Source organism: Aphis gossypii, chromosome 2 (assembly GCF_020184175.1).
Source record: "Aphis gossypii isolate Hap1 chromosome 2, ASM2018417v2, whole genome shotgun sequence".
NCBI lineage: Eukaryota > Metazoa > Arthropoda > Insecta > Hemiptera > Aphididae > Aphis > Aphis gossypii.
The window spans coordinates 85056643-85633358 of record NC_065531.1 but is presented as its reverse complement, the minus strand read 5'-3'; the positions used below and the strand labels follow the sequence as shown (position 1 = coordinate 85633358).

Below are 576716 nucleotides of genomic sequence, written 5' to 3'. Positions count from 1 at the left end.
TTTATACGCTGGTAATAGCGTTATTATAACAATAATAATAATTACAGAATAACTACCAAGTACGTAATTATTTCTATTTACCTAAATGCGTGCCGTAAGCAGATAATAAGAAGATTTTTTAAAATTAAATTAACCTCCATGAAAGAAACGCACATTCCGATTGGGTTAAAACTAAATAGTTTAAGGAAATAGCTTACCAGAATTTAATTAACATTAATCAATTCCATTACGGAATTGAACGTTGCAGATCATACATAGATATAACATAGATACTTATAGATATAATTGAATATACATTATTGGCTATTGAAAAAAAAACGAAATGTTTATGTTGTAACTTGTTTCTAATATTTTTAAATTACTTCTTTATCTTTGTATCTTTCATAATGGATTATAGGTATTCAAAGATGAAATGTTGACAAAATGAATGATTCAATGAGAGGTGTTTATTTTTATTCCAATAACGATTTTAGTTATTTTGTTGTAGTTTTAAAATATGAGATAACTCGCAAGTTTTAGATACTTGAAACATTTTGATATTATGTCATTATTTTTTTTTTTTATGTAGATTGTTGACTATTCTTTCGGTACGATGATATTGAGTAGGTATACATTATAAGAGTATAAATAAAATGTTTTAAAATAAAACTGGTATGGCAACTAAAAAAAAATAATGTAATTAATACTGATAAAAATGTCAATTATAAATAAATTAAGGGTAAGGCTAGCGAGTGGAGTAGCCACCTATTACCTAGTAATAATTAATAATAAAATAATGTATGCAAAGTTTTAGAAAACATTTAAAAAACCAAACCTTATCAATGAAATATGGTAATTAGTATACGAGAAAGTACATAAATCAATATTTCTATACTCCAATTGTGAAGATTTATTGATTAATAGAAGATTAATTGATTTGCTAAAAAATGTTATGTTATATAACATTTCGCAAACGTATATAACAAACTCACAGTGGTTTTTATACCTGTCATGTATTATGTGTGCGTTTCATTATATCCATTTATAGGCAATCGTGTTTAATCAAGTGATAAAATAAAGCTTTTTTTGCATATTCCCTAGTACATTTTAGTATACACCTATTATACAATCCCAGATTTCAAAAGAATTAAAATTTAAAATATTTTTGTATTGACAATTTACAGGTATAAAGGTATAATCCTCGTGTTACTAAAATACACAGAATTCCGATGCTATGTGTATAGCACCACCACCGATGTAAAAAGCTTAAGAGAAGCTTATGCTAACGTTTTTTTTTTCATTCGGTATAAATTAAATTCTCTGTCTTTTAGCACGAGTAGAAAATAATTCGGGTGACGAACTCACGTAATAAGGATTATGGTATTGCACGGGATGTATTTAAGCCGTTTCCTTACAGAACAATATAAAGGAGTATAAAAGCTTTCATACCTCGTGAATTAATAACTTTAAATTCATTTCTTTTTTCCACTTCATTGTACTGCTATAACATTATACGTTGTAAAATATCTGAAAATCACCAATGATTAGTGGTTAATTAAATTATAACCGAACATAATAGTTTGTTAAATATTTTCTTTGGAAATGTCAAGTATAAGAAATATTTACTATTTATTTTGGCTTATGTAATAAGTAACTTGAGCATTAGTTACCGAAATATTTTGTTTTGTTAGTATTTGGTTAATTATATATTGGCCAAATAAATTAAGGAGCTCCATGATACGTAGTGAACTTAATCAAAGAATCTTCAACGGAGGAGCAATGGAATAGTTATAGGTACTAATTTTTCTGCAGCTGAACTTTTTTTTATTGTGTTAATTAAGTTATATTTGAAAGATTAATGAATAAAAACTAATTACTATAATTATAAGTGAAATATAACATTTTAATACATCTATATTATTTTAATAGTATGTGGATAAAATAATCTTCCCATAACCACAAAATATAATACATTTTATAAGTAATTCATTTTACTCTGTTATTTTTAACATTAGAGTAATTTGACCTTTTATCAAATTTACAGGGGAGAGCATGATTTGGGGTTTTGAGTAAGATTTTATTGAATTTCAAAATAAGTTTTGAGGATTTTTAAATTGTAATTTATTTTTAAATTTAAAATACCTACCTACACATATAATAGTTGTTTTAAAATAAAAATATCAAAGAAGACCGCTGCCTACTATAAACCTAATACTAACCTACTATAAAGACAAAATAATATTTTTACCTTAAAGTTTGATAATAAGTAAATTCACTATTTAGTCTGAAATATTAAATATCAGTATGCAAAATGGATTATTCTCAACTTAAAATTTGCTTTGTTACCTATGCTTTATTAAAATAAAATGGAAACAATATATACGGGTACAAGTCCTCTTAAAATATACTTATAAAAATAAATATATATTTTATAATAAGTAATTAAAAATTATAATAATATGACGAAAATACTGTGTTAATACCTTTAATTTCCCCCTTCCCCTTCAAGAAATGAGTAATGAGTATGGGGACGAACTCACAGCAGACAGTATTATTAGTATTAATACTTGATAATAAATAATATATATATATTATATACATATAGTAAATTGGCTATCAAATTAATATTATATTTGAAGTCTATAATACATTTTTACTTTTGAGCTCTTATGCTACAAACCAATTCGTTACCAGAAAAACCTCCCTCAAAATTCAGAAGACAGTTTTTAAATTTAAATTGACATTAGATGGGGAAAATGTATTTTTTGTTGATTTTTAGTGCCATGCAACTTTGACAAAATGAGTCTTAGATGTGCTTCTATATTACTTTTGGCAGACCAACCTAACATAATCCGCCTTTTTCCTGACAAAGCACATATAAATATATAATATTCCTTTATTCAGAAATATAAACATTTTTCTTGAAAATATATTTTATGGTAGGTATATACAAAAATGTTTTAACTGCTGATCCTCGTCATAATCATTTAGTGTCATGACAATTGTACGAGGTTAGAATTTTAGGAAACTTATATTTCGTGATCTCCATCATTATAGGTATCTTAAACAAATTTAAACCTTTTTAATATTTTCTATTTTATGTATAAAAAATAAAAGCTGCCAAAGAAACTTGTTGGGTGGGAAAAACTAGGAAACCCTCTCAACGTTGAATGTGGCCAGGTCAATAAGTACCTATATTCTATCGAACGAAAATGTGACCTAGTAATGTTAGTCATGCACGCGCGCAATTTCAGTGATCTCGAAAATGGCTAGAGCGGAACGCTAGCTTGCTTGCACGTAGATAAGTATCAGCTGGATGGGTTTGTATAAAGGTATAAAAATTGTTACATTGAACTTATACTAAGTAACGATAACTGAGAAGCCAGTGGTTGTTGTGAAAATATACGGTGAAACATTAATATGACCAGACATTTTACCATAAATATTGAGATAAATGCGTGTTTGCCGGCTGTTTATTTTACTCTGCTTGCTTAATTAATAGATAGATCACTTGATATGTAAATAATAATTTGTATTTTTATGTCGATAACTATAGATAGTTTGAGTATTTTAGCTACCTTATACTACGAGACACGTTTTTTCAATCAATTATATGGTTATATATGGGAGACTTAAGCCTCTCTCTTCTAACCAACTTTGGACTATTTATACGTATGATATGTACAAATTGTTAACTTTTATTGATTTAAATATAAAGTAAGTAGTAGATGTTATAAATTATAATAATATATAATTTGATTTGAATTCCGGTAGCCAGTAACGATGAATATAAAGGTAATAATGTAGATGTTATAAGATCAAATATAACGTGGACACCATTGATTATTTTTTATTGAATTCATAGTATACTTCATTAAGACAATATGCTTATTCTAGATAGCGAAAATAATAAACGATATGGTGTGTTGTGTACAGTGATTAGATATACTACGTGTCTGTGTACCTATTGATAAATTATAGTGAACGGTCGAGGAATTAATTATTGTTTCCAGCTAGCAGTACACCTCGGTATTGTTTTATACCTGTGTACACAATATACTTTTCTGAAAGACCCGTTTTACATTTAAATATATTATCGTCGTATAAGTAAGTACCTACTTTAATATATTATATACTCTGTGTACATGCTCATCCGGTGTGCACGTTATAGAAAATACCCTACACTGACCACTGACCCCACCACGTATGATACAATGGCGGGTTGTATTCAAGATACATTATTATTAACAATGTGAATTTCGTCGGTAAAAATAATGTAAGTCACATTTTTAAAAAATATAATATTAGGTATGTATAATTACGTATACAAATTACTTAGTTTACAATATAAACAATAAATTAATGTTCGAACATAATAATTTTCTTCTACGTCTTAACCGTAGTCAAATTATTGAAGAGTTTTATTCAAGATTAAAATGCAAATAAAATAAATAAAATATAAATAAATTTAAATTTTCACGACATAATTAAAGCCTTTCTTTTAATAACAATATTTGAGTACTTAAAGTACATAATATATAATTTATTATTCACACAGTCATTCATATTATGCACATATTATTCTCATTCGCAATCTTTTTAGACAAAATTTAATTAATGGTATTTAAATATAATTAAATACTGGTATTTTAACCATTGCTATTAGATTCATATTATGTACTGTCGTATTTTTAATTGCTAGCTATTTATATTTATATATTTTTATAGTATTATGTATTCTACATTTACCTATACAAATTGATAAAACATAATATTAGCATTATTAACTAATCCACTGTTTTCAATACAAGTACTATGTTTTATGCTTTCATTATATATTTTATACGACATGTGAATTAAACATAATATGCTTGTGATAAAATATTTTACCAAATATTTGTATTAGTATTGATTTTACTAAATAATATATATTTTTGATCAAATTTATGCTTTTGTGTAAAAGAGCTTAAAGATAATATACCTAAAACCCCATTAATGTTGTTCTTATAACATTTAAAAATGTGTTGGTATGTTTTTTATAAGTACTTGAAGTTACAAAAATTGAAAAAGTTGGTTATTGCTTTAGGGGGTCTTCAACCTTTTTTTGCAGCGGGCCACGTATTATTTTTCAAAAATCTTGCGGGCCGCATTCGTAGTAAAAATATGTATTTTATACAAAAATTCAGTTTTATTATTACAATTTTTATGATTACATTTTAAATTACAAATTATTATTATTATTAAAAGTATATTATGCTTGTTTCACAATCGATTACGAATTAACAGGCAACAGCCAACACTTATATCTAGGTAGGTAATTTAATTTATCTTATCGCATATTTCCGATATCGATGGCTTAACCAATTTTATCGAAATAGAATAATATACATGCTAAATTTCAAATTTGATCGTAAGACACATAATATTATGACAGAGCGGGCCGCGGGTTGAAGATTCCTGTTTTAGAGCAACATTATGCATTTACAACTACCTACAAAAAATTAATTAATTGAAATATTTTTGTATGTATGTATATATATTATATATTTATACAATTATTCATAATACATCATACTTTATATTTTATAATACAATATGTAATATGTCATATTGTATTAAAACAAATTACCTATTGTTCGAGATGACTAAATATTGCAGTATTCCTGTCATTTTAGATTCTCAGCGGATCGATGTACGCACATGGATTATATAATGATTTTTGTTTTTTTTCTGTCATTACTTTTTGGGACAGTAAAAATGCTTTGATTTTTATCTTTGGAGGTGGTTTCTGGTAGAAAATTGCATTTAGTTGGAACTTTGCCACTTTGGTAAACCAAAAAAGTAATTTTTAAAATAACCAGGAAAATAAAAATAAAATAAAACCGTCAACAATGTTTTATTATAATTCCAAAATGTAAAACCCTAAAAATTATCTTTATGTGTCTATACTATTCTTGTATATACTTGATATAATTTTAAAAATACTTTGACTCTATTTAAACTATTTATAGGCAATTGAAATTTTTTATTAGCTTTTAAAGTTCAAATATTGACAAAATTCATCAAAATCATGAATACTTGCAAATAATTTTGTACTTAAAAATTTATAAAAACTTTGTATAAGTAGCTAAGAGTTTAAAATTTAATATACCTACCTAAGATTTTATATAGAGTTTGGCTTACAATAATTATAAGAGAAGTTGTGCGTTGGCCAATTAAAATAATATTATCACATACTTAAATTTTTATGAAATTAAATATTCAAGTGTAAAATAACGATTATTTACAATAAAATAATTTTAGATCTTTGTTATAGTCAAAAATTACTAGTCGTAAAAACTTGAAACATACACCAGTTGTTTGAATTGGCATTTTCTGTATATAATTTAATTTTGAGGTATTAAAGTCATTAAACCATAAACCACCTTTTTCACCACCTAGTAGAAAATATATATCCTAAGCTAACAAATCATCTCGGTTCAGAATCAATGAATTCAAATTTAATATATTCATTATAGTGACTTACTAAATAGCAGAGCGTTACTCACTCGACCACCCTATTTTTATTTTTATAAATGTTAATAAAGTTTTATGGCTTGGCAAAAAAGCTTGATCAAAGTTCTTTATAAGTTGTTATTAATAGAAATTTAAAAAAAATCCACTGTAAATTCATAAAAAATATGTACAAGAGCTTAAAGTTATAATTTTAACAATTTTTTTCAAAATCATGAAAATTAGTTAATTAAATAAAAGTAAGTAGTAAAAATAGTATAACAATTTTTATAGGTGATTTGAAAATTAAATTAAAGATTGCTCATAAATAATTTATATTGAAACTAACAAATCTAAAACATATACAGTAGAAGCCGGAGTATGGATAATAATTGATACAATCGCGTTATTGAAACAAAATGTTTAAAAGACCAGCCGCATATTAAACATTGAATATCGATTTGATTATTGAAATAATCTATCGGTTTTTTGAGACAATTAGGACCAAGGTACTATGACTACTATACTACTACAGTACTATGGTACTGTCGGTACTACATTATCTTATCTTAAATGTCATTAAGTATCGATCTGAATTACACTTGTCCAATCAACTTAGTTTATTTTTACAGTTTTTTATTGTAGGTACAGTACCTACTATGTTCTTTACTGTCACCGTTTTAAGATAGTTTCGGCGAGCGTACGTAATGGTGATTAATTTCTTATGATTTTTTTTTTAATTTATAAATGTCTAAATGTCGAAATTTAAGTTTGGTATAGAAATTCAAATTGTTAAAGTCATACGATGTGTTAGTTTACGTGATATCACAGTGCGGTTAAATGTTTTTCTTTTCACATTGAATAGGATTTTGAAAGATCGTTTGAAGGTTGAACGTGCAACATTGGAAAATAAAATTGGTGGTCGACAAAAAAAAATGTTGTAGTAAAAGAGGATGAAAAAGGCTTTGAGCAAAATTATTCTTATGAAAGCATGATCATTAATTTATTCTACATAAAAAAACAGACATCGATACCTAGATACATATTTTATATAACATACAAAATAATTCATTATTTTTCATAGCAGATATAGTTTTTTAAATTATACATTTTTTTCATAATAAATAAAACCAATTGATTGTATGGAACAATCGGCTAGTTGACACATTTTATTTTGATCCAAGAGTGTTCCTAATAAGCGGCTTCTACTATTTAAGCATACTTTTTTATAGACATTTGAAATTCAAATTTAGACGAATAACATATTTGAACGATCAGTAATAATGTTGATTTATTATTTTATTGTTATTCAATAATATTAATTATAGTATCTTTATTTTTTATGTATATTATGAATTTTACTGCATACAATTTCATTTAAAAAAATAATATGTAGATTAACTTTAAGTTATTAATGTTATACATTTTTATATTATGAATTTATCCATGTTTTACGAAAATATGGTATTAAACCACTTTTTTAGGTGATTACAATTTACAAAAACAATTTTAAATAATATATTTATAGTATAAATATTAAAAATATATTACTATAATAATTAGATACTTATAGTAAATGCAATATTTCTTGAAAACAATAAATCAAACTTTTGTATAATACCAATAGTAAAATAAGTTACTTTTATACCTATGTATTATAAAACATATCATGAAATATACTTAGTCGTAAAGATTGACATAATTATGCTCGGAATTATTTTCATACACAAAAATATTATATCATTGAATTCCAATTTAACACATTAATTACAGTGACTCAACCCTACTGTACAGAAGAGCAGTACTCACTTGCCCACTTCTTTAATTTTGTTTTTCTCAACTACTTAATACGTTGTGTACTTATTGAAGATTGAAGCATTTTTATGTTTAAACAAGTAATACCAGACACATGAAAAACAAACAAACATCTAAAGAATCAAAATTTCAACAACAATTCAATACGTATGTAAATAAAAATATAAAACCAATACAAAACTATGGAATGTAATAAGTTTTGAAGAAAATATAACATTGGCTAAATTTACGTTTTTAAATAGGATTGTATATCTATAAATAGGTAACACAAAATATGGGAAGTGTCAAAACTTCAACTTTGGCTTTTTATGTTTTTTACTTTTGTTTACTACTTATACATGAATAAATTTATTAATGCATATTTAATTTTTTAACTTATAGATTTTTATTTACATAATATAATATCTTATCAATCGACTTGTTTATTTTTATATGAATTTAATATTAAAATAGAAAATGTGTTTATGAAATGTTAAAACATTTGCATTAAAATACATATTATATATGCATTTTGTGATCTGCAAACTGAATGTTGATAATATTATATTTTATGTTACAATAGTTATAAAATTTTTTACATTGGGCAATAGGTAGAGTTGAATTATACAATAATATTATACACGATAGTGTATAATCTCTATATGGAATGTATAGTATATTTACCATCTATTTGGATTAAAAAATATGTTTTTATTTATATTTATGTTGTTTTATTCGAAAAAAGAAAAATTAGAGCAGACTTTTTTGTTTAAGTAAAATAATCAACGAAGCGGAACTACGGAACGTTCATTTAATGTCAGCTTTTATGATGTGACTAAATAGTAAATACAGTATACACGTATATTATGTACGTAGAAGTTATTAGAGATGAGTAGGTATTGAGTATGAAACAAAGGAGACTTATATAATAATTCGCAATTATTTTGCGCTAAGTAATAAATATATAATCGTAGTGGTTTGTATTATAGAAGGTACAAAACAGTCATTTATTTTTTATAATTATTGTAATTGTATGTTGTGTCATTTTTTCCTTTATCCTTTATTGATTATAATATTAAATTCACAATATAAATTAATATCTAATTTTATGTACACCAATTTTTCAATACTAACAAATAATATAGGGATACCTATGACTTATCAACATCGGTTATTTGTTTTTATCCACCTATTATTCATTGTTGATTTTTTTTTTCATGTGTATATAATATGTTAAAAATAAATTTGTTAAATATTTTTTTCATACCCAAAATAATAAACAAGGTAAAAACGATCTTACTACATTAATAATGTGTGTAGTGGATAAATAAGAAAATAAGTGTGATAAATATTTCAAAAATAAAAGTAAATTTCGTTATCAACTAAGTTTTTACTTAACGTATACAATGCCGGTAGTTATAATACATTACTATTATGTATGACGTATAGGTATTCATTGTATTGTATAGCCTATTGTCATACGTTCGGCCGGCAAGCACTTCGCAGCGGAAACATAATATTAATTTATTTGGAAACCGGTCGCATAGCGCTGTCTAGTGGTTTTCTCTGGCGTTGTTGCTATATTCGGTGGTCGAATAAACTATAAACAGAATAGTGCGCCATCGCTCTCCCTTGTTACAACATTTAGACGATTGGTTTATATATATACTAGCCAGACGAGTTAGTTTTTTACGGAGGTCTGTCGCAGGGTTGCCGCCCAACTTCGCCATATGGTGAACAAACATTAATTCCGGTGGGACAAATCAGTAATGATAATAGTAATAATAATAATAATAATTCGGTGGGTGATCCTCATCTGCCGAACACAGCGGCGATGTTCCTTGAAAAGAGGTAACAACAACGTGATGCGCGGATAAGTATGGTATCATATGACGGGTTAATTGGAATCTGTTGTGATGATATATGCCCCGCAACAACTATCGTGGTGCCGTGCGTACTTCGACCTTCGTAACAAAATTTTTTCATTTTTTTTTGTTAATGGTCGGTTAATTAACGTAAGGCTCGTTTTAATTTATGAACTCATTATTAAAATTAAGCTAATTCAAAAGTTACATTTTTTTCCTCTGAAGAACTTGAGTATTTAAGTTTAAAACTTATTTATTTATTTGTATTTAAAACTTACACCATAAATTACTATTTATTCCAAAGCCTAATAAGCTTAATATATTTATCATACATATTGACGACTTATTATAACGTGTATCGTGCTAACTATGGTGGTATAATAAATGTACTCATTATTATAATAAGATATTACTGATATAATAATATTATTTATTTTAATAGGATATAAGAATACCAAGAAATGGAATTACCAACAAATAATACAGTGGTTGTTGACTATACGTACATCCATTATTGTAACAGCGATTGAGTTATCCTTTGACTTATTTACTGGAACTGCTCGGGAGAATCAACAATTACATTTCATCGTTTTAAGTTAAGCGTGTTTTTGAATTGTTGAACCCTTGTAGATATTGTTTCAACATTTTAGTTTGGAAATGTTTTGTGCTGTACGTTTACGACACATAAATGGACTGCCGATCAGCGATGTGTAAATATGTATTCATACGTCTGTCTGTTACATTATTTTTATAGAATACTGTATACAACTTATTTATTTTACACTTTTATACAACAAAATGATGAAATTAATATTAGCAACGAGACGGTAAAATGACTAAAATATTAAATAAAGGAATATTATATTTTTGTGTTTTTAAATGTAATAGTAAAAATGTTATGAACTGTTGGATATATTATACAATATATTCGATAATTTATTAATTAAAATGGTTGGTGTTAGATACCAACGATCAGTGGACTTATTATTAATGTGCAATATAATTTTAAGGTGAGTAAATATTAAATTATTTAACAATTAATTATTATTCATAAAATCATAATCGTTATTATCTTTGATGCCATCACTATGTGCCACAACTAAATTTTTAACCAGGCCCACGTGTAACTAATTCAGTAATTATTAGGCCCTTAATTTTATATGCAATAGTTAATAAAATAATATATATCCAACATGTATGTGTCTGTAGATTATTAAAGGTTTTTTTTTTAAGTTGGTTTAATTCAACCGACATATTTGACTCATTTTAAAGTCAGTGTCAATGTTATAAGCTTATAAGAACTTTTTTGGTTACAAAAATATATAAACACTATTATAAAGACTAAGTATAAATCGTTGCAGGAGAAATAACACGAATACGAAAAAGTATCGATTATAAGGATATTATTATATTAGGTTACCTAATTAAGGTATAACTTTTGTTTTTGAATATTTAATTATAATACGCTTCTATTAACATTTTAACTCTAAATAACACATAACTTAAAATTAATGTTTTTTTGATTTCGATTAATTCTAAGTTAATAAATATAAGCATAGTGACTTATGAGTTTCAATAGAAACTATATAATATTGTTAAACATCGTTCGATGGGTACATACTATTTTGACACAATTTTCAACATGCCATTGGCTATGAGTATCATTTATTTTGTTGAAAGTTATAATAATCTTTTTTATTTATTATAGTTAAAATGTATCAACATATATTATATGTTACGTCAAGTTTGTTTACAATTGTTTTTATTATAAAGATTTCTCATACGTTTTTAATGCTGGAGTTATCAAAAAAAGTTGAACATAAATTTACAATCATTTTTTATAAGCGTTATGAGTTGGCATTTTGACAAAATTTTAAACTTTTTCTTTAGTTAAAAATTAATAGTCATCGAATTCTTATAATTAATAATTGAGGATTTTCAAAATTAACAATCTAGCAGAGTTATGCAAAATTTTATCTAGATGGTTATTAGAATAAAAAGTTATTTGGATAATTTTCGTTATTCAAATTATAATTAAAATTAGTTACTATTACTTTTATTAGAATTATTTATTGAAATTCAAAATTTGTTATAATTATTATTTTTTTCACTTTTGTTATTATTATTTACTACTATTTATTATTATTGTAATTATTACAAAATATTATTATTCATTATTAATATTAAAATATGATTAAAAAAATCATATCTAATTCTTTAATTTATTTTATTGATGTATATTTGTTTTATTTATAATATTTTTACATAGGTACATTTCGAATAAAATACGATTTACAATGATGTAGGTAACTTAAAATACAATGCAAGCTATTGTTTTTAATATATGCTTTTTTAAATTATCAACCATGTTTACTCAAATGAAATAACCGAACATTATTCGAATAGTTATCTATGAAAATATAGTTGAATAAAATATTATTCAAATAATCATAATTGAAAATTATTCCAATACCTAATTGTAAAAAAATTCATTCGAATAAAATGTTATCTAAATAATCATTTAGATAAAATTGCATTCGAATAACGTTCTACTCTGCAATCTAGTAGGTACATACTAGCATATACGTAATTTAAGTGTTTATTATTTGGTAAATAGTTAAAATATATGGAATACTATTTATTTATAGTCAATTGACATATTTAGGCATTGGGTAATATTAACCTTTTTTATATATGATATTTAAAATTAAATTTTAAACATTTATGTATTATTTAAAAAATCCAAACTTTTTTCCAAATAAATGCACGAGTTAGGTGAAAATGATTTAAATCTTAAATAATTTGGAATTTAGACTTTCGATAGGTTAATTTTACTTTAATATTAAGCAAATCCTATTTTATATAACCATTAAAAGAGGATCACTCTTTCCTTAATATATACCTTCACTCTTCAGCTCATACTTGTTGTTTAAATATCGTTACACAGTATATTATGTGTTATGTTATGCTCTATGTGTGCCCTATTTACTTGGGTGCAATCCTAATTTTTATGTATAAAAATAAAAAATTATAAATATTAAGCAATATATCAATATTACCTCAAATTTTAAGTGAAACGGTGCCTTATTTGACACAGCCCTAAGCCGTCACTCATCAATGCGTATTATGGGATTTTCTTCGTTAAAATCAGATTAGCCAACCCAATATATGATCAACTTTATGTATTTTTTTTTATTTTATAATTAAATAATTCAACCGAACATTTTACAACAACATTAAAGTTTGTAAAAGTTTTCAATTTTCTTTAAAAATCTTTAAATTATTTTATTCTTAATAAATAGGTTTTATACTTAATTGACTTTCAGATTTTATGGTAATATTCTTTTAATTTAGGTACTACGATAAAAAAAAAAAAACATTTTAAGTCCTGATTGCTTGCATCCAGATTATCAGTTTATATGAGGATAGTTTTAATGATAAAAATTTTTATCGCGATTTTCTTTATCAAAATAACTTACTTCACTACCTATTATATAAGTTATTATACGTATATAAGGAAAATACATTAATACTAATGGTGTTTATATTTACTCATCTGTTATCTATCGGTATAATATTATATAAATATGTATTTTCTAGCGTTCTAATCTCGCAATTTTCATATAAAGTGAAAATAACTGGAATCCAAATTATTGTTAACTTATGCGATCAGTATGTAGTGCCATAAAATACAAAAGATATTATTGGTTTCTATAGAATAATAAGAAAATATCAGCTGTCAGCTGTATTATGTCACGCGTAAAAAATAGTGTCATGCCATAATACGTACCCTTAAAAACGAAATAGTGTTTTTTTAAATCTTTTTATTTAAACGTATAATATAATAATACAATAGAAAACGAAATATAAAAATTTTAAATTACGTTTGAACTTTGAAGTTAACTATATATTAGGTATAATATATATATTAATGTATACACAAATGCTCCATTCAAAGATCTATTATCCACGTAAAGAAAATAATATATATTTTAATGACTTATAGACTTAATTCTTAACTATATGCGTGCGCTTCGATCCGCGTATGAGTGAAACTCGATGTAAAATTGTTGCACGCGAATGGAATATCTATATATTATTATACAGATAGATGTTTCTGAATTTTCGGTATAAATTGACACGCATACCCTCCATGTTATTTTTAAAACTTTCAGCTACACACCACGTAGCGATTTAAAATGATGGCCAGTGGAGTGAAAAATGTTTTATTGTACTCACATGGTGCCAATATTAATACAATGTCATTATACAAACCGATTACCTATACTTTTAGTATACATACGTAATAATTTATTGGGATGTGGAAAAACGTTACAAATAAAACAGTTTTTATGTAAACTATTTAAATGTCAATACTATGTAACATCTATTAAAAACAAAGCATGTTAGGTAATTACCCGTTTTCGATTTATACACTTCAGCTCTATAGTTATTTTACAATAGTTATTGCATATTAAATTATTACTACCTATATTAAGCTGATATAAATATTACACATTCAATCAGTGATCGTATTATAATAATTAAATTTTAATGCCAACTAATTCTAATCAGCTGTAAATAATTCAGATACATGCTTTTAAAGTTATATGGGAACCAATAATTCAGATAGGTACATATCATATTTTTATTTGAGAAGAAATTCGGGAACACTGCCGATGCACATGACTCGTTACATTATGGTGGAAGGCGGTCGTTTATCATATAATATACAAAATATAACAGTATAAATAGCACTTAGAATATTGCCTATACCACACTCCTAAAAAACATCCATGGTCCAATCCCCTTAAACTAATGTTGCAGTCTTCGGTCGATACGTTTTCGTAATAAATATTTGTTTACTTAACTCAGCAAAAAAATTGAGTTATGTCGTGAGCTTTATTGGTTTAGTGTAAATAAAATATAACTACTTGCACACGTATATACCTACTCAAAGCTAGTCTAAAGTTATGTTTTTCTTTCTATGGATGGATAGTTATATTTTATAGTTTAAAATACATATTATAAGATTGGTGTTTTCTTCGAGTAGAAAGTGGATAAAAAAAGAATGGTGCTTAGAATTTTTTGTTACAGAAATATTTTCTTACTCATATAACGTTTGTGTAAGAAATTCATAAATTATACTCTTGTTGTACCTATTTTAAGATCTAAATCTATAATATTATATTACATTTTGATTAAATTAAATTAACTGTAACTTAATACATATAATAAATCGAAACGTCTTGTGAGACAATGATTGATTAAATATAGGTTAGATTTTTGTGTGTTTTAAAGGTATTATTATAAAGTATATTTTAAGTATCATATAATATATACACAATATACCCTTCTTGTGGTTACGCGTGGTTCTTAAAACGTCATCATACTTGCTGGAAATCTGTATGTAATATTATGTAAAAGCGGGGAGTAGGTATTTACTTATATAACTGCATATTTACGGTAATGATCTAACGTTATTATTAGCTCGTTTAATAATATATAAATTGTTAAATTGTAATTTCATAAAATATAAACCATCATCATGTTAAAAATTTAAATTATACTTCATAATAAGTTGTAATTTAGTTATAAGCATACAATGTAGTACCTACCTATAACGTTTTTTATTTTTTTTTATCAAGTAGATATCAAAGTATTAAATTATATGGAAGTTGTCTATAACATTAAATACTGTGTCACTTTGTTGTCGCCATTATTGTCTTATTAATAATATTTATTAATTTTGTTGTAAATACTTGTATAATAGGTATTCTTTAGGCTAAGATTAGGCTATATATTATAATATATATAATATATAAATTGTGTAGTACTTACATAGTGCTTACATTTATAATTTATATATTAATAATATTTTAGTACTCCGTCAGGTTTACGCATCGTAACAATATATACGTGAAATTACGTTAGAAACACGTTAAATTCGTTTGCAAAATTAAATCTACGCTTATTGTATGGATATACATGTGTATCATGCACGCATAACAATAAATATACTAATAAATTAATCTCGTTTTCATAATAGTAGGTATACATTTATTAATCAAGTTTAAAGCTGTTACCACTGGTAGCGCGGAGGAGTCCTCAATTAGGCTCATTAGAAAGTTATGTCGGTTTAATAGATTTGATTTTAAATATAATGTTATACTACCTATTATAATAATTAAATTTTTTGGTATCTTCGTACAGCACTAGGTGTATGGTAAAACTGTGTCAAACTGTGTTTTTGAAACTACTGGACTAATTATTAGAAATTTTTCACACAAACACAGACGCTTCATATGTTTAACAATTTCGTGAAAAAACAGATACCTGTTTGTATGCTATAACAAGTAAATTTCATTTTGACTAACTACTTAGTAAGCGTATATTTTTAGTTTATTGGTATTTTTTTTTCCTGGAAATATGTATTAAAAACAAAGTATTAATCTTCATCTTACAAGTTGAATAACTAATAAATTGTTACGTTTATTAAAAAAAAAACCATTCAAACGTTTCAAATCGTTATAGATTCAATTTGTTACATAGATAACAAAATAAACATATATAACTATATGTTTTATTTTTATGAACCGATGTCAGTAACAAAATATACAATAGAAATGTTATTTGTTATGAGATACGAATAATAAATCTAACAAGCATTAATTTGTGTTTTTATTAGAAACTTGACCTTTTATAGTTGAGAACTATATCTTTTATTTATGTTTGTTATATTGTCATCATTCGCGAACATAATATATATATATTGTTTTGTAATATAAATGAAGAATTTTTTTATTTATAATGAAACAAGATTTTTAACTAAAGTTTAAAAGTTTAATTAGAAAAAAAAATAAAAAGTATTAACTAGTAGTTATAATAATAACAATGCATTTATTATTCAACAAATACTTAGCGGTTATTGTTTATCTGATGATGACATTCCCACAGCTATAACATCGTCGATGTTGTAATATATTTTGAACAAGAATTTTAAAAATTTATCAGGCTGTTTAAATAAATCCGATAAAATTTGTTTGTCATTAAATCGGGGATGACAATGCGAGGGTCGGTAACGGATGTATTTTCCCTTTGTGTTGAGCTTAAATAAGAGTATCGCAATGAAAAAGTATTAAAACCCTGGTAGATTTATGATTGCGATTTGACCCTAGAGGATTTGCAGACACATTTTTTCCCGGGAGCTTGCAAAACATAATAATATAACACAAGATAGGTATTATAATAAACGTCATTTTAATCAATACCGTTTTATCTACACTTTTTTTCATCACCTGGAGACCTGCATGGGACATGACTGCATGAATCATAAACGAATAAGTATTTGTTCGACGTTTTATAAACCGTGTATTTATATAAATTTTGATACTGTATTTAATATTCATAGTATTATACTTTAAAAGACATCAACCATGATTTTATGAGAAAAGTTGAACCGGTAGAATTAACAATGATTTGAACATTTTAAACCCTATAGGTATTAATACAGTTTGACTTTTACGTGTATTGCATTCAATAATTTGTAATAAATAATAATATTAAAAACAAATTTATTATAATATATAGGTATGTATTGGGTTATTGAAATTTATATTATTATATTTTATTATTTTTTCTCGTATTTATATATAGTATTTCAATTTTTAAGTGTGGGTAAAAATCATGGTAACATTAATTTGGCAGCTTATGTTATATATAATACAAAAGACTTTTTCCCTAAAAAGGTTTTTAACTTAATCTCAGATGTATATATTCTTTTCTAGGTACCTTTAAGTCGTTAATAGTGTGAAGCATTTTCGAAATGGATTTTAAAGGTATTTTCAGTATACTATTTAAAAGGTCGTGATCACAATGACCAAACAATTTTAAACCTTTTGACTTTTTTTGAATTTTGTTGTGTTGACGAAGAATGGAAAAAAGGATTTATTGTTGTACAAAAATAGTATAAATCGGAGAAGGGTGACTGCGGTTCGTTTTAATAACAACGGACGTTACAAATTGAATTTATTTTATTATGTTATATTTAAACGATTCATTTATTTAATAGAAAGTAGAGAAAATAAGTTAGAAAATACTTTTTTTTAACATACATTTCCGTGTTGGAAAATAAAATGCAAAATAAATAAAAAAATATTTTATTTATAAAATATATCATTTGAAAATAAATTGTTTATTATATTCCATTGATCTTCAGGTATTGTCGATGCAAAATTATTAAAGGTTAAGCACTTACAAGTATCTAAAAGAGTTGCATTAAATATTTGAAATGTTATGCTAAATAATAATAACTATTGATGAACTAAATAACAATAATATATTTGTACGGTAAAATACAAATTTAATCGTTTTTCACTATGATTCAAATATATTTAAATGAGTTATAAGTTACATAACGATAATAAATTATAAAGGCCGGATTTAAATGTAAAGTGCATTGTTTTTTGAATATTCTAGGACAATAAATTTCAAGTACATATTCATTTCGTGTAACAGATACTTCAAACGTGAAACTTTTGTTATCCCTATTTTAGCATTTTTAGGTTATTTTTTACATTTTTCAAGTACGAGTATAACATAAAGAAGTATTGTTTGCTCCAATAGCCCTTAGGTATTTTTCATTCGTTCCAATTGTAAATCGTTCAATTTAAGATGGTAATAACGTCTTTATATTCCTACAACGATTATCAGAAAGGTGACTTATTATTGGTCAATTAGAGTTACATCAAAATTTCTTTTGTTTTAATTATCTTTATTTATGACTCATCTTTAAGTTTTATATTTTGTTTTTGTATTAGGTGTTGTAAATTTAATTAAAATAAAGAAGTGTTAAAGATCCAAAAAGTTCTACTAACACTTTTTTAACATCAACGTTTCTATAAAAAATTGAATCGCTTTTAAGGCACGTTTTAATAGTTTTTATGGAATTAATAATTAAATTTCATACTCGAGTAAGTTGAAATACTCAAATACGCAAACATAAGAAAATAAATTAGTTCGTTTTATCGCTTCACGCTTGTACAATAAGTTAAGCCAAATAATCACATTACTTATATAAGTTCCATACAACTATGATAAGGAAATTAGAATTGTAACGATTCTGCTGGGCAGATAATAATTAACTGGTGGTCTGCTACGCGGTGTGGTTACTGGTTATACGTAATTTGCTACCATCGGTCTCTCACATTCATTTTAATTTCGTTTCTTATTTTCATTATATTGTACACTATTGTACACCACGAATTTCAATTTAACACTACTGGAAAAATAAAGAACCCCACATTTTCAGCAATATTGTTTTATTTTAGCTTTGGATGTGAAGAAATTCATAGTTGAATATTGTTAAAAAATTTTTGTTTGCTGAATATGCGTTTGCCACCGTACCTAGAAGCCTAAAGAAAATTCCAAATATAAATAATAATATAAATTAGAAAGTGTTAAATGGGGAAAAGTAAGTATGACCGTTCTAGTATTGAGTGTATTTAGTAATTGAGTAAGTCATTGTAGTGTATTTACTGTATTGTAATATGTACTTCACTAAAACAGAAATCTTCCATTTGACCATTTAATGCGCCTATAGCTAATGGATTTCAAACCAGCTCTTTGCTTAATTTGCGATCAATTATGCTATTCTTAATTAATATGATTCTGCGCATATTCTACTAAGATATATTCGTTCTGTAATGTTTGGCCCTGTCTATCATTAATAAATAAAATATATTATATCCAATATAATTAGGTAGTATAATATAAAATATATTTATTAAAAATAAATTTCTGGTAGGTAGGTATGTTACAGTTTGATGTTAAAATTTTCAAGTTAAAATTGCCCCTTAAATTTAGTTGTACATTTTTTATATAACTAGGGTACATAGTCACCTACATATTATAGATTGCACTTCTTTATTGAGTAAGTCATATTGTAATATACCTATATGTTAAATTTGAGTTGAATTGGCTACGAAGAACGATTCTAAGTTTGTTTGATTGTGACTTATAAATCACGTTAGGTAAGTAAATTTTAAGTATTCGTGGTTTATGTTTTTGAATTACAACAAAATAGGAAATTGGTTTTGCATACAATTTTCAGTTGTATTCCTGATTTTTTTTCCGTTTTTTTTTTCAAATGATTAAAAAAGTACTGATAATGTTTACTTTTAACTACATCTCACTAAGTATCAATTATACACATTTTTTTTAGATGCTAAAGTTAAGATTTGAGGTATTTTTTCCACAAAATAATAATAGTAATGTACTTAATAGGTATCTAATTTTTAACTGTATTGTGTTATATTTATTGAAATATTTATAAAAACGGAGTTGTATATTAACTATCTAGTATTATACAATTATGAGCATGGAGCGACGAAGAAAAAAATATGTAAGACTGCAGACTAGACATTTTTGTTTGAAAAAAAAAATTAAAAAAAATAAAATTGTAGTTGGGAATTTTTATTAGTATGATAGAAGCGTCAGTTTGCAATGTGTGCTTGTAGTTTCTTTAACATCTATAATCGATTGGAGAAGTTATTTTTTGATGTCCGCATTGGTGAAAAACGTGATTAGGGTTTCATATAGTTTTAAAGATCTATAGTTTTTATTTATTATCAATTACCTATCTGTGTATACTGACAATGTTGGTAGTTATATAGTATTTTGTTTGGCATTTATAATCTATCGTTAATAAATAATACATAGATTTTGTGAAAATTAATTAAATGTTTCAAATATTATAATTTAGTTAAAGTATCAGGCATTAAATCTAGATGTGATCACATTAAATCACTATTGAGTATTAACCAACAGCAATTAAATAGTTTAAATCAATGGTATTAACTATAAACGAATATTGATTATAAAGGCGAAAGGTGAAGTTCCATCGTAAGCACATATCGGAAAAAATAATAGAGAAAAAAAATCAGATTTTTGTCAGATGGTAGCATCTGCGTTAACTCAAAATAGAAAGTATGCAAAAACGCAAAAAAATAACATAAAAAAAAAAAAAACAAAAACAAATGCATTAACAAATTTTAAATATAAAAAATAAATGGTTGTACTTGACATTTATTTTTATGATGCTTTGATAGATTTTAAGTTAAGTAAAAAAAAAAATGAATATTTAAGTCTTGAACCCTGTAGGTTATAATCATAATTTAAAGCTTAATGTGTATACTACATTTTTATAGTTTTATACATAATAATATATTGTATTAGCTTAATTAATTTGTCCAGTGTGAGATTTTTAAATAGATATTTTAGTAACATTAAGGTATGATTTTTATTAATGTTAATTTGTAACGCTGATAACTATGTTACCATACATTTATATCCATTCCAAACTTTATTTATATTTCTAATTTTATGTATTGATCAATTTATCTATTTTATTTTATTTTATCATATTTAATAATTTATATCTATATAGATTGTGAATTGTAAATATTTATTTTACTTATTTACGTATGATTTATTATAATTTGTTCATATTCATCTAATTGTGGTTGTTTGACACGAAGTAATAATATTAATGTTACTAAATATAATATTTTAATTTCAAACAATATTTACATTATACATTTAATGACGAAAAAGAAGTTATATGAATTTAAAATACTATTCATACGCAAGGCAGTATTATTATTTTTACTCGGAAATATTATTATTATTATTTATTTATTTATTATTATTTTTTTTTTTTTTTTGGGCTTAAAATAACCTTATAAAATATATTATAAATTTATATCATTTGACCGATCACTATATAAATTATTTATGTAGTATCAATAATGTATTACCATGGTAAAAATGTTGAAAACGTACACATGTGTCGGAATGAAACATTTTTAACGTTAGGTATAAAAGCTGTCGAATGGTATATAGAGTGAAGTTTATTTTTTAAGACTTTATTTTCTAATTTTCTATCAATTTAAAATTAAAAGCCAATTATAAGTTTGTTTCGTTCAACACAAATTTATAATGTCGATGGGATAAAAACCATATTCATATTATTATGTATTTTTTTACTTTGTGTCGACTTTAGTGATGATTTGAATAATGTCTTATTAACTTTTGTTAATGAATATTAATATAAATAATAAATTAGGTACCAATAATTTCAGATTAAAAAGGATAAATCATATTGCAATATTTAAACGCCATTCATGTCAATATCATGTTGTTTTTATTTTAATTCCAAGCAGTATAATAACATGGTCATAACCGTTCACATTAATGCAATAATACCTACATCGTTACAATATAATATTATTATAACTATTATATATATATTTGAATTTAACTATTATTTGCTGTACAAACAATGCCGTTGTTTCGTAAGATATTGACTTTAACGAAGAAAATATCGTGCGATTTCTATAATATAATAATAATATAATGTAATATAAATGTCTAACAAAACTTACGTTGCGAATAATAATAATAATCTTGTCTAAGTCCAATTGTATTGAATAGATAAACGTTGTATCGTTATAAAATAAAAATAGAACAAAAACATTAATTCACAAAACAAAAATAATAATCATTGGTGTGTACAAATGGTGACTGGTCGGTTAAGTGGCAGTTTTCTTTACTTTGAACCTTTCTTCGGCTGCCATCGAACCTTTCATAATGTACGCCATGTTCAAAAACAATGCTGTCCACGCCGAATGCATTTCCTCAGTCCATCGGTCGACTAGCGACGGTTGTATGGCCATAATGAATTGAGGTCCAATCAACTGTAAGAAAACACAACAGTGGAAAATAATTGAAAAAAAAAAAACGAAACTATACACTAAATAAATTTCTATTACATCATAATATAATATACAGTACTATAACATATAACAAAGCAAAAGAAAATTCACAGGTCATAATATGTAATTACAACATGTAAAATATTATTTAAAAGAAATTAAATAAATAATATAAAATATTTGAATAGATATTGAAATATTTCAAACTCTAAACGAAGTAAAAAATATTATATTTATATTGGTATGTTTTATTTTATACTTATTTACCTAAATAAATGTGTAAAATGTACAGAAATCAATTTGTAATGAAATAGTTTTTGATTATTTTCTTTATAATTAAAATGTCAAAAAGCCCCGAGGGACTTGCAATTTGACTGATAATTGAATTATATTAAATATTCTGTGTTTATGTACAATGTATTTATATATTGAAACGATTAAGAAAAGTTAAGAGAGGTCAACGCTTATAACTAGGATGTACCTAGGAAGGCTTTAAAATGTGAATAATGATGCTATGTGACGATATCGTATCTTGTTTTTTTTTTTAATTTATTCAAATGTTCGAGAAAATAGCATAGTTGAATAAAAACACAATTAATTAAAATTTTGTCTACATTACATATAATTTCCATTTAGTTCACAGTCAACGTGCAATGCATATAATATACGTATACAACAATTAAGCACTGCGTGTAGTAACGTTTAATACGATTTATCTGTATCAGGTACATAAAAAGCGTTCCAACAGTTTGAACACAACCATTCGGAGAGGAAAAAACTTTTATATACTAGTACTTTATACATGGCTGCTAATGAGCATAAACTCCTCGTTTACCAACATTTTCATTTAAAACTTATAAGACGCACTATTAACAACTATTTTACGAATGATTGCATAATGTATAACAATGTTAAGCGGCAAAAGTGGTAAAGAACATAACATGTATTTATATGATATTATTATATGAGTTTTCACGATTTTCCGTAACCTATAGCATTGAAAACTGGGAATATATGATTGCCCATATATATCAATTTTAAACGTAATATAGTGCATAATAACTGTGATGGTAAGTATTCCTAATACGCCAAAATTGCTACCGGTCATCGCGTTCAATTAAACACGAGTGCACGTACAAAGAATAATATTGTTGCAAAAGTTTCGAAACGAAATGTTCGTGTATCGATGCAAAAAACTCACATTTTTCCACATTGATTTTACCGTGTAATATACGATTCAACGACCATTTAATTATCATTATTGGGGTTTTTTTTTAATCCAACGTTTTCAGGATAGCATAGTAGGATTGTAATTGCTTTCGTTTCCGATAAGTCCTTCTTGCCAAAACAGATTAATAATGGCGGCGACGATGTGGCCGTGGTAATCAAAATATGTTGTGCACGGTCGCTGCGTGCCGGAACGATGATGTTGTCCTGTGTACGGTAAGACCGGGTGTGGTCTAGGTTAAGTGCACGCGAATTATCGTTCCCTGTGGGTGTTTTTATCGTTCGGGGTCGGTACGAAAAAAGGGCAAAGTTTTCCTAGTGACCAGGAGGAGGTCTATATTTATATGCTTGTTGTGGTGCGTGCGTAATTATTACACACATTACATTTCGTAAGTCCATTATCGTGCACCATCATTTAGTCCTCAGAGTAGGAACTGCTTAGTGTTCAGGGTTTTGGGGATAATTTTATTTGTGTTGATAAGATAATAATATAATATATATTATAATAGGTATTTATTATATTTATCGACCATCATACACAAAAGAAAACGTGAGAAAACTATATTTGTTATCGAGTGCTTTACTAATTTGATATGTAAGAAAGATTTTAGAAATTTGTTTGAACGGACGGAAAAATAAATATGTTATAAATATCATCAATAGTTTCCAAACACAAAAATATATTTTGTATGAGCGTCTTATATACTAATTTTACAAATGACAAAACAGTTCGAATTAAAAGTTGATTCTTTTTATTGATTATTAAATCATTCTTATATGTAAATAGTCAAAAACTTGGATTTTACGATTAAAAAAGTTTTCACATTATAATATTAATATTGATTATGTTTAATACCAAATAAACTGTTGCTCAACTACCTTTGACAAAAAAATATTTTTTATTTATACAAAAAATATCCTGACTTAATTTCAAATGTACATTTTAATTGTCAATTTTTTAGAAACCGAGTCTCACAAAAATTAGTTTATTTTATAATAAATAAGTTTCTTTGCAGGCGATATCAAAATAAACGTACCTATATGTACATTTTCCATATGACACTAATTAAAAATGTACACATTCAATGTAGGTTTATTTCGAAAACGTGTTATTTAATTTACAGTTTGAAACATATTATTTCTCATTTATTGACAATGCAAATTATTTATTTGAAGAGGATAATTTTTTATACGACAAACGTTTTCGAATATGCTTTTATCTAATTAAAAAGGGCAATAATTAAATATTTGTTCAAAATATAATTTTAAATTTAATAAAAAAAAAAAAGCAAAAAAGATTAAGAATTTTTATTTAGTGTATTTTTGTTAAAAACACGATTGAATTTTCTTTTAGTAAATAATACGATTAAATGAACTAAAAAATTATTTAAAAGATCTTGTTATGTTATATTGATAAAATATTATCAATGTTAAGAGACCGAATATAATATGTACTCGATTAAAAAAATAAAAACTGAGAAGTAAGCTTACCTCATCATTGCGTTGGCCACTGTAATAAGTGTGACTTTAAGTTATTATAAATGATAATACATAATAGTAGTTTGGTAGGTTGAAATAATTTTAATAACATATATAATTATTAATTACATATTACCTATTATAATAGTATATCAGATTATCATATTATTATTTATATTATATTATTTAAGTAACAAATAACAATTATAAAATATCTTAAAAAAAATCTAGGAATTAATAACATACTATCACTTAGACATTATATTATCTTATAAATTATTCATACAACAAAGTTAAATCACGGAGTCACTGTATCCATTACATTTTTAATTACATTTTTTTTTAAAAATATTATAGTAAATTGTCTAAGATTGGAAAACCAAACTTCAATTCCTAAACATACGAGTATTAATTATGATTTGTCTAAAAAATACTTAAAAATAATTTATCAGTGAAAATTTCTATAGTATTTTGGGTTACAAAAAAGTCATAAAGTAATAAAATAAATCTTCTCCCTACAAGGGAAACACACTTCATAATTTAGTATGGATACCTATACACATGCTATAGACAGTGAAAGTTATTAGCTACCTACCTATATTAAAGACCAAAACTTCATTGCAAGTTGAGCATATATTTTTTATTCAAAATAAATTCATTGCGCATGTTTAAATTGTATATTGGGCAAATTTTCTTTTCCCTCTGTATCAAATTATCAAGTATCACAGAACGAGCTAGTATTGGTATTTACTGTCAAATTGAGACAGTACATGTAACGAAATACCAAGAGAGAGAATGAGTGAGTGAGAGAGAGAGAGAGAGAGAGAGAGAGAGAGAGAGAGAGAGAGAGAGTGAGAAGGATAGTATAAGTATAAGTATAGTATAATATAGCACCTTAGAATACGTATACAAATCGTGTTTGCACGAAGAGTAAGCTACAGTAGGTTGGTAAATTTCTATAGCATTAACAGGCCGCCTGAGGAACGGGGTCGTTAAATGAATACAAAGTAAATATTCCTAAGTCGTTATTTACTGTGCAACAATGTACATATATATTTTCCATATAGAAGCTACGATTTGCGTTCGAATCTTTCGACCGAGTGAGCACAACTTTGACACAAACTATATTAATATTTATTTCGATTCAATAATAAAATAATATACGCATAATGCATTATACATTATTATCACCTAGGCAACACCGTAGCTGCCTCAGGTGAGTAAAGTATAAAGCCGGGTTCACATTTATATTGTGTCCAAAAATTATGATCTCTGTCCAACCCTAGAAATATCCTGATGATTATGGTTTAGTAAAATTATACCATAACTACCACAGATAATCAGAATACTATAAAGTATAAACCTCACGGCACGATAATCGTCGTAGCTGTGAACCTGCTTAACACAAAATGAGAGATCGAATAAAGTATCTATAATAAAATAAATAATTGATGATTTAATAAAGAGAGAGAGAGAGAGAGAGAGAGAGAGAGAGAGAATAAGTGAGAGAATGACTTTACACACTGTTAGTAAAATGATGATTATAATATGCATCTTTTGTTTTAAAGTATAAACTTAAGTAAAAACTGTGTATAGTTATTAATAATATACTTTTTGTTTTAATAACGACCTATAGGCTATAATACTATATTCAAGCAAAGCTTATGCTAATAAATCTAGATTTTGAAGCTTTTACAATTAATAAAAATCCCGAAAAAAATAATAATAATATTGCATTGTATTGTTTATGAGTACACAGAGTACAGAAACTATCATAAATATATAATACAAAATAATAATATGTTGTGTTATATATCTATGGGTACTACTGAATAGGATAAAATTCAAATCTATTGAATAATAGATTAGTTCTTTGTATGAATAAACATAGAATATATCGATGGAACATAGAAATATCACCAATTTACGGTACTTAAATAATAAATTATTACAAATGTAATACGTGAATAAAGTTAATGATTAGTTTTAGGAGGAAATATAGTGAAATAGACATCATCATTTTGAGTTGAATAATATGATGCAGTATAGGTGAGAGACATCCGAAATAAATAAATACATAAATGAATAAATAAATAAATAAATAAATAAAATATTGCATTTATGGTTTTTGTAGAAAATATGAATGGTTAAAGAATGAGAATACATTGAGCAGTGAGCATAGAATATGTGGATTTACTGTCTATGGATTTTATAAAATTAAACTTATTTTATAAAATGATTAAATATTTAAATAATTATAAATATTGATTAGTTTAGAATATTAAAACAACTAAGTAAATAAAAAATACCATATATTTCATAATTTTAAAATTGTATAGGTTTTTTTTTCAAAAAAAAAAAAAAACTTTTTGAAATAAATTTAACACATTATTTTATTATTTTTAAGTATACTGTGTATTCCATTAACACTTTATACATACATTATACAAACATGTATACCTACTTTGTACTTCGTCTAAAATGGGTTGGGATATACAGTTTAAATTAATTTAATTTCGTTGAAATGTCTAAAATAATAATTATTAAGACAGTACTAAATCGATTATACTCACGTCTACGTATTTTTGTTTGGCGCCATAATGATAGTGTTTCTTGCCCAAGTCTCTTAATAGAGTTTCCAATTTATCGGGTTCATATAAACGTGCGACAGCTTTTTGTACAAATGCCATAACTCTAAAACAAGAACATTATGTTAGTTATTAATTGACAATTGCAGTTATATTAACGATATTAAAATAGTATTTTATTATAAACGTTGAAAGGAGTCAGCTTTTATGATTTCATCAGATGAGAGATAATCCAGATTTTGATAAAATCATTATACATTATTCAAAAAATTGCATTAGTTGGTATATTACGAGTACATAGTATGCAATTTAATTATCAAAGACAAAAGGCAAATATTATATAGATTATAATTTTTTCTACGTATTGTTTTATTTTATTAACGATAAAAGAACTATTTGGAGTTTCTTTACTAACTGCAATACCTACCTATTCTGAACATTGAATAATGTTATCATAATTGACAAAAAATGTTGTAAAGTAAATATAATCAATTATAATAGCTATACAGGTATACCAAGTCAATAGTAGAGTATATAATTAAATACAATTAATAATTGAAAAACAAATATTATTAATGTGTTGTGTAGTTATATTTATATTTAAAATTTTTCATAGAAAATTATTGAAATTTATAGTTCATTAATGCAGTGGTTGATATTGACAAATATAGGACCACCAATACTATAACTTTAGTTGGTCTATTGAATATAATATAGTGAAATATTCAATATAAATAATGAAATATAATATATTTTTATTATGTTTTAACATACAAGTCACAAGAGACAACGATACCTATGTCTAGACCAAAACGGCCGTAAAATAATATCAAATATCGACAATTTGCCGTATTAAGCTATTGAAACCATGGAAATATAATAAGTCGAGACGAAGGTTAGATATGGACATGACTGGAATATAATATGTCCAATACGACTATAATACTTAGGTCTATATAATATTGTATAGTATAGAAACCAAAATATTGCAATTGACCATAGTTTGATATGATTACTGCACAGTTATGCGACTAGACTGAATAACAATAATGATGAAGTTTTCATTAGTAAATAAGTTCACCCCTATTATAGCATAATACTGTCTCAGAAAAAAAACAGTAAATTATCGTGCATACCTTTATAAAATATATATTGTTTCATCACTTTAATATAATCTGGACAACTGAAAACGTAATACAAATATTTATTTGTTAAACACACATTCAGGGAATATTTAATTTAAATATTGATAGGAATTGTAGTCGACATTTCATCTAATACATCTATACATCGTATTACATGAAGCCTTCACTTTCAAAGTTACTTTTATCAAAGTATTCCATTTTTCCTTCTATTAACCCGTCATATGCAAACTATAATAATATTTTATAATGAGTTTCACTGCGAATGATGGATCGTTTCAACATTGTAACTAGTAAATGTAAGACGTGTGAGCGAGTGAATTATTGTTTTTGTTTAGTGTATTAACTATAAATATATTGACTTGTTTTTCCGTTTAACCGATTATTGTCCTTTACAGTTTACACGTTATAACGTAAAACAATATGCGCAAATTATTAAACTGTATGTGTATAGTTATGACAAGCTAACGAGTTGTAGATTAACAAATATAATTATTATTTTTTAAATATCGTCTATAATAATTATTAAATGTCAAAAACACAAAAGGCAAAATACAACACGATATCATATAATATTATATGAAAATAAATAGGAATTTCTTGGATTCGTAATCTATTTTTGGGACGTAGTCTGCAGACACTGCTTTAATAGGTGGTCATATTTAGTTGAGTTTTAACGTTCGAACGTTCGAACTTTTGTTTTTTTTTTTTTTTTAACTAGGATATAGTATAGTAACCATACTTGTATATCATATTATTTATTAAAATCTCAATCGTTACATAATAATATAATTCATATATAGACATAGTACTATGAAATATAAGGTAATACAAATACGAAAATATGCATGGTAATTCTTGCGATCATTCTTACAAAAGATCCATTAGTAGCATGTAATATTATATTTTGTGGTAAATATTATATCGGAACATAAATTGGTTGTTATTATTTGAAGAAAAAGAAGGAACTTTGAAATTAACGGAGTATAGGAGATATGAAAAATCTATTTTACCCGAAAGTAACTTGATAAGAAAATCTAAATTCACTTGGCTCCTTCTATCAACTAATGAGGACAATCGCAACAATAATTAATAAATATGAATTAGAGGATAATTATGAGGCAGTGGATCAACAATTATTATTATCTATAGTATTATATCACATTGTAGAAATACGTGTCAACCGTGCAGGTTTGTGGTGTACTAAACGTATCGGAAAGTTTCATTTGGACACGCCTTTCAAAGACTAGGACGTCGCACGGCTAAACACAAATGTGACAGATTTTGAGTTTATGTCATATTATATATTATAATATTATCCATTGTTTGTGATGACGAAAACAGGGTTTTAAAAATTGTAGAACGTGCAAAATGATGTTACATTACAAAATCCTATACCGTCGTGGCGAGAACGATGATTAAGAATCTCCAGTGGTAGACACACAATATATACCTTACAATAATAATGTACCGTACATTTTTAATATTTATAATTTATATAATAAATAGTATGTAAAATATGGATAACGATGTTTTATATCGGACACCACGAAGTGATTTACCGTGAGGTATGTTTACACGCGTCAACAGTGGATGTTATAGGGTTTCATTAAAAATATGTACATGCACACAGGTTTTCATTAATAATTTATCAGTATTTGAGTCGGACATGTACGAGGATTTTCTGTGCTCCACGGTTTTAAGCAAACACCGATTTTATCTGACGGGCTTATAAATGTATTTATTTCGTTTCCACGAACGTCTTACTTATTAGGCCGATACAGGCATAAGTAACTATGGTATATTATGTTACCATTACAATGGTATACCATATTCTTAGATAGTATTTAATCATCTTTGTAATTTTATTATAATCTGAGTGTAATTAAGATTAGTTGACAAAGGTGGACAAGGTGGGGTGAAAAATAAAATGGTATAAATTTTCATAAAATGACCACAAAAAAACAATTGAAATAATGTAGGTACTTGGAATTTTGAAAAATTTTAAAATTAAAATGTATACAAAAATTTTAAATTTAAATTTAATTATAAATGTCGTTGCATACGAAATCGAATCTGAGCAGAGAGTTGTAGAGTTGTGTAGTCTTTATTTCTCAGGATATAATATTATAATTTATTTAAATTATTACTTATAATAATTGATTTGTCTATTAGTTGTATGCCTAGTATCTGTGATAGAATTGTTATCAATATAATCATGGCATATTATCTTAAAAAAAAAAAAAATTAACAGTGAAAATTATTATAGTTACAGTTATTTAATTTCTAGCTAAACTTAATTTAAGTATTTACACAATGTTATGTTATAATTATCGTTAAAATTGTATTTTATTAATTAACATTGTTGATTTTAAGAAGTTTAGAATTTTTTTGTTCTGTTTAGGGTTAGTAGTGTTGTTTTTTGTCATGTTGAGATTTTGAGGATACCGTATCGTTAGTATTTCGCTAATAAGCGTTTTACTGTAAGCGTTAAGCCACATTCTTCCCATATAGAGGGTTCTTCTATTGTAACGAGAAATCCGTGGGTAAGTCTTTTCATTACGTATAAGAGTTGGGTTTCTCATCTGAATGTTGAACTCTTTGTTTTTTTTAGTTTGGTGTTCTGATTAGTTCAGAATATTTGTCATTTTTGTCTTATGTACATTTTTATAAAGTTTTTGAATTCATCATATGAATGTGTTTAAGTCAGATATAGTAAGTTTAGCATGCTTATTCTCAGTTTCATTTTTCTTTATGCTATACAGCTCAGGATCTAGACGAGTGATATTGGTGTTTTATTAGTTTTGACTTTGTCTATTTTATTTTATATGAAGATTGTAATATAACTTGGATTCGTTGTACCTATTATTTATGTTGTTTTTAACATTTAAGGAGTTACTAAGAATAATAGGTATACTTAGACAGTGTAGTTTTTAAACATAATTATTTGTATAGCTTTTCAAATGGCAAGTCCTTTAGCTGAGTAAATTGAACAATTCTTAGGTAGTTTGTATATTATTATATTGTCGTTTTCAAATATTATTTTAATGCTTACTGTTTCTTCTAACTCGAAAGCGTCTGTTGTATAATGTACACCTTTTGGTGCTTCTTGAATTTTGTAGTATGTTGTATATATTATATATCTTTTAAATATTTCCGGCGCTATTTTGTTGTTTTATTTAGAGCATTCAGTTCACATTTAACTTGATATGTGCATCAATAAATATTAGTCTTATAATAAATCTTAAAAATATGAACGGTATGTTTAAAAGTCAAAAGATAAGATAAGCAGGTCACACATGGTGAAGAGAAAAAATCAAATCATACGGGCAGTCATGAAATGGAAATAAAATAAAGTATAATCAAGGGGAAGAACTAGACATCAACGAGAGAATCACATCAAAGAAGACATAGGAATTTTAGGAGAGTTGAAAGGAAAATATATGGAACTACATAGAGGAACACGGAAACACATTGTGGAAGCGGAAATAGATCAAAAAGATTTAGATTCTAGAATAATGCAAAAAAATAATTAATCATATGTATATATTATTTATATCTGATTATGTTATTGTTATTAACGTAATATACTAGTCAATACTCTCATGCCCATAAAAAAAAAATCACTCCAATGTATTTTTGATGATTAAAAGATGCTATAACGTAAACTAATGAAAAAACTTTTATTCAATTTAAAAATTTTAGTAATTAAAATTTGATATTAAATTATATACATTTTTAACTTCAAAAAATTTTAAAATGTTCGTAATTTTAATGAATTGAGTTAACATTTAAAATTCAACCACTAAAAAAAAGCAAATTATGTTTTGATATTTTTATTAATTGTTATAATTACAATAAATTATGTTTATGTTATAAAGTATTGTGATAAGTTTTTTATTTTAAATATAGTGTGATAGGTAACCTAAAAATTTAAGTAATTTTGTGTTTTTTAAATTTATTTTGTGTTATGAATAGCAATAATATAATAGTATTATAATGGTTGTTATGACCTTTCAATGAGAATATTGCATATTAATGTCATAGTGAAAAGAATAAAACCAAAAATAATTGCATATAGTGAGTACCATTTTTCTACATTTATAAATATATTATTTAAGAGTCTATATCCCTTTATTACTGAAACGATCATTTTATAAGCTGTTCAAAATACATCTATAAAATAAATGTTCAAATATTAATAATCATGAATAATGAATTTAATTATTAAACTAATACATGTACTACAGTATTATGATGACCTAAACGATTTTTTATGAAAAAAAAAACAAAATCATTTTGTTATGTTGTGTATTTTTAGTATTTAATACATACAATTGCATGATTGAAAAAAAAAAACCGATATGCTATTGGTTTTAAAATATTGGTAGTTTAACGACGCGTATACAATAACGATGCAATACATATACTCTAATAAAGTTTTTGTATGGGTGTTTGTTGGTGATCGGTGACACCATAAACACAATTTATTCCATAATGGAAATGGTATAAAATATTGATGGATTATTGTTATGGCTAAATAACATAATAATATATAATTTGTATACAAAATGCGATATGTGAATATGATTTTAATAATGTTATGAATTTATGTCCATTTATAAAAATAAATAAATGAGTTATAGATAGGTACCTACGTATAATAATGTAGGTCTGGTGTAAATAAATCACGCAAATAGCCATATAATATATTTTTTTCATTTTTATTATATTTTTACTCTAGAGTCTAGATTATAAGAACAACAAATGTTTCACAACCATAATGTCAAAAAAAAAAATTAAAAAAATTCTGGCAATCATAATATTATCCATATTCATGTGGACAGTAGATTTCAAGTTTACAGTATGTTTCAATTGATTTCTGTTATAATGGATGTATAAAACTTGAATCCAATGATTGATCTTGATTATTTTAAAAAATAGGAACTATTAATTTTCACACTTTGGAAATTAACAAATTAACTATACAACCAATGTATTAGTAAAAATTTATTTCGAAGTTGAAGTTCGTAGTATTTATTCTACTTTTAAGAAACAGTATATAGAGACATGAAAAACACATACACACATTGATTTAATACTAATACTTAAAATCTAAATATATGTGATAGAACTTATTGTATCTAAATATGATAGTAAATAGACTGTTGAGCTTTACAATTATGTATGTTGTATATGACTTAACATCAAACTCTAATATTGAATAATAAAATTTTAGGTATGTAATCTGAACTCCATACAGAGTAGTATTGATTAAATAAAAGATAAAATATAACATCTTAACTGATAATTTTCCTCCAAAAGTAAATGAAGTCGTTGTTAAATACATCATTATAAAACAATATATGACTGGCCAGATTTTTCTACATTGAGGAATAATAGGTATCATTTCGTAAGCAAAAGAAGAGTAAAAATAAAATTTTTATGTCCACTAAATGTTAATAAAATTCTATAAACAAGCATGATTTATTACATTTTTTTAAGTTCACTTTTTAGAATTGTTAAATTACAAGTTGGTATGTTTCATTAGTATGCTTTACTGTATTTTTTATGTCTATGTAACCTGAGAATAAACACTACAATCTTCGGTTTATTGTGCTGAGATACCGGATATTGTGTTTATAATGTTTAAACAAATATATCCATAAACAAATCTATAATATGCATTCGTAATGTAACTTAAACCTCTACATCGTTAATATGACACCGTTTTAAACTTAAAAAAGTGATTTTTTCTGATCCCTAGAAAATGTTTGTATAGTTAGTGAAAAAAAAAGTCTCATACTCATACCTATCAGCATCGGAACGCTATTCCTTTTTGGTATAACGATAACAAAAGCCAGTTTTACACTCGATTATTCATGAATATATTTAGGTTATGGGTTTCATTATATTCTATGGTTAGGTATATAAAGTATTTTTAGGTAAAATAAGATTAATCATATTAGTTACACAATACACATGTTAAGTATTTTAAACTAAAATTAATGCGGTATTTTTGTTTAGTAAGAAATGTATATTATCAGTTATAAATACAATTTTATTGACCACGATATCTTAGAATATCGTGTTTAATAATAATTAATACGATGAATAATGTAACTATTAATAAAATATCAAAACATGTCACTATCATCCATTATAACTTTTAAGAAAACACTGAGTCTATTGGGATATTTTTGATGAGTCAAAGTATTACAATAACGTTTTTATAGTAAATTACGATTGACAATTAATTTAACTTGTGTTTTTGATTTTTATAAATATTATATTACTTACGAAAAAAATATTTAAAAACATTTTGAACATAAAAGTTTTTGAAAATTAGACTGAACGGTTTCGTTTTACTTACATTTTACTTTAAACCATTGAGATTATTTTGAACAAATAACTAAATGAGTATAGGAATGTGCAAAGGCTTACTGAACAACGAATTACGTGAAATACGTTCATTTTTGTTAGATGTAAAATGATAAAATTGTTCAGTTTTGTGCGGATGTAAATGATAACTGTTTAAAAAAATAGCTGTGATAATTGCTTTTTCCCCCAAGTTTTAGTAGTAACTAAGCCCACACAAACTTCTTGGCAACAAATTCAACCCACTTTGTTAACGTAGTAATCCACCCATGCAACGTACAAATCCTTCTTTTTGTACTTAGTTTTTTTCCGTCCAACTAAAAAGAGATATCTGTCACTAATTCACCAGTCAGAAAATGCTGTACTTTTTAAGGAAACATCTCAAACCCGAACCCCTGACACTTTTAAAATGGGTCACGTGGATTAAAATCATTACATTTTTCAACGTCAAAATCGTTAAATTATAAATAAATTATTTCAGCTCTATATTGTTCAATTATATGGGCTGGTTGCTAGTTTAAATCATTATAAATATATCTCACAAGTTCTTCGACAGTTCAGAGAAACGTAGATCGATGGTTTTATTTGTAAAAAGTACTTAATTCTTCACAGATTCAAATTTTAACGAGTATCAACAGGTTTTATTTTTATAGTTCCCTTTGATTCAAAATATTTATTTTATTATAATTTAAGTCATTATATCTTATCGCTTAATAGTAACATTTTTTTGATGTAAAAATATTTTCAGCAAGAAAAAAAAATGAGTAGGTACAGTTATCGAAAATATCACTGCAGAATGGTGATTCTGAGTGTACTTTATTATTTATCTAGTTAAGTGTAATTCACTAGTATAATATTAACTTTAATACGTAGAACTGTATTATTAATAGCATTTAATAAAAAAGTATAATTAATCAATTTTTATTTTTTCATTTATACAACACTTACAAATTTAAAATGCATATTTCAACATGCTAAAATTAATTTGTTAAATGAAAATATATGAAAAAAAAAATCGTCGAGTTACCTAAATATATTACCTAGCCATTTTTATTTTAAATATATTGGGCTCAATCATCATTTTTTTGAATTAATATACATAATTATATTATTATTTTATCGATTATTATACAAATTCGACGTAATACATTTTTTGCATATTTTAGTTTTATAAATGTTATTAGTACTTTTATGGAATACGTTTTATATACTTCGTAACAAAAAGTATGTATAAGTACTAATTTGATTTTAATGCCTGTAAATTTTCGCTAGTGATATCGAGTGCCCCTAAACTTTGTAAACTTTGAATACCGAATGGATAAAAATTCTGAATCGTTCTGTGTCGAAAAATACCCGTAAAATATTACCGAGCATATGCTCATAATTATTGCATAATATGCATCACGATATAATGTAAATAGAAAATGGCTAAAGTTATCTTACAATGGCACGAGGTACGAGGATATTATCTTTCACATTAATAGTGTTTATATTTATTATATTCACATGTCGCATTGACTTTCGTAGCAATCTGCAAACAGGTCAAGGCAGATATACATGCAACACGATGCTCATAATGTAATAAGTTATTTTATGCAGTAATACAGTCTAGGTATTCTAAGTCTAAAGATACGCTATGTGTATAACCGTATAGTTCACATAACAAATTTTCGTATTATGTTCTTTCAATAAACGACTTAGGGGAATCTAATATAATATTATTTGCAACAACCGAATAGTACCTATATATTTTTATCTTGAATTATTGGTTAGTATCAAGTGCTGAATTTTCCTTCAACTATTAATCAATGCTATAACACATGTTAGTGACCAATAGGCAAGTTTGAACAAGTTTGGAAAATGCTTAAATGATGCCTCTGAGATTTTCTCCAAAAAATATAACTGTATTTTATTATTGTAAATATAACATAATATAGTAATGTATATGAATTTGCATTTTGCTATGTACATTATTTAATGAATTTATAACGTATATATTCTTTAAAAGTGAATTGCATCCTTATATAATATTCACTCTATAAATAGTCATATTGAAATAAATTACTGTTTAACATATTTTAATAATAACATATTTCGTAATAATTTAATAATGCATTTAATTAATATTAAGTAGTTTTAAAATATTAAGCTTTTATGGAGAAAATCTGCCACCGTGGAAAATTATATTTTTGGAACATAATTAAAATGCCTGTTTATAATTTTCGTCGATGAAAATTAAGTGTATTTTAGAAGTATATGTATTCTGTCTTTAGATAATATCACCAATTTTGCTGATGTGTCATAAATCAAACACTGGAATGTTCGTTTAAAATGTAACTAGTTCATAAAGAAGTTAATAATTGAAAATATGAACTAAGTCCATAAACATTTTCATGATTTTCTGAATAAACTTATTTTACTTAAGTTAATTAGTAAATACATTTATAAGTTTATTTGTATAAATGATAAATTGTACATAATGTGGATTAAAATTTTGTTGAAATAATCATTTTATATTGAAATTAAGTGCTCACTTTAATGATTTTTTTTAAATAATTTTTATCGGTATTTTTGTTTTCTATAGTATACGGCCTGTCACAGTAGGCCATATCATTCTTTCACCTTTATTAGTATGCTGTTATGATTGGAATATACGATATACATATTTAGTTTATGTATATTACAAATGTAATATATCTGTGATATATATTATTCGTTTTTAGCATAAAATATATATTATCTAGTTAAAAAACAAATCAAAAAGTAGGAAATGTAAATTTAGTACAATAGTATGTAGGTACTGTTGTTCTCAGTAAAATTTCGTATTCAGCTGTGTTGTAAATATAGATATTTTTTATAGTTATATTGTAATCGTGTTTATGTATGTATATTTATTTCTAAATTTAAAATTCATGGTGAAGTGTCATTACTGGATGAACCTTCCTTAACGTTCACAAGTCGTGACTGTATATCATTGTTATTCCTTTACTTTATTTTAGTTAAATAAATAAAAAGATTTTATAATTAATTATATAAATGAAAAAATAAAATAAATTTTAATTAATACTTGCAAAGAAAAATCTAGAGAAAAACTGGATTTATTTATCTACAAAAAACTTTTTTCTCAGAAATTTTGATCCCTACTATATTAACTGGAGAAGCTGCCAACCTTGCATAAACCATATAATATTATGATTCGAAAAATATATATATTTTAGTCATCACATAAAAATATAAAATTTAATGTAGTTGTATTTATAAAATATCAATGGTGGGAGGGTAATCTGGTCCATATTTTAGGTTATTCACGGGGGTTTAGGGTAAATATTTCACTAATTCATAAAGTATAAACCATACGCTTTAAGAAAAGTATGTTTTCTTAAACTAAAATTCCAAATCATGAAAAATGTACTTTGGGAATTTGCTCATAGTTTGAATCATATAAGATTATTTATCAACTGTGATTTTATAATGCTATTATCGTATCTATGTAGCCATAAATCATAAATGATACTGATGATTCGTGTCCCAGATCTTTAAATTTTATATTATATTATATTGGTATTATTATTATCATAAATATTATTTGACATTAATTGCTAACGGGTTATAATATTAAATCGAAATTATATGATTGATAATATTCTTTTTTCTTTGTTTTCATATTTATTTAGTTTGTACTTTATTTGCTAAATCTATTACTATTATTATTTAATAAATTTATTAATTTTTTAATACTTATTTAGTAGCAATTTATCACTCAATTATATAGCTTTATGATGTATAATATTTGATATATTTAAATGTTTGGCATATGATTAAAAATAATAATCAATTAAATAATTTCTAAAGTATTTCATGAAATAAATACATTTCGTATTTCGATTTAATTTAAAAATATCCTGAATTTAGGTATCATAAATTATTTTTTACTTACATAGACGTACTTAATTAATATTATTAATTCATAAAGGAACAACTTATGTACAAAATTATATATTTATGTACAGAATTGAAAGTAAATTGTGTGTTACAGTGTAACTAGATTGTACAGGTAGTTACGCTTGAGATTTTAGTTCAAATGGTATTAAATCTGCTTGTGTTAATACATTGAGATAATGAGTAAAGTATTAGTTTATAAGAAAAAAAATATTAATTAAATATTATAATATAGTCCTATCATATACGTAGATATAGGTAGCATAGAGCTAGAAAAATAGTAATTCAATTTAAAAAATATGAATATTTATAAAGTTTTAATCATCTACCATAATTTAGTAGTTTAATGTACTAATTGTGATTAATCGTTACATTATTTAAACTATTATTTATTAATGTTAACGTTCATAAGGACTCAGGTACACTACATGAAAATATTACAGGCCTACATTTAGTACAATAGTATTAACATATTAAATAATAGATACTTAGTTAACTAGATCACCTAAGATAAGATAATTTTAATTAATATAAAATAGGTACTTAAAATAATAGAACTGAAGGGCTCCGTGCAAGTTACTTAGATAATCAAAAATCAATTAAATAGGTTACAGTATATTCAAACAAAATGTATATTAAGTAGTATTTAAAAATTTAATATTATAACAATCATTTAATACATTTCTTCTTTTTATATTAAACAATTTAAAATGGACGGTTTTAGTGAGAAGAGTACCCTAGTTATTTTTCATTGATTTTCACGTTATACGTTAAAAATGTAGGCAATTTTAAGCCGTATCTAATGGTGCCACTTGTTATTGTCACTTGACTTCTCATTATCAAATTATATTGATGTGCATTTAGATCTACATAAAGCTCAAAATAGATTTTTGTGAGAAAGTTCACAAGTCCACTAAATTTGTCATACAGTTGTGATGCGATGTTTAGTGAGTGTTAAGGGACCAAGTCACGAATGTAAATGCTACTTTGTTACATAAACCTAACCTTATCCAATATTGTGGACAATTTTAAGAATTCGTTAATAATCTTATAATGTTTATAATTAATTAAATATTCGTTTTAAAACTATAATTCAATATTAAAGCCATATTGTCACGATGATCTTTACTAGAAACAGTCGATTTTTAGCACGTACACGATGATATCCACGCATAAAATAAATCAACCATTATATGACTGGATCCAGTTTACTCGTTTGACCGGGAAAAAGAAATTTTTAGTTATTGAAATTAACGAAAATAACTTTTTTGATTTTAATGTTTTATTAAAAAAAAAAAAATACTAAATCAAAAAACAAAATGTAGAACGTGAAAAATGTATACTTCGTTTTTTTAAATGGTTCTATTATTCAAAGGAAAACAAAAATGTAGTATTTTATAAAACTTCACTTGATGAAAATGAAAATTTTTAAACATTAGATATATCTCGAAAAGAATCAATTTTTACGAATCTACCAAAAGCTTATAATTGATACATTAGAAATAACAGAACAAAAAAAAATCTGAATTTTTATCTCTTTTAAGTTTTATTTCAGAAATGTTTCTTAGTTTCTATCAGAACGTTAAGACATAAAAAGATATAATTTATCTTATTGTTTCTGAAGATAGTGACTGATTTGATAAGCATTATAAATTAAATTTTATTATGTTTTAAAATAATTGTGTAATAAACAAGTTGAATTATTATTAATTAATTATACTGTTAAGTACAATTTTATTTAAATGATATTATTACGACATTAAAAATATCAAAAAAAAAAAAAAAATCATATTATATTATGTCATTTTAATTTTAAATTTGTTGAATTTTAGTTGTTTTTTACATAATGTTAATATAAGTTTACTATTATGTATTTTATAAAGTGCTAAATACAAATTTTAAAATTTTAATGCATTTATTTATTGCATAATTGATACTTAAATTTTAATATAATTTATGATAAATAATACAATATAAAAAATTTTATTGCGTGTCAGTTTTGTTCTAAGTAGACACTTGATCATTTTAAAAATGTCCAATTGATGTAGACTTACATATATAAGTCATCAAAAACTGATGAGTAGGGCTCGGATTTTATAGCATATGCTTCTTTTTTTATACATGGGATATAAATCTAATTTTTAAACATAAATTCGTTTCACGTCATTCTGATTCCAAATAAACCAATTTATTTTTGCCTTTTCGGCTTTTTTTATATATATAAATGCTTTTGTTGCTTTTTTCACTTATTTCAGCTGTAGAATTTTTATATTTAATAATAAAAAATTGAATGAATAAGAAACGTAAAAACCCAGAATGTGGACTAAATGTTTGTATTAGATAATTATTGTTTTCGTTATCGGCTTGATTATTAAATGTACTAAACATATAGATTGTCGATATACACATAGCCTGCTGTACCTATATGGCCAGTATGTCTATAACATCGATATCAACCATTTTAAAATTTAAGATGATTAATAATTATTTATAATTTTTAAGTGTTATAATTTGAACCTTTTGTATGAAGTATGCACCGATCACTTCAATGGATGTAGAGACTAGAAAGTTTGTTTTTTACGTATAAAAATATTCAATCAGACAATAGTCAGTTTCACTACTGAAAATCTAGGGAAATACATGGTAGTTAATTCTTTTTTTAATTAAAATAAATATTTCAAATTTTTTTATTAATTTTTATAATTAATTCGTGTTAATTTTTGGTCGTCCTTTTTAAAAAATAAATATACTTCCTTTTTGCTTTTTTAAAGCAATCTTGTGTTTTTTAATTGCTTATTATGCTTTAAAATCCGAGCCTTATTGATGAGTAAGAAAATATTGTTTGTTTCTATTAAAACACTGAATATTTTTCTTAACTAACTTCTACACAAATTTGTTTTAACATGCATTGATTTCTTGAATGCTTTAAATTTAAGGTAATATGCTACACTGTTATGCTATGTTTAAGTTAATAAAGTAAAAAGAGTTTTTGATACCCGCTATGTATAAATTATTGTATACTATTTTATTAAAAATAATCTACTCTATGGTGTTACATAAATTCATTAATATTATGTATTTTATTAATATGCATAGAACTTCTAAATGTTTAAAAAGATTTAAAGTGTTTTAGGGATTATTTATTTTATCATTGTTATATATTTATATAAATATATATATATATATTGATTTTACGCTTAGAAAGTAGAAACATATAAGCGACTATAAAGAAAATCATCAAAATATGTGGACGATTTAAAAAATGTTAATAATGTACCTACCATGCACTTTGGGATTTTAAGATAGCTAGGTTATCAGTTGGAAATTTCTAGTTAACTGGGATAACTTGTGTTATTCACAAGATCCTAATGCTGAGCTATTATGAAATTTTTTCTTCCTACGATCGTGTGTTATTTGCTGCAGTGTTTTTGATTGCCCAAACAATTGACGCCAAATGATGTTATTCAGAGGACGTAAAGCACTCTACTTCACAGTTTACGTTACCTTCAAATAATATTTACCCAATCATGTAGGTCACGCCAGTCAATAAATTATTTATTTGACCATCGAGCTATAAAATCATATGACGGTAAGGTTAGTTTACTCCATTTAACAAAAATATTAATTTATTTATAGTACTTTGATGACTGGAGTTAGTAAGGTAACAAATCAACATTTATATTTAAAGTTTGAAATATTTTATAAACATGTATATTATATTTGCTGTAAGTTAGCTGTCTAGGTGTATATAAAAAAAATATTTATAAATTTATAGATTTAGTTTTAATATTTATTTAATACATATAATGTAAAATGACCTATTTAAAATCTAAAGAAGCCCATACATTTCCATTATATTGAAAATTGATGTTTTTTGTTCCATTACAATTAAAAACATTGAGTTGAAGTAAATACAGTGATATAAGATACACTTTGTATACATAAAAACAGTTTGATACTTATGAACGAGAGGAAAGAATGTTTTTTTTTCATTTGCATGTTTGAATATTTTTCAAGTATATTATACTCAAGTTTTAACTTTTAAATGTATTATAAAATGAAAATGTTCCAATGAAAAAAGTAATAACATTATAAAGAGGATAAAACATTAAACTTTGTTCTGAAGGTAAAACAGTGTGAAATATTTAGTATATTATGGGGAAAAATATATAACACTGATTAATATTTTTTTTTTTTGTTTTAAATATAATTTTGAAACGTTTTCAAATATTTTTAAGTATATAAATACATAATGTATTTGTTTACAAATGATTTACTCATTTCGATAAATGATAATTACATTAATTGTTTTTAAAACTTTCATTAATTATAATTCGTATTTCTAAGAGCAATAATTTTAATTGATTCTTAGAATAATTTATTGTTTATTAAAGTGTTACAAAATTAATTTTTGTTTAATTAACTTTTTTATTTATTTTTATTTTAGTTTTGTACAGGTAATTGTAAAAAAAAATTAGATTTTAATTGTAAATTGAACTAGAGTTATAATATCCAAGAATCCGATAACTTATTATTATACATCATTAATTAAATACTTATAATAATAATTTTCAGTCATTGAATGTCAACGTTTTTGAAAGAAATATGTCTATACATAAGTGATTGACACATTATAAATTATAAACTAGTGAGTACTTAGTACGTAGTACATTATATATTAAAATATATTTTTGTTGTACATTTAATAAATAATAATATATGTCTTTATGCAATATTTGAGTCCAATAAAATATTTTAAATACGTATCTTGGAACATCTAACTCTTAAAAATTATTATTATTATCATTAAATAATAAATTAACAACTTATTTTATTTTTTTAATATTTTAATTTGTTTTAAGTGAATGATTAAGTAAATTAATTAAACATAACATTTCTTCCTCAAGAAATCAATAATGCAGAAAAATTGTATCAAAAGCAATTTTAAAAAAGGAAAAATTGAATGAGTACAAAGAAATTGATTAGTAATTCTCTCATATTGGCAAATAAGGTATTTACAGACCACAACAAATTAACTAAATACCAGATCTATAATATTAATAGTTTTTAGTTCAACATTGAACATTACCTATAGTGTATACAGTCTACGTTTATACGTGTTACTTAAAAAAATAATATTAAAATGTTAATTCTTATTTTACTTATTTTAAAAAATGAAAAAAATAATATGAATTTATTTGTGTAAAAGTAATTTTAACTAAAAGCGTAATCTATAGTTTTATCAATAGTAATATTATAGACTATGTATAGTATTACTTTGGCTTAATTTATAATAATAAATAATGATTAAAAAAATGATTATTCATTTATAATAAACTACAACTTAATACATAATAAATAAAATATCAGATATTTATTTTGCAAACAATATTATAATATTTTTCTATAATATTGTACCAAAATAAAAATTAAAGATTTTATTATAATAAAGTATAAGTAGTAAAGATTAGAGATTATAATTTTTTTTTTGGTTAGGAGTTAATTATTATTAAATCACCGAGTCAATAAAAGATTATAATTGTATTTAAGAATATAAATAACATTAATAATCATTATTTTAGAATATTCTATATTAAGAAATATTTATCAAACTTTTTATTTCATGAATATACAAAGTTTTTCTAGGTTATAACTTATAGTTTCTATTAGAAATTTATTTAAGTTATGCTTCTCACTAATTTGTAATGTTATTAATTAAATTAAGAGTATAAATAGAGCATATAAATTCTAACATAAAAAATGTTTAAGTAATCAAAAAAGTGTCAATAAATATTATAGTTACGTAAATTTGTTTAAGTGAATCATTTATATAAATAACATTGCTGTAGTATTCATAATTTGTGTGTTAGTTAATTTAATGTTATTTGTATAATTCTATATAGAATTCAATAATAATAGTATGTATTATGTTATAATCATTGTAAAAAACTTTAAAGTCATTATTAACAAATGTCATGTTTTCTTTTGATCAAAATCTATAATAGTTGTTTGACTGACATTCGGTTATGAATTATATAATTAGCCATAGACAGTATAATTTTTCAAAAGAGTTGCAAAAACATTTTATCCTTGCTAAATCTAATGAATATTTTATCGTTTTATTAGGAAAACTAAATCAATACTCTTACCAAAAGGGAGGTGCAGTGGTTAAAGTAATAATTATTATAAATCGTGAAAATAATTATCCGGTTCCGGATTGTAATCTGTTCGAATAAAGGGACTGACCGAGTTGACTGTCCGCCTATTCGGTCATATAACACACACACACACACACATAGATATGCACACAAACATGTACCCCGTAGAGTGAGGTCTTCTCTTTATACTCTTCTCTTTTGTTAAACTTGCACAGTGGATATATTATTATGTTTTATTCACAAATAAAGGTAATGCAATTTGTTGATACCATTTTTTTTTGACCATTGAAATTTATTTAATTTTAATGTCTACATAATGAGGTATACTAATGAATATAAAGGAGTATACAAAAATTTAACCAGCTTCAAAGTTAAATTAACATACGAGTATACATAAAAAAAAAAAATAAAAAAAAAATAGGTTCTTAATAGCGCAACATTATATTAATGTTATTATATGTTATTATATGTTATTATATTATTGTAATCTATAGTATAGGGTATAAGCTATACATTTTATTGATAAAGTAATAATTACTAGGGTATAGATGTATTTGATATATTTTTATGATCATTTTAGTGGGCATTTTGTGTTAAATTAAATATTGTTTAGTTTTTTTTTTCAGTAACCTGACGGTGTTATTTTAATATTATATTTAAACCTTAGGCAAAAGAAGATAATATGAAAAATATTATTTTTATTAGAGTTGTTTATTTTTAATAAAAATAAAAATGGTTTGAGTTGTAAAATTCATTTTTCAGACATATTTTATTTCATATACAGTGACGATATTCCATAAGAGTTTTTTAGTTTTTTAATACCTATAGATTCTCATGATTTCATAAAAGTAAGTTGCATGTTTCAGTCAGTTTAATACCATGTTTATAAGTTGACAGTACTTTTCTCGTATATGTTATGTAAAATGTTACAATATCGAAGAGTAATATGAACACTAGTTTACAGAAAGGTTTTATTGACTGAATAAATGATAACAGTAATTAAATTGTAATAAAATATAAAAATATAAACTATATATAATATATTTATCATAGGTATTAAATATGTGTTAACGACATAATAAATGTAACGTTTTTGGAAACAATTAAACCAGCCTACTGTAACACTAATAGTAAAATAAATTAATGTATTATAAATAAAAAAATATATATATCATGAAATGCACTTAATCATAAATGCTGACTGACCGTCTCTGCTCAGAATCGTTTTTCGTATACAATGATATAACATTGAATTCAAATTTAATACATCCATTATAGTGACCCACTCGACACTAAATGTACAGCTGAGCAGTACCCACTTGGCCACCTTTTTAAATTTATTGGTATAGTTGTTATATAGGTAATGTAAAATATGATGTATATTGTACAATATTTATGCTAAAGTTCTATATCACTATAAACAGAGCAAAACCAGTGACCTATAATAAACAATTTCTGTATCTTATATTATTATATATCATTTTTTTTTCAAATAGGCAGTGAAAAGTCATTAAGTATACTCGTATATTTTAAAAGTAATTAAAAATTATATTTATACTATTATTAAATTTAAATTTCATTCTACACATTTTGTCCCGATTATTTCAACATAGTCATTTTCGATTTGACTTGATGGCACCTAATTTAACCTAAATTTATGTACTAAAAAAAAAAAAAAAAACTATTAATTGGGTTGTCATTTGGTTTACTATCTACCAATAAAACCAAGTTTAAAGTCAACAAAATGCAAAGGCTTGACTAAACAATTTACTGATTGCTATTTATTGTTCATTCTGGATTTGATGATTGAATTGTATGTGTTATACAATGATCAGTTTTAATTACTTTGATACCAATACCTAATTATGAGTTTATTTTCAAGTTTAATTTTAACTTTGATGATAAAATGTTTGTATTTTATTTACATACTTTATTTATTTTTAAAATTAACGTAATCAACGATAAATTGATTTTGAATGAGATCTTATAATTACAGTTAAATTTATTTTTACTATTTTATGTAATTATCCATGATAAATGTTTGCTAGAAGTTATACTATTGTCTACTAAGAATAAAATCATAAGAAGAACAAACTGGTTTAACTTGAATCATAATTTATTTTTAAAATTTATTTTAAACTTATATAAGGACTAAGTAAATATGGAACACTATTGTAATACTATACAATTAGATTATAAATAATAATCAATATTAATAATATATTTAATAATTAATATCCGTAAAGATTCACTCAATACGCCTTACCAATCTAAAATATAATTTTCATTCAAGCACTTTTGAAATAAATTCAGATAGATAACCTCTCTATCTCAAATGTAAGTAAGAACATACATTTGAAATGGACACTAGTCTATTGTGTCATTCACACAATGTGTTACCATTCTAGGTAATGAAGAGGTCGATAAAGTCGCTCGACACTAAGTAAGTAGTGCTAATATGGAAATACATTAAGAGCGTAAATTCAGTTTGGTCGACATGTATAATGTATTTGGATATAAACTATTATTATTATTACTTATGAGAATTTTAATGGTGACATACAGGGAATAATAAACGTAGATAAATTAAATTCATAGACAAATACTATCCTAAAGCCCAATATCTTTTAACCGTACTGATGAATTCGTCACCAGCACACTGCAAATAGCTAATAAAGCATTTCAAGATGTCCAACAGCATCTTATAAGAAGATAGGAACTAATATTGTATCAAATATTTAGCAAGTCTTTAATAGTAAGACACTTTTTCATCTAATTCCAATACGAGAACAAACCTAGAAATACATAACAACTGCCTTATCAACCTGGATGAAGTTCTAAATCTATAAGAACTAACAAGACAATTTTAAGAAAATTGTTTCTTTTTTATTCAAAATTAATATGTTTGACTCAATTTAAACATTACACTGTATATATATATTTTTATAACATTATTGAAAAAAATTTGTTGAAGTTGATAAATAATAATCTTAGCAGTTGAAGCTGTCACAAAAAAAAAAAAATAAAATAATTGTATATTATGTTAACTAATCTATTATGTAAAAAAAAAAATACATAGTAGGTATTTGTTTTAATAAATAAACTTTAATTCCTTTATAAAGAGTTATTTTTAAAAAAAAGACATTTATCGCGATACTTTTTCAAGCAAGACTTATTATTTACTAAGTGTTGACGTGTTGTGCTGTCTAAATAGAATAACCTCAAAAATTTTCTCATTTATATAATAGTGTATTCTATGAACATTCAAACATTGTATAATGTTTTTTACAGTATCCCCCGTGCCAGATGCAAGCTTGTTTTGATAAATTACCTATTTCTTAGTTTTAAATTTTGAGTTTTTTACTTAACTGACAGCAGAATAACCACGTTGTTATTAATACCTGTCACCTGTCCCTTGACTATTCGCAGAAAATTTCAAAGAAATCCTTTTTTATGATCTATTCTTTTCAGTGTATTTTTCGCTGAAAGTACTATGTACCTACTTCCTTCTACTTCTATAGAAGTTGAATCATTGATTTATAAAACTTAAGAGTATTTTGGGTGGTTTACTTTGTTTATATATTTACTCTGTTAGTTTAAGCTGTGTTGAGTTTTTTTTTCAATTAACTGATTCTTTTTTTTTTTTTTATGAATTACCTACTCAATATATTTAAGTGGTTATTTAGTATTTAACATTTTACATACTATGGATTTTAATTTGTATTCACTCGGAGCTATATACAAATTATAAATTATGAACGGCTGTTAAAGGATTATAAAATATACAAATATATTTTTATAGTATATGTTTGTTCACTTAAATAGTTATTATTGTTATTTGTGATCATAAGATGCTTTGAAAACATACCATGTCATCCTGTTATTATAATATATAATAATACGTATAATATATGTATATTATAATGTTATTGTTGTTTTTAAAATATATTATAATGTTTATAACCATTAAAAACTAATATATTATAACGTCTCATCCGATCAAATATATTCAAAACAATATTTTTACAATAAACTCAATGTTATGTACATAATATTAGGTAGGTATTTGCTACGAAAATATTGTCGTTTATAATCTGATAATAATAGACTAGGTAGGATTTGATTTTAGAACATATTTTGTGTATACAACTATAGACTGTTTTGCTTTGGTATACGTCAAGAGGTCTGTTGTTTTTTACTTAAGACGGTAGTAACTCGTGTCCGTAGTAACTTTATTCCAATGTACACTGTACAGCCTATAAGGGAGTTGGTTTTTGTCCTTCATTGAAATTTGAATTTATGTATCTAACAAGGATTAAATATTTCAATAGGGGATTACTCGTACTTGTAGAAATTTCATCCAGAAATTATAGACAATAGGGCATATTCGGAAATATTTGATTATCCGAACTATGATATTTTAAGTTATTGATTTGACGAGGCGTATCTAATATCACAAAACAAGTATAAAATAAAATAAAATATCAATAATAATATTGATATATAAATTATGTGATTAACAAACAAAAATTAAGTTAAAATTATGAATAGGTATTTAAAAACAATTAACTAGGTATTTATAATTTTATAAAAATACTATTACTTACTCATCAATTATTATATTATATTGTATAATATTTCAAAAAAAAAAAAATTGTTGATAATAGATGCTTCTGGGGCATTTGCAAAGTTTATTTTATAGTTTAAATCAATATTACGAACAATAAATCTAGTATATAGCCACTGAAATTACTGTAATCACAATTTTTACCAAAAAAGTCAAGAACTCAAAGGCTGAACTATATAATTGTTTTAAAAAAAAGTATTAACACTACAACTTCACTGGAATGAACAAAAACTGTCAACAGACTCCGTGGTAGAATGTAGTAAGGCTAAGGTTCTTGGAATTATGTAGAACATTAAGGTATTGCTAAATAACACAGCAAAAATGTGACTTGTGAAGTAGGTATACAATGACATTGTTGTGGCAGAGCTTCACCGGAAAAAGTTAGACCGAAAAAAAAAATGTTACCATATAGCTCAGTGTTGTGTATAGTTGTTACTTGTCTCATTGTATGTAGACAAAAGCCTTTGTAAATTATAAATAAATAATAAATCATTTAGATTCTATAAAAAATTTCAATAGAGTCAAATGTTAAAGATTTACACATACATAATTAAGATATTATGTCTGATATTTAAATTTAACTGACACTTTACATATCCTTTAAATTTATTTTTGAAAATAAAATATTACTAACACGTTAAATTGAATATCAATAGAGGAATTTATGAGCATATTATTTTAGGGTTTTAACTGTCTCAAAAGTAGGTTAACCTAACCTAAATTAGTTTAACTGTAATTTACATGATCGTAAATATGTAAAATAATATATACATATAATATAGGTATAGTTATAAATTCTAATTATTGCTATTGATACTTCAATTGTAATTGAAATAATTGTAATGATTGGTCATTTAATATATGATTTTAAAATTTAATTATTTCAAAACTCCTTAACTAGTATATAACTAAATGTATTGATAAATTGGTATAGTTAAGTTAAAATAAAAATAACAAACAAATAATTTAAATATTTAATATTGAGTAAAGAGTAATTTAGTATATCTGTTTGAGTACTGTTGAGATAATTGATTATTTTTTGGCAAATGATAATAAATTGATAAATTATTTTATGTTAAATTACCTTCCTATTATATTTATTTTATAATAACATGTTATACTAAAATATATTTTTTATACATTTACAGTACCTTAAAGCATGATCTCTTAGCTGTCTGCTGTGTTTCAGGTCCTCTAGATCAACTCCTTTAAATGGCATAAAGGATTGTTGAACATCTGGATGTGTCTCGAAGAGGCTGTAAATATAATAAAAATAATCAATATCATAATTTATTATTAATATATTATAAATGATGATATTAATATTAATATTTCATATTAATATATGATAAAACATGATGACATGATGTAAACAATTGTACGTTAACATTATTGAAATTGTCATGCGACTCATATTTTATGAAACAATCGTTAAATTAGATTAAATCAATAATAATCCAATAAATATAGGGTATTTATTATTGCTTTACAATGATTGGAATCTTTTAGATTTTTGGTAATAAATTGGATTTAAATGGTAAGTTAAGTGGTTAAACTTATGCATAAGTAAAAATTCCTAATATTTTTTAAAATAATTTTAAAAAAACAAACAAAAAAAAATGGTCTGATCCTTTGATTCTGTATAGTATTAGAGCTGTTTTTTAATATATGTAAACAACCGTACTATGCTATTATATATTTTTTCTACTGTACAGAAAAAAATATTAATTCGTATATAATATTTAAATATATTTTTTAAATTATATTATAGTAATAGATAAGACAATATAAGATTCAATGGTAAATCATCGGTTACTAGGGGCAACCTTATAAAATATTCGATTACGAAAAAATCAAAAAAATAATCGTGTCCTTATTTTATGCTCTTTTTTTTTTATTTCTATGATAACGTAATCATTTAAGGTACTGTAACATATAACTATAACGTTATAAATATTAATTTCATTTTTGTTATTGCTTGGCCGTCTATTTCACGAAATCGGTTGGAAAAAAAAAGTGTAATAATATACAATATATGTTTGAAAATAAAAAAATGAGAAGTTGCTCTGTTTTAGTACAGAAAATGTCAACTATATCTCTTCAACAAGTAAGGCAATGGCATGGACGTGTTAAATTTTAAATTTAATGATAACTTATTCCATAATTTAAAATACGATTTTGAGGGATCTGTCAGTCTATTCCTTTAAAAATAAATAATAATACAATTATTATTACAAGTTTTTCTGAAAAATAATTTATATATATATATAAAAATTATTAAAAATTTCTTTCATAAAGTACTTTGCTACCTGTTAACCTGTTACTAACTTATTAGTCAATATCAATGACTCGTGGTTTTATTGTCTTAAAATTAACCTCAATATTTAAAAAATTAAAATTTGAATCAAAAATTAAAATTTAAATAAAAGTTGAAAGTTTCAACGATTAATATTTTTGAATAACAAAATATCAAATATCGTTTGAGGAGAAATCATTATTTTAAGTGTAAAATATCCAATGTTGTAACCATATTTGAAATTTAATCACTTGAAAAAAAAATATATAGTTACTCGCTATTTTTTTTTTAAAATTTATTAAAATAAATTTGTGAGTAATCTTGTATTCAATTTTTAAGTATTAAAATTTAAAATATTATGAATTTTTAATTTGAAAATTATTTATATGTATATTATTTTTGTAATTATTTCACCAATGCTCTTAGTCGTTTTGTTATAATTGAAATTTTTTTCATACAAAATAGAATTTTTTAAATATCTAGACTAATTTTAAGCCATTATATCACGGTAAACAAGTACTTACAACAGTACCTATATATTATATGATATTATAATATTATTGTAATTATTAGTAATTACTATATGCTATATTATGTTCTTGGTATAAATTAGTTCATCATACTGTATTGCATATTACTAGCAATTATATAATATATTAATGTAAATAAATTAGGTGTACCTATAATATAATATAATTAGAGACTAAATAGAAGCTAATACTGTCGCCGTTCAGAATCGTAGGTTCATATGCAATAATTTATCAGTTAAAATTTAACACAACCATAACTGTTGAGTAGGTCAATGTAGTATTTACCTACCTACCCAATGAATAGGTACATTCAACATTTACTATAGAACAGATCACCGAGCGGCTTCTCTTGGTTTTTTCTTTTAAAAGAGTAAATTGACGGTTTCGTACATAATATTATTATCGTATAAAACAATTCAAGCAAGATATGTTATGAATAATGAATTCATATACATGTTCTAAACTAATTGTCTGTTATATAAATAGCGATCAACCGATATATCAACGCGAAGTCTTTTACAGAAAATTAACAATGAAAATATATTGTTGCTATATATATTTTACTCGTCTTTCTTGCCTTACTTTAAATCTTGTGATTATTTTTTGATGATAAATGGTTGTCATTTAATATACTTTGGAACAACTTTTATACAATTTATGTGATGAAAGATGAATTATGATATCCTCTGACAATGTTTACTCGCAACACTATTGTTATTTTGTATTTTCATGAAACTATTTTTAACAGATATCAATCATTTGTTAATTTATATTTTTTTAGATGATGCAGATTAAACCAAAAGAGAAAAATGGACATAACACTATTGTTATCATTTGTACTGTATAAGGTATAACACGTGTTTGTCTGCTTAAATAATGATAAAGGCATATCAATTATGGAATTTATATACATATATATATATATATTAATAAGTAAAGTAGACTAAGTTTGGTACCTAACCTATATAATAAACAAAAGCATATAAAATATGTTTAAAAGTATTGATAAATAAATGTATTTTTTTCTTGATTAAATTTCAAATTATTAAGTTTGAAGTTAAACCATAGGGTTATTTTGTTATATAATTATTTTTTCATACAAACCCCTAGATAATATTATAATATAATATTCGAAATTAAATGACAGCAATATATATATATATTACAAAAATTATTTCCGTGGCACTTACCATGCGTTTTAAATCTGTATATAATATCATGTAGGTTTAAATCATCTTTTGTGTGTTTGAATCTTTCAATGTACTACCCCCTCCCTTCTATAGTTATGTCTAAAATGTTAAGAGTAATAAAGGATTTTTTTTAATCAGTATTTTCGAATATTTGTCTATTATAGTCTTAGTTTATATTTTTTTTATTTTAAATGAGTATTTAAAAAATAAAAATATCGTGTTCATTGTTCATTTTGTTTATTATTATTTAGTATTTAATATACAAAAAAATATCTTAAGTCTATCAAAATTAAACCTCTAGGGTGTTTAAATGAATATTATTGGATTAATATCGGTTAACATTAAATACTGGATTTATATCACGATTTAAGATATAGGTATATCTTAAACCGTGATTTATATTTCGTTTATAATAGATAACGCGTATCTGTTTTTAAATACCTATTGAATTGGTTTCATATCGGAAACCATTTTTATTATCAACTTATTTTGGATGTTGGAAAAAACAGTTTCGGCTCATATCTACTTAGTTTATCGCTTAAAAAGTTTTTACTATTCTTGAAAAACTTTAAAGTAATATTTTTATAGCTGGTGAACTAAATATACTTTTTAATATTAAATAAACTTGAATATTGGCAAATTATAAAATGTGTTGACCAATATTCTTCAAGTTATCATACAGTTTTATGTGCAAGAAATTGTGCCACTTCATAAAAATTTAAATATAATATACATTTTTTAGTAATATAATGAGAGGGAGTCACTTCACAATTAGAATAAAATTTTAACTGTCTAAAAACTTAAATACTTAAATTTAAAACGAGAGTTGAACAAAAGCATTAAAATGAGTATTGAATATTTTAGAAGTATCAATGATACTTTTAAATGATAAACGTATGTATTAATTCCATTTATATTTCATGTAAACATATTAGTTGCAATTTCATGGAATATACTAAAAATTGCAGTATTTGACACATTATTTTATTAAAATAGATAATGTAAATCAGTACTTAATTTATAATAGTCCAAATCACCTATAAGATGGATCCTGATAATTTCTAAGTAGTTCCTATTATCGATTTTTCCAATTCAAATTATTATATACATTGTTAAATGGTATGAATAAATACGAAGTTCCAAACAATAATGACAGTACATAAATAACTCAGTCTGCATTCAAAGAATATCAAATATTATTTGACGTCTCAGCTTTTTTTTGAAATACCCAACATTAATAAATATTTTTTCGTGTTTAGAAACAAACATTATTGATTTATTTATCAAGTCAAATAATATCCTTTAAAATATTTACTTAAGCATATCAAAACAGGAACGGTCGTCTAAACCTTATAAATGTTTACGAGGTCTCACACCGCGACCTCTCCTTATTATTACGCGCACGCTACATAGACCACAGCACTATACCTCATCGACCGATGCGACCCTATTCATAGTTCGAGTGAGACTTGGGAAATGTCATATGCAAACAGCTCGATGGTAGACTACCGTGTTGTTTCACATGATATGTAGGTACATCGTATAGTCGATTATCGTATGGCATTTAGTATTCACGACAATATCCGCCGACTATTGAGGCGCTGTGGTGTTCAAAAACCGCATGACTCCTTCCACCAGGTACGAAAAATAGATGAAACAATACTTAATATAGTGAAAACTTCCTTAACGGACATCTATAAACAGCGGAAATTTGCATTACATATTTTTTATTACAATGTGCATTTCACATAATATTATTATTAACTATTAATTTTATCTTATTCGTCGTATGAAATGATCGTCTCATTTAGTAACTGATTTTGTTTTTAATAATAGTAAATATCAGATGTATATTCATATATAGCAATCATATAAATATACATGAGTATATAATTTTTTTTATACCTATATTTTGATATTGTTAATTTTTTTCAATTATCTCCTACTTCCAAATAGCAGACAAAATTTCAGCGAACGAGAGTATCTGGTATTTAGAGGTTTTGCTGTATTATACTTATACGTTTATTTTGTAAATTATAATATATATTATTATAGTTTATTTTTGATGTTTTAATAATTTATTATTAACGTGCTTGGTTTAAAAATATACATCAACAGGTAACAGTGTATAGTTTTACTAACGAGTTTATTATGTATAAGGCAACGATAAAAGCGAGGCAAAATACATTTGAGTCCTCGACATATTAATTTAAATGTTTTAATTTATTTATCTATGAGTTAAAATGTTTTAAAAAAAAGGTTTTTGTTTTGATAGCACATCGTAAAATTTGGAATATCTGGCGTTCACGTTCACACTCAACCAAAACCGATCTCAATAGCGCATTACGTTCCCAAGAGAAACATTTTACCGTCCCTTTCCTACGATTGAAAAATTGACATAATATTTCTATCTAAAATTGGACCATATTTATTTAATACATATTATTACATGAATATATTTTTTAGGAAGTAAATAATAATAATACATTTAAAATAATTCAAATATTTAATGACTACGTACATTATTATTTATTTGTAAACCATTAATCGTTCACGTTTAGAATAAATTGGCGTGTTTGCCCGGTGTCATTAATAAAACGTGTAATAAATCACTCATCTGAACAACCAGAGCGTGTTTTGTATTTAAAGTCACACAGCACGTTATCAAAACCCGGGTCAATCAACTACTGGTTCAAAATTTGATTTTTTTTTTTAAATATTTGAATTATTAAATTAATAATGAACTTACAATTTTTATATAAAATAACAAGAGATATAATTAATGTAAACTATAAAAATGGTTAACTTTTTTTTTTGTGTTATGTTGTAATTAAGTTAGGTTATTTTCAAAAAGAAAATTATTTTCAAAAATACTTACATTTACCTTGGAGAAAACAACTGATCGGTAATGAAAAAATTATATTTTAAACAAGTAAAGCAATTTCAATAGTTTTCATGATTCTTGCTATAAGGATCAAAGTTCAAAAAGACAATATTATGTTTCAGAAGACAGAAGGAACAATATATTATTATACTTCAGCTGTTTATGAATTGGTTTCATTTCTTTCTTCCTTTAAAACTATAGTCAACCGTGTACAAAATGAATTAATAATCCTGGCAGGGTTCATTATTAAAGGGAATGGATTCACGTTCACAGGAAAGGTAATAGAATAACCCTATAATAGTGTCCAGTGAAGTAATAATGGAGACCCATGGAAGTCATGTACCTAAGACGAGGGTTTTATTGGCCAAAATGTCGGTGGTAATTATACTGCTGGTTTTCTTCGTTGGCATTAGGTAGCTGTGGACGGGTGTCGGGTACATAGTACCTATATAATGGGCAAGACGATGAGGTGGCGAGTAGAATCCCGTTATAAATTATTCAATGGCATATTCATAAAAGTGCGTAAAAACAAACAAACCCTTGCAAGACCCTAATGAGTTCTTTTCGTCAGTCTCTTGGGTTGACAGTTCTGCAAGCTTTACATTGGCTACATTATTCTCCTCATCAGTCTCATCTATATTCATTGGAAAATAAAACCATCTATTGCACTATAAAAGACGTTTAGAGGGAGGGGGTTTTAGTTTTATTATATTTTTTGCAACCTTTATTTTTAAATGTACTTTTTAAATTTTTATTTTATTTTTAATCTGTTTTAACTTTAGCCATGACTTTATTTGAAACGGTGCCTAGGGGTACAAAATATGATTACCCAATGGAAAACTATATAAAACAGGATTTTGGCATGGAAATGTTTAGTTTGCCAAACGGATAAGCACGTCGTGTATCAGTGTTAACCACTTTCAAATGTGATAATAAATATTATTAATAAGTAAGCGTTCAGCGGAAAACAATATAAAAATGTCATATAAGTTAAAGTTCATAGTCGGTGTAAGGTAATTATCACTTAATGAAATATTATACAACTAATATGTAATAGAAACTAAATTGTACATTTTGAATCGTCATTTTCATGATCACGAATGACTTATGACAAGTCTAAACTATTTTTTATACATACATTTATTATTAATATAATATTATATATATTTTTAATTTTACTATCGTGTGAAGCCCGTGAAGATTATTGAAATGTAAATTGAAGCTTTTGAGGTTATCAGAAAGCAATTGACTGGATTTTTATTTTTTGATTTAGCCCAATCGTAGATAGTTAAATGTATAATGTTCACATAGAAAGACATACATGTTCATACAAAGACAATTTTATACAGAAGAAAATTTGTTTTTAAATAAATTTTTGAATATTTTACTAAGCAATAATAGTGTTTAATTAATTAAATACTTTATTAAAATAATCTTTTATTTATTTTGTAATATTCTGGGTACTATTTGTTAATTACACCCAGTGATATCAGTGACCGGAAAAATGTCCATATCGAAAAATATGGAATTTATGATCGATATTATTTCGAATTTCAGTATCTTCCATTAAGGTAAGTGTGGCTCTTCAGAAATAGTACTTATGCTTTCAATATCAATACTTTATAATTTCTTACTGACATCCACCCCTGGAAAGTATGTAGTATGTAGATACGCATTAATCAATACATATGTTTTATATTCTATATTCCTTGGTTCAACCACCGAATAAAGTTATTACTTAGTCTTCAAATAATATTTGAGTTTTAATACATATATAAATTCATTGGTCGAGGTTAGGTTAGGGTTAGGGTTTAATTGATCTGTAGTAAAAAAAAACTTTCTGAGATATATTCACATAATAAAAAGTAGGTCAGCGCATTTCGGTGGTGGATGTTTGTCCATCGTCCCTTCGGTCCTCGGACATGATAGCGTAATTTTACTGTAGGTATTCGATTTGAATGCACTATAATTGCATTCGATAAAAAACGATTCTGAGCGGACGAGGGGATCTTTTTTATTTAATTTTATTCGTTTCTATGGTGATAAGCAAAGCCGTAATTATTTTATATCACCTACATAATCGTGAAGTTGTAAATTTTTTCTCTTTTTACCGCTTTTATTTCGAGTATCATTTCAAAAATCGAAAAATGACCTCTTTAAAGTAACAGCTCAAGAACATTACCTTTCAGAAAATATATTACACTTGTACTTTTGAGCAAGTTTAGGAGGAGAAAAATTGTTTACAGAATAAAAAAGAAATAAACATCATTGTAAACCAATACATTCCTCGCTCTGCTCAGAATCTAAAAATAACCTATTTTACATCTATACATTTTTAACAATACAATACATATTAGGTACATAGTTACTAATTTAAGTTTACAAAAGATATATAATATTATGTGACGGTAGTAAATATAATTTTAGAAATACCTGATGTACTTGATCATATTATGAACACGATATGACGGTTTGTATAGAGAATAGTTTACTGTCATCATCGCGACTCGATACGTGTCGGGCACGTACGTAACTGAGAAAGCGATATGGTCCCGGAAAATATTCACTATAGCACGTGTCACTAATGGTGAACACCGTTCACCAGAATCCGATTTTTTCCGCCTGAAGGAATGACGGTGGGCCCCAATACAATAAAGTTTTCGAAGACGTTTCGATTTTATCGCCTGAACTGAAATCCGTGACACTTAGATGTAATATTGGTCTATAAAACTACGCGGAAAAAGTATATATACACGGTTCATATACACGCACGGTATACGCGAGACTTTAAAACCATCCAATCGAACATGCACCGGATGCGCAGACCTTAAACGTATCACGACGATATTAAGCTGAAATACTATTATACGTGGTGCCTTCTATATAATATAGTACCCATAGATAGACGGGATCAACGAAAATCATTACAATAAAATACAGTCACCGTGTTAGTTGTAAGTTCGTACAGATAAACACAACAATAATAATACTTTGCGTATATTATTATTATTATGGTCAATATAACAGAAATATATTATTATAGTCACGATAACTATGTATTATATAGAATATAGATACAACGATCGACCTAAAAATATACTGTTATTATTTGAATTAAGTACCAAATATCAGGAAAACAAATTGCACTGTTACATAGGGGGTATTGGAAATAGCTTCAGAGCTTGAAAATTGTAAATAGATCGGTGCATGGTTGTTTTATTATTATCCTCTTGATGAGCACGATTCTTAACATTCGATCCGTCAATGAAAGCTTTTTACTTTCATTTTAGTTAACAACATTATGTCGTTCTTTACTCAAATCGTTAGTTGGAAAACTAGCTGTACCTATTAAAAAAGCTTTTTAGTGTTAATTATAAAAAACGTAAATATATTAATTATTAATAAGTAAACAAATTGAACTTATGTTTACCTATACAGACTGATTACAAGAAACTGAAGAACCTGGATAATATAATCAAAAAAAAAAAAAAAAAAAAATAGTTACATAGATGTGTAATTTATCAAAACGTTGTTATTTACAATTGGTTTTTGACATAATGCATTTAGTTTTTAACTAAAAATCAACTATCACACAAGAAAATAATCATTATTATTACAATTTACCAACTGTATTATGATACTTCTATGGTACTATGGTACTAGTATACCGTACCTAATATTTGCATTGGAATTATGTTATTATAATTATCAGATGTATATAGGTAATATAAGTATAGGTTATTCATATTTGCGTCTAAAATTTTTGTTTTGTTTTCCTGTTACTATATCATCAATTTATTTATAAGAAGTTAAATGAACTTATCAATGATTAGAAAAAAAGGATAAAAGTTAAAAAAGGATTATTGTTTTTAGGGCAATCCATCGTGAGTTGATCTACGATCTACTACTAACAGTTACAAGTAATATTATCATTCTTATCTGATCTTTAATACAGTAGTATTAAAAAATAAAGAATTTATTACAAACATATTAAGGGTATATAATAAATAAACATAAAACGTAAGTAATAATGTACATAATAATAATATATACCTAAATTTGGAATGTGCCGTATGCTATATAGTAAAAATATCGATGTGAATTTTTAGTGCCGTTCAAAAATATAATATTGTAGTTTATGTTCAAATATTATTTTTACATTGTGTGTTTTTTTATTTCAGTTATGTGTATGTAATCAGTTTCTTGGATAGAATATGTGTTCTAAAGGTTGCATTATATACATCCTTTGACAATATTTTACACAGATTTTACCAGGGGTCTTAAAAGTTGTATAACATTTTTAAAAAGTTCCATTGAAACATTTGAAACAGTAATAATAGAATTTTTAACATTTTGTTTATTTTTTTTTTTTTAAGAATAAAAATAACAAAATATAAAAATTTTCAAAGAAAAAATGAATACAATTACTTAAAAGTAAAAGTTCTTAAAAATTATATAAATAAAAGCAGCTAAAAATAAAAATTCTCAAGGAACCAATAAATAACTTAATAATTTAAGTTTAGAATTTAATCAAATAAAATAAAATTACATATTCTAACTTTGTAGAAATGTATATAACTATATATATATTATATTTACTTTCTATAGTGCGATAAAAGTTACAAAAACCTTGAAATTCACCAGATTACTAAAGTTATAAATACAAACGGTATTTTGTTTGTTATTATTATTTTGTAGAGTATACTGAATTTTAAAACATTGAAAATAGTTCAATCAATGTCAATACATTTATGACATTGATGACATCCAAATTTATAAATTTAATTAAGAAATAATAACATCTCACTTTATACTACATATAACATAAAAATTAATATTTTATAGGAAGAGTGTAGTGGATTCTAGGATGATTGATCAACACACAATAGTTTATCAAATGTGTGCTAAAATAGATAAAACTTAAAAAAAATGATTTTTATAATTTTGATTACAAAAGTTCTAATATGATACAAAACATTAATTTAAATATAGGTGAAAGTTTATGAAATAAAAATTATAATAAACCAGATATATTCCATTTAATAAAGTTGAATTTTATGAAATTAAGGTAAACAGTAAAAATGTTATCATTGAATTTAAAAAACCTAACCTTCCAAAGAACGCACCTAGCATTAAATAGTTGGTAATATATTTTTTTTGTGGAAAATCAAAATGTATTCATTGTTAACAAAACTTATTTTTCTATGGTTGCAGTTATTCAAAAAGTACTTAAGCATATAAACTAAATATTTTGACCGATCATTAATTTTTAAAGTATTGTAAATTAACCAAATAATCTAACAATAAGAAAAAAATGTGGTATAGAAATATTGTTTTCTTTTAGCTTTTATTTTATAAAATGTATAATTTTGACTTGATATTAATTTTGTGTATACGGCTTTAACGGTAATAATTTACTCCTGTAATAATATATCAGTAATTTAATCAAGACCTTCCCTACATCAGATTTGTATTCTAGTTTTGTTGATATTGGTAGTTGTTTGTATGGTACGTATCTATCTAAATAATATTATTAGAATCCATCACTGTTGTAATATATTATATAAAGTTAATAATTTAAATAAAACTTAATTATAATATCACTTAAAAGTTATTATTTAATGAAAGTCACTATATATTTATATCATGCACATGAATAATAATTTATGTATAATCTTAAAACACGTCTTAGAATGGTGCTACAATAGGCAATTTTGAGAGTCGTAACATTATCGAATATACGTAAAATTAAATGAAATTTCATAGACGAAAATAGGTTATCTTTATATTTGTGTGTTTGCGAATTAAAACAAAAAAAATACCCTTAACAATAATATTACTGTCGTAATTACTTTTAATTTGTATAATATACATATTTATAAACATGTGAAAATACGTACTTATCTACTGTTCTATAATATTGTTACGATATAAACTTATATAACAGTTACTTAATAATAACAATATGATGAAGTCGTTGCCAGGAGGTTGGATACTTATTTATAAGGATTTCTGTGTTTTTAGATTTATGGCCGTTATTTAGCGAAGAGACTATGCGATGACAAATCGCTTTTTTGACCAAGTCATAAAAAATATAGCTTAGGATTTTACACCTTATAACGTTTACAGGGGTAGCGTTAACTGTGAGTCAATTTACACGAGCGCCGATAACGACGATAAGATTATCGTTTCAGCCAACGGCAAAAACAACAACAGTATGTATAGCTAGAAAAAACTATCAATATAGTTGACTGTTTGTTTCGTAAACATAAAAAGGAAAAGAAAAAAAATGAAGAGGATTTTTTAAGCGCTAGAGACCTTTAAAAAATGTGAAGAAAACATAAATGTGCTCACAAGCACGTGCATGCATTACTTAACACGAATGAGCTCTGTTCCAATTCATTATTCATCGATAACATAAATGTGTTTCCGATAAACTGCCGTATCCAGCATCCAGCAATCAAATTCTTGCTTAGTAATGGGTTTTTTTTTAATTTTTTTTTTTTTTTTTTTTATTGACTTGGTGTGGTCAGGTAAACGCCAACAGTTTACACAGATAAACGACGAATTAAACTTGGAAAATTTACGGTTATGGTTCCTCTTTGGCTGTTATAAAAATCTATCCTTGTTTGGTCTGCACGCGTGTTAACTGCCCTTAGGAGAATTAAGGTGTCAACATGTATTTAATTTATTTATGAAAAATAAATGCTACGGAGACTACAGGTCTGATGTATGAATATATATATATATATATATATCCTGCATGATACATATTGTACAGTAATAAATCAGCATTAAAAATATTTTAATAATTTATCTCGAAAAACGTAATACTAGTACACATTTTATATATTTTTATTAAGGTTTTATTTAATTCTCTTTATAATATATATATTTTAAATGAAAACAAAAAGTGAGACGTATTCTTTTGACGAGAACATCTAAAACGAACGATGATTGGTTTCGTAAAATTTAATATAACAGAATCCGCGTTGCACAATTCCCGTAATATTATAACGTACTGTTTAAATATGCATAATAATATTATATTGTTATAGTTAATAATAATATGTTGAACTCTCAATTCTCATTATAAATTATGTTTACAATCTAGTGTACCCTACTTACCATTTAGCCTGAATAATATCTAACTGTTTTTGTGAATCACGTCTTTTTTTACAGCGTATAAAAATAAATGCGTATCTTGGGTGTAATCGGTAGGTTAGAGTATTTTAGAAGAAGAAAGGATGAATATTGTAGTCGATCGTGAAAAAAATGAAAACACTGAGTATTGAAATAATGAAATGTTTATAGCAAATTTACTGAATGTCAAATATAAATGAAGTTGAGAGGTAGCGTGATTATAATGGTATTAGATATGATCCAAGTAATTTATTGAGAAAAAATCTAACATTACGAGAGTTGTCCGAAAACTCCATAAACACTTACCTACACGGACGTTTGATAATATAAACAGTGTCATAACAGTCCTCGTATCGTAATAATTTACTGCGGCCGTGCGAGTTACAATCGCCTCAAAAACCGAGCAACATGAACATTTTTATGAAATAAGGTTAAAGAGACAATTTATAATGTATAATAATTTTAAATGAACGGGATGAAAACATTTTAAATAAATTATTTTTGTTTTTTTTTCACGCTTGAATGACAAGTGACAACAATAATACAGGAAATATAAAGGTTGGATTTTTTTTTGTTTTTTGCTCCATATGAAATATGATACGTATATAATATGTGGATATGTTTATAGTAAATTGTATCATTAATAAAAGTTTGGTATATTTGTGAAATTGTCAATATTCGTTTCAATCCCATTGTTTTTTTTTTTTAATTTTCTTTTTGTACCACATGCGTGTTTAAATTAATTATTTGATTTTGACTATTAAAATGATTTTTTCCCCGCACGTATTTAAATACCTTTAATATTACAATTAAAATACTAATGGCATATTGTAAAATAAATTTAAAAAAAATCAATTATTATTACTTTTAGATAGTTTTGAAAAACATATTATTTGAAATAATTGACGTTATCCTGCGTAAAATAATCTAAAATTCATTCACAAGTTACTTTTAAGTCATCTTATATTAGGTCTAATTTTTATTTGAACTTTTAGTGCTTTTGCCATATAATTAGTTTTATAATTTGAAATTGTATTACTTAATTTTATTAAGGAAGTATTAACTTTAGTTTTTACTACATAATTAGTTATGATATAAATTGAATATTCGATCGTATAATATAATATAATATAATATATATTCGTTACTATATATAGATTACTGGAATAATGAAAAGTTATTTTATGTAATTTAATATAAAATATCCGCCTTGTTCTGTTCGTATAACAAGTAGGATGTATTGTGTCTTAGCTGAATGGTCCTTTAACTTCCTGTTGTGAATTAAACATTCAATTTATAACTATAATTAAATCTGTATTATATTATCTACCACACACATAGATATGCAAATAGTAATATCGTAGTTGTATTTAGTATAAATACATCGTTCTAAATAACACCCATTGAAATAATATGGAAAATTGATATAGTTTTATTATTATTCGATTCTTAGTAAGGAAGTTAAAATATTAATTTTACATTGGAGTTTTTTGTTTTGTTGTTTTTGAATTTGTTTTTTACGTAATTGTAATTTGGTATATTTATATTTCGGTAGAAAGAACGCTTCAAATGTGACATTTAGATCTTATTACTATTTATTGGAAATTAGATACTAACGGATGACGACACTTTAAAAATATCATACTGAGAATTTCTCAATTGTTTTAAAAAGAACTGTGATAACTTTAATGATTATTTTGGATAATATATTTTTGTCATCTCCTCCTTTGTCATTATAGAGTATAAACAACAGCATTAGTTCATCGTCCAATCCTGTTTTATTCTGCAGCAATACAACTAGGAATTCATCTCAATTCCAATGTGCTTTTGGTTTAAATCCATTCAGTATATTATAACACTTTAATGATTCTGAATAGAAATTAAATTATTAACTTGGTTGACTTGAAAGTGTTTTAATTTAATTCAATTAAAAAAAAAATAATAATATGTAGTATGGTATGATATTTATCAATATAAAATAAACTAAATTGAAAAATTGATTTAATGAAACACTATTCAAGTATTAAACTTAAATTGAGTGTTTAATTATTATACGTTGAATATCATTGCTTAATATTTTAATAATATTGAAATAAAATATATGTAGGTATGTACTAACATTTTATTAATTTGTTTTATTTTTAATTAAATAATTTTATTAATTAGATAATGATGTATGAATATTGAGTATTTTAAAATATATCAATAATATATTATATTATGTTACTTTGTCTTTTAAATATATTATCAATTAACTATAGGTATAATACGATAAATTAATTAGTCATATTATTTGACACTAATTAAGTATTCATTCATTAATTTATATTTACATACCAATTAATAATTACGATGAAGAGAAGAGAAACATAATTCAAATTAAGCTTACATAAATATATAAGTTGGATAAGAGTACAACATTATGGTAACTAAATATATTGGCTATATATTTTACATTTACTTTGTCATAAAACTTTTGTGCTTGTAAAAATAGGATTAGAATTATTTTGGTTTTAAGTGTTGTAGGTGCATTATTGATTCATTATAAGTTATATAAAATTGAAAATTTAATTGAGAGAAACGAATATAATATACTTATATGATATTCTGAATAGGTTTAAGGTTATATAAAATTAACATAACTTATAATCATATTTCATGAGAGAAAACATTAAACTCAAATATGATGTATTATATGTAGTTTTAAATAAACGGCTAAATAAATATTTATTGAATATCATAAAATTATCACTGAAAGACTATCTTAGCCCTTAGATGTGGTAAAGAAGGGAAAATCACCAAATTCCTTTAGAGACGAATCATAAATAATATACATGAAAGAACCATATCCACTTTTTACTTAAATTTAACTCATTTTGTGTCTCTTATTTCAAGTGTAATATTTGTTTTTTTTTTTATGAACATTTCAAAAGCTTAACAAAAATAAAATTGAAAGCCAATAAGAATAATAAAAAATAAAACATTAAACAGAAAAAACTGGGAAAAACAAATCAATTAAAGCAATCATTGAAATTGTAATTAATTTTTTTTTTTTGTAACGTCTCTAGTGAATTTATACACCTTTCATTAAAATAAATGATGATGATTAAATTGCGGTGTTTGGTGGCACACCATACATTTCACAATCAGATTATCACTGTATTATAAGAGAAGATTGTAATTTATGTCAACTCGTAAACTGCAGTGTTACAGCAAATACCAATAATAAGATGGCGCAAAAACCAGGTGAGAAAATAAATTGTTTGGCTATAAGGGATATAAAGGGATATAGTTGGATTGTTTTTTTTTTTGCATTTATACCGATATAAACAAAACAAAAATAAAAGTTTCAATTCAAAGGGTTGGTTAGGGTAGAGGACGTGACGGTTGTCTCATTCAATTTCCTTGTAAATGAATTACCTGCCTACCACGGTGACGAAACGAGGCGACACAGCTATCAATATTCAAAAACGTCCCAACCGTTAGTCCTATACATTTTCGTTTTACTGTTCACGCTTTACAAAACCTAAAACCTCACGTCGTTACACAGCAGTATCGCCATTCCAAAAATACATTACACTCATTTCCACACGTATCCACAAAAGCATGGGTATTTTTCACGATGACAATTTACTATGATAGTATTTGTTTCGGGCTCATACTAAATTTGTATTTTAATTATTTATAGTTTTTCTTATTTTTTATGAACGTAAAATAAAATATATCGACTACGTCTAAATTATTATTTGTTCGTATTGGATAAGTAAAGATATATATGTACTCGTATATAACACTAATACAGTAGATATCTACAAGTCTTATATATTATTTTGAGGTTTGCACTAAAAACGAACGAAAATGTGCTTTAAAAAAATTAAATATAAAAATATTTTTACACAATAGTATAAGACCGTGTTTTAAAATCAAATTTTTAATATTTATCACATTTTGAAAAATAAATCGATGAAAGTTTTTGATTTGAAAATAGATGTTTGAATAGCAAATAATTTTACCTTTTATGAACCCTAAAACTGTACAAAATGTTTAATATTTTTTAAGATGTAAAACAGGTTTGATTATATTAGGTGCTTATTACGTTATTTAAAACTCATATTTTAGACTTCTTAATTAATAAGAAAAAGAATAAAAAGAATTTTTTCTTAATAAAAAGAAGTCTAAAATATGAGTTTTAAATAAAAATAAATCCTGTAATATTTCCTATGGTGCCTTTTATCCAAATTTAAATGTTCAACATTATCATCATGACAAAATCAAATGTTAGAAAAAGTTAGCTATTTGTTTTGTTTAACCACAAAAATAGTATCTATGCAATAACATAATATTATAGGTATCTTAATTACTTTTAGTACCTATACTTGAATATTTTATTATATAGCTACCCTTCTTAAAGACACACGTATACTATGACATATTACAAACGCAATTATATATATATCGAAACGTGTAATGGAAATATTTCTTAAGTTTTCCAACAAACAAACTCGTTATAACTTTCCCGGGGGGTCTGCTACTAATTACAAGAACTGTGGTAATGAAAGCGCACATACATTTGTGATTTAATTGCGTACCTTTTGAGAAACTATCATTGTGCCTTTCTTCGGGGCTGTTTTATTGAAATAACTCCCATTTAAAACGTGTAACTCTGATGCATTATGCACGTTAGTGACAAAATAACTATATGGTGTCTAAACAAGCCTTAATCGTGTTGATTATTTTAAACATTGAATACACTTAAAAAATCCATTAAAATGCTTGGCATGGTTTTAATATTTGATTTTTCAAGTGAATTTGATTAATAGATACTTAAATTAGGTTGTATATGAAGACGGAAATTTACATGTCGTATACCACAAAAAATGCTTACCATCATATTGTGATCTGTTGTTGATCTTTAGTGAAGGGAAGCCTAACCGACTAGGATTATAACAAAATAAACGGAGAATGTTTTTTTTTTACTTTTTGTTTACTAAAGTTTGAAATTGGTAAAAGCATAGTATCATTATATCTATTTTACATATATACAAGTTAATATTGAAAATCTATATAATGTTCCACATAAACTATGTTTTTTCTAATAAATTTTATTATAATAACTGTTTAAACATAAATATGGAATATTACTTCACAAGTATATAAATTTATATATCTCTAATAAATTGATTTAATTATGAAAAAAAAATGTTATTATTTAAAAGTTGGCAATAAATGAACATACTTTTAGCTTAAACAATCTTATAGTTTAAACTATTCATAATTTTAATGGAAAATTGTATTATCTTAAGGTTATAAATTATAAAAAAAATATATTGTTTATTCCAATTCATTATGGATTATATATTTGGCGGGCAAGGCGTTAAAAAAAACTTGTTTAATTAATACGGAGTGAAACTTTATGTCAGATACATCAAAAGAATAAGGATTAAATGGGAAGTGATTTAAAGTTTTCAAAAAAAGATAAGAAATACATTTTCTTATTTGAATATTAAAATTTAAAATTAATTGTAACACTGAAAAAAAAATTGAAAGTACAAAACGTGTTTAAATTTAAAATAGTTATCTAAATAATTTATTAGAATTAGGTAAGCATATTGATTATTGAAATTTAAAATATAAAATAATAAGGCTAATAATTTAATTTATAAAGTATCATAAAAAGTAATGATACTTTCTTAAAATATTTAATTCTTACAATTTTAAGATAAATATAAATTGAAGAAAACTAATTGAACTAAGTACTATCATTATTTACTGTTTGAAATATATATATATTATATATTTATATTATTAATAATAAATATTGAATACGTATATTAACATTATATCATGAAATATAATTTAAAATAATATATGTTTCCGTATAACTTAGAAGTATAGATTTTAATTTCTTTTTAATATTAATAAAGTAATTAAAACAAATTCAATCAAGTTGTTCATTTTTTTTTTTTAACGTAGATTTTATAGTACTTATTATATCATTTTTGATTATTTTATTCTAAACAAATTGGATGGTTAAGTTTCAATTATACTTAACTCAGTTTATTTACGCATCAGTGTGGAAAGTATTTTCAATCAAAATAGAATATACATTTTTCAATTTAATAATTTAAAAATGTAAAGTCTTTTAAGGTCAAACAAAATGTAATTAATTTTAAGTTTGCATTTTTCTTTTATTCATTAGCCCTGTTTGTGATTTAATATTATTAAAATTCACATTTCTAATTAAGCATTTAATAATATAAATATATAATACGAAGTTTAAAATAAAGATAATAATTAATAAATATATACATAATACAATCAAGGTGAAATTAGCATATAGGAAAAGAAGTAAAATTCTAACAAAAAAAAAAAAAGGTTAACAAACAAAAATCAATAGAAAATGTATTGTAATAGTTCTTCAGAAGATAATCGTATATTTTTATTGATGTACGATTGCTTTGTATTTAACGTTTAAATATTAATTTTCTTAAAATATACACACCATTATTTTTGTAATGATTTTTTTCTGTGATCTGTAAAGAAATGATTTCATTTTTAATTAATAACGTCAATACTTAAATGTTTTCAGTTGCATGTAAATAATATATGAGATGAACTACAAGTTTACATGGTATATAGATCTTGATTGGCGTTTAAAACTCAACGATAATACGATAATATTGATCATTATATACTAATGATTATTATTATTATTTTTTTTAATAACTATTTATAAAAATTGGTACTGCAACGTTGCGAATCAATATAATTAGAATCAAATATTGTGCATTTTATTATATTTTATGTTATATTAAATAATTATTTATAAAAACAAAAACTAAAATATTGTAAACTATTTAAATATCTAAACGTAATATAACGTTGATTATAAATATCCAGAAACTAGTTACAAGCGTATTATCTAATAATAATACAATTTTAATATTTATCCAAAATACATTTATGTATTGAAATGAAATATTATACTTAGGCACAACTAAAAATTTTAGTTAAATTGATGGGATGGACAATTTTGAACTAACTTTATTTAGATTTTAATTTAACTTAACTTAAATAAGTAAAAATATGTTATTAACTTGCCCAGCCATTTCTAACATAATACATAGTTATCTAAGTTAAGGATGAACTGTGAAAAAACAATTGGAATTGTTAAATAGCAATTCTTGTCAAAGAATTTAGTTGTGGTGTATTAATTTTATAATAATATGTAAATAAAATATTGAAAGTTGTTTAGAGAAAGGTGTTTTGAAAGAAGATTTAGATAGATAAACTAACTGATACACTAAACGTTATTTAATCATATAGTCACAACATCATAGATACAATGTTCCATGAAAAAATCACTTTCAGTTTTTTCTAATAATTTTTCAATTTTTCTTTTTGTTAAGACCTTAGGTTAGGGATTATATGAATATTAAAAACGAAATTAAGAAAAAGTTTGTTTTTAACCCTGTAATATTATATTCAAAAAATTGGAAGTTTTTAACAGTGTGTTAAATAGATCATCTGATGTAAATTACAGGTATTTAATAACTGAAGAAAATTAATTATATATTTAACTATTGCAATTGTAGGTATTCTCATTAATATTCCAACATCGGTTGACAGTCATACAGTTTTTTTTTTTAATTTTGTACAGGATTTTTAATATGTGTAGAAACTTTATAATTGTTAAATTTCGTAAGTCAGAACTTAAAACTGATACTAAGCCATCGTGGTCAATAAATTAAATCTCAACTTATTCCCATGTGGGTCAATTCTTATGACATACGATTTGGAGAAAAAGTAAATGTGATTTGTGGTATTATTTATTTATTATTTAAAAAAATAACTTAAAACATAAAATGCGTTGTTTCAATAGTTTGTTAATAAATGTATAACGATTTTTACATAATTAGGTACTTATTTTTCATAAGTATAATAATGTAAATATTATATATATATATATTTTTTATAAACATAACACGTACAATATGATAACTATATATTAAGTTCTCAGCTTTGTCCCACATGTATTATTGTAAGGCTACGGCCAAATACCAATATGTAAGAAAACGGAAGTTCTCCGCAACTACCATCATGCACACATGAACTCCGAGACATCCCCATATTTTGATAAACTGTGTTTGTTAGTAATAATAAACTTTTATGTATTGACAATTATTAGACCAATCTATACTTATTTTTAATATTAAAATCTTAACTACCATTTGTGTTCTCGATCTGTGGTTAAGTTATTATATAATATATTAAAAAAAAACTAACTTCTTCCTTGAATATCTTGTATTTAACTGGTTATCTACGACCACGTTACAAGTAGTCTGCACTTGGACGGTGTTCTATATGGAACGAGAAATTATTTAAAAAAAAAAAAACAGTAACGCAAAGAAATTCAGCTTATTTTGTCAAATTATGTTAATTCTCTCCAAATACATCGTATTTACATTAATTTATATAACTATATGCAAATAACTTAATTATGCTACTTAAGTATAATATGTGGTATAAAATATAAAAATACAATTTTTTCTAAAAAAAATTAAAGTATAAAACAATTTTAGATGTACAATAATGTATATTTTTATTGAATAAGAACACTTTTTGAAATAAATAAAATTATAAAAAGCATAGTTATAAGTATATTATATATATATAATTTAATATAACTTCTTAAAATATTAATACAATTATTTAATTTCCTTCCATATAGATTCAATACTTTTAGTTTATAAAATAATTTAAATTGTATAACTTATTTGTATACTAAAATGATACGGGCAGACTTCACTAAAAATATACACATAGAGATAAATGACAAATAAAATTAACAATAATAAATTACAAGTAAAATTAACAAAAGGAAAAATTATAGCAACGATAACTTCTAAAGAATATAAAATAACATTAAAATGAAATAAAAATTATAGTCACATCATTGGGCAAATGTACGTATTATTCACACCATTTGACTATTTATTAAATGACAAAATATGTAAAACGAGAATGATAAAATAATGAAAAAGCGATTGTTTTATTGATTTACTAGAAGTTTGCATTGTTAAATAACGTTGGAACATACATTCAAGAATTAATTAATTTTTATGAAAAACACAAAATTATTATCAACCTTTCTACGTATATGCTAATGATTTTATATTAAATACACCAAAAACAAAAGAGACATCATGCGGAAGGCAATCAATATTTGGTATAAAATAAGTGAACTTAAGAAAGTTCCTTTAGATTTGTTCCACCTAACACTTATTGACTGTAGTGAATAGGTTTTGGAAAACTGTACCATGCTTTAAACAAAGTGAACACTAGAGCAACAACTAACTTTATAGAGGAAGTCAATTTAAAATCAACGTAAAAATGCTTTACTTAGCAAAATAATTTAAAAGCTTTATATTTCACATTTTCAGTATGATAAAAGAAATAAATTTTTTTTTTTTTATCAAATATAAAGCAAAACAGTTCATTCTTAAATTATATAAAATTAACTCTGTCAGTCAGACAATTAATTACAAGAAGATTACGAATTCTTGAATATTATTCAAAATATTGTATTTTAAAACCGAAATTAATTGTCTATACAACTGTGAAATTGATATCTTTCTGGAGGTACAATCAATTAAAGAATTCACTTAAAGTAAAAGGTTGATATCTTCTACAAAATAAGGAGCTGATAATAACTCAAGACAAACGGAAGACCATTAACAAAAACTAAAAACAAAAGAGTTGACAAATAACTATCTCGTGGAACGTTAGAAGGAACCAGCAAGTAATCAGACTAAATACCATTAATTTTAAAATACTGTTTTCTTTCATAAAATAAACCATGTTAGTAAAGGTTCGCCAAAATAGAATTCTTGTATTGAAGCAATGACAAATCCGATAAAAAAAAAAACCTTAGAGAAATCGGTGTAAATAGCCTAAACATGAAAATGTCAGTTAAAATCCAAATGTTGTAACAATTCGTTTAAAAACCACATATGTCTCTAGATAACCAACCATATAATTACTCCAAGTATAGTAAGTTCAATGAAATATGTTTCAATTGTACAAACGTGAAAATAAGTATGTAATAATATGGAAGATTGTTATAAACGTTTGGACTTGAATTACCTTGGTTTTTCATAGACTTTAATATAGTAGTCAATCCTAATAATAATAATAATAACAATAATAATAATGAATATGTAACTTATCGTCATTAATGTACAGAGTTATCAAAGTGAAAATACCATATAATAACAAGAGTGGTCTACTGCAATGTCACAATTGCCAGGAATATATGTAAACTTCAATCTCGTGTAATCATGCTTTCAGCTGCGTCAAGTGGTACGCGAATATTCACTTTGTTGTAGTAAAAACAGAAGTACGTCTTATGTACGGGTGTTCATACATTCAACACTTTGATGGATGTACAAACTACAAAATACATCCTCTTAAACACTGAATAATAATTGTTCAAATGATCGCAATGTCAATAAAAAAATATATGGTGTACCTTTTAACCTTTCTGCTTCTCATGATCAACTATACAAATGCCCATGTTGCTTCAATAATATTAATGTTTACAATAATTATAAATCTAAAATGCCGTTAAACGCCAAAATTCCTTTCCAATTTTACTTTTTTTAATAAATTAACCCTTGTTGTTTATTTCTTATAGTTGTATTACATAATCAATATGTTCCAATGTTTATAAAACTATATCTATTTTCATTAGAATACACTTTAATAGTGTACCTGTACACTTTTATCATAAATGCTCGTCGATATAATAATTATATTATTACGTTAATGATAACTCAAACCCAGTTTCACTAAAGTCTGCATCATTATTGCCATTGGGTACCTACAGTTCTACACATGCATGTTATCACACAACATCGTCACATAATATACTTATTACTTATTATACTAATAATTTTCATAAATTCAAAATTGTAATTATTTATTAAAATAAAATATGTGATCGAATTAAAATACAAAAAAATGTGTTTGTGATTATAAGTACAATAAATAATATTAAGACTTTGCATGTTGTTTTTTTTTTCAGTACATTTATAAAACGAAGTTAAATAAATAAATTTAAATTATATTTTTACTTGATGTATTATTTTTTTATGATTTAAATATGAAAACATATTATCAATACACATCAAAAAAAATTAAAGGATACTTTTGATGCCACTATCATCATATATTTTAAGCACAATATGTCTCATGGAATCATCATACTCGAATTATTTTGAAACGTTCATTTATAGAAAATGTAACTTCATCAATCATTGTCAAGTGAGTATACCTATACATTGTAGAATATGAAATAATAAAGTTTATATATTTTTTATTATATAACCTTCTATTTTAAATAAAAAATGAATAACCTTACTATAGAATTTCTGAATGATAAAAAAAATATTTAATTTAACAATTAAACAATTTTTCAATACCGGGGTTCTCGTATCATTGTAAAGATAGAACGGATGATAACCACTCTTTTTTTAGAATTTTAAACATGTATTGCCATTGGTCAATTTCATTACTTACGTAAAACTTTTTCATATGTTTTTAGTTTTTAATTTTAATTTCTTTCCATTCATGTGATTTTAATGCATTCATCTTTATGTGGTTTTTAATTTTTTTCTGTTTAAGACATTTTTTTTTCATATTTAGGATATAAATCTAATTCCTATCTTCAAAAGATCCTACAATTGAATTTTAGAATAAAAAGAGATTTCGAAAAAAAAACTAATGTACAACAATATAATTGTACCAATTCGTGTTATATACATACATAATAAATTAAATGTTATTATTTTTTTAAATAAGTTTTTTTCTCCTGTTAATTCTAACTTAAATTTTACTTAAGTAGACATCAACAACGATTATGTTGTGTATGTTTATGTTAGAATATATTTTAAATAATATTATTAATAAATTTGTACCTATATTAATACTTGATTTGTATTAAGTAGATAACTACTATTAAGAAATATATAAAGCAAGTATATATCTTAAAATTAAATTAATTACTAAAAATAAATGTAGGTATAGTAAGTTATAGTGTTTAATATAAGTAAATAATTTAAAAAAAAAATTCAAATTTAATTACGTTTATAACGATGGTAGAATAATGGAACAATAAGCAATTTAAATAACACACACTAACAACAGACTACGCAATAAGTATAAATATACACTAAACTAACATACAACAAATCGAACATGTTTATATCATTATAAAATATAATATATAAATATACCCCTTTAATGTTCGGATCGAAACACTTATGGAGGAATATAGTTGAAATCCTTGCAGTAAGCATTTTAAAACAAATGTATACAACAGTTGTACTCGAATGATTAATGTGTCCTTAAAAGAAAAAATGTAAAAAAGGACATTTCAACATTGTCCAGTTAGTTGGTGGAAAAACTACTCGAGTATCCCGAAAGACATAAAAACAACCACACTAATATATTTCCCGATATTATAAAAGTTTTCATCACGTTATAAAAACTTTTAACCTCATTCCTCATTTTTCCGAAAAAATACTTTTTTGGTTCTAAATCCCAATTCATGATCCACGGAGTTCGCTGTTTGATTTGACATGGTTAAAACAACAGAAAAATATTAATTGCTCTCATTTATTTGCATACATGTCGAGTAATAATCATGTTTTATAAAATTCTAAATAATAAGAATAATTAATTATACATGAAATCGTTAGGTGTAATGATTAGGCAGTACAGTTCAGTATTAAGTAGAACAGAAATATTTTAGTTATTATTTTACTTAAAGTGTTCCTTGTTTTAATTTGTTATCTGATTTCTAGCTAGTATAGGTATATAGTTTGTTAATAATTTCCCAACCTAAATTCCGGGGAATGCATAATCAATTTACTATTCCTGTTATAATTACTTTCAAGATTCTACTTATTGAAAGAACGTGTTAAACATTACCATCCTGTTAGATTCTACATCAGTTCTATACACAAATTATAATATTATAATGTATACATAACAAATTTGTATGATTAAATAGGTTTTAATAAGATTTTAATGGAGATATCATTCCTTACTAGTAAACTTCATTAACTATTTAGACTTTTGATTTAGTTGTATGTTGTGAATGATATTGGTTATCTACTGATGTTTTCAGTTGATATAAAATTTAGTGAACAATAATTCAAATGTTCAGTTTAGAATAAATTTAATTAATCCAGAGTACTTCAATCTATTGATTTAATCAAGAATGAATACATAATGTATTTTTATACTGGTGTCCTTAACCAAGTTAGAATTATATGAATTGATTTACTTTTATTTATTTATTTTTATTTTAAGATTTTTATTTTTATTTTTACTTATTCAAATTAAATTGGAATCTGAAGTAGACATAATAAATGTATGGATCAATATCGTACGATTATTTTTGAACAGAGTTAAAATCAAACTTATTGAGATTGTTATCTGAATAAAATAAACTGTAATGCATCTTTTTATTTTAGTGTTTGTGTTTTGAACTTCATACTTATATAAATAGTATTTTAGATAATTCAAAATCATAATAAGAAGAAATAAATATTTTTATAATTAATTGCAATTTTTTTTAAATTTCTCTACTTAGCATATATTAAATTTCAAAAAGTCATTAATGTAAATTTAAGTCAAGAAAACATAAAATTTACAAGTAATATAAATAATTATTTGTGTTTTTATAAAGGTTTTGTAACCAGATAACGAAGAATTATCTTATTTCTGAAATAAGAAAAATTTATTAAAATTTTTATATTTATTTTAGACTATGATTAATGTATTTAATGTTTTAACTATTATTAATATTTGCACTTTATAATTTATCGATTAACTTAGTAGGGTTTCCCATGAATATATTGACATAAATATATCGAATTTTTTTAATACTTTTATTTTTATTAGTTATATAAAAATTATATTAATTTAACATTTACTTTGATAATTATTACTTTTTGTTTTAAACTTCTATTTAAAATATTGATTGTAATATTACATTTTTAAATTAAGTTAGTTCACTTTTGATCATCGACTTATGTTTAAACTGTTTAAAGATATTATAGCTGGAGGAATATTAACTAATGAAGTTTGGATATTCTAAGTAGATAACTTAGTTTCAATAAATTGTCGATAAGTTAAAAATAATGATGAAATTAACTTTTTAATCGTTATACTAGTACTGCAAATATAATAATATATTTCTCAAATTGTGTATTATGTAAATATATTTCACAATAATTTGAGTATCGTATAGATACATTATACATATATATATATATATATATATATTTCTTGTAGAAGATAAAATCCCATGTCTGAACTCTAAATTCAATTCATATGATAAGAATTGTATCAGCATCGGTTACAAATCATGAAATGTTATGTTAGACTATTAACTTATATTCACATATAATTTATAGCCAATACAATGTATTATACTAGTCAGGTTTAGTTCATTTGTTAACTTTGATTTTGATTATATTTTATTTTTATCTTCACGACCTGTCTCTATATTTTATAATCAAAAAATGTGTATATTAAGTCTTATAGAATACAAAAATTATACCATGGTATTTTGTATAATCTAATACAATATAATCCAATTGAAAATTTACATGCAGCTTATGAAAATATTTGAGATCCCATATTACTTCCAACGCTGTGCACTCCTTACATGTTGTTTGGATTTCTTTGAATCACTGAATCCAAATGTAGGCACAGAATATAAATCCTGAACACTTATAGAATAAGAAAAGTGCGTTTGGATTAAACGTACTGTGAAATACGTGTTTGAGTCAGTTCAATACTACTGCACTTACATACGATCGATGTGATATGGAACTCTATATTGACTATTATCATTCTCTACACGAAAGATAGATTTTTAAAGCTCATTAAAGCCTTTCAAAATACAATAATAATTATTAACAATAATAAACCAGTAATTGAAAAAGTCACCTAAGAAAATCTTATAGTTTTAGTATCGAGAATCTTAATATAAACCGTATGTGCTGCATTATTGCAGTACAAATCAAAAAAATAGAGTATACGTTTTATTTTACTATAAGTAATATAAATTCACAAACTTTTTAGGTGTCTAAAAGTGTCTTATTGTTACAAAAATAATCATAATGATATCGGTATTATCTTTTTTAAATTAAATATTTAAATATTTAACCTAACGTGCATTTCTATAGGTAAAACCCATTTATTCCAGCATATATAATAAGGTAGAAATTAAAAAAAAATATTAATATACACTAAAATAATATTACTCATTTTAGATTCTTAGTAAAGTGATCAATGCATTGCTTTTACAATGATTTACGTTTGATAAATAAATGTTTGTGTACATCATTCCTCAGCAGTAGAAATGCTTGGATTTTAAAATTTGAGGATTGTTTCTGATTCGATCGAATGCATAGAGGCGTTATTATAGATCTTCATATTTTTCTTAAAAAATTGATTAATAAAAATGTCAAATAACTCATCTGGATCGTTTGATTAACTTTATATATATATATATTTTTTTTTTCTTATAACTTTATATTGTATAATGGAAATAATTTATGGAAAATGTAATGAAATGAGTATACTATTTAATTATATGATATTTATGGAGAACTATAGAATGCACCTGTGAGTATAGTGTTCTATATCTATAATCTACTTTTTGCCCTGTGTTTTTAATTATAAGACAAACTATAAAGTAGACTTGATTAAAATACTATAACATATTTTAAAACTCGTGTTCTTTATCACAATATTACGTAAATTAATACGCAAGGCATCTATTTTAAAATTGATTAAAACCCTATTTTAGTAGGTATTTACTATCAATATATAATATTTTACTCATCATGATAATTATTATTCAATATAGTTTTAGAATATATAGAGTATTTTATAGCATTACTCATTCTTAATTATGTACTAATATGAGCTATTCTTAGATGTATACTATTTATTCAATTTAATTTACTACTTTTAGATTTTATACATACAAATTACAAAACCACATCAATGTAATTGAATTTATAAGGATATTTAGGTTTTGAAAATATTTTAAATAGGTCTGTGCTATCTTGCATGATAAACCTAGATTTTAACCTTTTTCTAAATTTCCGGGATTTAATTTTAATGAAAAATACAAAAATACCTAACCTATCTTTTATTTACTGTGAATTTTTATTGTTGGAATAAAATAGATTTTTTTCTATATAAATCACAGTTTTAAATAACTAAATAATTATTAAAAAAATTAAAAATATTATAAATTATAATATAAATTATTATATCGTGCTGAAACAGTGATTTCCAAATTTAAAAGATAAAGAAAATATAATACCCTTATACTCGTATTATCATGGTAATTCTTTTTTTAATTAATTTTAAAATTATAAAATATAATAGTTCTTTTGTGAAATAATAAGATAATAATAAATTATGTATAGGTATATAGTATAATTCTTATCACTTTATTTGAAAAAAAATATTAATTAATATCAGTAATAATAATTAGGTACAAACTAATACATAGAATTTGGTGTTATAAACTAAGAATATTACAATTGTTCGAGATATACATTCAATATTGTAGGTTATATTAAAGTTAAAAAAAAAAAAAATTAAATCAACTATAATATATTTTTATTTCAAAAACAAAGTGATTCAGAATTGATGTCATTATAATTTGTTAGGTTTTAGTTTGAGACAATAATCTAAAATAGCTAATGATATAAAGCTTAATTAAATCCTAAAAATAAAAATTATAGAATTCTAAATCATAAATAAGCCAAACATAGTTATGATAAATAAAATGTAATGTTAAGACATTTATGTATACATATTATAACTATAAAGCAATACATTTTTTGTTTGTCAAATATGATTTATCAATTTGTTTAAATTTATTTTTCTATTCAACTTGATTATGTTTTGCAAGTGTTACAAAGTTATTATAAACAAGAAACCACCATTATCATGTTATTAATCTCAACTAAGTTATATAATTTATATACACAGTAATTTAATAACGTATGTCATAACTCTAGAACACATATCATAATTTATTTTGTTCAACCAATGGTCATACTATAGTAATACTTAATTGATGTAGACAATACTAAGATTTGCTGGATAAATTAAAAAAAACTGCATTATTATGTCTTCAAAAGTATTAAAAAAAAAAAACAATATTCTAGCTATTATATATTTATCTAAAATTAGCGGTAAAAGCCCATATTTATGGGTAAAGTTATTTATTTTTTCCTTGAATTTTTTCGCCCAACCCAAATGTAATAGTTTTTCCTCATGACGTGATAACATCCTAAAATATCTAATTAAAACATAATAGTGTATGTTGTAATACAATATGTTTTTTTATGAAATTATGCATTAATTTATTCTTATTGAAATTAATACAAAACTTTTCAAATGATAAAAGAAATCGATTTTCATAATTTTTACAATAAACTAAAAAAAATTGTGTTGTATATATTATTTTTTTCAAAAAATAGGATCATATATTATATGATATATATATCGATCTTTCAAATTTTGAAATAAAAATTTAAAAAATAATACTTTAACATCGGTAAAATTAAGTTGAGAAAAATTAAAAAAAAATCTATTTAATTTCCGGCGTAGCCATAATATTATACATATATATCATTCTGCATTTTATAAGAGCTGTGTGTTGTCATAGTTAAAGAATAAAAAAGAAAATTAAATGTAGGACGATGTCAATCTTTTTTAGATTCTGAACAAAATGATGAATGTATTGATTCTACAATGATATGTTTTTTTTTTGTTTTTTGTCTGTGTAGAGTTTAACTAGTAAAAATAATGCTTTAATTTCAAGCTTCGGGGGTGGTTTCCGAAGGCAAAGTGAATATCTTTGGTGCATTATAGAGGTAAAAAGTAAACATTTTCCAACAATTTTCAAAAAAATTAGGAAAAACAAATAAAAAAAAAAATGACGGAAAAACGGGAATTTTTACGCAAAACCAGTTTTCAACTAAATCGATTTTTTATTTGGTTATAATTCAAAAACTAATCACTGTAAATACTTGAAATTTTTACCAAATGTTTATGTTAGTGTTATCTATATATAGTTAAATTTTCGAAGTGTCGATAAAAAAATTTTGGATGACCAAACAAACTTGAAAATTTAATACAAGGTTTCTTATAAGTTGTTCTTATTGTAGCTAAAAAAAATTAAAAATCGTTAGTCACAATTTTTTATTTTAAGCGTTTATAGTTTAAATTTTTACAAAATCTGTAGAAATCGCGAAAAATTGAAAGTAATTTTGAAGTTGAAAAGTCATAAAATTTTTTGTGTTTTATCTTTAGTTATACTAAAGATTAAAAATACAACACTAAGTTTTTCATAAGTTTTCCTTCAAGGAACTATAGAGAAAACTGGAAGCATCGTTATAGAAAACATCTTAAGGGCATTAGAATTTTAAATTTTTACTTAATAGCATAACGACAACGATTTAGCCTCAAACGATTTTAAATATTTGTTATTATTCAAAAAGTATAAGTCGTAGATACTTGCAAATTTCACTAGTTATTTAGATTGACATTTTTTTTACACGACTTAATTTTCAAAATATTTTGACTCTTATTGAGCTATTTATAGACAACTTAAATTTTCGATTTTTCCGAGAATTTTTTTTTGAAGTGTCAATAAAATTTTTTTTGACCTGTCAAAATACTTGAAAATTAATACGAAATTCTTCATAAATTATTCTTATAGTGATTAAAAAATTATAAGAGTACAATGACACAATTTTTTTTTTGTTAGTATTTGAAGTTCAAATATTGACCAAAATTTGTCAAAATCATGAATATTTGTAAAAAATTATTTTGTAGGTATAACTCATAAAAAATTTTGCTTAAGTAACTAAGAGTTGAAAATTTAATACAAGATTTTCCATAAGCTTAGGTTACAACAATTATAAAAGAACTTAAATTTTGGTGTATTCAACCCATTAAAACATAAACCACCTTTTTTACCAACCACTGGAAATTATATCCTAACAAATAATCTTCGTTCAGAATCGTTTTTCGTATAAAATGATACCTATCATTAGATGCAAATTCAACACTCCAATAATATATAATAGTGATCCACACGGCTCCTTATGTACTGTAGAGCGGTACCCAATTACCCGCTTTTTTAAAATATATATAATAATAATTCGTAACAATTTATTTTAAAGCACAGGAATAGTAGGTACTTACTAGAAAGTACATCAAAAATATTGAAAAATCATTATTAAAAGGCTAATATCCAAAAAATATTGTAGCAAAATGATATACAATATTACTTGGTAGTTTAATCTGTGTATTTTTAATATAATATAGCTAGATTGTATACTATGGGGAGTTTATATGTTTACGGTAGGTAAGTATTTGGTTTTCGAACTGTCAAAATAATAATTTTTCCCAAAAACTTTTTCAATTTAATCAACGTTAAGAAACTACACGGGAGTGCATTTTATTAATTTAAATATATATTCTATATAAATTAGTTTTATATAACATTTGGGGGCAATGTGGTGCAGTGGTCACACAAGTTGGCCACGACGCGCGCAGTCACCAGTTCGAACCCGGCTCAGTGCAAAAAATATTCTACAGAATTTTCTGTAGTCTCTCTCCCCAGCTGTCGTTCTGGTTGCCTACTCTGCCCCCCCCCCCCACCGGACCCATTCCACTGGGAGTGAAGTCCACTCACGTGAATATTCTCTTCCTAAGAGAAGGGGGTTCAAGTGCTACATACTGCACTCTACCCCTCCCAAGCGAAAAAGACTTCGATAAAGACCCAGACGGTCGTTTCGATAATAATAGTTGAAAAAAAAAAAAAAAAAAATATAACATTTGATTTCTCATCTTTGTTTTTCAATTATTTAGCATTCGATTTTAATTAATTATTTTGTAAAATAAATTTTTGTGTTTGCTATTTATGATTCACTTTTATTTATTCTTATAAAGTATTACTTTAATGTAATATGGTTTGTATGTACTTTTTTACAATTTAGTTATAATATTTTAACTGTGATTGCTAGAATATATTAATATGTATATGTGTCAAAAACGAATTATTTAAAAAAATTAACCAATTTGAAATTATTATAATAAATAATCTAACCTAATTATAATGGTAAGAAAAAATAGAAACGCATATGGTGATGTAACTATCTAATATATAACTACAATATCAGTATAATAAAATGCAGAGCATTATTAAGTATGGAAAGTGTATTAGATAGATACTATTATGTGCGTGCTTACACATCATGCTTAAGTGAATAATATTATTATTTTCCCGTTGATTCATATAAATTGGAAACCACCAGAGTCTAAATCGCGTGCAAGAAACCACAGAAGGATTTCCGGTTATAAAATAATTGTTATTATAACAATATTATATTATTTTTAAACATATTTTTGAAATACCTAATAATAATGATACAATTGTTTGATAAATAATATTATAATATATTACCTATGTAGTATGATTATAATTTAATTTTTTATATATATATATATTCGTAGCGCGGCGCAGTGTATAGGCAATATAGGTACATCGTTATATTACGTACTATTCAAACGGTAGCTCATATTGTTGTCGATAAACCGATTTAATTATAGGAATCTCATCACTAAGACATAATAACATATTATTATTATTATCATACCAAGACACTTCCAAACGCCCTTGCGGACACGGTTTAATGCTGAACAACGGAAAATTCATGGATTCCCAACAGCGTGAATATGAAGCGACTGTTTTAGTCACACATCACAGTTAAGACTTAAAAGGACAAGATACAATTCCTGTTTATCTAATGAGCAATATGGCGAAATTCCTCTGTGCAAAATCATAACTGTGGTATCTAGGTTAATATAATAACTCAAATAACTATAATCACGTTTTAAGATTATAATATTTTAGATTCCGAGCGGAGCGATGAGTATGTTGATTTTATAGTATATAATATATACAACAAATAATTTAAAAGATATTTTAATTTTCGATGTTGAGGTTAGCGTCTGGTAATAAATTGGATTTGTAATTTTTAGTGGTCAAAAATCTCAAAATTTTTTAAAATAATTAAACTCAAGGAAAAAGAGAAGGTTTACTCAAAAACAGTTCTAGAGAAAATTATTATTATTTTTTTTTGTATAGCTCAAATTAAATGGGCACTAAAATGAAACAATAAAAGCTATAGTTCTTAGTTGAACATTATTTTATAAATTTATTTTGACATTGCTATTTTTTTCGTTTGATAGACGTCGGCGGTGTATCTTTGTGTTACGTGCAATTAAGTTCTTATAATGAATCTGTTATGTAATTATAGACTCTTTTGGTATACTAAAGATACGGCGGTTTGACTGAATGAATTGTTATAAAAATAAATTATTTAATGAGGCGGTAATCCAGTTTCTAATTTCATTTTACTCACAGCAAATATAATACTAAGTACTTATTTAATTAGTTATGAATGAAATGTATTGTGTGCGTATTTGATGGTCTGGAGATGATAAAAATGTCATATAAAAAAAAATAATGAAAATAAATAGAACTATTATTTGAAACACCACACTTAGATAATTTGATTAATTTTCACTCTTATCAAATATTATAGAATAGTGATCATAACTAATCAAAAAAATTATATTTATATATATTATTTAATTGTCTGTGTATTATATAATATTATATATTACTTGAAGATAGATAAAAAAAAAAAAAAAAAACAATAATGTATTTTAATTTAAATAATAAATGTTTCGCTGTAAATATTAATATCATAACTAAATATTATGTAACATATATTAACGAAATATGTACTTTATTGTGTTTAATGACTTTAAAAGTGACGTGTGTATAATATACAATGGGCATAAATTTAAGGACTTTTTTGTATTGTCCACGATTATAATAGACTATTTATAGTGTTATTTTGCGTTAATTATACATTATATCTAAATAAAAGTAAAATAAACCTCTAGAACTGACAATATGCAATGTAATACTCTATACAAAGAGTACACATTATAATAAATAATATCAAAAAACATACTGGATAACCTATTTATATTGTATGATTTAAATTTAAATATAAAAATATTTTTTAGTATTAATAAATATAGTATTCGAGAAAGATAACATAATAATAATATAATATAAATATATATATATGTGCGTATAATACAAATACATAACATATGGTTGAACACTTCAATATATTATATGTATAAAAAAAGTTTCACAAAATAAACAGTACTATTACTATAATCATACCGTGTAAAAAAATACAATATTGCTCTTCTATACGGATAAAATAGCTTATGAAAACCACTACGTTTGGATAGCGTTTGAAGCTTAATCAAAGCAAATGGTGCTTGATTTAAAATTAACGATTTACTAAAAGTACATATAAAAACAAAACCATTTTAATAATGGTCATTAATTTTCATAAGAACCTATTGTATACATATATATGTATATATATATATTATATATATATTGTTAGAAATGAGAACAGTGATGAATTATCTATTTTTTATGGTAGAAATTATATATAATAATATAACCTCATACGGAGGTTTGATCAAGGAGTAGTTTAACTTAAAGTAATTATTATTATTATTTTTTTTTCATTTAATTAAAAAGATCAAAATACCGTATCTTGCGATTAATAGAATAGTATACATTATGAATGAGATCTATAATAATCCGAAATAATTCATCTTGAATCACGTAACCTGTATCGTAGTTTAATTTTAAATCGGCGTTTTGATAATCCATTATATTTGAAAATCAATTATGCTAATATTTTTGTTTAGTAAAATAATATTTACCTTCAAGGGGGATACATAGTGTCTACGGGTTTAGCGAACCCGAGGCCCTGAGCTCTCTCTTCCCGGGTTGGGAAGTTGATCGTAGAGCTAACAACCCTATATTGTGAAAAAAACCATGTTTTGAAACCACTAATGAAGCCTCAGAGATGGATTGATGACCCTGGAAAACTAAACGGAAACTGGGAACGGAAATGTAGAGATATAAGGATCGCGACTTGGAACATACTAACTTTATATCGTACCGGTGCATATCAAAATCTCACCGAAGTGTTAAAGAAGATTAACGTATCAATAGCAGTGTTGCAGGAGATACTATGGACGGGCAATGGACAAATAAGGATCGGCGAGTACATAGTTTATTACAAGGGAATGGAAGATAAACATCACTTTGGTACTGGCTTTGCAATATATACGTAGAGAATATGAATCACGGGTTGCTGAATTTAACCAAGATCGGGTTAGTTCAATAAAAATTAAGTCGACGCCTATCGATCTATTCATAATAAACATACATGCCCCAACGGAAAACAGCGAAGAAGACGTTAAGGAGTCCTTCTATGACGAATTGGCAAGAATATATGACAATATACCTGGAAACATGGTTAAGATAATAATAGGGGATGCTAATGCTAAGATAGGAAAAGAAGCATACTTTGTATCAACAATTGGACTCGAAAGTGCTCATGACTTAAGCAATAATAACGAAGGAAGACTAATATCATTTGCGGTTCCCAGAAATATGATCATTAGTAGTACCCTTTTTCCCCATAAAAGAATACATAAACTGACTTGGAATGCACCAGATGGTCGGATGAAAAATCAAATAAACCACCTTCAGATAGATAAAAATGTAGTGAACAATGCAGCTATACATTAATTGACAAAGCTAAAACAGTGGGATTAACAGTGAATCAAGAAAAAACCAAAATAATGGAATTATTGAGTAACAACCAGGAAATATTTGCAATGGATGGACTGTTTTTGAAAAAGTAAACCGATTTGAATACCTTGGAGTTACCATCAAGAGTAATAATGACTGAAGCGTAGAAATAGTAAACCGCATACACAGAGCGGAAAAGGCTTATTATGCACAAATATTATCAAAGTTTTTCAAATCCAAATTATTCTCGAGAAGGATGAAATTAAGATTGTATATGGCTGTACTTAGACCAACGCTGACGTATAGCTGCGAGGTGTGGATGATAACAGCGCAAATTGAGAAAAGGTTACTCTCCTTCGAGAATAAGGTATTGAGAAAGATTTGTGGTGCGATATATGATGACGAATTGGGGTGTTGGCAAAGAAGGACAAACGCAGAAATCCGAGAAACTATACAAAGCCCGAAGGTAATCAACTACATAAAAGCAAAACGACTGCAATGGTTCGGACACGCATAGCGAAGGGATGAATCAAAGGCTGTTAGGGTAGCCATAGAATACCAACCAAGTGGGAAGAGACCGAGAGGTAGACCAAGGAAACGATGGTTTGCCGGGTAAGTCAAGATTTAAGAATACTGGACGTAAAATATTGGAAGAATATAGTCCAGGATAGGGAGTGATGGAGGCCTTTGACGGTAGCGGCGAAGACTCTTGGAGAGTCATAAAGCCAAGAAGAAAGGAGAAGAAGAAAGAAGAAGTAAAACGCAGTATTGATCATGGGTTTATCAAAACGCATGATGTATTTATAAACAATTTTGTTAATATTATTATGCCTGTGGAAATTAATTATTGAAAACATGGACTAACTACGATTTTAAACGCTTATATTACGGTTTATTAATACTCAATATATTGTTACAATAATTAAAAGAGCGACCCTCATTGGTCAATATCATTAAAACTACGAAATATATATATTTTAATAAATATATTTTTAGCATCTTGCTTTAAAATTAAAATTAAACTTCTATTAGACGTATCATTTTTTCAAAATTGTAACTATCAAAAATTATTTGGATTTATGTGAAGTTTATCTACATATGAGATTTAAAGTTACATGTGGAATTAATATCAATATCGTTTAATTTTATTATTATGTTTAGTATAAAAGCTTTAAGAGAAACATAAAATTAGTATTGTACATATAACTTTATCACTGTAGCATAATAATAAAATGTTTACTAATTGTTGATATGTCGGTTATTAATACCAATATTATATTAAACAACTACTATATAAAATAAATGAAATTCTAAAACTCAAACTAATTAAAATGTTCTATTGTTTTTCTGGATTTATAGTATAACTATATAATACTTATTTATTGCAGCAATTATCAATACGTTTGGCAATTAAAAATAGTTTTGAACATTACAGCATCCAGTAAAAACTAATATTATACTGGAGGAGTAGTTTTAATAACTATTTTTGGACATGAAATGAAATAATTTTTAATTCAAATTTAATTTATACAATTGCTGTATTAACAAACTAATGTGAATTACAAAAAATATTTTTATAAATACTAGATACATATTTTGTATAACATAACTTTTAGAAAAATTTTAAAATGTAGTATATAAACTTAAAATTATGTATTCAATGTATTTTGACCAAATAGTTTCTTAAAATTGAGTAAATACATATTAATACTTTGCTTATATTTGATGTTGTGCGCATGGTCAAATATTGGAATTAAATACTTATGTCTAAATAAGTTAACTAAATCAGATAACTTATAAGTAAACTTACGAAAGACTTCTTTGTATTAAATTCCTCATATTATCTACATCAGAGTGGTGTTAACTTGCTATAGTAAATTTAATTAATATATTATAATATAGTTTATAGTGGAAATGAGACTGGACTTATGATAATTAAAAATTCCCATGTATACACTATAAATATAATAATCGTAATAATTATAAATAAATAGTTATTTGATACGATCTATAAACATAAATCTACAACTAATTTAAAAACACACACACATATATATATAATATATATTTTATTTCTTCTACTATTTTAAACGGACTTAAATTTTAGACCAATATAATAATATATTATTACTTAATTTTAACGAATTAATTATTAACCAATAAAGTTTTGTTTTAAAACAAATAAATTTTGATTTTTATAAATTAATATTCAGTTTTTCCTCAAAAAAATCGAGCACAGACAGTATTTAATACCTTATTTGACTCATCTACAATTTTATTCAGATAATAATAATTATAATAATTTGTTTATAATAGCATCAGCAAAATTTAATAATTTAGTGTTCATATTTATTGTTTTTTTAAGATAATATCATTAATAAAAACTTATAAATAGAAAGGTACCAATACTTAGAATAAATACAGAGAAAATCACGAGAATGATCATAAATATTAACTTTTTCAGTTATGTACTAAAGTAATATAAAAATTTAAACAGATTATTTGATACTTCCCATATACCTAACATTTATAATTTATTTAGTAATAATTCACGATTTACACAATCGACATTTTTTTTACATATTCAAGAAAATATCTATTAGCTTATAATTTCCATCAATATTTTCCAAGCAATTGATCAACTATAAACACCACATATTTTTAAAGAATATCCTGTTCTAAAACAAAATTGTTTATAAGAGAAGAAAGCTTTTTTCTAAAAAGCCAAGTAAAGTAATTTCAACTTACTTTTCAAATATAATTAACAAAAACGTTGATAAACCAGTCAATATAACACTTGAATACCTGCTCTAAAAAATGATAGTTTTTATAAATTTCATTAAATTCAGATAATCAATTAATTATTGGTATTTATATTAAATAATAAATAGATACAATTTCCAAATTATGTATTTTATTTAAACATTCATTTGAAAAATAAAACTATTTAATATTAAATTATGATATTAATTATTATTTTATTATCATAGTAACGAAAGGACAAGGACAAGTAAAAGGATAATATACGTTTTTCAGTAATCTACACAAACAAAAAGTAGCAAATGACATTTTGGAAATGGCGATTGAACGATTCCATCATTAAATTTCACATCAGTGGTATTATTATAGCGAAAATTTGATGTATACCAATACGCATACATAAACGAAATAGGTAAGTTTGTTTGACAGACGATCATGAATGATGTAAGGCGTGTTATATATATATTATTACATGTATATCATATACAGTAAATCCAATCATGTAATAATACGCTATTGTCAAATGTAATACCATTGGACTTTTATTTTCTTATGAATAAAAACATTTTCAAAAAATACGTAAAAGAATATAAAACTTGTATATTATGATAGTATTTACAGTTTGAAAGTTTTAAATTCTAATTGGAATAGTACTAGAATACAACCACTTTAACAATGTTTTCACATTATTTCATTTTGTTTTTCAAATTCACATTTGATAAGTAATATTTTATAATTTTCGATAATTGACATCCATAGATTTTTGAAACTAAACAGATCAAAAAACAATAAGATGATAATTTTATTACATTACAATCATCAAAAATACTAAATATTACCATCATAAAACGATGTGAGCGAAACAATATGAGCTTTAAATGTATGTATATATGTATAGTAAAATATTATTTATTAAATTTATTTTGTCACTATCAAAAAAATTATTTTATTTTTCAGGAAATTGAGAGTTTGCCATAAATCGTTTACAAGTTAAAATGTAGGATTATATTTTTATAATGAAGTTCTATCACCAACAATTCATATAATTTTTAAGCCATCTTTGTCCATTTTATACAGAGCAAAGGCTAAAATAATAATATTTTACAAGACTTTAACAGTGTAATTATTACATAATTTAGATTTCATTAATTTAAATGTTGTATTTAATTAAATTAAGTATAATTTACACAATTGTTTTATTTAATGTATGAAATTGAGTGCATTCCTAAATTATAAAACACGGTAGAAAATAAAAAAAAGATACGTGAATGAGACAAAAACAATATAATTTAAGAATTAATAAATAAAGATTTTAAAAAATATATGTATAAAACTTGATAAATTTGATGTTGTATATAATAATGTATTATTATAAATAATAAAAAAAATAATAAATACAAAATGCATTGTCTTGTTGTAATATGAAAAAAACAACACTTGGATCTATGGAAGTACTTTTTAGGAAATTTTCCATACTAGTTTTCACATTTTTAAATATTTTAAATTTAATTATTTTACTGAATTTATACTTACATATACAATATGGTCAATTTTATGGGCTTGTTTTTGATAATATAAATTTTAAGCGTTAGGTCCTAGCGTGTGTGTGAGTTTGAATTTTTTAAGTCGACTCGATTAATGACCAAAAATAAAATAATCGTATTAAATGCCCATGCCCCATATTATCCCGGCGGGAAAATAACAAGTATTTGGTTTCGTCATTTTCAAGCTATTACTTCAATTATGTTTGTGATAAAATATAATTTGTTTTTATGATCTTTTACTATGCATCACAGATGTTGATAAAGTAAAATACAATATTATATATTTTATATTATTGGAATCGGCTTAAGAAATTATATTGAAAAGGATTTTTTATTTTTAATCTTGAAGTATCTTGTAAGTACTAGTGACAGAAAATTGATGAAACTAAACTGATATCTATCTTAATAAAAATATATTATACAAAGAGGTTAACCAAACACTGTCAATGCCGTTTATTATTCAAATTCTAATTTTTACAGTGTTATGGTAAAAAAAATGTATGACTTCGGGACACTTTTTAGATGATGTAAATATTTAAGCATTTAAAATGTAGCCATAAATATACATAAAAATTCCAAATATCTGAAAACGAATAAACCCATTGTTAAATAAAAATGTGAGGTGGTAATTAGTGGGTTGTTAAACCATTTTATATATGTCTTAAAAACTGATTACATGAAACATCAATAGTCTGAGGCAAACATAAATATATATGTATATATTATATCTTTTCATTTATTCAAATTTAATTGGGTTTATTGTATTATTTCAATTAAGTATTGAATAACTAGAAGTTTATAGAAGATAAGTGTATCATATAGAAAAAATAGGGTAATTAATTGAAAGAATTGTACATAATCACAAAAATTGTCTTATAATACTTAAATCATAATATTGATGTTTATATAATTTTAGTGTTTTTTTTTTTAAACAAAAAATTGTGATAATATGTATCATATCATGTTAAAGTAATGTGTGTTTAAAGTCTATTCAAGTTTTTCATTTTATATCAATGTTTAATTTTAGCTTTAGATTATAAAATGACTGTCTTTGGATCATTATTAATTCATTATATTTACTTCAAAAATAATTTAGATACCTATTGTAATTTAAATTACATAATAATATATACATTTATTTAGTATAAAAATCATCGCGTTAAAGACAATTATCAATTTAAAAATATTTATAAAGTTTATATTGTTACTCTGATACAATGTAGAATAAAAAAAAGTACTTTTAGAAAAAATCTAAATTTTAACTTTTTAAATGGCCTACTATAATACAATTATAATTTATGAATATTTGATGAGTGAGTTATTTAATTTTAAAAATAAAATTGAAAGTGATGTTTACAGTTATTATTTGATTTAAAATACGGTTTAGATATTAAGCTACGTTTATATAAAATGCAAACAATATAAGATGCTGAGACTTTGAACGTTTCAAATTATGTGTTCCAATTAAGATATCGTATTTTCTAATAAATAATTTGTTCAGCTCTTTTTCATAAAATAATATTTTTTAATTTAAAAAATAATTAAAATTTTAATGCCAAATAACCCCATAGTTCATTAATCAGTCTTAAGTGTCCAATATTACCTCGTAATACTAATATAAATATTAAATATTCAAAAAAAAAATAAATAAGAATAATATTTTTGTTGATTTGCCAATCTGAAATTTTTCATTATTCATTAAAACACGATTGTGTCTCATTTTTCTATGAAATCGGTAGACCTAACGTAAACAAAACCTATACTGCTATTAAAATAAAATCATTTGTGATGGTGATTTTGAATAGTCAATAAATACTATACTTCTTCAGATAAATATAACCGTACTGCTTTAATTTAAATGAATATGAATGGTATGATAAGCTGAAATTAGATTTCAAAAATGTATACCATTTATACACATAAAATATAATTTAAATTTATTATACCTACCCTATTGTGGATAAAACAAAAGGTAATTGATCAAAATTATTATTATTATTTTTTTTTTTTTATCAAAGTAGGCAATATTTGAGCTGTCACTTACGAAAGAAGCCAATATATGGAAAAAACTTAAGCTAAACAAATACTATAAAATATGATTTGAAAATAATATGTAAAATATAAGAAGCATATTATGATAATCTCTTATGGAAAGAGATTTAAAAATATAGAATCAACATGATATTTCAGAAGATTGTATTTATATTTATTTTTAGGATTATATTATTTAATAACTAACTCTATAATGATTCAAAAAATTTTTTTAAAAATTGTTTCTAAACTTTGTATTTAAGATTAACAATGTATTAATTGATCTTGAAAAAAATAATAGATATATTCATGCAATATTTACATTTTCGTTACAAATATATTATAATGTTTAATTTATTATAATATAATTCGTATTTTAACATTCATTTTAAGCTTATTAAACCTTTTTTTTTTTACAAAAATATTTATTTTGCAAATCAAATGTATATAAATAACCAACTCTTAAGAATTTCAAATTTGTGTAAATACTTCTTTTTAATTTATTCTTATTCCACATTAACAACATAGCTATTACCACTACATTGATTTAAATAATGTAACGATAAATCACAAGTACATTGTATTACTAAATTATGGTAGATGATTAAAATTATATAAATATTCATATTTTTAAATTGAATAACTATTTTTCTAGCTCTATACTACCTATATCTACGTATATAATAGGACTATACTAAATAATAATAAATTATTGTTTTACTGATAAAATTATCTTTAGTGTATCTCAGTCGAAACTGTATACTTGCGTCTAATATATTTTTTTTTTTAACAATTCCTAATATTTTACCGTAGATTTAGAGAAACTACAAAATAAATGAACATAACGCTGTATAATCTAATATTTCCAATTAATATATAGAAGTCATTATTATAGGTATTATTATGGGTCACTATAAATAATTTTTTTTTCGTACTACATCATATTATATAATAAATACATTTAAAATATTTAAATTTTTTTTTTTTTTTTAATGTAACTTGTTTTTGAAAAGTTCCATACAAAATTAAATAAAAATACAATTGAAGTATAACATGTTATTTAAACTTACAATATATATTCAATTTCATTATTAAAAATTTATGCAGACTTTAAATTCATTGTAATTTTTGATTACCTAATTAAAGATTTCCTAAAAATAAACTCATAATATATTAAAAAAATAATGTTAAAAAAAATTGTATAAGTTTTAGACAAGACTTTTCCATGTTTAAAATTGAATTTTCAGGAAAGTCATATTCCTGACTTTATCTATTATTTATAGTTTTCAATGCGGACAAGACTTTCTATAAAACCCTTGTTAACTTAAAACTATTGTTTGATAGTTGAATATATTACATGTGGATATATAAATGAGGATCAAAAAATACTTTAATCAAGTAATATACTTAGTAGTACCTACATATATTTAAAGATATTAAAATTAAATCGTTTTTAAAGTTATACTAAATTGTTTATTGCCTTGTAACTTAAACCAATAAAATTAGAAGTATGTAAAACAATTTTAAATGTTAAGAATATTAGCTTGTCAATAACTGTCGATTAAAATTGTATAAACTATTCAAAATAAATAGAGTCTGGTTACTGAAAGATTATGAAAAATACTTCAAAAATGCATTTCAGAACCTCAACTTTTTAAAATAAAAATAAATACTAGATAATAAAATATACATTCACTAGATATATAGATATATAGATATATACTAACATTCAGCTAGGGTCCTAGGGATCAATTAGATTTAATAAGATATAGAAATTTCATACTACGATTGATAATTATATCTGGTCTGGTTAACCATGTCATTTTTCAACATTATTTCTATTTTACAGTAAGGTTTAATATTATGACAATAATTTAAATAAAGTAAACGTATAATTTAAAACTAATCATAAAGATTTATAGAAGTATCAGTATCATATCATATTATATACCATATTATAAACTATTTTAAAATACAAATTAAGAATAAAATCTTTTTCAATTGTTTTAGAACTAAAAATCACTGATACAATTGAATTTTTTAAAAAAAATCATTAATAATAGAATACACTATTTAGTTATATAAACTAAAAAATAAAACTAAAAAAACCAACCTTAAAGGATTTTTTTTATTTAATTTTTATAAAAGGATGACGCCATCGTTTAGAAAACCTCACGGCAAAACTGTTACGATTACATGAACGTTCATCATATTTTAAAATCTGACGATAGTCATTACGATAATATTATCGCAATTTTAGAAGTGATGCTATCTAAAAAGATTGTTTTTTAAATAATTCCTAAAGTAACAAAAGACCAACCATAAATACTTTGCATTCGTATAGCTTATTGTATATGGTATAATACAATATGACTTTATTAGGTTTTCTATTTTATAAAATAGTTAATTACAATATATATTTTAAACTAAAACTAAGCTATACATTGAAGATATAATCTTACTATTTATACAATGTATACAGTTGGTTAAAGAATAAATAAATACATAATAATTTACATTTATTAATCGACTTAAAAACCCAATTTATAAGAATTAAAATAAGTAAAAGTTTATTAGAACTTAGAATTACCCAAAGTTGTATTCATACACGTATTTTTACTACTCGTATAATATAAAAATTATAATTAAAACATTAAATATAGGTAATAGGTATTATCTAACATTCGTAAAATTAATTAAACATTACATTTTTAACTTAAATTTTTTATTTTATTTTTTTATAGTGTACTTTAAAAACTCTATTCAAAATAGTTCAATGTATTGTACTTCAATTATTTAAAAAAAAAAAACATAGTAGTTGATCAAGTTTATTTTATAACTCTATTTTTATTTAGTTTAAATTTTTTTTTTCTGAATGCAAGTGTGTGTGTGTTTTTTTTTTTTTGGAATTATATGCTTGAAGACATTTGAAAATATATTTTTTTATCAATAATATATAAATTATTTGTAAAATTTATATTTTAAAATCAACTAAAAATCAAAACATTTTATTTTTAAATTTTTTTAACAGATTAGGAAAAGTAACTTTTTTTAAAACAAATATTTTATAATTCATTAGTTTTTGACGATAGATGTGCTTAATTAGTGTTAATTAAAATAATTAAAAGGAATTTATGTATATTAATTTAAAGTTTATAAAAAAAATCAAGTTTTCATGCTAAAAAATAATTAATTTATTGTTCCTAGTTTTCAATTTACATTAAAATGCTTTTAGTTTTGACAATAGACACAAATTCATAAAAGTTACGTCGATTTTAAAGACAAGTACATCAAGTGGTCGACTCTCGTCACTCCGCTTCACCTTAGCTCTGGTTTCCTTCTTTAAAAATCCAGATATTTCACATTTTTTAAAAAATAGGTCAAATGTAAAATTATAGTGAAAATATTTATTTGAGCTTTTTTCTTAAAATAAATCAATAGTAACCTTTTTATATACGTTTATGTTGCTTTACAGTATTAATAATATTTATTTTTTAATATTCCATACGATTTTAATACATAATTCTCTGGCATGCATATATTCCAAAGCAATTATAAAATTATTTTAATTCTTTCATAATATACTATCCTATCCATCAACTTGGAATGTCATAATTTGTGAAATAATAAAAAAAATAATGATTTACTACTTATATAATTTTAAAAGATTAAAGAGATTTTGAATGTCAATTTCAGCCAATTGGGTAACTTATTTTAAATAAGAAACAAAAAAGAATTATCTTTCCTCAACATTTAGATACTTAATCTAAACATACAAGACATAAATTTATCAGGTTTCTAGATACCGATCGATATTTCTATCTGACTTACTACGTAAATTTGCATAAATCGATACAGCTTGTAATTAATAATGTTATATAAGTATAATATAAATAAAAATATAATAAAATAACATAATAAAGTAAATTAAGGTGCTAAAGAACTGTAAAAAAAAAAAAAGTATAATATTATGGAAACTTAAACATTGTAAAAACATAACATAGTAGTATCATACATAACATAATAATAATAATAATAATAATTGTATTATCGATTGATAATTTTATTTTATTTCAATAACATATTTCGTTAACTTACTGTTTGTTATTCATTTAGTATAACCAAGTACGCAACTCGGTAAATTATATATAATTAAATTTACATAAAAACTTTTTCTGAAAATTCAAAATTATTTTTAAGTTTAGTAAGAAATAATTTTATTTGTCTATTGTCCTGTAATTTTTATATATTTTAAATATTCACAAAGTAAATGAAACATATTATGTAAAAACCACATAAAGTTGATAACAAAAGCCGCCAAACTACTGAAAGAAGATGTTCTATAACATGAACTTAATTATAATTTTTAATATATTTTCTACGTGAATTTTTTAAATAGGTTAATACCTTATTTATTAGTTAATTGTTCATACCTATTAAAATATACTAAATTGAAACTCATCAAAATCAAAATTTATTAGATTTAAATGTATGTACGAGTATTGGTAATTTCAGGTTTCCCGATACAAATTATAGTTTAATAAACGTTCCAACGATAAATAATGATGAATTTTAAATAATTTCTCTCTTCACTGTTACAAAATAAATGTTACAGTCGCAAATAAATAAATATTAATTATATAAGGCAATTATAACTAAACTATTGGACTCTGTACAAGCTATCGTGTATACTTAATATATTATAGGCTGATAATATTAAATATTCTCCAACATAAATGTTTGGTCACTTATACACTTATCCATGGTTGAAATGGTTGAACGCTTGTTAAGCAAAAAAAAAGAAGTTAATTATATATATTTTATCGATTTTATGACTTAATATAAGGACTATCATAATATTAATTATTAAGAAAATACAAGTATGTCTGTATTAAAGTATAGTTTAAAGGACATAATTTTGAAATAGAAATTGTGAAAGCCATTCATTTTTTATTTTTTATTTTATTTTTTATGAACAAACAAGTTAAATTGGGTGCAAAATTAATTGTCTACCCAACTGTGGCATAAAAAGTCAAGCTTTTTTTGTTTGTGAAAATCTAAAAAATAGTGTCAAACTTAAAGATGAGTAATATAAAAAGAAAAAAAAAAGAATCTTACATCTTATAGTTGTTGACACAGTTTTCTTTCACGTTACTCGAGTTTATTAATTTTTTAAATGTATAATATAACTGTACTTTATAATATTATTAAACCAATTATATACTAAAATAAAAACTAATAAATAAGCAAACAAACTTATCGGTTTTAATCATGCTTTATATTTTTACATACAAAATATAAATATTATCATTTATATAATTATAAAATAAATGTGGTTGAAAAATGTTACTGTGATTAAATTTTCCAATAAGTGTACTTATCAGTATACTTTATTCAACATAATGGTGTATTGGCAAAATACTAGGTATATACGTATACTAGCACTTAAAATATTATGCTTTAGAATATTTTATGCATATTGTACATTGAACATTATATTTGAATAGATGAAAAGAGCTTGAATAACGGAATAAATATGACCGTGAAAACATTTTTTAAAAAAAAAATAGAATCAGCAAAAAGAAAAATTAAAAATACAGTCAGCTTTTAGTTCGTCATATACTCATATATAATCAACAGCAAACAACCACGTATTTTGATCGCTACCGAGTGATTTATGAGCTCGTAATATCCTATGTATGTATTCTAACACCTAGAGAATGCATCGATAAATCAACAGGAGACCCTTTCTTATCTGTTCTGTGCACAATGTGATGTGGACACTGATTTTCAGACTAAATATTCTTTGTTTAACAACAACATCATAAAGTGTTAGTTTATTTTGAACATAATAATGCCTGTAAACATAAATTTGTCCAATGTCATACTAAAGATATTCAATCAATTAAAGACACCAATATAAATATATAACTCATTCATAGATTATAATTAATTTAGATTAATGTCATATTTTTGATGATAATAATTTAATTAAAAACCCTTTTGAAAAAATTGATAAATAAAAATGATACGTATTTTAGAATGTAAAGAATTAAAATTGTATAGATTAAAAATAGTTTGTAATGGTAAATTGAATAAAAAAAAAAACGAAAAATATTTTCTATTATACAAAATAATAATCCTAGTTTTTATGTTTTAGTTTTAGAATAAAATTTTTCCAGTAAATACCAAGAACCAGGAAGAATTAGTGTTTATTGCCTTGCAAAAGCCATATACAGTTATGAAACTGCTTAAAATAATCACAATTACGATTTTTTTCTAGTAATACATAATATTTGTATATTTTTAATTCCAAAGTAACGTTATAATGCAAAACATACTACATTATTTATCATAAAACCTAATCCAAGTAATAGATAAACACTAATTTAGTTGTATTTCAATCATTTTCATTAATTTTTACTTTTTAGAAATGTATTATCACCAAAATAATCTTTACCTTTAGTTATACCTATTTTTTTATTTTTATTTTTATTATAATTATTTGAATTAATCAATCTATATCCTAAAGCATTGTTGTACAATAAGCTTAAGTGATACTAGCATTAAGGTTAGTTGGTTAGTATTAAAGAAAAAAATTACCGATTGACGACATTTCTGAGTTATGGTTAATCCTACTAAATAATTATTTATTTTACTCCAATGGCGATGAATTATTTACATGTTTCATGTATTACGGTATTTAGGTAAACCTATATTTACTACGTTATGTAGTTTTTTTAGAATTGAAAATTTTAATTTTTGCTATCTTTTTTTTACATTCTAAATTAATTCAATTGACTACTTTGTAAGTTGTAGAAAAAAAATTGTTATAGAAGTACTTGATAAAAAGACAAATAGAAAAAATTCCATTTGGATATTGAGAGAACAGACAAATGTGTTGAATTACCCCAAGAAATAACAAAACAGTAGTGTCCAAAGTATTTTGATACAGCACTTTAAGTTATAACCATAATTCCCATTCATGGCAACAATTTATAATATACAATAATATAAGACATATCAAAGTAAAATATTATAACAAGAAAATACCAATGATGAAAGTGATATCGAAAATAAAATTTAAAATCGTTGTATCGTATGTAGAATTTTACTATATATGACAACGATTCAAATATTTATAACTGATACAAAACTAAAAATATTTCAACCAATTGATGCATTCTTTGAATTATTTGTAAAGTAGCTATTAGATTTAGTAGAGTTAGATAGATTAGTAGTTAGATACTGTTAAAAAAAAAGTTTTTTAACGTTTTAATTTGATGAGCTTAAAAATAGTTGGAAGAATATCTTTAAATTATGTCACAAAATATGCAATGTTAAGCACGTTTAAAAAAAAAATGAATAAATTTAATATGCTTTTAATGTGTACTTAATACTTAATTGAAAACAAATTTACTAAAAAAAAATCAATTTCAAGTATTAAAACAGAACAAAAATTTAAGTAATTTTGACCTGAAAAGTATTGATGAATCTACAAAATTGACTGTCAAACAACTAGTAAAAGTTAGCAGATTCTTTATAAATAACCGAGAAAATTAAGTTCCTTTAAAAGTAAAGTAAAATATAAAGGTATAGGGAAATATTTCAATTTTCTCTTTTTTAGATAGAAAAGTTACATAAGTTAAACATAACCTAACCTTACAAAATTAAAAATAAAAAAGTATTTAGTTGATACTTGATAGTTTTATCAATATTTTGATTTTACTCTCCTCGAAAATATTTTGAATTTAATACATTTAAAACTATTATTTCAATTTTTTTTTTATGGTTGAACACAATGTTTTGCTTGAATTTTTAGCTTAACTATATGTTTAATATAGTACCTAATACTAAAAATAATCAAAAAACGTATACAATATTTAAAACATTGAAATGTAAATTGTTTAACGTTTAACTGTAGTAAAACTCCAAAAGAATAAAAAGTATAACCCATGAATGAAACAAAACTGTTATATATTTTTTTTTGCATGTTTATACGCCGTAGTATTAGTACTTAGAAACTGAAATACAATAGCATGTATCTCAATGGTAAGTATGCTATACCATCGAGACAGTGCAATAATAATAACGAAACAAAATGGTAAATATTCACATTCAATGAACCACTTGTTATTTGAATAAAATGCTTTACTATTAAATGCATAATATTTAAAGTAGGATTTTTATCTACGAGCTCTTATAAATATGTGTTGTGACAATATTAAATAAACTAAATACTTAGGAAAAATGTATATTTAATTAAGTGATCATCATGTTGTAACGATATTTTGATTATTATTATTACTGTGTAAATATGTTGGGGTATTATTATAATTATCGTATTTCAAACTATTTTAACGATGTATACTTATAATAATATGTGCACTGCATACTATATAGTGTTATAAAAATTGAAATTTAACGACATTAACTAAACAAACAAATAAATTAATAAAATAAAACGAAATTAAAATCCATTTTAATTGTTTGTATACAAATTTTTTATCACTATTTGGGTAATCAGCTAACCTATTTTATGACAAAATCTTCCGCAATAAAAACATCAATAATATGTAGTTTTAAGTATAGTAAGTAATTTATTTGCATTTTCATTGCATGGATATTAAATTAATGTTTATATAATGTATATTATATATGTATAAACTATCATAATTTACATTAATGTATATACATAGAGTACAGTGATTACATGCTATGTATGTATTTGTATTTAGGAAAACGAGGACTAAAACTTATTTTATCTACTGAAACAAATGTATCTTATTTAATGACCCAAACTTGGCATTTTCACGAGTAATATTTATGAGTAATATTTTCGTATATTTATAAAACATAAAAGAATAAAAACTAGGTTAGAATATATTTTATACATTTTAATTTAATGAGTATGAAATATTTCATAACAATATTATTATTACTTTTTTTTTATTATTTGAAATTTTCATATTTTAAATAAAGAATAAATATTATTACATTATATTTAACAGCGCAGTTAAAATAAGAAGTTCCTTACGTTTTTACGTTTAAATTTAAAATTCTCAAGAAACAGAGATTCAATTAAAAAACAAAATGAATTAATTACCTAGGTATTTTCTTAACCTTTGAATAAATAATTAGTCTTGAGCGATTAACATCTAATTAAGTACGAAAAAATAAACGTTTAAAGAACCAGCATTTTCTAATAATGTTATCATAGTAGAAATTAGGGTAAAATCACAAGTGAATTATCGTATATTTTATAGCCTCTTGTTATAGATTAGGTATTCAGCTTTTCTACTAACAAGTATTAACAATACTATTTGAAATAGCGAAGATGAAAAGTACCTACTTACGAACTAAAAGCTGATTTCTGATCACATGTAACTATAAACTATTAATAAAAATAGTTAAAAAAAATTAAAGTTAAAAAATAACTAAACTAGCTTATCAAAATACGAAATGATGTTTTCATAAATATTATGATTCGTATGATTACACTTATTTAAATTGTTGTCAAATGAAAATAATACAACCTTTATCCCTGTATTATTATTATTAGTGAACATTTTTTTATAACAATAATTTTTATTAATATCAATTTAATCAAATATAAATTCATGTACCTATGTATGTGCATATTTATTTTATTATAAATCAATGATAATCTGAAGATAGTTGTGAATTCTTGCAGTAAATGTAAAAACAATATTATAAAAATTTAAATATCTACATAAAATACTTTGGTTTTTATTCAACTTACATTCATTAAAAATAAAACAGTAATTTAATCTAGAGTAAAAGGTTACGTTAATATTATATATTAAATGATATAATAATAATATCTAAATTTAAGATTTTTTTTTTTTGATTTCTTGGATAAAAAAAACTACAAGTAACACAAATTTAATTGATTTATTCAAACAATCAAACAACTAAATACAAATAGTTCATAAAATATTATTTTTTATAGTTTTTATTTAAAATATACCAACTATAAATACAAATATCACTGTACAGTGTGTATAGACAATATACATATGGTTAGTGTGTGCTCGTTTAAAATTGTCTATCAACTATAATGTATATCTGGACCATATTGTTTTATTATAAAAGTACGTATGTAGTTCTTTTTTAAATGTCACAAAGTTAATATGTGAACAAAGAGACAATAAAATAATTGTTGTATTTTCTAATGGTGAATACGTGTTTTGTCACCGTTGGATATTAAAGCAATTTTGTTAGTTACAACTTACATGACACATAATAATATCTAAATATTTTAGAAAGTTTATAAATTTAACCCATTAACATGCGAATAATAAAAATGAACAAAAATGTAATTTAACGAAGGTATACAAAACTTAACACAATACGTTTTAGCATTTTGGCTAAAAACAGAACTGAAAAGGATTTTAGTATTAACGAACAACCTGCATTGTTTATTATACTGGTGGCAATGTCAGCTGCCCGTGAAACATTATAGGGACACATGTATATTTTGAGCATTTGATTGCAATTATAGATAAAGTAATATTTGAACTTAAAACGTTACAGAATTATAATTAAAAGTAATATGCAATAATATACAACGTAAGAATTAAATTTAAAATTAAATAATAATATACAATAAATTACAAAATTATCCATAGTAATATAAAATATTATAAAAAAATGTAAACTGCTACTTTTTATAGTTCAAGAATAATATTTAATATTAAAAAACGAATTTTAATGATTTATTTCCCCAATATTTAAATCCCTAAAAAATTTTTTAAGTAAAGTTATCTACAATACAGTAGATTTTTCGTTTTAGAATAAGTTTTAGGAGTAAAATTAAAAATTGTTCATTGGTCAAAACTATTCTTAACAAATTATTACAAAAATTATTCTCCTATAATTTAGCATACGATCAAGTAGGAGTAATTTATAAGCATTCGTATAATGTATAATTATTACACAATAATTTACAAAGAATAATATTTATAAATTTATAATTAATACAGTCAATTACGATTAAAAAAAAATACACCCAGGAGACTATAAGAAAACTTAAATATCTATATAACTACAGTGATTTTACATTCACAATATGCCTGTATTGATTTTTTTTCAATTAACCACAAATATTTTTAATCTCCATTAAATACTTCACAATCTGAACAATTTAAAATAAATTAGTGATTTTTCAATTGTTTTTGTCGTCGAAAACCTTTATATTTTAATGAATGCATATCGTAAATTATACTCAAGTATGAGTGTGGCAATAATTCATACTATTTGCCTTGTCAGAAACGATATATATTTATTTATTTTAGCTTTTTCCATTTATTTACACACTGTACTGTATTTACAACATTAACACTAAAATTATGTTAGGTATTATATCTCATGGGCATCAACATGAAACTGTATAATAGATAATAATAGATAATGTTACCATTATCTTTTTAAAAGAATAAATAAAAATAAAAATTTTATTTTATTCATTTTGGTCTAAACGTAGTCTATAAGTGTTAGATTACACAGACACTATTTCTTCAATGATCTTAGAATTCTGTCTATAAGTACGAAATAGGTGGTAATCTCTCTCCCAATACAAGTTTTAAGAAGTGCAATATTTATATTTGACATAATCGTGCTTGTACATTTCATAAATATTATTAATAAATAATGATTTTAATTATTTTTAAATTTTGTTAAGATAATTTGCAATAAAAAAAAAAAAAGTGAACCAGCTTAAATTTAAAATTACTTGTTCAACTTCGTAATACATTTTTCTTTTTAACATATTTATGCTTTTCTGGTACCATAACTTATTTATTAATTTTTGAACATTTTATTTGTAAATACAAGTAGAGATGGTGAGCAAGAATTATTTAATTATTTTTGTCTTAATCGTATTCTTTTACAATTTACTTTTTCCATACATAATAATATGCATATTACTATGCAAATATTATAATTATTATTTATTAATACTATTTTTTCCCATTCTTAACTTATCTTCAAGATTGTTTTTTTAAAAATATAAATTTTACACATTTGAAGAGCATATACCTGTTTTACTATCATCTATTGACAACTAATTTCAACAAAACTTTCAGTTTTTAAAATATACTCCGTACTAATTCATATTTCTTATAATATTAATGACATTATTATTCATTCAATACTCATACAGGGTACATTCAGACTAATACTATTTCAATATATGTGACATTTGTTATTTATCTAATGCACATACTACAAAGTTTAGAATATAAATTTTGTTTAAAATTGAATTTGTTTATATTCAGAAATATGTGTAGATATTGTTATTAACTACTTATATGAAATATATTACATAATAGAGACATATAAAAAGAAAATTTAAATGTTTGGTTATATTAAATAGTTCATTATTTTTAGTTATATTTAAATAATGCTAACTACAGTCTATATCGATGGATATATTATACCTATTATATCAAAGAGTAAATAATATGATGTAAATAATACCATATTTGAATTCAAATTAATTATTTTGACAGCTTGGTAGTCTGTGTTAAGTGAATCGTGTAATTATATGTAATCCACATCTCAAACTATATATTGTATGATTAATTATATAATAGTAAATTTAATATGTTGAATAGTTATGATTTAGCATTTTTATTTATTTAATCGCCAATACTGTGTATCTTAATTTTCTGACCATTTTGTATATTATTAATATATATTTATGGTTTATTTATAATACTGCATTTTCAGACATAAATCCTAAATAACGTATAAAAATTAGATTGACTATGATCAAATTGCATTTCCTACCTGAAAAATGTATACCTACACAAATAAATATTGCATAATACATGATAGATTGAAAAAAAATTAATTAATTAAATGCTAATCAATTAATAAAATATCATAATAATATTAAGTGATTCATAAATAAATCAAATAAATGACTCGCATGCAACAGATTCAATAATTATACTTCACAATTAAATCTGATATTTAAATATATTAGAACATGTCCCATTTAATAAATACTAAAAGTTGAGTATGGAGTTGAGATTGGAAAACAAAAGCAGCTAACAGAGAGAATTGGTTGTTTAACGATATGGTCCTAACGGTCGGTAATAGGTACCTTGGGTAATATGTTTACTAAGAAGAAGAAGAAAAATAGTTGAGTATAAACACTATAGTAAATCAAATCCATTAAAAAAACTTTCTTAAATTTCAACTATTTCGTAATAGATTGTGTTAGTTAATAATATTTTATGATAGTTATAAGAAATATAGAACTTTTAGATACCTATAAGTAAAAAATAAAAAATAAATATCCTATATTTTTAATTAATATTTTATATTAACAAGTACTAAATTATTATCAAAGCTTAATTAATCAGTATTATTATACAAACTCACTAAATATTTACAAGCTCCGTATCAAGTATATAAATCGATGTAAGTCATTCAAATATTGGGTTCTGTCAAAAAATTCAAAATCATATCTTCCATTTCAATCTCTATGTATAAACGGTAGAAAACAAAACCACATATCTATATTGTATTATCTTGATCACTACTCCTTACTCCTAAATCACCAAAATCTGCTTAAAGACATGTAAGACGCAAGAAATATGTCTGTGAAAAATATATTCTGAAGAATCATCGACTCAAAAAAAAAAAAAAAAAATGATTCAACAACTTATTATTGTAGGTACAATCGCACAGATGAAAATTACATTAATGAGTGACTCTTTATTCAAGACATTTAATATTATTAAAAATTTAAAACTAACGAAAAATATGGTTATTCTACAAAACAAATTATTTATAGAACTTTTATATGATAATAATAAAATAAAAATCGTAACGAATATTTTGAAGAATACGATGTATTAAATTAATTAAATAAATAAAATATTTTAATGTGTATTACATATTTACATTATAACACTAATTTCGATAGGATTATATTATATATACAACATTATAACATGAGCAAATGCATACAGTTCAAAGCAAATTTTCCATAAATGTTTTCAAATTATTAAATACACTTTATTAATCAAATAACTATTTTAATTATTACATTTTTAATCAAGCTCTATGCATAGTTATAATAGTACTACCTACATAAAATAATATTTGTAATGTATCAACGTATAATAGTTTAAACACATTTTTTAATTTATAATATTTCACAGAAATCAAGTTTTCCTTTTATTAATTCATAATATATTAAAATAAAACTATTTAAATATATTTTTTAGTTAAAATATATTTTTTTAATACTTAACACTCATTAACTAAGAATAATATCAACTAAATTAGAAAATAAATATATGAGCAGTTAAGTATAAATATGATTATGTAAAACGATGATTGTATGTAATGTACTTATATTATATCTTTTATAATATTCTTTACTATATTATTTAATATTTTATTTGCATGTTCATTTAAATTATCGAATAATAATTTTGATATACACCTATTTATTATTTATACAAGTAATAAATTATTAATCCTTATTTTTTAGTCGTATTTACTAATGTGTTATTTTCTAATACACAATATTATATAAATAAAATATTTATTTGATTAAAATATTATTCTAATTTGAATAATTGTACTTTGCAAACTTAAAATTACAAATTCGATGCACATTTTTAAAAATTCTATTAAATAATAAGTAATAAAATCATATGTAAAACTATTGTGGATTTCTAAAACGATCGCATCCACGATAACACCTACTATGTTTAATATCTAAAATAAGTTTTGATATTTTTATAATATACCTTACGAATGTGATGACACCAACTTTTGCAATGTCCTCCTCTAACAATTTCCACATTTCAGTGAGCAACTCTTTTTGCCGCATAGTCAGCGGTTCTGGAGGAGGCAAAGCCGGTGGCTCTGGTGGAAATTCTTCTTCTTCCAGAAAAGTATTTTGCCTGCTTGAAAGCCGCTTGTTATGTCGTGTTGAGCCATCATCGCCCGTAGAGTCTTGCTTAGAGAATATTGATCCCCTTCTGGTCGTTCCCGCGTTTCCCATTGAATTTGTATAATATACACGGATATACGTAGAACAATTATATAGGACCAAAGATGCTCACTAACACCGACGATTATTCATAAGCATCATTCTAGATTCTTCGATATCCAAAAATTTAACTAAAATAACATAAATGTATAAAAAAAAATATTAATTTTCCACAAAATATTATTTTGAATTACTTTTTAAAATATAGTATATAAAAATGTTACATATTATATTATAACGCAATTATAATATAATCAAAACATGATTCAATATTATGTTTACGAAAAAAAATGTTTTATCAATGTTTAAAATATTTAATGAAATTTTATAGAAATATATAATTTTAAATGATTTGCGTGTCTAATATAATTATAAATGTACCTATATATTAATAAATTATAAATATGTAATAATATGTAAATACACTTTTGTAAAAAACCACACGAGTTTTAAAAGCTAAACTGATATTTTAACAGAAAAGTTAAATGATTTATTAAATTTAAGATACAAGTATGAGTAATAGAACACATAAAAACATCAACTGAATTCGTCTACTAAAAAAAAATATTTTTTCTATTAGAATAAAAATATGGAAGTATTGTTTTTCGCTGATTCTGGTCTATGTATAGTGTTAAAAAGTTATTTTTACTCCAAGTATCGAAAATATCTGATAATGTAACCATGATTATGTCTATAAGTTATTAGACATGTGACCAATATATATTATAATTATTCGTTTGATCGTTGAATATATTATTTTAACTAATATTACCAAAAGGTGCATATACTAGAGTAGGTAATTTATATTATATTCATTATAATTTATCATAATTTCATAATAGATGCAATTTAATACCAGTTAAGTATATTTTAAGATGTTTGAAAAATCAAAAAAAAAAAAAAAATGTTAACTTACATTATAGTATATAATTAAATCTTTTCTTTGAATATAATAAAACATTTTTAACCACGACAATCGACTTAAGTAAACTCAGAACAGCGCGCACTCTAACAAAAGCATTTTGACTCCGATTTTCCCATTTTTTAGTGTCGGCATTTTTCCGTACTATTTATTGGATCCATTTATTTATCGATCATAATACATTATAAAAATTTAACAAAAAATTGTATACATATACGACACCACACAGCATTATTTGTTGAAAAAGTAATTACATTACTATTATTTGTTCATTTTCTGCTATCTCAAAGTACCATTATATTATTTTGTTGATTTAATATTACTTTTTATTAATTTTAATAATTGAATCATCACGGTTTGATATTCGAAAATTAAAACATTGCACTTTTTCTACCTATGCACCCATTGAAAGTATGTTTAACCACTAAGTATACCTACGAGTTATATAGAACCGTAATCTAGTCTTATCAACATAGCTTCAGAAAAATATTTAACTTCTAAAGCAAATATAACCATACTGAGAAATCATTCTTTAACATGTTTGTTTAACATTCACTATAATTTTAAACCAAATGTATACATTTTTAATCAACTATAAAAAAAGTTGTTTTAGAAACTGCAAATTACCTAAAAAAAAATGAAATTATACATATTTTATAGATTATATTCTATACATTTAGTGATATTAAAATATAAAAATATACCTATTTAATTATATATTATTATTATGATTCTCTTCCATTATTCTTAATTTAATAAACATTGTATTTAATATATGATGTAAATATTATATTGTATTTCAATTGTATTAACAATGTTTAATTAATCAAAATGTAATAAATCAAATATATACATTTTTTTATTTTAAAACGGTTCTTATAATTTAGTAAAAAATGGTATACTAATAAAATATTAAAAAAAAATAAGCAACGAATTCATCAAATAGGTTCACCTAATGATTTTTTTTTAAATCTTCTTGAAAAATAATATTAATAGTTAATAGTTTTTAAATAGTACTATGTATAGTTTATATTTTTTTTATATAAATAAAATAGTAGAAATATATTATATACCTATACATATTTATATAGACACAATATTGTAATGTATATTGAACTAGTGAATATTATGCACTCCATAGAATAATTATTAGACTACATAGACACATAGTGTAATAATGACAGTGGCTAATAAAGAGGTTTACCAAAATATCTTCACCGAGGAAAACTTAAGCATATTAACTCAATAATACTTAAAAATATAATTTAACACTGAAACTAATGGTTTTATTATTAGCATAAATATTTGAATAAAAATTATAACGATTTTCCAACACGACCGTAGATGTAGTGGTCGAGGATGTCGTATAACAACATTGAAATGTATAGATACTGCTAGTTTTTTAATAATATTTTACTATCACACGTAAAAACGACTACCAAACAAAAACAATATGGCAAAAATAAGGTGTACCAAACGGCAAGGAAAGAACTTCCTGCAATATGCCAAATCTGCGGTAATATTACGCGCGGTAAACTATAACAGTAAAAGTAAACACACTATGACGCGACCAATTTGCGTGCAAGCTCAATAACCACCTAAACATACGAAACACATCGGATGTACTATGTATTCAAATTAAATTAAAAAAAAAAAAAATTATTACAATATAACATATTATTTTTATATTTTTCCCGTGTTTGTTTTTTTTTTTGGGGCCTCCGCACGATTCTCCTTAGTGAGGCCAAGTAATTTTGGGATATCAAAACAAGTAATACATTTAATTATAATATAATAGGTATATTATGTAGAGTAACCTTACGTACCAATTTCGAAGGAAAATATAGTTTTCGGGCGGGAAAGAAAAACGCAACAGCGATGGGGACGGTGGAGACGACGACGGTTTTTGCGAGAGACTGACGGACGCGGAAGCAAAGTTGCGACGGTGGTGCATGCAGCGGTACGACTGGTCGGCGAGCCGCATCCACGTGTGAAGTTCTCGGTGGCGTGGATGGCGCTCAAGTTTGAACAGCGCTTGCGTGTCACGTGGTCGACGAACGGCGCCGAGAGAAGTCGCGATGGGCGATCGGACGGAGGCTCTATAGATAGAGAGGTGTTGTACGTATCGGTTGATTTTACGAGAAATTTCAAACGTGGCCCCAGAGGACTTGAACAGTATTATACGATATATCGTATTATATTATGATGTGATGTTTTAATGAAATCGACAGTCTATTTATTTTCAGCAGTTGCGCGTTGATTCCATCCGCGCGTGTGTTTTATTTTATGAGTATTTATTAAAACTAATAACCGTCGTTGGATACATGAAAAACAAATATTGTAATATAGCGATAATATAGATACACGAGTATAATGAAGACTGCCCAAATGATATATTTTAATGCCTTAGTAAACGGTTAAATACTCAATAGTGTTTCAATAAAAATAAAAGAACTAGCGATTTCGTGTCTGATGTGGAGAACGTCGGCAATTTGATACGTCTTATGACATACATGATGACCGTTCACTATCATATATATTTTAAAAAGTAGGTTAATCTAATGCTGTTTAGAATTTTTTTTTCATAAATTGATTATTTAGTGGAGTATACAGACAAAAAAAAATATAAGAACATAATATGTTGTCTCCATAATTGCGAAAACAAGAACACGATGTGATGCTCAATATACCTATAGACACGTCATTAATTAAATACAATTTTAAATATATTATGTTAGACCAATATTAGTTGATATGCAAGAGATCCGTTTTATAATTACAGAGAGATCAAATTTCCCGAACCTACAGATAAGAGTAGAACAAACTATTGATTATAAAAGTATTTGATTCTATCTCATTAGAGATTTTATGATTCTCGTTGATATACATCGCCCTGATGATCGAGAATTCTGTTTCAAAATAAAGTATTTAAGATACATTTTTTTAATCGCTGAAATATTTATAGTCTTATATAACATGCTATAAAATTAGTTATTAATAATCATAGATATTATATCATATTATTTTTTTTTTATGATTATCATTATTAATTTAATTATATTATATACTCTTATAAAAATTTAAATAATAAAGAATAATATTTGGAGACATAAATATGAATACGCAACACACTACAATATATAATATTTGATTTATACCTTTTCATACTTTCGATCCATGAAACAATATAACTCTGATTGCTTACCGAGTCATTTCTTTGATATAAGACAATAGTCTTTATGAGTAAAAAAAAAAAAATATCAAACAAGCACAAATAAATGTAGTTACATAACGTTTCAGAATGTTATCTTTTTGATTTATAAACTTTTAGATAGTGGGTTACCAATAGAATCAAATAGAAATTTTAAAACCACACTAAAAAAATATTAAAAAGTTTCAAATAGCGTTTTCAGTATAAATTGGAAATTGAATATAGATAAAACTTTTCAATGGTCAATTCTAAAATTTTCTAATAATTCAAAAACACTCAAACATTCAAATGCAATTTGAAAAAATCTCTAGCTTTTAAAAAATCTTAATAATTTTTGTTACCTACTCAAGGTTGGTGCAATTTCATATTTATTTTTATTTTAAATAGATATTAATGAAAATGTACAGCAAAATAAACTTTAAAAAATTCATTGACACATCAAAAATTTAAAATATTTTTTATCTCACAATGGTCAATGATAGCCATTAACGTACCTAGGTAAATACAATTACGCCTTACACAATATCATAATTTTTTTTTATCAAATCACTCAAACAATTTTTATTTTTTTCGTGCCAATGAGTCTATTCAGTGACAATATATGACTATACAAATACAAAAATTAATTAATATATAAAAACATAAACTTGATTCTAACCATATTATTTTGAATATATCTAAATAAACTAGAGTTTTTTATAATATACAACAAAGTTATTGTATATCTACAGCATATTTGTCATATTACTCATTTATTAATAAATAAGTAATGATTAATTCAGGAATTTTTCACAAGTTTAATAGACAACTATAAGATCGATGCTTATTATAAACGTATTTTTAACAATTGCAGCTAAAACTTAAAGCATTATTGCAAAAACCGTAGGTTCTCGAAGCATTCTATGAACAAATAAGTAAAAATGTTATTAAAACAAGTTTTGATTTTAAAAGTATAACATTAAATATTTAGAATGAATAGAATATAATAGGTATTAATAAAGCAGCAAGGTTAATTGGTTCTAGTTCAATCGGATGTATTTGCTTAACTGAACAATGAACATACTTATTTAATTCTTTAATTTAACTCAATATTGCTCTTACGTTCACTTAAAAATAACGTATTTTTTTCAATTTTTATTTTACATATTTTTCAAAAAAAAATTAATTAAATAATACTAAAAATATTATATAACAATCTAATATACTACATAATAATAAAAAATTCATTTTTCGTTTTTTTACTTTTGCTTTACATCGGAAGTATAATTAAGTTATTTGTCCATCAATTAAAAATATCCAAAACATTTGTGTAACTGGAAGTTTAAGATTTAATGATCATATTGTGTTTGTGATATAAGTGTCATTTATGTTTGGTCGAATGTCTATATTATAGTTTAAAAACTATCTTAAGGTGGAACTAATTTTTATTGGAAGTATCTCATATAACTTACAGATTAGTATAACTGGCGTACTGCGTAATAAAATGAATATCTGTTACATAGATAACTTAAAATAATAATTCTATATGTAGTTTTAAATTTTTCTTTGATATTATTTTATAAATATTTTGGTTATATAGCTATTTTTGGAGAAAAGGTAAGAAAAATACTAGATTTTTTTACTGTTGACCCTCCGAATACAAGTTTAAATAAGAATAGGGAAACTATTTGTCTTATCAGAATTTTGTGTATAGAAAACTGAAACTTTACCCACATAGATATAGTATACATCATCGAAAACCTTTTATTAACTATAATACATATGAGAGTATAAGAATACCTACCATCAACGACTTAATCTAGAAAATATCCAGGAAAAGATCCCATAATATAAACAAAAATGCATTTTTTTCGAGCAGATTATTTTAGTAGAAAAAAAAAGCAATATAAAAAGTGAACGCTAATAGCTAAATAGCCTAAATATTATGTCAATTCTATTAAAGTAGTTTATGTTTTATTTTAACGCTTAAATATTATAGGCACATTATACAATACTAACAATATGTGGAAAATAATTATTAATATAAATTTATATTTTTGAAAGCAACTTCAAACTAATATAATATGTTTTGTTCAAATTATTTGTTATTTAGGGTTTTAAAATTGTTGTATAACATAATAATTATTATGTTTCAATATTCAATCATGATTTAACAATAACTATTTATAACTAACCATAACTGTTTTAGGATTAACAATATTAGCAAGTCCAAAATAAATACGTGAATTTTGATTAGAAACTCTGTAATAAATAAGTATAATATCCTATATTTTAATTATTATTTTTATAGTTTATAGCAATTATGTATCTATTTTCTATATACATATATATTACAAAATATATAGGTTGTATTGTAGGTACCAAATTGAGAATATCTGGTAACAATATTTTCTTAAATATGATACCTTCTAAAAGTAATAAAATAATTAAAGATTGTTATAATAGATATTAATTGTACATTCTTTGAAAAAAAAAAATGTTTTGTTTTCAAATTATTTTTTAATTGCAATTTGTTTTTTTTTCCATCACATAAGTGAATATAAAAATATGAAAATTATATTTTACAAGACAATAGGAAATTAATCAGCAGTAAACAAATTGTATAATAGATGTTGAAATAGAAAATATGTAGATTGTTCATTAAAATACACATCCCATAGGTAGGTACTTTTTCTGAAATACTTTTTCCATATCTATGTCTTATACTGAAAATAAATAAAATCAACAAAATGCCTAAGATATAATTCTCTTATGTTGTGCGTATGAAAAATAATGAAATAAATTTGAATTGTTTGAATTGTAATTGTGGAAAAATGTGATCAGTATTTAGATAAGTGATCTAACCTGGGTGTCAATACAATCTCGATCATTTAACTCGACTATTGATTGTACATCATTTCATACATTATATTCTCAATTATTTGCGCTATTCTCAAAACATAATCAGCTTTATTTTCATTAAGTTCTGAAAGGATAAAGGAAATACGTTCATTAAAGTTCAAAATGATCCATTTTACTCTGTAATTTTTAACATAAGAGAAAATTGACTTATAATAAATAATATAGATAATCCAGAGACCCATATAGGTTTTTTTTTATGGTATTTTAATTTTGAATCAAGTTAGTTAAAATTGCAGTTTTTCTGAAATAAATAAAATTAATAAATGTCCTATAAATTGTAAGTTGAAATTATGTATAAAAATATATATTTATAAAGCTCAGTATTAAAAAAAAAATTAAACCATACACCTCTTTCTATTAATAAATCTTAAAATATTATTATTAATATATACTAGTGCATTATTATAGATTTCCACTTTATTAAATTTTATGTTAATTATTAAATAAGAATTAAAAATATTTTGAAATTAATGCACTACCTATGATAAATAATTTACATTTTAGAGTTAAATATGATGTATGAAGTTGTAAAAATGTAATTCTGAGTTATTATAATATAATATATACCTATATGACATAATGAAAAACAGTTTTTAACCACAGCTGACACTACAGCAAAATTATACGTATATTACATAATATTAAAGCAGGTTTAGTATTAATACATGTTACAATGACACTTAATTAATTTTAAGGAATAAATTATTTAAATGATTTCAAGTAAATCCTTAAAAGTTTTATTTTTATTTTTTAAATTTTATAAATTGAAAATGCATCAGAAAAAATTACATTATGTAGTCGTTTTTAGAAATAAGGATAGACTAACGATAAGTATACTTCAAGTATTATTTTGTTGTCAACAATATCAACTGTTGCATAGCAACTAACTACAAAAATAATTACACACATTGTCAATATACTAAAAGTTTTAGTTTTATAGTTGTATCAGTTTATTGCTAGTTAAGTTCTTAGTTTTACTAAAATATATAACTTAAGTATATGACGCTTAGTTTTGTGTACATAAAATAATAGGAAAGTTATTTCTATTTCAATTCATCTTACTATTATGTCAATATACCTAATTATGTATAATTTTAATGTATAAAAGTACAATATAATATATATTTATTATTATTATTATTATTATTAACACGCTCATGTACATTCAGTAAACAATAATCAACAGTATTGGTATTTCAAAAAACAAAAAAATAAATAAATGTAACAAAAATAATATTTGTACTACTTATTGGGATGAATAAATTAATTACAGAAGATACGATACATTAAACTTTATTGAAAAATGAATACTTAGAATAATAGTTTATTTTAATGATCAAATAAAACTCTCCATTACAAATCACTGACTTATACTAAACACATCAAATTTTCAATAGATCAATCATTTCCATTGCATTTCAATATATGTCTATATTAATGAGATAAATACTATAGCATAACATAACCGAAGCTGAAATCTATTCAATATAAATTTATAAATGTATAATATATTTATATTTAAATCGTCAAGATTTTCAATCTAACTTTAACATAAAAGTTATTTAGTTATTAGTTTATTAATTATTTAAACTTTAAATATACGTGAAAATATTGTGAATAGGTATTTTTAATATTTCAAAATGTTGACATGAACAATTTTTGCTTGACTTTGAGCTAAATACTTAAGCTTTTTTTACTAAAAAATAAATATTCATTAAAATAATCACATACAAATAAAAATAGTTAAATATTTCATATATTGTAAATAACACTGCAAAATAATTTATTCAAGATATTTTGAAAATTATATCATGCCAAGTAAATACGTATTTAAATATTTGGTTAAAAATTCAAGATTCAACAGCTATTCATTTTTGAACTAGAATATCTAAAGATTGTGTATTATAATAGATTTATAATAGTGACTAAGTGAACAAGACTTGCACGGAAATAAATGGAGCATACTTTATACTTATATTTGAAATAACAAAAGGATAAAGTTCTTTGTTTTCTAATTCATTTTAAATTCTTCAATATATTATTTTTATGAATTTAACTGTTTTAAAACATAGGTTTTAAATATAATACGTTTCTTTATTTTATCTATAATAGGTAACACTTCTATTTCCACTTGAAAATGTTCAATATAATATAGTTTTTTCTACAATATTTCAATTGTTGATATCACGAATGGAATGTTTTTAGTTTATTATTCTATTATGATTTATATTAAAAATTAACTGAAATATAAATATAATATATATATAATATTTTTAATACGAATATATATAATATTGATATCAACGACATATTTTTAGCTTATAGTATCAATAATAAATAAACTGTAGAATTAAGGGCAGGTAAATAAGGTACCTTAACCCCAGTTACAATGATTAATATTTAAATATTTATTTATGTTAAGACAATATGTATACGTAATTATATCCAACTGAACTCTTTATCATTATTGAATAATAATTTTATCGGTAAATTTATATTGTATTTTTGAAATCATTACTATTATATTGCTGCTATATTAACTATACCATTATACTGTAAATTACTAATATCTACTTATATTATAATTATACATCATTGCAACAAATACATTTGAATTTCATACTTATATTGTTCTTGTAACATCTTAAACTCTTGTAAGATTTTTTAAGGTATAACATATTTTTTAAACATTGTTTACATTTTTATAACGATAATATTTTACGTACTTTACCTATTATAATAATACATCAATTTTTATAAATGAATGTTATTTTTATGTTTTGTTTATTTCTTTATAGTTGATTTTTGTTTCGTAAATTTTAACTTCAATAAAAATCCTAGCTACTAAGTCTTATTACCGAAAAATAAAGATAAACGATAATAATAAATTATTCATTACGTAATAATATAATTATAAATTTATAAATAAAAATAAATTGAATGTTTATTTTAAACTGGGGAGTAGTTCTTTTCCCTATGTTTTATATTTAAACATGATGTAATAATATGTTATGAATAAATATTTAACATATTTATATACTTTTACGCTAGGTATATTAACAAATATTAATAAATTTTTGACTTATGGAAAATGTTTTGAAAATATCTCATACTTTTCAATACATTTTAAGTTTATAAAAATAATTGTTTTCTATTTTTAAATATTAAATGATTATTATTTATAAACTTTAAAATTTAAAATATTATGTAGTTCACAAATTTAATTCAGGCAAAGTATTACTTAGAAACAACAATAAGGTAATGTTAAAAATAATTAAAATGTAATTTAATGATTATTATAAGTACACCTATCCAGACAAAATAGTTCGCAAATAATAAAAAATTCATACACAGAAGAAGGTAGGTGGTATTTTGCTATAATTCTAGCATTCCTATAATTGTTGTCATTGATATAAAAAAAAAAAAATCGTATACCGTTCTGATGTTGTAGATTATAACATTTATATCTTCATTATCATATTTTTAATAAAATATATCTACTATATCGTTATTTAATACTATCAGTAAAATCATTTGTAAATATATATATTCGTTTTGAACTACCTATATTATTCATAATATTGCAAGTTGTATAGAGAAAACTTACAAAAAAATTGAACCTTTGTTACGTCTAACGTAACGGTGTTCCTATAAAATTGTTCCTAACTTCATACAAAACTAACAATTAATATCCTAATTAAGCTTTTCCTATAACAAACGCAGGTGACTTCACTGGGACATAATTTTACGAAACATGAAATTTTAATTTTAAAAATCAGTTTTGTTTGAATATGTTAAATGGCTATTTTTTTAATTAAAAAACTTTATTGATATTATTTTTTTTAAATAGGTACTTGGAAAAACAGCCTATACAAGTATTATGATCAATGTGCAAAAATGCAAATTCTCCAGAATCATTCTATATCAGTAAATTGTAGTTTTATTCTTTATACGTAAAAAATTTAACATATCAATAAAATAGTATAACATATTATGTAATAAACTAATAACTATAAAGTAAAATATGGTCATAGTTTTTTTATTTTTTCTAAAGTAAATATTTTGCCACCGATTTAATAATGAATTAATTGTATTTATATTAATAAATATAAAATATTTACTCAAGTATTCCAAATTATGTTATGAATACAATCACAATTATGTTTTAAATACTATAATTTGATTAAAATTTGTTTATTAATTATAGCTAAACTATAATAAATATTTTTTAGAGGACTTTTGTATTTTAAGGTAAGTTTAAAAACGTATGCATACAATAAGCTCTTTTTCTAGACCAATCTGTTGTGGAAAACTATTAACTCAAAAATTCTATTAATATCGCAATTTTCTTATGTATAGGTACGTAAATGCAATTTTAATTTCTGTTTACTATATATGTATATCAATATCGAAACATACTTAAAATGAAATGTTAAAAGTTAAAACCTAACGAAAAACTGTAGGTAAAAGTACCTACCTAATTTCTATGATAAATATTTTATATTATGCACAATATTTTTAATAATAACATAATAACAGCCAAAAGCAATGAAATGAAAAAATTGTTAACAACCAATGATAGACACATTTGATAAAATAAACAACTATTATGGTATTAAATGTTTCTAAGGATAGAGAAAGAATCTAATAATAGTGTTTAAAAACCAATGTAGTTAAAATTTTTAATGAGTGTAAACACTGTAGTGAACTTATTATTATTTGTTCAGGAGTAACTTGAGATGAGGATATAACTATATAAGTATAACTAATAGCTGTAGGAATGTATTTTGACCTTGTATCAACTATTAAAATGACAAAACTACAAATGTGTAAATACGAGTAGATCCCGATTAAAAATGTTAAACAGTTAAAATTAATTATAATTGTTTATAGTAATTTTACTTCATAATATTTATTTTATAAAATATTCAACATAATATTATATCAGTAATGTACACATTGTACAGTCATTGTATTATACTTAATTTTCAAGTGTTAATTATTTTTATTTATTTATTTATTTATTCAGTATCAAAAGAGGAAAAAGTTATACAGCTATTATTAAAAAAAAAAAATTATGTAATAATATATATAATATATAATACTTGAACGTTTTATTGATTTAATTTACCGATACAAATTGCAATTTATTATACTAATAATACTAAGTAGTTTACAAAAGACTAAAATATGTATTGGTGAATAGTATTGTAACTTATAAGGATAAAATTAAACGTCAAATATGCATTTTATACTTTATTATTACCATAAAATTGTAAATATTTGAAACGATTCCTCTATAGTCTATTACGTTTTATGTTTAGTGTATACCTAATATACCTAACAACTGCGAATAGGTCAAGTATTAAATTAATAATATTACCTTTTTAGATTGTAAGCCTACCTCAGAATTAACAAATTTGACTCAAAATATAATAATAAGAAAAGAACCAATAAAATATAATATGATATATTTTATATAAATTAAATTATTCGTACTAACTAATGTTACTTAATGAAAAATTTTAAAAAGTATATCCTATACTATAGGTAAATAAGCACAATAAGCATAATAATATCGTTTTCATTGATAATATTTTTTATTATTCGTGTATTATACTGTTATGTCTATAATTCATAAATTATTTATAAACTAAAATAGGCGAAAATGTGTATAAATAGAAGAAATAATCTTATAATATAAATTTAATAAGAAAACACAATGCATATAAAATTAGTTTTTAAAACTATGCATATTTCTTGTAAGCACATTAATTTATGGAAGACACTTTTAAATTCAACTAAATTTGATTTTTTTTTTATTAAGATCTAACTCATTATATTTTTATTATGTAAAATTATTTTATTAATATTAATAGTATAATATAACACATTAACTATTATATTCACCGTGTTAATTAAAATTCACTCAATCCTTTGAGTATACCAACATTATATAGAAAGTCTCATTGTCAGTATACGAACACAATATAAAACTTTTTACTATCTTTTATGTACAGCAAACGGAGTCAACAGTTTTTTTTTAATTTGAGTTTGAAGTATAGCCATAGTTAGGTCAAATATAGATAATATTGTATAAGAGTAATTAAAATTATAAAGTGAAATAATATATTCGGTGTGTGATATGGATGAGTTAAAAATGAATATAATACAAAAAATAACATAAAATGCAGGACCAATTGTATTATAATACTATATAATGAATGAGAAAAATTGCATTTATTTTAGTTATACTTATCTGTATTTATCTCGATAGTAACTTTTAGCCCATTTAAGGATACAATAGTAGTACGCGACGCAAGCTATACAACATATGAAATAGCTATTATTCCAAGATCTGCTCCACTAACAGCCGCGGTAATAACCACTCAGGATTTGCTTATTGTGTTGCCCTTCATCAATGATTTATATAATTTATGTGTACGAATGTATAATAATTTAAAATTTTATTAATTTTTATTTATTTATTAGTAAATAACAATTTATATATTATTTATTAATTATAAATTAAATAGAATATAGTTTAAAATACATTATGGTAGATTAGCATGCCCATACTCGAAGTCAGTTATCGCCATTGGTCCCATGTAAAAAAAATTGTTATTTGTTCCAAAATAATAATTTATGTTTTATGATGAATATTTTATACTTTGAAAAAATGGTAATAAGATAAATGAATCATGATTACAATCAAATTGAATACACCTATAAGCAATACATGAGCAATTAATGGTTAAAAAACAAAATTTAGGTTACAACGTAATTTATTTTAAAATTTTTAACTTACAAATTTGAGTATTGACTAAGAACATTTTTTTCAAATCTTTGTACAAAATAAAATGTTTAAAATATTTAGACTTATTCTAAAATGTTTATAGGCGTATGCATTTTACATAGGTATATAATATTATTATACATAATACTATAATATAGGTAATATTACATTATGTTTTATTATAGGATTTGAACAATTAGAAGATGACTCAAAATAGTCAAAATCACGAAAATTACAAGTAAGTAATTTTGTAGTTAAAAATGTATAAAAATTTTTGAAATTATACCTAAGGTAAAAAAATCAACACTCAGTTTTACATAAATTTTCCTTCAAATACCTATAGAGAAAACTCGAAGTGTCATTATAGGAAAAATGTTATAAGCGTTTGAATTTTAAATGTTTACGAAATTGCGGAACAATATATAACAATTTACTTTCAAACAATTTTAAATATTTTTTATTACTCAAAAATTATACTTCGTAGATACTTGAAAATTTCACCAGTTATTAATATTGATATTTTCTTTATATCATTTAATTTTCAAAATATTTCGTTTATTTTTAGGCTATTTATAGGCATTTTAAATATTCGTTTTTGTTTAGTTTATACTATTGTGAATAAGATATTATTATCCAATTTCATTGCTATTTAAAATAAAAATAATACATTCTATACATGTTTTTAAATCTAGCTCATAATATTGTTTTCTAATCTCTTAATTGTTTAAAATCATTAATTACCGGCATAATCATAATATAATTCGATATTATACCGTTAAAAATAATTGAAGCAAGTGAAAAAAGGCGAGTTTTCGATACATCTAGTATCTGAAAAAATATGTACAACATAATATAAAATGTATAAAAAAAAAAAAATAAACAGGTAACACGGCGTAATGTATCGGCAATAATGGTACATAACTCTGTATGTGAATACTGAATAGCATATTATTTTTAAGTTTTAAAAGTATTCAGTAATCAATATGTGACTATATTACAGCTATAATAGCACAAAATACTATTAAAAATTGAATAATAATTTGTAGTTTAATTTACACGCAACCATATTAATTAAAGACACAATATATACGAAACTATCTTTGAGTTAACTTTAAAAACAAATATAATAAACAGTATGATAAAATAGGAAGAAAATTGTTAAAAAATTGACTGAATTTCACTGTAATGTTATTGTAATTAATTTTACACCCAGTGCGTATGCCTGTTCGTTGCATTCTAGAGAGTGTAATTATAATATGTGTTTTTGTGGAAATTTTTTTTCCTAGTCTATATAGGTAGGTAATTAATCTGAGTATGTGCACCAACTTATCGGGTGTTAGCCATGGCCTGGTAGCAATTATAATATCATTTTTTTCATGCGTTTTTCAAATTACCTCATCACAACCTGAATAAAAAAAAGCTTTATGGTCAGAACCCTGTAGTTTAATATATATTTATAGTAGGTATCAAGCACAGGCTATTTATTATATTCCGTATTACAATAAAATGAAAATTTTAAAATGCATGAAAACAGTTTCTTAGAGAAAAGAATTTTAATCCAGAAAATAACGATAATATTATATAATATAATTTATATTAGATTCTAAGCAGGGCGATGAATGTATTGATCTTACAAATATGTGTTTTTATAATTTTTATTTTTATTTTTTGTGTGTGTCTATTGTCACCTTTTATTACAATAACATTCTATACAAAATTTATTAAAATATTTATCTATGGTAGGTTATAATAGTTATTAAATTTTTATTAATAATATGACGAAAATAATGCTTTAAATTAAAATTCAATTCCACCTAGTATTTCTAAAAGTAAAATCAATTATTTACAATAGTGGAAGTATATTTATACAATAAAATATACTTCACAATAAGACTGATAGACTGTTTTTAATCAGAATCGTTTTTTTGTAAGCAATGATTTATCAATGAATTCAAATTTATGAAATTCGTGACAGCTACCAACTCATTTTTTCAATATGCACTTTAATCATTTATTAATGAAATTAAAAAATTTTAACTTATAAGGTTTATAAGAGGTAAATATAATAAATGTTATATAATATATAATATATATGTATATTAGAATAAATTTAAATCTTTGATTTCCACTTTGACATAATTTTTTGTAGAGTTACTTTATACATATAAATATGATATTTAATTATAATATTGGAGTAATCAAATGAATGACTCTAAATAACCTAAAAATAGAATAAATTTAGGATTTATTTTTACTACAAATTTAATTTTAAATATAAGAATACTAGATGACTTAATTAAATTTATCTAGCATTTCTAGTTTAAAAAAAAGATATAAATTCTAATAAATTAAAGTAAATTAAAAGTAATTTAATGTTAAAAATCGAAATGAGTAACCTACAAAATCATTGATTTATGATAAGTGTTTAAAATAATTATTATTGTCGTTATTTAGCATTGAAACACAGAAAAATGAACGTATTCGTCAATAATATTATCGTCACCATACCGGACTAATAATATTTAAAAATAATTTTTGTAAATCTATCAAATAATTAACTATTTTATTTTATCGTTTATCAAAAAACAAAAAAAAAATACTGTTTTTCTACTATAATAGTACAATATAAATCTAATAAAAAACCAAAATGTTAACATAATAAATTAATTATTATATTTTTTTTTAATTCTAGGATAATTGACCGTTCCAGTACACAAATTTATACTAAGGCGATTTATTCTAAATTGGCGTCATAGTTCTGACCTAACCGAGACTTATGAAAACGTTATAGGTTAGTGTACATGTTAACTTCCGTCGTCTTATCCAGATTGTTAGGTAATCAAATAAAAAATTTTACATTGATAATACCTAAATCTATGATTAAAAATGGATTAGATTAATTATAAGGAATAAATTCACCTAAATATAATAAAATAATAAAAAAAAAGTCAATTAACATTTATCTAAAAATGTAACATAATATTATTTAAAATAAAATATAAATTAATATTTATTTTCTAATTGTTTATCGTCAATAAAATAAATACATTTAAAAATTATTTTTATACTTTAAATTTTTTTATTTATAAAATTTATAATTATTTTGTAATATAAAGATATACAAAAAAAAGATATCAAGTATAATGTTTAAAATGCTTATAATAGCGGTACCTATTATATTATATTATTTTTTTGAAAAAAATATTGAATTCACAGTTTGCCAATTTTTTTTTTATGACTCATGGTAAAAAAAAATAAGTTGGTCACCACACATCTGTAGACTATATACAGAGTGCCAATACAGTTTATCAAAAGAACCCGGTGATTGTAAAAGTACATGTCCTAGATTAAACAATGTCCAACACAGTCGCATCAGTGTGTAACACTTTTCCGAAACTTCAAAATATTATTTAGCTCACCACCGGGTTTAATCTAATCTGGAAAGTAATTTTGCAAATGTCGTTATACGTAAATAAATCGTTTTGTTTTTCAACGATGATACCCGATGCAAAATTTCATTATTCTCGTAGTAAGAATTTACCTCCTTATTTTCTTTCATTTTCCTGATCGTATTGCTACTGTATCTTTACATAAATCACGAATGAATCCAAGGTTCAATTTAAAAATGTTTCCCTTCATTGAGACTTAATGTTTCATTAATAACCAGTAGTAACTATATTAAAGTATAAACTGAAAATATTGTATAAAACATAAAATATTACTCATATCACCTATGCCTTTTTGTGTATTATATATTTTTTTATTATTAAATTAAAGGAAATGTACATACAATAACATACGTAAATAAAATTAATTTGTTAGTGACTATTATGTTAGTTAATAATAAATTAAAGTTTGGTTCAAAACATGGTATTACTAACGAACAAGTTTAAAATCGATTTGTAATAAAAAAAAATGCAGTATATTTGATTTTGATAGCAAAATTAAATTACATCAAATATACTTGTTATCAGTAAAATCATATAAAACAGGCATTCGATGAATGATCTTATATTGTCATATTTTGACACATGTCAAAATGTGTTATTGCATTTATATTATAGAGACAATTTTAAAATAAAATACTTATTTATTTCAAATGAAAATTTCGTTCTACTATTTTTTTCTTGTGTTTATTTATTTAGTACTTTTTCGATTACTTTTATTATATGTTTTTATTTATAATAATTTATATTAAAGACTCTTATCAGATAACCATATTAATTTTACAATAAAGTGTGTTTTTTATTTTAATTTTAATATCTAAGTGGTGTTATAAAATTGATAGTGAATTTTTTTTTAAACAGTCAATATAGAATTTTATACAATAAATATAATTTTATTATTGTATTGGCAGACAGTTTGTTCGTACTTACACGTATTGAACAAATGTTCACTGTCAAATACTTGTTAATAGTAAAAGGGGAAAAACCGATACATCATAAAGTTATGTATATAATATATTATTATACATTATATGTAGCAAAAAAAAAATGATCAAATTTTCAACTAGTGGTACGTAGAAGGCTCGTAGGTGGTGTGCAAAAAAATTTTAACTTAAAGATTTAACTAAAATTAAAAAAAATTTTATTATCATAAATATCAAATAATAAAAAATGTTAATGATGATTATAATGATTCATAAAAATATACGTTAAAAAATTTGACTCCTAATTTAGTTTTAAAATTAAAGTGGTACGCTTATTAAATGTAAAAGTATCTGGTGGTACTCGATGATAAAAAGGTTGGGAACCCCTGATTTAAATAATAAAAAAAAATGTCTATCGTTATTACTATCTATAACTATTATTAATTCAAATATTCAAAATAACTACTAATACATGGTTTTAGTTATCACTATAGCTTATTAAAATAATGAAAAAAAAGAAAAACTTTTATGTACTTTAATTAAACAAAGCTAATCTCAAGATGATCTGATAATATTTTACAGTGGATCTAATGAGATACAGCTCGTTCAGATTTAAAAATGTCCACGCAGCGCATTTCTATGAGTAGCTGTGTGTCCGTTCACCAAACTAAATAGTCTAAATATGCTTACTTAAATTTGAACTATAACCATTGATTATATTATAGTCATATAAATATAATTTTAGTCAACAAATATTTTCATAGCATAAGTTATTCAATGGTATAAGTATATACTGTAATATTAACGTTAAGAGCCAAGAGTACGTCATAACCACATGTGTTGTCTCCGTCTTACACACGTACGACATAGACAAAACGCGTTTACATTGTCTGAGTAGAACTTGCTCAAATTTCGTTCTGAAGTAAGTATACCTATTACAAAATTGAATTGTTACAATATTTCTAAGGGTAAGAAGTTGCGTTTATTCTATTATTCGTCATATAACGTTCATTATATCGTTTAGGAATATCAAAAATGTCAACATTTTTAAATGACCTTTAACTTTTCAAAAATTCAAATTTTTTAAAAAAAAAAACGCAGCGCCTCACCCTCAAAATTATTGTTACAATTCAGTTGTGTAATAGGTATACTTACTCTAGAACCAAAATTGAGCTAGTTCTACTCAGACTGCGTAAACGCGTTTTGTCTATATCGTAAATGTGAAGACAACACATGCGGGTATGAAGTCCTCTTAAAATAAATGTATAAATACTAAAAATATAAACAAAGATTCAAAAAATTATTCTGCATTACTACTGTTTAATACTTGAATTAATAATTTTAAGTTAATATCTCAGTTACATAGTCAGTTTAATCGTAACTTAAAAATGATATGTGATTTAATTATTTATAACCTTTGATTTGAGCACAATCAACAATGATGATTTATGTAAATTATTTTTGTGTTCTATTATTGATCAATCTATTGATATGCATACATATTATATAATAATTTATAAAAGTTTAACAATTAGTCATAAATATTTCAATGGTCGAGAATGCTAAACGAACTTATATCAAGAAAAAAAAAATAAAAACAAAGGTACGTAAAGAAAATTATCAAAGAAAAAATTGTACTATAAATACTATGTACAACGGCTTATAAAATGTTTAATTTTTGTTTTGACTATAAATGTTTAAATTATAGATAGGTACCTATGTTTTTTTCTTTCTTTTTTTTGGTTGGCGAGCTCACTATAAGTTATCGGTAACTATTAAGTCATTCAAGATGACTTGAATTCAAGTTTAACACATCCATAACAGTGATCTCTTTCGACAAATATGAAAAGTATCTAGGCTTACTAGTTTATGAGTTACGCAAAAAAACTAATTATTATCTTATATTGATATTATGTTCATTGAACTCAAGTTTATAGTGACGGAAAAACAAACCAAAACTTATCGGTAGATAAACTATAAGATGCGTACAGGTTCTATTATAATAGTTAATATCTCATTGCATTTTTCTTTAAAACAAAATTTTATTTTATTTTAAATTATAAATTAATAAAGTAAATAAAAATAAACTAAAACTAATGGCCTTAGCTGCTGAAAGTGTAATCAATCAACGGGGAAAAAATTATATTGTGTACCTAAAATTTAATTTTTTGACTTTTGTAACATATAAATAAATACTTAATTTGTTTCAAAAACCACTTGTCTTAGAATGAAATCACAATACAGCAATATTTGATGTACTATATGACTAATAAATAGCAATAATTTATTATGTTAAGTAAACATATATTTTTTTTTGTTTAAGTTGACTAAATAAAAAATAACTAAATAATTAATTTTTAGTATTGAAACAATGGGAGTATTGTAACAGAATGTAATAGTATGACATATAGTATAATAATATAGTAGGTAATCTACAATACAATAATCATAAACAGTTAAATTTGTTTACTTTTTTATAATACAACTTTTATTTACCCCTTTTGTGAGATGAGATAGGTACTACGTACCTACTTAGTTCCTAAAAAAAATACTTTTTGAGAAGTTTCAAGTGTTGTAATACTCACGAGAATACCGTTATAAATTATAATTCAAATTGCATTCATTATAATTATATTAATTTTAGTATATTTTTAATATTATTTATTTATTTTTAACTAGATACACTAACCTAGTTAAAAAGAAATAAACATTTTTGATATCTAACACACAGAGCACTGCCATAATAATAGGCACATAGTGAATGTTAGACAACTTTTGCCTTTACAAATAAACTAGGTAATATACATATCACACTGAATCCACGACTAATCTACAACACGTATAATAATACTTTATGATTTGTAATATTATATTACTTATTCGGTGTTGATTCGATTTATTTGTAAAGTGCAATATAATACTGCGCCCTCTTGACTCCTAAGCCAAAAAGCATTAAGCAACAATGATAAGTAGTTTTGAGAAAAATAACTTTTTCTGAATCATCTTGTTATTTTTATCAAAATAAAATAATAAATTAATCATTCTTAAATAACTTTTTCTGTAGAATCCAATAACACTCATGAATAAACTCTAAGATACCTTTTTACATCTCAAAACGCATATTACGTAGTTACCTAATTTGGTATATATAATAAAATGTGTAAGACATCAATATTGTTGTTTACAGATGGGAAATGTAGTATTCAAACATTTCAAACAAGAAAATAATATATTATAAGACAAACAACATTTTTTATTAATAGCACAACCATGATAATAAAATAATATCATAGTCGATAGGCTAAACTACAATAATCGACAATCGTAGAATTACGATAGCAATAACATCGAAAATGTTAACAGTATCATTATAACTTATTATAATATGACTTTGCTTGATATACGGTTATACAATTATTATAAATACAAAACCGTAGGTATTTGAGCAATACTAAGCAAAATATATTATCGAATAATGTGGTCATAGTTACTAGGTACCATTTTACTTAGCATATGTTTGCTGATACTTCTTTTTAGCTTAGTATCGTCATACATTTGTAAATACTTATTACATGTATGTACATTGTACACGTTTATAATGAAACCTTTTTTGCTAAGGAATAAAAAAATGTGCCTTAAAATAACAAATATTGTAATATAATAAGCTCAATATTCAAATTTTGTCGTTTACTGCCTTTTGGCTTAGCAAGAAAAAGCAGAAAAAGTGTAACAATGAGTATTGCTATTTTGATGTCGAACAATTGTTATAAATACATTTACATTGGTATCTATACCTATTTGTTTTAACAAAATATTATAAATTTATTATTAACTAAAAATATTATACTATGTTAGTATAGCCTGGTATTTAATTTAAATATTTCTAGTTTAGTATTACTGTATTAGTAAAGTGTTGATACTGAATATTAAAAAAATATGAATATAATAATTATAACAAAACTTACAAAACCATTTATTGTGTAAATCATTAAATCAATATTATTTTAAATAACTATTACAACATTATGTTAAATTGAAGTACTTGCTTTTTATTTTAATTATGCACAGTCGTATGTTAGGAAATTATAAACTATATATTTTAATTCCTACAATGTCATGCACAACAAAACATACGACGAACAAATTTTTTTGAAAATTTTGATTATTTATATATTTCTTGTTATTAGTTGTACCTATAACATAATATTTGAGTTAAAAAAGTATTATAAAAATTGTTTATTAATTGTTTTGTTGTTTTTATTTTTCAATAACTCAAGTCAAAAGCGTTTAGCCCCCCCCCCATTAAAAAAATTCTGGCTATGCCTGTGAGTTGATTGACTGATATTTTAGATCGGTGCTTGTAATTTGTAATCTCTTACATAGTAACACGCCACACGCGGCTATAGTAGCACGGTCAGGACATATCCGCTCTGGAGAAATTGTTTATAAATGTTAAATTAGAGATCAGCCAGATTGTAATTGGAACCATTTAATACGTACCTAATACCATCTCACATATTATAGGCGACTGATCTCTCTGTACATTAAACGTGATATTGAAAGGACTCGGTAAAGCTGCTGACAAGGCGGTAAACTGGATAAGGATGCTCGACATCCAACTTTAGAATATAGACACTTGGACACTTAAAATATCCTACAACACGGTTAAGTCACTCTTAGTATTAACTTTAAGCTATTTTTAACACTGTGATTTATATACCTAACTTTATCTAGTCGGTCGACTGCTACACTTGCACATCTAATTCATCATACTAAAATAATAATGGTTATAATGGCCCACTATAAGTAAAGCAATTTAAAGTCACTATTTATAATATTTTACCTACCTAATATTTTCCTCAGCGTCTTACTATAAAAACATCATACAAATAACGTGTCCACAAAATATTATAATAGTAAGTACATGTATACATATAATTACATAACAACCTTTATACAAAACATACAGTTTAATTAAATAAATTATGAACCCAACTAACAAGAAAACGATAAAATTATAATATCCGTTGTTCATTTTCGATTTTACAATATTCTTTACAAGTTTTATATCACCATAAAATAAAAATATTCGAGACACTCGTCATAAGGAGATTAATGGAATAAAAAAACTATTTCACCTACACAAGTACCTACTTATATTAAATAATGGTTTAATCATAAATGCAGTGCTTGATTCGGAAAAAAAGACTAGAAGGGGGACTCAGCGGATGTTTGATGAACGAGCGTTCCACACAAAATTAACTGTCGCATTACTTCCTTTCACACCCTTCTTCAGCTACCCATTATTTCAAAAAATCATTAAATTTATTAAACAAAAATATTAAAAAAACACTTGTTTATTAATTAATTATTCTAAAAAAAAACTTAATTACATCATCCAATGACATTATAATTTATAATACGATTTATATAGATTTAATCATAAAATGTATCTATAGCATAATCACAGATGTATACTTATATTTATGTGAGCATAATACAATGCCAATTTCTCAGCAATTTAACAATTAATGTTGATTCAAATGTAGGTACAAATATCATGGCTACAGGTTATAGGTATATTTTGAATATTTTGCATCAGAAAAACTGATGATTTACAAATTAACCATAGTACATGTTGCGTTCCGTTTCAAATGAATAAAAATGGTACGCTAAAAAAAATTTAAAAAGAAGGGGGACTCCCCTCCCAAATTAAGCACTGCATCAATGGATATCTATATTCGTTACGTTGTATTAATTGACACAGATACTAGAACTAGATACACGTTTAATACACAAAATCTTTGTCTATACATATAGGTAACTTACACCCGTTAAAAAAACCAAAAGACTAAAAAAAGTAGATAAAACTGTGAAGATCTCTTTATACGTCCGAATTAATTCTGTGCCTATAGCATAGTTTTGTTTAACCCATATCACCACTACGTGATTTCAACCGTAACACTATAATATCAGCGCCTGTATTTAGAACTGTTTATAAGTAACGTAATATTTTAACAGTTTCAATGGTGCATTAAGTATTTCAAACGTATTATTTCTTCAGAAACTTTACAAGTTTGTACTTAAACTATGGCTATATACGGACATACCTTCCGAGTTCCAATCACTAATCTACACTCGTCGCATGAAATATACCTATTATATATATATAATTTATATATATATAATTATACATATATGTATAAATATGTCATGTCCAAATATGGAAATAATGAAAAAAACTCTTATTTGAAAAAATATGTGTTCCACATCCTTTAAAATTTTATATTATATAATATATATTCATTTACATTAACAGTTTAAAATATCTTACGATTCCTATGAATCCTATTGATAAAAAAATACGGTTGTTCAATTCTTGATTGACTGTGCTACTATGACTGTATACTACGACAAACTGACAAAAAATAAAAATAAAAATAAAAAAACCGGCGTACCTATTATTGGTAAAAGTAAAAACTTTATAATTATTCAAAATTTAAAATGGTTTAATATATCTACAGTCTACACGTTTGATACACCTATTATTAAAAATCATGTTTTTTTTAGTGAATATTAAGATATATAATTTACAATAATAGTTCTAGAGTTTTCTTACTAAAACTGGTAATTAATAAATTAACTAAGTATTGTATTTATAATTTTTAAAACTTCAGTAAATAATTTTGTACATACATTGGTATAGGTATAGGTATTTTATTTTGTTGAAATATATACACTAAAGTTTAGTGACTAAACGATTGTTATTATGAAGAGGTATAAATACAATTTAAATCTATGCATATCTAACAATACATCATAAACATAATAGGTAGTTTTAAATTTAAAAATATAGATAGGTGGTAGGTACCTATCAAGAAGTTTTGAGCATATTGTGATATTGTGATGAATAATGTAATATAATATTAAGTAGGGACCTATATAAGTAGGTACTTATTTTTATTATTAGTATGTGATTTGAATTTATTCTCTATAAATTGGAGAATTACTTATTTTAATAATAAAATAATAACCATTAAGGCTGTTGAAAGCGGATCGTTTTTGTGTGCATTTAGACCAATAAGCGAAAGTAAAAGAAATATACTTCCCGTTGTCCAATTTTAATTTTGAAAAAATGTTTAAATTTGTTGTCTCCTTGTCTATGTTTTGTAGGAAATCGATTTTTGGTTTTTTTTTTTTTAGTAACACAATAATAAAAGTAAATTTTGGAAAAAAAATGAAAATTAATTTGGTACTATATTAGGTAATTAAACTATATAAAAAATTGAAAATCTATTTCCTACAAAACATAGATAAGGAGATAACAAATTCAAATATTTTTTCAAAATTAAAATCGGGCTTTTGGTACTAGATGAAATTTTCTTTTTCTTTTTTGGATTTTCATAGCCACATAATAATTGAAACATTTTTATACAAAATTAAAAATTATTGAAAGGCATATTATATTTTCTATATAATTATACAATTATACTATAATAAATAAGTATACATAGAAATAAATATTTAGAGGTACAAAAAGCCCCTTTTGTTCTCTTCTCAGCTAATCTTTTTCCATTACAATATAATTTTATAGTAAAATTCATTTTTGAATTTCAATTGTTATTCTATTCAATAGTTTTATAATTTTAATATCCATGTCTTAAAGTTGAGTTGGTATGCTAAATATTAAATACTATACGATATTTTGTTTGTTTTATATTAATACCTATCTATTAAAATATTAAATAATTAATTAAAATTTTTTTTTGTAGAATTTCCAAAAATTAATAGAATTATGTCCAAGAGGCCTTGAAAATTAGAGTAGGTAAATCGGAAATCGCCAGCTAAATTACTTTATCAGATACTGTTCATTTTAAACTATGTAGGTATATTTGACTATATTATTTTATAATTAAATAATTGACTATACCTACCTAAGTTATACATTATTTTATACTAAAAATAATTGTTAATATGTATTTTGTTATTTTCGTCGAAATGGGAGGGCCAAAAAATCCCATTCCCATCAAAATATCATTTGAATTGGCCATCCCTGTTGCAAACGTTATTTTTTCCATATTTACAGACACAAAATAGCGGACATCGAAAAGACATTAAACATAAAATTAAATAATTATATTAAAAATAAATCTAGGCCTTTTTACGTTACCCGTACCATCGGCACCACTTAATATGTATTGATATTTTAATGATGTACCACAGTGACGTCTCAAGAAGTTCAAATAAGATGGTACACAAATAATTGATAAAATACCTACATTTTTTCAGCAATTGAGCACGGTAGAATAAAATTTACGTCCGCCCAAAACACAATGAGTAGGTATGTGTTCCGTAAAAACACGAGAAGTGGCAGAAACAATTTTTTTTATTGGACGGTCCATGAGCTTACGTGGGCCGTGCCAAAAACTGCCTTTTTGATAATATATAATATGTAATTTTAAAACAATAACAATAATCTTGTCAATATTTTCTATACTTGGTAATAGACTAGAGATGGCCAACATGAACGTATTCGTGAGCCACATTTACAAAATATACAATTATGTCAAGAGTCAAAATATTAAATTTATAAATGCATTAGGTATATATAGTTTGATACATTTTTATAAATGATTACCAATAAAATTTAAACTCACTACAATAGTAAGTAAATTTAGATTTTATAAACAAGACGAAAGCTACCTACATCTGATAATAATGAATTATGATGAAAGCCATATGCGGCTCGCGAGCTGCAAATTGGCCAAACCTGCTTCTATACACTCTAAAGTATAATATATTATTAGTTTATTACAATATTACTAGCTAGTACCTATAATACTATTTTAGATATTTAAGTAATTCAGTATTAGTAGAATTAACTGTAGGTTATGGTACTAAATATTAGAATTTGATAATTAAAACTATTAAACTCTATTAGAACATTAATCTAAAAATAAAATACTGTCTGAAATTACCATTGAAGAAATTTCAATTTTTCTTTAAGTACCTAGTTGATAACAAAGATAACATTAAATTGATTTAAAGCGGTACTACTTGACATGGTATTTTTTATTACTTTATACTTTTGTAAGGTTTGAAAAACTTATAAAATGTCACTTAGCAACTTAATCCATCCAATCTTTAAATTAAAATATAAAGGTAATACTTGCTGATAATAATCTAAACTTTAATAAATACATGTTTACAACAAAAAAACATTGAGACACTTGAATTGAATTATTGTCTAAATTAAAGGTAAAAACATTTTCTATACTTTTTCTAGGGTTTTGTATATTTTAAACTTTAAGCAATTTAAGTGAAGATAAAATCATTTGTTGCAATTCAAAAATTCTATAGGTAAACTGGATAAAAAATTAAAATACAAGAATCATAAAAAAACACAAAGTATAGAAAATGTTCATATCTTTAAGTTCAATATTAGATAAATAAATTAAAGACTAGACTATTATACAAAATAAGAAATTAAAATTGTATGTGTTTAATTGCAAAACATAGACAATACGAGTATCTACTTACTATATGGAGTGTCGGTGTCATCTTAACAATAGATTAAAGGTACAATAGGCATTAATGAATTATTTGTTAATAAGTGATTTTTATGTTTACTAAGACAAAACATTATAATTCATCTTAGTTAAAAGATGTTTTGTACAAAATAGAAAAAGGAAAATTAAATTATATGTAATAAAAACACATCATCATATATATATATATATATATTTTAATTAAGTATTTTATCATAAAAGAAAAAAATGTTCATATACATAGGCTAGTAGAGAAAATAATATACTAAATCTACAATGAAGATGGCTTGCGTTAGCATACAACTTATCCACAAAAATAATTGATCATCCAATGATGATAAATTATTGTACACATTATTATGTCATACAATGCCTATAATAATTAAAATAAGTAATAACTATCATATAGTTAACATATTTGAATAAAAATTGTATAATTATTGAAAAAAACCGTTAAAAAAAAAATTATAATATATGAACCAAATAAAATTTTGAAGCTAAAAATTAAATTTAATATAAAAGAACAATCTAAAAAGCAACATATTTTACAATATAATTATTTATTATTATTTTCTTTACACCAGTGAAAAGGCTTGAGCTTTTAAACAACAACGCTAAATTCTCACCAGTTATCAAAATGTATATTATGATTTATCTGATAATTATTAAAAAAAAATAGTATATATTTGCACCAAATCATTGGTCATGACAAAGCCATGGTTATCTACTTCTAAATTTGTAAATTTTATAAAAGTACAAACGGTTTTAAACTTAAAAAATTTTTTCATTTAAAATATTACACTTACTAAATTTTATGGAAGTAACTATACACTTAAAATGTAAAATTTGTTATAATAATAAGACAAAAATAATATACAGTGTGAATCGCCTTTGGAAGATGTAATGTGAGATGGAATATACCGTGTATGCGATAATTCGTTTCACATAATGATTGGGCATATGTGCCTCATACCAAAAATATCAAAATATTATAACTAAAACTCACAACAATTTTTCTTTTTTAAAATTAATACTAAATCTTTAATTTGGGGTGAAAATAAAAATAACAGATTTTTTTTAACGTTTTATAAATATTTTTAAATTAAAATAAATACAATTAATTGCTAAAAAAAAAATGATAAATATAATATAAATAAACTTACAGAAGTTAATATTTGATCAAGTTGAGTCATTTTTTTTTTGTTTGTATAGATTTATATTATGTATATAAATAAATACAGGCATATAAGTTAGTAAAAAAAATAACTATTTAAAATTAAGCTTGGTCCGGGAATGTATTTTGGTTATAAAAAATTTGAGCGTTACGTTTCATTATCAAAAGAGCAAATACGTGTAAAAAAGAAAGATATTGTATTTAAATCATACTTTGACTTAACTTTTAAAATTTCAATCTAATGTTATTATATTTAGTTATTTTTTAAGTATAAAATCTAATATAATAATAAATAATAATAAAAAAAATATTTATATTTATAAACAGCCGATTAAAAAAAAAAAAAAAAATTGTACAAAAAAGTATTATTATGTCGCAGATTTGTTTCGTTTCGATTTACAAAAATCAAGTACAAAAATAATTTAAAAAGAGCAATGCGTAAATTTTTTGTGATCATCAAAATGGGAATGTTCTTTTAGTTATAGGATTTTTAAAAAAAATAAAGAGGAATTTATTACGAAATAAAATATTTTTTTTCACATAAAATAGTAGGTAATAACATTAGTGTAATTTTCGATAACTGACGTCAACGTTTAGTGAATAATAATAATAATAATAATAATAAAAAAAAAAAAAAATCGCAGAGCATATTTTAATTGCCTTCTTCATGTCCAGCATCACCGTTTGTTGTAACTGCTATTGCATCACATACTCCATTTACTTCATGCAAATCCTGTTAAGTAATAAATAATAAATCAAATATAAGACTTTCTTAATTTCCAAAATTTAAAACCAAAATTGGATGGGACATAAAATCAAATCAACGAAACCTATAAGGTATAATGCATGTCCACAAAATAAACTAGGTTTATTTAATGACGTTGAACATAATGCAGGTATAAACCCAAGGGAAATACTAAGAAAAACCAGTTACAAATAAAATGTAATATCAAAATAACTCACATTTGAAATTTCATTTGTCACTTCATTAATATCAGCTGTATTGGATAACTTGATTGCTTCAATTTTTTCAGATAAAGAATTTACCTAAAACATTATTATATATTTAGATAATTATTATTTATGCATAAAAGTATAATACGTGTTAATTGTTAACAAGTTATAAATTGAATAGGTAATTAAATTCAATTACATCAGGCGAGGAAGGCTCAGATTTTTCACTTTCAATATGGTTACCATTAACCAAAGGTACCTCAGCTACTTCTTTTTCAATATCAGATGTGTTTAAACCTTCAGGAGGTTCAGCCAAACCTTCTCCACCACCAACTGTTTCATCCTAAAATAGTCACTTATTTAGAATATTATAACTCATGAGCATTTTATAAAACAAATATTTGTATTACCTCAGGTTCAGCTTGTACAACTTCAGGTTCTACTGGTTGGACTGGAGCAGGAGTTTCAACAATAGTTGGTGTTGGTGCAACAGGAGTTGCTTCTACTGGGGGAGGACTACTTGGTAATGGAGGGGGGACTTCACCTAATTCACTCAGATCACGAATCTGAAATAAAATAATAAATAAATATATTAATACTAAAATAAAATAAAAATGCAATTATTGCGTTTTTACATTTGATTCAACAGTTTTGGGTTCTTTCTCTTCAACAACAGTAGTGGGTTCTTCAACGACTTTTGGAACTTCAACAGCAGATTCGGGTTCTGTTTTGGCTACTTCTTTTACTGTTTCTTCTTCGGCCACCTAAGAATAATATTAATTAATTTAACTTCACAATTGACTATAGTAGATTTATTTTACTAATGTGGGCAAGGTCAAAAATAGTTAACAATAAAAAATAATTCACGGAATATACGTTGACTTTTTTTTTTATATTATACAATGATCGAATTACGTTCAATTAACAGTGACAATAAATAAGCAAGTCTTGTACCACTGAGAGGTCAACAACTAAGGAGATACTCCCGTTAATCAATTCGCCCCTACGGGAACCAACTAATAAAATAGACCACTATAAATAATAAAGACACTTTTTATTCTTTCATTCGGCCATCTATTCTATATTCGTTAAGGGCTGTTTAACATTATTTGTATTATAATAAACGTATAAAAAAATATAAAAAAAAGAATAATAAATAAAGTAACTGAGTAACTGGTAGCTATTTAAATGAAAACAATTGAACAAAATATTCAAAAATACTCTAGATAAATCAATATTAATATGTTAGGTGTTTAAAAAAACATAGTATGTAGGTACTGTTTGGAACATATATAATATTAAATGCTCAACAATAAATACCAATTATAATTAAATAATATGAATACCTATGCGTGTTTTATGATGCATTTTTATACAAAGAATTTATTTTAAATATTTATGATTATTAAATTTATAAAGAAATGACGAGTTATAAAAATACAATTACATATTCATAATTACATTAATTATGATATATAATTATATATTAATTTACCTAATTTAAAGTTTTTTAAAATTGTTTTCAATCACTATTTAAGTAAAACATAAATAAATTAAAAAGGTGTTTAAAATATAAAGTGCAAGTTTTTTTTTATTATACCTTTGGTAACAAAGCAGAATCCCTAGACGACATTATAACGGTAACGAAGTAGGTAATAAATTTCACTTAAATTGCTTAAGAGCGAGGTAACACGCGACAAACTCAACCGGACTAGACACTGTTGTCTAGCGATGGTGGACATTATATTTATAGCGCCATATAAAGCAATGGGTATTATGGAGGGACGATATGATGATGAAACATATTGTTTACAATTAGTTTTTTTATTGATTTGTTATTCGGATTTGATATCGTTTCCCGCCACGCTTACTCGATTTTCAGATACGCTTACAATTGCTATATACGCAATATATGAATAGTTGCATAAATTTTAACTAGAACGATACGTGAATGATCCTTGAACAAAGATGATCAACCGTGATGAACAGTGACAGAAAAAAAATAATGTAGAGAATCGCATTATTTATAATATGGCATGTAGAAAAATTAAGCTTGAAAAATTTAAATATTAATAAAAAAAATGTTTTATTTTTATTTTAAAATATTAAGAGTGAGACATCCCTTGTAAGTACATAATTATCATAGATTATCATTGATTAGTATCTAAAATCAATGGCAATATATTTAAATAATGTATTAAAGTTAAAAAAAAATAATTTTATAGCAATACAATAAGGATGTCAATAGATCTCAAAAAAATGTAAAGAACTAAATTCGTAAAATGTGGTTCTTAAATATAAAGATTTTTTATTATTTGTTTAGTTTGAAAATAATAAACTTACAATTATACGGAGACTTCAATACCTATAATGAATTGAACATTTTATAATAGGTATTATTTCCTAATTGAATGAGTCATTTTTAACTTTCAACTGAACTTTTATATATGTATTACTATACTGATTAAATTACTTTAATTTCTATAGGTAATATTAAATTAAAATATAAAGAGATGTATGTGGGTACCGCTTTAATGTAAATTAGTAGTCGATTGGAACTTAATAACGGGGATATTAACTTTGAATTCAATGATACACATAATATAATATAAGACTATCAACCTAACCTATATTAAATACTATTTAATGATATGTACAAAAATTAAAGCTTTTTATTTACGTTTTAATACTACAGTACGTCGTATATTTTTTTCTAAGAACATTGCATACATAATAAATATATATTTTTACTATATTATAGCAACATAAATAACTCAAAATGTAGTAATATTTTTCTGTAACAAAAAACAGTAAAAATAGATTCATATTATAGAAAAAATAATAATATATAAGTAAAATGTTTAAGTTATATTATAAGAAAATAATTAACACCGTTATTTATTGTATAATGTATATACAAGTAATATCTTCCAAATATGAATTTAAAATTTCTATAGTTTATATTCTTTTTATAATTTCAGTATAGGTAAATTATTCATGAAAAATCTTACATTTAATTTCAAAACTTAGATAAAAAAAAAATAAAAAAATATGAATTAATAAAATAAACGAAATAATTTTCAAACTTTAAACGCACTTATAAAAAATTGAGATATAAGATTTTCGATTTTTTTTGTATTGTGAAATTAACGGCTTACGATAAGCATTGTATTTAATTTTTAAGCATGTCTACCCAACGAAAAATGTTTAATCGACATTTAATGAAAAAAAGAAAATGATAGTATAAACATTTGGTGAAAATTTCAAGTACCTAGGGTACATACGGTAATTCGTTAATTCGTTCCAAAGTTACCTACACAAAAAATTACAAAATCGATTTTGTCGAAAATTGGATTCTCGTATTTTCTTCAATTTTCTTTGGTATTATTATTTTTTCATCATAAAATTAAATATTATAATAATATTTTTTACCTTGAAAAGTAACAAATAGATCCATTTTGCTAACAGAAACCAACCCTTTTAGAATTTTAAAACCAAAGCATTTTTACCGTCCTAAAAGGTGATAGCATACAGACAAAAATCACATCAATCTATCAGCTCAGAATCGAAAACTTAATAACTTTGATTGAAAATTCTTTGTATAATCGTTATTATGATATCAAAGTTAAAATACATTAATTTTAAAACATTTAATGTTTTTAAATAAGTTCCAATAATACATTAGTTTTGGATTTATAGAATTATGAATTGCATGCTAATTAGACTATATCACAATATTTTCTTAAAATATGTAAGTATATAAATAAATAGATCCAATGATTTTAACAAAGTAAGTTTATTAGAAAGGACAATTATGAAATTATATTAGTGATATATAAAATATGGCTAAAAGTAATTAAAGGTATACGATTACATTTCATAAGGACAATATCAATTGATTCAAATCATCTTAAACCAATATCGTATGTCTTATGCCCTACTTCGATCATATGACAAATGTATAATAAACACAATGATTTCTCCAATTTAGAAGTAGATAAATTGAACTATTCTTTTACCACTACATCATGAAAAGATAAATAAAGGTATTACAATACAAGTCAGGTTATCCTACGGGATAGGTAATAGATAATGGTTTTTGAATTATATTTCAGTAATTATTACTTAGATACAAAATGTCACTATATATTAAAGATGATTTGATAATCTACAGTAATCAACTAATCATTAAACCTAATAATATAATAAAATAAAATAAAAATAAAAATATTTGAAGTAAATAATTTACTTGATTTATTTCTGTAAACAACAACAATTATATATAGATATATCACAGTATCTATTGGAATACTAGCTAAATATAGTAGTAAGTATGAGTTATAGTTTGATGATAGATTCGATTTAGTTTTATGCTTCCAGTTTTGGTGTCTAGTTTTTTTTTAGAGTATAGAGATGAGCTCGGACGAAACGGCACGAATTCACAAAAGATATAAATATTATAAATCATATTATAATTCTTCAATTTTAATATAATATAAAATGACTAATAAAAAAACATAAATACGTTAAATCCGATTCAGATTATTCAAAGTATAATACATAACTATGTAGGTATTTAAGAATGTAATATAGCTATTCTATTGTATGATATACGTTGTACATTTTTTATAACTATCAAAATAGCACGGGTTTAAAGTCCTTACATTTAACTAATATTTATTCTGTTGAAAATAAACAAATATTGGATAGGTATTTAATAAGATATTGGGTTTATAATTATTAAAAAATAACCTTATCCTAACCTTCAAAACATATATTTAATCATCACAATATATTACATGGTCTTTAAAATACCTGTAGGTTTTATCGATTTATTGAGTCGCATTTTATTAAAAACATAAATATATTAAATGTGCTTACTAATGTTTAAAAACATATCTTTGTAAAATTAAAATACTATTAAATAAATTGCGATGGAAGAATTCTATATAGTATAAATTATTTGAACGATTCTTAATCGTTCTATAAAATACTTTTCAAAATAATAACTAATTCAAATAGTTTGCATTTTCATACATATATATTAGGTATAAATGAAAGATTATTAAGGTGTTAGGTAAAACTTTTATAGACACGAATAAAAAGATAAAAACGATTATACCTATTGCAATATGTTATTGTGAATAGGTACATAATCAACCATTTATTTTGGTTTATAATATTGTATGAACCACCATTAGGTTGAAAATCAAAAATGGCGTACTTGACTTCCAGAGACAAAAGTTACAATTTTATGAACAGGTCTAACGCACAATGTATTCATATTTTAAAATATTACATTATCGGGGAGCAGAGCAAAGAATATCGTATGGCAGCATCAATTTATCAACGGAGTATCCCCAACATGTTTTATTAACCACATTTTATATTGTTCAGAAAAAAGTTTCGAGTACACAACACGACTATTTGTTTTTATTTTTTTTTCTACGGGATTAAACCACTAAACAGATTTTTTCATGATGTAAAAAATATTTCCTCACACATGTATACCACTCAACACTTTGCTATTGTTTTTTCTAAAATATATTTTAAACAAGCTTCTATACCATAATATTATATTTAATACACTTAATAACATAACAAAAAACGCGTTTATCTCACGTACCTTGTAGAATTTGACAATTTTTTATTATAATGATAATGACTATTTATAATATACGTATACAAATTGAGCACAAAAACCTAGCTGGTAGTGGGGCGGAAGTAACGTATCCCCTCACTCCGTAGTTACGCGCCATTAGAACATCAGTAGCAGTACTTAACAATCAGTGTGTGTGTGTGTGTGAGTAAATATAGTACGCTACTGCAGAACACCACGCCACAACTGTTGGTAGGTTGGGTCTTTGTCGAAAAGCAGAAGAAAAAGAAAAAAACTAACATGGTTCAATGTACCCCGACGGCACATAAACCGGTTGAAGACACGACAAAGCTATTATACAATGCCATAATATTGTGTGTATCGGGAACTATTGGTTAAGGGGAAAAACGAATAACGCGTCTTTCGCTTTTGTTCGTCTTCAATGTCTCCGAAGGACGCGATCTTTGGATTGTACAGTTATCTTCATTGTTTCCTATATACCCTGAAGGTTTTCCCGCTGCAATATTATGTATTTTGTATGGTTCTTACGCGCACCTATATTTTAGGTTGTGTTCCTGTTATTATATATCAGATAATTTCCGGAAACCTGAATTATGATACTCAAACAAAAGCCATTTATGAACAACGTGATACATTTTATTTTAACTATGACCTACATTATACAACTTTGGGTTGAAAACTAGTTCACTAAATTGTATTATAATATTTTAATAGGTAACAAAAATTATGACCAATTGAAAAAATAATTTGTGTTTAAGAGGTATTACATCATTTATTACTTATCAGTTATTAGTTATCACTATTAAACATCGAATAAAAAAAAAAAAAAATGGTAAAATAAACATTATTTGTTTTTTCTGAATACAATTTTATCACAATAGGTACTTGTTTTTAATGGTTAATATGAAAATGTTTAACCAACTGTTTGATTGCGAAATAATGTTTTAAGTTTTAACAATTCATCTTTTGTTTTGTTCATTCATTTATATGTACTACGTAATTGAAATATTAAATAGTAAGCACATATAATTTTACATTTTTAGTATAAATTCAAAAATGAAAATACAAATACCTATCAAATAAGTAGTACCTATATCATTTTATAATCAATAAATATATGTATATAGCCATTGAATTTGTTTCAATGATATATCAATTATTATAAAACGCACATTTTAAATATTTTATAGTTCACATTTAAAAATTATAATCTTATGAGAGACGTTGTGTTTTATACGAAATATGAGACACAAGCTGGACTGTCACTTGCAAATGTTACGCAATTAACACAGTCCTAATAAAATAACAGTTAATATATGAAAATTATTGCTAGGCATATTATTATTCACACTTCAAAAGTTATAAAAAATTATATCAGCAACATATTTTAAGAATTCTAGATACAGAAAAAAACAGTGCTAAATACATATATTATAGAATCACAGAACACAATTAACGATAATGACAAGCCAAGAAATACAAATACATACTCAATAGTTTATCATGTTTTAATTAATATATTATAATGTACCTAATACTTTAGTTGGACACCTTTACGAAGATTTGTAATACATTTTGTAAAATTATAATTTATGAAATAATATTCCAAATTAAATGCTACCGAAAACAAATATATTTAAAAAATAATCAACATTAAATTTATAAAAGCGTATTATAGTGTAATAAAACGACGATCTCGAAAATATTTTTTATTTACATTTTGTAATAGAGTTAAACAACACTCTGACATCACTTTCAAATCATTCATATTTGTGAATTTATTTTCCCACGTACAACACAAACATAAGTGTGACATCATCTTAATTTTTTTATATAAGCTACGATTGTACTCACTATGCTGTTGTTTTTTAATTAATAATTATTTCAAGTTCTTATATTTGTATATATATACATTTTTTTTAAGTAAATACATACACATTTATATGTACAAGTGTATTCGAAATAAGATAATGACAAATTCTTAAGATTATTTTGTTATTGAATGATAAGAATAATGGCATATAAGATAAATCACTACATATAGAATATTAACTACAGCCAGAATTTAAATAATGATAAATCGTAATTAAAGGAAAATGTGTAAAATTGTTTCACAGAAAAATTAAAGCATATTATAAGTATAAAAAAAATAATGAAACTAATAATTGCTGAAGCAGAATTTAAGTATATTATAAACAAGCAATAAAGGTTTTATCGTTTAACATATTTTTATTGAACTGGTAATTTATTCAATTAAAATATTTGATGATCTGATTGATTAACAAAACACAATAAATAAATCATTTGAACATACTACTCGAATTCTGCGCTGGATTAAATATCATCTTAATGCAATTCGATAAAGAAAAATTAGATTGCACTGCGTAACTATTTACGAGTTTTGACGATAGGTAGTAGTATGGTATTTTTAATTCATACTTTTTCTAATTTGAATACTCTTCACAGGGTTGTACTTTCAGAACTTCAGAACCTCTCATTCACACCTTGTATACTGCCAAATAATCAGTAATATGCGGATTTAATTGAATAAATACTAAAAGTAGGGTTGTGGGTGGAACAAAATATATAATAAATATCAGATAGGATAAACCATGATGGTAACTGACGTGGGCGGCGGATATATTCAATTTTTGGGATAGTCGGTAACCGGCCGGTTTGATATTATAATACGTACGTAAACGCTACAGCTCGAGCCCACTATGCAACGTGTTGCTATGGATACTGGGGCGTCGCGACGGGTCTGTAGCGATCGATCGTGCACGTCTCGCGTTCTAGACCCTCCCAGACCAGATATTTTTTTCTCCTGTATGGCAGTTTTTTTTTGGCTTCATGCCCTCGTACAATAAATTTTTTTTGGTCAATTACCCCGTTCCCATGACTTTTCGGTCCACGCATTAAGTTTTTGCGTCAATTCAAACACTTTTTCAACAACAAAAACTAATTTATTGAACAAATGGATTATGATTTTACTACAATTTCACATAAGGAGAACCACTGCAAGTACATTAAAATTTGGGATTTAGTACAAAATACTTTTTTGGTGGAAAGCCAATTATTTGAAATTAAAGCACGTTTTGACAACAATAGTTCACAAGTTTACCTACGTTCTATTTATTTTAACCATGACCTATGGTCATAAAAACATTTCTGTCACAACAATATTAAATTATAAAACAATAATTGAACAAGCAATTGATTTTTTTTTAACTTGTTTATCTCGGCAAGTTTTAGCATAAATCAAAAATAAATAAGTACTTGGTACATTACATTTAATAATATTTTATTTACTTAAATAAAATCTACTCATCAATTTCAAAATGAATATATAAATTTAATTTATTTAATTAATTCAAGTTAAGAAATCTCATACTTTCAGAACATAATATAAGCTACATATTCCTCAAATAACCACCAAACTTGTTATTTAAACACCCATTGGGTGTATTTTTATGTCAAGAGTTCATTTTATGAGATTAGTTCTAGGACGCAAAGTACCTCTTAGAAAAACTGCTTTTGGAGTTAAGTAAGAGGAAGTCATTATTCTTTACACCCACTCTAAGAATCATTTTTCATTAAAATTAAGCAGTAGAGGGTTACATTATTTATTATTAATATATACAACTTGTTTAAACAAATACCATAACAGAACATATTTTTAGAAGCCTTCGGGATAACGGACAAAGTATATTATAAATTATAATGTAAATTGTTTGAATACTTATCAAGGTGTGGTTTACGGTTAAAAAAATACTTCAAAATTAAAAGACACATTATAATAACTCAATAATTCCTTGATCGCAGTTTCCTATAGACAAAAGTCGTGTAGCGCATATTGTATTCGAAGAAAACCCTCAAACTATATCCACGTACGCCTGAACATAATAAGCTATATACTATCATCAAAGAGGTGCGTTTGTATGTTTATTGTTTAGGCTGACAATTTTCGAGCGGCTATTGTTGTCCGTTTTTAAGAAATCAAAATGTTATTAATCCTGATTGCGCAAGGCACATATAATATACCAATACTGTAACCCTTTCCACATCTTGTACGCTTCTCCATTAGCAACAACCAAAAATTAAAACACAGTAAAATTCGTGACTATCAACACGCGCGCGATCTAGTACGTTATATATGTGTACAACAATACCATTAGAGGAGCCGATATATAGGGCTATCACACATCGGGTATTCAAACAAGTCAACGTCCTCTAACGTGCTAGGTTCAAGGTTTCACGATTGCTTTTGTGACCACGCTGCTGCCAAGAATAATATATGAAAAAAGTAAAATAAAACTTATCCCAAACATTCTAAACTAGAACAGACAAAACTAGGCCGTAAACTAATAAAAACATTAGTAAAATGTGGTGATCAAATTAAATTGAAGGATTTTAGGATTATAATTCTTCCAAATTATAACTAGGGTTATAACAAAAACCTTTATATTATGAAATATAAAAAAAAAAATATTTATTTATCTACTTTACTGTAGCTATGAACTTTAATCTATTTAAATGTAAATTTAACTTCAATTCTTGAATTAGAAAGGTAATTATTTTATTTTATTAGAACTCTCATCTCCGCACAGCCATTGACTTGAGGGGGAAATATACTCTTTTTGTTATAATGATAATTTTGTTTTAAGTAGGTATTACTGTTGTAGTTGAAATTTTATTCAATAAAAAAAAAAAAAAAAAAAAAAAAAAAAATACCAAATCTCAGAATATATAATATTATACTTTTTATGCTAGTAATATTTGAACTCTAAAAGTAATAAATCAAATATGTTATAACTTTATAAATTAATAATAATATAAAAATTATGATTTTATTAGATACCGATTATAAATTAAATTCGTCAATTTCACTACAAATTTAAGTACTTTAAAGTAAAACCCAGATTTATATGAATATTATATTATCAATTCAATAATTATTAAAAGTACCGTTATCTTTCAACTTATATTTTATTTTAAAGTTCTTAACTTGTTTACATCTTACCTCTTCAACTGTTTCGGCTTTTACGTCAACGGCAGCTTGTTCCTTTACTGTCGGTTTAGATTTATCTTTCTTACCAAAACTCATAGTTCTGAAGACCAGGATTTCTTCTTCTTCTTCTTTTTTTCTGCAGATGCTTGAACTTCTTCTGTAGTGGTTTCGTCAGTCGGAGTCTTAGATGATTCATTTGCAGTGTCTACATCACCATTAGCTTCAGAAACCGGTGCTACAACTTCGGTTTTTTCTTCTTCGGTAGTAACAATTTCCTTAACATCTTCAGTTTCAGCAGTTTCCTAGAAAAATAATTATTTTTATTATATTATTATAGTATATTTCCATAATAATTTATATTATATTTTACATTCAATTTAATTAAAATAGATTTATAGTACCTATAGGCATACGATTTTATTAATATCGAGACACTAGATTAAGAACCATAATACTACTAGGTATACCCTCTTATTTTATAACTGCAACATTTAAAATCTTAAAATGGATTTAATAAATTTAAAACCTATTAACAAAGGATTTTATATGGAAAAAAAGTAATAATTCGAATAATTCGCATGAAAAAAACAACCATTTTCAATTTTTTTAGAAGAAAACTTATTTATTTTTTTAAGTTCACTCTATAGGTCCTTTATTATAGGAGATAAAACTAAATACCTATACCTACGCAAATAATAATTTATTCTCTTAATACTCAGAAACTTAAAATGATCATTTCGTTTGACATTATTCTGACTATTTAATTATATATTTTACTAGTGTAAACTATTATTTGTTTATATTTTCTAATCAGCTGTTTATCTAAGTCTAATATCCATACAGTGTGTGTATTTAATTATTTGATTAAACACTAAATATCTAAGAAATTACTTTTTATACAATTTACTATGATACCTAGATAAAATAAAGCAAAATGTTCGCATAATCTTATAGGTTCATATTAAAACATTATAGAAAGAATACATCTAAATTAATTGAATGAAGTATAAAGTACAGATTTGTGTGACAAACAATAAACACTGATTTTGTGTTTACGTAAACACAAAAGGATGTTAGCAAAGACAACTATATATTATTTAAATAACAATATTTACACTATATTATTTTGTGGATTATTACAATGTCGATTCTAAATAATAATCCAAAACTAAAATAATTGAAAGTAAATAAACTATACAATTTTTGTTTAATCATTATCATTTTAAATCATTTTAAACATTAGAATGACAACATACGTAACAAACGTTATTATTTTCATATTCTACTTTGAAGCTGAATAATTTTTAGAACTCCTTTGGTTTGTAATGAAATCAATATTATACCTATAGATATATATATATATAATATTCTCAAAAATGTTTAGTTTTTTAAATAATAAATGAGTAAAACATACCAACTGTGTAAGTTATGAAGTTAATTATATATTTAAAAAAAGTACTAAGAATTTATTACTATTTTATAACACTTTAAGTTATTTTATAAAATCACTGTTTTTTAACAATAAACAACGATATGATATTAGAATAATTATTTATGAGATGAATAATTAATGTTATCTGGTCATTTCATTGAGGAATTATAATCATAAAATACAATTTAATTTAATTACTAAATAATAAATATTATATTTATTAATAATAATTCAACTAATATAGAAAATACATAAGTTTTATTTCAAAAAGATTTTTTTTGGACAAATTATTTTATTTCTAAATAAATATGATAAATTATTATCTAGCCAAATATTAGATAATGATATTTATACTAAGAATATTTCACTACCTACTCGCATATCTACCATAGAGCACAACAACTAACAAGATAAAACAACTAAAAATCAAAGGTCTAGGTCAGATTACAAACCGTAGAAAACCGTGACGCTAAAATTAACATAGGTTAAAACCAAAAATGCTTAAATGCCACTGAATATTTAAAATAAAATAATTACGAAAATTATACAATTATAATGTTTTAATTTAAATATTGGACCTCTTAAAATATTATATGTTTTTTGTTTCAATCAAAGTATTTGTTATAAATAATAAAAATATTATAATTAATGAGTGTTTATTATAATTAATATTATTTAGATGTTTTTTAAACTTATGTTGATATAATATTGTTATTAAATAAAATGTCAATAAATTAATATCTATTACTAAAGTCCAACTATAAACAAAACTATAGGTACATACTACATATGTTAAATTTTATATCACATAAACATAAACTAAGTAAAATATTAAAAATGGAATAGTATTTTTTTTAAATATACATAAAATATTATAATACAAAATCAAACCTTTTCATCTATATGAGGCGTTGATCCATTCTGTTTGGTTGTTTCTTCAACTCCACCATTTGCCTCAACAACCTGTTTTTCGTCCGCTGAAGCAGTTGTAATTGTGCCATTTTCTAAAGGTTCTCCAGCTGCTACTTTTTCTGCTTTTGTAGCTCCGGCAGATATATCTACAGATCTTTTGCTTTGTCTGGCTCCCATATTGCGTTAATTATTCAATTAGTCACCAAAATAAAGAATAACTGGTTTGTGTGTGTATATAACTTAACAGTCAGAAAGTAAAACACTATACAATGTTTTTTTACGATAAATAGTGTTCGATTTGGGACACAGCTTCTTTGTCAAACTATTCTGAAACAATAATAACGAAAATATCAAAATTAGTTATCGTTAACCCCACCACTAATCTAAATGTCACACCAATGCAGTCTTATCTGTAAAAATACTGGACTAAATTGTCGGCGGGGAATTTGTTCATTGAATATAAAGAATTATAATTTATATAATACTCAGATTATCTGTTTTTAACGATTTATTATTTAATATTTAACATTATTTTCGAAGAAATTTGAATTATTCATTAAAACAAAACGTTCCCAGCTAAATGATGAGTTCGACGGACTTATTAGTTACTATATGTTTAAAATAGTAAAATAAGCGACAGAAAAAATTAATATTTAGCTAAACATTTTGGGAATCCGTTGATAGCGATAGTTTCCGGTAATACACAGCGTTCGAAAAAAAATCTCGTGGTTTATATTACTATAAAAATTATAGTGGAATGAGAATGCATAACGTACGTGATCTAAAATAAACGTCCATCTATTATACGTGCGCCGTATATGAGCGTGTTGCATTGATAATAATAAAAATTAAATAGATAGACTAGTGGATAAGCGATTGACTTGGCCACCAGACATAATTCAATTTGAACGGGAATGTCTTGCATACATCCTGTGATCATTACCTTTGTCCTTGAACCGAGTTGTATTATGATATATGTTTAAGTTTATTATGCTACTTAAGACACTCTTGCTATTATAATGCTATACACAGTACACACCCAATGGAAAATGTAGGCATAATAACAAGTCGAGATTGTGACAATTTTGAAAAAGAAATGTAATATAATTATATTTATTTATTATATTGTAAAAATAAAATAATAAATAATTGGGATAAAATACGATGAAATGTTTAATTGTATTGAGTTAAAATGAAAGTACTAGATACATATTATATTTTTTGAATTGAATAATTAAATATTTTCTTATATTATAGGTACCTAGGTATTAGTTCAATAATTATAATATGTTTTAGTATTTAAATATGTTAGACAAGTTAATAACTAAAGAGCATATTAAAATGAAAATTATAAATAAAAATTTTAGCATTAAAATATTATTGGAAGTCATTAAAAACTGTTTTAGCTATTGTCGTATATTATTTTATTACAACATAATATTTTTAGTTGGATGATTAAATTATCTTATTTTTCTGCATAATTATAAAGTACATATAATATATATATTATGTGAGATAGACCTTTGCGATTAAAGAGAATCAATTTTGATAAGAAAAATATAACCATACAACCGTATTAAAGTATAGTGTTATATTATATAGACAGAAATACTTGTTGATATATTTGATAAATGAATTCCAATTGTTGTTAATAAATTAAGTAGGTGCGATTTTAATATTAAATATTGATATAATAATTTATTTTAATATAATAACGTTATAATCGTACTAAAACCATTGCCATTATATATAACAAAACTGTATATTGACTACTTAACATTCAACTTTTGAATAACATAAAAATAAATTAGAAACTATTCTTATTTTCCTAATTTGTTCCAATAATTAAATAAAAAATATAAAACAACAACTATGTAATAATACTTTACTCTGATAATTTATTTTATTAAATAGTGACGAATATTAATGATCTATTTTAATTTAAGGTCATTAATAATCGATTGTACTCTGCCATTAGACTTATCAAATTCCTAAAACATTAATTCCAACCATGCCATACCTTAGAATTCAAGCGATCCATATCAATAAATAAAATTATTTTTAATTATGGATTATAAAACAAGACAATATATTGACGTGAATACATTTTTATTTCAACAAGTTTATGATTAATAGAAACAGTTTTATAATATAGATTATATTTACTTTAATAAAAATAATGTGTAATTACTTATTGATAAATTAAATTGGGTACCTAGTAAAATATAATATCTAACACAGAATGCAAATAAGCATTTTTAATAGTTTAAAAACATCAGAATGAAAGTTCAAACAACACAATTATCATACTACAAATCATTATACTTTTTAAAATTAGCAATGCTATTTAAAAATTTAAGCACCATGTAGGTATTAATACGGTAAAATAAAAATAAAAACTAATACACTACGTGAAGTGCTATTTTATAACTTGTAGCATATAAGATACTTTAAAATGTTATTAAAATGCAAACAAAAATAAGTAATTATATAAGCTCTACATTTTGATTTTAAGAATAATTTTTTTTATTAACTAGGAAAATTGACGTTTGACTCCAAAAATAATTAAAACGAGGGTTATAATGATAGTTAAAGTTATGCCGGAGAGCTTATTTTTTTAATTTAATTGAATTACTTGATAATATAGTACTCTTTGAAGTCTCATCTACTAATAAAAACATAATTATTAATTTGCATTATACGAAAGAAGATAAAAAATATGAATAATGTATATACTGTAAATGTTTGCGAAACTTGAAAACAAAACAACTATTCAACATCCAATTTATGGACAACTTATACAACGGTACACAATTTATTACTATATACATTTTACAGTATATAGTATATACATGCTAAACATAAGACGACACTTTCTCCCCTTTCGTCTGCCACAGCCGACTCATGACTCATCGACCAGTAGTTTTCAACAGTTCCACTGTTTATACTGGACAGAGGGTTGCCGAATGAGTCATTTATCGTTATATTGATTTTTTATAAAACTTAGTATTATAGTTAGATGCAATATATTTGCATATGTTTTAACTTATTTAACATATTTATTTGTAGTTTGGACATAATAATGTCTATTCGTAATAAACTTTCATATAATTTATAAATTATTAAAATATTAATAACATAATGCCATTGTTGAAGTATATCAAAATAAAACATAATTACAAAATAATAATGTACACTCATTAAGTAATTAGCATTGACTAAAATTTAAACAAATTTTAACCAAATAGAAAAAATTAATTCTAAACAACGTTACAGCTACTAATTGCTATTTGACGTTGTAATTTGACTATCTCTCATATAAACCACATTAATTTAACTACGATAGTTTGGCTCTGTTTATTTGTCCAAGAGGACATCTCAAGTGAAGATGACAACAATAAATGAATAAAAAATTAGAAATATAGAATTTTTTTATGATAAATATTTAGTCTTTTTAATATTTAAAATATCTTAGTTATATTATTATTAGTTTATTTGTTTTTATAGATGTCTGTAATTTTTGTTAAATACACAAAAAACGATGATATATCCACAATTAGAAAAAAAAAATATCGAAATAATTAAAAATATAGGAATATCACTACTTACAAGAAGTACAATTATCGTACATACACTATACAGTATTAACTATTAACCATTAAATATTTTAACAATATGTATAGTAATAAATAATATAATCATGATAAAGATTACACGGTATATGATTACACTGAACTAAAAAAATACATACATAATATTAGGTATGTATAATAACTAAAAAACGACGACCTTGCTCGAAATTCAATGTCGACATGGCCAACACTGACCCGTGTCGCGAATTGTGATAATGATGCATAATAACGATTCAAATGACTCACCACGGTATTTGATCGCTTTATAATAAAAATTAGTCAGTCTCAACGACGTGATCCGGTGATGAGTAACGAGAAAACCACTATTCTATAAATAAGGTATCTATAATATGACTGCATTACAATCTAATATAGTATTATAGTTATTTTATAGATATAGGTAGGTACTACGACTATACTAATAATATTAATAAGAAAATAGGTCTAACAAATAAACTAATACATAACTTATAAGTAACTATAGTATTTATTTAACTTATATAAGTTAAATTATAATAGTTGTGTTTTAGATATAAATTCTATCATCCTCTATTGATCTAGTTTAGATATTTTATAAGTAAATATAATACGAGTAAGTAGGTACATAATATTTTCTAGCTAATGATGGATAATAAAGGGTGTATATTATTAATAGTAAGCTGTAGATATGATGTAAGATAAAAATATTTAATTTAAATGCAGTTCTTTTTGAAGATTTTAGAAGTAGTACACACTTGAAACATAATAATGTATTTAACGTATTTACACGTCCACACGCCATAAAATACTATCAATATAGTTAAGTTTGATAATAATCAAATTATTTATAATTTAGTTTCGTCATCTATAATTCTAAAAACAATTAAAATACAAATTGTGAGCTCATGGATCCCCAACAAACATGTTAAGTGGGACCCATAAATTTCGGAGAAATAAACAATAATAATATTATTTGTTATACATAAATTAGTCTAAATTAATAAAACGAAAAAATTCTACACCTTTCAAATTTGTCTAATTTTAATATGAAATTGTTTCTTGAAGTAATTTTTCATGAATTAGCTCTATAAAATAGTAAATGGATCGTAATTAATAGGTTATAGTAGGCTGTGGATATAGTTATCGCAGTACAATTAATAATCCAATACAATTTTAACCAATGATTCATACAAATGTATATTTCTATTTATTTAAATATTTTTAATTTAACGAACTAAAGTGTATTAGAATTTTATTTTCTACATCAATACTAAGTAAAGAATTTCAGTCAACATTTTACGACTAGGTCGTAAATGTGATAAACTGTTAAAATAAAATTGCAGAATAGCAATCTATAAATATATTATATTACAAAAATCGATAAAACGATCATTGACACGGTTTCATAACTGTTTTATAGCTTTAAGCTCATAACAATTTTCATACAATTCAACAATGATAGTTATTAAGGTGATAGAATAAAATAAGTGTATACGTAACGAATATATATCTCTTAACATATACATATGAATATATACCATAGAGAATCTTTTACTTGACTAAAATATAAAATTTAAAAATAAAACTGAAAATTATTAGAAAAATAATTTTATTATTCTCCATTTTATTTTTAATTAAATATTAAATAATCTATACATAACTACCCAAACACTAAATGGTATTTAATCTGAATGAAAGACAAAAATGTATTAAAATGAATACACTTACCTACTTTAGGTAACTATATTACAGTGTATATATACTTAATATACATACAATTTTATTATATTATTATAAATTTTAGTTATTGTTATTCGAAATGTATTTCTTGATAACACGCTGTTCAATGGATTCTCATTGGAATAATAATTCGTCCCGGAACATAGTATGCGTAATACTTTAAAGACAATGAAAAATAAGGAAAAATTCAGTTATAAAAATAAATACCATAGACAAACTAATTTAATTACTCTGATTCTATACCAATATTAACTTATTGTTTGCATACAAATCAACACAACTATTATGAACAAAGAAGGATCAAAACATTTATAAAACATGTAATTGTCCCTAAATTGTAATATAATTGTTAGGAATGCCTAATACTACATGTATTGTGTTATTCATATCATTTAATAAATATATAAAGTTAATATAAAAATAGCTATTCTCTATATATTTACAAAAAAAAAAAAAAATACGTTAGACATCGTTCAAATTGATGTTGGTTAAAAATTGATTTTTTATTAAAATTACCTAGGTATATGCAAAAAGAACATGTTTTATTCTTAAACCAACAATAATATACGATGTTAACATTTTTTGATAATCTTACATTCAGTCTAAAATACATTATAGAACATGATATTCGACACTGGATCACTCAAACAAATTTTAAAATAATTAAACAATATAGGTACATTTATTATAATACCTATAATAATATTATGACGTTTAAATATTAAACCATTTTAATGATGTAGTTGTAACATAATCAAATATATTGTTTTTAACTGCGTAAATCAACCGTGTTATATAATATTTATGAAATGAGCCTCTTTGTCTTTTTGTCTTTGTCTGCACACTCCAGAATTCAGATAAGACTGTAAAAAATCGAATTTATTTAATTTTATCAACATAATGTTTATAACAATTTTTATCGAAGTATGATTTTAACGAGTAAAGTATTGTATACACAGTAGTACAGTACACACGTTGCTTAATACTAATTATTTAGGTATATCAACTTGATTGGAAGAATAAATTATTATAAAAAGAACCATATTACCTATTTCTTAAAAAATATAATTCTTACTATCACAGTATTTATACAAAACGGAACATAGGAGGTAAATCTAATTAACTTGACGAAAATAAAAACCGTTGAATGCATATCAGGAAAAAATGTAATCCAAATGACTATCTAATTAGAATACAAAAATATCAAGTTTCCTGTGGTCACGGTTTCGGTTTTCATTGATATAGTCATGTCAAATTACATTACTCGCGAGATACGCATTACACAAGTCGATTAAACATGTAAGGAAGTTCACAATAGAAAACAAACACTGTTGCAAATAATTACCATCAATGGAATGTCACTTCAGTTTTAATTCGTAACTTGTAAGACATGTGGATCACTTAACCATTCTTGCATATGTAAAGTTAACTATAATATAGTCAATTGGTACTTAGTAACATAATTTCCCTTTATACAAAAATTATAAATTATAATATACCTACCTAATTAATACAAAAATGTTATTAGATATTATACAACGTTTTATTAATACGCTCATAGATTTTTTTTCAAAAATATTAATCATAAAAGCACAAAATTAATAGTAATATATAAATATTAGCAAACACCGTTTCATCACAAACTAATATTTAATTATTTAGTATGGAACGATTTAAGGTAATTGTAACAAAAAAATCCTGGCTAAAATAACATCTACAAGCATCTTTGGTCTTTTTTATTTCTTAGAATATCAAATATACCTAGTTTAAATTTTATACTCAGAAAAATAATCTAATTCCCTATGTTATTTATAATATTAAAATGAATAGACTTAAAATCATATTATCTAAGGCCCCCACCCACATAGGATTTTGCCAATTTTAATTTTAAAATAAGTTATTAGAACCATAAAAATTACAGCAAATTTGACATGTTATTTGTTAGTGACAGATGCAGAGATGAGTAGAGAATACGTCTTCTTAAAAATAGCGTACAAAAAACAGTGAGTTTAATATTACCTATCACTGTAGTATTAAAATTGTATTTAATATTTATATACTAGTAAGTGGTTAACTTATTGTAGTTAATAGGTAAATGTCATCAAACTTTGGGTTATTATAGATATAATATAGTCACAAAAGGATAAACGCGAAGAAAAAAGTTCAAAAGCTAAACTGCAATGTGGGTTATCCTACAATACAAGTATATTATTTTCAACGCTATGTAGGGTTTTTAAGAATTTTTAAACGATTTCTAACCTCATAGGTCCTATACAGTAGAAGCCTTTCTTGGTTAAACTTCAGATATAATATAAATTCAATACTTAATTGTAAACATAAGTTACAAAAGGTATTATTTAAAAAACAGCGATAAACAAAAATGATTACAAATGTATGTAAAACCACAAAATAATTAAAAAACAAATTACATACGTGTTGGATCTAAGAATTAGTCAACATGTAAAATAACATTATTACTCTAAATAATCATCATATGAAGAGGTTTGATCAATTTAAAAAAAAACATCGTAAGCAAATAACCAAAGCAGGATAAGTTTTTTATACAGATTTAACAGGACCTTCGAGTCAAACTGTCTTCGCACTACTTGTACCTATGCACCGAGTCAGTGAAAACATTTTAAGTTTTTCACTTTCCATTGTTTGGGGAGACTCACAGAGTTATTACTTTCGATTTGTTACGTGTTCGTAGTTGTACTATTACTTATTCCAATCGCGGCGACGACAATATAAATCTGGCGCACGATGTGCATTAAACACCGACGAAACGCCGCCACCCGTCCTTATTGTGAGCGTAACGAAAATTATTGGTTGCCTCTTAACCATTCCGTTCACACAAGAAGACGCAGTTTGCTTTTCAACAACGAAATGAATAATACTATATTTTCACTACTAGATTACAGACAATTGTCATTTGTCAACAAGAATCAAACGAAATGTTGGTTTGTATTTTACAAATAATAGACTAATCTATAATCTAATCTTTAAGTATTTTGTAGGCATGAATATTATACAACTGGAAAATATATACTTAGAACATTTTAAAACGAATAATATAACACAAATTTACTACCTAATAAAAACATTTTGAATATCTATTAAGTACACAGAAAAAAAAATGAAAAATATCAATAGTCGTCAATAAATACATTGTATGGTACATAATCCAATACTATATCTAATATTTATTTGTAGTTATTATTATCAAGCAAACACCGTGAATACTCAAACAAAGAGTGACTTAGAGGCTCAGAAGTAATATACAAACTCTTAAATATAATCATAAGACATACACAATACATAAACACAGGCTGAGGAAATCTATTTCCGTGATAAAACATCCGGCAGATTCATGTTTATTCGAAGCATTCGAACATCCGAAAATAGGATCAAAAACAAACAGTCATCCTCGTTTAAAATCTGGGAATGGTCAACCAGACCATACCCGGAGGCAGAACGAACCGGTTTCTAAACGCCATTACATGCTTTATAAAATATAATCTTAAATACTCATATGGAGACTACTTATTACTGGATAATTTTTCACAGTTCAAGGTCACGGGTCGTTCGTACAGAAGATCGCGTCAGATTACATAAATAAATAATAATTTACAGGACTTTAACAATGATGCTAACGTTGTTCCTTCACAGCTATCGGGTGAAGAACGAGTTCTTACTAACCTGTATGACACACAAGGTGATGGAATTAATCTATATCAGCCAATGACAAACTTGATGCCCCTCTCAATTGCTAAGTTTGAATCCATGGAATCGATCAACAATAGAATCATGTTTATATCTTTATTATTATTTTTTTTTTGTTGTAAAAAATATGACCTTCCCAAGGGAATGGGGAACGAATTGAAGATTTTCTTACATAGGGTTCTCATTCTCTAATATTCACTAGTTGTTAACGGCGAAAGTAAAAAAAAAAACGATCTGAATATATTAATAGTTAACTTATATTATACTTTCTTTTAAATTGATGTAATTATGAGCATAATATTTCTATTTTATTTCCAAGAGAACAAATACACGAATCATGAAAATTGTTAAAGTCATTAACAACGAACAATTCTAAATAAATCAATACAAATATCAAAAATAAATAGATGGATTATAAACACAAACAATTTTTCATCGAATTTAGAATGGTCAAAGTATTTGTACTAAATCTTATTAAAACATTGTAATATCTATTAATGGTATATTTGTTTTTAATTATGAGATTGAAATTGCATCCTGAAAATTATTCGTAAATACTATAGATAGATAGAAAATACACATGAATTCGAAATTAGGATACAAAAATTATTATGTTTTGCTTAAATGGTAACAAGTTAATATCAACGAAACAGTGTAGGTAGATACTGAAATATTCTATAGTCTATACACTTAAATAAATAATACATAGGTGTAATTGATAACACACATTACATTAACAATATAACTATATTATATATTTCTAACTTACAGTATGCTAAATTTCATAACAATAAATTGGTACTAAATAGTAAATACTATACATACCTACTTAAATAAATTTTCCAGTTAAGAAAGCCTCAAGCACTTATTTGTCTTATCTAAGTTCCACTTGTATATGCAAGAAATATAAATATTATGCAACAAAAGTCAAATTATAATATAATTTACAATTGAGTCAAGCCCCCAGCTAGGTGGTCATTAAGCTCAATAAATCATCTAAAATGGGAGGGGGATTATACTAATAGAATAAATTTATGATACAAGAAGAGTAAAATCAAACTCTTTTTTAATATTAAAACGGGACCACGTGAAGATAAAACTGTAATTGGTAATAATGATAAAATGGTAAATACACCTAAGGTATTTATTTTAATATCAAGCGAATAATCATGTTTTCACGTCAAGGCAGTTTCTAATTAAACAATTATCTAAGATGTAAAGAGTGTATGTTGAACCATCGATTAATTGCATAGAAACTATTTAATTATTCAAAATTGATACTATTATTGTTATTTAATTTGATAGATGCAATTTTAAGCTAGTTAAATCCTTATGGGCTAATTTTTACTATACTATGTTTTAATTCAAATTAGAGTTCAGTATTATTCAGCACACATACTAAAAATACTTTACAACATAAACAACCACACAGGTTCACGGTTTTAAAATGATTTAATAAAAACAAGATAGTCCCAATCGTTTAGATTATGTTGCGCAATAGGTACATAACATTTGAATACTATTGCAAAACGTGAACTGTTCAAACAATATATAATTCACCACCTTACTGTTGATAAGGATACTGCAATATATAAATCGTGAGTAGAATATTTCTACTGTCAACATTAACTCGGTTATTATTTTATTATTGTGTAATCGAATTCCAACAAAAATTGCAAAATATTTTCTTTACTCGCGTAGATTCAAATTTATATTAGGTACTATTAAAGCATTAAATAATAACAGCTAATATACGTCTATAAAATTGGTCTTTTACCATGTCAGAATTTCCTCGACATATAGGTTAATTATAATTAAGTAAGTAAGTAAGCAAGTAACATAAATTAAGTTCACTCCCCGACTCCCGAGATTTATAAGATTAAACCTACGCACTTTGACCGTGGTGATGAGAATGAATGATGTGTGAGGGGCACACAACATATAATATACCTAATATACCTAATTCATTCGATAAATTCTGAACAGTTAATATACATTTTTTTCGCGAAGATTATGTCATAACGGGATTAACTTAAAACATGTGTATAGAATGGTTAATATTGAATATTCTAGGTACAGTTTTGTTAAATAAAAAAACAAACTAATAATTAATTGAATACGTAAAATAAGTATGAAATAAAATGAACAATGACTGCAATTATAAGATTATTAATCAGTAATTTGCAGTAATGGTTATACTATACCGAAAGATAATTAATTATATTTCGATTAGTATCCTTTTGCTTGTTTTCATTTAGTACTAGACTAAATATGTTTTGACACAATACGTAGGAATTGCAGTTTAAAATACTTAAATAAAATGTATATGCCCGCACCCAATTATTTTAGTAATTTTTGGGTAGGTCCGGATATTTTACTTATTTTAATTTATACTTCACCTTAAAAAATCTTCTCGGAATTGAAAAAAGAAGGAAAATATAAAAATAATTGAAATGCGACATAGGTATAACTATATTTAATACTATCAAAAATTAAAGGGAATGTCTGGCGCCACGATAACAATAACAAGTACTTATACGGTGTATTTATTGATAAAAATATCTAAGAAACATTAAATACCTATAATAGTATATATTATCGTTGAATCTACCATAACCCATAATGTTTGAAAATGTTTAGATTGTTACATTTGAAATATATTAATAACGATTAATTTCCAATACTAATTAGGTTAGATTAGGTGCTATATATAAGTACATTAATTTTAGCAACAATTTTCAATCTTAGATTCTGTAAGCAAGGGTTAATTGATTTTACATTGTGTTTTTAAGCGTCACTTTTAAAGCAATAAAAATATTTAAATTGTCAACGTTAGACAATATTTTTTCTGGTAATAAATAAATTTAGTAGATACTTTAAGGGGCCCAAAATAAAAAATACCCATTTTCTTAAAAATTAGGAAAAATCAAAACTTAAATAGGGTAAGACTGATTTTCAAAAAAGTTTTGACCCTTTTTGATATTTTATTATTATAATTACATTATGTACCTATTGCAATTATAATAGCAATTTAAATATATAGTTGATTGATAATATTATATAATTGGTAATGTTGACTGATAGCCTATCTACGCTAGGAATCGTTTTTTGTATTCAATAATTTGTCATTATATTCAAACCTCACATCCACAGTGACCTATACTCAATGATGAACTATACACTAGACTCCTTCTGTATATAGGTATAGCAAACTACAGCGAAGGAGTTATACCTACTTCATTCTAATTCCCCGATTTTTATTTTTTATCAAAGTCTATTGACAGTATAAATAAAAATAAGATTTAAATTGGTTTTAATGATCTTTGAAGTATTATGCGACCCGGTTCGTACATTTTAAACTGAAAAAATTACGAACTTAACATTAGGAACAATGCAGTTTTGAAGCAGTTAATGCGACCAAACAACAATATCATTTCGATGATTACAACAAGAACTGTAGGGAATCTTGGGGGGTCCTAAATGATCTAAATAGTACAAAAGAGTTTATTCTTAGCATTTCGAGGAGAACAATTAAAAAATAATCTTATGCCACTAGTCATATCCTACAGAATAAATAAATTAAACACCACGCCGTTCGAATTATCATAATATGTACTCATAATGGATTAATTACCACAATTGATAGTATTCGTAAATAATACGGTTTATTTTATTATCTTTAATTTCTACTAAACACTGTAAAGACACATTAGAATCCAATAAATAATCAAGGTAGGTATATTGAAAACTGTATACCTATACTTTTTACAAGATTTGTTATGAATTAACAAAAAATGTAGTTATTATTTTTTTTTGTAAAGAAAAACAAATATTTATTTTTTTATAAGTATTAAAATATTTTTGTCAATTATACACTAATAGGTATACTAAGACAACCTGGTATAAATATATGATTAAAAATTGTAATAAAAGTATAGTGTAGCACTTTAAAGACGACGGATTTTTAGCTCATCGGTATAAGAATCAGATCACACAACCAATACACGTCTTGCAATATTTAAAAAAAAAGGAAATTATTTGAACTTGATTTCCCGGGTGTTTAGCCACTAGTCACGGACTGCTACCATTTTACGTATATAATTTTATAACAGTAAAAAATAAAGAAAGAATAAAAAATCGGTATCTCTGTATTATAACCCATTGTTATGCCCCCACCACGAATTTAGAACGTATTCTGACGAAACAAAGAAATACCTAGTTGGTTATAATCGAAATGGCTTACAAAGTATAATAAACTCATGTGTATTATTATCATTATTATATATTATGTTATACGAATTCTGACAAAACACCAGGTGAGCATGTCCGTTTTAATACAACTAGATAAAACTACAGCAGCACCAACTTACTAGAACTATTAAATCATACATTTTTTTAATATTATTTAAAAACAAGGTATTTATTTATTCATACATACATGCTATAAAATACACGGAAAACATAAAATACGTAGAATATAATATCGTAATGAAATGAAAACCAAAAATCACGACGTATGACGTAGCTTTTAAAGAGTAAAAATAATAACTTGTTTTTCGGAATTGATATCGTTTAACTCTCGTAGAGATAACACTAAAAAGGCGGCGAATACGGAGTACGTTGTGCGTTATCACAATATAATCCGACAAATTATTATTTTTGTAATGCCAGTCAGTAGGATAGTAAATATTAAATACATCGACAAAGAACAATATATTGTTCATTAATTGTATGTAATATTATAATTCAATATTAAAATATTTGTGCGATTGCGATGATTGACGGTTGAGAAGGAGTGTTACTGTATTGCATGTATACCCGACATAGTACGTTCTGCATCAAGAGTAAAACCCTTTCAATTTTGGAGGTATAAAAATTTTGCAGTTTAACGGCAACATGGCCAGGCTAGTACAATAATACCCCGCTGAAATGCGTTGTTGCACTCACTGTCACACACTCGTATACAATCTGACTTGCGATGGCCATATTGCTCCCCCATACGACTACACATTAGCTCTAACATTCCATACACACTACGTGTATGTTAAATGAGCCGTCATCGAAACTACCGAGTTGAATGCGGGTTACGTACAAAATTTAATTTTGTCGTGAAGAAATTTACACGCGAGTACATAGCACATTACAATGATTGTCTGTATAAATATTAAATAATACAATAATTATTATCGTTTGAAGACTGCGTTCGTTACGTTTTAATAACTTACGCGCGCTCACACAACACACACACACACACACACACATATGTATATATAACATCTACGAAACACGTCAGACAATCGATTATGTCTGTAATGTTTTTAATTGACAGTAATTTCGTCGGAATCACGACAAATACATAAACAGTTGAATTAAATGTTTTCGTTGCCTCTCCGCCAACTAGTTATAGTTAACAGTAGCAGTCAAAAATTATCAATTTTAAAAACAAAAATAATTCTAAATACTATACTATAATAATTCAACAGTAAAAATAATAAATTAACTAGGACATCACCATTCACCGCTGTTACCACACACAATGACGCGTTTAGTTTCTGTATTACAATACCAACCGTTTGATTCGATGACATATGGCTCCGGCACGAAGTTGTATGACAACATTGACAACCGGTGTCGGCACTTCGGCAGTTAACATAATATAATATAATCGCAGTTTACGAGGTCCGAAAATATTTTAAACGGCGCCATTAACACAATTCATACGAAATACCATAAACCAAAAAAAAAAAAAAATAAATAAATAAAAAATATGGAATGTGTCTGCTGTCGGCAGTCGATTCCAAAATAATACGCTTCTGAAAAAAGGGTGAACACATTCCACCATGCGGTATTACACTAAGATATTTATTATATTTATAGAAATTGGACGAGGGTTGTTTGTTGTGTATAGAACGATCTAAAATAACCATTTTACGGTGTGCTACTGTCTACTATAAACAAAATCGTAAAATGAGAATGAGACAAAATCCATCACGCCAAGGGTAGGTTTAAAATTAGATTTATTTTTGTGTGATTATATTATTTTCTAGGAGGGCGCAGTAAAATTATTTATAAAAATTACTCAACGCCGATAAAAATGTCATCTACTTAAAACTCTTATTTTTTTTCATTTATTCAAAGATGACCGCACAAACCATCCTATAGGAAATCTGTATATACACGGAACAGGTTTGACTGCCCACGCGGGTCGAACGAAACGAAAGATCTTCTATTGAACCTGGTAGACATGAGTCATCAGCACCGATTTGGTTTCGGTATAACGAGTAACAACGCATAGTATTCAAATATCTAAGGTCAAGGAGCAAAATAAACCATAATATCTCCAATCACACATATGTTTATCAGACGGTACGAAAGAATATAGTAGGAATATATTACGTCGTATACAATACATACAGAAATAAATTACATCTATTGGTGTACAGACTGGAATCAGACAGCTGTATACCCGGCTGTATAGCTACATTAACAACAGTTATTTTTAATAATAACGTCAATTGTCATAAAAATATAACTATACTTTTCAAACAAAAAAACAATTGAATAGGTAATTAATAATAAATTGAGAAAACATAATAAGCGGAGACTTAAACGTTGAGTCGTTGACAACATCACACACTAGGTATTATATACCTTTAATAGGGTTTTTTTTTTTTAATTAGAACTTTAAGACTATTAGTTGCAAGTGTTTACATTTTGTTCTGGGTAGTGTTTATGTTTAAAATCAATACAACCAACTAAATTATTGATATTACAAAAATAAAATTAACAACAATAATCATTCAATATAGGTATATTTATTAGTTTATTAGTTGGTTTATAGAAAAATTGAAATATAAAAAACCAATTTTAATTAATTTACATACATAAATACATAATGTGTGTTATAGACCATCAAACAATAACGTATGTTCAAACACTACCTATATAGAGGCAGTAATTTGTATTAAATATCATTAAATTAAAAGATAATAAAAACGAAAAACATGATGTCTAATTGGACAAAATATAGTTAATAAAATATGGTTTTAAAGGGATAAAACTCGAAAAACAAAGTAGATAATGGCTTTTAAGAAGGGTACAAAACAGAACATACTAATATACGATATATACCCACATATATACATAGTAGATATATAATAATTGTAGAGGGACGATATAGACGATTAATAATACACAAACACACAAATGTATATTTTACTTTTAGTTTACCCGCACACAAGGATATAAATTCGTTTTTACGATATTTTGAACGACAGTAAGTACGTGGTCAACCAGAATAGGGTTGCCCCATCCATTACCAAACGCGGGCCACCCCTCCCATCGTCAGCAGAGGAGTAGTATTACAAACGCATTTTATAAATATAAACATACGCAGACAGACGCACCCCAAAAACTCGTCTGTGCGACAATGGTTGACGGCGACGGGAGCGCGCACGTTTGCCAGCATTAAACACACGGCTCCCGCACACGGCGAACCCGCGGGGTGACGCACCCCTGCCCTGATCACACCCTCCCACGAGGCGCGTTTTACCGTATGAGAAGTATACCACACATTGTATAGCAATATTATATTGGTCTCGCTGGTGGGGTAATTCACATACACAACTCATATTTTTATTATTATTATCACTATTATTTAGGTCACGTGTTTAATGTCTGATTTTTTTTTCTCAAAAAATACCTCGAAAAATACATTATTCAATCATGAAATAAAATAAAAAATAATATTTTTCCACGCCCTTTCACACTCCTGTGCCCGCACCGGATACCTGAATGCGGTTATCGAGGGCGCGGACACGTACACATGCATATTCTTAAAGACGAAACGTTATATCACATCAAGTATAGTATATTATAGAATAAAATATAATATGCCTTGCGACGGTGGTGGTGGTGTCCGAGTAACAGCAAGCAGCTGCAGATGGTCGGGGGACGGGTATCGACGACGACGCAGAACCGGTGAACCGTGCGCGCGCCTCGCGCAGTCGCACGTTGTCTTCACGGTCTCGGCTGAGTTCGCATCCCGATTATTGTGTTATAGAGTACCATTAAAACGGACAGGGGTTCGAAAACGTGTTCATGAACAACTATTATTATACCATACAGCCAAGCATGGAGGAGAAGGCAGAGGGGTCGGGTCATGGCGTAGCGACGGCGGCTGCTGTTGTTGCTGCTCTCACTACACTGAGAACTGGGAAGATAAAGGAATATATTTTATTTGTCCTAGCAAAATATAATATATAGGCATATCTGTGAAAACATATGCGAGAAACACAACGGGGAATACTAGGTACATGGACGCCCGCATCCAAAAACATATACCTGCTGCCCACGAGGAAAGGCCGACCGGAAAATTACAGGTACACAAGGTCAGCCCGTGGTCCCCAAAGAGAACAAATTATTATATGCTGACAATAATAACAATATCGAATTTATGCCATAACCAATAAATTAGCAAAAAACACGATGATGAGGGCTTTCCTAAAAAACTATAAGATACCGAGAAAAAATAATATTATGTATGAGAAAAATTATGTGGTTCGAGAGAATTTTAAGTCGGTTGGTTTTTTCTTTTGAAAAACGACGCTATACTAATGTACAACCGGTACACGCATAATATTACACACAATCGTGATTACAGACTGAACAATTATGAGGCAATTAGGATAGGTAACGACGTCACTGTCGTCAAGTACAATTGGAATTCGGAAACTAGAATATAGTAATAAGGTCGGGAGAAACAAATACAACGTTGCGTAACAACACAAATTGGTCTTGGAATCTATTTACGAAAATACCGATTAGGTAAAGGTAATTTGAACACCGATTCGCTTTGGATCATTAAGTTAACAAAATGTTTAATAATATATATGAAGGCGATTGAAATAGGATCCACATGTCTTCAAGTGAAACGCGAAATTGCATCTCTTCTAATAAATTCTAAATAAAACTAGTCTACCTTTGCTACGTTTACGGTTTATAAAAAACAATTGCGCACACGAGAAATACATAAAAATTTCAATCCGATATAATATTTAAGTGATGTGAAGTATAATACTGTATTGTAAAGAATCTGCTGAGGCATACGAAAAACCACATACATTCTTTAAAATATTATCTCTAATGCCTGCACAATAGTTCCTATAGCAAAATTATTTATATCGACACCTCTGACCTATTGAGTATATTGTAATGAGAATGGTATGTTCATGAATGATAATATGTAATTTGATTATCGCATTTTTTTTTTATACATTGAATATATTAACTTGTTATAGATACCTATCATATTATAGAAAACTCACTGAAAATTGATGACTTAACATTAAAACGATAGCATATAGTTAAAACATTAAATATTCGAAAGAGGTTACGTTTTACTTTTTAACAATATTTAGATTCTACGTAAAAAAGCAAAATAATTTATTTAACGGAAGTTAGTGAACAAAATATTAATAAGTCCGGAAATTGCCTGGGGTCACTGAACAGTACCTACTACAGACGCAAAAAAAATAGCTACCTAATACTTAATAGGTTTTATTTCAACAAGAACAAATTACGCAGTATCTGTTTAACGCATTTTGGTCCAATTTTAAATAATTTTTGAAAATAACTGATGGGTATCAGGTTCCATTCAATAGAATGAAAAAAAAAATGATCTACCTATTTTCCATTGTGTAGACCTATACGCGCACTATTCGTTCCGAGTAAAGAAATAGCTTTAAATTGTACTTAACTAGAGCAACACACATCATATTATAATACCTATTTAAACGTAGTTTTTCTTTTGTCTTATACAAACGTATTTCTTAAAACTATAATACAAACTTCAAAGCATTGGTATAATTCATTTTATCGTTACGCAAGGTTAGCATAAAGGATAATATACTAGTTATAAAGCGTACAAGAAAGTTCGTATTTAAGCAAAAATGCATAATAATATTTTAACACATTAAGTACCTAGGTACTCCGCTCACATAATATAAAAATACGTTATTCAAATTTAAAAAAAGTACATATATTTTGAGAATCCCTAGGTGGTTAGACAAGGGACATTATCCGAATCAACTAATTCAACAAAATAATTCCCCAAGAAAATGTTAAAAACTTCGAAATGACAAAAAAAAAATACAAAAATCATTAGGGCGCGGAGTGGAAATTATCGTAAATGACGGATACAGTAAAAAGGAAATAAGTACAACGCAGACCAAGGGGATTGTATGTAGCCGAGACTTGAACGGTGGGTTAACTTAGCGAGTGTGCGCGAACGGGTGTATAAACGAAATACCTAGTAAGGTTTTTGTCTGTTTTGTTTCTGATTTTGTCCCGGGGAAAAGGCAGGTGCGAAAGTGTCCGCCAATAATGGCGACCGTAAGGGCAAGACAGAAAAAAAGAAAAGCCACACGGGAAGGGTCGCAACTAAGGCATAACAATACCATGTTTGGCGAATAAAAAAGCAATAAAAGTAAAAAATAAAAAACACTCACTTAACAATTTATTATTGAAGACAGTGTCGACTTCGGCTGATAGACTGTAATATCGCGAAAATCACTACCCAAAAAACACTGAATCGTATATAATGGTTGACCGAACGAGGTTCGATGTTTTATCCGACGGTATAAAAATATATTTCTTATATGAACGGAATAAATTTTATGTTGTGCGTAAATATTAATGCGTAATATAATGTATACAAAATTAATGTATATATTATATTATAACACTATAAAAAAAAATTAAAGAAATCACGATTATATTATTAATATATATGCGATCCACAGTCAATGTGCGTAAAGCATCGAAAACAACGACGGTCTGAGTGCCGGAGCGGCTAGGAATCGGTTTTGCCGTTTGCCGTTCAGTCATAGCCGCGCGGCCGGCCAGCCAATCACAGTGATCCATTACCCACGCCGCTAACAATGTCGCCAACTTAGGGTGTGGTCGACATACGAATGCCCATTTACATCTTTGACAAAGACCAACACTGGTTCACAGCACCAGACTATGCGATTGTATTTATCAGTTATCTGTTATCATTTATTACCACTTTTTCGATAACATTGATATTTGTTATCACACCGAAGTCGGATTGTCTAAAAGACGTATTATAAATTTACGACTTTTTATTAAATTAAATATTAATAAACGAAGACCTAGACTTGGTAAGGATTAAATTATAAAGAATAAAGTATAAGATAATAGTAAATTCACAATATCTCCATAGTTAACATGTAAGTATTAAAATTACCACAAATACATTCTGCCTGTCCATAATTAAATAGCGATTACTATTTACTTTCAGCAAGATTTATCTTCAATAAAGTAGTATTAATAGTAATACATGTACAATTTGAACATATCCTATCTGAATGGACTGATTTTTCATTTGATTATTGTCATAGAAATTAAAAGGACATTAGGTATATTTTTTTTTTCATCAAAATTATTTATTATTTTATTATAATGTCAAATACCTTAGAAAACATTTTGTTACATTTATATAGGTAAACATATTTCATTGTATATAAAATAGATATGATAAATTATTATTTAATATAAAAAAAGTTTATTTAAGAAAGAATCTGTCCAAAATAAAGTATTGTTAGTTGACACATATTAACAATAAATATGTAGATATTTAAGTATTTTAAGTCCAATTTGTAATTATAATTGTATTTTATAACATTCATTTTTAATACATATATTTAATTATTTTTAGACGTGCTATGTGATGTCCGGTTTAAATCATGTACAAAGAGTTCGATTATTGTACAAAACTATTTTAAGGCTACACCGTGGCTTACCTAATGAATTACAAGAATTAGGTCAAACATATGTCCGTGATGAATTTCGCAGGCATAAAAATTGTAACCCTAAAGAAGCCAGAACATTCATGCTGGAATGGAGTGTATGTATATTAATTAATTGAATTGTTTTTTATCTTTATTTAATTAATGGATTAAATTATTTTCCATTTAGAAATACACATTGACATTATCAGAGCAACTGTTGAAAAATGCTAAATCAGATATTGGTTTTGGTAAACATATTGCTGCACAGGATGGTGTATTAGAATCTTTCACAGATGATCAAATTGTACAACTGTATAATTTATTTAAAGAAACAACTGGAACTCGGGATCAAACTATTGAATCTGAGCTTTCAAAATAATTTTACTTGACAATTAATATTGTGCCTATAGAATTATAGAAATATATATAATTTATATATGTTACTACTTACCATGTAATTTGCTAGTTGATTTAAATTTAATATTGTTGCTACATGTAATTTTTTAATCTGTTGAATTTTTAAATTATACACATCAATATATCATGATTTTAATATGTATGTTATAAACTAAATTTATTTACCTTATTTAAATACTAAAAAACCTCATAATGTATTTTAAATATTATCTAAATATAAAACTATAAAAATTAAAAAATATTAATTATTAAAAACATTCTAATGTAAATATTCTTTCTCGTATAAAAATATTTTTAATCATCAAAAAGTACTTTATAAAATTGATGATTCAATTACATCAAATGATTTTAATTGTTTTCCATTTGTTAAATTACCAAAATTAAGCATTTTGATGTGTAATAAAGAACGTTTTAGTTATACGCTGATGCATTGTAAAAAATAAATATATAAATATATTATATGAAACATTAACGATGTTTTTAAATTTTTTTATTGTTGATCATAAATCTCACAAATTATTAATTATTATATATGTTAATAAAAATTGATACATTGTACTAATATAACATTTAATTAAGTAAACTAAAATTATTATACTTATATAAATAGACTAATCTTCTGAGCAGTATTTTAAGTGATAACAATTTTGTTAATAGTTATTTCACAAATGTTTAAATTAATTTTCATAACAATTTATGATTTATAGTGCAACATGTACAAATCAAAATGAAATGCTAATACTGATATTTATATCAATAACTTGAATAACTACATTTGGCTGAACTCAGAACCACAGATATGTAAACATGTATATCTATATATATATATATTATCAAACTTTTATAAACAGTCAAAAATTATTTTATTTATTGACTTTAAGCTATATACTATATACTGCCATAATTATTGCTATTAATTAATAATTTTAAACACTGATATGTCATGTCTATTGTTGTAAACTACTAGTTTGTGGTTGTAAACAATGATTCTCTCATTTGCATAGAAGCTTTTGAGCAATAAAAAACTAATATTTAAATAATAATGAAAAGGGATGTCTTATAGTTTATACAGTACTACATCTTGATATCAATAGTTAATAAATGTAACATAGATATATTAATAATACTATTTTGAAATACAAATAGACAATAATTGTAAACTTGGGCCTTACAACATCTTGTAACAAACATGTGAACTGTAAATTATGTCCGAATGTTGGTTTATATAAAATTTAAAATATATTAACTTAATCCAATTTTTTAGTCAATATAAATTTAATAAGTATGTCAGGTTAGTTCCAAGATTTTTCAAAGAAAACATACCTATTAGTTTTATTTTTGTGAATCATTGCATGTTAAATTTTATAAAACATAGTTTTCATCATCTACCAAAAATTTTTAAAATGCTTTTATTGTTTTTATGAAACTTTAAGTTAATTATGTTCAACTATCTACTAATAAGTACAATGAATTATATTATAAATGATTAACTTATTATTACTTATATTCTTATAATATAGAAATAAATAATCTATTATACCTACTGGCTACTTCACAATTTGTGATTTAGAATGTTATTAATGTAAATCTAAGTTATATTTTAACAAAACAGTATAATTTAAATAATTAAAATACAATTGAGTATCGATAACTTGAATTTCAAGGGAGGTAAAAATTAATTTGAGTTATCGAGACAAGACTGTATCTATAATAGTATAATAGCAAAACATAATAATTCCATAGGTAACTACTACTTAACAAATAATTAATAGTTTTATTAATACTAAATGTATTTTTTTTTTAAGTTAACACTTTATGCTTTGAATTTAAATTTACTAAGCTTACTTCACTAAATAACAAAATATCTAAAGTTTGTATATTTTCCTTATAAGTACCTACCTATCTAGTATTACATAGTAAACAAGTCTTAGATACTATTTATTGAATTATTTTACTAAATTACAAAAATAAAAAATATATTTTAATTTTACAAGTTTTAAGTTAAGGCTTTAACATAATGTACAAGATTACTCATGAATAAACTTACTGAATTAAAAAAAGAAAATGGAACTACCTAGTACCTAACTATCATAAAATTCTAAATCCAAATAATATTATTATGAGTTTATAACTTATTTAAGTTCCAATTCGAACATCAATAAATATTCAAAATTCAGATGTAGGTTGTTACCTACAAGAACGATTTTCCTTTAATAATTTTTGTTATAATTCAAAACTAATAGGTAGGTACATTTTAAGGACTTATAGGTACATTTTGGCCATTTTGCTATTACATTTACATATACCTACTTAGGTATATTAATAATTATTAATTAAAAAATATGACCTTCTACCGTACCAATAATTTAAAAATCTAAAATTATTCAGACTTATTCTAACTATTTTTTCCATGAAATTGTTGGCTATGTAGTATGTAGTAGGTAAATAAGCAAGGTTTATAGATAGGTAGGTACTTTAGGTACCTACTTACTATATCATTAATTAAACATAGTAGGTATTAAAATATTATTTATAATGTCAATATGTACCTATATATTTTGTATAATCAATGATACTATCTATATATTATGTATGTGATGGTACTTACTAATAATTAAAATACCTACGTATACCTAATTGTAAAAATTAATAACAATTATTTATTAAAAATGACCTATAATAATAATAAAATTAATCCAGATCTGTATGACAGTACCTATACCGGCTATACCTATTATACAACATATTATTATGTTTTAAGTAAAAATTAACTAGTAGGTACTTAGGTAATAGACAATAGTAATATTAATAGGTACCTACATATATAAATTATAATATATTATACTTTCTCATTAAATATAGAGACTAAAACACAGTGTCAGATCAAAATCGTTTTTTAGATTCTGAACGGAGTGACGAATGTATTGATTCTACAATGAAGTTTTTTTTTTTTTTGGTTTTTTTTGTCTGTACTGTACACCATAATTTGTCAAATAATACTTTAATTTAAAACTTCATATGTGATTTTCGGTGGCCAATTAAATATCCTTGGTGCATTATAGAGGTCAAAACTAAGAATTTTCCAGCAAAAAAATTGTGGAAAAACATCTAAAAAAATGACAGAAAAACGGGAATTTTTACGTAAAACCAGTTTTTGACATAATCGATTTTTTTTACAGTTTTTAACTTGTAACTAAATAAAGAATCACTCTAAATACCTATTTGAAAATATCACCAAATGTTTGTATTAGCTTTATCTATACAAGGTAAAATTTTCAAAATATTCTAGCTTTTTTTGACCTATTTATATTAACAAAGTTTCTTATAATTAAGTTAATCTTACTGTAGTTAAAAATAATAAATCAACAATTTTTGGAACCAATATTTTTTTTAACATTAAAATTTTTACGAAATGTTAAAATCACGAAGATTTGTAAGTAATTTTGTAGTTAAAAATTGTTACAGTTTTCAGTATTATTATCTCAGGTTAAAAAATTCAATACAAAGTTTTCCATAATTTTTCCTTTAAATAACTATAGAGAAAACTCGAAGCGTCATTATTGTTGGGAAAAAAATATTATGAGCGTCTGATTTTTAAATTTTTCACGTAATGATAACAATTTATCCTCCAAAAAAGTTCTCAGAAAAATCAAAAGTTTCAGTTGTCTATAAATAGCTCAAAACAAGTCAAAGTATTTTGAAAATTCAGCCATGTATTAATAACGGTAATACAAACATATATGGTAAAAATTTCAAGTATTTACAGTCATTAGTTTTTGAGTCACAACCATAAAAAAAAAAAAATTGATTTGGCTGAAAACTGATTTTGCGTAAAAATTCACAATTTTCCATCACTTTTTATTTATTACACACATACACACATACACACACACACACACACGCACATACACATTTTCTACCTAGCAATACAATTATAACTATAAACTTATGAAAGTGATAACATAATAGTAAACGTTGACTGGAAATTATAATTAAATAGTCAGTAAATCACTAATCAGAATGAAAATAGTTTTTTACTTTGAAGTTTTGAAGTTTTTTTTTTTCAAAACCTGTTTTCTTTTACTGAGTAAATGTTAGATATTATTGTGGTGACAATATATTCTCCTATTGTACCATTATTTGTTGGCTTATTAATAATAAACCAGTTGAACTATTCAGTATTCACATTTGTCAAAAATGCTGTTTTATTTGATAAAAATTGTTGAAATTTAATTTTTTTTTATAAACGACCTATTATTTGTAAAATACATGAAAAAACTGAATTTTTGAGATTTGTCGGCTAATTTTCAATGCAAAGAATATGATTTTTTCTAAAGTATTATTATTTTTACAACTGCTTTTAGACAAAAAATTGTCAGAATAAAATATTCTCATTAAAAATTAAAACAATGTTCCATACGACGATAATTTCCATAAAGATTTGGCCTATATCTAGTAAGTAGCAATTATTATATTAGTTATAAGATACAAGGCTCTTTAAGGAGTATTGTATAGGCAATTTTAAAAAAAAATTTAACGACTTCAATATTAAGATTTTAGATGTGTAAGTATCATTGTTGTTTGTCTAGTAATTACTAGATAATATAGAAAAATGGTTTTAAATGAAAAAGAAATAATTGTTATAGCCGTATAGGTAAAATCGGAACTTAATTGATACCAAATTTATACATCATAACTCTTTAGGAAGATAATATTTATTGTGTTGAAAGGTCTTATTTTTAATGAACGATGATATCTTTTTTTTATTATAATGTATGCATTCAAATATTATAATTATTAGACACTAGCGGTAATAGGTAGTTAATTACACGTCTATTATACCTAACTTAATCAATATAATGTGTTTAATAAGATGTGATTTCTATAGGTATAATATACTTAGTAGTCTGTATAGGTTATTCAATATTATATATATATATATGTGTACACTAGACGAAGATGATGATGATTGATGATCCGAAGTTTCACAGCAAGTTTGATATTGTTGTGCGCTGATTTTTCCTAAGTGATGGTACAATGAAGCATAGATCTAAAATCTAAACTCTAGTTTAGGATCCTGGAACTATTCATTATGGGGACTGACATTGATTTTATCTATAATAATTAATAATGTTGTTTTGCGTCCACATAATATCCAATATAATATTCTGTGTTATACCATACTAACTACATATTTTAATATTATATGGATATTTTATAAAAGTATATAACTTATTATTATACCAAATTCTGATTATAATATTATAATATATACCTAGTTAGGTAGTATATTAGTGTAATAAACTCAAATCAAATAAGAAAACGTCATAATAAGCTAACGTTATAATTACCAAACACCTAGAAACACAATATCGTATTAGACTGTATATTTTGATGTTAAGATTAGACCTATATAATAAATTCACGCAATATAGCACACCTACTGGCTACTTGTATGTAATACAGTCTGAAGTGAACACGCCGCCGTCATTATACACGAACGAGGGCGGATATGGGCGCGCTCGAGGCAATTTGTCTCCCTTGATCACTATAAAAAGTTATTTATACTGACATTTATTAAAGCCCAAGTTACATATTTTAAGCCTATAAAAATGTTTTATCATGAATTATATGAACAATTAATAACTCAATCATATTTTGGTTATAAAGGACGGACAGAATAAAGTAATAAACAGCGGAGAATTGTGTACAACATATATAGGTTGATATTTTTTTTATATAATATGGCATGTATACTGTAGAAACACTCGTCTCGCTTTCATCACTTTAGTGCAAGTTAGTCTGCCAGGGTGTACTTTTATTATAGTGTACTTATTTATATATTATTATTTTTGCATTTTAAAACAACCATAAATGACTAAGACAGGAAAACTACTTTATTTAATATTCTATTTATACATGAAAATGTTCAAATTTAACTCGAAAATACATAATACTATATAGGTATGAAAAAAAAAATGTTTAAATTATTGAAACTGTGAACTTCTATCTTCTTATTTGTATTATGTTGTTCACTGCTTTATATACTATGTAAATATATTAATGAGTAAATTATAACAATCAATAACTAAGTGCATTTTAAAAAAAGTTTTAACGGTTTCAGGTCGAGAGATAAGTAAAATGGTATCAATAAGCTTCATGACATACACATAAAATAAAATATATATTATAAATAGAGAGAATATTTATAATATTTGAGATAGAGTAAGTTATTAATTAGCTTAATAATAAATTAAATTAATAATGATTAGGTACCATAGCAGTGAATGCCACAAAAAGTTTATGCTGTACCATACTTATCTAACCTAGTAAATTCAACACGATTTTGTACTATGTACTAATGTACTTTTTTTAAAAATATTATTCATATTAGTATAAGTTATTTATTGAGCATTATTAACTATTATATTAACAATATTGAGATAAATAAAATTAATTATTGTGAAAATCAATACAATATATTTATAATTTAGATCTGTGAACCGAGAAAAAAATACGAACAACTATTCAGAAAATAAAAAAAATATATTAATACATTTATTAATTTATTATACTATTCACAGTTGTGTTACATTTAAAATAAAAAACGAGAAATTACGGTCAACTTGAATAGACCAATCGAAATAGTCTTTGTTAATAATGACGCATTAATGAATATATATATACATATACATATTACATATAGATATATCGCCAAATCGGTAACAGTATAATATTTCAACTAAACATGTTTCGGTATTTTCACTCGAAATCATAAAAAATGAATTATTTAAAGTTGATTGAAAAAAAAAACAATTATACGCGTGTTATAATATCATAATTACTATTATCATCTACACTATGATAATTATTGTGGATTATAATTTATAACTTACTATGCATTAATGTCTAGTAGATATGGATTTAAATCTTTACGAGATAATATAGTCGTTAATTAAATACATCGTAGTCGTACTCAGTGGGAGAATACTATCATGGGTATCATATCATTTATTTAAATTGAGATATAATATAGAGGTTATACGTGGATGTATTTTCAGGACTAATCGTGCTTTGTACGTTAGGTACGCTTGTACGAGTACATATATTGTGTTACATTATAAAGGTATTTTTGTGCGATCAAACGAATAATTATCAGTTTAATATAAACAGGAGTAGTACCTGTTTATTACTGAAGTGAGAGTAGGGAGGGGAGTGGTGTCACCTGAAAAAAACTTGGTCTTTTGTCTTTCGATGTTTGCAGGTTTTCTTAAGTACATTTTAAATTAGGATTTTATTAGGAGGTTTAGATTGCATTTATACATATATAACCTAAATAAGTTCTTCCTAAAGACGAAGAAAAAATTTTTAATAATTGATCATTTACGTATGTAATTAAAAAAAAAAGTTGAACTGAGATTTCTAGCTGAATGACCCAGGAAACTAAATAGTTTGTTTAAAAAATGATAATAAAACTAATAATTTCATGCACATGTATATTCATTGAATTAGACTTATTCAGCTATGCTTATTATAAATTCACTATGGCATTGATTCCCAATATTTTTAGGACCACAAAACCATGACCCAATTTTTCCCCTGAAAACTATCCCACATAATTTTACTCTTACAGGAAGAAGTTCTAAAAAATCAAAATTAGTTTATTAGTTTTACTGCTTATTACTTTATACTATACTAAGTTTAAATATATGTAGGTAATGAATATAATTTTACAATTTTATTTTCGATATTTTGATCACAGCAACTTATAAGTAAGAGTTTTTGTTTATGCAGAATAAAATATCATAAATATTTTAGAATCTATATAATTAATTAAATTCTTAAAACCTTTTCAAAATTGAAATGCCAACGTTTGAGAAATTCTGCACTAGACTAGTAAAAATTAAAAACAATATGTCTAATACACATTATCTAATACTATACTAATATCTACAGATGTTAAGTAGAAAAAATTACACGCTATGTGTATGAAATTATAAGTTTATCTATTATATTAAAGTTTTAAGTAAAATTTTGAATGGTATTCTTTAAGCATTTCAATAAAATTTTAAAATTATGGAAGTGGGTTATAAAATTAATCTTTCATATAATACATTTCATTCTAATACAATTTATTTTTTTCTCTTTCAACCCATTACTTAAGAACAAAAGCACCAAATGAATTTGTGCTTTTGGGTATCACCGAAAATAACTGTTTGATAATTGGACGTATAAGAAATAGCTGCTATAGATATACATTATACATAACACTTTATCACAAACTTAATTTAATAAAACGCGTCTGTTATCATATAGTTTTATTAGTAGTGGGTATGTAGATACAATAGGTATAGTGTATATTATATAGATACTTACATGACGGTTTTTATAGATCGATTAACAAAATAACAATAATAATATGTTGTAGGGAGAATATGTTATTAGGGAAGTTTTTGGTATAAAACCGTTTCTATAGTACTTTTAGATGTCAATCACGTCGTTATTCGACCGGAAATATTAATTATTTCCAAATAAATATCAAAACTATCGACAGTCTCGTTTTATTATTTTTAGTATATAACTAAGTATATATAGGTACGTTTCATAAACTAAATCAAATTATGGGTATATTATAATAAACTATGTTGATAGAACAATAGTGAAATTTATTGACGTAGAGGAGTTTTTTTTCATTGTTGTTATACATACCAGAAATTATCTCGTTACATTGTTATGACCTAAATTATTGCAATTAAATATTAATAGAAAGTAACGTGTACAACAAATTTAATTTAAATGTTAATAACTGGTGGATGGGAAATACCAATTTTCCATATGCTGTACTCAAGGGATACATATTTTGAATATAGTGTGTTCAATAATTTTTAATAGCTTCCTATGTATTTTGTTTGACTCATTTCAAATATTTGTCAAAAATCGAATTCACCTGATTAAACAAGTGGGATTTATTATTAATAAATAAATGAGTTAATAGAAAATGTATGTCTATATTATATTTATATATAAGTAGGTACGATTTAAAATTATTATAATTTAATTAGAATAACAATATTCACAATAACTTAAATAAAGCGATCACATCATACATTGTATTATTTTATATCTCATATTAAATTCCCACACAACATCGTAATAAAAAAAAAGAACTGTGGTTATTTTCTGTGCTATGCGATGAATATTAAAAATCATATAATAATATTAATGATATATAATAAATATGTAATAAAAATAAAAAACTAACTTCTTATATTGATTTTTTCAAAACTATAGGTTTTAAATATTTATTATGTATTTTGTTAGTTCGCTTTAGTTGTTATTCATATGCTTTGTATACTCGTATTACACGTAAAATGAAATATTATAGCGAAATAATATATGTATTATGTTACATTGAACAGTATCTATTTAAAAGTGTTTTATTTTTATGTTTCTAATAAATATTGACTACTTAATTGTTGTGAAAATTCGACATATTTATTTATGGGGTGAGAATTTATAAATAAAAAGTTGATAGGTATAGATAACAACTGCGTGTATAGAATGTCATGAATAATATTATTATCATATATTTTTTTTATTTTAAATAATTTATTGAATCTTGTTTATGCCATTTTAGCCTGTAATTTTAGACGGTTTAACACGAATGGTTAAATTAACATATACTTACATAGGTTGTCATTTCTTAAACACAACGTGAAATACGAAATACGATTAGAATTCTAAAACAATATTTATGAAAATATGGAATGGTACAATTAATACGTAATTTCAAAGATCCCGTAGAATATTAATAAAAACAATGGTGATAAAAATGAAAAAGTAAAATAATGAGTTTTAGAAAAATGTAAATGTGTTTAGGAGTACAGTTAAAAAATAAAAAACAAAAATATGACAGCTGTATGTTTGATACTATATAATTTTATTAGCTCCATCTGTACAACGATAAAACCAGGTGGTGCGTGTACAGTCGAAATTAAATATTCATTTTTCATTTGGGAGTTGATATAAACACAGGGCCGTGGTACGCGGCGGACTCACAAATAAAAATCCACTATTAGGTTTTATCCATCTGGCACAACAATGGTTTTAATTGTAAAATTAAATATTTATACTGTTTTTGACTTTTGGTAAGAAAGAAGATTTGTTTGCTGTTGAGGAATGAATAAAAAAAGAAAAATTTATCGACATAGTTTCATCATAACATAAAAAATTCATTATAAGTTTTACACGATTTATATTTCCAAAGATACAATATAATATAATATTATTAAAGATTTTAAACTACAGGGTGTTAGCATATTTCCAAGCGGTGACTAGCATATTATTTATCATGATAATATAACAATATTTTATTTAAATATGTATTATAATATAATTTATATATATACATAATACAGCTGGCGATTTTTTCAAGAATCAATAGATATTATAATCGGACCACGCTCTATCCTCATATGATATTATTAGCTTATGTACATGATAATATATTCAAACACTAAACAATTTATATAAATAAAAATTCAATAAAAAATATGTTACAATAAAATAGTAAATAATAATAATAATTATTTAACAATGATTGAAATTGTTTTCAAAGTTTACAATGTAAACAATAGATTACAAGGAAATGTAACAAATAAGGATGGTATTAAATTATAAATTAATATACATGCTCCATATTTAGAGGCTGATTTTCAAAAACACAGTAAAAGTCTTAGGTATTAACATTTTAAAAACTAATATAAACTTATGACTTAAAATTGTTAATTTTTTTTTTATTTTTCACTAATTTTTTTTTATTTAAATATTATTATTGTTTAAGTATTGTTGTCTCACATAGGTCTGTGATATTGATTAAATTGCGGTAAATCGCTACCGTAGAAGAACTATAAACAACGATGCTGACATGTAGACTGCGATCTCGTTGATGTCAAGTAATTGAGCAATGTGTACGGAAGGCGAGTTGCTCGATGCTGTAAAAATAATTAAAAATAAATATTAGTTATGTAAAATGATGTTAGGGATGAGTTTTAGGGTTATTTTCTACGTAGATAAATAAAATCGACAAGTGTATTAAACAGTAATTGAATAGTTTAATTTATGCACTAGTGAATACGACAAATAGTTTAGTAATACAAACATTACTACAGTAATTGTACATTGTACAAGTAAAATAATATCATTAAATTATAGGTACCACATCGATTACTTTTAGGTCAAGATGATTTTGTGATAAATAGAGTTAAGAATGTTAACAAATCGTCGATTCTATTAATATTATTTTAACATCAGGATATCGTAAACATAAAATTATTTTATGTGATGATCAGGTATGGGCGTGGCTCGAGGGATAACATTTGGTAGAAATTGGTATGGTAAAAAATTAAGGAACAGATACGAGTTACTATTATTAAAATATTTGAAGAGCACTGCGCGTGACAAAATATACTATATAATCGAGTGAGAGATGACAAACAAATTTATAAATCCTCAATATGACCAATACCATATCCCCATCCAACAACTATAAATATCAAGATTTAAATTAAGATGTCAAAAATAATAAGAAAATTATTGAGAAGTTTAAAAATGTCGACATATCTTAGTATAATATTATGTCATTTTAATCAATTTGAATTATGCAAAAATATTGTTAGGTAGGTATATCAAAAAATTTTATATTTTTGAATATTTTTCTTTAATGCTTATACATTACACTTAAAAATGATAATGACACTTATTGTAACAAACTAAATAAATATATTTACATAATGTTTCATGTATATAAGATATATATAAGTTTATGCATAAACGAATATCCAAAAACCGATTGCGATGAATAATTTACCAGGATGAAAAATGTTTTAAAATTTTGAGAATAATAAGAAACCAAAAATCAGATATTATAAAAATCATACAAACATGAAGTTATATATTTCAATAGTTATTTGTATAGCTATTATTATAGCTTAACATTTCTAGTGTATACTTTTTAATATCTAGAAACTTTAAGGACATTTTTGTTTGCAAATTAATACAATACAATTATAAATAAGTATACATTCAAACACATTTTAATAATTTAATAATTCAGGTTTATACTAAATTTTGTTGAGATAAACACGTTTTGTTAATCTAATAGAATTATCTTCATATTTTTACTTCAATAAAACTAAATATAAGTTATACATTTATGATTATTAGTTGTGTATGTGTGAGTATCTATATGTATTATATAATATATAGTATATACCTTTTGTATTTTTAATACCTGTACGAATAATTTTGATCTATACAATATAACACGAAGAGCATTATTTTTATCAACGAAAATATATTTATTAAAAAAAAAAAAAAAATAAACATATAAACTAATACAGGTAATCAAATGAAACGTAGTAACTCGATATGAAATATTGTTTAAACGGGGTCATGTATAGGCGTATAGGTGATATTATAATATTATGCGATTTTCGCGGAATCATGACATTTACCAGAGAATTGTATCATATTATACAGATAAACGGAGAAGGGCCACACAGAGAAACACATAATTATATCATATATCATAAGGTCGCCCATGATGACAATTTCTTGACAGCTGAAAGCCAAAGACTTACCTAAAATTTATGCCTAATATATATGCTATATAATAATCTAAATTATTTTGTTCGTCGGTCCTCCTTCTATCTTATCTTCGTCTCACGCATAAATTATGGGAGCTCTAAAGTGAAAATCTCGGTATGTCATACGTATTTTCATTTAAACAAATTTCCTCAATAGTTTCCATTATAAATCGGAGACCTATACGTTATGGGTGTTAGCCTGCAGTCCACAATAGTTCAATACACTCCATGTTATATACTTATATTCTCTACGACAAAACCGTGGAGTTGATACTTTGATCTTCATATAACTAACTATAATTTTTCAAATATTTTCGATAAAAAAAAATCATTTTATTAATTCAGCATATTAGCAGTATTGCTTATCCACTAAAATAACGCGTCCAACAAATTAGAATTCTCTCATAAATTTCATATACATTTATTTTATTTTAATTTTCACCCATAAATTAAACATGTTTTACTGGCTTTGTGTAGTATGTCATTTTCTTGCATTAAGCAGAATTAGTGTCAGCGTCACGCTTACCGTGAACGGGATCAGCTCGGGAATCGGCGTCTTGTTCGTCGCCGCCTGCTAGTCCGTCGTCAACAGCCGGCGATGGCAGTCCAGTGGCGAGTCGCGGTCGGTGAGCCAGCGCGCTTTGCTCTTTCGACTTCCAGTACACCGTGCCCAGTGTGGCCACGCACTTGAGTTTCATGTCCCGGTCGATCTTATTCCGGTGCTGCTGATTGGCGCCGGAACCTGGCGTCCGGAAGTGCTGCGAGCCAGCCTCGAACTTGAGGCCCAACGTGGTGACCATCAGCCCCTCGCGACCGACGTAATCCGTGTATGGGCCACGCAAATACGAAGAGTTTACCTGTGAAAACGAATATCATATTATTATATTATTCATATTTAGGACCGGGAATCGTATGCATTTGAATATCTCTATTGATTGTTTAAAAAAAATAGCTAGGTACTGCACAACTTCGAATCTGTGTCTATTATCGAATTATAGAATCATATTATATATAATACAGACACTTATATTAGATTATAGAGGGTGAATTCCGGGATTGAGAGGCATGTACTATACTATTATGGTCAGTGGTCGATAGAGATGAATCCGGAGATAACTTGATTTTTTTCAGTTGGATGGTGGGGTAGAAGTAGGTGGAGGGTCAAAACAAAACCTTAAGCCACCCACGTTACTAAAGCGAGCTGAGTGCTCTTCTCAATCAATGCCCTATTGATCACTATACCCACTTTTTTAAAAATATAGTTAACATTTAGATACTTACTTAAAGTTTTTCATTTTTTTACATTAATCTTAATAATATAAAAACTATTACCTTAATGGTAAAATGTATACTGTACTATGATATACATATTATTTCACCTACATAATATATATAATAGGTAGGTATACAAATATAAACACGTGTACTATTATAAATTTAATCTGTATAGTGTACTATCATATTTGTATTTTTTTTTTATTACATTTAAATTATTTCCAATCAAAAGTCATAATCATTATTATTATAATTAAAAAAAACATTATTTTAATATAAAAATTAAAAACAAACAATTGCCAACCTGTTCGCCGTTAATGTACCAGGCCAGCTGAACAGCGGGTTTCGATCTGCCGGAAGTACAGTTCACGTTAACAGTGTCACCCGGTTTGTACCGATCTTGGCCGCCGGATATGCGAGGTCCTTCATCGGGAGGGGCTGAAAAAAATGTTCAATGTGAATATAATATTTTGTAATGACTTCAAATGATATAAAAATAAATATAATAAAAAAACGTTCAGTTTTCTAACTAACGAGAATGTTTGTGTTATTATACTTATAGGTTTTTTATCATAGTTTTAGAAAGCATAATAATTAAAAAAATACACGTAGGAATTTAGATTTATACATTTACAAGTAAAAAAAAAAAAAATCATCTTTTTAATTTGCAATAAAAGGAACAGTTTTTGTTTAAAAAAATTTTCATCATCAATGGTACTCTTGAAGACATAAAAAAGTCCAAGTATATAAAAGTATGATCTTTAAGCATATTTAAAAATACCGAAAATCCGAATATTAATGCATGCATAGAGTGAAGAACCAGCATTCAACATGTTAGAATGGTGATAATCAGCTATAATATATTATTATAGCATAGGCCATGAAGTTTTTCCATATCAGCCATAACTATATATAATAAGAGACTATTGAAAAAACTACCAATCCTATATTTTATATATAGGTTATGTTCAATAATAAGAACACGCATTGTACATGGACTTTATTAAATTCTGAGGAACGTTATTTAATACGTTTCGGCTGTAGGGGACGTTTCGAATAAAATGCACGTGGAAATGTTTACGTCGATATCAATACGCGATTTGAGACTTTTCGACGGTGGAAATCCCACGCGTAAACTGTATATAATATAGTACGTAGGTACGAATGTACTCGTAGTTTTGTGGTTTAATTTTTTTTTTTTTTTTAACTAGTTTCATGCCGGTGGAAAAATATTGTCGCAACTCGGTGTCCAACGTCGCATCGTTAATCAGCCTATTCGAAAAACTTTTACTCGTTTTACAACTTTTTTCTTGTCTAGCGATATTGCGAAATAACATTTCATTATAGAAGTTTGAAATGTCTATGAGAGGCATCGCAACTAACTGCCACAGGAACTTGTAAACGAAATATTTATTATCTCTGTCAAGTCGGAGAAGAGTGAGAAGACCAACCTAATTTCGACTTTTAGTCGGGAAAAAAGTTTTTTGTTTCAAACGGGGATCATTAACTTTTGGACATTTATATATATATATATAATAAATAAATAAATGACATTATAATAATGCGAAAAAAATTTATATTAAACAGGGAGTCTCTAGAAAAAAAAAATTCTAAAAAAGTATTGCATTGGAATTAGAAAAAAAAATACGATTCAGTATCGGCTTTTTAAAATGAAGAATCTGTGCTCTCTATTTCCAGGATAAATAATAATATAAGTTTTGGCCTAAATGCATCGTTATAATATACAATTTTGATAAAATTTACTTTTCAATTGTAAATTTTAGATGCAATCATTATTCAAATTAAACGCAGAAACTACTAATATAATTATACAGAGCTAAAGTTAATTAGACAAGATAAGTTTTTAATATCAAGTTTATGGATCTTGCCTGGCTAATTTATATTTGAATTTACTTTAACTTCAAATCGTATAAATTACCACTTCAAAAAAATAATGTAAACTATGTTTAATAAAATAATTATACATATATAATATAAGTATTTATACATTTAGTATTATTTTTTCTAGTAATCTAAAAACTCTTTGCATAGTTGTTGGAAATGTTTTCTTGTGATAAGGAAGAATAAAAATCGATAATTACTATCTAGATAAGATTTTCTAATAATTTTAATTTGTTACTTATATCGTATTATGAGTTTACATCTCATTCATAATGTTGGTATTATTACTGGCATAAGGCACATCATAAAACATAATATTATTTTATTACGTCGAATAATTTTTTATCAAAAATCTGAGCTTAAATTGTTATTTAAATGTTTTTACTACCAACGTAATAAGTAATAACCAATTACCATTAATTTATATAATTTGTCGTAGAGTACCTCAATGTAGGTAAAATTGTATGTATGTGTGTGTTATTCTTCATAAAATTAATTTTTTTAAGTGTCCAAATTAAATTTCAAGAGGCAGTATGATGACAATGTTCAAACCTTAACTTTTAAACATAAAATGTGACCCTCCACATAAAAGATAACACATCATTTTGTTACTTAAATAAAATAATATAATAACGATATCGTGCAACCATTTAGTTTTGTTATATTATTGTATACCTATCTACTTTATATTATTATTAATAGGCATTTTAATAAAATGCCATCAAGCGGTAAGTCATGTATTCATACATAATACATACATTGATTTATTTTTATAAAAGAAACATAAGGAGTCATCATAAAACCCATTGCAAAAGATATATTTTTCTTACACACGTACATACACACACGTATATTTATATAGTTTTTTTTTGTCCCTGGCAATAAACATTTAGAAACGTAATCGTAAACGTCGTAATGATCCTCCGCCGTTAGCGCATATAATTTACCAATCGAATCGATTTGGTTATATCTATGAGATTACGCGTATAAGTGTATATCCACCGAAAGAGAGGTGCACATATACATAATATATTATATAAGTAATATACTTGTCTCCCACCTTTGGTTTGAGTGGTAGACAGTGGCGCACTCGAGAGGGTCGGATTGAATTGGATCGCCAAGACAAAGGCGCGCCACCGAGTTAAACCAATTTGCACGTGCGACGACAATATTCTCGTATATATCGGGTTTTACGAGGCGCCGGGGACTGAGGACTATGGTGGATGTATATTGTTCCCGGTCGTTTAAAACGCACTAAGGTTGAATAAATATTTGGTCGAGTACCCGGAGACTTTTACGTGTAATATATACTCTTAGGTCCTTCTCTCTGATCCTGCAGTATAATAAACGTGTAATAATATGCACCTCGTTGACGACGACGACGATTAGGAGACGGTAGATAGTAACCTAAATACAATTGGTCACCAGAAATGTTTTTCACCTGGTAAAAATGTATTGTTTTTACGTCAAACCGAATGAATTATAGACAATGCTTACAGGAAAATTACACCTCATCAAAGGAATTTTATTATGTAAGGTCTAACGTCTTAATTCTATTTGGGTGAAATTCATTTGACAGCGCATAAAATATATATCAGACGTTTTAAATTAATGGAATTTAATAATAGCTATACACTTGAAAGAAGTATACAGTAGTAGTAGTAGTACTAGCATTTGGAATAACTCGGCTATTGTTAAAAACAGTTCACGTCATTTTTTTACTATAATCAATAGTTTGAATATTACTCATTTACTATAATTATATAATTAGATTTGCATATTATAAAAATACCTAATTCTGCGGTCGACAATAATTACGTTACATTTAAAGGTAACTTATAATGTAACCTTATTAGATAATTCATTTTTATAAACACTTTGAAAATATTTTATTGATAACTTCCCTTAGAATAAAATAATAATCTTTAAAATCTCAGTAGTTTAAAAAAAAAAAATGTGTAATTAATAGAACGATTTAATAATTGAAACGATAATAAAATACACGTGTGGTTATTGAGTGAATATCATGGTTTAGTGGTATATTAATTAAGTATTTATATATAATTCTTGTTATAGTAACATTTATTGATCTCTGTGGCTAAAAAGCTTTTTATAGGGTTACATTTTCAAACGCCTTTCCTTTTCCACGTAATTTTACAGGTCAAACATAAACGATTCGTTTGATTTCAATGTACCTATAGGTGCAAATTACAGCTAAGTAAACAATAATTTATATTTTATATCTAATGAAATATAAAATCATTATTGTCTATTTGAGTTAATATTTTATTCGGTTCTTTAGCCTTTTTAATTAATTTATTTTATTTACAGACGCATAAATTAATTTGTTGCTACATTTTTCATCCTTAACGTTTGTGATGATCATCTGTTTAAATTACGTTTATAAACGAGTTGTTTCTTTTCAAACAAATTACGGTTTTATAAACGACTGGGTTAATAATTGATGTGTTATGAACGGTTTCCATTAATGTAAAATATATATTGAATAGAGTCTGCAATAGTTTTGAGTTTTGGAATTTATAAATCCATACAAAATACGTATGGTTACTTAAGTGTTCTCAACGATAAAACGAAACTTACCAACTGTAAGCATAGAACTGTGGTTGGTAACTGTTTGGAACGACGGTGCTTCGGCAGAGACTTCACAGCGGTATTTACCACTACTCGCCAGTTCCAAAGGCCTCAGAACAACGCTTTCTGCCGTAGACAGTTTTTCCTGAAATTAAACAAAAAACAATAAGATGTTGGTATCATTTCGCGAATTGTCAACAAACATCACACTTAAAATAAATTGTTTATATTCTATACGTTTCTATTTATTTAAAAAAACATGTATTAATACACATGTCAGGTATTGTATGTTACAGTCTAGGAGCAAGCGCGTGCGTTAATTGTCAACCGACTTCTGAACTTTTCCGGACGTATATCCAGAATGTGGGACGGGTGGTTTCCTTACCAAGTTGTTAATATCAATATTACATGACATGCATTATACGATCGATGTAATGTTGAGTTATAATATTATATTATCAAACGAAAACTATTTTTATCAAACGCCGTCAGCGACATGCGTTTGTGGTAAGTATCGAAGACCTGACGGAAATACCATCGCGCCATGGAGGTTAATAACCATATAATAATAGTTCTTATTCTTCTTAATATGTTATAATATACACACACGTATTTAGTATGTGCCACACTATTTAATACCATTGCGTTTAATTTACCATCAAATGATCACGCTATAATTTCTATCGTATTAAGACCGCGATAATGGCTTTGCGAGGTGAGCACCCTAATACTCAGCGTATATTATGTCACCGGAAAATGCATATTAGCGGGTTCTTGTCAAACGTCTTCTAACCACTCCCATCACAGTCACAACCGACCTTTTACTCCATATCCCGAATTTCCAACTTACTGTAAGATCATCACGTATATTGTCGAGTTTTATGTAAAATACCCGTTTAGTGAGTTCAATCACTTACTTCTATCGGCTTTGTGACGTGTATACATAGTTATATTATAGTATATATAATACAATGTATAAATACCACGTTAGGTTAATGTTTTTCACAGTAGATATAGAACTCGCTTAAAAAATGTCATAAAAACAGTATTGAAACGCACAACTTTTTAACTACACTGAACGACACGGATGTTTTTTATTGATAATGTCAGGAGGGCTGTACTTTTCCTCTTCGAAGAAATGTAGAACATCTCATCTCTTATATTGTAATGTGTTATTATGAATTAAAAAGAAAAATATATCGTATAAATCGTAAGACAACCTATTTTTACTAATATAATATATTAGTATGCCTATTTTGATATTAAATCACTTTGAACATTTAAATATTGTAATCGATATCTGATTAGTAAAATTGACAGTTGAATTGATTATGTTGTATGCTAGACTTATTTTTATCGATGACTTTACCAGTAACTATTGAACAATATTTTGTATGATATGCGAAAATAATATACAGAAAGTTACATTACAGTTAAACACAAAAGTTGAAAGGGTAGGTCAATAGGTTTTAGAGCGTACTAGTGGAGTGAATTGAAGAAAAAAAACAATTAAATGTATCATGTCATTGTCGTTTGTTCAGTATACACATATGATACAACACATATTATTCTGTTCCATAAAGAAACTAAAGTCAGTCGGTTAATATATGCATTTAGACAGTTTGATTTTCTTATGAAAATAAATATGAATAATAAAATTAGAAGTCGATGGGTTGAATAAAATATAAATACCTATAGGTATAATAATATTTAATTAATTAAAAAATAATTAAAATAATTGATTAATTATGAGCGTATGATGTATATAAATATATAAAAATGTATAAAAATATTACATATATATATAAACATATTAACATAAAAATTAAAATATTTATGTAACAAGGTGGGATGGTGTTTTATTTATTAAATTTTACTAAACTGTGTTTTTTTTTAAATATCAGTGAAAGCAATGTTTTGCACGAATGCCATGTTAAACGGCTTTGTTGTAGTAAATAAATCACTAATAAATAAGTACACATGTTCAAATGTTAACGTTTATATAATATAACAATATGATAGATTATGATGGATTTGAAATATTCACCTACATACGCATGTCAAATGGCAATATTTAATACGTTTAATGGCAATATTAAATGATTAAAAATAATACTACATCTAAATAACTTGACAGATATCATTATTGCGTTTCAATGAAGATGGTCAATAATTTATCACTGTTATCCTTCCATGTAGGATTTTTGTATTATATTGACAAGTATTATTATAACATAATAAAAAATGAAAAATGAAAAACGGTCCAAATAATATTATTAATCTATGATTATAACTATCATATTATATAAACTATTTTACTTAATATATTAAATTAGTAAAATTATTTTGAAAAATAAAAACATTTAAATTAATTTCCTACAATGAAAATTCGATCAAGGATACAATAATAATGATGTAAAATATTTTGCCACCACCCGTAAATTATAGTAGAACGTGTACCGTTATCTTGATACACAAGCAGACGACTCTACTAAATAATTCAAAAATGGGAAGTGAAGGTGATTTCCGCAAACGAAAAATCAGGATGCTTGGATAATAAAAAAAGATATATAGTCCATTTATTTTGTTATTTTGAGTACACGTTCGATTAGTGCGACATTAAATCTAATGTAAACCAACCAAGTGTGATTTTACATAATTTGTAGCTTGAAAAAAATAATATCTTATTTTACGTAAGATGATATATTTCAATATATTTGAGTAATACTCAAATCGGTTGGCTTGTTTAGTTGGTGATGGTTCTGTTAAATCATTATGCTGTGTACATAAATAAATGTCTACTTAAATTAAAATAAATTAGAATTGTGTAAATCTATAGAATAATATGTCATAATTCTGCAATGAAATATTCTAATATATATTAATAATATATTATACACTATACAGTAAACACATATAGGATTGGTGTTTAACATAGAACTTATTAAATCAGTCAACATATTACATTATAATGTTTAATGTAATAATTAAAATAATTTTTTTTATCATGACCATTTCTTAAGTTGTAAAACTATTTTAAACATCTATACATAAAATGTTTTATGCGTTGTTGGATTTCGTGATTAACAGTTAACAGTCTTTTAAATTAAGAAGATTAAACAATTATTATCATCTATTCGCATTTTAAATTAATAATACAATTATAAAAAATTTAATTTATAGAATTTTCAAATAAACTTAGACCACATTGTTTAATTCATAAGATTTTTGTATAAGTGATCACTCTTGTAGAGACAAACTTCTATTTATTAAATAAGAATCGCTTTTTCTACTGTAAATTATTTAGTGGATAATTTATACGTATGGTTGGGCGTGAGTATGATTATTGTAGCATTTTATATTTACCATTAAAGTTAAGATACGATGACTAAATTATTAGAAAGGGAACAATTATATTTAAGAATATCTATCACTAATGTTTTAGAGATATTTTTACATGCTTAAGATTTGTGTTTAATGTTTATTGTATAAGTTGTATAATTATTTATAACGTTTTTATTTTTGAGCTATCGTTATAAATCAGTTATTTCTAAAGACAAGTATAAAGAATAACATTTAACAAGTGAAATAATTCTAAAATATATGATGAATTATTTTAGGAAAATAAATTTTTGTCGTATTATTTTAGTTTATAAACTTATAACAAAAAACTTGAATTATATCTGTAGAGATGTTGAACATTACATTTATTTATTTTTAAAATGAAAAATCATGATTAATTACAGAAATTAAGTAATGAATACCATGTATTAATAATAGTTTAAATTCATAAAAATCCTTTAAATATGAATATCTACAGTAATGAGAAGAAAATTAATTAATAAATATCCGTTTGTAAATTAAATAAAGTCAGCAATAATAAAAATAATTTATTTCTAAGATGTGTTTATATTTGTTTAGATTAAACAATCTTTTTATAATTGCGTTTTTATTGATGTTTTACATTGATTATAAGAGCTTTTTATAGAAAGAGTGTTTTAGGTTTCATCGAATAATGCATACTTTGCTTTTCAATGTTTTGGTAAGTTTACTTTTCTTAAGATGTTAATCGATTAAAACGGTATTTTTTCTTGTTTTGATACCTAGTCTTTAAAATATTAAAAAAAATGAACCTTTCATTTGTTTAACGAATTTTACAGGCGAGTGTTTATTTTTCCCAAGGATCAACTTCAATTTTCTTTTAAAAAATATATATTTGTACTTCTTCGCGAAATGATAATTTCTTTTTTTAATATAATTTTATTTTAATTCACTTTAATTTTATATCTATTACCTAGAAGTCTTCAATAAAAATATAATATAATATAATAAAAAAAGTTTATTCCGTAAAATTGTTATTTTATTTGATCATACAAATAAAGTAAAAAGTGAATTTGTTTGATAGTACGTCTTAAAATAAATAACTTTTATATATGTAATTCATGCAGAGAAAGCAGTTTAATATTCTGAAAATTTGTATTATTTATTTTTGGATATTTAGAATATACTATTTGAGTTGTGCAAACGTCGAAAATATCGTTTTATATTATATTTTTTACACTTTAAAGAGTCTAAAACTTTATCTGTTATTATAATATTATTATATAATGACTATATGTAGACGTCCTGCACGTCCTGTAACACTTGTTGGTTCTTAAAACGACTGACCCAAGAAACATAAAATTAAATCATCGAATGTACATTTTGGACATGATACTCCTATAATGTTGCATTTATAACTGTATGTATATGTTAATATTATACGAACTGAAATTGAAAATTCCATGCAACAATAGTGATATTATAAAGATGTATAAGCACGGCACCGATAAAATGAGAAAATCAGGTAGGTATGCTTATACCTACTTTTAGAGCACAAAAAAAAAAAAACGACATAAAAAGCAACGGTCAAGTCTTCATTTATATTTAACTCGTAGTGCGTGTTTTTTTTCTCTTTTTCTTTTGCTCATTTTTTTCCACGTTTTTCATCCTTTTTCCGACGGATTTAACGGGGCGCTTGTGTATATGTGCTGTGTGCACGGTAACGGGGGTGTGTTTGCGTTTGGCGAGGGCTCTAAAAGGAGCGACGACATCATGAATATGTTTGCGCACGAACCCGCATTAGCCTAAACCTACGTATATTGTACGGACGAGTTTTCAGGATTTATTTTATTTTTGTGTACAATATACTTCTTATATTCAATATGTGTTTACTACCCCCAAACCATACTCGGACCGCTGCTACCACCTTTACAGATATTATAACTTTGTGGGTCATACACCCCGATTACAAATAACAATCAAACATGTCGCTTGCTGTTAACGTCGACATATTTCGAATTGACCATGCGTGAAAAACAGAATTGAAAATGTGCCGTTATAGTGTAATACATAATAAATTGATGAATTCTTGAAAAAAATCGATTGACTATTTCATTAGGTCGGCACTCGGCATAAAAGGAAAACATCTTAAATATATTACTATATAAATATAGTGAGAATGGTTAATATCTTCAGAGAAGATACATTTTTTTCCATACTCTATTCGGAGGTAAGTAAGTATTGTAGAAGTTAAAAAAGGAATTTTTCAGAGTGCTTATAACTTTGCCACATCTCTATATTTCTGTTTTATTTTTATGCATAGAGAAATTCATTCATCGCTATGCAATTGAATTGTTGAATTCAACCGCCTCTGCACCAAGTTCTTTTGCTATAGTAGTATAGATCTCTCACGATTTTTCAACCTACATATTTTTAAATATAATATCAGGCTTAAGATAAATGTTTCAACGTGAACACTTTAAATGTACTGCAAAAACAATTTAAAAAGCGTAGACAATGTTTTTTTTTAAATATTTAAAAAAATAAAAATTCACAAAATTATTTATTTTTATGAGTGAGACGTAATAACTAGTTATATTTTTCAAAATTTATTTTACAAAGCACGGCAATATTATAATTTAAAACATTTTTTTTTTTACACTTTTTCATTTATACTTTTACGTATACATGTATGGGTAGTTTGCGGTGTATAAGTAAATATTACTATGCAATAAACGTTAGTGTATATATAATTTATGTGTATGTTTAAGGTATATAAAATAAAACCATATCGACCATATTATTTTATTTTACTATAAATGATATTTGAATTAATGCAAATAAAACCTTAAAACTTCTCTACAGAAACCACAGAAGTTCAATTGAAAACGGCAACAATATGCCTGTTTAGTTTTACATATTTATATAACACATCATAGTTTTGTTCACCATATATTCATTAATATGACCACCCCTGTAAGTATAATATTAATTTAAACTAAAAAAGAATAAGAAATTAAATGCTACTGGTATTATAAACATCTCTTGTTTATCATCCTCTGTGAGCTGACCGCAATGTAATGTTTAATTATACGTTGTGTGTAATATGCTTTAGTATTATAAAATGTGTAGTATTAAAAAATAAAAAAACTTTCAAGCAAAGTAAATCGTAATTCCAACCAACAACATATGTATAGTTATCCTTTCTATATTCACATAATGTAAATTATGTTAAGGTTTATTAAAAATATTTTATAATATTAAGTAAAAATAATAATTGTATTGTTATAATAATATTTCATTTGTATTTATGTATTAATATTTTACATTGTCATATTTTTTAGAAAAAATTCATATTAAGATGCACATAACAAGCATTTCCACTGGACTATAAACTAAACTTGTATACAGTCGAAATGAGAAGATTGTTATGAACTTTTAAAATAATGAAGAAGAACTTCTTATAAGTTTAAAAAAAATGTAGAATTATATTTACTCTATTTATTGATATTTACTCCTGAAGCAACGTTGTAATTGCTAAAATAGAGTTTTAGCACGGATTTGATTATAAATAGAAAACTTTATAATTCATAATTTATAAGTTCAAGTCAATATTTTAACATAAGTGTCATAAGTATGATAAGTTATTTAAATAAATTATATCTTTGTGTAAAATATTATTGTTAATACAAAATTCACGTGAATACAGCGTGTTTGCTAACGAATAAAGTTTTAAAGCAATTTATGAACACAGATGTACACCTATGTTTAGCAACGAGATAAACTTTAAAATCATAACGCTAAGCTATATTTTATGGTTATTTAACAAATTTAAGGCAATTATCGTTAACTAGATATTTTTGTGATATATTTGTTGAACCTAATTGGCCGAGTCTTAATTTCGTAGTTATACTAAGCCACTAAAACATGCACATATTTAAGAGTAAAATATTTTAACTAAATGGTCTAATCATTAAACATAATTAGCGATGAAATTACAATTTTAATATATAATAATTATTATGATAAAGATAGTATTTGTTTAAACAATTTATGACCTGAAATTAGTTGAGAGAATTGAACTAATCGTAAACTATGTAGTATAGGTTTACGACAAAAAAGGTTAAATATTGTTTTGTATTCTGGGTAATCCTCAGTTATGCTCAAAACGCAAACGGACCATAATCTTTTAAAAACTATAGTTATTATAATAATGCATAATAATCTAACAAACTAATCAATTTAAAATCGGTAGTGCCAAATTATAGGATGATTGTGAAAGGGTGAAAAACGCATAATCGGAACAATTGTACCTATAATAAATCGAACATTATAAACATGTGTTATATGTTAAAAAATTGGATGGGCTGGGTGCATTGCGATGATAGCTGAAAGGAAAATGATAAAAAATGTTGTAGTTGAAAACTTATCTAAAAATGTGGAAGGCTCAGACAACGGGTAATGGATAGAGACAAGACATAAGAGCGGTTGATGTATCCAAAAGATTGGAAGACTTCATAGATCTAGAAGGCCAGTAAAGTTTAGTTGAAATTACAAAGATCCTCAAAGGCTAGTAAAGCGAAAAAAGTATCAAAATATTTATATATTTTATTTTAACACATTCTCTTATTGTATCTATCTGTACACAATATATACAGTAAACCTATGTATTGTAATGTGTGTTGCGGAAGAGCAAGCGTGCAGATGGGATATTACATTATTATCACGTCGTAGGAATGTCGGATGGATTCTATTTTATCCTTTATACACAGCAAATGCTATATTTTTTATATTTTTTGTGCGTGAATCGTATAATAATAGGTATTCGGTATTCACAAATATATATATATATATATAGGGCAGAATTTAAGTTTGCAATAAATACCTATAGTGTATAAACATGTGTAATAATATTTACATTATTATATTACAATTTGTCAAGTACTTATTAAAAAATAAAAATATGTAATTAGCAATTGATTTACACTACATAAACCATACTAATGATATCAATTGATTTATAAATATATATATATATAAAAAAAGGAAAATCGATTTATGTTCCATTAAATATGTATAAGATTTATAGTACCATTACAACAATTTATTATTATAAAAAAGCTAGACAACCTATTTATTTAATTTTTTTTATTAGAATTTAATTTAAATTTATTAATTACGTAAATGTATTATGTATTTAATACACACGCATTCTATGCAAGTTTTAAAATGTGTAAATCTTATCTGTTTTTATCTAGATAAATGTGATTGTTAGATATCTTTCTATAAAAATAACTATAACCTAATCTACATATTTTTAACAGTAATATTATTTACTGATTTTCATGAATGGACATTTTGTAGAATATTTCGAATTATTAAATATGTATTATACGTTGATACCGTAAGATAAAATTAAGTCCTTGTAGACCGAAACTGAACAACTCTAATTCAATAAATATTATAACTGAAGTGTTACCTTGTGTATGCTATTAGTATAACGGTGTATATTTATTTATTCGATAGTTAATTAAATGATTTCTAAAAAATCATAATTCCATTTTTATTTATTAAATTAAGTAAATTTAATATTAAAAACTAGATAGAGAATTTCATCTATTTAAAATGATAATTTAAAATAATTTTGTGTATTTATTTTTAATTTAATTTTCTTTTGTCATGACATTTGAAAGCAACCGGGATTGAAGAAAATTAAAAATTTTTTTTTATTTAATAGAGTTCCAAAGTAGCTTATTAAATATACAATTCAAAATCAACATGACTTCTTAGAATATTATTAATACTCAGTTACTGAAACCCTATGCATGCAAGATGTATAGAATGGATGAAAACAAATTGTACAATGGTACCTATGTCTAGAAGATATTACATATTTAAATGTAATTTCGGTGTAATATTATTATTATCATCATCAACTCCTTCAAATATACCTTTAGTTCCATACATTATAATATATAATATATTGAATTACGTATGTAATATGCATAGTAGGTATAATACTATAATACAATACTAGGTATAATACAATACTTAATAGCTTTCAGTGTGGTAAGTTTATCGGGTCAAAGAATTCCAGTTGTAGTACCATATAATTAATATGGATTCGTCTCGAGTTTCTTCTCGATCCGATCGGATTCACAAATACATAACCGATTACATATATTAAACGCAATGATAGTGTTACGTCGTTTGAAAAAAAATATACAGAAACTAAATTATTGCCACGCGTATCGTAACGACTTTGCGAGTGAAATCCGAGGCGACCAAAAGAAAAAAATGCAATTTTAAATTTTTTTTTTAAATTTTAGTACCCTGCCCAGGAGCGAACAGCTTTAAACTGGTGGCCGAGTTACCGTGAGTCTGGAGGTGCTGAAAAAAATACACCCTCAGTAGTGGCGGCCGCGCGTCAATTAGTCTCGGGCCGCGCCAGGTGTTGTTGTCAGATTTGTGCGCGGAATGATGGAACGCGAACGTTTTGGCCCGGAAAATTAATGCCAGTTTTGTACGGCGTGCGCAAAAACGTTCGCGCCTCGCTTATACGGTTTTCAGAGACCCCCACCGGTGCGTGTGCCCATCCATCCACCCATCATTTTACAGCACACCGTATATATATTGCAGAATTTCGTTGTTCGGCTTTGCTCCTACCTCCCATCCGCATCCGATGGTAATCCGTAGACCCTAGTTTTGTTTTTCGCGGGTTGCAATAATTTATTATTACATTATATTATATACTTATACGTGTTTGTACACGCCTCTGACGCCACCGATAAGTGCAATGCACGCAGTCTATAAAAATATCGAAATTCGGTGGTGATAACGATGTTGAGTGGGAGGGTATATTAAAAGGCTCATAATACAATAAGTACACATTATTGACAGTGTACCATAATAGACATAACAGAAATAAGGGTAAACACATAACAAAAGTACTTTAAAACGTTAAAACATTACCGATCGTTTTGATTTATCTGGGTGTATTCTATAAAAGCGTACATTACTGACTGTAATTACTAGACAATGCATGATTAAAATAATCATTTCAATACAATAAAATAATATAATATATTATTTAGTGATTTAGTTGGAATTGATGGCTGATTGTAGACGCATTTCCTGCAGGTTACTTGCTAAATAAACTTTATTTCATTAATTAAAAAATAAACACATTCTCGCTATTAAAAATAAATTTAAATTATTTGCACAAAAAAAAAAATAGTCTAGATAATTTATATCAGATTACTATTTTTTTTTTTTAATTAGATAGATAAAACGATAATTTAAATTATTTTTTTTATAGATAAGATTAAAAATATGATAAACAACACTGTTTATAGGCTATGTTATTCACGATAAATGCATTTAAATCAAAATAGAGAAACTGTATTGATGCATCGTAATCACGCATACACTTATTACCACATTAAAGATTAAAAGAAATTTACTTTAAAAAAATTTCAATTATACTCATATACTATAATATATTTCTAATGGTTTATTAAAATTATAAGGATACCTATAATTGAAAAATAAATATCTAAAACATTTATTCTTATACAAATAAAAAACTTCAAGCTTTGTTTTATTAGAGTACAATACATTATTTATCTTTTTTAAATTAATTTATCACCAAATTAATATTAGTAATTAATTAATTAATTGTTCAATAGCCATATTATTTGGTCTGTCATAATGAATTTCGCATTAATTTTACCACAAATAAAAATAAAAAAGGCCAAAACTTTAGTAATCAACATATTAAATTCCTTTAGACATGAATTTCCATATCTGAGTTATTTTACATGATAAAAAAAAAGAATAACTGATATCGAAAATATTTACTCTATGGGTATAAAAACATGTTTTGTACGATATTTCCGGTACTCGGAGAATGTTATTATATATAATATATATATAATGTGTATCATCATATAGCAAGAAGTTACTTCATAAATATATACATATATTAAATTAGTATAATTTTGCAAGATGCTGATATACAGTATAAACACTAAAAATAATTGAGAAATGTTTTATTTTTGCATGAAATATAATAATATGTGCCGAATATATACTTATTCTTAAACTGTATTATATAATAACGGATAAGTCAGATCAAAAAAACACTTTTCATGATTAACTTCAACAATTTTTCATGATAGATTTAGATATATTTTTTTAAATTATAAAATTAAAACACAACGAGAAAGTCTGAATCGTGTATGACGTCATGCGTACGTACCTAAATATCAAGTATAATACGATGGGCTGAAAATATATTTGTTTTAATTTCTTTGATGTTTGTTATTGTTTCTTCTAAATAGTTAATCAATCTTTAAAAATAACACAAATATAAAAATTATTAACCAAATCTTCAATATTTTGTCAAGGAATAATACATTTTCAGTTTTCTCTGAGACAATGACGATTTCATTGATATACATGATTATATATATTGAATTTAAATATGTCTCGATTCATCTTTTATTGAAAAATTTGCAATATAGACTGTAGATAATAAAACAATTGACCTATATTATGTTGTGTTTGGTTTGTTACTCTTTGAAGAACAACAAAAAAAAAAAAAATACTTTATTTTCTCGACAAGAATAATATCTTCAGAACAAAGTATGTCAACACAGATTGTAAACTATACTATACTTGTTCAGTTCAATTCCACTTTCTTTTTTTTTCATTTCGTTTGTTTGCTTCAGGACAATCAGTGTTTGAGTAGTATTGCGGTTTTTAATTTAAGACTTATATTTGTTATAATATATTAGACAGAACAGATTTAGTAAACTTTTGTTTTTATGAAAAGAACCATGAATTATTAAAACAAAACACAATTACCGAAGGTAAAGATAAACTCTACCATACTAAAAATGTGTTTAATCAAGTTTATACTTTAATAATTGACGACTGCAATTTTAATGATTGAAATTTAAATGTTTAACAAATTTCAAAACCATGTTTGAAAGAAATGCAAATATTATTCATGGTCTGCTATAAACGAAATAAATCAAATATATAATATTATTTAAATTTTATAATTTTAAATTTAAAAAATATATATGCATCACATACTGAGCTGTTCACAAGTTCTATCAGTTCATTTGGGATTAACTATATTATTAATGTAGATACACCATATGAGAAAAAACGAAAAACATTTTACAGTTAAATACAGTTTTATAATTTTATATATAATCTGTAGATAATCGGTTTTTTTTTTGTTATTCAACATTTACTAATGCACCGACAGCTTTGGACATTTGTGTGCTTTATAGGAGTAATTATGGAATTCGAATTTATTACTGTAAGTTGTAGAACTATTGGGTTTTTGGTTTGGGAGCTTGACAGTGGCGGTGGCCGGTTACACGGCAGTCGAATCTATTACGTGCGACATTAGAGACCGATACCCGGGACCGAACGCATTAAGCCAGCTTCAACAAAAGTTCTGTACAAACTCCAACGGCAAAAGTTGCATTAACAACATTTTTCATTAGAATTTAAATGATTTAGATTTTGAAATTATCTCGTTCGTATTTTCTTCAGATCCTATAATTTAAACGATGCGTTCATATCGTACATGTTATTTCTAACATTTTGGTATTATTTTCGACATCAATTTTCTATCGCATTAATAATAATATGTAACAATATACGTATTAAATGTAAGGAATAAATTCAATGAAATATTGGTTTTTTTATTCTAAATGTTTTATACATTTATTTAGTAAATATATGAGATATGTTAAAATATTTTATAGTGAATACCACAGGTTAAAAACTAACGTATTGCACTTTATTGTACCGAGATTAAATTTACGCCTTAATATAAGTATATAGATACTCGTATGTTTTCAAAATACGGTGGGAATTTGTTCCGCAGTGCACAAAACGTTCATTGCAATATTTTCCCAAAGAAAAAAAATGAATCCAAATAAAAAAAAAACAGTTGCATAAAATACAAAATTGTCTAAGATCAATGTACTTACATCAACGTGTACTCCCGTAACATCAAATACTTGTATTTCTGGTGATTCCCCGGGCAGGAATCTATAAAACTCATTCCCATCTTTGTACCATTTGACCGTGTACAATTTTTCACCCTGTAGGTCATATTTGCACTCTAGTCTTGTACTGTTTCCCACGAGAGTATGTTCTTCGATTTTTAACTCCGTAAGTCTGAGGCAAAATGCTGAAAAAATAAAGATGTTTTAGAATATAAATATATACTTTTTAAAATTAATATTGAGGCTCTAATAACAATGATTATTAGTTTAGTATAAAAACTACATACATTATAAATGTTTTCAATACTAGAGTTAACATATGTGAATATATGATATTTACAGTTTTTTAATCAATTTTCATACTTATATAATTATAGTCGTAAGCTACTTGTCTTGTCTGGGGATTTGTATCGCTTATTATTATATGCATAATATGACAAAGTATATTTTCATTTTAAATATATATATTCTATAAACCCTTAAAAAGGTGTAAGTTGCTTATTATAATTAAAAATGATTTTTTTTTTTTGTTATTTTTGATATTCACTTAAAGATTTCATGATCGTTAAAAATAAATAAAAACCCAGAATATATAAATTTAAGGCTTGATCAGTAAAAATTTCTATAATTGAGAGTACTACAAGTGGATTTATTGTTTAAAAAAATTGAAATTATATAGCTAATAAATAATTTTAAAAACTGGATAAATTTAAACTAAATACCTATAAATAAAATAGAAACCATAGCTTATGATACATTTATAAATAAAATATTTCAAAAAGTCATTCAGTCAATAATTTGTGGACTATTTCGATCATACTTATTTTAATTTTATGACTGTTATTATAAAACAAATCATTTATTAATATACTAATGATAAAATATCAGTTATTAAATGGTTCGTTATGTTTCTAGATTAACTAGTCAACATTTATTAATGATTAATTCAGATTGAATTTGATTTAATTTGTTCTTATATCTAATATCTATACCAGATGTTATGTGAATTGTCAATATATAACAAAATAGTGAACTTTCTGCCTTTTAAAAAAGCAATGCTTACAGAAGGTAAATTATTTTAACCAAAATCTGTATTTAATTATTTTTTTGTAAAATTGAGGTTAAATAAAAAATAGAAGTATAATATATAATAGACAATAATTAATATTTTTGATGAGAAAAAAAAAATATTAAATACGGTCAAAGTCTTTATCACGGAATTATGCTTAGAATAATTTTAATGTCGGGATTTCTGAAAGATGATTGTAAATATACAAGTATTTCTAATTACAATAAGAATAGTATATATTAATATTGATGCAACAAATGAACAAAAGTACTCCATTAATACTCAATTTAATAGAAGTTGTCAAAGGTTTGGAAAATAATTTAAGTGAAAACGTATTTTTAGATTAAACGATCACGGAACGGTAATGAAATAAAAAATGTGAAAAATATGATTTGACACAGCTGCTTTTAAAAATTAATTTAAAACTCTGTTTTTCTTCTAACACACTTATAAAGTATTGAAAGAACGTAGGATATTATATTGAAAATTACTTGAAACCCATGTATATAGATGTATATTGTGAAAGAGATTCTTGATAGGTGTATGTTACATACACGATCACTTAACCCACATCACACAATGTTCATATAAAACTTAAAAATGGGTCATAATAATATGATGTTGCGGAAAATTGTGCACTGCTGAATGCTCCTTCCATAAGTATGTACCAATTACTTAATTATTAACTGCGCCAATAATAAAATATGCTTAAAGGACGGCCTATGCATGATAAAAAAAAAATAAACACGCTTATAGTTTAGCATATAGGTTTGCTCATAAGTTATTGTGTTTTTATTTCAGATATGTTGATACATTCTAATTTAATTTATTATTATTATTTATTTTTATATAAAAAAAGAAAATGTGTATCAGTCAAAACTGGTTATTTTATTCTAATATTTTGTAACATATTATTTGAAGTTTATCATTTAAAACTTAAAATAATATAATCATCATAAAGTCAAGAAAATATCATATTTACGCTTACATATCGACCGTATACGATAATATGATTATATAGGTAGTATATATTATGTGATATCATAAGCGTGACGCATCAAACTTTTATACAACGTACAATTTACATAACCCATTATAATTTTTATATATTATGTGACATTCATGATGTATATTATAACAAATATCATTCAATGTGAACAGTCTTGTGGGCACTTTGAAAAATACATAAATAACAATATTAGACATAAATTCATCGTCGTGGACAGTGAATATTTCCAAAATTCAGATACAAGCATATAAGATAAAAATAATGCCATACTATATAGTATATACTATACGCAGAGATATTTTTTACGTGATTTAGAATTTTAGATAATTTTATTCTCGGTATATTGTCATATAAAGCAAAACAAACAAGGAAAAGACAAAGAGAAAAAAAACCATTATAGCTGGTATATTATTTTTTTACACGTGAAACTATCTGAACACGACGAAGGTTATTAAAAGAACAAAGTGTTTCCATATCAAATAGAGTATTCAAATTTACGACCGTAATAATAATATTATTATCATTGTTGAATAATAATAATATTATATATACTTTAGTACTATACGCTGACAAATACGGCGCTCTGTGCTGGCAATATGTGTACACTCATGCGTAGGTATATTGCTAAATTAGTTAGACTAAGCATAATAAAAACAAGAACAAAAAAAAAAGTAAAAATAAAAAAAAATTATAAAACCGAACATTTTGTTCCTATCTATTTATGTTTTTAAATTGTATTTAATAACTAAATATTTTGCGAATTATGTCATTTTCTTTGGCTCCCAATAAATATAATATTTTTTATAAAATTGTTGCTGTAGCAAGTTATTTTTTAGATTATGTAAAATATTTTTTTATAACCATAACCTTTTTATAAAATTTGAGGTATAATGTTTAAAAATAAATCATTCGATTGTTTCAAATTAAAACATTTTACATCATGTTTAAATAGTTTAGTATATTATATGCATCAGAATTCGTAAGCGCGTAATACAAATGTTGTGTGTTTAATATTATATTATTATTTAACCACCAACTAAAAAATAATATATATATACATCAGAATAAAAATGTAAATAAAGCTAGGTGTATAATTGTATTAAAAATGTAAAAAAAAATGTTTTACCTAAATGTGTGTGGTACAATGCGTGGATAAATATTATTGTATACAAATGCAATTTAGATTAGGTATCTAGACCATGTCCTTAATTTAGAATTAGTTAAAAAATATACTTTTTTAAATTTAAACCAGTTAGAAAGAGTTTCTAAACAAAATATAAGATTAATTACATTGAAAATGCATCATTGTTATATAATAATATAGTCGACGTAAAATATGTATTTATAGACATTTTATAAATATTTTATCTTATAACATTCCAGGTTAAAAAACACTTCAATAGAGTCTTGCAATTTTCAGATGATAATATTTACTACCCTAGAATAATTTCATAATATATATCTTCTTGTACTAACAAAAAAATTAAAAAGTGATGTTACGTTATTTTTAAGATGAAATATTTTATAAGTTAGATTGAAAAATGATAAATACCAAGAACAGAAGTACAACTATCAGTTCAAACTTATACTCAAAACATATTATTATTAATATAACCTGTATAAATATTTACTTTAAATAAAATGTATTTATTATTTAAATTTGATGACTTAATAAGGTAAGAAAATATGTGAACGAGTCATCGATAATGCAAATAATAGATACGTACTTCGTATAATATTATGTTATATCGTCAATAAAACTTCATTTTTATAACATTATTTAATTATTATTGTATAATGAAGTAGACATACTTTCGACTAATTGTACACAGTTAAAATAACTAGATTTTAAGTTAAATAGTAATTAATGTACTGGCTTAGAAATTAGCTGTAATTTTTATCTAGTATAATATACAGTTTTGAATAGTTATAATTCAATTTAAAAATGGCAAAAAGCTGATTTGATATACAATTTAATTGAAACTTTACAATATGGATAATTGCAACAAAATCATAATTTCTTTTAAATTTAATATTACAATAAAATCGTACACTACTATCTTATAACAAGGTGAGCAAAACGAGATTAATAGTATTAACTAGCACTTGGTCAATGGTAAGGATTTTTTGATAATGATATATACGTTGTATACTATTTCTCACGGAAGAAAAAGTTTATTTTTTCCTTGAGAAATATTAACAAAAATTATTACTTTTCAATATTAAAAATAAGAGGTGATTTTAAGTTATTATTGTATCTTATCTTATAATATTTTTTTCGATTTGCAATAAATTATCGATAAACGCACTAAACAAAAATAGTAATAAATTCAAACACGGTCCAAATTTAAAAAAGCTACATATAATATACTGTTGTTTATAACGTCATTGTATATATATTATAAATTATTACTTTATAATAAGAAGCTTTCGCGACTTCACACAATCGGAATTCAGAGCACGGATTACGCGTAGCTTCATCGTGAAACGAAAAATTGTATTTTATTTATTATTTTTATTTTTTTGTCTTTTCTCCGGCATTTCTTTCTCATTTTTCCGTTCGCTGTCAACGTCCCGGACACCAATCGTTTTCACAAATTGAGCTGATTCGCCAGTCGGTTGGTTGCGTCTCTATCATCGTGACAGGGCAATACGTGAAAAAAAAATAATCTGATGCGTATATAATATAGATATGTTCATTCTTGGTGTACACATAAATATATATATAAATATTTGCTGTTGAACGACAACGACGAGTATATAGTGTATACATAGTACGTTCGCGTTATTTGTTATTATTATATATACAACTCACTGCGATTCGACTACTTTTTAAATTTTTTTAAATTTGAAGGTTAAGTATACAATTTACATAATTAAAAATACAAATAGATAATAAATCATCCATAGTGTTATCAGATATTATAACATAACATATAAGTTACATTGACAAATTATTTATATACATTTATAACAGTGGAAATAAATAAAAAAAAGAAAACCATAGTTAATAATTTAATTAGCAGACAAGCTATTTGCAATAAAATTATTTTTAATCATTGATACTTTTTGATGCTTAATTTATTAATATTAGAAACTTTTAATTTCACTAGTTCAAAATTCAGTCGACACTTATTGAATAAGTGAACCACAAATTTTTTAGAGTAAGTAAGACTTTACATTTAAGCAACTAATTTTAGCTTAAAACTAAAATGTATTCCTTGTCTCTGTCAGAATTTAAAACGTTATAAAATTAGTTTAATCATATTTGAAGGCTTTATATTTTAATAATAAAATAGGCGCAAAGTCAACGGGAGACGCATAATGCACAGGTATAGTCGCGAGGAATATGGTGATGATGATGGTGGTGGAGGTTAAGAATTATACTGTTGCTGGTACATAATAATATATCGGAGCCTTTTTCGGGTACACAACCTTCATTAGAGATGGAAACCAGCATGCGAGTCCAACAAAGCAACAAAAACCCTGTAGGACTGACCCGTGCGAATAAAATGAAAGATTGCCTTTCGCCTGGGGGTTTTACGGATGGAAAATGAAAAAAAGAAGGGGGAAAAAAGATACAACTATATACTGAACAATATATATAACCTACCTCGCTAGGGAAATTGGGTATTTTGTGCGGTTTTTCGTTGTCCGACAACCGTTGTTTACGTATTGTTCGCCGACACCGGTGATTTCGGTGTGAAAAATTATACCATCGAACAAGGGCAGTAAAAAAGAAGAAAACCGTTAATGAATATGACCCCACGCCACAAGGGTACGAAAATAGAAACAATTGGGTTACGGTGTATGTGTATACTGTATAGTGTATATGTTTGAATATCAATTTTTTTTTTAAATTTATTTTGACTATTATGTATACGCATCAAAAATAAAAATCAAACTAAATAAAAATACGTTTTTATAATATGTTTAAATGGTAAATATAAAACATACATTAATTTAGTTTTAGAGTCTGAATGGAGCGTAAGATCAGTATTGGTTTTACAACGATGCTTTAATATTTGCTCAAGCTTAGATAATAAAAAAGTTTAAAAAGTTTCGTGGGTTGGACATTGAACACAAAGTAATTATTAAAATAGTAACAAGCATTAGTCAGTATTAGTTAAATAGAGAATAACATATTTGCTTTTCGAATGCGATGATCCATTACTGTTTTTGAATTCAAACAAACGTACTTCAGTCGAACATCTAACTATATTTGCTGGACTTAAAAGCATATTATATATGTTATATACCAAAAAAATAAATTATCTAAGGACCACGGAAAGTTTTTGAATGATCTGTATATGGTCAGTGATTGTTAATTAATATACAAAAACATTTGTGTTTCGAATATAAATTTTAACTTTAATTTATAGTTGATATACTAAAAATTTATATTTTACACTCTACAGTTTACTAACACGAAACACGAATAAAATGATAAGTAATAATTTCATATAAATTAAGAATATAATTATTATGTTCAAAAAAAAATTTCAATATAAATACAGTTTGTATATTTTGTAATAAAATGAGAAATAATTTCAACAACATTCGTCTGAAATTAATAAAATTTTAAGTTAGAAGCGAAGCGGAGGCGGGTAAGTAGCTAATTGACGGGCTAAAGTTTAAATCTGTTGGGACTATTTAAACCGGATTTTACACATGGACTACAATGCTGACAAACATATCATCTAGTTGGTGTGTGTTTGTGTGCGACGTATTTTGCTTACTCTGATGTGTACGTTGTCGAGTGAAATGGGAAATTTTAGAGAAACGACAAAAGTTTAGGAACGTCGAGGGTTTATTCCAAAAACAAGCGCTTAAACATTCCTTGTTTGGGGGAAAAAATTTCCTTCCTAAATGACCCATTGTTAACTAAGAGAAAGGGTATGGACCGAGACTTGAATCTAAAGTTTTGTCTTCATTGTCATTGCGGGTATTATGGGGGTCGTATGGGCGGCACTCATCTATGAGTTTCCAGTAAACATCCGGTTTATACAAGGTTTCACGAAACGCTGTCATGAGATGGATACACCCTGAGATTATACTGCACATAAAGATTTAAAGAAATATGTATGTAAGCTTTACTGACATAAATACGTCATAGTCGAATAACGTAGTGTCGGTGTGAGATATATTATGGATTAGTGTATATAATATTATTACATAATACAGAAAATTTCAAACATGAACCAAATATAAAAGAGTAACATTTTTCAACAAAAACCCTATAGAGGTTCAATCAATCCAATGACGTGTATTCTAAAAATGCATGCTCGTTAAATATTTTGCGCCTATTAAATATAATATCGTAATTTCAAAGTTAACATACATTACGTTTGACATTGGACATACAGTAGTGTACATTGATTGACTTTTAAGAATAACAAATAAAAGATGTATAAAATTTAAGATAATTCCATTCAATAAAAGTAATAATTATTACAGTAAAATTTTTAATTATGAGAAATGATTTTAACAAGTTTCAATAATAAGTAAACGTTTATAAAAAATACACAGTTTGTATTAACTGCGTATAAAATATACAACTGCAGTAGTAGATGTACTCGATGAAAGTTAAAAACTGCATCTTTTACTCTACAATAACTACTTCATAGCCACTCCACGGTCAGGTTTCAACACCTGCGTCTCAGTCCCCCGGGTCTTATGCAAAATAGCCAAGCGAGAAATCCGACTTTTGTTTTATTTTCACATCAGATTTATCGCTAGGGATTCGCCAGTTTAAAAGAATAGGTTCAGTTTTTATCCGTTGCCTTTTTTTCAATCCTCGCCACAATATAGCGGTTGAGGAATTGCACGGAGGCGGTGCAAAAAAAAAAAAAAAACAGCAATAAATTTAGGATTTTTTGGATATACTCGAGACTTGTAAATTGTGAACATTTCTTGGGTAACAATTATTTATGGTGTAGCACGAGAACTGGATTTAGATTTTCACAATCTGACAATTTAAAAACAAAAACTTTGATTCAGGATAGAGAAAATTTTACGGCATAAATGCGATTTATCCCTACTCTCTCTGTGAATTATGAGCATTTCATTTTAACATTATCAACATTTCAAATTTAAATAAGTCGTGTTATATCTGTGATATCTGTAATACCAAATATGAATATATTGTATATTTATAGCGTGTTCAAATCATGTTTCAAAAATATTAAAAATCGTAGAAAATATCTACTTTAATGTGAATATTTTAAAATAACGTAAAAAATAAAAATATAAAAAAAAGTACCAGTACATATTTTGACCGATTAAAACTTAGTTTTGATTTGAATATTCACTATGCACATTATGAATCGAATTGTTCAATACAAAATTATATTATCTAACAATTTAAATATGTAGGTATGTTTAATTTGATTGTAAGTGGTCAGATAGGTATTTAGTTCTATAATTGTATTAGTAATGGTTGAGTAAACAAAAGTTCATCTTATATTATTAAAATTAATAATAATAATAAAATAATAAAAAATTATTGAGATCAAAACAAATTTTGTGGGCAAATAGTAGACGAAATATTTTGAAAAATGTCGAACTTCTATAATGAATTAACTTCATATGGACAATTAAAAAAAAAATAAGACTGAGTGAAATGAAAAATAATAGGTACTTAAAATTGCTATTGTTCAATTTTTTAAATTTTAACATTATATTAAAATGTATTTAAATATTTATTGTTATATCTGAATCAATGATTGTTAATAATTCGAATTTTTTTCTTAAGATAAAGATTTAATTATCATACACCATTTAATGATTAATAATCAACATTAATTTACAAAACATATTTAATGATACCAAAATTAAATAATCGAATCATAATAAAAATATACTATTTCTATTCCATTAGCACGTGTGAATAAGAGTTTAAATTATTCTGATTACCACAATACCATATAGATAATTAATCAGAGTAAGTATTAAAAATAAAATAAAATAAGAGCATTGTCGTTATTGAATTTTGTTGTAAACAGTGGTGCTGGAGATAATCTTCATAAATCGTATATCAGAAGTCGGTCCATTAAACTTGTGTACGATATTTTGTTTATCTATCTCGGGATTGCGCATTATTGTTTAACATTTATCGCGAGTGGATTTAGTGTTAATTTCATTATTGTGATGCAAATGGGGCGTGTCTTAAAATTGATTTTCAGGAACTCACTCCTCAGGGGTGTGTGTTGGGGGTATATATAAATAAATTTATATATATATATATAATATATATGCATTATATATACACAGAGATAATAGTGTCAGATTTAATTATAAGCAAAAGGATTTAGCGTAACGGAGTTGACACTACGCAGCCTTCACCTGATGACTTCTGACAAACATTAAGAACATCCACTTCTCACACATGCACGACACACCCCAAACACATATGACCATGCTCTCCTCTCATTGAAAAGGTACTGTTTGCCCGTCGCCGACAACCGTCAACACACAACGGAAATGATAAAACGAAGACCATTTTACACGGTGGTAGGCTGCTGCAATGAATGTTTACTGTACAAATGGACAGCAGCGGGAAACCGACTGCAATGTTTCTCTATATACTATACACACGCGGGAGGGATGACGGTTACTTAGTAATTCCATTAACAAAAGGTTTCCTCTCTCTTTACGCGTATAGTTGTAACGTGCGAGGATCAAACATAACTGACCGGCCGTCCGACTGGCGTCCATAGTGAAAACAAGTCGTTGAATAATATACATTGTGTAATAATATATGCGCATACACGACAACGACTACGACGACGACGTATACAGATGAACATTTCCGGCATCATTCACCATCCAAGGGTGTGACGCTGTTCAAAATCAATCACCGAGTATTATGTACATACGCGAAATTAACCGATTTCGCAAATGGTTCAGAGCGCAAATAATATGGTACATTGACAAAACGATGAACAACGATTTAAAGGGATTTTTAATAATACAGTGTATTATAATATTATAGGTATTTACAGTTTGCAACAAGTCGAATGTTAAACTGTAGAATTGTAGATACAATATTTATGTATTATTATAGTTAATTAACATGGTCAAAGCGACTAATTTCTCTGATGTATATTACACAATATGTCTAGAGTTTGGACTGTGTTACGTTTATATAATTTTATATACTCGCGGCTATACATAGCTAGACCATATTTTTTGCTCTCAGAGCGAAACGTCTGTAAATTTTAATAGGGAAAACATTATTTTTTATATTTGTTTGTGTAAAATTAAAAAAGTATAATAACCGTAGAAAAAACATCAAATAGAATAAAACAAATTATTTTAAATAAATGTGTTAATTATTAGAAACTGTATAAATGTATAATCATATACCAGCGTTGTTTTCTTTTGCGAAATTAAATACGTGCTCTTTTCTGATAGAATACAAATATGTAGACTGCCATTATTTTTCAAAGTGGGATATTTTGCGTTCTTGAGATAATAGGGCATTTAGCTCAAAAGTGCGGCCGTCCCGTTAAAAGCGGGAAACATGGTCACGTTGGTTATAGGTACATTACATTATTATGAATACATGCGTTTATATTAAATTTTCATCTTTCCATTTCGTTATAATTTAAGATATACTTACTTGTGTTTAGAAATTAAAAACATTCAGATATATAAACATATTGGTTGGTTTATAAAAAAAAAAAAAGAAAAAACCTACAATTTTTACACATATATTAGGTGTACATAATTATCGGTTTTATTCGAATTGTAAATATAACATTTATATTTATATAATCGATAGTGCAAAATATGTATTATTTTATTCAGAGATTCTATGTATAATATAAAAGTTTAGTGTTAATCGAAGGGTAAAATTGAGCATCAAGATAAATGGCAAAGAAATGTCGACGGCATAAGGCACAAATTGTTAAGACAACTCGATGATTGATGACGTTCTTTTGAATGACCTTTACTGATCTGGCAGACACGTATTTTGTTACAGAAATCGAAATAGATAAGAAATGAACACTATATTATATTTTTTTGTCACTTAAATATCAAAAAGAATTCTTGAAAATACTAATTCTAAATAATTAAGCAATCAAATACAATCAAAAAACACAAGAGGATATCATATACTTGGCGTCTATTCACCTGACCTACGATAAATGATAATACCTATAAGAAAACAAGTACGTATAATAATGTTGAATTACTAATATACGTTACATATTATTCTAGTTCACTGGTTCGTCAATACATAAATAAAAAAAATAATTATCTGTACATAATATCATAAATCTAATGCTAATATCGTAGGTATATTAAGATAAAAAATACATGTTTGATGTAATAATATAAAATGTCTGAACTACAGACCCCTTTCTAAATGACAAAATAACCAATTAAAATGTCACAAGTACATAGTTTGATTTGTGTATGTATTAGTTTTAATGTTGATTAAAACCATAATAATATATAAAGTTGAATTAAATACTGTTGATTAAAATTATACAATATACTTGAGTTGAATAAAACAAATAATACTTAACATCAAAATTGTATTGAGTAGGTATTGAATTTAAAATAATTAAATAATGGAAACATAGTAAATTTGTCGATTATTGGTCGAATTCCAATCACCTGTTAATTATTTTTAACAGTTTTTAAGTGAAGATAATTTAATAAAATGACAGTATAATATAAATTATAGTATTATGTTTTAAACAATATTTATATCATATATTTTTAACAAAGGATTGTATACAAGTATTTAAAAAACTGTTATATAACCCTATAACAGATATTTTTAGTGGCCAGTTTTAAACAATCGAAACTCACACCAGCAAATATTTAATTAGTTATTGGTGCGGGAGTACTTAAACAAGGGAGTGCCAATAATGGGTTTTAATGACTATCCTCAGCAACGATGGAATAGGAAATAATAATGATATATAACATCAATTAAACTACTCTATGAACTTTTAACAATAAATAACAGTACAATGCATTATCTATTACTACATTCAAGAGAAAGCTTAGAGTGGATAAAGGTCCACTTACTGACTTTAAAATTCATTTTGAATTAAAACAAATCAAATAAAACTCGACCATGTATAATTGAATGGCTGTAAATGATGATTACTGAGAATTTATCAGTAAACGAAAAAGAGGAAAACTGCTTGTAATAAATGGATTAAGAGTATTTTTCTTAGCCGTATAATAGATAACAATAATATAATAATAACAAGGTGAAAATATATTTTTTAATAATTAATTAATAAAGCTATTGGTTTAATGTAATATTAGCGCTGTGACTGAATAATATCAAAATGTAGCATTTTATTTTTGAATAATTTACATAGAATTCATTTATTTATATGTTTGAAAAACATCAGTTGATAAAACATGCTTTTTAAGCGCACATTTTGAATAAAAAAAACATTTTTTTCGTTGGTCTAGAATTATTCTATATACCTATGATACTATCTATACAATTACATTACTGAAGCGAACTAACAGTGGTTGATATTTAAGGTTACTTTTACTGCTTACATCCTCTCCCTTACAACATCTCTCCATCATAAAAATAAAATGCACTGTTTCGTGAATAATGCAGTATGATTATATACCCACACACACACACATATATATATATATCTTGGTGTACATGATTTGTATTTACACGCATCGAGTCTAAATATATAATATATCGTGTACGACGCTCGTCATGATCATAATTCAGTCATGATTGTCAAGATGAGGACAGTTATGTTTCTAAGTTTCTTGGTCATATTTCCTACAATTTTAAAATTAATATAGAAAACATTAATGTCGAACAAGTGAACTCTTCGACCTCGTGAGTGTCGAGTGATTAGTGTTGATCGGTAGAGTATATTTCAAGGTCCCCGTGTATTATGTACACAGTGGTGTAGTTTCGTTGTTTTCTATAAGAGTCGGAGTACAATAACAATTATAGTATTATCACCTGCAGCATAAAGCAAGCGGCCGAGGAGCCGTAATCGATGGATTAATTTCTGATGGTTATTTATTGAGAACACAAGGGATGAGGGTCTCTTCCTCAGCAGACCAAATAACGCGCAAGCAAATATTATTAAATCTTTTACACGTTTATATGATAGATACACATAACACACATAATAATACATGGGAATACACACATAGGTATATTACATGTATATAAATTATATCGCAAACGTTGGAGCAGACGGTATAGTCTCGTCAACAAATAATCGTCTCTGGTAAATAGTCGGAACGCCGAGGGAATAAAACCGTTGCCGCAGCCGCCGTTCGAGTATATATGATATGCGTGTTATACCTATTGAGTACCACTATATAGGACATAGCTATATATACATATATATATTTCCACAGGAGTGTTTGGATACCGAAGGCGGAGGCGGCGACGGTCTGCAAACAACGTGGTCTGGGAAATTAATAACTGTTTGTTGTTGTTTCATCACCGGAGACTGCGTGTTTATATCGCTGTACTCTTGTATTGCTACTGATACCAGATTTAGCGTGTAGGCCATCTGAGAACTCAACGGACCAATCCGCGAAACCAACAGTGTATACGTTATATGAGCTGCATCGACAAACGATAAGGTTTAAGACTATAGACTACTATTTTAGTTATACTAAACCACTGTTATCTGTACAAATTACAGCCCAAACTTAATACACATAGTAATGAAGTGTTTTTGTTGCATTTATTATGTTTTTCTATTATTATTTAATGAAACCTTATAAAATATTTTAAATAGCTAAAATAAAAACAAAGTTATTATAATGGTTTTTTTTTTTTTTTAGTATTCATGAGTTTAATTATTTATTTATTGCCGTTATAAAAATTAAGGGTGGGAATTCTTAGAAACGTAAGTCGGTGGAAATCATAAAGAATGTTTGAGGATAACTAGAAACATCAACAGCGAACATTTCCAGACAATCAATTATTATTACCAATCATTGTACCTATCAATATATTATTAATCAGTAAAATATTAAAATAATTTGAACAATGTTCAATACAGTTGATTAAGTGAAAAATAAATTGAATTTAAATTTAAATTTAATCGATGAAAAAAATTATTATATAATATTTACAATATATTTTATACACTATATACGTTTGTGTATTTGTACACTGGATTTTTTTTTTTTTTTTTTGAACTGTTATAATGTGAGTCGAATATAATATAATTACTTACAATAATTAACTTTATTATGGATATAAAAATGTACATTTTGAACCTTTCAATACCCACATATATTACAGCAATAAATATGTGACTAAATATTATGTAATATTTAATTATTTTAAATATCTACTAAACACTAACAATATAGACTTATGTCTATACTTGTTAGTTTTATTTATTTTTAGCTCTTACTATTATGTCAAAATATGCAGTGCGATACTACCTAATAAACGCCATTATATAAGAATGGAAGATGAATCGTGTACGTAACATTTAGATGTAAATGAAAAAATATTAAGATAAAACGTGACGAACATTTGAAATTCGTTGATGACAATGATAATAGGTAAAATATATAAACATTCATGTAACCGCAACCACTTGAAATTTATCAAAACGGATTTAGTTCGGAATTGAATTTCTTTACAGAGAAATACTAAGCGCCACTAAAAGAAACTCGTGTGGAAGTCAAATAAGTAGCAAAATCACACATCATAGAATTTAAACATAATATAAAGCTCATTATATGTTTTCGATTTACGCGTATCGATATAATAACAAATTAATAATAGTAGTTTAATTATTTAATGTTGGGATAATTTACAATTATAGGTACTTGATTTACAGAGTAATATTTTTTCATACGAATACATTATAGTGGGTCTAATAAAACAAAGCTCTATTTTAAAATATCATTGTAGTTTCAAATTATAAATTATTTACTTAGTATAGAGAAAACACTGTACAAGAATATACGTGTTAATGTATTATACTCCCGGGAACGGTTCCCGGTTCCCGTAACCTTTTGAAATTGACTAGGAGTACCAACCCTAATCACAATTATCAATATTGACGGAGTAGTAAACAATTACTGATACTGTAAATTTTGTGGAGTTAATAGAATTAAATTCATGTCTTAACTAGAATCTCTTGAGTATATCGTGAACAACCAAATCACATTCTTATATTTACGTGTTCTACCGATTTCGAATTTTAAAAATGTTTTAATGTTTATTATTAACTTAAGTGAAAATAATATTATTTGGTGTTAGGAATTTTGATGTATTAAGTTTTGTGAATTAGGAAAAAAAGTCATGCCATTTAAAGTTAACTGCATACATAAATGTATTATAACATTTTAAAGTCATATTTAAATATCCTTTAAATTACACGTATAACAATTTAATCGTACGTCGCGTATTGTGCACCATTGAAAACATTTTAAAACTTATTTATCTATCTAAAAGTGCTTATCTATATTACGCACTTATCTACTCCCATAAAAACTCGAACAAAAAAAAAAAAAAAAAATATTTTAGAATTTTTTAGATTCACACTCATAAGTCACAAACTCACAGTGGTGTATTCGGTAATGATTTCGAAGTGATGGGAGATAAATATTTTTAAAATTTATCAATTACCCTCCCTTCTTTGGGAAAAAAAAATGTAGTAAATAAATTATACATTTTAAATATACTACGAAACTTTGGTGCATTGTTGCTCCACGATAAAATAATATTCGACCACTGAGTGCTTTCTTTTTGCACTAAAATACATAATAATATAATATATTAGTGTTAGTAGTGTTTATTACCAAGTAATAGAATATCATCTTGTATAGTTGTGTACATGCGATGGTGGCATTAAGGCGGATTCGGGTTTTTTTTTCTGTATTATTACCATAAAATACACTATTGTGACGTTTAATAAATTCATCATAAATGTAATGTGCCAGTTTTTATGTGTATATAAAAAAAAAAAAGTCATTATAGAGGGGGGAGGGGACATGACATCCAAATTACCTCTCCCCCCAACTGGTAATTACGCAACTGCAGCCGCCCTAACACTATATGATAATAAGTGGTATCGGTATAACATTATAATATGGATACACCGCACACACATATACGCGCCCATTGCAGTGGTATATTATCACTGTTAATTTATCAGTAATACCTATCGATGTGTATACAGAAAATAATACACACATAGTTATACGTACGTATATATATATATATATAATTATATAGTACGAGCATACAATAGCTTTTTGTCTGCCAAATCGATTGATATACGTCATATTATTTCACACGCATACTTACGCACATTAACACACGGACACGCATACACGCGAACGCGGACACGACGGAGGAGGTGTGTTATAAACGGGAATCGTGTGCGTATTATAATATAATAATATAATATAATACAGCGTTACCGCACGGACGCGCACGCATTATACACGCTCGTCGTCGTCGGCCGGCGACGGCGGTAATCACGCAAGCCGTATAATTTATAAACAAGGAGCTTGATGGGTTAGATATGGCGTACACCCACTGTAGCACCCCCACACGCCGATTGTTGTCACTGTCGCAGGGACGAGTCGAGACATTATAATATATATATATATATAGGTACACGGAAATGCAGCGGAATTCTTGGAGTCGTGTGATTCGTTTTATGAAAGCGGATAGGATTTTAGTTTATATTAGTTTATTAGTGTTTATTTATTTTTTTTTTTTTTGAAAAAAAATATTATTCCACCATAACGATAATACGCGATGTCATAATAACATAATAATTATTATTGTCGGCGTTACCCGTCACCCGTAACGAACGGATGTGTACGAAAACAACTTCCATTAGATTATAAAAATAATAATATGATAATTGGTAAGCAGGATATCTGTGTTGCACGGTTAGATAAATCTAATTCCTATATAAACACCGCGACCGAAACCGAAATTTGTATGTTATATACTCGTGTATGAGCATATTTACCGCGAATACGAGACCGAGGACTGTGTATACTATTGTCACTAGTCGGTGTACAATTTCTATGATGTCGTCCGTGCAAACACATAGTTATATGTATATTAATAATAAGTTTTGAATTTTTTTTTTTTTTGAAGTCTAAGTATGCGGAAAATTGTTGTAATGTTTGCTCAGTCAAATACCGAAAAAGTTTGTTTCATTATTTTAACTGATACGGATACTGATAAATAGTAAAATCCACAGTTAAAAATTATCAAGAAATCTACTATTTGTACTTTTCTTTTTTAATTGAAATATGGTAAAACCATTTCATCTATGATGGTTGATGAATATGTGGGTATATGCATTATTTTTCGACAACCATCACTTATGAGAACATTATGTTTTCAATATTATCAATAGAATTGTAAAACATGGACATAATATTGCCACTGGTAAAACTAAAAAATATCTAGAACAATATATTCTATGAAATAAATATAATTTATTTATTAAATAAAATGTATTATTTAACTTTTGAGTACAAAATGTTATCTACTCGCTATTATGGTTGTGTATTATTTTACTAGGTACAATATTCTCTATTGAAACCCTTATCAATTCGATGATGATTCAATTTGTATGTAAAAAACATTAAACGCCTGATTAATTAAAAGAACATAATACATGTAATATATAATATAAAATAGTGCCGGTGTTGGCAATACGTATATTTAGCTTGCCAGATAATTTACGATTCTCTAAATTTATCATCAGTGAACAATGATCAATCAATTTGGATGTTCAAACTCACAATAATTAATTATTATTATTTTACGTTGTTTTATTGCATTAAATAAACTAAATAATTGCAGTTTCAAATATTGTAATATTAGTTTAAAAGTATATTTTAGAATAAAATAATTCGATTTAAAACGTAAGTCTTAATTTGTATTGTTTAAACGATGTTCCTCAAGCTGTATAAGAACTTGAAAAATAAGAGGTCTCGGGGTCATAATTTCGTACTTGACCGTCTGCCAACTAAACACAGTATATAGAATGCAGAAACCATTGCACACGCGACCAAACACGCAAAAAGATATATATTTATACACATAAATAAAGAATAGGTAGGTACAAGTAGAATTTAGTAAGTGTTCGAAAAATAATATTCCAATCGAGGTTCAAATTTGTTTCAAACAAAAATGATGCAATTTTTATTATTGATAATGGTTGTCAATAAATTCCATAGGATGAATAAATTACGGAACATCCAGTTATTTTCGGTTGATTAATTTTTATTCAAATATAATATCAGTGTCTTTTTAATATTGTAATAACATTGAAAAAGGTACTATTTCATATAAAGTTCTGTAAATCTCGAGTGACAGGGTAGAAAAAAAGCTTTTTAGACTTAAAACCTAAATAGGTACTGTTATTTTGAGTAAATATTATTATCTGGAAATAACTAGTTGAAAAAAATACATTCAAAAAGTTTCACCTCTCGAAAAAAAATAAAGATACATAAAGGGTTAAGCATCCCTGTAGACTAGTGATGAATAAATTGTGTACCCTTTTTCACGTTGACCTAATATAAAATATGTTTTTATCATAACACATTTTATTAAAATATTAACACAAATATTTTAATTATTCAAAAAAACTATATTGTGTTCGAATTTAAAACAGCAACATAACTGCCAAGTTAATTAGAAAATTATTACAGTGTACATTGATTTATTGCTTAATGGCAATTGATTTTTTTCTAATTTTTAGTGTATAGAACCGGAAGATTATATTTTAAAAATTATTTATTTTGTTAAAATTCCAAAGGGTTCAAACTTCAAAGTATATTATTATATATATGCCTACGACATATTATACATGTATGTAAATATAAAAACTTATAATAAATTATCCAAAATGACATGTAATACAACAAAAAAACCTTAAGGTTAAATTTACAAAATAATTACGTCATATATGCATAATAAAAAGAAAAAAAAATCATAATCTATTATTTTTATTAGCGAAGGAGAAAGATGTGTATAGGGCAATTTCTAAAGTAAATATTTTTATTTGGTACTACTATGTAAGGGTTGCTTGATCTTTCAAAATAATGAGGAATTATTAATTTTGTATACTAGCTTGAGTAACTTACCACCGTCTATTTGAATTAATTAATATTAATTATGAATACATATGAATACATGACACTTCGGTATAAAAATATCTAAATTGGAGATATTTTAAACCTAATTTTCTAGATATATATTGAACAATAAGTCTTTCATAACATAATATAATAATTTTCCAACACAATTATCAAATATAAGTTGTTTAATAGTATACTTCTCCATGTACGCTAACATTTAAAATTATTGATAACTTTAAGAAACAATTTTAATGTTAATTATTTACGATAACCAAACAATTGTATATGCTTAAGCAATTAAATCAAAGTAATATACTTACTAGTTTATTTAAACTTTGTAAAACATATACTGTACTAATATTAATGCCTTAGACTATGTGTCAAATCCATTTGTATGATAAATTAGAATAAATACTTATTTATTTTGAAACTAGAAATTCTGGAACGGTTATTTAGTATAGAAACTATTTAACTATTATAATTTAGTAAATACTCTTTATAGTGAACATAATTGAAAATACCTTTAATTTAGTTTAATTGAATTTTAATTTAAACGAGAATAGCTAATTGTAAATAAGTCAATTGTAGAGTATTGAAAATAATGGAAATTAAATAGTATATAAATCAGAAAAATTGAGTTAACATAGAACTAGGAAAACGCATTTCGCATTGCGAATTACACATATGTAGGTACACGCACATATGTACACACTACACACTCATAATATACAAATAAGAAGAAGCTGTTTCAGTTAGACATCTGCGAGCAAAGTAATTTCTATAAAGACAGAAACGTGATGCTTCGTCTTCTTTAGTCAATTTACATGTCATTAAGTGAGTACAGAAAGTCGCCTCAATTTAGCCAATTAACGAAAGTGAATGCTATTTGAATATTAGAGTCACATTGAAAGTTTTTAGCAGCGAGACAATTCAATAACGTTCGTATAATTTTCTATTACTAAACAAGCTTTAAAAAATGCTTTTAAAATATAATATAATTTGTAGATTCATATAAGTATTAGTAAAAACGATATTCATTTTTATTAATAAAAAGTCAAATTTATAAAAATGTATTATCTATACGAAATCTAATTTGTAAATCTTAATTATTAGAAAACGAAATTGATATGTTTATAAAGCTTTGTTCTAAAACTTTGAATTATTATAATTTTAAAGCATATAAGTGGTACTTGTGGTACTTGTGGTAATTAAAATAATAAGTAAGTATAATTTAAGATGAATATCAATAATTTGTAAGTACAAACAATATTATTATTAATAATCAAGTTATAATATTTTGTAGATTTTTAAAATAACATATGTTTTAAATTAATAATTATATTTAAATTGCATTTTTGAATCCCAAATAACGTAGTTCTAAAAATTAAAAACTTTAATATATGCATTAAAAATTAGTATTCACTAACAAACCTAAAACCACTAATTATGGAAATAAATGCAAACAAGTCTTGCTGTTCGTTTTAAATTTACTACAAAATAAATTGATTACTAATCATTCAAGTATGACCCATTACAAGTACATACACCTGAAAATTAAAAATTATTTAAGATTTTAAAACTTATACAAGAAGATATTTTCTTTATTTAGTTCATTATTAGAAAATATAACCGTATAGATAAAACCAGATTTATAACTAGTGATGATGAGTACATTAAATTATAACAAAGTTTGTTTATTTATTAAACGATTACCGTGGGATTTTTATAATTTTATAAATAGCAAACTATACAGATTAAATAAAAAAAGAAAAAACTTAATGTACCTATGTTTATATTTTATTAAATTAATAAATATAGTATACAGGTCATATTAATGAAGTTGAAATAAAGAATTCATTATACTGACCACGATTTAAGAATATTATCATTAATTTACTGTTGACTATTATACACATACATAATATGATTAAATTACCAATGTAAATAGTTTTATATTAAAAAAAAAAAATAATTATTATTCATAACCGCAGTATTATAACTTCTTAAGCACAAATATTGAAAAATCGACAGTTGAAATTGATTAATAACGGAAAATGCAATAACTTTTCTGATTTTTCGTGTACCCGGCATAGCTGGAGGCAGTCAATAGTAATAATTATAATTCGACCAAAGTTGTGGAAACGATAACACATAATGAACAGAAAAATAAATAATATTAACTTAACAACTGTGCGCACTAAAAGCGATAAAAATAAAACAAACTCTGTTTCGTCCAGTCGCACACTTAGAGAATCAAGTGTTGTTTTTAATAATATTTTTGAAATGGGTACAGGGGATTTTAAAACATAATAAATTAAATTCATTAGTAAAAACAATTTCAAATCTGATGAATATCTCCTATATAATATTAAAAAACACGATAAAAGTATATTTTCAACGACAAAAAGGATAGTACAGAAGTACGGCCGTTCAAAAAGCTATGATTTTTTTTTTTCATGTAAATATTTCTAAAAAATAATTAACCTTTCATTATAACTTCAAAGAGTATAAACATATATTATGTTTTATAGGTAAAATATCTGTGAATGAAACTAAACAATTAACTTAAGATCCTCACCTGGAGTCCAAACGCGACATACTTAATAATTGATTTTATCGCAGTTCCGTCTTATGTATATTTGGATCCAAACCATAAATCCAGACTTTACAAATCTCTACTGAGGCCCTCTTTGGATATGTATTCTACCGACCCAATTACAATCCTACGGGTACACTAAACTATTCCAAACCAGCACCATTAAAGTCTCTCAGTCTATCACTCTTTCACTCTCTAATTATTTAGGCCCACTGATATGCAATTAATTAGTTTAAAACAATAAAAATTGATACTAAATAAAATCTGATAAAAAAAAGGATTTATTTAAACTCAAACACTAACCTTCTAATCTCTCATCTATTGACACACACTCTTCTAATTCCTAATAACTCTCTATATCGCTTTAAAATTTATAGGTACTGTGGCATCTTAAATTAGCTAGTGTGAATGTGTGATGAATAAATAAATTCTATCTCAAAGGTTTCTAACGATAGCTTCCATTGTATAATTTATTTTATTTTATTTTTTTTTTTTTATACATTTATTATTATTATTAATACGTACTATGTCACTATTTACTTATTGTGTTTAAAATATAGATTCCAAGTTTATTAAAAAAATAGTAAATCATAGTTTTATAATTATATGATAGAAAATTGAAACATAATTAAAAATAGATAAACAAGACGAAACGTCAATATGTATTCATTGTGATTAACATAATAAACACATGAAATGTATTGTTTTATAATACGTACGTTTAGCAATCAACTTATATAAATTATAAATAGTTAAAAATTACATGTTTTATTTATTATGTAAAATATACCTGTAACATTATACCGAATGCAGTTAACTAACTTTGTAATAATTTTTGTTCGTATTAAAATACATTTTACTTTTAAATAAAATAGGTAGGTGTAATTCATAAAAACAATAATATTTAAATTATTAATACTAACTAGAATACAAATTATACTAAATTTGTTGGATTAATTTTGTTATACTCTAAATCTATTTTTATTGTACAATATCTCTCGATTTTATAAACACACGCGGGTTTCACGCCGAAAATTAAACTAAACGTAATTTTCAGTCATACGAATAATAACAAAAAATCTAGTGTTTCGTGTTTTCTCAGTTTAATACCGTGAGAATATTATAAAACTAACCTACCGACCGCTTTATCATACGTAGTAATACACATAAAGTATATACGGCGTGTCAGATTGGAATGAAGGTATAAACATATTTATTTGTATAAAAAAAAAAAAAAAATGAAAGAAATCGATCGTGTACGAGCCTTCTTAAATAAACACGTATTCTCTTATATTATTATCAGTATCGTAGTTGTTGGTATAAACAAACGACAATATAATTCGCCAATAACGCGTTAAAGTTGTCCAATAAAGTATGTCGCCTGACTAAACAATATATAATGTGGAATAATGTGAGTACACCACCACAGTAGACGGACACGGCTGTGACTGGACTCGATAACGACAGTCCGTCTATTCGAGCCGACGAAAGAAGTTTTCGCATTAAAATCCGTGTACTTTATCTGCTGAAAGAACTATATTATATATAACTTCGTGCGACATACACGGTACCCTGATGCATAGAACATAATAAATAATATTACAGAAGAATGGGGTCAGTTGAATTCCGGTTTTCACGGGGTAGATTCCTACACTGACTACGAACTTCTTCATCTTTTTCGTGCTCTTCTATTTTTGCCGCCGCACACGCAAGTTTTCCTGCACAGATCCAGATAAGTAAAGCATATCCAAAGTTCCGGGCCGTTTCGCCAGGCTCAAAAGTTTCTGACATCGTCGTAATTTATTGTAAGCCGCTCTAAATCTGGTTTCGAATTAATGTTTAACCAACGGCCCGCGTTACCCTCACCCACGACCGCACAACTACTTTTCGTCGATCTCTTCGTACGCTACACGTAAAATATAGGTATAACCGTTAGTCAATGACTTTTTGCGTCCGTTAATATTATTACATTATTATTGTCAGTGAATACGCCGACAGAAACGGGACACGCGACCGTCGCACGATGTGTATAAACCACGACTATGCGTTGAAATGGGTTTTTTTTTACCGCAAAACACGCGCGGTTAAATTTGCAGCTATACTTACGAAATATTTGCGATTTTCGATAAGAGTGGAATTTATGGCTTGGCGAATGTACAAAATACGTTCCAGGGGATACGCCGTGTCAGGTATAGCTCGACGAATCATTTAATGCTACAAAGAAGCACGCATATATAACAGTATAACGTCGCAATCGCAGTGAACCACACTATTATGTTTAAAATAAAATCTAAAATTATGCACTAATTCTATAACGCGTTTAATAGATTAAAAGGTAAATGACTTACAGTGTCTAAAGCAAAACTTTTTTCCAAAGTAAAAATAAGCAATTGCCCAACATTCAGATCATTAAATTTAGCGAATCCTCCGATCTCGATTATCATAATTTTATGTGTCTACAAGTTTATTTAATTTTTTTTTTTAACAGAGAGGATTTTTATCGTTATTAAGATGAAATCATAGGAATTATACAAGATGCTTTAAGAAAAAAATATTTAATTTAATCGTAATACTCACATTGTTAAAATGTTGTTAATATCAAGACTTACAATAAAACCGCTATACGAATTTGATATAAAAATATAAATTAAAACTTCTAGGAAGATGAGTTATTATTATTACGGTTAAATTAATTAATATTTCAAATCGGTTAAACATATTAAAAATAAACTGTATATAGTGTATAAAAATAGATATGGACAATGAATTACAATATGAGATCCATGAATTTTATAATAGTTATTATTTCTTAAAATCAAATACCTTATTAATTTATTCAAACGTATTTTATTAATATTTTAACAGGTATTTTATGTAGATTATAACAGATCAAAATATATACATATTATTTGAGAGAATTGTTTGATCACTAACATAAAGATTAATTATTATAGGAATTTAATTCTGTTTGTTTTTTATAAACCTAAACAAAAGTATAATTTAGTAATGTCAGTAATGGCATTAAAATTATAATTTTATTCAAAACCAAAATATATGTACTTAATAGTAATTTGTGATAATATTTAATCATTCTGTATATTGGTGATTACTTTGAGGATAAGGTCAAATTTGGTTGTTAACTGAAAAGTAAAACTCACATTTGCATGAACTTAGCCGTCCTATGGAACTGATTAAAACTTTTACTTATGAACGAACTACCAAAGTGGGACAATACTGGATCAACCGGACATGGTTTTAGCTTTAACTTAAAACTTTATACTTTTTTGCCATTCAATTATATGTGCATCCATTATATAATCCATAATGTCTCCCACAAGAACTTTCTCGGTGTAAGTTACAAATTACTTTAAAAAAAATGTTGTTTTGATTATAAGCTAATAAATATAGTTGGATGAGACATAGATATTATTTATACTATTAAAATATAATGACATAACAAATAATAATTTATATAATGGATTGAAGACGTGATAATAATGATCAAAATATTTACGGTCATGTTTAAGAAACATTAAAAAAATTCTGCTTTGGGTATTTTTTTTTTTTTTTTTTTTGTTGGATTTTTTTTTTAAACTTAGTTTGGGTCATTATATTTTATTCATAGAAATACCCAAATCTCGAAATTTCACAGTGTAAATTCAATTTCACCAAATGTGGACACAAATCAAATTTGCATTTCATGCAAACAAATGTACAAACATATTATATAAAACCTTGTGATAGGGTACATGGAAATAACATGTTATGTTGACTAAACAAGTGCTAGAGATGGATTAATTTTTCAAAATGCACAGGAAATTTTATTCGATCACTTATTTAAAACTTAATATCATAAAAACCAATTTAGATTGATATCAATTTTGTAATTTTTACAAAACCATAAGACTAAGATGGTTAAGTACCTAAGTCTAGTTTCAAATTATTTTAGTTTAAGTCATTATTTAATATTTCTGAATAAAATTAGTAAAGTAACCGAAATAAAAAATTCTAATTTATTGACCAACAAAATTATTATGATAACTCTAAATAACGATTTTATGTATATTTTATGTCACACGAATCACTTTGTATGCATGTGTAATTATATTGGTATTGGGTATTGTAAATGTTAAATTTTAGTAAAATATATTATGTAAATATGCGTACCTATATAAACTTTAAATAATACAAAATAAAAACAGATTGAAATGTAACAATATATAACAATATAAATAATATTTTTATTAAAAAAAAAAGAATCGGACTTTACTGGAGCATAAACATATTTATAATCACAATAATTTTATTTTTATTAATATTCAGTGTACTGTGTTGATTTACTATCAAGCTGTGACCCCACTCTCGATCATAAACTTCAATGGCGTGGACGAGAAGAAATAAAAAACTATTTGAAAATGAAAAAAAAAAACTAATTTTCAACGGTCATATGGGTAGGTCGGTGCGCGTTTGTTTCACTCTGTTCTATAATATAATATGATTGGTGCTGGGGACCATAATACAAACCATTCATATACCTACACTGTGAAACAAATGATATTTAACGTAGGTGGATATATACATATATTATACATATGGATGTGGACAACGATGGGAAAAGAGACAAGAGGAGGGAACCCGCTGCTCAGGTGTCTTTTATTCTTGTGCGATAATAATAATTACTATTATTGCCAGCTAACGAGGGACAAGGGGGTAGCATTACGAAAATATGACCAGTACCCGGGGGCGATAAATTCTATTAAAAGTCCATAATATTTATTCAATAGACGAGGTAGGACTTTTTTTTTCAATGGAACCCATAGGATATGTTCATTGCGTATGTATTTTTAATATTGCATTTGTAGCCTGGGAAAAATTAACGGCACTATAGTGAAGTTTATCGAACAAATTTTAATATTTAAAACAAGAAAATAAACTAAATCATTTAATTTGGTATAGTTGATTTAAATAAAAATATATAGTTATAAGAATTAAACATATTATACAAAAATTATTTTTTGTATCTATTTATTTTCCTTTATTTTTTTGTGTAACAATTAATAATATTTATACGAATTACTTACAGAATTTTTCTTTTTCTTTTAAATAATAATTTGTTATTTTTACATTGGAGCCTCGTTAACAATATAATACTTATTTTATAATTTTTTTTTTTACGTAAAAATGAATTTGAAATAATCGTGCAATAACCACTGAGATGGGTGCTGTAAAATATAATGTCTGATACATTGTTTACAAAAATAATCCAAACAAATGACACTATATAGCTAAAGGTTTTTTTTTCGACCGAAACCATATTCAAGTCCGTCGAACCGATAATACGTAGTCCGTGAGATGATACACGAACAAAAGATTATCACAGACAATCGTTTTTTTTTTTTCATACGATATATTATACTACGCTGACGGCCTTTGTTTGTATTACGTAGATCGTCATAACGAGGAATATTCAAATCTCATCATTACGTCATGAATGTTATTATGAATGGCCTCTAGTTATTATATCTTTGATATTGTCTTCAAAAGATGATTTTGCTTCAAAAAGGTTAAGTGCGTTCAGTAAATACTAAATATCTACCGGAGAAAATCATTTGAATTACAACGAGCCAAAGTACTGTATAAAATGATGAAACAATAAAAGCGTTTTGATTATTATATGAATGTTATTGCAAAATAATTTATATTTATTTCTCCAAATAAAAATCACGTAATGTATAATCAATGTAATATTTTAACTATAAATCTTACAGTCATATATTATAAAATATCAAAGAATTATAACGATTATGTAAGTGTTAATTTCATTAATATTGAAAATATCATTTAGAATTTGAAATGATTAAACTGAATGTATTATATTTATTTGTACTATACATGTTTTCATTAATCAAGAATACCAGCAACATAATCAAATTCAAAATTAGTGTTTGAACGGTAAGAATATTAAATAAATTAAACAAGTTCACATTTTTACAGTCAAAATATAAGTAAAATTTGAGAGGTACCTCAATTAAAGTAGGATTTGGAATTAAAAATTAAACCGAATTAACTCAATTAACTACTCTAATTTTATTTTAAAAACCATGTCAATGATAATATATCCAATTTAAAATAATATATTATATAATAGCTAAAATTATTATAGCAACAAAACATTTTAAAAATAACGACTGTTGACCAAGCGAAATGATGAGGGCATACTTTGAATGAAAATAAAAACGATGCGTGACTAATTTTTATAGTTTTTGATAGTAAATAAAAAGTTGTTAGTACATATTATTATATCATCGAGTTGAGAAGTATTGTTTTATTATTTAAAAATAAAATTTGAATTTAAAAATATTCTTTATGAGTTATAAATATTAAACAATTGTTTGATCATTAGAATTATTGGATTAAGCATTTATTTAACTAACAAAATACAAAAAATGCATAGACGTAAAACTAACCATTTAGCTTATAAAATATTAAGATCTAATGGTATAATATTAGTAGACTTATCATTCCATCTTAGAAAATACATATTTAACTTTAAATTATTTTTATTTTAAATTATCTACAGTGAAATGAAAATATTTTATTTTGTTAAATTACTATTTCAAATTTGTGAACTAAAATGAAAAAATAAATGTAAAAATAAACTACAGTTCACGAAATACCTACTAGAAAGAACTTTTTACAAATTGAGGAAATAAACTACGCTCTTCACGAGCCAAGAAATTTCACAAGATACGGTGTTTAAATCAAAAATCTGAAAAACTGACGCACATAATATTAAATTATACTCAATAACATATTTTGATGATTAAGTAACGGGGCGACAGGCTGGGTTATACGTCAGTTATTATGTTTAAGCGCAAAAACCATTTTAATTACCAAAGTTTATAACGTAGTAAGAGAAAACCACTATCACGTGGCACACAGAACAATTTATACTAATAGGTTCTGTACTAAAATCTTAACAAGAAAGATATTTTATAATTCTATGGTAATAATTCATCAATATAGGTAATATTATTTATAGGTTTATTACGTTGTAAAACCTTCTATATAATACTTATATAATATTATTTTTGACCAACAAATTATTATTATTATTATTATTTTTGTAATGCGTGTTTACATGCTTACCGGAAATTAAAACCCAAACTCGTTTATCATAGTATTAATTTATGATTTAAGCGAATATTTACAATCTTGTCTCAAAACATGACCTACGTATTTGTTGGTGTTACTAACGTCTTCACAACATGGCGTTTACATAATACGCATATTATACACATGCAATCGTTATCCACTTAGATATCTCGTGTATTTTATTTCCAAAACAATGGAAACATTATTATTACAACTATCGAATAATATTTGTACTAAGTTGTAAGTAACTTCATATTATATTTTGTTTTACACAACATTATCAGATGGATTATATTATTTTAATACCATTCAGTATACACTTGTTTCTACTTCTTACCCCGCGAGTTGAATAACGGCTACTTTACATTTTTGGCGAGTTATCAAAACCCTAAGGGACCTTTTATAGGATACTTGACACCTCTTTTAAGTTGCGATCGTGTAAGAAAAAAATAAAACTACTTTTATAAAGGGCTTCGGGAATGCGATACAATTTATGGAAAACGACATAGTGTATTTAGAAAAAATCATGATCGTCAACGCGCAAATACAGTAAGTTATTTGCCGTATGTGTTAGATAACTGTAGGTATATTTTGAAAATAATACATATTCTTGTATTATTCAAATTAGTAAATATATACCTATAACAAGAAGATTTTAAGGATAAAACATTTTAAGATAACATAAACAAAAGTAAAGTAAGTTTAATGTATTTTCATTTCCATTCTTTTTTAACATATTGTTAGTCTTAAATACTTCATAGTTTTAATTATTATTTCATAATAGTAAAATCCTATCTGAGTCATATTAAGCCATTAGACATCCAGGAAAAAACATTTACAAGCTTATTTCCTATCTTTCCTCTCTGTAATAAGTGGGTATTATGAAGAGTAAATCTGTAAAATTAGAAAACGTGGCTTTGTATTGTAATTTATACTTTATTATATATATGTATAAATAACTAATCATCATAAACTTCATATCGAAATCGATCTTATTCACACAAATAAATTGAGATATTTAAATATTTTAGTTTCACACTTCACAAATGTGATTATATATATATTTAATAAATACTGATTTTATAACGGTATTTTAAGTAACCGTGGTTAGAATATTTGAAATATTTTGTCAAATTTCTTTATTTAGTCAATGTTATAATGATTTTTAAATTAATATATGGACACCTTACATGCATATAATTTCAACAAGCTGAGACGCCCCGGGAAAAATGCATTCTAAACTCCTTCTCCACCAAATCAAATCATCACCACGGCCCAGAAATATGTTATTAAAAATAAAATAAGATTATTTTGTGTTATTTTTTAACATTGTTTTATTTGTTAGTCGTTAAAAAACTAAATAAAGCTCGGTAGGACGTTAACAGTGGTCAGTTAATGGCATTCGTCTAAATTCTATCAAACCTAACAGATAGTATATAGTATACTATACCCTCAAAGTAATTGTTTTTAAAAAATCAAAATAATAATTTTTGATTCATTACATCATTTTAAATGTTGGTATTGTTGGTTGTCATGGTCACCAAATACACTTGTAGAAAAAACTGAATACTTAAAAATACCAAGTACTGAATACATAGCTAGCAATATATGATTACTACATATTAACATCATTAGCGTGACTAAAATAGACTTTACGGTGTTTTACTCTTTACATTTCCAAGAAAAATGCCAAGTTTCTTATTAAAAAAAACATGAGTGACAGTTGTATTTTATATATATATATAAAAAATAACTTTCACATATATATCACGATAATAATGGTTTGAAACTGGAAAAGAGGAATTGACAATTATATTTTTATTGATAGACGTATATTAGCCTAAGAATAAAAAAATATTTTTCCAAAAACAAATTATCCATATGCGTATGTTTACAAATACATAATTAGTTTATTATATAATAGTAAAAAGGAAATTTTTCAGATAATTAGTCAAGTTTATGATACATGGATGTTTGTGTAGATTTTTTGAAAAATAATCAATATATTTGTCCTTACTTCAAGGAAATTACCCTTTAATACAGGTTGAAATGATCGCGTTATCTCATCAATAAGATTTTGAGCTATAACACTCATTCCTAAAATATAAGTGTATTGGCGTTGATAAATTTTTGAGGCATCTTTTGAAAATATACTAAAATCAATTTAACATCTTTAGTATAACAAATATCGTACAAATGTAAAATAAAAAAGGTAAGAGTTAAACGACGCGTGATAATAAAAGTGAGTGGTTGGAATACAATGTTGTTACCTATTGATAACTTAACAACTAAGACTGAACGTTAGGAAATTTAATTGTGTAACATATATATGTCTGATTCAAATTTGTTTATTTTACGCTTCAAATGTAAATCGTAACTCCAGTAGTTTACTGACAATTAATATTTCAAATTAAGCAAATTGATTACTTCTGAAGATGTTTCTTTTAAGTTTCTTAACGATTGAATAGGAATGATTTTTAAATATCGAGAAATGAGTGTTTCGTACAACCAAAATTACGAAAAATAAATTATTTATTTTTCAGACTTAATATGTCAATCGAATAGATGACACATAATACAAATATTATATGAAATTATAGATCAGTTAAGTTGATTTAAAATAGTATAAAAAACACTGACAATACTTAATATATTTAAAACAAAAACAATTCGTAAACATAACCCATATTAAACAATATTATGTTTATATTTCTTACTCCCACTATCAATCTATTTATAGAATTTATATTTAGTCGATAATAATTTATTGCTGAATTATACATTATTATCTACCATATTATAATATATTTTTTAAAAACAGTCTATTTATAGATACACGAAGGTAAGTTTTGAACTTTTAGTTTTAGTAGCATATAAAACATTATATCCTATATGTAGCCTGTATTAGCCCTGATTTGTATATGCTCTACGAAACAATGTGTACAATGTACATAGTGCAAATATATTATATATACGAACGACGTGAATTAAAAAATATTTGTATTGTGCTTTTACGAATTTTGAATTTATGTAACAAAAAACATCGGTACTGGCATGCAAACAAAACAGTTATACCAATTACTAGAGTTATTGTTCACAGCATATTATCGAGATTGATATTAATAATATCTAATAATAATAATTATTATTATTATTATCGATTATTTTAGTACCTATTATTTTTAGATATAAGTGTTATATCTAAATAATCATTATGTTCATAATCAATATAACATAAAGCATAACAAATAAATATGAAAATAAGTAAAAAAAAAAAAAGTAATACAATATTGTGTAGCGATTTCTTTTCTATTATTCAAAAAAAAACCTGACCTATTATCATTATCACAAACATTTTATGCAAATTTAGTATTAAATTAAAATAAGTGCTATTTAATTTAATTTAATACATAAAATATAAGTTATTTTTGTCACTAAGACCTAGGTTTACAATTTTATTTAAATGAAAAATATGCTAAATAATGAATATAAAAATTAACACAGAGTTACAAAAGTAACCATAGACATTGCCTGGGGATTGAACATATGTACTTTAATATACTCATTAAATTTAAAGGTATCTTATTTTTATTTTTTTTTATACAACATACATTTTATATATTTTTTTTTATTTCTATAATGAAACATTCATGTTCATTCAAGATTTTATTTTTATTAATAATTAGATAATAAATGTATAATAATTGTTATATTTATTTTTAAAAGTGAGTTACATGTAAGTTTCATACGAAAAGGGTGAATAACATACCTATTAGATGTTATGTAATGTAAATTGTATACTGTGTATAATATATAATGTTCCAGTACCTAATAAACTATACTTAGAAGGATTACTAAATTTCTTAAAATAAATAAGTAATAGTTTTGATGCTACCAAAGAAAAAATTAGGTAAACATCAATTGCAATTTTGTTGGATATATTTTGTTTAATTATTTTGAATATAAAGCGTAAGGTCAGCTCAATTGATAAACGTTCATCATTCATAGATTTAATAAGGAGCCTTTACGACTTGACTTATTTTAGATTTGTATTCAAGTATTTTGATTATATCATTTATATTATAATCTAATTAAAAAAATAAAATATACATATATAATTAAAATTGTGTTATATTTAGATTAAAAACCGTTAGATGTTATTTTCTGATCCGTTATTAATATATATTTTTTTCGTTTACCAGAGATACAGTGTATTTTTTCCGTGGGAGGTATTATATATTATATTATAGCGTACCGGTATGGCTTGACGAAAATATGGCAACCCTACAGCAAAATAATAATATCGTTACAAAGATGTTTATAATGGAAATGTTTAGTAAATTGAAAAAAACATCTGAAAGATATATTACGTAAAAAGTCATAAATTCAGTAATGCAATAATATTAAACTTGATACGCTTATAAACATAAACGTAGATTAGCATTTATATTCTTAAAAACGTATAAACATATATTTAAATAATAATTTTTACTTTTTATCTGAAGACATCTGAGAACTAATTGATAAAAATGCAGTTTATCATGAACATTCAGATAGTATATACTATATGTCTATAGACATTGAGTATAAAATTCATTGCATTTGTGTAATACTTTGTAAATATATATGTTGGTTTAAATGGAGTTAAGTTATAGAGATTTAGAGTAGAGAATTTATGTTATCGGATAGTATATATATTTGCTGGGCATCTATGTTCATTAATAATTGCAACCCTTAGTATCTGAAATGACCGTTGTAATTAAAAACTCAGCCGTAAAAAAGCTAAAAGTAAAAAAAAAAAAAAATTGAAATTATAAAAAAAAAAATGCACAGGTTCTTTTGCTATCTTTTCAGCAGTATTTTTGTCAAGTTGATTCTTCGTATTGTGCGATAAGTGTTAAAAAAATGTAAAAAGTAAAATAACTAGCGAATCGCTTGTCGTTTGAAAATGCTCTACGGTGTAACGCCAACCGGCCAGGACTGCGGTATATATGTGTTGGGGACGGATAAAAAGGTGTACAGGGCAAACTTGTTAAGGAGAAAACTTTTTTAATCTGTTCCCAGCAGAGTCCCAAGGGCTAACGAGCAAGGTCTCAACGGTCGGGCGAAGGTAATTAAAAAAAAAAACACTTCCCACCTCACCGGCAGCCGCGTGGGTCACGCAAAATTAACATTAATTAACTACCAAACACCCGACAACGACCCAGGATTTACTGTGTATATTTCATACTTGGAGTTACTTTGGTTTCTCATCATTATTTTATTTTCGTCTGCCGTATAAACGCCGTATTAAACTTTGACAAACATCAACACCTCCAATATAATTGCATCATCACAGGTATGTACACCCTGGTAAAAACACCCCTACAAAATACATATTTTTTTTTCATAAATATACGTAGGTAGTGTATACATTGAAAATATTAGACAATCTTATATCTCGGATTATGTTTAAAATACAATAATAATTGACTCCAGATTGTGTTACCAAAAAATTATGTTTCCCGCCAGCAAGATATCAAGATTCTTGTGCGCCAATGGGCATCGCAATAACTGTTTATCGATTTGGATTGTTGATCTAACACGTATAACTTGTAAAATTCTCACCAAACGCCATTTCATAACTGCAGTTACGACATTATAATAAAGGTACGTTATAGCGAGTAACATATCATACTAATAATTTATCAATATAAGGATAAAACAAGAATCACAGTGATAAAATGTCACATAAATAGCCATTAATAATAATAGTATCGAGTGTCAAGCAAAATGTACACACTTGTAGGATACTTGTAATATTATATTCAACATATATTATACATTATACATCAAGTAACAACAATTATAAATGGCGAGGTGATTAGTTAAGTAGATATGTGCCAAAATATTATCAATGTGTGATGTCATGTTGGTAGTTGAGGGTAGTATGTTATACTCGCGATAAAATTTATTTTTGACAAACAAAAAAATGAATTTATTTGTCCATGGCCCAGTGATATTTTTAAAAATATAATAGATAATATTATAGTATGTACCTCAGTAAATCTACTGGTTAGTGGCTTTGGAATGGACATAAATAAATAGTAAATAGTCTTTTAAATTAAGTACCTATATTAAACGAATTGATTATAACATGTGTGTCACGTCCTATTAACAATATAGGTACCTATTTTATTATTTTTTATATTAATATTTTTGTTTAGAATTTTGAACTGAACTGTTTTATTGACATTTATGAGATTCGAGCTTTATTTCGATTACAGTATATTATTGGTTAAATAATTTTTAAGTAAAAACCAACTTGTCTTAGTCAGACATTTAAAAGATTAATTGAGAAGAAATTTACTCAAAACATTTACTTAGTAATTAAGACTGAAATGGATATTTATACAAGATAGTGCTTTTAAAACGTTAAAACTAAACCATAAAATAAAGTTTAAACTATGTGTTTTATTTCTTGGAGAAAGTTGTGTATGAAAAAGCCACAAAGTTGCACAAAACATATAAATTTAATTTAATATATAAAAGCTGTAGGTATAATATAATGAATGAGTAATTATTATTAAATAGCAAAAACTAAAATTGGTTTGTTTAATTAGACAGGTATAGTACTATAGTAGATATATAATTTTACAAACTACCCTAAATATTAGCCTACACAGATTACTTCATAATAATAATGATATATGACAGTGATATGTAACAGTTTCTAGGTTCAGAAGAGGATTTAGTAAGTGTGCATGTTACCTGAGTATAAACTGAAATTCTACCCACAGTTTTAAGATAATATCTGGACCTTTATAATAAACTTAACGCGAACAGCAAACAAATATTATATTGACTGATATCAAAACTAACAATGACCGAAAATTTGTCTTTCCAGTGGTCGACGGGTCTCGGGATCACCTCGGGCGCGGTTTTCGAAAGATGTTAATGGTCGAAACCCGATAAGACTATCGTTCGGATATGGGAGGAAGAGAAAGAGAAGGAGGAAAAGAGAGAGAAAGAGCAACGAATTAATAATATCCGGTAATTTGTCTTCGGATACGGTCGAAGAGGATCGTGTCGTAGTGCCTCATAGAGGGGAGTGGATATGGGTGGGCAAAACAAATTATGGTCCGATAATATAAATGATGACACGACACGGCCAGGCGGTCGCTGCTGAGACCCTCAGCCGAGCAAGGGTAGGAAAAAAACCATGGAAAGAAAAAAATATGCGGGCTACCAACGCTAATGGCAAACCGAAAGTCCCTCCCATACTTTATCGTCCCTAGTTTGCCGATTTTTCTTTTGAAATTCAAACTACCCGACTAACACCGCAAAAAAATATCGGCGCATAATGAACCGGTGGTGGTGCGTAGTATCGCACTAGAGGTGGCTGAAGTAACGCCGGCATCGGTACGTTTGTGTTGGCGAATCTAAGTCTGTTTTTGACTTATATCGAACGCTGCATTAGAACGACGATGTTTATTAATAGCTTTTTATTTGTTATGTGAATTTAAATGGTTTACTATTCTCATATTATTTTCCATTCTTACCACGTTTTACAAATAAACTAATTGACTGTATTCTATATGATTTCATTTCATAATTTTTTTTTTACCAAAGCAAAATAACAAAGGATGCGTTTTAGACTATACAAATGATTTTAAATACTTGTCGTTGATTACAATATTTAAAAGTGAAATTTAATCGTACCTATTAATGGAAATTTTATATTGAGTAAAGATTTTAATGAAAAATACAACATCTACTATAGAAAAATGGAATAAAACTAAAAACATTGTTTGAAGCGTAAAAGATTATTGTAATAAATCATAATATTTGAAACAATATTGTTTTATAAACAATTATAACATCAATATTTATCTCATTTGATGATACGATATACGCAGAGAAATTTTAATAACAATAAAAATATATAACACACTATAATACGAATTGCAGTCATTGCAAAGTTTTCTGTTTTGTTGTGAGTAACAATAAATAGTTAGCTAAATTTTAACTATTATAATACTAGTACACCCATTTAAAACATTAAGTATAACTGGTTTAATGTTATAATATAATACACGTTTAGATAACACAAAATAGTAGTTCAATAATTGCAAATAATGCCTTACAATTAAAATTACCTATTATAGTATAACTGTATAATATTTTAATGTTCAAACAACGTAAAAGTTTTCGGAACGGAAAAACGGTTAGACACTAACCCAACTATTCTTTCATTGAAATAAATGATATTCATTCGGAGCGTCGCGTAGGTATATATAGACAATCGGTCGTTCCTACGAATAAAACGGGACCACTATAATGTGAAGACGAACCCTTCGAAATCACCTTGAATTTGGAAGACAACGACGATGAATAATAATACAAATCCATGATGTACATATTTCGGATAAATTCCTACAATACGAGATCCTTTCAACGATTTTATCAGAAAAACAAGACGATGCCCATGAGCTTAAACATGAATATACCAATACAATTTGATGTATATACGAACGATGGTTGAAAATATAATTTACCGAATAATATGGTTTTAATGCAGAACGTTCTTTTCCCGGTCAATTCGTGTAGTATTACAAACATTAAAAGTATGGATTTTTGCTCTTGTTATAATTTAAATTAAAAAATAAACACAAAAAAAGACACAGAGTTCAGATACTTAACAATTCTATTATTTCTCAGTAAGAATATATTATATAAGGTTATAATTACAATGAATAGTATGAAATTAAATATGTATTAAAATAACTGAAAATTACAAATTATTGTTTTTCAAAAACAATGGGCTAATCATAATAATATTCTGTACAATTATCATAATCATAAACATATCTTGTGTGTATTTAAATAAATGCTGAAGCCGTAAATGCAATAATAGGAACGTTTCTTATTTTTATACGCAGAGGACATACATTTTATTTTTATCACATTTATTTCTTGTAAAGTCCACGTCATAATGCGTATTATAGCGCTGCTGCTGCTGTAAATAAAACAATAAAAAACGCGTCGAAAGAGATAGCGGCAGCGCAAGATTTTTCAAACACCATGGCGTGTGCCAGTCTGGGTGTCAGCTGGCGACCAAATTGGTTGAAGCACCACTTTTATTATTTCTAGATTTGCGAAAGAAGAAGGCGTTAGATTAAAAACTCCATCGCCACCAATACACACACACCTTTTGAAAGTATAATAATACCGTATACGGGGTGATTCTTTTATCACTATACACCGTCGTTTTTCTTGATAAATATACGTATTTAAAAAATATTTTTTTGCATTATTTTAAATCATTGTTCATTATACAACATATACCATACAAGTAAATAATAACAACCACGTATAAAAACTATTTAAAAACAAATTGTTTTACTTGTAATTCAAATTATGTAAAAAAAAGGATTATAATACCAAAAAGACACTTGCATAAATATACCGATAAAACGACGATAATTATGAAAAAAGAACGACGTACGGTTACAATATTTAGTTGACAATTGTATACGACGTTATAAAGTATTGAAGTATATATTTGAACAAGTATTTATAATTCTATACACATTTTTCGGAAGCAAAATATTCCTTTTTTAGAGAAGTCTGATGTGTGCGCGCGTATGTAATTTTTTTTACACGGATAGGACATCTAGTCTGAATTTTTTAAATTTTAGGGATATTCCACCTGTACTTCACATTATTTTAAATTAAACATTCTTCGAGAACAAAACGTATTTTAAAATATATCATACAAGCAAATACGTAAGTGCATAATATTATATATATATATATATAGCCTAACGTATAGACTAGTATATAGCGTCTACCACCAACCTTCACCTGGTTGTACAAATCGGAATTCTACGTTTAAGAACTCGCATTAAATGATTTTCGTTTCTATCAACGAATAGACTCTGAATATATATATAAACATACATAATATAGGTATAATAATATATTTATATATATCTTATATACGATTGAAACAGGAAATTCGATCGAGCAATCTAACAATCGAAACTGAACACTACAATAAGTGCAGTGGCTACAATTGCACCCAGGTGGTTTGTTACACACCAATAGGTTTGTTATATTTTTCTTCAGAAAAACATTATCAACTATCTTTTATAATCGAATTATTTATTAAATAACAATTATAATTTGTTGAAAAAATAAATAATAACAACACCATTAAGACATGAATAAATCGTAGAAATTGTTTTGTGATAACTATTATTTATTTTTATGTATAATCATATAAAACTCTAACGGACCACTATAAATACTATATTTATGATACACGCCTTATAGACATTTTTTAAATTAAACTGTTCTGAAATAAGTTTATATTAACTTATATGTATAAAAAAAAAAACATTTAAATTTGATTTTGGATAATTAATAATATTATAAAAATAAAAAGTAATGGAAGCTAACTTTTTAATAACGAAGTGTCCGTAATATTTTATAACTAATCTTTGGTTTATTTTCAGCAACTAAAAATATTTTCATCAAACTTTGGAAAGAGCCTTATTTTGATCAACTTTTATAAATATATACATTATACATATATTTTTAAGTTTATTTATAAATACTTTATATTTTATTATATGAGTTTCTTTTTTATGTAATAAAAACATCTACATTTTCAATATGCTCAAATTAAGGAATACACACATAGCGAAACTAAATAGTTATGCACTCTGTTAACTAGATTACTATCACTAATTTTGATAGAGGTAAAAATGTAATAGGACAAACATAAATATGTGTGGCTAAAATACTAAATGAAGTACACTGATTTACAGTATTGGTTTAATGTAAATTAATTAAAATTTACTCTAAAATAAAGGATAATATATATATTTACTCTCAAAAGTGAGTAAATTTCATTTAGTATTCATGTGTACATACCTATACATAAAGAATATCGGTGGATTTCAACCTTTCATAGTAGAAAACATATTTTGTGTGTTTTTTTTAAGAGTGTGTTTTTAATAAAATGATTTTTTTTTTATATTTACTGATGAATTGCTGGCTTGATTTATTATTTAATTTAATATTAATAATAATAAAAAAAAAATTACAATTTACAATTTACAATTTACTTAAGTATTTGATGGTTTTATATGCAGTGAGTGAATAATTATTTTGCTATTTAATTGTATGTGTTATATAGTTAATAACTTTATTTTATTAAAAATTGGTTCGTTATTATTGAAAAGTGATTATTACACTGATATTTAGTATATTTTAGAACAAAAAAGTTAACAGTATAAAATATTAGATGTGAAAATCATTATTATATTGAATTATAAAAATATATTATAAAATCTAAAAGACACACATTTAAACAAAGCCAATTGTATAGTATAAGATGCATATTAAATAATAAATCTTATCAAATTACTAGTTAAGTAACATTTAAATCATTATTTTTTCATCGTAAATTTCGATTTTGTTTTTTGAATATTGATGTCTATTTATTTGAAAAACAAAATCAAGGTAAAAGTCTAGCGTTTCATAGTTCATCTAGTTAAACAATAAAATTAAAATACAATGTTTAATAGAGAATACAATTAATATCTTCAATATATTTAATTTAAGCTCATCAATTTATCAATATATATGTATATTGTATGTATATAAATACAATTAAGTTTATATGAAAAAATATAAAATATTGTATAAGTAACATGGAGAACAAATATAATATATAACGTATTATTATACCTACCTAGTTTTTTTATATGTATAATAATAAGAATGAAGAAAATTAAAACAGATTTTATTTGTGTGTAAAATCGTTAAAAAATATTGTATTTGGAAATGCGTGGAATGTTTGTATAATTGAATAATGGATTGTGGCAATTTGCCACTCTGATCACCCCTTTTTTAAACAGCAGAGGACCGATTTTGAATACCACGCTATGTATACCATTTCTAAAACAGACAATAGATTTGACAACAATAGTAACACTACTGTCCAGCCCAAGCACTGATCAGTGGTTGTGATTTTGCCTTTTCACAAAACAATTAGTCAAGGACATAACGGTCAAGTATATAAATCTAACTCATATGTTTATCGTAACATATTAGGCATATATAATATATATACATGTGTGTGTGTGTGTTTCAGCATTTAATTTTGATAAACCTTAAAATATGGGAAATCATATTCACACATATGCAAAAATAAACAATTACTATTACTTAATATATTCATAAAAAAAATGTATTAAAAAATAGTTAAGTTTGCATATTATTATGTTACACTACAATAATTACGAATTATATATACATGGTTATAGATTAGGTTGTTGTGCATTGTTAATATATTGTGAACAAAACTAGAGTGGGAACTTAAATGTATCACTTTTAAAAAAATTTATCGACGTTTCGATAAATTTCGTGAGAATATAATATAATTTATAATATTCAAATGTTCTTTACATTATCAATATCAATCTATAATGAAGACTTATATTAAGACGCATCATACATATAGTAAATGTGTGGAAATATTATGGAAATAGAAAGTTTTAAATTTCATAAGCTACGATACTATTAATAGATTAAATATATTTTAGATCTTAAAAATGATGTTTAAACTATAGCACTAACTGATATCCAATATAATAAAAAAATAGATATAAAGCAAAATATAATAAAATCGGAAATTTTAGTACATTTTTAAGTATTATATTATGTTAAATGTATTAGTTAAAAAAACGCGGAATAACATAAAAAAAAAATAATTACACTTTCAAATTGTCTTTTTTTTTTCAAGTTTTTCAAAATAATATTTAATTTAATTTAATTTTTTATATGTATAACACTACTTCATCCTATCATCAACTCGATTTCAAAGTCTGGCTATACTTTCAACACTGAGGTTTTGTAAGGTTTTTTCTTCGCTCGCTCTGCCTATGTTAACACCACAAGCTCATTTATCACTGTCGACCGAACACGACAAGCTTTTAAAAGCGATATCCACAAGGTTCGGTTCGCATTATTTTCGAATATAAAAAGAAGGGGAAAATTGTTATACAATATATATCATACACATTTATATAAAACATACGTATTATTATACCATAGATGGTAAAAAAAGGAAAAAAACAGAAAATCGATTGCATTCAACTGGCAGGAATTCATCGGAATTATATATATAAATACATATATATATATGAGTTGGACTCTTAAAAGTTTTACTGGTAATTTAAACCCACTGAAACTGTAATCAGAACAATTTGTTGTTCTAAGCTTTTTCAAAGAAAAAAATCAACCGTAGAAACCAAAACAACAAAACACAGTACTTGAAAAACTAATAAAGGTTCATCGTAACGCATGAGGACTAAATTAAATTTCAAGGAATCTATCTATTGGTTCTGTTTGTTTGCGGCTCTATATATACACATAACAGTGATTTCGAAATACCTACTTTTTTCTGATGTTTTTTTTATAAGTACCTAGTAATGAAAATAATGCTAACAATTAAATCATATAGTATACATTGAGTGTTCTACTTAGACTGGTACATGTGATACATATTCCGTATCATTGAATACAAATTGCAAAAGCCTTAACCTATCCGATAGAATTATATTAATAAAAATGAACGATCAAAATTAATTATACATATTATAATACGGTAAGTAATAAGTATACAAAAATGAAATACAATTAATTTGGTGTAACACGTTGTTGTACGATTTCTGAACAAATAATATTTATTAATTATAGGTAAGTATAACAACAGCATGGGATGATAGTATTTAGTTGCATTGAAATTGAATTAAAAAAAAATAATGGACGTTATTTTTAGACCAATGGAAATGCGTATTAACTTGCTAAAGGCTAACTTTATTCTCATCATTGATTGTTTATGTTGACTGAATAAAAAAATGAAATCAATAGAAATTTTGTGTACTAAAATAATACTTTTGAGACAAATAAACCATATTTAAGTAACCATAACTTACAAACAGATGAAATAACAATAATTTTAGTAATACAAACAAAAAAAAAATGAATTAAATAATAATGTTTAAAAGGAAATCGGGAAAACGATATTAACCATTATTATTTAAACTGTATAACGTGTAACGCGAATTGTACCTAAATAAAGCTTTTTTAACTGTTAATTTATTGACTTTCTTTAAAGTTCAGGTTTATTTAAACGAGAGTAAGGTTAGAAAGCGTATGGACAATTTGTTGTTTAAAAATAACTATTTTGAGATGTTTGGGATTTTTGTAATGTTGAATTTTAACATGTTTGTTGAAACCATAATATTTATCTCATAGTTATAGTTCTGCCATTTAGTTTTAATATAACATAATATATTCATATTAAAAATAGTAAACTATCTATTATAAACATATAGGTAGTGTTAAAACGAAAAGTGTAAATAGTGCATATTTCAAAATTAATGCATTTCATGAGAGACTGTAACCCAATAATAATAATTGCTATTTGGTACTCATTTATCAATTTAAAGTAAATAGGAACCAGTTATATATATATATACATAAGTCAATACGCAATTAAATTATTTCAAAAACCCATAAAAGATACCATTTACAATTTATAGCTCAATGTAATGTTTATATTTAAATATTTATTAAATTGAAACACTAAAGCACTAAAAAAATACTTGCATAAAAACGAAAAACACTAAAGAAAAGAAACATGACTATGGTCAACAATATTAAAATCAGTCAAATATGATTTGTTATTTTAATTATTAGAATATATGTTTTTTTGTTTTTAATAATACATTGAATTTTTTTTATAACTATAATTTGTCCAACGAATGCATCATGGTGAAACCTGTGTTTATGGCTACGTATCATGGAGTGAATTGATACAGAGAAGAAATGAATATAGTCGGGTTAAGGGTTGCGGCACGTTCTGTCGCTGAATAGACAATGCATTAATTTAACGTATATATTTATATGTATTGGTTTTACAATGAAGGAGTACTTTGTTTATGGTATGGTGCAGAATATATTATGCTTTAATCTTCAACTTCAATGGTGGTTTCTTTTTCAATTGATTGAAATTTCAATCAATTGAATATAGACAGGGTCAAAAGTAGAAACTTATACTAGTACTATCTAATATAAACGAACAACAACTGACAAAAAGAAGGTAGTTAAGTAAGTACCATTTTATTGTAAATTAGATTTTGAGTGGGTCACTATTGTGAGTCAATTAAATTCAAATTTAATGGTGTATACTGTTTACAAAAAACAAGAACTCTGAGTGAAAACGGTCTATCGACATATTAACAAAGTGATAATGTTTTTTTTTTTACAATTGTATTTATTTTAATTTTTATATTAAAGTATAGGCTGATGTATTTTTATCCAAATTAAATCATTCATTATATAATATTATAAATACCTATTTAAGTATTATAATAATATAAATGCATACCATATAATATCAACTTATAAACCTTAAATTAGAATAACACATTATTAATTAATTAATACCATAAAACAGTAACAATAGATTCACAGTACCTATAATAAATAATATTTAAATAAATAATTTTGTTAAATTTTGTAACATAATGTATACAAAGAAAAAAAAATGCCTCAATACATATTATATTAGATTAAATAAGTTCAATATGAACTACTTATGAGAAATCTTGAATTTTCAAAATTTAGATAGAAAATAAAAGTTTTTATGAATTTATAATTACAGAAAAGATTGCATTGTTTTGCAATATTGATGAATATGGACTAAATTTCATTTTTAAATGCATAAAAAAAATGTACACAAGTAGTATTTTTAATATTTTTATTCATATATAAGAATAATTTATGCGGAATTTGTATTAAATTTTCAAGAATTTCTATAAAAAAAAATAACTAATTTCTAATTTCTAGAAAAAAATTTTTTGCAAGTAAAAAAAAAAAAAAATTATATTATTAATTCGATGAATAACTTTAAGAATCTATGGTTATTTGTTTTTATAGAACTATACAAAAAAAGAAATTATATTTCTTAAAGTGGATTTGTGTAAAAATCTCAGTTCTTCATTAATTTTGTTTTTTCCTGAGTTCCTGATTAAAAAATTTACCGTTAGAAATATTTAACTTTTGGCCCTTAAAGTGTCACTAGATTTCACAGTTTTCTACCAAAACCGTCTGTATATTTTTTAAAAATAAATCCCAAAAAATGTTTACAGGTAAAAAATTAAAAAACTTATTTTAAAATACTTATCATTGTAAAATCAATACGTTCATTGCTCCACTCAGAATATAAAATAGCCGATAACAGAAATGTCTATGCAAAACTTATTTTTGACAAAATCTATTCAAATTACTAAAGGAAAAATAAATATAAGTGTCATACAAAATCTGATTAATACTTTCACCGCTCAGAATCGTTTTTCGTATGCAATGATTTATCATTACTCATATTTAACACATTCATCATATAGTCCTACTCAATATAAAGAACAGATATACTCAAAACCAACTATACAGCAGAAAAAATTCTCAGATTTTTTCTTTCTTATTAATTGATTTATTTAAATGCAAAATTATATTTTAGGAAGCATACCTTTTAAAAATATTATTTAAATACTTATTATTTTATTTATATTGTTATTATTATTTGTTAAAGAGATGTATTTAGGGATAGGCAAATTATAAACATGTTTGAAAACTTTATTACGGACATACTGTACAAATCATATTTTAATTAAGACTTAATAACATTTTAATACTTTAATGTAAGTATTTCATTACTAGTTACAAACATTTAAGGTTATTTATTTTAATTGTTACAATTTACAAGTCACCAATTAAATAAGAGATTAAATTAAATATTGAGTGTAAATATAATATTATAAATTGTATTGTTAATTTCGTATTATTATTTATACTTAGTAGAGATATTAAGAATTATTGGTTTTAAGATTTTAAATGTAAGATAAATATTATAATAAATAAGTAAAAGTTAAATAAATATTTAAAATAAAAACGCATGGTCAAAATGATGTTTAACAAATATTCATATTTGACATTTTAAAACTATAAAAATCAATTTAGATGTATACGTTATTTTTCATCTAAGATTGTATAATATTTTTAATTAAAAAAAAAAAAAATTATATTATTAATTCGATGAATAACTTTAAGAATCTATGGTTATTTGTTTTTATAGAACTATACAAAAAAAGAAATTATATTTCTTAAAGTGGATTTGTGTAAAAATCTCAGTTCTTCATTAATTTTGTTTTTTCCTGAGTTCCTGATTAAAAAAATTACCGTTAGAAATATTTAACTTTTGGCCCTTAAAGTGTCACTAGATTTCACAGTTTTCTACCAAAACCGTCTGTATATTTTTTAAAAATAAATCGCAAAAAATGTTTACAGGTAAAAAATTAAAAAACTTATTTTAAAATACTTATCATTGTAAAATCAATACGTTCATTGCTCCACTCAGAATATAAAATAGCCGATAACAGAAATGTCTATGCAAAACTTATTTTTGACAAAATCTATTCAAATTACTAAAGGAAAAATAAATATAAGTGTCATACAAAATCTGATTAATACTTTCACCGCTCAGAATCGTTTTTCGTATGCAATGATTTATCATTACTCATATTTAACACATTCATCATATAGTCCTACTCAATATAAAGAACAGATATACTCAAAACCAACTATACAGCAGAAAAAATTCTCAGATTTTTTCTTTCTTATTAATTGATTTATTTAAATGCAAAATTATATTTTAGGAAGCATACCTTTTAAAAATATTATTTAAATACTTATTATTTTATTTATATTGTTATTATTATTTGTTAAAGAGATGTATTTAGGGATAGGCAAATTATAAACATGTTTGAAAACTTTATTACGGACATACTGTACAAATCATATTTTAAATTAAGACTTAATAACATTTTAATACTTTAATGTAAGTATTTCATTACTAGTTACAAACATTTAAGGTTATTTATTTTAATTGTTACAATTTACAAGTCACCAATTAAATAAGAGATTAAATTAAATATTGAGTGTAAATATAATATTATAAATTGTATTGTTAATTTCGTATTATTATTTATACTTAGTAGAGATATTAAGAATTATTGGTTTTAAGATTTTAAATGTAAGATAAATATTATAATAAATAAGTAAAAGTTAAATAAATATTTAAAATAAAAACGCATGGTCAAAATGATGTTTAACAAATATTCATATTTGACATTTTAAAACTATAAAAATCAATTTAGATGTATACGTTATTTTTCATCTAAGATTGTATAATATTTTTAATTAAAAAAAAAAAATAATGAATAAATTATATCTGCAGTTTAGCAAGTATAAAAATATAAAGTATAATAAACAATGCATTAATTGATGGATGATTATTAATAATAAATAAATTAAATGTTTGTATAGGTATCTGGAGTTTGTAATTGTTTTCTAAGTATGTAATGTAATATATACAACCGTATTGATTTTTACAAACTTTGTAGGTAATTGATACAACAGCAAATAAACAAATTGTGTTACTATTGTTGTTCAAATTTTATTACTCAAGGAGTAAATAACGATTTACACTAAAGTGCCTAGATTGTTGTATCGAGTCCATATAAGATGTCTATTTACACAAATCTATTTGTTAAAAAGAGAAGTTCTTTTAACTTAATTTTTGATTTATTACATGATACTAAGATGATAAATAGTAAATACCAAACCTTTTACCTTCGTGAAAAAATTAACTTTTAATTGTCATGATCAGTTTGGATTCAAACTTACCTGAAACAAAAACATAAAACTAATAAATAATAGCATTAAAATTATTTTAAGATACAGTTTAAAATAAAAATATACTGATATTTAACTGCGAGTTAATAAAATGAATCCTTACAGTTATAGTAATATAAAAAAAAAAAAATTGGCAATTGCTTAAAACCTATGTGTAAATAAAAATAACTTGTTTTTTAATTTTGTAAATATGTGTTAACAGCATAAATAATTTCATTACTTATAAATACTATAACTAAATAAGTGTATAAATAGTAGTTATTCTGTAGAATTCTAACTGCGTTTACTCCGGTCTGTGTCAACTTGTATAAATAATAAAGTCATAATTTTAATGATATAAAATAAACCAGAAAAATCGTCTAATTGGAAGTTTTGGTATTTTATACTATATTAATCTTTAAGTGTTATAAAAATGTAAATATTTTTACTACATAATCAAATAAGTTTTATACAAAAATAATTTTATTAAAAGATTCTTTGTGGGGAAGCAATTCATGCAAATATGTGACGTTTAGATAATGTGTAATACATATTACCTAGGTAACTTATTTTATATTGGTTTACGCATGAAATTAGTTTAGCATGTATATTGAACATTCATTTTTTTTCAAAGATACAACGCTTAATATTGAGGCTATTGGGAGATATATATTATTTTGTGATAACAATAAAACATTTGCAATAAATTATATATTAAAGCAATATTTTTAATCCTGATTCTAGAATGAAAGAAATATATTGATATTATATTGAATAAAAAAAGTTCAGGCCCTAGTGTTACATCATATACATTTAATACTTATGTGTACTAAATTATTAATTGTTTATATTACGATAGTATGTAAAAATAAATAAGTATTATATAGTATTTATATTTATATTTACATACTATATACGTAATTTTTACTGTGATAGGAATATATTTATGAGGATGACATTGCACGTATAGATACTCTAGGAAATAAATTAAGAAATAATTGAAAAGGGTACAAGTGAATGAGATTTAAATTTACAATCTATGGTTTATTTTGATTTCATTAAAATTCAACAAAAACCAACCAAACGGAAGCTAATCAGCGTAGAATAAATATTTTATGACAGACAATAAATGTTTTACGTTGAAAATGTGATTTTAATTTCAGGGTGTAAGTTTATCAAACCAAAGAACACTTCAAGAACCACTTAAACCAGACTTTCCAAGGAGTACATTTAATCTTCATTCATTTACTTTATTTTATGATTCCTTTATATAGTTGTATTTAACGACTAAAACTTTTACCCGACATTATAGCAATTTGCCGTGTACATAAAACGCCTGGAAACGTTTTAATTTTCGGTATTTAATTACATTCAGTCATCAGTCAAAGAAAGTTAGGACATTATGTCCATACTCTATGTGTATTTATAACTATCGTGATCAAAATATTATGTTGTATATAATTAAGTATATGGAGTTGATAAAGAAATCAATTGTATGATTTTTAAAACTAGCTTGCCTAATAAATTTCAATGTGTAAAGCTCATCTTATTGAATATAGAAATTATATTTGGAATACAAAGATATTGAAATTAATAGTTTTTACATAACAAATAATAAAATAGACACCTTATACAATTTGTTTAGATCATTTAGATGAGTCTAAAATTGAAGTGAAAAATATTTAAATATTAATAGAATCTGCAAAAGTTTTAATAAAAATGTTGTTACATACTCCAGGGATTTGAAATCCAGTTTTTTTATCATCCAATAGTCATGTGATGATCATCAAAATTCAGTATTCAGTCATCTAATGTAAATAAGCATGACAAAATAATATGATATAAAATATGTAATAATTAAAAAAAAAATACACTCGATTTGTTTAAAAACGTGATGGATAAATAAACAATATTATTTATTATTTTTATTTTTTAAGTTTAGCGCACTACATTTTAGTAAAACGTGTTATTAACTAACAAACAGTGATTTATATTTCTATAAAACTATATTATAATCATGCAATATCGATTTAAAAGTATATTGGAAAAAAAAATATAAGTTTTACTAGAAAATACAATTCCTAACAATTAAACATGAACTTCAGAGAATGACAAATAATTAGGTAAAATACAACGATGAACACATAAATGTACACCGTAATTGTAAATCTAAATTCAGTGTACTCACAAAACAATAAAAAATTGTTAATTATGAATAGTGAAATGAGCAGCAAATAGAAATATAATGTCAAAGCATACAAAAAGCATCATGGAGACTGTCCTAAGTTGAACACACTGTAAGGAAAAAGTACAGAAAATTTCAAAAATTTCATTCGAAAATATCAATAATTTATAATTCATTAGGGCTGAAGATATTTAAAACAATTTAAAAGATGCATATATAATTATGTGATGAACAGTAAATTATAGTATTAGTAATTTTTAAAATATTGTGTAAGCAAAAATATAATAAACAGTGTGAATATTTTAAAAGTATATAACATTATTTGGAAAATAATTTATTTTTGACAAACTCTTCACAAGTTTTAAAATGTAAGATACCTACAGTTTTTGGATCATTTTGTATTAACCTTATCATTTTATTCTTTTAAAATAGTTGGATATATTAGTAATCAATTCTGATTTTTAAACTGAACTTTTGTATTTTTAATTTAATTATCTGAAGTAGAATAAATATCTTTGTTCAGTATAAATGTTGAATAGATATAGTTTTATATTTAATCTTTACGGTTAAACGAAGTTTATATTATTAGATTACATTTTCATATTTAACCCTTTGATAAATAAATAAAAGTAAAATTATTATTACTTTTTTTTTTTTTTTTAAATTAGATTAATTAAATACTTTTAATGTAAATATGTAATACTTTTAATAATGAATATTATATTATTTTAAATTTGAATCAATAGTTTTAAGAAATTTTACATTTTTTGCGGAATTTAAATTTTTTTTGTTCACGATAAGCTCGTTGTGTTATTTTAGAATTTATTTAAAATAACCTACTTTATTAAAGGGAATTTTGTTAAGGGCGTGTTTGAATAAAAGTAGATAAATCAAACAACTGTCTAACAACCATTTTTTTCATTAACTTCTCTTTTTTTTATGATTGATCAATATTTCAAATTATTGGCCAAGTTTCAACAAATAATTTGAGCAAGTTAAAAAGAAAAAAAATATAGGAAGAAAAAACCAACAGTAATTAATACTATATAGATTAATTAAGCAAAAAATATATATATTTTTTTTAAAAAAGTAAAAAAAATTAAAAGAATCCAAAGTTTCAGAGGCATGCAATAGAAATATGTAAATTTATGCGATAATAAGCTGATGAGTGGTGTGTGGGAGGGACGAAACGAAAACTCCATGTGCTGTTCCGGTTATTGCAATGGGAATCAAGGTGTAATGCTCTAGATTTCCCATCATCCACACGGTTCACTTAATTGCTTGGTCCCTATCCGCAACATTAAGCATCTGGAATAAAATACACTATCACCACCCTTTCTTCGTTCTCAGTTTTTATCGGTCCTCCCCTGGATATAAAAATCCATTTAATTCACGACCCCAATTTATAAATACACCCTCGACGGTAAGGGAAAAAAGAAATGAAGATGGTCCGTTTCATTAAGCATGGGAGTTATATATTTCGACATCATTAAAAAAAAAAGAAAGAGAGTGAAAGTACTCATATACTTCTGTATATTTATAGAAGAAAAAAATGATATGGGAGAGAAGTGACAAAAAATGAGACATGAATTGAATAATATAATAAATCTCTAGTCACACGAGGAAAAATTGATTATTTTCTTACTCTATGTAATAATGATACATTGTATATTACTTTTTATTCCACAACCACTATGATGTTATTGTAATTAAGAAAATTTCAAATATTTATTTATTACGTGATTACTCAACGGTAACTATGAATAAAAAATAAATATTTTAAAATTCAATTCATCATCTTAGTAAAAAAAAAAAATTAATTTTAATGAACAGATTAAATTTTAGTTAATACTAGATATTTGTTTACGTATATAAACGTACAGAAAAGCGTGAAAAAAATACTTTTACATTTTTATATCAATCAAAGTGTAAAAGATAGACAAATCCAATTATAATATAAAACAACCTTTTTTCGAGTATTGTATCTAAAACAATAGCTGTCCATTCTCCGTATTGCAACGACAGCGGATTTTGTGCACCCCAATAGGTTTTTTAATTAAATATTGTAATCAATGGATACGCAGATTATTCATTTATTTTTAATTTATATTTTTTTTAAATAAAAATAATAATAATAATAAACAAAATTGACAGGTTAAATACGAGTATTTGTAAATACAATAATAAACGAAGAAGACTGGATTAAAATATATATTTAATTTGAACTCTAATAAATAATAATTGAGAAAATTTGGTTTTATTATTTAAGTGAATAAACGATAATCTTCCATGTACAATGTTTAGTACCTAAGTTAAAAATGAAATGCTTCAGTAAAATATTGTTTTAAATAGGGTTCGGTTTTTTTTTTCATTTAAGCCACAAGCACATAATTATATACATATTTCCGATCCAAGTAATCAGCTTTGTTAGAATTTGTAAGTGTATGCCATTAATTCATTCGATTTTTTTTTCTAGTAAATTTGTCTCAATGACTCAATTATATAATCTTCACCATTCGCATAGTATAAATGTAAATTTGAAGAAAAAAAGTCATTTTGAAAATACCATTAAATAAATTTAAAATTAAAAGAACCATTATTATGATCATAAAAATATATCTTGTGTTCAGTTGATATTTGATAACCAAATTCATTCTGTCATAACTCATAACTCTATATTTTATGCTAATATTTTATTTTGAGTATCTTAATACAGTTCAGAGTAGTAAAATAATTGTAATATAACAATATTGTATAAATATTGGCTATATTATTATTATAGTACCTAAATTCTAGAACCAACGGTTAGCTACAATTAATTAACATCAAATAATAAATTAATAAAAAAAAAAACACCCGAATACCCGATGCAGATAATAAAATAAAATTATCATACAAAAGCAACGGAAAGCTCGTTATAAATAGCTACCTACTTATATTTATATATGATTAGAATATTATAATATACCACCTTTGCTTTTCCGATGTAGTAATAATTTAATACCAATTTAAGGTGTTTGGAATAATGGAATATAGATGGGAAATTAGCACTCGGTTTTGCGACGGCAGCGATCAATTAATGAAAGCAAATAATGTAATAATTTAGTAGTTCCTTTGATTTTTAATTAAATTATTGTAATAAAAACTTAATGTCATTTGATATCTTTGTCATTGTTTAGACAATTAAATTATAAACGTAAATATTCTTTACCTGTAGTTTATAATAGCAAATATAATTTATATAATTATGGCGTTGTTATTTTATTATAAAATGAACCTATTTATAAAGTAAAAAAAAACATTGTAATACCCACAACGTTGTTATTTTGTCAAATATAAAATAAATATGTATTATCTATTTTTCTTTTTTACCTTCAACGTGTGCTATGCACGGTTAGTAACATGAGTTGGCCGTAAAAGTATCATATCTTATATCAATTTAAATAGTTATTTATAAAAATTAATATTTAAATAAATTTAAGGAACATTGATAGAATAATAGTTAATAAAAAACATAATTTATAATATTTTTTATATTAAAACTCAAGAAAATAATATTCAGTAAAATATTTAAACATTATTCTCGTAGAATTCAATGAGCATTGTTGAAATTTTTTAACCGATTTAATCATGATTTAAACTGTTAAATAATCATATAGAATATAGATTAAGTTATTAGAATATTGAAAATTTAGCGTTTGAATTATAAATTACTCTAATTATTTTTAATATTATGATGTATGAAAAAAATGTCGATTAAATACAGTATTTATAAATTATATTATTTTGAATTTATTTATCACAACTAAAGGTCATATTATTATCATCACCCATAAAATTGTCTGAGTTTCATCCCCTTCGTATGTAGGTATATAGCAATAAAGTGTATATATTCAAACAATATAATTTGTCGTCACAGCAGGTTTTTACGTAAAATCATAATATCTTGCTGCCGTTGGCTACGTCTAAAAGTAAAACATGAAAACGAATATCTTATCAAGTTAAGGATCTTACAAGACGAAGCAGTGAATATAGCCTGTAATATTCGTAAAAATGAATAACTTCCAAAACTTTATACAATTTTGATTCCATTTTACGATATTTTTGGGTTTCAATTTTTAAGGTTTTAAAGAAAATCTATTAAATCATTCTTAATTGCTTGTTTTAAAATAAAATAAAATATTAGGATTATATTATATTATAAAAAAAATGTATTTATTACCTTATTTTTATGCATCTACTCATATTAGTACTTTCTACAATAATAATTTCAAATAATTTGTTCTATATAGAAATATATAAAACTAGTGGGTCCCTATTCAAAATTTAAAAAGCAATTACTTTATTTTTAAATTTAAAATAATAAACAAAAACCCAAATTCAATAAACTTTGATAAATAACAACCAACAATATTGGTAAATGGTAATTTTAATAATATTTTTAAAGGCACGTATTTTATATTACTAATTCATAAATAATGTTTTATAATAAAATAAAAATTAGTTAAAAAATATCAAACAATTATATTTTTAATACTTATACATATTTATTTAAAAGATACAATGATATTGAGATCATTTTATAAACATTTTATTCACCTAATAATGATAAAACATTCTAGATATTAACAATTTTCAATATTGAGGGATTTCATAGAATAATAAAATAAATAAAATCTATAATAATTTATCGCAAAATATTGTACTCTTTCGTTTAAATCTGCTTCATCTCAATCATATATATACATTATATATATATATATATATATTACAATTACATATATATATGTACCTATATACAATTTTGGATTTTATAAAACCATGATCATGGTAATCTCACGGAAAAATTCAGTGACATTAAGAATTTATTTTAATCTACCATCACGAAGTTTTTGCATAACGAAGTTCAGAATAAAAAATCTTGTGCAACATTACTATGATATAATAATTCTCACTAGTACCGAGAAGGATGAAGATAATATATATTTACATAATGAAATTGTTCCGCTTGACCCTTTTAGTATCTGAAGATATCGGGAATGTTGTTAAATTTTTCCAGATGAAAAAGAAGGGGCAAAAGTAGAATATAAAAGATTTAATGATATTTCTAGATATTAAATCTGATTAAATGTGTCGTGAAAAAAAAATGAAAATAAATTAATAAAATGAGTGTTCCATAGCATTAAAAAAATATATATAAAACTCCAATAGACTTTAGAGAAGCCAATTGAATAAAAATATATTTAACGAGAAAATGTTGAGGAGGAAAGATGTTCGTAGATTTAAAAAAAAACTTTTGGGATCTAACTTTTTTTTTTTTGAAAACACCGATACAAAATAAAAAGTCAATTTACAAACTTCATCCATACCACGTACTTTATTCTTGTGTAATACTAAAATAAAACTTTTTATTTTAGAGCCTTTTTGGCATTTGTTGAATTTTATGATGATTCTTTATTACCTGACAGTGTCCACCTTTTTTTTTAAACTATCAATATTATATCGAAACAAGGTGAACAATTAATTTTCGAAATTTGATCATATAAAACAAAATTGAGTGAATACCATACATTTTTTGTTTGATTTCTACAAACTTAAAAAAAAAACATTTTCTCATCTAGTATAAAATATATGAATAAGTTGGTCCAAATAAACAATTTAAAAAATAGAATTTACATGGTAAAAAAAACATCACGCATTATAATAATTATAATTGTTAAATCAATAGAAAGTATTTTATCATTTTACAAACTATTGGTATAGATAACAGATTTTTTTTTAGAATCAAACATTGTATTCACTTGCGGATCATTGAAATTTAAAAACAAATAAAAACTGTTCTGTGTTTATATTAAAATATTTTAAAAATGTATACGTAACTCTACTATATGATATAAAAAGCTAACTATATTTTATTTTTATTTTTCAATTTAAATAAATCAAATACGTTAATAGTTAATACTATTGTCAAATAATATACAATTATATACATTAAAAGTGATGAAATTTGTGAATTTACGATTGTACGATATATTTTCTTTTTTTACATTTTAAGGAAAACGATGAATATATTGGTTTTACAGTTTATTTTTTGTTTCGTATTTATTTTTATAATTTTTTTTTGGTACTTTTAGATTATTTCAGTAAAAAGCAAAATTAAACATCAACTCCAAGGGACATATTAAATAAAAAAAATTCCGTTACCTTTTAAATGGTAATATTTAGAAAAATAAAATAAGATTTTTTTTATATTCTTATATGTTTTTCAAATATAATTATCCGATACCATATAGTTACTAAAGAGTTGGTTCATCTTCCATTTATAAACAATAACTTATCATTGAATTAAAATTCAACACTTTCATTATAGGTACACTTGACATCAACTGTACAGCATAGTAATTACCTACTTGATTGGATTTTAATAATTCGTATATAATTATATATTGTTATATTCAGGTTAAATAAATAATTATTTTACAAATACGATTTATAATTTTTATATATAATGTTCGTTTTTGCAATCAGTTTTTTAATGTATAGAAATTTTATCATCTTACTGTTAACCAAGCACAATGAAAATGATTTCGAAGTTCAATGAACCTATATAATATTAGGAATGTACTTAATAAATTAAAAATATTTTTAGTTGTAGGTAAATTCGATAATTCATGTTAAATTGCATAACTCACAGTATTTTTAGAGTTCTGATTATAATAGTTTAAGGAAAATGATAACTATTATTGTGATATAGTAATATTAGAAATTATCTATTACAATTTGTCAGTGTACCAAATTGTAAAAATATAGTTATCATAAAATGAAATGTATATTTTTTATTTTTTTTTTTTTTTTAATTGTAATATAAATATTAAAAATTAGAATTGATGAAACATTTTTATGGAGTTTACTTATGTATTCAAAAAAAGAAATAAACAGCCAAAATTACTTTAATTTTCTTTAAAAACACCAATTCTGCATTCAACTAAAGTAGCATTATTCCCTAGATTGTCGTAAACTTGCCTCAGATATTGTATACATATAACAAAATTAGTATTTAGTTAATTTTATTTCGAGGTTTTTTGGTTTTATTACATTCAAAAACAAGCGCGACTTAATTTTAACAATATTATTTATGTACGATATAACATTTAAAATAAATTTTTAGCAAGTAAAAACACCATCGCAATCATGATAACTGTGACAGTAATGTACGTTATTAGAAAAATATTGAAATACGACTTAAAAAAAAAAGTCGGAACTTCATGCATTACAAAATAAATGTAATATGATACACGTATTTAGATATTTATGTAATAATAAACAATGAATGTTGAGTTCACACTGGATTAGAGAACCTACCAATTAAGTGTATAAATATTCAAGTACCACTGAATCATGTTTTAATTTAGTGTAATGTTTTTTTTTATACATGTATATTGCATATAAATTATACAGTAGAGATACATAATGTATTTTTTTATATATCCAACATAAGTCTCTTTTCACTGGCCACCCCTGACCTATAGTGTAATATAAAAATACATGCAAAAAGGACTGAACTGGAATAACTTAATTTTTGACACAGGACGGCATATTAGTACCTATATCCATTAAAAAAAATCCTGAACGGAACTCGAATGCAGCCATTGTAATTAGTAAATATGTCATAGGCAAAAATAGTCAAATCAGAAATTTTACTAAATGCCAATTTTAAATTAAGCAAATAATAAAAATTAAATATTTTGTTTTGTTTAATTTAATTATATTTTATATTAATTACTTATTCCTATTTTATATATTAAAAAAAAAAAAAAAACTATGTATTATTTATTAATATGTAAAATACTTTGGTATATGAAATATGTTTAATTAATAATTTAATCCATCGGTACATATCTGCAGGTGCACCGTAAGAAATTTAAACAAATTTTTAAATTAATTATTATTTTAAGCAACATTTAATAGTAAAGTAAAGTAAATGCTGATATAGATTAAAGTCTAACGGAACACATACCTATAAAATTTAGAGAATGTTTACAATACTTTATTCAAAAAATAACCACCTTTAATTTTACTATATCAGAACAATATAAGTTTAGGAATTGATTTTAATAAAGGTTATAATAAGTATAATAATTATTTTTAGTCAATATAATTTTTAACCGTTCATCGTATTGAACAAAATTTAAAATTAAAAGTTAAAACTGTGAAATTGTATAAGTTTTATGCGTTTTTAATAATTACATTATTTTAAGAGGACTTGGTTTACAAGTACAGGAAAAATAATTGTAACATAAGATCATTTATAAGTCAATTAATATAATACACTAGGTAAAGTGTTCAATATTTACACTATGTACAAATAAATATGATAAAGTATCATTCATCAATCATCGCATTATTGGTAGTCAATAGAAATATTATTTATTACAATTTATTAATATGATTTTAAGTATAATATATAAGATACAAAGATAGTTCAATGTTTAAAATATAGACAAAAACCAAGTTATATTATAATTTAAGGATTTCCTTTTAGCAAATAAAATATGTTATTTCCGATATTTCATAATAATAATAATAATAAAATGATTTGCATGCGTTGGCCGACGTGACATATGGAGAAATACATTTGTACCTATTACAATACAAAACATGTAGGTGACTTTTTATTGAGTGCTAATTTTTACAAAAAAATTCAAGAAGATATGGTATTTCGTATAAGCGAGCAACAAAAATATCTGAGAACAACTTCTAGACACGTGCTATCTTACTGTGAATGGTGCAAAATTTACAGTCTTATAATTAATAGCGTCACAATGGAATACAACTTACATAATATAGAACATAGTTGAGTTTTCATGTTAAAACCAATATCGAGTTATTGATTTGGTTGTTAAATTATTAGAAACTATTCGCTATTCGGCGTTGAATGAATTTTAATAAAAAATAAACAGATAAATCCAATTATTCTGTTTTGATATTTTACACACAAAATGTATAATCAGTAAAAATCATTGTCACTCAAATTTTATTTTCTGTTTTTCATAAATTTTTAAAGAAAATATATCTAGTTAAACACTCCTAATAATATAGTAAAAATTATTTTTTCATTTAAATCACGGTTTAATATATTATATATTGCAGTAACAATAACATAATATTATAGTAACATTAATAACCTGAAACCTCTTACGCTTGCTATTACATAATAACTATTGAATTTTATATTTAAATTTATCTTTAAAATTTAATATGAAGTATAGAAACTAATAAATTTGGATGAAGTAACTATATGCAATATAATATAATATTTTATAATTAGATAAAAGTTCTAATAAGGTAGTGAATACATTTTGAGGAAAAAATTAATTTTATCATAAAACTCGAAAAAAAGTATTTTATAAATACATATCATACCTAGTGAAAAGTAACATTTTTCATAGGTATGCATAAATCAATAGTTAATGCATAATCCAATAAAAAATTATAACAACCAGCAAGCATTGCTCTTAAATCAAGCTGAAATTTTTTCTAGCATGTATTATTTTGTTTGAAGTGATAAATTTTATCATAATTGTTATTTTAATATATTTTTAATATTTATACAACATTTTGAAAATTAATGAATATTTTAACCAGAACATAAATAATATCACATATTATTATTATGTAAAAAAAGAAACAACAAATGCATTTCTTTTCTTCGCGAATTTCTTCTGTGAGAACTAATAATAAACTCATAGCTAAACCAAATTATTGTTCATAGAAAGTGTTAGTTTGTGGACATTGAATTGATAATTTCAAAGTTTACTATGGTCTACCTTCTGTATTTGGACACCTATTTCTTTTACCAAATTCTAATCGGATTCCCATAAATGAATAGTTTAAAATTGTGTAATCCAAAACATATGATTATGCATTTTATTTTTTCGCATACAAGATGTTGTTTGGCAATAAAATTCTTACTACGAATTTTTTCAGCGTCTAAAACTGAGCGTATTTTCTACGTCAAATAGGCACATAAAGCTGTTCACGTAAATATATGGTCAATTATCAAATTGATCAGGTGTACAGTGTACACATTGGATGTAATATAAATAAATACCTATATAATAATTTTAATACTTTAAAAAGTCAGTAACTCACATTTTTAAATTAAAAACAATTTGCATTTCATTTACAAGTTATGAGTAATACATAAAATTATAAATGTATTGTACTAGAAAAAGTTGATATATTTTTGAATTTTCCTTTTCTGACCTTATTTTGTTGTGTGACAAGATTCTACGTCAGCAGTAATTTAAGACAATTTAAGAAGATTTAATTGTTCTTCTTTTTATAGCATATTAATGAAATGCCAATTATTAAGGTAAATAGAGTTTAAAATTGAATTAAATCCATTGTGCCATCCTACGACCACATTATTTGTTTTTAAGTGAATTATTTAAAACTGTTGAACATTTTAGAGCAATCATGGATTCGATCATATTTATATTATTATGTATGATAATAAAATCAGTATTTAAATATTTTAAATTTACCATGATCAAAATTATGAGAACAGTTCACTGTATGTATACCATTATATATTTGTTTTTTATATTTAAAGATGGTTTTAAATGTGCTAGATAGTTACAAATATTACGATATGTGCATACAATATTATATAAATTAGAATTATGGATCATTATTTGTTGAAAAACTGATCAAATGTTGAAAATGGAATGTAAAATATTGTCATAGGTTCTCTGGTGGTCGTCTCGAATGTCGATGTATAGTAAAATCCTGGTTTGTAACTAAATATAGTTTAAACCATATTATTTCATTTGACTTGTTAATCATCTGCTTACTACAAAAATGTATTATATCATTCTATATTCACGTGTATGAAATTGTCATTTCTTTGCAATATTTAATTTATCTTTCACTACCTTAGTTAAAAAATAAAACTATAAGTCAAAAATAGAAAATTGATAATGCTATTTCTACATTAAATATTATGATAGGTAAACATAATATATATTGTATTTCTATATATCATCCATAATAACAGTTAAGTTTACTAGTTTAATTCAGGTTGTAAAAACAAACAGTAAACATTTATATTTAATGAATCAATAATGATCTAATAATGGTCTATTCAATTTTAGAGAACAATTATAATAATATGCAACCCTATATAAGGATTCTAGATATTTCCAAAATGCTGTTGCATACTACGCTCTAGGAATACTGCAAATATGTACTTATTAAATATAAAAATGTTTTGTACACAGTGGCCTATCTGAGGTTTGCTCCAACCAATAACCATGGAATCTCCACCACATTACCTTAACATATTCCAATTTTTATATTATAGTTTTTAGCTTTGTTTGTTTAATATTTACTAGTTTTGCGTTTTAATTAATAAAGATTATATTACATTATAAAAGGGAGGAAGGGTATCAATCAATCATTTTCCACAAAATATAATATTTTCTGTACGTCACAATATTATTATATCATATAATGTGCTATCTATGCGATGGACGTGTGTGTTTTTAGCCTGATCAGAGGACTATAGAGCATTACGTCGTCGTTATGCAATACACACGTCATTACCCTATCTACAGATCTACAGCAATTCCACGTTGTATATATTATATATAAATATTGTATCATGAAACAGTCGGGGACTGTTATAATATTAATTACTCGGTCACCGTCTCTTTACCAGTCGTTAGAAAATATATATTCGCCGGCATCGTTGCTGCCGTTGTCTGTGTGAGGAAATTAGTCATCGGTAGCACCCTCCTACGATAGGCACCAAACGCGATAGCAAACGGTTTATTGTATGAGGAGGGCGTGAATTGATGACGTAATAATTATAACCGATGGGACAAAAAACTTGTCAAGTTAGCGTATTACTTTTAGAAACATCTAAAAACAATGTACAGCTTAGTATTAAATAATAATTGCAATAAAATTATATGTTTCATACTATCCAACGTCGAATGGGTTAAACTTTTTTATTTTATTAAAAATCTCCTATATTTTTATTGTTTTTACCAACTGCTAATACATTTATAGTTTTAAAATGGTACTTAAAGTTAATTGATTTTATTATTATTTTTTTTTTAAGTTATTTTACGAATTCGACGTAATATAAAAATATATTTTTTTATAGATTATCATATTTTTCCATTCATTATGGTTTTGTTTATATTATCATCTACCAAGGCATGTAATATAAGATTAATAATTTACCTATGTATAATTAATAATGCCAGTATTAAATATATAAGCAAGTATTAATTTCATAAAAAAATTGAGAACATCAACACTAATAGTAGTGATTTGTATTATGTTATGTAAGAAGTACTAAAAGTTTACCGAATTTATTTGGAATGTACATTGTCCATATTGATTACAGGAACTATTTGAACGAAGAAATGAAGTGTGGGTATTATTATTTAATAAATATTGAAATTGAGAAAAATTAACACTATTAAATCTAGTTAAAAAAAAAAAATAATAATAATAAAAATTTCTAAATTATCAAAAAACTCAGTACGATCTATGTTTTAAAATTGAAAAATCAAAAAAGGTATTATCTACGATAATGATTTGGCCAAAATGTTTATAAAAAACGAAACACGATTATAATATATTTATATATAAAAAAATATATGTATATATTATAAGTTACAAATACCTTGATTACGGAATGAAAAAATAAATAGAAATGTATTACACGATTATGAATATAACAATAAACACATATTATTGTACAAATGCGTGGCCATATAACAGATTACAATATGTCTACATTGTATACTTGTATTACGTTTTAAAACCTACACACTAAGCTCAAGAAATTATCAACATTACTCTAAGTGGATGTGATAGATTCCTTAAACCAATTTATTTAGCACCCTCGGTATACTATGCTGTATTAATAATATAATAATATTATACTGTTTAAATGTACGAACGACGAGTGTATAACAATTTAGACTCGTTTCAAGTTGGATTAACTGTTAGTTAAGTAACCTGCTTCAGTCAGATATTTGTTTACGCAACGTGACTTGAAACTTAATATAATAATAATATAAAGTCTGGTGTATATTATATACATGCATGAATAATACTCATCGATAAAAATCCATTCAAATATATTTTAAACCCCATGTTCGTATTTAATAACGGTAGGTATTTAAGATTATACGTTCTATTCCGGTGGTGAACATTGAACCATTATAATAATACTTATTGAACTGTACGAGTTTTCAGTCGATATATCTGTAATATAATGCAGTAAACTAAATACAGTTGAAGAAACCATTTAATCATTTCTACAACGGTGCACAGGTAACATTCTTAAAACAAATTACATACTTTATAAATGTATGCACATGTTTAATGAGATGAAGTATGAGTCATGCAATTTCAGTCTATTCGTATTTGGTATATTTACTATATATTGTATATAATGAATAATTTATTATTTATTTCAGTGGACTGTAAATTATTGTTACTAAATTGTTATAAAATACTTTTTTTTTCTGATGAAATATACTGACAGATTTGTTTTGTATTATATTTTAATTGTTAAATATCATTAATGAGAACAAAATAAATATAAAATATTGATATTAGCAATTTAACTTCGAAAAAATAAAGTTTTAATACTTTATACTACGATCTGTGTAGAAAATAGAATACAATACTACACCAATACAATTTAAAACTAGAGTGTATAATATTATTGATAATTAGTCGAATATAGATTCGACCTACTCTGTTTTACCTCATACACCAAAGGTTTCCTAATCCAAACGAGTAACAACCTACTTCGTCAATATCACCAAATCATGATAATAAAAAGTCTTAAGTTTTTAATTGACTTGATCGTTTCGTAATACTTGTTTTCATAATACCAGTAATAATGTATTTGACATGCCCTTAAACAATTCGATTGACAACCTAGAAGTCCACCTCACATTGATATAATTGGCAAGACTAAATTTTCATCTATCTACATACTTACAAATATTTCCAACATCACAGAATTCAATAATGCTATCAACGATTAAAATTAATTTACTTATTAGTCATTACCTTTTTGTTTTTTTTTTTTTACTACTACAATACTCACTGGTCGCTACAATTTTATTTAAATCAATGATAATTTACGTACGACCAACTAACTTAGGTGATAACTAATATCAGTTTATCACACATAATTTCTATCTCGTTCTTTTTCCATACCTATAGAATTATTATCGTAAGCTTCCGTGATTATACTTTATAAGTACAGACATTTCCGCTGTTTATAAAAAAAATCCATTTAGTTAAGCACATCTGCAATGTAAACAAATAACTGTCCTTTTCCATTATTTTTTATGGACTTTATATCTCAAGAAAACAATATTGGTATTCACAATATCACTTCGTTATTGAATACCTACTAAAGTCACAACTGAAAAACTTCATAAAACTATCATGACCAAACGTAATACTTGAACTGTTAGTCATATAGACACAATCACAACTTTTTCAATCAACGCAGTCACGTTTTGTCAAATGTGGCGAAGAATGAAAGATTGTATCAAAGATCGCAACAGTGCTGCTTAGTGTGCCAACTGCACAAGGACCACAGAATCAATTAAAAGAAATTTCTGATATTCAAGTAAATTCATTTGCAAGCGCCGCTAAAATAATCATTAACTTGAATAATTTATAACTTCAGTAGGTAGTACCTATTCTATCATTGGTTGTCCTGCATTTCTGTTTTATGCGTAGGTATATTATTGCTTATCGTACTTTGGTATAGATTGTAAATATTTAGTTTAAAAAAATATATTATTAATTTTTTAAAAAGTCAAGTTACTTTATTTCTGTTTAACTTGTAACTTTTCTATGCTAAACAAAAATAAAAGTAACTTTTAACTTAAAACACAAATTAAGTTTTTATGTTATAATTTAACTTACTAATATCAAAAATAAGTTAACCAGTCTTGGTAAAAGAAACCAACTCGCCGAAGATAATACATTGGACAGTGTAAAACATAGGTTTCCTAGCTTTTCAGGGTACGACTTATTTTGTGCAATTTTTAAATTTTGGGAACCCACATCGTACTAATGACCTTCTTTTATTAAATATTTGATTGTTTTATTGTTAATTGTTATCTTCGTAATTAAATTTAGTTTAGTATAGTATAGGTAGTATACTAGCTACTTAATAGTCACAGATAACGATAAATTTCAAACTAAATTGGATATCGCAACGAAAAATAATTTATATATAATTTAGTTGCACAGAAAATATTGCATCACACATTATACGCGTATTTATTCATTATATAATAGAATATATTTTATTTTAAATATATTATCGTAAACTAATATTCAATATTTCATGAATAAAAAAAAATATGCATATATACATATAATATATCCACATTTTTTTTAAAACTTAACACGCGATCCAGTTAAAATTGTGTTTGGAAAAGTCTGGTATAGGATATAAGGTGTAAAAAAAAAACAATTGTCCACAAAATGTGCGCTACGGGACTGTAATATGGCAAGTTGTATATTATTATATTGATATAAAGTAATAAAATTTAAATGCGTTCATGTTAATACTAATGAAATTAGCCACAGTAATAGAGTAAGAACAATAGTCTTCAATTTTAAATCTACAATATAATTTAATCCTAAATCTATTAACAAAGAATACTTTAAAAAAATATACATTTTTAATAATATTTTAATCACAATGACATAATATAATATCATGATTTTATAAGTGGAATAATTTATTCATTTAAAAGTACTAATATACATCATCGTACTTTTAAATTTTAAAATTTAATTTGCTTGATAGGTATGAGTTCATTATAAATACTGCACATCGGTCATAATACCCATAATGATATATCTGAAAGTGTAGTAATTTTTAAAATAAGTATTATATTTATAATAATATATTATAAAAATTTAACTTATTTTATATAACCTGTTATTTTTATGAATCATAAAATGTAATATGCTTATTCATTTTTTTTTCAAATTGAAGTACGAGTACGTGTAAGTAAAAAATTGTTTATGTTATTTACAATGACACAATAGTTCTAATAAAAAATATATTATGTACACTAAATAAAGTATATATTTCGCTGTGGACTTGGAAAAGTTATAATAATTTGCTGAACTATTAGAAGTAAAGGGGAAATCTCTAAAAAAAAAAAAAAAAAAAAATTTACTTTTGTCGTAGAAATAGAATAATCACATAAAAACAACCATTTATCCCATAAATAAAAATTATAATTATTAAAAAATGAGTTAAAAATTATAATGACCTAAGTTTTTTGAACACTATAAGTATAGTTAGAAAAATACAGTAAACCCTTAAGGCTCCCAAAGTTACACAATCATAAAATATTAATTAATTATAGACGGTTTGTAATCCAATTAACTCGACTAGAATTTGAATGTATCAAATGATTTTGTTATTATTTATATTTATCTGCTTCATGAAATACTAAATAGTGATGCAAATACTGATTTGATTAACTTAACGTGCTACCAATCAAAAAAAGAGTATCAACAGCATTTAAACCTCACTCAAAAATTATATACTCTGCTTATACACTGTTTGATTGATTGTCCTAATTGAGCCAATCAAACAATACCTATAGAGATTGTTATTATCTACACATAGTTAAATATATATTTAATTTAATCATCCAACAAAATGCAAGATAATACTATCAGAATTTACACAAAATATTAAAATAAAGATGAATTAACCAAATTTCTAAGATTCATAGCTTTTTTTATCAAATTTTATAAACGTACAATTGATTTGCAATGAGTATACTTTAGTACAAATGCATACAGTTAATAGATACATATTATATAACACATTGTAATATTATATGTATTTATATATCATAAAAAATTTAAATGGTAAATTATGATAGGATACTGACGACTTGATATAGTTAAATGTAAGTTAGATTATAATAATATGTAGTGAAAAATGTATAGTCACTGTAGTATAACTAAAAACTCTACAATAATATAGTTTTAAAAGCGATTAAGAATAAAAATTTCTATTATTTTTCAAAATGAAGAGGTTCGTATTAATATATATTACACTAAATAAAACGTAGTTATTGCACGGTCGATTGTTAAAAGAAAAAGATATGAACCGAGTTTTTCTAACATATATCGATCTTGGTCAAGTTGATTATGTATGTGTATATATATACATAGGACATAGGTATCCGGCGTCCAAGAGCATTGATTTATTTTCCATAAAACGTATTCGTAATGCTTGACTGTTTGCGACATGTATAAATACATTGTGCACTTAACACACAAGACGAAACCACAAGCTTCAGGCTCTTTTCAGTGTATCTTTTGTCGATCGATCTAACTGATGCAGGATAAAACTATATAACACACTTAAACAGTTAGTGAATACAGAGATGACAACCATGTCTATTGAATATAATATTGGTATTTATGCTGGACGAGGTGAACCGTCCTTCAGATTTCTTTGCGCTCATTTATTAAATATCAACAACCATTTATGCCTTAACTGATAGTCTCGAGAGGATTTCTGAATTAAGTGCATATACAATATATTATGTATATCATAAATGAATAATATATTCATTGACCGTTCACATCTCGGGATAGTTAGTCTGACTATTGCAATGGGAAAACGAACAAGTTGAAAAATCATAATGGTTGTGAATCATAGAATATTTTATCATGTTGGAAATTTAGAACTAACCTAATCCATTGACCATCAACAGAAAATAAAAATAATATAGACCAATGCCATATATTCACAACGTTCCGAACGAGAACGCTCTAGGGTATTGTCACAGTACACAATTATTGCAGGCAGGTGATTGAATCGCCAACATTCATTAAATAATTTTAGATGCCGAAGAGACATCACCCGATCAGGACCAGGACAAAACAATGCTATAAGTTCATCGGATACAACAGTGCCCAAAATTATACTTACTACTCGTATTATTTAAACTTTATCTAATTAAATGTAGTACACTTGCATGCATTTTCCAATGACAAAATACACTGCAGTCCGCATACCAGAATGTGATTGATATTAAATCCGGTCAAATTATACGGACTTTTTGTTTTGAAAACAGGTATATAATGATATTTGTTAGTCAAATAATTTATATTTTAATTGTTACACGAATCGTATGCTTTTAGGATCCAAACACTCCAAACATTCGATTTTAAACTAAATAATACAATTATTATTATTATTATTACTTATAGGCATATTATATGTATATTGCAATCGGTTAACACAACTAAGAATAATTTATAATACAATATCAGTTATTGTACATTCAAATTATAATTCTCAGATATTGGTTTCATTAATTTATAATAGTATATACAGTAATGATCAAATTTTATAGAAAAACTCGCATAAAATATGATAAAATACTTATATAATATCATTGAGCTAGTTTTATAATCATATTGTTGTGTTAATATGTATGAATTACATCAACGAAATAGATAGTAACACCTTTAACTTTAGCTACTCCAAATAAATAATGTTTTCTAGATTGTAGGTACCTATATTAGAAAGTTGCTAATAATTTAATTAAATATGCACTTATGCATGTACGTATTACATACGAGAATAATCATAATTTGTATGAAATAATCAACACATGACCTTTGGGAATTAAAAAATGGAAAAAAAATAAAAAAATATTCATTTTTGTAGTACAAAATGTCTGTATTAAGTGAAATTTACTTTAAAATGGTACAGTACCTTTCAATAATCTTAACACGCAATTGACTTAATTAAACAACCGGATTAAAATCAACAAAGGTATATTATGTATGTATGCATTATTTGAAAGTTCTGGTATTTCCTATACGTACTACGCGCCTACCTACACTGAAAAATTACAATAATGAAGTCTTAAGTATACTCGTATAATATAATAATACTAATACGAGTATAATGTACATACATATAAAAGTATCATAATTAATCTTCCGTAAATTGTACTTCAATACGTCATAATCTATTCATTAAAATACACTATTATTGAATTAAAACGTAATATTATCTCCAATTTTATAGTACCCATCATCCATTAAAATAATATAAATAAATAAAAAAGAATTAATGAAGAATATTCGGTCCATTAACTGATTGTTTCTAGAAACCGCAATGAAATTGAAGTCCTTTTGGAAACGGACGGTCACTAAATAAACCTTACATTTGTGGTTTGAGAAAGTTTGTTTACCCTCTTGGGATCTTTTGTTTCTGTTTTCATGCTAAAGTCTGTATTTTTTCATAAGTTATTTTTAGAAAACTACTTAATGAAAATTAGTTCTTTGACGATTCATATTGTAATAAATCGTTTTAATTTAAAGAAAAGGTTTCATATACGTGTATACATTATGCACTATCTCATTGTAAAACTGTCCTATCGGAGTATAGTGATTTTCAAACTTAAGTTTAAACTTTAAAATGTACTGTATACTTAAAGAACTGTACATTTTTCAAAAGAAATATAATAGTTTTACTAGAAGCGATATTATTTATAAACAACAAAATACCAAATAAAGTCATTATATATAAGAACTTTTCGATTAATTATTTAGGTACGAAACATAGTTTAAAATATAGTTTATACTGGTAGGTATATAATAAACTGTGTATTGTTTATGAAAACGTTAGATATATAAAAGGGTAGAATATTATACAGGTTAATATTGTTTAATCAGTTCAAAGTTAAAATATAATATAATATGCTATACAATTTGTAACCAATTGAAAATACAATATAAATTTAAGTAAACCATAATAATAAGTTCTATATAGATAAAACTAAGTATTAATAAGAACGTCTTAAATTGGTAAGATACAGTCTAGTTTATTAATGAACGAGAGAATAAAGTTATACAATATAGATGCCAATAAAAATAAATTTCATATATTTAAATAAACATGAGTTTAAACGAAATAATGATCAATAATATATTAATAATATGTGATATATAAAACGTATCATACGGTAACTGAAATATTATTTTTAAAATTAAAAATAAAAATATTTGGTATTTGTAATGAATATTACAAAATTATATTCGATGATATGTTGGTAAATTATAAAAACATTACATTTTTAGGTAATTAAATTGGTAATCATAAATATTCAAAACGTTTTTAAATTGTAATATCATTTAGCTATTAATTTTGTTTATAGTCACATCACAAATCAAAAAAGTACAATTTCTAGGTAATACAAATTCATCTCTTTTTTTAAAGTACTTTTTTCAGTTATGGTTTTGCGGTGTTTTTTTTTTAAAGATGACCTCACAAAAAGTACAACAGGGTCCCAAAAAATAAAAAAATATAACTGTATCATTTATTACAAGGACGCTTGGGGCTCTTAACATGGTCAGGAGTAGGAATTCGTCCAAATTTACACAAAATAACAATATACCAGCATATCAAAAGGGTTAAGTACACTCCGGTGAAATAAAAATAACCCGCGTCTAATTGTTTTTTACTTCAGTGTATAATGCATTAAAAAATGGTATTATGCAAGAAAAAACAATCACCGCGAGAATAAATGTTCTTTACTTAAATAACATTTTAGATAAAAGTAAAAACCATCATATTATAATTTATATTTAATACTTATTAATTGTCAGTGTTAGTTTTATTATTACTTTCATATAACATTATACTCCATTTCCTTGGTGTTATACACTATACGTCTAAGTGCAACAGTGCCAAAGTTATACGTTTTATTATACCCGTACGTATGAGAAACACTTTTATTTTGTTCACTTATTTCATATTATTATAAAATAAATAACTGATAGTTAATAATAATAAATTTAAATAATAAAATTATGTACAAGTATAAAGGGTCAATATACAATCGACTTAACTTTAGATTACAAAATTATAAAATAGCTTTGAAAGCAAAATCTCAATCGTAATAGATGTCGTGTGTACCTCGTCATGGTTATTTTAATAACAATATTACAGCTTAAGAAGATCCTGTGTGTACAACTAGGGACCAGTTTTTGGAAAATAAGGGCATTGTTTTCGAAACGTTACAACATCTAAGCGAGTAATGACAGTTATTTTGTGTTTAAAAATTTATATTTTTTATCAATCCTGGACCAGTACAATAATATTGTAAAAATCGTAAACAATATTAAGGTAGCATAGAAATCTGTATTTTTTTGTCACTTAATTACATATTTCATACGTACAATAATACATATAACTGCAGCGCATTCTATTCACGATACTCGAAGGGGGGGGGGGATTACGATAACGACCCGTCGTTTCAATTATACGCCAGTACGCGTGAGTCATTGGCAATCCAATTTAAGCACAAGTTACGTATCGCTATATTAAACATTTATACACCCTAAACGCATATTCCAACGCTTCCTGAATATATTCCTATACACGCATAAATATGCACACTAGTGTGTGTGTGTGTGTGTGTAAACGATCGAACTGAGACCATTATTCCGTCTCGTCGCGCAAAGATGGCAACGACCGATTATGTATGTATATTGTATATATATAATATCGGGACACATCGTTTTTCTCCCCTCAGAACATCGACGACGAAAGCACAACATCGCGAGGGGTTTTCCGACGACGACGACGACGACGGGGACCGGAGGAAGAGGAATGAAAACAATAACACAAAATACGCGGCGGTGGCGCTTGTACGGTGCACTCGCCCACGCTCTCATTCATACGGTCGACCGCACGCAGCCGTTACTTAAAACATTCGTATAGACCGACCGGTCATCGCGCGTTCCCTTTATAATATATTATATTTACGCACACGCACAAAATAAATGAGTCACTTTTCTATGTATATGTATTATATATGTATGCTGTATTATGATGCAGCCGGTCTGCAGTTATCCACGGGGTGAGTGCGCTCGGTGTTTGATCAACACGCGGTCGACCGATGCTGTTGTGGTGGGGGAGGGTGCGTTTGTCGTGTGGAGTCATGGGTCGGATACATGAAGGGGAGGTGGCAGTCACGCGTATCCGGCAAACCGACTTAAACGGTCCCGTCGGTAACGTGAACCACCGCCACCGATGCCGCGCTCGGCCAAACCCCTCGGACCGCGGCTGTCACCGATCGACTACATGATATTTATACAATGTATATTACGAGCAGTACATAACATTTACCGTTGTCGACAAATGCAGACCGTCTTTCCGACGTATACGTGATGAGGATGAACATTACAGTACACAGAAAACCCTAACTACGTGGTTTTTTTTTTTGTTTTACCTAAATAACAATTATCGTTAAACATGTTACAACAATAATTATTAGTAACCGAAACTATATAAACTCCGAAAAGTCATTTTTTGAGTCATTACAAAATCGGCCCATTACGTACGCTATGAACATGTACATTGAAACGTATTAGATATAAAATATAAATTAAACAGTGCATCGCTGATTCTTATTACTTAGACAAAAATATATCATTCAAAAGCTCGTCACGAAATAACTTAAAAACTATTCTTCAATCACTGTATAGTCATTTGTTTTCATTTGGATGTAGTAAAATCAATAATTACTTTACTCAGTAAAAACGCATATACGAAAGTCATTATTTAATGATTTCTTCATTTCAAGTCTTCATAATTTGTAGCAATTTAAAAACCAACAGAAAATATGTTTAATTAAAAAAAAAAAAAATAATGATTTTTATTATCAATATCCTACAGACGTTTCGTTGATTGGAAATGTTTTCAATAAAAACCAATATTCATGATGTAGGTATTGCTAGTTTTGTGTGCAATTTAAATTGACGTAGGTGTGATATCCAATGTCAAAACCAAATTAATTTAACTGTCTACTTAATAATATAATATGCAATACGATTATACGAATACGCATAATAATCCACATTGTACTCCCGATGCCTTTAAACGGAGTTTATTTTTATAAAATATTATTAAAGGAAAAGCGAAGCAGCGTATTCCATTGATTTTCAAAACCCTGGATCCCAAAAGCCAATAATATGTATAGCTTCAAAACGAAATATGGGAGAGGGCTCGAAGGAGTATCGGTAGAATTACGACCCGAAGAGAACGGATGCCCTACTCTTATACTACAGCGAACAACTTCCCACCGGGACGTCACGTATATATTTTATATATATATGAGTATGTGTATGTGTGTGTTTTCCGTTTAAGGTAATGCGTTTCGGGCGTACGCCGTTAAGAGTTTTCTTATGTTAGCCATTCGGTTTCCGTTCGTGTTCGTATATACAGGACCAAGACACACGACTGGACGCGAGTAGAACTTCAAAGAATATAAACTAATACAATTTCAACGTTTTCCACATATCAACGTGTGTAACGGTCAATGGAATAGGGAGGGGAATAGTTTTGTAGAAAAGGATAGTAAGCATTATCATATACGATAATATAATATATTCATATTTTCATATGAATATTACCTGTTATTTCTTTAGCTACCACTGCCATTATTGTGTTAATTACGGAAAACTCAATTTCGTTGCAAACAAGTTACAAGATTAACCCTTTGAACCGTATGTAATTTGAACTTGAAACGGTAAAGGGTAAACTAAAACACTACGAAAACCCAGAGCTGGACGTTCGTTTATAATTATAAATCACCCAATCATTTAAACTACCTACCTACTACAGTCGTATAGTAACACCGCATCGGTGTTTATTTACTTAAATGCAAACAATTTGTAAGGCAGATAAATAAATCAAAAATTTAAATACACAATACAGAACAGAACTTACCAAATTTTTTTATGACTAATAAATGTTCTATTTTATTTATGTAGAGTATTTAATATACATCATTATTATTAATATGTATGTACTTTACTTGTAATCATAATATTCAAAAATAATTGTAACTTCATCGACTGAATTATTTCAATGTCGTATAAACTCCAATACACAATGCGTACAGTAAATCAATAATAATAATACTACAGTGTATCCATAATCAACAATATTTAATATATAATCACAAGTAACAAGGAGACAATAACTATACGGCTAACTGTAAATGCACCTCAAATCGTCAAATACTTTATCATATATCTGTAAAGACGAGTGTTGTATTTGACGGGTTTGTATTGTAATAAATTGTGCTATAATATTATCGTTTATGAATTTAATGAAATATATTAATTTTGGGACTATTTAACGAATAAAATCATGAATATTTTAATAAAATATATGCGGTTAATACTTGATTTCTATATGTAAAATTGTGTTAAAAAGGTCCTGGTTAGTTATTTTTATGTGTACACAAGTGCGTAACTTTAAATATGGTTACATAAATGTAACATGATAAGTGTGAATTTCTAATTTAAAATCATGGTACAGATTGTTTATAGAAGCTGAGTAAACAGAAACAAAAACACTAAGCAATGATATAAGTATGTTTACAATGCACGAGCTACTGCTAATAATGATAAACAATAATAACCACATTATATTCCATATTATGTAAAGCGACGAAAAACACGAGTTTAGGGTAAATGTATTATATTTCAAATATCATCGTATTTTGTTATTAAACGTGACACTCGAGATTTAATAGACATCTAAAGTTTGTCACGTAGAAAATCGTATTAGACAGCAGTACGCTATACCTATAGGTAGTAAAACAAACTTCTATAATAATTTATATTTTAAAAGAGATAATTAATACTATTAACAATGATTTATAGCTCAAAGGATTCACAAATAACTGCGGACTTAACGCGTAATATTATGATAATATAATTGAATAATATATTATATTAACTCATTTCCAGTAGGTATACCTACGTTAATGAAATTCGTATCATATTTGACTTATTACAAAATTCTCCTTTTCAATACGTCCTACTGTAATATGTAAAATATGTACTTAAAAACAATCAATTATATAGTGATGTATAAATTCTCAGATGCATAATTACCATAATAGATCACATTGTAAAATTCCTGTGTGGCTCATTTCCTACGTGGCGATAGAATTCGATTAAAACATAACACACAAACACACGAATAAAACTTTATATTTTAATTACAAAAATACGCTATTAGTTTATCGTTTTCTAAATTAAACATAAGTAAATGCATAATTATTATACATTGAAATTAATACAAAACCATAGTTTCATAAATTTATTCCAGTTTCTATATTATATAGCATTCTTTGTTCGAATTGAATTAGAAAATATTTTTTACAAGCATACTATAATATAATATTATAGTCAAGAAACATTAATTCATATTAAAGCGAATTCTGATAAACGTTTTAAATTCTTGACCTAGTTGGACATTTTTCGTAAAAGTATACATTATGAACATATTAATTTTGTTATTCTACTCGTTTATAACATTTTGCTGTGAATATTTCCCATGCATAAAATCGCAATCGCATGAAACGTCCACTTAAAACAATACCCTATACACAACAACCACTGTTTATTTATTGCACTCTAGCACCACTTGACGTGTTTCCTATTGAGATAGGTTGTGAAAAAAATGTATACATAGATATAAATATTCACCATTATTGTTTTGTATGAAGTTGTTTGTAGGAATGTATTTTTATAACACGTTATTGTTCGGATAAGACCATTACAATTAATATATATTTTTACTAAAAAATTTATAAATTAAAAAAAAACATGTAAATATAAATATCGCAATAAAAATAGTGACTCCATCCTAATCATTATTCACTATGCAATATTTACACTGATTTAATACACTATAATTTTCTATAATAAACAATAAATCACCATTTACTATTGGGAAGCACCAATTATAAATCTTAATATCAATTAATAGTTGGAGTATTAAAGATAATTACATAATTAAAATTGGACATATGCCGAAAATGTATATTTTAAGATTTGATTTATTAGACACGTAGTAAATTAACTGAGTAATAACATAAATGTCATATTAATAAAAAAAAAATATATAGGACACATAGATTGTCTTCCCTAACTTAGTTGAAGGACATTGCAGTTGTGTTAGACATTAATAAATGTAAAACTGACTATAAATCATCAGATTTTAAGAAAAATGGTCCTGTGAGAAACTTCAGTTAAATCACGCTTTCTGACATTTCGATTATATCTCAAAAGTAGATAAGTATGGAACTTTTTTATAGAACAATTAGATCAAAAAATATCATTCCCAGACAAAAAATTCCTGGTAATTTTCAGAATCCTATGCATTATAATTTATAGTTATACACAGATTTATACAACTTATTTAACGTGTTATCTTCAATGAAGATACATATTTGAATTATAACGATATCAAACAATATTTATTTATAATATCTTTACTCAACTTATTTTCCAGTTCACCGCCCATGACCATACGTATATCTGCTTGAATCAGTTTCATACATAAAAATGAGAGTACTTCAAACAGCAAAATTTGTTCCTCGACTCTTCAACGGCCTTTCAAAAAATCGACCAGCCTCTTCAAACACTACACTTGCATAAAAATGCTGACGACATAAATATACTTTTCATTTATGAAACTCAGTTATAACAAATGCCAATATCACATAACCTAACTAAACAATCGTGCAACAAAACCAAAATGAAATATTAAAATGAATCGAGGCCAATCAATGAATGGCATTTTTAATTGATAATATAGGACAGACATGTACATATATAAATCATGTATAAATTCAATTCTTACTTTACATAGGTATTCAGTATAGTATCTATAATACTGAATATTATACTACATTCATTATATTAACCTATATAAATTTAACTTCCTATACTAATACTACTCTCAATAATCAATAACCAAACATGTGAAAATGTAACCACTTTTAAGTTTGTATAGAAATATAATAAAATACTATTAATTATCGACCACAGACAACATATTAGTATAATTAAATATTAAATTCGAGTAAAATCTTCACATAGTAAGTATTGTAATACTAAAAATACGATTGCGTATGATATTATATACTTATAATATTACGGTGCATATAAATGTTTTAATGTCATATTCATTGAAATTGTTTTCTAAATTTGTATTGGTTTTAATTTTTCACTTTTATATCCGTATAAATACGCATAAAAGAAATAAAACGTCACAATAAATTAATTTCAATACGATTTATGTAGACGGGTAACGTCATTAAAATATTAATTACAATTGATGGTTATATAACTCAATTTCACTACGAAATAGTGTCGTGAACACGTTGTAATCCTCTAGTGGCAACATTTCACCATCCTTTCAGCATTTCCACACAAGATGACTTACCGAAAGACAACCGCGACATAAGCCCAACAGTACGTCGCTACACTATCATATTAACTGCCGGATATACTGATGAGTTGAACAGATATCGTGAAATCATGAAATCAACAATATAAATGTATTACGCACAATATGTATATAAATATATAGAAATCAAACTTATAATAATTATTAGATTATTCACTGTACTCTATACATCACACCGCATTCTTCTTTCTATACGCGATACGTAAATAATACCTACGCATGGTACGTATTGCGAGCTGTGTAGGCAATTAGGGCTCGAAGAGGTGATTTTAAATATAAAATAATATTAATCGTTTACATATCCCTCAAACCATATATATACGAGTATCATGAGCCCACGCCGAACGTACAAAGCACTTACAATATTATACTGAGATAATATTATGCGCACTTAGCTATACTTATCGGCGTATACACTGTTAAAAAAATGTACAACGTTGTGAAATTCAATAAACTATAAGAAAAAATAAAATAAAAAATGTATCCGACAAATGAACACATATGACACATTTTCAGGGTCAATACATTAACAAAACAAATGTATCCAAAAGTTAACATGGTATGAATATATAAATATATATATAAATACATATTACATATTAAAAGATACAAACAAAATAATAAAACTTTCCATTTCTGACCGATTTTGTGATGTCATCTAAATGCATTGCATTTAGACCATATTCACTATTATAGGTATAGATTATTATTATTTTTTAATCAAATATTTTGTAAGATTTCCCTTGGCCACCGACGATAAATGGTTCAATGCTACTGATAGATATAAACTAACATATAATACCTATAGGATTATACTAGGTATTAATAATCAATGTAAAGCATCGTAGGTAGATATTTAATAAAAAAACAACGTACAATTGTTTTTTAGAGAGTAAAATAACAAAACGGGTATAAAATTACATTACAAATAATTTACGAGAACCCTATTCAACCCGCCAATTTGATTGCCGCCTGCCGGTCGCAGGATTTGTTGTTTTTTCAATTTGTCCCCACTCCCACTGGTTGTACATCCGCAGCCACCCATTACAACAGACGAGAATACATGTCACGTATTGACCACCGTCAATACCGCCGCCGCTGCCACCACCACCACTACCACCACCATCACCACCACAACCACCATCCCGCTTTTCAAATCGACAAGCGGCCGCGGTCGGAGAGATAAATATAATTTATAAACGGAATTTCGTAAAACAGTCGCGCTTCACACGCGTTGTGTAGTTAAGCTCTCTTCCATATACGACTGTGATTTTATGGGGAAAAAAATTATCGAACGTTGCCAACACGCGTGACTGGTTTTGCCAAATCGCGTATCAACAACGTAGCAAATTAGACGGAAAATCCCATTTCGACAACGAGAAAAGATTGTTATCGTCAAATAAAATCAAAGTAAGGAATACAATTTTCTTCACGTGATCTCTCCCACACCGAGTTCTATGCGGTTGACGTGGCATGGTGTGGCGAAGGGAGTAGAGAGTAGTTGGATAGCAACAATATTGTAAGAGTGGAGAAATAAGCTGTGCTTAAACAACAGTCGTTCTCAGATGTTTACTCCGCGCTAAGACTAGTGATTTAGAGAAGGACATGTGTAACGCGCTGCCTGTATCCTGTAACCCAGCAATGTAATCTACGAATTAGTGATAAATAAATTGCATGTAACGATTAGCCAAAGAAATAAATATCGAACAATTACCCGAAAAAAAAAGGTGTAAAAGGATGTATTTTTACCCACACCTAGTAGTTTTTATTGCGAAAGTTTTCGTTGAAAACAACGGTTAGTGACAGGCGAACGCTGTGCTTTTAATCGCACCGGCCATTGTTTTTTGTTTTGTATTTTGTTTGTTTTGTTTTGTTTTGTTTTTATTTTTTTTTATTTTTTTGAAAGAGGAATTAATGAAAAAGTTCGAGAACAGTACCTAACATATTTTTAAAACTGTGGTCGCATAAATTGATGAGGTGAAAAAATGTAATCATTTAACCAAGATTTTGGCTTAAATACTTGTTGAATAGAACGCAATTAATAGAAATCAAAGATGAGCTTAAAATTTCATACAATTTCTACGAACTTCTTGCGTCATCTATTTCTGAAATCACTACATTTCTATTTTATTCAAAATATTTCATAAATCATAACATTTATTATTTAGACTGTAATTTAGGCTATAATTTAACTATATACTTATAGTGTATTAATTATACTCTTTATCATCTACTTTAAGCGCTGTCATATTTTGTGTTAAGTTAAACATACATTATGCCAATAAGAACCTACATTTATTGTTTATATAGGAGTTATATAATATATTAATATATAAGAATCCCGCAGTTAAAATCATAACATACATTTTATTTCAATAACTGAGAAAATCTAGAACCATTTGTAAACTTGGTATTGATTGACTAATATTTATTTATGATTGACAAAAAAACAAAAACAGAATAATGATTATTCCGTTGCTTTGAAAATATTTTATTATGACAATATAATATTATTGACATAAAATAAATTAAAAAGATAAAAATATAAATAATTTTTCTTTTTATTAATATTTTGAATATAATTGCACACATAAAAATTTAAACGTTGATTGATATTATTTGACATAATATCAATAACTAAAAATAACAAAATTAACTGATCGGCAGAATTATCATGATTAGAAAAAAAAATATACACTTAAGTGTAATTTTCAAGAGTAAAATTGAATGAACAATTTTAGTTATAAGACCCACACATTTTAAAAAATTAACAAAATTAAATTTTTAGATATTAATTTTAGCTCTAATAACCACATTCCGTTCAAGTATTAAAAAAAAACATTTACCTAAGCAGCAATAATAAATATTTTATAAAATGCAAAATGCTAGTTACCAAAATTTTTATAAAAAAGAAAACAACTTCAACATTATGTAAGTTTTTATTTTATTCACTTTACATACTCCAAAATTTATAATGTATAAAGAATAAATAAATAAATATAAATGAGATTAAAATAAAAATTCGAGAAGATTTGGAGATTAGACATTATCTAAATTCCATTTAGAATTAAATACTTTGGTAGGTACATAAAATGTTCAAAAATGAATATTTTCGTATGGATTTTTGTCCGAACATTTTTCGATTATTGTGTTATTTTGATATAAAATATTCTGTAATATTACTAAACTATATACAATATTTTATAGCAAAATTTATTTTATTTTTAATTTTTCTATTTTAATAATATTAACACTATACATAATTACTAGTTACTACTTAGGTACCTATAAAACTTATATTTATAATAATATATAATTAATATATGTTATAGTACAAAGTGACCGTTTACCCAACGCATTGAATCTGAATTGTCATGCAATAATATAACCAAGTCTTAACATAGTCGTTAAACATGTAATTTTCAAACAAATATACGAGTCATATTTTATATTATAATGTTGAACTATAAAATATAAGTTGGTACCAAATATTTAGGTGCCTGGTGCATATAAATACTTAACTTTATTGTACAAAAAATACAGAACGGGAAAGAAAACATAATAGAATAATTAACACTTAAAAAAAAAAACAAAGGAGCTTCGAAGAAAACATAATGAAATAATTAAAAGAATTTTTTTAAGATATGAAAAGCATAATCAAAATAACGTGGAGTTTTTAAAAGTGTATAGTTTATATGAAACATTTGTTACTTTATAATTTACCTAACATGGTTGTTCTTTTTAAACGATATACCTAGTAAAATAAAACAATTTATTTTAATACATTTTCTTAATTTTTTGAATAAAAATTCACATTTTATGTCCTAACACATCATTTTTGAGCATATGATCTATGTTTCGTCTCTATTATTAGGCATAAACTTATAATTATATCAAATGTCAAATTAATATCTATCTCGAAATTATATTCATGCAGGTTACTAAATTATTCATTAAAATATACGGTTTCGAATTCATTGAACTGCATCTGTAAATAGTGGACGTCAGATTATTAAAATAACGGTGCAGTCACTGTCTGACTCACTAACACCTAAAACTAATATGGTGCATAAGTGAAATTGACGATGACGACAACCGTTTAGAGGATTAAAAAAGGGGTGAACATCCACGTTTCACTATTACACGAGCCGTTTATCACGGTAGGTCGTCTGGAGAGTAAGATAGCTACGTGTAGTGTGAATGGTATTATGGTATAATACATATTATATACTATGTACGCTACACAAGGTGGATAATTATTATCAGTTTTATGTTTCCGATCTAATTATCACTATATAAACGGTATATTCAACGTAGTGTAAACACGATGACGACCGGTGGGGAAAATTCCCCCTACGTATACTTATATGCATAATATTTCTGTCCGTCTTACCCAACCTTAGAAATTGTTGTGTAAATATCCTACAACAAACTTTAATTCGACTTTCTCTGGTTCCGATATTAACTTCGGACTAATGGGTGATTTGTGGTGTTGGCAATCTGCTGTTGGGTACGCAGGACTAGAGAGATATTAACTTTCGTCGGTAGCTGTAGTAGTTATTGGTGGTAATAGTGGTTGTGGTAGTGTAGGCAGTGGTTGGATGGTAGGGTGGTAGGTGGGTGGTAGATGGGTTGCGGATAGTGATGGCGGTGGTGTGGACTCGTGAATAGTGTATGCGGAGAGGCGGGCAAAAGGCATATACAAAGTTCTGACATAATTGGTGCATTGTTTCCATCACATAGTAAAACGAAGAAAGAGAAGCAGAGGGATAGAAGTATAATGTACTCTCTGTGAATTTTGCACATTATACCTAGACAGGCGAATTCGATATTTTGAAAAGACTCAACGACCATCCATCGTTGAGTCCCTATCTATTTCAGATAAGGGTTTGTCATTTTATTACTAAAAAGCAGAATGGTCAGCAATACGTCAACTACATATAAAATTAACTGTTACCTTATTCTTATTATTTCGAACCCAAATAGATGCTTATTTGATACAATTATAAAAACACAAAAAACAGTAGATAGATAGCAGAAAATAAAAATAAATTAATAATAATATTTTATGAAATAATTGAACATGTAATATAACCATTATTTTACTTTTGAACGAATTGACCATTCTCAAATAAAAGTTATATGTATCAATACATTTTTTGAAACTAGGATGGAATTTATAGTTTACTATTTCAACACCCTATAGGTTATTATAGAAAAGCTCACATATACATTTAATTTTGGCTAATACAAATTGAGTATTTTTTTCTAATATTTAAATGATTGTATTATTTGCAGATTATATTAGTATTATAATTAGTAGAAATATGAGTTGAAATTTTCATTTTCATTTTGGCGAATTTAATCAAAATTTCAGATTATGAAAATGTATGACTATGCTTTATTAAAATCTCTTTACGAAAAACTTATGAAAACTTTACATTACAATCTCATTACCTAAATACAAAAATATAATAATCAACAAAACCAAAAAAGTCTTAATTTCTATAAATAGCTCAAAAGATTCAAAATAAAATTTGAAATTTGAAATTATATCACTTTAAGAAAAAACCAATATGACCTTTTTTCTTAAATAGCAAGTTACTGAAGTTATTAGTTTTTAAATTTAAACAAAAGCAATTATATTAATTTTGTTAAAAATTATTGGGAAAATATTCCGGTTTTTATATATTTTATTTTCAATTGTTTTAAGATAATTAATCGAAAGTTTAGCTTACAAAGTAGATACTATCTTTTTTTTTATTGTACTAATAACCCTTCTAAATATTAAAAATTGAAGAATTTTTCAAGTATAAACAAGTATAAATATTGTTTGAAAACACACAAAAAAAAAAATACCCAACCAATTATTACATTAATTAATAATCTAAAATAATGGCAATTGTTATACTCCTATTTATAATATAAGCATTTTTTTTTTAATCATCATTATGTGAAAATGTTAATAGTATTATGTTTCCATGCGTAATGTTAATAAATAATAATAACTAGTTTATGAAATTCAATTAACTGTATTTATAAATTTAAAATAATATAAAAAAATAGATAAAAAATCCATAAAAGATATTACAGGTAAACCGATCTGATTTTCTTACAGTCCCTTAAGTATCGTTAGGTTGTATTGTAATTGTATTGTATTCATAAGTCAACATACTATGAGAATCAACAAACCAAATATGCTAAGTTCTAAGTAAAATGTACATATGCACAACTGTTAACAATACTTAAATACGGAATGTCGGTCTTAAGTTAGTTGTATTGTATTTCTGTAACTTTACAGATCATTATATAAAAATTTCTGCACCCAATAAGCGCATATAGTATAAAACACAATAATTCATACCTTTCTTCTAAAAATAATTTGAATAGACTTGAATTCAAAGCATTATTTTCCAAACTTACCTAAAACAAAAAAATATAAAACAATTAATGCAACATATTCACAAAGAGACACCGTGCAATATAAAATCAAAGTTGATTGATATTTAATAAAAGATTTGGTGATAAAGAATACACTACGTCACTATAAGAACTGTATTAATTATAAATATGTTCAAATCTACAATAATTGATATAGATAGATTATTTTGTATTATTCAAAGGTATATAAAAAAACATAATTTAACTTGGGAATAAAAGCATATCATAATAAAACAAAAGAATGGATACTTTTTAATATTTATTTAATATGAAACAATTTTAGACAAATGATGCATTTATTTAAATTCTAGAAATGCTTAGACATTTATTATATTTTCTGTACTAAACATCAAATTTAATTTATTAAATAAAAATGAAAATAAAATCGTACGCTAACTGACAATGATGGAATATCGTGTATACAAAAAGAATAAAAATAATGAAATAAATGAAACTTTTAAAATGCATAGTCAATAAGCTCGTGCAGTTCATTTTGAACGTAATGATAGTTCATCAAATATTATTAAATCTGACAGCATCAGTTACGGGGGTGTTAACTATTGAAGAAAAATCACTACTAAAACAATTTTATATTACAAACGTTTTCACGCTCAACTTAAATTTAGACAAGCTGTCCATTATACGAAATTCGATGCTTAATTTCGGTTTATATATTTTTCTTAAACTGCTACTTGCATTCGAAGAAGTTAAATGTCATGTTGTAATTGTAACGATATTACACTGAAAACGCAATGTTATACACTGATATTACAATATGATTGTCGAAGAAGATCGGCAAGGGTATGAGCATGCACTCAAGTATATATGAGCATGCACTCAAATATTTTAAACAGTTCAAGTATGTACCTAAAACAACGGTGAAATAAAATTGACAATTGTGCATCTATCTAGACGGATAGGTATTATTATTATTATTTTTTTTATGCGTCTGAAATTTCCACTGACGACGTGGGCACGTATCCAATATGAGAAAGAGTAGTGACAAAATGATAAGCCTTCTTTATGTCACACGCTACGGGCGTGTTGGCAGCAAACGACTTTTTCTAGATATCATAACTACGGCTACAACGCACGAACTGAGTTCATAAAAAAATGTTACGCAGCCAAAGGACTTTTTCTTTTGAAAACTATAAAATTGCGCCCGAAAACTGATATAAAAATTGAAAAAGAAAATATAACGAATGATACGACTAAAAATGTTTGAATGGACATACATATAGGCACGTATAACACTCGTGTTGTTCGTGCAACATAATGAAACACGACCTAAAGGTAGATACTAAACAATTTTTCTTAATAAAAATTTAATATTAACTAAACATTTTAGATCGACACCTGCCTAAATGGTATTAAAATTAATCTATGTAAAAAACGTCACCTCATACATTTGTTTATTATTAATACAGAAAGCGTCTGTCCGAAATAAATAAATAAAACCACATTCACCCTGGGGGATGGATTATCTCTTTGCTATCTGTGGTAATGCATTCCAAGAACACTGTGCTACCATTGCGCCTGTGAATGTAAATTCGATTTGCCTAGTATAGGTAGATCGTGTTTGGCCACAATTTCAAGATTTCCGAGAGGTAGAATATATATATATTTTTTTTTTCTTTACCAATTCTCTGTAGTCTTGTTTCTTTGACGATTACTACAACATTTTTTTTTCATTTTATTCAATTCGGCGTTAACTCACAAGTGAAATAATACCTTTTTTTTGTTTGTTTAACGAAATATCACTATCGACACTGAAATTAAATTCAAGACACGCTTACAGTAATTGTACAAATGAGGATCAAAAGGATCTATACTGTGTGGATACCAGGAATCTAATAAAAATATATGCAATGATACAATTTGAAAGAGAAAGATTTGTTGTTTTTAATAAAATTGTGATTATTGTTAATATTCCAAACATAAAGTTTATCTACACGGTAGGGTAAAGTGAAAAATTCTTTTGTGTGTTAATCGGTATTTGGGTTTAATTTTTTTTTTTTATTACGTTTACATATTTTTGATGTAATCTCTATCTATCAAACATTTCAATAGGTAGACGTAAAAACAATTACAAAATTCCTGACTCGACTGTAATAATCCGCAACATAAACATTCCTTTAAATGGTCATTTTATAATTATAAATAAATAAATAAGTAAATATTATTTTTCTGCAAACATTGTCATAATTTTAATGTTAAAATACGAATTCAAGAAATGAAAACAACACGTACTTCATATAATGTTACAGAATAAATTATTCGAACAGTCACACTCACTAGAATTAGTTCATATACCTATTTCATATAATACACAATATTTGTGTAAATATAATAATAGTATGCGTACAAATAAATAACATGGGTTTAATAGCTCGGAAAACTGCAGAAACAATAATATACTCGTATAATATCTCTTTACACGATATTTTGATTTAATACGGTGTTCAAGATTTCAAACGAAAATATTATAGACCCTTAGCTTATACGAAAGTGCACCTGAATAAATTAAGGAAAGCGCACCTGAATCAATTAAGGAAAGTGCACAAAGACCCTAGAACACGGCACATTAACTATATAATTATATATAATAATAAAATAGAAACACTGTATGAAAATATAAACGACTAATAAGAAAACACCATAGTTTGTTTTTTATTATACCTGTTGTCAGGATAACCGAATTTACTGAACAAAATTACTTCGATATGCCACAAATTTCTATGGTGCATATTTAACGTTACATACATTTTTATTGATTTAGTGTCGTCAAGTTAAAAAACCTATTTCATAGTACAAGTTATCTTATGAGCGAGAAAACCATTAAGTACTGCTATTATTTTTAAAAACATTTCATCAACATGTGGTTTTTCGATTAAAAAAGATGCATGTGAATTGCATATTTATACTTGTGATAACAATTTACATAATACTTATTATTGATCTCTAAGGAAGATTCAAATTACATGCAAAACGTTAGTACGTAATACTTAACTAATTGTTCTTAAAACAATATATGTAGTTAAATGCAATGGAATTATTCAAGAAGTTCATAAAGGCTTACATAATAATTGATCGCATCCAACGGTCTTTAGCTGCCTTAAGGGGTTTAATTAGATTGGATGATAGGGTGTAATTACCAATGTCTACAATAGATATTATTAGACCTAGTATACTTATCTCTATTAGTATCATATTTGTATAATAACAAACAATTATATTGTAAATACCATGAGCTTGTATCTATTGCAATAATTAGAAGATTCCATTTGTCACTAATTTTATTGTATCGTGATTGCTACGATTTTAGATATTTAAATTATGTATAATACTTATAGTATTGTATTACCTACTATAATGATGCTGAATTTGGTATAAAACGAAAATGTATAATATTAGTTAATATAGAACATATTATACAAATAACTGGATTAAGGATAATTAAGTGCGGTAAATATTACATCGAATCATAAAATAAGAGTTAAAAGTACAGTCAATACTTTTGACCTTTACATTCAATAACATAGACAATACAAGGATATACTATGTTTCATATTATTTTAGGTTCAAAAATTGTTTTAACTAAAAACTAATCTTATCTCAGTTCAAGTATCATAAAAATATAAATTAGAGGGTGGAACAATATGTCTTAATAATAATAATAAATACAATACCAAGTAAAATAACTAAAACTCAGTATAATAATATCGATTTAGTAGGTTTGTTAATAAGAAAGTAATCAATAAGTTCAGAATGATCGGTTTTATTTATGCTCTAATTATATATATATATATATATAATAATAATAATAACACACTAAAAAAATTATCTTGTAACTTCATACTTTTATAAGTACCTAGTTCAATTATAATTTATATTTCAAAATTATCTACTAAAAATGATGTAATGTCAAGTTTTATAACGGAAAGAACAGACATTAATGTAAGCAATTTAAATTCTTTTAAATTGTCCACCCATAGTTACATCAAAATGAATAGTAAAAGAAGTCTTAAAGTGTTATGTTTTTTTTTTAAGATCAGAAAAAGTGGTTTCATAAAATATGAGTTGTTAACATTTTTTCACAACACTTAAGAGTTATGAAAAACTGCTGTTCACAACAAATGAGATATTAAAAATAAAATAAAACAATAGTTTAGTATTTCTTTACAAATTATAGTGATAAAATTCAAAAACTTTTATGATAATTTAAAAATTATAATAATAAACATTTTAAAACTAAAATAAATATACATAGGCATATTTCTGCGATATATGTCTTAAAAGTACATACTTATAGTTATATTTACTCAAAACAATTAATATGCGTATAAGAAATATTCACAAATGGTGTGGTTATATTTTATAGTTAAATGAAAAAAATAATATATATTTTAAAACAGACAAGCGAATTAAATATATTGTTTGTAGAGCTTAAATAATTTAAAAGTTAAAAATAATAATAATTCGTTTCATAAATGAAATTATAAAACAAAAATATCGATTCAACTCGTTAATTAACGATATAATATAAATAAGATTGATGTTCCATGTATTTAACATTTTCAAACAAATATTCTGGACACCTAAATAATTTGAATTTTTTTAAGCTTATATAATAATATCTAAAATGTTTGACGTACAGTGATGGTTATCAATTTGTACTCAACTTGGTTTTATATATATACATATATGTACATTTTTTTTATATATATATTGTAATTTATAATTATCGATCACAATGACTTTAAACTTCAAGAAAATCTATTTCTTTCAAAAACTCAATAGTTTCTTTAGGCATAAAAAAGGCCATTATTGCAGAATTGAATACATTTCTTAGAAATATTTTTTCGAATGCAATTATAAGTAATCGATTTTAAATTAATCCGAATGTAAATGAAGCATACCATGGCTTAACGGGCGTACCTACATACTATATTTCATTGGTATACAGTTGGTTAATGATTATAATAATAAATATGTTTATAAAAAATATTTAAAAGTCAAAAGTCCACAAACTATAATATACATTGATTTATCATCATAGTATGATTGAAAATATCATTCATAAATTACAATTTAAAAATAATTTGAACATAATATAATCGAGACCCAGAGAAAAAAAACGTTAATGTTCTACATGTTAAACATTCAAATATTAATTAAAAAATGATTTAATGTATGATGTAAATCCAAAACGATGAGAAATTAACTCAAAATAAAGTAAATATAAATGTATGATATTTATAGACTTAACACACAAACGTATGGTTAGCTTATCTATTGACAAAAATTATAATGTATATATATATAAATAAGTATGTTTATAATATGACTTAGTAACTAAATATTTCGCAGAATATAAACATGTCCGTCACAGTTCATCAAATTTGACCTTTTAGACCCTACAATAGAACAATGAAAATGTTTAGTTGTAAAAAACGTGATCATACATATACTAATGAAATTTTTCATCAGAATAGCTTCCGTTTGATTTATTGCCAAATATACGTATAAATTATTTTGAACATTTGTATGAGTTAATATTATGTTGTTATTAGGTTTTTGAGCTATATTGTTTTCATTTTTTTTTTTTTTTTTAGGGGTTCGTTTAGTATTGATATTAAACTGATAATAAAATACATAACTACAATTATATAAGTAGACTAAATAAATAACATAATATTTAATTAATATATTAATAATTAACATAATAAAACGTACACACAAATATTTTAAATACAATTTAAGAATCAAATAATACAATAAAAAAAAAATAACTAGATATATTATATAATATAATACATGGTATATAATATATATCATCTTTGTGTTTTTACCTAATCCGTTATTTTTGTTTAGAATTATTTATATAAAGAGTAAAATAGTATAAATATATTCATTAAAATAGTAATAAATGAACGAAAAAATATCTTTAAATAAGTACTTATTCGAGGGTTAAATGTATACAGTTATATATTCCGTTATGTAGATTTGTCTTGTCAATTAAATGTATTAAACGGAACACAATGATTTGAACTTTTAAAAATATTTAGAGCAGAACCAACACCTAAAGTATAATCGACCTTTTACCTACTTCTAAAAAAATTAAATATCTTAACAATATAGATACACGTTAAATTATGTTCATGATCCAATGGAATAGGTATTTACTCTTCGTCTCTTATCTATTTCGCAGCCTAAATTTCAAGTGTTAGAGATAAAACATTGGTATCATAAGAATCGAATAAGATTATTTTGAATTTTTTCTAAGCTTTCTGTCCGTTTTTATGTATGAAAGCAAAATAAAGAGTGCATAAATGAAAATAAGAACAACCAATTGATCTAACAAAGTTTTTAGTTTAAAGTCTAAATTATCATACACTTTATTCCTAATCAAATATATTATACATTCCGACACTCGTACTAAAACAAACTTTCATATCAAACCTTTCTCAAAGGTCATATGCATTGTAGCTTTTCTTGATAAATTAATAATTCCCGAAGAATAATTAAATCTAATAGATATTCTTTTCAAAGAAAAGATATTCGTGGAACATTTTATTTCCAAGTTGAAATATGTTTTTTATTATTATAGCACGATAAATGATTAAATAAATATCTATACAATTATATTCAAATTGTAATTTTATTCCATCATCCATGTTTCTAATATCCCTAAATATTTTTTGTATCGTCTGCAAAATTATGCGATTTACGATTATGAAATAACTTTCGGGATATCGTTTAAAAAAATACAAAATAAAATAGAAAATAAGTGATCCTAAAAGTTGAGATACTGCTGAAGTAACTTAGACTTGTCCTGAAAGATAGTTTCAATATTTGATAATTTAAGTAGGCACTGCCTGAAATCGATGAGTGCAATTACGTAATAAGTTGTTAGGCAAATTTATACAATAATGTTTGGTGTTATTTAAACTACTAGGTATAGTAACACATTATAAAATTTAATATTCCTACTTATGATAATATACAATCGTTAAAATATATATCATAACTATTATTATTAATGTTATTTAATTATACTGAAGTAACAAATGAAATGAATGGAAAAACGAATTTAAAAAATATTTTTCAAATTATAAGAATAGATTTATAAAAACGAATTGATAGATATTTTTTTGTGTCAATGTATTACTGAAATATTTATAAATTCAAAATAATGTATCGTTATTTTTACTTACATTGCCACAAAAGTAGGTACGTTTGCAATTTTTCCAGAAGTCTTGTTGTCTTATTATCGCCTCTTATTATAAATGTTCGGAATACTGTACCATTACCATCATATTCTAATGTTTGATAGTATTTAATTTATCAGAAATTGTTTTTATATTTTTCTTGGTTATACAAAAAGTTTTGTTTACAAAATTTGTTAAAATATTGATTCAAGGTTAATTAAAATTTTCAACTATAGGTATCAGAATCCCTGAAAACTAAACGATGCAAGTCGAATGTTTAACATCACTTTCAAACTTTTGATTGAAGTACGTACTACTTTTATTCTGATTTGTTAAACATTTAACTCAAGTATCTTTTGTTTATTAAAAGTGCAGGAGTAAATTACCAAAATAAAGTCTAGGGGGTTGTTGAAAATTCTACATTATGTTTCACCCCGAATATACAGTATAAAACACCTTTAACCGTATACCATATTTATATTTTGTAAGCAATATTATAATGAGTAAACCTCTTCAGACTATTTGTATGAAAAATTGTTTGCAAACATACGGTTTAATACGTCCTAATTAAATGGTTTGGTAGACCTCTGCTTTGGGTTATAAACATATGATTTTATATATTTACTGTAAAAATTGCTTAAAAGCAAATATAGTTTGAGAATTTTTAAATAAAAACTTTTTATATTCATAATATCATTACTCTAATCCAGCATATAAAACACAAATGCAAAATACAAATTTGTACATTATACAAACAACTAATTAGATAGGTATAGTTAAGTATGTAAATACTGCAATTATAAGCTATTTTATAAATTTATTATTTTATTAATAAAATAAAAATATTAAAACTAAATTAATATATTTTTATAATATAGAAAAAATTGAAATCATTTTATATCAATTTAAGCTGACTGCACTACAAATTGTACAGTGACAAATGTGTTTTTGTAGAAAAAAAATAACGGCTAGCAAACAATATATTTAATTATACGCCTAGTAGGATATCGATTATAAGTTATTCCGGGAAAATTACTGAAAATACTACTGATTGATTTTTTCATAGGATAATATAATAGTCTATGCGTCGGTAGCTACAAAAATCAGAGAAAACAAATAAATGATTAGCCATCACTTTTGTTTTTCCAAACATTAAGTTGTACGCAGATAAATCCGATTGTTCGTTAGTCACACCAATCTCGAAAGTTTTGTACAATTAAATTATTGGCCAACAATCAGGTTCACCAGTGTATGTACCATGTATATTATATATATATTCTATAAACACGGTTAGCAATTATTGTGAGCGTTACAGTGTGCTTGTGTAAGTATAAACATATTAATATATTATAAGTATCTATAGACTTTACAGAATCTAGTGAATCGTGAAAGGTACTGCAGCACGTGAGTACTATTTAGAAAGAAAAACAAAAAGATTTCAGCAAGAAACTGAACTTTTCTTCATTACATTTCCTAACTAAGCAACCAGATGAAATATTTTTTTGGGTCACGCACACATTTTTTGGAACTATGTATATGATGGCAATTTTATCGTGCCAAGCAATTACAATTCATCGAAAGACAAATAACCCACTCATTAAACCCACGGTAAAAGAAAATTACGTTACAATTAAAACCTTCAGTTAATTTTCAAAAACAAATGGTTTTATAATAGGATGTTCTAAAAATGGATAGATGTGAAATTTGAATTAAAACTAGTTATTTTTAAAATTAATTTATATAGAATTTTAAAAATGAATGATCAATTATTTTTACGTCTCATATTTCATTGTCGTAGTATGCTGTTGTAAACAAATATAGATGCAAATGTGGGAAATCTTCACAAGTAATCCATTGCACTAGATTATGTTGATTTACTTAATTTGAAGGTAAAAATGTATTTGGCAATTATAGCGAATTTAACTATGTAAGTAAAGATTTAAATACTTTAAATAATAATTTCTTGAGAACGATTTTAACAGCGAAAAAAAAATAGCTGTTTTTTTCAATTTTGAAATTTTACCATAATTAACTTATTAATGCTTATAAGTAACATTTTTTTAATAGGTATTTATTTATAATAACTAATGCAGTCAAATTTCAACTTGAACTAGAAAATAATATAAAATTTCTACTTAATCAATTAATCTAACCAAAACATATATTTAAATCGTCTACAAGAGGTACTATTATAGAAAATTCAATGGGAATTTGTGTTTGCATAATGTAATAACAACGTAAAAATGCATTTATATACTATATGAGAATGGACTATTACAAACTATTACAAATATAGGAAATATATCGAGATCTATAGCCTCTAATCGTTGTAAAGGTTTTTGAAACCTACACACATACCAACGACTTTCTCTCTTTATATGTATACTCTCATACAGGCTAATGTTTATAGGACAATAGTAGCAGCATCAGCGATAAGACACTGGGCTACATCATGTTCCCTCGTCAACGACAACGATGAACACGACTTCAGTTTTTATCTTTTTTTTTCCGTGCACGTATATGTTAAAGAGTATACGCGAGCGCCGAAAAGTACTAGTCGTAGCGAAATTTACACATAATTAATTCAATTAATGTCGGCAGCGTAGGGCAAAAGTTTCGCTCCAATGTTTACTTTTTATCGTCCCATAACCAAACTTCCCATCCACTTACCCGGGCACATTATTATACCGCACTTTGTTAAATATTTACTAGCCGACAAGCCATATATGTGTGTGTGTGTGTGTGTGTGTGTGTGTGTGTGTGTGTGTGTGTGTGTGTGTGTGTGCGCGCGCGCGCGCGCGTTTTTGTGTAAAAAATAAGAAAAATAGAGGAAATAAAGTAAAATACCATGAACAGTTCAACAGATACAGAATACTGAAACAAAAGTGCTGTCGTAATATTCTAATAAAATACATAATATGAAATGCGTATAATAAATGACAATATAAAAGGCAGAAAATATTAAAAATAAATACATAAAAAGTATTGCTTATATAAATCGAAAACGAGACGACAATATGACACACTAAGGAAACTTAGCAACGTATACGAATGAGTGTTTTCGCATGTATAAAAGTGGATATGATGAGAGTATTGGCTGGCTATAATATTATCTATAAATGTCGAAAAAAATAAAATCTTACCGTATGTCTATTTTGCACATTTATTAATTGGAGAATATTGCAATGCTATAGACCTAAAAATTATACGTTCGAAAATATTGTTTTAACCAAACAACTATTGCTGTAGGTATAAATTTTTTATTTAATAAAAAAAATGATACGAGAGAACAAAAACATACAATTATAGCATATTGTTGATACATCTATTATTTTTTTGGTTGTTGGTTTAATTTAAACCTAAAAGAGTAAAATTAAGCGAGAGAATATCGATACTTTTTTGCTAAATAAGAAACTGGGACTGTGAATCTTCTGAATATTAGTGCACTTTCAGTTGAATAATTAAGAAGCATACTTCAATATTTTATCTTCTCTCTAAAATCAATCTAAGATAAAAAACAATTTAGAACATTTTTGAGACTAGATAATTCTTCTAAAATGATGAAAACAAAACCTACATGCGGATAAATAATAATTTAAGAATAACTGCTTCTATTTAGTGAACCTTTTTTATCAAATCCATGAAAAAAATATTTAATTAAATCCATCCACGTTTCTCTAGTTTGCAATTAACACATGTTTCATTTAAATTAGTATTTTCTACTAATTAATAATATTTTATCTTATTTCGTAACAACCATGAAAAATTAAAATTAATCTTTATTGTAATTTCTTATCGACTTTTGAAGGTAATGAAATCTATAAACACCTTTATTTGTATGTACCTATATGGGTTATAGGTAATGTATATTAACAACTAATTATAATTTCCGTACATGAAATTCAAATTATTATTTTTGATGATTATAATGCCTGTAATTTTATTTTCCCTCTGAATAGCACACAATAATTTCCAGTTGAAGATTGAACAACAGACATTATACGTTACACGTATGTGATATAATGTATAATATCATTGATTACAAATATATATTATGCATATACAACATATTCTATACAACCACTGAAGGATGTAAATTCAAGTCTATATATTTATTAATTCCATCAACGGTTTGAATAGAACGAATGAAATAATGGATACGTTACTGTAAGTAAACATTATAATTGACTGCGTATTATTATTATAATATTATTATCAGATTCATGCGAACTATTTAACTATTGTGCGAGGAATACGAAGAACGCTCATAACTATAATAATAATTATAGTGGTTGATTGGCTTCTTGCTACTTGCCCCATCATCAACTACCTATAATTATTGTATACTTAAGGAAAACCCCTTTGAACCAATTTTTAATGTTGATTTTTATGGATTTTTTTCATAGCTTGCACGCAATATATTCTATGTAATTAAATTAAATCATTATATTTTAAACCTACTACATATAATTAAGCATCAGACTTAGGGAATAATTTACGCAATACGATTGAAAGTCAACGTTCCATTAACCGAAAGTCGATCAACAATAAACAATGAGACAACATGCATACTCTGTTTAAATACACGTATCTAGCTATTATAAGTAGGTATAATAGTAAATATAATATACATAATATTCAGTAAAAAAATTTAGGTATTTAGTATAATCTTGTAGAGTATTATAAGTATTTACTCGTAAATCTATACACAATTAAATCATTACAAAACTATCTGAAACGATTTTATTTAATATAATTATATTTACGTCATAATTCTATTAATACTAATTTTTCAGTCCATTCAAGTTAACTTTATAGAATGAATATAAGTAGGCCAATTATAAATTAATATTTTCATAATAAAATTAGTGTTTTAATCATGCACTGATTTGCATAATTTAAATTTCTTGAAAATAATTTAGGAAAATTGTAAATACCTAAACAATAATGCAATTCATATTAAACTTTCCGTTCATAAAAACGTTACATTCTCGAAAAAAAATGTTACTGACTAAAAATTATATTTCATTGAAAACAAAAAAAAAAATTAATTTCTCTAAAGAAAATCTAAATTGTCCCGGAATAAATACGTGTAGAGAAACACATACTAGCATTGCATTATTGTTGCTTATTAATTATTTACTATGTCAACATATTCAACTGGTCCCAGCAATAAATTGTGTATTTGTTGTACACCATTATACTAACAGTCACTTCTTGCAACTATTATTATAAAACAAGGCTCCGGTGTAAAATGTTAACATCGCATTTGGATATATCATAGAGTAGAATTTAAAAAGAGCGATTTTTTTTTCCTTATTCTCTTTTCCCCAGAATGATTTTTTTCCCATAATAGAAAACGAATGCAATTTAATGCAATTGTTAAAGAAGATTACTATTATACTACATGGCGTTTTTCGTAAAAATATACATTTCAAAGGAGGCAATTTTTAACAAAGAACATTCACTGAAAGCCATTATATTTTACATTTGTACTTGAAAGAATCTATTTTGAAGAGAAAAAAAATTTAATTTTGAGCTTATTAACTAGAATGTTGCCTTCATAAATATTTTTTCTTCGAAAATCACGCACTGTTATTATTATTATTTTATTTTATTTAATAAATACATTTACAATTTAATAAATCATACGTTGTTTTTAGCTCTTAAATAAAATGTGTTGTGTTTATAAATATTATAATACAAAATACATACATATAAGAAACTAAAACGTCAAAATAATTACAAAAAATCTCATTTATAAAACATTAAGGTTTTCATTTATGTACCTATGTTTACATAATACCTATCAATTATTAATATTTTTTAAAGCACATGGATAATTATAATAAAAATATTAGATCGTTTATATAATATAATAAAATTACACATGATTATATTATAGCGATAAATATTATATTCAAAAGTGTTATGCCAAAAATTATTATATGTAAATCAGAGGGGTGAAATTTAATTTTAAATATGTATTTATTATTGTTACCATAAGCAAGCATTTTAGAATTCCTGCAATTTTCCTTGGAAACGATATTTCTATACATGTCGTGAACTGTGAGTAATAACACCAAAATATATGTCATTTTTTTTTTTTTTTTTGCTCTCGGCTGTATTCGAAATTTATGAATAGAATGATTTATATCAACCCCTTTCCTCATAAATTGTATCACAAGTAGGTTATTCGGTATTTACGTATGTGACGGTATTATAATCAAATGTTAGAAATCTATGTCACTAAGTATAAACGATGCATTTAGACGATAACTTATATAATATATAAATATAGGTAATTATATAGGTATACATAGAAATGGACGAGTAGATAACCACTCTAATGTAGAGTATGTTTCTCATCATTAATTATGTCATTGTAATTTATAATACCTATATACATTTAATTTGAATTTACAGTAGGTTTAACTAAACCTAACATAATAAACGAAAATAATTCTGAACGAAGGCAATATGGCCAGAAAAAGTTATATTATATTTATGTTGGTATAAGGTTAACTTAATAATATAGGTATAAGTAATTAATTTTTTGTTATTAGTTAGGTTGAATTTTTTTTTTCCAAATAAATGTAATTTGTATATTTAAAAACATCACTTTAAATTAATTTAATCTCACTATATTTTTACAATACATTATAATATAATCTGAATTATTATTGGACTATATCAGTACTAAAAATATTATTTTTATAACTGTTGTTACGAATAAATTATTTCAATAATAATAATAATATTAATAATATTAACATTTTATAAAAGTATATTATAGTATTTAATTTTTAATTTTGATATTTGGAAATATATTGATTATTTTTTACATTTAACTCCTTTCCACCCAACAGTGTAAACTAGATAAAATTTGCGATCAGAAACTACCACAAAACTGACGACAGTAGTATCTTTTCTAGCATAAAAAGTGTTTTCAGACTCAATAAATAAGTAAATAAACACATTATTGTAAAATCAATACATTCATATCACTTCGCTCACAATGTAAAATATACATAACTGCAGCGATAAGAGTTTAAAAATCTCCATGCTGATTCTCATATTTACACAAATAACTTAATGTTCAAAGTAAATAAATGATTTGTATTAGCTAAATACGCTTTAAAAATATGTTAATACCTAAATTCAGTTATTAAAACTAATATTGTTAGATCAAATTAAATGAGTGAGCGTATATATAATAACATACCTATGATAAAATAATAAAAATAAAATAGTAATAATAATTATAATAAAATAATAATAAAATTTAAGAATTATGAAACATATTATTTCGATACTTGAATTTAATACAATTTAATATAATTTTTTATAGTTTTTTTTATTTTTTGGTTTATAAAATGTAGTTTTTCAACGTTATTCAAAGTTTTCATTTATTTTAGTTTGTATTAAATTATTTTTGTTATTTCAATTAATCTCATTGTTTACTAAAATATATAAAAGAGAAAAGATATTATATGTACCTATATATCATCGTGATGGTAATATTGAACAGTAAAAATACTACTGAAACATCTCTGACACATAATGATCAATAAAACATAAATGCTAGTGGTGTTTATTATTAGAATATAAAATTTCCGTGCATTTTTTTTATATCTAGAAAACAAATTTTAGAGCTATAAAAGAATATTGATAAGTTTCACTTATGGCTATTATTTAGTAGAAAATCGAAAAAATAATGATAAAATAATATAATTTTAACAGCTTAACCAGATAATATATTCAAATTAAAATAAATGTACGTTCTTCTAGTGCAATCTAGTCTTATATTCAATATGATCTAATCCTTTATATAGGAGATATGACTTTCACAGAACGTACAGCGTAAATTCAGAATACAAACGAATCAAAGCTAGAGCACCGCGGGGCTCAAAATTAATATCATTATTATTTAATAATACCTTCTGATCTTCTAACTAATGAAAACACAATTCTTGAACTAAACATGCCAATGTTATATATTTAACCTCAAAGAATTAATATTAAGAAAATATAAATCCAAACATACAAGATAACATTAGATTAAAATTGGCCAAAAAAATGACCCAAAGTATCCATTTCAATCTATATAATAATTTTTATCAGAAACGCAACACTTCACAACAAATTCCAAATTTAAATAAATCAAAAATTATATTGAAATAGTATAAAACAAAATTTCAAGTATGTACGATTAACAATCTTTAAAATATAATAATATTAAAATTCTTAAGAATGTAAGTATTGAAATCTTTTCAGATATGAGTCATTTAAAGTTATTCCATTAGAAAACTTTAAATTGCTATTCATAACGCAAATATTTGTAATCCACCGTTTTGCTGACTAAGAATAATATTGTCAAAAACAAGAACTCATTATTACTAAAGATGCTGTGGGCTACCATTATAAAATTATTAGCCATATCATCAATAATATATTTTTATTACAATAAAACAATAATATTAATATGGAAATGTATTCAACGATAAAACAAAACACATCCCAATCCAAGATAGTTGTGACATATGATGTGGGAGTGTATACTATACGTACAATTTTAAACATTAATGTGATTGTTAAGTTTAAAGTACCACATAAACGATCGATACAGTTTAAATAATAATTTTCTCCCATCTTTTAAAATAAAATTAATTATTCAACTGTAAACACAATACCAATATCGGCATTTGGCAGAGAATAATGAGTGGTGTACTTTGTTATTTAATTTGAAAGAAGTAATATACAGCAGTAACATTAAAAATATAACTAAAGCTTAAGAAAAAAGATTTTTTTTTGATTATTTTTTCGAACAATATTGTTATGGTTGCAGGATATTTTGTTTAGAGAAATCAGTGAAGTAATAATTGTAACATGTCAAATTCAAAGTACTTTCTTACCACATAAGACTTTGGATGTATTAAAGCTAACTTTAAAAAATAATTGAACGATCCTAAAAAAAAAAAATCTTAAATGTAAACAAATTATTGTAATTTAAGTAAAACACCAATATAATTGTATACGATTTTATTTAACCTAATAATAATTTTCATTCAAATTGTATAATTTATATGTCATATTAATATTTGTAAGGTCAAATGAAATGGCTAAATTATAAACGAAAGGGAAAATAACATTAATTGTTTAATGAACTTACGATTAAAATTCTTTAAACCCTGAAATTATTTAAGGATTGACGATTTAAAATCGATAGTCCTGAGTTTGACGTTTGGCTACTTTAAAACAAATTTTTACAAGTTACAATGCTACATATATCACAGCACAAATTATACTAAATTAGACTGTTATGTTGACCAACACCAAATGAACCCCACTTATCTTTAAAAAAAAAAATAAATAAATACATAAAAACCTCATGTTATAACATCACATTCACTATACGAGACGTTGGTTTACGTGGTAAAATGATAAAGCGCCGTAACGCACAATATTTGCATAGATAGCTCATCAAACACATATAATAAACTGATATTAATCGTTTGACATAATAATAATTAATATGACAGGAAGTAAACAACACGCCATGTATCATGAAATTGGAAATTCTAATTTCTTATCCGAACAATAAATTATGCATATTGCATATATGATAATAATTTAAGTGTATGCAAGGACGTTCACGATAATTGTTAAACCATTAAAATATGTCTAATGAACTCATAGCGTATAGTGAATTTTACATTACAAATCCGTTCCAAATCATCACCACCATACTAATTGTGAATAAGGAGATAATCATAACCATAATGAATTATGCCAAAATATAAAATACAGTAATTTATTTAAAAAATCTGATAAAATGTACGTACACAATAATATCCTACTTACAATTCTATTCATTTTTCAGCGTTATCGACCCTTACCACTTTATAAAAAACTGCATTAACGCTATTCACAATTATATTATAAATATGATGTGTGTTTGTATCCGTGTGAAATATATAATATTATACATTATTATTTAGGTGTTAACCTATACATAATAGCTATCTAAACTATAAAAAACGTAGTTCGTAAAACTAATTTTGAATAAAATGTATTTATGTGCATCGCATAAAATATTAGTGTAACGAATGTGCAATTTAAAAACGTGCTACAAAATTTAAATATTATATTAACTACGAGGATAAAACATTTTTTTCCCAAAACCGACTGTATCATACTCGTTACGTCTCACGTAACAATGAATAATGATATAAAACCTTCATACAATTTTATTTTCCACCTTATTTTTGGTTTTATTTAGACTAACAAATACATCTAAAAATACTTGTTGGATTATATAGCATTTTAATGATAGTTAAAAATATTTGATTGGATAACAACGTATACAGCGCAATAAGTATTTTTAAAGTTTAAGAATTAGACTTTGATGCTGAGTACATTAAACGATTAAATTGAAAGACTAAAACAGAATTATTAAATATAAATATAAATAACTGAAATTCATATCTAATGTAAGACTTGTAAGTAGTAGCCCGAAAATGTATACAAACTATATACGATTGAGTAGCATATTACAATTAAATCAATTGAACGAATTGTAAAATTGATAAAACTATAAAGTGCAAGTACTCTTACAAAATAAACTACAATTTCACCGTAATTGGTTAAATTTTAATTACGAAAAAGAATACTAACCGAAAGAACATTTAATTTAAGAAAACAATTTATTTGGAAATTATATAATTCTCAGCCCTAACTGTACGCTGTTTGTCCGTTACTGCATATAATTATTGAGATTCACTATAAGGTCGTTTGATTGCTGGTCTTCTACCTACTTTGATTTTTCCGTTAAATTATGATTTAAAAGGTATGGAATAAAAATCAAAGCCCTAGGCGTAAATTGATCAGGTTAATAAATATTATACATACCTATTGATGAATATATTTTATTATGCAATTCACCCAAAGAAAACTGGTGTAATACATATAAAGTGATGAAATAATTTGAATATAGAAACTTGAATAGCGTGTTTAATATTTATCGTATAGAGGTAAATATTAGCGATATTATATAAGCACAAACAATTTTTGCAAGAGTAGAAAAACGGTAAAATTTGACCAAGTTATATATCACACAGTTTAACTTTGGAGACGTTACTGGCCTACTGTAAAACATTTATAGAATAATGATTATATTTATATCACGTGTAATATCATATATTACCGTGATTATTTTTAATTCAGAGATACGATTATAATGACAATCAACAGTTTAAAACATTTAAGAATATTATTATAAAAATACCTTTATAGGTACTGATTATTTTTTTTATACTGTTAAAAATAGAGTTAATATTCATATTATTTCGTAATTCAGTTAATAATAAACAGATAAAAACATTTAATAGCTAAATATTACAGACAAATTATTAATAAAATTAAATTTAGAACATTTTTTAATCATTATATAACTTAGAAAGACGGTGTTGTAGTATACAAAATATTAAGCAGCAAAAACAGGAATGTTAATATTTATGAAAAATCAATATGAATGGTCCCGGTGATTCCCCCTAGACCGTCTTTCATCGATTTAGTAAACGTTAACCATCACTATTTCAAACGTTTATATTTTATCACCAAACGTAATTTCTCCATACCTTACATATTTTATGCTCAGACATATATTATTTTTACACATACACACATCCGAATTAATTTATCAATACCTTTGAGTTTATAAATTCAAAAATATGTGCGTATGCATACATTTATTCAAAAAGTTGAATATAAATTAACAGTAAATTATGGGTTACTTAAACGTCCTCGTATTTTGATTATAAATGCATTTAAAATGGTCATTTTTCAACAAATTGTCCTAAATGTATCTCATATCAAGGAATGTGTTCAATATATCAACATATTTTATCAGTTATGGAATCAAACTTTGAATTAAAATACACAATTTATACTTCCTAATAAAGAGAAAATATGTGTCATCTTTTGTATACGTACAATCGATTATGATTATAATTATAATAATGACATATTTTTAAAACAGTTAATTTAATTCAACGTCTAAAAATAAAATAACGTAACTAGGTAACCAGTCTACTGTATACTAAGTATCGATTATTGAGTGGTTTAGTCAATACGTAAAATCTTAATTGAATGACAATATTTAAAAGAACTAAAGATTCTCCACTTTTGACTCACAAAAAGTATAAAATAAATCCAATTTAATACGATAAATCTACCTCAAAGTTGATGATCAGTGCATTTTTTTTCCGTACTAGAAAAACTGTCTCAACTGGCACAAAAAAAAAAAAAAATACATACACATATCATTGTAAAATCAATACTTGCAATGCATCGCTTCACTCAAAATCTAAAATTATAAAAAAATAATACGGAGTAAGTTCACAAAATAAACATTGAAATTAATATTGTTTAGATATTTTATAATGTAGTTTTATAAATAAGGATTCGATTCGGTTGAAAATTGCACACATTTATTTAACTGTTTACTTATGTTAAAATGTCAAATTTATTGTCACTATATATAATAGTTTTTAAGTAATCGCAAATCAATCAAACTAAGTTATAAATGGAGAATAACTTTATGTTTAAATTTGATATCTGAAGATTATTATATTACATTACTGTTAAATGTTAATACATACAACTATGCCTAATCACGAATTATCACACAAGGCGGTCATTTTAATCTTGACACATAGGATCTGCTTGAAAATGAAGGAAATAAATAATCCTTTTAGTGATATCATAATCACTGCAAACATACTTCGAAATACATATTTTCCCACTCTAGTTCACTCAATATCCCTCACTTTATCTTGGTGTTTCTCGTGCACTCTTTATAAACTCCCTAGCGCAAACACAGAATTGAGAACGAAACACAACCTACAATATTTCCGTTAATCGAACGGAACGCGTCAAAAAAACATTTGTACAATACCTTCTATAGCTAATGGAAGAAATGTGTAATCGTGTTATTTTTCACTACGTGTATTAGACTAATACTAGCGCAAATACACACATTCACATACAACTATTATAAATGTACAATCTACATATAAATATATAATTGAATTTCATTCTAAACGCAAGGAAAGTTTAGAACTTAGGGCTAGAGTTTATATCATGAAATATAAAAAAGTAAAAATACTAAAATATAATTCATCAACAATTATTTTACCAATAATATTCAAACTACCATTTAGAAAGAGAGGAATCTCATAATCTAAAATTTAATTGAATAAAGTTACATTTTATGCGTATCATTATGTATTCATTATATTATTTATAGGTCATGATGTTTTGTATCAATCACGTTATTATTGTTGAGAAAAATCAGTAGAGCTGTACGTCTTGCCGTTAAATTTATAATAAATAAAATAATTATTTTATAAATATATTTGTAAGCTAATTAATAATATTTAATAATAAAACTATCAAAGTTCTATACATTATGAAAACAAGATAAATTCATCATTAAATCAGCTGATTTCTTATACATCATTAATTCAGATAGCCGAAATTTGAAATGTAAATATTCTGCAGATGTCCTTTCCCATGATCCACTGATTAGAGGCATTTATTTGTAAAAATGTGAATGCTTTTTGTTTAGTAATTAAACAATGGAATAAAATACATTTTCAAAAGTCACATAATATCACAAGTCAACAGGTAAATAATATTAATTATCAAAAACAAGAAAAGTCAAACCGAGTTATCCTGATAATTATTCATTTAATTCATACACACACCACAATACCATGTGTAATATTCACAATGCCAAATATTATAATGTACTAAATACGTTACAATTACAAGTTTACATGTCTTCGTGTTTCCGATTTCCAAACGATGACAAAACATTTGCGTAGAGGAATATTATTGGTGTATCGAATAACAAAGTTAATATAATGTACTACATATTACTACAATACGATTGTTGCTATATACATCAACGAGAAATTACCAATATGTAAAGCGGAAGTAAAGCATATACCTATATATAGCTTCCATTATTTCAAGAGACAATCGATTCGTTTACTGAAAACAATTAAATAAAGTAATCTGCACCCATAACCATACCTGCATATATACATAAAATCCAACACACGTAGTATAATATATGTTTCAAATGTAAGTCGAGCCGTACAGCATTGTCTCGATTTTATGGTGATTAAAACGATCTTTGTGGAAAATACGTTGGTGGCGAAGACAATAAGACTACAACGTTACGTTAAAACATTTGAAGGGTATATATTGTATATATAAATTACTATATTATATATATATATAAATACATACCGTGTATTATGAAAATTTAATAGTCCCATAAACAACACAAATTGAGACAACAATGGAACATTCAATTTAAATATTATCATATCGTAATAATCATTCAGTCTAATCGAACACAATTAACCCACCTAATAACCTAAATTCGGATCTTAGTCGATGTTTAAGTTGTTTCATTGCAGGTTACACGATGAGCAGTTTATACAAAGGAAACGTCTAATAACAATAGGCAACTGATAGTAGACTTCATTTGCCAATATGATTATATGGCATTATATGCATATATTCGATTATTAAACAAGATTCGGTTTATGATATGAAATTCCACTTTCCTATATAAATACATACAACTATTAGCAATTGCACAATTTTAAACAGTTTGAATAAAAAAAAAAAAAAATGAGTAAATAAATCAATAATTAACTAAACTATCTATTTAGTTTAATATATTTCTTTAAAACTACAAATGATCAGAAATATACATTAAATTACTACAAAGTTATAAATTAATAAATTTAAAAAACACAATGGAAAATATTAAAATAGGTTAGCATTATTAAAAGTTACATTTAGTTATTGAAATTTACGACTTCCCGAAAATGATAACATTGAAATAAATATTAGCTAATAATAAAAATTAAAAGTTTCAATAATTTCAACCAAACAACAAAATTAATTAAGCTCAATAAAAATCATCAAAATAAATTTGATTATTCAATTAAGTTATTAATATTAATAGGTTATAAAACTCTATAATTATTAAGCATAACTTTGTCAATTATTCAGAACCCTATAATAAAAAAATTGCATACATCAAAACTAATATTAATAATATTATTATAAAATATTAGACGAAAATCATATTAAAATAAAAATAAAAATAAAAAAACAGAATAAGAACAAAAATATATGAAGTATTTACGTTTCAGCAAGTTTGAGATTAGATTTTAGTTCGAGAGAAACTGTCACCGCGGCTATAGTGGAAACATAATGAACTGCATAGGTGCCTTACACGTCATAAGAGATGCAGTGAAAATACCATGTCACTTTTAAGTATAAAAATGTAAACACACATAGTGAACATTTGAAAAGCAAGTTTCAAATAAATATAGTCGACAGTAAAGAGAATCACCCATTTTATTTATTAAATAAAATAAAAAAATAAAAGAGAAGAAAATCGCATCCAATCTGACAATTTTCATCATCAATAATACATCTGATGGCTTATCGCAGCATCTACACACATTATGAGGGTATTTTTTCTGTATGTTTCAATAAAATAAATGATGCATTTATTCAAATTTAACGAAAAAATATTTTAGGATGCTTACATAATATGTGTACAGTTAATAACTGTCCAGTTTAATAAAACACGCATATAAGCTGTTCAATGAAAAATATATAGGTAGGTAAATATAATAAATTACATTGTATAAAAACGTTGGTTGATGTCAATATTATCGAACAAGAAAAAAATACAAGTCGAGGCAAATATCATCGTTTCTTCGGATGAGTTGTTATTACAACATTTTAGTACAATACTATGATATGAAGTATGTTTACACGTAAGAATGAAGACGTTAGCCCTCGCACAGTGCCACAACGTGGTTATTTTTTGTTGATTCAAAAGTAATTTAAACATTGTTTTCTCTGCCAGTGGCATTTTTTTCCGTGAATTCAAGGTTGGTGTCTATCTCCGGGCAGTGTACAGTCAGAATTTGCGAAGTAGTGCAAATAATGCTTATTGGCACGAACTGATATTTTTTTTTCTCTTGTAGATTTCCGCTATTACTCAAACTTTGTCCTTTGTCTATATCATATTACCACATTTTCTACATAGTACATACACAGAAGGTGGTTATGGTTATCTGTTAATATTAAATAGCATATAAAAACTAAAAGTATTTAACGACTTGATGGTAAAATGATGCGAGAACATCGACTCCAGTAGTTATATCGATACATTATTTAGATTGGTACTCCTAAATACTAAGCGTAAATTGTTTTGTTTTTATTCTTCATTAATTAAAACTATATAAAACGTAATTGTATTATTTGATATTTTGTTACCCGATTTAAAAGCTCGAACACAATCATATTTTAGAGATGGAGCTATGTCATACATAATACAAACCAGTGAAAAACACAAGGAAAATGATAAAATAAATAAAAGATTAAATATAAATGCAAGAAATTGCAAGATATATATTATATAAATATGTAAGAGTTAAAATAATAACAAACGTCGTGTTTAAAAAAAAAAAAAACAAAAATGATATATTTAACAAGAACTTAAGATTAACTAAGACAGTAGCTATCTAAATTGTGTTGCTAATGATGTTAACATATGTTAGTAATAATTTGCAAAGTAACAAGTATTTAAACTCCAGAATATTCAATTTTAATGATCTCATCAAAACTATATTATTTCTTATGCATATACGAAATAAGTAATTACTATATATTTATTAATTATACCCAATACGCATAGTTCATGTTAACAATGAATAATAATAATTTTTAACGCCAAAATCAAACTTGTATACATGTATATTAATATTATTTTGGTATTCAAGTTAGACGGCACGCATAACTATATCTACAAAATATATCATTAAAATATTATGGTAGTTAAATATTTTACATTGATTATCAAATTCACCGCTGACTGATTATTTACGTGCGGAACAATTAACGCAATCATCCAAAAACATGCGTTTGAGCTATTATTCGTTTTTTTTTTTTTTTTTATTATAACTATGGAGCACAAAATAAATTGTATTCTCAAAATATCAAAATCAAGTCTTTTTTTATAATTATATTTTTATATTGGTTGAAATTCGTATACTTGCGTTAATCATCACACTTATTTATATTACTCATTTCACGTCTTAATAGATTTTAAATAAATCTGGGTATCGAGGGTGGAAGACTGCTCACCGTTAAAATGGCGAGTACCTGATTATTATTGTTTAAATATCTAATAACACACATGAATAAACATAACTATTTAAATATCATGCCAAACAAGAGTTATCACTACTTGTATTATTATATAATTGGATGAAATAGTTGTGAATCATATTATTATTTATGTTTTGTGTTGTTGAGCCATTATGGCTGCAACTAATTGTCAGCATAACATTCCGATTCGAATATTCGCGAATTCAGTATTATATATAATTCCATATATACTATAAAGTCAAAAGGACTAAAAATATATCTATGGGGATTGCATTTAAATTATCATATTATTGTTGTTTTAATGTATAAATTGTTGTGATGTAAGTAAGTTGTATAAATATAAAAAAATATTTATATAATGTAATTTTTTTATTATCATTAAATGTTGAACCAACAAAGACAATGTTAATATCAATAAATGTATGTGTATCAAGCTACATGGACAAGTAATTATTATATTTATATCGTAAGATAAAGTTTAAGCCTTCAAAAGTAAATAGGAAATTACATCCCATTATACTGCTTGCACGAGTATAAACACATATTATACAACCCCAGTGTTATAAAAGAAGTTTTTAGTATCATCAATATTTTCATCAGGTAATATAAATTTAAAATATTTACGTAACAAAATGAAACTTTAATTAAATTAAATGCAACAGAGGTATTTTATTATTTTAATTTTATCATTGTGGCGTATCATTTGATTAAAGTTTCTTACTCAAGCGTTCCTCTACGTTAAACTATAATTAATTATTATTTGTAGTCTCTACGTTGTCATTATAAAAATCAGAAGAATATTTAATGCTCATTAACTAAAAACATTTTAACTATATTTACAATAGTCATAATATATACATATATAGAATTATTACGAAATAATAAAATATCGAGTTCAATATTTTCATAACGTTTTCAGACTGTGTTATTTATGCTTTAGGATTCGATGTTACCATTTTGAAATCAAAATATATTAGCAAATATATTCAATACGAGAAACTTTACAATTAACATGTGTTTCGGAAATATATTCACAGTACATAAGACACAATATAAAAAACATCAAATACATAAAAAATTATTAAACTAAAAAAAAAAAAATAATGAAGAATGTATAGTGTATACAGACAAACAGTACAGGTAAATGTATATACACAATTGTTTGGCATAAATAGAAATGAAGTTTGACAGGACTTGATCCCCCAAACTTCTACCAAGAAGTCTAAAATTTAAATTTCAGTACTTAACCATAGGTGAAGATTTGACTTTTTGTAGGGAGGGACTAAAATAATCTTACAAGAGTGTTCCTCAAACATACATAAGAAATAATTAAAATTATTAAATATATATTAAGATTCAAATAGCATGCAGTTATTTTACAACAATGAATTTATTTTTAGATCCAATAACAACATCCAATTTTTAAAATCAATTATTGCCTATACCTATCTTTTTCTATGTACTAATTAATTTTGTTGTTAAAGTGGTCGTAGCATGGTGTCTAAGTCTTTATTTTACTTATAGCTGTAAAACTTCTTTCACATGCAGCAGTGGGTTAAAAAATGAGTACTGGAAAAAAATTGTACAAGTTAGGATAAACGCTTTTGACCACTCTTTATATAGTTGCATAGATAAAAAATAATTATTTTCAAGAAAAAAATATAGTTAAGTTATAAAATTTTGGAAATTATTGTGAAATCAGTATTTTATACTTTGAAAGATGTTCATTATTTTTTTTTTTTTTTTTGTGGGGGGGGGATATGTACGCCTAACAGTCCATCATATCTATGTACTGAACACGAAGTAAGGTATATCATTAAATATTAATGGTAACAAATTATTATTGGTGTTGATAATTCTTAAAAATTAGATAGTCTAATACGTAACAGTAATAAAGTGTATAAAATTATAAAATAAAAAACTAAACATCAAACATACAGTTACAGAGAACTCAATAAATATACTTATATTTTGACTTATTTCACACTTCAGTACTGAAATTACAGTATATTAAAATAATTTACTATGTGATACAAATATCAATAAAAACTTATTTATAAGTAGTAAATATTTGAAATATTATAGAAAACATAACTCTAAATACATTTAAAAATCAAGTTTCTTTCATAATCTTTATCGTAATAATAGGCTTATTAGAAAATCAAAACCTCTTAAATACATAATTACTAGATTACTTTAAACTTTTGAATCAAATTCATACATTAAGTATAAAATAAACAAAATATGATGGACTATGTATTTAAATAATTTAGTAGAAAACCAATTATTTGAGTCTCATAAAATCGATATCAACAATAAATTTTATAAAATTATATTAAATATTTAACTCTCGAAATAATATGTTAATAAAGGTCAATACTATGTGCTTAACATGACTGAGCATATATTTTCAGACATAAATAAACAAAATTATTTCTAAGTTAAAACATTAAATTCACATTAAAAAAAAAAAAAAAAAAATGAATTTATAATATAAAACTTGAAGGTGTTTTGATGCATTAACCATAATAGTTATATTGAACACAATTAATTAAGAAATGTCAATTTAAAATTGTTGCACAGTTGATAAGTGATAAAATAAACAAGATTTTCGAGATGGAACACCTTTCATTTAATACACGATAAATATATAATATTGGTTTCTCATGGAACAAAGAGTCGGATTCTATAATAATTTGTCTCTTGCCAAAATGTCTCATTACATATTATTCATGATGGGATGAAAATATTACAAGTTCTGAGACAGCAATAAAAAATCCATTGTGTACTGTCTGAATAATAATAATAATAATAATAATAATAAATAATACTGCACGCTCTTGTACACAAGGCCGAGTAAAATGTATTTAAACTGCTTGAAAGATAAACAAATGAAAATAAACAACATCGATTATACTGAGTAAACAACGGATAACTGTTATCATTACACCGGATAATAATATACGATGCTAACTAAAGAGAAAAGTTCTGTATTTTTAATAAGGGTCTATTTTGTTTAGTGTAAATAATACTAGGTTAAAAAGAAAAGTGTAAAATCATCATTATTTAATTCAAAAATGATAGAATCAGCCTTGATTGATAATAATAAATACAAGTGTTCTATGTTATGTTTTTAATCTTTTTTAGATATTAAAGATAAAAGTAAAGATAGTACAGTATTTTCAGTTGACAACGCACTCAGTTTATATTGTTCAAATATTGATTTTAAAATTGAAATAACCAACCAATTAGAAAAACTGACCTTTCAATAACACGGGACAACATATAATTAAAGATGTACATTTGTACATTTATGAGAAACGAAGCAAATCTAATAAAAATTGTATTCGTGTGTCGTCTATAACAACCGCTAAACTGGCAACAAACATTTGACTTTTTTTACTAGCGATATATTTTTGTTTATTATTATTATTATTATTATTATTATTATTATTATTATAACACAATATATATAGGGTGATCTTTTTTATAGTGAACTAAACAATATCTTACAAGGAATTGTACGTTTTACTTCAACTTTTTTTTTTCGTATTTTACTCAAAGTAATTTATTTGTTAAAAAATTATTATAGCCATATATTTATCTCACTAACATTTAAAATTCACATTTTTTTGATAATGTGTATAATTGTTCCTTTTGTACATGTACCTACTATATTAAGGGTTAGAACTCAAATACATTGGTGAGTCACAAACATTAATGATTAATAAGCATTTACTGCGCATAAATGTTTAGAGAGCACGCATATTCATATTATAAAATTTATTATAATAATATTAAATATTCATATTTTATTTAACACGTTTGAAAGCAGTTGCGGTAACCAATAACTCGAATACAGTAATGTACCTATATTGCCTACACATTTCGCCGTGTCAAAATATTTTTTTTTAGGTTATACATGCAGTAGACGCCGCTTTTAGGTTTCACGGATATAAGGTAATAATAGATTCAACATCGTTTGGAGTAGTCCAGACGTATTCAAATATATTATGAAAACACGGTTATAACACTCAAGTTTTATAAAATTAGTAAAAATTAACATTTTTGGTTAAAATTTAGAAATATATTGTTTTTGAAAAATTACAAATTTTTGTTAGTGATAACTGGTTTCGATTCATGCTTTATTATGTGTGTATGTTCAACAAACTTAATTGAATTTTACAGTTATTGCTATTATTGTATTAAATGATTTCATATATTTACTAATAAGTAATATGTAATATGTTTCAAAGTAGATTAAAGTAAAAGTAAAATATGCAGTATAATAAAATTCATAAATTATTAAAAATTATATTTTTTTCTCCCACAGCCTTTAAGATTAATTCAATAATAAGACTCACTTTGTGCTGGTCCCTAAATGAGTCTTTAAGCGGCGTTTTCTGTACTTAAAAATAATAACTAAGAAAGAGCTCAACCGGGTATCTATTACGCGTCATCTTTTAGTCAACTGAGAACAGGAAATGTAACTAAATTTTAAAGCAACTATGATAAATAAATAAGTATATACTATTTTAAAAATCTATGCTTTGATACACGTTATACTTTATATCTATACTTTAATTTAGGTATCTAAAATGTATTGAAATTACGAAGCTTTCATAAAGAATTAAAAGTTTTACTAGATTTACTAAAAGTGTAAAGAATGTGATTTCAGATATTTTTCTTGCATCTATAATATCAAATTATATCTTTGCCAAATAACTTTCATAAAAATAATATTATTATTATTACTGACTTCTATTAGTATTAAATCAACAAAAAATTGATGTGTGACAAAATAAATACCATATTTTATACAATATTAAATGACATAGTATAATAAAAATTCCTATTCCTTTTTTATATATATATATTATATTAATAATTATATATAAAAAAAAAAATGTTAAAAGGTACAATCATTAATATTGAACAAATAAAAAGGTAATTAGTTAGCATTTTTAATTAAATTAAATTATTAATTGATATATAACTATTACCCATGATATGGGTATAATAATTAGTTTTAACAAACAGAGATGCTAAGATATAAAATATCGAAGTTTAAAAGTTAAATGTAAAAATGTAAAAAGTGGTTAAAATTATTATTACATATATGTCCCTACATATGTATTAACTATTAAGTATAATTTTTTTATGTATTTATACTCCTAGTAGAGCAATGATTTATTGTTATTCAATGATGAAAAGTGATTTTTTTTATAAATTTTATAACTGTCGCTGCCTTTTGGAGCAGTCATAAATAGAAGTTATAAATACGTCCATTTTCAACTTATCTGATAGGCAATCGGATATCATTAATATTTGAAGACAACGATTGAAATTTAAATGTTATAGGATACGTTAAAATTACGAAAAACACGAAAATATTTATTCATTAAATTGATTGTAGTATATCAGAAACGACGATAAAATATAGTCGAATGGTATAATTCTGTAGCACAGATATATTATGTAAGTTTTAATGCGATCGTAGTGTAAAGTTGGATTGGAATTTACGAATTAAATAATGATCTCGTGAAAATAAAATAAACAGCAAAAAACTTTAACAAGTTTAAGGTCATAAACGTAATGACTGTTTTTAATACCAACAATAAAAGTTAGAAACTGTCAACAAACAGAAACCGTCCAAGGGTAATGGGGAAACCGTGATTTTGAGATTTTGAATCGCAGTAGACAATTTATTGGAATCGTATAAATACGTGGTCGGTTCAAACGATGAGACGGAATCTCAACGTTTAAAACAAATTTCTAGTGGGTGAAATACCATCAGAACACGAAGGGATAATATTATTGCACCGCATATGTTTTTATCAGGATTATAAACGAGAACAGGCACGCGTCGTAATCACAACATAAAACAAGTTGGTTGAGTTGCAACATGAATAATACATAGTGTTATAATATAGGAACACGCATAGTAGTGCCTTCTATAAGTGTAAATATATAAAGAGAGGGTGGGGAAGATATAGTATTATAGTAGTAGTGAGTGTATAGTTGTATTAACATTATAAACGTACAAGGAGCACCGGCAGCAACATCAGTTGTAACAGTGTGTAAAAACGGTCGTATAATAATAATTAGCGACACGTCGGCATCGTCGCCGTTGTGTCCTTCTCCTCCTCAATCCACTCAACTTTGCAACTTACCGTATAGTAATAGTAATATACTTAGTGGCGCGTTATTGTTATTATTATTATAGTATCGTGTGTAATGGACTGCGTGCGCGAGATCGGTTCTTATGAGAGAAACTGTTGTAAAACGGGCACGGCGTGGTGATGATGGTTTAATGCGTATGAATATAATTTGCGTTCAGCTTTTCACGCCCGTCGTCGACGATGATACTAACTTCCTCTCTATTCGTCGCCTCCGCACTACAGCCCAGCCGGCGCCTGAAGAAACGGCAGACTGGGAAATAGCGACGGTGGTCTGAGTATTAGCAATTATCTTTATGGAGAAAACACATCATTATTACACCATATACAGCCGAGTGTCTCACCCTCAAACTGTACCGGTCGTCCGTCGTGGTTACTAACCACCACCCGCCGAGAACTGTATACATACTTAACACTCTGAATGATTTAAGCGACGCAAAGACGATGACTCCAACAGCTTCCCTTCATACCCACCAAAAATAAAACAAAACCCAAACGACAACGAGCCTACATTATTATATAACAGTACAGTTGACGGACAACAGAGAGAGGCGACAGTAAAGAAGGCTACGGAGTAATAAGAGGCGGCAGCTTTTACAATAGCACCAGCGCATCCCACACCTGGGCCCATATTATTTTAATAGCATTCGCTGAAACACGAGTATAAATACACGTCACGTACACAACCAATTTTTTTTAAAACATAAAACCGCAAGAATTCGGAGAATTCAAAACATTTACAACAACCCGTTCAGTTTCGGGATTTTTTTAAGCATTCAATAACTTTTTTATGCAATACACACAATATAAAAACTGTATCCCTTTCACGTTAAATAATCATCAATACAATACCCTACTTATAATTAAAAAGTTAATGTCCATTTAAACAAATTAAGATTGAAGTGTGGTACAGCTTCATGCCTGACAGGTTCGACCGAGGTAACATAATTTGTCAATTAAGCACATATATTTGCACGTAACAAAAAAAAAAATTACCGATTGAATATTTTGTAACTTATCATAATACAAAGTGAAGTTTTGTAATCTTAGGTATAATTAATATACCTAAATGTAAAATTGGAAATTATGATAAATTATTTAAGTTATTTTTTAATTTAAAGTTGATTTAAGTTTAGTTCGTATATTTTAAAAATAGAGAAATATCAGATCATTTTCGGTATTATAAAATTAAGTCAAACAATTTTTATTAATAATATCTTATGATTCAATAATTAAATGAATAATAAGCTTAATTATAAATCAGTTATATTTTAATTGTTTATTTTACTGTGTAATCGGAGTCAAACCATTGAAAACTTAAATAAATCAACAATTTTATAAATAACTTATTATTAATTGCTAACATTTTAATGTATGTATTGTAGTAAGGACTAGGAAGTTGTAGAAGTTAAATTAAGTAAATAAATAAACTGAGCACATATGAAACACAAAATACGCAAGCAAATATAATACACATGTAAAGAAAAATTATAATTATTATAAATTATTAATTACACAATTACACAAGTATTTGGAATATTAAATATAATTTTTCTTTAAATAATTATTATATTATGAAATATATGTTATAAATTATACTATAAATATTGTATAAAAGTGGTTAGTTCACAATGATAATTTGAAAATGTGGAAAAAACATGTTAATATCTAAAGATTTAGAAAAAAAAATTAAACTCTTATAATTTCGGAATCTTAATAATAATATTTCTTTAGTACTATTTCGATTACTTGAGTTAGTAACTTAGTGCTGATGATAAGTATTATCAATTCAATTAATATTATTTTATTATATATTCTAAAAGTTCTTCCCACCCCTTGTAATTTAAAGTGAAATTAAGGGAAGCTATATGCATGTTTGAGATTTTGGCATGTTTGTTACAGTGACGAGATGTTTCCAGCATAAAATGTATTATAACGTTTACTGTATAATATAAGACGGTTGGCGAACATGTTAAAACGCCACTGGCGGTAATCTGCAACGTCTGACAAGCGATGTCTAATGGCTCTTTTCATGTTGTCATTGTTGTCCCGTTTACTCAATTCACTAGGACTACATAACTATTGTTATAATTATTATTAGATCATGATAATTATATAATGGTACCGCTATATTTGTATCATGGTCAATTTAAAAATGTAAATAATACTGTGATTATACCGCTAACATTAATAAACAGTTACACAATTTATTACTGTAATTGTAAATTTGTCGATTTGCAATAGGTAGCGAATTAGACACGTATATTGAAACAATGCAAACAAACTGTGCTGTAAATATAACGAGATAATATACATCCCGAAAAGTTTTCTAAATCAGTTCGTCATTTATCATTAATAACGGTTAGCATTGTATATAAATACGCCATGAACAGCAAAAATACATAATCCATATCAGTTCTTCTTAACGCAGTTCTCGATAGATATACAGTCGTAAATGTTACATTTCTCAGCGTCATCCCAATGTTTATAGAATAAATACACCAATTATTGGTAAGGTAAAAACGAACTTTTTACATAAAAGAAAATTAGTTTGTGCCTGTATACATTACAACATTAAGAGAACCTACATCTCCAATTTTATTATAAAATAAAATATATTTTAATAGGATAAGTTTGTACCGATAACGTAATTGTTAGTTTAGTATAATAACTGTAAAAGAAGCGCGTGAAAAAAAATATATTTAGTTAAAATGTCTATTATTAAATCGTATTACTTACAGAAATCCATGTACTCAAAACAACAAACAAAACCAGAAATAAACAAAATAAATTTATTAAATAAAAAATATATATCTAAATATTATTATATATCATGTTTTCCATGCATAAAAATGATTCCTTTATCAAAAATTTGAATGTATAAAATAGGACGACAAAAAATAATGTTTATAATGTTTAACTTATTGAGCATCGAAAAAATAATTTTCAAATGAATTGACTCATGTTTTATGACCTTATTTTTTTCAAACTCAGTATATTATAAATTTGGAGTTTTGAAAGCATTAGATAAACTATAGCATAAAAACCGATCCTAAACGAGTATCGATAATAACTGAGTTTGGTTGCATTTCTTCTAATATTTTCTATAGTTGTCAGTATAGTTTCCATGCGCTTACCAAAACTTTTGAGAACATTGATAAACCACCTTTTCTAAGTAAGGAAGTATAATCTATACTAAATTTAAGGTCTTTAAAGATCCTATAAGAAACTTTTTAAACATTTATTCTAGTACAAAAATGTCAGAAAATAAAAAGATAATAACGAAAAAAAAAACATTGTATAGATAACTAACAATATATAGTTTTTCATTTTGATTAAAATCAAAATTATTTATATTCGATTAAAAAGTCTTTGATGACTATAAAAAATGAATTATTGAAAGCTACTGTACAAATCAAAGATAGCCGAAAACAAAAAATTAAAAACAATCTCCTTCTTCGACCTAAACCGAAACTATATTTTTATTAAAACAAAATCTAAGTAAAATCATAAACGACACAGACAGTAACAACTTCGGTTTATATTTATTTTTTTACCTTTAAATCTTTGAATTAATTTCAGACTGGTAGTCCATAATTCTTAGTCCTTATAAATTTTCTCTTTACCCCTTTGTTGTTATTTACACAGCTAATCAACATTATATTATACGTTCCACAAAAGCGTGAAAAAGAGGATTATTTTATAAGTCTTTAGTAAAGGCCATACCACCGGCGAACATCCCAGAAATTCCCATTTGTTTACGTCAAAGCTTTACAATTTTACATGGCATTTATAAAAAGATTTCGATTGATTAAGTTTTACAAGGCAGTGTTTATTTCATAAACGATGCTCAATATCTGCACATTATATTTTCAATATCAGAAAGTGCATAATTATAAATACAGTAGAATAATACTAAAAACTACATATATTTAAAAGTTAGTTATTTAAAATTAATATAATATACTTAAATCTACACTAAATAAAAAATGTGACAATTTTATTTGTAAGTATATTATGATTATTTTATGTATAACTGTTAAACAAAAATTCATAAAATTATGAGTATTTTTTAATTTAGTGATTAATAATCATATACCTATACCCGCACAATTATAACTATGTTATGTTTTAAATGAATCCAAGAAAAAATACTATGAATAATCCAAAAACGGATTGATTTTTTTACGATAAAACATTTGTTTATAAACTCAATGTGGTTTTATCAGTGAAATTAAAAATAATAACAAAATAGCATGTATCTATAATATGAAATTAAGTGCGATATAATGTGAAATATTTTTAGGAAAAAGTAAATGTAAACGTAACTTAACAATTAAACCACAATACAATCATATTATATCGGTACAACAACAAAAGTAAAAAAAAATAACACATACAAAAAAATGAAATCTAAAAACATGGTGGTATTTATAATACACTTATCCACGGTACGACGACTGTAGATTCCGTGGTTCGTGTTAAAAATCCATTTCCCGGAGGATTTAGAGGAAAGGGTAGCTTTTAGTTTTGGGGCCAGCTTATACTTATATTGTGAAGTATTACTGTGAGAGCACATTCAACCGTCATAGTATTATAATTGTATACTATTCTTACACGGAATAAAACATCGAAGAAGACTTTGGCATTTAATATGCATACAATTGCGTCGATTTTTATATTACAACATAGATTCTAAATAATATATCACAAAATACCTACGCTAATGAAAACCACTTATATTATAACTAGTTATAATATTATATTACAATTATTACAATTTATTATCATAATGAATATTATAGTATACATAATTATAATATTATATCAGTAAGAAAAACTTATTACAATTTTTGATTAATTTGGTCTAGTATGTATTCAATATTATATAAATATAGGTATTATGGTTTCTCATTGAAGCTTTATGTTACTACAACTAAAAACAGTAAATTTAAAACAAACATAATACAGCACAATTTATTAAAAACAAAAATTAAAAATATTAAAATTAACTGAACTATTCTTTAAATAGTTACACTAATTGTTTAATTGACGATAACCCCAAAATAACTAGTTAAGTTTAAAAGTTAAAATAAAGTTAACTTTAACTTATAATAACTCATTAATGCAAAGCTCTTGTATGTATGCACATTTAGCCACCACTTTCAGATACGTAAAGTATGGTATATACGACCAAATGGTCACGAACCGAATTTATATATTATACGATGGACAGAAAATAAAATTTATATTACGAAGCCACCGCGACATTACAATATAATTAGTACTATTATTACAGTACTAAAATAACGCGAAGCGAATAAATTATTCACCACTTTCTTTTTTTTTCTCGTGGTAACTATTTGAATTCAATGCTCATAAAATAATAACGTTACAAAAAATAAAAAATAAAAATCCTAACGGGGGATGCGGCCAGTAATGTATATAATAATAACAATAATAATAAAACTTTAGCGCAATTACTATTTGATGGTAAAATAATGTTTTATTGGAATACTGAAATCATTTTAAACCATGCCTGCGAGTATATAATTATAATATTTGGTGTTTTAAAGAAAAATAAAGAAAAAATGAATAAAAGGAATAATAAATCAAATTAATAATTTACTCATAATTAGTTTTTTTTTTTTTGGGGTACGTGTATAAAATAAAAGATGAACTATATTTTTTTAAGAAATTCAAATTATTTATAATACGCATAAAGTATTAAATTTTACTTTAAATAACAATTATTAATAAACAATAATATAATAATAATAATATAATATTAATATATTTATATTTTATTTAGAGTGATAAATAAAGTAATATCATAAACTACGTTAATTATTAATATTGGTGTTTATTGCAGTATGTAGATATATAACAAAAATAAATAAACAATAATTGGTTAGGCGTTATGACATTATACGACTAGATATTTTAAGCTGATGAATTAAGTTGAATTTTGTCCACCATTTCTGTAATTGTTTAAAAATATCGTTTCTTGAAAAAAAAAAAAGTCCTAATAAACAACTGATTATAAAATACGTATTATACTATTATTAGTATTTACAACATAGATTATAATCAATGAAAATATAATGAAAGTAAAATCCCTAATATAACTTAACTATCATATAATATTATAACCATCCTGATACTATTTATAAAACTAATGAAGTTATAATTCATTTACTTCATTTTATTTTTATTTTTTATCAAATTTAAGACTTTTTAAATAACATTTATTAAAGTACAAACTTTCGTAGACATAAATTGTATTATAAATAACTTGCGTTAGATGTGACCAAATAAATCTAAATTTAAAGACAAATAAAATATTAATGGCGGTTGAGGAATCCTAATGTGGATTAAACATCCGAGATTCACATGAATTAAAACTTTAATATGATATATAATGTATTTAATATTATGGTTAGTACCTATTTAAGGTAGAGAAAAAATTACAATTTAATACCCAATACTATAATAAAATATAATTATGTATTTTATTTAAGTCTTTAATCAATTAATTACATTAATTACCTACTTAATTAACGGGGCTCGGAAGTTATAACACAAAAAAGTACATTTATAGCTCATTAATACGAACTTAAAACCATCAAGGTAAGCGCAAAACTTTAAAAATTGGTAAACATATAAGAAATAAAATTGTTAACAATTTTTTTTTTTTTTTAATAAAAGAATTTTAGATTTTATTAATAATACAATTTTTTATTTTATAATATGATAGTTTGGTAGTAGGTATTTAGGATCTGTAAGTAGTATTAATCAGCTCTGGAATGTATTCACGATGAATCCGATAATTTTATTATTGAAGTACCTAATACATCTGATAACAATTTTAAAATTAACCAAATTCTTGATTATGAATATAGTAAATTGTCTGATTTCATCGATGATAACAACATAATAACGCACCACTAATTTAAAAATTAAAATACATGTTTTCGTTCGCATATTTGTATACTTTATTTTATTTTATTTTGTTAAATTTCTTTATTATAAAAAATATATTTATAAATATCACTTAAAAATCTAAATTAATAAAATACCATAGAATCCGTAAATGTAAATAAACAAACAAAATTAAATTTCGAATCAAATTTGAATAACGTCAATCTAGTTTCGTAGTTATAATACACATAATAAATATTCACATATTATTATGATGGAAAATACAACAGAGGTCGAATAAGGTTGACTCATTAAATGTAAGCTGTTTTATTTGACTAATTAAATTACGAAAGCAAATATGAATAAATTAAGAAATAGATATAACCATTATATAAATGCCAAACAACCACTTAATAACTCACTTATCAAAATCTTGTATTTGATAAAATACTAGAATAATAACGTGCATGTGTGATCGACGAGATCTATGGTAAGTAAATAGTATGCTATTCATATTTAAAAAAAATAAATGTCTATTGTAAAAGTTATTTGAAAATTAAGCAAATGGATTAATGATCATAATTTGTCAGTTTTTATTTTTTTAATTGATAATGAAAAATAAAAAATAAATATTAAAAACAACTCCTAAATAGCCCTTTACTTATTTTTACCTACTGGTTCTGAAATAAAATATCTTACACAGAAAAGTTATCCAGACAATATACTATGTATACATACATATATTGTATATCTTGTAAACGGAAGTTTAAACTTAATCAAGTCTTCGATGGTTCAGTGTCTTGTGCTATTTACTTTTATACCAACCTATATCCTTTTCTACTTGAAATTTTTATTTTACCAGGGATTTTGAGATATATTGTGTATAAAGTATTATATGAATGACATTTATAACTCGAAGTACCTATTTTTCAGAAACTTTTTATTCCGGTATTCTGACCACAATACAACATGTATGGTATGAACAATGTATGGATAACATATGTTTACATATTTTGTATGAATAAATAATAAAATAGTACAATACACTGTAGAGGTTATTCATGACATTTCTATATTTATATTTTATACTTCTTTAAATCAAAATACTACTCATACAATAAAATATATGTTTTACGTATTTTTCATAATATCAAAATATTTACTCTTCAATGGTTTTAATACTTTCTGTAAGTATAGAATATACTATGTAACAACGTGTATTATATACACAATAAAGCATAAGAAAAATGAAAACTGAACTCCAATATTTAAATGAAAATCACGATGAAACATTATATTGTGTCCACGTAAAAAGTAATATTTTACGCAATAACGTATGATTATAATTCAATGTTTAATGCAAAATATAAATGGGACTCGTTAATATACAAAAAAAAAAAAAAATGAAATAATTTTTAAAAATCAATTCCTTGAACTTGTGCCTTGTAAAGGTATATTATCAAAGGAAAATAAGGGGAAATGGTATAACTAATAAATACAAACTCCGAAAAAAAATATAAAATATATCCTGTATTAATTACATTATACAATAATCATGTAATAAACACGAATAATACGTAGAACGTAGTGGCATAGTGGCGTGAGTGAAGAATTATATATTATGGTCTGCTGTGACAAAGTGAACAAGTTTTTTTTTTTAATCTAAATCATCGAACTATGAATAATAATATAAGTGCTACCAATAAAGCAAAGGAAAAAAAAAGTATATATATAATAACAAAATAAAATAACAATTATTATGTGTATACAACTTAACCACCATCGACATCAATTTAATATATTATACATGCAATGATAAAATAACAAACATTTTATCGCACTCAACTTTTGATAAGTAAGTTGCAGACACGAGTTTAAATTATTATGAAATAATTTATGGGGGAAAGAGAGGGAAAAAAATGAAAAATAAAAGGTGTCGTCTACCCAAAGCAATATAAAACCAACGGAAATATGTCAAAATAAATTATATGATATATGAATAAGCATATTTTCATAGAACAATATATTCTTGCAATGTTTATATCATCGCAAACATGATTAGCTGTAAGAAAGTAATGGACATTTATGAAAATAGAGAAAATAAAGTTTCAAACTAGTTAGGTATTATAGTAACATGTTATATAAAATTACTATGAGGCTTTCGAAACTTCGTATTACTCAGGGCAACATAAGACTGGTTGTCCATTTATTTATTTATTGTACCAACATATAATATATATTTATGTAACAAGATATAAAAAACTTGCAAAAATAATATTGTCACTAACTTATAATATAACTACTTCTTTTCAAAACTCAATTCGGTAACGAGGTCAAGTTAACCTAACATGAGTTAATCCAGTACGAATTCTTGCAGTTTATTATTATTATCTTTTACTCTTGCAATAATACTACAAAAAATTAAAAATAAACTACTACTACAATTATATAATATTATTTAAGCTTCTCTCCTTGAACTAAGAATATAAGATATTTATCAGGATACCTACTAAATCAATACGGTCTCCATAAATAAAATTCATAGCCGAAAATTTTTAAGGAAAAGTCTACAGTATTTTAAGATATAATATGTGTTATATTTTGTACCACATCACTTTTATCTGACCTCAAATTTCTCATTTTATCCTCTTCAGTAAATACATAGCCAAATTTCAGAAATAAATATATTTATAAAAGATTTTCAATTTAAAAGACTTATTCGAATCATTTCTCACTAACACATTCTCTACGCATCCCCCCACATCCGCTCCGAAAATTTCCAACTAATATTACACTGAAACTAATCATTCTATGACAGTTATTGATACAACAGACCATATAGTATGATCATCACAAAATTGAATATATTCATGTAACAAATAACGATGAAGTAAAGATTTTTTTATGAATAATATATTATTTATACCTTTAGTGTTAATAAAATTAAGTTTTAAGACTTTTTATTACCAAGGTTTTCAAAGGTATAAAAAATGTATCGTTTTATATACATTTAATTTAAATGATTATAACTAAACGTATTTAATAGTTGTGAGTTTAGAATGATAAATAAATATATATATATATATTATATTTAAAAACAAATTCAATACCGAAACAATTTAGAGAGGGTAAGTTATTGTTTTTTGCTATAATAATAAATTGATAGTTAATAATATAATTTGCTATACATTATCATTAGTCACAGAAATCTATTGTAGACGAATTGAAAAAAAAATCAAATTTGTATGTCATTTACTTATCAGTCAACTATCGTGAGTATCTGAACGTCGCATGGCAAGGGTTTACGGTCGTCGAATCACTGAAGGCTGGAATTCGAGGCCATCCCTTTTCAGAACATACGATTTGTGACAATACACCGGAGTAGTATACGGAAGCAGTATACAATACGTATATTATAAATAATATTAAAGTGAAAAAATAACAGTGATAGGGCGGCGTTGTATGCCAGGAACTACGGCTCGGATAAGTATACGGTGGGTGAAACCGTGGAATTCGGTTCCCGTTTTATATTATTATTACGATATACGTACCAACAACAACGATAACGACAACCACGACGACAAAGAACGTATGTGCATTGTGGTATCGAGCGGTACTGGTGGTTAGGGGTTAGACTGTCTACGACGGAGTGCTGTGGTGGAAAGAGTGAGTGGAATCCCCGCAGTGGGTAGAATGGAACTCCAGAAAAACACAGCATCCATAAATTGTCTTTACCTCTCCGTAACAATGGCTCGACACTCACGCGCACCGGCAATGCATACTAAAGATTCGCGAGTATACTACTCGCTACTTATACCTATACCTATATCCACCAATCTCGTAGTGGAAGACGAGTATGGGCAACTGAGTAGGGAACAAGCACGAGTAAAAATAAAACAAGAGCAGCAAAAATAATATATTATATATACTCTTTGTACGTGTGTGCGAAATATAATACTGATGTTGTGGGTGAAAGGGATGGGCTAATATTGCATTTTAATTCGGCGACAGACGGGTGCGCATAAATAACGGTCGCGATGCAATCAAATTGGGTACATAGGGAAGCGGCTGCGAGGGCGTGAGTCATAATTCCTAGAGAGGAACCGAAGCAGACGGGGCCATAAATACATTGCACTGGGCCCGACCCTTTTTGAATGTCCCACGTGACGTCTAATTTGCGAGGAGCTCTCGGTTCCTTACCCCCACCATCTGAGGCCGTCGTCACACCACACCAGTACACAGTGATTCATACAGGTGTGTTTTGCTTCCTCGTGTATCCTCTATTCCACTATATTTTTGGAACTAAGCCGAAACGAAAACCACAAAGAAACTTCATAATAAACAATACAGAAAATACTATATAATTTTTATGCAGTCCATGATATTGAACACAACGATACGTATATTTCACAGGAAATCGTAAAGAAAATTATTTTATCATTCAGTTTTCTCGACTCTACTGGAATGTATATCGGGAATTTTAACTTAAAATAACAAAATCTACTACATAAATTAATCTATCTATCATTTTCCATTTTTCATTAAAGGTAGGTACAATACCTGTGAAAATCCCGACAAAATCAATTAATCCATTTAGAAGCCTTTCCTGGATAAACAAACAGAAAGACAGACAACCAAATATACCTTAATGAATTAATAAATAATATTTGTGTATCGTAGAATATTACATTTAATCGTTCACGTTTAAAAATTACAGTACATTATCAATTAATAATAAAATCGTTATTTAACTTCAAAAGATTCAATTTTCAAAAAATTTCCAGTAAACAAAACTTTTGATATGCTGTTAGTAAAACTTTTATGCCCCATGTATAAAAATAATACTGAGTTTGTATTTTGAAATTAAATAACATGCAAAAAATATAGGCATGATCAAATATTATATTATTTAAATTTAACTTAAAATCTAACTAATATAATTTTTTCTCTATGTCAACATAAAAAAGGTAATATTTATTCGATATATTTCTACTAATTATAATAGTAATATAATCTATATAATCGATGACAATCATTTAAATAGACAAAACTATTTGATTTTCGTGAGCATAAACGAATTTATGTATTAGTTATCCTATAGCGACTATAGGGGTTGAAAAAAACTAAAACACCATCAGTCTCAATGAATCTATTGCTTTTATTGAAATTGGTCTAACAGTTACTGAGATTATCCTCTACAAAAAATGTATTTACAGTTTATTTATATTGCTTTAAAGTATATGCACTATAGAATATAGACAGTGTAGACATTAGATAACCACTTTGTAAATATTGAAAATCTTAATTCCGTGCTATTTTTCCTCAACAACTAACAATGCATTATAAAAAACCTACTTTTAGAAACATTTATGTTTAAAAATCAAATACATTTTCTATGAAATAAAAAAAGAAGAAATTAAAACCAGCAGTATATGGTCAAATATGTAACAAGCAATTGTCATAAGTTAGTTATTTAAATTTAAAATTGTTCTATCACGGATTGATTGCTTAGAAATTTTACAACGAATAAATGAAGGGATAAGTGAATTGTTCTAATAGGAATGTTCTGACTAAATATTTAAAAGATTTAAAATATATATTATAGATAAATGTAGTGTATATTTGTACTCTTCACTTGCTGTAGGGATTTTAAGGTTTCTGCAGTAAGGTACAGAACGAAGGGGAAGCATTACAACTAATTACATAAGTATTTTACAGTCAATGCCATGCCCAGTTCGAACAGAATTGTTTTATTTTATTGACGTGCTTTCTAGAATATTCAATATACTACCAATAGCAACACGCGCATAGTGCTTGTCTCGATTACCAAAGTTGAACGTTTAGATAATTTGTAAAGGTTTAACAGAAGATTTATCGCATTAAGTGGAAACGTTTATTGACGATAATACCCAAATAATTGAGCACATTAATCCCCGGGGAAACATCAGAGATATTAGACCGACGTTAGCGTCGAGCCGGAGGAAGTATAGTTATATATGACGTGCATAGGTTTCAATTTGTTGACTTACCTGTTTATGTATATATAATTGAACCTTTTAATTCATTAAAACCGTTTAGATGAATTGCATAAATATTTAAGTAAATTTCCTGATAAATATTGACATTGCAGGCGTCCAATTCCAATGAATAAAAAAAAAAATCGTATTTAAACACTAAATATTATCCACAATCAGAGCCATCATATATTCAAAATAATACAATACAAACTGTACTGTAACAATAATAATAAGAGACAAGTATATTGTTTATTTTATTGATATGATTTAAAATGCTAATCTGGATATAAGATAATCATTTTTCTATGCGTATTTCACTACAAGAACATTGTGAATTATGATAATTTTAAATTTTAAAACAATGAAAATGTATTGGTAAATTAAAAAATATATAAATAACAGAAATTCGGTTAAAATCTAATTTTAAGTACTTTTCTAGTTAGTTTGTTTTTAATTCTATTCAAAAAACTGTTTAACATAAAAATATAATAACAATAAAATAAAAACATAACTATAAAACCAAACATTAGTGCGCTTCGTGCAGACTAAAATAGATTCATACTTGGTTGATAATATTTTATTCCATTATTGTTTTATCTATAGGTAATTAAAATGATTTATCAATTTAAAATAAACCATTTAACTCGAAATCGACTTAGAAGTTTTTAATTTTTTTATGTACTTATTTTAGAGAGTTAGTCTACATAATATCATGTATTAAATAATAAATAACTTTTTATATATTATAAGAGCAAGCGTTTATTGAGTTAGGTAAACTAAAACCATACATAATAAATAAAAAATAAACGATAGTTCCTGGTTTTCTTAGTTAGTAGATCCAAGTAGATTTATACAGCTATTTTATATGATTAAAATGAAAATTTAAAAATTCATTATATTCAAACAATACGTATAATAAACAACTGGGTACCCGAATAAGCCATACGTAGTCACGTAGACCACCGTTATCATATATATTTTATGTGAATATACAATTTTTTGAATGTATTTTATCATTTACCGGCGAATATTTATTATAACTTATAATTACACTATTGTGGATATAAAACTACTCTTATCAATTGTATTCACCAACCTTTTATCTAGAAAATTATTATAATGAAAAATTAAAGAAATAAATGAACCGGGCGCGGCTTTGGTAAACACGGAGACAAGGGTTATATTATTATTACTTATTTGAAGTTTATAAATATTACGATTTTGACCATTATGTAACGACAACATTTATTATACACAAATGTAATAATTCATAGTCTTGTATTTTCTGGGCGTTATACACAATACTAAGGGACGTTAATAAATTGCTTTTCAAGATTAAAAAAAATATATATATGAGTGAACACTACTTTATACACAATAATGAATTGGTGGACTTAATGAAACGGTAGTAAATAACAACTAGGGACCACTTTCAAAAAAAAAAAAAAATCAATGATTACATTAGCCGTTGTTGATTATGTTATTATAGTAACACGTCATTATACATCCATGAGGTACTTTACTCTCCACCCCGTTCATTCGCGACATATCAAGGTCTAAAAAACGAAATAAATTTTAAAGCAACACCATAACATACAACTGAAAAGTATTTTTAACGAAATAATTTCATATATTGATGCAGAAAAATTTAATGTTTTCTGTTTCACTTAATATTATAATGATCGATAGAAATCATTGAATTTAAAGAAATGGCGTATAATAACACAGCCAATTAATATTTTCGATACTTTTAAACAAAAGGAGTTACATAAAATATTTGAAGTTCTCAGTCATTATAATACGACAATTAATGTAAACTTTACAACCCAATTCTAATAATTTAAAATTAAAAAAATATTTCTCTAACTGCTTTAAAAAGTGATGACTCGGAACAAACAAAACAAAATAACATATGGTGCACCATTAGAAACTCAATACATTCATCACTACTAACACTTAACATCTAAAATTAATCAACCAATATAGTTAATATTATGTATATTATTTTATTATTTACAATTCAACCACAAAATCAGAAATAAACAAAGAACGACTAAATGTAATAAATAGCAATTTATTAATCAATTTAACATTCGGCTAGAATAATATGACAGAATATCAATCGATATCAGTTAAACATAATGCATTGATATAAATATATAGTTAAAATGGCCTTTTTTAGCAAGCAATAATCATATAAAATAATGTGTATTACGTATATATTATGTAGAAGCCAAAACCACTTTAAACTTTCTACTCCGATGGCAATACCAACGGCGGCGGGTACGATCCGGTTAACCAGCGTACACACATACTTGTAATTCCTTTGGCTTACAACTTCATAAACGAACAAAGGTAATATTTTCAAGACTATGTTTTGCCAACCGAGAAAATGTCCAATACTCACGTTGTATGTGATGGTATTATCTACTTCTCATTTATGTACGCCGATTTCCGCAACGACAAAATGTACCATGTTCACATCACACTCCAACCATAAAACAGCTCCAAAGAACAATAACATAGAGTAATAAAATATGCGTTTAATTGGTTTTTAACTGTTCACATTTTAAAAGTATATCGTATTACTATTAGATTGCTTATGACAGTACTGAATTCAGGAAAGTTGTACTCAGGGGCAGGTATATTTCCCCCATTTAAAATATTAGTAAATATTTGTTTATTATCAAAACACATAACAATATACTAATTAGCACAACAAGAACCATATTTAGCTTCAAAATAATAATTATTATAGATTTATTCTATACATTAAGGTAATACTGAAAGATTTTACATGTTTTAAAAATAACTTAAACTCAAAGTTCAAAAATCCAGCCTTGAATACTAATATACTTACATTAGTCAAATATAATAAATAAGAGTACACATATACGATTACAACCAATACGAACAATTTGTTTCTAATAGAAACACAACATTTTGGGTTATCTTCGATATTGTAAAATATCGGTTTGAATACTTATTACGAAACTTTAAAACAGAAATATATCAAAACAAAGACGTAAAAAATATGAGAACAATCATATTGAATAAACTCAAGTACAACTTACAAAAATAATACATTTTAAGAAAAAAAAATTCAGACATAGAGAAATAAAAATAATGCAATCACGTTTCATTTGTGTTTGCTTATAAATATGAATAGAAATGAAACCTGGTAAATACCGAGTAATCCATTCATTTTTCTAGACAGTTTTGTGTTATTTTAGGTATAATATTATTATGTATGGTTTCATATATTATTATAAAATGAATTAAAATTAGTAGATAATTTTAAATTAAAATCTAATATAAGTGATTAAATTTGAAACCTTTTATAAAACCTAATAATTAATTTAACGAGCAAAGAAATAATAACCTAATTTTGAAAATAACAAATAGCTTTATGTAAATATTAAATTTAAAAAATAAAATTCTGTAGGTATTTGAAATACAATAACACATTTCTTATAAGATTCTTATATTATAACTAAGTAAATATTATTTTTCACTCTCAAAATATACAATTAGATGGATAAGTTATTTTGTAAATTTGTGACCAATACAACTACAGTTGAAATATATTTTACAGACCATCACATAGTATTAAATCCAATATACTTTAGTAGAATCATTGTAACGAGATTTTAAGAGCATTACATTAAAATTAACGAGAATATTCAAAATAATATGTAACTTATCAATTACTGAAATAAATAATATTTTCAAGACACTCCTACTTAACCAAAATACAAATCTGTCTATAAATGTATAATCAAACAATGTATTTGTCTTTTATTTTTTCAGTTATCATACAATTTTAGAAGACGAAAATTATAAATAAACAAATAAAAACGATTTCTTAAAATAAGCTAATACAATTAGTGGATTTGATAAACGTTTTTACATCAGTAATAAAAATGTATAGTAGTTGTATATTAAGAAGTTAAAAAAATATATTTTAATATTAAGTCTAAAATATTAAATGAAAACTTCTTTGGATTAATATTTCAGTTTAATCCAAGAGCAAAAACAATACTGCATAAAATACACAATTCCTCATTGTTTAACTATTTTTAATTTTAAGCTTTGTGGTCTTGACATTTTCATTCAAATATAAATAAAATCGTAAGAAACAAATAAGACAGCATTTAACTATTTTGCAGCTAAAAATAATAAAAAAAAAAAAAACTCTTATTTCAGAATATCCATTATTTTTTTGTATTTTAATTATTCAAATTCATTATAAGGTAATGACAGTTATTTTTATTGTTGACTTATTTATAAATAAAAGGCAATTTTGGATAATTGATAATAAATCACCCAAGTTTCATAAAAGCAATAGTAATCAGTATTGTATAAAAATAAAATGAGAATTCTGATGACATCGTCATAACTGATCTTAATATGAAAAAAACTTAAATATATAGTCCAAACATGAATTAAAAATTAAAACACCATATATATTATATACGTACATATAATACAAGTAGCCATTAAATTTTTATTTCAAATAACGATGTTATGGACGTTAGCGATAACGTATACGTTTAAATGTAGTAATTTAAATTCAGTGTCTTACTTGTATGCTGCGGTTGATACACACTTTTTAACTATATAACACTTGAATCGCTCTGCATAAATAATACATTAGTCACTTACCTGAAATACATAAATACAATATATTTAAAACATAAATACATAAAATCAATTATAAAGATAACTAATTATAAACTTACAAATTAAATTAGATTACAAACAGGCAATAATATAAAAAATGCTAGTGTAGAATTAAAAATCGACATACTACAAGCATCTTAAAGACTCGACAAAATATATTAACAGCAAACTTTTAGAATTAATTAAAAAAGAAAATACAATTCATCAATACGCAAATTGTACTTGATTTAATATAATATTTTCATATCCCAATAGGTTATGGAAAGTTGAATTGTTATTTACCTTGTAACAATATACCTATACATTAATATTTAGTAAAGAAGAAAAAATATTTTTTCTTTTTGAAAATTGAATACCATATTTTTCATGATAATTTCAGTTTAATTTTTACAGAAATGTAAATAAACAAACGAAAATCATGATTGACTTCTAAACACAAAATAAGATAAACAATCCCTACATAGAATTTTCATATAATATTAAAAAATCATAATAACCATAATAATACAAAAATAATCTTATAAAAAATAAACTAACTGAACAATTTCATTAGATAACTAATTAAAAATATTTCTTGGCATAAATCGCTAAATAAGAATTAAAAACACACTGTATAACATCTATTAAATTGCATGTAAAATAGTTTTTCTTATTAATTAAATTTTCTAGAACTAAAGATGTAAATAATATTGAAGTTTTATAATATAATGAATCTGTGAAAAGTGCATTCCAGAATGTCTAAGAAAAGAATTTTAATGATAAATACGTACAGAAATCTCTATAATACCACCGGCAGACCTAAATACAAAACTGTTACTCTGTAGCCATTATTTATGTTTTTAAAATTTAAATTTTACGTCATACATTTTCTGCGAATTCCCGGAGCTTACAGTTGTCACACACCAAGCTAGGTTCTATTTAACATTTTACATAAATTGACACAGACAAAAAGGGAAAAATTAATATTTTCCGCAAGTAATATATGTTTTTTATTTTTACGTTTTTATCAATACCGAAATTGGAATTAAAAAATATATTTCAAAAATATACTTAATTATTTCAAAAGAAAATATTCAGAAGTATTTAAAGAGCATTAAAAATTACTTTCACATATTTGATACACTAAATCAAATCACGTATTAATATGTCAGAGTAAAGATTATATTAATAATGTTAACAATGTATGAACCTGAAATGCCCATACATTAAAATATTCAATAAAACAGTTTTGTATTTTTGCTTTTTTTTACATTTTATATTTTCATTTAATTTCTGATCCTCGTGTACAGTATACTAAAAATTCCAACTTTTAAAAAAATATATTTAATAATAATTGTGATACTAAAACGAAAGTCTACTTTATTTTTATTATACTTATTATTGATAAATCAAGACATAATATAAAAACTATTAAACAAAAGACAAAACGAATTTAATTCAATTTGTAAACAACACAAATATTTCTTAGATAAAGGTTGTACGTCAAATTTAACGAAAATAGTTAGGAGGCAAATTGCAGCAGGAATTGGAAAACGAGATATGTGATAAAAATGAAGATTTCTCATGTATACTACGATAAAAAGAGAGGATACACACTCAACAGTGACGCCCCTTCGAACTGATAATTCCGAAAAATGGTGGGTGACTGGAGATGTAGAGAAGAATTGCAATGTATTATATTAACAATAGGGTAGTAAAAGCGCCCTTTTGTGTTTAGAACAGACAAATCACACTTAAAATCAGGTACTTTATATCTCTCTCTCTATATATATATATATATATATAGAGAGAGAGAGGGGGACTTTGGCGGACTCTCGAAAAGCTTCCGTTCATAATTCAGAGAAGAAAATGTCTACTTAGCTGTTTTCACTCACCCCTATCTATATATGTGTGGTGCATCTCTCATCACTGTTATAAGTGGTTATTTTTGGCCCTTACCACATTTTTTTACTCTGTGTAATTTAAAATATATATACGCTTATTATGCATTACAATAATTGTATGATTCTAAAGTTGACGTCATTGAGTCTTATTAATACAATAACAAGTATAATAATAATGTCATAATAAATGTGTATATATATATGTATTGTATATTAAGTTAAATATAATTCTGAGGCTTGAAATACCAAATATAATTAAATTACTTAGATTAGTATTGTGCAAACATCACATAAAATAAATACAATAATAAAATCAAGTTATGCTAAGTACATTACAAGATTATGTTAACTAGATGATATTAGTAAAGAAGCGATTGTTTAATAAATAATAATGATAAAACAATGTCCGCCCTATTGCTGTTGAAACCGCTACATTAAGGATTCGCCACCATGGAATAAAAAATCAAGAAACCCTGTATTCAAAAGATCCACAGAAAACTGCCTATATAGTACTTTCAAGGTATTCACGATTTTTATTTCAGATTTTCAATTGCGTTCGAGTTCATAAAGTTTATCGTCTGTGTCGAAATTCGATACACTCTAAAAATGTAATTTAAAAGAAAAACACCAAACTGAGAGAATTGAATTTCTTGAACAGCAAAACAAAAAAGATAAAATACTCGCGTACAAGATGATGTCTAAAGGTTAAATTTGCATCACGAAAGTGCAACCCTTTGTCAACACTATAACAGTTTATCCAATGTTATATTTATTCCGTAAAACCTCAGTAGTAACGGGGACAAGTTATTATTTTTTAATTGAGATTACCAATTGGTGATGTAATATCTAAATAAGAATGACTTACGATAAATTGATATATAATGAAATACGTATAGAATACGAATAATATTAAAGACAACACATAATATCATGTCAATCATCGACTTTTTACAATTCAAAATTAACGTGTCATCTAACAAAAGTAAATTCATTTGGAATCACATATTGACTATAAAAATATTATCATCCCCTTATCAATTAAAAACATAAGTGAGTATAATACGATTACTCTTTTCGGAAGCCAGAGAAAAGTCAAAATACGTTATCCACTTAAAAATGTGAGTCTTAGAGAAAACAATGACAGCCAGTACCACACAACACGAAAAGTTTCAGAAATTTATTGAAAAAAAAATCAGAGATTATCATTATCAGTAAAATAATAGTGAGAAGTGACAGGCGTATAATTGGTTTAAATACATTAACGTATTATTATCATTAACGAAAAAATAAAAAAAATGTCTATAAATATTGCCATTTATATTTAATTAACACAATATTATATCTTATTGATAAGTGTAATACGGAAATAATTTATATTACACAAATAAAAGTAAAGAAATTTATTCACGTAGAGGGGCAGAAGTATCTTAATAGATACGAAGTATTATTAATATTTAATTTTTAAACTATAAAATTGATTGTCAAAAGAATTTTAACTTCCTGTTTTAGTTATTATTTATTTATTAGGTATATTAAACAATTGTACAGAAGTACACCGATTTAAAAATTAACCAATACATATATTATACGTGATATAATTTTTATATTAGACTCCTTCAAACAAATGTGAATTTACTTGCCACTAACTAAAAAACCAAAAAAATTCCGTCTTAAAAATCATATTAAACAAAATCATAATGATTTATCAACATTTATTGATAAAGATAAATGTAGAACCAATTTTTACTAAAATGAATTGTACATTAAAACTTTGGATCACGTTTAAAATATTTATTGAATTATACCACTACCAAGAAAAATAGTACCTAAACACAATAAAAACACCACATAGGTATCAAACAATAAAACAGTCCCTCGTTTCGTTCAGAGTTTAAACCTTTTGTCGTAAATTTCTGAGATTTTGTTTATGAATTGTCTCCTTTTCATGTAATTCATGTTTTCTTTATATAATATATAATATATATATACTAGTTATCCTTATTACTTATTGTTTTTATTTGTAAACATATTTAAAATATTTTGAATTAATATATATAAAAAAAAATTAGGTACACATTTTTTTATGGAATTTAACTTGATCCAAAAATAACACTTAGACTATAAACAAATGATAAGGTACGAAAAGTATTATACATGTGAATTAAATAAGAACATGAGGTATCCGCGCTTAATATTTGATGTGACTTTATTTATTTTATATTCGAAATATATGCCCTACTTCATGTGATGAAAAACGTAATTGCCGTTGATAAAGGGACGCTCACGGTTATAGTGAAGAGGGCCGAGGATTTCAAACTCTCGAAGATACATACATAATATAGAAACAGTATTATAATATAAGTGCTGCAGACTTCAACTTCTACCACGAATCGCGAGTAAACGTATTACGCGGCTTCTATCATTAGACTATTTTCGAGTCTACCTCAATCATTATCTGTAGTAAAAGCAGCAACCGGAAATTCGTAGTTACCAACGTACGCAGTGCGCATCAAAGTATGTGTACCTATATCGTATATAAAATATATAACCGCGTGTCACGTCGCATTATAACGTCCGGTAAATATAAGCCAGTGATAGTAATAATGGTATTATTAAGCGACGGTGGTTATGTTGTTAGAGGTAATAGTTTGAAACAATAATTATGTATCTAGTTGAAAAAGTTCGTACTCGAGATAACAGTTTCAATGTGTAAAACATCTATAACTCTAGTGTTAAGTCGGCTAACTGACTTTAAATGCCAATAGCAAACAAGCTACTATAAATTGGTTAAAGTAAACAAATAAAAACAAACAGGATAATATTCAAATAAAATCATTTTTTTTTAATTTAGAAAACTATGTTTTCTAAATAGTATTTTTATTGTTCAATTTAATTTTATGTTTCCAAAAAAAAAAAAAATAATAATAATAATAATAAACACCTTTTATGATTTCTTGTATGTATATATCAAATTTACTTGTTATATTATAATATGCGTACAGATTGTAAAAATAAAAAACTTTTCTTGATACTTTCAAGAAAGTCTAATTCCCTTCGGAAATATTTTATATCCACAATACACAGAATAAAAATAATAGGATTCATATTCATAGCGACCAACGAGAGGAGGCAATGAAGAGCAAATGCCCAAACAACAATATATAATATAAAATAAATATATATATTATATATTATATATATTTATTTATTTTTGTTTATTTTTATTTATTTACATTTTTAATATTCAAAGACAAAAATAAGTTATCTTACTAACATAAAATCAGTCAAAAAATAAAAAAATAAATAATAAATACAAATTAGAAAGTATGTCGTGTTTTACTAATTTTAGATTGTAATGATTTTAATAGAAGTGAATATTACAAATACTGATCGATATGCCAATAATATTTTAGAGTCTATGTTTACATAATATGAGAGTAAATTGTAAAATACATATTATGTATTATAGTATAATATGTATACTAGAGTGACCCTTAGCTTACTCTTGTACATTTTTTTTTAATCGTACAGTTTACGGCACCCACCTATTTTTTTGTAAATACCCAAAAAAAGTAATACAGTTATCAATAAGCATTAAGCATACGCGTATTTTTGTTGTGTAATTTTGTGTAATCTACTAAATTAATATTAAATTCGTATACTTAATTTTTTTTAAAAAGGTTAAATACTTAAATTATGTCTTTTAAAGTTGCACGTGGTAAAATATATTTAATTAAAGATTATGCAAACGAAGTAACAGGCAGTAAATTGCCATCAAATTTATAAACACTGTTTTTTAATATTAGAGTTGTTAAGTTAAGCGTGCGGGATAGTGCTCGGTTAGTGATTCGTGAGATGATGGTTTTTTGGGAAAAACTCGTATCCCTACTCGTGACGAGAAATATTATGTCAATAAAGTAATAGATTTGTATGAGGAGTGGAGACTTTTGCAAAAACACGCCGGAAGGACCACAGTAAAACATAAGCAAAATGAAGAGCTATTTACAGACAAATTCGATAATTTGTTTGATATAGCTCACATTGATGCCTTAAAATTAATAATCAAAGGTAGCTGTCTCGAAATTTATTAACCATTTATAGTACTTGAGCCCCCAAGCCATGGGTTTGGTATTTTTTGATAAAAATATACCTAAATACTGAGATGAAAAGAAAAACGTTGATAACATTAGATAGTAACAACAGCTCAAATTAAAGTACGAAACGTTTAAAACTGAACAACTGTGATATGGACGAGTTAATAAAAAATGAAATAGATAATTTCGTAAACAGAAGATTGTATACATATTAAAAAAGTATATTTTAGAGCAAAATTCTATGTTACAGGTAAATAAATAATGTCAACGGTAATTAAATGCACACATAACATAACGATAATACGTACTCATATAATTATTATATATTTCTTATCCAACACTTCAAACCTATTAGAAAATGTGTCGGTAATAACTATAATATGAAGACAATCGTATTTCCAAAATAAAGTAATACATTTTTTAGTCAATAGTGTTAATGGTACTTCATATAATGTATATATATTATTATTCTTATTGTGTTTATTCGTTTTTCGATTGGCCTATGACGATGTAATATGTAAAAAAAATATTCAAATGGCTTTCAAAATTTTTTTTTTTTTTTGAAAATTTAAAACGACATAAAGGAAACCAAACAATACGTGAAAATTTGAAGTTATTTTTGGAACAAAACAAAAAATTGTGTCTGTCTCATAAAACTATTAACTAGGTAAGACAATACACTAATTCAGATAAATATAAATACATGGAATTAATATCGCATTTACAACTTAATCATGTATAAAATGAATATATATAAACTATAATTTAATCAAAATCTAAACATCTAGGGAATTTAATATTTTTAAGAAAATTTAAAAAGCCTAGGAATAAGAATTATTGTAAAAATAAGACCGAGAATTCGAATGTATAAATAATAATGGTTGCATAATTATTGAGCTGTATTAGTTGTAACTTAAAGCTATCAATAATAATAATAGTCAAAGTTTAGATAGGTAAGTAACAAATTTTCAAAAATACAATAGTTGTCAGTAGAAAAAGTAATAAACATATTAAAGTAACGATGCCACACAGAAATATCTAAATGTATTGATTTTCCAAATATTTAACGTTGTACAAATTATGTTGAACGTTATAATAAAATTATAAATAATACATGAATACGATGATTATAATGATTGTAGGAAAACTTGCACAAGATACAATGATGGCCAAAATGGATGTAGTGGGCATTAACTTGTTGATTTTAATGAAGGAATACGTATATGAAACTCTGCAACGCACAATAATATTCAATTCAGCTAATGATCCTTGGAAAAGCAAATCGTCTTCTAATTTGAATCTATTTCATTGTGTGAGATTAAAATCTAACCTGTAAACCCATGTCATCAACACACCAGTAAAGTCTTAATTTAAGTTTTTACTATAATAAAAACAAACAGATAATTATTATTGTTGGTAATTCATTTTATTCCATCTATGTTTCCGCTCTGTGTTATATGTAGATCACAAAATAATAACAATCTCTAGGTTAAGTCATATTATATGAGAAATATAATATCAAGCAAAATTATAATTTATAATACGTATATGTATTATTTTTATGATGGTCAACACACTCACACACATACACTCATAATACCAACTACTAGAAAATGCATCGTGAGATTATTATCGGAACTTAGGACGACGATGACAAGTAGTTTGGGATCCACAAAAGTCTTTATACTACAGCCACAGACTACTATACTGCATAGCGATAAAAGCAATTTCATTTATTTTTATTCTTTTTTTTCTTTCTTTCTTTTTTTTTTTTTAATTTAAAATACATACTACAATATAACATTACGATAGTGTGTGTGTGCACTCCAGTTTTTATTATTTTTTATCACCATTCTGAATTAACTCAGCATGCACAGAGAAGAAACACACTTATACGAAAAAATAACTCATAAGCAAAGGATAGAAAACGAACTCGGTTTGTCATTGACTTAGCTATACGGCCCTTTGAGTACAGAAAATAGATGTTACTACGGCAATAAAACAGACAATGGAATTTAAAAAGAAAAAGCATACATAAATGTATATATTTATACCAAAAAAAAAAAAAAGTGATTGACAGCGACTTGGAAGGTTTTTGTTATATGAGGGTGGTGATTCTCACGTGCAACGTATAACCTCCCTAAAAATAATACGTAATACGTACATATTTCCCTTCTGTCAAGAATGTGACACATATAGATATTTATTTTTAATTCTACGAAACCATAACATGCCACACAAGAGTGAAAATACAAATATTGTATACCAATATTCAAGATGACGACTGTGACGTAATCATAAGAAAAAGTAGTCAATAGTTATTTATTACCTTCTTCCTCTTAAAATGTACAAGTGAGGAGTGTGTGCTTGTTGTTACCCCCTCGAAGTTTTAACAAAGTAAAAATAATGATTTAAACACAAAGACCAATTTATAACGAAATGCCATTAGGTACCTTAAGCTAGTTACCCAAGGAAAGAAAAAAGCGTAATTATTTTTTTTTTCTTTTTTGATTCCATTTTTCCCCTTTATTATACGATTTTCTTTATACGTATAGCCGCCTATTGCTTAGGCGATTGTAATAACACAGATGAGCTCGTTCTATTTATTTGTATTTAATATCGTTTCATTGAAATCATATAAAGAAAAAACGTTCAAAGCAAAACCTATTAAGACAACAAATCAAGAAAATGTCAAAATCAATTTAATGACATTAAAAAAAAATTTAAAAATAAAACAAATATTGACATAATATAATATATATTGTTGTAACAAAACCCCGGTTGAAGAACTGTTGCTAAAAATCGTTTTATAAACCACAAACTGACTTCAAACTAAGTTTTACATTTTTTTATATTTATATTGAATATAAATAATTGATAACATTTTAAATTAAAATTAAAACTGAAAATGTTGTTTGTCATTTAAATAAGGTACATTCTATAAAATTATTTCAATTAATTTACACGCAATACAAATATTTAATGGTTTCAAATTATTAAACATAATTATTAAACATAAATTGATTTATATCTTAGTATCATATTAGGCTTCCCAACTACCACAGCCTCAAACGCTGACAACAACCATTATGAGTCTGTCTAAAGTATAGCTTATACACGCACATTTTTTACTTTAATGGTTAACTTTTTAGTCAAAACAATGATAAATATATTATTTTAAATAGTATTTCTTAGTTTCTATTGTAGCCCCTCTTATCGTATTGTGTTTGTGTGAGTGAATAATTTTTGTTTATATGAATTGATTTATTTTATGCCATAAACATTTCGACGTTTATATACAATGCATCATATACATAATACATATAAAAAAAAATACGAAAACCAACTACAAAGTATAACTGAAAATCAATAAATTTACTTAAGTCAATATATCAACGTGTGCAAACATAATATCGTAATAATATTCACATGGCTTAGGGAGACTAATACTATAAAACAAATTACGCAAAAAAAAACGAAATTTGTAACAAATTAATGAGCCAAAATCGATCAATAGGACATAGGACTTTTTACATGCATTCAAAAGAAACGATCATAAAATTATATTATATTATACCTAGTAAAAAAAGTTAAGTATATTTACTTATAATGAAAACGAAAATTAAATATATCATATTTATTATTTAATCTACATATATTCGGCTTGTTATGACAAGGCAAAAAATATAAAATATACATCATTCAACGTGTTAAGTCATTTTATTACCTTTCAATAATAGGGTAAGCAGTAACCAGATAATATTGTTCCATTACACATTATACTTAATCTTATACTAAGTACATACACGGATCTGAATGTGAGATACTATAAATAAGAATTAATTGCCAAACAGGTTTAAATAAGTAAGTATACCTAATACCTCATAACATGATGTCGTTTTTTGTAAACATTTAAACACCCTACTTAGATGTTATTACTGTTATTATTATTATGATTATTAATTTTTACCACTTATGCAATTTTTCCGGTAATTTTATTCAATTAATCGACTTCCATAAAAGTAAAACAACGCTGACAATTAAGTGTGAACTAATTTAATTTGATACAGGTACTATTAACTATACACTAAAGTTACTCACACAGTATCACTCACTATAGCTTGCTAGCTAACACTCTCTAGCCATACAATTGAGAGAGAAAAAAACCTACCTTTTTATAACTATAGGTAAAGGTACATACATGGCAAATAACCAGACGTTAAGTTTTATTTTATTTTTTGAGTGTACAGATTATGTGTATTATTATATACATGCGATGTACAATAAATAAAAAAGTCCACTAACACGATGACGACCACTCCAGTCCTTTTTAATTTAACACTGTGTTAGCTTATTTATTTGAATTTTAATCTGTGCCTTTTTTTTAATGTCACCACAGTTTACAAATATTCATAAGTTATGTGATAAATTCTATAGGTTTAATGCACAATATAGAATATTAATTTATATAAATTGGATCTACACTTCGAATATCGGATGTCAGAAATCTATATAATTAATATACTCAATATAAATAAACATAAGTACACGATATTTCTATACTTAAGATGAATCGTCACACTCACCCATATAACTTACAAACATACAACATACCAAATTTATTTACAGCATTATTATAAGCAATTTTGTGTAATTGACTATAATTTTTAAGTGATTTGCAGACCAAAGTCGAACTAAATTTAAGAATATTATATGTTGTTAGTAGGTTTTTATAGGTACTATTTGAATTTTAAAGCGAATTTAAGTAAGTGCCTATGTGTTTTTATAATACTAAGTATACTAGGTTATATTTAAAAGTTGAGATATTTTATAAGTGTTATTACCATAACATTTTTAATGGATTATACTTTATAATTAACGGGAACATCAAATTACTTAACAAATACTGTACCACTACATATCTTGTAAAATGCATATTATAGTAAGTTCTATGTTGCATTGTTGTGTATAATAAGCGTACATTTTTAAATAATACTAATTCAACTATGAGAATGAGAGTTAAAAAACTCCGTTTAAATAAATACGAAACAAAAATCGTTCTCAATTAGTTTATGTGTAAAAGAACAATAACAGTCATAACCATCACCACAAGTTTCTAAACTATTATTTAAAATTCAATTAATGATATTGCCATAGTTCTCAGTATCAAACATAGACTGACAAGTTTCATAAAGCTTCTCAATAAACTCCGTATAAATGTCTAAACAAAACAATTATTTGTTTATACACTTAAGTAAAACGTTAGTCTTATATACTTTACATAATATATCCTTATTAAATTTGAGACGCCTAGGAAAATTATTGAAACTTAAAACTTGTTAATTATTATTCAGTGCAATTCAGGCATATTCATAGGTATATTATACTACTTATAATAACACTAGTAATAAAATAAATATATGTGATAAAGAAATACTATTACTCTTTTTTCTCATTTATCAATTGCAAAAAATTACTTACTTACTAATAACATAATTTATTTTTATATGCACATAATTAACTTATATATTTCAGAAAATGTTTTTGAACTACATATTTTAAGTACAAAATAGAAAAATAAATTCAATGAAAAATTTTATAAAATCATTAATGATAAGAATAAAAATCAATTTAGTTATTGATTTAAGTTAAGTTAATCTCCTTTTAAAATTAAAAAATTAAATATTATGTATCTAATAGGATTATAAGATTAAAAACGCATTTTAAATATATACATCACAAAAAATATATAAATCTTACTATACAATCAGGATAAGACACAGAGAGCGGATGTTCAAAACATCATTTTTTCTTTTCAGTAAAGAATAGTGTTATCTACCAAAATTTAAAAAAAATTTAAGAAAATATATTTTATTATTTTTAAAGGACGAGCTGGTGTAAAATTTCAAAAGAAAAACAAATCTGATATACTTAAACACTGCTGATATTTGCTAGGAGTTGTCAATATGATGTATAATATTATTCTTAAAAATAAATACTTTATTTCTATATACACAAAATATTAACGTAAGCTTTATTAAAGTATGAATTTTATATAATTCTATATACAGTATCTACCTGTATTCACAAAACAATTATAATAAGTTATAATTACATAATATAATAAATTATTAACCGTATAAAAAACCATAATATAGTATAAAGTAAAAAATGTAAGCCAAAAAATTAAATGATACACAATGTACATTATTATTTATTATACATAATATATGCGTCAATACGTGAATTATAATTTGAAATCAATGTGTCAAATTGATCGAAAGAATGCTCTTTATAAGTAATTTGCATTATTCAGGTCGAGTTGCCCGTCAATTATAATTAACATCGTCCGTCAATTACAGATTAAAAACTTACTAAACGAAATTTGATTAAAAAAACATATATTTATAGAAATAATAATTATAATTATAGTGAAAAAACACATATTATACCTTCACACTCGCACGCATGTTATGGCGGAAGAGGGTAGCCGCCTTCGGGGCAATTATAGAGGTGTGGTAGCAATTTGCCGAGCGGTGGCGGCGGTGGTATATTAAAAACGAATGTGCGGTGCAATACAATGACCCCCTCCCCACCCTACATACACACACCTCTACCACACTACCAACACAACCCACACACACTGATACAATACCGTTTCTTTCATCTACCTTGTACCGCCCACTAGGAACGAACAGCTACCGTGTAATTTAATCAAAAAGAAATTATCAATTTATTAATAACAATAATAAAAACTAAAGGTTAGGTTTAATCGGGTGCGGCCAAAAGGTTTCCTTCGAAATTCCCGGTATCAATTATTCGTAAAGCACGAGCATGGAACATAAAATAAGATCACCACACGCGCTAAGAAAAATCGGACAAATCGGTCACAACTACGCAGTTGACAGACTTGCGTAAAGCTATGACAAACGTCGTTTTGTGTAACACCATCATTACAAAAATAATGATTAATAAATAGCTAGTTGTTATTGAAAAGATGACTTTTAGATTAATCTATTATCATTATAATATAATATAAAGAACAAAAGTATTCAGATTTTAAACTAAAAATTAAAGTCAATATTTATAGAAAGAAGACGAACATTTTTGTTTGATTTAGTGACTATATACATTATAATCTTTACGTCTGTGTATGTATGGTGTTTAAAAAGTGGTTGAGGAATAATGGAAATACAGACGTTTGAATGGTGTTTGCACAGCAAACTTATGTTCTAGCGATGTCTATGTAAATTTGAAACTTTAAATGTGTAAAAGTTTATTGAGCTCCAAATGCATCTTAGAAGTATACAAGATCGAACGTGTACTACAGCAGGCAACGTTTTAATAATATAATATAATATTGCCCTCAATAACACTAAATTATTCGAAATACATATGTCGTTTAGTGATACATTAAAAAATAAATATATATTGTATGAAAATTCATTCTTGTGAATATTTTTAAATAACTATTTGATTCTTAATTTAAATGTTCGAAAATCTATAAAAAGTAAATTGTAATAATATTTGTTTTAGATTCTTAAACTAGAGGAAAAATCACTTACGAGGAATCCTTTATTATATTTTTGAACTTAAAGCACAGAAATAGAATATTTAATAATTAATTAACTATAACATAATTTATGTATTTCATTATTTTGGCAATTTTTTAAAAAAATCTGTTCTTACGTATTTTTAAATTGCTAAGCAATCAGTTAAGTAAAAATGATTGATAAAGATCTAATCCAACATTAAAAAAATAAAATAATAACGAATAAACACTTAGGTAACAATTAATATCAATATTTTTAAAATATCATTGTAAAGAAAATGGTGTATGTAATGAGTGAAAATACTTTGTTATATACTCTTTGAATCACATTACAAAATTAAGATCGATGAAAAATCAATATTTTACTTGTAAATATTTCAAATTTAAACTTCAAACTTAAAAAAAAAAAAATGTATTTTAGATTTTCGTTAACTTTTCCTTTTTTTAGTACAGAATTAAGGACTTATAAAACTTAATACATGTATTACATTTGCAAGGTGTTTGACTGACTTTTATATCTCCATAAATAACTCCAAAAAGAGTCAAAATAGTTGAAAATTAAAACCATTTGGAGAAAATTCTAATCTAAACATTTGGTGAACATTTTGAGCATCTAGTTATTTATTTTTTTGAAATATAACAAAATCGATTTTTTCAATAACTAGTTTTGCATAAAAATGAATTTTTCCTAATTCTTGAGAAAATTACTTGAGAACTTTACATTTACCCTCCACCACCTACTCTATCTTACAAGTACTAACTAGTTTCACTTTTTTATCAGATAAAATGTCAAGGTTCATAGCATTTTAATGCTTCAAAAAGGTAGCAACAGATACTCTCAACATTATAAACCAGGGGTAAAACCAATGAATTAATCATCTCTCCACTCAGCTCAATATAATTCTACATTCTACTCTACCTAAGTATTTTTTTTAAAAATATCATAATTAATAAATAAATAATGATTGTATAGAAAGTACATACTTAACTATAGATAATTCATTGCTCAATAACCCACATTTACGATAGAATAAAAAAAAAAAAAAACTATTCAAAAGGTCGAGCTATTCTGGTATACATAAGATGTGTATACTAATTAAATCAATCATAATAATTTGTAAACAAGACTTGTTGAAGTTCTGGCATAAAAAAAATGTTTCTTTGATGATAGGAGCATCATTACTAACTAATTCAAAAGGCGATGACACACACAAAAATAAATAAATAAATAAAAATACACATAATTTTAAACCGATATATTCGTCACTTCGCTTGGAATCTAAAACTATATACTGTTAAAAAAAAACTACAAAAATAAAAATAAAAACATAAAAAAATGAACATTTTCAAATATTATTTCATAAATTTAAAACGAAATCGGCATGAACCTAACTAAATAATATGACATGTTTGAAAGATTACTGTTTTAAAAGTACGTAACTTCAATGAATATAAATCTTATAAATTAAAAATATATTAAATAAGTATTACAGTTATATTATATAGGATTTTTTTATTGACTACCTACTTAATATTGGTTATACATTACCCATATATAATGCTGTTTTTCTGTTTGGTTTAACTTTACAAACAGTGAAGACTATTTATTGCATTTGCACATCCCTCAACAACAATAAATAAAAAATAAAATTCGTATTCAGAGTAACTTTTTAGCAATAAAACATGTTTTAAAGTTGTTATTATTTATTACAAAATTTCTCTTGCCGTACCATAAAGATTATAATTTTTATAAACTTTTCACAATTCAAAATTATATACCTGAATGATTCATATTATTTTATAATTGGTTTGTTTTATTTTTTACGAAGTTAAAAAAAAAAAATCAAATCAGATTTATAATATAAAAAAAAAAACTTAAAATAAACAATAAATTATAATGAATTTTAATTTGTTCACGTAGTAAAATTAACAGACTAAAGAATGAAACTACTTGCATTGAAAATGATTTACGTTCTTTTTAAAATGATTTTTATATTATGTTCGATTAACTATACAATTAAAAATTAACTATTCAATTTATGAATAAAATCGTTATCACACCTCACAAAAAATATGATAAATCAGTGGTTTTGGAGTATTATTCGTTTTATTATATGTATTTACAACTTAAATGCCAATACATTTTTTTTAAAACAAATTCCCTCAACGAATATAGCTCAAACGTTTAAATTATTGTGACTTTATTGTATGCCCAATAGAAACGAGTCGAGTTGGTTTGAAAAACCTAATAACCAGGATGATGCATAGCGGCCAAAAGCACGTCTGGAATTAATAACAACGTAATACATAAAATACGAGCACATTGTTTTTATTACTATTTCGTGAAATGCTATGGGGAATACGGTTTATTTATTGCACACACTATTTTTGGTGATTTGTTTATCACCGCGATCATATTGGTTTCTTTGGGTAAAAATTTATTTTCTGATTGCCACCGAAGGCAAAATTGAGGTGGGTACAGGCAATGTAATATTTGAGCAGGTAGGGTATATAATATAAAATATATTGTCAAAAATAATTTGTGACGGTTCACTTGCCGACATCCAAATACGCGACTGCTGTTATTAGGGTATATACAAAATATATCTCTTATGGCGATTTAATGTCAGTCGTTTTATGTGGTATACACCAAAAGTACATTTAAAAATAAGAAAACAAAAAAGAATGACGTGTAGCCTTATAAATAACACCAACACCTATAACGTTACCTGCAGTGATGTGGAAAACAACCGACACATTTTGTCCAACGCAACATTCCAATACAAATATTTTTCAAGCGAATTGTGTGCGTGAAACAAAAAGTATAAGATACACATACTAGTTTCAAACACAAAGCTCGAGAAAAATACGGTAACATTTAAGGACAAGTCTTACGGCGTAAATAACGGATGAACAAGTTGGTAACGTTTCCCTTAACGTACATGAGTCGGAATGAGAAACTTTAGTGTGCCGGTGAGTGATATTTCTTTACTTTATTCTTAGTTTGAACGTAATCATAGAACATAACAATGTATTAATTTTTAATAAATATATTGTGTAGCAGTGTAACACGAACTGAAACCGTACGGCAAGCTACGGTAACTGTAATAAATATTGATAATAATCGTTGTTATAAAATGATATACGCATAATACCTATACAGACACAACCTGTAATGTATAAATCAAAGAACTATTTTTTCCCAGAGAAAAAAAATAATAACAATAAATATAAACTCGTACAGTGCATGAAATAATAAATCCTGTTTACGCGGTCGTAATGTTATAAAAATTAGAACTTTGTGTTTAATGGAACGTTTTATTTGAGAATATAATCAATATGCTCACTATAATACTAACAACATAATCAGATGCCATAAACTCTTACCCACAACTCTGGTCGACATGACTATATGAACGAATTTATATTATTAGTAGTAATAAGTTAACGCTAATAGATATCACTAAGTCCAAGATATTGATGCACAAGATTAAAAACACATATTACCAGTAAAAATCAGATGACAAAAAATGTATTGTAATTTTTTTATTTTTTATTTTTTCGGGAAATAAGTTTAAACAAAATCTATCATAAACACTATAATAATATGCGATTTACAGGCCCTGTAAACACCACCACGGCCATAATCGTCGCCGACGTATGTAATATTATTATCACAATGTTAGGTTTAAGAATTTAAGTAGCGACGGCAGGCGACAGTCACACGCAATCCCCGTGATAATGTTTGTAATCACCGTCGGTTGTCAACGTTTCTTTTCATTTGGTTTCGCTATACTATGCGTAAAATTGAATACACGGCCGCGTAGAGGCAGTAGCGGCAACTGCAGAAACTGAGATAGGTTGTACCGACGACAATGCTATTACTATTTTTATATGGTTATCATATACCTAACCTATAATATTATTGGTTTATTGGGTGGTCGTAAAAATCATAAAACTGTATTAATTGTTGTACGCAGCTTCGAGCAAACAATAAAATACATTACTATTTATTTAAATTTCAAATGTTATGACTGCAGTGTGTATGTCGCATAAATTTAGTGAAATCGCAATTAACAAAAAGTGGATGTAAACTTCGTGAAAATTATTTATACTGTTAAATCACAACATTCCTTCACATACAAACATACAATAGAGTTATTAAAAATTGTATAAGAACAAAATGTTTTTCAAATACCTAAAGCCGTGATATTGTCATACTTTATAGAAAATCAATATCCTCAATTTTAAAATTATAAGTATTACAACATTTTTTATGTTTATGTATCAAATCCTTTGCTTAAAAAAAAAAAAAATTAAAAACTTGTCATCAGACACAGACTATTAGAGTATAATAAATAAAAGATTATAATAAAACAATTTAAAAAAACATATTACAAGTAAATCAAAAATTGAAAGTTTTAAAAGTTCAACATTACAAGGATTAACTTAGATCATTCAGTGATCGTGGAAAGTTATAAATAAAAATTAAAGAAAATCATTCATTTTTGTCACGATTTGTTCAAATTTTACTATATTTAAGCGGGCACAGTACGATTATCACAAGTCACTAGGAAGAAAAAAATTACTTAAATCAAGGTAAGTATGTCAATATTTTTTTTTTCAATTTAAAGAACAAGTATATTAATAATAAAAAATTATTATTCATATTTAAGGTTATCTTATAGAAGCATACAAATTATTTGAAAATTTTGATTAAAAATGTTCATATAAATATGATTGTAGTACACACTAATCTAGTCAGTTTATACAAATCAACTCTTAAGTATTTATACTAAAAATTTCAGAGACAATATAATTTTGAAAGTATAATAAATGGAAATTTTGCATTAAGCTAAGTAATTTAGAAATGCCATAATACCTATAATAAAAACACATAATACTTGCCTCAGTTAAATTCAAATCAGTTTGCTAGCTAATGTTGATTATTTATTTATTATCAATTAATTAAATCAAACAATTTAATTTTAAGTTATTTAAGGAATTTTTATTAGATACACTATAGGACTAAAAATTCATGAATGGTTCTTGGTATTTTTGGAAAAAATTTGACTTTTTGGCTACTGAAATTTTAGTATTTCAAAAAAACCTGGATTAAATCACTTAAATGTAATCTCATGATGGAGCGGCTGTCATGTCAAGTAATCTAAGTGTACAAGAAAAATTTAAGAAAAAATACCTTACAGTGATTTTTACCCATTGTATGGCACACCAATTGAACTTAATTGTGGTTGACATGTGCAAATATATAATGGTATTTATTTATTTTAATTATTAATTATAATTTAGAAATACAAATTAAATTTTATAATCGTTTAGGTATGATAATTTTATTTATTAAGGGTACAAGAAGTTTATTTAATAAATTGATATAAATATATATATATAATATTTAACTGCAAATGTACATTGTACACAATCAATAGGGTCTAAAAAATAAATCTATTACATATTTATCAAAAACAGATGGAGTTTACAGATTTCAAAATTGAGATGTGATTTTAAAAATATTTTATTAAATGGAGAAACTGAAGGCAATTCTGATAGGAATTTCAGTCAGTTTAAGTAAAGTACAAAAAATATTAGTTATTTAAAGATTTTAATTAAATATTAATAATACCATTTGACAAATAAATACTGAAAAAAGATAATTGTTTATAGCATATACTTAATCTTTTTTTAGGAATTAATCAACCATAACTAAAGGATGGTTTGTTGAAAACTTGTTTCTTTTTCATGAAGTATTAATTGTAACTAATTTACTAAGCAATATATTACAAAAAAAAAAAAAAAAACACGACTTTAGGAAAAACGACTAATATTATTAAAGCTGATAGAGACTCTTGGAAAAAAAATTGTGATTAATTTTGGTATTATGGAAAAAAATAAAAGAGTTTGCTGATAATCATAACATTTCTTTAGAAGTACCTTTAAAAAGTATGAAGTTTATAAAATGTTTGAGATTTGTAATCATACACTGCAACTGTTGTTTACAATATTGTACATTTTTGTACCATTAATTTTGTGGTTTAGATTCAAAAAGATTTAAAAAAGAACCACACAGCTTGAAAAGATTTATCCTAACTACGTTAACATCTTTAAATATTGAAAGTCTTGATGATTCTGTTGTAAACTATTGAAAAAATTAAGTATATTTTATAATACTTCAATACTTTAATAATTAATTTAAAGAAATGGTTTTCCTATGAAAATTCGTTATGGACTTTGTTACCAGTAACTTTTTCTTGATGAATTTTAATGAAAGCCAACCATTTATTAATCATAATAAAATTAAAATAAATCTCTGCATAAAAATATAGTATGTTAATAACATTACTCCTAGAATTTAAGGGTTTATTTAATATTGAAACTATGGTTAAAAATTGTCTAGACAGATTAACAAACATTTTAATTTGATTAATTGAAAAAAATAATTAAAAATAATGTATATCTAAATGTATACGAGTTGCTACAAGTAATTTATTACCTTTGTATTACTACATTTAACTAACATTAATAATTATTACTGTATCAATTTAAGGTGACACTCAAACTACCGATTAGTGATGTCATATGTAAACGACCATGTTCTGTTTTACCTAAGATAAATACATGGCTTAGAGTTTCAATAGGGCAGAATACCAGGACCGACTGACAGATTTATCAATATTACCTATAGTATACATAGAAAAATGTATGGCGAAATTAATTAACGTGAATAAAGTTATAAGCACATTTTTAGAGCAAGATTAAAACATATAACTCTTGTATAAATTACCTATAAATAGTAATACGTATTGTATTAATTATTATTATGAAATGTAATTATCTTAAGTGTCCAATGTTAATTGTTATAAAACATTTTTGCTTAAAAGAGCCATTATTGCTTTATAATTATAACTTAATTTAAACGCCCAGAAAATTCAGACCTTAAGCACTCTCCATATTTTTATTGAAATTATGACTATGCTATTGTGCTCTGAAAGTTTCATGTAACACTTTCGAATGTAATTTAAAATAGAAAAGAAACTGTCAAGAGGTGATTTTTAGTAAGTTTTGTAAACTAAGACTAAGAAAAAAAAATTGTATCTCTTAGTGTAAGTAATTAAAAATTAAAATAATAACCATAAGAAAGGTAAGAGATAAAAATAAACGAGATTTTTACTAAATTATACTTAGAATTATACTAAACGATAATTTATAATTTCTTTCAAATTTGAAACCATAAAACATCTGGCGCTTCCTGTTTACGCACATAATCCCAAAAAATGATGGTTTGTATACTTCTCTACCAACCTCTTGCTTACACATTTTTAAAGAGACAAATAACATGATTTTTTTTTTAAAACATGACAATAGTAATATAATATGTCTTATGAATAAACATACGTGTAATTAAAAATAATCATCATTAAGAACTTTTGTGTGGTTGAATATACGATATCAAATTGTACTTTATTTTAAACAATTTTACTATTATCGTACTTAAAATATTAAAATATAGACAGTTTATAATGTACGTGATATCAGTTGTATCAAATTTTGACATAACTACAATTTTGAATGATGAAAAATGAATATTGTACAAATCTGGCCACGTTTCCAAAAATATATGTTTTCATTATTAAATTATATATTACCTCATCAAGAACAATTTAAATTTAATATATATTTAAAATAATACAATAATCATTCGTAATTTAAAGTATTACTTTTATTTTCTTACTTATTTATATTTATATGCATATAGTTTGTGTATTTTAACGTAGGTTAAACACTTAATTAAAAAAAGATACAAAAAACTTATAACAAAATCTGTATCGAAACGGGTTATTTAATTTTTAATACTCGTGCATAAATAGTCCATCAATAATCAGGTGCAACTTAAACAAACGCTCAAAACATCTGTGCTATCCGTTCCCTAGTGGTAAGATAATTGCTCCACGATATCTTAACCGTGATGGAATGGGTTTTTATACATCACTGAACAGGATATATTTTCAGGAAATCAACCATTTTTTTTCCTCATAACAATTGAGTATTTCATCAACACATATTAAATATTAATATAATATTTAGGTACTACTTAAATTTAAACACAAAAAATAATTTATCTATATTAGTAAATATTTACATCGTTCGTTTTTATCATTAATATTTATTACTACTAACATAAAACCAAGAAAATGTAACAATTACTTTAAACATATCTTTCATAACTGTCATCGGTAATCATATCTTAAATTAGTTTTAAATCTGAATTATGAAACAATAAATTTAAAATTATATAAACAGTTATATTATTTATATAAAAATTAAAAGGAATGTTATTTTGTTAAATATACATAACTATTATTAAAAAGTTATGCTATCATCATTGGTAATTTAAAAACATGCAATACATTGATATTAATTGTTTACTAATAAACAGTTGGTGTAATAAAATTGACGATTAAATAAGTAAACAAATGCAAAAATTTTGAGTGAGAAACGTTTTGTTTTCTCACACTAATTAATCAACAAATCCTTATTGCAAAAGCTATAAATATTAAATATACATTATATTTCTAGAAAGAATCACATATAAATACTGATGTTTGTGTTAATAAATAATTCACTAATAAGTATTTATACAAAATCAATAAACAATATATTTATAATTCGTGGCTAAAAAAACATTGTTGAAATTATGGAGTAAAAATCGTAATTTTGGAGAAATATGTATTAATTTCACTAAATATATATATTATTTTTTTACATACAATTGTTTTTAATTCACCAACTTCATAATAAATAAGGTAACCTACTTATACCTAATTAACGATGCGACAATTTCATTATAATATTTCGAAATAATAAATAGTATTATAGAAAACAAACGTGTTGTACAGCGTTAAATCCTTAATATAATACCACGTAATATAATTGCATAACATGATGTTAAATACACGCAAATATCGTTTTTATTCGTTTCCTGTGGTTGCGTGGCACCAAATAACACGCCACTTCTATTTGACTTTTCTTCGTCAAGAGTTCCAAACAGTACTATTTGTGTGTGTGTGTTTGATAGGGAGAGTTAAACGCGACTTTCGAGGGTTTAAGAGGCATTTTACAGACTCTCAGACGTTGTACACGTGCGAGTATCCATAAATCTGTTGTGTAGTCTACCGCAGAGCAAACATTTAGTTATACGCCAGTGTGGTATATTTACTATTTATCGTAAACGTTACGGACGAAAAAAAGAACGAAAATCCCTGGTAAATCTAATTCCCAGACACCCACATGAATTTTAAACTCATGTTTAAAAGCATATACATATACATTATACATATATTATTAAATATAAACTAATATTATCATAGTATAAAATACCTACCTTAACGAATACAATAAAGTAAACGAGCATAACACAATAGTTGTGGTAGTAGTAGTACAGCACCGACAAGTTTATTAAAAATCATTGATGGTAATAAATTTACAGTGGCCGATTTTGAACTCTAACGCGTGTCCATTATGCATAATATAATAAATAGTACTGGCATGCGATCCGTTACAGTATCTATCGCATGGTTATTCGCCATCACAGTCAAGAACAAAAACCACCACCGCCACTACCACACCACATTAGCCGACGAGGACAACCACCCGGTGATAAATAATTCAACACTTAATCAACAAAACTTTGGTTGACCTGATCTCATAAATATCGTATGACTTGTTAAAAGCATTTTTGCTCCGTTGTTTTAAGTTCTACAATAATAATTGTTTGCCGACACATCACACGTGGATCGGTCAATGTTGTTAGTTGGCTACCGTCCTGCGACTATGTAGCTACTTTATAAATCGTGTATATACATTATACAATGATAATATATACCTACGATAACTATGTTATAAGGAACGCAGGATTGTGTTGCGAGTTATTGCTATTATCAACAAGACACTGATTCTATACTTAAAGTAATTACCGAACTAAAATATACTATAAGAAATATTTTGTTTATGACATTATAAAAGTATAGAAAATATAATTATAAAAAAAAATATAAGAACATTATTTAGTATACATTAATCATAATAGAAAACTATGAATACATACGAAAGGAATCTACTAACAACTAATAATTAAAACAGCAATCAATAATACGGTTACGCAAATGTAGCAATGACATTTTTCCCCCATATAGAAGTATTCAGTTTACATAATGCTTAATTGATATAGCCTATTAATATGAAAAATAAAAATATTTTCATTCACACAAGTCAACTCATAGTATGATTAGCTCGAGCCTATCCGAATTGTATGGTCCAAACATACAAAATAAAAATAAAGAAATTAAATATTTTTAAAAAAAAAAAATTGCCTTAAATATATTCAAAATTATTAAAAACGCATAGATTACTCAAATATGGCTAACAATATAAAATAAATACATCTATATTTTACAATATGTAAGTAAAGCAATAAATACCAGTAAAAATATAATACATTTAAATCCTCATCATAAAGTATTCACGTATATATAGAGCAGAATATACTTTACACACACGATGATTAAACTTCATTTGTGTAGGTTATTTTTAAAATTTTAATTTATAATGTGATTTTTGTTTTGTGATTAGCAAACAATGTGACCACAGCATCGTTTGTATTGTACAGTAGTTCATTACTGTTTTACACGCTCAAAAGTAGGTATGCTTCACATGGGAATAAGGATTATGTTTCATTTTTGTTTTGTTATATTTTATTTATTTTTCGTAATGTTAAGCTTGGAAAAAAAATGCCGGTTTAACCTAACACAGCTACAAAACGTTAATAACAAATGTGTGAACGGCAAAATGACCTATAAATCAAAATAAAAAATAAATATATCACTTCGAATATGCCCCGATAATCCCTTTTTATGAGCCGTAATTTGCGCGCCCTGGATAATATTTTGTTTCACATTATTTATATTTGTTTTTTTCACGACTCCTTAATGTTTTATTTTATTTTTTACGGTTATATGCGTTATACAGTAGTGTAGTATTATATTATTAGTAATAGCGCCGTCACGGTTATCCGAACGCGGTTCTACGGGCGGCGGCCACGGGAAAATTATGTCTATATAATAATATGCCGTATATAATATAATAGTTATGCGTAGTGTGTGTACGCGTGTGCAAGTACGTCTGCAGGTATACTTAGCGTGTTCGCATTTTATTTTATTGTCAACAACGAATTTATTTACCACACCTATAACCTCTATGCAATATCACAATAACCAAACAACGCCTGTGTTTCACTCGACGCGACTATAACTCGAATATTGAATACACACTACGGACAACAAATACAAAGTGCGAGCAAATCATAGAATAATGGCTAAGTCAAATAATGCCATTACGTTTTTTAATTAAATTTAGCCGAAATAACTATACAAAAATTATATTTGTAAATATAATAGAGCTAAAATTATAACAATAAGCACTTAATGATTATATATTTATTATTCAATATACCTTCTATACCTATGGGCTGTTGTTCATCTAGAGTTTAACTTCTTTCATTTTAAAGTCTAAATATGATTTTATAAATCAATTAATGACGAATAAAAAATTAAATATAAACAATGAACAATTACGGATATTGCATATCTATTACAGTCGACTATCGGTAACTCAAATTTCCCCCTAAGGAAAGGGAGGGGATTAGACTTATTAAAAATTTTCAAATGATTAAAATCATAAAAAAGTATTAATTTATTTTTAAAGTATGTATGTAGTTTACATTAAAGAAATAGAAAAAAATCCAATTTATTATTATTATTACATTAAAATTAAGTAAGTAGTTTACATAAGTATTAAGTAATTAGTAGTAATTCAAATTTACATTTACCTATATCACATCCTATTTATTTATTTACCTATATATTATCATTTTTAAAATAATGTAATGGTAACGATTTAATTTATTTAAAACATCGTGATTTATGGACTTACCAATTAAAAGTGGTCTTAATTTTTCTATGCCTGACTTATTTTCTTCTAAAAAAAGTGGTAACTCTTTTTTTGCTATCTTTTCCGTCTGAATAAGATTGGCATTTAATATGAATATTTTTTTTGTGTTAAACAACAATAAAAAAAATAATCATCATCCCCACCTGGTAAATAATTTTCATGAGCTTTGATAAATCATTAATTCATACGACACATTTTTGTATACCTTGTCGATAAACGCCACTTTCGCCACACATTTGTTAACCACCCACTGCTTGTTTTAAAATGTTTATACACTAATTTATGATGAAACTCATCAACTTTTTATCATAATGGGTCCATTTATTGGAATTTTTTATCAAGACATTGATAAAACCATTTTAATAAACAAGATTCTACATCAGAGTATTCTAGTTTTATTTTTTTGCAAGTTGCCGAGTTTTCCTTGAAGAATTTTATTTTTACTATCGAAGATAACCTATACTAATTAGAATTCCGAATTCCTTGGGTATATCTTGTTTTTCTTCTCGTATTTTTCAATAATTTTAAGCAAGTTCAGTTTTTATGAAAGTGATAGTATGGTCTTTTTTTTTTCAGGCATAACGTAATCAGTTCACGGTGTGCAATTAAATACAATATAATTTTATAAAGAGTTAGGTCAATGATTGACTTACCGATATAAACGTTTAATGGTTGGTTTTTACAAATCGTGGTGATCAACTACATACATTTTTTAGTACTATATTTTGATAAGAAAATTCGAGGTGTTGTTCAATTAATTTTTGAGTTCACAATATTATTTGAACAATAAGTGTTATTGTTATTTGAAGGGTAATTTTATTTGTTTGAGATGTTGAGAATTTCAAATTATTGATATTTAGGTTACCGAAAGTCGACTGTATGTGTATATACACAAATTATAATAGGTAGTATATCCAGTAGATATAATATTGTAATTCAATCTATGAGCTAACTGAATAAAATTTCTATTTTTCAAGGTAATATGGATTTGGAGATTTAGAATATACTATTCCTAATCTACCTGAATATTTTTAATGCATACACAATAGCCACGTCAATCATCGTTATTAAATTTGTATTTATTAATATTAGTTTTTAGAAATGTCATTCTAATAATTGTATATATTCAACAATAATCTTATAATTTTATATTTTTGACAGATTCCGTACAGCACCAATTCCTTGAAATGACAAGGCAAATCGAAAATTAATTATTTAAATATTGTATATACATTAAATATTATGCAATGTAAAATCTAAAAAGTTTACTACAACTTCAAAAAGTTCAAAGTTCACCATTATACGATATAATTCGATTTAATTTGACAAGCGCAACGTCGTATCAAGACTCATAAACGATTTCAAAAGAAACTGAAACTAAAAATGTAATAAAAAGGAATTATTTTAACTGTTGAATATAACAACAATGTATTCATCTTCATTACTTAGATAATTACATTTTAATATTGATAACACGCTTTTAAAACATATTTCTTGGAAATACATTACAATACTAAATCAATGTAATAACCATCAATTTCAGTGACTCAGACTATATGCATATTGGTTAATATAAGAAGGGTGTCGGTGTGTAATAACATTAAAAAAAAAATCCAAAACAAACGGATATGCCGTTTACACTCGGACACCCACCCCTCTACACGATTTTGCGGATTCAATATGGCCCCTGGGTCGAGTGACTATCTGGTCCTCGTAAATAAGGCGTTTGCAGTACACTAGTCACTAATATTATAATTGTATTATAATATAATACATAAACACACGTTCGTTTTTCCCCCAAAGCGGATATCAATTCAAATCGGGTTGCTAAACAAACCAAAAACTAAAGTAGATATTATTATTTTTTTATTTATTTATTTTTTTTTTTTTTACTATTGGTTCCGTGTAAAACACATACGCCAACGCTAACCCAACAACAACCTGCCAGCCGCGTGTACACCAGTTTAATACTGTATAATTCGTTTTAGCAACGCCCCTTTGGGTAATCAACTAGAAAGGCTATTTTACACCCTCGACTAAGGGAATATTTCAGCGACAACAATTACAGATCAATATAAACATATATAACGATCATAATAAACAAACACGATTATACTTGACAAATATATTTTGATTGGTAACATGTAAGCCAACACGCACATTAAAATTCAAATAAACTAAATAAATAATATGAGATTATTGTGATAAATACTTATTTCCCAGCAAAATAAAACCAATAATTCCAATAGCAATAGGTTAGGTATATACACTAAATAATGCATGTTATGCAATCACTGAATCGTATTATTATGCAATTTGTATAAAACTCAAACGAAGCGTAACATTTATAGCATTATTATAACCAAATAATGTATCTAATGTAATGTACACTTGTATAAATAACAAAAATATTATATAAATAAATATATTTTTTAAACCTTCGCTTGATTTCCAATATTAATTTTTAGCTTATGAACTTTTCCATAAAAATTCAAAATAAAACAGAATCCGTAATTGATCACTTTCATCAAATATTTGAAAGCTCGATTTCAAATTTTATATGAAGAATACTAGAAGTTTTATTTAAAAATCGACAAACACTTTACACATATAAATACCGTGGTTGTACACTTTCACGACTAATGATAAAAAAAAGTACGTATCTATGTATACAAAAATAGTTCGTAAAGTACTACAGACACGAAAGGCTTAACAAATAAATAAATTACAATTCTAGACAGTTTGATGTTATGATAAGACTGTTTTTATTCGAAGGAATATCGTGTGATAAATAATTTAGGTAAATTAAAATTTAAAACCTGGATGTCTAATTATGATAATACTGTATAGCATGTGTTTTGTAAATACACAGGCTTGTACGGATACATATACAGTTGTTATCGTGTATTCTAAAAACTTATATAACACAGTACATATACAAAATATTTACCTATTCAAATTACTTATAAAAAGCACTCTACCTATATAATATTAGTAGTATATTTTAATATTTTAATATAGTATAAAGACATAAATTGTCACATACTCCTTGTTATATGAATACATTTAGATTCTGATTTTCCTATGAACTGATAAATAATTAAAACATAATTTTTACAAACTTTTACTAATAACCCAAGTCCAAAATAATTGTAAATATAATGTTTCTATAATTCAAACAAAAAATAAAAAGTACTTTGAAAGTGTGAAGAAATAAATAAATATGACAAATTATCAAAATAATGTACTGTGATTTCAGTCTAAGACTAACATTTCCAGATAATAACTACTCTTACACAAAAATTCAAACACATTAAATATAGGTAATAACTTATAAATATTAACTTAATTCAAATTGTTAGATATTTCAATTAATTAAACATTAAATAAATATTATTTTGATTGAATAAATACTTAAATACTAATAAACAATCAATAAATCTGAGTTCCTATACAGTATACACTATAGTTAATTATTACTATTATAACACTGTTTAACTATCATAAGAATTATGAACGAATATGTGATCAACTTTATCATTTAACAGGTTTCTACAAATAACTATACGTGTCAGAATTTATTTTTATTAATTTAAAAAAATACAACAATTTATGACAGAAGAAAAAAAGTAATTACTTTTTTTAAGCTTGGCAAATTTGTGAGTTATAATTGAGAGTTTATTATTCTAAAATAGGTAGGTACCTCACCGGTACTTTATCACTATATTGTATGGTATAATATTAATAAAATGCAACAGTATAAGATGTAGGCACTTACCACAATAAAATATATACTTAGGTATATCTTTAGACTTTAATACCTACTCATAATTATTAAAGTCATAATGATCACGGAATTCAGATAACCGATATAGTCCAGATTATGGAAATTAAAATAGGAAATCTTTAGGTACATAACATAATATAATCTGTAATTATTTATAATATAATTAACAATCTCCAATTGGTTGACAGTTAAACGTTTTATTACTGTAATAAATTTATAATTTAATTTCAATAGCACACAAAGTATCTAGACTATATTTAAATTTTAAATGTTGAGTGTTCTACAATGTACAGAAATTCATACATATATTATTATTATTACTAACTGTTAAAATGTTGCAAATTAAAAACAAAATTTAAATTTAAATAGCTCCTTTAATTATTGACGAATAAATATAAAATGACCTATCAAAATTAATTTACAAATAATCCATGTATGATTCATACATAATATTTAGGTTCCCACTAGTATTTTTTAAGTTGCTCTTTAAATCTCCTCTTTTTATCCAATAAAAATACATTCAATACCTATAAACAATATAGATGATATCACAATAGATTTCACATAGGTAATTTTTTCTTAATTTAAATACGTTATACTGAAAGCTACTATCACATAAAATTTGAAACACTTAGTATATATGTGTAATGTATATAATATTGTATAGAAAAATCTTTTAAAAAACTTTTTTTTGTACGTCATTAAATCGCATAGAATCGGTATCGACATATCATAACGATACCGGGCGAGATGAAAACATCACATTACTTTTATTAAAAACGGTTGAGTATTATCAAAAAAAAAAAAAAAACCCGTCGACGTCATACGTCACGTGCAGCAGATTCTTCACATTGCTATAGTTGTGTTTGAAAATTACTATCTATTACTGTCACATCGATCAATCAGACGACTGATACCTAGGGAGAAGAGTGCACTATACACAACTACTTAGCTGCAGCTTTGAAATGTTTCTATTTAGATTCTAGGTGTACGATTTCAAAATCGTAACACATTTCCAATATCAAAAAATCTATTCAATCCCCTCCCCCCCCCCCCATAAAAACACACACATATTAATACTATTGCTACAACCAACATCACCACTACCATCACCCTGGGGTAACACGCTCCTGCAAAAGCCTCCGCCCAATCTATGATTTAACGAGAAGAGGAGAAACGAGTTTAAGAACTCAAGATAAACCAAGCGAACACGGCCGATTGCCAAACACATCGAATACCTTTAGCGTTGTTGGCGTTATCGCGTGGCTGCCGTCGCCTTTCACACCTGGACGAGCGCAAGCAGCTGCCACCGACTGTATTATTATCGGTCGTATCCTCCTCATCCTCTCACTCTTTGTCGTCGCCGTTCTCTCCATACTCACTCTCGTCCACATCCATCAGTAGCTTTTCCTATCCTAACCGCTATTCTGCTTCGTTCTCGCCCTCACGCTCACCACGGCACTATGCTCAACCGTGTCGTAAATTAATCCCATTCGGATAAAGCCGTCACGTATTTAAACGTCATCATTATATTTATACATCACCGTTATTGTTATTATTATCATCATGTAGAATATATACATACGTATAAACATATTATGTACGATGTACGTGCATAGACAAAGTTGAAAAAAAACGATAAATTACAAAATTTTTGAATACACCACTGTAGTGGGCACATTTTACGCGACCACTAGAGAGGATTTCACAACAGACGAAGATTTTTTTTTTTTTTTTTTCTCGACCAATAGCTGTCTACCATATTTATACGATTCGCGTGTTGTATACACAAAGTTACTACTAAATAGTAGCTAAATAGATCTTTATCAATGAAATTATGGCCGTCACACGTTTGAAAATGTTTACTAAGTAATGCATAATTCAACGGTTTTTAGAAAATAGCTTAATACAACGTACTATTCAGTTGTTACAGACCTATTATAAAGATTAATAGTGATCTACGTACACTATTTAATAGGCACTATAAATACACTCTATTAAGTACGCATATCTGATTATTATTGACATAATTCAATCAAAATATTGACATATCAAGCTCCAACGAACCAATCATTACACCTCCTATCGTTTTACTGGGTTATCCATTTATCTTATGAATACAGGATACACAATAAACCAAATACGACCTTTCTAACATAATTGATTAATAAATACAAATATCTAAGTTATCTGATAATATGACAATTCTCGAATAATTTCTTAATTTATGTTAAAGTTATTAAGTAATATAGTCTTAAACAATAATATTCAAAAAAATATCTAATAACAGTTTTACATCTTGACAAATCAAGTGTACTTGTAAGTATAATATTAAAATATGTAACATTAATCCACAATTATAAAATAGATAAATTATTATCATGATTACTAGGGATAAGACGTTGTATGAGCTGAAACGGATAAAATCTGAATAAAATAGTTGTAAAATATACATGAAAAAATGTTCAAAAATAATACTCAAAATTCCTAAAAATAAACATTTTTTTCAATTTAAAAAATAGTTTTGAAAATAATAATTGTGTGCAATAAATTTACTAATGAATATAAACAATCAATAATATTTACGATCATTTAAATTGAAGAACTTACTGAAAATATGATATTAGCGTGATATATTATGCACATTGCACATTGAACCGTTATCGTTAAATTAACATTTAACTGCGATGATGATAACAATAAATACCCATGTAAAATTATATTGAATTTTATATTCAACATTTAAAATACATAATAAGTTAACAAAAAAATCTTTTAAAAAATATTAAGTAGGTGTATGGATGAAAATCGATAAAATATGCTCTATTCCCCCTAAAATTGACGAAATATGTAATAGGTACCTGCATTTAAAATTGTTTTTAATTTAATATTAGTATGTTTTGGATTTATAGCTATTGGTTTATTATAAATCGAGAGTATACAAAATAACATGCAACTAATATAACTTCCGAACCCTAGCTATTACTATTAGTCTAATCAATTATACACACATATATATATATATACAATTTTTAATAAGAAATAATAACAATACATATTATTTACAAACAAAAAAATTAGATATTTAAATAACTCTTTGAAGTAAGTATTCGAAAAGATTTACTTTGTGTATGGTCATAGTTATCTCCGAAATAATAAATAAACAAACCAAATCAATACTAAGCCAGAGTAAATCATTACTAGGTTATATTATTTCAGAGCAATATTATAGTGTATAGATTTTCATTCCGATGAAATTTAATCTCCAATTACTATAGGTTTTGTTCGTCGTTTCAACATTTACATAATATACTATTACCATTGCAACTGGCATTACGTACCTTTACTCCCGTAGGGTAACTGTATTATTGACACTGCACTCAAAAGGGCTTGTTAAATTCTACTCTGGGTATAAGATATTTATAAATATATGAATCAAATTTGATATTAATATAATGTGTTATTTTTGCCGGATCACATAATTAACTCAACCACAGGATGCACGTCAAAAAGAAAAACTTCATAAATGTTTAATAATTAAACATGTAGTCGTTTGTTATATCGACGGAAGTTGTATATATATATACCTCACTTTGATATATGATATGGTTATGTACCATATCATATAAAAATGTGTATAAAATACAACATTTTTTTTGTGTAATACCAAGTAATATTATATAGTATAGAACATTAAAATAAATAATCTAACCAAGATATGTACCAAATTTAAAAATGGATGAAATTTATTATTATTGGTATTTAAATGATTTATATAAACTAAGTATACATATGTTTTAGATTAATGTGAAGATAATTATTTTAATTATTAAAATTGTATAGATAACATAAAAATTAAATTACCTATTAAACCAAATAAGTAGTATTAAAAACTGAGATGGAATATAAAATAAAATATAATATAATTAACGTTTGAAAATGTGTCGATTCTTTATAACCAAAAAAATAAAAACATATTAATGAATCAAATAACACTTTGAAACGGAAATACATAAAAGAATGCTAGAGAAGGGTCGGTACCTACTGAAAAAATCTTAAGCCATGGTACTTTCTCGTTAAGTTGGCCAAGTTTAATGATGTCGAATTAAGTCGATAGCTTGTGCAAAATGGTGATCGGAAAAGCTAGTACCATATCGGGTTCTATAATCTCTACACGCGCCCCTAGCTTTTAATAGCTTTTCACACGAATATATCCAATAGATTTGGCACCATGTTTAATGGAATTTCGGTTGTTTACTGAAAAAACATGGATTATTGTTTTTAACTTATGACTTTCATTTCATTCAATTTTTAATCATAATCTAGAATGAAAGCTAAAAGCGTCCACATTAAAACCAAATTGTATAAGGCTAAAAAAAATTATATAATTATAAATACACCAAACATTAATTTCCCATCAGCATAATATTCTGTTAATTCATTGGATACCACAAGTTAATATACTGACCCAGTTATAAATACGTAATACGTATACAACAAATATTTGTTTGCAGTGCATACATTTAACATTTGCAAATACAAACGGTAACTGTTACATATACAATACACAAATCTAACACTACATGACGTTTATTTTGATTACAAGTTAAAGCTATAAATACATGTTATTATTTTAGAATGCAAACTGACAATAGGATACTAGGATATTACATTAAGGACACAATATTTATTAGAGATAGTAATTACTAAACAAATTGACATAAGCTAAAATGAATTAGAAAACCAATAAAAAACACAAATGTTTAAAGCTCTCAGATTTGAACGTGAATTAAGATTCACATGTCCACGTGTACTTAAATATAAAAATCCACGAATTTAATACACGTGTAATCAATTGATAAATCACAGATGTTTATTTCACGTATATTTAACATAATATTTAAATATTTATTTACGTATTGAATTATAATATAATTATTGTAAAAAAAATTAAGTTAAATATTGCCATAAAAAAACTATAAACTAAAAATATCTATATCTACTGTTTTAAAAATAAATGTTCCATAAGCACTATTATTGTAAAAGGACGGGGGGAACAAATGTTTTGCGTACTAAATAAATAGCTCATTACCGGTCACCACCATATAGAAATTAGAAATAACAGGAATATACTAAATGCTTTGAAAATAAAATTGCACGTATAATAACAAACGCGAGTATTAATAAAAAATAAATGCACGTAAAATATATATCCACTGATTCACGTGCATTTAACTACACGTTAAATAAAAACCTTAACTATTTTTTATACAAAATTTCCTTACGGAAAACACAAGCATTGTATTTATATTTACTGGCATAAACACAGATAGAAAAACGAAAAACAGTAATTTACAACAAAATCAAATTATATACTAATATACCTATACATAAAATAGCTATATTACCAACCTACACATGTTATTGCTAAAAAATGTAGTTTGCATTAAGTTCTCACCACCTACTTTTTACTACAACAATACAATAAAACATGTAGAATATTTTCGACAGATTTTCGTAAGTGATTTCGTGTGTAAGAATCACATTCAAGAGAGCCAATAGGTACTATTTTTCTTTTCAACAAATACCTTTACACACGCTGCCACAACGGCCACCAAAGTTTACTCTAAGAAACTATGTAAGAATAGAGGAGGTTCTTATTTACAGGGAGAAGAGGAGAAAATAAAAAGATAAAAAAAGGGTAAGAAAAAACAGCCATAAACTACTACGACAGAGAATATTATACAATATTTAACAGCCTAGCGTTTTCCATGACGTTATTACCCTATGCAGAATTTAGTGAAGATCATAACACAGCTTCAGGGTTATGTATACCACACATATACAATATACATATACATTTGTATACTATATATATATAAATATATTATGATATACTATAGTTATACGTAAAATGACCCTTTCTGTCTCTATTTATACAATGTTTTACTTCATATAGGTTCAAGCTATATTCGGATTAGTAAATAGGTATGCGAATTTTACCACCCTTGCTTTAATAATAGTAGACTTTAAAATATTTTTAATAAGTAAAATATAATTACTTTTTAATATATTTAATACAATTTAAAGTCTTATAGCTATACTTGTTAATAAACGTTTAAGCAATACAGCAATAACGACAATAACGTTTAAACGTACATTTATTATTACATTTTAGATTCAAATTGATTTTAAAATTATTAATATGATGAATGAGTTATTTTACTTTATAACACATTATAATATAAATTTAAATTTAATATACTAAATAATTATTATGTATGTAAAAATAATTAGACTAATTTTATGCAATTTACGTAGGTACCTACTCAAACCTTGTTACGGCACACGGTATTAACTTATTCTTTATACATACTATACTATAATACAAATAAATTATAAGTCTTATGAAATGAAGGCTGACGCTTTGCCTTTGTTCAGAATCATTTTAAAAATACAATGAAATATCATTGAAATAATATTTGGCAAATCCATTAGGTGTTCTTAACATTAATTTTTTACAACCTACTCAATAATGAGAAACACTCGAAAACTCTTTTACAGCTAAGTAACATTTTTCTTTCAACGTTAATTTAGTGGAAAAAAAATTATGTTTTCATATTGTAAAGACAAAAATTATAGTGAAAAAATTATTAATTTAACGAAGAATTTAAAATAGATTTTATAAAGATATATGATATAAAAAATGGTTATAGACTCATGCATAGATTTATAATGTAGATTGAACAATATTCTACAATTTATTATCAATCTACAACACTATCATATCAATACAATATACATAATACGTATGTTATATCTATTTTGTATGTACAATATTATATCTAAGGATAAAATTATTATGCATACAACTCATATATCATAATTTTTATCTATAATTGGTATTCTATATTTAAATAAATACAAATCTAAAATAAGTATCTGTAACAATAATAGCAATTATATATATATAATATATATATACAAATCTTGCAGTAGTATGAATTAAAATACGCCGAAAACATACCTATTTAAATGAAAAGTCACTTATCTTTTTTAAAAAATAACAGATTTTCGGATTATTATATTGTTATTACAGATAATGAGGATAAAAATGAGTGGACAAAAAATATGAATGTTTGAAGTAAAAATAATATATTTATTTTTCAAAAAATGATACTTGCATTTGGTGTTAAACGAGACTATTGAATTGATAGCATAACATTTGAAGCCAAGATAAAATAATATAAAGAATAAAGATGTAATTTAATCTATAAGAAAATTAATCAATTAGTATCAAATACACACGACGTAATCTATTATCGTGCGATGATATATTTTAAAGATAATTTTATTTAAATTAATTTGTATTATTAATATCAATTCAAAATTACTAAAATAATTGATATAATTGTTTTTTAATATTCAATAAGCAATAGATATTATTATCTTTTATACAATAATTGAATTTTGATTTTCGAAATCATAAAACTTTTAAAAGGTAACTTTTTCAAAAAGTTAATAAATTATTAATTATGATTTTTTTTTTTTTTTTTTTTTTTAATATAGCTAATATTTTTAATAAGAAATAACTTAGTTAACGGGATAATTTTAGTCTTCGTGTATTTATTATTTGTATTGACTACATTTTAATGACTGAAGCTTTGGAATTTTTAGTCACAAATTAATGATTATAGATGCATATACATGTGTTCACAGTTTATAAAACAAAACATAAAACATGCCATTTAAAATAAAAAATATCACGTAAGACGTAAATATCGATTTAGATATTTAACCAATTATCAAGTTAATACAATAGGAAAAATGATTAAAAATAGCTGTATAAATATTTATTTATTGGTAATGCGAGGTATAAATATTAAAATATTTCAAGTCATTCACCATAAGTTGTTGATAGTTCTTTACAGTCATTTTATTTTTACTTAAAAAGTGATCAACTTATTAATGAAAAATACAAAGAAAAGGAAAATATAGAAAACATGTCAACAAAACACAATGGAAGTAACACTACAAATTTCTTAAAAACAGTTGAAATATTATAGAACTTTTCAATTAAGAAAAGTTCTGCTGAGATATAAAATTTGAACATCTTATATGAAAATCATTATTCTTATATACTCTTGCGGTATATATCACCAACCATTACTAGATGAGCATATTTCTCCAATAATAAATATTAAAGATGACGATACCAAGATATTAAAATATCCAGTACCCAATGGAAAGGTGAAAAAGTCAGAAAAGTACGTGTCTCAATCTCAAGACATCTTTCCACGTAATGGACCACAGACAATGACAAGCATAAAAAAAACATAAACACACACAAGTACAGAATTGTATGGGTGCATCAGACATGGTATTACAGGTGAATTGTGTGAGGCGTTGAATAAATAAAATATCACACACTATCTTAGGAAATGTGCCTTTTGAAATCGACATTACGAATGTGTACGTGTGTTTCTCAGCGCCTAGAGAACCTCCCCCTAAATTTCACATTTTTCGAAAAATCTTTATTCAGCTTTACCGTTAAAAATTGGAATAAACTCATATACATACAAGGAGAGAATAAAATATAGGTCGATATAAAAAAACGTATAGAATAAAATCGTTTACACAAATAATATTCTCAGATTTCGCAATCGTTTGACTTCATCATTACTACGTGAATTCAGAGGAAAGTTGCAGTTCATAATACGAACACGTAATAGAGAAGGGGTAGTAACGCACCCCTCCTGAAACCGTGACGAGGATTCATTATTGCACTAACTCAACCACAATGTGTATTTGATCAGGAACGTTTTCGACAAACGTTGTGGAAATCACCGTTAACATAATCCGTATCCGCTTGGTAATCAAAACCTCAGCGTTTACTTCATCTTCCTAACAATGATACTTAAATATTTCGACGGCAAATTCGGGTAAACACAGTTATCCAAACGAGATGTAGAGAGAAATAATATGTGAACAAACTCTCTTCGGTGACGATAAAACGATTCAGTATTTATCGGAACAACAGTACATGAGATTAATTTCTTTTATTTTTATACTAAATATATTATAATAGTATAATATTAAATACATATTATTATTTATAACTAATTTTAAATTAAATTAATTGTAAGTGTATACTACATGAAACTTAAGCCTAAGATACTGAAAAAGTGCTTATATATTTAAATAAAATATACTGTCATATAAAGTTCGAAATTAAATAGTAAGAAAACATTACTAGTTAACTAAAGACATTAATTTTCTACCTGTTCACAAAAAAAAATAATTCGAGGACGAAAATTCAATTTATCACTAGATTTCCAATTCCAAAGTCATTATTTAATCGATTCTAATTTCAAAAGCAATAATACCCTTATAAATTTACCGAAAAAAAAGAAGCCATTATCAGAGTACTTAGAGGGGATTGATTTATTATATAAAGCTTAAAAAATTTTCATGATATTCGTCGTAATAATTATTATTATTTATTTTTAATACCTACAAATAAAGAATAATTATTTTAGTTTTTAAGATACAACATTTACCAGTTATACAAATTTAATTAGATGAAAACGTTTAATAGTTATCAAGAACTAAACTACCAACTAACGGTATCAATCGTATAAATAATGTTATAATCAAGAGTATAATTAATAAATAATATTGCTAATTAAAGTAAATATTATAGGTATTTATTTATTAATAACGATGAGAAATAAATAACAACAAAGAAGTAACAAGAAATATCAGAGAAGTTTTAAGTTTTTTAGTTAACTTTAAATCAATGTTCTTTCATTTCTATATATTGACGATAATTAATTTTCATGAACAAAACTACAAAACTTGAAATATATCATACAATTATGATTATTTTTAAATGTAAAAACTGTGATTAAAGAGGTACCTAATACATTTGTACTCTCTTTATAAAATCAAACATATTAATCAAAAATGTGTTCAAGAATGTAATAGGTTTTTTTTATTATTTTACATGTGTACCTGCACTAATTTTTTTCAGAAGGTACATAATTTAATTATATATATTTTTAAAGCACTCCAACGACAATTAAAGTTAAAGTTTTTGCTTTTTTTAACCACCCAAAGTACTCCACTTACAAACAATAATTGTTTTTGAAATATTACGGACTAGCAACAGAGTGCAAACACGATACAAGAGGTAAAAATATTTTGAAAATTTTTATATAATTCCACTATAGCGGATCCTCATTGCACATACTATTTATTCAACGATGTCGAGACGGTCCAAGATACAATAGGTAGAAATCCCTACACATTTCATACATAATGCAAAGTCTCTTACCTTTTCAGCGGATAATTTCTACCATAGATTAACATATAACCCATACGTTACACTTACCTGAAACAAAAAGCACAACATACTTATAAGTATAGGTCATATTATGTACAATAATATATTCATGAAGATCATACTTTTCAAGTTGATAATGTCCAATATAGACTTATGATAAACAAAATAATAAATAAAATAAAATTCACAAGTTATTAAATAACTATTACTATTAAACAACCATGAAAAAAAAACTATTTTGATAAAATGTTACATAAAACTAACTATAAACTCACATTACAATACGAACCAAAAATTATTATAAGCACAATAACTAAGCTAAATAATATTTAGAACAATGAAGAATATTACGCATACTCTATTTACGTAGGAAGTGAATTAACGATGATAAATTAGTAAGTTTTAATACCAAAGATTAGTATACATTACGGTGGTAAATAATAATAGTCTGTTAAGTTTACATCAAAATAGAATTATTCAACAAACACAATTTTAAATAAATCTTTCATGGCGTTTAAATTTAAAATATTATCAATACTCTAAGATCTTGGAAAATACAACTATTAATTTAACTTTAAAATATTATACATCAGTTAAATAAAATTAAATACAATTAATAAGTAAATTAATTAATTATGATAGCTAAAGTTAAAATAATATTACAATAAAGTACGTTATAATATTACAAATCTAAAATAAAAACGTGTACGTTAGATATTATACAGCATGTAATAGATAATTAAAAATTAAAATATTCAGTAAAATTATTTTATAGTTTATAATATTATATTTATTTTTACGAAAATATAATTAAAACAATGTTATTAATGTAAAACCAGCCAGGTGGATTTTAATTATACATATACGATTTTTAATATTCATACATAGCGTGTCCTTATTGTACACACACGGTTAATTTAAAAAAATATTTAACGACTCATTATTAAAAAATTGAATCATTATATTATGTACTTTTACATATAAATAAGACACGATAATTTAGTTGATATAATATATTAAACAGAAAAACAAACAAAATACGAAAAATTAATAATATCTGTGTTTTAATAATTTTGTACAAATATATTGGAAATTTATAAACATGCATCATGACGTATGAATAATATTTTATATTAAACTACACAATTATAAACAAATAAAAATAATAGATGCTAGTTAAAGACTAACACCATAAGAATTTTATCAACATCTTTGAAAAATATCTTATCGATAATATTTTTTTTTTGAAAACTCAAAAATATATATTTTAAAAATAATTTTTATGATTCATAACTATTTCTATAATCTAAAATTTAATAGTTGTCGATTATATTTTTAGAACTTAGAATTTATTTTTGGCCTTTATCTTTAGTCTAAAAGTAATAATAGTAATAATAGTAAACATATTATAGAAGGACGGCAACAGTGAACATAGCTGATTGAGATTTATGGATATTCGGACGAGAACGACAGGTTTATTACTAATAATGTGGCAAATGTATTATAGCGATTTTCTCATTCACCACTATGAAGTTTTGGGCGGCAGACAACGCAAACAACAAATTGAACCCGGAAAAGCACAAATATATATATATAATATATATATTACGAACGCATGACCGCACGTGTGTGTCGGTGTGGTGTAGTGTGTATTTTTATTATGAAAAACCGAAACGTAACAATATTTCATTTTTTGAAAGGTCCATCCACCTTCCTTATCACGGCCTGGCGATGGAGCGGTAGAGGCCAGCCGAAATTCTCTCCCATCTATCCACAAGGGAGGTCTACGTTCATATTTGATGACGGCAGTCCGTGGCTTTTCTTGGGTCTATATTTTGCTAACCATCACTGCCCGTCCACCCAGTATTTATTCCTACAACCATCATACCCTTGCGGGTTCCTCCTTACGTTATTCGCGTCCACACCCCGCTTACACGTCTATATGGTGAGTTGACGTATTAAATTATACGTCCGTTGAAAACGGTTGAGATAGTGGGAGATTATTGTGCATAGCAGTGACGTAGTAGTAGAGTGCGGACAGTAATCTTTATGTCCCAAATGGTCGGCGAACATGATCCTATGGATATCATAGGATGTGACGATGGATGCGGAGGCGGTGATGGTTGTACATAATACTTATATATATATTTCTTTTTTAATTTACCGCGGATCCGTGAGATGAATACCTAACAACCAGCATAACAGTACTCCAGGCGCTTAAAAACTTGACAGTCACTCTGGTGTTTTTTATTATTATTATTATTATTATTATTTCTAGTAAAAATAATAATTGTTATGCACGACGAGATCCGGAGGGTTTCACCACGCCGTCATCACTGCGGCAGCCGAAATCCTCAATAGAGATAATATGATAACGTTGTATAAAATATATATACAAACTGAAATCCATCACGTTTACTGTATACCGTCTATATAGCGTGTACACACACACATACACACACATACATTCATACATACATATATACATACAATATACATACAGGGCATATAATAGATAGGTATATAGGTATATATGATAGAGTTTACGACGTCGGGGATTTGACTAGGTATATACGATTCATGCATTGTGTAATTTATTCTGGTCACCGTAGAGGTGGACACGCGTCGTTTATGATTGTATTCAACATTTTTATTATTATTATTATTATTTTTATTTTTTTTTTTTAATACTACTGTTTGTATTATATTATAATAACGCAAACCGAACAGTTGGTATGGTTTGGAGAAAAAAAAAATAATAATAAATTTTGATACACCTAGGACGAGCGATGGGTTTTAAATTAGTGTACTTTATGCGGAAGCACGAGTGCGCCTGGTGGTCGGGCGTCGACGGTGGCTGCGCCCCCTCCCTTACTCATACCGCCATAACACCGACACGCAGCCGGTTTCGGTGTAAAGACCAGAAGCGACGCCGCCAAACGTGACTGTAGACCCACGTCGCCGCCGATACGCCGTCGTCGACGACGGCGTGCATATGTTATTCACCATTTCCCGCCGCCGCAAACACCGCCACCACTGTCGAGAGTCATTTATAAAAAATATTTCACTCTGCCTTTCTCGTTCTATACGCAGGAGTAGAATATAAAATAAATCTCATACTGACAAGATATGACAATATTTAAAGGTACGCACGCGAAGCAGTGATCTACAGAGCGGATTTAATGAAAATCAAATCTGTTTATTTTTAATTAAAATTACCAGATAAAAAAATTAACCGTGTAGGTACAAAAACATAATTTAATGAACGCCTTCAGAGTTTGCAGCACACAATATACACACGGAATGATAATATAGCTGGTTAGGTGAAGTATAATCGTTTAAAAGCTATACTTTACTATGGTGTACATTAAATTTTGTAATATAATTTTTTATAAAAAATAATAAACGATGACATAGATATATCCGGAGTTTTTTAAAAAAACATATTATGTATTAATAAAAATATATTTAAAATTTAATGCAGAATATTTATAAAATATAGTAGTTATTTATGTTTATATTTACGATTACAATTAGGTATTTTATAACGCGCTGCTCCTAAAATGTTTAAAAATCGATTTTTTTACACTAACCACACACATTACCACACATCAAATGATCACCAAGCATACAAACATAAGAAATAAAACAAGCTGCACCTATCAACTTTTTAAATTATATTACTTTAAACAATTTATAAAAACTGTATTCGTAAGACATGATATTTAAGGAGTTTAAGGTGAAACATAATTGTAATCATAACTGGTATAACAAAAAAGGTTTTAAAATTGCTATATTGAAATAGTTGTGCAACTACAGTAGAATAAATGATTTTTTCGTGAAATGTTTTAATGATTTAAGCAGCAAAAGATAAGCCACGGTTTCCAATTCTAATCACAGAAAAGTTTTAATCTCCCATTCAAATGCACTTCCATAGTTTAAATGTACAATAATTACGCCCTGGTAACCTGATGATATATCTTTATAAAAATGTAAGTATAAAAAATGTTACTGAAACAATGCATGAATTATGTAACGTTACAGTTCATAATAACCATTGATGTAAAAAAATCATTCTATGTTGCTCGAGATAAAAATGAAGACATGATGATAAATTATAATTTAAGGAGCAAAGGTGACTAAGGAGTATACTGTAGATTTATGATTTAGCCAGTAGGATCAAAATTATTGTCAGTCAAATTGCAAGGTTCAAAAAACTTGAGTATTATGTATTATATGTGCAATATATGAAGCATTAAACAAAAAACTAACGATAATTTATAAATATATTAATAATCAATTCAGTTTCACATGAAACGACTGAATTTATATACCATTATTTTACGCCTATATTATATTGTACTAACATATTATTTTAATTTGTCTATGATGATATTTTTGTTCCCCTTTGTATTACATATTCATTATTTAATATTAGATTTAAGTAGGTACTTAATGTTATTTTGGAGATTGTTCATATTAAAGAAGTAATAATCATTTTGAAATTTAACAACCATCTTTGATAATTTTCTCTTAGCTGAAAATCTCCGATGATTGGGGAATATTTATCTATATATCTTTCTCTATAATAAATTCACGAATTAAATAAATCGGGATCGCGTGATGGTCTACTGTTTATTCTTTCACAAACACAGCTGAAACGACCGTGACGTGACAGTAAGTTGTAAAGGGGCCGGATAAAGTCAGAAGAATCAGTGATCGGTAAACAATTCTACCACATCCACTCAAATCCTACCAAAACTATAACTTAAATAGTTGATTATTTTTTTACGAGTATTCCGATTTAGTTCAAACATTGTTTAGCACGCGGTTGTTTTCCCACTTTCGATTTTTCGTCAATTTACAGAGATTTATTGTGAATAAAAATTGCCGTGGGTATACTATACACTATAGTGGAAAGAAATCGCATTAAAGAAGGAGATGAATCGATCGCCACTACCGCACACTTGGCACACCACCAATACAATAATATCAACTCATTGGTGTGTCAAGAGGGCACCAATTAGCTACCAAAACTATCGCTCCTACTCACCAAATCTACTCTATCAACTGCAATGCGAAAAAAACAACAAAACATGTTTGTACATGAACCGTAAAGAAAATTGTCTTTAAACCACCAAAAGTGCAGCGAAACGTAAATGGAATACCCAACAGCGGTGGCACCATAACCAAATACACTCAGCCTGGTTTAGTAACATCAAATTGGTACTAACCGGGACAGAAACAAAGGAGAGAAATAGAGAAATATTTAAGATATGCGTACATATAATATATATATATATATAAATAAAAATAAAAGGGTTTCTAGTTGAGCACAGTGTAATTATACAGTTATTTCTATGCTAACGACTTAGGGTAAAAAATTTACCACAAATACTCAAGAATAATAAATCTAATTCAATTTCCATGATAACAAACAAGAGAAAATAAAACCAAAATTTGAATATTTGGGTAGGTTTAATAATAATTCTATACCTATACTACCAAATAGAATTTATTCGATAAAAAAAATATTGTATCAATAATAACGCAGATAAATCACATAAAAAATAGATTATTATGACTAATTAAGAACCACACATATTTTAAGTTTTGATGGTATTATAATATGATTTTATACAGCTAATAAATATAATGTTAAAAGATGATTGAGATGCAATAAATAATTTCTAAATGTTCTGATATTTATCAACAATCATAATTCATAATAAATAATTATTGATTTAGATTGGTTATAAAAATAATATTTTAAGAAAAATGAATTGCTAAAATTAAAACTTCTTATTTTAGTATTTATTAATTAGAAATGTGGATTATTTGATATTAAAAAGGTAATTATAACATTTATTAACCTAGGTATATAAATATAAAACAATTAAACTTTGTCGTAGCTTTAAAATATAACAGTATGAATATAATCAGATAAATAAATTAATATATAACTATAACATTATCATACAAATAATACAAAGTATATTAAATACTACAAACACAATACCTACCTAATTATGTCTACTATTATATTTGCTAACAATAATAAAAATAATATTAATAATAAATCATTTTAATGATATCATTGATAATAAAAAATAATGAGTTAATTATAAATATAAAATAATATATCAAACAATTTAAAAGAAACTTAGAGTTGAATCATAAAAAATATAAATACATTTCTGATGAAAATGTTCTATTATCTTTTTAGAAAATATATTGTTAACAACAATAATTTTAACATAAGTATTTTAAGTCCCATAATTTTCGTTTAATATATTCGTATATAATTTACCAAAAGGGAAATATTTATAAGGTCAGTGGGAAAATTACGAGTTATTTCGTATTATCGCACACCGACTCACGGCCTTATATAGTATATCCCCACGATGCGACGGCACGACGTTAAAATGCGTATAAACAACAATAGTGTTTTAATTTAATTATAACATTAAAGCGGCTTAATGTAGGTATTTATTATACATTATAATATTATACGCATGTACCATAATGAACTCATAACCATAGTAATATAACAGACAACTTTTTGTCAGAGCGTTAAAAATGTATAATATAAGTATCTATTTTGTTTTTAAGTCAATGTGCTGCTAAAATACAAGCCCGTTAACACAGTAGTGAGTGCCAACTATATTTAAGAATCTAATCAATTCTTTTAGAAAAGATACTTTCGGTATCTGAAAGGATCTATCTAGTACCTATAAGTCACCAAAATCTCATAAAGTGAACGATTCCGGTGGTGGCGGTACCTTTCCGATAGGTCGATATCAATTTTTGGCAGTTGCACCCCTGCCGCGTATCGACAGCTTGACAAATAATGATATATCCTACGGTAATCAGTCACGTCTCATCGGCAAAATGAAAGTTTAGCGAAAAGAAATTGGATGGTGGTCGCACCAAAGATATGCGATTTTGCATCGAGTTTTTTTGCATGGTGTCATGTCAGTTTTATTGTGCTTTTACGTTTTGTCAGATTTAAAGAAAAAAAATGTGAGTAGGTATACAAAAAAATCTACAAGTCACGTTTTGAATTTTTGATCAAAGAAAAAAATGTATTTAAATAAAAATAAATTTTCAAAATTACATATCTTATTTTCAATAAAAAAAAAAACACTATTTTTTTAGTAACCTTATTTTTATTTCACAAACGGAAAATTACATATTCAAATGTAAACTGTCAAATTTAGATACCAACCAAAATCAATCGGAATAAAAAAATATGTATACATGTATTTGTTAACCTATCTACATTCTATATTAAGTGAGTTTAGGATATGAACACCTACAACGAATCGTTCTGTATTGAACTACAGATAGCACCAAATTCTGTACTCAGAAATATTTGTCATGTATTATACGAAATAATATTATGGGCTTTTTGTTTGACATGTGTTGGTAGACATGTCATATTGTGTAAGCTCTTCAAACTAGTATAATATATTTTCCTAAAAACCATCAAACACATACAAATATACAAAATATAAAATAAAATAAATATTCTCAGCTTTTCTTTACATAATAGTTCAGGCTGCATAAACGTCCATTAAACTTTAACGGATCTTTAAGCATTAAGTAGAAAGTAGTAACCCATGACCCACGATCGGTCCATTTTAACGAGCCGTTAAATTTATCAAATTTTTATGCAACCCAGTATTATAATAGCTGGTATTCAAATAGTTTATTCAAAGTTTAGATAATAATGTTTTAACTATAGGTAGAGCAGGCACCTACAAAATTATCTCGTAGTTATTATATTCAAAGGATGAAAAAGGTACATTTTGTAATTTGCATACATTTCTTAAAAGAACAATAAAAATGTAAAAATATAGATACCCAGATAAAAAAAAAACACATTTCAGGTATAATATTAATATAAAATGTATATTTTTTTTTTCACCGACTTTGTGAATTTGTGATAATAAACAAAATACCATTTACGTATAAATATTACAATAATGAATATTATAAGGGCTTTATCAGTTATTAAATAAGAATAATAATAATAAAAAAAAAACGTATTGTAATAACATTTAATACATTCAGCTCACGAATAAGCCTTTAAAATCTAGCTCACACTTTTCTATATCTAGCCAATCAATTGTTCTCAGAGGACATGACAAACTAATAAATTCCACGTCTCAGGTCTTTGCGTGACACGACGCAATACAGGGGGAAAAAACAAAGCATTGCACTACAACGTACAAAAACTCATTTTTTAATCATTGTTATCACTGCGCGAATACTAAAACTAATCGATATGTACGTGGTAAAAATGGTTTAATAGACACAATCGTTGAAATATTATCGTAGCGTGATACCTAGGCTACCCACCGTGCAGCCAATGCAGTGGTTATTACTATACTTTTAATGCGCAGAACGATTTCATAAAATATGCACTCACGGTCAACATATAAGTATAATACATACATAATAAAGGTACGATTGTTGGGTATTGCGGGGGTGACGGAGATTCCAAAGGGCTGAGAGGTGGTAGAGGTTAAACAATAATCGTCCAGTCGGTCACGCATATACAACAATTTCATAATTCGCGGCGGCGATAAAACTACACGAAGTCGGTTGTCGGCACAATGACGTCGACGTCACAATTATTATTGAAGTATGGTCGCGATATTATGATATTAACTGCGTTTTGCGTATATTCACCACCTTGCGTACACCTATTCTAAAACCTCGTACTTATTATAATATCATCATTATTATTATTATGATTATTATGCAACAATAGCGATTTTGAGTTTTTGACGTCTGAAAACGGTATAGGTATTATCGATTATATCATATCATATTATATCATACAATAGGCAGGAGTAGAGTAAGAAGCAAGGGGAAGGAAAAGGCATTTTTTTTTATTTTTTTTTAGTTTTAAAATACAACGCAAAAAATAACAAAGAAAAAAAATAATAACAATAATACAATCGTTAATATAATATAGAATAATACGGAATAATAATATTATGTTTTAAAGTTAAAGTTTTGGTAAATTGTATTAATTTAATTGGACCTTCTTCCCCCACGCAAAAAAAAAAAATATAATAATAATACAAAAATCGAGTGACCCCATATGCTGCCCCTCGCGCATTTGACCACCACCTGAGCACACCTGGTAACGACCGCGCGTACACGAGCCAAACACGACTACCGGCGACAACTGCAGCACATGTCGTGTGTCTGCCGTAGCTCGTATAAGTCTCGACTCCACAGCAGCCGTCGGCAAAAATGTGCGTTGCTCGCAACACACACACACACACACACACACACACACACCTTTTTGGTATTATTTTTATTCAATTTTTTTTTTACCTCGCCCGTGTGAAGCCGTGCACCTGGCCGCCGTCACCACCACTCCCAACCCATTCAGCCTGCACCGGGAACCATTCACCCTAAACGCGGTGGTAGTTACCTATCCCCTTCCGGGGCCGCCACCGCCACCGTGTTTTTCGACAAATTTTTACCGTGGCACGCGACACACGCACACAACAGACGCGCATAATCATAATAATAATTTGTACTCACTACTCACGTTAAAAACGTGGCACCGTCACATTACTCATCCGCCGTCCGCTGCCGAAGACTGGTGTTCATTTTTTTTTACAACAATAATAAATAATTCTTTGTACCTACCTATTTATAATACGACGACAACGACAAAAGAAAGCGAGAATAACGGACAAAAAACGCAAAAAATTCTTATCGCAAAAACATCAAATAGCGCAAAAAAAATTTAATGTTTTAACGCTTTATTACCGGTCTCCGCAGGAGGTGATAGCAAAAGCCGCACAACGCACCATCATATTGAACCGTGCTCCGAGCGAAATTCATCCGATTATCACGCGCTTACAATATATACGGTCGAGAAAATAAAATGTAATATTTACGTAAGTCGCTGTAGCAATATTGAACAACGTCTTTTAAAAATCAAACAAAAATCCTTAAGGTCGCCGGGGGTGATTTAAACTGTGTTTGATAGCTGACTGAACAAATCGACAAATATTAAGTGATTGCTGATCAAGAACACAATGTAAATCGTGGTGGCGATTGATTGACGTTTCCCTAACTCATGCTGTGTATACGGAGCTTTTTATAATATGTATATTGCATAATATAACGAGTTATCAGAATTATCATTCACTTAATTTGAAGATACTTGTTTGCCTGATAAAATAACACTTTAATTTCCGATGCTATTCGTAATATCAGAAGTATAGTAAAAATATAGATTTTATGGTAAGTATATATTATATATATATATATATCTAGGAGTACCTACACATTAAAATTGTAATGTTTTGTTTTTGTACCAGATTTTTGTAACATAAGTGAGGGAAAAGGCAGAAATATGCATATTGTTATTTTATTAATTCACAAAACTTTAAATTTTAGAACAACGAATAACTTTATATCTTATTTTTTTTTTATGACAATATTACAAGTATAAGATTATCGACTGTATTAAATATTTTAAACCACTTATTATGCACGCACTTAATTAGTAATACAAAATCAGATATTATAAGATATTATGATAGTATGATATATACAAATTTATACAGTTACTAATCGTTGTTAAAAAAAAATTTAAAAATTAATGTCAGATTCAAACAAAAATGTGTATTTTAAAGGAAATGCCCATTTGACCAGACAATAATACAACTGTAGTATAATTAAATGATTATGGATGTCCATAATACATTAATATGTATATATTTCTCCATAAAATTACTAAAATAATTTATAGACTATAGTTTCCATTTTTAGCTGAAATAAAAATACATTTTTTAGTTCCAATGATAATCACTCAAATAACCTATTGATTATTACACTAAAAAATAATTTTTCATAAAGCTGTAAACAACAAAAATCTATATTTTGGTTTTTATATCATATAATTACAGTATAAGAAAAATGAGGTAGGTATGTAACATCTGTATCATAATTTCCAACATAAAATAGGTTTATTTGAAAATATCAATACACCTCATTCTACCCAAAACAACGTTATGTAAAATACGCTATACTAACAAACATATCAATGTTATAAAAACCAACAGATAAAATGTATAGATAATAAATAGAAAAATACACCTAAAATTGCATGCACAAAGTTAAGCTCATTTAAAGAAACTCAATGAAACATAAATATTAGTGAAGTTTATATAGAAAATCCTGAAAAATTCGATTCCATTACAGATGAAATTATTTACTTTACATTTAGGTATAAAGTTAATCAGACAAGGCTGGTATAAAATGTATCCAATATTCTTGAATATAAATGTATGAAATAACCGAGCATCTGTTCAAATAATATAGTCCCTTCATCACGTCATCAAGTGTTTTTTAAAAATGAATTTTAAAAAACCAAATTTTGCAAGTGAAATTTGTACAATAATTTCCAATTAAAACTCGGGATACAAATAAAATACAAATTACAAACAATATACTTCTAACAGTAATACAAGTAATTCAGTAATTCAAATATTAATGTTAATATTTTAGTATTGTAGTCAAAATACTATATACTAGTTTTCCTCGACTTTTTTATTGTGACAATCCTCTCCTTCGCAAATAAAAATACAATATTTTAGCGACACATAATATATATTTTGCAACCAATCTGTTCCAATTTTTAATATTCCATTCCACCTACAGCAAAATGTATCTTACTAACTCGTTTATACTTCATATTACAAGTATTGGCACTCTATACAACAAATGCCACAACATGACCTTTTTTCGCCTTTGTTTAAGATTTTAAATTCATATTATGCTTCTAACTAACATTTTTATTAATTATTCATATCGTTTCTTTGTATAATATTCTTAGTTTTCTTTCGTTTTGTTTATTATCTGCTTATAATTGTATATAGTATGTAGTCTACTAATGTCATCATAGTAATTTATAATCACTATGCAATATTTCAATATGCATCACTAAACCTTGGCTCGTTTTATTCACTTAATTATTTATTCGAATAAACTCAATAAACATTTTTATTACTAGCTTATATATGCATATTAACTACCATTAAAAATAAATACTATAGTATAGTAATACGCGATATAATTATTACTCTCAATGGTTTTGTTGATTTTCATGCTTTAAAATGATTTTGTCTATGTTTACTATTATAGTATTATGATCTGAATAGAATATTGGTTTAACTAATTGACATAGTTGTTAAATTTAATTATAATATATTTTTTATTGAAATTCTTAAATTTTTTTTTACTGATTTTGATTAGTTGGCAATCCCTTAGTTATGATTATGTTAGGTTAGGTTAGGTTATACACAGCTCTATACTACAATAAATTATATACACATACTATCTACTTGTTAATATAATAATAAGTATATTTTATAAATAAACATTCATCTGATAAAATTTAGTATCACAATCACAAGTCGACCACAGTCAAAATTGTAATATCTCAGTTAGACTTTGGCCTGTACACATAATACAGACGTGAAAAGGGACTGGGCTTAGCCCACCAGTTAAAAATGAACCTCTAACAAATATTAGTCGACAACCAGATTTTTTTTTTTTCATTAGACATCCTGTTCATACAATACATGTATAGATTATCAACAATGCGTATTTATTAGGCTTCTTCAACGATATCAATATTTCGATTCGATGTCGACATCGCGAACTTTTTTCGGAAATGTAGGTATCGATAATCGTAATAATATATCGTACGACATATCGATAATCGTAATATATCGATAATCGAAATATATTGGATATTCCGGGTTAAAAATAGCACAGAATATAAGAATTATAATTACTTTTTCCAGTCATTTTATCACAATTATGATATATCTATACCTAAATTTTTTTTTCGATATTGCACAATTCAAAACGATACGAGAATGAAGTACTGTAACTACTAAACTCTCGAGGGCCGAGGTACGCTATGGGTTACATATAATATAGGTCTATGGTCCTATCATGTAACAGGGTATAAGTCTGGATTTTGGAGTCCTACATTTAACTCCGTACCATACAGTGATACAGTGTCGTTTCTAAATTATTCTGTTGTTTTGTGGTGATTATGGTTAACGTTACTCACGAGTGGATAACCATGATAATTACCACGTTGTCGGTTAATCGTCAGTCTGAGGGAAACGCGGTCGTCGTGCCTGCTTTTATTTCCTCACCTTCTAATTTTCAATTAAACGTCAATTTTTATATTATACTTGCATTAATTAATGTACAATTTTACAGCATCCCGAAAAAACGAGTCTATATTACCAATAGCACTTATAGTACTTACGTATATTTACGAATCATAACACTTCTGACCTGTGTCACCGTGAATTTTATGTGCACGGCGGCGTGTTTAGGTAAGACCTAATTAAATTATCTGGTTACATAATTTACAGGTTCTTCGTACTAGGAAATCTTTACGAAAGTTTTTAATTTTTTTTATAGAAATAATGTATACATTACAATGCCAAAAAAAAATATTGATAAAAAATACATTACCTAAAATTCTAAAAATTATATTTAAAAAAAATGATTCATAAACTAAATATACTTACCAACTCCAAAAATCAATAATTAAATTTAATGTTTAATTTCATCATAAGTATGTGTTAAATGAAATGCTTAAAAAATCAATACACATTTACTGTATAGAGGACAAAAGGCAGAGATGTAGTTAGGGGATTTATAGGGGCGTTTTCGCTTTTTGTATGGGCATATTTGAGATTATAATATTTTGTACTAAATATTGTAATCTCGTTGAAAAACTTTTTATTTATCTCGTAATTATGCATCAATGAATCATAAATAACGACAAACGGAAAAGCACAGTGCCTTGAGTAAGTGCTGTGATTATTATTTTCCTTGATAACAAAATGTTGACGTTCATATGTTGAAGGGAGTAAATAAAATAGTACTGGAGTGATAAACATTTTAAATTCGTTTCTAAAAATGTATCTAAAATCTAAATTAAATACATTCAAGTATACATTTGTTGTGTCACCATGTTAAATATTAAACAACACTACAAAATATTCTTTTATTATTGACTATCATTGATTGAGTGGCAAAACTAAATCAAATTAAATATAACATCAAGTAAGAAATACTGAAATATGAACCACGATTAAGAAGCAAGTTTCATTCCATTTAAATACCTAATCATGAGCTGTATACAGTTATATCCAATAGCATTACTATAAATTAAGCTAATGGTCTTTGTACCTTAATGCAACATCAACGTATCAGTGAAACTTTCGGTTTTTAAAGGAATTCCGCAAACCACGACTCCGAAGCGGCGGTGACAAGTCATATCAATATATACCTACTTTAAAATGTATAATTGTGTCAGAACTGTCTTGTCTTAACCAAGAAGTAGTATATAGTCTAAATGTCGTTTTTCTGAAATGAATTCGTACAAATATTGATTTTTATCCACCCACTATAATAATAATCGTATGATATAATACTATGCAAATTCATAATATTCGATGATTATGTTACATTATATTGTTAGGAACTTTTTATACTACCAAGGTAGATATGTTTAATATTAAATCTTATTAAAAATATGGATAGTAAAATCTGAGGCCTCGGTATATACATTTAAAGACCATCAGGTGCACGCCTTGTACCACCTGTCCCAGACATCCTTGTTTTCATCCAAAATTTATCTTTTGGATTTCATCCAAATGTCTTTTTTTCAAAATCAAAATGTAAAATAAAAATAATAAAAATGACTTTAATCCATGGAATTATTATTCATTATAAACTATAAAAATATTTTGATTACCAATTACCTACTCAGAACTTTTTTTATAGGATATGTAATTATAAAATTAATATGTGCAATGGTTTAATTGGTCTTAAAATAATATACTTTTTTATGCAAAATGTTATACAGTAGGTTACGCGTTTAAGTGTTTAAGCATATAAAACATTTTTTTTTTTTAAATATAATTGCCAACTGGCACAATTTTCAAACTCATACAGTTGATAAATATAGAATATAATATATACATAATTCCGAATTCAGTTAAATAGTATACTTATACACTTTCACTATTGATATTATTAATAATTACAAAATGTAAACTCAAATCGTGTTATTGAGTGCGTATTATGTAGTTTATAATTCGTTAAATTTAAGCCACTGATATTTTATTTTAGTTTGCATTTCATTGGTTGACGCTAATATCATACTGCTAGTACGCAAACAATGGTAACTAAAATTATCTTTAAAATAATTATCTCTGTGGACGAGATCATTCTTTTTTGAGTTTGAGTACAAAAAACATGTGACCGAAAACCATAAATAAATAGGTTCTCCCACTATACTTATAGTAATTGCAGCATTTATACTAAAACTATCTACTGAAAAACAAACTAATAGGTATAGATATTTAAAAAATAAATAAATAAAAATACTTCTCTTCACAATATTAAAATATAATTCTATTTTAATCTGTATAAATATTTATATTTAATAATAAATCATATACCTACTGCAATTATTTCTTGTAGTTTTAATATAAACTTTAATAAAATACTAATATTAATGCTTCATCCATGATGGTAAATTCATGAACTACAATGTTATTTTATAAATATTTAAAATTAAAAACTATATATTAATGTAATATAACTAAATACCCGTAGTTATAATGATCTATAAAAAAAATTTAAAAGTATACATTTATTTTTTGGTTTTAATATAAACTCTACTAAATAAAACAAGATTTTACATAATTTCAATTTAATATAGGCAAATATATATATATATAGGTATAAAAAAAAAAAACCAATGTACTTAGAAATTGTAGACGTTTCATATAAAATTGATAACTCGTAATATCGTATTAACTCAGAGTTATTCGAATCAAATCTTTTAACCTGATAGTAGCAGTACACTATACATAGCATATAATATACTTATATTGATTGAGATCAAAAGTAGTGAATAGAATTGAGTGAAACAAAATCTGCATCAAAGAGTATGTACTTTAATTTATTTTTATGCCGATGCATTTATTATTATTATGTTTTTTATATTCATTTTCAGATAGTATAATGGAGTATGATATTTTAGTATCACTCAAAAAAGATATAGAAATCAAAAGCATAGTAAATTTTAACGAAGAGTAAAATATGCTCTTAAAAAAAATGTCAGTACGTGTGGTCGTAAATTAAAAAACGTTCCAGAGACGGGCAAAAAGCTATAAAAACTGATCGTATATTGAAATCCGGCCAAATCGGTTTATTACGGTTACGGAATAGACAATAAGAAAAATCGACAATCAGTTAAACAAAAATATAAAAACTATCAGACAAAAATAACCATCTTTTAATTTATCCAAATATCAATTCGAATAATTGATAAACAAATAATAACAAGAAAACTCTATATTTTTAAAAACTCATAATTATAATTATCCAAAACTCTATAATCTTCTAAATATATATTATGTATTGATAAAGTTCTGTAAGGTAGATTTGAAATTAAATTGTATTTAATGTTGGTAATACAAATAGCAATATATATAAATATATATATATATTTGCTTATACTTCAATCAAAGAATAAGAAAAAATTATTATAAATTTATTCATATATAGAAATAATATACGATATCACTTACACTGAATATAATATAATTTATGACAAATCGCATTTCATAAATAAAATATATATTATAATCTATTGTTTGTAGTAATAAGTTAATTTTTTTATTAGGTAAATCATCATAAATATCAGTCATCAGATTAATTTGTAATATCCTAATAACTAAATAATAGAAAATCGACCATCAACTATCGAATCTCAAAATATAACTTAATAAAAAATTATAATACAATTTTTATATTAAACAAAAAATATTATACAATGTATAAAAAATGTATTAATTACAAAATGTTTAATCATCAACTATGATACTTGGAGTCAATAAATTTGAAACTAGAGTCAAAACTCTTGTTTGTATAAATTACTTTTTTTAAGTGGAAAATGTCAGTGAATTAGCAAACAAAGTTTTAAATTAACTCCAGAGTACGCTTTTTAAATCTCTAAAACAATAACAGTCGGAAACTAAGAACTAGTCATATTTTTCAAATTTATTAGCCTCAGCTACAGGAAATGAATGGTCGTTTCAGCTATACCAATGCTGGAGAAAATCTTAATGGTTAACCAAAAACTTTTTTCTGGCATTAACAAAAAATATAATAGTTTGAAGAATCCTTTCGTTGAATCACCACTAGATTTTAAAACATGAAATTGATAGCATTTTCAGAGACCTTTATGCAGAATACATCACAATTTTAAAAGTACGGTTGAGTTATGTTTATTCTTTATGGGCTTACTCAATATGTGTAATTGAACATATATCGGATAAATAAAAATTAATCAAAACTTTAAATGAACTTGGTAAACAAATTACATGACTTAAACAAATAATTTATTTCTACCTTCAAAATTAAATATATGTATATAAATTATAATTTAATAAATAATAATGCTCCTAGGCTCCCTCTAAAATTGTTTTGGTCAAAACTGTATTCTTAAAGTTCAAAGTTTAAATTTAAATTTTATATATTTAATTAATTTAAAGTAAAATATTATTAAAATTAAATGAAAACAGAGATGTATCCTCACTAAAAATGAGATAGTTTCATAAACACTAATTCACTCTCCAAAAAAATTAAATATAATGTAAATACCTGACGATTAAAATTAAATAATAATAATACTCGTACATATTATACTATTAACAAATTTATACAAATATGTTTAAGTAACAAAAAATGTAATGTTTTATTTTTTTTTACCGGTGAAAAAAACTTTTCTTTAACACATAATAAATACTAGGTAGTCTAATGAAATTTGAACATATATTCAGTACAAAAATTTGTTTATCTGTTACGCGGAATGTTATATGTATACTAAAAAATAATAGACTTAATATATTACATATTATATACAAATTATACTAAAAAGCATACGTTTCATACTCTTGGTTTCTGATTTAACTTACACTTCATTAATTAGTTTGGGAATGAAACTGACACGTATCAAAAGATTCAAAACTCTCAACATAGAATATTATATTAACATTATTTATGGGTAGTTAAAAATGAATATCGTATTGGATAGTAATAATATTCATCGACAACAACGGGATTATAAATAAAGTTGGATTAGGTTAAGTTAGGTCCTTTAGATTTCAACTATAATTTATTTCAAATCTTTTTTTTTAATTTTTTAGTTTATAGTTTATACATAAATTAAATAGCTATCAAGTATCATTAAATTATAATAAAATGAAGTATAATAGCAAGCTAAGGGTGCCCAAATTATTCTTCCGGGCGAGCGACTGTACTAAACCCATGGGCATACTCTCAATAAAAGTTGTATTACCCGGGCATCACAAACTACATTTTTTTTCTTCAAGATGTATACCATGCTTTACTACTTGGAAAAAAATATTTAAACAATCGGAGGTCAACGATTCGTGGATTAGCGGAATCGTGAAGACTTTAATAGCTATTTACAAACATTATTTACACCAATTATGGTGTAAAATTTAAAATAACTATCGATAAATCAAACGAAAATATTAGGTTATTTTTGGAATTAATTGTTATATTTACCTAATATATGTACCTATATAATTGACAAGGGAAACAAATTATGATATTCATAAAAAAGACAAATACTTCAATAAGCTATTATGACAGACAACGTGTATTCTGTTTTATAGTCGTTTTTAAAATTAATAATATTCCTTCTTACGAACGCTATACTGTCATTTTGAACCATCAATAAATTATAACTTCCATTATGTCATCATGATGGAAATATCATGGAATGTTACGAGATTTATGAGAAATGTTCCTAAAACATTAAAATGGTAGACATGCTAATAAGTTAAACGTTATTATATAATACTAAAATGAATATAAATAGAATTGTTACGTTAGACGACGGACAATGGAGTGTAGACAAATAGCGACAGTGAAGCTTTATACAAGACAGTAATATTGTCGTAACAAGTATTACACATTGAATGTTACAGGACCATGGAAAGGGTATATCATAAGCATAATAAACGAAAACGAACTTTCGTGAGATATAATTTGAGAAGAACAAGCGGTTGTACGCCTAAGACGACCACAACGTGGATAAAAGTTAATGGCGAATAAAAAATAAATGATAAGCACGGGTTACATAGGGTTACGCAAAATACAATTTACACTTGGCCGTTTTCAAGATTTATGGGAACCGTTAAAAAAAATAAAGATTGAAAATATTTAAACAGCCACCAGTATAATGCGTTTTATCGATTTTAAATAATAAATATTACGAAAAATCAAAATCAAGTTATTTTTTCAGCCCTCTGCATATAATTTAACTTAAACAAGATTGCATGTACTGAATATTAAAAAAAAAAAAAAAAAACAAAATAAATAAAACAAAACAAAAAAATTAACAATATTATACAAGAGACCTTTTTCCCGTGTGATTTTTTTTCTTTTATTATTATTAGTATTATTAAACTACGTCGTCTACTTTGCTAACTTTTTTTAATGGCGACAAGTTTCTAAATGACCCAATTTGATTTTTTTAGATCTCGAGCAAAGCGTAAAAGCTATTAGTTTTATATAGAGACGCGTTTTTTATTTCTCTTTTGTATTAAACACGCGTCTTATACAGTTATTCGCGATAAACTTTATTCACAAACGATCCTTGTGAATATATCATATACACACGCACGCGTATTGAAAATTAATCGAAACGTCCATCCGAAACATTATATTTGATAAACCATTTGCGCGTACATTTGAAAAAAAAAATCACCTGCAAATCGATTATCGTTATAGCCCTCAGACATGGAAATATGTGAAAAACCATTTGCACATGAGAAAAAAATTTGAACACAAAAGATAACATATTATAATACAATTATTATTGCTTGGAATAATAAATATTATTTTTTTAAATATGATGAAGTCAGTCAGAGGATACCAATAAATGAAGTTAAATCAGCTGTATTGCGAACCCAATTATACAGAGATATTTATTTAACACGTTTTAATGTTTAAATTATGCCACAATTCGAATAGGTATTTAAATAATATATTATTTTATCGATGACAATACCATAGATATGATAATATTATTATTTATGTAATATTAATACAGTACCACCATTTAGCCATATAATTTCCTAGGATTTTCTTAATCTATTCATTACATTACAAACATGCTGTATCAAGGTACAATGAATTCTAATTTCAAAATAATGTCTATAGAAGCCTACATAACTGACTGAAGTATATTCATACAAGAAACCCGTATGCTATGAATAGTAACTACGTAACTTGGTGTATCAGTCACCTATATTATTTTATTTACAAGTTTCTTGTAGGAAAAGCGAATGGTTTTTCGCCTCCATACGACACTTATTTGTATTTATAATATTTTATACGTGCATATTATATTTTTTATGTAAAACCTTGGTAAAATATTTACAACATACAAATATTAATTTCTATGTTTCTTTGTTTCTATTAATATTTTACATAAAATTCGTAAAATAATAATATTATCAATAATGACATCCCAGGACTTTATATCCCAGTGTTATTAATCCCGATATAATCAAGGATAGTATAATATCTAACGTTATACAACTAAACTTTACAAAATATTAAGTGTTATAGATTACCACAATTTATAATATTAAGCTAACACAACGGTCTATGGTAAAATACTTTCAAATTTATTTGCAAAGTAACTAAATATAACTAGAAGCGTCCGTATGCCATTTTTTTGGTTTCAAATCAACGACGCCACAGGAATGCTTCTCAGTACATCCGTTGAAGTGTCCACGTGTTTACATAGAACTAATTTTATACTAATGTCTACCCATTTCCGTCAACATATGTTTTTTGAAAATTCGTTTCCGATAATAATGTTTGCGAACTATATTATAATAACGCAAAACTGTAATAAATAACAATATTATCATACAACAATAGACAAACGTTCTAATCGTTGAGTGATTGCATATCACAATTATTAACAGACATTTATTTTATTAATAATTAACAAACAGTACAGAACTATAGATACTAACTATTAAAGTAATTAGTAAGTACTATCTATTACAAAAAATTGTATTTCATAAAAACATATCATAAAGTAAAATTATTGTTTTTTTTCAAAACCACATATTGATCATAAGATAATAAATCAAAACTAAATTATTAATAATAAGTAATTACTATCAAAATATTCGATTAAAGTAAAAATGTATGATCCAATAATATTGATTTTAAAAATCACATATAGTTTACTATTTATAACTGTATATAATGACACGCAGTCTTCGTGATTGTTCACATATTCTAAAGCACTATTATTTATAATATTATAATTTGTAGAATTACATAATACATAGATACAATACTACCATTGTCTAATAACTAATAATTAAAATCATAGGTTTTGAAACTTTTTTCCAGAAATTGGAATTGAGCCTTTTTAATTTTTAGTTAAAAGGGTCAATATTATTTTAACAAAAAATAATAACATTTGGATTTGAAGGGCTAAAAGTATAGACCTTATACTCCATCCTTTTCTCATACATAGACCGTTCAATTTATTAAATACGAAATCACAATTTTGTTTACTTAAAGATAAAAATGCATAACTAATAATTTACTGCTTTGGTTAAAATTATTTGGATTTTAATTTATTTCGAATACAAAACCATTATTTCAGTAATAACACCCAATTTATTGAATTTGTTCAATACATTTACGACGATTAAGGCGTCCATTTACCGGAAACTGAGAAACTTGTTTTTGAGTCTGGTCGAGTTGGGGATCCAACAGCCACCGCTATCGTACTTGCCTAACCCAAGCCGTTCAAGTTCTGCATACTCGGGAGACCGTACGACAGCGGACGGCTCATCGTCGTCCGTCCACGTGATCCCTTTAAAATTGTCTGTATCATACGACCAACCATGTTTTGCCGCAATAACAACGTGTTTAGCCTGTTCAGCGATGTTTCGAGCCTGAGCCTTTTCATTCAGAATCACAGTTTTTCGGCGTCGTCGGTCACACTCAAGTTTAAAACGTTTGGACATTTGCTTAAGCAGTTCTACCGGATGCAGTTGACTATCACCGGATTCACAAGGTGGTAACAGATGAACATTTCCAGACACGTTATCTTCTACGTCAGCTGTCGGTGGAGTTTGCAATGTTGGAGGAACAACTTTTGTAGACTTAGAACATTGAGTAGGAAAATTGTCTTCATATATTGATGTCGAAGGTATAGGTGGTGGTGGTGGTGGTGGTGGTGGTGGTGGTGGTGGTGATAGTAATGGTAATGGAGGAACAACTATCAATGACTTAAGATTTCGGAGCGAGTAATCCTCTTCACCAGCACGGCGGCGTTGAGGAGTCAAATCAGTATGAATAGAAGATGAAGAAGTGAGTGGTGGAGAAAGCGGAGGAGGAGGAGAGGGAAGGGAAGAATAAGGGGATCGTGGATTAGATATATGAGTCATGAGCGTGTGATTAGAGTGTGTGTTATTATTTTCACCCACAGGGCGATGAGAAGTAAGAGAAAGGCCCGTAGGTGTAATAACTCGATGTGAATAATCTTCATCGGCAAGCGGAAAAGGATATTGATGATCGTGATCTAAGGCATCCACATCCACTTCCACGGTCTTCCGAGACCGTCGCCGCTTTTTTCTGGTGGATTTCTTTTTTCTCAAAGTCACTGCAGTCGTAACTGTAGGCTTAAGATCAACGGAGTCGGCCAAACCTACGTGTTTTGTTAACTCTGTTCGATAACCTGTGTTAGCCATTTTTCGAACGCCAAACCATCTCGGATATATCGCGGTCTGAGAGTTGATCGTGACGGGGGGCGGCGTAGCAAAGAGCCTCAGATATGCAGGATACCTAGTCTGATAATCGGCTGACCGATAGTATGGAGCCCCGAAACTCCCATTTGAGATGCCATCGAAGTACATTAAAACGAAAAACTAAAATTCGAAAAACGTTCAATTTAAAATAATAAAAATAAAAATAAAATTGTGCGGTATTTTAATTTGTTTGGTCGTCATCCGTTTGCCGGCACGCTTACGATTTCCGATTTCGGTTTATGTCTCCATGGAAATGTCATAAAAAAATAATAAAACAAAAAAAGTATACGGAAAATCATATAACAGATACAGTAACTATATGTCCAGAGGTATATTACAGTTAACACTAGTCCGCAGCTGCTACCATTGTCATCGTCATCCGTCCATCGCCACGTCATATCGTCACGACCGTGGGCGTTGTGTTTTATATTCTTAACGATTTGTTTACTAGAATAAATTAACTATCGATTTCAAGTAGACACGACAAACTGACAAACAAAGAAACAAATAAATAAATTTATAAAAGAAACTGCCGATGAAACGGACTATAATGATGCAACGAGTAGACCTGCAGCTTTCAGTTTTACATGACGACGCTCTGACACGTTTTATTTTACTATTTTACACGTATTTCATTAGTGTCAAAAACTCATAAATATTTTCGAATTTTAATAATACCGTCATTATTATTATGAATTCTATTAAAAATATTTACTTGGATGTACCACACAAAAATATTATAAACTGTTAAATCATAAATACAGTAAAATAAATATAATAATATGCTTGGTTACATAAAAATTCAACTATAAATAGTCTATAATTGTGATAATCAAAAAGTAATTTAATTGTAAAAAAAATATTATTTATCAATTTTAATCATTTTATTAATAAATCATAATACATTATACGGTACAATGTACAATTTGTACCTAACAAGGTACTTTTGTAACAATATATAAGTATAATGTTTGTGGAATCTTGATTCTCAGTTGATTTATTTTCAGGAATTTAAAATTATAACAAACATTCTTTGTCTATTGTATTTCAATTCTATTGCGTTTATGTAGATTTAATATATAAACGACTTTGGTTAGACATCTTTTTAAAATCTTTTGATAAAAAATCAGAGATAAAAAGGTCTAAAGGTTGTTTTTCTTGAGACTTTCATAAATGTCCTTATTTGGACAACATTTTTTGTTTGTTTTAAATATAGTAACTATACATATTAAAATATAGAATAATTTAAAACGTATCGCTTAGTATAGTTAAGTGTACGATAAAAATAATTAATTTGTATTTGTATGACGGTTTCTGAGTATCCAATATTTTTAACTGAAGAAAATTATTAACATTAAATCTTAAAAAATACTTAGTGTAATAAGAACAGAATGCATACACACTGATTAAATGCGTGTTTCAAATAAAAAATGTTATGAATACTATCCCAAACATGCACATTTAAACTTTACATTCGATTCTACAGTACATATCATAAGACACATTTGCATATTGTGTTCCTTGAAAATAAACAAATGCGAAACAACCCGAAACCACATTATTATTCGGTTAAACATAAGATTGTATTGTGAAATAAAAGAAACATTCAGAGTTGAATATTAGTTAAATTGCACAATTTAAATTACGAGCCTTAAACATTACATTTAACTAAATACGCTAGTATTGTACAAATCCAAAATTAACCACTATGCATTACACAACGACCATTGGTTATTTTTTATTAATAAATTGTGTGATAATAATTCCGATAAAATTATATACATGATTTTTAGAAAATAATTAAATAGATAGGAAAATGATGCCAAAGCCGAATAAATCCTATAGTAATTGGATTTCTTAAGTTTCTCATTACAAACTAATACTAAATTATATGTATAATAATATATTATATTGTATGTCACGATTAAAGAAATAACAAAAAAGTAATAATAATGTAACAAATAATTTGATATTTTAACTTGTTATTTTTTTATATTTATATCATTAAAAGTGTATAATTTGATTTTGCAAATATTAATCCATTCTAAATTCAATTGATTATTTAGCATAATATTATACTTATTAATTATCTTTTGACTTAAACATCTTATATATTTGAAAAGTACATAATAGTTTCAGCAGCCAAAGGTAGAAATACTCGTAAATTTGTAAGGGTGTTTAAATAATATTTTTGAAGAATATTATCATTATACAATCGTGATAAAATTCAAAAACCGTAACATAGAAAATGTCAACAGGAACACAACAAGAATACTTGCGAGGTCGACGTTATAGAGCCACGACCTTTCAATATCGTGCTACATCACTGAAACGGATTCTTAATAAACTTTAATAACCGGTAAAAAATGCGACTTATATAATACACTATGTTTTAACCATTAATAATAGAAAGAAAAATTAAATTATCTAAGTAACGGACCTTAAGTTTACAGTTTACAATGTTAAAAGTATTATAGTACAACTACACATGATAATGAGTAAAAAAAATTCATCATTTCACAGAACAAATTGGACAAATATTGTATAGTTGCAAGAACCTTAAAAATGATATTTCAGTAGTATAATAAAAATTGTTGTAATTAATTAGACAATAGTTAACTACCACACACTTATTTTAAGTTTATGAATAATAACGTTTTAATAAATTGTAATTGTAACAATTATACGACGATAGTCATAATCGTAAACATAAGAATCGTTTTTTTATTGTATGTTTATTGCGAATACGAGTAATCAGCCATGTACGATAAAAAAAAACATTTAAAAAGTTGAAAACATTAATTTATATAAATATGATTATAGTTAAAATATTTTGATTAACTGAAGAAATACATGTAAACAAATTACATTTTTGGAAAAGGTCGAAAACATACCAGTGATATTGATACCAATTATATATTGAACATAAATTGTAGGTTAATAACATGGACATATAAATTTCGATTACATCATACAATTTTATGGTACACATGTGTATAACATATAATTTTCTACGGGCTGAATAAATAGATTCAGATGTTATGATAGGTGAGATCCACAAGGGGGGAGAAGAGGAGATATTATCATCAACCACGCCCAAATTTTAGTTAATGTTTTATTTTAGGGCCTATTTTATTATTATTATATTTTACTCATAATAATATTAAAAAATCAGCTCCATTAACTATTTTTCAAGTGCCGTATTATCAGTTGTATCAAACTAAATCACCAATATATTTGGTAATTTAAATTTACATAAATTAAATTTAAGTTTAGTCCAAGGAAATATAAGTACTGCACATGCACATATGGTCGGAGAAGTGGTAAAAATAAAATGAAATAGAACGGTTTAAAATATTAAAGTTTTTTTTCAACCAAAAATGTACAAAGTTAAAACAATATCTGAGGTCGTTGTTTATCATTGCGAAAATTAAGGTTGATGTTTAACTTGAGTTATAGTAACTGTACTCTAATAACATAACTTTCTGTACATATTTGGCAGTCAATTTGCCATAGAAAACTACCACCATTGAAAGTCGCGAAAAATACACTCCATTTGGAATATTGCAAATTTGATTTTATAGACATTGAGAAATATGTATACAACACAGTGCCTATGCTACAAATATCCAGTTAACGACTTGTGCACGACCGGATATTGTCCGCTAGACATCATAACACCTCTCGCGTACATAATCCGCTCTTTCGCTCCATTTCTTCTCTCTTCTCGCGTACTACTTCAATTCACTACGATATCGACTTAATCTATTGTTTGTATATACATTTATGTTCTCTCAGTTCATCTACACGTCTAACTTTTCCCGACCGTCGTAACTACCAAAACAAACTTTTATCCGGTCCGTTTTATCCGCAATAAAGTGTCTGACCCCAGTTCTCCTCTGCACCATAGACTTACTTCTAGCCAATTACATCGGTCAACAATAAGGTTATGTTGCTGAAAATAAAAGTTACAGAACTCGCATAGGCACGTCGTAACATTAGTATCGAATCTGGTTTCTAGAAGATTAGCTCGTATATATAAATTTACCGCTATAGAGTAAAAAAAAAACATTGTATTTATTTTCAAGGCACATTCACATAGTTTCAAAAATGTATTATACGAGAAAAATAAATAATTGATCATTAATTTAGAAGTAATTAAATATAAAATTTACATCTCAATAGTCAACTTAATGACTTTTAAAAAAATGAATTAATCAAAGATTGCTATTTGCAGTTTTTAAAAAACTCATGCACTACAAAGAACTCTAAAAAATAAGTGACACTTTCACTTAAATAAAATATACTAAATCTATTTACATTATTTGTATTATTGTTATAAAATACTTTTTCATAATTGGACTATTTATTAAAACCCAAGTAATAGAAATATATTCTTACTGTATGACTATAAGACTATTGAAGTACAAAATATAATTTACATTTACATTTATTTACAAAAAAAAAAAAATAAAAATAAAAATAAAAAATGTGCTTTGCTAAAAATTGTTATATTTATAAAATAACAAATATTTTAGGTCAGTGTTTGAAAATGCATAGCCAAAAGAATAATAAATCTAAGTAAATGTTTAATTATCTATACACTACATTTATGGTATGAAATAGGAAAAAAATGTTCAGCTGTTGTCGTCTGACATTTAAGATAAAGGTTATGTATACTATAAAACTTATATAGGTACAACATAAACCTACAAGAAAGTCAGAGTATCATATTGTTCCTCACTAAATATAAATAAATACGTGACCCATAATTTCCTTTATTTAATGACTCAAGAATAGTTCCATACATGTTTTCTATACATCTATAACTTTTAAAGAATAACATTTTAAAAGTCCTATGATAAAATTTATTTTCAGGCCAGAAAGACCGTGGTCCAACTAAACCACGCTATTTATTTTAACAAACAATTTAGAAAATATAATTTATTTAAGTAACACGATGTTATTAAATAAAATTTTAAAATAAATATCAAACTATGAGTATACCACCAATACATATATGTATTTTTAATTTGAATAACATCACATAAGTAATAAGTATATTATACAACAAACCGATTAATATAAAAAAAAGGGTGGTCAAGTGGGCAACGCTCTGCGGTAAAGTAGGCATCGAGTGGACCTGGGATATAGAGTAGGTCACTATGATGGGTGTGTTAAATTTGAATGCAATGATAGATATCATTGTATACGAAAAACGATTCTGAACGGAGATGATTTTGTCAGCTTAGGATATATTTTCCAGTAGGTGGTAAAAAGGTTGTTTATGATTTAATGACCTGAATACCCCAAATTTAAATCATGTACAGAAAATGACAATTTAAACAACTAATGTATGTATCAAGTTTCTACGACAAGTAATTTTTAACTTAAACAAAAATCTAAAATTATCTGATAGTAAATCGTTATTTTTCAACTGAATTTTGGATTTCATAAAAGTTTAAACATAAAATAAAATATTTTAATTGGCAACGCTCGAGTTCTTTTATAATTATTGTAAGGTAAAAATGATTTTCAAATATTCATGATTTTCACGAATTTTTGTCAACATTTAAATTTCATAAGAACATTTATATATATATATATAAAAAAAACAAATATTTCAAATGCCTATATAAATAGATATAAAATAAACGAATTATTTTTAAAATTAAATTATATAATGAAAATGTCAATCTATATCACTGGTCAAATTTTTAAGTATCTATTACGACTTAAACTTTTTGTATAATAACAATAATTAATATTTAAAACCGTTTAAAAATAAACTGTTATAACTTAGTGTTGAATTTTTAACGTTAGATATAAATACAAACATAAAAAATTTTATGAATTTTCAACCACAAAATTACTTGCAAATTATGGCGATTTTGACATATTTCGTAAAAAATTGAACTTGAAACGCTAATATTACGATTTTTGATTTTTTTAACTACAATAAGAACAATTTATAAGAAATCAAAATTTTTTTATCGACGTTTTAAAAAACAAAAATACTAAGAAAAATCTTCAATTATTTATGAATAGCCCAAAAAAAAAAAAAAACAGAATATTTTTAATTACGTCTAAAAATAACGCTAATATAAACATTTGATGAAAATTTCAAGTATTTACAATGATTAGTTTTTGAGTTACAACCATTATAAAAATTCGATTTTTTTGAAATTTGGTTTTTTGTGAAAAAATCCGTCACTGTTTTTTTGAAAACTACTGGACATTTTTTACTTTTGCCTTCTATAATGCACCAAAGATGTTTTCAATTTTCTATCGGAAACCACTCCTGATGTTTTAAATTGAAGCATAGATACAAAAATAAAAACAAAAAAATTCCTCTCTCCGTTCAAAATCTAAAAGTATTTGAAACAATAATTTATATACTAAAATTGTGTACTTTATACACAAAGATCAAATATACATTGCAAAATTTGGTAATGAATTCAAAAACCATAGGTAGTATAACTAATAAAAAAAAAAAAAACCCCAAGTACCAATTCGTAGTTTGATTAATCTCGCAATAACCCCTATAAAACTGTTTTATGTTTTCGATATTTATACAAAAAAAAAAATAAATAAATAAATAAATCATGGAAATTTAACGATGCGGGTTTTTTTACATATGTTAAGCCATGGTATTTATCGATTTACCAACTAACCCCTATAAGATACAAAAATAAATTATACATGTTTAACAGTCCCATAACAAGGGTGAGTAATTATTAGTAGGTACATACATTGGAATATGAAAATAATGATTGTTGATGAAAAAAATAAATCGATTTATCTAATATTTAAACAAAAAACAGTGTAAAACCTTTTTAAAACGAAAATTATAAATAAAAGATCAAATTCTAACCAATATACGTTCGTATTAATCAAAGGAAAAAATCAGCAAGCAATTGCCACTGCAGTAATATAACTGTTTAGTATATAATATTATTATTATGTGTATAATAATATACATTATATTATGTATATAATATTACATATTATTATTACATTTTTATTCTGCGTGGATTGTTGGGTACACGAAAATTGTTCGTCTCGAAACAAGATGCAACGAAACGAAATGAAATGGGAGGAAAGACACCGCAAACGGTTATTCACTGGCATTTGAGTATTTACCACATATACTGCCGCAGCTGAAATTCGCCTATTCGCTTTGGTGGTGTAATGGTCGTCGTCCTCGCGTTTTAATTGAAATCCGTTGAAAATTTAACAATCTCCATTTTCTAAAATGTTCACACACACATCGCTAACACACCCTCCGTTTGCCAATCCGAACCGTCACATCCAAGAGCAAGCTTCCAAGGTTTTTCGAATTCGGTTTTCACTTGAGTCCTCTGCGCATTATTTTCTCGAGTACCTCGGCGGCCGAGGCATTATTCGCACTTGTTTATGACACGGTTATCGTATACGAAAGAGATTCTTAGCATCGGTATGGATAAAGGTACAGCCGAAGGGGGTTATGAAGCGTCTGTAATTAATTACCTCTAGAGGAGCACAGAAAGCAGAAATGGGGAGCCCCGCGTGTATATTTTACTCACCAAGCAGCAAGTATATAATATCACGTCATAGAAAACGCTAAAGCGGTGACCGGTGACGGAGTGTTACATATTATTAGGTAATATTATAATCATATTTATAATTATTATAATAATATTACTATTAATTTGATTATTACGGCGACTGTATTTTTAATATATAACAGGCCATTACACCATTATTTTTAAAGTAGGTAGGAAGAAATAAAATAAAATATAGAAACAAAATAGAGGGGAAGAAAATGAGTTCAGTGCCAGAGGTCAGTGCTGAAGTGATTTTCGAGCAAAAAGTCTCGACACCAGAATAACATGTATTTCATTTTCAAATACAGTGTACAGTGTGCCCCAAGTTAAAATTAAATTTTAAGTTTAAATGCGAACAATTTAAAGAAATACTGTTGTTCTATTATAAACAATATATTTTGCGAGAAACGGAAGTACAAGTTAACGTAAAAATGACATAGAATCTAAAATAAAAAAAAAATACAACAATTTTAAGGTATAACTATTCTAATATAGTAGTGACGATGTTATATTATTATGCCAAAAATGTAATAATTTATATAAATTTCATATAACATAAAATAGGTATATTTTTTTTATTTTTATATAATAAATACAATTTCGTCATTCTAGAAAATAACATAATATGTAAAAATGCAAGTAAACAACTACAATCATAATCATATATTATGATGATTTTCTGTTATATAAATTATATTTATTTAATTTTGTTTTGGATTACAAATATTATATTTTGAAAATTGTATCATGTGTTAACTTGTATAACTTAAATTCTTTTGTAAGATGCTTTTTTATATTATTTAAAGGTATACCTTTTACTATTTTCATATTATATCTTATTTTATTTAAAATTCGTTTTGTAAATAATTTTAATTAAAATATAAGTGTTAAATATTAACACCATATAGTATAGAATATAGATCATCTAAATCTTGACTTAAATTTTCATTAAATAATCCCAAATGTATACTTAATTTATATACATACAATTGAAACAATTATTGCAATATATATATAGCTACAACTTCTACATAATATATAAAATGAAATTTGCATTGAAAATTGTAAATTATTCAATAAAGGTGTCTGATATCATACATGATTTAATAGTTTATTCAGAATCAGTTTTAAATGTGAGTATCACGTTATGATTTTCTCAGCATCACGAAAACCGTACACAAATGCATTGAAATCATAAAATATGAATTATATAATAGATAAAATAAACAAAAATCAATTTATTTATTAAAACACTAATTATCTCTCTTAAAAAAAAATTTTAACTATAACAAATCGTAAAAAAACAATAGATTTTAAATTGTTTTTACTTTAGTATAATAGGTATTTAATAAAACAATAATGCTTTAAAATTTTCAAAAATATATGTATGTTATCTATAATACTATTCTATGTTTTCTCGATTTATTTAAGGTACCTATTTATCTACCTTAACTCTCAACGTACAATTTATAAATATAATTTAAAAAAAATTTCAAGGATCTACAACTTTATTATTGAATCCTACATATTATATGCTCATGTGATTGACCTAGTTTTATTATTATTATTATTATTATTTGTAGAGCATATATAGTCAGAAAATTATTGATTTTCCGTGAAAACAAAATTGAAATATATATTTTTTCAACTATCTTTTAAAAACAATTAAATTATAGTAAAATATATTATCTATTATAGAATCAGAAAAGTCGTGAATTAAGCATATAAAATTTAATAATATCTAAATCAAAAATTAAGTTTATAAATGCATATAAATTAGTTAAAATTAATTCAACATTAGATTTATTAATATCAATCACGTTAAGTCTATTTATATAAATGGATTTCTGTCTGTCTGTTTTTTATGGGTTCTAAACGGCTGGACCAATTTCGACGAAATTTGTTACAGATATTTATTAAACCTATGGACAGAATATAGGCTAAGTTAAAAAGTGAAAAGCGTAGGGTGCTCAAACAGACATTTTGAGATTTACGATGGGAATTTCAAATTTTTGTTTATAGATGGTTGCTATAGCATGGTTGTTTCTATAGCAGCAAACAAAGGATAGACAGATAGATAGAAATCCATTTTAAAATAAAAACGTTTAGTGCCATGGAAATAAATAATTATTATTATTATTGAAACTAATAGCAACCATCTATAAACAAAAATTTCTAAAAAATCTCAAAATGTTTGTTTGAACACATCCCGGGGATGGACTTATCACTTTTTAATTTAGCCCATAAGTCTAATATATCTCTGTACCAAGTTTTGTCACTATCAGTCCAGCCGTTTAATAATGCATAAAGGACAAACCGACAGACAAACTAACAGAAATCCATTTCACTGGTAACGAATTAAACACACGGTTTGAGACACATAAGAGGTAGGATTTTTAACGGACAACGAAGTGCATGGGTTCAACTACAAAATTATAAAATTAGAATAAATTCACACAAATTGTTGGATTAAAAATACGAACATATATTACTCTTGGATACACCTTTTGAACTTAAAATAGACATTCTCTTTTATGATGAACTTCAATTGAATTGATTCGTAAAAAAAAATATGTTTTAATTTAAAGTTTAAAATAACCACAGTTAATAACAAATCTTTAGTAAAACTCATTAATTGAAGAATAAATCACACGTTACTTTTATAAATTAATTGGGTTTTCAGGTAGTAAATGTAATCACTAATCATAGTTACATTTAGTTATAACTTAGTATAAAATGGTAAATATTCAGCAATTTGTAATTGTTAAAATTAAAACCTTTGATTGGTTCAATAAATAAATGAATTAATTTTGAAATAATTACAAAACATTTCATATATTCCCAAATATAATATAAAATACAATATATATAAAAAATATGGTGAAAATATACAAATTTTCTTATCTCAGTAAAAATCTAAAATGCCTAGATTATTTTTAATAGAAAAAAAAATTAGATCAAATTATATTATAGAGTAGGTACATAATTTATAGTTTTATAGCACAGCTTAGTTATTTTCGTTATAAATATAATAATGATAATATATTTTACGTATAATCTAAAAAAAACTTTATTCTTGCATTAATTAAAGTTCCATTTAACAGTTATATGAAATATGTTCTGTACTTTTTGGTATTCCTATATTATTAGTGAATAGTTTATGTATAACTTTTGAACAGAGTACCGAACTACAGTTAGGACATACGTTGATGCATCGTCATTTCTGGAATGCAAAATCGTCGACAGAAATTTCAAGACAGTGATTGGTGCAACCTTCATTAACCATTTATATTTGTATGTACCGGTTAGTTATTATTCCCCGAAGGACGTAAGTCAAACTCAGTGAAATGAGTTAATCATCAAAAATCCATATATGCGACTTAAACTCGTATAATTGTAGAGAACCATTTTGTTATTAAATTTATTAGATTTTAAATATGTAAACATAAATGGTTTGCAGAGCTGGGTCATAAAACTTCAATAATTCGATTACAGGTATTTGGAAAAACAATCTATACAAATATTTTAAATTCCTATTCAACATTCGTTGAAAATAATCTTAAAAACACGATGATCTGATTATACTGCTTATGTAAATTAAATGTAAAAGTATAAAATAATTGACCAATTGTAGTTAAATATTACATATAACTTAAACTTAATTACATATAAAGACAATTTGTATTAACAATTAAATGAAATAATAATTACTTATTTCCAATTAACTGTAAAAACAAATCATCAATAATAATTACATTTTTTTTTTATTATTATTTATGTCAGCTATATATATATATATTTATAATAAATAATCAAAGATATGTTTTCTTGTCTGTATTTTTTTATTTTATATTATGGAAATTATATAAATTCAGTACTTTTTTATAATATATACCTTGTTATTTTAGATGTCTACATTTTGACATATTATCAACGAATCTGATAAAACATAAACGTCAAATACGATCTACCTATACACATTTTAAATTTTCAGTCAGATGCAAAATATTTATTTGAATAGGAACAGTGTCCAATCGGGTTACACGTCAGTCGAAACGGTGTAAATAATAAATTCAGTCCAGGAAAATGATGTAAGAGATACAAAATACATTTAAAAAAAACTTAATTTAAAAATAAACCCTGAAAAATAATGCATGTTGACCCGAAACTACAATAAACACAATGCATACAATAGGTGTCCAATACTCAATGTATAGGACACATGAGGTACAATACTGCTCTAGCGTGATATGAATTTATTGTGAATAAATAAAAATTGCTTGTCAAAAGTATTTACATGCCTATATTACAGTAGGTGCAACATTAAAATAAAACATGCTAAAAAATGAGATAAACTTATGATATTAATAAAATAAAAACCAATTTTATACTAATTAGATTATTAGATAATAAATAATATTTAATAAATAATAATATTATAATACCTCCTTAGAAAATACATCTGCTATAATATAACAATTTTATAATATTATAAAAACAAAACTATTATATACAATGTAAAAATAAAAACAATATTGAATACAAATTTTGATTAATTACATAATGGATAAATATAATTATATTAATAAGAATGGCAGTCTAGGAATTACTTATTGAAATATGTCGATTGTGGTAAACATAGTAAATCGGTTTTTCCATAGTTTTTGACCATTTTAGATCGAACAATAAAGAACACACGTACATACCAATAAACATTGGGAATTGGCAGCTCGGCAATATCCAACAGATTCTTGGAAGAAATGAGAGGGCCATTTCATCCGATCAGACGTCGAAAAAAGAATGCCAAGGTAAAGGAAGTGGCGAAAACGTGGATGGTGACTTAATATACGCCAATATCTCCTATCCCTTCGGCTATATGTCTGTATTATACGGTTTTTCGGACTTTGTGTGTATGTGTGTATGTATGCGTGCAGTTAAAGGCATGTAATTTTTCTAACCGTTTCATCGTTCGCTAACCACCCCCAACCTCCTACTACACCAGCTCTACCACAACGCCACAACGTCATCATTTTCCCCTCTTGTTTCTCTACCCACTACCCATCTAAGCCTATCATCGCTGAAGTGGTGAACAGCAGTAGAAATGAAAGTACAATATACACACTGACCATTTCAGATACGGGCAAGAGGAAGTTAAAGTTTCTTCTGGAAACGACAAGGGGTGGTAGGGTGGCACAGGAAGAAATGTTTTGCCGATCGAGTGTCTTTATCGTGTATATATTATGCCATCCACGTTCGGGACAGAGGCTCCTTTTTAAAATGGCCACGACTCTTTCGCAGCGGTGACACATTTGTCCTGCCAAGTGGAACAGTTCGATTTTTTTCCTTCATATACTCGCTATATACTTTACTCACGACGAATTTTATAGAACGATCACGATTCAGCTAATAGCTTCTTGACCAGAGTCTCAACGAAATAATTGTAATTTACTATTAAACCTAACGTGTGTTTATATATATATATTGTACACGCCCGATGGAACAAGTATCGTAATGGATTAGTTACATTTTTAACCAAGCTTGCCTGAGAACCCCACCTTATTTCAGAAAAAAAAAATCAACACGACTTAAGGACATTGAAAAAGCTTACAGTCATATATTTATGTCCTGACGGTGTAACTAGAGTGGAATATACTTTTTTTTTAAAGAGGAATGCTTGAGTACATGAGTGGATTTCGTTTTCATTACTAGTAATGCGTTCTATCAATATTGTTGATAGAAATTGTCGAATACTATTCTACGAGACACACGACACCGTAATTTGTTTGTCCCTATATAAGACGTCGACATCGAGTTACTTACTATTCACCAGTAATTTCTATTATATATTTGAAACATTCAATTTAGATAATACAACTGATATGAATAGTTTTATACTTTTATTAAATTGTATTAGTAATATTAAACATATTTATCATTAATACATTTAAAAGAATCATCAACAAAATTATTTTATAAAATGTTTAATAATAATAGCAAAATATATATATATCTAAAAACAAAATTTAAAAATCAATTAAATTATTGAAAGAAATCACGTGTAAACTTTGAAGTTAACAGTTTAGATATAATAAAGGTATTAAGTATTAATTAAATTAAAACTAAATATAGATTAGAATTAGTTAAAATAAATTGATAAAAATTTGTTTTTTGTAACACTCATTTAAAAAAAAAAACATTTATTTTTAATTCATTTTATTATACTACATAAATATTTAAAGAGTATTAATGTTCTTCATTTAAGAATAAATATTCACAAAAATTAGTAAATATTTATGTCAAAATAAAGCAGAAGATGAAATAATCAGTGACGAATAATGTCTAAAATATTACCCATTCTCAAAAATCTATAAAGTTATTTTATTTATTTCTCAGATGACCTAAAATTTGCACCTATGATAGTCAAATGAAAAAAGATGCAGTTGAACTGTTTACAAATAATTTAAACATGAAATAATTTTTTTAAAGAAATTCTTATGATTAAAATGTTTATACAAAACATTAATTAATATCTCTCATAATATAATAATTGTATTCTGAAAATATAATTCAATGGCTTTCAATTTAAACGATGATTTATAATCTGAATTAATTACAACACCCTGTCATAAAAAACTTAGATTTCCATTTTATAATACATTATTTAAATAATTTCATACTTTTCGAAAATATTATTTAAAAAATCATATCATATAGTAAACAATAAGGAATGTATAATGATTAACGAGAACTAGGAAAAAACACCAGTTTAAAGTATGAATTATAACTTACCAGTTGATGACTAAATGGAGGAAAAAATAATGCACATAAGTATGGAATTCCAGATCAAACAATAAGCCATAATGTCAATGAATCATTTAGGACAGGCCTTGAAGGGTATGGGAGTAATTAAATAGTGGCAAAATAAGCTGACGATAGATGATCTATCTATGACAACTTATAATACTTATTAGATATTATAATAAGTAACCACCTATTTAAGTTTTTATAATTTTATTTTTAACGAAAAATATAATTTTAAAGCACTTCATCTAATTTATTTATATGATTGGTTTTTATTTTAGAGTTTACGAATACAGTATACGAAATATAAATTATTTATGTATAGAACTATTAATTTAACTTTTATCTAATAATTTATAATATATTCTTGTTATTTACGTTCTAAAACAGTTGCATATGACTATTCCATGCTAAACTTATTTTTATTGTGAAACGAGTGATTTGTACAGTATTTGTTTTAATATAACATTTAAAATATTATACCATACATTAATTTTCTTAAGCATAAACAGTATTAATTTTTAATTTTTATGTATAAATGTATAATACATAATTATATGGTAAATATGGTCATATAAATGTATTTTTTATTTACCTTTACACAATTCAACATATCATGTTGGATATATTAAGGGTAATAAAAATTTTAAGTGGCCAATAATATTCTTAAATTACATTATATCGTGATATCTTAATTATCCATATATTAGATATATATTGTATTACCTCAAGCCACAATAATCTTATAAAATCCGTGCTTTTAATTTTAATTTTTATTAGATACAGAAATATACATTTATATATGTTAACTTTGCAAATATAATAATGTACCTATATCAACGATAAACTTATATTTGCAAAAAAAAAAATAATAATCAAAGCACGTATACACATAACTAACTAACGTATATCAAATTGATTAATCGACCTTAAATCGATGTAACTCACAAATTTTCAAACGAATGTCAAGATTTGTTATTCTGTAAGCATACATTAATAGTGTGTATCTACTAGTATACTAACCGTTACAATTTCGGTAAATTCAGAATTCAAATATTTTAATCGAAACTGTGCCGTGTTTTTTTTTCTTAAAGGATAGTATAACACAGTCAGATATCAACATTCTGTGAATAATCATCACAATCTTGGTTTACACTTTTAAAAATACAAGATGCATTCTAAGGAAAGAACATTTGCAGTGATAAAATATGATAATAGGTAGGTATATATGCGTAGAACATCTTTAATCGTAATGACACAAAGCAAATTATCTCAGGTTAACTATTCCCATTCCTCCCACAATCCATAAAAAGCAGCACCGACATCACACCGTAACTGAAAATGATTTTATCAGCCCACATAATTTTCTCAAAAAAAAAAAAAAGTATTCATACACATACGCTTATCAACTAACGACAAATATTCTTTCTTTCAAAGTTAAAAACTCATAACTAACTGTTTATAAATGTAATTCAATCCATTCTATCACACATGATTTCTAAAAAAAATATTAATTTTTTTTGTTTATTTGTTTGGTTTTAGCATGTTTTCTCTGGGCTAGCCATACACATTCAGTACAGTTCAGTCTACATCTCTTAATAGATTAACGATTTATTACCAACCGTAAAAACTCGGTTAGGATTTATATGAACGACGAATATTTCTAGGAAAACGACTAACTGGGCAGCTGAAGAAAAACGAAGTTTTATCGCGTGTACGACCCGTACGCACCTATAGGAACTATGCTATTGCACCCACCCGTCCATTATGCTTAAGATAACGGTGGTTTTATTGTTGGCATTTAAGCCGTTTAAAATTGAAACTGATAACGCGCAGGCCAGAATAGTGTTATACAGCTAGTAAGAACTCTGGAATACGAAAAAAGAAAGAACCGTGTATTTAATTAACTTTTATAGGCGAAAATCGGACGAGGCACTCAAGTAAGAGAGCTCTTTAAAATAAAATCTCCGAATCCCGGTATTGTGTTTGCATGGAATTTCGCTCACCCTTAAGCTTTTTGAAGTTTATAAAGCGTCACAATGGAAATAATTGCCCAGTAGTAGATTAAAAACATAAAAGATTGACCTGTACAACATGGTACAAAAAATTAAAAATTATTTTTAACTAACACTTAAATAAGTTATGTGTTAATTATTGATTGAAAAAAAATACGATGGATTAAAATTAAGGTTAGGACTTGAATACAATAAATATATAAAAAAATTCTATTTATATCAAGACAATTGTTACATAAAATTAACCAACATTTTATTCGTTGTAATAATCTATCTGCTATTGTTGCTTAATGCTTATATGCATTAGGTACTAAAACCAAATTTAAATATATTATTACATTAATTTTTACACATTTAAGTTTTTTTTTTGACCGTACACAATACACATATATAAATTAAATATATCTTTGGAAGTTTTTTCTTCAATATATTATTCAATATTGTCTTATTAGTCACAATATGCTTATTGCTTACATTAGGTAATACAATAAAAACATGACAATAAAAATTATAAAATATAATATGTACTAATGGATTAAAAAAAAATTATGCATTTAAATGCATGCAAAAACCTACATTAATAATAGTTATATTAGTTTCATACTTCGATACTCGTACTAAATATATTTTTGTAAATGTGATTGTAAAATAAGTGTAACCATAAAATAACATGTAAGTAGGCAATAGGCATATACAATGTATTATAAATCCTAAAGCAAGTACGCATACTATGCATTATATATTCTAAGTTTATCTAAAATAAATGAACATTCAACACATCTTGTTTAACTGTTCAGATGTATTTACATTAAAATAAGTTTTAGAAAGGCTATTTTAAATAATTATTGATACAATATGTTAAATAGTAAAACGGGACAAACTATGAAGATTAGTCTTGAAAGCGCAACAATGATTCAAATTAACACTTCAAACTTAACCTCCAAATTATGATTACCTTAAAGTTATAAAACGGCTAGTATTGAAAATCCCAAGAATATATTAAATATCAATACGTGCATATTTTGTACTCAAATCTACTACCTAATAGCTTATTTAATTCAAAATACACATTTACAAAATAACTTAAGTCAAAATTCTGAGATATAGTTCACTTTAACGCATATAGTTCAAGTTATAAATATTTAAATCTGACGAGCTTTGTTAGAACATCTAATTACTTTTTAAACAGTACTCGAGTGGTAGGTAGTAAATAAAACTTTTGAAGAATGAAAAATTAAACTTTTATCATAAAAATATGAGAGCTTACCTATAAAATATTCGTGTTGAGAACAATCTTACCTTCTTAGAATGGCTGATAGATTGAACAATAGTACATGCAGATTCGATTGAGAAAAGCCATTTATTTATGTTTTTAATTCAGAAAACTCAATATTACTGTTCAACCTTTAGAACGTCACAAGTAACAAGTACAACTATCATTCCACATAAGACACGTTTATCATTTCAAACGAAGCCTGGTTGTGATAATTTGCCATCTTACTTAACTATAAATCCCATGATAAGCATATACATTCAGTAACATAAGACGGCTTTAACTTTTAAAGGCATAGAAGGGAAAACGGCGGCTTACAAAAGTGCTATAGACAACGAATAATTGCTGGGCAAAGAAAGTCCGTGAACACTATTTGTCATGGAGAATTACAAGTATTATACTCACGTGAAGCCGTTAATTAGAGAGGATAAACGTACGTCAAACTCGGGCTAGCGGCATATTGCAATAGTATACCCGTCACGTTTATTTCCGTGATTAAAGCAACAAGTGTTGTATATTTTTGTTTTAAAGAAAAAAAAACTAGAAGATTTCTAGAGGATAGATAGTAGCGATTTGGCACATGTGTGTGTAGGTAGTGCCTGTTATTAATCAATTTAAACATTCTCTAAATTTTAGCAACGAAAAAATAAAAATAACATCAAAAACACGATAGTAAAATAGCAAGATATAAAAATTAAATATTACTAATTAAGTACAGTAATATAAAATTTTTTACGTGGATTTAGACAGCAAAGCATAAATCAATGATGTATCGTAATTTAGAAATATTACTATGAAATGTGTAACTGATGTTATTTATAATGCAATATTCGAGGACATAAATAATGTCGAAATATTTTCTAGCTTTTTCGATAACAACTTATTTAATTACTATATATAATATATACATAAATGTATATATTATAATACTAATCACAATATGTCAAATTATTTTAAGGTAAGTTTCTTAATAAAAAAAATACCTTTTTTAAATGATTTTTAAAATTTAAGTAAGTAATTACTAATTACCCAACAATATAATGCACGAGTTTGTAACACGTTTTAAAAACTCGAAACTACAAAATTTACCAGTAATACAAGTTGAAATTAACCATAGAATATTTAAATTAAAAATCAAAATTAGGAGACCACGTACCTATGCAAGTTATTGACGAATAACTATCACACAGATGTATTTATACAAGGAAGAAATCGTTTTATTACTTAATTGAAGTTATAAAGTCAACACAGCTGATTACTTATCAACGTAATACAAAACAATCGCTACATATTGTTCAATCAGAAAGAACTCTTGACGATTGAATGAATGTGACGATAACACCAACGACGTCCGGTACGGACTGTTTGTTCAGGCTCTATAACCCAAACCCTACAACATATTCTAACAAACGATCGTAGCCCTTTAGAAGTTAGTACAATAATACAAAAAACGAATCAGGGTTGAAAGGTCTGAATCAATAGTGTATATAATATTGTGAAGGATATCCGTTACAATGTTTTACTCATACCACATATTTTTAGAAATCATATCAATAAATCGTTCAATATAATATTAAATTAAGTGCACTGTGGGTTAAAGAAATATCAAACTTACCATAATGACTATTATAAAAATAGATTCAATATGTAATAAACTGATTTAAAAGAACAATAATGTACACATGACAATAAATTCATCACCAAATATAGTCTAATTCTTTTAACAGTAAACAGTAAATACTATTTGATTTGAAAAGTATTCACTTTTTTGTAAAATGAAAGATACACATAATTTCAGAATTTTGAATTGTTATATGTCTTTCACCTATATAAGATAAACTATAGTTAAATTGTTACTACTGTTATAACATTTACCAAGGTTAACCTACCTATCGTGCATTTTATAAAAAATCACATTTTAAAATTTGTAGTTTTTGAAATAATAAGAGCTCACGACTAAAAATAATCACCGTAGTTATAAAGTATAGTAGTGATAATGCTGTATTATAAATTATTTTAATATTTTGATTTTTGATTTAAACATTGAAAAAATACATCCACTAGTAATTAAAACCGAATTATTTCTATGTAACTTCAATAATTAATGACGTTAATACAAGTAGGTATACATTATCCATTAGTCACAAATTCCATTAATACTATAACACACATTGTACAATATACTTGTGATTAAAAAATGAAACAGTGGTAGGTACTTACCTTAACTTTAACGTGCACAATATGCGAGTAACTAGAATTACTACTATTACAATTTAGCTTCCTACAATTATTTACATAAACTAAAAAAACTATATAATATTATACCACACAATCAAAACTATAAACATATTATGAAAACTTATAGTAATTTATTTTATATGATATATAAAATATGCGGAAGTGTACTTTTTTGCACTTATATACTTAATACATTATAATATATCAATATTATTGATATTAAGACTTAGCAGTATTAAAATTTTTATTTAGTAGAAAACAAAAGAATATAAAAGGTCAGTTCTGTATTTAGAATCACAAAATATTAATACATTTGTGTATTAAAAACTACATTACAAAACAAATAAGGACAAAAAAAAAAATATTTAGAGAATAACTTTTTTAGCAAATGGTATATTTTTAAACTCCAGCTCAAAAATAAAGAACCTCTCTAAGAAATTAAAAATATATATTTCATTTATTATCAGCAATTAAATACATAATAACTAATGGTTGATAATTAATAATAACTAACCACCAATTAGTGTTATTAAATTGTAGAATTACATCATTACCTATGTAATGTATAGTGTAGTTAGTATTATTTTAATGAATACATTAAGTATATAGCTTATCTGTATAATTATAAAATTTAAGATCACAGGACTTTTTACTAGAAAAAAGCTTTTGGAACTACGGCACATTTAAGTTTCTTATTTTGATTTGTATTTACATTTTTTGTATCTTTGTATAATTATTATCAATTAATAAACGATGCTGCTAAGAGAGTAGCAAGTAGCCTCTACTTTTTAAAATTTGCCCTCCCTTGTCAGCGATTCAAACCTTAAAATTGAGAAAATATGGCACATTTATATATTTTAATTGTTAAGACTTATAATATTAGTATAAATACCTAAATGTATATACCTACATATTAAATTTAAATTTTAGTAAATAAATAGTTAAAACAATGATTTGTACCTTGATTAATTTTAATATAAATAATAAAATTCTTAAATTTTAACTAAAAAGTTCACTTATGCCGTAAAATGATCATTAACAATTGATAAATAGTACATACCTCTAAATTATGTAGGTATGCAATGTCAAGTTTGTTTTATACGTTATCATATACAATTATTACAGCAGTAATTTAAAATGACGGTATGTAACACTTACCTGAAACAAAAATTATCGATAGAATAAGTTTAAAATTTATAAAAAATTGCACATAATTGAAATTTTTAAACTAGGTAAAAGTATACGTATAAGACTCTTGAACACATAAACGTTATAATAATCAGTATAAATTGATATTATATTCAAAAATCATAATCATATCCTTGAAATTAGCTTCTACAACTTGCTAAATGGGATTAAAAATAGTATCATATAATTTTAAATATGTTTTACGTTCCTTTTTCGTATTTGGCCATTATGGCATTATATACATCAACAGTCTCCAGATTACATTGGCCAAAATTTTATTGACACACAGTAAAATAGTTGTGAATCTATTTTTAAGATACATAAATTAATACCTTATTCAAACAGTCATACTATTAAATTACGAATAATTAAAATAAGTTGTACCTACAGCAGTTTTTACTAAATCGATCTGCAGTAAAATAGATCGAATTTAAAAACACTTCAGGTTCTTCTATACTTCGAACAAGAGATAATATAAAAAATTGAATGCACTAGTAAAAATATAATGAATATTTCATACAAATTGTAAGTAGTAATCGTACACTAGAAAAATATTAAAATAGTAGTTGAATATACGTCCTACTCATATATAACACTAATAGCTATTAGTTGATATCCCATGTTAATTGTTATTACTCCGCCGTAGCTATAATATCTACAATAGATACCAGTTGTAGTAGATACCACAAATAAAATGGTAGACTATTAACGTAGAATACCTGATTAATACTAAGTACTTATACAGTACTTACATCGAACGTTTAGTATTGCATTTTTCTAACTTGCATAATTGTAGTGTATGCAATTATAAAATATATTTCACGTCAACTCTTTTTTGCCCCACCACCTCTCCACCAACGACTACTTATTTCAATGTTAGTTGATAAGTAGACTATTAATATTTTGATATACTTTGAACAGCGGTGGTAGTGGGTAAAATGCTGTGGAGAGTTCAATTCCAACAATGAAGATACAAAAATGTAAAAGGCGGGAAAGACCATCGTTTTTCCTTTGAAACATATTACATACAATACAACGGAAAACAAAGCCGACTTTATAACCTTAATGAAAACTTGGTACAGTCGCATTATACCACGGTATCCTAAAAACAAAAGCGGAAAAATGTACACCAACAAAGTTCGTCTGTAACGAACGCAAGAACATCAAAAGGGTTACGTGAATGTTTTAATCACGAAAGATCTGTCTTCTCTCTTACTCGAAAACACTTTCTGACTTTTTTCGTCGCTAATTACCTAAAATAACCTTCTCTCTTTCAGCCGTGGAATGCCCTCCATCTGACCACAAACTAGCACAATCATAGTAATGTAACTGAGGGTTTTGTTGACATTAATAATCGTAAGAATAAGGGCAACGGTTTAAATTTGTCGCACTAGCTAAATGGCATGAAAACATAAACGTCATAAACATATAATTACGCCATAGGTGTAGGTATACAAATGGACACTTGCATAATTGTATTAGTTATAGTACCTGTAAAAATGGACAAATCACAATAGGTACAAACACACTAATTTTTAGGCAACTATTGGACGTTTTATAAGCCGTTAATAATGGCCTAAACAGCGTATACCAAAATAACAAAACAATAACGTGAGATGATCAATATCGTATCAATAGTTAAAACTATTGTACTAACATCCATATTAATAGTAAAATGGAAACTGCGTTTTGTTACATGATTTTATACAACCAATTACATATTAATTTATTAACCAACAAAAATCGACATTAATTAATAATACTTATAATAATAATAAATAAATATATTACAAAAGAAAAAATAAATATTTACAGAGAGAAATGTAGTGTAATATTTTAAGACATTGAAGAGTGTCTTTGAGAGGTTTAAAAGCAATAATAAATCATTTCAATCGAAACATGATGATGTTTAGAGTTACATTTTTAAGATACATATTACCCATAGTTTATTTGAAATGAGTGCTTTTTAAATTTGACATTTTTCTTGGTTTACGAGTAACATTTTTCAAATAACTGGACATTTTTTAAATTTTTTCGTTGTGAATTTATTTAATAACGACAATATATTTTTTTTAACCTATGCAAATATTTAGGCGTTTTTTATGGTAAGAATTATATTCAGCCATACATACTAAAAAACAATACGTTTTTAATTATTTTGAATTTGTAGTTTTATATTTTATGATGTCTCTTATTAGTTTTAGAATGATATTTTAAAATTTGTGATCACTATATTTATAAACAAATAATTTCTCCCCCAAATTCTAAAATAATAGCTTAGTGGTCCAAAATAACCCAAGATAGTAAATTACATATTCTTGCAGACTCAGATCTTTTCACAATTTACTCCATATTCACCCACTTATCTTCGAGGTACAATCCTTTGTGCATGTGGTACGAACATGAAAGTATGAAACAGTGTATGGCACTACACTCTTTATATGAATATCCCACCTTGGCTATTGAGAGAGGTTAGTAAAGTGATATTCACCTCTTCAAAGATGGGGGTTGCATTATAACTCAGACGAGATTAGCTCTTATTTTCTCCTCTGAATTTTACTATGGTCTAAACCATTTTTATTTTAAATAAGTATCCAGTTTAAGATACATTAATAAATCAGTATAAAATTTAACAAATACATAATATACATCATGATATGTTAAATGTTAATACTTACTACGTTACTAATTCAATTGCATTAAAAATATATTAAAATAATACGCTTTTACAATTTTAGGTAACGATAACAACCATATCTTAATTTATAACACTACTCAAGAAATCTATAACTAATAGGGAATACAACAGAGGTTAGTGAAATAAAAGCAACGAAAAAACAATGTTGAAAAATACAGCGTCAATATTATGCTCTGTGATAGTGCGACGGTGGACAACGAAATTTTTACTCACTGACAAATCGCTTTGTCACGTACGTGCAAAAGAAGTCTATAGTAACTGACGACCACGACGTGCCCCATGATTTACTTATAATTTTAAATTTCCATTATGATGTATTATTGAAGTATTGTTTACAGTTTTGTATATTTATATTTCTGTGCTACTCAAAACTTTGTAAAAATTAGTTAGCAATCTACAAAATTTTTATTAGAACACAAAGAAAATTTATCGCTGTGTAAATTATTTAATTTAACTGTTTAATTCAGTTATTTAATTTTAATATAAGTTTTCTATACTTACACATAAGTATTAATTACAAAGTGAAATGTTAACTCAAAAAAAAAAATCCCAATGATCAAAATATTTAGTGAAAACTTTCAAAAATAGCAACAAAAAGTATATAGTTATAATAAAACTTTTTACAGCACCAAATATTCAAATTTTTAGATAGGAATACATTTAGGTATTTTAATAAGCATATTTTAAAAACCTCGAATTGGTCACATCTTAAATATAAAAGCACTTTTAAAGTCAATCAAATATTTAATGTTTAATAATAACATTATATTATCATTATATTAAGCAGGTCTTAGAATAAAATTAATTTTTAATTAATCGATATAGGTATACATAATTTGTAATTGTTAACAAATTTCAAATACAAACTTCATAATTACTATAGCACATACCAGTGTAGACAAAACAAAACGAGTTCACTCTACCCAGTCAAAATAGCTTATCCTAACATAAACTTTTCAAATGAAAACCTATTAGTTTGTTTGCGAAAAAAAAACAATTTTGGGTAGTATTATGACTTGTAAGTGTTTCTTTACTATCAAAATAATATTACTATTAACTATATACACCTAATATATCTGTATCTTCAATATAATACATTAATACTACATACATTTATCCACAATATTTCAGGTAAAAAATATGTTAGTTTAAAAGAATAAATGATATACGGCTTAATGTTTGTTAAAAATATACGTTGAGTTTATTTATTTATTAACGTTTTTACCGGACAAGCCCTTTAATACAAATATATATTTAATGATCTAAACAACCAGAAACATTGTATCTATCTTCTACAAATATTTATCATACTATGTAGTAAAAAAAGGTTTATTTAACGAATTGGAAATCCACGCACTTAAATAAATATTAAAAAGCATGACTAAAAATATCTAGTTCAGATTATTGACTAAAAATCAAAGTAATAAAAAAATTAAGATTATACACTAAGACGAGTTAAACGGCTAATTAACTTACAACAACAAAAAAGTTAGAGCTTCGACGTCTAGTACGGTTTAAGTTATTTAAAACTTAAATATTAGCTTTTCAGTTATCGTTTTTTATGAGTGTATAATTTATATATTATGTAATTATTGAAGTAACTTATCTTGTTTTATATGATAATGACTTGAGGATTTATTTCATCAAACAAATAAAAGAGGATAATTTTCACTAATTTAAAATCCTTCAACCATAAATTTCCTAAAATAATACAGAAAGTTATTGTTTTGTTTACGTTGCGTTTCAAATTATAAAAAAAAAAAATTGACATAAATTACCTAATTTTTAAATTTGCTATTATTTATTAAATACCGTGGTTAAAATGACTAAATTAAAACATATTTTTGATTGACAAATAAATAAGTTAATAAAAGTATAATACGATTTTAGATCAATAAAAATAATTTTTTCGTACATAAAATAATTATAGCACAATTTAAAAATTAATAAACTAATCCAATTTAATAAAATAATATAATATATTGTATTGACTTTACTAGTTTGATACCTACAAAAATTAAGTTAGAACCAAGTGTCTACAAATTATTGTATTTATCTAAGTGCCCAAAAAATCTAGATTTATAATATTTTTAAAATATTCAAAATATTATCAATATAATACATAATAGCTAGGTAATTTATATTAAATAATACTAAAAATAAACAATAATTCAATTCAAATAAAAAACAATTATGCATTTTAAAAAATCAACAATTAAATTAGCCCAATTAAAAAATATTTTTTGCTTATACATTATGTTTAGTTCTTCACCAAATAAATATTATACTTAATATTTAACCAAATAAAATCATAATATACAATAGTATATTATGCTTTTAAATAATAACATCCAAGCTAAATACGAATAAAAATTAAAGCAGTTAAAACTCAGATTTTTGATAAACAATAAAAATTGGAGTTTCAATTAAATGACAATATAGATCTCAGAAGATTCTATTACGAAAGTTCATCTGGACAACAATATTAATTCTGACGGCTTAATTATTCGCTCTGAGAGTAAACAGTGGCGGTGATTTCTGAAGAGCAAAAAAAGCAGCATAAAAAATGAAAAAATATATAAGTATATATATTCTTATATATATTATATTAGAAAAAAGGTTACACTGCGAGGAAAAATGGTCGTTTGTCTTTATTTAGGTTTAAGCCGTTTTAATTGATGCGCTCGTTTCGGTTTCGGCATACGCATTTATACGTATTAAAACCCGGGTGCACGGGGCACGGACCGCAACGACTTACCAAAGGACCCATTATTCTTAATGAGACACTTGTTAAATTGCATCGCTTTGGGCAACACGTCTGCAACGATAAACACGCGCACACACTCGCGACGGTGGTGGTCTCTAACCCTCATCCCGCGATGTATGAACAACTATGTATACTCCGATACATTAAACACGCTTTTCTACCAATGACATCGAATTGAACCCAATTACAGTAAGTAGAGTTGGGGAAAAAACAATACATTACACAATACACAACCGAAACCAATTGCGTACAAAGAACATCAGTTAATTTTATTCAAAGGACTAATTATTGATAACAACGCACCCTTGTTTAATGACTGCTATAACATGGTGTTTACCGCACATATTATGGTGTTGAATAATAATTGTATTTCGTATAGTACACTATATAGTATAATATATATATTTAATAATAATAATAAAAATAAATAAAACACTAAAATAAATTATAATAACCAAGAAATACGGTAGACAGACAGCATAGTAGTGAGTACTAAGTCATTACGATGAGTGTACAAGTATTACTATCAGACTATATGACTAATACACGTAATTCAAAATGTATACATCACATCTAGGTGTTGTGAGGTAAACTTTGAATCATTACATTTTGTAGATGAGCATAATATAACAACACCGTACCTACAGTAATGGAGTCATCTGCCAAAAGTGTTAACACATGATCATAGAGAGAGTATAATATACTATGTGAAATGTCATGTAATCAGGTGGTAGTCATGATTATAGTACTCTAGCTAAAAGGTCTAAAATTACAATACACTTTCAAATTATTGAAACATAAATTCATTATACCTACACAGTACACTTTAAGAAGAAAAATTCTGATTTTTTATTTAACTTCTAAAATTTAAAAATATTTACTATGTGTTATTTTCTATACATATATATACATTATGTATAATTTATAATATTAAACTAATATCAATTCAAAAATATACTAAATATAATATTCTAAACCTAACCTAATTGGTAATCATAGTAATGACTAATGGTCTTTGTCTATAGGTGATTATTGTGATCATATACTCATAATAATATATAAAGTTTTAGTGTAAAATATATTGTTTAAATTAAACAATTTAAACAAAATAAACAATATCACTGAAATATAAGCTTATTGATATACACTTTAACTTGTTTTATTTTTATTAAATATAAAAAAATATAAACAAATATTTAATAATAAATTTATACTACATAATTTCGAATACTTGAGCTTTTCTCCCACTACTTTAAGCCTTATTTTGTTATTTCAGTTTTACAGTAATTACGTACTCATACGGTATAAAAAAGCATAAAATAATAACCTGAATACGTAAGTAACATATGCAACTAATCATTCTACATTTTATATAATTATGGCTGGGATACCGCAGAAAATATTGTGTGCCGATTAATTTGCTGTCCGAAACTGGTTGACAATCTTACACACATGGATTATTACCAATCTATTTATTTTGAAGTTCTAGATTTTCAAATTAACTAATAAAATATTTTTAAAATCATTAATTTATTTCTACTTATAAAAATTATATGCTTTATTAACTATAGATACATTAAAAAAAAAAAAAATACAAAATCATATAAAAAAAACATAAAATATGGACATAAGTGTGTTTTCCACTTAATATCATTTTGATGGTTTACCGCAAGTATGTGAAACCAATTTTCTATCCATACGTGTATCTTATTAGTTAGAATTTTGATTTAAACCAAGTACCAAATTGTATAAAAAAAAATTAATTTAATGAACCAATCATAGATCACTAAATCATATTTAAGAGACAGTTGATCAAAATTTTTTTCATTTTATGTTTAGATATTATAATGTCCAACATAGAAATAGCATACAAGGAGCGTAACACAATAATATTGAAACAAATATTAAAAAAAAACATTATAAATAACTCAAAAACCAAGTATGCGAGAGAAATGATTAGTTTTGGTTTAAATCAAATATAAACGGTATAGAATGTGATGTAATTGAGGTAAGTAAGAAATACTCAAAGTCCTATTTAAACTGAATATAATGTATGAAAAATAAGTTAAATATAACTGTTTCAAAAACGCACATTCTATACATTTTTCTTAATAATAATTCACGAGACTAGTTTTTCAATCATACAAATCTATACAATGAAATAGACATCTGTTTTCATGCCAATATCGTACTACGTAAACGTATGTTTAAACAGTTAAAAATTAAATATAGTTTTTTTGTATTAATTTTAAGTAAAGAGTGAATTTTGTGAGATTATTTTCTTAGATACCACGCGTATGTACAAGTACCACGAGAACCTATGTAAGTTTTCATTTTAACCAGATATTTCTACTAATCGAATGAAAAACTATTGAAAGTTATATGAAAAGGCACATATTATAATACATTTTTCATGTTTGGTGTGGGGTTGGCTGATCTGAGATAATCATTTTGGTTTCACTTATAAATGGAAGAACTACGTTCACGCAATTCCAAGTCAATGAAATATGATTTTCGAATTTTTTTTTTCTTCATCTTTCTGTTAGTAGTCTATTCAATTCAGCAATAATTTATCAAATGTTTTTCTTTCACCAAATTTAACATTTTTCATAGGTATTCCTTTTTTTTCAGATTTATTGTACAATGTATGCTTTTATATTTTCCTTTTCAGATCATTTGTATAAAAACAATTAAAAAAAAAGAAAACAGAAATATTATTTTATAATATTGTAACATGTCCTTTACAGATTGGTATTTTTATCAAAACCTTGGCGATGTATTCTTAAACAAACACACTACACATACTGTCGTTCAAAATATCGACTAAAGCCCTCGAGTCATATTGTCTGTGGCTTTAGTCATTTAGGACTCATTGAACCTTGCATATATTGGTAGGGCTTCATCTCGGGCTATATTTTTTTTATTCACAGTAACAATAAACCCTTTTTGTCATACGAACTTTTTATCGCATCGTTTAACAATGAAATTACTTCTAAAATAACACAGACGCTTTTAAGGGGATGAAGAAACCTATGTTCTCGTGTTACGTGAATACATAAACATTTTCGAGTATATTTTACGCCAAACTTCACAACATAAAATATGTATTAATAATAATAATAATATATTTTTAACATTTAATGTGTAAGTAAATTCAAATAAATTCTTATTTCCAATAAATATTTATAATTATAACAATAACAAATTATTTAAAATAACAATAGGAATTAATATTACACCATATTTTCTTGACTATTTTTTACCATTTAAAAATAATTTATTAATTAAAAATGAATATTAAAAATAATAATAAATGTCCTCTGAATATTACCTGGTTTGGTATAAATCAATAAGTATTTAAAGAACGTTAGGGCGTGTAGTACAAAAGTATATTTTAAAGATCATAAACTAGAGTAGACAAGGTGCGATAAAATAAAGAAAATATATCTAATAAAAATGTAGGTACCTTGTTTACAGCGAACCGTTGAATTAACAATGTATTTTATAGTTTTCTATGTAACCAAAACTAACTTAATACAAAAAAAAAAATAATAATAATAAACAGAGTACAACAATCATTAACTAATTTATTTTAATTAAATTCACTACATTAAATACTTATATACTTGAAATAGTTGTTTCAAATTCAGTTTCAAGTTAGCTTAAACTTTATCAAGTAACATTTTTCTTTCATATTTTTTTTTCAGTTTATATTGTTTGTTTTACCGTGTTCAACGTACTATGATATTTAGTATGATAATAAACGACACATAGATCATCTGCATACGCATTACGATTCATAACATAGGTATATTCTGGTTATTTTAAACAATTTTAATCAAAATGTGTACTAGGAATACATTAAAACAGAAATAAAACAAAGTAATATAGGTAGTAATAATTAAAATCATACGATCCTCATATAGGCAGCACTCAGCTCAAAATATACTAATTAAATTTCTGAACTTTTCACTGCCGGTCAACATCAACTTGTGCAAACAGCTGTGTAAAAATGACGAGATATAAACAATAAGCTACTTCTCCGGGTGGGCATAGCAAACGTTTTAAGCATTTCCGCATACGAAGTTCACTTAAATCTCAACGGCGGCGGCGGCAAGCATGTAACGCGTCATAACTATTGTTTGACACATTAATTAAAAGCGCCCAGCAGATTTTAATATCGTGGCGAAATGAACTTCGCCAAAAGTTTCCGGAAAATGTCTAAACAAGACCAAACTTTAAATGTTAAATACTCAACGGTTATTTTTTTATTTAATTGGGGTGGAAAAAAATTAACCCCTTTTTTGTTCTCCAGTTATGAGAAGCTAAGAGACATACCAACTAATATACTACAAAAATCGTTTTTATCAAAATACAATTTGATATTATGTATAAAATTTTACTGTATATGTTTGAATACATGATATATCTATAATATTATAGATACATTATAATATTATACAACGTCTTACCAACTTTTATAATTCTATAACTCAATGACAAAAAACCTATGTTTAAATTTCCATTTTTTATACCTACCACTTAAATGTAATATTATACTATAGTCAGAGAAACTACTATAATCAATGAATTTTATAAAATATATCAATAGAGGGAATAATCAACTAGACAAAATGAATAAATTTAACTACTTAACTATTTTCCATGTTGAGTAAATTTGAGAATATATAGTATTATGTATGTGTACCTACATAAATTGTTATGCGTAGAAAGATGTTTGCCTATGTCATTGAATAGTCAGAATTATTGTTTTAATGTAAATTATTTGTTTTTAATTATGTATTATGGCGTGACTAACAACATCAGGATGTGATACAGTACATTCTATTTTAACAAAAAAGGAAGAATTCCAATTTTACACTACACAAATAAAATCCTATGTATATAATAAAATTATACATGTATAATATATAAATAATATAACTATAGACTTCTGGCTAACGCGTTTTATTAATTTTTATTCGGTGATTACAATGGGAAACACTCAATAATAATTGTCTGAAAACGTTTTAATTGTGACAAACAATCATAATACATAATTATAGTAACTGTTTGATAAATAACCTATGTAAATAGGTCCAGAGTTATTTTATGAACCTATTTTAATAATGATATTGATTATGATAAACCAGATAAACTATAAAAATCAAAATTATAAGATACAATAGAAAATCTTAAAATTAAAAATATTTTTACTGGGTTTCCTCGGTTCGCAAAATTCAGTAAGTATTAATATTATTATTTTAAATCGCTAACTTTATAAATAACATATATTATTAAAGATTCCTCATTAAGTTAAATTAAATATATTTTCATACATCACAAACCTACTCATTAGTTATTCCTATAATATTGTACCTATTACATGTTAGTTATAAAGCATTTACAAAGATTGAAATTAACATAAATATATAATATGTTTTAAAGTTTACATCTATATAATATAATTATAGCTTCATAACTTGTACATTCTTGTCAATTATCTTTATATAAAAATGGAATAACTGTAAATTAAGAAATTAATTGTATATTAAAATTGTGTATTGGAAGATACACAAGGCCGCCCGCAGGGGGGCCAGGGGGGCCACGGCCCCCCCCCGCTCTTTAGGATAATTTGTTTAAATATAAAAAAAATAAAAAACAGAATTTATGATAAGTGTATTGTTTTTTCGCTGCCCCCCCCCCCCGAGAAAAATTTCTGCGGGCGGCCTTGAAGATACAATGCAAATTTGTATTTAGATAAAAATATTACTTAAGGCGTCCATATACTTTAATTAGTATTTTAGTTTTAAAGTTAATTATGGGCATCTTAAAATTTGAATAATTTACATAATTATAGAATATTAGAACATTTAATCTAATAATGAGGTAAACAATAACAAATTGAATCTACTGATTAAAATAATTAAATTTCGCTATACTACGCATTTACGCGTGGATTATGGACAAAAATCAAATAGTGTCATGATCTTAACTATTGGTGTAACTAATTCAAAAACAGTAAGTGTAACGAATTTTCTTAAAAACTGTTTGATTAAAAAAAAAAATGTTTGAAATAATCATTTTACACGGTTTTAATGAATTTTATAACAGTCAACAATCTTTAAAATCCTAAAAACAATCAATAATCATTAATTATCAAATTCATCATCCATATAATTGTGAACCGTAATGATAGAAATTTAAAGTTTAAACAAATTTTTAACCATAATTCTCTTCAGCACTATCAGTAGACATATCTTAATCCAAAGATTTACAACGACCCTACTTACTCAATCTGTTTTAACCGGCTATTTTAGCCAATTTTACGTAAAATCCAAACAAAGTATTATCCTAGACTCTAGAGCAAATTACTTATCTCTTTATTTCTAATAGTTTAATTTTATAAATAATATAGAGTGGTCTTAGAAAGACGGTTTTATATAAGAAAAATAAATTAGTCAATAATAGTGTTTGAAATATACAATATTTTATCATGATACAAAATGGCCGATAAATGTTTTAAAAATGTAATCGTATATACTATATACGGTAAAATACTGTACACTCAACACTGCGTAAATAATATGCACTGTGGAAAAACATTTTCAATTCCCAGCGAATAATTTACACGTGTATTTAAGTAATTTTGATAGTTATTAAGTACTAAAGAACGACATTGAAAAATATTATTCTAAAGGTTTAAGCGTTTTGACCAAGGAAAACACTTGTACTTCTTGACATTTAACAAAGAAAAAAGACTAAAATTTAAAATTCCTATAAATAGCTCAAAATTAGCGTAAATAATTTAGAAATGTCATTGTATAATATTATGTAAATTTATAATTTAAATAAAACTATGTTTTCAGAAAATTTCCACTTTCTAAACATTTCCCTCAATAATTTTGAAAAGTACCTACTGTGCATTTTTAATCTTGATCTCTATATTTACCAACTATATCGAAATTATACAACTATTTTATTAGATGATGAGTGATGATATAAAAAAAGACGTATATAATTGTAAAACTAATAGAATATTGGTCAATTATCCAGTCACAATCTAAAATGTAATAAATATTAAATTACAATTTTAATGCCAATGATTCAGAAAATTAACCAAACTAATATTAAGTGAAGTTAAATATACATCGATTTTACAATAATTTTCTCTATATTTAAACTGAACATAAGAAAGTGCTATAGAATTTTTTTAAATTATGTCATTAAATTATCTTTAACAGAAAATCATTCGGAATAGCTATTCAAAAATTTTAATGACTATTGGAAAATCTGTATTTCAAATTTATAACATTTATTGTGGATCAAATAACTTAACAATAATATACCGTTAATCTATTTTTTATACTGTATTATGGAAATTTAAAACGACTATACTCTTCGTGGGCACGCTATTCGTGACATTAAAAAGACGTTTTCGGGTTATAACCACATGTGCCATCGTCTTCGTCATAACAAAATTTATAATTTTAAAATTCTAATAACTATTGATTCTAATTTAAAATATCAAAAAATTAATTGGAGCCCCGAATAATATTCTCTTCTTTAAATTTTTAAATTTTATAATAAGCCAATTCACTTTCATACTAAAAATAACAGAGTAAAACGGATTTGTCTCACGTAAAATATGTTACGTTATGCATTAGTAGGATGAAAACAACACATGCAAAGTGTATAATATCAAATTAAAAATATCTTACTTTCATAATGTTTAAAAATTCTCTAATAAAACTAAACGGTTATTAACTAAGATGCATTTAGTACGCATAAAGTTAAAATTTAAGACCAACGAAACTAAAATCCGTGTAAAGGACTTCCAACCAGTCTAAATCTACTTAACCCGTTTCTGAGTTGTAACAAAATTTCGAGTAGAGAATCAAGAATCCACATCACGAAACAGAACGAACACTATTAATTGGTTCAACTGTGCAGAGCAATATCTAAGCAATATTTTATCGTATTAAAGTGAACTTAGTTTATCATCCCCAAAAATGTGGTCACGATAAACCGACATGTTATAATCTTATTCATATGCTATATAAAAATAAAAAATAAAAATTGGAGAGCGGTTGTAAGAGGATTGTACAACAAACGTGTTGCAAACATCTACACATGGCTCTGCTCAGGCCATCACATATGATGTCCCAGTAGCATCAGCGTCAAACTAACTGTGAGACAATCAACAAGATAAATAATCACTAATCACAAAAAAAAAACATGACGAGAGACGACTACATAGATTACTACGTCCGTGCCGGTATAAATCATTAAAGGAGATACAAGAAAAGCAAAACAAATTGATTAAGCCCTAGAAACAAGACGACAAAAATATTTAGATTTTAAAATGATACGTGTTGTGTGTTATTAGTATAAGACGTTATTTATTGTCAATTACTTTAATACAGTGATAGTCAAGCACAATACATTCATACATTACTTTATTGTATTTTTGTAACTGTATTATACGTGTGTAGTAGGATGCTATTAACTTTATTAAATATTCAGATTTAACACATAATGTACAGAGTAATCACTAATAAATAAATAATTAAATAATACAAGGTAAAAAAATATATCACAAGAATAGTATTAAAAATAATAATAATATTAAATAATTTTCAGTTAATTAGACACAACCTACTAAACTCTTTTCGAAGATTAAAACTATTCGGAACAAATGTTTTAAATTATACAGAACAATGCAGGTAAGATCGAGCTTAATCATTAACATATAGTTTAAGTTACAAAGTGTGTACAATATAATTTTTAAAAAAATAAAAATAATATTACAAAACAAATTAATAAAGATAATGCTATTTCTAAAATTATATCCCATTGTCAGAGGTTATACATGAACAATAATAACTATAATTTATCATTTAAAAAATTAAGTTAATTTCAGGAATAATTCTGCTTGAATTTGAATACCAACTTTTAAAAATAATTTAAACAGAAAAACACTATAAAATGAAAAAAGTGAAAATTACAGTGATAATAACTTTACAGCAATAAAAGGAGTAATCTTTTTACACCTCACATTTTTTATTTAAGTTTTCAAACAACTTAAACTGTTTCTATTGATAAAATAAAAATCCTACTAAAAGGACAAAAAATGAAGACCAAATGGGGGAATGGGATCGGTAACGTCACATGGTAAATAAATACAATTGTTCGGCGGTTTCCAAACATGTGGTACTCATTACTAAGTGTTAGTATCAATCTACTCGTAACCAATATTATATTATATACAATTTTGCAAAGCTAAGGGGTACATACTCTAAAATATCTACATAATTCATTTTTTATATTTTTAACAAATTAAAAAACTTATTTAACAATATTAATGATTTTTCTATTTCAAGCACAAATAAAACATAAATAATAAATCAACGCTAAAGTTAAGTTTGTATTTTTGTATTAAGTAGACAATACATTTATTACTATACAGAAATATTGATTCTAAGGGTTTGGAGGAGTATTCAAATGAAAAAGTGATAATAAGTAATACACATTTTAGTTATAATATGTTAATAGTAATTTTATTTTTTTTACAAAAATTCTTATAAATTTCAACTAATATACTATATTATATAAAATAAGTGAATAGTACCTATGTACTTAAATAATTTTAAAAAATATATCTTTTAAAATCACAAATTCATATTTTATACATTATACATTTATTTATTCATCTATTCGTAATAGTTGCATATAATAAATTATATGAAGTATTTCCCCTTCTCCTTTCTGATTTTATATTATAACTTCTTTATTATCAAATATAAATAGTTTAAAACTCACAATAATAATAATATATATATATATTATGGAAATAAATAATTTAACTTTTCAAATATTTTTATAAATTAACATCATATATTAGCTCTCAGATCTTCAATAATTTATTCTAAAAACATACAATTTTATTTATCTAATTTAATAAAATGTACCAAGCTATATCATATAGGTACAGTAATAATTCAACCAAAAGTTATGATAAGAAATAGGTACATATATATACTATATATATAAACATATATACATAGCTGAATAATATTCTATCATGCTAATGCTATTAACATTATTACCTCCTCAATTATTTACTCCAAAAACTAATATGGATATATTATGGATCACATCTTAAATTAATGTTTATTTATCATATTTTAATTCAACAAGGAAAACAAACATTTATTGAGGCCTCACTGAAAACAATGAAATTTAACTAAAAAGTAAGTACATAGTAAATATGCGGTGATGATAAGCATAAATTAACTCACTCCCAAGTATATGGACAAAGAAAAACGATAAAATAAACAAAACTGAAATGCAATATTGAATTTTTTATGACGTTCGATTAATGTGCTTTACATTTTCTTTATGCGACGAATTCTCAGACTTTTGGCCTAAACTATAGCGACATACTGTGAAATGGAGAGGAGGGTATGTACATCGTTTTATGGCCGCCATCTGCGCGTGTACACCCTTTATTATTCAGTCGTTAGAAGGCGCTAACTGAGGCCAACGTTCTTGAATATTACAGCAGAGGGCTAAAAGAAAACGTAAAAAGATAGTAACTACGCATATTATCAACTCATTAGATACTTACGAAATAGGAACATCGGTACGTAAATGTGTTTAAACTATAGAGTAAGGTTTTTTAATTAAGATTTTCGAAATTTTTACAATTGCGAAAACAGAACACCTAATTTGTACAATATGAAACAAAAACGTTAAGAATTTCCATTTAATGTCATCAATAATTATATTGATATCAATTACCTATTGTAAAATAATTAAAATATTTTATTATAATATATTTATTACTCATAATAAAATAAAATTGGAAATCTGTTAAATAATTATCTAGTGTCCTAAATAGTATTCCAAATATCTAATTAATTTTTATACATAGTTATTCAAAAATAATAACATACAATTGATTTTCTTATATTTTCTAGCTGTATAAATATTACAAAAAAATATAAATAAATTAGTTAAAGTGCCTCAAAATGTATTTAAAAATTACATTAAAGTATAATCAAAAACGAATCTTTTAATAAAATTTAAATAAAAAATAGAGTACATTTTATTTTTATTAATTTAAAAGTAATCATATTTTAAATGAAACGAATTAATATTTAAAAATAAATAAGAATTTTTTTTAACCGCTAAAATAATTTATATAATTTACCAAAATATTTGAAAGATTTAAAGACTTTTATTATTTTGTATCCTCCAACATAGTACACCATAAGCCAACATGGGCGTACCGATGTGGGATAAGGGGGCACTCGCCCACCCCTGCGCCTCAAATTGCATTAAAACAATTTTTTTTGTATATAATTATTATTGGCATTTTTATAATCTCGTTTTAATTTCCCCCTCTGATTGAAATCCTAGCTACGCTCATGCAAACCAACATACAGTCTATATCATTCTATAACTTATTATACTTCTACCTACATTAATAGTAATAAATACTATAGGTAGTTTTAATAATTTTCATTATGTTAGTTATTTATGATATAGGTACCTACTATACATTATAATGTTTATAATATGAATATAATTTATCTAAAACCAGTCTTCAAATCTAAATATAACAAAAAAACATAAAAAAGACTAAGCTGACACTGTATGAGTAGACTAATGTTTTAACGAAATCAACAAAATCCATTTAATATTTTAAAAAACATGTTTTATTAATTTTCATTGATGAACTCTATAAATGCGAAATTTATCATTTATAAAATTGCCTGTTTATCTTTAAGAATAATCCTTTTTATAAAAATACTATTAATTTAATTTTAATTTTATAAAAAATCCTAGATAAAGTACTGTCATATGCGTCTTAATTAAAAAAGTAAGGGTTAGGTACATAATATATTAAAAATTGGTTGAGGTCTCGTTTTGCGCTCTCACACCACACCAAAACAAAAAAAGAAATATTATTCAACAATTTAGGTATAAAAATAAATCATACCCGTCTCTATAAATAAAAATAAAATAACTAGGTAAGTATGAAGTTTATCATAAATAGTAATTCAGTTTATCTTAGACAACTATTCATATAAACATAAGCAAAACAAGTCAGATATGTAATAAACCAGCTTTATTAAATGTATAATTTAATCTCTCTTAAAAAATACAACAAAAACAACGTCTTACCACTTTTACAAAACACAAGTTTGTTTAAACTTCATAAATCTCATAACATAATGCCGTCAGTACGTGAGTAAACGATTATATTGAAAAGTTGCACGAGTTTTCACTTAAATTTAAGACGACACATGTACATTAGCACTATGCGCCTATGCAATTACTTTTTCTTCGGCAAAATGCTTACTTACACACACATATATAAATTATATAAAAGTTAACACCAAATTTTTAAGTAAAAATAGCATTCAATCATATTTTTTAAATTGTAACCAATCGTGTATAATAACTTTGGTATACTGTAACTAATAAATTATTTTTCATACTATACTTACACATACTAAATAGACAGGTAATTATAAACAATATAAGTACTGATAAAAATGACGTATTGCTAAATAAATGTTACAATTCAATATTTAGTTAGTAGATCGGTAAGTGCCTAAGCGGGTTTGTATCTTTACTCCTTGATAATAAGTTTTTATTTTATTTTTAATCGTTCCTAGCAATTTGCAATCAATAGTGCAGGCAGCAACATAAATAATCTAATCTAAATATATAACAATAAATAATGCCGGCTTCACTAATTAAATATAAGAATAATATAGAATTTAACGTAATACTAAAGAAATGAATTTTTTAGAAAACATAATACAATAAATCATTGTATTAGATAAAATTAATGGATCCTTTAGATCATATTAAAAAAACGTTAAGCATACACATTACTTAAGTATTTAGTATAGGTATTGTTTACGATTTATAAAAAAAATATACAAATCTATAATGTATGTTCTATAATTAGCTAAATAGTTTGTAAGTTTGGTAGTTATATGAAATTATAACGATAGTCTATTGATTTAATTTAAGTTTAATCATACAAATTAATTACACACATACAATAAAGCCAAGAAATTCAATTCTTAGCAAATAAAGATATTCATATTATTTTCATATAATATAATTGTAAAATAATTTTAATTTAATATATAATACTCATAAGTAATAGCCTATAAGGCATAGGCTACAGGTAATAAAAATTATAATAATAATTGCATATTCACTATTCAAGCTAAGAAAAATTAAATATATAATTGTACATAAATTATTATAAATGAGTATATTAAAATCAAAACAGGAAGCAGTGTTTTTTAAAATAAACATCAAAGTTAGTTTTCTGAAAATGTATAAATAATGAGTACTGTAGTTATAGCTCTTGTCAACTAATCAACTGATACTAACTATTTTAAAATATTTTATCTTTAGTTTAATCCTAAAGTTATCTCAGTTATAGAATAAAATATTTAAGGACACATTGTGTGCATATTAAACTTTGCTTAAAAGAAATTAATTAAAATTAATGCGTAAAAGTGTGTTTAAAGTTTACTTGGAACCGGGTATCGCTTAACAATTTACTTTTAAGTTTTTAATTCAAATATTTTAAAGTAAACAAAAATTATAATTAACATACATTTTGCTCAAAATACAAATCCTAGAATTTTATATTTTTAAAATTTCCAAAATTTACTTAATTCACAGATCTAGTTTAATACATGTTGAATCAGAGAATTTTTATTATATTATAAACAAGCATACAATTAAGTCAAGTTTACAAGAGGGCAAATAAGATGTTCATCTATAACTATATTCATAAACGTTTTCTACTAACCTTATCTGTTAAATATATTATTATTTTAAACGAATAAAAGATTTGAAAGGATCTAAATAAATAAATTTTAACTTTTAGATAATTAAAACAATATAATAGACAACAATCAATTAACTTTAAAAATCGATCTTTTAACAAAAAACTAAAAAGATATCCATTTCATGATATAAAAACGATTTTTTTACATTTTATGTTTAAAAAATCAACAATATTATCATTTAAAAGGACATTTTTTTTTTACAAAATATTTGTTTATATTATTAGTCATTTTAAATTTTAAAAATAGTGTATTACTAAACTGCGATCAAGGAGTTAAAGTTGTATTTAATTGACAAGTTATTAAATAAAATGTTAATATCAAATAATAAAAAAACATGCATAGTAGTATTACATATTTTTTTTTTATATAGTTCTATTTTACAATACATAAATTAAATGTATTAGTAGATACTTTTATTTTTTATTATTTTTTTTATATTTTTATCATCAAAAATGATTACACTAAAAAAAGTACAATACCCAATATATCTTTCTGTCTTACATTAATATAATACATTAGAATAATATTAGAATTTATATAATATATTTTATAATATCAACATTACTTAAAACAGTTAAGTAGGGTATCTAAAATTTAATTTTACTTGTGATTCAAGAAAACAAATAAATACTTACTAGCAATAAATAAAATAAATAATAATAAATTAAGGTCGAATACTAGCAATATTTTAATTAGAGTAGCATCTGCTCCGATGTTTCCTGAATTAATGAATACAACCAACTATAATTAATGACGTTTAATGTCATGTAATAAAAGGATTTTTTTTAATTACTGAGGGTGAACCGTAACAATTAAATAACACTTTTCGCCATTCTTTTTTTCTGAGTTCTGTTTATTTTTATTTATTTATTTTTTTTTTTTTTAACACAAATAACAAAACAAAATATATAAGGACAGATGTGTCTCTATTGTAAGTAATAAATTTGTAGTAAGAATAAGAATAAAAAGGTTAAAGGGCTAACGCAGTTGGTGTAAGAAAAATTAAAAGTTTTCATTTATCCAAACAATTGGTTAATCGTTATACAAGTGTTTTTTTTATTTAATTAATTATATTGTATTTCACTAAATAATAAACAAAACCTAAGAAAGAAAAATTTGCATAAACTTAAAAACTTAGTACAAACTAGTAATCGATATACAGATTTATCCTTTCTATTTTTTTTTGAACATAATAGCGTTTTAATTAAACAAATACAACGAAATAATGAATATAAATAATGATGAGAACATATTATATTAAAAGATAGAAAATATAGCAATAGATTGTTAAATTATCTTGTTTTATATAACATAAAAAACATTTATCACAATAAATATATAATAATTTTACTTATTTTTTTTAAATATTTATTACTTTTCAAAATATGTTAATTAAATTACAATTTATAAATCAGTTTTTACGAGTAATTACGACCATTATAGTGTATTTTTCATTATTCTTGGAAATAACTTAATAAATATTTCAGTATGAATAGGTATAAAAAAGTGAAAAATTTATAGGAAAACATTCGAATAATTTAAAAACTGAGATTTATTTTGATTATTTTAAAGTATACTTAAGGTCATGTCCCGTGATATTGTCTTCATAACCTAACCTAATGTAACCTGATCACGGCTAGCTTACTGTATAATACACTCTATGTCTCCATCTACTACTCATACTCACCTCCTGTCAAAACTTTAAAACTTACTTAACTATTTAAATACTTAATGGATATTAGTAACTCAACTTTAAGTTAGGTAAGGTAATACTTACATAAATTAATTCTATAATAAATTGACTGACTATCGTGGATTTTTAAGAAACACAAAGGTCGAAGATAAATATTTTATTTTATATTTTTTGTTTAAGTAATACACAAACTTTTTTTAATTCCCTAATACATTAACTGATAAGGTATGCAAAATCATAGCTTTTATACCAGATACGAGCTTATAGCTCAGTTGATGTACGTATCAGCTATTATTGATGTAATTTATTGTAACTATCTAACAGTAATTGATTTGGCTGAATAAAATAAATACGAGTAAATAAATTTCAAGAATATTAGGTATTCAAAACAAAACTATAAATGCGACAAAAAACATGAATGTCAAACTATACGTTGATTTTCAAATGTTACCAATACTGCGATATACCAAAATAGCTAATTTTTTAAATCGCTAAAAATATATTATAATTTTGAAATCAAAAATCATAGCAATTTAGATTTTTAACAACATAAAATAAACTTCTCCATTAGTGTAAATTTGATTGATATTATACGGTAGAATGTAAAAAAGTATTTTTTTTTTTTTTTGTTCGCATTAAGCCAACATAGAAGACTGTTGGATTTTTTTTTTAGACGAAAGACGCGCTTATCCTTCTGAAGCCACCGAGGTTTGCCACCAAGAACAAGGGAGGACGAACGTAGTTCATCCGGAAAATTTAAGGAGCGGAGTATGGGATTATCAACGACGTTATCTGAAATGACGTTTTGCGGCTAATAAATACAATATAAATAAGAAACCGAACAGCCGGAATCGTTTGCGTCAAAAAAGGTTTAACTGGGATAATTTATTGAACCGCTGGGCCGATTTTCGGTGTGCACCGAATAATTCTGTATCGTCATGAACGAAAGGAGGAAAAGCTTAAGACCATGCCTCTGCACTAGTTTTTCACCACCCGACCATGTACGCACAAGCCGTTTCAACCGTGGACGGTATCCACCGCCACATAGGTTTAAGTCCCCGAGTATTATGACTGTCTTTGGGGCGGAAATGTTTTTTTTGAAAACATCACCAGCCATTAGAAGGCCATACTGATCAAAATATACTAACATTAGACAAATTTTCAATAACTGATATATACATTCATACATATATAATATATATGAACTTAATACATGATTATGACATTAAATAGGTATAAAAACTACGAGTGTATGAAAAAAAATACTAACTTATTCTAATCATAATATAAAAATAGGTATAATATTATTAAAATAATTAACATACATAATAAACCAAAACTGATATACCTAAGAATGATCATAATATATATTCTAGCTACTCATTAGGCATTGATACTAATCTACCATACATCATTTTGTAATATTTGTAATTATTTTCCCTTAAATTAAATAGCCAAAATTCCAATATTATGCCATTTTTTTTTTACCACAAACATATTCGGTTGCTCTAAGAGTTTTTTTTTATATATATACATGGTTTAAAGTCCCTGAACACATTTTAATATTGAAATTATCATATTAAATAGTTTATAGTTGGGGAAAAACAAAAAATAATAAAAGGATACTCATAGTATAAGTATTTAAAACTTTAAAAAATACTCTAATGCTAAGAATTTTCAAATATACACGTAAATTAAATGTACTTACCTTATGAACTAGAAGATAACTTTAACTTGTTTATAAGAACTTATTTACTCGTATAAATTATATGTTAAATAACTTACCTGAAACACAAAGCATAATTATTAACTAAGTTTTAAAAAATATTAATAATAATATTCTAAATATTGTAATTAATTTACATTAAATTAAATTAATAGTAATACCTTTTTAGGTATTAAAAAATAGAAGGTATTTCATAAATCATTCAATATCGTTAAACACATTTATTTTATGTAATTATATTCATTTTAACTTTTTAGTACATATCTAGTATATATAATTTAAATTTTATAATCATAACAATTTATAATTTCACAATCCCAACGCTTTAAAATATTAACTGTATAATAAAGTCTGTTCAACAATCCAATACTTAAATTAAAGAGTAACAACGGCACAAAACTCGATCAAAACTAAAAATAATAACATTTTAATGAATTATCAACACACAATGTTTTCGTAAAAATACAACTTATACAATTAAGATTAATATCATTTCTTATCAATTTATCATGTATTATAAAAATATAAAAATAATACTTATTTATCGAAAAAAATACTTAAGATTTAAAAAAAAAGTGATAATAAATAAATTAGTCATTTTTCTTAAGTACAAAACGGATGAACTAAATTAAAAAGTTTTAACTGTATATGTTTTTAAGTTTAGAGAATTGTTTTTCCATTAAAACCCGCAGTTATTATCGCTCAACCATTAATTTCTCATGTAATTAAAAGTTTAAAAACATGTGAACTGTGGTTTCTTCAATTTTGAACAAGCCTTAACAAAATATCTACTATGTGACATTTAGGAAGAAGTAATTATTATGTATTTATAATGAAATTATATGTTTATCAACACATTTATAAGACAAACAATTTAACAAGATAAAATCAGATACTTGATATTTTATTACAACAACAAAATATAAAAATATTATAACAACTCTTGATTAGTAATATAAACTATTATAAATTATAAAATATAACAATTAACATAATTGTATTAAATTGTATTATATTAATTAAAACAAAATAATATATTTACAATTATAAAATTCATATAGGTACTTAAAATTATACTTATAGGTATAATATATATATAACTAAAATCTTTACTATTTGTTGTAGTTTGTGCGTAAAAGAATAATTATATAATATAATAGCTATATAAAATTATCTAAAATTGGAGAATTTTCAATAAAAGGAAAAATGCACTATATTATATAAATGTATATGAAAATAACGGTGATTTTATAAGAATAACATTTACTTATTTTTAGTGGACGAACAATTACAAACAAACAAATAAATAATTATACATCATAATAAAATAAGCCTTTTTGAAATACGAAATACTATAGCATCTCTAATCGTTGGATATATTATCGTTTAAGGATTTAATTTATATACCTAAAATGTTCAAAACACTAAAATTACTATAATTGATATTAAAAAGAAAAATATATTACAAAATTTGAAATTTGAATTAATACACTTACAATGCATATTAATTACGTAAATAAACAATGAAAAATTTTAGATTATACCTAAATAATTCTTTAAATAATTAAATACTGAAAGGGGTAATTATAAATACACACCATTATAGAATTACTTAACCAGCCCTATTTAAGTGAGAAAACGATATGGTATACATGGTACCTATATACTACTAATTTATAGTAATGTAAGGAATGCATTGTTATTAAGCACAAACAATAACTACCCGGAGAATACATAGACGTTTCCAAACAATATGTTTTAATAATGACCACTTGGCATAAAATAGGAGTACACAAATATTAAAATAGAAGAACATTATTTGTATTTTTATTAGTTAAAATAATTGTCATATTATATTTTGAACTTTCAGCAATCAATATAATTTTAAACTATTTTCTTTTCAATTTAATAAATTAATAATTATATTAACTGATAACGTTTCAACAAACATTTGAAAAAAGTACTTGATATTTAAAGTTTTCAGTACTTTTTTTTCAAACAATCAGTTATTTTTGTAATGGCATGTCAAGCAGTAAAAATCATACATAACGCCAAAAAATGGAAAGGAAGGTACGTACAGAAGAAGGTAGAACATTCGTAAATATTTTCCAGTTTGCAATATACAAATTGGGGATCACATTAGAGGAAAATGTGACATTTTTCACCGGTACTAAAAGTGAAAAATATAAACCGTCAACTGCACAAGACATCATGTATGACGAAAGAGTAGTTTTTCACAGTGTACAATAATATTAACCTGGTTAGACACGGGTGCCAAAAAAAAAAAAAAAACTGTACGAGCATCAAGGTTAACTACCTACTAGTCTTAAGAAAAATATAAATATAATTAAATGTGGTATGTTAAATCTAACGTTATATATTTATTATATTTTATATATGTATCCTCATTACAACTTCGAGTATACATAAACATACTTAATAATTATTACACAATTTTAAAAGATTATAAGATTCTTGGAACTTGGAGCTTCTCTCAGTCACATATTATTTTAGTTTAGAAACATGTTGATTCTTACAGCTTTAAATATTATACATTTTATCAATGAAATCCATACGAATATGAAAAACCAGGTTATGTACAAAAAAAATTTAAATTTAAATTAATAACATGAGTTACTACTCATTTCTCCAAAAAATCAAACAACTATATCAGCAATTTATATACATTATGCAATATCTCATACAATATACACGTAAAATAATATAATATATGATATTTAAATATATAATACATATTGATAAGAACACCTAACAAAATGTAAACATTTTGTATAGTTTTATTTATAGAAATAAAAAATTATATCATATCACTATGTTTACCAACTAGAGTTGTACGGAATTATTTCACACAACACTAAATGCAAATCAACAGACTCTAAATACAAACTAACATCGAAGATATTTCAACAGATCAGAAATGTATATGACTTGTTGATTTTGAATATAGTTATTTTTTAATATTACTATTAACTATTTTACAAACAATAGTAAAGTAATTAAATTAAATCGCCGGAAATCTCTGATAAAACCAATGCAAATATAAAACTATTATAAGTTTTTTTTTTCATTTCACACTAAGTACGATTAGACGGTATTACTGCTAAATGTTTTATGCTAAACTGTCTTAACTTTCAGATTTTACGTGTACACAGGGGAATTTCTATTGTTCTGTTAAATAGCTGCATAATTTACACTTGACAGAAGGACAAGAACTCTTTTATTCATTTTATTTTGTAAATTGTTTTTAGACGAGAAACAATAGTGTAACTTAAGAAGGTATGTGTTGACTTTGAGAAAGGATAAAAACAACGATAATCTAAATGTTTAATATGATAAATAAATGTAAAAACTGAATATATAATACATTATTAATCTAATAATTATACATTGGAAAATACTCAAGCTAAATGATATTATATTATAATTAAGTACATCCATAGAAGTAACTTAGGTAAACAAATACTATAGAATAAATATAAATTTTAACACACATTATTTCGAGATTACCCATTACATTTTAAATTCCAAATAAAGTTATGAATGTTATGAATTATGATTGATATAACAATGATGAGTATTTATTTTTATAGTAATTTTTATGTGGTCTTATCTAATGGTTGAACATTTTATCTTTTTTACACATTATAAGGGTTAAGTATCAATTTAATCATTAATTTCAATAAGCATAACTGACGACACACAAATTTTCAACAAAGTTGATTTTAGTCAACTGATTATAAATAAAAACTAATAATCTCATAAATTATATTAAATATTGATTAACATTTAAGTTCTTCGTATCAACAATAAACATAATAATCAGGTAAAATATATCAATTATAATTTGATTTTCTTTCAAGGTTTCGTTGTACAATTTTTATGCATATAATATGATCTAAATATATTTTAGATAATGTAAGACCGATATTATTTTAAAAATATAAATGATAAAAAAAATATAATAAACAAAATAATAATGATATAGTTAAAACTAAAGTTAACTTTATGTGTACCTATATGGTAATTATAATATATAAATAAGCGTATTCAAGTGGATACTGTTCTGCTGTACATTAAAGGCCAATCACCTATAATAATAGTATCATTGTATACAAAAAACGATTCTGAAAGAAAATGATTTGTCAGCCTAGGATATAATGAATAAAATAGATTATATTTTAAATTGGGTGGTGAAAAGGTGATTTATGTTTTGATGACCTAAATACCCAAAAATTAAATCATGAACAGAAAATGCAAATTTAAACAACTAGTGTGTGTTTAAAATTTCTACGACTAGTAATTTATAACAAAAATTTAAAATTATTTGATGGTAAATCGTTATTTTACGAGTGAATTTAGGATTTCGTAAGAATTTAAACTAAGGATACATTTTTTTTGATTAGCCAAAGTTCAAGTTCTTTTATAATTATTGTAAGGCTAACTTATGGAAAATCTAGTACTCAATATTCAATTCTTAGCTACTTAAGCAAAATTTTTATACATTTTAACTATGAAATCATTTGCAAATATTCATGATTTTAATGTATTAAATTATTTAATACTAAAAAGTAAAAACGATTTTAAGTGGTATAATGAAATAATTTGTAAGTTTTCTTGATTTCGACTAATTTTAACAAAAGTTCAAATTCAACTCCTTATAAAAATTATGCGTATGAAAGTTCGATTATTTTTTTAGCTATAAAAAATATATCTTATGAAAAACCCCATTTTACCTTTTTCAAGCTCAATAAAAAAAATCGATAATACTTATGAAATACAAATCGAAAATCAACTAAAACGAATCTACAATTTAAATGTATTTATAAATACACCAAAAAGATTCAAAATATTATGTTGAAATTTATATGTTAGAAAATATAAAATACTTTTAAAAATATATTTGGTTTGAACTTCAAGTCTACAATTATTTATGAATTACAATAAAATCTACCTCGTCAAAAACTAATATTGCATTTACATTCCCGGTTCTCTATTTTATTTTTATTTTTTTTAAAAAAATTATTTTGAAAATACTGAATTGTCTACATTTGTTCTCGGAGAACCAAATTATTACTTATACTCCAATCAACAATATTGAAACTTTTTTACTTTTCCTAAAAATGTCACCAGACACTAGAAAAAAAAACATCATTATAAAACCAAGACATTCATTGCTCAGCTCAAAATATAAAATAGTGATTACTCAAAAGTTGAAACAAAAAAATAATCCAAAGTTTCTTTACAAAAACTGAAGCTATTAAAGTATTAACCAGCACATCGCTGTGAATATTATTGGACACCCAATTACGATTTCGGGTCTCGTACAAATCCACCCCAAGGGTGCTCTTAACCACACCCAACCACGTTTATTTTTCGCTTCGTAAAAATGTCTGTGACCAATGTAGACGACACTTAAATGCTACGATTCGATTATAAAACGAAAATTTGTGTAAGTATAATTACGTTGCTTAAAGTTCCTGAGTATGCCGAAGAATCGATAATTTCATTGACGGCAATTTCGAGAGCAAAAACAGTCCTACAATTTCACCTCATGAATATTTAAAAAGAGAGTACGAGAGATCGTACCACGTCCTTTCTTAACTCGCTCAAAATTACCTCTCTTCGACAGAATCAAAACCCATGAAATTAAATTTCACCCATTATTGCCAAGCACATAAAACGCTCGGTGTCGGTGGTTTTCCGTTAGTCGCTATCCGTGGATTATACGATTGTACGATTAACATAAACCGAAAACGAGAAACATCTTTAACTTAATACATATAACTAAAAATATAAGCTTGAAAATAATCGGCAATTCAGCTCTATCGAAAATGACATAAAAAGAACCATTACAATCAACAGTAATATAATACACGCACCAAAAAACTTCGTTTATTTATTTATTTATTATTTTATTGCTCTTTGAAAAAACAAGTTATACCACATTAATATCCTTTAACCATCAATTCTAATATCTTTATTAAAATCTATTGAATTTACATAAAAATAGAGACAAGTTTGAACGATTTTTAATTATTTGTTAAATGTTAGATTTTTAATTATTTATTTATTATTAGTTTAAACAGGCTAAAAGCTCATTACATGTTATATAAATAATATGTATAATAATAAAAAGAGAAATTAATAAACAATAAAATTGAATACCTAACTAAAAAAAAATATATATAATTATATAAAAAACATAAAATTACAAATTTCTGATAATACCTAATATAAGTAAAATAATTACAAAGAGATCCAATAGAGTTAAAATTAAATAAATAAATTTGGGTATTATTAGTTAATCTAATGAATCTATAAAGGAGCATTTATGGTATAGTTAGTTCCGTGTAATTAGTAAATTAATATGAAAAGTTTAAGTCAACTTTGTTTGTCGTTGGGAGACATAAAAGTATTTAAAATTAAACAATTCTGGACAGTCTATGTATAGCCATTGACCAATCTGAAAAATAATTTCAAATGGGGGGGGAGATGACCATGTGTATATCATATTTTATCGGCTGCCGAAAACAGACATCCTAGAATTCACTAGAATGGCATTCTATGGTGGGAGGGCTATTACCCCTTACTCCCCTTCGATCAGCGCCTGCTAATAACGTCTTATATAGCAAATGTGGTTGACGCGGAATACTACATTTGTAAGGATATAAAACGAAGGAAATAATTCTGGATAGCTTCGAAGCATTGTATATAAACATAAAACTAATATAAGATAGACTTAATATATAATGGATTGGCATCATCGTGTAGCAAGGAGGAATAGAATAACTTGCAAATGTCACTTTACATTCAGTCATATTTTAGTGTTCCCCGTTTAATTGGAAATATGGAAATAGCAATGCTTTTAGTAGCGAAATATATTTTTTATCAACAAAAATATAATACATATATAATACTCATATAAAACTATGTAAAAATGTGCAGTTTGAAAATGTGTCAAGTAAGTATGCTAACACATTCACGTTTGTGCACAATCATCAATTACATTATTTTAATTATTTTTTATATTACCCACTTAAATTAAATATAATATGGTATCATTGATATCGTAAATTTATTTTTAAAGTGCCCGAGACCAAAACAGATACAAACTTTTATAATAATTATTTTAATAATTCGTAATCAATTAATTATTTTTTAGTTTATTGAAATGTAATTTGTTAACAACTGGCTTAATTTGACTGCAGCCACTTTATAGAAACGTAAAATAATATACAAACCAAATTGTGTGACTATAGAATCAGTTTTATAGAAAAAAGTTGTAAAGAATTCTTAGACGTATTTGAATTATGAGAACGGATTTTCAAACCTATAAGAGGTTTACTATGTTTTAATCAAAGCGATTTTAATAGGTATTTTGTTTTTTTTAACTAATATATCAACGAACAAAAAAATGGTATTTTTATCTTTGATTGCTGAGTGAAGGATATAAAATCTCTATCACACAGTTACACACACTAATGTTTATTTACTTGTCACACACTGACAAGTCACTAAAATAACATCTATAAAGTAGCTACCTATATTTTTCTCCTTTAATCTAAAATGACCGACTGCAGTTTCCTTTATAAAATATAAGTTAAAAATAAAATTTATCACTCAGAAAATTAAATAAAATCAAAAATTAGAACTAGAATAGTATGTTTTTTATTTCACGTTTGTCGATTAAACATTTTCAAAAATCAAATTTGTATGTCATGAATCATGATATTCAAACGAAATACATTCAATAGAAGTATTTAAAAAAATATACTTTGATAAATATATTTATTAATAAATAACAAATAATTGTACATTAAGAACTTAGATATATTATTTATATTTTATTGTTCATTAATGCTTATAGATGATTAAATAAAAAAATAACTATTTGAAGTATTATATTATATTGATAGACTTATTTAAAATAAATATAAGTATACTAATAATTCAATCATAATAACTTATAAGCAAACTTGTTGAAATTTTAACATTACAATATTAATTTCAATAAAGCTTTACGATATGGCTTTTGTACGCTGTGCAAAAGCTGAGACTCGTATAATAATTAAGATAAGAGTCGAAGAAAACATTAACTAACTCAATACTCCAACATGAGCAAAATATTGGTAAACCTAATACACGGACGTATGATTTGTATTGATATGTCACTGAGGTTTTTAACATGAATAAAGAGCTTATAATAATGGAGTGGGCAGTATTTATTCTTAAAAATCATAATTATTCCAATTCTACAAAATGAAGAAAAAAAAGAATAAATACAATATACCTACATGAAAACAAAAGAAAGAGTTCAAAGAGTTCAAAATCGCTTCCTGTCATTTATTGCATTTTTATTAAAAATAGAACACACGCCACACGATTACACTTTTATCCACTCTACTCTCAATATTCCATCTATGGCCTTGTGCTGTGATCACGCTGACTCCATGTTCATCACATCACCTCTCAACAGTTCCATCGACTCTCCTGAATTACTAGCCACTTTTTCTTTTTGTGTTCCTACCCACTCCACTAGACACCATTCCCTATTCTCTGTCCCTACCCATCTCATCTAGTATGGTAATAATCAGCCTCTCCACAGACTACTTCGCCTACTAAACAAACCTTGGTCCTACCACTTTACCTCTTTCTGCTTACTTATTTACTATCTGTTCTTCTTTCACTTGATTTATTACTACTTTATTGTACTTTTGCAAAAGCCCTCCAGGGAGTATAATTATCAAATAAATAACTAATGTACCATTCAAACGTCATGTTTAGTGTTAAATATAATATACACATTGGATTATCTACTTAAATTATTCTAATATTACCTACTTTAAAAAAAAAAAAACAATGATTATCAAGTCCTGTTTATAAAAGCTAAATATTAACTATACAAACAGTAAAGCAAATAACATTATAAACGGCGCGAGCAACCCAACAAAAGCGTTCAAAATAATTATTGCCATTATTAGTTTACTACCATAATTTTTTCATGTCTGTTAGAGGAACAAAAATTTTTACGCCAAAAAATTTTAGTGATTTATAAAAAGAAAATATCAACTTTCTGTTAGCATTGTATCACACAAAGGTGAACTGAGTACAACCTCCCTCTCTCAACCATCTTTTTTTATACTTTTATTACAGTTTTCTTTTGTCTAGGGTTGACCGTAATTAAAACGGATTTCGTCGTTAAAATAATAACAACAAAACCGAACCTGGCGATATAATAATAATAGAGGTGAAAAGGGAAGGGGAAAAAATGAGAAACCAAGTTGCACCGGAACTATGTCCGGCTCCCCAAGCCCTAATATTATTACTACAACGCATTGTGGCATTTCCCGCGTGATAACAACGATGAAAACAAAAAGGGTTAAAACACCTCTACGAATGATGACTGAACAATAATAATTATAAAACCACCATAACAACAATCAAAATAGTAAGTAAAACACAAATATTATTTGAAATCTGAAAGCCATGAGTATAATGGCAATAACAATTTGCTTTTTAAATACCACCTATTTAATCAGCCCGACTATAAGAACATACTAAATAAAGCAACAATCCACTTCAGGATCTTGTAAGGACCAAATATTAATTTTTAATATTACTTGTCAGCTACATAAATGATTTTATTAAAGACTGTAACTGATATAACGATAATTATTAAGTAAAAAAAAACTATAAAATTTTACAAACAATTTATATATTTATTTAAATTTATTAGCACAATACAAGAAAAAAATTATCATACAATTGTATTTATTGATTAGTTTACTATTAATTATTTTAATTTTTAATTTTATATTATTTTATTATATTATTATTATTTATATTATTTTACAATGATAGATGGATTCTCACTGACTTTCGCATAATATAATAAAACTACAAAAATATTTCATTTAATTTTTATCATACTTTAGAATATATTATAATTTAATTTTAGTCAAGGTTACACAAAATGTATATCATTGATACCACTAACCTAAAGTATTTGATATTTCTGGGTAACATTATTAATTATTATATTTTAATTTATAATATTAACAATTTTTAATTATATATTTTTTTATTTTTTTATTTTTTTGAATATTCTAAAAAAGCTACTAAAAAATAGTATAGTCTTCCTCTGAGTTTTTCTCTATAAATATAAACTGTATTTAACCAATAACCATCCCTAAAAATAAACCCTAGTTACACACTACTTTCAAGTTCTAAGCGTAAAACACTCAAATATTGATGTTACTATATTTAATCATTAAAATATACTTAGAAAAGTAGTATTAATAAATAATAAGTATAATACTTTAAAACTATTAAATCACAGATTTCTTGAATACTTAAGCATAATTAGAAGAAAATGTCGCTTATCTTATAAAAACTTCAAAAATCTTAAATGTATAATAAATTTTACTATAAAAGAAAAATAAAGCATTTTGTACACAAATTAATATGTTGCTGTAGTTCAGACTAGCTCAAAACTGCATGATTAAAAAAAGATAGGAAATATCTAGTATTGGTAGATTAAGTCAACCAGCCAATCACTCATATTTCATTGCAATTTACTATTAGAAAGATTTTGTTAATAAGGAGGGTCGTGAATCGTGATTCTAATAACGTTTAAATAAGCTTTAAACACTAATAAATCATACCGGTTATAACCCACACTTACTCTACTACCTAACTTATGAAATAATACAGCATATCAAAAATGTAATAATAGGTAGAATTATTTTCCATTTTAAATAATAATAAACGCTTGTTTACGTAACATAAATAAAAATTATCAATTAAAGACGTGAATAATACTCATAACAACATGAGGTAGGTACATTTTACCCAATGTTTTACGCAATTTATAAGAACATTCGCACACCGACACAAAGACTATGTGTCACACACGCAGACCAGCCCTATAGCCTCACGAAAAAACTGGCTGCATTATTTCTTTTTATGCACTTGGTAGATTAGCAATTAGTGATAAAAGATATACAATACTATTTTTTCATTTAGATAACATAAGATTGTATATTTGAATTATTTATTAGAACTTATAGAATTATTGCTTTAACTGTTATTCATATGCATGTTACACAAATTAGTTGAATTACAATATCCTATTTCTTTGATTATTATTTTATAAACGAGCCTAATTCTGAAATCAAATTAATACAATCATGCATCATTTTAAAACTCCATTAATGTCACTGAACTTTTTGCTCTATTAAGAAATCCTTATTCTTTTTCTTGATATAACTTTACATTTCTTCTACCACCATTTCCGGAAGTGCTGTTTCCCATTGCTGATTTCCGACGTCATTAAGTACGTGGTCACAGAAAAGTTTAGAAAGTTGAGTAAAAAACTTTTGTATTCTAGCTCCTTCAAACATTAAGTTTAGTTTCACGACAGTATTTTAGAAACCGGATACGTTTCAGAGAATTTGTTCTCTTTTAATGTCCAACGCACTGTTAAAGAATCGGACGTAGAGTTTTACCAAATATTTACGAAGTTTATTTGATGTATTTTATAAATTAGTTACAATTCTCATATTATTTACCAATATGATATCTGTATATTTATATAAGAATTCGTGTATACCTTACAAAATATACGCATTTATATAAAAAAGTTTATATGTATACAAAATTATGATTTGTATTACAAATGTCAAATATGCTAAAAATACTATAAAATAAATATACCCTATAGGTACATTGGAATATATTTTTTATGAATATGTTTAAAAAAAGTGATAATATGTTTCAGATAACCATGAGTTTGATAAAATATTAGTTATCCAATAATATAAGTGTAATATGTAATATCATAATATGTCAATTTACTGTTTATTTAGAATGATTGTACTTGTACATAGTTACCTAAGTAGTGCATATAATATACATTGTTTAATTTAATACTTATTATGGTTTTATAATATTATATAACATTATGTCCAAGGTAGTTAGGTAAGGTATATATTAATATACAACTTCAACTCTCTACAAAAATATTTTTGAAAGATGGGTAATCGTATTTTCTCCAGTGGTGTAGTTGAGGAGTTCAAAAAGTATTCAAGTGTGTATAAGTTCCGCATAGTATTTATTTAAGAAAAGTAAGTATATAAACATTAAACTCAATTATTATCAAACATTAGTTTTCAATTTAATAACGAGATGGTCATCATTTCAATTATTATAGCGTGTATAAATTCTAACCATAATCATTTTAGGATTGGATTTTTGAACATTAATATTTTGTTGAAAACATTTCAAAAAAAAATTGTAAACCCAAATACGGCACTGTGTCTCTTATTTTTTTCTCGCGTCTTACAACTTTTGTATATTTATACAATACACAGTTAAAAAAACTAAATGAATAACACCGAAGTAACACCCCTAGATAATTTTTTGATCTTTCCCTACGTTTACAAGCCATTGAATATTAATATTATCTCGTAAACATATTGTACTATAGTTGTACAAGTACAAATGGTATAATCTACTAAAAATTTAAAGAAGAAAACAAATTATAAAAACAAAAGAAAAAAAGTAAACAAATACGTGTCATTTACATAGTAAGTTAAAGTAAGTTCCATTAATTAATTTGAAATCAATTAAGTTTATTTACGTAGTTTAGTTACTATTATCGGGAGTAATGTATGTGTCATATTCTTCTTTGTCAGAATTTGACAAATTCTGTTTTACTGTACAGTATATAATGGAATATTTAAAAAATTCTGAAAAAATCCCTTAGAAATATAAAATCAACAATGTATTCCAAATAAGATTATGATGCATCTACTTAAATATAGTCAATATAAAATAAGAAATTAAAAAACATATCGTTATAAATATTATTCAAAATTTGTTGTATCAAGGAAATTATAATCATCAGCTAGGTCCGTATGTTTAGTATACCTAGACTTTGACATGCACTGTAGCTTGAAAAATATACTTGAAAAAAAAGAAATATTTCTCGTACCAAACCGTAGTGACAGGTCCCAAGAGATCGTTTTGCATTTATTTTGTACAGGATAAAACTGTAGATAAAGACCGAAGGAGATTTCTCTTTTTTCGGGTGGGAAATCAAGAGGGCAAAAGAAAATGGGAACGCCGATGACTCACAAATGTTTTTACGACACATCACAACAATATGTATAGCCCTACCCGTACCCATCCAGAAAAATCAACGGAAAGGGTAGAAAAAGATGACGTCAGTACCAAGTAGTTTGGAAACAGTGAGGGGTGTATTGTAACTCCATACTCTACATCAAAATTAGATAACACGCGGATACAAAATCAAATACTAAACTAGCCATTCTCATAGATCAAAATTTATACATTTTTATGCAAAACTATTGATCTAACTTGAGTACATTTATGAAAAACTATTAGTCATATTAGATAGCTTAAATAACTTCAATATACTGAAAACTGAAAATAAACAATCGTAGTTAGAGGGCGGATTTACTGTATTAAAAAAAAAAAAAAAACCAAGCAATATAGTATACTCAATGAATAATACATAATGTTTTTAAAACCACAATAATATAACCACCATAATAATTAATTGTTCTTATATAGTTAAAACAGTTAGTTTATTATTTATTTTATACACGTGAAGATCTTAACACTCTTGACCATATTCTACTTATTTTATTATCCAGCTCTTTGTAGCTTTTTAAAGTTTTCTCTGACACAGGCTAGGTTAGAGGTTAATTATATTTACCTTCCTACTGGCTACTAATCAAAACTAAAAATAATCAAAAATAAAATAATTTTAAGCGCTTGTATATTGAAAAGGCTTAATACTGTTCAATTATCACGATTTTGAATATATAATATGTATAGTGTATACATAAAATTATAATCGTCCAAAAAAAAAAAACACAGAAGAAATTTACAAATTACGTTAACATAAAACAATTTTGTTTTATTTTTAAATACCTATCTGACAACACGTTTTTTATTAGAAGAAAAACGTACAATAAGTATTTTTTAACACATTAAGTAAGTAAAATAACTAATACAGGATAAAAAAAATATCATCAATACTACTTAAAAACACAGCCACCCAGTAATGGAACCCTTACTTAGAGCATTTCTTATATTATATACTATTGTAATAATTACGATTATAAAAGTAATTTATTTTTACTTGATTAAAATATATTTATTTACTACGGTTATCTACTAAGACAATTAAAAATTAATTTATTTTTCTATATTTCAAAACTGAAACTACAGAGAACTACAAAAGTGACATTTTAAATCGTATAAAACCTAGGTATATTAAAGTTTCTACAAGATGTGTCATATTGTTATGAAAGTATATCTAGATGATTCCAATGATTGTTCATAACTTTTCCGACTGCATAAGCATAAAACTATAAAAGGTCATAAATCCTGAGGTATTCATGATGGATGAGTTCGATAAAAGTTTAACGCCACACCTCCTATACGGTATGTTGTTATTATATTATACCTTGGGCTACCTGCCTCTGCATAACTACCTCAATTTATTTTTACCCTAGATTTATTTCAACAGGGTTGTCTAAAATCACGTGACACAAAGATTATTGGCCATAATTTAAGAATATTAAAAATAAGTCAATATTCAGGAGTATTGTTTGTATTATACCGCGTATTAATATAATTTTCTAATTAATACAATATGTAATTTTTACTACTTAGTTATTCATAAATTAATATGATAAATATGGTTTTGATTTTAATAAGATAAACAAGATCATGGGGCGATTTAAGGATCAGTAAAATGGTTTTTTTTTTCAACCAAATTACAAGGAATTCTAAAAATAATTTATTGATTCTAATTATTTCGTAAAAAATCCGTGAAATCCATATTATTTATGACTTATTAATTTATTCTAAGATAAAGACAACAAAATAGGAACGTAAAACATAATTTTCTTTTATTTAACTAATAACCAATTGGTTACCTATAATTTTTTTATTAATTTAAATAATAGATTAATTTATATTATATGGTATTATTATGCTTAGATCTCATGTTTTATCATATTATTATATTATTTTAGTAGCGTACCTAGGTTGCGGTATCCTGTATTTCTGTGTATATTTTGTTTAATTTAATATGTTGACCGAAATGGTTTAACAGCCATCTTCGGGGGTATTCAAACTAAACAAAACACTCTCAGTCTCAGAATACTAATGAAAGCCATGCGACTAAATCAAATTTACAGTCAAAACAAGAATGAAATTGAAAAACAATAATTTAATATTCTTGAAATACAAAGAAGTATAGTGACTATTACCTAATGTTTTATATTCCATACAGTGTAATTGGTGTAAATACTAACAAATTATAATGTAACATAATAGGATGAAAACTAAACTAATTATAGTATTTATAATTTGAGATTAGGAATTTTCCATTATTAACAAATATGATTATCTTCAGAAATAAATAAACAATGTGAATAATAATTCAGAAATTCAGAAAATAAGTAAAGCTTTAAAAATAAAAATCCACTATACCTAAGTACAGGGATTTTAATACGATAAATCAGATAGATTAGCGTAATGAAAAATGATTTTACAATCGTTTTTAATTAATTTGGATCACATAAAACTGAGTATACACACTATAAATTGTTTATCATTGTATAATATATTATATACATATTAACATATTATACACTTCTATTGAATTTCAAAAACAAAATAGGTACCAAAATCAAATTGTTTAAATTTAAATTTGAACAAATTTATACTCATAGTTTCTAGATAGGTAAGTTTTTATTAATTAAGTTACAAACAAAGAGTAAGAATATATTATATTCCTACCAATGAATTTTAAGCAAAATAAAAATTCAAACTTTAGCAAAATAAAAAATGGAATGTCTACTTTTAATACCATAGGTGGATACCTATAATTTACATAATTTAGGTGGATAGAAAAAATTAGATTATTTTTTTGGAAACAATATAAATTGTATACTTATTTCCCGCTTTTATTCGTATTTGTATTGTGTGCTTAACAAATAATAATCAATTATAAATATATGGCATTGAATAATCGACTTTGATATGAGATGTCGAGAATCGAGATTGACATTAAATAAAAGACTTGAAACTATTAGTATTTTGAATTCGAAAATATTTATATCAATACAATATTATTTATAAGTTATAACACTATATAATATATATAGTTACAAATTATTCAGAATATGAAAACACAATACTATATGTCTATACATAATTACTTCATTATTTCATTCAAATATAATACAAATTTTGAATGTCAGGCACACTTAACATAACCTGCAAATAATAACTACATCAACCATAACCTTACAATAACCCTACATAAAAATAAAATATTTTAAAATCTAATGAGTTTTACAAAATAGTTAGAAAATGTTACACTATATTGTTAATTATGTTTTTTATAAATTTATTTAGTTAAAATAAACCAAATAAATTTAATTTATAACTATTTACAGATGATTATAGTAAGTATTACCATTGATTTTATAATATATATTATATAAAATCAATGGTATTACAAATCATTATGGAAGTGAAATAAATATATGTTAGTAGGTATAAATAATTATAGACAATACGCTTTATAAATATATCTATGTACATTGTACATATTTTAAGACAGTGTTGTTACCATTATGGCATAATAATAATATGTATAATATATTCTAAGCATAACAAATTGTAGTTGGTACCTATATAATTTATTACATAACTAGACAATATATGAATTATTGTGACTAATTATTCACTAATTATTTATTTTACAATTATCGTAGGTATAAATAATTTATTATTTTCTAAAATTATAAAGTAACTAATAGTTTAAAAATATTTTGAGTAATAAACTAACAATATGCGGTAATAATCTATCTAAACCAACAACTATAGGTACCTAGTTAATAAGCAAATTATTCATAGCTATATAAAACTTAAACAATAATTCCAGATAGTATTAATTAGTCTAATATTCATTAAAAACAAAATAATATTATAAACGCTGGTCGCTGATAATTAATTAGATACCTTATTTACAGTAAAATGCACGCTCATTTTATGAAATATTTTGACGTATTACCTTCTAAAAGTTACCCATAAGTGCCTAACATAGGCACCAAGTTTTAAAAACCTAATACATATCTATAACTTAATAATTACATACCTATTAATATTAAGTTATTATCAAGATTATTAACGTATTAACCAGAAATTAATCAAAACCACTTCACAACGGAAACGAGTGTAAGTATATGATGTCAGTTGTCATGTTGTCACCAAAAGACACACAAAGAACTCATATTCCCAAAATGCAAATTATAGAAAATTAAAGTTTTCCACATTCCACCATTCGAAGTCTAGCGACAACGAATGATTTCACAAACCGGTTCAAAAACATTGTACCTACATTACTCGTAAGTGAAAAACCAATGTTACCCATTACGAAACCAAGTTATGTAGGTACTATACCCTAAATAGATACAATATAAGCAAATTTAAGTATAACATAAGTAAATATATTATTTAAGTACCTACACTATGGAATTATTTGTTTGTTTTTTATGTAACGTACTAAAAACAAAAAAAAAACAATTAGAAACTACTTAACCATCCTCCACCTATATGTGTGATTATGTGTACTGTGTACAACGTTTCAATGAACTTTTTAATTAAAGGTACACTCCTAAAAAAATAAAATCCAACCAATCCGACAGTCGGAACCAGTCGCAAAAGCTTTTAAGAAATACGGTACCTAAATAATAACAACGTGATAAAACGAAAAAACACAATATCCACTCACCGTTATAGACGATCAGGTAAAGTGTCCACAGCACTTGCAGTCGGCACCGAGACGTCATGATTGACGTAACCATTCCGGGTAGCTAGTAGTTAGACTTTTTCAGCTGGTATCACATTTAGAAAAACACGTCACGAACACACACGACGACCAAGTCAGTTTTTATTTCTGATCAAAATCGATTTATTTTCCCAGTTTCCCGACGATGAAATATAATCATTTAACTCATAACAGTGACGACAACAATCACACACCGAACACGACGATTAGAAACGAGTGCAGCTCAAAGACGGTTTAAGTGGTTGAACACGCGAATAATAAAATCTCACCGTCTGAACACGGAAAAACGCACGTACTTTTCGAGCGACGGCGACGGAACGGAGAAAACTACGGTAACGACCGAGACAAACGGCAGACCAACACTGACTCCGCATTGCCGAATGCCGGCCTCGCACTCTTGCCGCCGTCGGTCCCGTCCAACCCCCTCGTGGCGCGGATCACGATAACGGACCAAGCGCGAAGCCTAACGGCAAACGTCACTACTAGGAGAATACAATATAATAATATTATAGTCTCGTTGCTCCAACAATTTTCTGGCTTTCTGCTGAAATAATATTTTCTATTTATTTCATCAATCATTAAGGTCTGTATAATTGTGTATTATGTACATTATTGCATGTTTTTTGTAATATTATCGGTATTAAAAATTCACGTCAAATTCCATCTTCTAATACTTAGATGATAGACGAACGATTCACGATTATACCCAACGCATTAATAAAATAATACATTATACACTATATTTCATAGGTACAAAAGTAAAAAAAAACGCGATTTTTATTATTATTTTTTGTTTTGTTACCACGAGACTCGTTTTCTCAGTCGATTAGCTATTATGATTTTTAAAACTTCTAAAATAATATCATACCTATAATTCTTGGACAATATAACAGTTAATTTATGATGACTTTTCCTATCACAGTGAATTTTTTTGTTTTTATTTATTGTTTATGGCATTATAGCAACCCATAGCTATTATTGTTAAAAAAATATATTCTTTTGTAAAATAAAATATTATCAAAACAACATAGCTCATAGTTAAAAATGTTTAGATGTGCATAATATAGTCAAACGAAACTTCATAGATTATACAATATGTCACACCGCTCCAGTTTCATAATTATTAGTTAAGTATTTATCAATATTATTATGCTCAAAATATTATAGAAAGATTGTTTTACTAAAATCGATAATAATCAAAAAATAAACATTTTCCAAAAAAAAAAAATCCTTAGATTATAAATTATACCTGTTATATATTTATATTATTTATATATAAATTATAGTTTTTATTGCATTCAATAATCGCTTATCGCAATCGGCAGTATAGGTTTAGTTCACCAAACTTACTCAGATAATACCCGTCGTTAAATTATAAATATTAATCCATTTCCAGTAAAAAATATGCACCATACGTCGCGTGAGAAAACTCACGCTATTAAATATCATCATCGTCAAACAATTTATTATTATTTAATATCACATAAATTCCAACGATAACAGCTATAAAAATGTGGCTAACAGTTCCACATTATATATTTTATACATTACCTACGTATATTACGTAGTTTCAAAACGGTAACCTTTTGTGTAAATATTAATAATAATATTGTATAATATTGTGCTTATTAATTATACGTTATACCCGTATGGTATAGTAAATCAGCCACTTTATAGAAGGTAACAGTTAAAAGAAACCGATGTCCCATGATAATAATCCATACCTACAACCGTTCCTACTGCTCTAGTACTCTACTCGGGGATTAATTATTTTTGTTTAGCTTCATACGCCATACGACACAATAAAAACAAAAACAACGTTTGTAATATAGTAAATGCGCATGTTAAATACATAGTACGTGACATTTTAAAACCAAATAATAAACTACAAACAACGTACATGATATTTAACAATTGATTTCAACAGAAAAACCTGATATTATTTAATTAATTATTATTATTGTAATAACATAATTCCATATTTCTATTTAAATATAGAATATTGTTTGTTACATTGGTAATATTCATTTTTATTTAATTATTCAGTGGTCTAAATAAATAAAATCTTCAATTCCTATTCAAAAGGTTATTTGAAAAATATTTATAATTAATTTATGTAGTAACGTTGTAATACAAAGCTGTACGACTGTACACGATAAAAATAATAAAATGTATTGAAATAAAAATTCATAATACTCTTGAGATTATTAATTTGTTCAAGTTTTTAATAGTTAGGCCTATTTAAGTATATTAATGTTCATTAATTAGATTTTTTTAATTAAAATAACTTTATAATAAAACTGTACGTAAATCCCTTAATTTCAATTATACTGTATCCACCGTTCCACTAAGATTATTAAAATAGTAGTCGCTTATTAAATTCAAGAATCAATACAAAAGATAATTAAAAATGTTTGTTCATATTTAAATTCTTAAAATGTATTATGTATATGGTATATAATATTAAATGTTATTGCACTTCTTAAAAACGTACATAAACATGTTATTAATTTATTCAATATTCAATACGTAATAATTTGTATTAAGTGTAGTGCCGATACGAATGAGTTAAAATAGCCGTATAGGTATCATTGATTATTAACACTTAGTTACTCAGAAAACTTACACCAAGTTAGTTAAAAACGAAATATTTGTATCTACGCGACTACGCATATTAACGCTATAGAAGTTTGTATTTGTATCCAAAGATGCAGCTCTAGTGTGTAATTTTTTTTAAAAAACAAGGGCAATTTAAATTATCATAATAATTTAAAACAAAACTTGCTAAGAAATGTGTTCCATTTTTTTACACTGGTCGACCGTCAGTACTTGTGCAGTACAATATACAACTACAGTACTTCGCGAGTGAAATAGTATTATGAAAGAACAACTGTACAATACCCTTTATGATTTATACGGTTGTTTTGTTCAAAATGGATTTAGTTATTGAAGACAAAACTGAACTATAATGACATTTTAAATTTACTGAACACAAATATTAATTTTAACGTATAATAAAACCTATATTGACGCAGTATTGTTTCTAAAGAGATATTTTAGTAACTGTAAACTAACAGGCAACAGCTATCGCAGATTGCACGCTTCTGTGGACGATTAATTTATTTACCTCATTGCGCTAAAAATACTATTACGCACAACTGCAGAAGCGTACAGAAGAGATGACGGAACATGGCATTAATAAACTTTTAAATATTCACTAAAATTAATTTAGTAATAATATAACCGTAGAAAAATATTGTTTTGCCGAAAAAATTTAACGTTGTTTTAAATTAACTGGGGCGATAATAAATTTATTAATTTTACAATGATGTTATAATATGTACCTAGGTACTGAGATTTTTTCTTTATTTATAAATTTTTCCATCGTCATTGTTTAAAGCAGTTCACACTAAAAATGTATCAATATTTAATTTCGAGGGTAGTTTTTGATATACCTACCATTTTAATTAGTTGATACTTTAGCCTTTGGTGTATCAAAGGTGAAATAAAAATGCTTAACACTTCTCAAAATATTTTGTAATAAAAAAAATTAGGAAAAAATAAAATTGTTGATAAAACCGATATAGTGATGAATGTTATGATTAAATAATAAATTCCTGAAAAAACTTGAATTTTTCACCTAATATTATCTTATATTTATAATCTTCAACGTATATAATATAGTATAATTATGTAATGAATATTTTAACAACGCATTTATTTGAAAAAAAAACTAAAAAGTATTGCAAGATGATTCACAAGTTACTCTTACCAAAATTAAAAAATATCCGAAAAACATATTGATTTAACATGATTTAACACTTAAGCTTAAAAATATAGCATACGATTCATTATAAGCATTAATACTTGAAAAAAAAGTTTAGCTTAAAGTCACATATTTACATTTTTAATGAGTGATTGTAGTTCTAATTTGTATAACATTAGATATCTCTATGAAAATAAATTAAAATATCACTCAAAAGTTTAAAGATAATATTTAGTTAAAATTTAAAAACATATTATTCATAGAAATATCAGATATTTATTATTACTATTAACTAGAATCTCAATTAAGTACCTAACTTCACGATCACGGATCAAGAGTACTTTTTGATAAAGCAAAATTCACTTATACTGAAGTTCACCAGTAACTAAGAAGTAAAAAAAATAAAATTAATCTTTATAGCTATATAAATATAAATTGAATCCCGATTTTCTTTTTTGTTTGTTTTATCTGTGACCGACGGTGCTATTGACTATTACTGTAATTACCTTCACATTAATTATTATTTTATTATTATTCTATCCTATTTACTATACATAAATATTAAATATTAAAAATAATAATTATAATTTGGTGATGTAACATTATATTTATCTCACTATTTGTTAATCTTATACAGTGGTCTTATTCCAAAGAACACGGCGTCATATTATAGTATATACCTATACCTGAACTTCTAAAAAAACTTCTTTAACGGAGGTTTACTATTTTATTTTTTTAATTATGAACTATACTTTTAAGAAAAACCGAAACTACCACACATTTTCTATCCAATACGGAAAACTAAAATTTAACAAACATACAACACAACATAATATAATCTCAAGGTATTAATACATCAAAACCATAACCACGGTATGAAACAATTTACGAATTTACCCTATTTAACCTATACATAAACCGATAAACGATTCTGAGAATTCTATAAGCTAATCACGCTTGTAGCAGTATTACTAGGAAATTGTGGAAGATACGAAAACAAAACTTTTAAAGTATTCTAGGTAAGTACCTATTATTCAGTAGAATAATAAAATTAAAATAAAAACTGTAGTAATTTCGGTGTTATCAAGAGTTTACGTGAATTCCTTTTAAAAATGTTTGTGTTTACAATTTATTTTACGTTTTTAATAAAAGTATTTTGTACATTTCTGATAATTGTATAAGTTAGTTGATAGTACAATAAAATAACTCGAAAATCTAAAAAAACTGCGATTAACAGTTGAAAAGTTTTAAAAATACACCAGTAAATGAGTAGTATAGGTTCAGTTTTGTTGAAACAAAATATTATGTTAAATAACCTATAAGGCTATAACTACCTAATAAAAGAGTTAGACCCTTCCCTTTAAAAGGGTTTTTTTTTAATAACTTGAGGTATATTACTATCAAATAATGTTGGCCAATCACCTCCCTCGAGACACATTGTATAGGTACCTAATACATTTATTACAAATCAGTCGATAATTAATATCATTTTGAATTCAAAACATACTTGTAAAAGTAATTCAAACCTCTTTGTGAACATTTTTATCATAATAAATACTAATTCTGTGTGAATTTGTTTTGGCGATCCTTCGTAGTGTCATGGTCCCGTCCCTTGATTCACATTTTGAAGGGTCTTTACTCTTTAGGGAATTTTGAATGGTCCTTGTCAAAGATATAGATACCTATATAGGGTGACCAAGCAATTCACGTTGCTATGAATACATGAATAAATATTAATTATTGAATTAAAATGTAAAATACTATACGGTTTTGGCCGTCTTATACACAACAAATAATTAATCAAACATTAAACCAAAATAAATTCTAAATTAATATACACGGACAAATGTGCAAAATGTGTGCACATGACATGGGTCTCTATGAAAATAATAATTCGTATTAATTAAATATAATAATATATTATGTATCACCTACCCATTGGGCAAATATAATATGGTATTACATAGGTAGGTACCTATTTCTAATACCTATACATTATATAGATATATAGTGTCCGGATTTGAATCTAATATATGTATGTAATAAAAAAGCATTGAATATTATGTAAGTAAGTATTTTACCTATATATTATATAAAAAAACAATTAAATAAATTACTAAAAATGAAATAGGATTTAATAATTATCTAATCTATATTAAAAATAAAAATGTACATATGAATAGGCGTATTATTCTTTAGCAAATTGTCTTTAGTAAAGGGTTGACGGTGTGGAATTTATTAAAATATTTTTATCCATAGAAAATGAAGTATCCACCGAAGTAACATAAAGAATTGTATACCTAATTAAATATCTAGTTCAATAATTTTTAAATTATCGTAGTATTTTAAATATTATCTTATAAAATACAGTGGATAATGTGTTTAATATTTTCAAATCCTATATTTTTCAGTTTAACTTTGTTGGACGCTTAATTATTTAGTGTTGAAAAATATTTTATTAATACTTCTATCAGTGATTTCGTGATGATAAAACATACTCATTGAGTACTTTCTAATCATTTCAAGTATTTTTAAACAACATTGACAGCACGTCATCTTTGCGACTCTTAACGATTTATAGTTTATACCATAAATACAAATACAAATTATTGAGATTATCAATTAATAATTTAACATAAAATATAAAAAAGTGCAAAAATAATGTTTGCCCATTAGCATAGAAAGGAACTAAAACACATTTTTATGTGAGAAATATTTTTTTATCTTTATCCAAAACAAAAAAGCTTTTGCCTTCATATCCAAATTCTACAGATTTATAGTAATAACAATCATACACCTGCTTAGTAAAATGTATGTATATATTCGATGATAATATTTTAAAAGCGATAACTCCATTAAGAGCAAAAATTACGTTTAACTCAAATAAATATTTTTTCATACCGATGAAATGCATAAGCATTTCAATGAAGTATTTCCTTAACGAAATACTATAAATACGGAAAGTATAAGCGGACAGTGGCTTGCGTCTGTAGCTTTGTACTGAACGCCATGTTTCAAGGGTCCATGTATAAAACAACGTTTCAATGTTAATATTTTTTATTTAAACACATTTTAACAGCTGCTGTTTTTTTTTTATATAAAGTTATTTTTCAATTACTGAAATTACATGGTCAAAGGTTTTCTATCCTTATATTTTGTTCACAGGCGATCCTAACTTTGAAAACAAAACTTTTTTTTTAGAACACCAGTCGCACTTGTGTTTATTAATATCAGATTTTTAGTGAATTTAAATTTTAAACACTTGTAATTTATAAAATATTATCTTCCTTTATTTCTACATAGCCTTGAATAGATAATAATATATTTAATTATATTTTTTATATTGCTTTCATGAAAATAAAAATGTAAATGTACAAAATAAAAACTATACATTTTAAAAATAATTTTGTATTAAGCAGAATGTAGTTTATAATTTGTTGGAAATAATTTATAGCTAATACGCAAATAAACCAGTACAATCATTATATTAAATATTATATATTATAGTATTATACTATTCAGCGAGAGAATGCGCCGATTCTTCTATCCTTCTGCATCTCCCTGCAATCGAAATCGGTTTCCTTATGGCAGGGTGACGTTTGGGGGGGGGGGATGTGCAGAAAACCCGATTTTGCCGATTTTGGTCAGCCCGCGGCTCGTTCTCGCTGGATTGAATATAAGTAGACACGACTGTACGAGATACCCGTTAATTCATTAAAAATTGCAAACTATAGTGTCAAAATCTTGAGATGCGCAAATGTTATATGAAAACCCGGAATCTTAACACTTCATATAAATGGAATTGACTTATCATAATTCATAGGTGTTTCCTCAAATAGATTCAGATTTATCACAAATTATCGACAAGAATGCTAAGTTAAGTGTTGGAGTGGTTAAGAATTAATTTTATTTCCTTGCCATATTTAACCCGATGTTCGGCAGTAACCAATAAACATTTTAAACGAATAAGACACGCATGTAAAAGTCGACGGAGGAATATCAATTGGTAATTAAATCACTTTTTAGTTTGTATTTTTTCATTGAAACGATAGGCGTAAATAACTATTTTTGTTATTGTCTAAATTATATTATGTCCATTAAAGTCGTACACGTGCAATCGCAGCACAAATACGCGGACTCACGCGTTTGCTCGTTCCATAGAAATAAAAATAACATAGATAGTATGTACGACGTACCTACCTACTTAGTACTTATGTTGCACAATATTTTATGATTTTATCAAATATATTAATATTTTGTTTTTTATTTTAATATCGTACTACGTATACCGTATTCTATATTTTTCAGTGACTTGTGCAGTGGTGGGTGGTAGCGTGAAATATTTTCACCCCGATGATGCACGTAAGTATAAATGTACGTATAAAGCGAGCACCACCTTTATCCTGCGATGAATGCGATGTTAGCTAATGTGCTGCATGCTGTTTTGTTCGAAGGTTACACTTACGTAAAAATAAATATTTTAAAAAATACCTTTTTTTTTTTTTTTTACAGATATCGACAGTACGCGTAGTGCATATATAAATGTAACCAGTGCTTATATACCACGCGGTATGTATATATAATACAGGTACCTACGTATATACCACCGACTAGAAAAAAGCTCGTATAGGCCCGCGACGGACCTGCGCAGGTTTTCGAAAGGTCGTAGGTATACATGACACATGTATAACTAGCATACTTTGCGGATGGAATTCCCGGACGGCGAGCTCGTTTGACGGTGTGGCGGAACGGACGGGACGGGGTTCGCTCCGCACGGTGCAATCCGTATAATATTATATACAATATATATTACGCCATATATAAAATATATATATTCGCCCGCTACCATCGCGTACGCACACAACCCAGAGAACCGTCAGGGTTTGCGCCGACATACCGCGCGCGTTGTTATATTAATATTATTATACTATTGCGGAGATCGAAAAAAATTTTCGTCCGTCGTTCCCGAGCAGATCAAATGCGAGATAGACGTGATTTTTTTCTCCTGAAACATTTTATACCTGACCGAAATCATATTATGGACGTTCGGTTATTATTTTTATTGCGATTATTGCCATTATTCGAATTATTCGTTTTGTATATTGATGAATTTCGTGGAGTTTTCGCATTTGATTATATCATATTATTTATAATAGGTAGGTATGTGTAAAATTATTTTTACGATAAAGTTGGCAGTATTTTAAAGGTCTGCAGTTAGAGTCGAAATATCTTATTTTAAAACGTCTACACGCTGTAATAATACAATAATAATAATTTTTAAAAGATTGTGCGTTATAAACGAGTTTTATTATTAATTTCAGCTAATCAACTTAACATTAACCCAATCATTTGCCTGAACGTTCACTCAAATCGACTTGGGATTCCCAATCCAGTTTATTTTGAATTTCCATAATACCCAGAAATATATTTTTGTTTATTACTATTTTATTTTTATAATTATTAATATAGTTATATGTCGCAGAATATAGAATAATATATCGTTTGAATAAATAGATTATGATTACTAAGAATTCCGTATTTTTACTTATAGATAGAAACCAGTTTATTAATTAGTAAATTTAAATGTTTATATGAATTTAATAAGTGGAAAAATAGGTAGAATCATTGTCACTAATATGGATATGTTAGATTTGAATTTAATGATAAATAATATTATTGTACATCGCATACGAAAAACAATTCTGAGCGAAGACGGTCGTCAGTCTATACTACTATGTTTATTTTATCATTTATACATTGCTATTATAGTAATTTATTTTACTACTAGTAATGCAATAAGAAATAGCTAAAATTAAATTAAATTTTGCAAATGTCTTTGGGAAAACTAAAATATAATAGTATACGAAATAATTTCATTTCCCTATGATTAAACATATTTGAATTCCGACAAAATAACTAAAATCGTTATTTCATGTTAAATATCCAATTTCGTCAAAGTTAAAACTTCAAGTATCTATGTATGAAAAATATTTATTAAAATTTTTATATTTTTGAGTTTCATTATGAAATATTTATGATTAACTTTGTATTAAATTTTCAAGCCTTAGCTATAAAAAGTAAAAATCAAACAATTTATAAACTTTTATGATATTTTTACGAATTTTATCAACCTTTTAACTTTAAATAATTAAAATGAAAAAATCATTTACTTGCCCAACATTGATTTTTATACAAAGCAGTAAAACACTATCATCTTATTTAAATTTATAACTTATATGTATAAATATATCGACTGTCTTTAAATTATTTTTCACGGAATTTTCGATCTTAGCAATCTCGCTATGATTATATTTATTTATTTATTTATTTATTTAACAAGCCAACTAAAAAAGTTGTTTTACCTAACAATAAACAAATTATAATTAAGCTCAACTGCAAAAAAACAAATTAATAACTTATGTAAAGGCAACCTAGTACGAGCCGCGAGGAACCTGTGTCTAATAAACGCAAGTGCAGACTTATTTACTTCATACCTTCCTCATAAAATTCTCGGGAAACGGGTGAGGGGATGACGGACCAGAGCTATAAGAGGCGATAATGATACTAAGAAATATACGCACATAATTCTGTAGACTTCTCACTGAGATGTCATCGCACTACACAACACTTTTTGGACAACCGCAGTTTCCCCAGATGACGACTAACAGTTGACGCTCGGAAATTATAGCGGTTACCGGCTCGCGAGTAACGTAAATTATATATATATGGTCGCCTTAACCACAATATAATTTCGATGACTGTGGTCCAAATTGTAAATAAATTCTAATTTTTTGGAAATTTTCAATATACTTAATATAATCTTTTTTTAAATTTTCAAGATGTTTTTGTACTACTTCAGGAGTATTCTGTATTTCTGATGATACAATTGTTTTTCAAATAAAAACGATTTTAATAATTTTTTTGAAAATGTTGACTAATCAAAATAAACATTTGAAAGATTAATTTTTAAGATATTGAACTTTTTTAAAAAAAATGTATAAAAATTACCTATTTTATGACCTTATAGTTATTATGTATAATTGTATATAGATTATAGATATAATTCGATAATTTTTTTTGACAAACTTATTGTACATTTTTGTAAAAATTTCTCTAAATACAATGATAATAATATGTGATAGGTATCTGTAAAAAATATGTCTATAGGTCATTGTACCAGATATTTAAGAAATACCTAACATTCAATAGCAACTTAAGATAGAATTTACATATAAACAATAAAGTAATATGGATACGTTTGTCGTTCTTAGATTCGTAAATTTTAAAAACTAAAAAATATCTTGCCTTCAAATTTAATACACAATATACATTTAGCCTTATATCAGGAGGTTTTCAAATATAGAAGTTTATTATGGGGTGGATTATCCAAAAATTGTTTACACCCATTACAACTTCAACAAAATAAAATTATAAGAATCTATCTAAATATAAAAAGTGTGAAATATTTTACGAATCAAAATTAAAAAGATTTTAAAGTTTTGCCAATAAGATTGGTTTACAAAAAAATTTCGATGAAGTGGGTAGTAAAAACTATTTTTATCTATACTACATGCAGGTACATCGGTACATGTACATGTTTTGTTTCTACTGAATACAGTTGACATAAGAATGTCGATGTCAATAAATTAGGTATTAGATACGAGGAGAAGAGGATTAAACTGTAAATTTAATACATTTTTTTTTTATTATTCTTATTATTTTTTTTTAAATTTTTAAATTTTTACATGGCAACCGGTTGCTATAGACAATCACCATCTCGAGTGGTAACATTTTTGGTGTCGCACAAATTCACAGAATGACTCACGCCATAAGACATAAATTATACGTCATGTCAATAATAAAAATAGCAATACATTTATAAAAAAACAACAACGCTAAAATGAATTACGTAAAAACAATTTGAGGTCAAAAATCCATAGACCATCCTGGGCCCAATATATTTAGTTTATTGGATTTTGACGTTAAACAGAAATTTTTGTACTATAAAAACAAAAGTAAAAAAAATAGAATAATAAATGAATAGAATGAATGAGTATGACGTAATCTACTATAAACCTAGTTGTTAATGTATACATTATACAATGTTAATAATTTTTTTCATATTTTATTAAAAGTATTGTTTATTCATAGATGTTTTATGTTACGTTGAATCATTTTTATACAGTATTTTTTTTTTCGTATACTAGTGTTGAATAAAATATAAAGTTAATTTTATTTGTTTATTAGTTTTATAATTTACAATCCAAATTTAAAAAAAAATCTTTAACTCTATATCCAACACAAAAATAACTTAAAGAAGATAAATAACCAAAAATGATATATTTAAAAACGATTATGTATATTATATACTTTTTTTAAACAATAAAAGAAAGAAATATATTAAGGTTATAATAGATCTACAATATATTTGGTTTTTAAAATGTTAGTATTTAATATTAATCCATAAGATATTTTATAATTTATTAAAAATGGTTCAAGTACATAATAAATACTAGATCCAATATTATATTTATTTTATCTTTTTGTAAAATCATTTTTATGGATTATAGTATCTTTATAATATTTAAAACATTTGAATAACTGAGTACTACTTATTCGAATTTTAAATAGGTACATTAAAATTTTCAAAAATGTATCCACTAGATAATTTACAGAAAAAAAGGGAGTTCTCATTTTGAAAACATAACATGGGTTTGAAGGACTGCAGGACATTCCTTAAGTAATACAAAAATACTGTAAGTTTATTAAAAAAATTAAAAAAATTTAGAATTTATATAAATAAATTATTAAAGGGAAAAACGCGGTGGGGTTAAGAATGTTTGGTAAAGCATCCTGTATACTTGCGAGTAGGTAATCGCAATATTTTTCGTTGTCAATCTAGGGAAATCATGGTTTTTGACACCCTAGTTCTCCGCGTCTATCGTGTTTACTTCTGACTACCGCAATGTAGTTCGCGTGTGCCAGTGGTCTATCACTGTCTAATACTCGTGTAATCGTGTGGCTACGGTGTATTATAGTTCACAGAATTTCTATGATATTGACTATTTCAAACAATGTGACTCGATGTTGCCGTAAGCAACCTCAAATTAACTATTAATTTGTTTTACCGAATAATTAATCGTGTCAACATTTGTACAATATTATACAAATTATACATAGATAAATATCTTTATTAGTAGTTATCTGTAGCAAGTTGGTATTCCGTTGTACTTTTAAAGATATGTATGGTTTTAATTTTTAATCTGAGTTCGGGGGACCATGACATTTTTAGTTTTATTTCGTATGCTGTAGACGTTTTTTAATTTATTTAATGCTCATATTTATCAGGTATGGTGATATTATTTATTACACACGGATCAGGAAGAATTTTCAGGAATTTATTTGGGAGAGCTTGTAATTTTAAAGCTATTGCTTAGCGGGTCTGACTGAAAAAATATTTTTCCTACTGAAAAACCGTAAGACGTAAGATCTCATTATTATTATTATTATTATTATCTGCGGTCGACGGCATCGGTGCCGTGTTCTGTTCCTGACTCTGCTGGCGGGCGCCCTCCGGTCCATCACAGAACACGGGACCGGCCGCAACAAACACGGCGCGCTATTCATGGACCTGTCCTCACAGGTACTGGCCACCGCCCGGCGTCTGTGCCGTGTTCTGTTCCTGATTCGGCTGCTGCTGACAATCCCGCGGGCAACCAGCGCTATCGCCGCCGTGCGACCACGCGCAATAACCTATCACAGACAATTATGACGATTACGCAGCGGGCGAGACCAGGCTTATAAATACGAGTGCGGAGCATAAAATCGTCTCAGTGTTCTACACAGTTATTCTGTTTCTGTAGCAACAGTCTGCAACACCCATCCGGGCAGAATTGTGCTGTTTAGATCCTCCTTAAACATACAATCCATTCAATATTTTTCTTTTCGATCACCGCGCTTAAAACGTGTAACTTGGATTATAATACCATACAAAAAATAAATAGTTATAAATACATGATATATAGCTACAAAATTGGTATGCAATATAGCTTTACCGTGGCAATCCCCGAGTGGCTCAGATTTTTTTTTGATTTTTTTAGTTTTATTATTTCCGTATAAAGCAGTAGAGAACATTTTATCGGCAGCATTAAGTTATATGATTTAATTAAGGTTGTATAATTTTCAAAATGGTGTATCCGTTGGTTAGTTGTTACTGTTTTTATTTTTTAGTGACATTTTTAGGTTGATTTTCGTCAATAGGTATAATATCTTTCTAGTATTCCACCAACTCATCCTTACAGATTACAGTTCCATTGAATTTCTAGGTTGTTGATGTGTATTAAGGTTATTACACTTTTTACTAAAATTAGGGTGAACAATATCTTGAAAACCACAGAGATAATTCATCAAGTGGGTGTTACAGGCCTGTTTTTGAAACACAATTTATAATTCATACAACAAAAATAGAAATGCATACAATACGATGATATTTGGTGCCAAATATCGATTTTAAGAAACTCGTTGTTCTCTACGGTAGGTACCCATTTCCGTGTTTACTATCTGTTTACCGTCCGCATAAATATTATTTTGATTTCGTTCCCCCGCTTAACCAATAGCACACCGTTTGAATCGATTTCAAGTACCCGTGAACCACATCTCGCGGGCACGAAACGCAATGGCCTGTAATATTATAATCTCAAGTAGGTTTGTTACCTGAGTTCCCATTATGTCGTGCCACATAAAGTTCATTATATAATATTCATTTCCAAGTGTTTACCAAAGTATCCTCTCGTACGTATTGAACATGTGGAACAAAACACAAAATGTGAACCCCGTATTAAAATTTAAATTCAACCCATAGCTATTAAATAAAATAATAATAAAACATCTAATGGAAATAAAACTATTGTAGATTAATGGTAATTTATGAGCTGATTTTAAAAAAAGGTGCAATTTATTAAGTCTAGCCCAAATCCTATTCGTTGCTATAATATTATTACAAAATGTCTACGGACTAAGGGCTTTTAAAATATTTGAACAACAAGCCCTCAAAACTGTGATTGCAATAATGGATTGGAATGCGTTTCTGTTTAATTTGGTCGATTTGGATTTTGGATCAATCTATAGTGATTAGTGATTACTGACCATAATATCGTACATGAAATGGTCACCGATTTTAAACCAGTCATGGCGACAGATGATTAACCATACCTAACCATGACTTCAGTCTATGTATACTGTATAGTTTACATAACCAACGAAACCGTGAAATTTTTCATTTATCAGTTTCAATGGAGAACGATGGCCGTTGACCATTTATACACGTCGTCGTCTCGTTGAATACTCAATGATCTCAATGACTCAACCGAACCATATCTTGATTTCTAAGAATTATTCACTTAAGTAACCTAAGTATATATTTTATTATTTTTGTTGTTATGTTATTATTATTGTTGTTCGAACCACTCGAAGCATATTATTATGTGTAAAATGACGAGCAATGTTACATTTTATTGGTAGGAAATTCTTCAAAGTAATATATTATCATACCTAATTATCTATTACGTATTATCTTAGGCTGGGTCAATATTTACTGCGTAATACACGAGCTTTCCGGATATAGTAGGTCGGCATTCTAACATACCGATCATCGAAAGTGAATAAATGCTGAATATTATTATGGAATGTTTGTCGTTGGGGGAGGGGGGTACTACAATGGACTATTCGGGTCAGAGGAAAATAGAGTTTTGTGGAGCGTGGGTTTAACAGGTGGCATCCACCGGTTGCAATAAGGTACGTCACGTGCAAAACTTTTCCAATCGATCTATTCTTGGTTACCATTTATTATGCATTCGGCGATAATGATAAATGATTATTATATTGTAATGCTTGTTATGCACGTAACGATGCGAAATGTCGCGATGAGCTAATACAGCACATTTATTAGATTACAGATACAAACTATAGGTATAACTATTTAGTTATAAACCTAAGTTATAACTTTGACCAATCTAAGGAGCCTCAGACAAATCAAAGGGTTAAACCGTGAGGCTCGACAACATACCACCACACCGGCGTTTAATCACTGCGCACATTACACGGGGCAAGTGCGTGACCGTGTACGGTGACAAAGACCGACAACGGACTACTACAGGCAATCATATACAAAAAATGCCACGGGGCATCTCGAAATTCTATGCGTACCGCGCGACGTCGGGATTCCCGAAACATAACAACGACCGCCTCCGGGCGTCTCCGTTAATCGCCGTGCAACTAAGCCAGGATTCTCCGAAAACGTTTAAATTAAGACCTCCGTATATTGCCTGTCGTAATCGAAGCAGAAGATGAGACCGAGCTTTTAAATACGGGTGTGGAGCACAAAACAGCGAATACACTTGTGTCTCGATAAGGACCAACATATACAACTCTCAACGGAAACCGTATGAACACGAACAAACAAATTACAGTCCACATAAAATTCAAAAGCTCATTAGAAAAATTCCTTTGACTATTTATAATAAGGAGTTATTATAACATAAATTTTAGTCTATACATAATGTATAGATATGTAATATTTATAATGCTGGGCTTGTATAAAAACCCAAACAAAACCTTAATTTAACATGGTCATAATCACCTATAGTCTTTAAATGCTGTAAAAAATGTGTATGATATATATATTCATATAACTTATAAAGTCAATTGATTTTAGAAGTATGTACATTGTACATTTAAACATACCAAAAATCATAATTTTATAAATGAATCAAGAACGGAGTGAACATGCTTGTTAAAAATGTTATGTCCAACAATTTTAAAAGTTGTCCAACAGTGTCCAACAAATCGACCAACAAATTTGTTGGATTAATTAGATGTATGTCTGCTAATGTTGCGCTGTCAAGTTTACAAGGGTTTCAAAATCTCCATGTGTGGCTGTGGATTCATATAATATTACTCTTATACACTGAGACCATTTCAAATGTGTATTTTGTGTCCAGTGGTCCTAATGTCCTATAAACTGCAAGGTTGGAAGAGTGTGTCGCTTTTTGTGGCACTTTTGAATAAACATATTGTATTTATAATTTTATCGGACGAGTATTGTATTTTGTTTTAAAACTATTTTTATAACTAATTTACTAATCTAAATAACAAAAGTAATGATAAACTGAAAAGCGCTGTGTCCTGAGGGCTGAGATCGTGTTCTTTGATATTAAAATGGGTTTTTTTTATTTGTTGAATTTATTTTTTTTTATTTAATTATAAAACATAATGTAATACATTTACAGTCAAAATTTAATATTTATATTGATTGTGTAGAAAGAAGTACGAAAAAAAGTAGTACTGAAGTTAAAAAAATTACTAAATTTCTCTTTACGTTTAATTTATCAATTTTGCATTTATATTCGATCGCGAAAATCAGAAGATTCAAAGAATAGATATAATATATAACATTGATATAGAAAAACGTTTTGATTGATTTGTGCAATGATATAGTATTATAGTGCATTAATGCATAACATATTACGGGGGTAGACGCAGGAAAAAAAATGTTGGCGGGGGGGGGGGGTGTGAAAAAATTAGAATTTTTTGAAGGATCCTAAGTGAGAATAACTACGTTTGAAATTAATCATCCATTCATTTCGGAGGGGGTTTGAACCCCCCCCCCTGCATCTGCCACTAATATATTAGCATAATAGTTTATAGTTTATCATACGATAAATTATCAAGCATAATAGAAGTACATATATATAACATGTAATGACAAAGTAAATTCAGGACTTTGTTTCAAAACTATTTCAAATATATATATATATATATATAGGTATAAAGAAAAAAAGTATAACATTTTTAAATAATCCAGTATTCATTAATTTAAACTTAAGTTTTACTAATTAAAAAGTAATTGGTCTAAATCTAAAAGTAACATAACTTAAATTTGTTAATGTTTTTCGTCATTCACCTAAACGGCTAAGCTAATAAAAATAATTGATTATTTAATAAGTTAATAAGAAGTAAATGGCTTGGTTAATGCTTATTGGTTAGACATAGACACAGGCATTTTTACTTTTAGACTTTATTAGATATTTATTAATAATATATTATTATTTAATTATAATCCACGAATTAAGTATGCAGTAAGTACTTTGCATTTCAGATAAGATCAAACGAAAGATATACATAATATAAATAATAATCAAACTAATAAGTTACTAAAAGTTATTTTAGGTTAGTTGAGGAAGTAATGTGAAAACAGTTCTCTCGGCGTCGTTGGTTCTATAAACAGAAAATAAAGGTTAGTAGTTAAAGGATTTATTTTGGATATTTGTATGCATTTATTTTGGAGATTTTAATTAAGATCATTAAAATCCTAACCCTATATTAATAATAATGTTCCTAATATTTATTCTAAGCAGTATTGAAATTTGTGCGTTTTTCTAACATTGCATTACGTCGGTAAATGCTAGGGAACTTGATTACAAAATCGTATTTTTTAACAATTAACAATAACATGATGTAATAGTTTATTAATATACAGTAATTATTAAATATTTCATTTTCTTCTCCACGTTGTTGCTGATAATAACGGCTCAAAATTGAATGTTAAAGAAACCGTCCGGTTCCAACTGTAAAAGTGGTAAATACGCCAACAAATCAGCCGATTAATTTTTATTGATTAATTAAATTTTAACCTCTGCGGCTCCGTCGAGTTTTTGAAGGCGACCTTATAATAAACATCAAAGAAGCCCGCTGCTGCGGCCATAGCTAAGCTGAAATTGAAATAATTATAGTTAAAAACGTACCTATACACAATATTATATATTATTATTGATGGTTTTGTTTTGTGTATACAATTACATAATGTATGCTTGTATATTGTGTATTATTCAGACATGATTAATATATTTCTAAAAAGTATTTGGAATTGTAAATGCTCGATGACTTCATAAAAATCTAGTATTCCGATTAAAGATTTGAAATACTAAAAAGTATTCCAATTCCAAGTAACTTAAATAAAAAGTTGTTTTAGATCAGAGGTTCTCAAACTTTTTTTTTGCATTCTACTCAGGTGTATTTTTAATCAGTCACGTACCACTAATGACTAAAAATAAAACGATCCAAATAGTACAATTAAATACTTAACTTTTTAGTTAAATACATTTATTTTAAATAATATGGCAGTAAATTTCTATAATATAATTGTTTTTATTTATTAGTTTTTTTTAATCAAGACTTGAATTAAATAACAAATTTTGAATAAGATCAGAATCGAATATTTATTTTTAATTTTTCGTTCTACCACCATGCGGCTTTCGTGTAGCACTAGTAGTTTGAGAATCACTGTTTTAGATAATAAAAAAGGATACTTGTCTTCGGGAAAATATGAAATAACGACCAATGTTATAATATTATATTTATTTGTATTTATATTATAATATAACTGTAATATTTTATGATTTACAACATAATAATAAGTATTAAATTATATAAGTATTTTATGAATCATATAAAAATATTCAAAACATTTTAAAATTAATTCAGACTACAGCATTTAATAAATGTAGGAAACAATACTCTAAAGCAGGGGGTCTCCAACCTACGGCCCGCGGCCGGATCCGGCCTGCCAAGCTAATTAATGTTTTGATTGTTTTGAAATATAAAATAAAAAATTATATAAATAAACATACATTTTTTAAATAAATCTTATCTATTCTTATTTATTTTTCAATTTCATAACCTATCTATTCCTAGATAGACAACGATTTTTTTTTTTTTTAGACCACACATTTCTAAAAATTTTGGCCCGCGATGCCAAAGCGTATACCAAATTTGGCCCACCGTAAAAAAAGGTTGGAGACCCCTGCTCTAAAGTATTCCGAATAGTAGTATTCGGAGTACTATTTAAGTCTAATAATATTTTTTATTTAAATTCGAAATAATTGCATATTAAAATAAAACCAATGAATATTATTATTTTATTAATAGCACATAAACAGTATTTTAACCTAAAGTATTAAATTTTACTTGCTTCTTTTCATTTCGATGAGCTATTGAGATTTATGCTTGGTCGTTACAAGTTAGTATCTATACTCTATAGTCAGAATAGGTTGGTGTCTATCGCATTATATAAGTGATTACTTTCGTCTTTTTCAAATCATATTATACTTAGAATTATAATATTTAAGTACAAGTATTATAATCTATTATCTAAGTTATCATATAATTAATATTCTATTATACTATACCTATCAACCTATCTATCATATTACCTGATATTTCAAAGTATATTAGACATAAAAACAAAAAAAAATCATTTCTAGGTTTAAATTATATGATTAATACACGAGAGCTGATAGTAACAAATATAAACAAAATAATAAACGTATTTTATATTTTATTGTATAACTGATCAATTATTAGTTGAAAACTGCGTAGTTATTTTTTTTTTTTTTTTGTGAACTTTATAGAATTTCACAAATGCGAAATACGTTAAATGTAGACGGTAGTAACAAACATCGTTCGTTTTTATTACACAAATATTAAAATTTACTGCGCAACATAATATTATATTTTAAAAATCATTTTTTACTATAAAAGTCACTCAAATTAAATTAGTTATTTATCTTTCCATGAAATAAATTCTTTATTAAACTTTTTTAATCAATCTATCGACATGATCCATTGCTTTCATCGAATCTCAACAGAGAATATTTGTCAATACTTTAATGAATTCTGTATGATTTTATAACATAAATAACTACTTTATTTATCGAAACGTTATAATTGTGTTATCAACAAAAACGTTGGTAACTTAATTAGAACAATTATCTATTAAAAATCAAAAATTGTTGTTATACTACATTATTTACAAATAATAAAAGTGTACACTGTTATGAACTCATATATTATATTATATATTTATACTGTTATAGATTAGAAAAGCATTTGTATGATATTACAACGTACAGACAACTGTTGCACAATAAATTTATATATTGTTTTTATTTAAAATAAATACGTCTCAACTCGCAAGACCAACGCCATAAAAATAATCATTCCTCTGAAGTGAAACATTTATTTGATGCTGCAAAAAATTATCTCGTTCATTCTGTGTTTGCACTAAATTATTAAAACTTTACATTCAGTATTGGAATATAGTTGGTAATTGGTATTATATGCATAAATCGATTTCTAAAATAGTGAATTGAAAAATCTAAAAATAACAAAATCAAAGAAACTGTTTCGTAAATCAACCTAACCTGACGCATATCCACGTGCTATTTGATTCGTTTTCATCACATAATTTACTCGGTGACCCTACACACATCTCGATTCAAAACAGTATGAAAAAATTAAAATTATTATTTTGCAAATATTATAATAATATTTATTAATCGTATTTTTCTGGTAGTGAATACACTAATTTAAAGTAAAATACTTCTTTTTTTTGAGAGATAGTTGAAAGTCATTTTTTAACATTTCATACATTCCAAACCCTACTTTTACATATACTTTTCAAAAGGCCATCTAACACTAAAAATTAATTTGGTGAGTTTTATAATATTAAAAGAATTATAGTTGTATAAATTATATATTGTTAGTGCGACTAAACAGTGACGTAATTACAAAGGGTATGGTATTGTATCAATTGTATCCAGCCAAATTAATTTTTATTTTTAAAAAGAGCTGATTGACATTATTGTTTCAAATATTAATATAATAATACTTCTTGAGTATCATAACTTATAGAAATAATAAAAAAAAAAAACCAAATTTCTGTATCATTAATAATTTTGTAAGTTATTTGATATCACTTTACAGTATAGAATAAAGTAAAAGTTTTTATTTTTTAAATTAAATAAACTAACTATCAATTAATTTACATAAATATAAGTTAATGTGTTTATATTTTCCTATCTATAAGACAGCTTTGAACTTTTAAATTTTTTTAGTCATCTCAAAAATGACTATTTTAGAAAATAAAGTATATTTAATCAACATTCTACACTAATTCCTTAGCCTTGAGCAGTTAATTCAAATGTTTATTCTGGAAACATAAAAATTGATACCTAATTATCTTATACACTTATAAATTGATTTATGATATTATCAATCCATAAGTACTAGTTTAACAGAAAATGAAACATATTTGTTTATAGTGGTTTTTACGGTATTATACTATTATCTAACTTATCATACAATCATATTATTGGAGTGCATAATATTAACCGGCAAAACGGACCTTATGACAACGTAACAACTGAAATCGTTTATCATACAAAGGTTATACACCTACTTATATGTATATTGTATACATGATATATTAAATCGGTTTTGAAATATCTACCTGCAGTCAAAAATTACGGTTTTACCCGTTATCGTCTAAGAAAAACGAGGCACTAACTTAAAAAGTCTATATTAGCATATTACAGTAGCTGTACGCACACACCGGTGGTCGAGACCTTTATTTTAAATAAATAATGATAAATACGAAGAGGAAACAACACGCACGTGCGCACTTCCATAAGATATAAAATACCGATTTCTCAGAGAAATATGATAAATTTAAAATACCAATATTGAGCGTAGAAGTATATTGTAATACCCTGACTTCTTATATATTATTTATAAACACGTTTGCGTATAATAAGAGTGAAAAATATAAAAAAAGGCGTTGGGATCAAATCGTGTGATATCTATCACTGCAGCAAAGCTATACACATCCACCTTTTTCATGTATAATCTAGTTGCATGTATATTATGTATTTTTAGCTATTCAATAAACTTTTATTTAAAATAAATAACAACATCATAATACAGTATGTCTTGGAATTTTTGTAAATCAACAAACTGTTTATGAACAGCGTTGTTCAATTAGTTTAATTTGATAGAAATAATTATATTTGTCAATATTCAATCATTTTCTTTTCTTTTTATGGCCGTATCCCATCACTTATCGGAACAGCTGGTTGCTCGGGAAATTGCTTAGTGAGCCAAATATTCAATAATTTAATAATACCTATACAAATTTTACGCTCTATATAGTCGAAACAATTGTAAACTTCGTAAAAGACTTTAAGCTTAACAAAATTTTTAAATTAAAAATATAAAAATTAAAAAAATGCCTGTGAATGAGAAATACAGATTTAGTTTTTAGGATAACTCACGCGATAAGGTTTACCATGTTTAAATAAAATAGTGCTTTTAAAATTAAATTCTCAAACTGTTTTGAACAAAGAATGAATAATGACTTTACCATAATTAGATAAACTAAGTGCTTGGGGAGGGGGAGACTATAGAAAATTATTGTAACTATTTAGTATTTAGCCTCTTGAGTATAACTTACCAAGATGCTCAAAGTATAAAAATAATATATTATATATATTTATTTTAATTTTGTCATTAGTTTTATAAATAAAAAAATATTTTAATAATTTGTTTCAAGTTTTGAAAAATATGCCATTATAATAATATTATTTATTTTCATTCAATGAATGCATATTATATTTTTCCATGGTAACAGTATGATAAAACTGTGCTGAAACTTATTTCTCTTCATGTTCTGTGACATTATAATATCATATTACCAGTAATACTCAAATTAAAATAGTTGACTTTTATAAAATCAATATTCAGCTGGAGATCACTGTATTCAAAGATAGAAACACAATCAAGAACTGTCGAAAATGAAATAAATTGTGATATATAAAAAAAAAAGTTAAAAATATATTAACCAACTTATTTAAACATTTACAAGTAGTCAATATCTTAGACCATTATCTCGGTAACTTGTGAACGCAGTTTCTCAGCTATGCGTTAATGGAGATGTGACTACGGACAAGGATAACCTTCCTAGACAGTCAAGAACTCAAGACATTTCTTCCATATTATTATAACATAGAGCTTTTTATATTTCTATCTAAAAATATTCTCTAAACTATGTATAAACTATTCAAACTGTTATCGTGTTTATTTGTTAATGCTTTGTCCAGTAAAATACTCGCTTTCTCAACCTTTTACTCCCACTATAAAAAAAATCTTTCAAATATACGCCTATAGACTAACACGCAATAAAGTTTATAAGTTAGTGAATTTAATATTTTTCTAAAATATTAACTTATACGTATAGTCAATGGGTTGTGGTTAGAAAAATAATTTAAAAATAATAATGTAAATAGCGTGTATGTAATACACGTAATAAAATTATAAAAAATAAATATAATTCTCAAGATTTAATTATATTTATAATTGAATGCATTTTATAATATCTATACGTAGGTACTCGGATTATCATGTTTTAATATACAACTAAAAAATAATTTTATTTTTTTTTTGAAGACATTTTTAGATTTTAATATCCTTATACATCTTCCTCCTTAATTCCTCATATTTAAACTCTCTATTCAAACCCAAATTAAGGAACAATTGAGCCCCAGGACACCATAAGTTTAGTAGTCCCCCTTTTAACCTTAACTTCAAAACAATTGTATCACTTTATTCTAAGGACCGTATAATTTTGTTATAGGTACACAAAAAAATATATAATATATAAGAGTATAAGACTATAATATTAAATAATAATTATGTAATAACTTATTATATACATATTGTATACATATTGTATAGGTATAAAAAGGAAACACTGTATTGGTGCTAAAGAATTTTTATTTTATAATTAATTATTACCTACTTTACCCTCTAAAATTTTTTTAACTGTTTTGAATGCATTAAAAAAACATATTTTAGAGATAAAAATAGAGCCCCTAAATGAGCCTGGGAACGTGCCCCCTGCCTTCCCTTAATCCGGGCTAGACTGTATTAGTTGTAAATATAGAATTTTGTATTGAATTGTTTCTTTATTAATGTTTCTATTATTATAATATGCTTTAATTATAGCATTAAAATTAAAAAATATCTGTTAATAAAAAATATATATATATCCTAACATGTACCAAAAGGATTAATAAGGAGTAAGTACTAATTACACAACTACAGTATTACTTGGATTGTACTATTTACACTTAATGTTACTAAATAAAAAACATAGATTAGAACAGTCAGTATAATAAATAATTAACACTTATTTTCCACCCGCAATTTTTCAAAAATTCAATACGATTTTTGAATTAATACTTAATATTTAAAGGTATCTAAGATTCTAAATTAATTACACAGGTGTAATATAATATTGTAAATTTAAATAAAATACCTACTTTTTTAACACAAATTTTATTTTTTATAAATTTAAAATTATTTATTGATGTTAATTAATATAATTATATTAATTAATATCAATAAATTTTAATAAAAATATGTAATTACCCATGTAAATTTAAATGGCCTAATTTTTATATTGCATAATACTTATTGATTGTTTTGATTGTTGCGCCAGACATAAAAACTAATTATTTTTATAATAGTCGCTCAATTTCTATTTACAGTCCTTTAATACTTCCATCATATTCAATAATTGTATTTTACATAAATTACCCAGAAATAAATTAAAAATTATTATATTTTATCGTATGATGGTCATGAAGTTATAAACATCGTATGTATCTATTTTAAAAATACATTTATCAAATCAAGGTTTAAATTTTAGGTATTACCATTGATAAATAAATAAATACCTAACCGTTTTGAATGCGTACTGAAATTGCTTGTTTAATCATTCAAAATTATTTATTTTGTTAATTATATAATAATTATAAATTAACTAAAATCGTTAAACTAAAATATATGAATACATTACTCTTAACTACATCCGTGAACACGTAAATATAGACAATAATATATTATTATGTATGTACCCACATGCCACACATATATTAAGTAAACAGATTTAATTATTTGTATTTACGCGAACCTCAGTATCCTAGGGATATCGATTGGATTCCCGGTAGGACGATCAATTTATGGTATTATGGTGCTTGAACCGATTAGACTTAGTATAGTTAGTAATTAGTTTTTAATAAATTCATTTTGATTACTCACCTATTACAAGTTATTATTTATTACACAACAATATTTAGGTGTCGAAAAAACAAAAATAATTATTTTTTTCTTATAATAATTGATTTTTAGATATTAATCTACCGTTATATGATTTACTGCACTACGCAAATAATTATAATAAAATAAAATTTAAAAACTACCCGATGCTATGTTATATTATACTCTTTATCTAAATCTATAACCATAAATACTAATATTTGAATATGAACTTAAATGAAATGAATTTCAACTTATTTTGAAAAGTAATAGAGTAGCTAGTAGGAGCTACTTATAGAGTAAACTTGAAAGATTTGTATGGAGTATTTTATTGCCAATGAAATGAATGCACTAAATTATTTATGGGGAAGCATCTGTGTAACAAGGGCAAAGTATAAAAGGGTCACGACACCCGGGATGCCACAGATCCCCGACGCACAGACTGGTACCTATAGACAGTTCGCTCCTGGGACATAGTATATGGTCAACTTTCTAAACGGATATTATTCCCTACCACTAAGTACCTGCACCTGGAGTATGGACACGTGAACAATATAGACTTCTACAGATTTCAATTTAATCCGCAAAATAATTTTTATTATAAGAAATGAGTGCTATAAGCAGGTCATTTAATTATATTATTATAAGAGTATTATATGAATATTGCATTTAAAAATATTTACAAAAAGAATTACTTAATAAAAAAATTAAAATGCCTAATATCAATACAAATTACAACCAGGCATAACAAGGATTACCAAATATTAATTTCTTATCATTTTTTTTTTTTAAAAAAAACACAACATTGTATAGCCACCACTTGGGGTTGACTTTATAGTTAGCAACAATTTTAAAGGAGTCAGGAGTTCATAACTCATCTTGTACACTTCACTTCTTCAAATAATAAAACATTAAGATAATATAAATGTTTTTTTTTTCGATAATTTAAAATTGTTGAGAAATATTGGTGGTTTTATAAATTTATATGTTTTAAATATACACAAATATATGTTATTTTTATATAAGAAGGAATGGTTAAATTATGTTACTCAAAGGCGGAAAATGTTTAAATTCAGTTCTATGAATACTGAATGCGTATACAATTGAACCTGTTTGGTAATGTATATTGAATATTAATACTTCATACTGCTATATAAATATATAATTTACGAGTATGATAGTTAGAATAATTGTAATAATACCATTGTATATAGAGTAAATAACATATAGTATGTATTTAATGATACTATATAATAAATCCGAAAATATTATGAATATTATGCATATTAGTTATTATAGTATAATATATTCGGATATTCCTTATTACTTCAATCGTTACAAGTCAATTATTCGAAAGATATAAACAATAAGCGTCATAAACTTTTCACATAATAAATATTATGCATAGTATTTTTTTTATAAATGTTTAAATATTAATATTTTAATATATGTTTTCACAATATTGACTTAAAAAGCAAATCTGATTTACTCTGATTTTATTTAAACATAATAATTGACAAGCTAATAATATTTAGTTTTTACAGACGCAGATTGATATTTTATTATATTCTACTTTTTTTACTATATTTTTGTACAAGTGATGAATTGAAAGATATAGTAACCCCAAACCAGTGGTGAACCAAGCAATTTTCACTGAGGAGGAATGTATTTTATAATTACTAATACATTTAAATGAACTTTAATGATCTAAAGACAAAACTGGCTTTTAAATGTGTAAATTGAGTATTTTTCAATAATTAGAATAAATTTAAATTGGAACACAATAATAAGAAGTTGTTTAATAAAAATGACAACATTAAACTAAAAAAATTTATAAAATTTATTAAAATATTCAAAATTCGACAAAAAAAAAAAAAAAAAAATAATGAGGGGGATATAACCCCTAACCTCCTCTCCTGGCACGTTTTTACCCCAAATATTCAGTGTTATGTTATTATGGAATGCCGTAAGTATTATGTAAATTTAATTTTTTTGTTTATACTGCAGTTGAAAGATTTTTTTTTTGTTTTTATAAATGCGTTTTTACTAGTCTTATTTTCAAAACAAACAGCAGTACAAAACTATCTAAATTGGTTAGTTAGTGTGTCTTTTATGATGCGGTTTGAGTTTTGTTATATAATCTTAAATGCGATTTATAATTTTTTCGTTTGCTATGTTCTGATTTCTTTGTGTATCATTCTTTGCAAATTGCTGTGACAAATTAATATTGTTTGAAATGGGTGGTGTGATTCTTGTTCCGTATATAATGATTCATGAATATCTAACCGTTAATAGATAACTTTGTAATACTTTATATTTTAACATATTATCTTAGTAATTTAAATATATTAAACATATATTATCGATATATAGTCGTATTTAGCAATGTAAGCAATACATTTCATACATATATATTTTTTGTAATCTTTAGATTACTCATCAATCTTTGCATCTACGACTGGTTAGATAAGTTTTTTATTTATTTTTCTATGGGCTAAAAAATAATATTATATTAAAATATTTCAAATTTATAAGCATTAAATATACATTTATAATAAAAACAAATCATTAATACATGTTGAAAAAAGTATAAATAATATGATTTAAATAAAACGTTATTACAACTGAAGGTATCAATAATTAAATCATATATTATTTTGGATCGAGTGTTTTAGGCGATCAAATAATTTTTAAAAAAGGTGTTTTAAACTACTTTACAAACTATTTTCTTATATACTTATAAAATATTTAAATATTGTGAAAATATATTTTTGGTATCTATGTGAAACAATGTGACATACTTAAAAAAGATCTGCAATATTGCAATTATTAAAAAAAAATTGTACAGAAATATCGCTAAAATATATTTTAAATTATCTTCGATATAATCTACAATGTTGCGATACCTACATTTTTTTCCAAAATATACTATTTAAAATAGTGTATAGGTACTCAAAAAATAAGTAGGCAGTTGAGGTAGGTACTAAGTACAATATTTTGTCATGGTATGTTTTTTATTTTAACAAATGCAGATATAGCCCTTAACTCTTAAATCAACTAATTATAAAAACTATAAACACAAATTCTTAAAACGAACTTAACTTCTATGTACGTATTTAAATGTTTAAACTAACTAAATTCAAATTAGTTTTTCCCACATATCTGAACTATTTAAGTTATTTCATTGTCGTATAAAATTATACACGCTCAGTATAATAAACTTGACATGCTATTGCGCTATAGCTACACAATTATGTAAATTAATAGTAATTTTACTGAAAAAATGATTACGTCTCATGTCTAAGTTGTCCACTAAAGAAAAAAACAATAAATTATCATTATCACGAAAATATAGTTTATAAGTTTTATAACAATGAATGAATGTTAAATAAATGCAAACATGAAAATAAAACGTGTATTTTTGCATTTTAATTTTTATATTATTATTTCATGTGTGACTATTTTATAAAGGGAAAGTAAAGCAATTCGTTTTCAAAATTTATTGAGTTAAAAATTAATTTATTTGTGTGGTCTATAAAGTATAGCTTTTTTTGTAAATTTATATTTTATAATTAATTCCACATATACAGGAGATTATAATACATAGGTATTGTTAAATTATGAATTTTATTTTTGTAAGAAATTATCAAAATTAAATATTTATTCACTGTTTTCGATTGACTAGAAAATACTAATTACTTAATAATAATAAAAATAAAACATTGTTATTTATTTGATTTAATAACTTCATCATTGAGTAAGTTATGTAATGAAAAAAAAATGTATTGAAGTGTAATTCAATGTTATAACTTAATATTTATTTATATTATTATTAGTAATACAATAGGACCAGTAGGTATTGAACTTAAGTGTAAAATAACACATATATTATTTTCCTAGTAAATAATATAGTTTCACGTTCCTACGAATAATATTGTTTGAATTACAACTTAATAACTTAAATCGTTATTTTTCATTTTAATATTAACCATAGAACTTCAAATGCCTAAAAAAAATGTTAAATCTATTTTCAATATTTTTAAATTTGTATAAGTAAAACTTATAAACTTATAAGGAACTTTCTATTACATTTTTAAACGTTTTGACTAAACATACATTCTTTATGGAAATATATATAAAAAAACAACGCATAATATCATTGTAAATTATTTCTCAATTTAGAATCTGAAAATACAACTATAAAACAGAATTGAAGGATATTTCTTAATTTATTTATCTCAGGTATCTATGTTATACATATCTATTAATTATTATATTGGCATTATGATTATCGATAAACTAAATCTATAAACTACATTTTGATTAAGATACAGATATAAGCTTTAAAATCAATAAACTTATCAAGTAAGTCTTAACGATCTTCTTGAATAAATAAATAAATCAATCAATTAAAAAAAAAACTTGAGAAAACGAAATAACATTGTTAGGTTCAGATTCGGAATATTAGCGACGAGCCTTATTTTTTTCACCGTTCCTCACGCGCGTGCGTCTACACACGCACATACACTTACATCTAACATTTGGATTGTATAACAAATAGATTTTCACATAAAATGACGTGATGTGTTCATGGTCAAACTATGGAAACAATAAAATTGAGTTCGGCGATAAACAATGGGAATATTAATATTTTATAATTTACCTCACCCGTAGCGCAATAATTATTGTTCGATTGGTCACGTATAAACATGTGATCTGATACTTTTAGAGTAACAGTAGCTTGTACAATATAATATATGGTTTGAACTGATTATTTCTAATCAACGTCGTTAAACAATGGTTTTTGTTTACTGACGAATGATAGTTGTTGTTATACGAGAATTTGTATTTTGTTAATAGTTACACTAAATTGTATCGACTTTTATGTTTTTAGAACGTTCGTAATTTTATTATTTGAATTTTATTTATTTACTGAAATAAAAACTATTTTAAATTCTCAAAAATCTTAAAATGCAAAAAATGAAATTTTTCTCACATCCTTCCAAAAACTACTTCATAATAATAAAATATTGTAAAACCGATAGCAATATTATACCTTCTATACTCACCCTACTTGAAATTTAAATTACATTACGAGTTTAAAATATTAATTGTACAGGGAAACCTTAATATTATGTTTTAAGGAAGCTTATCAACCCCCAGTGGCCCAGTCGATCTATTGGTATCAATAATATTTTATAGATTAGGTACGGTTTGGTCAATAAAATTTAAATTTATCATTTTGTAAAAAAAAAATTACATTTAAGAAATCTAACCTTCAGATCGGAGAATTGACACGTCATCAAATATAACTTTAAAATAAGCATTTTTGTGTTCTCCACCGTTGAGGACAGCGTAACTCGTTTCACATTTTGGTCCCACCTTTTTGTGATATTCAGCACACGCCAATGCAACATTAGTTAGGAGCCAATATGTTCTATTTTGACCATGGAGGTTGTAACCAAATATTCTGTACAGGTGCGGCACAGACGGAATGGGATATCGTGTGTGTCAAATGGAGCGGCATCGTAGTTTTGGGTACATTAAACAAGTCATCGTTGGAAGTCAAACTATAAATATAATAATAATAATAAATGAGTGTATGTATATTAGTTTAGAATGATTTGCATAAAAAATTATATACAGCACATAAACCAAATCACAAATACCAATTTACTCTAGTTATGTATTATTTTTTCATTTGGGTCGTCGTTTTCGTAAGACTACAAATGAAACCGTTTAAATTTCGTTTTAATAATTTATAAATACAGCATACTTATGTTATGAATATTTAATTTTTTATTATGTCATATAAAATTCATGGAATATTTTCTTATACAGAATAATGCACTATTATATTATTACGTTTGCTTGAATATAATTAAAAAGTAGACATTTTCAAAAAAACACCTGTTCATATAATATTTTTTTTCAATTTAAAATTATTTTACAAATTTAGTTCATTTTAAATATAATATTATATAGAATTGTAAACAAAATATTAAAATCATAATATGTAGGAACTTAGATTTTATTTTTAAGATCAGTTTAAGTTTTAGCTACTTTAGGAAAATCTAAAATGACATTACGGATGAAATAACCACCTCAATCTCATATCATACTCTATTATGATACTACTGAGTGTAATATATTTATATGGTATTAGGTAATTATTAAGAGGATGTTAGCGCACTATTTGTTTTCTCTCTTTGACCCATTTACAACATATTACATTTTCGTTCAATAAAGCTAACCTCGTGTTGTTAGCTTAATTATTAAAGTGAATAATTTAGGTAGGTATCGCCTACCTTAAAGTTAAGAACATTATTTATGTTTGTAAGTTAACTTTTCTATGATGTTTCAATATTGAAGCAATAAGGTATGAGAATTTTTAATCTGTAATATTTTACATAATATTTATAACTTGCATAACAATTGAAATATCGTAAAAAACCCAACGTATAAACGCAGATACTAGATAGTATTATTAACTTATTAAAAGAGTCAATATTCACTCTTATACAAAATCTAATTTACGTGGAGAGAAAAAAAATAAATGGTGCGCTGACATTCTTTTAATGATGAATGAAATATGAAAATTATTTTTTTTCTAGGTTTGTAACTATACGAGTATAACAAAATAAATGTAAGTATAATTAAGTATAACAAGAATTTAACATGCATAAAAATGTATAACTTACCAAGCATAACATGTTACTTATGCATACTGCACACCTTATAATATATTTGTACCTATATAAGTTATGCATTTCTCATGTCCAATCATAACAAAATAGTAATAAAAAAGATCAAACTTTGTGTTTTAAACTATATTATTTATAATAACTTTAGAATGTTAAGTGTTTAAAAGGTTCTTTATGTGAATTATAATTTAATTAAAGTATTAATTACTCTATCATCAAGTTTTGAATGCTCTATGGAAACTTGTAAACTCAAAATTAATATAAATCATTTTAAATAATTATTTAACTTTCAATATTTTTTTTTATTAAAAAATTAAAATGATATAGTATGTACTTAATACACATATATACTTTAAAAAAAAGTAATAAAATATATTAATGAAATCTATATTTTAAATTACTTTTTATTTAGTATTTAGATTAAAAAAACTGGGATTTGAATCATATTTTTTATTAGTTAGCTAGGTGTACTAATGTTTTACACTTTTATGAGAAGTGAATTGATCAAAAATGTAAATATTGAATATTTAAAAAAATATACGACTTGTAATTTTCTTTGAATGTTAGTATACGTTTTACATAATTTTATTAAATGCTTGCAAGTTAGTTCATATTCAATATTTTTCTTTTTAAATTAAAGTTAAAATAGCGTAAAATACTCTGCAAGGAGAACTTTGTAGATCATGCTAAACAAATATCAAAAGCTATACAGACATAATAGTATTTGGGAGCTGTATGTCACTCTTGTTTTGTTTCACTCCATGAGCATTCACCTTTAGTACAAAGTTTGATCAGTTCAGAGTTCTTAGATTTTTACTTTCAGTTTTACAAGAATTAGTTGAATGTGTTAAGTATCTATATCTTTAATGTATTTATGTATACATATCGTAAATAGGTATCTCTAGTTTTATGAGACACAAACTAGGTAAAATTATAGTCTATTATAATAAAATAATGGTTATGATGAAAATTAACTATATCTAGGTCTGTGAGTCTTAGAACTTATTTGTAAAATTTTATATCCGATCAATCAATTATAATTTTAAGAATAATTGAATTATTCACCACTTTATCAATGCTAGAGTTTAAGTTTAAACTAATTATTTTAAGTTTATAACTTACCAAATAATACAATTTATAAAAAAACAACCAATATATAAATATGTAATTATGTAAAATAGTATCGGCGTTGATAAATATTAAAATACGAAATTGAGTGCAAAAGGTTAAATTTTTGGTAAGACTTAAGTGACACTATATAGTTTATTAATAATGTATTGATTGAAAAAAATATTGGTTGCTATGAAGCTATTGCCTCAATCCCTCTGCACACCTCAATTATAGCTATTAACATACAAATAGTTATTATTTACGTCAATTATATTATTTACATTCATAGTTTATTTTATATCTATATTAAGCAAACAGAGTAAAATACTGTTTATAAACACCCATAATGTCATAAAACATATAACATGGTCGAGTCATATTATTTGTTGACCAAACCTCTTATCATTTGTTTTTATATCGTAACTATCGAGAATACTGCGCTCCATAAACACAATTTTAAGTAATTCAAAATTTTGAGAAAGCTTCATCCGTTTTATTAAATGTCAGTAAAAAAAAAAAAATCGTAATCTATTAATAATTCTAGTCATAATTGAAAGCTTAATACTATATATTAAATAGTATAAATTACAGATGAAAATAGTTTTCCACATCTAATCGACTAAATTTTAGTTAAGTTAGGAGTTTAGGACTAAGGTTTACAATGTCTTAATGGCTACTGCACGTGGTTTATCAAATAATTTATGAATTCCTTCTTTTATATATTATTCAAGTAATCTATACGGTTAGACATAAGTCATACTACCCATACATTTATTGATTTATTTATGTCTGTAAAAGAATTACAAGTAACAAATTTAATCGCATGCTTCATTGGAGAGTGATTTTGGTGGTTGTGGTAAAATAAAGAAGTGATGGACAAAGGTTAAACTTTAATACTTCCAATTAGATATAGAAATAATATTTTTAACATAGTGAAGAGGGTGGAAGACTGATATACCTTTAAACGACTTCTTAATAACTTTCCAATAGTGTTAAATATATGTTCAATGAAACAAAAGCACAAACAAAACTTCTTCAGTTAGTAGTTACTCACATTGATTCGAAACATCTAAACGTTTTTCAAGTTTAAAACGTTTTAGAAAACTTACTACAACTGGATAATAAAATATATTGTAGCCTTGAAGGATTATTTGTTTTCGTTCAATTTAAATTAAATTTAAAATACTAATAAAAAACGTGATAAAGGAATAAAGGATCGTAATTGTTAATAAAATTATTAGAATCTAACCGTTTTATTGGATTTCAATAATTAATTACTAATTAAAAAAAGTACAGAATAAAATTAATTTAAGTTCAATATGAATATATAATAATATAATACTATTACTGAAGTCAACGTATTAAAATTGCATTTAATAGAACTAATTTTATTTTTTTTTTTTATTAAAATAGAGCAATATATATTCTGTATTCATAATGAATATTATAATAAAGAAAAATAAATGCAATTTACAATACTAGGATAGTGGGCGTGAGATAAGGTAACGTCCTACAGAGACACGACTTCAAAGATTCAAACTCTAGTTTTTATTTTTAATAGAAGTTACACTCAATAAATTACTGGATAAATGCCCAACTTCGGGTTTCGTGCAGTATAATATGATTATAATTCATAATATACGGACAATATGATGTACTTATATAGTAATAAATTATCGAGTGCACAATCTATGTTTTGTATTGAAATACTGAGGTGTGTCTATATAAATGAAATAGTTATTATACAATAAAAAACTACAATATTTTAAATTTTGTAATATTTTATGTTTAATTTGAATGTAAAATGAACTTAAAAAAATAATAAAATAATGTGATATTGGATAAACATACGTATGGTACTTACATATCTAAATTGGAATTAAAATGTAATTAACATTTGAAATGTTTAAAGACATATTTAATGTATTTTGTTTTAAATGTAACATTTTTGTTTTTTGTTTACTACAATTTTATACTTCTAAACCAATTCAGTAGGTAATCAACATTTTTTCTGTACATGAAACAATTAACAATTATGACACAACATGAAAAATATAGAAAAATATTAATTAGGTCTATGCTGATTTAAGTAACTGTGAACATTTTATGTTAAACTAGTGATGAACTAATATTACTATGACTAGTAAATAAATTTATTTCGTAAAATGTTAATAATTTAATAAAATAAGCGATTAGATACTGTAACATATAAAATATGTTACTAAACGTACTTCCAATGACAAGTACTTAATTATTTCTTATTTTTAATATTTTATAAGTTTCTATATTTTTATGAATACATATTCTCAAGAATTTCTTATAAAAATTGAAGATAAGAATGGTTTTAATAAGAACCGACAATGAATGGCCCTTAGTCTTTATTGGAACGAATATTTGAATTTATATTAACACAACTATTCTTTCATCTTTGCAGTACAGATCCTACTGTCTATGGACACACCATAAATTGTATCGATTTAATATAAATTATACAATTTGTCGTACCGCGTCTGTCCCAATTTCCCATTTATAAATTATGTACATATTTTATTTAGATTTAAAAATTATAAAAGCTAAACCCTAAAATATAATTGCAATACAAAAAGAAATGTTTGCAATTTTAGTCAATTAATTTGATTTTTAAACATTAAATATTATATAATAATATCAATAAAATATTATTGGCTTCAATTTTTAATATAAAGGTTAGGTGAATAATTCAAAAATATTGAAAATAAATGATTCATTAATTTTTCATTTACAATCGTTACTTTATTTTTTTATTTATTTATTTTTTGGTCTACCGCATATAATAGTTCAATCCAACCACACTATATAAAGTACATCAAAATTCGATTAACACGCGCATTTTGTCCGATAAAAGTTAGACCCTATCCACCCGATCCACAATAACAACAAAGAATGGTTTTCTACACAAAAGAAAGGATCCTTAGCTCTTGCGAAGAATTAAGGGCAAATAGATAAACTTTTCATTGCTTCAAATAGTCTATATTTATCCTAACTGAAACCTCTTAATCTCGCCAGTTTATTTTTCATCAGAGAACTCGACACTCAAACACCTTATAAACTATCTGCAAGAATGAAAGGAGACTTGTTTTTAAAACAGAAATCGATTGAGAAACGATAATGGCTCGGATTTAAACGATTCACACAATGTACCTATAATAAGGTATTACACCGTTGTCCGTTGACGAATAATAAGCATTTTTAACTACCGGCAACAACATACATTTAAAGGGATATTAAAAAGATGCTATCTAATATAATTCAATAGAAATCATATTATACAAAGTAATACGAATAAAGCTTAAGAAACTAAGATGATCCAAAATATTTTACTAAAATATTTCCTACATAAAAAGAAGAGTTCTAACTTCATTAAAACTCTAGAAAAAACATAAATATTTATTAAAAGTCATGATTATAATATTATACAATTAGCATTAAGTATTTATACTTAAATGTATTTTATTTAATACAAATATTTAAGTTAGACAATATAATGATTTGATTTTTATATATGAAAACATATTCGTGATAAATAATAAATAACTAATAATATACAGCTTATATTATATAAAAAATATGGGTAGATTTATAGATTTTTTTTACTTATTTAAAAGTATTTTATCACGTGCGTAAAAAATATACGTGTTAATAATATATAGTTGTATATTGAGTACATCATAACAGTAATACCTTTATAAGTCGATCGTGGAAATCGAGATAACAATAAAAATTAGCTCATAATTATAAATAGTAATCATTTAACAAAATGATATTAAGTGAATAATATATCTATAAATAACTGGTATTACCCGTAATAAAATATAGAGGGTGAAAAATTCAGTTTAAACAGCGTTAAAGAGGTGGAAGGAGTATATAACAATCCTGTTAATATTCAATGAAGTGAACATAACGGTTTTAGACATTTTAGTATATTTGACCAATTGTATATAATGTTCTTGGACTCAAAAGTCTTTATGTATGTCTTGTTTTCTCTGATGTTATGAACCAACTAGGGTAGGTATAGAAATATATTATAATCACCTATACGTTAGACATTTACCCAATATTGGATTGCATTATTTGGTATAAAATGTACATATTATTATATTATATTGTCAAATTTTAGTTTAGTATTTAGTACAACAACCACTTATAGTCACTAAGCTTCGTTACAAATCCGTCGATTTTTATATTAATTTGTACTTGAATAAAAGAACTATGTATTACACGTTATCGATTATTATATTATATATCGTTATAATAACATTAATTTTTTTAATTTTAATTTATTTTTAGATCCACAAATTCCATAAAGTTATTAAACAGCAGCTTACATGTTCAACAAAATATTCTAAATTCGACTTGTTATAATATAGCGACTCTGCAACATTATTGTAATTAAATGATGTATTCAAATTAATTCATCATTCTTTCATAATAATCTATAGAAATTATTTCAGATTGAATACAGAAACACTGTAGAAATATAGTTTTATTTTTATTTTCATTCAATTTTTCTCTCTCAACCACCGTGTATTATATTGAAATTTTCAATTTTCTGTTATTGTAGTATTATTTACTCGTAATAAAATTCCATTTTTTCTCAATTAAAAAAAATATAAGTAGGTCAATGTTATTAATAAAACGTATGTTACAGAAGTTTTTACGAAGAATTAAAGTATAATATTGTATAATATTATATAATAGGTACGCGTTTATTAACGAACATTATTATGTTACATGTCTATTTATTTATACAAATACATTATTTAAAAATATTTTACGAAATCCGTTAAAAATATTCCATTAAACATTCCACTGGTTTGGTGTTGAACTTTGTCGGTTTCAATTTAATTTTTAAACGCAGTATCGTTTGATATGATCACATATATATTTTTTTTTAGTTATTATACTTTTGATTGCCTAGGTTGACCTAACGTTGTCGTCACCCGACGGACTTGTCTATGATATCATTGATAACTTATTCATACAACACGGTGCGTAACGGTTAGTAGGTATATTATAGTGATATAATACATAATACACATTATACATATATATGGCCTAGTTTCTTTCCCGCTTTCTTAAGGTTTACTTCTTTCGTGTGCTTTAAGACTTTAAGTTGATGTCAAAAAACACGTCACCCCGATAGAAACCCATTATGAGTAATTAAACTTGTATTATTAATGAAGCAGCATATAGACTCAGTTTTGAATAAACACACGCACACAGGATCGGGGATCCTGCACCGTGAAAGGTATTATCGTGTACACGCCGCATTCTTAGTATAATATGTAAATATGACGGTATATACCGCGGTATAGTACCTACCTATAATATATTATATAATTTTATAATATTATGTGTTAGGACCAGCTCGTGACCGCGGTGCCATCAGTGTTGTAAGCTTTATATAGTTTATATAAAGCCAACGGAAATTAAATATCATCTGCGCGCTGTAATACACGAAGCGTTGTTCGGGCGTTTAGTCGGTACATTTTTTTGGATACACTTAATCATTATTATATAGGTTTGCGATAAAAACTATTTATTATCTTTAAGTTTCAAATGGCTGTAAGCTGTAAAGACACCTAATGGAGGTGGCAAAGTTTGTTGTATAAGTTTAAGTGGAACACGTATAGTGTCATGGTGTTCTCAGAAAAATCTTACCGAAAATGTAAACTAATTATTTAAATATAATAATTACACTATAATATTCAGAAGCGATTTTCAATGTTTTTAATTTACAACATTTCTTCCTTTCTACAGACTTGTTTTTATTTATTTTTCCGATAAAACATTTTGGAATTACTTTTTGAAGCAATTCTTCTTTTCTTATCCTCGGTTCGTTGAAAAGTTCATTTAAACTACCGGAAATTAGTATGTAGGTCGATACGTTTTTGCCTTCATTCTTAATGGATTTGTTATGAATTGTTTTTCAAACATCACCATGATTTATGATTAATTTTCGTTTAAAATCTTTAACAACTATTCGTTAATCTAATAAGCACATCATTTTTCAAAAACAATAATTATTATTATTTCAACAAATAATTTTTTATTTGAAAATTATTAATTTTTATAGCAATTGTATATAATATATATATATATTCTTTTGTTTATCAGAAATATATTTCGCAATCAGTAATTTAATTTTTACAACAAGCATAATTGATGTGGAGTGGATATGTGGTTGATTAGGTTTGAGTGAAGAATCATTCAATTTATGGAACTTAATTTGTGTAATTTATAGTTATTTCAGTGAACAAGTGTTGTATAACTAAGTGTCACTGATATGTTATATTATAAACAAATAATATTTACAATTTATAAAAGCAGAATGATATAATTTAATAATTTAATAGATATTATATCAAATTTTGTAATTTGAATCGATATAAGTATAAATTGAATGCAATTTCATAACTTTTTTGTTCCTTTTGAATGTATCTTGTTTAAAAAATTATTATTAAACAATTTTAAGTAATTGTGTAAAATCATTAGTAAATCAAAATTTTGAACCATACATTTTATCCATTAAACGTTTACAGTTTAAAGTTTAATAATAATTTATAATAATTGTATACATACAATTATATTGTAAGATCAGCCAATGTGTTTTATTATTTATGATTTCATTACTTCAATGGAATATAAACATTAAATAATTATAAATTAATTTAACTATGCAACTTCATAGAATTTAAATGATTGCATCACAAACGAATAATAATTAAGTGTTAGTTTGTAGTTAATAATATATAAGTTAATTTAAATGTATATACAACCGACCATTGTCGTTTAACTTTTATAAAATAATGTCAAATTGAAAACAATATAAACTTAATAATTAATATACTCTGAAAAAACTTAAAATATTTTCGTGGGAATGGGACGTCAATATGTCGTACATTTACGTAATTTGTTAAGTGCTGGCAACGATTATTGTTGGCAGTTGCTTGAGAAATTTAAAATTTTGTTATTTCACTAGAAGTATTATATTAAGTGATTTCTGTCTTCAGCATGCTTACAAATATTTATAAATCATACAACGTATTTATATATAAAAAAAAAAAAAAATACCAAAATTGACTATTGAATTTTGAAAAATATTATACACTGTACATACTTCACAATCCTTAAATATTTTACGTACATATTATTATGTGTATGACATATTGACGTGTCTGTATGTATGTGTGTGTGTGGTGGGTGGGTGGGTGGGTATGGGTTATTAAGGATGATATTTTGATCATGGATCATTGTGGTTGAACGGAAGAAGTATATGCTTGGAAGTAGGAGTGGTGGGAAGGGTTGACGAATGCGTCGAATAAATTAGACGCGTGGCAGAGGGTCGGGAAAAAAATGATCTTGGGAAAGTTCTATGACCAAATTACCTGAATGGGCCCCGGGGTTTAGTTTTCCTCTTATTATTCGGAAAGAGGGGAAAAAACTCGTCTGGTCCAAGACGATTGCCTCTCACGTTCGGCTTATCCGGGCGTCGAACACGTTTTGCGGGTCCAATCGAACGCCATTTCTCACACGGGGTGGTAGGATGACGGCCGACGGCGGAACGCTTTATTTATATACACACACACATATATAATATATATATACAATAATACAAGACCGCAAAAGACAAATCGAATCGTTTATACCAATGACACAAACCCCTTTGTTCTTATTACTGACAGTGATCGGTTGAGTATACAAAGTTATATGTATATATATAATACTATACCAATATTGAACACATATACACACACACACACACTCACACACATATACATATATGTATACATATCAATAATAAGTAATATGGCCTCCGAGGTAGGTTTAGGTACTACTATGGTGGTTTGGACTATTCGTGGACAATTTGTCATGTACTCATGTATAATCTTGATGTTTTCCATTACAAATCAACGCGTAGGCGAGTTTAATTAATACCTCTAATATACAATTATTATAAAAAAACTTGAAAAATGCTTATAATGTAAATCGTGTATTTTTAATTTTCTTATTATATATTTTATTCGTCGGAATACATTATTCCTATTATATTTAAAATTTTTTTTTTATACACTATCAACAATATTAATTTGAAAATACCTATACTTGTATAATGTATTTACGTTATAAATAAGATATATATAATGCATTAATGGGCGATAAATCGTATTAGGATTAAGAAGAGACAGTCTCGGGGCCCATTTCTTTCTACAGAATAATTTTTTTTCGGTTTACGCATTAAATAGAAATTTCAAAAAATAAATGTATTTTTACGACATGACAGAGTTTGTAAATTAGTTAAAATAAGAGTTATGAACAAGTTCAATGAAGTAAATGGAAATATGGTAGGTATTACCATATAATTATATTGAATATTATATAATTGACAATAAAAATAAAATTAACATACTCAATAATTATAAATTGATATTGGGTGTTTTTGATAAATTTACACAAGGTAACAATATTTTATTTTATCGTTTAACGCTTATAATATTAATTGTTACTTCTGAAATGATTATGTGTTTATAGTGATTACAAGTGTAATCAAATAATTTATAATTGTTAATTATAATTCATTATATTAAAATATTACATTAAAGTTGTTTTGTTAATCTTAATAAATTTATATTGTTATTATTATTTTAGAGGTATAATAATAATAAAAATAAATAAATAAATAAATAATATTCAACCGTAAAAATACTACTTAATTCAAAACATTTGTTTATGAAAATGGTGAAATGAGTTTGTTTGTTGAGAAGGGAACACTAAAGGTTTTCTAGTGTTCTAGGATACAGTGAAATTTTAATCCGGTGTTTTATAGTATAGTAAAGTTAATACTTAAAAATAATATCAAATATATTTTATAATAAAAGTTTCTTAACTATGTTGCTGATATTGCTTGGACTCTTATTAGTTAGGTATAATAAAAGGTGAAATTTGTAGTTAGTTTTTGTAAACTACATTTTATGGAATTTTATTTGAAGAACGTCGAACTATAATTTTAAATTAAATTACTAGTATAATTAAATTAATAATATTAGTTTTATCGAACGTTCAACAAATATAATTTAAACGAAGTCTAAAAGCTTAACGTACCTACGTTTTTAATGCATAGGTACTTATATTTTATTTTCAGCATTATACTCGTAGAATAAAATCTTCTTTTAATGATTTGTCTAGATTATATTGAACGGAGTGCTTAAATAATTTTTTTAAGCACAATTTAACTTTTAAAATATTTCTCTTTTAATGTATACGACTATTAAATATTGTTAAACAGTGTCAGCGGTGGTTGAATGATTTTATCATAGATGAAGGAGGATAAAAAATGCTACTTTTTAACATGTACTACTTTAATTATTAAAAATATAATTTAAGATTTTAATACATGGCTTTTATTATTGATTATCAGAATTGTATGTAATATATAACGAACAGTTTTATCCGTTTAATTAGTATAAATAAAATGTTTTATTATTAAATTCATATTATACATATATTGGCCATAGGTATTTATGATTATTATGCCGGAGATGATATCCTTTCAATATTCAGAATCGTTATTCGTATGCTATTTAATTTAAAATTCAAATTTAACATATTCATTACAAAGACCAGCTATAATACTACAAACTCAAATGTCAAGGTACACCTATTAACACCTAGTTATACAGCAAGACAAATTTCCACAATTATTTATGTTTATTATTATTCAGCCCTATTTAACCAAATAACCAATAATGAAAGATCATAGGTTTTTTGTTTTTACGGTATTTGTGATTGAAACTAAAAGACATTTTTAGTATAATGTTATAGATAACGAAAAATGTTGACAGATCATATACGAATACAGTAGGAAATATAATATAATATATTGTTTTAACTTTTACCTACTTACCTGTATCAAATATGATTTTTAATTAACATCATAAGAAACTGATAATTTTCATGTACAATAAATTATCAGAATAATAAACATAATTCCACTTATTTGTTTTTGTTCATATTATTTTACAATTGATGATTTGGGACGAATTGGCTCTAAGACGAAGGGTGGGAAATGATAGGGATTTACAGATCTCATCGTTTTCTTATATGCTGCACATGGACATACATTTTAATAGCGAAGGGGCTGTGATTGTCGGTCGCGATAAATCATATCCCTCACCAGCTCCTACTACAACATAAATTTGGTAGAATTTGATTAAAATCGTCTGTGGAACAAAGTGGAACCACCTACCCTAAAAGTGTTCTAGACGTGTACATAATACTGCTGACAAATGGATGGGTTAAGCGGACGCACAAAAGCTTGGGCTTTAAAAGAACAAGATCCTCCTCGTTTCTCTGCGTTCTACACTGGAAACGATCCAAACACACCTTTGGCTAGTCTTCTTGCAAGTTGTTGAAGGATAACTTTAATAGAAGATATCCCCTAAAGGTATCTACTTGTTTAGCGTTGAAGAACATACTAGATAACTGCATATTAAACATTTACTTCAATCATATTATTTAAACTTTTAAATTCAGAATGATGATTGTAGGGTATACTCATTTTACAATAACATGTGTTTTATTTTTTTGATTATGTTTGACGTTTGTGTATGCGTATATGTATACAGAGGGTAGTTTTTGATTGCAAATTAGATACAAGTATAGTTAGTATTTTTGAGAAGTCAAAATTAAAAATTTCTAATCATTTTTGAAATAATCATAAAAAAATAAAAAAAATAAATTAAAGAATTGTGGACATTTTTATGCAAAACTAGTTCTTTATGTAGCATAAAAAAATAATAATCGTAGGTTCATAGATCTTTAGAATTTTTACAATATGTTTAAATTAACATTCTACGCAAATATTATTGTATTTCATTCATAAAATGACATTTTCAAATGCATTGTTTCCGGAAAAAATTAATTCAACCTACCATATTACTATAATATTACCTAATAATAGTAAAATAAATTACTTAAATAATAATATAAATATATCATAAAATATATTTAGTAATACAAAGGCTAACAAACCGTCTTCGCTCAGAATCGTTTATCGTACGCAAAGACTATTACACTGACTTACTACTTAATGGCGAGGTTCACTCTACAGCTACTGTATAACACAGAGCGATTACCTACATTAATTTTAACCTCCTTTTTTAAACTATTATTATATAACAGATATTTATTTATATTTTTTATTGCGCACAATTGTACAAAATTACTTTTGAACGAGTCAAGGGAGGATAATATGAATTTTTTAAGTGCACACAAACTACTCTTTAAGTATTCAATATTAATATCTATTTGTATTAATTGTATTATTATGTATACCTATATTAACATTAGTATAAAGGTGTTCTGTTTTTATATAATTATAGGTACGATTAAATATCAAAAGTTGATAAATTATAATAGTTTCATCAACAAAAATGCGATGAAAAATAAAGATGATTTACAAACGATAGAATAACGATCATGACGTATTTACTACCTACCTATACATCTTGTACAACTATACGTTAAAAAAATTCGGCAAAAGTTAATACTTCTAGAATTAAAAATGTTCTATTTACTTATATACATATAATGTCATAATGAATTAGTCAATAATGTAATTGCTTGAAACATAATATATAATACATTTTACATAGATATTAACATAATCATTAAGAATAAGGATTTGTTGAGAAAAACAATTCAAATTTAGTATTATGCGTAGAAATTATGAAATGAAAGCCGTATAACATAACATTAAAATTATCAACGTGTCTAATATTTAAAACAAAACCTATCCCTCAATTCGACTTGACATATTTAAATATGTCTTAGCTTATAGCTTATTTAACTCGCAGGCTAAACAAACCAATAACCACAATAGAATAGTTTTAAGTAGGTTTTCAACTGATTATTACTTAGTAATACGAAGCAAATTAAACTGTAAAATATTGTACATAATTTATAAACATATTTTTGTTTTTATCATTTAAACACACATTCTTTTCTCCGTTGATTTTTATGTGGATATTTTATATACCTATTACACTACATTTTCGAAGTGTTTGTTTCAACTAATCTTTTCTTTATGATTTTATGTTTATTTTTATTGTTATTTAGTATTAGTTATTACTTATTACCTATTTTCGAGTGTAGATTATCACACTTACTTCCATTATAGGAAATCTCCATTTGAAGAAAATGACTGAATAATCCTAGAACGTTTAAACAAAAATTGTTGTTAACCAAAAATAGCTAACGTATGTAAATGAAACATTGATGGTTGGACAAGAATTTTATAGTAATCTAATTATTGAGGACCAATGTAAATGTATCCTATTTTTTCCACAACCGCAATATAATATATCTCTATTGTTATTATTATTTTTTGCTGTATAATAATTAATAATACAATTTTAAAATTAACATCTTTACCACATTCGTCGGACTGAAAGCGATATATTATACATGTAATTTAACTGTCGTTAAAAAATAATTTATAATATGTCTGGTATTTTATTGAATTATTTACACATAGTTTACTAATAAATCAAATACATCAATTATTCTTGGCTAAAACATTAAGTTACAATTATAATGTTATTATAATAAATAATAATGTTGAACGCAAATTTATTTTATCGCGGAACAAATTTTAGTTTATGTATAACCGAACGAGTCGGTATTTTCTTTATTATCATAAAAATAAAACACACAAATGTTGTGGCAGAAAATTGAAACTATATACATTACAGTCATTCACACTTGAAACGGATCCGAGTATCCAATTCAATGAAATTCAAACAACCGACTTCATTCAGAACTAAAAAATTATTGTAAACTGTTATACTATAACCCATTTAGGTACCTACATAAGTTAATAAACCTCCGTTTTTGGTTAAAACTTTAATTTCCTTTCCTTCGTTATCATTTCAAATCATTTACCAATTGTCTTCTATAGTTATTCGTTAAGTTATTATATTTTTAAAATTATTATAAATCTATTTGACTGAATGTAATGCTGTATAGGAATTACCTATTGGTTTTTTATATTGAAATAATAAGCTATAAGGGAACACGTCTAATGGACAACCAATACTTATCTAATCACTAAAATTAATTATTAATAACGAAATGTATACACATATTTTAATGAGACCTATCTTTACGTATATTGTTGTAGTTTTTTTATATTAATTTATGTCATCAAAGCATTTTTCGTATTAACTAAGAATTTATCAAATATAGTTTGCTTGTTTGGGTGAAGAAATCACCAACACTCCTTTCTAAGTATATTGATTGTTTAAAGTGGTCGCACCATTTACTCTTATTTTATATCGCTGTTTCAGAATTTTGCATAGGCATTTAAACACCTAAAAGAAATATACTTATTATAACACTATCTAAATATTGCTTTTCTTGTTCTTTGTTTTTATACATTATTTTAATAAACTATTTTTATTCTACAACACTCTTCATAATTTGAGACTTCAGTACAACAATTATTATTATTTGAAGTTGATAGGCCTAATAAATTAATTCAAAATTGTAAAAATTAAACCTAAATTTTTTTTTTCATTTTTACATTTTTTAATTCTACCTGAATGCTATTTTGATAACGATTTACTAGTGTAGAACTCATAATAAAAAAATAAATAACTATAAAAAAAAAAAATAAATTATAATAGGTACGTACTATTACTCGTAGTTCGTATAGTGTCCGTACTATTTAGGTTGATAATACCTATCACACATTGTGGAAATAAACTTCAATAAAATTATTATCTCGCTTAATATGTAATCGCTCACATTATTTATACTTGATAGATAAATTATAAATTAATATGTTTTGCTGTTTTAAATTTGCATCTTTATACTTTTAAAGAATGTTGCGTTTTCTTCTCTTTAATAGACAGTGGTGTTTGAAAAGTTTAGAACCGTTCAATATGTGCTGCGTGACAAATAAATTTATGTATGTATGTTTTTTTTCCATACATATTTTAATTAATTATTATGTATTCTGTACTTACAGTTTTGTTAGATTTTATTGAGTATTAGTGTGCAAGAGGAATGTTTTTCTTCAATAATATTGTTAATGAAATATTAAAGAATTATACTTACTACTAGTATTTAGTATAATAGTATAAAAACAATTTTTTTTTTTATTATTATTTCATTGCTGAGAATTGTCATTCGATTTTTACGATAAAATAAAGTGTGTAAATTATGTATCTACAGCTGTCTTAGTAAAGTTTATTAATTATCATTTATCGCACATATTTACATACTAAATTGTATGATATTGTACGTGAACTATAAACTCTGTGGACCAAATTAAACATTATAATATTATAAATGCATATGTGCTAAATACTAAATTTGATTTTTGGAATAAAATTGTTTGTTAAAATATGCAGATAATATGCAGCACCTACGTTTTCCCTTGGATCCTAACATAACTTTATTTGCTTAGACTCTGATAAATAATACCAAAATGTGGGTATTCCGTATTGTAAACAATGCTACGTTAATTCTCAACGTATCAAAAACTATTTTTTTCAACCCAGACCGGTATAGACTATAACTCTTTGGTTAGGTTATAATACCATAATATGACAAATAACATTAATTACTTTAATATTATTCTTCAATATTAAGTATATAAACTTCCCAAAAATATAAAATTCCCCCATTATATTACAAATGTGTATATTTAATAAAGATAATATTAATTGTAAGTACATTTACTCAACATAGTTACACATTTTAAACGTAATGCTAAACTGAATTTAATTATTTAAATTAAAAAAAAAAAATTTGATATAATAACTAATAAGAAATAATGTACAATGTATCTGTAATTTTATCTTGTGATAAAAAAAAATTAATAATACATTTTTATCATACATTATTTTAAAATTGTATTTTTTAATTGGTAATTATAGTTACGAGTACCTACTTGGCTAAAAAAATTTAATTAAGCCACCCACTCAAGCTTACAATAACTAAGTTTTTCAATCTAGTAACAGAAATCAATGTTAAAATAATTTATTTTTGGTTTTTTAAAGTGATTAGAAAAATGAAACAGGGTTTCATGATCTATAAATGATATTTTAAATTTGTTATTCAAAACTCAAGTATTTGTACTTCATAGTTGTAGGTTGGTTATTAAAGGAAAATATACAATATTATAAATGAAATGGTAAATTAATTTAATTAAGTATTAAATATGGTATTAAAAGGTGAAACTTATTTAATTAAACTTCAAATGCATTTACAAAGAAAAATTAACAGAATGAGTATTGCTTTTCAAGTTTACTGTGAGATTTTATATTATATAAGTATAATAATTATTGCAAAAATAACAAAACTGTGAACGAAGCATATTAATACAACAAAATTTAATTTAAATATATGATAATGACAATTATTTTCGATGGATGATTTTTTTAGGTTCATTCTATATTTATTTTTTTAACACAAAGAACAAAATAAATAAATTATTTTTACTTAACATAAAATAATAGGCAATAGCCAATAAATATACATTATATATAATAAAATACGAAATTATTTTTAACTTTTACTTAATTATTCTCTAAGAAATGGGTGACAATGTAACATACTATTATCATATTATCACTTACCCACCCGTATTCCACACAATAATTTTACAAGTCAAGTTAGTTATTATTTTTAAATCCGTCCTATCTACCTACACGGAATATTTTATAAGTATGAAACACGTTTATTCATTACTTCAGTGTATTAATAAACAATAGAATTAACTATATTATTTTTAGTTATTACAATATACAATAGTTAATCAAATTTAACGTACAATAAGTTAATTTTACAAAATATACAATCTTAAAAATGTTATGACTGGTTTATTTTATTGGAAAAATGCAATCCTTAAATCTATTAATATTTACAGTACTTCTACTTAGTTTTTAAACTATAAAATGATTAACACCGATAGATCATAATATTACAAGTCTTCATGTTAATTTCTTATCTTAATTTCCGACAACTATTATTAAAATTATAATTTAAAATGTATTAACATTTTTATCTCAATGATTGTCCAATAGTTCAAATTATTTTATTATTAATATTAAAATATTATAGAAATATACTCACATGTTACCATCTAGGTGAAATATTTCATTTAAAACCATTTATTTATTCAATTTATTGAGTGATGTATCCAATATCTCTATTAGTATAATATTATAATCTAAAATCAATTGTTATAACTAAATAACAATAAATTATATCCTGTAATAGGTACAGTTTGTATGTGTTATGTACTGTAACATAGTAGTATATTACGCATAAATACATCAAAGCCGAGAGACCAAACAGTAAACGTCAAACACCGAAGAAAATACAGCTCAGCACAAAATAACTAAAACATAAAATAACAAATGTTCAAAACAGATACAATCGCTTATTATACAATAAATAGTTATAATGCTATTCTATGTAGTTAAAAATGTTAACGATAAAATATTTATTAATTAGTACGTGTATTTCGAGAAGAGTTAATTAAATAAAGTACTGTACAAGAAAAAGTGTTGTACTATACCTTGAAAACTGAATCGCGACGAGTTCAAATTAAAAAGAAATGTACCTACTCTTATAGATATATTGTATATTTGTACATAGTATAATTATTTTTTTCGATTGATTTTAATTATATACTTGAAACGATAACGTATTGATATTTTGAATACATTTTTCATCTACATGGGCGAAAAAAGTGTAGGTGCTCGTCCTCGCCATTCAATTATATAGGAAGAGATATATGGATACTGCTTATATGCTTTTGCTTTACTTATAATAAAATTAATTGGCGTACGATCACAATTAATTAAGTCATCTTTTAATTTGATTTATACTTTTAATTTGTTATATAAATAGTCTAAAAGCCATTGTTATGGAAATAAGAATTTGTTTTTTTTTTCAAATTCTTATGGTATAAGAGTGTCGGAACTATAGTAATAAATATCGGTGTACGAAGGCGTGGGTAGGTACGTAGTCATGCAGCGTCGTCCTATATTAATACAAATTATAATAGAAATAAATTAAAATAAAAAGTAAAATATCTGACATAAATTATTTGATATATTTTTTCAAAACTCTGTTATATTAAATTCTTCTGTGTTATGAAAACGTTTTATATATTTTTTTATTTCCATAGAATAATATATACGTACACAACAAATACCTACTGAATAACTGAATTATTATATTATGAATCGTAATAATATGCATAATGCACATATTATAATAATAGGCATATTTTATAAACAAAAGATTCAAACAAATCGTACAATTAGTATAAAATACATTTAAATTGTATAGTCGGGGAATTTAAATTTCCGATTAAAAGTTAGGCTTTGGGTTATGTAAACTATTTAATGTGTTTAACCATAGATTCGATATTAAACTAGATAGTGTTATTTTATCATTGGTTAAACTTAAAAGTTTTAGTGACAAACTATGTATGAAAAACTACGGATTTCGCGTCATTTTCCCTCGAATTCAAAATTCATTGTTTTGTATTGAAGTAGTAGGATATGACACGCGGCGCTATAACATCACCGATGGAAGATAAACTGGCAAGCTGGACGATTTTACATTGTTTTAAAATTAGGAGCGGCAATACAGAGGACAGAAAATGATGTGTATAGCCTCGGGCTAAATCTATAATAAGTGAAAATGTTGAAAACGTTCAACTATAAAATACATTGAATATTTTCGAAATTTTGACGATATTTACAAAATTTAAACTTCGAACATATATCATTATAAAATTAGTTTGTACATATTATAAATCTTCTTTTCGCTCAAAATATAAAAGTATTATTACTAATAGTCGACATCAGCAATAAAGGAAAGTACTTAAATAGGTACTTAATATGCAGTTATTCTACTACACTTTACAAAAAAAAAAGAAAACAAACAAGAGTACGCTTTTAAATGAATGTGTAATGCACCTACACTAAACTAAAATAAGTTTGAGACTATACATTGTGATATATAGGTAACTATAAACTACGAAAAAAAATTACTTATTTTATACGTCATATAAATACTATTAAAATGCTTTTTACTTAATATACCCCGTCGTCAATAATTATAGCATACATCGAGTGGTATTTAAGATGTACCATCTTGTGGCATGTGGCATGTAAAACAGTATAAAGTTTAGTCAGTTTAAAATATTAATCGATATAGGTACCATTATCTAATATCTATATAAAAGCCATTACAAAACAGATGAATTATTTGTGTTAATATATTTTTTAAATTGTGTTCTCTACTTGTACTTTATTGATGATGTTTGTGTCCTATTATTACATTCCACTGTAGATATTTCGTTCCATTATAAATACTATTGTCTTAATTATAAGCTATCAATAAATAATTTAATCCTACACTTTTATATTATAACGAATTCTTACATTCTATTGTTATTTTTCTTAACCAAATGAAAAAATATATATAAATAATTTAAACACCAATATCAATAATTAATTTTCTGTCCCATTTACAATAGTTACAAAATAATTTATAAATAAATAAATAATAAAAATAATATTATGTAATTTAATTTTGTATCTAATGATTTATGACGTATAATATAATAATTATTAATTACATATTATTATGTTCAACTTTAAACTACGATTCTATAATATGTCTATGTTTCTACTCTAATTTATTAATTTTAATTTATGTCTTCGATGTTAACATTTACCTAGTTATTAATTTAATAAATATTAATATTATTAATAATGAATACCAGAATATAATGCCTGCTTAAATAAAACTACAGTAGGTACTCCGCTACGTGGATATTTACGATCTAAAATGATTAATAACTATTTACTAATGAGCAATAATATCATATTATTATAGCAATCATATTGATTAGTTCAAAATAAAAATAGATGAAATATAACAATCTTATTTTAATTTTTTAATTATTGTTTATTTTAAAATATATTATTATTAATTATTATAGTTTTTTTAGTACGAGTATATTGTTATTGTTAAGTTCTAAATTTCAAAAAAATTGGCCCTTTTCCATCAAAAAATTATAATTTGATTACATTTTGATAATGTCTTACAAAAATCACCAGCTTACTTATTTTTAATTTATGTTAATTATTATAGGTTAGAATATGTGGTGAATGGTGATAGATGTGAAGTGCAGTCCAAAAGGTTGAGAATCGTCACAGTCCACAGGTAAGTACTAAGTACAATGTACATAGGTATATACATACGATTTTATCATTAAAGTACCATCTCAAAACATTTCTGCTTTTCATAAGAGAACACTATTGTGAACAAAATATGACATTACTATAGAAAAAGTATTTTCAGTTAAAACAATTAAATTTATTTATAGTAAGACCAATAAATTGTTCTTCTTAGAAACTAAAATTAATTAAAAAATTATAGAAGTCAATTATAAATATACGGCAGTTAATCTGGCACAACTGCATGACTAATTCAAGTATGTTTTCAGATATATTTAGTTTATAGAACAATGGTCAACAGATTGATACTTTAAGACAAAAAAAAACAAAATAATTAAATTAATATTCTTTTGTGCAATTCTGCAAGTGCGGGTACGCTCCGTTATTTAATTTCCACTTCAGTGGAACTTCCCCACACTAACGAGTAACGATCACTTATAAAACACTCACATTTACACGACACTCGCGCTCTTTGAAAATTTCCTTTATTTAATTCCTTAAAAACGGTTGGTATCGAATCCCTTTAATTATAAAAGTTGGTATTTTAAATTTTAATTCCAAAGAGTGACTAGTAGTCAGTGTATTGTGGTTAATGATAGTATACTTAAATTTTATAAGAGAAAATTCAAAATAACACTACAATTTATTTTCCACAAGCAAATTCACAATTTTCTTTCCTAGATTTTAAAACCAAGAAGAATAATTCGTAATATCTTATATTATTACGAAGTCATATGAACTAAGGTGACACCAAGATTCTATTAATACAAAGCGAGTGTACCGCTACTCAAATTGCCTACTTTGGTACTAAGACCAACCTAATGTACCGAAATACATAAGTTTTTCCTGTCGACAACGGCAGTAAGCAAATGATGAAGTCAAATAAATTCAGTACTGCTGATATTCTAGATAGTACGTTGTAAGTATAAGGCATAACTATATTAATATAAAATTGCTTTATAAATTTATTTTTTTTACGATTATACTGAACTTGATCAAAACACCAAATTCTGCAATTATTTATATCAATTTTGTATTTTTCAAATTAATCATCTTTAAAATTGTTAACTGTTTAACTAACTGTCCCCTAGGGGTAATCATAAATCATAATAATTTATCGTCATTCATCAGCTACTACTCCGAAAATATATAAATAAATTATTTTTAAAAGATAAATTTAATTATATGCAAATATTCCATTTCAAAATAATACACTAACATAATAATATGATGATCTATAACTTAATTGTATATTGACAAACTAGTATGGGAATTGGCAGCAGGCGTCTGTATAGTTTATACTACTGCTATTACATAGAAAACGAGAGGGGTATTCCCATTGAAGGCTTTGTGTAAGGTATAATTGAATAAATAGAAGGGAACTTTGATGATTTGCCTGAGGGTTTTGGATGGGATGTCTGGAGTATTTTAATATTTGATGAATTCGATGAGCTTTTATTAGACAAAAACTATATTGTGAGGAGACAAAGACTAATGGATATTTGGGTATACAATTTTTCAATTTATAATTTAATTTGTAGAATGTGATATTGTGATGAAGTATAAAACATGTACTTTGTCTTTTTTTCAGATGAAAACTATGACTTTTTAATACAAATTTAAGTGGTTAATTTTTTATACATTTATTTTGTTTCGATAATTCGACTAACTAGGTAACTTCAGGTTTTTAAAATAAAAATAAAAATTAGTTTAATAAGTAAGTACCGATCTGTTGTACATTAAGTGTCGAGTGGTTCACTATAATTGGTTTGTTAAATTTGAATTCAATTTTATAGGTATACTTGTATACGAAAAACGATTCTGTGTGGAAACGGTCTATCAACCTATATCTATGACAATATTATTTTGATATAGTTATTTATTTTACTTTTAGTATTATAGTAGGTTGGTATAATTTTTCCCGAAAATGTTGCATTTGTTATATTATTAGCGTTTGATTATTATAATAATATTCATATCATATTATAGGTATTAACTTGTATATTCTCGGAGGTGTCAACGACCACCATTCTTCATCCCCCGCTTATGACACCATGGGAGGGTACAAGTGTACAACGTCACAACGACCACGGCAGTCACACTCAGAACTACGCGATGTCCTGGGGGGCGGCGGCGGACTCAGGTTGGCCCTAGAAGAGGCGTCCAGAACGCGATGTCCAAGGTGACGGACTCAGATCGGCCCGTCAAGAGCAGGTATATAAACGCAACAAAACATTATGTAAATGTAAATATATAGCTATAATTTATCAGATGGGAGACTGTCCCATCAACCCGGTTGTTAACTTTTGTTTTTCAAATAAACGATGGCGACCGGGAGAAAGCAGACAAAAAAAAGGTATAAACTTATAAAACTCAAAATGGAATAACATATTTCTGTAACTACTGTAAAACAGTAAAAATAGGCTCATAGTACCTATAAATAAATAATATTTATAATTTAAATAGATTGAAAATATTATTGTGTATAGTTAATTTAATAAAAGTTTGATAGTTCCTCCGACTAATGTTTTTAAATTATAACAAAATAATTAACATATCGTTATTTATCGTTATAAATGTCAATAAAAAATTATTGTTTTAATATATTTTCTTAGATTTTATGATTCCAATGTGCATTAAAATGAAGAATCTTGTATTTAATTTTATTTATCTAAACAGAAAATGATTTAATAAAAATATTTTAAGATAAGTTCAAGAATCTAAGGTAATTCGTTTTTGAATTACATAGAAAAAACGATTTTTGTGTAAAAATTCCATTTTTTCTTTAATTTGTTGTTTGTTTTTCTCAATTATAAAAATATGTACCAGAAAGACGGGACATTTTAAGTATGATCTCTTTTTTTGATAATTAAATTTGATTTTTTGATAATTAAATGTATCCTTAAATAATTTTATGTTAGAATTTCTTAAATGAAAAGCGGGTAAGTGGGTACCGCTCTGCTGTACATTAGGTGCCGTGTGGATCACTTTTATATATTATAGAAGTGTTAAATTTGAATCCAATGATAGGTATGATTATAAACGAAAAACGATTCTCAACGAAGATGATTTATCAGCCTAGGATATAATTTCTATGGTTGGTGAAAAAAGTGGTTTATGTTTTAATGACCTGAATACACCAAAATTTAAGTTATTTTATAATTATTGTAAGCCAAATACTTATGGAACATCTTGTATTAAATTTTCAACTCTTAGCTACTAATACAAAAAAATGTATGAGTTATACTTACTAAATTATATGAAAATATTCATGATTTTGACGAATTTAGTATATATTTATAATTCAAAAAAAATTTTGACAATGTATTCATATAATTTTTTAATCATTATAAGACTAACTTATAAAAAACTTTGTATTACATTTTCAAGTATTTTGACTCGGCAAAAAAAAATTATCGACACTTCAAAAAAAATTTTCAGAAAAATTGGAAATTTCAGTTGTCTATTAATAGCTCAAAAAAAGTCAAAATATTTTTAAAATTAAATAATGTAATGAAATGCCAATCTAAAAAACTGGTGAAATTTTCAAGTGTCTACGACTTGTGCTTTTTGAATAATAACAAATATTTAAAATCGTTTGAGGATAAATCGTTATCGTTACGCTGTTTCGTAAAAATTTAAAACTCAAATTAAACTTAAAATTGTTTCTATAATAAATTGTGATATTTTGATTAAAATATTAAATACCTAACTGACTATCAGTATAGTACCATTCACTAAGCAACTTTGAACTTAACATAAACTGTATAATAAGTAATAACTATAATATATAAAAAAAATTGTACCTATATATAGGTAGGTACACTATAATATAGTGTAAGAATAAATTATGTAGAATTTCATATTAAATTTTCATACTATTTGACTAAAAAAAAACATTTTATCAAATTGAAAACAATTGAATATTTCTCATGGTTTTAATAGCTCAAAATATTCAAAATATTTTGAACATTTTGTCATACATAGAATATGCAAAAATAAATAATTAGTGAATATTTATAATATCTACATTATTTATTCATTTTTGAATTAGGTACAACAAAATATTAAAAATAATTCTCAAGGATCTTTCTTTGTAGCGCTATATACGGCAAATTTACGTCAGTAGAATCAATAATTCCGTGTTGTTAAAAGTGTGAAATATCGAATAGTGAAAAAGTGAATTATCAAACTTATTATCAATAAATAGGTACATCATTTTATTTATTAATTATTATGCTGTATCGCCGTATCGGGCAACGCACATACCTATGGACTATAGTGCCTGTAGGCTGAAGTGGTGTCTATAACTTTACTTATAAACATTAACAATATAATACTATATGAATGTCATTAATATAAATATATTATAGGTACACTCGTAATATAAGTTTGGATGACAATATTATGATATAGTGATAAACTGATAACTGATTAATTGTCTCTTATTATTATAGGCATGAAGATTAGAGATCTCTAATCTTCATGATTATAGGCCTATGTAGTATAATCACAGATATATACTAATACATTAGTATTAGTATATATCTGTGAGTATAATATAGTACATTGCTCTTACAATATTAACATACGCAGACGCAGATGGCAACGTGTTTTATCCCACCTCAGACCTCAATATGTTTAATGTTTAATTTTCCCTTTCTGTATTTTTAGGCCTAAAATTTTTAATACATACATGTATTGTATTAATTATAAGATATCAGAGCACGAAGAGATATCATGGTATACTCAAAGCGTCCCGATAAATACCAACACCACTTATAGTGAGAAACAGCAACTACAGTCGGAACCTCGCATATACTGTCAAATGTGAACTCATTTTTTCACGCAAATTTTGATCTGAAAAAACAAGGGATTTTTAATTTGACGTTTCGGTTAGTCTAAACCTTTGTATAATTCGATTTTAACTTTTAAAATAGGTATTGTGCCTATAAATGTTATGATTTAATATTTTTATTAAAACCTTTAATCTATGTGTTTTTAATTTAATACCTATAGATGATGTTTTATATTACGTTTAAAATATCTATATTTATTGAATTATTTGCATGTGACTATGAGTAATGTTTAAGTCTAGGGATTTTTATTTCAGGATTTATGGCACTTGCCATATCTTGTATACCTACCCAGTAGGTAATTAAAAAATTTAAACATGTTATATTATTATATAATATGATCTGTTTGTTATTAAATACATGACAATTTATAAATGTATATTTTTTAAATTTATTTGTACACCTATTAATTGAATATCCTTTGGGCATTATAGAGGTCATTGATCAAAAGTAAAAAGTTTCTATCAGTTTTCAAAATGATCGGGGAAAACGGGAATTTTTACGCAAAACCAGTTTTTGATAAAATAATTTTTTTTAAATAGTTAGAACTTAAAAGTTAAATCGTCGTACCTAAATACTTGAAATTTTTATCAAATTTTATATTTTGAATTAACTTTATCTATAATTACTATAAAATATGGTTACATTTTTTGAATATTCTGGCGTTTTTTTTAAGCTATTTATAAATAAAACATTGAACAAATCATCATTACCTAGTATTTTTCCAGCCTGTGGTACTGTTGACATTGATTTGAATTTGGTATAAAAACGTCAAAATATTAATTAAAGTATATAAATTATAAAGTATAGGTATTATTAGTCAGTTGTTAAATTAAATATGTGTACTCATTTACACACCAAAAAATAAATCACATCACGATAAAACCAATACATTCATAATTTCGCTCAGAATCTAAAAAATAAAATAGTCAATAATTGAGTTTAATTCAAAACCGTTCCGATTACAATAATTATTATTAATGATTATAATTATCAATTCTGAATTCTGATTGTGTCGAGTACCAGAGAGAAGAGACCGGATTACTGACTAGTGAGTAAATAATATGAGTATAATGAGAAGTGACTTTTCTGAGCACTTGGATGATGTAGACTGCATTAAGAATAGCAATACCAATAAATTATTCGTTTTGCGATTATTTATTTACTTAAAATTTACATTCGTAACGTATTATCATAATATATTACCCTTGCACAATACTATTGTGACACTAATGCAGTAATACGTTTGTGCAAGTTTTCTCTTGTTCAAATATAATATACCGAAGTGCAAAAACTTTTAGTACACAAAGTACCTACTTTGTTAACATCATTGATTATAAATACAATTACTAACTATAAAATATCATAATCAGTGGTTTGTATATACACACAGTGACTCGGTGCCCCAGAGGGGTATCGTAAAACAATAATTGTCTCACAACTAAAACGTGCGGTGGTGGGTGCTGAGAAAGTACCTATTGAATACCTATATTCTAATGTATTTTGTATTATTAGTATTCGATCGGCGTAATAAATAATAATAATTTGAATTATGGAATTTAGATAATGGGTAATTAATATTAATTTACCAACGTAGATAAAGTCGTTTTTGATATTTTATGTCTCGCTTCATTATTGTCTAACAAGTTGACGCTGCCCGCCGCCACTGGTAAACTGCATAATACCTACATTAATATCATGTACATCATAATATAATAATATTGCATTACTAATAGGTATATATTATATGTAGGTACCTACATGCACGAGTGTTGAATGTTGACTATTAAATGCATTAAACAAAGATTAATAACTATGCGTGATACGTGAAATAAGTTACAGGACAATAGGATATTAGGACATAATGGGCAGAGGTAGGATCGTACACGGTACATTACCATCGCCGTCGTAAATCGTAAACAATAACAATAACAATAACAATAATAACCGCACCTCGATAAGCGTCTACGGTCTGTTATCACGATAATGACGTGCTCGATATCACTGTGTTATCGTATTAACAGAAATAGGTACCTATACATAATAATAATAATAAATAATAATATTATAATATCACGTCCGTCTTGTGCGAGCTACACAGTAGTTGTGGCTGTTGGCTATGCAGCAGAGTCGACGGCGGTGTTATGTGTCACCCATCTCACAGACGTGTAATAAATGTTCGTTGTTTCGTCTTCCCCACCCGTCGGCCGACACCAGCGGCAGCATCGCCGCTTCCGTTATTTAACCGCAACGTGAGTCATTCCAGAAATAAACATCTTACCGCTCGTACTGCCATACTTACACCTGCACGCACACTCACGCACTCGCATACGTCTGTAGGTACAACCTACACACATCGTGCCGACGAGTTCGTTCTAGTTCGTCGTCGATCGTTCGTTCGCCTTCACTCGTACTCGCGGCATTCGATCGGGTCTTGGCTAATTTGATTTTTTACCGTTTGTATCGGTGCGTCACACCGGAATCGGAAAGTCGTCGTGAACGCTGGATACCACTGGATGGACCGGAGTTTGGTTGCCGAAAGGTAAACAGAATAAGACTCGGTCATAACCGCAGTGCGCCAGGGACACCGCGAGCTATGTCTAATATCAACCTACAACTGTATGATGCAAGATGTACGTATTGATCTGTTCACATAATATTATTATAAACGATAGTCAGTAGGTTCGTCCGCAGTTTTGCTTGCAAACGAATGACTGTGTTTGTCAACGACGTTTTCAGAATGACACGAAGGACTCGGCCGATTATCATTATGAAGCGACCGAAACGGTGAGAAACATTTTGAAGAGGCAACTGCTCACCACTGATTTGTTCCAACAGACGTTTTTGACCACCATTCTCTCTGCGTTGGATAATCATACCGTCAACAACAATAGTATGTTGCATAGATTTAATCGTTAATTCCTTTCCTACAACGCTTAAATATTTTAATTTTTTGTTAATGTTAGGTGTTATCAATACATGGTTGGACACGCTGCTGGATTTTATTGAATTCTTGCCTGTTGACTGTTTACAAAGAGAGGTAACAAATTGAAATTGCATTTTCTTAATTATTTTTTCTAATATTATATCTATTTCGTCAGATTTTACCATTTGCTATTGAAAGAAGTGATCTTTCCAAGCCCGAATCATTGCGTTTGATTAGTTGCAGATTTTTGGATCTCTTGCCCCTAAACTAAACGCACACATGTAAGTTATCTATTAAAATTTTTGATTTTTTCTTCAATATTGCTTTATAAATTTATTTTGTATTTTTAGTATTAAACGTGAAATATGGCCATGCATCTTATCACTTTGTCAAGATGAAAGTGTTCTAGTGAGAAAAACAGTTTGCCAAGAGTTAAGTAAAGTGAGTGCATTTCTTAAAGACAATACAGAAAATTCAAAAGACTGTATTTTGCTGCCAGCAATTGTGGATTTAGCTAATAATGCTGATTATGGTGTCAAAGTTGCTCTGCTTGATGTCATTGTAGACATAATACCATGCTTTCCCAGGGAAATAATTGTTACTGTTGTGGTGCCAATGGTTAAAAAACTAATTGACACAGATTTTAATAAAAGTAATTTCTTAGTGGTGGCAGTTGCCAAGAATTTTGGTGTCATTTGTAAAGCCCTTAAAGGTAAGAAATATTTTTATTTTTTTAAATTTTGTGTAAGCAAAGATATAAATATTTCTAATTATATTTTTAATAAAATTATTTACAAATAAAATAAAAATTCTCATAGAAAATGAAGTATGAAATATGTTTTATAATTGTTTTGTACTGTATATTATTTAAAGATATTTTTTTAGAAAGTCTTAAATAATAGTTTTTGTTTATATTTATATAAAATGTCTTATGAGGTTATGATAGCTCAATAATATATATTATTTAATAACTTAAAACTCTAAACCTAAACTTTTGAAATTTTTACAGTATTATTTATTTTTATATTTTTCAAAAACATTTAAATTTTAGTCCAATAAATGGAAAAAAATGTAGAAAAATTAATTTTTACCAAGGAAACCTGGCTATCGTGGGCTCTTAATTGTTTTTGTAGTGTATTGATTTTTGAAAAAAATAAATAAATTCAATGATAAAAATATTTTTTATTTGTCAAATAAATTAGTCATATAATTAATTTTGTTATTGAACATCGATAAAGAGGAAATGAAATTAATGATTAATTACTATTAATTTGTTCTTACCTGCTTAACCTAATATAATATTAGTACCTTTGCTTACAAATATTAAAGTTTTTTGAAGTTTCTAATACTAAAAATTGGTAAAATTAAAACAATTTTTATGATAATAATTATATTGTTTTTTATAGATTATTTAAGTTTTGAAGATGTATCTTGGTTTGTCAATAAATATACTGATTTACTGAAAACTGATTGCAAAACTGAGTATATTAATAATGTGAGTTACATTTTTTATTATTATTATTATTCATTCTTGAATCATAATACTACGTTGTATCTTAAATTGTTTTAAATTAGTATTATTATACTTATCATTTCTGATGGTTTTTTTATCTTATTAACTACCATAAAGGTTATTTTAATTTTATAAATGTATTATGTATATTATACTTAATATTGTAGTAAAAAATGTATTAAATTATACTGAGTAATAAATTAACTACCTACAATATATTACAATTAGTGAATTAATTAATTTTATTTAATTATAAAATACTAAAAATTATTTCAAATACTAGTATTAATATTTATTTTTATCACTTATTTATTGATTTATTTCAACAGGATCATACTATTTGTGATAAGCCATATTTGACTATTCAAAAACTCTGTGCTATCAGTCTAACAGATATTATACTTTTAAGTTCATCAGACAAAGGTAGTACAACTTTGTTAATTTATCTCATAAATTATTTAGTTGATTTAGTTTCGGAAGATTATGTGGAGATAAGAATAGCTTTGGTTGATATTATCAAAGAAGTAAGTGGTTAATTTAGATTAATTTTTTCGTTTTTAAAGGATGAAATTACTATTACAATACTTTTATTTGTTTAGGTTTTGGTATCTTTAAATGATAAAGTGGTGTTGATTTCTTCAGTATTAATGAAAATGTTGTCTGAGAGAGATATAAAAGTTTTAAAAGTAATGATTCCTAATTTAAGCTTTATGATAACGAAAATGGTAAATAGAAATATAATTATATAAGTGTAAATTAAATGTTGTATGTCATGTTAACTAATTAGTTATTTTATTTTAAAGAAATATCAAGAACAAGTTTTGAAATCACTGATGCACTTAGAAGAATATTTATTTTCCCAGTACAACTGGAGATTGTATGCAGAGTTTTTGCACCAGGTAATGGTTTTACCTACATGCTATACATCTGACCAAGTATTTTATGTTGGAAAAGTAATGCTCAATCGTTTAGAATGTGCTGTAAGTAATATATTATTTATTATTTTGTCTGTGTATTTTCAATAATTTATCTTGTTTTATTTATTTTTTAAAGAGACAAAAACCAATTAAAGAAGCTGTTAGCACATTGCTATTGACAATTTTACGGTATAATTTAGATGATAACCAAAGAACACTACTACGTGAACATCTCATTGATTGTAACTATTTAAATATATTATTTTATTATTTGATTATCTTTGATTATTGTATATACAATAACAATTAAAATGTATTTATTTAATGAATCCAAATAGCCAATACTTTTATTTTAATTTGGTATAAGACGTATAGTTAATTTTTAGTAATTAATAGTTAGTATATAAAAATAAATAATACTAGCTGATTCTTTTACTATGTATCACTCATTATTTCTTAATCTATTAATGTTTTTGAAGATATTTTTCTTACATGATTTCCATTTGAAATAAAACAACATTAAAATTTTTCATTATATATTTTTGAGTGTTTATTTTTGTTTTGAATGAAATCGTATTTAAATAATAATAAATAATATTTAAATATAGATGTATAGTATATAATTATTTACTTGAATTTTAATATATTTTATTTTACTTAATTTTTCAGATACAGTTCAAAATCCAAATTTCTACAAAAGATCATTTTACATATTTATTTGTCAAGAAGCTTTGAACATATTTTCTACAGCATATTTTAAAAAACACTTTTTCTTGCCTTTACTTACGTTAGCAGGTATATTATTTAATATTTGTTATTATTATTATGGTAGTAATGTAAATTGTTATTCATATGAGTTAACAGACTGTATTGATTCTTTAATAATTGATTTAGCTTATATAACATTGATATTTAGTTATATTTAATACAATATTTAGAAACGCATACACTATAAACTGCTAAGTTTAAGTCTATTATTACATAAAAAGATGGTTGTAGTGTAAAAAATCATTTTTTTTAACTTTGTATAATATATGATTTGCAATCAATAGATGTATGACTATTATCTATTGGCTGTAAATTACAGTGTTAATTACTAATCAATATAAATGGGTTATTATTAAAATTTATGATCAATAATCAAAGTCTATTGTTAGTTATTTTAGAAACTATGAAATTAATTTAAATACTCGGCTAATGAATGGAAAAAAATTAACATGGAATTCCTAATGTACTGCCACATTGTAAAGAAGTTCCTTAGTTTCTTTTGTAACTTAAGGATTTTTCTAGTTGTCCACAGCTCATTATTTAAGTGTGAACTTACATAACGTTCTTGTTTGGCTTAAAATAATAATAAAATGTAAATTTTAAAATAATTAAACCTGATTGAGTAATTTTATTATTATGATTATTTTTTCTTTGTTAATAATAATTGATTATTTAATGAGCAAACATTTTAATGGAATAATGAATTTTCTAATTATAACATATATTTTGTTATTTGTTTCAGATGATAAGGTTGCAAATGTTAGATATAGCTTATGTAATATAATGCCCAGTATAGTAAATATATTTAAGATGTGGACTGAAAAACCTTTAGTTGATAAATTGATTGATACTATAAACAAACTTTTAATTGATGGAGATCGCACTGTCCAAGAACAACGTCCACTTTTAGAATATTGCAATACTACTATTGGTCACATATTAAGGGTAATTATATTAATTTTTAAAATTATTATTAATATTGAATTCACAGATTTGGTGACAGTATTGAAATATGTATTAGAAGGATGTAAAACAGAATAGTATAGAATAAATATTAAATATTATTGTTTTCAGAAATTAATGTATTTAAGATTTATTATTATGTTGTACAAAGGTTAAAAAGTGATTCTAGTTAGGCTTTATAAATTGATGGTATTTTATTAAAATATGATGTATGCATAGTTTTGTTAGGAATTTATGGATGGTTAAGTAGTCTTCATCATCATTGATAATCAATTATTATTATTGTTAAATGTTGACTAATAAATTATCATAATACAATCTAAAATAGGTAATCATATTAATAATACATTTTAGCTACACAATAATACAATAGTGGTAATTTTTTTACGACCATCAACTTGTTTGCACACAATTTGTTTTCTCTCTAACCAATGTACACTGTACAGGATAACAAATTTTTATTCCGAAGAATAAATTCTTGTTTTGTTGTTTAGTATACTAAAAATAATATATAATTAATAATTTTTAGAGTAAGAGAATGTCTGAGTATACAGAAACTGATGAAGATATAATCAAATTTAATGAAGAATCTCGTTTATTGCTTTTGAAATCATCTGAACGTATTCAATTGGACAATGGTGGTGTGTTCTTAAGAAGTTTAATCGAAGAAAAGATGTTTTCAAGTCAAATAGATGAATGTAAGTAATTTTAAGACAAACTTTTTAATTTTAATTTATACTAAACTAGCTGATCCCGCACGACATTGCCCATAACAAATTAAATAATGTCATTAGGTTAACTCTGTCTTAAAATGATATACAATAATAGGTGACCCGGTGCACTTCATTGCCCATTAAAAATACCCACTCTATAATATGATTTAAGCTTTGTTTAATTTGTTATTTAATATTTGGTTTAATGGTGTTCAAAATTTAAATATTTTCATTAACCATTTTGAATCTCAAAAAATTGTGCGAGCACCACTTTAAAATGCAAATTTTGTAAAATGCTATCTTATTACTCACTAAATTTGTGTTGTTTTAAAATTTGTGACCACCTGTGATGGATTGCGGATCTCATGATATGTGTACATAAGTTTATAATTTCTAGCCCTTAAGTTAAACAACATATCTGTAATATCTTTGTGATACAGTTTTAATAATAACTACTTAAATAATTTTAGCAAATTCACTGACCAAGGTGCATATAAAAATATAATTTTCTATCAATTTTTTTATTTTTTCTCTTTTACCCCCTTTTAACCCCAGTAGGGGTTTCATTTTGAAAAATCCTTTCTTGGTGGGTGTCTGCATCATAAAACTAAACTACTGTCCAAATTTTATTCTCATAGCTTCAGTGGTTCCAACTAGGTGAAGATAAATCACTCAGGACAAGTCATTTTATATATATTTAGATTATGTTCATTTATTGGGTATTTTTTTCACAGGTTCAAGATCATCAAATGAAGATGAAAAGGTTACTTTGGGTAGTAAAAAGTCATTGTAAGTATATCAAAAATATAGTTAATGTGTTTAGCTATAATTATTTTTTATTAAACATGGTTAATGTTTTGTTTGATTAAATATGGTTACCTACGTTTTTAACATTTGAAAATTTTAATCAGATTATTTTGGTACAAAATGTTTAGTTATTGTAAAAATTATATTTTTATATTTTTTTATTAAATATTGATACAAGCCCAATTACATATTTTTAATAATACTTTAAAACTAAATTATATATTACTATAATATTAAAAACAGTTACAAAGATTATCTAACAGTGACTAGTTTAGATTTCCAAGTAAGAATGAAAGATCCAGAATTGTAGTTCTCATAATTTGTCAAATAGGTTTGTTATAGTTAATTATTACAATATTTATCTGAAAAGTTTTTAAATTGCTGGTAAAATATGACTTTTTGCAAATTTGAGAAAGATATTATTAAACTTATTAGCTTGGGTATTATATTGAATCATAGCTTAAAAATTGATATAAAATAGTCGTATTATATTTTTAGTATGTTGGAATCTGAGTTCATCAAAGACACTGGTGTTTCCATTAACAAAATGATGGAACATTCGTCAAAAATACCTACACCTGTACATCAAACAGTTATTGATCCACAAAATGGAAGATCATTAAAAGAACAAAAAGTATCTCATCTGCCAGTAAAAAAAGATAGAACACTCTCACCGGCATATCGATCACAGAAAAGACATGAAAGTAGTGAACATGTGGTAACTCGCTCAACAAATATTGCCAAAAGAAATGCTAATTTTCGTGGAAAAAGACTTAGTGTACCTGTGATGTCCTGCATTAATGTTGATATAAAAAAAGATGCAAATGGAAACCTTGTAAAATTTGCTGCAAAAAGACCACAATCTTGTTATGTTGATGGAAATCAAATTCTTTTGTCAGAAATAAAAACTGAAAAATCGTTGTCTGATGAATCATTAGATAAAAATTCCAAAAATAAACCTTTGAGTCGTCTTCCAATAAGGTATTTAAAAATTAAAATGTCCTTATTTTTAAATTTATTTTATAGGTTAAACTTAAAATATATTTAATATGAATTGTTTTATTATTTCAGAAAATCACAAGGTAAATAAAAATAAAAAATACAGTTTTCCATTAAGTTATAAAACGAAACCAATGATCTTATGCCAAATTTGAAATATTTTAACTGTGATAAATTCAGTATACTCACAACAAATTGTATTGTAGGTATAAAACAGTTTTAATTTTAAATATTTGTTTTAACTTTTAATTACCTTACATATCATAAGATAGGTGAATTTAAGTATAATATTACCTTTTTACAGTATTTAAAACATTTAGATGAGTTAATATATTTTTAGTTAATTTAAAAGTGTAATGCTTTCATGGGAATAGTTTAAATTTCTTTCTTGATTTTATATTTTGATTCAGATATATTAAATATATAAGCATAATTAACCTAGTTATTTTTGTAAAAAATATATTTCTAATTAATTATTAATAAGTGAAAATTTTGGTTAGTTAGATTGTTTTATACTACTAAACTACAACAAAAATTATAAAAGTATAATTCAAAATACATACTTATTTAGAAGTTTAGAACCAAAAAATTTAAATTGAGCAGGGTTTAAAATCAGTTATTGAAAATATTTATAAATTGGTTTATAACCAGTTGACGAAACCTTGGTTATTTTAATTTTAAACATTGTCCATATCTTAAAAACAGTTTTAAAAAAATCCTAACTTAGGAATTAAAAAATACATTGTAAAATCTTAAATCTAAATTAAAACTATTTAAATATTTTTTTTACCAATATTTTATGTTCTTGATTATTACACTTAATAAACGTTATTAGATAGTTAAAACTGGTTTTTTAAGCTTCTGGTATTAGTCTTGATTGCAGTGTTGGAAAATAAAAAAACTAGGGTTTACCTAATTACCTAGATTATTATTAACTGATCATATTACTATGTTCTGTATATTAATGTTTAAATTGCAATAGGACCCTGAGTCTATTTGTATGAAATTCATAAATAAATATGTTCAAAAACTGGTTTTTAAATCCTGAAATTGAGCAATCAAAAAATGTCAAAAGATGTTTCAAGTGTATATACTATATAAAAAAGACAAAAATAACAGATTAAGTCACATTTACTTTGTCAGTATAATAAGGTATTAACATTAATTTTAAAAGTCTTAAAATCAATGTTAATACCTAAATTAATAATGTCTAACTGTTCTTTTGAGCATCATGTTTGTTAAATAAGTAATAATAAATGTAATTGACTAATTATATATAAGGTGTTAAATGTTTACAAATTTAATTATTTTTATAGTATGTATTAAAACAATTTAGCTTTATAGTTTGAATAGAGAAGATATAAACTTATCTTAGGCAAGTTTATTCGCTGTAAAATATTAAAATTGTTATTTTTTTGATAGATTGTTATTGTTATATGTATATATAGGAAATTGGTACTACAATACAATTTTTTATGTCAAAATGTATTATAGTTTATTTTTATTTTTAAAACCATTTTGGTTTACTTTTCATCATATTCATTAATTTCATGAGACATAGCTTAATTATTGAAAAACAATTCTTATTATAAATTTATTTTGTTGAAAATTATACCATATAATTGATAACTTTTAACCATATCTCATTAACTAAAAAATTGTTTTTTGTTCATTCACACTTAATTTTAACAATGACTATAGAACTGCTATGTCTCTTAAATCAACAAAATTAAATTTTTATTGAAAGCTAGCATTATTGATGAAAATATAAATGTTATATCTATGATGGAATATGATTAAAGAATAAATTATTATTAATATTATAATTTTAAAAATATTTTTCTGAATTGTATGTATTTGATGTTAAAGACTGTTTATTAAATATTTAAATTTTTTATGTGAGATTTAGTACCTTTTTCTGAGATATGTATATATGTTCATTGTTCATATGGTATTTATGTTAGTACTTTGATAAATGATGATATATTTTGGTAGAATATGCAATCTTATTTTATGTTTAAGTTTGAACTATTCCCCTTATGTTTTTATAATTGTAAAATCAAATTATATGTGCAATTTTTCATATTATTTATACCTGATAATAGTTTAATTATATGTTTAAAAATTATTTAATTTTTAGTAGTAGCGTATAACCAAATTAAGTTACAAATTATTTATTTTGTAGTAAAAACCATAATATTGTTAGCATTGGAAGAGTTTTGAAAGTTCTGTTATATTGATTAAAAAAAATAAATATTATCATTGTTTTATATTTATTGTTTTGATCTTGGCTTGTTAAAGATTTTTTTCATTTTTATCGCATTTTCACTTTAAGAGAAAAACTCTTATTATACTTCTATTTTTATATAATTTATTTATTTATTGTTCTTGTCATTAATGAATGTTTTCTATTAGCTTGGAGAATACATTTTTATAGTTGGAATTGTTTATTTCATGAAGCATGAAAGAATAAACAAATGATGTATTGTTGTCAAGAAGATGTCATACTCACTCGTGCCATTTCTATTTCACACAAGTTTAATAATATACCAAATATTCTAATAGAATTTTCTCTACAATTTATTTATTGTTAATGTTAGAGTAATTTTATTTGTTGACAAATTTATAGACTATAGATTGCTTGAACAAATAGTTTTTATTTTAATACAAATTATAAGTACATAGGTACTTAAATAAATGTATGAGAAAAAAACTCCATTCCTCTACAATTGCAATAGTTTGCAAATGTGCTCTAATGTTAACTATAAATACTGTAATAATAATCTAGTGCTTAGATTTACTATTTGTGTGAGTTGGAGACAACATACGGTTCAATTTCCTCGTAAGTTGACTAAGATAATATAATTAATAACTAAAAAATAATTCCTGGAGTTATATTGTATCAATATATTGAGTATACTTATGTAGACAATGGTATATTTATAGGAAGGAGGGGATTATGGAGAATATGACACCCCTTGAAACCTTTATTTTTAGTCTTTTCCATCTATCACTATCACTTAGTAAAAAAATTGCATGATGTTTGACATCAACAATTTTAGTAATCTCTCCTCTTAAAGAAATCCTTAATATATTATTGGTGTAGACTGTGTTATTAAAATGCTGTAATGGTATTTTCAAATTAAAAAACCTGACTTTTATAATTTTATATTGACTGTTCTGATTTTTAAAACCTAATTTCTTAGGTTTTGATTTTTCTTAAAATTACTGGAGAAATTCCAGGTATAGTTTTAAATTTTTAATGGTTTTCAGCTACTATTTGATATTAACCATGTTGATCATATTATTCTTTAATTTATATAAATATTTTGACAATTGTATAAATTTAATAGATACCTACATAAATTCAACTACCATAAATTACCAAGCACCAGCTATAAATAATCACTTTGTATGTTAAGTACATTTTACAAAGTTACATTTTATTTAAATTATCTTTTTAAATGCTAATGTTATAAACTAGCTAGGTATTCAAATTAATAGTCCATTTTTATTATAATTATTTTTGTGAAACAATAGGTAAATTAAAATACGTGTTATATTTATATAATGCAGGTATAATATTTTGTCAAATGAAAGCAATGTTCACTTAATATTTTGGTATTCTTTAAAAACATTTCATATTATGATTTATGGCATGTATTATATTATTATAATAAACTGATTATTCCCAGTTATAATAGGTATCGATGGTTGAGGTCTTGAGGACACTACAAGGCTATATACAAAAAATAAGGTTGGAAATAAATTTATTTCAAGAAAATAATGAACAACAAAAACCGATTTTCATGTAGAATCTTGTACTATCCTTAGTGGTAAATAAAATGTTATTTAATTTAAATATAGGTACATATGTACAGGCCACGCGATGTCTCACACGTGTATAATTCTTTAAAGTAGGATTTGAGTCAAAAGGTTTCTAGGAGAAAAGCCTCAAATGAGTGTGTAGGGTTTGCGTTTTCGCCCCACACCTGTGTACTTCCAACGATTAATATGCAATTTTAGCTATGATGAAATGTAAAACTATCACGAATTAAATTTGAATTAGTACATAATATAGATCCCTACCGCGCTTATGCGTACGATTTGTGCCGTTTATCGTAATAAATAATATGTAGGTACTTATGTTTAAATATATAAATATACCTACTATAACAAATATGACGAGATCAAGCAACTAAAGAAGACGAGCGGTGACCCATCGATTTTTATCGCAAAATTACCTATAATGTCGAATTGGACTGTTAATCACTGATGAATAAAATGATATTTTGTTACATGACATGATATGACTAACATTTGCTGACCGATACAATTACAGATTCACACACACGATTAACTGTAAGGCCTATTGCCAGTTAAACACACCGTGCGGGACGACGGTTTGCTGTATACAACTATTTAGAACCTCGACGCACTACAGACTACCGCAGAACTTCGTACGATTACTATACTGATACAGCTTCCGCTTACCATTGTACAACTCAAGTCTCATACTTAGTAAGTGTTATTAGTTTTATAAGTATTTAGTATGCAATACTGCAATAGTACTGATAATATAACTGCCATTGAGTGGTTTTGGTTTATTTAAATACATTTTAGATCCTTATTTAATATATGTATTATTATATTCGTATATCTACCCCCTGCTTCGGCCTAATTAATATATTCACTGGGCTCCACGACTATTCGTGCAGAATATCTTATTTTTAACTGGTTGTTTTCTCGATCACTTTATAGAACAGTAACTAACACAAAATAAACGTATTAAAGTGTAAAAGTTGTAGTTAAAACTGTACCTATCTATACGGCTATAGTGACTATACTGTTAGGTAGGTACTATTAGGTAATATTACGGTTTTTAATATTTATACGCTATATATTTATATTATTATTACCTACTGTTAAGACTTGTGAGAGTTAAAACAATATTTTTAAATTTTCTTCTCCTTTTCTATAATTCGACTTGTCGATGTGCAAACGATAACCGCCCATGATTGGATTATTTTGAATTTTAATTCTAATTCGGTATGGCTATCTAATGGGTATTGCATCCTTCTTTATCAGAAATATTGTAAATTATTTATGCATTATCTATTTTTATATTTTCTTAGACAGCTCATCCTCTTATCATTTGCGGCTATTGAGATGATGTTACGCTCGTGCTACGTTGACTCCGTCTTACTAACGTACAACATGGCAAATTTACGTTTACCGGAAAAAATCTATTTGTTAGCTTTAATATTAGAGTAAATTTACGTATTATCAAACTTAAAGGTAAGAATATAATCTAGTCAATATTTATTTTATTTAATCTTTATTTTTTATTAATATTATAATTTTAAAGTGAGTGATGATTATTTTAAAGTTGTAATATTTATATTTATATATTATATTTCATTTGAATTATTTTATTATTGTTCACAAAAGATGTCAATAAAAAATATTAGTTTAGATTTTTAATACCTTTTTTTGTTTAAATCTATGTTCCCCACCACATAGGACTAAGACTATTTACAGTGTTAGATACATATAAATTATAAATATGTCCAAGCATTATAATTCTTTTGTGTGTTGTGTAAATATTTTAGTTACCTACTTAATCATATAATATACAATTAGATAACATATTGTACTAATAAAGGTATACTGTAAAAGCTATTACAATTTATTTACTTAAGCTGTACAGTTAATTAGTTTATACATAGTCTCATAATAGGTATTATAATCACTATAACACTATACCGCACATACTATCCAAGTGCCGTGGTGTTTAGTCTAAGAAATAAAAAATAGAACTTGGTTAGCTGTTTATCGTTTATTAAACACATTGTTATAAATTTGTTACATTTTTTTAAAGGTTTATAAATCAATTTTATGAAAATTCAATCTATATATAATAATTTAATGTTATTAGTCATTAGTCATTATCTATATTAGAAAGAAAAAAATTGTGTAAATTAATTTTCGAACGAAGAGATTTATAATTAATACCTACCTTATAAAAATTATACTATTAGGTATACAACTACCTACCTACCTAATGTTGTTGACATTCAATTGGGTTATGTATTTATATAATAGATATTATTGATAATACTTTTACTTGTGTTTAAAAACAATTCGTTATCGTACTTATTTATTCTAGAAAAATAGGACAGAATTAATTCAGGTCCGGATTGAACCGGAGAGCTACCAAGAAAATCTCGGTGGGCCGTGTAAAATTTGGACCGTTATTATTTTTGGACAAAAGTAGTATAGTCTTTTTAGATAGTGATATCGTAAAATGTAGATCCAAATACACGGTTAATAAAAATAAATGCGTCAGCTGTATAATACTGCTGTATACTGTATAGTGTATTGGTTATTCAATTCTCAAGCATCGTCAATGGATAGTAGAAGTAAATAATAGTTGAGTGTTGTGTGCTTGTTTATAAAAATAAATAAATTCCAATGACCGTAATTATTCTATAGATTAAAGGTTTTAGGGAAGAAACATTTTCAAAAACCCTCAAATTATTTAATATTAGGTTTATTGTAGTCTTCGTAGCTTATCATATATAATGCAATTTTAGCCTACCATAAAATTGAATCAAATCTCCACTTATGAATGGGCTGATAGAAATTTAAAATCTTGGTTAGGTGTGGGCCGAAAAGTCTCAATCCGACGCTGAATTAATCTGTTTGAATATAACAGGAAAAAAAATATAAATGTATACATTTACTAGCATATTATCTGTTTACATTTTAGTCTTCGCTTTATGCCTGTATAGATTAAATATACTATATATAACACAATATTGAATATAATATATTATGTGACAAAAATTGTTTTTGATTTCATAACATATAGATTTACTGTGCATATTATAAATAATAATATATGAATAGTGGTGAAAAGTTTCAATTCCCCGAAAAAACCCATAAAAGGTTTCTGAAAATGTTCATAAAAAGTTTTATTATAGTTCTTTAAAAATAATAAAGATTTATAATCACGATTCTTTTTTTTAGGCATTTGACAATAAAATCAAGGAAATTTAAGAATGACGGTGTTAATAGAAATTTATAGAATATTAGAATGTTCAATTTTTATACATGAGGTTAAAAAATGTAAGTAATATATGATCACCGTTTTTTATATATATTTAAAGTTTAAATTTAAGTGAATATTAGATGTATTAAAACGAAAAATGATGACTTAAGTTATTTTATTGTAGTTTAAAATATTATACTACGTGGGAACTTAAGGCTTTTAACGTATCTTATATCATACGAATTTTATACGCACAATGACATTTTCAATATTTTTTAAAATTTAAAAGTTTTTTGAATTCAATTAATCCAATTAATTAATCAATTCAATCTATTGTATTACTAAAAGTTAAAAAAAAATACTTTAGTAGCTAAATATATTTATCATAAAATATTCAATATAATGTAATAATATAGACTGCCAGATTGGTGTTCGCTCAGAATCGTTTTTCGTACGCAATGGCTTATCATTATTCATTGAATTCTATTTTAACACGTCATACATTCCGCAGAGTGATACTTATATTTTCAACGATGGGGTTCACTCAACTCCTACTGACGCTACTGTACAGCGGAGCTGTTAAAGTATAGGATTTTCTGTCTTTTTATTTGTAGTACTTTGTGAGCATATACTCGTATAATGATTTAATATAATTATGAGTAAATATATATTATATCAGGATATGCTTATATGATGTAGTATATACAGTGTGCAGCGAAACAAAAAGTGAAGTTTTGAATGGCTATTATAAAAAAAAAAACTAGGAAACTTACAGAAATGGTTTTTATTTAATTTAATTTGGTACATCATGCTATTTTACACGTAAATCTTTTAAAATGACATCAGAAAAATGATGACCCCTAGTATAGCATTGACCGATGTTCCCTACGTGCCTCTTCTTTTTGAGAGATCCCGATTTTAGTATTTGTGACTTCTTGCTGCGGGGTCTGCGGGACAACCTGAAAGAAAAATATCTTTTTAAATATTAGCCTCACACTTTTGAAGAGCTCAAAGATCGTATTCGGGAGGATACCCGTCGATATGAGCAAAAATGCTGCCGAAACCTTCAAATAATGGCCTTCAATAATGTATTGACTCCGAGGGTCATCATCTTATTGATGTCATTTTCAAAACTTTTTAATGTACAAAACTGCATGATGTTTAACCGATTAAAATAAAACAAACTTCATTTCTGTGTGTTACGTAGTTTTTAAAACGGCACCGTTTGTTTTGCCGCCATCACCCCCCTGTACTATTGTTAAAATCAGTATCAATAATGAATAAAGACAAAATCCGCGGACTATAGTGATGATGTTTTCAAATCGTAATAAAAAACTTTGAGATTTCGTGGTAATAATCGAAAGTATAGTATATAATTATACATCATATAATATTTAAGTATAGTAACATAATATATCGGTTCATGTATATAATAACAGCTAATGTTGTCGAAAACGTTTTATTTTATTTTTTTTCACAATCATCATTATACATCCCTCGGACGGTGGGACGTGCTGTTGGCGGGGAGGGCGGGGGCACACGACCGTGCGAGAGGAAGAGAAATCAATTTGAAAAAGTGCTTTGGATATAAATCATTCTGTGACGGTGTATGTGTTATCCGGGTTTTTTGTCGTCGTCGTCGTCGCCCGTCCCATACCTACCTATACATAAAACCTCCGGTGGCTTTTCGCGGTCGTCGTCGTATTTTTTTTTTTTGTCAACAGACATATTTTTTTTCTCGTCGCAGATCGATTGTCGTACTCGCGCGCGCGCACACACACACACACGAAAGCCCTAAGGGTGGTACGGTTGAGATAATAGCTATAATGATAATAGTACTAATAATAATAATAATATTGCGATGACAACAGTATGTGCGATATATTTCACACGCGTGACGACACGACACGCCCGCGAGGTGAAAAATAATATTATATATCACACACACACACACACACACAGATATACCTAGGACGGAGGATGATGGACCGGTGCCAAATATCGTGTGCTATATGTGTGCCAGAGATGTCGAGGCGGCGGCGGTGACATGCAAAACAAGCTACACCGCGGGCTGCCACCGTATATATATGCGATTCCTTCCATCTGTAAGGCGCCGATAACGTCGTCGTCGTCGTCGCGCCGCCGCCGCACAGATGAGCTTTCACCCGACGACCGCCGTGAATAATGGTCGTTTCCGCGCTCGCGCGTGTGTGAGTGGGTATCAGCTTCACCCACACCTATATCGTCATCACTGTATATATACGCACCCGCTCGCGCCGTCAATTCGTCTACCCACACCACCGCCGCGGCGCGCGTATAGTAATATCGTGTCACGCCCCAACGGGTAAATAATACGGCGGCGGCGGCGGCGGCAGCTTTGAGAAAAGAAAAATTATGTCTGCGGTAAAAAATGTTATAAAAAAAAAAAGCCTCGTGTGTGTGCGCGCGTAACGTATGACGTGCGCCCTTGCTCGCAACCCTTTTCTCTCTCTCGCCGCACTCTGTTGTCGATATATTTTTTGGCATGCTCGCCACTTATTTTCTCCGTATATAAAATATATAATATTATATATGTACAGTGGAAATCACTTTACCGTCTGGAAACGTCTGTGTGCACCTATATACGAGCATTACGAATAATATCATATACGCGCGGGCTTTATTCATATATAATAATATTATAACGCGTAAAATATTTTTTACGTATATCGTATAGTCGTCGTCGTAAGATTTATTGTACGCCAACATCGAGGCGGCGCGTATATGATATTGTGTATTATATTGTTATTATAGGAGTTATTGGCCGTTACACTATTATAGTGTGTATATATACAGTATTGAGGTGTGTATTGATGATATCATTACACTGCACGAGTTCGTGGGTCGTGTGTATATGGGTTTTGGCGTCCGTTTTTTTTTTGTTTGTTTGTTTGCTGTGATTTGTAATATTTTCGCGGAGCGCCGCGATGCGTCCGGGAGACTTCACGATGAAAAATAATATCGCGGTGGCTTTGGAAAACATTAAAAATATCGTGTGAAATCTCAATTATTTTTAAGATCATTGGTCAATACACAATTAATACGATAAAGCTCCGGTGAACGAGTGAATTCTAGTTTGAGTGGTTCAAGCCTGGTATTGCGTACACGCTTTTTTATTTTACACTGGACAGTGTACAATATGTCATCTATACGGTTAATAAAAGGGGACTATTTTTCAAAACCCAATAAATACCTATAATAATTATGAAAAATGAAAATGTAAATTGTTTATCTAAACCATAAAGTGTAAACTGTTAAAAAACAAGTGCTACTTCTTATGTATAGATAAATTGTAAATATTTACAATCATTTATTTAATTAGTTTTAAATCTTTTAATAGTTCATTGAAATCCATGAATTTTGAGGTTGAGTAAATTTGTCTTAAACTTTGATAGAAAATATTTTTTGTACCAAACGTTATAAAATCATAAGAAATTATTATATTAGTAAAGTTTACGATTGAAAATTAAGTTTAGTAATAATTTGGAATAAAAACAATACAATTTTTCATATGGAAACCGTATAATTATGTAATAAATCTATAATTAATGTTATTGTACCTATGCATAATAATCGGACAATGGTCAAGTGGGCTCGACACGTTTTTTGGAAACGAAATGTAATGTGATTATTTAAATTTAACATCGCGTGACAACCAAATATTAGGTTTTTATTATACGATGATGACTTATACCTACCTATATGATTGTGTTCGCCCCATTCCATTGTTTAATGTAATAATTGTAACCCATGCCTTTGAACATTGTCACCCTTTCGGTGCTGCAAAAATCACACTTCAATTGAAGGGGTGCAGCGCCAGGACCATTAATGACGAGACACATTTTAAAATCTCTACCATGAGAAAAAAAACCGTACGACCGCACTCTCGAGTGTAAAATATTACATGTTAACAAATTTATAATGCATAATTAATGACAGATTTCACAAACTGATCTATAAGCTTATGCATTTCGGTATAACATAGACGGGACCGGACAAAATGTTGGGTTGTAAAAATCTTTATGGCTTTATACAATGAAAAAATATCTTATTCTTGTTTATCCATCACGGATACGTTTATCTGCATACCGATCAACAATTTGCTAGTCATACTTTGTAATATCATTGTGTAATTATTATTATTATTATTATTATGAGTTTGATTTGCTTAAAATCATTATTAAAACCTACGTTCGTACCCACAGATTAATTGTGTGTAAGTTAGGTGGATTATAATAGTATTATAATATTAAATACTCTGTTTTATTTATATAATATACGTATAGTAACTATGTGCTTATAATAGCATAATTTCTTAGTGTAAAGTTTATAAATCAAGTAAAATTTTAAAGAAACTCTTATAATGAAATGTATAGAATTAATATTATTATAAAATATCCTTTAGGTTGAGCACATAACAGCACAACTATGTTTGGTGACTGAAAAGTTTTGTCATGTATTTGTCTTCTTGAGAAACAATATTTGAATTTCGGAAAGAAACTTTTGAGCACGCTAGAGCTCCTATAGTACAAATAACAATTAATTTTCGAGAAATATAGTTACAAATTAAGTATCCATTTTGTTTTTATTTAGGATTTTTTATAACTGATCAGGGTATTTTAAAAGCAAGATGTATTAGTGTAATTTTTTTTATTAGTTTTCAAACTAAATTTTGAAATTTTTGACATCAAGTTTTATTACTAAGCAGTAATCACTAATAGTAATTGCTTATTGATTGAGAGTTGTAGTGAATATTCCTCTAGTCTTGAGACTTTCACACATTTTTTCTTATTATTAATAGTACATGCAAATAATTGGCTAAGAACTAGATTATTTTAAGATAACGTCTATGATTTAAAAGTCTCGTGTAACAAAAAACTTAGTTTGATATCACTTCGAAAATATTGATTTATGTCTTTTATTTAAATAGTCGTAATTGTTTGGGAAAGGAACGATGACAAAGCTCTTGTAAGTCGGTAAAGTGAGTAGAAATTTAAGCTTTTAAAAATAAAGATCTAATTGCGCTAACAATTTTAATCTTAAAACTATTATTGAAATTTATAGTATTTTTACTAACTCTGATATTTAATAATTAACATAATTAATTGAAGGGTAACACTTATAATAGGTTTAAATAACTGCGTCTTATTTTACATTGTTTAATTTTCAATTCATATAAAATATATTTTTGGATTATTGGATTAGGATGCTGATTTCGTATAATATAAAGTTGAATTTCCAAGCCTTAAAGTTAATTTGTTTGAAAAGTATATTTAGTTTAAAAATTTAGATAATATTATATATAAATTAAAAATAAACAATTGTGGTTTTATAATTGTGCACATTTTAGTGTAGCATACTATAGTTTAATTACTATTATATTTTAACTTTTACACGATTAATTATAAATATAAAAATAATGAATTTAGTTTATTATTTTTGTGGAACCACGTGCCGCCATAGACCTAACGCATGCTGTTATAATCTATCCAATAAAGATTTTAAAATACGTATAATGTACGTGTATAGAAATAATCCGTGTACAAATTGTTTGATCAACCAACGTGTTTTCGGTAGCCTAATGGCCAATATAATTGCGTAAATCCGATGACACATTAATCTCGTTTTTTATTATTTCCGATACGGTCACAAAATCGAAACCGTTAAAAAATAGAGCCACCCCCTAAATATGTGATGTGTTTTAATTGACATGTACAGTGGCGATGGCTAAGCGATTGCTTAGGTCAACCGATTAATGTGGTATGAGCTAGTTTTAGTGTGTGTTTTACCGCAAAATTCCCTCCATTCATTTTCAACCCTCTGCTTATATGTATATATATATATATTATTATGTGTATTATTTCTGATAAACGGCGTCAAATCTATATAACGGACCAGATGTTTTACGCGATAATACTGAAAATTCGTCTCGGCCTTTGGCGAACACGAGCCATAACTAAAAGGTTTTTGTACGTATATGTGTATTTTTTATTTTGTTATTGATATTGAAAATGGAATGTTGTATTGTACATAGATGGATCGGCCGAATTTCGTGGCAATCGCACGTTTCCGGATGTATGTAATAATTGGAACAGCTGTTGCCGAATCGAATCGAATGGCTTATCGAGAATTATTAGCTTTGGCCACGTAATGTATATGAATTATTTAAAAGTATAACCACCGCCAAATACAAAGTTGTCGCAGATTATTGCATTAAATACCGAGTATAAAAACACCTGTCCGGTTAGTGGTTTGAACTGTTCTAGAAATAATTTTTATATTAGCAGGTAGGTATAATGTTATTATCCAGTGATTTTTAACTAAACATCAAAACATTCGCATGTATATTGGTATTTTATAATTATAGTAAGCGACTAAATTAATATTGGACTAGATTGTTTCGTAATATATAATAATTAACGGTATTAGTAGTTATAAAATACAATGATGTACTTTTTTATTGCTTAAAACAAAAATCCTTTTGTTAATTTTTCAACATTGATAAGTGAACAAATAGACAATCACTCTATTAGACACTTCAGTCGTATAATGGTGGTCTATTATTGTCGAAGACAAAAGCCTTACAAATGTAGATTATTTCTAAATGAACATCTGGTATATACTTTTTTATTAGAAACTATTTTTACACGCGATCAATTTGTATTAAACGTCTTTTTATTACCGTTTGGATTAACTAGCTTCGAAACGACAGATGCATTTCAAGATATCACGGTTAATAGCCATGTTCGCGACAACCTTATTAGCTACATTATAAATAGAAATCATTCGATCATCTTATTACAATATGTGGTTTATTCCTATATACGGATCCGAATGATTACCGAGAGGTTTGAAGTTAATGAGAAACGAGTTCATATTTCGTATAAAATATGTAGGTACTTCTATAATATTTATATAGTTTCAACTAGTATACACATAAATCGAAAAGTATGTATTAAATTATTTGCTTATTAATCTAATGAATATTATGAATGTCATATTGTTATAATATTATATATTGCATTAAAAATAATATCAATTTTTACCTTTAAATGATTTGTAAGTTAATTTTTTGATCTCTTAATATTGAGCTTAGTATGAAAATTTGCCGACTTGTTTTGTTTTATTTCCATGTCCAATATGTATAATATAATATAATAATGTTACCATTGTTGTTTGTTATTTTTCTGTTTTGATATTATATACTTATAGGTCAAAACCGAAATGTATTCTGTACGGCGAACACTGCATTGTTATAGTACATACAGATACGTAATCTGTGTACAAAATATCCCGTTTACGTCGTATATTATAATGGTAGCTATTACACGATATATAACCAGTAGGAACACTCCAGAATTAGATATATAGCCTTATGAGCACCCATTACCGAACTACAATAATAAGCGATAATGAGTGGGTTGTAGCATCAGATTTTAAATTGAAAGCCCAACACTGGGATATATAATATGATAGAGGATATTATGTTCGCTCGAGTATGCCGGTGTGTCTGAAACAATGACAACAATTCATTCGAGTGTTCAACGTACACAATATAAACCTTCATCAGATACAAATTTTGTTTGGGGTAAACACTGTGTGTCACTACTATAACATTATTCGTTTTGACGTGCACAATCGAATGGGTTTTTGTTATATACGTCCACGGAACGCAAAATGCATTTATTAGTTGAAACACAAAATAATAACGTTATAGCAAAATTACGGTAACTAAATTACGTTACGCGAATGAATTTTTTTTTTATTTATCGAAATTTAAAGCTATTAAGTTATTTTGTAAAAAATAATTATATTGCTCGTGCTTTGTTATTCTTTATTGACTTATTGTATTACGTATATTTACAGGTGTATAATATAATTAATTTGGAATGCGAAATTTCCATTTATGACTGCGAATTATGATTGCGATATAGTGATAGTATTTAAATACAATCTTATAGTATTGAATTTAGTCAGTGATTTTTCTAGAGTATTTTATTTCAGAATATTATCAGTCATTGTAATATAATCTAGAATCATTGCAATGCATACAAATAAATGTTGCTTTGAGTGTTAAATTGAAAAATGTTACAACCTGAGAATTCTCAGTGTAATTATTATTGTCGTATTATTATTCTTACACAAATTTTTACTGTCTCGTTTAATTTTCAGAAACAATAATAGTCAATATAATAAGGTATTTTTTAAATTTACTTTTCATTTATTATATTTTATTACATAACCTATTTATTAATTATTGACATTTAAATATTTATTTTGTTGAATTAGATGATGTGCTCGAGTTCCTGATTATATATAAATATTAAACGTTTATGTCACAGCTGATACATAATACATGAGAATAATTTATGGATAGAATTTATATTGACCTAGTTTATGAAAAAAACAGAGAAAAATGTTTAACGTACAATCTCGGTAAACACCAATTATATTAAATTTATTTTATTTCTTTCAGTATTTGATATTAACTTTGCCTGCAACGTTCGATATAGGTGAAAATAATTTGCTCTTCACTGTATCTAATAGTAAACTATGATAATATGTGACTGGAATATAATTGTGATTAAATATTGGCAGAAATGTTTTATATTATGCTGCATGTGTGGTCGGTAATTTATTTCATTGATATTTCTATTTAATATTTAATTATTAAATAAACTGGTTCAACCGGCAACGTTAATTATTTTCTAGTCTTAACCGATTTAAACAAAATGTTTTATTTAACATATTACATAGAACCTATTTAACAAATAAGATAATTAATACCTAATACATGGATTGGGTTTTTGAATTTTATTTTCATATCCCTTGATTGGATGTACTTGTATAAGGTAATATTGAAAGTATAAAAAATATTATAACATAAATCCTTGTAGGTATTCTGTTAAAAAACCGTATATACAATTTTGTTATTTTTTGATTCGATATAATAATGTATTTATAATATTCTTTTAAATAAATCGTTAATAGATTAATTTATTATTTTATTTGAAGGTTTATAAAATACTAACTTAATTTCACTGCAAATTGGCCTGTCATTTCAAATGTAGTCATGGTATTGAAGAAATGTTATACTTTTTAGCGAGGTAACTATAGTATAATATTATATTTGGATACATAATTAAATTTGCTTCAAAATCTGTAATAAAAATTAAACTATTTAACAAAAAATGATATGTTCAAAAATTTTAAAATATCTTACATCGAATCGTAATTTTAAAATAAATTGCTTTAGATTATAATTATTTATTACTAATATTTAGGACGCGTAGAAGGTTGATAAAATATGTATAGCCAATCGTAAAAAGTTAAACTCTACTTCAATGTTAAATTACATTTATTATTCGTTTAAATTATTATAAATTTATAGCCTATAGGTATCAATATATGTTTCCCTTCGTTATAAATAAATATAGAAAATATTTTCTTAAGTACTTTTATTTTTATTCTATTAGGTACCTACATAAATATAGGTGCATATGATTTTTTTTTTTTACATGAAATAAAAAAAACTAATCATATAGGCACCTACTATAACTACAATTTATCATTAAATAATTTGAATAAGACTTTTTCAAATATATAAAATTTATGGTATCGAGTTATTACTGATCAAACTGGTTTTGACTGTTATTTATTTAAATTCTAAATTACAAAATTAAACTCATATAATAATATTAACAATTCTAAATTCGTAAAGGACGCACCATATAATTAAGTCGTTTTTTTTACAGTATGGCCATTGCTCGTACCACGGACAGTTTTAAAAACGCGGCGTGTGTTGTGATAACTGTTTTCAGCTCACGTAGGTGTATAAAGGTACAATTCAAATTCTATATTGTATAGAGAAATATTAATACACTGCACATTATAACGTATAGATTATAATACATTTACGTATAATAGATCATTTGTCGGTCGTCGTACGTTTTTATGGGTATATTTTGTTGTTATACTATCCCCGTCGGCGTTTTGGGGTGTTGTATTTAGATTTTGGACACAATAATTTAAAGTCGTTAATAATTATATATATATAAGTATATTATAGTTATAACCTATACCTATGAAACGCGATAATTATTTTTTACTAGGTTCTCGCTGCAATTTTTGATCAAAAGATAAGTCGCAGGAGCTATAAAACACCAGCTATAAAAATACGAATGCGCGTGTACGTTACGATACAATGTATAACTAATTAGTAATCGAAGTCTGCAGTGTTCATTTAGTAAGTACCTATACATAATTCACTACCTACTTAAACGCGTTAATAGATGTTATGCGCACGTGAAAGCGGCGAGTCCCCGAAAAATATTCACTATATATATAATTAATCAATTTTATTTATACGTACGTTTTTATGAAGAAAAAAAAATGTACGAACATAATAAGTGTTTGATTTGTATTTTGTATTGGTTTATTACATTGCATCGTGTTATGACCGAAGTCACGCCGACCGTTACACGGTTAAACACGCTTATATACCGTCATCGTCATAAGGGTATTATAGGTGGTGCACGCGAGTATATATCATAATTATATACACGTCTTACTCGAATTATAACTGCTGTAGATTAGCGGATTTGCAAACACAATAGGTGGTTTGTGACGAAATTGATGCTCGCGGTCGGTAATTTGGGGGGGGGGGGGGTTGCAAGAATAGGGGGCGAAATTCAGTACACGCCGAACATTATATAACATATATTGTACTCTGCGCAATCGTTTTTTACCACAATGACCGATTTTTAACTCGGGAAGCGAGTCGTGAGCGGGCGATGAAAATCCGCCGAATGATTTTCGCCGAATTGCCTCCCAGGTCCCGATATTTTGTCCACATGCCCGCCACCCACCGCCCACGACACAATGCGATTACAATCCGTCTTTATAATCGCGTACCTCTGCACACGAGATAAATAATAATATGTAATGTGTATTATATATACGTAATGGTACGCATATATATATTATGTATCAATTAATTAAATCTGAACTGTTCGGCTTATTAGACTATAATATAATATTATTATATGCGGTTGCGGGAAACCGGGTTTTTTATTCGTAGATACTACCCGTGATGTTTAAAAATTTTATTTTTTTATTTTTAACGACTCAACTGCCGTAATGCATCACGAACGAATTACCAAAACACTACCATAAACGCGCGCCACGGCTAGTGTTATAATATGTGTCCAATAATGTTCCCGTAAAATTTAACGATCCATACAAATATAACTATACATACTATTATTGCTATTATTTTTTTTTCCATCGAAATACGATTTTGATATTATTATATAGTTTTGTTTCGACGGTCCAGCCCCGGGCGTAGATCCTAATATAATAATCGCCTCCGCGTGTCCAAATTATAGGGTTATGCGCGCACACAACGGCAACAACAATAATAATAATCGATCGACCGATCGGTCGGTCGGTCGGACGGACGGTCGCCTACAAATAATCACGAAACGTTATAGGCTTTAACCGATTGTGTAGTTTATATAACCGTCTGCAGACTATAGCAATGTATATTATAAACGGACGGGCGACAATAAGTCGCATTGTCGGTTTGTTATTTATTTTTGTAATTATTTATTATTTTTTTTTCCCGAAAATAGGATGAAAAAAAAAACAGTGATTTTTTTCCATTCCACGTCGACAATAGAATAGTGTACTTACCTTTAGCTGCGCGTTTACCTCTACGTTATATTTTACGCAGTATTTTCACCGAACATTGTAATCGTTATCTGACGTAGTCGACGTGAAAATAGTATAAATACTATGCAAATACATATATACGAAATATACGTTATTCATCTAAGGTACCAAACTTGAGACGGCGGTCAACGTAATAATGAAAAAAAAAAGAAACACAAAAAACATTTTCGATAAACGGCGACGACGAATATTGTGTGATGGTGTAGATCAACACAATGAAAAATTAAAAGAAAAATAACGCGTAGCGCGTGACAAATTCAATCGATAAGAACAACTATATACACCTAATAATAATATAATATATTATTATTATATACACGACTTTGTAGTTTTGTATCTGTACAGGTAATATAATAACGTCAATACCACATATATACGTACATCTACACTTAAAAGTAATTACCGCTATTGAGTATAATAATAATTGGTAGCATAGGGTCTCCATAGCGGTACCTTTACCTAGGTACTATGTAATATCACGAGCTGCAACATTGTATCAAATTATTTTAAGATTTTTTTTTTTACTTTATTTTACCGCGTGTTTTAGTGAACAGCCGCACAAATCATTAAAATATGTCATTTTTTTTTTCTATATTTCATTCGCTCTTGAAACGTGTGCAAATTATGCAAATACTATCGAATTCCGTTTAATCGATTAATATACGCTGCCCATAATATTATATTATAGTTATGTGTTTGTGTTTAAAATGAAACGTGAAATTTTTAAATTATTTATTTTTTGGCGCGGTCCTCTTTTTTTTTCGTTTAAATACTTATTATATGTTTTGCATTACAGTATAGAACGTCATGTTGTTTATTTTCGTTTATAAATAATATATGTGCGCATGTAATAATACATATTATGCGATGCGGATTTGTATTTAAATGCGGACCACCGCTGTGGCGTCGTTGGAAAATCGGAACGAGACCGATCTGACAGTGCCGGCGACAGGGTGTCTGTGGCGACTTAGCCTTTTGCGGTTTTTTTTTTTTGTGGGAGACTTTCAGACCTGTCAAATAATACTCACAATAACACCCCGCGCGCGTGGACTCTATACCGGTGGATGGTTTTATTTATTTATTATTATTATTATTATTTTTTTTTTTTAAATATTTAATACGCCTCACGGAGGATAATGTCAAACGGCCGCCGTCGACGACGCCGATTCATCATTTGCCGGCAAAAGAATCTTTTTTATAACGCCACGTCCTCTTGTCTGCACACCGTTTCAATATGATGCAAATTTCCAATGTGAATCGCATGACACGCGCGCCACAATGGTTTGAATGACAGCGGGGATATCGAGAGACGAAGATATTCAATTTTTTTTTTTACTCGTTCGTGACGCTTCAAAATGTACAAGAGACTCGTGTATATAGGCACGTATTTCGAGCACCCTCTTTGCCACCAAGTTCCCGGTTTGGCTGTTGTTAAATCATTTTTGAACTAACAAAAAAAAAATATATATATATATATATTAATATTAATAATATAAATAAATATAACTATACGTTGAATGCGTTACATATTATATTATGATCGAATATAATAGATCTTTTTTTTTTGATTTTTTCTAATGTTCTTATGACAAAAAAAAATAATATATTAAACTATATGCGTTATTTAATGTTAATAAGCAGGTAAGTTATTTTCTTCGAGACTATGACGAGCAAAGCGAGGAATTTATAGTTGTTTTATATATTTGATGGCTTTCTTTCTTAATCTATAAATAAAGCTCTGAGAATTCTATTAAATCAATTCTAGTTGGTAGGTACCTAAGTAGATAATATTTTATATATTGATTTTCTATTCCTCATTTTCGAATTTCTTTACAGTCGTTTCCTCGTATTGTGTTTCTATCAACCTATGTAACGAAAAACATCCAATAACAGTATAAAAATGTCGAAGAAATTTCTATTTAATTTGTTATTTATTTATATAAATGTTTATTTTCTATATTACAATATACCATTATTTTTATATCAAATTGAGCAATGAAACGAGTGTTTAACAGGAACTTTGTATGCTATATTCAGCTTTTAAAATGTTAAAGCATATTTTATATTTGACTTATTCTTACTTCTAATTGCTTTCAAATATGAATTGATGTTATTGCAAATTCATTTACTACACATTATACAATGTTTATAATAAATATTTTAAAGATAATTTTATGTGATGCGTATTAGTTCAAATTTAAGTTACATACAAATCTAAGATTTTCCGGAGTGTTTATTAATAGTTATGTCGTAAATGGTCCATTTAGTTGATTTCTTCAAAACATTACTCCGCTCTCAAGATATTGTGTAATTATTATTTTTAGAGTTTAAGTTGATTATTGATTAAAATATTACTATACATATTGCTTATAAAATATATTGTCATATTGTTACGGACTTCACAATATATCCATTAGGTCTTTGAACTCTTTCATACAAAAATGCATAAAAAATACACTTGAATATGTCTCCTCGAATAATATATTCACGGCCTACATATGCAAGAGAATGTCAAAATTTTTAATTAGAAAATTTTAATTATTCTTAATCGTATGTTAGTGAATTTAGGTATGTTATAACTGCTATTTTTGATAATTTCAACGAATAAAAATACATATTTATGTAATATTAATGCACATATGTGTATTATACGCATAGTAATATATAAATGCACATAATATAATAATAAGCAGCAGCAACTGTATAATATAGTTTTTTTTTGTTTTTCTTTTTTTTTAACATAAACGCTCACTGGTTTTGCACGAGTCCAAAGTAAACTAACGTGGTTTTTAAATTTAATTATAGCCTACAGTTTTTGTAGAATGCTTTTAGATCACAACTTGCTAATGCGTTATCAATCATTCCTATACCTGTTAGTTTTAACCAATACGCCCGGGGCCAGTATTGTGTTATTATCGACATTTACAGTCTACACAGATTTTTATTACCCTCCAAACGTTTAACCGGTAAACCGATTTACGTGTAAAAAGATTACTACCATATTTGGATTATACTATTTAGACATCGGTTACCTCCATTTAGAATCTCGTCTTCCTCTTCAATTATACCTTAAAAGTCTCAAAGTAAAATTACCGCGGATTGTATTGCCCCATAACAGCAACCATATAATACTATAATATTAATATAATCACAATATATTATATTTATTTTCCATTAAGAATCCGTATCATAAATCCATAACTATAATAATTGTATTATTATATTTCAATCCGAAACGATCATAGTTATTTATGTAATCAAGAGGCATGATATGATTAAATCGTAACGCAGCTTTAATAGTCTTAAAACATAAACGATGAATGATGATCAACAACAATTGATTTAACATTTTCAGACGTATTTTGTTTAATTTATTATACATATTTTGTAGATTAAGAACAACATATTTTTCATTTATCCATGTAGGTAGGTACATCTTTACAAATAATCATATATTTATGATACATTTTAGTTCATTAAAAATGTTTACATAAAAGTTCGGAATAAATATAAAATAATAGAAGCCGTTTTATATTTTTATTTAAAGAAATTATAATTATTTTTTTTAGCTCGATAATACTCGATATTAAATCGATTGTATGATCTATTGTGATCAGTAGAATATAATTTTAACAGATACTATGTATGTATTATAAAAAATAATTTAAAATGTGCTTAGTCGGGTATCGTTTAGATAAGACAGATAGATTTTTATAATATGAATACTATTGATAGGTACAGCTGTTAGGCTAGTAAGTAGTTTTAGTTTTAGGTATTTAGGAATTCAAAAATTGTGTCAATGTAAGATATTTAAGTATTAATTGTTTCCTACAAGTACCCATTGACATAGTGAACTTGAGTTTATATTCAAAAGTCATTATAACAATGTATTATTATATTATATACATTTTCGTTGGTGGTATTAAATTGTTTGTGCTCGCGAAATTTCGCTATCTTAGTACACTTGCTTCAATTGACGGTATTAAACGGTTAAATTAAACATTTACATTGATACTTTGTGCGATTTACATTGTTCGCATTAATATGTGTTTTGTTTCCTGCAGCAGTATGGCGTAAATCTACGTACTCTTAATAAGCGTATTATACGTATAATTGATAGTATAAGCAGTAAAAATATTAAATAGGTACCTATTGTAGAGAAATCCTTATTTAATTTACTTTAACAAATCCAATTCACTATCATAAAAATTGAAAATTATAAAATTAAAAGTCTTATAACAAAAGACTACCCTGAAGTGGCATTTGAAAAAACGATTCTGAACGAAGGTCGCTGCAGCTCACTTATACAACAATGTATTGAGGATGTGTCTACCGTCCTGCGTTGCTAGCTTTTACTACATATTTCTTTGATATTTTTCATAGTTTTTCGCGAACACTTAAAGTAAGTATCAGTGATCAAATTCCAGTGTACGCATACTAAAATACTTTTTGAGGTTTTTTGATTTTACCGTAGGTACGTTGACAACTGTTTTACTATACATAATATAACACCATAAAAAAAACGAACTTGTACCAAGTTAAATAAAAAAATATAAAACATGATAAATAATATATAATATTTGGTAAATGCTATTTAAGTGAATTTCTACAAACTGCGGTTCTTACACTATGTACTCAGATTGTAGTCTAGGAAATTTATCTCTCTACTAGTAGTCTGGTGTGTGTTTTATCACCGTACATCTATAACGCGTATCAAATCACTAACCCTCTTTTTGTTTCTTATTTCTAAAACCGCGCGTAGTGTATATTATATATATACGGTACAAGAGGCGGGAGCGTATACCATATAAAAACAGTGGTGATAAGAAATGATCATAACACGCTGCGGTATGATTGCTCAATAAAGTGTTTTTTTTGGGGGAAAAACTAGGGATGTACAAATAAAAATATAAAAGGGCATCAACGCAGAGGAAAGACGAAAGAAAGCGTTTTCAATTTATTATATTCGGTATACATAAAATATATACTGAAATAATATACTCAAAGGCGAAAATAACGCGTTATATTGTCGCTAAGTCGATGATACTTATTTTGATGGTCTCAATATAATGTGTGTATATATATTTCCCTCTGCATAGCTTTTTTTTCTCAGGGGACACATGCGCGTGCGCGTGCACACACAGAAACGCTGCACACGCATCTATACGTAAATATATATTCCTAATACGTTCGTTTACGTGCGAGTGCTTGTGTGTGTGTTTTATTTTTTTTATCGCTCCATGACTTCCCGTTCTCTCGGTAAACAGCCATAAGTTATACTCCACAGACTTTACACGTTTTCCGTATTAGCCCCAACGGTATCGATTACGTTTTTATATCGATAACCGCCGTCGTATTTGTGGAAAGTATGAGAAAATACACGAGCAACGGGGTAAAGCGTGTATAAAAAAAATAAATAAAACGAGCACTTTATGGACTCTCAAAACAATTCTATCGACTAAATCCTCGGCCAACACATTCGCAGTGTAGTGTGAAAACATGTCGTTTATATCCGCAATTTAAGTCTCATATGTACATATACATATATATATATACTGACCGTAAACAATAATATAAAACCAACATACACGATAGCGAAGTGAATAATACGGGAAGGACGATGATAATATATATAGGTTTCTGTATGGAGTACTATCATGTGCGCGTTTACCATTCGATCCATACCTATTATAAAGCATTTAATTAAATCGTATTAAACTAAAAATTACACCAATTGGCTATACAATATTCAATAATAATTACAATTATAAATTGTACTATACTCGCTTTATTTGAATGTATGTGTGGAAGTAACACGTTTACCGCTCGATGATAAGTGATTTACACATTGTTTTATGCACACGAAGAAATTTTTAAAAAATTATCTATCAGTGTGCTATCGATATAAGTCGAGACTGAGGCAGTGGAGCAAGTCCAATATATAGATGTATTTGAATGAATGAATATAGATTCAATGGGCATTGAATAATTTACCTAATTTAATTATATTCGTGTCCATTATTACGTATATAATTGAAAGGTCTTGCAGTAAAACACGTTTGAAGTTAAAATAATTACTTTATGCGATTAAACACTGGTGCAGTGCACTCGCCATGTAATTATAAATACGAAATAGCCTGTTATTGAGAAAGTTATGGTTGCAATATAGGTATAAGTTTGTATATAAGAAGCTATATCTACACATATTCACCTCCTAACTATAATTCATTAAAACGTATTGTACGTTGTTGATCTCGTATCAAATTGAAAATCCAGTTATACTCTCCGAACTTTACGGCAGTAAACAAACTCGGGTTGTTCGTAAATAACATATGTTAAGTCATGTAATAAAATTATCAAAGTATTCCAATTATTATGACGTTATAATATAGGTACATATTTCACGTACGTGTGTCGTATATTTTTAATATCATTCGATTAAAAATGCAGATAGAATATTATGTACGATTACCTGCAGCTGTTGTGATAAAGCAGAGAAAAGAGAAGACAATATTGGATTTATCGTTGTGAATAAAATGTAATATGATAATATTCGATAGTTGGAAACGTATGGAAATAAGCGAATTAGATGCTAATAGCGTCTGAAATATTATATTATATTACAACGGTTATATTTATTTTAACACTCGTAAGACGTAGACATTAAAAAAAAAATAATAATAATAATAATAAAAAATAAAAAAAAAATACCTATCTCTCATAATAATTGTTTTAGTTTTTTCATTTTAGTGATGATTAAAAAAAAACAATATTATACTTTTATTTTATGCAAAAACGTCAAAAAAGTTAATATTTGTTGGTTACACCTAAAAACGGGTAGCAGGTGTTGGTCTATAATATGGCCGATTGTTGTTAGTATGTAATTACATATTTTTTTAACTTTATTATTATTGTTTTTATTACAACCATTCAACCGTTTTCCCTTCAAATTATCCTCCTACTTTATTAAATTAAATTTAGATTGCTTTAGGTACTTCTTTCGGTTTCCATAGAGATTCTTTGGACATAATATTGTATTTTATCAGTTCACATTGCGATCGGTATTATTAAGGCACTTATTCTCCAGACTAATTTTAAACCGTTTTAATGAAATTAACTCACATGGATATTATTCGTCGGTATTTTAAGAAATGATTAATTACTTAATTAAAACTTTTATTTTTATTATGCATTTATAACGGTATTATTTTTTCAAAACAATATTATAGGTACCTAACCTTTTAACCTATTACTTTTTTATGTATCGTGCTACTACGATCTGTAGACAATATAATTATAAGTGTTTTGCAATAAACTATATGCTTAAAAACATGGTTGAACTCAATTATTTTCTAACTTTGGTCTGTTTTAAAGTAAAACTGAGCGGATCATAAATGCAATTAATATTTTTTTGCGAAATGGTTCATAATATTATTCATGGTATTTGCAGTTATTCTATTGTAATATTTTTGTTGGCCTAGGTCCCCAAAATACTTATATTTAATAAAAAGTTCTTCTTATTATTAGTTAGTTACTTGTTATATATTTATCATAATTTATCATTGCAACGTAACAAATTCAAACAGAAAATAAATGAGCACCTGCCCATTTTTGGATAGGACAACTATATTAGTGTAAATTAACATTTTTATTATTATAATCATTCGTTACGAGTATTTATAACTTATTAATTCACTTTGATCTGACTTGTAACACTAAATAAAAATATAATATGTCTTAGAATTAAAAAAAATCACATAATTACGCAGGTAATCCATAATAAATAGCTATTATAATATACTGTTTTGTTCGGGCAATTTAATTGAAAAAAATAAACCAAAACAATGGGCACAAATTCTAATAACAAATAATTATTATTGTTATACGTATTGACGTATTGTAATGCTATACTATATCTTATCTATACAATATAAATAAGCTTTTCCCTTATCATTCGATATTATGAGTTCAATAATATTATTGTATAAAGTATATAATAATATATTTTCTAATATATTGTGTACGCATACATATAGTTACTTGCACTTTTTAAATTCATCATATTAAACGGTATAAGATTGTCGTATTGGCTTATAGGCATTTGCATGTGAACAACATTCAAAATTGCATCTAGATAATAGTCAGAAATAAACTAATAATATCCATATATATATATATATATACATCGCACATAAAGAAATAATAGCGTGCGTACCAATATAAAAATATGTAAATTTGATGTTATTACCCCGCAAAAACTGCTGTGGAGTTTTCTGGACGGCTCACGGCCAAATCTTGTTTTTAACCAATAATTATTAATCTATCGAACATTTTTTTATAATTCCATTTGTAATGCGTTCTTATTCCTCAGATGAATATAAAATATTTAAAATTGCAGGTAGATTTGTGAAACAACGAAGAATTCATTGTATCGAGTAATTTGTATATTATATACCTATGCCTAATACCGAACCGAACACGTATTTGTTTCGTAGTAAAGTATTCATTTTTTTGAGAATTTTTATAAATTTTAGGTTAGTATACATGCAATTCAAATACTTGCTACTGCTCTTATTTTTTATAACTTTTTGTTAGTGAGTTGGTAATAATCGGTGGTATCTATTTAATTATGATTTTAAAAAATAACTTATATTTTTGATATACATATTGAAAATTATTTTTATGCGTATCATGATATTGTATATAATTATGTCGAATATTGAGCGAATAATTATTATTTTTTTATAAAAAAATTAAGCTTATGGATTAAAGAAGTGTAATATTGTCTTTTTTAAATGTTAGATTCTTTTGTACATTTCTTAAGTTTTGCAAAATGAAATACAATTAAAAATGTATCTACCAAATAACAATTAGTGTAAATTACTGTGTGCATAATATAATATCATATTTTATGATATAATCGGTAGGTTTTATTATTTCCCTTAATAATATTTTTGTAGATCGAAGACTAAAATACTTTCATTGTTTGGTAATTATTTAAGAAATTATATTGTTTAATAACTTCTGATACGTCATGTCTTGTGAAAATAACAGTTGAGAACTATGAGTTTCATTAAAGGTTAACCAAAAGGCAATTATAAAGAACAAAAATCTAATCGATTAGGTCCAAAAGGGTTCAATGTAATTTAAAGTTGTTTATTTTGTATGTGCGTTGTGTAGAAAACAGAGTTTTTGCGTTTGATTGTACTAAAGTATAAAAGAAAAGTAACTTTTTCTACAGAGCATTTTTTAAACAAAGTATTATTATTAAAGTACAAAACGAAGATAAAGCTTAAAAAATTAATTGAATATTTAATTTTGGCGGATACACACACGTTAAAGCAATTAATATTTTGAATTTTCTTATACTTAAATTAATTAAAATATAATAGCAATATATATATATATATATTATATATATTATATATACATCAATAAAACGAATATTTTCAACAACAATTAAAAATTACAGCACATTATCAATAACATAATTAATTTCAGCTTCTATATACAGATTTAGTTTATAAATTTGTATAAATTCCGTAGGTAACGTAAAAATTCCTACAATTATGGTTTAACATGACTTTTGGTTGGTAGGTATGTAGTTTGGTAGACAGGTAGGGAGGTAATAGGTGTAGGTTACAGTAAATGCGAATAAATTGTTCGTTGCGTTTTAAAAAATTCGTAACAGCTAGCAGACATGTAAATCATCTACATTGATGAACCACACCTTCATTTAATTGTTATTACACTCTTATGATAATATATGTAAAAAAAATTACACGTATCCTATAAACAAATTATAATTTACTCAGTGAGTATTGAGTAAGTACCTATACCTAAAAAACTAATGTTACCCACTTGTGTTTCTTAGCCCTAATTGTTTTATTTACACACATTCATAAAATATTTAATTTGCCTTATTCTTTTGCATTCATTATTTTCAACTTAAATACAAGGAAATCCTTACGAAAAATGATAAACTTGTATTGTCTGGGTAAATTCACGGTGGTATAATCTATATAATGTAATGTATAGCGGGATAATAATATAGTAAGTAAAGAAATGGAATAACTAATGTATAAACATCTTATTATTATATATAATAAATGCCAGGTATAGGATGTACAATTTTGACCACTTGTCTCGCTTCGTTCACCTCATCGCGGGACAGAAGTATGATGTGAAATAAAATTGTACATCGAATGCAACTATCATCAAATTTCCATTCAAATGGTTCTAAGCCGAACTCAAATTTATTATGGAACTATAGTACAGACAGTACAGTGTTGTCCATAGATATCTATATACTTAAATAAACAAAAAAAGCGCGATTCCGTGTTAGCAACATACATTTTTTTTTGTATTTTTAAAGTATGTATAATTAATATTTATATTATCGTACCTTACAGTTCCCAAATTTTGTTTCATGTTTTGTCTTATCTTCACGGCAGATAAAATTGTTTTGTGATTAATCATACCGTTTTCTAGACATTATACAATTGTAGAACACTGTTTTTTTCTTGTAGTATATTATTTGATATTTCATAATACATATATCTTTTGACTAAAGGTCGTTGCAGTTCGCGAGTAGGTTAGGTTAGGTTCCAGTTTTCCATGTAGTTGGTGTGCTTTAAAAACAACATGTTTGAGACGGAAAACTAGTGATAGTATTATATCGATAGGCCGCCAGTTTGAATTGTTTTTTTTTTTTAAGCGAACGGATAATTTATTTTTTCATGATGCAAAAGTCAAAATGTTCGCTTCGAGTAGTTTGTGAAATTAACGAAAACATCATGAAGCGTTCGCAAATATTGTTATTGACTATTGTTCTATAGACGGTGACTGTGAAATACTGTCAATTTCTAAGTATGATTATATTTATTATGATATGATAATATATGAATCTATATGTATTTTATACATACCTATATGCTTGAAAACTGATGAATTTATATTTTATACTATAAAGTTAGTACGATTAAGAGCCTTCTTCTACTAACTTTTTATTATTTTTAAGTAAATATTTTCAATAAATACAGAAATGTTTTACTGAGTAGACTCGTAGATACTGTATGTTGAGGAATAACTAGGTATGTTTTTAGGTTGTTTAATATTTTTCAATCAAGTCACAGACATTTAGTTATCTGAAGCGTAGAAGTAATCATGATTTAATTTTATTATATTTATTCACGAAATAACTTTGAACATAGGGTAGCGATTATGTTTTTCTTTATCTATGATAGGTAGCAAGGTTTCTTATAAATACGAGTGCGTTAACATTGTTTTTTGTTTATAATTTTCGCTAAACACAAGTTATGTTGTTCTCTGATTTTTATAATCATTAAATGTATTAATGATTTTATACTATAATAAATAATACGAGCAGTAAACAATTAATAAGATATTAAAAGTAGGACGTAGGACGTAAGTACCTTAGTTATTTTCAAAAAACAAAAAAAATACCGAAAAATAAATTAACAATGTAGTTCTACCAGTTTCAAGCTGATTTATTTATAGTTCAAATCAGTAGTAAGTTAGGTTTCAAAAAGCACTCAACTGAAGAAAAATAATTGTAATAGTCTATTGATTCAGGTAACCGAGAGAGTAGATTATGTCACCTTAAACTAGTTGTAATTTAAATTAATAAATTTTACCGCAGGACAGAAAAATCAGAACAAAATAGTTGTGACAATTTTATTTTGTTAAGCTGTTTTGCTCACATTGGAATATAACTATTATAAATACATTCGAAATTATTATTAATATATACCTTATATACCTATATTATGTTCTGAGAAATGTTTACGATTTGTGTACACATAAAAATATTGGTTCAATTGCGCATTTAAATATAACAATAAGTATTATTAGGATATGCTAATATTTCTTAGACACGCGTTTATAATAAAATTCGATTTTATCAAGTAGAGAGCTATATAATGTGTACTTTATAAATTATTTCAAAAAGGCCTACGGGTATAGTTATTATTTATGTTATCATTTACAGCGACAAAAATCTATAATTGTTTGTCCAAATGGCTAATGTATTTATATATAGTGCTTACATTTAAATATTTAAATGTGCGTCCTGCGCAATTATACTTATATTCGCTTGTACAATGATTTGATGCTGCGTCAAAAGAATAATAATATTATAAATATATAAAAAAAAGAAACGTTTTGGGGGCGGAAAATAGGGTCGTAAAATCGGTTATATAATATAGCGGGGTGACGATGGAAGATAAGTGCTCAGCATACGCGTTCTCCACGTGTTTGAAAAAGTCATGCTTGCTCCTTATATATGTGTACATACACACCCGACGCAGTTGCATAATGGCCAAAAATTGTTGTGCTAAATGCCATTACTGCCGCGGTATGTGTGCAGTCTTTTTTTCACGTATTTTTATTATTTTAATGGGTACAAAAAGCCCAAGTCCAAAATATATTTGGGTTTTCAATTTTATTTTGTTATTTCATTATCGTCTTATTTTTTCCTGATTCCTGTATGCTATTTTTTTTATGTATTATTACTATCACTTTTTTTATTTGAATAATAATTCACTATATTCTTTAATATTTTTGTACTTTTGTGTATATAAAAAAATAGAAGTTTGTAAACGGTTTATCTCTTACTACAGTTTTTCTATAGTATGTTTTTGAAGTTATATGATGTATTGAAACGTGTTGACGTGTGATATCATTTTTATTAATCAGTCATTTTTGAGCTGAGTGAGATATTATTATACTAAATACTGAGTTACACTGTATTTAGTTTCAGAACTACAAAACATCCATTTTTCATAATTTAATTTTAATTGTTTTCTATTTTTTGATACATTTTTATATATTATGATATAATATTCTAATACGAGTTTTAAAACATATTATTAGATTTTTGTGTAAGATTTTCATTTTTAATTATGTACCACACAATAAATAATAATAATTATATCTATATGAGAGGAGATTAAAAAGTTTTAGTATAGAAATCTTCATGGCACATGTCTATCTCATTCATTTTAAAAAATAGCTGAATAATAAGTAATTATTCATAATATATTGTGCATGTAAATAATATCTAATATTTCGAAATGGCGTATTACTCAACCACGTATTTGAAAGTGTGTGTGGATACGACCACTGAAATTCGTGAAAAAGTACAAAGAAAAATAATCGGCGTTGAAAATAGATGATTGTTATTTCAAAAAAGAATAGTCGACCTATTGCGTGTATAAAACTTAGTTCATAAAAAAAAAGTGAAACAAAGCACAAAAAAATGAATCTATTTATTCATTAATATCTTGATAAACATGAAAATCATGATAAAAATTGAACGATTTTAAACTGCGAGTTATTATAAGTGGGTCCAGCTATTGTAAACACGCAGTATACCTGTATTTTTATACATTTCTATAATCATTATTATTCTACCAGAAGTTTTTGGTAATTGATATTTGACGATAAAGAAACCGAATGGGTTATTCATCGTTATGATCAATTATTGATGTGTGAAGTATTTTTATTCTCTCAAAATTACTATCAATCATAAATCTCTCTCTCTCTCTTTCTCTATATATATATATATGTATGTATTATGCGTATAAAATGCATATATATAATACATTATGTAAGTATATATGTAAAGCCATAATAAATATGTAACCATCACGTGTATACGTATTTCGTTTATTTTATGTTAATCACATGTTTAAAATATTTTTGACGTTCTAAACTCGACGATATAGGTAAATATTTTTACCATACATTTCAGTGTTGGAATAGAGTTGTAAACCGTTTAGGTACAGGGAAAATTGTTCCACCACCAGGCTATATATATTATAGTCGAACGTAAGCATTTATATCATGTGCATAATATATGTTAAATACATTTTAAAAGGTTTAGTATTAGTCATATATATTTTTACTTAGTTTTGCACCATCGGATCATTAAAATAATAATTTCATGATATAATTAGATATCCATTACATTACTATAATTATTATTATATATTTTAGTCCACTGGAAGATTTTTTAAGTGTTATTCAATCACATCAATTAGTGTTATTATTTTTTACATATAGGTAACGAACATATTTGGATATATCAATAACTGAAAAAATGTGCATATTATCGTTTTTGACTGATGAGTGAAACGAGAAATGTAGGTACCTATTATTGTAAGTTTTATACAATAATATTATATTTATTATGTTTTTTTTTTAATTTCCTACATTTTTATAGCTTTAAATAAAATAAATAAAATAATAACCACATTTAATAGATATACCTATTACCTATATAGTATCAATGTATGCATGGGAAATTGTGTCAATTGTTTTTTTTTTTTTTTGAACTTCATACGACTTCTTGATTTTTATGTCAGTATATAGTTTTTTTCATTATTAAAAATTAAAATAACTAACTTACCAGCGTAATGTGTAATTTTGGATTTAATCTTAAAATTTTGTGCGCAGTTAATGTTATTACGTTCTTATATTGTATCTAGAACATATCAAAAACGTTGACTATAACAATGTTGAATTTTCTTCGAAATTATATATTTGTATGTTATATACTTATATCGTATTATTTTAGATTTCTTCTTAGGGTAAAAATATTTCAAATTTAAATGTAAATAGTTATACTTATATTAGTTATTATTTAAAACTATATAAATATAATGTTATTCTACTAACGTTAAAAACATATATTTTCACATAAATTTGTATCATGGTTAAAATTTAGAATGCGTTTTGAAAATATCTTCTAATATAAAGGAGCAACACATCGAATAGGTACAATGATAATACTTTTAAAGTTGAAATTAACAAAACAACCACTGAAATATTTTATAAGCTTTAGTGAGTTATTAGAAGAGAGACCAAAAAGGGTAGAGTAGAGAGATTAAATAATTTAATAACAATAATATTGTATTATTAATTATTATCTAAATAAAATAGATTATTATCTAGGTTAGGTCCCTATGATTGAGAATACAGTATTGGTATAATAAACTTATTTTATTAATAAACAGTGTTGTGTTAGATTATGAAAAGTTTTTTTTTTTGATAATTAGTCACACTGTATTATTTATATTCCCGCCAAATGTTATTATTGTTCATTGTTTTATAAGTTAAAACGAATAATGTGCAATATTTCATTCGAAAAGTAATGCTGAACAAGACGTTTAAAAGGTAAGATTCATTCATATTTCTTAAAATCATAACAAATAATATATGTTATATTACCATATTATACTTTATTATTTAATAAGTAAAAGTAACAAGAACTCTAATTGTATAAATATCAATAACTATAACATAATAGTGCCTATGAATAGCATTATATTTTTTGATCATTTTGTAAAAAACCGATAATTTAAAAATAAGTATCAAACCTATATTAATTCTAATAGTAAAATTGGAAAGATAACCACATTTTTATCGATAGTAATTGGTGAAAAATTTTCAACCATTGTTAACAGATTAAATACACTGATTTAAACCTGTATTTTTTCTTAAGATGCCAATAACTGTACCCTTTATCTTAACATTACCAAAGACCTCTAAAATCCAATCACTATTGTGTCATATTTTCTAGTTTTTATGTTTTAATATAATGTTTTTTCGATCGTATGACAATTCAAAAGTTAATTTAAATGTATGTCGTTTCATAAAATGTAATCAGTTACCTATATCGAATATTGTAGGTATTAGGTATAGAAATTATAAACTATTACATAAATTCATTAAGTTGAAATACTTTATGTAATTATGTACTGTTTTCTCGTGTACTAGATTTATGATTGTTCGAGGATAGAGCGATCAAAGCTTAAAACAAAAAAACATTTTTCTTATCTTCTTAATTATGATTAAAGTGGTATCTATACCTAAATAATACTTTAATATACTATTCATATTGGAAGATACTTTCACATGTATACATATATATATACTTAAGTATATGAGTGCCTATATAATATATATTATGCCACATTATTGTTAACTATTCACTGAAAATAACTACATATAGATATTAAGTAATTTTATAATTATAATTCAAAAATATTTAAATTATGGGTCCAATAATATTGTAATAATTTTTTTCTTTTCTTAACAATTTAGCGACTACAGTTGTTTTTTTAATAGAAAATCATTATAAATATAGGTATTAAATTGTGATGTATTTATTTTACTATTATATGAAATTATAAGTTTTTTAAAAAGATAAAAATACCTTTTCAGGTATCATAATATTATTTATATTTAAGTCGATATATGTTTTTATTACTTATTATCAATCGTAACGAATGTCGAGTTATCTGAAGTGTAACTTACTATCATACTCGTACAGTTGTATATATTTTTTTAATCTTCTGATTTGTGAAGACTGACCAAACGTGTATATAGATAGATAGGTACCTACTGCAACAACCGATCGTAAAATAATTTTTATTTATGATCCGTACAAAAACTAATAAAATCAAACACAGTATATATAAATATACTTACTTCTTAAGTATAAGAAATTATCGAACAGTGAGAATATGAAAATCGATCGAATAATATGTGTTAACTATATAATGCTATATACCTAATATAAAAATGTTGAATAAGTAATAATAACTAATAAATAAATATTGTCATAAAAATCATCATATACATACCTATAACCCATGTATTACAATATGAGCATTTTGAATATTAGATTATTAATGATACCTTGAAACTAAAAAAAATTAAATTTATAACCACGTACTGATATGTATAGGTTTAAAATAAACAAATAGATATACAATAAATTAATAGGTTTGTAAATTTCTATTTTTAGGTATTTATATATGACTTACACGTAATATAAAACGAGTTAAATACTCTAAAATACATTTTCAAAGCAAAATCAAGTCTTATAAATCTAATTTTAAATTATGTAAGAATGAATATAAATTTGATTCTAGTATTTTAGATATTCATGATCATTATTTAAAAAAAGTTGAACCATAATTTTTCGCTGTAAATCGTGATGTGTTTATAATAAAACGTGCAATATATGTAATATTCAGTATAGTTTATAATCACTCACGACAGGCATGCCGTATAGAAAATTTGAAATAAGCGCTTATGCATTCCTAGAAAAACGTCTAACTGAAGACTTAGTCTCGTGAAATTGAGAAAAGCAACCAGTGGCTGCTGCCTGCTGTCAACATTTCGTTAAATTTTTTCAAAAATAAAATTTAAAAAAATAATTTAAAAAATAAAATTCTTACAGTAGGTACATCATCATCGTCACCAGACCTATACCTACTGTAACATTCTGGTACCTAACTATTCGTAATAAACCTATTTTATGTTATTATTATTATTATTATTATTCACATAGCCACATGCACATATTCCGTATATACATATTATATATTTTATAAATTATAATACATGCGTATGCTAGTGTACATCATCGTGCATGGACGCCATCATACTCGAACGTTTTCGGATTAGACACCTGCCTGACATTATAATAAATTATGTGTTGACCTGGTTGTTTACTGTGCTATTATTGAGTAAATAAAACGTGTCAATCGTCTTTTGATAAAACTGTCAGTATCGAACTACGCAACAAAGGACTGTTTAATTAAAAATATATGTTCGCCGTAGCTGATTATTATTATCATTATAAATTCTACACAAATATGCGAACGCATATTATACATAAGAGACACAAATACAATAAATATATGTATAGCTGAATAATATTATATACGTATAGATACCGATTTATGTATACATGTGACCAGTGATTTTTTTACAAAAATTATTTTAAATTACGCGTTTCCCTATAACTGCGTGATTCGGAAAATTGTCTACGTTCATACATACAAATATATTATATATTATTATGTAGGTACACTCTAAAGTCTTAGCCGTTTCAATCACGAATCACGAATCATTAATGTATATATTGTATATAATATATATTATGTATTTAAATGTTTATATTGTACCTACTCGTAATATTGTTATTATTATTACATATATACGATATGTGTGTATAGTGTATACGTATTATTCGATCGTTGCTCATCGGTAGGTAAATTAGGTGTTGAAACCATTCGTTAAATGTCGAAATGAATCGTATTTTTTTACCGATCGGCCGAATTGGTTTCTATATCACCCGGTACACATAATTTATAGTATTATATTGTCCTGAAAGAATTGAAGTGTTAATATAGGTAATATTATTATATGTATATATATATATATATTATTATATTACGTCCTATCAACGCGGTAGTTTTTTTTCATTGTACCGCGTCGTAGCATCGACCATAGAAAACTCTATCCGTATAGGAACATAGGTACGCATTTTTCTCATTGTTAACTTTTTTTCTTATTATTATTATTATTTTTTTTTTTGTATTTGCCCACCTCTAGGCACGAGCTGGGCACGCGATTAATTTTAAACTGTTTTCCAAACAATCGCCGGTGCTTCATTGTTTCCAATTTGTTTTCGTGGAAATGTCTTGCGCTTTATTATTTGTTATAACCAATGATATACCTATGTGTGTGTGTGTGTGTGTGTGTGTGTGTGTGTGTGTGTGAACATATAGCAAGTAGCAACGTCGCATGGGTGATCCGCTAGGTCATCCAGTAACCCAATAAATATAGCAAATTTTATTTGCCACCATATTATGCAATAACCAATATTCTTAGCTTCATAGAATGAAGCTATACAAACTGGCAACTGCAATGATTACAAAATAACGTTGTTATTATATAATATATTCATTGGTACTATATCTATCCAAGATGATTTTTTTTCTTATACTTACAGGTATAAAGGTTGGTTAGCTTGCACGGATAATACGTTTTTGTAATTTATTTATTATTATTGACATTTATTAGTATGTAGTTATAAAACAAATAGTTATGAGGTACTTATTCCTCATAGTTTACTGGACAAAATTATCAATTTTCAGTATATTTTTGTTGTATTTATTTTCATGTATATTTTTATTGTTTAGTCATTTGTATTATTAAATACCTTATTATGTTATAGTCTTTAAAACAATTTAGAGTATGTATAAGTACACTATACCTACCTATAAACTATATGTTCTATACATACCTATTAGATAATTTATATTAAGCATTTTTATGAAAAATTAACAGAAATAAATGTAAATCAATGGTAGCTAATTGACTATTACAATAGATATATTATAGGTTTAAGTATATAAATTATTATTATAATCTAAAATATATATATATATATAAAGCTGAACCCGTGCACTTTGTTGCCCGTTAAAATGTCAATTCTATAATATGATTCGAATTTTGATTAATTTTTATTTAATATTCGGTTTAACGGTGTTCAAAACTTAAACATTTTCATTGACTATTTTGATTTTCAAAAAACTTGTGCAAGCACCACTTTAAAATGCGAATTTTGTAAAATGCTTTCTTCTTGCACATTAAATTTGTGGTACGATTGTACGAATGTATCGTGTAAATTGCAAGCATTGATCTATCATTGTTCACGCTCTACATTTATCAGTCAGTGAGTTAGTCAAGTAATAATATTATAGTCATTCTGCTTGGCGTTGCCAGTGAGACTCTCTTAGGATTATGCGAGCAGTATATTATCATGTAGGTAATCCACCCGTGGTGATTGCGAACCCCGCGAGATGCATGCGTGTACGTAGATTTATAATTTCTTACCCTTAAGTTTCAAAGTTTTATCATTTATTTTTTTTAATACGGTGGATAACATACCATAATGTACCATTTCGTGGTTTTTATATTGTTGCCTGTTGGTAAAACAATAAAACTTAGTATAACTTGTTATGTTAGTCTATTGATGTAATTTTGAGATTTACAGTAGACATTGACTTATTTCGCTAATTCTTTTTTTTGTTGTTATGGTTTCGACAAAATATAACAACATTTCTACAACTGTTAACAATTTTAACCAATAGTGACCTTACAAAAATATAGTTTATTTTCTTGCTGAACAGTGACGTCATTGTTGTTGTTTTTTTACATCCAGATTCCGTACTTTTTTGGTGGATTTCCCTAAAATTGTATTACATAAGAACCTTCTCCTGTCCTGAAATTTTTATCGAAATCGGTTTGGTGGATCTTGAGTTATAAAATTTATTCAAAATGTACACTTCTTTTTATACATATAGATTGATATTTTATAGAATGATTAAAAATTGTTGCGCCGACGAACACGAAACAGTTAAAGACATTGATTAACGTTAATTAAAAATGTATACTTGGGCCTATGCAAATGACGCCAACATACGATTGTATAGAAAGTACGAGGTATATCGCGTTATTCGTTTGCATAAAGTAAAAATACAGAACATACATTTACGAGTAAAAAATGTGTGGTATATGTATTATTAAAAATACATACTATATATTATGCAGTGAAAATCACGCCATCGAGGAGTCATGTTTTTGAGTTTATCATAATGGATAGTATATTGGCAATTATATTATATTTTATTCGGAAAGGGTAAGGAGAAAAATAGTAGGTAGAGAAATAATTGTAGGTTATTAGAAACCTCTAATTATGATAAAATTAACATCTTCCGACAGTTGTCATGTAAACCTATAGATTTGTTATGTTGTACCTAATGATCTCCATAATTTAGGTATAATAATGATGCGGTAATTTATAGCTTTGAGAGTATTAAACCTTAAAAATTATAAGAAGATAATATTCATTCGACGTATTTTTTTTACTTAATAAATAATTAAATATATAAATCATCTGATAACATTTCAAAATATTATAAAGCTTATTTAAAAATCAATCTTCTTGTTGTGTAGTGTATACATTGTATACCTAATATCATTAGCTTACATTTTTAAGCCATGTTTAAGTAGATAATATAGATAGATAAATATCTGAAATATTTGTTATGAATTCTCCTGTTTATTTATTAATTTTTTAAAATTTAATTTAGCTTAATATTGATAACATATTCTTGTTATATTTATATTTATAAACATAAGTGCCGTTCTCATAATGTCCGGTATTAAGACTAACCGACAGAACTCTATATCGGTTAACACATAAGAAATTCTGCCGGTTAGCATTATCAGACACTAACCGGACATTGTAAGAACGGTCCTATATATATTATAATAATTATATATATGTATATGTCCAATGTCCATATAGTATGTACTATAATGTAGTAACAAATAATTTTAATTATAAATAATACTTATTGGTACCTATACATTATATTAATTATTACCAAGTTTATTTGTTGTAACTTACTGTATTTATTACTATATTATAAGAAGAGGATCATGTATCAGTTATATCTAATAAATAAATAAAGTTTTTAACCACTATTATATAAGACAAAAAGAATGAAAAACGTAATTTTTTTCCGTAGATTTACTTACACAATAATGCAATATACTAATTAATAATTTGCAATTTTTCATTAAATTCTTAAAAGAAAAAATAGATTTTTATTATAATTATAAAACAAAAGTTTAGTTTAAAAAAAAATTATTTTATTAAAATATAAAAAATAAAGTAGTTATAAAAAAATCTTCTCATTTGTAACAATGTTATAAAAATAAATATTTCTGTACTTTTAAATGCTTAAATATAAAAACGTAATATTCTAAAATAAGCTAAGTATGAAAAATATGCTCTTCCTATTAATATTTGTTGAAAAAAAACGAAGTTAATTTATTAATAAGTAATTAAATTACATATTGTCGGTGTTAAATTTAAATACCCTCATTGTAATATGAAGCTTGTATAATTTTTAATTAATTCATATACTTGTATCTATTTAACCGTTAATAGCCTGTAAAAGTCTATAGTCGTATACCTATAGATTATATAATATAAATTTTAGATTTATTAGTTGTTGACTAAAAATAAAATAAAATATTTTTTTTCTTTATTTTTTAAAGCCACTATATACGTTATTTTATTTTATTTTTAAAGTAAATTTTATTAGTCTTTATCAAAAATCCAAAACTTATAGTGCACCCAGTTATATCTTTTGTTATGGGCTTATGGCATTATTCATAAAACATTTACTCTCTAGTCTCTTCTATTTTTCTTTGTGTTATACTGTTATGTGCAATGTGTATATTAAAATTCTAATTATTAAAATATCTATACGTATTTGATGTCTAAAAACCATATTTTAAATGATGTCGATTTTTATACAGCTTATGGAGTGAGATAAAAACATCTTTTTTTCAAATAAGAACCAACTATTTTTATTATGAATTGTTAAGCAGAAGACTTTTTTGAAAATGTTGATGAGATGTCTTAATAAAAAAATTTACAAGTACCTAACTTCTTTAAGTTATTATAAATGTATACCTACTTTATACTTTATAGGTACCTATACTTAAAGAATAATAGTCTTATGACATACATAGTACCTATACAAAAGTGTTTACAAATATGGTTCTTATAATTATAAGTATCTTATAAGTATTAGTATTTTAGTATACAAGAAAGTTCCAAAGATCAGTATCTGAATAAAATGTTGAATTTATCGAAAAAAAATTCGGAGCTATCACGCAATATCAATCACTCTGTATAGTCTATAGACTCTGCAGCACACCTGTATATATATATAATATACATGCAAGAATATGGCCCTGTAAACAAGACCATTCCAGTAGTTAGTATATTATATGCTAACATGTACAGTTTATAATATTTATATTTGTAATTAAATAAATCATATTTATCATGTAGGTACATATAGATAATATAATGCTATGCATTGCGAAAAATTAAAATAACACCGCTATGCGTAATTGTCGTTTCGGGCAAAGGATTTTGTGGCGATGCAGTACATAAACTATGGGGTGTACGCGGTGATAATAAATATATATAATATGTATATATAATATACTCAGCTGTCGTCGTATTAGGACCGAGTAGATTTGCCCGGGGGACGCGTTCGGTATGCAAAACGGAGTCCGAGTCAAGGAACCCGGTAAATGCACCCGCCGACCTTGATAGAAAAGTGATTTAAAAAAATTGTTCCGGTAAGTAGCCTATGCTGGCGTGTGTATATGATGTATAAACGAGTATGATATATATACATATACAACATAATAGTATTATGTAGCTTCAGTAGGTGGATCGCGCATATTTACATCGCGAATGGCGGCGTCTGCGGCATTTAGTTACTGCAGGTATCCACAGGTATATTAATGGCAATACACTATATTATTATTATATTATATATAGGTACTTACATACCTTTATCTACCTACCTATTTATACTACCGTATTTACTATATCGGGTTGCCGTCAAATGAAAATGTCGTTATAATTGGTTGTAATGATTTATCAACTATCTATATACACGTGGTCACAAATAACGAACATGCTATATAGCAGTACGATGAAATTTAAAGGATTTTAATAAAAATATACGTTATAATGTTATATTAATATTATTATGATATTATAAATGGAAAAAAACCGTTATGGATATTCTTACTCATTATACTATCGTCGAGGCTGTGTACACATAATATTATTATATGCACCTATATATATTATAGTTGGTATATATTATATATATTTATATATAGTCATATAAGTATAGTTACACTTTTGTTCCATCTCGCCGTTCTTTATTTTTTAATGTCAAAACATTTTTCGATTAGCTTGTGTGCGCATATGTATTATAAAAGGTAGTATAAGTATACACACATAATATACATATATGTTATACTATACATGTAGGTATACCAGCTACCATGTTTGTTGTACAATATATATGTATATATTATATATGCGCTTTCAAAACTATAAAATAATAGAATCTGTCATATAAGCCACTCAGTAGTAAATCAAAATGTGTTTTAGGGTACAATTTAATGCTTGTAAAAAAAAAAAAAAAAACAACAAAATAAAAGGAAACTGTAACCGCTTTGTTCAATTGCCCCCGTATATAGAGTAGGTATATATATGTATAGATGATGCATTTATTTTTTTATTTTTCGCTCGCCCCTTTTCAATTTCGGTATACAATAATGTTCTTGCTCGGATATATACACATACACGTAGGTACGAGGTACTTTTATGTATGTATAATTTAATAGGCAAATATATACGACTGGAGCGCATATGTATTACAATATAAAGTATAGGTAAACCGATGGCGTGCGTATAATATAAGGACAGTAAGTACACACTCAAAGACAATTCGCACATACATTTTAAGCATGTATATAATATTTATAATTATGTAGTATTTCTTATTATAATATCATTATATGTTATTTGGGTAACACTGCAAATATTATTTGTAACTTTTAGTGATGAATAATTCTTAAGGTATCTGTAAAAAATTGTATACATACATATTACATACATATATATAATTATTATAATTTAATAACAGATATTAAATACATATAGGTTTGCTGAATATTGAACATTGATAACTAAATATCTATAATTGTTTCATTATGGTGATTCATATATTGGTAGATAATTCAATGTATAGTTGTTTTGGCTGGATATTATAATGTAATAAACAAAATATATAATATAGTTACCTTCAAACCGGATTATATGTAAAAACAAATGAAACGTTAAAACAGATTAACGTAAACATAGTATACGGATAAATATTTGATGTTATATAGTTTATATATTATACATATATATTATGTACCATATAATGCAGTTTCGTATTTTAATTTATTGTGATTTTAATGGATTTCCAACAGATTATAACGTTTCCTTTTAATTTTCATGACTTAATTTAAATATATAGTTTTAATTTATGTCTACCTCTATTCATGAAAATATTTCTTGTGTATAGGTAATGTATATATATAAATATATGTACAATATATAATAATTTATATGATTTTACATGAATTTTCAAATTGTCTATTGATTATATACCTACGCGCCTTTACGGTTATTATGGGCATAAATATTATACTCAAAACACAATTTAAACAATTCGGCTTGTCAGATCAATACTATATTTATTGAGCTCCGTATAACATGTAATATTAAGTATTGTTTGAAGTTTTATTCGTGTCATGAAGCGTATATTTTACTTTCTAATCTATTTATTTGTTCTCATTTATCGATATTCATAATTGTAATTTGTATAACCCATAAAGTGTTTTTAGGATCTTATAATACATAGTGTAAGCATCATTATTATTTAGTATATATATGTACCTTATACTATATATATATCATATTAAATAAGTGGTAGGAAAAATATTTGGTTTACGTAGTTGAAAAGAAAAGTTATCAAAGTCCAATCTATACAATTAACTTTGAACATTATTTTATATTTTTAATCTTTTAACGCTTTAATAAAAGATAGCTATAAATTAAACGATTCCAATTTGCACTCTGTGTGTTATATAATAATTCATTATCGTTAAAACAAACAAAAAAAAAAAAAAATCGAATATTTTATAAGCTACAACTTCATATAATTAGTTACAAAAGTAATAATTTTAATTCACTACGTTAAACGTAGTTAATGTGTGTCTTAAATGAGTTTGAATAAATAATACCCTGAAAGAATCTGCACCACATTTATTCAAATATAAATAATATAGGTACATCAAAAACCAATTAATTGAAAATAATTAAATCCCAAAGTTATTATATAGTCAATAGATTTTTATATGCTTCATAACTATATAGGTATATAGAAAACAAGAGAATATATAAATATATGTATATAAATACACCGGGAACCATATAATGTTACAGCGATAATGACTTTTGTTTTAAGCGTAGATCGCCCTATTTATTTTCTCTTTATCAGTCAACCTACCGCGGTATCCGACCACGTGCGAGTAATTTTTAATAAGTCCGTTCGTTAAACATGTTTTATCTAAGTAGAAATAGTTAAATTGAAGTAAGAAATTTTTATTCTAAAAAAAATAATAGAATATGTTCCAAATCATAGGATATATTATTATTGTATTACACATAAAGCATTAAAGCCGTTATATTTACCTAAATGACTTAAACTTATTATATGTTAGCTATAACTATATGAATATAGTGTACCTACCTATATATCTAGGTATACATTATTAATTATTAAATAGGCATTATATTTACATTTTAAATAGATGAATTATTCAATTATTGTGCACTAAACGTAACGATGATACCTCCTTAAATAATTCATAGACAACAAATGTATATAGCTGGGTATATGGATAAATATATAGTACCTATTACATATAATACATTCATTTGTGTATAATATTTTATATATTTATAATAATTTTTTACTAATGAATAGAAATGTTATTCAAATTATTGCACGTTTAACCAAACGTGATTAAGTACGAACTATAGAATAATATAGAGTATTATCACTATAATTATACTCGTATATATGCCTATACGATATTTATATTATAATAATATATCAGTTATATATTATTCATAAAGTTTAGTTTATAAAAATCTTTTTCTAGATATTAAATTTATTTTTATAAGCATTAATTATATTAACAATACAATAATAATGTTTTTAGATAAACTAATGCATTAGATTAGTTTATTAGTTTATATCACACGTGATATAAATATATTATGCTAGATTAGTAAAATTTATTATTTTGGCGGTTAAAATTTGTATCATTAAAATACTAGTTGTTATTTTTTATTTAGGTATCTATTATAAAAGCGTATTATAATTTATAATAGTAGGTATATTTATGATGTAATTTTTCAAATGTATAATGATACAACAATAACATTATAATCGTAAAATTAGATTTAAAAAAATTATTGAAATGCATGTGTATACCTACTTATCTATAGACTTAGGCTATGTTATCTATATTAGGTATATGCATATTGCATATACTTATAGGTTTTTAGATTATTTATTACATTGTTTTATTGGCATAGATATTATAACTTATTAAAGTTTGTAATAATTTTGTAGGTTTTTTGACCACTATATGTCTATTATCTATGTATAAAATATAAATACATACCTTTAATTACCTACGTATAACCTGTATAATACACAACTTTTTAGAATATAATGATTTGATGTTTTTAATAAAAATTTCATACTACATATAAATTTAATATTATTATAAATTTATAACTATAATTTGTTTATTGGATATAGTTTCAAATTGTTGTATATTTTCATAATGCATTATTCATTTTAACTATAATATTATATATGTATACCTAATATATAAATAATATTATTACTATTATTATTATATATAAAAATGTAATGAAATACTTTTGTGATGTATTAAATTGTATAGGTAGATATACTATTTTATTAAATGGTAGTAAAACTTTTAAGTTAGGTAATCTTTCTTTTGCCACCTCATACTATTATATAAAATAATTTAATTGCAATATTACGAGTACCTACAGTGAGTGTTGAAGGGGTATGGGTGCGATGGTTGCAAGGCGTCAGGCGACATCACTACGGCCACGACTTGTGTGCAATACCACTGTATTATGTCTCCATATAAATAGGTATACCTATAACATAATATTATATATAATATTATCAGTTTTGGTGCACCGCGGAAGTCAAACGTATTTATCTATCATATATAGATGAAGATGGGTACTATGCTAATATATAGGTGGTATTTACATATAATTTGTACAATACTACATATTTATTATAATTTATAGTATAGATATTTAGGTATTTAATCCATACACGCACATATCATGATTTATTGTTTGAATGCGCGTAAACGTCTGCAGCCTTCTGAAACTATAGTACCTAAAACTTATATATCTAATATAAACAGCCATATTTAAAATACAGCCGAAAAACAAACACGTTTGGCGTTTTATTATTTTTTAATAATATTTTTGGGCCGCCACTATAATATATCATAAATATGTGTACCTATATAATATGATACGTACTTAGGTATAATATTATAGGCTATAGCACGCATACTAATCAATCGTATAGATTTTAATGCTATAGGTAGGTACATTGCTTTGTAACAACGATAAAATATACTTACGTGCATATTATACATAATATAGAGATAAAATTATGATAGACTTATGTATCTATATATATATATATTGTATTCATATATCCACAGGAAATGCTTACGGGTACCTATAGATATATGATATCCATATATTTGGCCGTTTCCCATACATATATAACTACAGATATTTTATTTAATATAGACAAATACTCGGCGGGTTGCATGTATATTATATATATATATGTGTGTGTATAAAGCAATTTAATACGCGTGTATTATTATAATGCGATGTACACATGGAAATCGACGGCGGGCCTTTTAAAAATAATGTAAAAGCTTATACTTTTTTATTTTTTTTTCCATATAAAATAATATCCGTTGCGGGGCGGGTTCGAGCAAAAATCGATTTGGACACGAAAACTCTGTGCGCGCGTTAATT

General features: G+C 25.7%; 6 protein-coding genes and 5 long non-coding RNA genes across 15 annotated transcripts; 5 read left to right on the top strand and 6 right to left on the bottom strand.

The window, feature by feature from the left end:
* Positions 1-22298: 22298 nt before the first annotated feature.
* Positions 22299-112592, bottom strand: LOC114119898 (neuroglobin-1-like). Its single transcript, XM_027981637.2, has 5 exons — positions 112432-112592; positions 109439-109814; positions 51593-51697; positions 28183-28303; positions 22299-22885 (listed from the first exon to the last, which is right to left on the bottom strand). The coding sequence occupies exons 2-5, from the start codon at positions 109693-109695 to the stop codon at positions 22721-22723; spliced, it is 648 nt and encodes a 215-aa protein (XP_027837438.1). The 5' UTR covers positions 109696-109814; positions 112432-112592; the 3' UTR covers positions 22299-22720.
* A 25015-nt stretch (positions 112593-137607) lies between these two features.
* Positions 137608-172451, bottom strand: LOC114119169 (A-kinase anchor protein 200). Its single transcript, XM_027980662.2, is given in 9 exon segments — positions 137608-139337; positions 139568-139651; positions 139758-139901; positions 139969-140124; positions 140194-140322; positions 150199-150290; positions 150293-150488; positions 152510-152857; positions 172113-172451. Coding segments are annotated over 8 exon segments (1080 nt in total). The 5' UTR covers positions 152708-152857; positions 172113-172451; the 3' UTR covers positions 137608-139256.
* Positions 172452-172668: 217 nt separating this feature from the next.
* Positions 172669-174306, top strand: LOC114119400 (succinate dehydrogenase assembly factor 3, mitochondrial). 3 transcript variants are annotated; one of them, XM_027980953.2, is made up of 3 exons: positions 172669-172787; positions 173345-173533; positions 173605-174306. In XM_027980953.2, exons 2-3 carry the CDS (start codon positions 173357-173359, stop codon positions 173794-173796), a joined length of 369 nt encoding a protein of 122 aa, XP_027836754.1. In that variant the 5' UTR covers positions 172669-172787; positions 173345-173356; the 3' UTR covers positions 173797-174306. The 3 variants fall into 3 exon arrangements, with proteins under 3 accessions (XP_027836754.1, XP_027836745.1, XP_027836761.1); XM_027980944.2 differs by having other exon boundaries at positions 172688-172856; XM_027980960.2 differs by lacking the exon at positions 172669-172787 and adding an exon at positions 172922-173045.
* A 9763-nt stretch (positions 174307-184069) lies between these two features.
* Positions 184070-462482, bottom strand: LOC114118955 (uncharacterized). Its single transcript, XM_050199004.1, has 6 exons — positions 462036-462482; positions 205588-205790; positions 192260-192395; positions 188061-188194; positions 187008-187338; positions 184070-184828 (listed from the first exon to the last, which is right to left on the bottom strand). Exons 1-6 carry the CDS (start codon positions 462106-462108, stop codon positions 184728-184730), a joined length of 978 nt encoding a protein of 325 aa, XP_050054961.1. The 5' UTR covers positions 462109-462482; the 3' UTR covers positions 184070-184727.
* LOC126549547 (uncharacterized) lies at positions 327338-327997 on the top strand. Its single transcript, XR_007603656.1, has 2 exons — positions 327338-327436; positions 327880-327997. It is a non-coding gene; the product is annotated as an uncharacterized LOC126549547 (long non-coding RNA).
* Positions 399090-401013, bottom strand: LOC126549546 (uncharacterized). Its single transcript, XM_050199003.1, has 2 exons — positions 400842-401013; positions 399090-400783 (listed from the first exon to the last, which is right to left on the bottom strand). The coding sequence occupies exon 2, from the start codon at positions 400401-400403 to the stop codon at positions 399204-399206; it is 1200 nt and encodes a 399-aa protein (XP_050054960.1). The 5' UTR covers positions 400404-400783; positions 400842-401013; the 3' UTR covers positions 399090-399203.
* A 17434-nt stretch (positions 462483-479916) lies between the features above and the next one.
* Positions 479917-521755, bottom strand: LOC114122423 (uncharacterized). Of its 2 annotated transcripts, none has more exons than XR_007604025.1 (4): positions 521586-521755; positions 521418-521513; positions 493125-493418; positions 479917-480626 (listed from the first exon to the last, which is right to left on the bottom strand). It is a non-coding gene; the product is annotated as an uncharacterized LOC114122423 (long non-coding RNA). The 2 variants fall into 2 exon arrangements; XR_007604026.1 differs by having other exon boundaries at positions 521590-521755.
* LOC126549997 (uncharacterized) lies at positions 508861-514196 on the bottom strand. Of its 2 annotated transcripts, XR_007604023.1 has the most exons (5): positions 512406-514196; positions 511993-512109; positions 511842-511915; positions 509395-509649; positions 508861-509071 (listed from the first exon to the last, which is right to left on the bottom strand). It is a non-coding gene; the product is annotated as an uncharacterized LOC126549997 (long non-coding RNA). The 2 variants fall into 2 exon arrangements; XR_007604022.1 differs by having other exon boundaries at positions 511842-512109.
* LOC126549998 (uncharacterized) lies at positions 514880-520192 on the top strand. Its single transcript, XR_007604024.1, has 5 exons — positions 514880-514958; positions 515242-515396; positions 515654-515891; positions 516962-517186; positions 519647-520192. It is a non-coding gene; the product is annotated as an uncharacterized LOC126549998 (long non-coding RNA).
* Positions 521756-522311: 556 nt separating the features above from the next.
* Positions 522312-531706, top strand: LOC114122421 (serine/threonine-protein phosphatase 4 regulatory subunit 4-like). Its single transcript, XM_027985077.2, is given in 17 exon segments — positions 522312-522461; positions 522568-522721; positions 522795-522868; positions 522930-522996; positions 522999-523035; positions 523105-523466; positions 524161-524249; positions 524597-524791; positions 524867-524992; positions 525071-525247; positions 525321-525426; positions 525854-525979; positions 526695-526897; positions 527445-527613; positions 528363-528417; positions 528934-529416; positions 529507-531706. Coding segments are annotated over 17 exon segments (2454 nt in total). The 5' UTR covers positions 522312-522449; the 3' UTR covers positions 529526-531706.
* A 13116-nt stretch (positions 531707-544822) lies between these two features.
* Positions 544823-546773, top strand: LOC126550429 (uncharacterized). Its single transcript, XR_007604512.1, has 4 exons — positions 544823-544963; positions 545543-545634; positions 546283-546367; positions 546640-546773. It is a non-coding gene; the product is annotated as an uncharacterized LOC126550429 (long non-coding RNA).
* The last annotated feature ends 29943 nt before the right edge of the window (positions 546774-576716 follow it).

Bases quoted from the DNA above. Each gene is read 5' to 3' on its own strand.
- LOC114119898 (XM_027981637.2), bottom strand. From the start codon at position 109,695: ATGGGAAACGCGGGAACGACCAGAAGGGGATCAATATTCTCTAAGCAA. The intron at 51,698-109,438 runs GTATATTATAAA...TTATATTTACAG, and splicing joins GGTGTCATCACATTCGTAAG to CCTCTTCGAGACACATCCAG. The intron at 22,886-28,182 runs GTGAGTATAATC...GTTTTCTTACAG, and splicing joins CCAAACAAAAATACGTAGAC to TTGATTGGACCTCAATTCAT.
- LOC114119400 (XM_027980953.2), top strand. From the start codon at position 173,357: ATGTCCGGTTTAAATCATGTACAAAGAGTTCGATTATTGTACAAAACT. The intron at 173,534-173,604 runs GTATGTATATTA...TTTTCCATTTAG, and splicing joins CATTCATGCTGGAATGGAGT to AAATACACATTGACATTATC.
- LOC126549546 (XM_050199003.1), bottom strand. From the start codon at position 400,403: ATGTACTTCGATGGCATCTCAAATGGGAGTTTCGGGGCTCCATACTAT.
- LOC114118955 (XM_050199004.1), bottom strand. From the start codon at position 462,108: ATGGTTACGTCAATCATGACGTCTCGGTGCCGACTGCAAGTGCTGTGG. The intron at 205,791-462,035 runs GTGAGTGGATAT...TTATTTTTTCAG, and splicing joins TTACCTGATCGTCTATAACG to CATTTTGCCTCAGACTTACG. The intron at 184,829-187,007 runs GTAAGCGTGACG...TTATTTTTACAG, and splicing joins CCGAGCTGATCCCGTTCACG to CATCGAGCAACTCGCCTTCC.